Source organism: Pyrenophora tritici-repentis, chromosome 1 (assembly GCF_003171515.1).
Source record: "Pyrenophora tritici-repentis strain M4 chromosome 1, whole genome shotgun sequence".
NCBI lineage: Eukaryota > Fungi > Ascomycota > Dothideomycetes > Pleosporales > Pleosporaceae > Pyrenophora > Pyrenophora tritici-repentis.
Window position 1 is genome coordinate 7,114,221 of NC_089390.1, and position 425,579 is coordinate 7,539,799.

At 50.0% G+C, this 425,579-nt stretch overlaps 145 protein-coding genes across 145 annotated transcripts; 63 read left to right on the forward strand and 82 right to left on the reverse strand.

The window, feature by feature from the left end:
- Positions 1-7,714: 7,714 nt before the first annotated feature.
- PtrM4_027630 (OsmC family protein) lies at positions 7,715-8,326 on the reverse strand (the record flags this gene model as incomplete). The annotated part of the gene is made up of 1 exon (XM_001932474.2): positions 7,715-8,326. The coding sequence occupies one exon, from the start codon at positions 8,324-8,326 to the stop codon at positions 7,715-7,717; it is 612 nt and encodes a 203-aa protein (XP_001932509.2).
- Positions 8,327-9,807: 1,481 nt separating this feature from the next.
- Positions 9,808-11,395, reverse strand: PtrM4_027640 (glycosyl hydrolase; the record flags this gene model as incomplete). The annotated part of the gene is made up of 4 exons (XM_001932475.2): positions 9,808-10,404; positions 10,453-10,935; positions 10,985-11,229; positions 11,290-11,395. 4 exons carry the CDS (start codon positions 11,393-11,395, stop codon positions 9,808-9,810), a joined length of 1,431 nt encoding a protein of 476 aa, XP_001932510.2.
- Positions 11,396-12,389: 994 nt separating this feature from the next.
- PtrM4_027650 (Acetyl-CoA carboxylase, carboxyltransferase component (subunits alpha and beta)) lies at positions 12,390-14,222 on the reverse strand (the record flags this gene model as incomplete). The annotated part of the gene is made up of 2 exons (XM_001932476.2): positions 12,390-12,687; positions 12,742-14,222. 2 exons carry the CDS (start codon positions 14,220-14,222, stop codon positions 12,390-12,392), a joined length of 1,779 nt encoding a protein of 592 aa, XP_001932511.1.
- A 363-nt stretch (positions 14,223-14,585) lies between these two features.
- Positions 14,586-15,448, reverse strand: PtrM4_027660 (YjeF-N domain containing protein; the record flags this gene model as incomplete). The annotated part of the gene is made up of 4 exons (XM_001932477.2): positions 14,586-15,014; positions 15,067-15,227; positions 15,278-15,386; positions 15,437-15,448. 4 exons carry the CDS (start codon positions 15,446-15,448, stop codon positions 14,586-14,588), a joined length of 711 nt encoding a protein of 236 aa, XP_001932512.1.
- A 373-nt stretch (positions 15,449-15,821) lies between these two features.
- PtrM4_027670 (mitochondrial 37S ribosomal protein bS16m) lies at positions 15,822-16,355 on the forward strand (the record flags this gene model as incomplete). Its single annotated transcript, XM_001932478.2, has 2 exons — positions 15,822-15,898; positions 16,007-16,355. 2 exons carry the CDS (start codon positions 15,822-15,824, stop codon positions 16,353-16,355), a joined length of 426 nt encoding a protein of 141 aa, XP_001932513.1.
- Positions 16,356-16,592: 237 nt separating this feature from the next.
- PtrM4_027680 (SdaC, Amino acid permease) lies at positions 16,593-18,243 on the reverse strand (the record flags this gene model as incomplete). Its single annotated transcript, XM_001932479.1, has 4 exons — positions 16,593-17,583; positions 17,631-17,985; positions 18,032-18,111; positions 18,161-18,243. 4 exons carry the CDS (start codon positions 18,241-18,243, stop codon positions 16,593-16,595), a joined length of 1,509 nt encoding a protein of 502 aa, XP_001932514.1.
- A 315-nt stretch (positions 18,244-18,558) lies between these two features.
- Positions 18,559-19,551, forward strand: PtrM4_027690 (uncharacterized protein; the record flags this gene model as incomplete). Its single annotated transcript, XM_066103767.1, has 3 exons — positions 18,559-18,760; positions 18,811-19,189; positions 19,485-19,551. 3 exons carry the CDS (start codon positions 18,559-18,561, stop codon positions 19,549-19,551), a joined length of 648 nt encoding a protein of 215 aa, XP_065965969.1.
- Positions 19,552-20,997: 1,446 nt separating this feature from the next.
- PtrM4_027700 (SH3-1 multi-domain protein) lies at positions 20,998-22,090 on the forward strand (the record flags this gene model as incomplete). Its single annotated transcript, XM_001932481.2, has 4 exons — positions 20,998-21,132; positions 21,185-21,340; positions 21,393-21,515; positions 21,575-22,090. The coding sequence occupies 4 exons, from the start codon at positions 20,998-21,000 to the stop codon at positions 22,088-22,090; spliced, it is 930 nt and encodes a 309-aa protein (XP_001932516.2).
- A 1,432-nt stretch (positions 22,091-23,522) lies between these two features.
- On the reverse strand, positions 23,523-24,790 carry PtrM4_027710 (WD40 repeat protein; the record flags this gene model as incomplete). Its single annotated transcript, XM_066103768.1, has 3 exons — positions 23,523-24,547; positions 24,597-24,635; positions 24,682-24,790. 3 exons carry the CDS (start codon positions 24,788-24,790, stop codon positions 23,523-23,525), a joined length of 1,173 nt encoding a protein of 390 aa, XP_065965970.1.
- Positions 24,791-25,727: 937 nt separating this feature from the next.
- PtrM4_027720 (CDC3, Septin family protein) lies at positions 25,728-27,172 on the forward strand (the record flags this gene model as incomplete). Its single annotated transcript, XM_001932483.1, has 6 exons — positions 25,728-25,736; positions 25,843-26,041; positions 26,108-26,189; positions 26,239-26,376; positions 26,423-26,890; positions 26,941-27,172. The coding sequence occupies 6 exons, from the start codon at positions 25,728-25,730 to the stop codon at positions 27,170-27,172; spliced, it is 1,128 nt and encodes a 375-aa protein (XP_001932518.1).
- Positions 27,173-31,716: 4,544 nt separating this feature from the next.
- Positions 31,717-33,302, forward strand: PtrM4_027730 (putative pq loop repeat protein; the record flags this gene model as incomplete). The annotated part of the gene is made up of 12 exons (XM_066103769.1): positions 31,717-31,746; positions 31,806-31,823; positions 31,882-31,894; positions 31,944-32,019; positions 32,070-32,080; positions 32,130-32,192; positions 32,247-32,281; positions 32,332-32,417; positions 32,464-32,684; positions 32,736-32,792; positions 32,846-32,894; positions 32,951-33,302. 12 exons carry the CDS (start codon positions 31,717-31,719, stop codon positions 33,300-33,302), a joined length of 1,011 nt encoding a protein of 336 aa, XP_065965971.1.
- Positions 33,303-35,304: 2,002 nt separating this feature from the next.
- On the reverse strand, positions 35,305-36,606 carry PtrM4_027740 (uncharacterized protein; the record flags this gene model as incomplete). The annotated part of the gene is made up of 1 exon (XM_001932486.2): positions 35,305-36,606. The coding sequence occupies one exon, from the start codon at positions 36,604-36,606 to the stop codon at positions 35,305-35,307; it is 1,302 nt and encodes a 433-aa protein (XP_001932521.2).
- A 2,776-nt stretch (positions 36,607-39,382) lies between these two features.
- Positions 39,383-41,293, forward strand: PtrM4_027750 (Fungal-trans domain containing protein; the record flags this gene model as incomplete). The annotated part of the gene is made up of 4 exons (XM_066103770.1): positions 39,383-39,873; positions 39,921-40,124; positions 40,174-40,454; positions 40,509-41,293. 4 exons carry the CDS (start codon positions 39,383-39,385, stop codon positions 41,291-41,293), a joined length of 1,761 nt encoding a protein of 586 aa, XP_065965972.1.
- Positions 41,294-41,420: 127 nt separating this feature from the next.
- On the reverse strand, positions 41,421-43,115 carry PtrM4_027760 (ProP, Permease major facilitator superfamily; the record flags this gene model as incomplete). The annotated part of the gene is made up of 2 exons (XM_001932489.1): positions 41,421-42,453; positions 42,505-43,115. The coding sequence occupies 2 exons, from the start codon at positions 43,113-43,115 to the stop codon at positions 41,421-41,423; spliced, it is 1,644 nt and encodes a 547-aa protein (XP_001932524.1).
- A 1,272-nt stretch (positions 43,116-44,387) lies between these two features.
- On the reverse strand, positions 44,388-45,211 carry PtrM4_027770 (esterase; the record flags this gene model as incomplete). Its single annotated transcript, XM_001932490.1, has 2 exons — positions 44,388-44,858; positions 44,912-45,211. The coding sequence occupies 2 exons, from the start codon at positions 45,209-45,211 to the stop codon at positions 44,388-44,390; spliced, it is 771 nt and encodes a 256-aa protein (XP_001932525.1).
- A 983-nt stretch (positions 45,212-46,194) lies between these two features.
- PtrM4_027780 (CVT17, putative lipase essential for disintegration autophagic bodies inside the vacuole) lies at positions 46,195-48,628 on the forward strand (the record flags this gene model as incomplete). Its single annotated transcript, XM_066103771.1, has 3 exons — positions 46,195-47,685; positions 47,735-47,795; positions 48,504-48,628. 3 exons carry the CDS (start codon positions 46,195-46,197, stop codon positions 48,626-48,628), a joined length of 1,677 nt encoding a protein of 558 aa, XP_065965973.1.
- A 6,207-nt stretch (positions 48,629-54,835) lies between these two features.
- On the forward strand, positions 54,836-55,254 carry PtrM4_027790 (uncharacterized protein; the record flags this gene model as incomplete). The annotated part of the gene is made up of 3 exons (XM_066103772.1): positions 54,836-55,004; positions 55,068-55,112; positions 55,160-55,254. 3 exons carry the CDS (start codon positions 54,836-54,838, stop codon positions 55,252-55,254), a joined length of 309 nt encoding a protein of 102 aa, XP_065965974.1.
- A 130-nt stretch (positions 55,255-55,384) lies between these two features.
- PtrM4_027800 (uncharacterized protein) lies at positions 55,385-55,865 on the forward strand (the record flags this gene model as incomplete). The annotated part of the gene is made up of 2 exons (XM_066103773.1): positions 55,385-55,767; positions 55,811-55,865. 2 exons carry the CDS (start codon positions 55,385-55,387, stop codon positions 55,863-55,865), a joined length of 438 nt encoding a protein of 145 aa, XP_065965975.1.
- Positions 55,866-56,670: 805 nt separating this feature from the next.
- Positions 56,671-57,960, reverse strand: PtrM4_027810 (Phosphatidylinositol 5-phosphate phosphatase; the record flags this gene model as incomplete). Its single annotated transcript, XM_066103774.1, has 1 exon — positions 56,671-57,960. The coding sequence occupies one exon, from the start codon at positions 57,958-57,960 to the stop codon at positions 56,671-56,673; it is 1,290 nt and encodes a 429-aa protein (XP_065965976.1).
- An 826-nt stretch (positions 57,961-58,786) lies between these two features.
- Positions 58,787-60,058, forward strand: PtrM4_027820 (FabG, Dehydrogenase with different specificities (related to short-chain alcohol dehydrogenase); the record flags this gene model as incomplete). Its single annotated transcript, XM_001932495.2, has 4 exons — positions 58,787-59,298; positions 59,348-59,773; positions 59,824-59,962; positions 60,017-60,058. 4 exons carry the CDS (start codon positions 58,787-58,789, stop codon positions 60,056-60,058), a joined length of 1,119 nt encoding a protein of 372 aa, XP_001932530.1.
- Positions 60,059-60,552: 494 nt separating this feature from the next.
- Positions 60,553-64,006, forward strand: PtrM4_027830 (uncharacterized protein; the record flags this gene model as incomplete). Its single annotated transcript, XM_001932496.2, has 4 exons — positions 60,553-61,357; positions 61,404-61,755; positions 61,803-62,638; positions 62,688-64,006. The coding sequence occupies 4 exons, from the start codon at positions 60,553-60,555 to the stop codon at positions 64,004-64,006; spliced, it is 3,312 nt and encodes a 1,103-aa protein (XP_001932531.1).
- A 407-nt stretch (positions 64,007-64,413) lies between these two features.
- PtrM4_027840 (uncharacterized protein) lies at positions 64,414-66,474 on the forward strand (the record flags this gene model as incomplete). Its single annotated transcript, XM_001932497.2, has 6 exons — positions 64,414-64,500; positions 64,566-64,636; positions 64,694-64,877; positions 64,930-65,411; positions 65,459-66,300; positions 66,356-66,474. 6 exons carry the CDS (start codon positions 64,414-64,416, stop codon positions 66,472-66,474), a joined length of 1,785 nt encoding a protein of 594 aa, XP_001932532.2.
- Positions 66,475-67,183: 709 nt separating this feature from the next.
- On the forward strand, positions 67,184-68,059 carry PtrM4_027850 (uncharacterized protein; the record flags this gene model as incomplete). The annotated part of the gene is made up of 1 exon (XM_001932498.1): positions 67,184-68,059. The coding sequence occupies one exon, from the start codon at positions 67,184-67,186 to the stop codon at positions 68,057-68,059; it is 876 nt and encodes a 291-aa protein (XP_001932533.1).
- Positions 68,060-69,297: 1,238 nt separating this feature from the next.
- Positions 69,298-69,729, forward strand: PtrM4_027860 (uncharacterized protein; the record flags this gene model as incomplete). Its single annotated transcript, XM_066103775.1, has 1 exon — positions 69,298-69,729. The coding sequence occupies one exon, from the start codon at positions 69,298-69,300 to the stop codon at positions 69,727-69,729; it is 432 nt and encodes a 143-aa protein (XP_065965977.1).
- A 54-nt stretch (positions 69,730-69,783) lies between these two features.
- PtrM4_027870 (uncharacterized protein) lies at positions 69,784-70,587 on the forward strand (the record flags this gene model as incomplete). Its single annotated transcript, XM_001932499.1, has 1 exon — positions 69,784-70,587. The coding sequence occupies one exon, from the start codon at positions 69,784-69,786 to the stop codon at positions 70,585-70,587; it is 804 nt and encodes a 267-aa protein (XP_001932534.1).
- A 992-nt stretch (positions 70,588-71,579) lies between these two features.
- On the forward strand, positions 71,580-72,839 carry PtrM4_027880 (Atrophin-1 domain containing protein; the record flags this gene model as incomplete). Its single annotated transcript, XM_066103776.1, has 1 exon — positions 71,580-72,839. One exon carries the CDS (start codon positions 71,580-71,582, stop codon positions 72,837-72,839), a length of 1,260 nt encoding a protein of 419 aa, XP_065965978.1.
- Positions 72,840-73,005: 166 nt separating this feature from the next.
- Positions 73,006-74,259, forward strand: PtrM4_027890 (Dimer-Tnp-hAT domain containing protein; the record flags this gene model as incomplete). The annotated part of the gene is made up of 1 exon (XM_066103777.1): positions 73,006-74,259. The coding sequence occupies one exon, from the start codon at positions 73,006-73,008 to the stop codon at positions 74,257-74,259; it is 1,254 nt and encodes a 417-aa protein (XP_065965979.1).
- A 1,220-nt stretch (positions 74,260-75,479) lies between these two features.
- On the reverse strand, positions 75,480-76,545 carry PtrM4_027900 (aminoglycoside phosphotransferase; the record flags this gene model as incomplete). Its single annotated transcript, XM_066103778.1, has 4 exons — positions 75,480-75,520; positions 75,577-75,882; positions 75,941-76,487; positions 76,540-76,545. The coding sequence occupies 4 exons, from the start codon at positions 76,543-76,545 to the stop codon at positions 75,480-75,482; spliced, it is 900 nt and encodes a 299-aa protein (XP_065965980.1).
- Positions 76,546-77,795: 1,250 nt separating this feature from the next.
- Positions 77,796-82,042, reverse strand: PtrM4_027910 (uncharacterized protein; the record flags this gene model as incomplete). Its single annotated transcript, XM_066103779.1, has 2 exons — positions 77,796-81,159; positions 81,231-82,042. 2 exons carry the CDS (start codon positions 82,040-82,042, stop codon positions 77,796-77,798), a joined length of 4,176 nt encoding a protein of 1,391 aa, XP_065965981.1.
- Positions 82,043-82,176: 134 nt separating this feature from the next.
- On the reverse strand, positions 82,177-84,522 carry PtrM4_027920 (uncharacterized protein; the record flags this gene model as incomplete). The annotated part of the gene is made up of 1 exon (XM_066103780.1): positions 82,177-84,522. The coding sequence occupies one exon, from the start codon at positions 84,520-84,522 to the stop codon at positions 82,177-82,179; it is 2,346 nt and encodes a 781-aa protein (XP_065965982.1).
- Positions 84,523-89,394: 4,872 nt separating this feature from the next.
- Positions 89,395-89,956, reverse strand: PtrM4_027930 (uncharacterized protein; the record flags this gene model as incomplete). The annotated part of the gene is made up of 4 exons (XM_066103781.1): positions 89,395-89,400; positions 89,447-89,517; positions 89,567-89,793; positions 89,844-89,956. The coding sequence occupies 4 exons, from the start codon at positions 89,954-89,956 to the stop codon at positions 89,395-89,397; spliced, it is 417 nt and encodes a 138-aa protein (XP_065965983.1).
- Positions 89,957-90,718: 762 nt separating this feature from the next.
- Positions 90,719-92,042, reverse strand: PtrM4_027940 (RPN6, 26S proteasome regulatory complex component; the record flags this gene model as incomplete). The annotated part of the gene is made up of 2 exons (XM_001932505.2): positions 90,719-91,725; positions 91,778-92,042. 2 exons carry the CDS (start codon positions 92,040-92,042, stop codon positions 90,719-90,721), a joined length of 1,272 nt encoding a protein of 423 aa, XP_001932540.1.
- A 657-nt stretch (positions 92,043-92,699) lies between these two features.
- PtrM4_027950 (uncharacterized protein) lies at positions 92,700-93,773 on the reverse strand (the record flags this gene model as incomplete). The annotated part of the gene is made up of 1 exon (XM_066103782.1): positions 92,700-93,773. The coding sequence occupies one exon, from the start codon at positions 93,771-93,773 to the stop codon at positions 92,700-92,702; it is 1,074 nt and encodes a 357-aa protein (XP_065965984.1).
- A 105-nt stretch (positions 93,774-93,878) lies between these two features.
- On the reverse strand, positions 93,879-95,474 carry PtrM4_027960 (uncharacterized protein; the record flags this gene model as incomplete). Its single annotated transcript, XM_066103783.1, has 3 exons — positions 93,879-94,131; positions 94,165-94,587; positions 94,708-95,474. 3 exons carry the CDS (start codon positions 95,472-95,474, stop codon positions 93,879-93,881), a joined length of 1,443 nt encoding a protein of 480 aa, XP_065965985.1.
- Positions 95,475-96,460: 986 nt separating this feature from the next.
- PtrM4_027970 (uncharacterized protein) lies at positions 96,461-96,835 on the forward strand (the record flags this gene model as incomplete). Its single annotated transcript, XM_066103784.1, has 1 exon — positions 96,461-96,835. The coding sequence occupies one exon, from the start codon at positions 96,461-96,463 to the stop codon at positions 96,833-96,835; it is 375 nt and encodes a 124-aa protein (XP_065965986.1).
- Positions 96,836-96,954: 119 nt separating this feature from the next.
- PtrM4_027980 (uncharacterized protein) lies at positions 96,955-98,607 on the reverse strand (the record flags this gene model as incomplete). Its single annotated transcript, XM_066103785.1, has 1 exon — positions 96,955-98,607. The coding sequence occupies one exon, from the start codon at positions 98,605-98,607 to the stop codon at positions 96,955-96,957; it is 1,653 nt and encodes a 550-aa protein (XP_065965987.1).
- A 2,075-nt stretch (positions 98,608-100,682) lies between these two features.
- Positions 100,683-101,679, reverse strand: PtrM4_027990 (uncharacterized protein; the record flags this gene model as incomplete). The annotated part of the gene is made up of 3 exons (XM_001932512.1): positions 100,683-100,962; positions 101,016-101,345; positions 101,402-101,679. The coding sequence occupies 3 exons, from the start codon at positions 101,677-101,679 to the stop codon at positions 100,683-100,685; spliced, it is 888 nt and encodes a 295-aa protein (XP_001932547.1).
- A 682-nt stretch (positions 101,680-102,361) lies between these two features.
- PtrM4_028000 (ProP, Permease major facilitator superfamily) lies at positions 102,362-104,239 on the reverse strand (the record flags this gene model as incomplete). Its single annotated transcript, XM_001932511.2, has 2 exons — positions 102,362-103,583; positions 103,629-104,239. 2 exons carry the CDS (start codon positions 104,237-104,239, stop codon positions 102,362-102,364), a joined length of 1,833 nt encoding a protein of 610 aa, XP_001932546.1.
- Positions 104,240-105,302: 1,063 nt separating this feature from the next.
- PtrM4_028010 (PnbA, Carboxylesterase type B) lies at positions 105,303-107,104 on the reverse strand (the record flags this gene model as incomplete). The annotated part of the gene is made up of 4 exons (XM_066103786.1): positions 105,303-105,751; positions 105,798-105,981; positions 106,034-106,862; positions 106,935-107,104. 4 exons carry the CDS (start codon positions 107,102-107,104, stop codon positions 105,303-105,305), a joined length of 1,632 nt encoding a protein of 543 aa, XP_065965988.1.
- Positions 107,105-107,915: 811 nt separating this feature from the next.
- Positions 107,916-109,508, reverse strand: PtrM4_028020 (glycosyltransferase family 2 protein; the record flags this gene model as incomplete). Its single annotated transcript, XM_001932509.2, has 1 exon — positions 107,916-109,508. The coding sequence occupies one exon, from the start codon at positions 109,506-109,508 to the stop codon at positions 107,916-107,918; it is 1,593 nt and encodes a 530-aa protein (XP_001932544.2).
- A 3,559-nt stretch (positions 109,509-113,067) lies between these two features.
- Positions 113,068-114,176, forward strand: PtrM4_028030 (glycoside hydrolase family 16 protein; the record flags this gene model as incomplete). The annotated part of the gene is made up of 2 exons (XM_001932507.1): positions 113,068-113,410; positions 113,458-114,176. 2 exons carry the CDS (start codon positions 113,068-113,070, stop codon positions 114,174-114,176), a joined length of 1,062 nt encoding a protein of 353 aa, XP_001932542.1.
- Positions 114,177-115,400: 1,224 nt separating this feature from the next.
- On the reverse strand, positions 115,401-117,902 carry PtrM4_028040 (Dimer-Tnp-hAT domain containing protein; the record flags this gene model as incomplete). The annotated part of the gene is made up of 2 exons (XM_066103787.1): positions 115,401-117,695; positions 117,768-117,902. 2 exons carry the CDS (start codon positions 117,900-117,902, stop codon positions 115,401-115,403), a joined length of 2,430 nt encoding a protein of 809 aa, XP_065965989.1.
- A 494-nt stretch (positions 117,903-118,396) lies between these two features.
- On the forward strand, positions 118,397-119,767 carry PtrM4_028050 (uncharacterized protein; the record flags this gene model as incomplete). The annotated part of the gene is made up of 1 exon (XM_066103788.1): positions 118,397-119,767. One exon carries the CDS (start codon positions 118,397-118,399, stop codon positions 119,765-119,767), a length of 1,371 nt encoding a protein of 456 aa, XP_065965990.1.
- An 857-nt stretch (positions 119,768-120,624) lies between these two features.
- PtrM4_028060 (alpha-glucosidase) lies at positions 120,625-122,661 on the reverse strand (the record flags this gene model as incomplete). The annotated part of the gene is made up of 6 exons (XM_066103789.1): positions 120,625-121,153; positions 121,210-122,105; positions 122,159-122,322; positions 122,372-122,395; positions 122,454-122,547; positions 122,599-122,661. 6 exons carry the CDS (start codon positions 122,659-122,661, stop codon positions 120,625-120,627), a joined length of 1,770 nt encoding a protein of 589 aa, XP_065965991.1.
- Positions 122,662-123,352: 691 nt separating this feature from the next.
- Positions 123,353-124,923, reverse strand: PtrM4_028070 (RfaG, Glycosyltransferase; the record flags this gene model as incomplete). The annotated part of the gene is made up of 4 exons (XM_066103790.1): positions 123,353-123,773; positions 123,827-124,071; positions 124,167-124,382; positions 124,459-124,923. 4 exons carry the CDS (start codon positions 124,921-124,923, stop codon positions 123,353-123,355), a joined length of 1,347 nt encoding a protein of 448 aa, XP_065965992.1.
- Positions 124,924-127,039: 2,116 nt separating this feature from the next.
- Positions 127,040-127,615, reverse strand: PtrM4_028080 (uncharacterized protein; the record flags this gene model as incomplete). Its single annotated transcript, XM_001932515.1, has 1 exon — positions 127,040-127,615. One exon carries the CDS (start codon positions 127,613-127,615, stop codon positions 127,040-127,042), a length of 576 nt encoding a protein of 191 aa, XP_001932550.1.
- A 400-nt stretch (positions 127,616-128,015) lies between these two features.
- PtrM4_028090 (uncharacterized protein) lies at positions 128,016-128,424 on the reverse strand (the record flags this gene model as incomplete). The annotated part of the gene is made up of 2 exons (XM_066103791.1): positions 128,016-128,168; positions 128,218-128,424. The coding sequence occupies 2 exons, from the start codon at positions 128,422-128,424 to the stop codon at positions 128,016-128,018; spliced, it is 360 nt and encodes a 119-aa protein (XP_065965993.1).
- A 1,171-nt stretch (positions 128,425-129,595) lies between these two features.
- On the forward strand, positions 129,596-130,483 carry PtrM4_028100 (Integral membrane protein, interacts with FtsH; the record flags this gene model as incomplete). The annotated part of the gene is made up of 2 exons (XM_001932517.2): positions 129,596-129,837; positions 129,889-130,483. 2 exons carry the CDS (start codon positions 129,596-129,598, stop codon positions 130,481-130,483), a joined length of 837 nt encoding a protein of 278 aa, XP_001932552.1.
- Positions 130,484-131,716: 1,233 nt separating this feature from the next.
- PtrM4_028110 (LAG1, Protein transporter TRAM) lies at positions 131,717-133,350 on the forward strand (the record flags this gene model as incomplete). The annotated part of the gene is made up of 4 exons (XM_066103792.1): positions 131,717-131,900; positions 131,955-132,268; positions 132,321-132,608; positions 132,655-133,350. 4 exons carry the CDS (start codon positions 131,717-131,719, stop codon positions 133,348-133,350), a joined length of 1,482 nt encoding a protein of 493 aa, XP_065965994.1.
- A 600-nt stretch (positions 133,351-133,950) lies between these two features.
- On the forward strand, positions 133,951-134,931 carry PtrM4_028120 (Protein tyrosine-serine phosphatase; the record flags this gene model as incomplete). The annotated part of the gene is made up of 1 exon (XM_001932519.2): positions 133,951-134,931. One exon carries the CDS (start codon positions 133,951-133,953, stop codon positions 134,929-134,931), a length of 981 nt encoding a protein of 326 aa, XP_001932554.2.
- Positions 134,932-135,477: 546 nt separating this feature from the next.
- PtrM4_028130 (PTR2, Dipeptide-tripeptide permease) lies at positions 135,478-137,417 on the forward strand (the record flags this gene model as incomplete). Its single annotated transcript, XM_066103793.1, has 6 exons — positions 135,478-135,692; positions 135,759-136,271; positions 136,325-136,574; positions 136,623-136,779; positions 136,831-137,077; positions 137,129-137,417. The coding sequence occupies 6 exons, from the start codon at positions 135,478-135,480 to the stop codon at positions 137,415-137,417; spliced, it is 1,671 nt and encodes a 556-aa protein (XP_065965995.1).
- Positions 137,418-137,787: 370 nt separating this feature from the next.
- On the reverse strand, positions 137,788-139,580 carry PtrM4_028140 (fungal specific transcription factor domain protein; the record flags this gene model as incomplete). The annotated part of the gene is made up of 3 exons (XM_066103794.1): positions 137,788-138,169; positions 138,224-138,832; positions 138,889-139,580. 3 exons carry the CDS (start codon positions 139,578-139,580, stop codon positions 137,788-137,790), a joined length of 1,683 nt encoding a protein of 560 aa, XP_065965996.1.
- A 720-nt stretch (positions 139,581-140,300) lies between these two features.
- On the reverse strand, positions 140,301-141,215 carry PtrM4_028150 (uncharacterized protein; the record flags this gene model as incomplete). Its single annotated transcript, XM_066103795.1, has 4 exons — positions 140,301-140,308; positions 140,342-140,788; positions 140,893-140,961; positions 141,011-141,215. 4 exons carry the CDS (start codon positions 141,213-141,215, stop codon positions 140,301-140,303), a joined length of 729 nt encoding a protein of 242 aa, XP_065965997.1.
- Positions 141,216-141,829: 614 nt separating this feature from the next.
- PtrM4_028160 (DadA, Glycine-D-amino acid oxidase (deaminating)) lies at positions 141,830-143,131 on the forward strand (the record flags this gene model as incomplete). The annotated part of the gene is made up of 5 exons (XM_001932522.1): positions 141,830-141,855; positions 141,915-142,034; positions 142,093-142,291; positions 142,341-142,741; positions 142,795-143,131. The coding sequence occupies 5 exons, from the start codon at positions 141,830-141,832 to the stop codon at positions 143,129-143,131; spliced, it is 1,083 nt and encodes a 360-aa protein (XP_001932557.1).
- A 714-nt stretch (positions 143,132-143,845) lies between these two features.
- PtrM4_028170 (uncharacterized protein) lies at positions 143,846-143,974 on the reverse strand (the record flags this gene model as incomplete). The annotated part of the gene is made up of 1 exon (XM_066103796.1): positions 143,846-143,974. One exon carries the CDS (start codon positions 143,972-143,974, stop codon positions 143,846-143,848), a length of 129 nt encoding a protein of 42 aa, XP_065965998.1.
- Positions 143,975-149,057: 5,083 nt separating this feature from the next.
- PtrM4_028180 (uncharacterized protein) lies at positions 149,058-150,386 on the reverse strand (the record flags this gene model as incomplete). The annotated part of the gene is made up of 2 exons (XM_066103797.1): positions 149,058-149,963; positions 150,222-150,386. 2 exons carry the CDS (start codon positions 150,384-150,386, stop codon positions 149,058-149,060), a joined length of 1,071 nt encoding a protein of 356 aa, XP_065965999.1.
- Positions 150,387-151,636: 1,250 nt separating this feature from the next.
- Positions 151,637-152,093, forward strand: PtrM4_028190 (uncharacterized protein; the record flags this gene model as incomplete). Its single annotated transcript, XM_001932525.2, has 2 exons — positions 151,637-151,713; positions 151,766-152,093. 2 exons carry the CDS (start codon positions 151,637-151,639, stop codon positions 152,091-152,093), a joined length of 405 nt encoding a protein of 134 aa, XP_001932560.2.
- An 827-nt stretch (positions 152,094-152,920) lies between these two features.
- Positions 152,921-153,073, reverse strand: PtrM4_028200 (uncharacterized protein; the record flags this gene model as incomplete). Its single annotated transcript, XM_066103798.1, has 1 exon — positions 152,921-153,073. The coding sequence occupies one exon, from the start codon at positions 153,071-153,073 to the stop codon at positions 152,921-152,923; it is 153 nt and encodes a 50-aa protein (XP_065966000.1).
- A 1,468-nt stretch (positions 153,074-154,541) lies between these two features.
- On the reverse strand, positions 154,542-155,906 carry PtrM4_028210 (uncharacterized protein; the record flags this gene model as incomplete). The annotated part of the gene is made up of 1 exon (XM_001932526.2): positions 154,542-155,906. The coding sequence occupies one exon, from the start codon at positions 155,904-155,906 to the stop codon at positions 154,542-154,544; it is 1,365 nt and encodes a 454-aa protein (XP_001932561.2).
- Positions 155,907-157,915: 2,009 nt separating this feature from the next.
- On the forward strand, positions 157,916-158,419 carry PtrM4_028220 (uncharacterized protein; the record flags this gene model as incomplete). Its single annotated transcript, XM_001932527.2, has 2 exons — positions 157,916-158,061; positions 158,113-158,419. 2 exons carry the CDS (start codon positions 157,916-157,918, stop codon positions 158,417-158,419), a joined length of 453 nt encoding a protein of 150 aa, XP_001932562.2.
- Positions 158,420-160,866: 2,447 nt separating this feature from the next.
- On the reverse strand, positions 160,867-162,726 carry PtrM4_028230 (uncharacterized protein; the record flags this gene model as incomplete). The annotated part of the gene is made up of 3 exons (XM_066103799.1): positions 160,867-161,303; positions 161,389-161,940; positions 162,141-162,726. 3 exons carry the CDS (start codon positions 162,724-162,726, stop codon positions 160,867-160,869), a joined length of 1,575 nt encoding a protein of 524 aa, XP_065966001.1.
- An 840-nt stretch (positions 162,727-163,566) lies between these two features.
- Positions 163,567-165,278, forward strand: PtrM4_028240 (uncharacterized protein; the record flags this gene model as incomplete). The annotated part of the gene is made up of 4 exons (XM_066103800.1): positions 163,567-163,639; positions 163,696-163,747; positions 163,799-164,640; positions 164,752-165,278. The coding sequence occupies 4 exons, from the start codon at positions 163,567-163,569 to the stop codon at positions 165,276-165,278; spliced, it is 1,494 nt and encodes a 497-aa protein (XP_065966002.1).
- Positions 165,279-166,236: 958 nt separating this feature from the next.
- PtrM4_028250 (uncharacterized protein) lies at positions 166,237-169,535 on the reverse strand (the record flags this gene model as incomplete). Its single annotated transcript, XM_066103801.1, has 2 exons — positions 166,237-168,184; positions 168,217-169,535. The coding sequence occupies 2 exons, from the start codon at positions 169,533-169,535 to the stop codon at positions 166,237-166,239; spliced, it is 3,267 nt and encodes a 1,088-aa protein (XP_065966003.1).
- A 311-nt stretch (positions 169,536-169,846) lies between these two features.
- On the reverse strand, positions 169,847-172,822 carry PtrM4_028260 (uncharacterized protein; the record flags this gene model as incomplete). Its single annotated transcript, XM_066103802.1, has 1 exon — positions 169,847-172,822. The coding sequence occupies one exon, from the start codon at positions 172,820-172,822 to the stop codon at positions 169,847-169,849; it is 2,976 nt and encodes a 991-aa protein (XP_065966004.1).
- A 1,632-nt stretch (positions 172,823-174,454) lies between these two features.
- PtrM4_028270 (uncharacterized protein) lies at positions 174,455-176,322 on the reverse strand (the record flags this gene model as incomplete). Its single annotated transcript, XM_066103803.1, has 3 exons — positions 174,455-174,721; positions 174,772-175,079; positions 175,233-176,322. The coding sequence occupies 3 exons, from the start codon at positions 176,320-176,322 to the stop codon at positions 174,455-174,457; spliced, it is 1,665 nt and encodes a 554-aa protein (XP_065966005.1).
- A 604-nt stretch (positions 176,323-176,926) lies between these two features.
- On the reverse strand, positions 176,927-177,850 carry PtrM4_028280 (Herpes-BLLF1 domain containing protein; the record flags this gene model as incomplete). The annotated part of the gene is made up of 2 exons (XM_001932530.2): positions 176,927-177,010; positions 177,059-177,850. The coding sequence occupies 2 exons, from the start codon at positions 177,848-177,850 to the stop codon at positions 176,927-176,929; spliced, it is 876 nt and encodes a 291-aa protein (XP_001932565.1).
- Positions 177,851-181,733: 3,883 nt separating this feature from the next.
- Positions 181,734-183,107, forward strand: PtrM4_028290 (uncharacterized protein; the record flags this gene model as incomplete). The annotated part of the gene is made up of 5 exons (XM_001932531.2): positions 181,734-181,848; positions 181,901-182,001; positions 182,054-182,522; positions 182,572-182,654; positions 182,703-183,107. The coding sequence occupies 5 exons, from the start codon at positions 181,734-181,736 to the stop codon at positions 183,105-183,107; spliced, it is 1,173 nt and encodes a 390-aa protein (XP_001932566.2).
- Positions 183,108-183,477: 370 nt separating this feature from the next.
- Positions 183,478-183,954, forward strand: PtrM4_028300 (uncharacterized protein; the record flags this gene model as incomplete). The annotated part of the gene is made up of 1 exon (XM_066103804.1): positions 183,478-183,954. The coding sequence occupies one exon, from the start codon at positions 183,478-183,480 to the stop codon at positions 183,952-183,954; it is 477 nt and encodes a 158-aa protein (XP_065966006.1).
- An 826-nt stretch (positions 183,955-184,780) lies between these two features.
- On the forward strand, positions 184,781-186,590 carry PtrM4_028310 (rhamnogalacturonate lyase precursor; the record flags this gene model as incomplete). Its single annotated transcript, XM_001932532.1, has 3 exons — positions 184,781-185,003; positions 185,066-185,517; positions 185,568-186,590. 3 exons carry the CDS (start codon positions 184,781-184,783, stop codon positions 186,588-186,590), a joined length of 1,698 nt encoding a protein of 565 aa, XP_001932567.1.
- A 42-nt stretch (positions 186,591-186,632) lies between these two features.
- Positions 186,633-188,134, reverse strand: PtrM4_028320 (ComEB, Deoxycytidylate deaminase; the record flags this gene model as incomplete). Its single annotated transcript, XM_066103805.1, has 3 exons — positions 186,633-187,018; positions 187,070-187,765; positions 188,110-188,134. The coding sequence occupies 3 exons, from the start codon at positions 188,132-188,134 to the stop codon at positions 186,633-186,635; spliced, it is 1,107 nt and encodes a 368-aa protein (XP_065966007.1).
- Positions 188,135-188,275: 141 nt separating this feature from the next.
- PtrM4_028330 (uncharacterized protein) lies at positions 188,276-190,088 on the forward strand (the record flags this gene model as incomplete). Its single annotated transcript, XM_066103806.1, has 4 exons — positions 188,276-188,475; positions 188,523-188,631; positions 188,680-190,026; positions 190,086-190,088. The coding sequence occupies 4 exons, from the start codon at positions 188,276-188,278 to the stop codon at positions 190,086-190,088; spliced, it is 1,659 nt and encodes a 552-aa protein (XP_065966008.1).
- Positions 190,089-193,907: 3,819 nt separating this feature from the next.
- On the reverse strand, positions 193,908-196,586 carry PtrM4_028340 (Dimer-Tnp-hAT multi-domain protein; the record flags this gene model as incomplete). The annotated part of the gene is made up of 1 exon (XM_066103807.1): positions 193,908-196,586. One exon carries the CDS (start codon positions 196,584-196,586, stop codon positions 193,908-193,910), a length of 2,679 nt encoding a protein of 892 aa, XP_065966009.1.
- Positions 196,587-198,402: 1,816 nt separating this feature from the next.
- PtrM4_028350 (CaiC, Acyl-CoA synthetase (AMP-forming)-AMP-acid ligase II) lies at positions 198,403-206,801 on the reverse strand (the record flags this gene model as incomplete). Its single annotated transcript, XM_066103808.1, has 7 exons — positions 198,403-203,651; positions 204,844-205,138; positions 205,189-205,674; positions 205,721-205,956; positions 206,004-206,046; positions 206,099-206,476; positions 206,523-206,801. 7 exons carry the CDS (start codon positions 206,799-206,801, stop codon positions 198,403-198,405), a joined length of 6,966 nt encoding a protein of 2,321 aa, XP_065966010.1.
- A 911-nt stretch (positions 206,802-207,712) lies between these two features.
- Positions 207,713-210,712, forward strand: PtrM4_028360 (2OG-FeII-Oxy-2 domain containing protein; the record flags this gene model as incomplete). Its single annotated transcript, XM_001932538.1, has 2 exons — positions 207,713-208,153; positions 208,202-210,712. 2 exons carry the CDS (start codon positions 207,713-207,715, stop codon positions 210,710-210,712), a joined length of 2,952 nt encoding a protein of 983 aa, XP_001932573.1.
- A 447-nt stretch (positions 210,713-211,159) lies between these two features.
- Positions 211,160-211,516, reverse strand: PtrM4_028370 (uncharacterized protein; the record flags this gene model as incomplete). Its single annotated transcript, XM_001932539.1, has 2 exons — positions 211,160-211,184; positions 211,245-211,516. The coding sequence occupies 2 exons, from the start codon at positions 211,514-211,516 to the stop codon at positions 211,160-211,162; spliced, it is 297 nt and encodes a 98-aa protein (XP_001932574.1).
- A 788-nt stretch (positions 211,517-212,304) lies between these two features.
- PtrM4_028380 (CaiA, Acyl-CoA dehydrogenase) lies at positions 212,305-213,651 on the reverse strand (the record flags this gene model as incomplete). The annotated part of the gene is made up of 2 exons (XM_001932540.2): positions 212,305-212,997; positions 213,058-213,651. The coding sequence occupies 2 exons, from the start codon at positions 213,649-213,651 to the stop codon at positions 212,305-212,307; spliced, it is 1,287 nt and encodes a 428-aa protein (XP_001932575.1).
- Positions 213,652-213,887: 236 nt separating this feature from the next.
- PtrM4_028390 (carboxymuconolactone decarboxylase) lies at positions 213,888-214,478 on the reverse strand (the record flags this gene model as incomplete). The annotated part of the gene is made up of 1 exon (XM_001932541.1): positions 213,888-214,478. One exon carries the CDS (start codon positions 214,476-214,478, stop codon positions 213,888-213,890), a length of 591 nt encoding a protein of 196 aa, XP_001932576.1.
- Positions 214,479-214,754: 276 nt separating this feature from the next.
- PtrM4_028400 (PcaH, Protocatechuate 3,4-dioxygenase beta subunit) lies at positions 214,755-215,822 on the reverse strand (the record flags this gene model as incomplete). Its single annotated transcript, XM_001932542.2, has 3 exons — positions 214,755-215,068; positions 215,119-215,486; positions 215,536-215,822. The coding sequence occupies 3 exons, from the start codon at positions 215,820-215,822 to the stop codon at positions 214,755-214,757; spliced, it is 969 nt and encodes a 322-aa protein (XP_001932577.1).
- A 541-nt stretch (positions 215,823-216,363) lies between these two features.
- On the forward strand, positions 216,364-217,242 carry PtrM4_028410 (uncharacterized protein; the record flags this gene model as incomplete). The annotated part of the gene is made up of 3 exons (XM_001932543.2): positions 216,364-216,510; positions 216,569-216,677; positions 216,728-217,242. The coding sequence occupies 3 exons, from the start codon at positions 216,364-216,366 to the stop codon at positions 217,240-217,242; spliced, it is 771 nt and encodes a 256-aa protein (XP_001932578.2).
- Positions 217,243-217,271: 29 nt separating this feature from the next.
- On the forward strand, positions 217,272-217,610 carry PtrM4_028420 (uncharacterized protein; the record flags this gene model as incomplete). The annotated part of the gene is made up of 1 exon (XM_066103809.1): positions 217,272-217,610. The coding sequence occupies one exon, from the start codon at positions 217,272-217,274 to the stop codon at positions 217,608-217,610; it is 339 nt and encodes a 112-aa protein (XP_065966011.1).
- Positions 217,611-218,042: 432 nt separating this feature from the next.
- PtrM4_028430 (MhpC, hydrolase or acyltransferase (alpha-beta hydrolase superfamily)) lies at positions 218,043-219,808 on the forward strand (the record flags this gene model as incomplete). Its single annotated transcript, XM_066103810.1, has 2 exons — positions 218,043-218,125; positions 218,194-219,808. The coding sequence occupies 2 exons, from the start codon at positions 218,043-218,045 to the stop codon at positions 219,806-219,808; spliced, it is 1,698 nt and encodes a 565-aa protein (XP_065966012.1).
- Positions 219,809-221,436: 1,628 nt separating this feature from the next.
- PtrM4_028440 (uncharacterized protein) lies at positions 221,437-222,057 on the reverse strand (the record flags this gene model as incomplete). The annotated part of the gene is made up of 3 exons (XM_066103811.1): positions 221,437-221,444; positions 221,485-221,804; positions 221,918-222,057. 3 exons carry the CDS (start codon positions 222,055-222,057, stop codon positions 221,437-221,439), a joined length of 468 nt encoding a protein of 155 aa, XP_065966013.1.
- Positions 222,058-224,397: 2,340 nt separating this feature from the next.
- On the reverse strand, positions 224,398-225,075 carry PtrM4_028450 (uncharacterized protein; the record flags this gene model as incomplete). Its single annotated transcript, XM_066103812.1, has 2 exons — positions 224,398-224,686; positions 224,795-225,075. 2 exons carry the CDS (start codon positions 225,073-225,075, stop codon positions 224,398-224,400), a joined length of 570 nt encoding a protein of 189 aa, XP_065966014.1.
- A 3,855-nt stretch (positions 225,076-228,930) lies between these two features.
- Positions 228,931-233,976, reverse strand: PtrM4_028460 (WD40 repeat protein; the record flags this gene model as incomplete). Its single annotated transcript, XM_066103813.1, has 3 exons — positions 228,931-229,162; positions 229,224-230,764; positions 232,456-233,976. 3 exons carry the CDS (start codon positions 233,974-233,976, stop codon positions 228,931-228,933), a joined length of 3,294 nt encoding a protein of 1,097 aa, XP_065966015.1.
- A 1,343-nt stretch (positions 233,977-235,319) lies between these two features.
- Positions 235,320-237,518, forward strand: PtrM4_028470 (SpoVK, ATPase AAA+ class; the record flags this gene model as incomplete). Its single annotated transcript, XM_001932549.2, has 2 exons — positions 235,320-237,113; positions 237,189-237,518. The coding sequence occupies 2 exons, from the start codon at positions 235,320-235,322 to the stop codon at positions 237,516-237,518; spliced, it is 2,124 nt and encodes a 707-aa protein (XP_001932584.2).
- Positions 237,519-239,584: 2,066 nt separating this feature from the next.
- PtrM4_028480 (KxDL domain containing protein) lies at positions 239,585-240,265 on the reverse strand (the record flags this gene model as incomplete). The annotated part of the gene is made up of 3 exons (XM_001932550.1): positions 239,585-239,669; positions 239,723-239,875; positions 239,937-240,265. 3 exons carry the CDS (start codon positions 240,263-240,265, stop codon positions 239,585-239,587), a joined length of 567 nt encoding a protein of 188 aa, XP_001932585.1.
- A 2,378-nt stretch (positions 240,266-242,643) lies between these two features.
- Positions 242,644-243,147, reverse strand: PtrM4_028490 (uncharacterized protein; the record flags this gene model as incomplete). Its single annotated transcript, XM_001932551.2, has 1 exon — positions 242,644-243,147. The coding sequence occupies one exon, from the start codon at positions 243,145-243,147 to the stop codon at positions 242,644-242,646; it is 504 nt and encodes a 167-aa protein (XP_001932586.2).
- Positions 243,148-243,610: 463 nt separating this feature from the next.
- Positions 243,611-247,001, forward strand: PtrM4_028500 (RPL19A, Ribosomal protein L19E; the record flags this gene model as incomplete). The annotated part of the gene is made up of 5 exons (XM_066103814.1): positions 243,611-243,664; positions 243,720-245,111; positions 245,156-246,632; positions 246,683-246,844; positions 246,901-247,001. 5 exons carry the CDS (start codon positions 243,611-243,613, stop codon positions 246,999-247,001), a joined length of 3,186 nt encoding a protein of 1,061 aa, XP_065966016.1.
- Positions 247,002-247,967: 966 nt separating this feature from the next.
- PtrM4_028510 (uncharacterized protein) lies at positions 247,968-248,541 on the forward strand (the record flags this gene model as incomplete). The annotated part of the gene is made up of 3 exons (XM_066103815.1): positions 247,968-248,071; positions 248,171-248,321; positions 248,392-248,541. 3 exons carry the CDS (start codon positions 247,968-247,970, stop codon positions 248,539-248,541), a joined length of 405 nt encoding a protein of 134 aa, XP_065966017.1.
- Positions 248,542-249,023: 482 nt separating this feature from the next.
- Positions 249,024-250,663, reverse strand: PtrM4_028520 (TAF19, Transcription initiation factor TFIID, subunit TAF13; the record flags this gene model as incomplete). Its single annotated transcript, XM_066103816.1, has 4 exons — positions 249,024-249,029; positions 249,087-249,524; positions 249,621-250,010; positions 250,616-250,663. 4 exons carry the CDS (start codon positions 250,661-250,663, stop codon positions 249,024-249,026), a joined length of 882 nt encoding a protein of 293 aa, XP_065966018.1.
- A 353-nt stretch (positions 250,664-251,016) lies between these two features.
- On the forward strand, positions 251,017-255,457 carry PtrM4_028530 (Carboxypeptidase C (cathepsin A); the record flags this gene model as incomplete). Its single annotated transcript, XM_001932555.2, has 6 exons — positions 251,017-251,151; positions 251,219-251,343; positions 251,394-251,983; positions 253,703-253,807; positions 253,857-254,019; positions 254,071-255,457. 6 exons carry the CDS (start codon positions 251,017-251,019, stop codon positions 255,455-255,457), a joined length of 2,505 nt encoding a protein of 834 aa, XP_001932590.2.
- Positions 255,458-258,818: 3,361 nt separating this feature from the next.
- Positions 258,819-261,176, forward strand: PtrM4_028540 (uncharacterized protein; the record flags this gene model as incomplete). Its single annotated transcript, XM_066103817.1, has 3 exons — positions 258,819-258,925; positions 259,034-259,491; positions 259,720-261,176. The coding sequence occupies 3 exons, from the start codon at positions 258,819-258,821 to the stop codon at positions 261,174-261,176; spliced, it is 2,022 nt and encodes a 673-aa protein (XP_065966019.1).
- A 1,040-nt stretch (positions 261,177-262,216) lies between these two features.
- PtrM4_028550 (uncharacterized protein) lies at positions 262,217-263,068 on the forward strand (the record flags this gene model as incomplete). Its single annotated transcript, XM_066103818.1, has 2 exons — positions 262,217-262,447; positions 262,502-263,068. The coding sequence occupies 2 exons, from the start codon at positions 262,217-262,219 to the stop codon at positions 263,066-263,068; spliced, it is 798 nt and encodes a 265-aa protein (XP_065966020.1).
- Positions 263,069-263,220: 152 nt separating this feature from the next.
- Positions 263,221-264,873, reverse strand: PtrM4_028560 (uncharacterized protein; the record flags this gene model as incomplete). The annotated part of the gene is made up of 1 exon (XM_066103819.1): positions 263,221-264,873. One exon carries the CDS (start codon positions 264,871-264,873, stop codon positions 263,221-263,223), a length of 1,653 nt encoding a protein of 550 aa, XP_065966021.1.
- Positions 264,874-265,191: 318 nt separating this feature from the next.
- PtrM4_028570 (Tdh, Threonine dehydrogenase and related Zn-dependent dehydrogenase) lies at positions 265,192-266,614 on the forward strand (the record flags this gene model as incomplete). Its single annotated transcript, XM_001932557.2, has 4 exons — positions 265,192-265,208; positions 265,263-266,307; positions 266,381-266,450; positions 266,505-266,614. The coding sequence occupies 4 exons, from the start codon at positions 265,192-265,194 to the stop codon at positions 266,612-266,614; spliced, it is 1,242 nt and encodes a 413-aa protein (XP_001932592.1).
- Positions 266,615-267,089: 475 nt separating this feature from the next.
- On the reverse strand, positions 267,090-268,310 carry PtrM4_028580 (Asp domain containing protein; the record flags this gene model as incomplete). The annotated part of the gene is made up of 1 exon (XM_001932558.2): positions 267,090-268,310. One exon carries the CDS (start codon positions 268,308-268,310, stop codon positions 267,090-267,092), a length of 1,221 nt encoding a protein of 406 aa, XP_001932593.1.
- Positions 268,311-268,981: 671 nt separating this feature from the next.
- Positions 268,982-270,261, reverse strand: PtrM4_028590 (UbiH, 2-polyprenyl-6-methoxyphenol hydroxylase and related FAD-dependent oxidoreductase; the record flags this gene model as incomplete). The annotated part of the gene is made up of 2 exons (XM_001932559.1): positions 268,982-270,165; positions 270,213-270,261. The coding sequence occupies 2 exons, from the start codon at positions 270,259-270,261 to the stop codon at positions 268,982-268,984; spliced, it is 1,233 nt and encodes a 410-aa protein (XP_001932594.1).
- Positions 270,262-270,763: 502 nt separating this feature from the next.
- PtrM4_028600 (uncharacterized protein) lies at positions 270,764-271,509 on the reverse strand (the record flags this gene model as incomplete). Its single annotated transcript, XM_001932560.1, has 2 exons — positions 270,764-271,380; positions 271,428-271,509. The coding sequence occupies 2 exons, from the start codon at positions 271,507-271,509 to the stop codon at positions 270,764-270,766; spliced, it is 699 nt and encodes a 232-aa protein (XP_001932595.1).
- Positions 271,510-272,039: 530 nt separating this feature from the next.
- On the forward strand, positions 272,040-273,317 carry PtrM4_028610 (class II aldolase; the record flags this gene model as incomplete). Its single annotated transcript, XM_001932561.1, has 1 exon — positions 272,040-273,317. One exon carries the CDS (start codon positions 272,040-272,042, stop codon positions 273,315-273,317), a length of 1,278 nt encoding a protein of 425 aa, XP_001932596.1.
- Positions 273,318-273,360: 43 nt separating this feature from the next.
- On the reverse strand, positions 273,361-274,322 carry PtrM4_028620 (CVT17, putative lipase essential for disintegration autophagic bodies inside the vacuole; the record flags this gene model as incomplete). The annotated part of the gene is made up of 2 exons (XM_001932562.2): positions 273,361-274,190; positions 274,238-274,322. The coding sequence occupies 2 exons, from the start codon at positions 274,320-274,322 to the stop codon at positions 273,361-273,363; spliced, it is 915 nt and encodes a 304-aa protein (XP_001932597.2).
- A 1,548-nt stretch (positions 274,323-275,870) lies between these two features.
- On the reverse strand, positions 275,871-276,988 carry PtrM4_028630 (ArsA, ATPase involved in chromosome partitioning; the record flags this gene model as incomplete). The annotated part of the gene is made up of 3 exons (XM_001932563.1): positions 275,871-275,913; positions 275,965-276,554; positions 276,602-276,988. The coding sequence occupies 3 exons, from the start codon at positions 276,986-276,988 to the stop codon at positions 275,871-275,873; spliced, it is 1,020 nt and encodes a 339-aa protein (XP_001932598.1).
- A 613-nt stretch (positions 276,989-277,601) lies between these two features.
- Positions 277,602-281,248, reverse strand: PtrM4_028640 (HepA, Superfamily II DNA-RNA helicase, SNF2 family; the record flags this gene model as incomplete). Its single annotated transcript, XM_066103820.1, has 5 exons — positions 277,602-277,739; positions 277,905-280,733; positions 280,799-280,942; positions 280,995-281,027; positions 281,126-281,248. 5 exons carry the CDS (start codon positions 281,246-281,248, stop codon positions 277,602-277,604), a joined length of 3,267 nt encoding a protein of 1,088 aa, XP_065966022.1.
- Positions 281,249-282,628: 1,380 nt separating this feature from the next.
- On the forward strand, positions 282,629-283,264 carry PtrM4_028650 (60S ribosomal protein uL15; the record flags this gene model as incomplete). The annotated part of the gene is made up of 3 exons (XM_001932565.2): positions 282,629-282,667; positions 282,803-282,983; positions 283,038-283,264. 3 exons carry the CDS (start codon positions 282,629-282,631, stop codon positions 283,262-283,264), a joined length of 447 nt encoding a protein of 148 aa, XP_001932600.1.
- Positions 283,265-283,431: 167 nt separating this feature from the next.
- Positions 283,432-288,135, reverse strand: PtrM4_028660 (uncharacterized protein; the record flags this gene model as incomplete). Its single annotated transcript, XM_066103821.1, has 4 exons — positions 283,432-283,618; positions 286,201-287,600; positions 287,653-287,894; positions 287,946-288,135. 4 exons carry the CDS (start codon positions 288,133-288,135, stop codon positions 283,432-283,434), a joined length of 2,019 nt encoding a protein of 672 aa, XP_065966023.1.
- Positions 288,136-288,423: 288 nt separating this feature from the next.
- On the reverse strand, positions 288,424-290,296 carry PtrM4_028670 (Asp-tRNAAsn-Glu-tRNAGln amidotransferase B subunit; the record flags this gene model as incomplete). The annotated part of the gene is made up of 3 exons (XM_066103822.1): positions 288,424-289,068; positions 289,094-290,058; positions 290,230-290,296. The coding sequence occupies 3 exons, from the start codon at positions 290,294-290,296 to the stop codon at positions 288,424-288,426; spliced, it is 1,677 nt and encodes a 558-aa protein (XP_065966024.1).
- A 498-nt stretch (positions 290,297-290,794) lies between these two features.
- On the forward strand, positions 290,795-292,489 carry PtrM4_028680 (uncharacterized protein; the record flags this gene model as incomplete). Its single annotated transcript, XM_001932569.2, has 1 exon — positions 290,795-292,489. The coding sequence occupies one exon, from the start codon at positions 290,795-290,797 to the stop codon at positions 292,487-292,489; it is 1,695 nt and encodes a 564-aa protein (XP_001932604.2).
- A 303-nt stretch (positions 292,490-292,792) lies between these two features.
- PtrM4_028690 (DDE-3 multi-domain protein) lies at positions 292,793-293,767 on the reverse strand (the record flags this gene model as incomplete). The annotated part of the gene is made up of 1 exon (XM_066103823.1): positions 292,793-293,767. One exon carries the CDS (start codon positions 293,765-293,767, stop codon positions 292,793-292,795), a length of 975 nt encoding a protein of 324 aa, XP_065966025.1.
- A 635-nt stretch (positions 293,768-294,402) lies between these two features.
- PtrM4_028700 (uncharacterized protein) lies at positions 294,403-294,927 on the reverse strand (the record flags this gene model as incomplete). Its single annotated transcript, XM_001932570.2, has 1 exon — positions 294,403-294,927. One exon carries the CDS (start codon positions 294,925-294,927, stop codon positions 294,403-294,405), a length of 525 nt encoding a protein of 174 aa, XP_001932605.1.
- A 1,090-nt stretch (positions 294,928-296,017) lies between these two features.
- PtrM4_028710 (uncharacterized protein) lies at positions 296,018-297,094 on the reverse strand (the record flags this gene model as incomplete). The annotated part of the gene is made up of 1 exon (XM_001932571.2): positions 296,018-297,094. The coding sequence occupies one exon, from the start codon at positions 297,092-297,094 to the stop codon at positions 296,018-296,020; it is 1,077 nt and encodes a 358-aa protein (XP_001932606.1).
- A 1,760-nt stretch (positions 297,095-298,854) lies between these two features.
- Positions 298,855-299,724, reverse strand: PtrM4_028720 (RNA-binding protein (RRM domain); the record flags this gene model as incomplete). The annotated part of the gene is made up of 2 exons (XM_066103824.1): positions 298,855-298,945; positions 299,042-299,724. The coding sequence occupies 2 exons, from the start codon at positions 299,722-299,724 to the stop codon at positions 298,855-298,857; spliced, it is 774 nt and encodes a 257-aa protein (XP_065966026.1).
- A 1,501-nt stretch (positions 299,725-301,225) lies between these two features.
- Positions 301,226-303,256, forward strand: PtrM4_028730 (Gnd, 6-phosphogluconate dehydrogenase; the record flags this gene model as incomplete). The annotated part of the gene is made up of 11 exons (XM_066103825.1): positions 301,226-301,267; positions 301,378-301,406; positions 301,460-301,478; positions 301,531-301,550; positions 301,599-301,630; positions 301,679-302,007; positions 302,055-302,189; positions 302,239-302,667; positions 302,716-302,906; positions 302,955-303,189; positions 303,242-303,256. 11 exons carry the CDS (start codon positions 301,226-301,228, stop codon positions 303,254-303,256), a joined length of 1,476 nt encoding a protein of 491 aa, XP_065966027.1.
- A 698-nt stretch (positions 303,257-303,954) lies between these two features.
- On the forward strand, positions 303,955-304,811 carry PtrM4_028740 (AD domain containing protein; the record flags this gene model as incomplete). Its single annotated transcript, XM_001932574.2, has 3 exons — positions 303,955-304,076; positions 304,150-304,527; positions 304,586-304,811. The coding sequence occupies 3 exons, from the start codon at positions 303,955-303,957 to the stop codon at positions 304,809-304,811; spliced, it is 726 nt and encodes a 241-aa protein (XP_001932609.1).
- A 1,311-nt stretch (positions 304,812-306,122) lies between these two features.
- Positions 306,123-306,495, reverse strand: PtrM4_028750 (Con-6 domain containing protein; the record flags this gene model as incomplete). The annotated part of the gene is made up of 2 exons (XM_001932575.2): positions 306,123-306,217; positions 306,363-306,495. 2 exons carry the CDS (start codon positions 306,493-306,495, stop codon positions 306,123-306,125), a joined length of 228 nt encoding a protein of 75 aa, XP_001932610.1.
- Positions 306,496-307,278: 783 nt separating this feature from the next.
- On the reverse strand, positions 307,279-312,003 carry PtrM4_028760 (UDP-glucose:glycoprotein glucosyltransferase precursor; the record flags this gene model as incomplete). The annotated part of the gene is made up of 5 exons (XM_001932576.1): positions 307,279-310,218; positions 310,269-310,529; positions 310,581-311,409; positions 311,459-311,812; positions 311,861-312,003. The coding sequence occupies 5 exons, from the start codon at positions 312,001-312,003 to the stop codon at positions 307,279-307,281; spliced, it is 4,527 nt and encodes a 1,508-aa protein (XP_001932611.1).
- A 1,240-nt stretch (positions 312,004-313,243) lies between these two features.
- PtrM4_028770 (DUF3431 domain containing protein) lies at positions 313,244-314,518 on the forward strand (the record flags this gene model as incomplete). Its single annotated transcript, XM_001932577.2, has 2 exons — positions 313,244-313,618; positions 313,670-314,518. 2 exons carry the CDS (start codon positions 313,244-313,246, stop codon positions 314,516-314,518), a joined length of 1,224 nt encoding a protein of 407 aa, XP_001932612.1.
- Positions 314,519-315,500: 982 nt separating this feature from the next.
- Positions 315,501-319,262, forward strand: PtrM4_028780 (Dcm, Site-specific DNA methylase; the record flags this gene model as incomplete). Its single annotated transcript, XM_066103826.1, has 3 exons — positions 315,501-315,707; positions 315,757-317,776; positions 317,827-319,262. The coding sequence occupies 3 exons, from the start codon at positions 315,501-315,503 to the stop codon at positions 319,260-319,262; spliced, it is 3,663 nt and encodes a 1,220-aa protein (XP_065966028.1).
- Positions 319,263-320,582: 1,320 nt separating this feature from the next.
- On the reverse strand, positions 320,583-321,181 carry PtrM4_028790 (uncharacterized protein; the record flags this gene model as incomplete). The annotated part of the gene is made up of 2 exons (XM_066103827.1): positions 320,583-320,813; positions 321,047-321,181. The coding sequence occupies 2 exons, from the start codon at positions 321,179-321,181 to the stop codon at positions 320,583-320,585; spliced, it is 366 nt and encodes a 121-aa protein (XP_065966029.1).
- A 400-nt stretch (positions 321,182-321,581) lies between these two features.
- PtrM4_028800 (Afi1 domain containing protein) lies at positions 321,582-323,310 on the reverse strand (the record flags this gene model as incomplete). Its single annotated transcript, XM_066103828.1, has 4 exons — positions 321,582-322,926; positions 322,976-323,050; positions 323,104-323,133; positions 323,180-323,310. The coding sequence occupies 4 exons, from the start codon at positions 323,308-323,310 to the stop codon at positions 321,582-321,584; spliced, it is 1,581 nt and encodes a 526-aa protein (XP_065966030.1).
- Positions 323,311-323,791: 481 nt separating this feature from the next.
- PtrM4_028810 (vacuole-associated enzyme activator complex component (Vac14)) lies at positions 323,792-327,059 on the forward strand (the record flags this gene model as incomplete). The annotated part of the gene is made up of 7 exons (XM_066103829.1): positions 323,792-324,022; positions 324,077-324,244; positions 324,317-325,615; positions 325,665-326,048; positions 326,095-326,213; positions 326,264-326,343; positions 326,395-327,059. The coding sequence occupies 7 exons, from the start codon at positions 323,792-323,794 to the stop codon at positions 327,057-327,059; spliced, it is 2,946 nt and encodes a 981-aa protein (XP_065966031.1).
- Positions 327,060-327,193: 134 nt separating this feature from the next.
- Positions 327,194-328,027, reverse strand: PtrM4_028820 (Vma12 domain containing protein; the record flags this gene model as incomplete). The annotated part of the gene is made up of 1 exon (XM_001932582.2): positions 327,194-328,027. The coding sequence occupies one exon, from the start codon at positions 328,025-328,027 to the stop codon at positions 327,194-327,196; it is 834 nt and encodes a 277-aa protein (XP_001932617.2).
- Positions 328,028-328,542: 515 nt separating this feature from the next.
- Positions 328,543-329,726, forward strand: PtrM4_028830 (IspA, Geranylgeranyl pyrophosphate synthase; the record flags this gene model as incomplete). Its single annotated transcript, XM_001932583.2, has 2 exons — positions 328,543-329,505; positions 329,565-329,726. 2 exons carry the CDS (start codon positions 328,543-328,545, stop codon positions 329,724-329,726), a joined length of 1,125 nt encoding a protein of 374 aa, XP_001932618.2.
- A 461-nt stretch (positions 329,727-330,187) lies between these two features.
- PtrM4_028840 (HisF, Imidazoleglycerol-phosphate synthase) lies at positions 330,188-331,970 on the reverse strand (the record flags this gene model as incomplete). Its single annotated transcript, XM_066103830.1, has 3 exons — positions 330,188-330,277; positions 330,339-331,778; positions 331,848-331,970. The coding sequence occupies 3 exons, from the start codon at positions 331,968-331,970 to the stop codon at positions 330,188-330,190; spliced, it is 1,653 nt and encodes a 550-aa protein (XP_065966032.1).
- Positions 331,971-332,218: 248 nt separating this feature from the next.
- Positions 332,219-332,942, forward strand: PtrM4_028850 (RpsD, Ribosomal protein S4; the record flags this gene model as incomplete). Its single annotated transcript, XM_001932585.2, has 3 exons — positions 332,219-332,263; positions 332,365-332,786; positions 332,840-332,942. The coding sequence occupies 3 exons, from the start codon at positions 332,219-332,221 to the stop codon at positions 332,940-332,942; spliced, it is 570 nt and encodes a 189-aa protein (XP_001932620.1).
- A 117-nt stretch (positions 332,943-333,059) lies between these two features.
- On the reverse strand, positions 333,060-334,773 carry PtrM4_028860 (Pyr-redox-3 multi-domain protein; the record flags this gene model as incomplete). Its single annotated transcript, XM_066103831.1, has 2 exons — positions 333,060-334,555; positions 334,617-334,773. The coding sequence occupies 2 exons, from the start codon at positions 334,771-334,773 to the stop codon at positions 333,060-333,062; spliced, it is 1,653 nt and encodes a 550-aa protein (XP_065966033.1).
- Positions 334,774-335,376: 603 nt separating this feature from the next.
- On the reverse strand, positions 335,377-337,221 carry PtrM4_028870 (AraJ, Arabinose efflux permease; the record flags this gene model as incomplete). Its single annotated transcript, XM_001932587.2, has 2 exons — positions 335,377-337,013; positions 337,068-337,221. The coding sequence occupies 2 exons, from the start codon at positions 337,219-337,221 to the stop codon at positions 335,377-335,379; spliced, it is 1,791 nt and encodes a 596-aa protein (XP_001932622.2).
- Positions 337,222-337,916: 695 nt separating this feature from the next.
- Positions 337,917-338,787, reverse strand: PtrM4_028880 (membrane protein; the record flags this gene model as incomplete). Its single annotated transcript, XM_066103832.1, has 3 exons — positions 337,917-338,376; positions 338,450-338,524; positions 338,576-338,787. 3 exons carry the CDS (start codon positions 338,785-338,787, stop codon positions 337,917-337,919), a joined length of 747 nt encoding a protein of 248 aa, XP_065966034.1.
- An 854-nt stretch (positions 338,788-339,641) lies between these two features.
- PtrM4_028890 (uncharacterized protein) lies at positions 339,642-339,788 on the reverse strand (the record flags this gene model as incomplete). The annotated part of the gene is made up of 1 exon (XM_066103833.1): positions 339,642-339,788. The coding sequence occupies one exon, from the start codon at positions 339,786-339,788 to the stop codon at positions 339,642-339,644; it is 147 nt and encodes a 48-aa protein (XP_065966035.1).
- A 53-nt stretch (positions 339,789-339,841) lies between these two features.
- PtrM4_028900 (SufI, putative multicopper oxidase) lies at positions 339,842-341,470 on the reverse strand (the record flags this gene model as incomplete). The annotated part of the gene is made up of 1 exon (XM_001932589.2): positions 339,842-341,470. The coding sequence occupies one exon, from the start codon at positions 341,468-341,470 to the stop codon at positions 339,842-339,844; it is 1,629 nt and encodes a 542-aa protein (XP_001932624.2).
- Positions 341,471-343,039: 1,569 nt separating this feature from the next.
- Positions 343,040-344,113, forward strand: PtrM4_028910 (URH1, Inosine-uridine nucleoside N-ribohydrolase; the record flags this gene model as incomplete). The annotated part of the gene is made up of 2 exons (XM_066103834.1): positions 343,040-343,164; positions 343,213-344,113. The coding sequence occupies 2 exons, from the start codon at positions 343,040-343,042 to the stop codon at positions 344,111-344,113; spliced, it is 1,026 nt and encodes a 341-aa protein (XP_065966036.1).
- A 690-nt stretch (positions 344,114-344,803) lies between these two features.
- Positions 344,804-346,152, reverse strand: PtrM4_028920 (uncharacterized protein; the record flags this gene model as incomplete). The annotated part of the gene is made up of 3 exons (XM_066103835.1): positions 344,804-345,110; positions 345,158-345,907; positions 346,007-346,152. The coding sequence occupies 3 exons, from the start codon at positions 346,150-346,152 to the stop codon at positions 344,804-344,806; spliced, it is 1,203 nt and encodes a 400-aa protein (XP_065966037.1).
- A 599-nt stretch (positions 346,153-346,751) lies between these two features.
- Positions 346,752-348,948, forward strand: PtrM4_028930 (AraJ, Arabinose efflux permease; the record flags this gene model as incomplete). The annotated part of the gene is made up of 5 exons (XM_001932591.1): positions 346,752-347,192; positions 347,250-347,454; positions 347,509-347,805; positions 347,856-348,371; positions 348,443-348,948. The coding sequence occupies 5 exons, from the start codon at positions 346,752-346,754 to the stop codon at positions 348,946-348,948; spliced, it is 1,965 nt and encodes a 654-aa protein (XP_001932626.1).
- A 1,355-nt stretch (positions 348,949-350,303) lies between these two features.
- Positions 350,304-351,492, reverse strand: PtrM4_028940 (PRP38-assoc multi-domain protein; the record flags this gene model as incomplete). Its single annotated transcript, XM_066103836.1, has 4 exons — positions 350,304-350,309; positions 350,460-351,362; positions 351,415-351,433; positions 351,485-351,492. The coding sequence occupies 4 exons, from the start codon at positions 351,490-351,492 to the stop codon at positions 350,304-350,306; spliced, it is 936 nt and encodes a 311-aa protein (XP_065966038.1).
- A 553-nt stretch (positions 351,493-352,045) lies between these two features.
- On the forward strand, positions 352,046-352,810 carry PtrM4_028950 (uncharacterized protein; the record flags this gene model as incomplete). Its single annotated transcript, XM_001932594.2, has 2 exons — positions 352,046-352,623; positions 352,672-352,810. The coding sequence occupies 2 exons, from the start codon at positions 352,046-352,048 to the stop codon at positions 352,808-352,810; spliced, it is 717 nt and encodes a 238-aa protein (XP_001932629.1).
- Positions 352,811-353,431: 621 nt separating this feature from the next.
- Positions 353,432-356,328, forward strand: PtrM4_028960 (TadD, Flp pilus assembly protein TadD; the record flags this gene model as incomplete). Its single annotated transcript, XM_001932595.1, has 2 exons — positions 353,432-353,796; positions 353,904-356,328. The coding sequence occupies 2 exons, from the start codon at positions 353,432-353,434 to the stop codon at positions 356,326-356,328; spliced, it is 2,790 nt and encodes a 929-aa protein (XP_001932630.1).
- A 195-nt stretch (positions 356,329-356,523) lies between these two features.
- On the reverse strand, positions 356,524-358,726 carry PtrM4_028970 (ATM1, ABC-type transport system involved in Fe-S cluster assembly, permease and ATPase component; the record flags this gene model as incomplete). The annotated part of the gene is made up of 3 exons (XM_001932596.1): positions 356,524-356,802; positions 356,870-358,182; positions 358,240-358,726. 3 exons carry the CDS (start codon positions 358,724-358,726, stop codon positions 356,524-356,526), a joined length of 2,079 nt encoding a protein of 692 aa, XP_001932631.1.
- Positions 358,727-358,988: 262 nt separating this feature from the next.
- PtrM4_028980 (AIM24 domain containing protein) lies at positions 358,989-360,289 on the forward strand (the record flags this gene model as incomplete). The annotated part of the gene is made up of 4 exons (XM_001932597.2): positions 358,989-359,166; positions 359,217-359,697; positions 359,751-359,967; positions 360,017-360,289. The coding sequence occupies 4 exons, from the start codon at positions 358,989-358,991 to the stop codon at positions 360,287-360,289; spliced, it is 1,149 nt and encodes a 382-aa protein (XP_001932632.1).
- A 1,093-nt stretch (positions 360,290-361,382) lies between these two features.
- Positions 361,383-368,103, forward strand: PtrM4_028990 (Myosin-tail-1 domain containing protein; the record flags this gene model as incomplete). Its single annotated transcript, XM_066103837.1, has 6 exons — positions 361,383-362,599; positions 362,671-363,397; positions 363,451-363,653; positions 363,706-365,983; positions 366,077-367,707; positions 367,746-368,103. The coding sequence occupies 6 exons, from the start codon at positions 361,383-361,385 to the stop codon at positions 368,101-368,103; spliced, it is 6,414 nt and encodes a 2,137-aa protein (XP_065966039.1).
- Positions 368,104-371,275: 3,172 nt separating this feature from the next.
- PtrM4_029000 (uncharacterized protein) lies at positions 371,276-375,388 on the forward strand (the record flags this gene model as incomplete). The annotated part of the gene is made up of 3 exons (XM_066103838.1): positions 371,276-372,818; positions 372,971-375,318; positions 375,380-375,388. 3 exons carry the CDS (start codon positions 371,276-371,278, stop codon positions 375,386-375,388), a joined length of 3,900 nt encoding a protein of 1,299 aa, XP_065966040.1.
- A 248-nt stretch (positions 375,389-375,636) lies between these two features.
- On the forward strand, positions 375,637-376,353 carry PtrM4_029010 (uncharacterized protein; the record flags this gene model as incomplete). The annotated part of the gene is made up of 1 exon (XM_066103839.1): positions 375,637-376,353. One exon carries the CDS (start codon positions 375,637-375,639, stop codon positions 376,351-376,353), a length of 717 nt encoding a protein of 238 aa, XP_065966041.1.
- An 11,395-nt stretch (positions 376,354-387,748) lies between these two features.
- PtrM4_029020 (uncharacterized protein) lies at positions 387,749-389,401 on the reverse strand (the record flags this gene model as incomplete). The annotated part of the gene is made up of 1 exon (XM_066103840.1): positions 387,749-389,401. One exon carries the CDS (start codon positions 389,399-389,401, stop codon positions 387,749-387,751), a length of 1,653 nt encoding a protein of 550 aa, XP_065966042.1.
- A 1,927-nt stretch (positions 389,402-391,328) lies between these two features.
- On the forward strand, positions 391,329-393,164 carry PtrM4_029030 (KfrA-N domain containing protein; the record flags this gene model as incomplete). Its single annotated transcript, XM_066103841.1, has 2 exons — positions 391,329-392,835; positions 392,992-393,164. 2 exons carry the CDS (start codon positions 391,329-391,331, stop codon positions 393,162-393,164), a joined length of 1,680 nt encoding a protein of 559 aa, XP_065966043.1.
- A 256-nt stretch (positions 393,165-393,420) lies between these two features.
- On the forward strand, positions 393,421-397,515 carry PtrM4_029040 (uncharacterized protein; the record flags this gene model as incomplete). Its single annotated transcript, XM_066103842.1, has 1 exon — positions 393,421-397,515. The coding sequence occupies one exon, from the start codon at positions 393,421-393,423 to the stop codon at positions 397,513-397,515; it is 4,095 nt and encodes a 1,364-aa protein (XP_065966044.1).
- A 1,666-nt stretch (positions 397,516-399,181) lies between these two features.
- On the reverse strand, positions 399,182-401,038 carry PtrM4_029050 (TolA, Membrane protein involved in colicin uptake; the record flags this gene model as incomplete). The annotated part of the gene is made up of 1 exon (XM_066103843.1): positions 399,182-401,038. One exon carries the CDS (start codon positions 401,036-401,038, stop codon positions 399,182-399,184), a length of 1,857 nt encoding a protein of 618 aa, XP_065966045.1.
- Positions 401,039-405,953: 4,915 nt separating this feature from the next.
- PtrM4_029060 (uncharacterized protein) lies at positions 405,954-407,027 on the reverse strand (the record flags this gene model as incomplete). The annotated part of the gene is made up of 3 exons (XM_066103844.1): positions 405,954-406,294; positions 406,355-406,436; positions 406,482-407,027. The coding sequence occupies 3 exons, from the start codon at positions 407,025-407,027 to the stop codon at positions 405,954-405,956; spliced, it is 969 nt and encodes a 322-aa protein (XP_065966046.1).
- Positions 407,028-414,874: 7,847 nt separating this feature from the next.
- Positions 414,875-415,970, reverse strand: PtrM4_029070 (uncharacterized protein; the record flags this gene model as incomplete). Its single annotated transcript, XM_066103845.1, has 5 exons — positions 414,875-415,052; positions 415,156-415,210; positions 415,259-415,426; positions 415,784-415,814; positions 415,860-415,970. 5 exons carry the CDS (start codon positions 415,968-415,970, stop codon positions 414,875-414,877), a joined length of 543 nt encoding a protein of 180 aa, XP_065966047.1.
- Between the last annotated feature and the right edge of the window lie 9,609 nt (positions 415,971-425,579).

Consider the following 425,579-nt stretch of genomic DNA (forward strand, 5'->3'; position numbering starts at 1 on the left):
AACGAGTATCTTGGGGGAGGGCCTAGGGGCCGATAAACGGCTACCGAACCAAGGATTGAATATCGCAGATATGTGAGTGGTGGAAGGCCAAGGATAAGAAGATATGGTACAGAAATTATAGTGACTGGAGCAATGTACAGGGCGAGTGCAGTAATCGAGTGGAGAGGGGTCAGCCGGCGCACGCACGCAGCAGTTGGCAAGAAGGTAATGTGGGTGTCGTGATGACGGGCGCGAGGTGTTTAAGAAGAGGCAGCAGAGTGAGGGCAGGAGGCGTTTCCAGGCTAGAGAGGACTGCAACGGGCCGTCCATCAACCATGCACTGCGATCTTGCAGCACCGGATGGAATGGCAGGGGATGCTAGCCAAGGCCAATGAAGGACATACAGGCGTGTTTAGCACGACATGTGTGGACTTGACAGGTGAGGGTTAAGGTTTGGTCTATATTCTCCGAGCGCGCACAATGCAGGCTCTGGCCGGATCGAGGCCGAAGGTAGGAAACGAAAGACGCTCAGCCTACGCCGCAGATGCGAGGCACGAGCCAGTGGTGAAGCCGCGCCGTCTGGTGCAGGCGCCATAGAGCTTCGCCGCCGTCTCCGCTGGGAGCGTCGTCGCAGATCTCGCTGCTTCTGACTCGGGGCAGAAAGGCGCAGGGGTGGGCGTGTGTTTCTCGCTCTTGTGGTCGCACGCTGGCCGTCCATTACCTCATCTGCGCTCCCACACACTGGATGCCGCAGCAACCTCACAACGTTCCATGACGGCAGCAACGGGGGCGCGGCCAAGATTTTGGCTGACGCTCCAGCGGACGCCTCGCGCCTCGCCGTCCACGTCGTTGTCGACTTGCACAATTGGCAATAGCCACAAACGGTAGTTTGTCCATGGCGTAGGTGATTTCTCCATCGCTTCGCCCTGTCTCTCGTCTTCATGTCAAGACGTCGCAAAGGTGGCACGGTGCCATGCCGACTGCTCATTGCGGAGCAGCATGAATCGATTGGAGCAGCACGGCAGCAGCAGCAGCAGCAGCGCAGCTCGCTCCAGGTGGGCAGCATAAGGGGGAACATATTGGGGCCGTCGCACTCTCCTCTCGAGCGGAGCGCAATCCGACGACGTGAGAGCTGTCGTGCGGTACGGAGCCACGCTGACGGCGGCCATGTCACCCAGCACAAGGTACGATACCCGGCAGACAGCTGCCGCAGGACCAAACCGGGCTGGTGGCTGGCCGTGTGGGCACCTGTGGCACTCTATCTTCCCAGCACCCAGGAGCGGGAGCCTTGCTGTGGTGTTGCTGCACAGAAGCAGCTAGTGCTGCAACGGTGAGTTTTGGGCAGGAGAAGGAGGCGTTCGTCCGGTGGGACAGGAATAGCAGGCAGCGCGACGACCGAGTCGGCTTCTTGTCGAGCAGCAGCAGCTGCAACCACCTTTTTTCCTTCTCCATTCTCCACTTGCAACCTAGTCTGCTGCCACGACTAGTTGGGGAGCCGGAGTCTATAGACCCTGAATCAGTTGGCGGCCGCACAGAGGCTACCTTGGCCATGGGCGTCAATCTAGGACAGACGAACGACACGACACGACACGACACGACGTTTCTCGACGCGAGATTTTCCCATGGCTCTTACTCAACCAATGTTGATGTTGCTGGTTGATAACCCCCCCTTTCCCCATGACGCTGCAGCCCCATTATCAAATGGGAGGCGCCGACGGCCATGCACGCACGCACGGCATGTCACTACTCAATCAACTCTAGGAAGCTAGACAGACGTCTCAATCTCGTCTGCCTCCCCCTTCCCCCCCCCTCTAGCCCTGCTCGCGTTCGGTCGGCACGGGTGGGAAGAGCTCGCTTTCGGTGCGGGCGGCTGACAGATGTCAGTCTCATGCAGCGTCGAGCTGGTGGCAGCTCGGGCGAGGTGCGACGACATCTGCGTCGCCATGATTGGCACAGGGATCATGGCACCTTCCCTCTCCGGGGCTCGCGCCTGCCCCGACACGCTGATCGCGTCCCGCTAGCCGGCCGATCAAACATTGCACCAGAACTGCACCTCGACAGCTTCAACAGGGCGACAGGCAACCTCCAACATCCGCCGTCGAGCACAACATGACACTCTTGCTCGCCGAGACATTCGCCATGCCATCCGAGTCTAGCTGCGCAATTGCACGCGACGCCATGGCAAACTCTCCCCCAAACTACCCTGCGCCCATCTCCCTTGACCCCAAACCTTGCCCTCATCTCCCGCGTAGCGTGCGAACCCTCGTCGTAGCGTGCGAACTCTCCGCGTGGCGTGCGAACCCTTTGCCGACCGTCTGGCCTCTCTTCAACCTTCCCATGGCGTGTTTCGCGCTTTGGATTTGACCTTGAAAGCTTGCCGTCTCGACCTTCTGCTTCACCATTGGATTCGGCAGTCTGTTGGACTTGCACCCTCACTCTACTGACGTTGCCTACCTTGACCGCCATTCGGTTCGTGTGTCGTCGCTCCCACCATCTTGGCCGCTGTCGAACATCACCATCCCGGCATGAGAGTGAACCTCCGGTTCGGTAACGCATCGTTATCTATCCCCTAGAACGGTAACCACGAGCCCACCATGGCCCTCAAGGACTCGTACAGGTTTTGGGCCCGCTGTGGGGAGCACCGCCATCAGCCACTTAGTCGCACAACAGCACTTGACCGCCTGACAGTCTGTTACTCCTGTTCCTAGGCTGATGCCCTTCGTTGCTGTGCTGCCATCCCCCTCCCTCTCCTGGCGCAAGGGGCTGTCATCCCACTGTAGCGCAGCCACAGCTTCAATGCTAGCACCTAGCTTTATATCTGATTAGAAAATCCCTTTTCAAACGAACCTCGGCCCCGTTCACGTTTGCCCGTCGTGTGTGGAGAGCACCCCGTAGCTCCTTACTGGGGACCATCTGCAGTCAGGACGCCCTTGCATCGAGGCCCGCAGCCTCCCGTCGTGCCCTTGCTCTTCACCGACGACATCCATGGTGACTGGTGCTGTTACACCGGACGGAAGCCACGAGCGCCATCTACTGCTTGAAGCAAACCTCGAACCTGGTTTTCAAATACCCCACGTACGCTTGCACTTCCGAAGCATAGACGATCTGGCCACAAAGTTACCTTGTTAGGACGTCTCCATATGGTCGTCTCACTGGGGGCTGGTTCGACTCACTCCCTCATGACTCTACGTTGATGCCATCTGGATTTTCGTCTTGCATCCCAACAGAGTGGTAACAATGCGCGTGGAAAATTTAACATGCTACACTTTGTACCCAGAGTCATTGCTCACCTACACACCGCCTAACTGCAACAACTTCACCGCATCAGTCCCAGGATGCAACGGATCGATCTAATCTGGGCCCAAGGCCTACATCGGAAGAAAGAGATTGGAGGACTCTGGATTGACGATAACTCATAAGCGGGCGGGTGGTATCCGTGGCACTTGTACGAGGCCCGCACTTACCATCGAAGCGGATCTGTGACCAGACCCACGGAACTTTCATCAACATGCCGACGAATAACGCACAGCAAATTGTTGTTGTGGGGATCGAGTCGTCCATGCAAAGAGCTTGATTGAGAATGAGGGGTCTGCATACACGGTTGCACCACGCTGAGTGGCGTACAGGCATTTCCAACACCCCACCTCACTCTCCTTTGGGCATTCCAACAACATTTCCAGTGGACTGACCTCTGGCCTTGCATGAACACGGCAGGCACCTTTACCCGGTCTCTGGAACGGGCACGTCGACTGGAATGAAAAGGCAGTGCATGAGAAGATTGTATGTGGCCCAAATTGCATATATCAAGCTTGCAACGATGATATCCAAGTGCACCGATCAACGTCGTGCGCATAACACCTATGACGAAGCAACATGGAGATTTCTGAATGTCACCAAGCTGCCATGTTTACTCGATGGATTCGTTCGTTCCCCGACGTCAGGAAGTATATTGATGAGTCCGCGGGCGATGGATACTTTGTCCATGTTTGGTTGAAAGTGCGATTCCAAATGTTGATACACCTTTTGCCATGTATGCTTTGGCCTCCAAACTTGTCGTGAACTCAAAGCTTGCGACACCATGAAACGATAGTAGATGACTGGTAGTCGTGCGGGAGCTTGACGCTTTGACTGGACCGGTAGTCGTCTCGACGTTTCAGACAAGTATTTCTGTCCCTCGACTGACACGAGCGACAGCGGGTTCGAAAGAAGATGCTTTCCTATTGGCCGGGTCGTTCCTTTGGTCTGGTATATATTGTGGCTTGTCGATGCATGGCATGCAGCATCGCCTGAAGTCGCAATGCCCCGATCGCAGTGCTAGGGAACCGGATCGGTAGCATCAGTCGGTTGCGGTAGGAGGTCTCGCCTGGGGCAACTACTGGCTGATTGCAGGTTCAATGCTACTTGATATGGTAGTGCCTCGGGCGCGTCATCTAGATGCAGCAAGTGGACTCTGAAAACCTGTCTGTCGACCCCTATAAGTCTATACCCCGGTCATGCCCGTACTTGACGTGCATCATCTACATTGCCAAACCCTGTGTCTACGTCAACACCAGTACTTCTGACATGCGTCACCTTGACGTTCACGCTGATTACTGAATCCAGGGCCGTATACCAGCAGGTCCTAGCATGCTGCCTATGCTGCCTACGGGGTGAAACAACCGCGTCATCTGTAAACTTGTTCGCATTCGTATCCGCATTGTTTACCAGGCAGGCAAGGCAAGTAAAGAGGTTGTCAATCTCGGTCGTGGTAGAGCGGTCACACGCACGTTAGGATCCTAGCCACATGAAGTGTGCAGCAGAAAAATCTCTCGTCCAGACGCTATTGTGTGGCTGTTGGTATCCAATCGCATGAATATCCTAAGTTCGCCAGCTCACTAGCGCCCCTTTCGGCAACTGACACTTGCTAGTGCCGCCCTCACCTTCTTGCCCGTTCCTGCATGTGGCCAGGCTGCCTGCGCTGATCATCGGCAAAGGCCCTAGTGGACCGGCTCTTCCTGCCGCCGCTGTAAGATGGGTGTGTACACGAGGCGTCCAAGCCAATACTCGAGATTACCAGGGGGCGGTTATCTCCATGGCTCTCGCTACAACCTGCTTCCATGCCATCCATGGCAACAATTAAGTTATTGCCAACTCACGACATGTGCATACGTAGCTGTCTGGCCCTTCTAGTACCCTCCCTGTCAGAGCCTTCATTCCAAACCCTCAAGCCACCTCCTCGCCAGTCTTACACTCCCCTACGGAACACCACCTTTCCGCATCACAGCCACCGCGGAGGACAGCGAACATGGCCTCGCATTCGAACGCCTACCGTCTTCGCTTTTCCTCGGAAATGTAGCAGATGCTGTTAACCGAAAACGCTAACATGGCTTGGCAACCATACTAGGCCAACGGAAACAAGACGACCAGAAAGCGCCGATCCAAGTGTGCTGGCGCGGATACCGTCAGCTGAGCTAGGTGGGATCGACTGTTCCCGTCAATTCGGATGCAGGAAACTTTGTCTCATCCTGCATCTTGTGGGTTTGCATCAACGTTGCTGCCATGTGTGGGGATCTTGGCATCTACACAGCCTCAAGATCGACAGATTTTAATCGTCATGTAGGAAGGTAGTATAGTCAATCACCATGTAAGATGAAGTGGACACGAAATCTTGTCTGCTGACCCCCATCATCCGATCTACCTGTAGCTACTGTATGCATTTCGCTAACCATGATAACAACCAGAGTACTGGTACTCCACAAACACTGCATGTACGACCGCCCCCCCCCCCCCTTACTTAACTCTCCACGACACATGACCCCCCTCATGCATGGAAGAACAGCGTTTGCGCGAAGAATAGCCCAGCCAGCCACGACGAGCTACTGTACTTACAAATGATCGGCAACCCGTAGTTTAGCCTGACAGCGCACCTGCAGCCTTTGTCCGTTCGTGCTCCACTGTCACCGGTCGGTCAAGTCCGCCCACGACTAACTATGCTTACTATGTTGTTAGTGTAAGCTCCAGGGGCAACGACCATGTGGTAGCCACAGTATACCGAAGAGGTTCTAGATGGGAGGGGGGCTGGGTTAGGGTTGTAAGGAGGTGGATGAGGTTCATGGTATTTGTTTGCTTTTTCAGATATTACATCACCATTCCTATGTCATTCTGCCCCGCTCTTCCAACGTCCCTCGTTGCTTCTCTATGAGCTATCCATGTACTCTCTTGGTCACCATACTCTACGACAAGGCTGCAAAGTGAAACTTGATGTGTAGTCGCCTACATGAACATTGCATGCAAAAGTGCCACCCAGAAGTAATACGGCCATGCTGTTTTTCCCGAAGCTGCCCGAGTTCCTGTCCATGTCGACGTCATGCTCCTTCGTGGAGAAGAGGTGGAACTTTCGCAGTGTCTTGTATTCGACGATGGCAGATGATGTGGTTGACCAAGTAGAAGAACACTGCCCCAATGTATACGAGGCCGAGCCTCTGGAGGCTAACGAGGAGGTTTCGAAGTTCCTTCCAGTGTCTCCCTAGACGGAACGGAAAGATAGATCCCGAATCTCTGACTTGTTGAAGTCGGGTGTCGTTGGCTCGGGGAAGGCGTTGATGTCGACAGGGTGATTTGGGATGATGGAGAGGGCCTCAGTGGTAGCCTTTTGCGTAAATTAAGGGGGTTAGGAAGGTGACTGTAGTAGTGCTGGACGTGTATGATTCTTCCAGGATTGTGTCTCGGTGTACAGTTTGCAGTTCTTGGCTTCAATCGATGCAACTAAACTGCATGCCCGAGACATCCGCCATGTTTCTATTCGAATCTTCTGACATGTGAAGATTTCGGCTCTATCTTGCCCTACAGTGCTCTGCTAAAAGTACGTTTATCATCGTTAAGCTCACAGAACACATCACCGCGTCCACCCAGCTTCGCGGGTTGGATGTTTGGAAACTGCAGGCACATATTGGCCAATAATTCCCGCTCCACACGAAGCATTCTCAGTTAGAAGGACTAGCTCAGACCAGCATTAAGCTCTTTCCATGGTCTGCCCCTAAGAATCTTGCCAAGAAAACCATCTCAGGTATCGAATGCTAGATGCGATGGCTGAATGCGGGTTGGTGTAGCAAATGAGCATGAGAGACGCGATGTCGGCCCGAATAGCCAGTATCATGTTAGGAAGCGAAACTCTCTATCACAGATACTGCTGGTCAAATTTGGCTGCAAGAACCCGAGACATCAGTGCTGTGTAGACGACGGAAATGTGAGCTGATTGTAGGCATGCTGGAGTAAATGTTTTTCTCTCCTAGAGCATCGCGTATGACCTTTTTAGGTATTTGATATGTGTGTTCTGTGGTGTTGATACTTTGCTATGCTACGGTGTGATCCAGTCGAGCTTCAAGAGTGAAGTGAAAACGACCTCTAGATTGCTGATAGAAACATGAGAACATCCTATTACGCTTTGTAGTAGTGTTATCTTCATATAAATCAGTAGATAACATGAGCAAGACTGTGACAGATTTCGTCTGAACAGTGGCAGATGGTCGAGAAGCAGGATGCTGAGTCACTCGTTTTACTCAGATTGTAAATGACTATGTTAATTTTGGTGGCAGCGAAAACGATGCGACTCTAGAAGACAAATCATGATGATAGCTCAACCGTATCTTCCAAGTGCAGCTCCTATCTCATCTCCAGCCCATCCTACCCAGATCCTCGTCACTGACAACAACCAATTTGACATGCTGACTGAAGAAGTGACCCAATACATACTCCCCTACAACTCACTCTTATGCGACACCTCCCTTTTCACTCCATCCCCCTTATCCCCACCACTCCCCGCCAACTTGACCGCAATACTCGGCTTATGCACCAACGTCTGCAACACAACGCAATACCTCTCCGTCAGCTTACCCAGCCTCTCCACCTCCTCCTCACTAACCTCCTTCCCATCCTCCCTCTCCCCAAACTGTACTGCAAACTCCAACCTGATACCCGTCATACCCACCGGCGCCGTCTTATCCACACCCAGCGTACCCTTGAAGTCCAAGTCCCCCTCCGCAGTTACAGTACCAGATACAATGGGTATACCAAGCGCAGTAGCAACAGCTTTTAGCGTAACGCCCGAGCAAGCGACTAGAGCATCCAACAGCATATCCCCAGAGCAGAGTTCCCCGGATATCGCAGGGTCGTCACCACCGGCTTTTTGATGCAGACCCGCGACACGATGCGCTTCCTTGACGGCAGAGCTGTCAGAGAGCTTGCATGTTATTGAGTGGTCGTCAAGGGAGCCCGTTGACTTTAGTGTTACGACTGCTGAGGCGGGGTTGCTGCGGTACCCGTCTTTGATGGGGGCTTGCTTTTCGCGGAGGGCTTGGGCGGCGGACATTGTGGTGGTTTGATTGAGAGGACGGGGTCTAGAGAGGGAAGATTTGTGGTTGGATGGTTTCTGATTTCTATGTAATGGAAGGATTATTTGAATTAATGGTAGGTATCGTTGTTGTCATTTGCTGTACCCCGCAAGAGGCAGGTGGATGGTGTGCTCCGTAGTAGCCCCGCTTCGCCGCTGGTGCGAGCCGTGTGATACGGAAGGTGCGTAGTTTCGGAGTCTTTTCCGTCCAGAAATTACCTACACGTGCGATATCTTAAAGGATAAATCACCAAAGGGGATTGTTGATGGATGGACCGATGCCACCATTGAACATGTCGTAGTACGTATTGTATGTTCGCGATAAGATAAGCAACCTCGGCACTGGACACACATTTCCGGATCCATGGCAAATACAGCAACATGGAGGAATCTGTGTTTGCCAATTTAGTAATGTTAGTATATGCTAAAGCTACATGAGAAACATCCCCATAGCAGAGCGTTGTCGTTCGTGACTATGTATGGTACACTATCACTTCATCACCTACCATACCGAACAGTAATGCCAGACTTAAGCGACTGAAATCCATATTCAAGGACATATATCTTATCTCCTAAACGGGTCTTGCATACCACATCCATTCCTTTAGACCGAGCCTCTCCTCACTCACAAGCATCATCAGCCACCCCGCTCTCCCACAAGACTAGCAACAGAGTAAAAGTGCAACAAGCTGAAAGCCATATAGCATTCATGCATGCAGAAACATCAAAGACAACATCGGAAAAGATCCCATCCATAAAATTCTCGGAAAAGACAGCTACCACAACCCTCGCAGTAACAAACGCGTGAGCACGTGAACCCGCGACAACGCCGATCACAACACCTCAATCAAGCACATGCTGTCAATCCCATCCCGCGAAATCTCCAACTTCTCCTTTTCCTGGCTTACCGCCGACAACCTTGCAGGGTGAGTGAAAGGTACGCCAAGGGCCCGAAATAAGGGCGTGGATGTGCCCACCGATCCGCGTTTTTGCCGGACTATCGTCAGCCCTAGTGACATGCTCAACCGTGTGGATCTTCGAGGTTACACTGAGAGGTGCGCTAGCGGCATGTTGGCGGAACATAGGCATTCTCTCACAGTACTCGAGCCAGAGACCATGGCATTTCGAGCAAGAGGATTGTAAACAAGAAACATTGGGGCAAGGTCATGCATGTCCATCCCCCATCCTCAGCAATGAACAAGGAAAGTAAAATCGAAAAGCTCAGAAAATGTATCAAAGTTTCCATTCAACGGTAGATACAAAGAATATATACTTGGAATATCGCGTACGAGAAAGAAAAGTGGGTTAGTTAAGTAAAACCCGCCTGACAAAAACGCCAAAATGCTCAAGTAGCGAGCCCCATTCCCATCATGCATCCATTTTCACAATGGGTATAAACGAACAAGACCTAGAAGAACAAAAGAAGACCCTATCGGGATGATGAAACAAAATCGCATGGTCTAGGAGAGCATCCAGTAAGCCCCACCTACAAACATGACAGCTACCATGATAGTGAGAATGGCTGCACCCGCCTTATCCGCAGTCGTGATGTCGGATTCGAATTTCGGAAGCGTACTACCGCCATCGGTTCCACCAGACCCAAGACCTGGATTTCCTTGACTGGTACCGCCGTTATCCTGGGAATAGGGTGGTGGGACTCGTTGAGCGTTGAGTACGCTGATGACGTTGAGGGCTGTCATTTGTGGTCCTACGCCACCGACACCATCGAACCCTGTGTTCCACCACTTCATGCCACACTGGTGGGGTCCGCCATTGTGTTGTGATGGCCCTTCACATGTCTGTGCTGCAGCAACTGCGGATTTTTGCAGACGTGGGAGGATTTTGGGGGTGAATTCGGGTGCCATTTGCATGGTGATGCCTAGCCAGCGGGCGAGGTAGGCTTTGAAACTCTCTTGATCGGCGTCACAGACTTTGTTAGCTTCGCAGATTTCCACCATTACTCCGCCTTTTTCCTCAGGGAAGAATATGCTGGCCTTGTCGATGAATTTGGTGAGTGCTGTCTTCCATTTCTCTCCGCCGTTGGTATAATTGTACATCTGCGATTGTTAGTCTCTTGTTTCACTTTGGCCATTCGGGCGTCATACGTAGGCAGCTCCTGCTATCATGATACCATAGTTGTAAGTCCATGGCGTCTTGTCTGCGTCTTTGCATGGCGGATTGGTGGTCATGCTTGTTCCGTCATAAACCGTGCCATCGTCCAACAGTAAAGGACTGTCAGACAGCCAATCGAACGTCTTCTCCGCCCATTTCGCATATGTGTCGTTCTTGGTGTACATGGCCAGCCTAGCGCCGAGATGGAAGAGACCACCGTTTGACGCCGTGTTTTTATACGTCCACCCATTAAGCCACGGATAAATCTGCCAGCGCATACCACCACCACAGTTTCCATCGACAACCTCTTTCTGGTAACGTCCTACGAACTGGTTGAAGACGGATTGTGTCATTGCAAGCCAACCAGGCTTGTCGCCAGGAGGGTCTTTGAGTTTGTATTCGGCTGCGGCGATCATGGAAAAGGCCCAGAAGACTTGATCATCGTTTCCTTCGTTCTTGGACTGATTTGAGGGCATCTATAGAATGTAAGCAATCATATCACGAGAAAAGATGGACCAGACGTACCAAGTCATTGTGCTCTCCGAATTGGTGCATTAGACCTTCGCGGACCATTTCGTTGTACTGTTCGTCGCCAGTGTAGTGCCAGTAGTCGAGCAATGTACCAAACATGGCACCCGCCTGCCACCAGTAGTAAGGTTCGTAGAGAATACCCGGATAGCCTCCAAGCACATGTATGCCTTTGTCATCGATGGTCGCATATTGCGCAACAAGCTGTTTGGCGACTTTGCTAGAGACATCGTTGATGGATTCTATTGCGGCGCGTCAAAAATTACCTAGTCGCACACGATCAAGCAGCGATGAAGTCTCACCTTGAGAGTTTGGATCCAAGACTATAGCTTGGGTAAGTGGTCGCACGACATCTGTTGACAGTAGAGAGAGCGCCGCTAGCGCTCGCGCAGGGCTGAATAACCTCATCTCAACATGTGAGTATGCACCTAAAACAATGCTAACGAGTGGAAGCCCCGCAAGTGTGCGACCAAGTGGGGAGGACGAAGAGGTGGCAGAAAAGCAAGTCGAGAGCGGTAACTAGTGATCGGAGGGCGACAGAATGGACGGAAGAGTGGAGGAAGGAGAAAGCGAGCGTGTCTGGCAAAAGGCAGTTATGACGGAAGTGACAAGAGCGAGCGCGAGTGATCGTCGCAGCGGGCCTGAGGAATGGGAACGGTTGCACTGGTAAGCTCTGCAGACCATTGATTCCACAAGCACTATGCGCTCATAGGCCAGTTACGTTGGTGGCACACAGCTGGAGGGTTCATATCGTATTGGCTCCCGTCAGCTAATCACTATGCAGGTGGGTATCACGGCAATCCTCCAGGTACGCAGCCTGATGAAATCCGCGTCAACACGAGCCGATCATTCCGGCGACCGATGGCTCCAGTCCTGGATGCAGATTGCTGGTTGGCAAAGACCAGAATAGGGCGCGCCGCCTGTGAACAAACTGGCAGGTCGCATGAAACGGAGAGGGGCCCGAGGTAGGGTCAGTTAAGGCGGGGCGGAAACAGGGAAGTGTGGCGCAGGTATTGCAGGCGCCTCATTCTTGGCCAGTTGTTCATGCGAGCGACATTGGCGCATCTACATATTCCATCCTCTTTTCATGCTGTTCGGATCTAACTTCAAGCATGCGTTTGACGTTTCCCATACAAGCGTTTTTCCAAGCATGCTTGTTGGGTGCTTGGAGGAGCGCCGCCCGTCTTGACGTGGCTTGCCAAGACTCAGGCAGGAACGGGTGTCAGAATATTGTGGGGAGGGAAATTGCGATCGATACGCCTTGACTATTCATAGTTTCCGTACGGCGCGAAGAAAAATTCAAACAAAACCCTTGGCAACAAGCCGTCGCGCTTGCGACGACGTTGACGACGATGACATAGACGCGCGTTTTTATTGTGGTTCTCATCTCATACTGCTGTTCCTACATCCTGAACACTCCCCACGTGCTTTCACGATCGACTCCCTTGTTTTGTCCACCACACGCCATCTGCAACCCCATTCCAAGCACTCTCCTCGTGTGCTCAGGCGGGATGATGCCGTCATCCCATAGTCTTGCCGAGCCAAACGTCGCTTCACTCTCGTGCTCTATCCGTGCCTTGAGCGCAGGATCCACTTTCTTACCCACAGCTTCCATGACAGACGACAGTTGTTCAGCGCCCATGACTGATGTTTTGGCATTAGGCCACGTGAAGAGCAGACGTGGAGAGTATGCGCGGCCACTGCCCGAGTACATTAGCAGTGCAGCATCAACAGCCAGAAAAGGACAAACTTACCACATGCCATAGTTGCCTGCACCAGCACTGGATCCAACCACGACTGTGAACTTGGGTACGTCAACGCAGCTCACTGCCGTCACCAACTTGGCTCCATTTTTCGCGATACCGCCCTTTTCCGCATCTTGGCCGACCATGAAACCCGAAATGTTCTGCAAGAAAATGAGCGGAATGTGTCGCTTTCCGCATAATTGGACGAAATGTGCGCCCTTCAATGAGCTCTCGCTGAAGAGAATGCCATTGTTGGCCACGATACCGACCTTGTGTCCATAGATTTCTGCGAATCCAGTCACAAGCGTTGAGCCGTACAAGGGCTTGAACTCGTCAAACGAGGATCCATCGACGATCCTGGCAATGACCTCGTGAATGGCGATCTGCCGGCGCAGGTTTGTGCCTACAATGCCCGATAGCTCCTGAGGATCATATAGCGGCTCTTGGAAACTCGGTTGTGGCGTCATTGTCTGATTGCGATGCCAGTTCAGGTTCCCAACACTTCGGCGTGCAAGAACAAGTGCGTGTGCGTCGTCAACTGCCAGATAATCTGTGACTCCTGAAATCTCGCTATGAAGCTTGCCTCCACCAAGATCTTCGGCCGACACTACCTCACCAGTCGCTGCCTTGACTAGCGGTGGACCGGCGAGGAAGATGTGTCCTTGATTCTCTACGATAATGTTCTCGTCGCTCATACTGGGTACGTATGCACCGCCTGCTGTACACGGACCCATGACGACACTGATCTGCGGAATGCCCATGCTAGACATGCGCGCTTGGTTGTAAAATATGCGACCAAAGTGGTTGACGTCTGGGAACACATCTGCTTGGTTCGGTAGGTTGGCACCTCCAGAGTCGACAAGGTAGATGCATGGTAGTCTGTTTTCTTGTGCAATGGTTTGAGCCCGCAGATGCTTCTTCACTGTGACCGGGTAGTATGTGCCTCCCTTGACAGTGGCATCGTTTGCGACCACCATACACTGCACACCATTGACTGTACCGATTCCTGTGACAATGCCACCTGCAGGGACGTCATCTTCGCCGTACATGTCGTAGCCTGCCATTTGGCTCAATTCGAGGAAAGGTGTGCCAGGGTCAATCAATGCCGTGATCCTGTCCCTGACCAACATTTTTCCTCGTTGTATGTGTTTGTCTCTCGCTTTTTGTGGTCCACCCTGAGCGATCTTGGTGTGCAAATTAACCAGGTTCTCCGTTGCTTCATCCATCTGACGCTTGTTTTCCTTGAAGTCCGCATTACTCGTGTCGACAGTTGTGGGGATGATGGAGACGGCCTCGGCATGGTGTGAATGCGAGAAAGTAGCTGCGTTTCTACTGATTTGGTATGGCTCGTGGGACCGCAAGTGTGAGAGTGTCGTAGGGCGAGAAGTGGAAGAGAAGAGGCAGCGTGTTTGCGATCGGATCGCTATTGATGGTTTGATTGAGTGCTTGAGCAATGCCAAAGCCTCGCGTGAAGGCGCTCTCGGAACCATGCTGGGCGTAAGTTGAAGCTGTCAAAGCCTTCGACTTTCGCAGCTCCTTTGTGAAGCCAAATTGGTAACGCTTATGTCTTGTAGCACTTCAGACTGTAGAAGACCCAGTGAGTTGTATGGAGTGCAATAACGAACTAGCAGAGCTTCACGCTAGAATTGAGGAGGAGAAATCAAAGTCAGCGGAACTTGCGGCTGGAGGAATGTTGTATTGTTTGCCGAAGTATGATTGAAGCTGGGGTTCGGTCACATCGCAAGACCGCTGTTAGCCGTACCGCGGCTCTTGCGGGGAAAACACGCTAGTCGCAACAAGCAGGTAACCAAACACCGAGAAGTTGCATCGTGATGTTCTTATGTACACATGACTTAGAGTTTCCCGCCCTCAACAGGTACCTCGACCACTTGATCCAAGCCTTCATACTTTGGAATATCAAGGTTGTACTTGTCCGCCATCTCCGGACTCAAAAATCGTCCACCAAGAAAGTGGCGACCAGTAAACTTCTTGACCAGTGGCTTCGGTGCAGTCAAGCTGATTAGTGCTGGTGGCATGAAACCCTTGCCAGGTCCTGAGTCTCGAGGTCCATCTTCAATGTCCCAAGACGATGGTGCATCAACAGCGAGAACAGGAACCGAAGTGGACGCCAGCACTTCAATGACTTTGGGGAAAGGTTCTCGTACTTCGCCTGAGAAGCTGAAGCCAAAAATTGCATCGACAATATGATCAGTCTGCTTTAGAGCACCGGTGAAATCTTCTGTAAAGGGAACCTTGAGATCTTCGAGTTGTTTCTTGAGACGCTGAGACGTGTGAGGGACCAAGTTGATCAGCAAATGGATAGTTTCAGCATACCTGGTATAGCTCGTTCTTGCTCTGCTTTGGGTAGTAGATAGTAGGTTGATAGCCGTAGTGGAACAAGTGTCGAGCAGCGACAAGGCCATCACCACCATTGTTGCCCGGACCACAAGCTACGAGGATGCGCTTGCCCTTACTGAGGGGTTGGAGTTTGAAGACTTGCAATCGTCAGTATAAGTGATGTAGGGTAGATGTGTATTTGACAAACCGGCTTGTGAAACTGAAAGACCGGCGAGTTCCATGAGCTGATCGATGGAGAATGCACCGGTTGACATGAGCTCTTGGTCGAGCGCTGCTGCGCTTTTGGCTGATAGAGTCTAGTATCGTATGAGCAGATGGCCTCGCAATATCGATATTTGTTACTCACTCGAAGAGCCATTTTGAGAGATTGATGTTGGAGTCACCTCAAAAGAAGATGTGGGTGGCAGTTCAAGTAGTACTCACTTCGCAATGTGGTGGTGTTGCAATTACATCACTCAGTTCCTCCATTGGAACCAAGCACAACATCACATACGCACTTCGAATACACATTCACTGAAGAGACCGCAATTTTGCTTAAAAAAATACATACTTCCACAGAAAAAGTGTATCGCTACAGTATGATTTGTTAAAGTAATAGTATCTACACGTGCTATCCATATCGGCAGATCCTCGGCCTACCCAAAAAGTTCCCCATCTCGACATCCAAAGTCACCACCCGCAGGCCGCCCACCACAACCGCCGCCGTCGCAACCCCACACACGACATCAACAATGGTCTTACGAATTCGTCTCGCCCGCTTCGGCAAGAAGCACGCACCCTTCTACAACATAGTCGTCGCGCACGCAAGGTACGACATCCCCTCATCGCACTTCGGAGGTCCGCAAATCCTCAATCGCAAACTTCATACAACAGAACGGGCCAAACAATTGCAACGCAAAACTAACCCATCCGATAGAACAGCGCGCAATTCCCGGCCTCTTGAAGTCCTCGGTACCTACGACCCCAAGCCGCAACCACCACGACCCGGCGACACTCACGGCCGGCCGTGGAAAGACATCAAACTCGACATAAGCCGAGCGCGGTACTGGGTCGGTGTAGGAGCACAGCCTAGCGATACAGCGTGGAGGTTGCTGAGCATGGTGGGCATTCTCGAACCACAATACCGCGTAGGCCAGATCCAAGGCCAGGTCGTCAAGGCGGATTCAGCACACAAGAGTTTGATACCCGAGAGCAAGATTCTGGCAGCGCAACCAACGACGAGGGTGGAGAACATGGAGGGTGGAGCCAAGCATGTTGGTACTTGATGGTAGGACACAATGCGCGGAATAGCATCACATGGCGTTATAAGAGGAATACTTGTGGGAAAGCTAAATATATTCGTACGTTACAAAACCATTACTGAATGGTCGTGACGCTACACCTGTAACAATACAACAAATCGTCCACAGCCCCGCTACTCCAACCCTCATGACCCGAGACCCAGTCTAGTATGCAAAAAACTCCCGCTAACTGCAAAACCCACAACCAAACCTAGCAATGCTCTAATGCGCAGCCGCTACCAAAAAGGTGTTCGTAATCAAACAGACGACCATGACGACGACACCGTAAATGCTCAACGCAAGCGCCATGTTTCTCAGTAATCCCCTCCGCCAGTCACGGTTCATATGACCCTCGCTGGTCACATAGCCTTCGACTTCTCCACTCTGATACTCACTCTCATCGTCCTCGTTCTTGACAAGTCGCTGATGGTGGGTTGACTCGGGGTCAGATATCTTGTAGTAGAATAGTCCCGGTAAGATGAAGGATATCGTTGTTGACCCGGTGGATCCAACGTACGCGAGTACCTTTTCGAGACTGGAGACGGTCATGGCGGTGATGAATGACATGATGATCAAGATGGTCGATATGATTGCGAACTTGAGATCGCTCATCTCGGCGCTCTTCGGGGAGCGTGGCTTAGGTGTGTTGGTCATGAGACTGTTCCTAGAAGGACTGCCTTCGACTGGTTTTCGTACACCACCGGGACGCCACTTCATGCATGCATCGAGGCTGGCGCGGCAAGGATGGATCTGCAGTGGGTACGAGAACATGACCAGAATGACGATAGCAAGGCGGCCGATAGTACTGGCGACTGCGGTTGGGTACATGGAGACGATATTTCCGTGAATATTGTCGCCATAGGAAAGGTAACCTGTAATGCCAGTCAATATGTACAATCCACACGCGCCCCCAATCGAGGCAAAGATGACAGTCGTCGTCTGGAAGTGAGAGTTATCGGCGAGTTCGTTGAGGATGGAGAACATGTTCTGGTGACATGTGTAGGCGAAGACAATAACGGGAAAGGCGGCGAGTGCATTGACCGGGCCTGCCCACTGGAATACGCGAACAGTGCCTCGGTCTGCAATAGTATCGCCTTTGATAAAGTGTGCCACCACGAGGACTACTAGATAGGCTATTGAGAAGAGGGCGATGACGCTGGTATACTTGAGCGAGTCTAGACGGCGGAGGAAAGATAGGGGTATGACGATGAGCCTATTCTGTTAGCATATGGTGTTTTCGGACCAGGAGAGGAGGCCTACATGAATGCTGTGATCCAGAACTGCCGGTCAACCAGAAAACCAATCTCTGCAGCACCCGGCGCAAATCCACGAACCACTCCCGGCATCAAATCTCCTATGATGATCAGATAGCTGACTGCCACACCGAAGCACTTGATGGCGATGGCCGCGTCAAAGATGATGGATGCATTCGGATATGTCATCTGGGACAGGGTCGCAAAGGAAACATGTCCGCGATCAATGTATCGTGCGCAGCGCGTCTGTAGGTAGAGACCGAAGCCTGCTGTTGTACCAGCCCATGCGATGACGAAGATGCCGAGGAAGACGCCCATCTTGGAGAGCGCAGAGGGCATGGCGAGAAGACCAGCACCAAGAACTAAACTGAGTCAGTATCGCATGGATAACTGGAGCATAAGACGTACTGGTGTTGGCCAGGTTGATCACACTCGATATCCATGTTGCCTCGCCGTGGAATCCAGCGTCTTGTTTACCCCTTCCTTTCCTGTTGCCGTCAGCCTCTGTCCGATGCTATCAAGCTGATTCGTCCTAACCGTCTGCCCCCCAGCGATCCGGTGCTCGACGTCATGGAATCTGCCTCTGTAGGCTCTGGGCCGATGGCGGAGTACGAGGCCATGCTGTCGCGTGTGCGAAACGTGCGGTGGGGGTTATCGCGCGCTCATGCGCTAAGGTGAAGCAGCGCGGCTAGCAATACGAGCAGAGAGCGAGGGTGAAGTACTGTACTGAGGTATAAGAGTGAAGTTTAGTGAGAGTCGCTGACGTCTGATGGCAAGGGCACTTGGTCATGGTCCAGGGCGCCATGCAGCTGATTATTGCCATAGATAAGCGGATAACCGCCGCTAGAAGCCACTAGCCGCCCCAAGCCACCTGGACAGGTACGCGACCCGCAACCGCTTTCCCCAACCCAACCCACGTAGCGTGAACCGCCATCATGGACGAGTACGAAGAGGCCGTCTTGTTCACGTATGCACTGCTAGAGTCGAGGATAGACCGCTTGGAGTACGTTTTGGGTGGTCCCCACGAACAGGCCCAAGACAGGCATAGGACGATTCCCGATCGTATACACAGGATCGAGCAGTCGCTGCAGCAGCTAGCGGGCAAGACTTCGCTGTTGGATGAAACCAACAACCTGCGTATGTCCATGTCTTCTTAGTATGTCACGTGGGGCTAATAGGAGTCACAGTCAGCAAGCACAAAGACGTTCTCAAGCCGCAAGACGACGAGGATGAAAAGGACGGCCCCCCTCTAGACGCATCGCAAAAAGCAGCACTAGTAGTAGAGTGCGCAACGACTTTCGCAACCACAGCGTCACAGCTCAAGGCGCTCGAAGATCAGCAGATACCCACTACGGACGGCTTCAGCAAGCTCGCCATACTACGACCCCGCATTGCCGAAGCAGAACATCGTCAGTTGGAACAGGCGCTGAAGATCTCGGAACTGAGAAGAAGGAACGGATTGGTGAATCAGCGATACAAGCAGGTCATGTTCCTCGGCGCAGGAAGATGCTGGGTCGACTACGACGATAGACTTACCAAGGCGCTGCGGGCACTGGTCAGGGAGGAGTACCGACAGCGGGCTGATGAAGAAGCAGGGCAGGCAGAAGAGGAAAAAGAAGAAAGCTCCCAAGATGACGAGTACTAAAACTTGTCGACATAATGGTAATTCCGTATTGAGCGACATGGAACATTACAAAAGGAATATTACGGGGTCCTATGGAAACCGCGAAGTTCGTACCCGAGAGGCAGATTTGGAGGCGGGTAAACAATCAGCTACTACAATTGTCTGATAGGTAGGTTCGCATTATGCAACCATCACATGCACACGTCAGGCGTTTTGAAGCGTGTTGACAGATGCCAGATACTTTATGCTATCCATGGGTGGCGCCGCTCGTCGGCTCGGCCGTGTGGCAGACGGTGGCTCTTGACAGGTGCATCAATTCAAATCAAATAGGGCGGCCGCTTAAATGGTCAGGTTCTCGGCGCAATGGTCGAGTGAAGCGGCATCGAGTACCCGAGAGTGGTTGAGTAGACGAAAGGCTACAATCATGTGCAAGGCTGCTGATGTGTGCAAAAAGCAAAAAGGTGTCGGAAGCAGCAAGCATGCGATGCAATGTGGTGAAGAAATAAACTTCAGGCTGCTTTAGGCAGTTGGTAGGACAATGGGCGGAACAGAGGCTAGATTCAGTTCCGAAGGAAACATTTCGTCATATCCTGAAGCATGATAGTCAAACAAGAGGAGAGGATAAGCGCCCGTCAGGGTTCTAAGGTGACGAAGTCATGTTTTGTAGGGCTGCCGAGGGTGTGCGATGGTGTTCCATGTCGTTTCAGTACCGTCTCGCGTGAGGGTACGAGTCCCGAAGGGTAATGGCGCCGAGAGGCTCCTCGGGGGAGGTGCCGTTGCTGGGAACTACTGCAGCACAGTCGACCACGATGTGGTGAGGCAACACGTGCGCGGCGGAAGGAGATTAAGGTGCGTGGTACAACTCCAGGCGTGCCGGACCAGTCAGGACGGTGATTGTAGATTAAAGACGATTAAAAGTGGCGCATCCGTCATTTTACAGGTGTTTTTGCAAGCCTTCAAGATGACTTCGGCATGTCGGGGAGACGTAATTCAACCAAGGCCGTATGCGAGCTATCCCTTGCATGTCGTATGTTGAATTTAACATTAGCTGTCAGCCACAGCGATGCGCCACGTCGCCCCCGGGTCCGGGGCCCCATTGCATAATGATGGATGATGGAGGTGTGGTGCATGTTTGGGGGTCCAAATTGTCATGCCTTGGAGGTTATCAGGTGAAGTTATCTGGTTATCTGGTTATCAGGTTGTCAGGTTGTCAGGTGGATTGTCTTGAGGGTGTAGACGGTGCAGCGTTTGGGGGTTTGTTGTGCCACTAATGCACTAGACGCGCGTGTTCCTGTCCAGACCTTTGGCTGACGGGCGGTGCCATATTAATCTTGTCGAGTGGGACCCGCTACATGGCCAACCCTTAACCAAGCGTGCGGCCAATCGAGCACGACTGGCAACCCAACTTGAAACCGTCGCATCTCTGCCTCTTCAGACCAGTTCAGAAGATCCTCGAACACCCACAAACCGCTGCTGTATCGCCCATCTTGCAGCCGCCGCCCTAACCATCCTCACCAGCGCCCTAGACTCTTGCTGGCCACTGGCCCCAAGCCTTCCCGCTGCTTGCGCCCTGTGCACCCGTTCGTCGCAACACCAAGACCACTATACATCCCCTCGCCGCGCCTGCCTGTCTAGCTGGCCCAGACATTCCATAATACCCCGGCCCCTCCAGCGCGCAGACACGCTCCCGAATTCCTCGTCACCTCACCCACCAAACACCATTTCTATCTCTTAATCCGCCTCCCATCACATGCCCGCCTACGGCTCCGTAGGCTCTCCTTCACTGCGCAAAATGGAAAACGGCTACGGCCAGAGATCACAGGGCTTCAGCCTGGGCCGCATCATAGGTGACCCCTTTGCCCTGGCCACCATATCCATTGGCATCGTGAGTCGACTGTCGTGCTCAAGACGCGCCTCGTCGCTAACCAAGCACACAGCTCGCCTGGATCATCGCCTTTGTCAGCTCCATAATATCAGCCATACACGGCGGCTTCCCCAACTTCGCATGGTGGACCCTGGTCTTCATGTTCTTCTGTATCGCCGGCGTCACCATCACAGTCGCGTCCGACGCTGAGAGGACATATCATGTTGCCGTACGTACCCGCGCCTTCCCCGTGAGCGGCATGCACCTGCTGACTTTGCCAGATTGTCGGCTTCTTGTCTGCCGGACTAGTCTTCACCACCTCGTCTGTCAACTCGCTCGTCTACTCGCCCGTCGCCCCCTTCGAAGCTGCCGCTGCCGGCTACATCCTGCTCTCCATGATTACAGTACGTCAAGACGGACCCCCGCATGCCAAGCTGGACATGCATGGCTAACGCTTCAACAGATTGTCTGGGTCTTCTACTACGGCTCTCAACCGCAAGCCAGCCACCGCACCTTTGTCGACTCATACGCCCTTCATAAGGAGGGCCCTGGCTCGCGCTCCTCCCGCCCAATCTCCAACGGCTACACGAACCGCCCCGAGACACAGAATGCCAGCATCCCTCCCCAAATGTACACGTCAGCGCAGCTGAACGGTTTCGAAACATCATCTCCCGTATCCGGCTATCCGGGAGGCCCAGCTGGAGCCAACGGCCGCAATTCGTCCGCGCCGCAATTCGGAGGCATGGGCAACTCGCAGACCCCTACCCATGACGAGCAACAGCAGGAAGCCTCGATCGAGTACCCGTACCGCGCAAAGGCCATCTACAGCTACGAGGCCAACCCCGACGATGCAAACGAAATCAGCTTCCAGAAGCACGACATCCTCGAAGTATCCGACGTCAGCGGACGGTGGTGGCAGGCGAAAAAGCCAAACGGCGAGACAGGTATTGCACCAAGCAACTACCTCATCTTGCTATAAGGAGACTGGCTCTTCTGGCTTTTCACGACCCCGCCACGAACATTTCCTTGCAGTCATTATATTCAAAATGTGCAGACCAACCCCCAACCCCCAACCCCGTTTCTGTTTCCAGAGACGATGTCGTAGTGGGAGTCTTTGATATGTCGCACATGACATTTCTGATTCATGGTCATTTGTGGACCATTTTGAAGGGCTTGCTTGTTAGCTGGGCGAACGGGGAGCGGTCGAGGCATGTGTTTCTGGATACCGCGACCCATGCCCTCTGTGGCTATACTTTCTGCACGATACCCAAAGTTCCTCTTATCAAGCCTTAATTTTATTACCGTCAATTTCCTTTCGTAACACCCGACCAATCTGGCAAATCTTTTGTTTCTCGGCTTTCTTTCCTACTCCATTCACATTCGTGTATTATACGTACACTTGACCCCGTCACAGCTCGACTTTGTTGGACTCTGCTATTGTTGTTTATTTTTGCAGCCGTACAACTCCTACTACTGCATGAGCATTTTTTCACGTAGCATACAGGTCACTTTACGACCCGAGTATTTCTTAGTTTCTTGTTTTTTGAAGCAGGGGTGTGTGATTGAAGAAGTTGTGTGTTTAGAGTACAAGGCAAACAAACCAGGAAAGAATGCTATCAAATTGTGAAACTCAAAGTGTAGATGCGATTGTGGTGATGCGGTGACAACGTTGGTGGAGAAGAATCTTACAACCCAACAACTATGGTTCATCTTGCTTTCAGACCTCGTTTCTCAGAACACACTCTTGTCGCCAAATTATTCATGCTAAACTCTAAAATTACATCGTGCGCTCGCCGCCGGGAAACTTGTGCAAGTCTCGGTCCATCAGCCTCACCGGGACCTGATGACCGAGATGAAACAATTTACACATTCTACCTACACATCCATGACCTATATCTGATGCTCGTACCCCACCATGGCCTTGGTTCTTTTCTTTACATAATCCGTAAACAAGTTGGCTGACACAATTACACACGCTGACCGCCTGGTTTGTTTGGCACTAACTCAACATGCGGCCTAAGTGAAGCTGATTTAGTTCTTGCAACATGTTGAAACGCAAACTTTGACTGCGTTTCAACTGTCAGGTTATGATTGTGTTGCTTGGTCGATATAGTCAGGGGGCATTTCACTATATTTCAACTTCAACTTCGAATTTGGGTTGGTTTGGTGTTCAATATGGGGGGTTCGTAGTATCATTTCCAAAGACAATATGTATATATAGTACAAGACAGCTGGGTATCTTAACGCCAGAACCTAAACACCAGTAATTCAAACATTCTGCTCCCAGAATGTCAAGTGGGACGCCAGAATCGCGTATCCTCAATCAAAGTCCATTCTCCATCCATCTCGCCTTCTACGATACTCAAATGAAAAACAATCACATTAGGATCAATTGGGTCGGGTATCTCTTCCTAGTCGATGTACCGTCTCCACCCATTCGGGCTAAGACACTTCTTCCCATTATCATCCTGGCTCACAATGAACCTGTCCCATCGGGGATCTTTCCCGGCTCCAAGAATGATAATGGTCTCATCGTTCAACCAGCCAATGAGGCCCTTGGTGGGTCTGCCACCCGGTACACCTGGAATGCCGGCGCTCAACGTGGCAGACCTACCATGTGGTCCCCAAGCCGTAGGTTCCTCGCCCATTTCAAATTTTATCGTCGCAGTGGGGTACGTATCGGAAAATTGCCGAGGCAGAAGAGGTATCTTGGACAATATACCGTATTTGTGTTGCGATGGATCGGCTTGAGCCGTGGCTGTTTTGAGATCGAAAACGTGCAAAGTCGACTTGTCCGACGTGACAGCGAGAGTTGAGCCATCGGGAGAGAAGGAAAGGGAGAAGATGGCAGCAGGATCCACGCCGCGACGAAGTTCGGCTAGTTTCGTACAGGACGGGAATGACCACAGGCGTACCAGAGTACCCTGCTCGCTAGCCGTCGCAATGAGATCACCATTCCTGCTTATACCGATGGCGCGCAGGGGGCTCTCATGCGCTGGGATGATGCTCACGTTGCCCGTGTTCAGGTCATATATCTTAACCTGACCAGCTGCCCTACCAGGGAACGCAACGATGTTGGTACCCAGCTCGCATATACCAAAGGGGTTGTTGACCGTCTCGTATTCGGCTATCTTCACTGGTGGTGACTTCATCTTGTAGATGCCTACTGAGTTCAGCAGCGCGACAATCATGTGTGTGGTCGACACGCGCACGCGCTGTACTGGTGTCTTGAATTCGACCGAGGTGGTATATCTTTCTGTCTTTTCGTTCCAGATTTGAACCTCGTAGATGATGTCAGTGTGGTTGACCAGGAGCCAGTCGGAGTCCTCAGGATGTACCTTGTTCTGGGGGAACTTGGGCTGCTTCCCTCCTCCGACAAGGGCGACGTAGCCATGGTTACCGAGCAGCTCTGCGCAGCCGATGCCGCCGCCGACCTCTACGGGGGTGTTAGTATTGGGCGGGTAGTACTTGTTGGTATAGGATACCTCTGGCGGCTTTCTCCTCGCATGTTCTAGCCGAGAAGACTGTAAACGTTAGTAATGAGCAGTGAATCGCATGCGCGCGTCATACCCCGGAATCCCGTCTCGAGTGCGACTGAGAAGTGAGAGTAGTCAGCGTTGAAGGAGGCCGAGAGCACAAATGGCCCGGTGTCCGAGTCTAGAATGGGCCTGGTGTTCATGGTGGTAGTGAATGTATTGATGAGGCTATAGGATGTCTAGATAGTTCAAGTGGGGCGTTGTGGGCGCGGCGTAAGTTGGATACGGGCGAGGTGTGCAAGTCGTAAGTTGTATGCGAGCGAGGAGAGAAGGTGCAGACGCAAGGTGGCGAGGAGACCGCTCAGATGGCGTTATCGGGCAGGCAAGACGCATGCTCGACCCATGGTTCTCAGTGGTGACTGAGGCAGAGGGCGTGTTGATAGCGTTGGTGGGTTCGCTGAGGACGACAGTGAGGGTCCACGCAACCATGTCATGCACCCAAGCTCTTTCCCCATAAAGCGGGAGCTAGCCGGTTGCGGTAAGCGCAACCTCAACTGGTGCCCATCCCGGCCTGATAGCTGGATGCATTTGCGGCTCTTGAGCGGCTCAACAGATGGGCGAAAGCCGAGAGTATATATCCATGTCTGGACAAAGACATGTCTCGCGTGGAATTGCGAGATGAAATGGATGGGTTACAAATAATGTGTAACGCACCGACGCGGAGACTTGGGCCGTTAGCAGTTAGTGACAAGCAGGACAGTGTTTGAGCTTGCGAGAAAGGTAAACTACAACTATCCACAAGCAAGGATACAGAAAAGTGAATTGTCCGCCCACTCTCTCGCGCACACAATGAAGTTGCAATCACTTTACGCTGTACATCCTTCCCAAAGCAGTCGCGCCAGGTGGTCGCGCCAAGAAGGCAACTACGACCAGGGTGGTGGGCGCTAGCGAGCCCCTTTGCATCGCGCAGGGAGCAGTCGCCAACGTCCCCAAATTTCCACGACGACACCGCTTCAACCCCATTGACAGTCCTCGTCTCCTCTCGCCCCCCTCACAGTCTTGCCTTTACGCCCGACTGCCTCAATTGACGTGCCCCCCGCCGCCTCCAAAACGTTTCACATTCAACGCTCCGAGTCCATCATGTCTTCGGTACGCCGCTCCCCCGACACCACGTCTCCTTCGTGCACATGATGCAGCCCTACCTACCCACCACGGCCATCTCGTCCATTGACCACGTCCGCTAACCATATAATAGGCGCTTAGCAAGACGCGTAGAAAGAAGAATGTGAAGAAAGGAATCCAGTTCTGCCTGATGGTCTGCGGTGCCTCGGGTACAGGCCGGACAACCTTTGTCAACACGCTCTGCGGCAAACAGGTGCTCGGGCATAAGGAGGTCGACGACCCAACAACCGCGCACGTTGAGGAGGGCGTCAAGATTAAGCCCATCACCGTTGGTATGTGACCATTGATGGCAGCGCCTGCTACCCCCCTGTCCAGCGCGTGTGCTAACAATCATGTAGAGCTTGACGAAGAGGGCACCCGCATCTCGCTCACCATCGTCGACACACCCGGTTTTGGAGACCAGATTGACAACGAGGCCAGGTAGGCAACGTGCCAGCTCCGACCATGACGTCCGCTTACCGTGATGCAGTTTCTCAGAGATCGTTGGATACCTCGAGCGACAGTATGATGGCATTCTCGCTGAGGAGTCGCGTATCAAGCGTAATCCCCGATTCCGCGACGACCGCGTACATGTATTGCTGTACTTTATCACACCCACCGGCCATGGGTATGTAGCCCCTTACTCTCTGTGTGACATTGCTAACAGGCCATAGTCTCCGCGAACTCGACATTGAGCTCATGAAGCGTCTATCTCCACGTTGCAACGTCATCCCTGTTATTGGCAAGGCCGACTCGCTTACACCCGCCGAGCTCGCCGAGTCGAAGAAGCTCGTCATGGAGGACATTGAGCACTACCGCATCCCCGTGTACAACTTTCCGTACGACATCGAGGAGGACGACGAGGACACGGTAGAGGAGAACGCCGAGCTCCGTGGCCTGATGCCTTTTGCTATCGTTGGTTCCGAAGACATTGTCGAGATCAACGGCCGAAGGGTACGGGCGCGACAGTACCCCTGGGGTATTGTTGAGGTGGACAACCCACGCCACTCCGACTTCCTTGCCGTACGAAGTGCGCTGCTCCACAGCCATCTTGCTGATCTCAAGGAAATCACGCACGACTTCCTATACGAAAACTACCGTACCGAGAAGCTTAGTAAGAGTGTCGAAGGTGGTGCTGCTGCGTAAGTCATGACTCACGATGAAATTCCACACCAATCTAACCAATTACTAGTGATTCGTCAATGAACCCCGAGGATCTTGCCAGCCAGTCGGTGCGTTTGAAGGAAGAGCAACTGCGACGCGAGGAGGAGAAGCTACGCGAGATTGAAGTCAAGGTGCAGCGCGAGATTAACGAGAAGCGACAGGAGCTCCTCGCCCGCGAGAGCCAGCTGAAGGAGATCGAGGCCCGCATGAACAGGGAACAAAGCGGTCAACTGCAAGACCATGACGCGGACGAGGCCTGAGCGACAGCAACCAACTTCTAGCATCCATGATTCAGCCATTGCCTGGCCTTGGGCAATCGTGGGTAGCGCGCTTGGACGGGAGACGATGGTTCCGCCAAAAGGTGTACTGATCATCACATCTGCGGGCGTTGGTAATGGGTGGCCTGTACATTGCCGACATTGAAGGACATTGTCGGATGTAGGGCTTCTTCTCTTCTTACTCTGGGGGCCTTTCATATTTTAACGGACAGTGATAGCTTTTGGATCAGGTCCGTGGCTACGCCGTCTCAACATGACACTGCTTCTCGTATGTTTTCTTAGCCTTTCGATATCTATTCCCCCGCCTTTTGGTCCTTCATGTAGGAAGTAGTAATTCACATTCTAATATCGCCCTGGTGGTCATGCCGCTTTCCGTGTTGTATGCCTGCCCTGGTGCTTGCCATGATCAGCGGGCGTGTAAACCTTGTTGATCGCTTCACTGTGTCTGCTATCTACTTTACACTTGCTGCCCAACTCATGCACTTTGCAGCCTCCCCACAGTTATGCCTAGAGCCTTTCCATAACATGATGCTGGTGTCATGGTGGTGTCCTTGATACGCCTCCAAGCCATCACATGCTTTCCCTTGACGCTCAACGCCCCGCCTGCACAGGCTTTCTTTTCCCGTCTCTAGACACGTCAACGACTCTGCAAAGGCCCCATTTAGCAGAAACAGTATTAGCGGCCCAGCAACTCCTCTCGCAAGCCTAACCTCGGTCACGATTGTTTCGCCAACCGCGCCATCGGCGGCTTCTTCATGTCCACGGCAACAGTGTGGAAGCTGTGATCAAACTTCAGGCCGGATCGTAACTGCAACTTGGGCAACGTCACCACGCAGGAAGCATGCAGTGTCCGCCGAGAGCATATCGACTGTCCCATGGATATTGCGTATCGAAGCGTCGGTCCGCAAAGGTGCCTGTTTCTCCAGATCGTGGCCGGTCGGAGCGAGGTCCAGCTTCCGGCATGTGGCCCATGACCATGTTCTGATCCCGACTGCACTGACAAGCCCTCCGAATCCTCAACTGAAATCCTTCTGCATCTGTTTGACAGAAGCAGCGGCGGAGACGGTTCCCGGCTTCGCTACGGAGAGGACCAATATCGGCTTCCGCGGGGTTCCCACGCATTTGATCATACCGGGTTGACAAGTGTCAACTGCCCACGTAGTCATACACAAGGCCTGTCGTCCTCGTAGTCCCCACCGCGATTGCCGGTACGTTTGGACGGAAAGTAGCGATGACACCCGCTACTGCAGTCAGCTCCAGGGTGCCTGCCCCATATCCTCCTCAGCTACGGCGAGCTTCCCGCATCGGTGGAGTTATGCTTGCCACAAAACGGTACGCGCATCTTGCGCTCTTCTGTTCGCTGTGTATCGAGTCTCCGGTGAGTTTTGGGCCGCACTGGCGCGGCTTCCGTTATGGAGATGTACTTGGTCTTGCATTCCACACTAGGGAAACCGCGCATTCGTAGTGGCAGCTGGGGTCCAATACCACGCTTTGCTCCGGAGTTGGTTGTATGTACTTGTTACGACCATTGCTGAACGGTGAGAAATGGCTGTGGCTTTTCAAGATGTCGGCAATTTTCAGGGCGCTAGGACGTCAGTGGAGGTAGTTGTGCATGGCAAAGCGGTGAAGGCTACCAAAAACTGGGGTGATGGGCCCTCGCTTCAACAAGACACCAGTAAGCACTCGTTTCATGATAACATTTGACAAGAATCCACATCGGAGGGGGCATCAAGAGCGGCCACTGGGGTATATCCGGATCCGCAGCTGCAAGCTATTAACATCACCCACATGCTGCTAGCTCCTTGGGTAGTTGGTCTTGATGTGCACAATACCTAACCCGACGGGGCGCAGAAAAGGCTGGCCGAGACCGTGGAGATAGGCCGGGACGACATGTCTCGACCACGCACTCAGAGAAGCCGATGTGTTCCAGAAAGAGTAACAATCTATCCACCGGCAACAGGAACTTTGTACAACATGATTCTTCCGGGCCGTTCCAGGTTTGTAAGCTTTGACACATGTGCTCGCCTAGTCAGATGGTAATTAATCACATCGTAGCCATCGGACCGCCGCCCAGCGCTGATATGCATGCCCGGCAAACCGACATGTGCCGGAAATGTGCGCCACAGGGTGCAACTCTTCTCACCGTTCACACTTGTTGTGCAGCGGTTTCGTGGATCCATGGCATTGGTTTCAGCGAGCCAGAAAGACGTCGATTAGGACGTGATTGTCGTGCGGGCTGCAGAGGCAACAAAGAGTGGCGCCCTGGTCCAGGTAACTGCTAATCGGGTGTTGTCCGTCGGGGGGTGACATAGGTATGGTGGTGGATACAGAGGTGGTCAACTGTAGCTGCAGCATCCCGGCGCAGTTGGCCCAATATGGAGGGCTGACGAAGCGGCATTGCCAAGGCCAAGGGGGAAAAAGGCTACAACGGCAGCTCGTCAGTGTGCAAAGGCGCAAGACTCGCAGGTGTGTCGACATGTCATGCAATGTCGTCCATGGAAACGGATCCTTCGTCCACAGCCACGGTTCGCCAGTCTCGTAGACGACGCCACATGCCGATGGCGGCAACGGCGGCGGGTTCCTTTGTGTGTGTGGCTATGGGAGTATGAAGGCGAAAGTGGTGTGTGGACGGATCAGGGCGCAGTCGACATGTTCTCGACCACTCGCACATGAGTGGTGCGTTGTGATGTGTAGGGACGGTACGAACCTACGTTCGTCGATCGGCGGGCGTTTGGCTGTCTTGCTTGCGTGCGTAGCGCATGTACCAACCCCACCTTTTCCCAACGGTTCCACTTTAACGAGCTGATGCGGGCTTCAGGAGGACGACAATTATCACTGTAGCCGCGCAGTGCGCAGCTGTCTCTAATATGCCTGCATGTGGCGACTAAATGACTCAATCGAGTGTGCTGGGACCGAAGTCGTGGTCTTGCGGACCAGCTGGAAGCTAAGCCCGGCCTGCCTATCATGTGCCGCAAACCTTTCGCTTTCGGACTCAGTCACAATTGAATTGACCTTGGGCTGTGCAGGGCCAGCATAACAAACATGTGCAAGATTTTTGTGCTGCCACTGCACTGCACTCTACATAGACTACAACCGAGCCTGCATTGGTCATGCAGATAAAGTTGCATCCTGCTGCCAGGCTCGATTTGTCGCTCTTGCTCTACTAATTGCAGGCTTCTGCAACTTGTCAGGAACCAAAGACTAGGCATACGCTCGGATGGGGAAAGCAGAGCCTCTTGCTAGCTGACTTTGGCCTCGCGACATTAAGGGATCGAATGGAAAGATCGAATCACAAAGGGGGTTGACGCCATCTTCCTGCAGGCCCTGTTCCACTGGTCTGGTTCGGGATTGCCAGGTGATGATGCAGCTTGTCTTACCAGGCACCTGCTGGTATCCGTCAGCGACGCACACCTGTGATATCTCTTCGGTACGAGGCCCCCGTCTTATAGGCTGACGAGTACTCGCCCACTTGGACCGGTAAACCAAAGTGCACTCAACGAAACGAGGAGGGGTCGTCTGCACAAGAGCCGCTTGGAGCGCGAACAGTGACCCGCCACATCCGGAAATATGTGTCCATGTCTGCGTAATTCATTGGATGCAAGAATTAACTTTACCTTTGCGGACATGCACTACTCGGTCGAATACTACAGTGTCTAAATTTGTCTAGGCCACGACGCTTCGCTCGACGCAGGGACCCAGCGGCCATGATCAAGAGCGGGGGGCCATGACTGACATGCCCTTGTCCCCCATCATCATGTGATGTATTGTCGACATCGAGATGGGCGGGCATCTGTTTTCTTGAGCCGAAAAAGGACGCCGTCACAGATAAGTCTAGGCTCGCCAATCGGGTTGCGAACCTTGGAATCGGCTGGGGATTCAAAGAATATCCCTGTACACTAGCACAGCCACTCACTTGTCTTACCGAGATCCAACGCTGCTTGCATGTAACCCACAATTCTTCAATCCACTTCAGCGGCGGAAGCAGGGGAAAGGCCTCCCCGAAGCTGAAGCTTGCTAGTGCTTTTTTCCCAAATGCCTCTTTTGAGCAGCACTGGTAAGATCGCTCGCAAGATCGTGCACGCGACTGCGGCGGCAGAGCTAGTAAAATGGACCCTCTGATGGGTCGTCATCACGCAACAAGTTGCCTGGTGCACATGTGGGTGGGCACCGCGTCTTTTGCCTTCACTGGATACCTGCGTCTCCGGCCCTCTGTCGTCAGTCGTGGTTTTCTTTTGTGCAACCTCTTGCTCTTTGTTACTTGTCCATTGGCGTAGTCGTACAGCTACCTCTTCCCGTTGCCGTTATCACCTTAATCCAAAATACTCCACAACCCGTCCGGACAAGACCTGTGACGCCACCCATCTACCTAATACAAAGTCCTGCTCTCCTTTCCTACTTTGCTTCAAGCATAAACTTCGACCTACTTGGCCTTTTCTTCCCTGCACTCAGCCTCCTATTTCCATCTTTATATCTTGCTTTCGTCTCGTGTACCTTACGTCTACCAAGCTTCTACGCCAATAAGAACCATGGACCGACCACAAGTATCGATACCACCTGTAAGTCCCCCGTTCCCCATACATCTTGCAAGCCTCACTTTCTAACACATATCCACTAGGCTGCAACTGTACTTGGTGTAAGTTTTTCGCTCCACCAAACTTGAGTCATGTTACTAACGTTCCTTGCGCAATAAGACCCTTGGAACTGGTGAGTAAACCTTGGTGTTGATCATGAATCTATGCTAACTCGAGTAAAGTGTATGCCTTCCCCACATCCGCTTGCCAACAACAATATGCTAACATAGGTTTGCTGTCAGTTGTTGGTGTGTTCAGGTATGTTTATCCCCTCAAGCCATGGCATGACATTGGCTGACAGCAAAAAGATTATTCCACAGTAAGCCCCACCGCGCCTCCAGTGCAACACTGGCGCTAACACAACCAAGAATATGGCACAATTATCGCCGGAAGAGCACCGAAGGCTTGCCCGGAACCATGCTCATCCTATGGTCAATATGTGGGATTCACTGTCTCAGGTTGAGGATCTTGGCTGATTGTCTCAGGTGGTGTACCTTTTGGTGTATACGCAATAGTTCAGGTAAATCACGATACTTTTGTGTGCTTGGACCAGCGACTAAAACGTATCAGAACTTCAACTTCGCCCTCAAGTTCCAGCCACAAGCCTTCGCTAGTCTCACACTCATCGCATGGGGCCAGACGCTCTACTACCAGAAGTCAGTATGGCATCCGAAGCTGTCGTCACATACTGACGACTTGTAGCAAATGGAGAGCGTGGACTGCAACCGTTGCAACGATTGCTCTTGCAGGGAGCTTCGGTATAATGGAGTTGATACTCATTCTCACCTTACGAGGACCGTACGAGAGAGGTGTCGAATGGCCCATGATGCTCATGGCGATCCTAGCATCCGTCATCCAAGTCATCGGTCTCATCCCTCCCTACTTCGAGCTCGCCAAGCGCAATGGCAGAGTCATCGGAATCGGTATGTAGACCGAGTACAACCCCAACCAAGCGTAGTACTGACCTGGACAAGACTTTTGGTTCCTCACCATCGATTATGCCGGCGCCTTCTTCTCGCTCATGGCCATTGGTAAGCTATGACCACACTCAGCTCCCCAAGACCTAAGCTAACGGCAGCGACAGTTGCACAGCAATGGTTCGATGCCCTCGGTGCCAGCCTGTATATCGCATGGTATGTTCCTCATACCACGTCCTCCCATGCCCTCAGCCCGGCTAACGACCTTGTAGCATGGCCCTCGAGACCGGAATCTTCGCCTCGCAAGCTGTTTGGCTCTGGCGTGTCCGCCACATCCGCCGTGCAGCAAAGAAGGTCGGAAAGACGTACGACGAATACGTTGCCGAGAGCACCAAGAAGATCCCCCGCTCCGACTCCGCAGAGACCATGGTCGATGTTGAAGCAGCCCGCGAAAAGGACACGGCCGATGCACGTAGCGAGAAGACCGTGGTTGCCACACAGGATTCCACCACTGGCTCGAATGCCGAATTGGATGACGACTCGACATCCATGACTGTCAAGCAGGCGCTGGACGCACTACAAGCACCGCCTGCAGCTACCCTCAAAGCCAGCGGGTCTGGCTGAGCCACGATCAGTAATCGAGATCACTTGTTTTCCTTTCCTTTCTTTTTTCCATCTCGGGGTAGTTCCAAAAGCTTGGCCTAGCCAACAAGCCCAGGTCTTGTTTTCGCTTCCTTGGTCCGCAAGCGCTTGTCGATGACATGAAAAAAAAATGTACGAACGACGAGCGATTCCTGTTTTCCTTTCTTTTTCTTTCTTTATTCTACAATGGCTTTCTCTGAACACGAGGTCTGGGTCTGGGTTTGGCTCTGGGTTTCCGGTGTTCTGGGCAGAAAAACAAACAAGAGAAAAGTATTCTGTCTAAAAGCATACGATTGGATGGGGGAGTTAGTCCGGGCGTTTTTCATCCGTGTGCCGCAATGGTATATGCAGGTTTGGGTCTCATTGGGCTGCCGTGGGGTTGGGCGTTACATGGAATTGTATGAGTACGCTTTTAGTCATCAGGCACCGGTATCAGGGATCAGAGAATGGAAAGTAGCAAAAGCAAAAACTACATTTTACACCATTGGTAGGGCCACAACTGTCCGGGAGCCGTGAATCCCGGGTCTTGGTGTATGCCGGTTATGGTTGCTGTGCGTGGGTGTGTCTCGATCTCGATGTCGGCGTGCGCGAAGATGGCCCTTGTGCATGCCTCGACGACGCGACATCACGCAGCATTCATGTCGGTATATCAAGCCGATCTAGCTTGCAATTGCCGATTCGAAAGTGTGTTTGAATTAGAGATATATGCGCTGGCATTGGTCCTCGTTCTTTCCCGTCTTTCTAGTGGCCTTTTCCTTTACTCGTGGTGGGCACAAGCCACTCCTCTTATCTCTTGGTGCTTCACAGTCTGGGGCGGTTTTTAGACAGTGCTGATAGATTAGAAAAGTGATGGTACCGGGTAATAGCTTTTGTTGGTTATTCGATCGAAATCTCAGTTTCCAGGTTTAAGATTAGCGAGTACACACTGCATTCGTGCATGTGATATCACCAACGGATGTTGATCTTATCACATACAAGAATGCAGTGTGTAACCGCTATCCTCTGTTCTACAAGTCATGGTGCCTGCGATGCGGATGCAGATATCCGCGGAGATGTAAACCTCTCCCTATCCTCCTAGAATCTCCACGCATACCGGACTATACCAGGACAGTGGGCTACTTTGGCTCCCTCGGGTATGGTACCTCAAAAAGACAATAAGCGAAATGAGAGAATGTAAAAGATTTGATGACTAGCTGTGCGAGACAGTTTGAGATGACCACTAAAACGGCAGCATAGGAAAAAATAGTGCGCATCCTCGCTGAAGATTACTCGGATAGCTGATCTGGGGGAAGGAAGGCCGAACTGCGCCACATCAGTCTGTTAGCTTTTCTGTCAGTCCGATGATACTCCATGAAAATTTTCGTGTAAGCGAACAAGGAACGTAGGAAGGTGCTCCAGCGATAGGCACGAGCCAAAGATCCTGTACTCGGTGACGTCATGGATGTAGTTGAGCAGAAGGTTCCGTCGCGTACTCCGATCTGGAGAAGTGCGTAATTAGAACGTTTCCTGCACGTCAGGATACCCTGGAGATGGTGTGAAGGGTCCGCAGCATCGAGGTGGTGAAGGTGGGGCTGCGTCTTTGGTGATTAGCAGCACAGGAAGAACCGACAGAGTGACGTAATGCCAACGAAACCATGTCCGACACCGCGCAGTCAGTGAGACATTCATACCACCTGCCAGTCCACTACAGTGCATTTCCCAAAATCTAGAGCTACGAAGCCCCTGGCGACGCGGAGGAACCATGGTTAGTCAGGTCATATGTTGAAGATGGCGATCAGCAGCATACTTGCTAATATTCAAGTTGCACTTTCCGTCGGGTTTCGCTCACATAGGTATGAAATCGTTATTCGTCAAGGTATATACTTGAAATCTCACTATGTACTCCATCAAAGTCTCTCGCTACCAATAAGCATATACAAGAATATTGAAAAATACAAATCTAAACAGCACCATCCAATTCTAGCGTTCACTTATCACAACAACCTTACTGGCCTCCAACAGCAATGGTGAAAAGCGTTGGACTTCCGGCAAAGACTGTGCCAGCAACATCCTGACCACCATCCGGAACCACGTCATCGTACGGGAAAGCATAACCTCGGCCATCTTTCTGGACCGAATGCACAAGTCGCGAGTAGTGATTTGTCGTTGGGTCCTTGTAGTACTGGCTGGGGTTGCTACCGTTCGGGAATTGATTGCTCGGTGTATTGAGCAAAATGCTGCGGTTGAATGCCGCAGCGAGGCGCGGGATGACTGCGTTGCGCGCCGCGTTAGCTCCCGTCGCAAAAGGCCCGGTGCTGCAACTGAAAATATCTGCAGCGGTAGGCTGATCAAAGTTGCCTGCTTCGGGGAATTGAAGCTGGTTGTTGCTTTGAACACGACCTCGCAAGTTGCCAGCCGCAGCTTGCGTGTTGATGATCATGTCTTCATTGCGGAACTTGTTCCACACAGCCTGGACATAACCGTCCCAGTAGTTGCCCCATGCACCTGCTTTTCCAACAAGAAGGTTGTTGGGACTCAGCACACGCAATGGCTGCCCGTTGGCCTCGTAGATCAATTGATCCCAAGGTCGACCATCGGCCTTTGCCTGCGCACGCAGTCCGGCAACAATCGTCTGGAAGCCATCCGGACGCATGCCAGGCACTGTCTGCGTCTCCGCTTGAGAGCTTTGCAGAGTCAGCGCGATGGGGATGCTGACAAAGTCAACATAGCTGATGTTGGCAAAGAGCTGTGCATCATTGTAGGTGAATTCGCAAAAAGTCCAGTTCAGGTTGAAGTTCAGGTCGGTTGGATTGGTCACACTGGGCTCCACGACTGCTGGGCCGGGGTTGAGAAGGAAGGTGAGCTTGGCGCCGATGCTGAACCAGATGCGACCGCCGGCGATTTTGGGTATTCTGACGTACACGGTATTTCCTGGAGCACCAAGTGGAATGGCAACATCAGCTTGAAGTGGTGATTGGACAGTTGCGGGCGTCGAAGGTTGGTAGATGGTTCGTCCATCAGCTTGCACAAAGATGGGCGCGTTGCCTCGCTCAAGTGCGAGACCGGTGATGTAGGCATATACCGTTCCAGAGTTGGTCTTGTTCTGCAGTGCAAGTTGAAGCGTTCCGTCTGCAGCCTCGGCTAGTACTTGCTGCTGTCCAGCGTTGGCCTCTGGGGCTGCATTATCGACTTGTGCGGCAGCGGGTGCCGCATTGTTCTCCATATTTGCGGGAGCCGGGGCGTTCGCCTTTTTCCGGCTTTGGTAGCTTTGGCGACGCTTGCTGATGAAACTTTTAAAAGCCTTCATGATGGAATCTAGGGGGTTGGGAAGTGGATTATACCGAGAGAGGAGCCGGGCGGCGTAGAAACAATAGGTATAGGTATGCAGGAAGAGTGGATCAGAGGATGCTATATATTCGCGCCTTAAACAATCCTAAGAAATAGCGATATTAAGACGTCACACAGATTATATCAATAACGTTTTATAGACAATTTCCCATCTGTCGTCAACGATCTAAATTCCAAGGCGTGAATGCAGGGTCCAGCTGATGTCACACATGCGGCGTTGCTGCCAGGGGTCATAACCGGTTAGCCACTACTGACTCGTTCGCTGTCAACACCCAAGCATTGGCAACCAATGATATCTACAAAACCACCACCACCATCTTTCCGGCCCGATCGGGAGCACCCCAGGTTTCGTCCACGCGAGGCGGGCTCGTGGCTCACTGTGCTGACATCTGGAACAGCGGGGAAGAATCAAATGCAAACTTGGGACTGGGATTGGGCGGAGCCTGGTAGTCGGGTTAGTGCTGGATAGGAAGGTATTAGTTAGCGGTAGAAGAAGCACGCGGTGATCCTTAATTCTCGACGTAAGCTTGAGTGGAAACCTTCACATGTTCGAACTTAGGGCTGCAAGTAAATGCGCACGAGCTCGCCCAGCAGATGGCGCTCCCTGTTAGCGCATCTTGTCGAGTGCGCAACACGAACACCTGACCGAAAGAAGGTGAGAATCGTCGATATCAGCGTCACGTTCTGGCCGACTATGTGTGCGACTTTACAAAATACTGCTATAGAAGCATCACATGCTCTGGAGTTTAGGGGCGAGCCTAGTTGTTGTGCTACTTTGGCGTTCCGCTTTTTCCATATTGTAACCTGGTTACCAGACGTCGAAGATCACTGTCTATTAACTTACCACGTCACCGGCTTATACTAGCAACGAGCGAGTCATTAGCATAATCGGCATATTTCACGGTACTTGTACGATTCCAGTATGTTGGATGGATGCCGTCATGATCTTAGCTCTCCTCGCGGGAACTGTTTGAGTACATGTCTTACAGACTGTAAGCCTTGCCGGCACGGATGCAAGATTTAATGCGACTTCCGATCGGTACTCCAACTACTAGGCGGCAGCGTAAGATAAAAGAACATCATGAGTACCACTGGATCTTTGCTTGACATCAACTTCTGAAGTTCTTCATATCCCCCACCTTCCATTTCTTGAACAGGCACCGCTATGCAAACCTACGCGCTTCTTCATGTCGTTCTTCCGCCTATCCATCTCTTGACTTACTCCAGCCTTCTGGGTATGGAGCTATATCAGACCTTCTCAATAACCAAAATCACATACCAGACTCTCCCCAGAACCGCCTTCACAATATTGCAAAAGCGACTTTTCCCCATCTACTTCCAGAGTCAATCGTTGCTCCTTGTCATCCTTACTATAACTCATCTACCATATGGTCTGGTTTCAGTCATTGATAAGAAGAGCGACTGGGTCTCTTTCGCGATTGCTGCAATGACTGCGGGACTGAATCTGACGATTTATGGACCAAGAACCAGGAATTTGATGATAGAAAGGATCCACCAGGGTAAGTGTACTATATACTCAGATTGTGGCACTGTGGGTCAAGAATCGAGGGCTTACTGACTCCAAGTGGGGTGCCCTGCTTACCGGTACCGTCCGTGGCTAACGTATGGACTAGTGACTCGCGATGCCAAACTTCAGCAAGACGAGCGAGACCAAAGCGAGGAAATGATCGCGCTAGATCGGTCTTTCTCTAGAGCGCATGCAATGAGCATCCACCTCAATCTCATTACCATTTGTGCAATTCTCTGGCACGGCTGGCGATTGGCGTCACGACTGCGGTTCGAGGTTGAGTAAACATTGACACACCACGTAGAGCATCGAGCGGTATCGTTCAACTCTAGATCTAACAAGTGGGAGTTAAGAGTATCTGTTGTTGTGCGCGCTGATGATGGGTAGATGAAGCTAAACGGGTGGGTAGAGGGTTTTATGAGGATCTCCAGGATTTGTGTGAACCCGTTTGGCGAAATAGTAGGAAAGACCGACAAAAGTGTAATCTTAGTAGCTGTAAGCTTTCAAACAGGTAACAAACCTTGCTGTTGATAAAGTGTATGATCCAAAGATGTGTCGTGAGAGTTCTGGGTTGCCGTCTGGATTTGTAGAGGCTTATAGCGGTTAGCGCGGCTGAGTCAGTGTCAACCTGTGTTCCCGTCCCGTGTTCATTCAGGCACTTGCCTTCCTCGCCAGGTCACATCCATCCCACCCCATTATATCGAATGGATCAAGCCGAGCGGCCCTCCGTGACCAGAGCAGGCGCGTCACGAACTGCCCAGGCATGTGAGCGTTGTCGGAGTCTCAAGGCGCGGTGCCTACCCAGCAGCCAAGCTGGATTGTGTCAAAGGTACTTTTCGCCCAATCAATGCGTCGACGGACCTGATGCATTTCCAACCATGACCACTCGGCCCGCAACTGGAAACGCTAACCATCTGCTAGATGCTTTACTGCTGGAAAAGAATGCGCGTGGGCTAATGTACCGCGGCGAGCCATGAAAATGCGTGCGCCTTCGTAAGTCATCGACACCATTACGCTCTCCTTGTCACTCAAACTTTCCAGACGAATTGCACAAGTAGAGCAAAAGATAGATAGTCTTGTAGCTAAGCTAGTAAATGCGGCTGATTCCGAAGGCACTACCAACTCAACACCCACCTCCACCTCCCCTCCTGGAGAGATAGTATCAGATCCATGTCAAGAGCAGCCAAGAGTTGCACCAGGCAGTTGGATGCCAGTACCATCATTTGAGCCGGTCACCTCAGATGTTAACGATAATCTTGAGCGGATACCAGATGCAACAGATGTAGACCGAGAATATCTCGAAGGTATTCGCAGCATACATAATTCTGGTGAACAGGAAAACATCAGTCAGACCCCAGAGGGCTTCCTCAAATCTTCGACACGCCCGGAAGCGCCCATAGACAGTCAAACTGTCAAACAGATCCTTGCTTCAAGCGAAGCGGATACGTTGCTGCGTGAATATCGCCAGATGTCGGCTACGTTCCCATTTGTTGTTATATCACCAGATGTGAAAAGTGTTGACTTGCATGCTGAAAGACCCATGCTCTTTCTTGCAATTATTACAGTAGCTTCCTGGAAAGACCACTCGCGGCAAAAGAAGCTTGACAGCGTTTATCGTACAGAACTTGCAAACCGCACAATCATCAGTCCCAAGAGAACACTGGGGCTAGTTCAGAGCGTGCTGGTTTATCTTTCATGGTGCGTCGTTTATTCGATTCGCCGATAGCTTAGAGCTAATTCCGCAGGTATCACTTCGTTTTCAGTCACAAGACGCAGCAGATCTTTTTCCTGCACCACCTTGTCATTGGATTAGCCCTAGACATTGGCCTGCACCAAGACTACCAGCCACTGGGCTTTTCAACACCACGGCGACCGCCACCGCCACCGTCAGCCAAGGTGCTGAGAGAGAGATATCGAGCATTCTTGGGTTGCTATTACCTTGCTTCCATGTACGATACCCTTAATGGTTTATACAGCGCAATAATTGACGTAACTCAGGGTTGCAGCAGGATTTCAGAAGCCAAATATCCTGAAGCATACGCCTGCCATGGCCGAATGGGCCCAAGCATTGAAGCAAGACCACGAATATGAGTCAGACGAGATAATTCAACACCTGATATCGTTGAGACAGATTGACGATCAAATACAAGATGCTTTGTTTACAGCCGACGCGAAACGGCTGTCACTCGCGGATGCGGGTACACTTATGCACATCAGATTTATGGAAACCCAACTTGATTCTTGGAAGAAAAATATATCTGGCGTAAGATCGCAACGCCGTATGTGTTTCTTGACTGCCATCGACGAAGAAAAAAATCGCTAACAGTGATTAGTACTTGGCCTTTCCTTTTCTTTCACCAAGATGCTGTTACATAGTGTGGCACTTCGACCGCAACCTAAAGACCAAGACCCCTCCGTAATTTCGACCCAACTGAATTCCCTAAATTCAGCTCTCGAGGCAGGGAAGCATTTCTTGAATACTCTTTTGTCATTTCCAGTACACGAGTATCACCTCATATCCTTTACTGAGTGGATGCGCTTACCGACAGTCATTGGAACGGTTGCGAAATTATGCATGCCTTCAGATGCACATGTGGCTTCTAGTTGGGATGTACAGACCGCGCAGGAGCGAGTGCGCCTGGATCTCTGCCTCGAGTCTCTCTGCTACCGCATGCAGACTCTAACAGCATATCATAAGCGAGAAAACCCTCACACTGACTTCTGGTATGCCATGTGCTTTATCATGGAGCTTACTAAATCATGGTATGTTCGTAAGATACAGCCAGCGGAGCCAGCTCAAACTCAACCTGAGCCTACTCCGAATGGTTCTACAGACCAAAGCGTAAACAATCTGTCGTGTCCCATCTCTGGCACAGCAAAGAATCATCCGACACCCCGGGCAGAAACATCTTACGACAGACTGGGCGGTAGCGACTATATGGGAGACATCAATATGGATATAGCAGCTGGAAACGATGATGGCAACGACCCTTTTGCCTTTTTGAAGGATATGGACTTCGATATGGAACAATTCTTTGACATGGATGGGGGCATATGGGGCGATGAAAGCTACAACAGTTATAGTGCCCTAGGCCTCGATGACATTGCACCGTTCTAAAGCTCATGGTCAGCACATGAGTTTAAGAAACTTGAGTGGCTCCACTCAAAGTGGTATGCATCTATGTAATAACTCGATAACACGTGTACATTTTCCCGATACATTGGCACCTCGTTGCCTAATCCTACTATCGCTCATGGCTCTTCTTCATCCGCCTTCTGACCTCCTTCACAGCTGCCGGTCCTGCATTCGCTAAGCTAATTGCCCCAGCCATTACACCGCAAGCAACAGTGACAAGGTGGCTTGTCTTACACCCTTCCAAATAACCCCCAAGCACATCTTCCAGCTCAATACCCGTGAAAGAGTTGCGAATTTTCGTCGCACCAGCATCCAGAACCATGTCCACGTCGGCTTGTGACAGGCTCTGAGTAATGCTTCTCATCAACCCGCTTGTGAACGCCGCTTCGCTCGATGCAACAAATAACACCGTGCCGCAATTCTCCATAAAGAGCGACATTGAAGTGGCTGCGCTCAAGTCTTCGGCTGATACCAGCGCTTGGTTTGCTATCATGGGAATTTGTAGGGAAAGACCGACGCCAATCGCTGTTAGGAATTCGTATCCAACCCAATCCCTGGTAGGAGTGCTGGCGTCCAATGTATATATCTTGGCATTCCCGGCTACGGCGAAAAGGGCGCCGATGAGTAAAAAGGGTTTGTAGTGTCGCCAGAAAGTAAGTAGCCCGTTCGATACGAGTGTAAATGTCGAAACGCCCAGGACAAGCGGAATCAACCGGACACCACTTTGCGAAGCCGTATTGTTGTTTACAGACTGAAACTCGATGGGTAACGTGTACATCAATGGAAAGAAAGCGCCTGCCAGAAAAAAGGAGTACAAGAGGTTGGCGAAGACGAGCTTGTTCTTGAAGAGATGTGCCTGTACCATAGCTTTGCTGCCCATTGCGTATTCGTTACCAACAAAGCAGACCATCAGACCTGCAAAGCCGAAGAAACTTCCAATGACACGCGCGCTGGTCCATGACATGGTCCCGGCCCAGTGCATTGCCATGATGAAACATGTGAAGCATCCAGATAGGATGACAGCGCCGTTGAGATCGAGGTTGAAAAGCTTTTCGTGAAGGGGGGCCTCCTTCGGTTTTCCGGGGTTCTTGAAACACATCATCATCATGAGTGCTGCTCCAAAACCGATTGGTAGGTTAATCCTGTTGCATTGTTTAACATGTTATCAACGACAAGGTCATACAAAAACGTACCAGAAACACCACGTCCACCCGGGCCCATCTGTCAACGCGCCGCCCAGCAACGGACCAACCACGCTGGCGCATCCAAACGTCAAACCCCCGATTCCCATATACGCCGCCCTATACTCTGGGCCAGCTGTCATCGCAATGATGATGAAAGCCCCTGTCATGATACCCCCACCACCTCCGCCAGCCACAATCCTCCCAAAAATGAGCACCTCGCTCGACGGCGCAGTCGCACATATCACATTTCCAATCTCAAATACTGCGATAGCGCAGAGAAATGTGACCTTGAGGTTGAAATACTGGTACGCTTTGCCCCATACAGATTGAAAGGCGGTGTTGGTGATGGAGTAAGAAGATCCGTACCACGCTATATTGCTGATGCTGCCAAGCTGCGAGGTTATGCTGGGTATCGCGGTAGCGATGATTGTAGAGTCCAGGGCTGCGAGAAAGACGGATAGAACGAGTCCGATGGTTATCAGGACTAGACGTATGCCCCGCGGGTACTGGGGTATCAATGCGGTGTTTTCTAGTCCGATGGGCCTAGTTGATAAGTTTGGTGAATTTCGATTGGTGAGCTCTATGGGCTCATCGCTCACTGCTAGATCTTGTATAGACATTTTCGGAAGGTTGTAGTGATTGAAAAAGGATTCTAAAACGGCCGACGTTGTGTCAGATATGTAGTATTTGGCGTCGGCGCTAGGGGTGGATGTGGTCAAGCGTCGGAATGAAAACTATCCTCGGTAGACGCTTACTCCGACAATGAACTTTGTGATACGGTTACTTTTGCGGATTGAACTGCGATAGTACTGCAATGTAGATGTGTAAGCGAAACACCCACCTTCTCGTTTGATTTTGACATCGGGCCAGGTTCTTCACATTATCCGGCTCGTAACCTTAGGCTTGTACTCCAATAAAGCCGAATCTATAAGGTACATATGTACTCTAGAAGCTTTCTAGTCCGATCTTTACGAACTATACCATAACGAGCTTCCTCTTCATGAGATATGAGCGGAAATGGTGGATTCAGGATTGAGCGGAGATGTATAGATTCTCCTATTCGCCCGTTTTAGCTTCTAATTTGCTCCCTCCCCCATTCCGCGATTCGATGAAACCTGACCTGGTCTAGGCGTCTCGATAGGAAATCTTAAGGTTCAAGATAGTATGGACGAAGAGGTAAATAGTGTGGTGCATCCCGCACGTGAAGGCCAAAACGCGAGAAATTATCGAGGAGTGTATTGATCAGGTTATCCAAAGCCGCATCCATGGGGTTGTCAGGTCTGCCGATGTAATCAGATGAGATTCCGACGTAGATCTCTGGTGAGACCCTTAATGTTTGTATGACAACCATAAGCACAAGACGTTCATGCTTAGCTAGCCAATCTTCCTGGATTCTATCTAGGAACCTTGTGACACGCTTAGTAACTTCTCGTGAAATTCTTTATGGATTTGTCGACAGGCAAACGGTAAGCCTTGAAATTGACGTAATTCAGATGGCTTCGGTTGGAGACTTGTGCGGTTAAGGATGTGGCCGTAGATTTCCAGTCGAAGCTCTGCTGGTAAAGCAAGGAAAGACATTTCTAGTGGTGATGTGACTGTAATTATTCGTTTAACGTCTCAGGAAATGCGAGTAAGAAGATTTTGTGAGAGAAAACTGGCGAGGATCTGAATGCACTTATAGACGAATCGTCGCACGTTGGTGCGTTTCCGGTTTATTCTCGTTTACAATCGTACTTTTTTTCATTTGCTAAGTGCTTGGTTCCTTGGTGTATCTTTAGAACTACCCAGAGGTATCCATGGTAAGAAGTATGGGTTGGATGGCAAGGACCCACATATGACCAACTATTCTATCGGCGACTCTAGTGGAATACAATACTCCCCACAAATCCGCGTTACGCAGGCTGACCGTCCCTGATCAATTGACTCAGTGTCTCGTTTGCCTGTGTCCATTCTTTGAATTCCCCTTCGTACTTTTCTACCAACAAATCACTCACTATCCTAGCAAACACCACCTCGCCCAACGGGTTCAAATGTGTTCGATCCTTCCCAGTAGTTCCGTTATCACCATAGTTGTACCTATCTGCGCCTATCTGTCCGAGCGCATTCACGTACTGCGTCGAAGCTTTGTTCAAGTTGATATAGTGCAGACTCTTGGAACTAGCCACATCGATGGTGATGGCCGCTTCGTTGGCAAGGTTTTCTATAACACGACCCGTGGTAGTGTTGAAGGTGCGGCGCGTCAAAGGGGTGACCAGGATGGGTGTGCCACCAGACTGGATGACTTCGGATGCGAAGGTTGCCAGATTGTTTCGATAGTCTGTTATGGACACACCAGAAGTCGCCTTTTGGTCGTTATGGCCAAACTAGTACATTGTTAGCTACCTTTATCTGCCTTGAAGCTCGAGAGGCTCCATACCTGAATCGTCACGTAGACATTGTAGTCTTCCTTGTAAGTCCCGACGTCTCTGGTGACCTTTGCCCAATCCCCTCCGGCGCGGAATGATCTTGTTGTTGCGCCGCTGTGCCCGTAGTTGTGGCCTGAAGCGCCGTTTGCGAGGGTGGTAGACAGGAACGCATCGCCCCAACCACCTATGGTCGCTGTTGTTGAGTCACCTGCTAACAGCCAATATATGGGTTTTGTATCGCGGCTATGTAGGGCACTGGGTACTGCAAGAGCGAAAGCAAGAGGTGTGAACGAAAGAAGTGATGTGCGCATAATTGCTTGTGAAGTGACTCGTATGTAGTCTTGAATTCAGCTCGAGCTACCTTACCAAGGACTATATAAAGTGAAGTCAGGTTGTAAGGTCAAACCAGGCCAGGAACACCGGCGGAAAGGATGCCATAGTTTTACCAGATGGTTGTCTAATCTATATCTTCCGCGAAATGACCTTTCTTGTCCTTCAAATAAACCCGTATGTAGTTACAGTCGCCGGAAGGCTTTCCAAAAGTTAAGTGTAAGGTTGCAGATCCCCGCCTTCCGGCTGTGTTTGCGGGGCAAGCAGTGGCGGGGCGGGTGCGCCCTGCCAGGAACCTCGCGACAACATGGACCGAGAAAGCTAGGATCTTAAGCCCCCATTTGCCAACAGCATTAGCTAGACTGCCACCAACACCATGTTTGTTGATTCTTATGGTAGTGCTAAATTTTCCAATTTCGAGCTTTCTCACTCAGTAGTGAGCTTTTGTAGCTGGGCAGCGTTTTTCACGCCTGCGTCTATGGTGTGCAAGTACACGCCTTCTTCCAAGTAATGAAAAGGAGATAAAAAAAGGGTATGAATTCTAATGTAGGTTAGATTCAATATAGTATAATTGACTCAAGATGTTAATCAGAAGTGCACAAAGTTGTGAGCTCACATTGTGAGGCAGCGGAAAGATCCCACTAGCGTGCATTCATTTCTTACTCTTCTAGGTAGAGTCTAGAGTGTGACGGGATTTCGTTATACAGAGATACACATCTAAAAATCTTTGATGGCTTAATGACCCGGCATATGGTAATCGAGTCGATTTCACGTCGGATGAGAGGTGCGCGTGGGTGAAAGCCCATGGGTTGCATGACGTAGCGCGAGGAGCTATGCCTATCTGGGCTTAGCGTTCTATATCACGAGCCATGACCGTGCGCAAGGCGACAACTCAGCCATCAACGCGCTTATCATGACACGTCCAACCTTCGCCTTTCCATCTCTCTTGTAATGCCCAAACACCATGTCGTCAAATACAACAGCACTTAATCCTCGAGGCAGGTCCTCTCGTACTCTTCTCGTCTTTGGCGTATTCGCGCAGGTCGCCTTACTTGCTTGTATCTTTTGGACCTACGGAAGTTACGCCTCTCGTGATCCGACCACTTTAGCGGAGGCAACATCTAACACGACGCCGAGACCAAATGGCTTTACCTTGCGGCATCTCTTGGACCATGGTGCCGGCCAACCCGGACCGCGTGCACGTAGGTTTGATGTCACGCCTGAGCGGTTTGCGGCTGCTGGTGTCGATTCTCGCATCGGCCCCTTCACCGTTAAGACAGCACCCGTGAAGATAGAAAGACCCGCGTTGCGTAGTTATGGGACCCAACATCCCATGTCGTCAATGTGGATAGCTGAAGATGTACCTGGTCCGGATGTCGAAGATAAAGAAACCGTTATTAGTTTTGCTAATATGTCTGAGGATGCGTACAAAGTTGGACGTGACGATCCCGGATGGATGAATGTTGATGAGCATTATAATAACTCGGTTCCCTTTGGTTGGGACGATAGCGGTATTCGAGGCCATGTGTTCAGCGACGACACCAACTCCACTATCATCCTGGCCGTCAAGGGCACAACGGTTGCCATGTTCGAGGGCGACGGAACTTCAGTACATGACAAAGAGAACGACAACCTATATGGTTCCTGTTGCTGTGGCCAAGGTGGCACCTACCTTTGGCGTCAAGTATGTGACTGCCAGACTGGTACCTACAGCTGCGACGAGCAATGCGTCAAAAACGAGTTGCGAAAGCCAAACAGGTATTATGCTGCGACTGTCGAGCTATATCAAGAGGTTGCCAAAATCTATCCGCATGCGAACATCATCACCACAGGGCATAGTCTAGGAGGAGTTCTGGCTTCACTGATCGGGCTACAACACGGGATTCCCGCTGTGACTTTTGAAGCGTACCCACAAGCCTTGGCAGCCAAGCGCTTAGGGCTTCCTGCAGCTGGCGACGTTGCTCCCCTTAGAAAAGATACTGGTGGTTTCCACTTTGGACATACCGCTGACCCGGTGTACATGGGCACCTGCAACGGCGCGACGAGCTTCTGCTCTATCGGGGGTTATGCGTTTGAAACCCTTTGCCACACCGGAAAGCGGTGTGCGTATGATGTGGTCAAAGATTGGGGCTGGAGGCAAAGCACGCAAACACACAGCCTAAGGTACGCTATAGACAACGTGTATATGAAGTACGACAAGGCGGCAACATGCCAAGAGGAGGATGTCGGATGCGTTGATTGTTACCTATGGAAATTCGAGAATGGTACCCACACCAAGCCACCAATGAGCTCATCAACGACAAGCACTACGTCCTCGAGGACACGCACGGAAACTTGCAAGACTCCAGGGTGGTGGGGCTGTCGTGATGAGACTACTACGATGGAGTCTACAACATCGTCTAGCTCGCCAATCACTACAACAAGCACGAGCTCGAGCACAAGCACTTGTCACACTGTGAGTCTTTCCAATGCTGTCACCACACATGAATCGCTGACTTTTCAAGCCCGGATGGTTCGGTTGCAAAGATAAGCCGACCGATGTTCCAACTACAACTACCACATCGAGTGAGCCAACAACGACAACATGTGCTACTAAAGGCTGGTTTGGCAGGTGCCGCGACGATGTGCCTGCAACGACTACCCCCGCGATGGAGGGGCATGCTTACTGGCGGACTGCAGCAACAGCAACAGCGACTCCGACGTCTACCTAGCGTGGATTTAGTGCTTCTCTGCTCTACCTGGCTATCGGCTACTCTAACCCCTGAATACACCTAGTCTGTGACAATTCTCAATCAAGCTCTTGAGCATCATAGACGAGGCCTGCCTTGATCCCTTCTCCAGAGCCTGGAAATGTTGAGCCCAACCATGTCCCAATATGCCCATCCTGTCATACTGGCAGTAATACAGTACCTTGCCGTAGGACAAGTTCATCTGTATCGCCTTACCAAGTGCAAACCGATATCTCGCACACGGTAGCCCCGAGGGGACATGGATCTGAGGTTGGAAGATGTAATGGATGGTTTGAAGGGTCCTGAACGGGGGTCATGAGGTGCCTGTGGCAATGATGAAAGACTGTGATGCGCTTCGAAGGCTTATCGCATCCTGGGAGCTTTAGTGACGAGGAACAGCGACTACATACATTCGAGCAATCTTATATTGCAGCTTCATTTCTCATATCTTCGCTTTTTCCTATCTGGACCATAGTCATCGACTTTCTTGCGTTGCGAACCCCGTTGCGCCGGCTGAAGCATCATATTGCTAACACTTTGATAGCTATTATGATCCTCGATACGCTCGGAGTCAGCACGTCGGCCTCTCGCTTCATAGTGATTCCGAACGTTGGCGATACGGCACCTTTCGATCCTTGCCATGACTTGTTGGAACTAGACATCATCTAAGATTAGCGGCAGCCGTACCATGACCACGTCAACAAGTCTCCTTGCGCGATCGTCACATGCTTGCCGCATATATCCGACATGGTTTTCATGGTAGAAGCTTAGTTTCTTCCACGCATTAAATCGCAGCCTCGAGAAGACAAATTAAGAAGATGTGCGATATTCGCGCACGAAGTGAGGCTTTGGTGATTGTCAGCGGAGATAAACAGCCCCACAAGGCTGACGAAAACCAGGGCGTCGAAACACACTAAGAAGGAATAGAGCAGATGTGAAGGGCCATAGTAGTCCCCACAACAAATCGAGACCACAGTTGGGTGCACAGTACTTACTCTGTTCTTGGGATTGCAAGTACATGAGCAAAGCCATTCCCATGTTCACCTACAAACACTGCTGATCAGCAGATCATGTTCCAGTACATATTAAGAGCATGCAATATAATCCAAACCAGACATGGCAACACATCTTCTTATCCTGTGTGAGCACGGTCAAGCCTCAGCAGACCCCACCACGAGCGATCGATCCGCGCCGATCACCAACCCCACTGACACCCACCTGGCGGCAGAGGTCGAAGGCCGAAAGTCCGTGTTGCACATAGACAAAGTTTCAACCTAGTCTCGTGGCCGCGTGTAGGTTGCGGATACGACGGAGAGCTTATATGGCGAGCAGCGAACAGCAGCGGTCAAAAGTCGGATGGCTCGGGTAAGCTACTGCGAACTGCTTAGTGTTGAAGTTTGACTCCAATTGATTACATGCGCAGCAACAATCAGGCAGTCAGCAATGTGGCATGCGGGAGGCAGGCCAGAACGGCGAAATAGGTGGAGAATATGTTGGCGATTGCGGTTCACGCACTTATCGATGCCGATCATTTCATGTCCGGACAGTCTCGACCGCGACTGGTCTCATATCTGCAGCCGTGTATCTTAACAACAGGAAGTTATATCTCACCATATCAGCCACCTCACAACTGATGGGTCCCGTGCCCAGTGGGCCACGTTGATGCGTTAGGCAGCGAAGCGCCGCCGGAGCGGGAAGAGGCAGATGTGCTCGGATGACACATGGTCATAATAGGCCGAGACTCTTGCGGCGTAATAGCAAAGGGCTGAGATATGGCAACCGCACGGCAGCTGCGGGTCGCAGCGAGCCTCGAGGCATGCTGATGAGTATACGGCCTAGTGGCAGTGCACGGCTCCGCCCTCTCAGGCCACCATCATCGACGGAGACATTTGTTTGAAACGGGGTTTATTCCCTCGCTCCCTGTGCAGAAGCCATCTGGCCCGTTTCGAGGCGGCGCAAACTTTCATGTACATACTGCGAGCGGTTTCAGTGGCAGAGGCGGCGACTTGGCATGGCGACCCTAATTCGAGACCCGTCGTCGCATGTGCATTTGCACAGCACAGAGCAGGGCAGTCACAGATTGATGCCGGAAAAGCCGGGTAGGGGGGAAAAGCCAGCTGGGCGGGATTTTGCGCTAAGTCCGCATTGATGGACAACTGGGGCAGGGTCTCGTGCATGTGTAAGAGAAGCTTCGGGCCAGTAAGTCAGAAAAAGCACGGGCCCTGTATAGTCTGGCCTGGCCTCGGGCCTCTCCACCGTGTAATCTACCATGACACACCATATCATGGACGCGTCAACGGTCATAAGAAGTCCAGCTGCCGTCATCACATGTATTGATCCTTCCATCTTCTCGAAAGTACGACACACGGACGACGAACCTTGCCCAACATACAAGTACAGCTGCCAGCCGCACAACTTGCTTCTTTGCAGATCAACTGGGTATCCTCACATTAGCTCGATCCGGTATTCAAACACTATAATTGGACCCATTTCGCTGCAACCAAGGCACGCCAACGGACACCATCAACTCCGGTTAACTTACGGCCCAAGTACCCTGCATATCTTGAATTTGCTGGCTACATCATCGGGCTGTCACGCACACCTCGCACATATATTACGAACTTGAACCCTCGGCTTGAAGGCTTGCGCATCATCACCACGCTACAAAGTCTTCCCATCGCTCAAGTCACACACACACACAACAACACAACTCACTACCTACACTACACTACACTACACCACTACACAACCAAACAAGGCCACCACTACAAGCTCTTCAGTTCTTCCATACAAACAAGCCACAATGTTCTCTTGCGCCAACTACGAGCGAGGCTGCAGGGGCCGATGCAACCGCATGAACGGTCGATGTGACAGCTGCCACACACTCAACCTCCAAGTGCGCAGCAATAGCTCCTCATCCGCATCTTCAGTCAACAGCCTTCCGTCAGCTGCCTATTCGGCAATGACCAGCTCCTTCGCATCCCTCTCACAAGCCAACTCCTCTTCGACAAGGGCACAATAACGGTTGACTGCACCCCATCGGCGATAACAACATCGACGCAGACACCATCACGACATTCAACGACATCATTTTTATCCAAGCATTAGCGACCTGACCTTTGCGACGGTGTTTCGAGAACACCCTTGACTTCACGAACAAGCGAGCGACTATGGGAGGTCTTTGAGACCGGGATTTTTGTTTTAGCATTTACATTGGAGCCTATTACTTTGTAGTAGTTGTACAACATGTCATTATTTTCTTCTCTTTGCTACCCGCGGGGCGTTTGGCAGCAAATGGCGTAACATGGGGAAACGGGCTTTCAGAGCCCATCACGCGTTGATTGGCACAGCCTTTCCGCGGAGGGAAACAGGAATTTAGAAATTACATATTACCTCACATGCCATATGCTATTCCCACATGTGCACATGCAACTTCCAAGTGAGGACACACACATACCCGGCAGCAGGAAAAAAAACATCAATCTCCATGCGAGGATACGTAAGACAAGCCTCGCACCCGAAGGGCAGGCCCCACAGATTGGCATCTAGAACCAACAAGCACAAAGAAAATTCCCCCTTCTCCTGTTTTCTCCTACCTGCCTTCCGATCCCTCCCCGAACCCCATCCGACCAGCATCGCGAACCACAAATGCCCCCCTTCTCGTGCTCCAGGCCACATGGTCCAGATCTCATACCCTACGGCACGGTAGTTGTCGGATCTCCAGCGGCCGGTGCAAACCAACGCCCATCTATTACCTTAATGCCAGTAGCGCCATCTGAAACTATGACAAGACGAGCATGAGTCTGAATCCAGACTGCGGTGCCCTGGAGTTGTTGCTGCATGGGCGGATGAGTCTAGAAGTTGTGATCGATCGAAGCATTTGCTGGGGATCGCAGACTAGGGTTCGGCAACCAAGGTCCGAAGAGGAAGTGGATAGGCACTGTGTCGCGACCGGTGCAGCGCGGCGTTGGCGTCCGCTGCACGGTGACGTAAGTGGTAGAGGACCTGAGAACGTGTAGGCCATGTTCAGGTCGTGAGTGGCGGATACGGGCCTGTTTGCTGTTGTTGGGAGGAGGGCTGTTCGGAGCACTTTGGCGAAAGGTTACTGCCGATGCGACGCTACCATTTCGTATCGAGAAAAATGCGAGCTAAACGGGGGTTTCAAGGCGGCCAGGCCCTTCTTTTCTCTCCGAAGAGCCGAATATCGTGATATCGAGAGATGCTTCCTCTATGCGTCCGACGTGCTGCCGAGCAAACAAAGGCCAAACACTACAACCAATATTGGTCTATATTGGCAAAGACAGCACAAGCACAAAGCATGGAGAGGCCTGCCTGATAATAACTGATGTGGTGTGATGGAGAGTGCTGGTCCGAGGCTGTTACATCACCGAAGCTGCGAAGCTGAGCACGTGGTAGTTCCCAGGTACAGTGCAACAAAGCAAACCGACTCCGTATTCTCTTTGTCTCACACAACATGGCATTTTCCGCATGCGCCCAGATGCCCATATGCTGCACACCACAGCGGCACCAACGCATACCTGCGTTTCTGCCCGTTTTGACCGAAGATGGCATGCGCAATAAAAAATGCGCATGCGCATGCGCACTCTCCTCAATCTCCGCACCACCATCCACACCTCAATCTTCCAAAAAGGACCGCGTGAACAACGAACAAGCACCCCAGAGCCCAACGCACACACTTCCCAACCCCCGCCAAGCACGCATACAACGCATACTAAACCTCCCGGCATCGACGTCTCCCATCGCAACCAACGCATTCCTAGCGCCGATCTACAAAGGGTCCAGAGCTTGGGCTCCTTTACTTCGCAAAGCATTCTACACATCGGCTATTGACCCTTTAACAGGCCCTTTTAATCTGTGTTTTCAATCCCAAGGCCCCGTTTCAGTACGCCCAGGTGAATCTGGACTTTCTCGCACTTTTCGCTACAAGTGCCCGGTACGGAGCGCTGCCGATACGCCAGAGAAGGGTTACCTAGTGCCATCGGCGCCTGATGGTCTGGTTTCCCATCTAGCGATGCCGAAACGACGAACGTGCATTAGACTGCAGCATCGTGAGAAGAGAAGGAAGAGAGAAAAAAAACTTCAACGGGTGTGTGGCGTTTTGTGCGATGGATACCTCGGGAGCGATGAAGCGACGATACTGCGTCATCCCGTTGCGCAAAGTTTAAGCTACTGTAAGGTCGCCGTTGGCGAGTTGAGTAGGGACTTGGTTGTTGTTACGAAGGAGGCTGGGCTTGGAAGTGGGGGGGAGAGGATTTGAGTTTTTTGCGAAACCGGAAAGAAAGAGGAAGTTCAGGGATAACCCGAACTGGGCTATAGTATGAAGAGGCTCGGCTCTATATCGGTGTATATCAGATGATACACCCGAAAGAACATTATTTTCGCTCACCAAAAGATATTGGAAAAATGTACCACGCCATCATGGTATACACAAGGACTAGCTTAAACTCTATACTCAAGCCTCTTTCACATGCGAAGCACATCATCACCAGCCACAACATATCCGGACACTCGTTCCGTCTGCCACCGAACAGACGTCACTTCTTTAATTCCCACTTCCCGCGTTACGCTCCCGAAGTCCCATGCTTCATAATCAATCTATATGTCTCCTCCGGAGTTTCTCTCTCAAATTTCGATTCCGTTGCAGCCCCGCAGCAAACCCGGCGCAGGTTCGGGCTGGAGCGTTCAGCTGCTGCTGCGTAATCAAGCCTCAACTGACGCCACACCGATAAGCCTCCTCGCGGACGCCGAGGCGTCGAAATCAAGATAAAACAATGTAGTACAGAGTTGCGTCACCGCGGCATGTCTATATTTAATGTCACCACCCGCGCCACGTACATAATAAGGCCTTTGGCTGACAAATTCATGTCGTCGAATGGGGATGCTGAGCTAAACGGTGAGAAGAAGCCATCACGTGAGGGCTTCTATATGTCAGCAGGCCATACGTATGCAGCTTGTATGGCTGACAGTGACAAAGCAAAGTTGAGTGAAGGCGCGCATACCGTCGGGTTGTGACGCCGATGCCGGAGTAGGTGGACCAATCGCACGTCTAGAAATGCTTACTCAATATCGTCTCCCTGTCACGACTTGACACGAGTGTGTTGGAAGTGACGTTTATGCTTCTAGAAGGAGGAGACAAGGCGCGTGGGGTGGAAGAGAAGCTCATACCATCAGCCCTACCCGTCACACCTACATCAACAGCCCTATCGATTTTCTCCCAGTAGACTGGGTTTCAGGAAATTGGCACCAAAAGAGGCTTGTGAGCCGTAGATAAACATCTGACCGCGTCCAACCATGCTGTCGCCGTAGAGTGTCGGTCAGCCACCCCGTATGCAGGTATGCGAGTCTAGTATGAAATGTGCTTGTAACAAAGCAGTCCTGAAATACTTTCCGCTTACAAAAATCCCAATTCCGCGGCCTAGGGAGCTATTGACCCCATGTCCCACCTTACACAGAGGGGCTCGCAAGCTCATCCGCACTGGTGTCTCTGCCTAGTGTAAGGTTTTCTCCATACCGCTCTTGTGATGAATAATCTGCGCGATGAGAAGAGCAATACGCGCCTTCTAACCCGAAAGAGTCAATTGATGAGCATAGTGCTCAGTGCTGAGCAGTGTATGGTAGGTCTATGTGTGCTCCCCCGCACAATAGTCGCGGTCTGCGCTGAACTGGGGTTTGGATATACAGAGTACATATTCCCTGTTTGTGCAGGGCTCTTCTTGTTCAGAGCACCAGCAATACTTTCTGTACCTCAACTACTTGCCGAGATAGTCGAACTGCCCTTTACTATCCAAATACCGAAGCCTTATTGTGTAATCCCAAGAGCTTGCTTGTTTGAGACTTTTGCTTATAGCAGGAAGTATGTCTTCTTGGTCAGCAGTTTCCGCCCCGCCCAGGAAATCCAATTATAAAGTTCGGTTCCGACACGGCGTATTCCCGGACGTAGAGAGCCAAGCTACTCGAGCCGATATCAAGAAATACGATTACTTCTTTGGCGACGAACAACGATGGGTCGGTACGCCAAACAAAGGTATGTTGTATTTCCCGGCTTTGAATTCACCAAAAAGATTTTCGTGCTAATACATAACGGTAGTGGATTTTGTGCATGAATCTACACTTGTAGCCGATGATTCTGAAGGTTCCGGAAGCGCAGGCACTAGAAGGGCAACAAGACATCTAACCCAGTCCGGGATATCGGAAAGAACACGGGGGTCGGAAATGAGGAAGAATGCGTCGACAACAGATGGGGGTTCACAGACGAGCGGTTCAGCCAGAAGTAGTCAACTTTTCGTGTCCGAAGCGGCGCAGCAAGACAGCCACACTTCATGGCACGTACCGTCACACATCCAAAGACACACAAGTCCAGTGTCCAGCCTAGATGAGCCCGTCTCCGCGGCTTGGCACTCGGACATGCTCTTACCTCATCCTGGAATTGCACTCAACCCTAGCAGCCCAACAACGTGGCCCATCTCTGACTCTGTTGAAGCACACCTATTTCGTTTTTGGGTGGACAAAGTAGCAGAGTCTCTAGACTTGACAAGTCCTGAGAGTGTGTTCAAAGAAGTCACTCCAAAGCTTGCCTTGACGAATCCGATGCTCATGAACGCCATCTTCATGACTTCTGCACAGCATATTTTGCGCTTCGACCCGTACTTTCCCACCCGACCGTACATGTACTATGACAAAATACTTCAAGTCCTCATCCCGTACTTGGCCGAGAAAGGGAGGATTGAGGATGAGGGCGTACTGGTGGCTGCGATACTGCTCAGAGCTTTTGAAGAGTTTCACGGTATGTATGTTGAGTTGACGGATGTGAATCAACTGATGAATGAATAGCGGGTACCAGAGGTCAGACGGGTCTCTCAACTTTCGAGCTGTTCTGTGGGCCTGAGGGCTGGCTTCTTGACATGTCAAGGCCGGTAGTCCAAGCATGTCTCATGGTACATGTGCATGCAGAGGTGGGCGAGGCGCTGCTGAATCCAGGAAGACTGCGCATAAATTACGAAAGCTTCATCTTACCAGCTCTAGTCTCGCCATCGGATGATGTTTCATGGGGCAATCGTATAGTGTGGTTGAGTGCACGCATATTGCAATGGGCTGAACAAGGTTCGCACACACCAGACGAGTGGTGGTATCTGTGCAGTTTGGTAGACGAGTGGGAAGAAAGACGTCCTCCGAGTTTCGAGGCCTTTTTCTATCAAATGGAAGACCCCGGAGCTATTAGGTACTTTCCAGAACTATGGTTCTCGAGCGCCGGCCATGGTAAGCTGTGCAGTTTCCTGTTTTGGTGTCATGAACTGACGATATCTGCAGCGGACGCAAATCAACATCTACGGATATGTCGTATTACTCTTGCTGCCAACCGTCCTGACGGTGAAGTGCAAGGTATACACCGCGATATGTCAGAGGAGATTCTGAAAGGCCTAAGAGAAACGGTAGCTATTGCTCGATGCGATAATCGTGGTATCTCTGCGCCATGGAAAGCAGCTCACACCGTACATAAGTTCGCTGGACTACTGAGCGATGACTCGGACCGGATTAAAATGATTGGTTTTCTAGAGGAGGTAAATGCCATGGGTATGCCAACAGCAGCATCGATAGAGTATCTCAAAGAGCAGTGGGGCTGGGGCTGGAACCACTACCAAAGAGCGATTACTCGTCTTGCTGAGAAAGAAATAGATGAACGTGGACAAAGTTCATCTGGTCAATGATCCAGCGAGCCACAAACCGCCGAACACTACACCCCAGAAGGTGACAAGCATGAGTCTGCCCTTTCTGGTCAAGGCGAGATAGGACATGACTCCTACAATGACTTCCATCCTTCGAGCGGCGTCTCTCCTGGCTTTCCACTGCGGGTTAATCTCGAATGGGGGGCGGGAAAGAATGTCGTCGACGTCCATCTTGATGGGTTTCTCGTCAACACGCAATGAAAGAGCAACCGGCCGATGGTCAGATGTTGGTTGTACAGGGAGGGCCGTGTAGATCTGCGGCTCGAGCGCCGAAGAAGACGTGGCTCGCAGAAAAAGGATGCGATCACACCATGAGGGGTACCGATGCTTTGACCACTCCCACGACTCGCCCTCTTCGGAGAGAGCGCGCTTGGGTGCTTTGGCGTTCTTATGCGAGGTAGTGTACTTGTATGTGGGCGGGAAATTGATAGGAAGCTCCTCAAAGCCATGCAGCGTGCGCTTAGCATTCTTCTCTCTAGTCAGTTGATCCTTCCCTAGCAGATGTGAGTAGTGTGTGGGTGATGACTCCGTGGCACTTGGTTGGGGGTATGACTTGTGGGCATCCTCGCTCGGCGGGGAATCGTGTGTACGATAGTTCAGGTCTCCATAGAAGAAGACATGGTTACCGGGCGTAAAGAGCCCATTGTGATCAGCTGGGACTTCGGATGAAGAGGCGAGAAGCGGGCGCTCCTCGCTCGAGCTGAATCCTGAATCGTCGCCATTGACAAAGACTAGGTTGCGCACCAGATTCTCCCAGTCCTTGTTCCTGGCTGCCACATTACTCTCCATAGGCGCAAGGTGGGCCGCAGCAAAGGTCAGATCGAGGGTGTCGTCTGAGTCTGGACAAGCCAGGCCAAGACGCATGGCGACTGCGCCCTTGTTGCCCATGTCTGCGAAGCCAACACCCGCCCCAGCCGACTGCATCCATTGTAATCTTTCAACGACGTTTGGTTTCGCAAACAGCATCAGGGCCGTCATGCCCAAGCTCCTTGTCGCAATGTGCTCGAGGGATTCGCTGCCATCGCTATAGCGGTCGGCGGCAAGCTGGACAGTCGTCGTTACGCGGTCGAAGTATGGCTTTAGGTAGGAGCCCCCAAGAAATGAATAGGCTATTGGTGCAACCTCTTGGAGCGATATAGCAACGATGTCAGGCACTGGCGCGCCTTTGGGGAGAGCATCGAAGAAGGCAGGCGCGAGGGACGCGGGGTCTACAAGCTCTCGGGCAGCATTGAAAGTGAGGAGGTATAGCTCGAACATGGCTGGTCACGAAACAGATGAGCTGTTGCTGTACCGTACTTCTGAGGACGCGTCTGTCAGCACCATTATGGTTTGTTGAGGGCGATCACTATGCACAGGAAATATCGACGTGGGGAGCACCAAGACAGTCGCAGGTGAAGGAAGAACGAATGAATGAAAGGAATACGGACATGGTGTTGAATCTAACTAGGGCACCCACGTGCAGAGACAACGTTGGCGGTCGCACGGAGACGTCTTGGTGGAGCGCTGCCGCTATACTTTTGGCTACATATATGCTGGTGCTGGTGGGTTGTTGGCGGCGCTGCGTGGGGTGGCGGGCGGTCAGGATTTGCTGAAGCTCATCCCGGTTGCTGCGGTGCGGAGATGGCCATACACAGTTAGCCGACTCCACTGTGCAGCTTGGGGGTGGAGAGCTGATCGTGACGGGCAAGTGGAAAAGATGGAGACGCTGATGGAGGTTGACCGTTGTGGTGCGCCGAGGGGCACAATCGCTTGCGTCAGAGCTTGCCCTGCATCTACTGTCGTCAGAGGCGCCTTGCTTGTGCCAACAGAAATGCGGTGGGCGAAGCGAAGCTCAAGCGTCCAAAGGACCGAAGCCCAATTTCTGTGTGTTTCTACATCGTGAACTCTCTCCTCCCGCCTCATTTCAATTGACCCAGAGCACGTTCAAGCTTTGGGCTGATCTAGATTTAATCATCATCACACCGCCGCGAAGTGCATCCGACAGCGGAGCATCTGTACTTTTTTCTCGTATTTCGACACGCCTTGTCTTGGGCAAGTATAACTACTGCGACACCCAACTTGGCTTTTGTCCCTTATAGCAATCATGTTCAGGTCCCAAGTCTTCCGACAGGTAGCCCGCACGACCACAGCGCAGCTCCCTCGTGCAGCCTTCCGCTCGGTCCGGCCAGCTGTTCCTTCAATTCGACAATTCACATGCTCGCCTAGTCGTCTTGACAAAGACCACAACAACGAGGACGATGTCAATGCGGCCACAACATCGGGCGAGCCTGGCGAGAGTGGAGAACATGAGGGCCAGTATGCACGAACCCGCGACGACATCGTGGTAGAATACCCCGAAGAGAAGGACCTGCCACCTTCAAACCCCGTCGTGGGCCGAGGAGGTGAGCACTTCAAGCGCACTCTGGCCTCCTTCTCCATGGAGGGAAAGGTGGCAGTCGTCACTGGTGGTGCTCGAGGCTTGGGCTTAGTCATGGCCCAGGCTTTGGTGACTTCGGGAGCTGATGTAGCCATTGTCGACATGAACAAGGAGGAGGGTGAGCGCTCGGCGCAGGGTCTCATTGACATCTTCAAGAAGGAAAACCCTGGATCCTCAAAGTGAGAAACTCAAGTCCTGGGCATCGAGCTTCAGCTGACACAATTGCAGAGTTCCCAAAGTTACAGCTCATTTCTGCGATGTCTCGAGCCCAACCTCTGTCAACCAATCATTCGCAGAGATCTTGAAGAAGCACGGCAAGGTGGATAACCTTGTTACGTCTGCTGGCTTCACCGAAAACTACGATGCCATCTCGTACCCCCACGACCGCATGCAAAAGCTTTGGGGCGTCAATGTCGACGGTACCTATTTGTATGCTGTGGCAGTGGCTAAACACCTCATGGAGAGGAAGGCTCCCGGAAGCATTGTCATGATTGGCAGCATGTCTGGTGCCATTGTCAACGTCCCGCAACCCCAGGCTCCCTACAACGCCGCCAAGGCAGCTGTACGCCATCTGGCATCTAGTTTGGCCGTCGAGTGGGCAGGTGCAGGCATCCGTGTGAACTGCATTTCTCCCGGATACATGCTTACCGCACTGTAAGGATAGTTGCGACTGATGAGGAAAATAGAGGCTGACAAGGCTACAGAACCAAGAAGATTCTTGACGACAACCCAGACCTGCAGAAGCAGTGGACTTCGCTGATCCCTGTCGGTAAAATGGGACGTCCCGAGGACCTAATGGGTGCCGTCACCTTCTTGTCCAGTGATGCCAGCTCCTATGTTACCGTGAGTAGTCCGCAGTGCACATGTGCATGTACAGTTACTGACGACCCCATGTAGGGAGCGGACCTCCGAGTGGACGGCGCGTACACTTGCACGTAAACAGAGGCGCAAAACTAGAGTGGGAAGATGCGAGTAGCGTTGCGACATTGATGCTGGGGTGTGAATAGACGATGATGCAGCTATGCGAAGTTGGCCAGTAAAGGCAGGACCAGATACCGGCGTTGGTGCGAGGACAATGTGCAAGGCATGACACAACTTTAAGCCTTCACCTAGTGAAGGTCAGCAATGTACCAAATGTAAAACCAAAAACTAGCTCAGTAATGCAAAAAGTGTCTTGGTCGCGACGGGAAGGGAGAGCATTGTCGCAAACTATGGCAAGCCGTCTTAGTCAGCCCCGCATTTCAGCCTCGATGCGGCGCTCGCTGTGGCGGTGCGGTGCGAGACTCCCGCTCCACCAGCTCTAGACGTGCATAAAGCTCCCGTTCTCGACGTCAATCCACGAGCGTTGCTCCTGTAGCGCAATGAGGTGCCAGCAGTGACTGAAATCTGCATAGTCGACTCTCCCTTTTTTGCTCTCTGGCCGGCCCGAAGCCATGTTCAACATCTCGAATTTGGTGCAGAAGGCCCAGCAGTACATCGAACCTACGCTCCACAACATCGCCGCGCCCGCATCGTCAGACCGCCGACCCTCCAAAGCCACCCTTTTCCGCTACCAATTCAGGCTGCCCGACTCGCAAAATCCACTTCAAGAGATCACCGCCGAGCTTACCCTTCAGCCCCACCACTCCACGAGGGGCGCCGGCGACGTCAGCGCCGACAAGGAGCGCAGCCAGGGCAACCACTATGTAGGGAAGCTGCACCTCAGCGAGAAGTATCTCTGCTTCTCCACCCAGGGCTCCAGCTTCGCCAACACAGCCAGCTTGAGCGCGTCCAGCACCTTCACGGGGCAGACGCATGGGGCGGGGCCTGCGGGAAATGGTTTCACACTACCACTATGCGGCATACGGCGGGTAGAACGACTGCATAGCCAGAGCTACATGTTTGCGCTCGCAATCACCACCTGGAATGGTATTCCCGACTCGGCCACACAGACGCCCGCTGGTCAGAAGCTTACCATCCAGCTCGCGGGGTCGCGCCAGGCATGTGAGCGCTTCTGCGATGGTCTCAAGAAAGGGCTGAGAGAAGGCGTCAAGGACGTAGAGAACCTGCGCAAGGTAGTGGGCCAGTGTTACTCGGAGTATCTGCTCACAGACGCCGAGGAGAAGAAGGCTGGGGACAATGGGAAGCAGGCCAAAGAGCACCCAGACACCGGCCTGGGCGTGCTGTTCAGGTACCCCGGCAATGCCCGAAAACTGAGGGATGCGACCAAGATACGGTTATGGCGCGAGTATCTGAAAGGTAAGTCCCCCTGACTATAACATGCCGCCGTGTTAACCTGTAGTAGATAACGGCCGAAGCGCGACCCTCATTCGGCAACCCACTTTCCACAAACTTATTCGCGTCGGTCTACCCAATCGCCTGCGCGGTGAGATGTGGGAGCTCACATCGGGTGCCTTCTTCTTGCGCCTGCAGAACCCCAACCTTTACACCGAAACGCTACAAATGTACTCTGGGAGAGAGTCACTGGCCATAGACGAGATTGAAAAAGATCTCAACAGAAGTCTGCCAGAATACCCTGGTTTCCAGAGTGAAGAGGGCATCGGTCGGCTCCGGAGAGTCTTGACTGCATACAGCTGGACCAACGAAGAGGTTGGCTACTGCCAGGCGATGAACATTGTGGTCGCAGCATTGCTCATGTATGTACGTCCTATGATTTGCAGCTCAACTCATCTAACAAGAAAAGATACATGTCCGAATCTCAGGCCTTCTTCCTCCTTTCCGTGCTGTGTGATCGCCTTCTGCCCGGGTACTACTCGCAAACCATGTACGGCACCCTACTGGACCAGAAGGTTTTCGAATCACTTGTTGAAAAGACCATGCCCATACTATGGGACCATCTCGTCAAGTCAGACGTGCAGTTGTCCGTTGTTTCTCTGCCCTGGTTTCTCTCGCTCTATATTAACTCTATGCCTTTAATCTTTGCTTTCCGCGTTCTTGATGTCTTCTTTCTCGAAGGCCCAAAAGTTCTGTTCCAAATCGGCCTGGCTATCTTACGCATCAACGGCGAGGAGCTACTCGATACTACTGATGATGGCGCTTTCATATCAGTCTTGAAGTCGTACTTTTCGAGACTCGACGAATCAGCTCATCCAAAATCAGACAACCCCAAACTACGAGCCGTGACGCGCTTCCAAGAGCTCATGGTCGTAGCCTTCAAGGAGTTTGCCGGGATCACACAAAACACAATCTCGGAGCAACGGGCGAAGCACAAGGACGCCGTGCTAGAGAACATTGAGAGCTTTGCTAAGCGCACATCAATACGAAATCTGGCTTCAGACAGCAAGAAACTAAGCGTCAATGATCTTAGCTTCTTGTATGACAAATTCTATGCGGTACTGTATGAACGCCAGCAACGAGCTGAGATTATGCAACAAGAGGCCGAGCGCAAAGCGAAGGCGAGCAGGATGAAGGCAACTGAGGTCGTCACCGGTATTGCTGCCAACGCGGAGAAGGGTCGTGTAGCCCTGGGGCCTAGTCCTACACAGATGGACTACGATGCCTTCAGAGAATTCCTCGCCGGTGAGCTTTTCAACACGGGCTTTCCTTGTATTTGCTGACACATCTCTAGGCATCGCCAAATGGGCAATTACTGATTCGCCAAGCCCGCCATCTGAGAGTTCAACAAACCAGGCTACACATTCGTACTTTGGTAATAGCATGAAAAAGCGACCGCCAATGTCACCATGGGGATCAGGGCCGGAGCCTGCAGATCATGAATTCATGCGACGCTTGTTCCGACGCTGGGATGTAGACATGACAGACTCACTATCGTTGCAGAATGTCGTCACCGGGTTTGCCCACGTCAAAGGTACCAAGGACATCATGTCCAATATCAGCTATTTCTTCGAGCTCTACGATGACGACGGTGATGGAAGAGTAGACCGCGAGGGAATTCTGAGAATCTCGGAAGCTCTCTTGTTTTTGTCGCGAAGAGGAGTCCAAAGTCCGTCTGCTTCCTCGCTTGACGTGAGCCTGGAAACAAGTGCGGAGCGGGCCGGTCGCGACGAACAATTCCTGAGCAGTGTATCTGCATTCATTCGTAACTGCTTCGAATACGCTGACCCTGACCATCCGTCTAATCAGACCAACCGAGGGGTGGACGAGCTCAAGGACGACGTGGATAAGTTTGCCATCGGTGACGATGATGAAGACGATCTCATCGACTTTGGCTCCGAGCCTGGCACGCCCAAAGCTACAAGCACAAGCTTTGATAAGTTGGCCAAGAGCCCACTATCACCAACACCCTCAAACCACACAACAGCATCAGAGATTGCTGAGCGCGATGAGAAAGCCAAGATTGCAAACCTCGCTTTAGACCCTAACAAGCCTTTACACATAACCCTGCCGACGTTCCGCATGGTCATTCTGGCAGATGAGGCACTATTGAACTTTTTCGAGGTCGGATTCTCTTCCTCATTCCGTCTCGCTGATGAGACGCTTCCTTCCGCTTCGAGCTTCCACAATCTCACCACTTTTGCCAACGCCGGAAGGCATGGCAGCACTAGTGGTCTCAGTGGTGTGGTTGGTGGTGCTGGCGCAGGCGTGGTGCCACCTGGCAAAGGCCTTCGAGGTATGCTCGACAATATTGTTAATGATGGAATGCGTGTCGCGACAGAAGTCAGGAGACGATACGACGAAGCGCAGAAAGAATTGGACAAGGAGGCCAAGCACGGACGGGAGGATGAGGAAGATGAGGAAGATGTTGATGCGAAGGATCTGGATTTGCTCGAAGGTGCCGAGACGGCCGATGTGGGCGTATCCAAGGCTGAAGTGCTACCCGATCTACTATCACCAGGTACTGCAGGTGAGACTGTAGAGACGACGAGAAATCGATCGGCGAGTGATGCTAGTAGAAAGGTGCTAGAGTTTGAGGCTTCTCAACGGTAGTACTATAGATTCTAGATATTTGCAGCGTTTCAAGTTTTCTATGGAGTTGAGGTAGCCATGTTAGTATAGTACTCTCTTGTTGGGACTGGGCAGGTCAGGTACTAGCGACTTTGCGCCTTCACAGCAAACACATATTTCTACAAAGCCGGGAGCGCGTCAGTGTGAGTTTGAAATACAGATAGGTTGCACATACTTGTTTCCCTTTCCATGTTGCATATTTGCGACATTTGAATGTAGCTTGTTCGTGGCTACGGGCGCGTGAGGGGCGTCAGCTCGGAACTACCCCGCAAACATGCTGTGTGGCCCGCGGCTCAGTTCCGAAGACTAAAGTCTTCCATCTCCACAGGAATACGTGTGCATGCTGCTCGTGCGCTTGTCCTTACTTCCAATGTATTCTCAGGATGAAAATGCTGCGGTCGCTATTTGCTCGCGCTGTAAGATTGCCTAAGCAGTTCCACTACACGCGACGAGGCCTCCTTACCCAAGCATACAGCGTCGGACCTACCGAGGCATGTCTCAAGCTTCCAATTACATCACATCTTGGCTAACAATGTGACAGCCGCCGCTACTCGAGCAAACTGTACCCCAACATTTCGCAGGTATTGTGAAGCAATACGGTGACCGTGACGCGTTCGTGCCATTCCGCTCCAAACGACACATGCTTGTGTTGGGCTGATACTTGAGTAGGGTTATATCACACCACCAGCGCATACGCTTGACGTATGATGCTCTAGATCGCGACTCGAATAGACTTGCAAGAGGATTACAGAAACTTGGGGTGAAGAAGGGTGACAGAGTTGCTGTGAGCCTGGGAAACAATGCCGAGTTTGCTACCCTTACCTATGCGCTCTTCAAGCTAGGTGCGATATTGGTATGCGCGGTTCCATGGAACCAAATTACCATTGGAGACTGACAGTATGCAGGTACCGTTGAACCCCTCCTTCAACGCACCCCAAGTCCTCAACGCCATCAACCACCTAGACGCCACGCTGCTCATAATTGGGGCTGAGACGAATAGTCCTCGCAAGGACCCACGTCCCAACATTCCGCTGCTCACACATTTAGTACCCAATCTTGCTGGCTCCAAGATCGAATCGGAACTAGTTCCATCACTAAGAAATGTGGTGCTGGTAGACAATGCGCGAGGTAGGATAGATCTGGACGAGTACAGGAGCATAGGAAGATATGAGAACATCTTGGAAGATGGTGCGACGGACAACGCATTGGAGGATCAGGGGCTGAGCCCACAGGATAACATCAATATCCAATTCACGTCCGGCACAACGAGCATGCCGAAAGCTGCGTGTTTGACGCATCGAAGTATCTTGAATAATGGCTTTTCCATTGGTGATAGGATGCTTTTGACAACAAACGACGTTGTGTGCTGTCCGCCTCCATTGTTTCAGTCAGTTTCCCTGCACCGCTCATGGTCCGGTATCTGACAGTTTATAGCTGCTTTGGTTGTATTCTGGGTTACATGGCTACAGCCACGCACGGCAGCGCCATAGTGTTTCCCACTGAAGCCTTCAACGCCCTCGCAACTCTAGAAGCTGTCCGCGAGTACAAATGCACAGCCCTATACGGCGTCCCCACAATGTTTGTAGCTGAACTTGAGCTCCTTTCCCATGGCACTGTCCCGCGAGAAGGCTTTGAACACCTGAGGACGGGCATTGCGGCGGGCTCAGCGATTCCATCGGAGCTTATGCGTAAATTGCACAAGAATCTGAACTTGACGGAACTCACGATATGCTACGGTATGACAGAGACAAGCCCCGTTTCTGCCATGACTACTACCGAAGATCCCATCGAAAAGCGTATCAACAGCGTAGGCCGTCTCCTTCCACACGTCCGCGCCAAAGTTGTCGATCCCGCAGACTGGTCACGCACTCTGGCCGTGGGCCAGCGCGGTGAGCTAGCTGTCTCGGGCTATCTGCTCATGAAGGGATATTGGGGCGATGTCGCACGCACACAGGAAGTCCTGCAGCCAGATGAAGAGGGCAGAATGTGGATGCATACCGGAGATGAGGCATCAATGGACGCGGAAGGGTATATCAAAATTACAGGCAGGATAAAAGACCTGATCATCAAAGGCGGCGAGAACATACATCCATTAGAGGTGGAAAATTGTCTCTTCGCCCATCCGGCTACTAGCGAGGTCAGTGTTGTAGGGCTGCCGGATGAACGTTATGGCGAGGTCGTGGCTGCATTTGTGGTCAAGCATGAAGGAGAGGATGGGAACGTGACAGCGGACGAGGTGAGAAGTTGGGTCCGGGAAAGACTCAGTCACCATTTGGGTAAGTTTATATTCCACGTTGATTTCGAAAGTATTACTGACAGTACGCTCAAAAGTGCCAAAATACGTCTTCTGGGTAAACAACTACCCCAAGACAGCAAGTGGAAAGATCCAGAAGTTCAAGCTTAAGGAATTGGGAATTAAGCTGTTGCAAGAGGGTAAAGGGTTAGTGTGAGCGGCGTAGTCATCCTTCCGCTCGCGCACACTGCCCGTGTATTGTCCGGCGGCGTGTAATATATTAGCGTTGCCACCAGCGATGCTACCAGTGACACAGGACTTGGTGATGGTGACCTTGAAATGTCTTCAGCACGCTCAAACCCTTCAAGCGACTGTTATGAGACCACTGGTGTTTTGCATATTCTGCTCCCAACTCCGCTAGCTCGGACCGGTGCAATCTGTTTTAGCGCACATGGCAATTTATCTCACATGCGTGTCATACTCGGTTCTGTGGGCGAAAAGCATGACGGGCGTTGACGGGGGCGTGTGGCGCTTGACTATATTAGGCGAGTGCTTCTTCCAAGCGCGCACACTGTACTACCTTTATTTCCCCAAAATGGCAAGGGCAGTCTCGCAACATTCCAATCGGGGCTAGCTCTGTTACAATCATGGCGATGCTGGCGACAACAGTGCAGTGCTTATAAGCGGGTATCCGCATCTGTCGCTTCGCTAGTCAATGTCCGGGAGAAGATTGCCAGCCTTTGAAGCATCTCAACATTTTCCTTAGCGCGACGTAAGAGACAGTAAGCTGCTTCTGTGTCTATCTTTTCTTGCTTCAAGTTCATCTCCGAAAAGGAAAGCGCATACCAACAGTTGTAACTTACGACATCCAATTCTAACCTGCTACCCTACCAAACGTCGACTCTTGATCGGGAGAAAACGCAACCATGGCCAAAGAAGCAACCAACACCGCAGTCCCCAATCCCTCGAACCCATCTGCCCTCAAGCCGCGTTATGAAATTCGCAAACTGGAACCAAAACACGCTCCCTGGGCCATGGCCATTGTCCTTCACAGCCATGCCTTCCGCAACCCTGTCTGGGGTGCCAACTGGCCGGACCGGGTAATGGCAAAGTGGGCAAAAGAGATGTGTACCCCATGCGCCTATCTAGTAGAGTATCAAATCGACTCTGGCCTCTCCTACGGTGTATTCGACACGGAATACAAGTACAAAACCGCAGAAGCGCAAAAACTTGGCGGAAAGCTCTACTGGGACGTCGACGAAGACCCATCAGCCAGCGTGGAAAAGACACAAGGCCGGGAAGCCGAAGGCAACAGATTGCTCGAACAAATGGATTTTCCTTTGGTCTCCATCGTCTTATCCTACGACGGCTTCTACCCGCTCGACCACCACAAAATGGAGCCTATCGTACGTGCGTGGCCCGAATTCGAAGTCTTATACGGCACCCTCGCAGAGCGCGACCCTCGCGCCCCAGAAGACTGGCAACCCACGGCTCCGGGACAGGTTCTTATGCGCAATGCGACGTCTACGCGGCAGGACTACGAGGGCGAGGGTATCATGGCTGCGACAGCGAGGTGGCTGCAGCGTGAGGCGGCGGCCATGGGGTACAGAGGGGTTCAGATTGAGTGTCTTGCCGATGCTGTGACGCATGTTTGGAGTAAAGGTGCGCAGGCGCCGTTCAAGGGGACGGTGGTGAGTGAGTTTGATACTGAGACGTTGGAGACTAAGGAGGGGAAGAAGCCGTTTGCCAAGGCAAAACAGAGGGTTGCTAAGTGTTGGGTTGATTTGGAGGCGGCTGTATAGAGTGGGATTGGGAAGAGAGATATAATAGATTGCGAGCTGGTGTGGTGGCTTTGTCGCGTATACGTGTACGGAACTGCTGCCATCTCGTGAGAAGATACGATGTCATTTTGTAACTCTTTATCGAATCCACTCTCTTACTAGGCATCTTTTTGATCAGTCATCTGCGTATCGCTATCGATGCGGCCATGGGGTCACGCCCCTTACGGCACATCAGCTCAGCTGAGAGCAGCATCACCTCAGCCCCTTTCTTGAGTTGGTTAGTCGTCTCAATAATCGAAGCTGGTAAGAAGGTTTTTGTATCAAGTGAGCTATAGCGAGCGACTATATATACACCACCGAGATAAGTGATGGCGACCCTTAGTCAGGTGAGATGTAGTTCACAGTGTGTCGTGTGAACCGAGATGGGCTATCATCAGAGTCTATGGCAGTATGAACGCCAGGGTTCATTGAGAGAGCGTTGACAAATTAGTCCCATGTCAGTGCAGCAGGGCGTTAGGCCGGCGCCGCATGTTTCTATGACTTGTTAGCAGCAGTCATTGTGGTTAATTTCTAATAGAGTACATACCGAGAAATATTCTGCATTGGGCTGCATTGGTGCTAACAGCCAGAAACACATCGACAGTAAAGATTTGGGTAAGGAACTGCATCCTCATCGTATTGGTATGGGTATGGGTATTAAAACTCTTGGTGTTGTAAACAATCTTAGAAGCTTGATGATTGTGGTGATAATGTGTAGATGATAATGATAGGTTAGGGAATACCTTTTTGTACATATCGAGCCCTGCCCCACAGTTTTTAATTGCGAATTAAAATTTCACCGACGCTATTGTAGAGATACCAGCTTTTATCCTTAGCAGACTTGTGACGTGGCGATCATCAAGTCGATTGGTAGGCTTGATTCCTAATCAGGCGTGTAAAATACGGTGAGCTTGTGCTACATCTAATTAGGGGTTGAACTACCTCGTGTAAGTTCGTAGATGGCGGCGGAGTCCTGTAAAGATTCGTTATACGAGGGGGAAGTGCCGGAAAAGAGCTAGATGGATCTAGTATCACTACTACATAGGTAGCATAGAATACTTAACAGTGTATGTAAGCAGTGTCTGGCGCATATAGTGACTTCTAAACACCTAGGTAGGCGGCTAGGTAAGTTAGATCTTACGGAAGATGGACTTCTCGTAACCTACGTGTTATTTCCATCCAAATAATACATTTTGAACTAAAAACCCCAGTGCTTCGCCATGTCTGAAGATGATACATCACAGTTCAACCCTAACGAATGCGCCTCCTTACATAATCAATTGGTGCGGCGGCTTAAGGAAGCAAACCCATCTATCCAGCCACTACAGGACGTTCTCAGAGCACATAGCACAGAACACTCATTAAGAACCCGTCTCTCACCTGATTTTCAGACATTTCTTGCTACTATTAAATCCTGGCCCGTAGAGGGAGAGTCCACAGCCCTAACGTCATTCTGCCAGCCCCCCAACTCCCAGTCCTTGTTTCAATACCGCTCATGGCCCCAATTCTCCGCCTACGAAGACGAGCTCATTCTTCTCTACCAAGACGTCTCTCTCACTATGGAAAACGAGGGCGGCTTGTTTTTCGATCAAGAGCGCGAAGTAGCATGTTGGATCGACCCATCGCTCGGGTTTCCGCCCGAGGACTCATGACTACCTCTCGCGGACATCTTATCGCGCTGGCTGATGATGTGGGATGCGGGGAAGATGCGGGTAGAACCTGAGTTGTCCTTACAGCCATGGGGCCAGTGGGACTTGCAACAGTCGCTGAATGCATGGGATGAGCTTGTCGCTGCGATTGAAGAGCGAATGCCGGTTCAACCTGAGCAGAGAAGCGATACTACGACTCTTTTCGAGACAACCGTGGCGGAACGGTGGTGCGATCACCCGTTTCAACGTGCATTCCTGACACAAGCGCGTGCGTCGAACAATTCTACTATGAACATTGCCCCAGGAGTCAATCCATGGAATTCCCCCACGTTCGAAGCAATCCACGCCAAAGAACCCATCAACAGCGAACGCAGACTCGCCATCGGTAACAAGCCAAGCGATGATCCGCAACGCGAGTGCCATCGCGATCGCAACTTCGCTCCCGTACTACTATTCCCCAGCGACACGACCGTCGCACACCCAGCTAGTCGTAGATTTGACAACTTTTGGGGCCGCGGATTGGTACTCCTTGAGCGGAGGGCAGGGTTGTATCTTTACCCTGAGGAGGAGTGGGGTGATGCGGTGCTATTTGTTCATGGCAAAAGGCGGGACACGTTGTTCACTTATCAGAATGGGTGGTGTCCATGGATGCGCGTGAGGCCGCTGGCTACTCTGAGGGAGGTGCTGACGTTTTGGAAGTTCTTGGTCGTTGATGGCGTGTGGCAGGTTAATGAATATGGTGTTGTTGGGGGTGAGAGTTATTTTGACGAGCTTGATGGTAGCAGGAAGGTGGTGGAGTTGGCGGCAACGCAGACGGAGGTGGACTTTCGGGCACCTTGGAGCGTAGCACCAGCTTACTGACAGAATACACAATAGTGAGTGATGAAATCTCATGCATGGGTTTTGCTCTACGGACGCCGGGGGCGCAGGCAGCACACGGCATCGCTGCGGCCAATCTGCGCCAAGCAGTTCTTGGCGCAATCCTTCGGGTCAGCGCCGTGACATTGAGTAATTTACTGATTAGTTATGGTCAACCACGTAGCCATGGTAAGTATCCTAGGCTTATACTCCGCTATAAAAAATAGTAACAACACCTGTTTAGTGAGATTCTACAGCCTTGAATTGATTAGTGCCTTTAACGTTCAGGTGGCTGCTTGAGCCGTTGGGCCGCTTGGACTGTCAACAAGGTTGTCAGTAATCAATATCTCATCAATATTGTTGTTTGATTTGTTTGATTCGGAGCCAACCAACTAACCAACAGTTAGCCACTGTATTTCTGTCAATCAATCAACCAATCTTGAGAACAAAATGTTGATAGGATTGGTGTTGTTTGATAGTAAGCGAGGGAGGGGGATACCTAGGTGAGGCCTCTGGGATAGCTGCTCAACGACGAATTCTTAGTGTTGGATCTTGCTTACTAAGCCTACTCGCGTGTAAGTTTGTCAGATTGAGGCGAGGTTTTGCTCCATGATCGAGCCGATGGTGGTTGGGGAAGGACATGAGACCCCCAAACCAGGGCTAGCGCCGGGACTTAGCACTGCCAAGCCCGAGGCGAGGCCACCTCCCACAGACAGAGCCGTAGACAGAGACAGACAATACACTTGATCCCATCCATAAAAATCTGACAAAGTTATATGACCTAGGTTCCATCCCATCTCTCACTCACTCCAGGCTAGTACGTACGAGGCTTAGCGCCCACAACGCTAGCTGGCAGAGACATAGATCTCAATTCCTGTAGCACAATACACAACACGATTCACACATGTTCCATTCCTAGTGCTACTGACATCAGGCTTATAACATTTAACAACACCTTACTTTCTCGCGGCTCCGGCTTACTTTTAGCCTTATCCATGCCCTCTATACCAGCAAAACGCAAGCCCGAGGCTGCCGAAGAAGCTGATACTCCCTTCAAGCGAGCACAACGTACGCGCAAACCTACGCTCAAGGCGCTGTTGGGTGACGGCAGCCAGCCAACCCAGCCGATAGAGCTGCCAGAAAGTACGCCGGATCCGCCTACAGAGCCGCCTACAGAAGTTATCGAGCCGCCCACACGGGCTATTGAACCGCCATGTAAGCCTGTACAACAACCCGAGGAGCGCCCTCGGCGGGCATCACCACTGCCTATTTTGGCTGCCTCACAAGCCTCTCGGCTCACTGATGAGCCAGCCTGGGAGTCGCAGTTAATGTTTGATAAGCCAGAGGACTCTATTGTACAGCCTTTAGCTTTCTCTAGCGCTGCCACTGAGGCTTCGGTGGAGGAGGATAGCGCTGTGAGCGTCGATTTTCGCGACTTTGAGGGCGTCGATTGGTCGCGATTAAAGGGGTTTGTCGCGCCGCTGAGCACTCCACGAGGCAAGGCAAGCTGGATTTTTCAACACGGCTGGCGTGTCTGGAAGGAGGGTACTCACCACCCAGATGAGTTGTACTTTGTGTGCAAGTACTGTCATATTCATAAGCTACCTAATGGTGTACACCGAGTAACGAAGTCAACCACTGCCGCCAACGGGCACCTCCAGCTTGATAAACCTGGTCATCGGCTCAGCAAAGACGGTCCAATCCTAAGCAAACCTCTCCGCAAACATGGACAACAATCACTTCGTCAGGCAGCTCTAAGCGGTGTCAAATTTAGTCTAGAGGCGTACAAGACTATAGGAAACTTCGACGTACAAGAATTTCGGCAAGCAGCTGCGCTCTGGCTGGTCGACAACAACAGACCACTCCGCGAGTTTGAGACGCCGGCTTTTCGCAAGATGATCAGGCTTGCTAATCCTGAGGCAGAGGCGGCGTTATGGAGGTCTCATAACAGCGTGTCAGCGTTCGTGATGAGGTTGTACAGTTGGCTACGACCTCAGGTGGTGCGCGCGTTGGCTGAAGCCGAGAGCAAGGTACATATAAGCTTCGATGGGTGGACGACAAAAGGCGGCAAACGTGGCTTCTTTTCTGTAGTTGCTCACTACGCCAACAGTAAGGGCGCGATAGTTGACCTACCCATCGCGCTGCCGCAGCTGGTGGGTGCCCACACTGGTGAGGCGATAGCTGACGCTGTAACCAAAATCCCTGCAATCCTTCAGCATCAATCGCAGCAAACTCGGCTACTTTGTGCTCGATAACGCTTACAATAACGACACCGCTGTTAACAAACTCGCCGCGATGTACCACTTTTCTGCCTCCGATCGCCGCCTCCGCTGCGCTTGCCACATACTTAACCTTGTTGGCCAAACGATTATGTTCGGGAGGGATGCTGACGCGTATAACAACGCCCTGGAGAACACAAAGATGGAGGATTTTTACATGAAGGAGTGGCGGAAAGAAGGACCGCTTGGCGTGTATCTTGATATTATCAACTACATCAACCCGCCGAAGCAGTGGAGCATTTTTGAAGATTGCCAACGCGAGGCAGTTAACAGCATGCCCACAGGCGCCAGCGGCGGCACTCGCGAGCCAATTAAGCCGTGTGTTACACGTTGGAACAGCTATTACGACTGCTTTAAGCGCGGAGTTCAGCTCCAACAAGCTATCAACGCATACGCCACGTACCACATTCGCGAGACTGAACAGGCTGACGAACAGGCAGCTATTAGAGGAAACAAGCTGCCTGATGTGCCGCGGTGGATGAGGTCAGACGGCCTTACGGCGGCTGACTGGGCGGTGATTACTGAGTACATGGCGATACTGCAGCCGCTCAAGTTTGCTACAGATCGCCTCCAAGGCCGCGGCAAGTGTGGCCGTTTTGGCGCACTCTACGAGGTCATCCCAGTATTTGAGAGTGTGATAACTGAGCTGGATGCACGCCTTCGGCCATACGAATCGGTCAACCACGAGCCATCTGAGGCGCCCGAAAATCACATCCCGATCAACCTGCGAGCCGCGAGGCGAAAAGCGAGCAATTACTTTACTAAGATCCTCCAAAGTCCCATTTACTACGCAGCTACGGCACTATATCCACGATATAAAACATACTCTAAGCGCTTCTGGCGCAACAAACCTACACAATTGAGCACCGCGCACGCGAAGTTTCTGCGGGTTTGGGCTGCCTACAAGCCTGCCGCTGCTGCCACAACACCAACCCCTGCGCCAAAACCTACCATGAGCAGCTTTGACGACGCTATCGACGCTATACTAGATGAGGACGGCGAGCATACAATGGAGGTGGAGGATGAGTACGATAGCTGGTTAAAAGAGCCTATATGGACGTCTGATCAACACAAGGAGGGTCCAACAGCTGTACAGTACTGGTTATCGTTGAAGCCGAAGTATCCACATCTTTCACGATTGGCGATCGACGTGTTGACTATACCCGCCTCCAGCTCTGATTGTGAGCGCGTTTTTACGGGAACTGGCGATATAATTGAGCCACAAAGGCGGAAAATTGGCGCGCAGTTACTGGCTGCTTTGGTGTGCTTGCAACGGTGGACTCGTGCAGGTTTTACAACACCAAGCACGACAACAGCAGCAAAGCATACTGATGAGGAGCTCACGGAAGAGTTTGCGATAGGAACGTGGGAAGAGCCGCCTGCAGAATTGTCATAGAAACGTCCCTTCAGAACCTTAAGTCTATCAATATTCAATCAATCAAGCAACCAAAAATTGGCTCTTCAGTCTCATCAACTCAAACAAACAAACTGTAACCCTAAGAAATGAGCTAATCAATCAACATCTACGCCTCAAATGTTGGTTGTTTTGTTTGTTGACTTCTCTGACTGTCAAGCTTGGTACATGCTGCCGCTGCGCCGCTCTTCAGGCACGAGCATCATGCTTGAGGATCATGCTTCTCCATTGTTCTATGAAATCTTGATCAATCTTCCCAAGACTCTCAGGCCAATAGATTCTTGTTGAAACAGCCGTCTAATATATACAGTAACATGCCCTGCTTGTCAGAAGTCCTTTTTGATCATCACTAGCCTCGATAGGATAGCCCAGCGTCTAATACGGCACAGTCAACAACACTTGAGAATCCTCAACCAATACAACAACTTCAAAATATAATTCTGTACTGCATGGCTGCTCGATCAGCGCTTCTGTCTAAATTCCGAGACTCACTATTCCTGCATTTGACTATAAAGATGGCAAAAGTACACCTATGTTGGTCTAAAATCACATCAGCCACAACATTTCTACACCGCTTCAACTATATTTATACCTGCTCATTCATCTTCGTTTGCAATCACAATTCTATCATTTATTTATCGTCGTTTTCGTCTTATACTCAATCATGACATCCACGGAGACTATATGGTACAATGTGTACATCGTCTACTTCACCCAGCCTAGCGGTCCAGCTCATGAAGGGATTGCGTTGGTTCCAGCACAGCTCGAAGGTCAAGCGGGGGGTCAATTCTACCATGTCAAAGGCACCGTTGGTATGGGAATGGACTATGAGTGTCGCCCTGGCTACAATTTTGGTCGCAGCCGATCGTTTAAGGACAAAGTTTATCAATTTTAACTGCCGAAATCTTACCTCCCAAACTTCGAACATATCGCAAGCACCCGGCCTCCCCCGTGCGCTCACCGAGAGCGAGCCAAACCCTCCAGTCAGGGACTGCGCCGCTTGGGTGGCTGAGGTACTTGAAGAAGTCCGTACTCTTCTGCGGAGCGGTGGCTTGGCTGCCTGAGCCTACCTAGATCGCCGAGTGGAATTTCTCTTAGCACGTCGTATCTCGCTCTGTTTCGCGGCTCATATCTAAGCGAGTCAATCTTGTGGACCAGTTTTCGACACAAAATCATTCCGCTTTATAAATGCATAAAGATTTCTAATTGGATTTACGCTCGGCCTCTCCATTGTTAGCGGTAGCTTTATTATCAGCTACCATAATACACTCATTAACTTGGCATGTATCAACTGCTCACAATAATAAGGTGTAAGAACGCCTAGTAAATGTGATGCCCAGTCATTAGTGAACACTTCGAGGTGAAGTGCCTTGACGAACTCCCAATAATCTGGGTACCACCCTGCCATCTCCCAGTCGACGATTGCTATTACACGACCATTCTTGACGATAATATTGTCAGGTCTAAGGTCCCCATGAGTAAAGACAATTCCATGCTTATGTGTATTAACCATGCCACGGATGTAAGGGCCAACCTGGCCTTTTGATTTGGCGATAAAGGTGTCGGCAATTGTAGCGTTAAAGTCTCCTTCGCTTTTAAACGGACCTAGATACCTAGTTAGAAATATCGCTATCAACTCTCTGATATAGATGTGATGACTAACCTCGGGAAGTTGTAGACCATTCTAATATAACATCAGTGACTGGTCCTTCATATACGGATCCAATGTAGTTGGCTGGTGGAAGAGAGCGAAGCTCCGTTATGTGCTTCTTTAGGTCTGTCGAGATTGTTTGCTTCTCAATAGGGGTGTATTTTCCCCATGACTTTCCTAGGTCTTCGCCTTCGATGAACTCCATAAAGATATATGTATCGTAGACACTCCCAAAGTCGTCGACGTCTCGGTCTAGAGGCCCGTATGCATATGCTGCAAATAGTCTTGGGATGGGTATTGATGTTCTCTCAGCCACATACAGCATGTTCTTGGCTTCGATAAGAGACGCATGGGTACCGTATTTTACTAGCATCGAGGGTGACATTTTCGCAAGTTGTGTGCCCGCTCCCGTAGCCAATATCTCTGGGTTTGATGCTCTAAATTGTTCTGGACTGATGATTTCTTGTCCTGGGGCCAGATATAGCACATTGATCTGTGGACTGGAAGGCATTGAACTGTACAGTTCGGGCATTGCGGCTGCTTGGAGTGCAGCGATAGGCTGGTAACGTACGTGAGTAATTTAATACCTCTTTCCAAAAAAAATCACTTACTGTCATCTTATCTTTGAATGAAACAGTCTTTAGATTAGTTTGTTATAGCTTGCATTAGAACGGGTCCGCTGTTCTTCTGTTTGCTCAATGCAGAGTCCGCAACAATCAATTAGATCGGCATGATTGACTCCTACCTAGGTTAGTGATTACTTGATTAGGAAAGTGCTATACTTAGATAGGAATCAATCATGCCGATCTAATTGATTGTTGCGGACTCTGGCTCAATGCGGCACCGTAGATAATGTCAATCCGTAGTTATTATACAGAGCCTTTGTTGAGAGAAAAGGAGGCTAAGATAATTATCTTTAGTGACAGTAGTCGTAAGGCGACGTTTTGTAGGGAATGCGCAGTTCAGAAAAAGACAAAAGGAGGTACGCTGCGCTGCGCTGCGTGCTGGTGCGGGGCAAAACTCGCGCCATTTCGCTTAAACGTTGTACCGGTACCGTGCCCGTGCGCAGCGCGCACGGCGAACACCATCTGCTCAATCTCAAAAACGAGGTTGTACAACGCCACACAAAAGCCCAATACTAATAAGAACTTAGTGTTGCAGTAATTAGATGCTTGCGATTAACTTGTACTATCTAAATTTTTGTGGGAGGTTAACGTTGCGGCCAAGTGATGTGACTCTAGGTGGTGCATGTGATGGGCTAGACCCATGTATGCCTACCTGTAGGCTGAGAGAGAGCAGCGCAGTCATGCCTCCTACATAAATATCAACTACGCAAGCTGAATCACGTTGATTCAACTTGTGCATGTCTTTTGCGCACGCGTGGTGCATGTAGTTGTGCCGCTAGTCTTATAGACTCACGCCCGTTACAGTGCAGCAGATAGCTCATCTTGAGTTTGAACACCAGCTTGAGCAGCGCTAGCGCGTTTTTAACGCTTATTATTAGAGGAGAGTGTTCGCGAGGTTTTACGCTTACGTTGTTAAGCTTATTAGATAGTTTTTTTCTAGTGTTAAGCTTTAACTTTGCGCGCGCGTTTAGCTTGTAAAGGCACTAGTACACTGCAATAGTTAGGATGCCTCTAATAAGTGAGATTGTGTGTACAGATCTATATACAAGTACGAGGGGAACTTTATTATTCCTCGCACGGGCCAACTGCCAGCGTGGCACGTGATTGTATGGCACGTGATCGCGTGAGGGATCGTAGGTTTGATCCATCACACTACCCCCCCTTCAAAAAAAAAGCAGGTTCCGTCGCTTAAAGTAATTAAAAAGAGTTGTCTAGCTTGCTTTGCAAAAGCTTCTGTAAGCCTAAACAGCAATGTTGCCGGTATTGCGAAAGCTACGCGGGCCAATAGTCTCCTCCGTCTGCTGTATCGTCGGGGCTCCTGGTGGAGGCTTAGGATTGTTAGAGGATGCGATCACTGTAATCATAAGTAAATCCTGTTTGCCTGCGAGCGTCGCAAACTTTCGATGTGGTCCTGGAGCTTTAGGGCGGGACTCATGGTACTGTTGGACAATGTCTGCGGAGTCCACCAGGTTCATGTATGGTTCCCAAGATGGGTTGTCGGTGCCGGCGGGGTAGTTGGTCCATCGCACTAAGTATTGGAGAAGACCGCTGCGAGAGTAGGGGTCTTTAAGTCTCTTGTTGACGCGGGAGTCTAGGACGGCTTCCACTTCATAGCTTGTACCATCTTCCTCGTCGGGATCGGCGAACTCAGCTGGTGCGGAATCGCGCAGTTGACCAGGCAGCGGAGCCTCCTCGTGTAAGTGTAGTAACCACGGGTGGAAGACGTTGTGGAGCTTGCCCATCTCTGGAGGCAGGAGTAGTTCGTAAGCCATATTGTCAATGACGCGTGTGACAGTGAAGGGACCGCGGTTCTTGAAGTCAAGTGATAGACTAGGACGTGTAGTACGGAAGTTACGGGCGTCCAACATAACTTGATCGCCGACCTTAAACTCAGGCGCTGGGAGCCGGGCGTCGTTTGCGTATTCCGCCTGTTTAGCTTGTGACCATTGTAGTTCGAGCCGAAGGGCTTTGCGTAGCGCGTCTAGCTTTTCTGCAAACTTGTTGGCGTTGTCTTGATCTCTGCGAGCTGGGGCAGTGAGACCAGTGTTCACCTTAGGTGGTTCAAGACCAGACTTCGGGTCATAGCCCTTAGTGAGGCGGAAAGCGGTAGTCCCAGTACTAGCGTTGATGGCGTTGTTAGCTTCGAACTCTGCCATAGGAAGAAAGAGAGCCCAGTTGTCTTGCTCGTAGTTAATATATGACCGGAGGTATTGTTTTAGCCAAGCGTTGGCGTTCTCCGTCTGCCCATCGGTTTCTGGGTGATAGCCCGTTGACAACTTTGGCTTGGTACCCAGTCGTTGACAAAGACGTGTCCAGAAATGGGAGAGGAACTGGGCTCCACGGTCGCTGACGATGCTGTCGGGATATCCCTCCTCACGCCACACGTACTCGACGAAGGCTTTCACAAGGGTATCAACCTTTAGGTCCACCACAGGTATAAACTTCTTCTTCTTGCTAAGCCGATCAACAATCACTAAGACGTTGGTATATGTGCGGCCGTTATCGGTGCAAGGAGGCAGGTGCGTGATATAGTCCATGCTGATGCTACTCCAATATCGCTCAGGTATCGGGAGTGGATGTAGGAGCCCGTGTTTCCCATCGCGGTAAGATTTCGATCTCCGACAGGCCAAACAGTTCTTGACGTACTGTGCTACATCATTTATCATCTTCGGCCAGTAGTACCAGCGGTTTAACATGTCGTAGCTACCGTGTTTGCCGCTATGGCCACCGCAATAGGATCGGTGTACGCGTTCGATGATCCGGGTGCGCAGGGTGCCTGATTCGGGGATGTAGACCTTCTTCTTGACATAGAAGACTCCGTCGTGTATTGAGCAATCACCAAGCTCTAAGCGTATCCTGTTTGGACCGTGAATTAGGTGGTACGGGATGCGGCGCTGGCCATCAGCTTTGGCTTTGAGGATAACTTGAACGATGTCGTCATCCGGGTAAGCTTGTCGAACGGTCTGGAGGATATTGGCTTCGTCCAGCGACGTGTCCGGCTCCGTAAGCGGTGCAGCGGACGTGTCATCGACCTCCGCTGTGTCTCCGAGAGCGAAGAGGTATTCGTCGCTAAAGTCGTCCGTTTCACTGTCTTGGTACATCATCATGGCCAAGGAGACTGGGGACGTCCGGAGCTCGTCACCGAGGGCGTTGGCCAGATATACAGCGTGTCGGGAGCCACCGTCGAAGTGGAAGCTAAAGGTGGCAACTCGACACTCAGGATCCACCTGGTCAGGCTTGAGGATCACTTGTACCTGGTGTTGACGTCGCTCATCCTCGGCGTTAGCTGGAAGATCGCCCGGTCGGCGAGTGAGTGCGTCGGGCTTAGTTCCTTGTTTACCAGGACGGTATTTGACTCTAAAATTGAACTCAGCTAGGAACTCAGCCCATCGAGCTTGCCGTCGGTTGAGGCGTTTGGTTGTCATGAACGTCTGGAGGGCCTGGTGGTCTGACAATACCAAGATGGGATCATCAGTACCTGACAGTTCAAACCTCCACTCCTCGAATGCTCGAACAATCGCGAGGAGCTCCTTGTCATAGATCTCGTAGTTGCACTCGGCAGGTGTCATCTTATGTGATAAGAACGCTACAGGTCGTAGAACACCTTTGTGCATCTGCGAGAGGATAGCTGCGGTAACGAAGTCCGACGCGTCAGTCTCGAGCCACGTTTCCAAATCTGGGTCAAAGTGGGACAGTACGCCCGCTGTTTTAAACGCAAGCTTTAGCTGTTCAAAGGCTTTCGCAGCTTGTCCATTAGCTTGGAGAGGGAAATGTCGTTGACTACCCTCCTTGGTGAGTTCCGTGAGTGGCTTAGCGATATATGAGAACCCTTTAATAAACCGGCGATAGAAGTTGCAGAAGCCGAGGAAAGACTGCATGTCCTTCACTGATCTCGGCAGTTGCCAATCGAGGACAGTGGAGACCTTCTCCGGATCCATTTCGATGCCGTCGGTGGTGAGGATCAAGCCTAAGTACTTGACTCGCTTGGTTTCGAACTTGCACTTCGTGGGATCCAACGATAGTCCTGCGCCTTGAATCTTGCGGAGAACCTTTAGGACATGCGAACGGTGGTCTTTCTCGTTGTCGCTATATATAAGTATGTCGTCTAGGTAGGCGGTACATATAACGTCCAAGTATTCGCGCAGCGTTTCGTTGATGAAGTTTTGGAACGTCCCTGGTGCATTGCACAGTCCAAAGGGCATGACCATATACTCATAGAGTCCGTACCGGGTGAGGAAGGCGGTTTTCTCTTCGTCACCTTCTTTAATCCGAACGGTGTTGAAAGCGGCTACAACATCGACGAGAGACATAATCTGAACTTTGGCCATGCGCGCTAGAGTTTCTTTGATGGCTGGTGGCGCATTTCGATTCTTCTTAGTGACGTTGTTGAGTGCTCGGTAGTCGACACATATGCGGAGACCTCCTCCAGGTTTCTTGACGATCAAGACAGGTGACGCAAACGGGGAGTTACTGGCCTTGATTAAGCCCTTTTGCAGCATGTCATCGATATACTTCTTAACAGCCTCAGTCTCGGTACGAGTGAGTCCGTAGACATGAGGCTTAGGGGGCGTAGTGTCAGGAAGCAGGTCGATGGGTGGTCGACTCCTGGTCTTCGTTCGGGGAGTTGATGAGCCAGATGAGGGTTGAACAGATCAGGTAGTTCGTCCAACACCCACTCAGGTACCAGCTGGCCAATCTGGTCTCTAGTCATGTAAGGTTGCTCCATCTTGTGCATGTACTTCTCAAAGTCAGTTTGCGAGACTGCGGCTACGCCGATGCCTTCTCGGTCTTCATCGGGGGGCTTCGCAAGCTTGGCCCAATGGCGGGGTTCCAACCATATGACCTGGTCAGGATGTTTGGCTGCGAGTGCGGTTGCAGCGGCAGCGGAGATGAGGTAGATATCAGCCATAGTCTCCTCAGTCGTCACCTTACCATCCTTGTTCGTCTTAGTAGTGGTGTCGCCTGTCTGGTAGTCTCCCTTGACTAGTTGTACGTGACTGTGACAAACTCCGTTTTCGTAAACCGTCTCTGGGAGTCCTTCGTGGAGGCAGTTAAGTTTGCACCCTGCCTTAGCGAAGGTGAGTGATCGCTGGTCGCCAAAGTGGAGGGCAGGCTGGTGATAGTCCATCCAATTCATGCCTAGGATAACGTCGTACTTGCCGATATTGGTGACGTAGCATAGGACGTTGTGCGTATGGCTTCCGTGTCGGACGGGCAGATCAACGGCCTGGGTAAGCTTGTCCACTTCTCCGCCGTTGGCTAGTGACAATCGAATGGGTTTGGCCACAGGCATAGTATCTAGGCGGTGTTGGTTAACCCATGACTGATTGACGAAGCATGCGCTGGCTCCCGTGTCGATAAGGGTAGAAATCGGTTGCCAACAATCAGGTCGCGTGAGAGCGGAGCCGGGAAACTCGAGTTGTCGGCTGAAGTCTTTAGAAGGCTTGCCTCCGATGGAGGCGGAGGACACGAAGTGGACCTCCGTCATAGTTGGCGTTTCGTCAGGGGCGAGCAGCAAGGCTGCAGCGATCTCGAAACGGCGATGCTGGTTTCGAACACGGCGCTGGTGTCTTTTTGCGTTACGCCAATTGAGCTCCCGCACGCGGCTCTGCGCGGGAGCCCCTAATTTAAATGCTCAAGTAGTTCCTCGTCGTTGACGTAGAAGCCATCGTCATCCACTAAGTCGTTGTCGTCCAGCGGCTCCTCAGTATCCTCGTCTCGCTCCTCTTCGTTGGAAGCGTCGAGAGCATTGATGTACAAAGAAGCCAGTGCGGGGATTTGGTGAGAAGGAGTGAAGGGCTTGCCGCGGGGGGCAGTCTCGTGCCTCATCTGATGGTCATCCTTGCCACATTTGAAGCAGAGCTTCAAGTCAGCTAGACGCTTCTTGTCTTTCTCTGACCGCTCGAAGGCCATCTTCTTGTACGTATGCGTGCTGGCGGCGTTGTTGTGACCTGGAGTGTCGGGTGTCCGGAAGGTGACCAACTTTTGGGTACGGCTAGCACCAGCGGTCTTCGTAACGGGAGTTAATTTTCGGCCAGCGTCAATCTGTTGATGTCCCTGGTCGATGTGTTGCGCTCGCAGCAAGAAGGACTGGATGGTCTCATCCTTGTGAGATCCGGCAGTGGTCGCGATAGCTAACCCGGGTCGCATGAACTCGCGAGCGTATCGGATCTGGGTCGCGTTCTTGTGTTTGAGGATTCGCATGCAAGAGGTGAACTTAGACTTCCACTCCATGAACTTCTGTCCAGACTTGTAGCGGAGCGAGCCGTCGGCGATGAGGGTTTCGGCGTCAGCTTCCCGATCATAGGTGAGATACTGGCTGTCGAGAGTCTCTAGGAAATCTAGGAAATGGCGAGCTTTGACATCTCGGATGTGCTCGTAAGCTTCGCCTTGAATGCGGAACTTGAGGTAGTCAACCGCTTGCCAGTCCTCTGGGTATGTGCGACACTTGGCCACTGCCATCTCGCGCCACCGCTCGTAGTCGTCGTCGACCTTGCCCTTGAACGTCTCAAGTTCTGGGAGTTTGTAAGAGAATCCTCCACCGGCGGTAGAGGGCGCGACGGGCGGCGGTCGCGGTACTGTAGGAGCGGGGGCGTATGGGTTCGATGATGGAGGAGGTAGCGAGGCGTCGCGCACGGGAGTACGGTTATCCCATGGGGTGTACCCAGCTCGGCGAGGATCTTGTGAGAGTTGGTCAGCGGTACCATCTACAGGTCGCTGTAGCAAAACGCTTGATTGTACAGGCCGTACTGGGTCGTAAGATCGCTCGCGCCGCCAGAGGGTGTACGGCTGATAGTTGGGTTCATGTTGCAGCAGTCGGTCGGTGACCGTTTTTGTCTCACGTCTAGCCTCGGTGAGCTGGAGGTTGAGCTCATCGTAAGCCTTATCCTTAAGGGCGAGAGCTTCGTTCTTGTTCGCCTCCATGTTAGAGTACTTGACATCATACTGGTTAAGCTCGATAGAATAGCGATCAGCTTGTCCTTTGAACTTGTCGCAGAGCTCAGCGTTGGCCTTAGCTTGGTCTGCCCACCAGTCGGCGCTGTCAGACTCCTCCTTGAGCTTCTGTGCCAACTCTGCGTAGTTAGGACCGCTCTCCGGTTCATCGGCTCGGCGGGATAGGTCCTCAACCTTCTGCTTGAGTTCATTGCGTTCGGTGGCGGCAAGGTCGCGCTCAGCGGCGAGGGCTTTGAAGGCGGGGTCATCGCGAACGTTGGGGAGTTGTTCTGACGCAGCTTTGAGCTTTCCGATGTCCGAGGTGAGGCGTCGGATCTCTGTCAGCTTCTCCTTGTACAGGTTGCTGCTAACCATGCCAACTTGTAGTTGTTTACTGTTCGAAGTTTCATCAAGGGCTGCTTCAACATTCGCTAGTCGGTCTCGTAGAGCTTGAGTCTCTCCTTCATTGCGGTCCACAGTCTGCAGATGCCTATTGATGGCGTCAGTGCAGTTGCGTAGGGAGACTAGCGTAGAGACAATAAATCGCCACCAGAAGTCGGGACGATCCTTCACGTTCTTCTGGAGGTTACTAGAGTTAGTGACAGTGAAGTCGTTGATGTTGTGGGTGATGTTGCCATCAGTGCGGATTCGGCCTGTGCTAAGGGAGTAAAAGGCATTGCTGTGCTCGTCAGGTTCGGGATCCTCTTGTAATTCGAACCACTCGGTGTCAACGGTATAACGGAGGTAAACGTAGTTAGAATCTTTGAGGTATTCGAGCAGGACGTCGTTGATTTCGATGCCGACAATCTCGCGTGTAGCAGTCATGGGCTCTAGGTCGCCGCTAGCTGATACTGATGGCTGGGATGACGGATGGGCTGCCAGAAGCATGCTCTCTCGGCGGTTGGAGAGGCAAGCTCGTACTGGTACGAGAGGCGGGCCCATCTGTGATTGAGTAGGATCCTGGGAAGCTTGCCCGAAGGTGGCACCGGTGGCTGAGGTACCTTGGGTATTCTGGGTATTGGCCGGGTTTGCCATCGCGATGATCTTTTCGTGTGTGTTGCGCAGGGCTGACCGTAGGGTCGCGCTTCTCGAAGCTCGATGCCTTGCCTTCTGCCTACTTGTCCGTTGATGTAGGTGGACCTGTCCTTTACCAGCGTTGGTGACAACCCCCACGAGCAATACTTGCCTGTTGAGCCTGGTGTCTCTGGTCTTTTCGTGTGTTGCGCAGGGCTTACCGTAGGGTCGCGCTTCTCGAAGCTCGATGCCTTGCCCTCTGCCTACTTGTCCGTTGATGTAGGTGGACCTGTCCTCTACCAGCGTTGGTGACAACCCTCACGAGCAATACTTGCTTGTTGAGCCTGGTGTCTCCACCCGTGGGCTTCTAGCGCAATACTTTGCGATCCTCGTCGTCAAGACCTAACCCGTCGCAGAACGTCTTGTTCTGCCCGATGTAGCAAGTCGCAGTTGCTCAATCGGCGGCGGCGCTCGGCGCGGACGGTGTTTCTGATAACTGAGCCTGATGCGAAGTATCCTAGGTATGTAGGGGTTGACACACAATAGTGTAAAGGCACTAGTACACTGCAATAGTTAGGATGCCTCTAATAAGTGAGATTGTGTGTACAGATCTATATACAAGTACGAGGGGAACTTTATTATTCCTCGCACGGGCCAACTGCCAGCGTGGCACGTGATTGTATGGCACGTGATCGCGTGAGGGATCGTAGGTTTGATCCATCACATAGCTGCTTTCTTAGCTCGCTTAAGTGTTACGCGGAGTGGTTATACTGCTCTTTCCTGGTCCGCACTAAGGCAGGTGAGTCTTATGTTGTTGGTTCCTGTAAGGAATATTCGAACAGGCACTGAGATGTAGGTATAGGCTTGTATTAAGACGAATCCTTGAGGAGCTATCAAGGATTCAGTGAGATGCTATATACGACTATGGCACGTGACTGTGGCTGGCTCGGGCCGATGGGTCTCCGAAGGGGTCCCTGAGGCCTACCAAAGTATGACCCAGCTGGAGTATCGTGTCAAGTAGCTTAAAATGAGGCTGACTAGCAGATTGCTCATGAAGAGCGTTAAGGAGGAGAGCGATTAGGCCATAGGCGGCGGGCTCTAACGCGCTGCAGCAGGTGTAAGGAGACTAGGCACAACTTGCGCACATGTAAAACTAATATTATTAATATAGAGTAATCTATTGTATTTGTCGGCATACACACGGTGTGTCGCCTAATAAGGCCCAATGTACCGCCTCGATCCTACTTCGGCCCAACTCGGACCCAACGCTATGTATACCTTCGTAGCCCCCACATTCGTAGAATCATCATACACCAGAATACCAATACACAAGATTACCTTAGCTACTGTTATTCACCGTACGATCGTACAAGGCCTTCCAACAGTATTAATATCTAGTAATACTATTATCGCGTTGTTGAGATGCGTCGCTTTGAAGTTGCAAAGGTTGGTGGGGTGACCGACTCGCTTGCCTGACCGACTCGCTTGCCAACCATGTTAAGCTCTGTTCTAGAGTATCTACTTAATAGGCAAAAAGAATGGCAAAAACATACAACAGCGGGGATTCGCTAGTGGTCACCCACCTAACTACTAATCCGCCGGTATCTTGCTTAAATAGGGCTGAGCGAACGGGAAGCCTTGTTCTCAAGATCCTATGGTCGTATGTGTAGGGATGTATAGTTAATTATATATTATCCTCGAGCTTTTCTCATTGTGCCAAATCCAGATGTGCGTCAAAGAGTTCTAATATCTCGCTGAAATAGCACTAATGTGCTGCCCAGGTGCAGTCTTAGCAAAATACCGATACTATGCCGAGCTTAGCGGCTTTCCTAGAGCAGATTCTACCTGGTCTATCTTCTCGTAAACATACCGCCTTGTCTCAGTACCTAATGCTCGCTTTGTTTCCTCACAAAACCCAATAACTATGCCATAAACATAAACATCTATCTCCAACCAACACTCATGGTCCAAGAGAAAGACTCTTATGCGAATTACCCCAGCCCGATCACTCGGGAAAGCAACCTCATGCTTAAACAAGACTGCTGTCCCAACAAAACATCGACCAAGCTCATTGCTAAAACAGCCAACAGCCAAAACGTGAAAATACCAACTCGCGGTCCATGAACCTCTATTACCACACAAGCCCATATATACCGGTCTATTCTGCAAAAGCAGCGGCTACATATTCCGCTTCCGCTGTCACAAGTTTCAAGTTTCAAGACCTGAGGTTGCGTGGCAGCGAGTTTCAATGGCGGCAAGTTTTGTAAATCAGATAAAGCCGTGTTTTGTTGCTGTGGGAGCGAATAAGAAGGGCTATTTTGCGGCAATATGCTATGGGTGAATGAAACGCATAAGGTTGATTTGTCAGTAATGTTTGTTGATGTTAGGAATGTGAGTTTGGTTGGTGTAAGAGGTAAATAACCAGAGACGGTGATTGGACGATGTATGGTAGGGGTCAAGAGTTGAGGCATCTGGGGTAGACAGCGATATGCGAGGCTGAAGATGCTTTGGTGATTGCATGGAAGTGTGTAGCGACTGGATCAACTGGATAAAGACGCGTGATCCCTGTTCTCAACTCACGACTCAGGTACATGTGGCGTTTCTCTTATGTTTTCCCTATTGATGTACCTTTTAGTACGATGCTTATTATCACCTCCTTGTTTAATAATTATGTCACAGCCATACCACAGCAACGTAGCAGAATACCTGCTGGTATTGGGTAGTAAGCCGACACAAACATGCGTATTATTTGATTTCGTATTGAACATCATCGTGCCCGGCTCCCCCAACTAGATTTTTACCCACGATTGGCCTATGCGGCGGCACTTCCCATCCTGTGAGCTTTGAATCCCGCTTTGAGGCGAGCTCAAGCCAAGTGTAACTTATGCATCTGATGAAGAAAGACGCAAAAGGGACATGGTCGACGAATCGCAGACTTCCAAGAAGATGAACCGACGGATTACAGGGGACAAACTCTGCTCGACATCTTCAAAGAAGGGAGGCGTTGGCGACCAAGCCTGCGAACCTGAGTTTCTCTAGCAACACTGACGCCATCATTACGGCTGTAGAGTGGCCAGAACCTCAGCGACGAAATGATGCTACTATCATCATAGCTTGGCAAGACTTGGTTTTTGTCATATAGTCTAAGCAGATGCCAATGGCTGACGTGAAGAAGGAGTAACCTGAGGCTGGAGGCGCTATCAAGATGTTCCTGTCAATGTCGCAGCAAGCTTGGGAGACCTGAATTGTGTATCAGAAAATTCTTGGAACTGTCCTATCATCTCAGCGCACACCAGCGAACCAAAGGGGGTGAACGATTATGTTTACCCACATGCTACATATCCAAGAGCTTCTTGGCTCGTCGTCAAACCCTACGAAAGTAGCCATAATTTTGGCCAAGATGACATGTACGGTTAGTGAGTGTTCCAGCGCAGGTGCCCAGAGCACACAAGCTTCAACACCGTTACAAGCCACTTCCCCGCATTTTCGCGTTGGCGCCACCAGCACGCCACGTCGTCTTCCACGCTCAACCACGGCGCAAAGCAGCACACGCAAAAAGGGCGCATATATGACGCACGGTAGATCCACGCACGACGGATGGCTTTATCCATTTGATACCCGTGCGTCAGCACACGAAACGTCGCGCCATGATATGCACATCCTCGCAGACTTCCGCAACGCAGGTAGCCTCAGCCTGAGGTCTCATCCTTGAATATCAGGCATTCCAATTCCAATAACCGGGCCACGATGCGCACAGTCCATGGGTAAGCGGCAGTGTCCACATGCCGGTTGCTGAGGCTGAGGCCTTTAGGCTGCCGTATAGAAGGCTTCATTGCCACACTTGCTTCTTGCGCTTCACGATCAACACAGGCTGGACTACCTAGTGATCAAGAATTTTAATCGCGCTTTCTCCTCTTTTTCTTTACACCCAGTTTAATATTTGAGGTGTTTTGCCTTGTTGCAATACTTGCGAGATAAGATGGGTATTCCAGCAATGAGTGCTGCGCATGAGGCTGCGCCGGCGTATGAGGACGTGGTCAATGAGCATCCTGTAAACCGCTATTTGCCATCTGGGTCGACTTCTGATGTAAGTCATACAACATATTACTGTTCCTGTCACATTTTGCTAACGAGAGATTCAGTACACAATCGTCCCTCAAAACGACAATGACGTCGACATTGAACTCCATGCACACCCCCAACAAAACAACATCAACAACACACCTTTCTCCTCCACCGACTCTTCTTCCCAACAACCAACTTTTGCACAAACAATCGCAAATGTTCTGCGACCTACCCACACACACTGCGAAGTCTGCGACGGACATGCCATGACTGCTGCTAGGCAAAAGAGGGAGAAAGAAAAGTTCTGCTGTACCCTGGTCGCAGCCACGTTTATGACACTATTCATCTGTGGCATGTTGCTTGGCATCGTCATTGTGGATGCTGCGGGGAAGCGGAGGGAGCATCATGGGATGTGATGGGGTCGCGATGGGAGTGTGCGTTTAACGGGTAGCAGGGGTCTATGTGTGTGTGCCTATATCAGCGGCCCGCCACGCCATAGTGGTTGCCTATATGGAGTTTCGTTTCAATTTTCGACATAAGTGCGTCTTCGCTTTTCACCCTTGATGGGATGGTAGGGCTATGGCAATGTATTTGTTTCTATTGTATGTAAAAGGAGAGAGCCATGTACAAAGCCCTTGGGGAATGATCGAAGATACCACGATTGATGCAAAAAATTACAACATATCATCTACCTACCCTTCCATCCTACTAACCAGCAAAAGCCCGCGCAAAAGCATCCCTCCTCACCCCTTTCTTCATGACCATGAAATCAACGCAAGACTCGTACGTCTGCTTGGCACTAAGTCCATACCACCACCATTGCAAAACCTATGACTTTGTTAGCCCCATTTCCACCTAAACCAAAATAGCAAGCACTTACACAATCCCCTGCACTCTTACACTTCTCCTCCAACCCCTCAGGAACCGTAACACTAAACTCCTTCTGATCCGCTGGAACATCACTCTCCTTACTACCAGGCGCATACCCACTTTTCCACACCTTCAGCATCTCCCCCCACAATCGTGTTGGTCTTGGTATCCACGATGCTCACGTTGGCGCTGCCCTCATGCGGAATGCGGATCCACACTTTGATCGGCACGACTTGGCCTGCTGTCCACATTTGCGTGTGGTTGGCTGGGTTGTCGGCGAATTGGAGGCCTTTGCAGAGGAAGAGGTTGCAGGAGGTTGCGTTGTAGGCAGGGTCTTGGGCGGCGAGCTCGGGGAGGCTGTCGGGTGTGTTAGTGATGGTGCTGACAGGGGAAGGCATGATGCTTACCCTTCAACGTGGGACGTGTTGTCGAGACGAATATCCTGCTCAACCTTCGGTCCGCAGTTTTTGATGATGGCAGGGCCGACGGGGCGCGAGGGGGGGTGATGTGATGAGGCCATGGCCCAAGACGGTGGGAACCGCGAGGGCAAGTAACGAGGTTGTTGTGAAATGCATTATCCTAATAGAACACAGTTGATGTAGTGAGAAAGAAGAAAAGATGAGATACACAAGATATCTTGTTTTGATAAAACCCAAATCACTGCGACGTTGGGCGGTACTTTATACCTACCCATCCATCAGATCATCGCCTTCCTAACACATGTTTCATACCAATCCGTCTCCATATTTCGAATCGCATATCGCAGAACAACTGGGGTCGATAATATATTCGGGGAGATGGTGGTGCTTTGTTTCTATGGAGACTTGTGTGTGATGGGGTGTAGATCGCCAGGGGATCGGCGAATGAGACCAGGATACCTATAGTGCAGCCTCGGTAAGACTACCTTTTCCACACGGGGTTGTACAATATAATCTATAATAAATGTAACTGCAATGTTGCAGATTGGCGACTCATGGCGATCGCCCGGACGTTTGCTTGGTGAGCTTGTCCAAGACGAACTTCGGACGCGGCTGCAAGAGCCGAAAGGCACCATGTTACCCTACTGGCATTATGACTAGGGGATCGTAGTATAAACACGACTGCAAAATCAGCACTACGCACAAGTTGAAACAATGTATCGGACGATATTTTCCCGTGTCATGTGTAATCATTATTAGCTAGCCACATTGATTGCGCAGCATGTTTGATCATCTATGCTTCTGTTGTACATAGTCTCAAGAGCAGCTCAAGTACTGAACATATGCACCTCCAAACGCACATGCTACTCCAGGAGGGACGCCTGATTCGTGTATAGCACGTCCACTACATTGCTGAGCTTTTCGAGGGTGCTCAACGCCGCGTCGTAGCCCTGGTCGCGTTCGGATTCGTCATATACAATGAGACAGCCAGCACCCTGATCTAGGACTCCGATGATGACCTTATCCAGAATCATCTGCGAAAGCTTGCGCTCAACCTGTATCGTGTCCAGACCAACCATCTTGGCGACGTGGTCAATCTCCACTCTGCTGAAGGGCTCAATGACCTTGATGAGGTTCTGCTCCAACATGTTGTCATACAAGCGGCGAAGGTGGGATGTGATGAATCGGTCGCTACCAAGCTGTTGACGGTAGTCGGTCAGGGCGGTTTCGTACTCCTCGAGACTGCGGTTGGTATGTGCGCGAGCCACAGCCTTCATGGCCTCTAACCGCTTGCCGGCGTACTTGACGGCGTGCTTGGAGGTCATGAGCGATGTTACGTCGTCCCCAAGGTTGAGCATAATCTTGCAGAGCAGCATATACTGCAGTGCAGAGGTAGCCTTTTGCTCCTCGTCTTGTGAGTGATAGCCCTCCATAGCCTCAATGAAGTATGAAAAGGACGTGTTGAAGTCGCCGTCCTCAGCGTGTAGCATTCCACTCTGCATGTCCAGACCTGCCTGTAGCAGAGGCGGGGTATAGACGGAGGCAGCCGATGTTCGCGCAGATGTGAGGGCGGCACGACCCTTTGATATGTTGCCCAGGGCGTGGTAGACCCTCGATTCTAGCAGCTGCACTTCGACCAAGACAAGCTTGTCGTCCAAACGCTTCAGCTCCTTCAGCAGACTGTTGATGAGGGTGAGGGCCTCATAGTAAGACTGCTTCTGCATGTACAGAGAAACGAGTCGGGTTTCTAGGTTCTGCCGTAAGAAGCCCCTTCGCTCTGAAACGGCCCATTCTATGCATGACTTGGTGACTGCGATTTGCGTGTCTGCCGTGTTGGGGATCGTGGTGAACAGGTCGAGTAGCTGACGGACTATAGGGAATCAGTCATTTACCCATGGCTCGTTATCAAAATGCAATCATACCCAGCTTAGATGTCTTCGCTTTCGCAAACGACGACATTATGGATCGCGCTTGCCTGACCAACTCGGCGAGGGCATCCACCCGCTTCTGGTCACGGTAGAGCTCACCGAGCCCGACCAAAGCGCTCTCATAGTTCTTGATGGCGGCTTCATTGGAGCCCGGGTCTTGTGAGAGAAAGTCCTTGTAGATGTGTTCGGCCTTGTCAGGCTCCGACTTGGCCAGCTTCTGCGCCTCCGCTATCCGCGAGCTCGTGTCCGGAACGGCCATGGTGGTTCAATGGATTCGCTGACTGTTTTTGGTCTGAGTTGTGGTTGTGTGCACGAGTGACGAGGTGGACGGATTAATCAAGTGGCGGTGTTGGAGCTGTTTGGTGATACTACCATCACAAGCTCACCTCGTCGATGCAGCGGACGCGAAGTCGGCGATACGTAATGCCGATTGGGGACCAACGCCAGAGCGCCACACTCGTCATCAGCCACAGCGCCACGATCCGAAGACACAGTATTGCATTCATGCCTCTCTTGCCACTCATGTACAACTTGTACCTCTTATTCTGCTCCGGGGATTTCTATAGTATGGTAGTCTAGCCCTTGATGCTGTTGCCGTTTATGTTTCTCGGTTCACCATCATCTCATTACTAAACCTACGGAGAGGAGAAAGAGATAGTAGCAGCTACTACTACTACTACTACTACTACTACTGAATCTATTTCCAGCCCGAGCAGCAGATACACCTGTTCTTCACCTGTCCTTGCAAACTCAGGATGAGATCATTGAATAAAATGATTTGAGAATAGTGAGGTGGTTATACTCAAGAAACTACAAAAGAGAAATATAGACCGGGAGAAGAAGACATCAATGTCTAACCTCACTCTAGCCCATGCTTTCGAACTCGTATCCAACATACCCTCGTCACAAGAGCTGCCTATTCAGACAGCCCCTGCATAATTAAATCTTCAAGCTCGTTTCCACCATCATCAACCTTGTCAACAAACACGCCATCAGGTCTCGCCCAGAAATACTCCCAAACACACCTATGCACCAACGAAAGCTTCGGGAACCAATGCTCTCGCTCCTCTATCACATCTTCCTCAGGCCAGAGCTCATTACCAAAAATCAAAATCGAAAAACCGACATTTGCCGCCTCACACAGCACGGTCAACACAGAAATCTTGTCCTGCAAGGCCGTTGCATGACCAGACTTGAACTCTTGTCTCTCTTGCGATTGCTGATATAAAGAAGTTAGAGTCTTGATTATATCCTCATCTTGGTCGTGGGCGCTCTTTGCAAGTTCGAGATCGTCTTTGGCTTGTCTCAATTTATCCTCGATATCATTCTGTTCCTCGGAAATCTTTTGCAATGCCTGCCTCACCTCACGGCGAACAATCTTGCTGTTTCCCTGGATCTGGTTCAGCACAATGCACTTATTCCGCGGTAAGAAGAATTCTGGGTCGTACTGCCCACGAAGCTGCTTGAACTTGTCGCTTGGATTGATGCACTTTTGGAACGTATTCATCGAGTGGTCCAGGGCATTGAAGTAGAGACGCCGCTTTTCTTGCTTCTCTTTACCTATTTTCTCGGTGAACGACTCCCGGAACTTTTGGAAGACATCGTTGAGTGCGGCTGATACAATTGAGGCGTCCATTGATATTGGCTTTCTGCCGGCATTGACAAGATACGCTTCCCAGGTCTCAAGCGCCTTTTTCTTATCACGATCTATCGCTTTCGCGTCGGTGAGATCTGCCATGTTTACCAGAGGGACAGGTGGCATCTTAGCACCAATGGCAAACTGAGTGTCTTCATCTGAAAAGATGGTGCGCTTCTTGTGCCCCGGTCTAGCTTGTACCTCCTCGATCTTGGCAGTAAACTTGGCGTCCATTTTGGCTAGATTTTCGTTGATGTCATCTCTAAGTCGGAATAGCGGAGGCCGGAATTTCTTCTCTGGGTCATGAGGATCATATCTCGGTCGGAAAGCCAAGCAATACTGGACAGTTTGCATAAGGGCCGGGCTATACTTAGCACTATGAGGGTATTTGGCACTGGGAAACTCGTACTCTGGGAAATTCGGGGGAATCTTTGACTCTTTGTCAAAATTATCAGCTTCCTACTTCATGATATTATGGAGCTCTTCGGGAGTTGCTTCCGTACACATCATCATGTAGCGGATCACCAGTCCGAGCGAATAGATATCGGTAGCGTGGTCGAGCTCCCACCTGGATGGAGGATATTGCCCAGACTTTGCGTACTGCATGCATTTCTCTGGAGCCTGCCAGTATCTTTTGCCCTTGAATCGCACGCTGTCGAACTGAGCCTTGTGGTTGGCGGGATCTGGGTCTAGACATAGAGCCGCGTCAAAGCTTCCAAGTATGAGCTATTGGTAGTAGTTATACTTTGGGTCGGGCCCCGAAAGGAATATGTTGTCGGGGTTGATGTCTAGGTGAAGCATTCTACGCCAATCGGGTCGTAGAGACCCAGCGTCGATTGGAGTCGGTTGAGCTTCGCTGCAGTATTCAGTCTGACAAGTGATGAGAGCATGTACAATCGCCCCAAATACAAACCAGCAAAAGTGCTCTGGGATGGGCTGCTTGGCGCTCTCGTGGTTCTTGATGAGCGTGCGGAGAGTGCCATGAGAGGCGTATCCCGAAGCTTGGTAGTTGAGCTTCCAGGAAGGGTGATCATCCAGAAGCTCCACTCTGAAATTCAAATTTTGTTTTTCCAGTCCCTTCTGAATCTCTATAGACTGTTGAACGTGTCGGCAGTTGGTCGCCCGAAGGGCATTGGCCGCCGTGGCCTCTCGCTCCACTTGACCATGACTGGGGTTGTTTTTGGTTGAGATGTCCGTACATTTGATTACAGCACGATCTTCAATAACCCCATCATCATTGATCTTCGCGAACAGGAAAGTGGAAACATCAGGAACACCCCCTTCTCACTTTTTCATCAACCGAATAGAGCGCTGATGGAGCGCCTTCGCGAAACGCCATTTCCCACCAAGAGCTTCCTGGACGAATCGGCACTGCTCTTTAGATGGAGCAAGCGCTTTGTAGGAATCTTTTTTGTTCTTCATTTCGACCTCATTGTACAGAACGAATTGTGGGCATTTCTCCCCACCAATGTCGGTAAAATGGCTGCTAGCTGGATGCTCAACATCGGTGGAATAAACACCCACTTTCGCCTTTTTGCCGATAGATGGTTGCTCATCATCAACCAGAGTATTGATGTCTCGTTTCCGCTTTTGGACATCAGGCGAGGTCGGGACTTGAAGTACAGTTTCTACTATACTGCCAAAGGCGAGGTCAAGAGAACGCGATGCCGGAACATCGACTGGTGCAATCGAGATGCTACCAGAAGCTATAGGTGCGACAAGAGTCAAGACCTGCGGTGGGCTTGCAACAGGTTGAGAAGACGGTACAGGTACAGCTGGGGTGCCACCAGCGACAGGTGGTATCCAAGTAGGGCGGAGAATTTCAGGAAAAGGCTGTGAGTCTTCAGCGCGATGTACCCAATGCGCGCGTGAGCTTCTTCTCCATAGCTTGACTCTACCGGTACCGGTTCGAGGGCGCTTCTGCTGCGAATCTTTTCGCTCGACGTGTTCGAAGAATCTAATAAATGCGACTCGCTCGGAGTCGTTGGCTAGGATATGATCGAAGAAGTGACAGTCATTGTGATCCAAGTCCGCATAGGTGAGAGGTGCAGCCATTGCGGTTCCTTAGTGTTTAGATGGAGGTGAAAAGCGACGAGACAATAAAAGTTGCAAAGATTGCAGTTGTTGACCTTTTCGGTGGAACTTACGGATTTGGCGGTGTTACAAAGGTTCGATATACAGAGAGTGGAATTGTAGAAATATTTGAGAAGGCGTTTAAACAAAGAGTCTCTTTATGCGCGGCAGCCAGCCGGATTGGAGTGAAAGGATACGCAGCAACGGTTGATGTATACCAATGGTTCACCTTGTACTAGCCTTTTTCAGAAGTGAGCAGCGTTGAACAAAGCGGCTATCGTAAATTCAAACCCAGACCAAGGGGTTAACGGCTGTAAATGTCCCAAAATACAGACTGCAGATGAAAGCAAATAGCGCGACATTAATTAAATCCTCGGGATAAGAGAGTCTATCAAAACTACACTCAGATTAAGATTCCATAATAGAAGCGAGACATTTGTGCAAGAGCTGTGTGGCACTTAGCTGCGATATTTTAAGACAAAGAAAATATCGCAAAATAGGTCAAGGCTGAAGTAGAGCCTCTTAGCACATAAAAATGACTGCCATAGAGATGGGTTGTTTAGACGGTAGCAGCCTGTTACGATATGTGGAACATGGAGCAGATCATATGGCTACAAGCAAGTCATAGACTATACTGAGGAGGTAGGTCTCAGTATCTGTAAGACATCGAGCAAAGACCAATGTAGCTTAGAGTATATAAATATGAAATGAGAATGTCATCAATTTAGAAAACTTCATACCTCGAAGATGTTGAATGTATCTAGTCCTCATGCCGCAGGCGAGCGCAAAGAACATTGGGAAAGTAAATTTGCTTGTTTTCCACATAGCACCGCACACAACTAATATGAACTCCAGCTCTACGAACAAAGAACGTTCCTCGCTTCTTGTTTCGTGCTTTCAATTCGGAAAGCGGGGGTGGGTCTCACTTCGCAATCAACAACCCAACTGAGATCGTACCTAGAGGTTTCATGAATGGCCAAAACGGCCATCGGTTCTACGAGATGTCCGAACGTGAGATATTCACCATGGCCGATGATCATTTTTTCGGCAGAGAAAATATTACTGAGTTCAGTTCCTGGGCGGCCTCACTCCATGTTGTTCTCTACTATGCCCAGTCAATGCCAGCTGAGCACAATGTCCACATCGCTGTTCTAGATCGCCACCAGCTAGGTGGCGAAGTGTTGATATGGCACGCCCTAGTTCTTGTTGATGTATTCGAAAACGAGTATCTGGCACATGGCTGTGTGGGAGGAAGTGGATATACTGCAGTACCATTCGAACAGATAATCGAATGTGGGCTTGGTGTCATATTTCAGGAACTTGATTACTGGAAAGTGGGATAACATGATCCATGGGCGAGCGGCGCACACGGGCGAGCGGCGCACCCCACCAACTTTTGCAACTTTAAAGCGATGCATCTCAACAACGCGATAATATTATTGCTAGATATTGATACAGTAGATTACTCTATATTAATAGTATCAGTCTTGCATGTGCGCGAGTTGTGCCCAGTCTCCTTGCACCTAGTGCAGCGCCTTTGAGCCCGCTGGCTGAGGCCTGATCGCGCTCCTCCTTGACGCTCTTCATGAGCAATCTGCTGGTCAGCCTCATTTTGAGCCAGTATATCCTCTCCAGCTCCCTTTGTGAGTACTCCATGCTTCTGTATACGCCTTTTAGAGCGCCGCCTACGCTCTGAGGCTGCGCTATTGGCCTTCTCAAGACTAGAGATCCGATCGCGCATCAGCTCAGCAGAGAGCATCATCACCTCGGCGCCCTTCTTTAGCTGGTCAATCGCCATAATAATTGAAGCTGGTGATGAGCTCTTGTGCTGGCGCACGCGCTCACGTATTAGGCTTGACTGAGCCTCAAGCTCACGCGCGTTGCTCGGCGTTTGAGCTACCCAGGGAGCCTCTGGCAGAGCTGCTGGAGGAGTAGGTGTACGCAGTTGTACATCTACCTTTGATAGAACAGCCTCTGGTTGTAGAGGAACAAGGCCTGCGCCGCGGAAGGCTGAGCAGATATTGGCTGGCGTGAACGCTTGATCAAATGCTGCCTTGAACGCTGGCAGAAACTCTAGCTTGGTGATGTGGTTGATGTGGTTGCGCATAAGGCTCTCCACCTCACGGCTGTACGCGCGCTTCAATGGCGAGAAGCAGCCAACATCAAGTGGCTGGAGTAGGTGAGATGAGTGAGGAGGCATACAGAGCGTATGGATATTGTTCTCCTTGCAGAGCTCCTGGAACTCTAGAGATTGGTGGCTCTTATGGCCATCAATAATAAGCAGGCGACGCGCGCCTACACTACGAGCCTGCGTGTGAGCGTTGAAGTGCTTTAGCCACTCAACTCCAAGCTCATTATTCGTCCAGCCATTATCGCTGACTGCGATCGCCCAGTCGCGTGGGATCTCAGCTTCCTTATACCAGGCTGATAGGTAGTACTGGCCAGCGAAGATGAGGAACGGTGGGACTGACCAGCCAGCAGCGCTGATAGCAGCGATCAGCGTTACCCACTCGCGATTGCCTGGCTGAATACTCTTCGGCCTGCCTCTCCTCTCTGCTCCTGTTATAACTAGCTGCGTTGTAATCTTGCCCATCATAAAGCCAGCTTCATCAAAGTTGTAGACGTCCTCATCGCAGATACCTAGCTCAGCCTTTGTCTCTTCTACAAGCTTAAACCACCTCTTTATTAATGTTGCATCCTCACAAAGAGCTCTCTGCCTATCGTACGCTTGGTTGAAACACGTCCGAAGACTGTCTGTACGCTTAACAAAGGTAGATGGCCAGTTGACTCCAACCTGCTCTCCACCACGCGCAGCCAGCAGCTTATCAGCCATATCACGTACAGCTGTGTAGGTAGGCGCAAATCCACGCAGATCTAGCTGAAGTATATAGCTAATAATCACCTCCTCTTCTCTCTGGGTAAGCTTCCTTGAGTTGGGCGGGCAATCGCGTCGGGCAGGTATACCAGCGCGTCGGCGGCGGAGCGTTGTTTCGGCTACGTTGTAGACTACTGCAGCAGTACGGGTACCTTGGATCTGGTGCGCATTAATAGATGAGATAGCAAGCTGAATATCTGCTTCATTTGATAGTAATTGAGTAGCGCTGCGTTGAGCCATTGTAGATTAAGATCAGTAAGGTGAGTAAAGTTGGTGGGGTGCGCCGCTCGCCCGTGTGCGCCGCTCGCCCATGGATCATGTTATTCAATTTTTGCGCAGCTTTTACACTTTTCATGATATTTACACTACTTGTTGACAAGACCATGTGTCTATCAGCTCTATTCATATCTGTAGTATTTCATATTCTCTTATTGTTATTCTGCTGATCAATGATGCGTTGTTAGCCTAAGGAAAGCTGTATCCACGAAGACGCATTGCGCCTCCAATCTCATTTTCTCTCTTCTTCATTGATCTTGAGTCCCCCTCACATAACATGGGATGGAGGTGTTTCCACTGTCAATCACACTGCTCAGACATCATCTTCCTTTTACATATTCGTTGCTTGTTTCCAAGTGTACATTGGGATGGGTAAGTCCATTTCTTGCCAGATGTTCCAATATCACGTTTCTGACATGCGCTATTATCCAGCCTGTCTGACTGGGGGACATAGTTGCAGAACCTGGACAAATCATCAGCTCGATCTTTGTTTGTCTTATAGATCTTTTACTTTCTATCTAATTTATATTGTGTTGGATATATACCTGAATAATGTCAACCACATTCATTCCTCATACATCACTTACCACGGCCCTTTTCGCATGTGACTTGTGCCTAGGCATAACTTCCTTCTCTGGATGTTAGTAGACTAACATGAGGTCACACAAGGGGACCATTGTATGCAACATGCGTATGTGGCTGGTGTCAAGGAAAGGAAGCATAATCCCATTGAAAATGCAGTATTATACTCTCATTGCGCATCCTTCAGTATTTGTACCTGCGCACCTAGTCCGAAAGGTAGTACCAATAGCCTTGGCGTATTCTAAACCAAACATTTATTCTTCCACAGTTCCGCTGGATTAACCCGTAAACCAAGCTTGTCTCTAGCCTTGCATCCTTACTCAAATACCTGTGAAGACCTCCTAAACCTAGTATAGTGCATCCGCGGAGGCCAAAGGCTAAGCGGTGAGCTTCGCGCAAGGTAGTATCTAGTAGAAGGGTGCCTAGTGTCAGATGTGCGTACCGTTCATGAGATTCGACAGCCAAGCCTTAAGGCCTCAGACTATACGTGCTCGAACTCGTGCTGAATCTGCCTGCAAGAGTGAATCAAGCCATTTTGTAGCTTAAGTGCATCTATATTAGGTAGTTTGGTATCCTCTAGAGTTTGCTAGTTGCTGGTGCTTAGACTCCGCAACAATCAATTCAATCCGGTCACTCTCCTAGACCCACTTACCTATCTAGGTAGGGCTTAAACTCCTATAGGTAACTACTAGGCTTAAAGCGGTAATCAATCAATCCAATCTGAACCTTCTAGGACCCACTTAATTGATTGTTGCGGACTGTGCTGGTGCTCGCGGAGGGTGTAGTAACTTTAGCAGCGTTGATAACGTGCACGTAGATCTGGACACAGATATCAGCTAGGAGGGGGACAAACGACAAAACGGCCATGATATTGATGGTAGTTCTTTTCTTGTTCTATTGCAGGAAGTGATGTCAGCGGCGCAATTTTGACAACAGAAAAGCAGACTGTGAACTGTTTAGCTCCATACTAGTAGTAGACTCAGACTCAAATGTATAGCTCGGTGCTAGTTGATCGTAGCTTGTTCAAGAGTGGAGATTGACTACATGAGTTTAGTTGAGGGTAACTTGCTCAATAGTGGTGAGTGTTTACGTTGGTTTAGTCAATCGGTCAAGAGTAGGGAGTAATTGTGTGGGTTTGGTTGATTGTTCGATAGTAGGCGGTAGTTACGTGGGTCTGGCTAAGGATGACTTGCCTGTTTTAGAATGGCAAGTGGTTGCGTATGTTTCGTTAATCATTCGAGAATGGCGGGTAGTTGCGGGAAGTACCATACGGTAAGTTATGTATTAGCGCGTCGTGCACGTCTGCGCCTCACTAGGCGCAGCTCGCTCTACTCTAAGGTAAACAATCACATATTTGAGATTCCACGTCCTTCTAGTTGTAAAATTCTATCATATGCTGCTTATGCAATCAAACCTGAGGCAGCCATATTGTCACTGCTCACTTGTCAGTCCTCTCCCTATACAACAACATTTGGGACAGGTTTCGGAGTCGCCTCCTCCGAATGCACAAGTGTCTCTGCACCATTCGAATCAGCCTGCTCTTTCTCTTCTTCCGTATTGTTTTTAAAGAAAGTCTGCATAAGCTTCTTCTCAATATCGATCCCCTTAGCCTGCCACTCTGCAGTCTCCTGAAACTCATCGAATGTTTCCCCAGCTTCCTTCGCACGTCTCCGCATCCCATGAGTCCTCAGTAACCACACTAGATGCGAAGCTACCATGCTCATCTCGATCACACAGCTGTTCAAATTGTCAGCGTCTTCCTCAGGAACTCTGGACGAAGATCAACCTACCAAAGCGCATACATCGTCCCAAAGAGCACGTCAAACTCATTCTGCGCCACCAGAGCCATGAGTGAGAAGAAAGCGCCGTTCCAATCTATCCCCAAAAATACAAAATCAATACCTACAACCCTCCCCCGTCTCTTGAGCAACTCGAATGGAATGGCAATATATCCTGAGATAAGGGTAAGGAAAGCAATGATACCGACTAACAACACAGCCCATTGTGCGCCACCCCGCGAATATGGACCCCGTATAGCGAATACAAGGCCAGCTTCTATACCCGCAAAGAGACATAGGAGACCTAAAAGAAGCAATGTCGCAGTCCAAGTCCGCCACTTTCTACACACACGTCAGCCCATGCATACACAACTCATCACCAACACACGAGGACGTACCTCCCATAAATCAAACACTGCACCCAGCTCACGCCACACAGCACGCAGAAACACTGCGGCTGTACGATAAGCGGAATATTGAACTGCTGCACAATCGCGTAGACACCAAATGGCACACCGCTGATGGACCAGAGCAGCATCATAGATTCAGGAAGCCCCACTGTGCTTTTAGTGCGATAATTGCGAACAATCTGTGGCACGAGTTGGACGCACCAGCATACTGTCCCGATTGTGCCGAGGATGTTGGCGGCAAGGGGGATGGAGGTTTGAGGCGCCATGGTATGGTGTAGTAATAGGGTATTGGCTAGAGAAGAGATGGCGGGGACGGACAAGTAGTAAGTTGTAGGAATGTGCAGTTTGTAATCATATGTGTATGTAGAGTATGTAGACAAAGACTTCTCGGCAATAACGCCTTGGATAACTCTAACTAAGGGATGTCTCAACCTAGTGGTCGAGAGAAAGGGTGTTGAGGAAGTAGCCACTCAGCCGTTCAACGCGTCTATCTATGCTTCTTGACCCGCTCTATTCTCTAGAGAAGGAATCGGTAGTCGTAAACGAGAGCGTTTCCAGCGTTCGTTTGATCCTACGAACAGTATTGATTTGCGTAGGCATGGGCACGCTACACGGGATATGGTAATAAAAGAGCATGACGTGCATAAAGCGGGTCGATCGCCCCCACTCTCGGGTTGCCGCCCACATCTCTGTGGCATCTCCGGTGTTGTTGAACAGACGCCGGTGGGTAGAAATATACACGTGACAGACAATGAAGAGGTAAATCAATAAACACAAACGTCTCTCCTGTCCGATCGAGCATGTGAGTATGTATAGGGAGAAGGGGCGAATAAGATCAAGCTCATCAATTGTATTAACATCCAATAACTAAGAAGGGTATCACAAGGTCATTATCGTCATTGAACATGTGCTGAGGTGACCAGACTTCCTAGTCATAGCGAACACCCTTTATGCAAGTCCGTTAGTGCTGCGCGCACTTTGCTTTCGCTGCATCTTCGCACGCTTCACTTCCTCATACCTATTCTCTCCGCCAGGAACACCGCGAACGACACTGCCTCTGCGCGAGTGTGGCACAGAACCACCTTGCTGAGCGATCGAGTTGGCTCTTGATCCGTATATACCTGGCAAACTGCTAACTCGCCGGCCACCGGTATCATCACGAGCAGCACTTAGTTGTTGTGCAAAAGGACTGCGCTTTCGCAGCACAGGCCCTTTCCAGTAGATGACATAGACGGATACGACGAGCAGAAGAGAGATTCCAAAGAGAATCGTCGACGCGTAGGCAAGATGGTTCTCGCCTCCAATGTTCTGAAAGAAAGGTGTCGCGGGAAGCGTGAGGACACCGGCAAGGAAGTCACGAGCCCAGCCGTTGCCACCGGTTGCGGAAGCTGAGTAGGGACCGTAGGCGCAGATCATATAATCAATGGTCGCCATGTAAATGGCATAGTTGGCGATACCGATGATAGCTGAGCCGACCAGGGAGCCCATCCAGTGAATTGGCGGGCCAGTTGAGGTCCACGCGAAGATTATTAGACCGATCGGGAGGCAGGGTGCCGTGTACAATAACCACCAGAGACGGGCCTCGTACTGCGAGCGCTCATCATCGGGGCGTTCACGTCGCAGGCGCTCGTTGCGCTTGATAGCCGGGAAGAAGGAGAACCACGCGATGAAGTAGCCGATACCGATAGCCACGAAAGTGAGACCAACGGCGAAAATAGGAAAGTCCCATTGCTCGTACACCAGCGCGTACGACTGGAGGAACATGAAGATGATAGCATCGGAGAAACCTGATAACAGAGATAATACCAGGACGATGGGTTCAGTGACGAACATGCGAAAGGGCCTGATCCAGGTGGTGAGAATCTCGTGCACACTGAAGCGCTCCTTGGACGTCTTGAGTTCGTTTGGTCCCCAGATGTTGTTCGGCTTGCCGTTCTTGTCACCCTCAGTGCGACGCTTCTTGGCGATGCGATCCAGGAGAATCGTGGTACGTGTCTCGGGAACAAAGATAAAATGGGCGATTTGGACAGCGACGCCGAAAATCAGCTGTATCCAGATGTTCCACCTCCAAGCAAGGAACTGTTCGACGAAGCCACCAACGATAGGTCCGAGGACTGAACCGCCGACGGACGAAAAGACGATGAATGCAACGGCGTACTGCTGGTTGTCCCTGCAGGAATTAGGATTGCGTGTGAAATTGAATAGATGCACTTACGGCTCCCACATATCGGCCACCATGGCTAGTGTGACTGAACCACCTGCAGTGGAGAGACCACCAAGTGCACGGAATGCAAGGATAGTCCCAAAGTTGGGCGCGATGGCCACAGGAATTTGCCAGATGTTGACGAAGAACAAGCTGAGCTGGAGGATAGGCCATCGTCCTAACTCTTCACTCCAGGGTGCCCACAGCTCGCAGCCGAACGCATATGTGATCAAGAAGATGGCTGCACCAAGACGTGCGGCTTGCGCACTGACGCCGAACTCTGCAGAGATACCTGTTACGCCATTGGAGTATAATGAAGTATTAAAGTTCATGCTGACTTGTACCATAAAGACGATACTAAGTATGGTCCATTTCTTCCAAGTGGGGAAGCAGAACCCAAGCTCATCATAGCAGTCCTCCTCGGTGATCTCGTAACGGTCGAATGTACCGTACTTCGCATAGTGTTCGCGGTCGGCAGCGGTGATAGCGTGGTCCAACGGGTTCCCAGTGTGGTGCTGATCGAGATCAGATGCAGTGCTCTTCTTCTCAGCATCGATAGCCTCGTTGCGATTCACAAGATCAGGGTCATGGACAGCAGGCTTTGTTTCCGCAGCGGAAGCCATATTGTCGCAGACAAGGCGCGCGGGCGTTGTCGACAGCTTGAAATCCAAATCTGGGGAAACCCAAAAACGTGGGGGTTAGGCAGGGGAAATCCGGGGTAGAATGAAGAAATTACCACATCACGGTGCGCGACAGAAGGAACTTTATAATGTAGCGCGGGCCCGACGTGAAGTAGTGATGGCGTAGGTGCGCGATCAAGAAGCGCGGTGCATATTGTGCATGTCATGAGCCACATGCTCAACCATGGACGTCATACTACATCCTTCAAAGCTTACGGGCTGTGCCGCTATGGCGCGTTAGTCTTACCTAGGTAGATCCATGGATGTCGCTGGACACTATTCCCATACGCTCCCAGACTAGGCAATGTAGCAGTGAATGTGGGTCAAAGACTAAGCAAATAAACCTAAAGCATGTTTAAGAAAGAGGCACGGGTTGGGAGTTGCCATCGCTGTATTGTGCGTAGGATATCACGACACGTCATCATTACATTCTTTCACCGGACGCACTTTACCCTCGTTGCACGCGATGACATTAACGACAACTTGGCGCTCCAGCCTCCAACATCCTAAGCACTCAAAGTATCTGCGAAGCTCAAAGGGAGGCGCACCAAGCAGCGGCGATCACCCTTGCCAAGTTGCGCCATATGTCTTAGGTCCTGTTTATCGATTTTTGTCAATTTCACTCAATATCACGCATGACGTCAGACCGTCTTCCGCTTTAGGCCGGGTGGCCTCAGCTGCCTTATCCGCTTTACGCCCCCATGGCACGCACAACACCACAACATCCGCGGAGCGCCATCACTGTCATTACTTTTGTGCTCCACCTCCGTCTTTACCCATTTTTTGCACGTTTTGCAAGGGGGTCCTTGAACATGGTGGATTTTTGGGCGTTGTCTATACCTGTTCTCGCCTTTTCGCGGCGGTCGGATTACTTGTTCTGCAAGCTCCGACACCTCCGAGGGCTCTGAGGCTCATTCAATATCGGACCACCGATGATAACTTGTGGATCAAATGGAAGCAATGATGAGATCTTTGGCGAGATGCACATCGGCAGTAGATTCGGTACTCAGTCCCTTTTTTGCCCCTGCAGTAGGGCCAACGGCGCAAACGCCTTCCCTATCACACTTTCCCAGCTTTGAACAAGTGCATCACATCTTGTCCAACTTGTCTCCAACAATTTCTCATGATCATCAACTTTCTTTTCCAGCCAACCCTCCCTGTCGTTCGCTACTGCAATTATTTCATCTCCTTTACCTGTATACTTGTACTCGCTCCATGGCGCCCTGCCATTTGCGAACCCAATCCAATGTTGTGAATGTTGCGTCGATATTTGCTTGAACCTCTGACTGGGGTAACGGAATTGGAACGTCTTGAAGACGAAGTAAACATCTACCCAGTGATGAGGCTGTTGGTATAGTGGGCTTCCCGGGAAGGGGTTACGAACGTCGAAGACGTAGCGATACACCTTTTTCTGAGTACGTGTTGTGAGATACTGGGATAGCAGGTGTGTGGGTGCTGAGATGGTTAGCGATGGACTTGAGCAAGGAACCAATCGTGTTACCGTCGAAAAATACGTCGCCAATCCATCGTAGGCCTGCCGTAAGGAACAGGTTCTGGTCCATGTCTGGCGTTATATCATAGACCTGACTGACTATTTCGGCACTTTTTTTACCCGACTGCGCAGCGATTCCGTACAGAAATGCCCCTGGAGTGATACCGGCGAACCTTTCCGTCATCGTCGTACCCTGTTTTTATAGTTGAGTTTCGTCTCTTTCATGTAGCGGGTTGTCATCTTACCTCAAAGCTTGTGGTCCCCAAGATAATCTCATCAACCCACTCGCAATTGCCGATCAACTCTGGGATTCTGTCCCAAGTGATTGAACCCGCGTCATCACCAAACCATTGCTCATCCTGCACGGATAGCCACAAGGACCCACCGCTGAAGAACTGGGCTGAAGCTTGCACAAGCTTTTGGGCTTCCAAATCCCTCAGCTGTTTCAAGCCAGCCTCTCCCTTTTCTTCGATTCCCACACTCTTCAGAAACATATTGTATATCTTGTTCGCATCTGCGGGTAAAATTGGTGCGGTCGTCGGCCCAATGACCCCTGACATGAGAATCGCTCTTTGGAAAAGTGAGCCTGAGGGCGGTGGAGAAGACAGCATATGAGCACAAATGGACATAGAACCTGCAGATTCTCCGAACACTGTAACCCTATTTCTATCTCCCCCAAACCCTCCAATGAACTTCTGGATCCAGAGAAGAGCATTGCGCTGGTCATTCAGCGCAAGGTTCCCATTGCCGGGCTCTGGCGTATGCAAGTAGCCGAATGCGCCCAATCGATACTGAATGCTTGCCCCAATGACGGGCTGAGAGTCAAGAAGCGATTGTTCGACCATGATTGCTGTGTTGTGCTGCTCGTCTATTTTCCCGAGGACGAAACCACCGCCATGTATGTACACCAGAACAGGGAGTTTAGAAGAAGAACCAGCAGATTGAAGGCAGGAGATTGGTATGTTGAGTTGCAAAACCAGACATTCGAACTCGTCTGTTGGAGCTGGAAACACTTCTCCCGGAAATGGTCCACCACCAGCACCGTCTTCAGGGATGATATGAGGGCAAGCGTACCTGGCAATTCTTAGTCCTGAGATGTATTGCATGGTCTCTAGAATGACTTTGGGGACAAATTTTAGCTGTTACCCTGGTTGTGTGAAGTCTGCCTTCCCAGAAAGCCCCTCCGCAAGGACTGATTGCTTGAATCGACCTGGGATCGTAGCGAAAGTTATGGCACGAAATTGGACCACATTATCTGGCGCGATGGTTCCAGTCATGGGCCCTAGTTCGCCATGATGGAATTTGAACGTAGGCATTGTTTTAGAATGAGAAGACATTTCTGATTACTGTTATAGCGTAGGTCGCCGCCAATAGAAGATATATACGTATGAGGAGGAAAAAGTAGAGATATGGGATGTTAGCCTTTTTATCGTAGCTGCCTGAATCTGGAGTCTAGGTCCGACAAGCCGATGGGATGTGCATAATCTCATCTACATACAGGCAAACACGAACACGTCGACCATTCTAGGTGTCAGACGAATCTGAGGGGAAGCCTTCGCTGACTAATTTCCGCAGTTGATAGGGTCGGTGACAGCCAACGAGGTGCGGACGAATGTGAAATGCGCACATCGAGAGCTCTTCGGGCCTGCTGAAATGTGAGCACACTTTAAAGACCATAAGCACTTAGATAGAAATGTGTGCCCAAGTGGGACATATGCCGCATAGGAAGTCGTAGTCCACTGCGAATTCAACCCCGCCGAATGGTAGATATACTAAGCCGCGTTCATACTAGCGTGATTTGTCCAATCCCGCTCGCTTCGTGGCAGGTGACAGGGTCGACTTGATCCTTTCCCACAACATATCTGACCTCATCATATGGTCATCATCGCTCATTACATAAGCGATAACGTGTACTCCACCAATTTAGTATGCTATCAAGGGTATCACGCGTGACGGATATGAACTGAAAAGTAGTGATTGATTAGTTACAACATTATTGACATACTCAATTCTTCACCTCTTGCGCGTCCGAAGCAGGATAAAAGGAAGGGTATCGTATCAAAACTTTTCGAAAAGCATATAACACGCGTATTATCTAGGTAAAATGAGGAACCCACGCCGCAAACTTTAAATCAGCCCAGGAGAACCAGGGGGTATGTACACCGACGTAGGCGCCTTGTTGTCGTAATTAGTACCTTTCGACGCGGCAATTAGAGCTTCCGACTCATCGGCAAGGTAAGCTGGATTACTTTCGAAGCGAGGATCCAGCCACACGGCATTCGGATCCTTATCCTTGATCATCCTTTTAATAGTCTTGGGCTTCTTGTGGCCTCCGATGTAAAAAACAACTGCGCGAATAGCGCCAAAGATCGAAACAAGCGAGTAAAGTTGTTTATACAGCGGATAAGTGGTGGCGGCCCAGAATCGTGGTTGTAGGTCGGGTCGGTGTCGCGCGTTGATATACTTGAAAGCAAGGATAGGAATTGTCGCCAGCAGCATAAGTGGTAAACCGAGTCGCCAGAAATTTACATCACCACCCATGGTGACGAAAACGGGAATGCGCACCCAATCTACGATGATGGTAGCGATGGAGTAGAGATGAATGAACTTTTGAGTGAATATGCCACATGGAGTCATTTGGCCATTGAGAGAAAACAGCATGCGGTCGGCGAATGCGATAAGACGTCCATGACGGCCCATTTCCCAGGAGCGGTATCGCTGATTCCACCAGTTGAGGCCTGGCCCAAGGACGGTAGTGGGAACTTCGGTTTCGAGCACGCATGTCGCGTCGAAAGCGATGCGCTTCTTCATCTTCTGCATCGATAGGCCCGTGTTGACGTCTTCGGCGATGAAATCAATCGAGTGGTAGTTGCTAATAAGGTCGATTAATGTCTCTCTTTCGCAGAACCAGCCGGCGCCGTGAGGATACAGTACTCCACATATCGACGACTCGGCTAGCTTGGTAAGACCGGACATCTTGTATTCGCAATCTTGCCATGCGACCAGGCAGAGTGGTACATCGCCGTTGGCGTCGACAGCCTTGAGGGGGAATGCGCAGCCTTTGGTGACTTCGTCCATCTTATCGATGGGAGGTCGGAAAGTGGATGGGATTGAGACATCGTCATCTACAGTCATGATCCAATCGTAGTTCTTAGCAGCCATTGCGCCAACCAGCTGTGCAGCATTCTTGCTCCCGATAGGTGACCAGATATAGTTGATATCGGGGTGCTCTCCGCGGACGAAGTGACGGAACTTAGGAGAAGTAGGATATCTGGTGCGTCCATTGTCGACGACAAAGATATCCTGCGGACGAAAGTGCGCAAATGCGCTTTTGAGTACCTTTCTCGTGGCGTCATGGTTACTATTGTGACAAGGAATCACAAGTGCTGTACTGTAACTTGGCGCGGGCTCGAGGATGGTGACAAATTTCTCCACGTCTACTTGCATATCTGGAGCTGGCTTTTCATCGGGTGGGGCGACTGGAGGGTGAAGAGGAGGTACACGAGCAACTAGTAGAATGACGGTGATCATTATTGGCTCAAGGCCAAGAACTATGATCAGAACGGGCAGCATGTTGCTTCTTGTAATCTCCATAGACTTCTTTATCCAGCGAAAGTAACGATCCGAGATCGCGACTCCAACGGCAAGAGCAGCTACCACGGACAGGATGACGTATTTCTTCCAGGTGAATGGCCAGAACACCTCCCGGATGTCAATCATCTGCCATATTGTCCTTGGGTGGACATGTCTCAAGACTTTCCGCTTTATCGCCGAAAAGGCCTGGAAGATTGGTGTTCGTCGGTCAAGTTTGGGTGCACCTTGCCGTAGGGGAAGCGATTCGCTGATAGATGGCGCAAGACTTGTTGTAGACGACGAGGGTATTCCATATGAGTATGGCAAAGATTTTCCGTCCAAGCTAACCGACCTCGGGGAGCCATGAGAAAGAAATGCTGGCCTTGGCAAATGTAATTCATCTTGTGGTTGAACAGTGTTAGCCCGTGAACAGATCTCCACCCCGAATCTTGTATGAGCGTCTTTTGGAGACGCAGGCCGAATGATTGACACGGCATCCATATCCACGACCGAACTTGATTTGACTGGTAGGATATCCATTCTTGTAAGATGGAACCTCTTGGAATCTTTTCCGGTAATAATAGTACAAGCAATGATCGTTGAATTTAGGGAAGAGTAGGAACGCGATGTTCGACATATCACGTACTTTTGAGCTTCTCATACTCTAATTCTGCAAGTCGATATGCAACTCTCAAACTATCGATTTTCTATTTCTCATGTTGACAACGCAGCAATGCGAGCGGCTTGCGACTTAGTCCTGCGCCACATCTCCTGCTCTGGAACCTGGCCGATTGGGGTATGTCTATGCTGAAGTCTCGTCATTCTAATTTTGACTACTTCTTGAGGTCCGTGAGGCATCAAAGATTGGTGGCGGGCATGGCACTAGCTGAATATCTAGGTACCTATTCACTGACGAGGCTTGTCACAACGTCTTGTATAATTTGCCTTCGCACAGCGCTTTCTTAGACAAGCCCCTTGGCATACTAAACTTGTTCTGCTAGGTGGAGTATGGCTTCACTTTATTCGGTAGCTTGGGGAGTAGAAGAGGAGTAGAAGAGAAGTGTTTGCTAACGTTTGAATCCTTTTCCTGAGTACCGCTGACAGAGGGCAAGGTAATGCCTGCGTCCGACGCCTCGGCATCCCGGAACAAGCACTCCACACATATACTGTACCTATACATCCCCGGCATATATATACCAGCTCTCTGGCTAAGCGGCTTGGCTTTGAGTCGCTTTACGCTTGCGTAACCATAATTTCCACTTTCTGTTACGCCTCAACGTATCACACCGCTCGTTTCTGCAGGTGAGGCGCAAACGATGCGTCTTACAGCGCTGTACGACGATTGAAAATAGTGTACGATGAATAACGAGACCGTTCCGACTACCACATCGTCATCCCTGTAAACACTAAAGATGGCCTCCATGATCCACTTCAATACTCCACCAATTCATCTTCTTTCAGATGAATACCTGAAGTCATTTGCACATAATTAAGCTGTGGTGCATCGCGTATTAACAAATTTCGGGTGAAGCATTAATCGATATGCCAGATTTCTCTGCCTACCAAGTTATGCGCGGAGGCACGAATCCCTGATATAGTTCTATCGTACCATAAGCCATAATTTGCTGGCAAATGTGGGGGCGACATGTCGTGCACCCAAAATCAGCCGCTGTCTCCAGCTGACAAGGCTACAGGCCCTTGTGGTGATGGAACCATCACACCAGATATTTTATGTGTCATTGTCTGCGAGACGGAGGCACACTTCGACTTTCACGCATTGGATTACAAAGACTCTTGGCTACTACTGCGCATAGCAGGATATGCAAAGAAGATGGCTAACGAGCTGAAGCAGGCTCAAATTGGATATCGCGTCCTAACGCAGAAATACTATACATGAAGTAATTCATTGATCTGAGTTTTCGATTTTATTGTGAACATCAGGGAAGGGGATTCTTACTTACAGCCTGGCCAAGATGAAGTAAGAACTACAATTTCCACCCCGTCCTTCATCTGAGAAGGCGCCACTTCTGTCGCTTGTGTCTAGTATATCTTCTGGATGCGATACCCCTGCATCCGACACCGATGAACCGTGGGCTTTCGGCCCATCCACAGGCTGTCCTCCTCGAGTACATCACGTAATAGTCGTGGGGGTTCAGGTATACCGGCAGCCATACATCACTTGAGCTTCTTCAAGCTGGCTTTAATGTCGTCGTCGTCGATAACCTAGTAAACTCGTACCTTGCGTCGTAACATTGGAACGTATCAATGGACTACGAGACGAGTAATGAGCCAAAACAGCTTCGAGCCCGTTGCTGGTATTCCACGAATCCGACTACCGAGACGAGCACGCAATGTCTACTATGTTCAGGCAGTATGACACAGCTATGGAGAGTGTCATCCACTTCGCTGCACACAAGGCAGTATCGGAGAGTATCAAGGATCACCTTTTGTTCGCTATTGGATAGGCTCAATATAAAGAAGAAGATTCTCTCCTCGTCAGCAGCCGTATATCGAGAGGTGATATCGGAGACCTGTCTGCGAATAAACAAGGATCATTGCGTCCATGACATCCGTGAGTGGGCTGACAGGTCAGACAACAAGCACGTTACACAAAGCGGCTGCAGAGCGATCTCGAATCCGTTTGGCCGTTCAAAGTATATGTGAGAGGCTGTTTTGGACGACCTTGCAGTCTGAGACCCAGAATGGTCAATTGTGGTTTTGCGCTACTTCAATCCTATTAGCTGTCATGCTTCGGGGAAGCTAAGTGAAAACGCCAGAACCTCATGCCCAACTTGCTGCGAGTCATAAATGGTCAAATCCTGTACCTGAGCATATTCAGCACGGATTGAGATACAAAAGACGGAGCGCAATAAGATTTTTATCATCGTTACCGATTACGCCCAGGCGGCGCACTCAGAGACGTTAGCGAGTCGCGGCTGGAATGTGGCTTCCACACGTACAACCTCGGTACCGGAGTAGGAAACACGGTAAAGGATGTTGTTACAGCAATGCAAGCCTCCCTAGGGAAGTGTGTTTGCAACAAAGGAGGTTGGACAACGTGCTGGTGATGTTGGTGTTGTGTGGCGGACCCTGCACGGGCAACGGTGGAGCTTGCATGGAAAACGGAAAGGTCGATTAATGACTGTTGCAAGGATTTGTGCCGCTCTTTCCAGCTCGACATGATGGCTTCTGGGCGCTTACTGGGATATGCTGTCAAGTAAGAAAAGTCGTGCCCGTTCGGGTATAACAGATATGTAGCGCCAGGGTAGCGGGTATGCTAGTGTAATCCGATGTCACATGACATGCCTAGGCGCCATTTCACACCTTGTGTATGGACTGACCCATATATACTTAGTCGCTTAGGTGCTTGGCATATGCAGGAGATTTTTTCAAAGCCACATCGGGTCTTTTATACGACCACCGCAGCGCCACTATCCCCCTTTGCCACGTCTCTGTGGCCATACGTTGCGCTTTGTCTATAAGTAGCACAGCCTTGTCCCACCCTGCGCTTCCGTCAGATCAAAGCTTTGGTGCTAAGCTCTCTTCCTTGATGTAGGCCCTGAACATCCTTCCGGATGACCGCTAGACCGCCTCTTAGAAACCTGAAATCCATGCATATGTAACATGCCATGTCCAGCTACTAAAAGTTAACGGCCACAATTCTGTGGCGAACTTGATCCCCGACAAAGCGCCAATATACTTTGACATGTTTTCTAGAAAGATATTATTGTTGGTATTCAACGCCTCCTTGTGCGTTGTTGCGGTCACAGCAGAATGCACAAAGTTCTCGACCAATGGAACGGTAGCAGCGACATATGACTACTACCGCTTTTTTGACTTCAGGCATCTCCAAGGGAGTCTTGATGAGACTGCAGCTTCCTCGTCATCTCGAGAGAATGATGTTAAGATTACGGAATCTTCTAAAGGGAAGTCTAAGATTGTTGCGGCTGCACCATGGAATGCCGATTGGACTCCACGCGACTGGTTTCGGCCAGCTCCAAAGGAGAACACGATAGATATGTACTACACACCTTCACGCATAACTATAAGTAAGAAATACCTGTCTCTACAACCCTGTAGTGCTCACTGTGGATAGACAATGACGCCGAATCTGCGAAGGAACAGTCTACTTACCTCACTCTACACACGACACGACTTCCCAACGGAACTCAGCTCGCTGCTGAGCTGGACTTTGCGGAGCACAATGCCACCTTCGCCTCTATGCGTATGCTCGCACGGATTCGTGGAGCCAGCGGAGCAGTTGCAGGCTTCTTTACGTACCATAACGACACAAGCGAGTCGGATATAGAGATCCCAACCGGAGGTGCCTCGAGCGAGCTGCACTGCTCGAATCAGCCAACGACCGATCCCGATACAAATATGCCTATCGAGGGAGCAACATTTAATGTATCGTTGGAAGCACACGAGCCTGCGACTGCATGGAACAGTTATCGAATGGACTGGACATCCGGACGTAGCGTGTGGTACGTCAATGGTATACAGTCGGCTGACACAGAGGTCAATGTACCGGATACCGAGAGCAGAATAATTCTGAATCTGTGGAGCAACGGCGGAAACTTCTCTGGGCGGATGACTACTGGCAGTGAAGCCTGGTTTGACATCCAATGGGTAGAACTGTTGTTCAATACGACTGCTAGCCCAAGTTCGCAAGAGAAAGGCACAGCGTGTTCGGTAGAGAAAACGCCTGGATCTCCCGTACCGAGCTCCTCCGTTCGCCCCAAAGACAGTGTTTCTGGATGTCTATGGTGGGTGGTTGGATTGGCGTCGGCTGTGAGCTTGATGGCATACATGTAGCTCACAAGAAAAGACAAGTTACTGTGGTGTCATTGGTTTCTGGTGCAGAAAACGCCCGTCTCATTTTCTTTCGAGCTGATTCCACGATTATCTCTTGAGAGTTCGCCTTACTCCTGACCTATTACCTTGAGTCGTATTGGTGTGCACCTACCTAGGTAAGTAGGCATAGGTGGTTGTAAATATTGTGGAACTCGGGCATTGCGCTCGCCCTCCAGGCAGGAGGATAGCCCTCTGCGAGACGTTTCGAGCTTCATTTCTTATCATGATGGTATTTAGCTCAAAGGAATGAGGGTTTGTGCTAGGCAGGATGCGTGCGTCTGAGGATTCAATGATACCCCTTAGAGTAGCCGAGGTTAGTGGACTTGGCATGACGTCAGAGACTTGCCGCATCTGTGCTTCACGACCCAGCATCTTTACGACACATTCATTCCATCTAACTACACGACGATATCTTCTACTGCTCTATGTATGCTGCTTGAAATTTCAACCTACATATCGCGTACATCAGTTTCAGGTACAACGATTTACAAAGTGCACGCGGCTTACAACATTCCCAACCCCGTCTACTTCGACGGTAGATGTCTGCAAAACCCCGTTTTCTTAGTTGATTATTGAAACATATTTCCTGCCGGGTCAATATAAGTGCTCCTAGTCCGACATAAATGCATCTCATGAACTTGATCCCTACTATTCACCATTCATTCCGATGTCCGAATCGTACCTAGCTTTCTTCGTAAGTGATGGAGAGTGTATCTCGGACGCTTGAGGCTGCTGTGGGCCTCTTATACGTCCCGGCAATGGGCGTAGGTTGTAAACTCTTGTGGAGCCTTCCTCCTCGTCTCGCTTTCGCTTTTGTGACGGTGGGTATAGGCTGATCACACAAAGCAGTTCAATCCATTGTTTGATGTCTGGGAAATTTTCACGCCGCTCAGACGTGTAAACTGCTCCTGGGAGTAACCATTGCTCATTCGAAAGCTCTTGGTCTATCTTCTCGATTTTTAGCCCTTCGATGAACCGTTGAGCTGTTTGCGCGCGTGACTGTTCCGTGCAGAGTTGCTATCAGTCAGTTCAGTCAGTCCGGAGCTCTCTGGACTGACTGAACTGACGTCCTGAGGTCACTGAACTGGACTGGACTGACTGCCAAGACTTTTCAATTAAACTAAAACTGACTGACTGAACTGACGTCGCCGCGGCCTGCGGACTGACTGGACTGACTGAACTGAGTTACCTGACGTCGAACTGAGATAAATGCTCCTGTACTTTTGAGATTTCTTCCTCTGATAGTGTGCGCGCTAGCCCAGAAGCTGAGGTAGTTGTTGGCTGTATACCAAGCCTCTTCCAGCTCTTCAAGCTCTGCAAAGCTGAAATAAGCTCTGGCTTCATATGGAGTCTCCGGGTGCCTAACATGTCGCCAAGCTCGCTGAAAGTCCGCTCACAGTCTGCCGCTGCTGCTGGTATTGTTAGGACGTCAATAGCGAACTTTGAGAGTATAGGGAACTGCCCAGCAACTGACTCCCAGTATAGAAGCGGATTAAGAGACAGCCAATCCTCCTCAGCTAACGCTGGTTGCCGCTTCCATATCTCATACTCATCCTCAGCAAGGCTTGCCTCTAACTGCCGTGTGCTTTGCTCAATTGACGACTGTAGAAAAGCTGATCGCGACGTTGAAATCCCTAGCCGGGGCTTCTTACGCGGCGGCGTTACAGTGTGAGCTGAAGTGGCTGCAGAGTCCTTCCGCCCCTGCCACATGCGCAGGAATGCCCGGTGGTTATTGTCAAGCCAGCCGTCGCGATAGTGGACACCGTCACGGGCAGTGACATGGGTGTCAGGCACCTTCCAGAGCGCTGAGAGGTGGTGTTTGTAGTGCGGGTGTAGTATTGTAGCAGTGTAGTAGACAGGCGCGTTATCGAATTTTGCGTAGTACTCAGCAAGCTTACAATGCGCAAGGTTAACGTTTGTAATAAGATGATCTTCAGGCGCATCTAGATCTTCGTAATTTACATCCTTAAGGCGGTCTTTGAGAGCCTCAAGCTGGTCAAGAAGCCACTCAAACGTTACTAGAACTTCCCATATAGCGCCGTGTCGGCCGTGTCGGCCGCGACCTTCAAGTAGCCGTGTAGCTTCGGCAAATGGCTCAAGGAGTCGAATGTATTCTGTTATTGTCGCCCAGTCCTTGCCGCTTAGACCCCCTTCGCGTATATATAACCGTGGCTGGGCAGCAGGGAGCTGCTCACGATTCTTCCGGCGTCGTGAGGTTGCTGTTGCAGCACTATGCTCCTCAAGTTTACACTCAATATAGCCATCGATAGGGCCGTGTAGCTCAGCTGCACGGACAAACGTGTTGAAATAGCTATTCCAGCGTGTCTTAACAGGCTTCACAAGCTGCCGGATGTGGGGTGTAACACCTAGAGACTCTGCCTCCTCGCACTGTAGGCGCTCTAGTAGTTGTCGAGTTTGAGGCGTACAGATAGACGCAATCACGTCAAAGAGGACGCCAACAGGACCGTATTTGCGCCACTCATCCATGTACTTCTCCTCTTCCTCAAGGTGTGCGGCTTCATTCTCGTACGCGCTACGGTCTTTGCCCCAAATTACTAATTGTGCGCTTAGGTTGAGTATATGGCAGCAGCACCGCAGCCGCCGCTCGCTTGCGATAAAGCCAAACTCCTCTGCTAAGGACTCAACTGCAGTATCATTGTTACTTGCGTTGTCAAGCACAAAGTACCCAACCCTCGCGTTGTCAACGCCAAATAGCCGAAGTATTGTTGTTGCTGCAGCGGCAATATTATTGCCAGTGTGCGCCCCGTGTAGCTCAGGCAACCCAAGCAGGTGGTCAACTAGCTTGCCCTCGCTGTTAAGGTAATGTACGCAGAGGCCAGTAAAAGCATACTGCCCACCAGTTGAAGTCCAGTTGTCGAATGACACGTGTATAAGCGACCGGGCTTCGCGAAGGTAGTTGGCAACAGCTGGTATGTATGTATTGTACTCAGTAATAATATGATCGTGGAGCGTTTGGTGGCTACGCCAAAGGAGAGCTTCGGCTAGCGGGCTCACGGCCGCAATCATGGCTCGAAACTGCGGCGTTTCTATTACGCGAAGGCTCTGGTTGTCCGCGACTACCCAGTCCTTCAGCGCGTCCTGAAATCGAGAGGTTGAAAAGCTTGCTGCCATCTCGTTTGCTACCTCTTGCGATACTTCTATCCCTTTAGACCTCATAATATGTACTTGGGACTTTGCGAGCGCGCCCATAATATTGCCCTCCCGGCTAGCAATTGGTACAGGTCCGTTAGGTCCGTGTGAGTGTCCAGGCTTGTTGCTTGAGAGGTGTCGGCCGGCGTTTGTAGTGCTGTCAGCCTCGTAGCAAGCCTCCTGCTTCCGTCGTTGATGGCAGTACCGGCAAAGCCAGTAGTTTTTCTTGTACTTGCGGTGCCAGACGGCCCAGCCGTGGCGGTAGATCCAGCTTTTTGGCCCACCGCGACTATTACGCTCAACCTGGCGCCGCTCAAGATACGGCACACGCTTAAAATCAAGCCCGTCGTAATTGTCGTCGTCGTCGTCGTCGTCGTCGTCGTTGGGGAAGTCCGCCTGTACTGCCAAGGGCTCATCAGCCTGGGCCTCGCTCGCAGTATCGCCAACAGTAGGCGCGTTTGATAGCGATGGTAGAGGAGAATTGCGCTTGTCGCATTCTACAAGGCGGCGAAGGCCTGAATTAGAGGGAGTAGACATGAAGTACACCAAGAAGTATTATGGCAACAGTAGTCTAGCGTCGTGTGTATAGCAGACGCGACGCGACGCGACGCGAAAGGCTTACTAGGTGCGCACCGGGTAGCGCATTTCCGCAAACTCTAATTAGCTTAACATGATCCATGGGCGAGCGGCGCACACGGGCGAGCGGCGCACCCCACCAACTTTACTCACCTTACTGATCTTAATCTACAATGGCTCAACGCAGCGCTACTCAATTACTATCAAATGAAGCAGATATTCAGCTTGCTATCTCATCTATTAATGCGCACCAGATCCAAGGTACCCGTACTGCTGCAGTAGTCTACAACGTAGCCGAAACAACGCTCCGCCGCCGACGCGCTGGTATACCTGCCCGACGCGATTGCCCGCCCAACTCAAGGAAGCTTACCCAGAGAGAAGAGGAGGTGATTATTAGCTATATACTTCAGCTAGATCTGCGTGGATTTGCGCCTACCTACACAGCTGTACGTGATATGGCTGATAAGCTGCTGGCTGCGCGTGGTGGAGAGCAGGTTGGAGTCAACTGGCCATCTACCTTTGTTAAGCGTACAGACAGTCTTCGGACGTGTTTCAACCAAGCGTACGATAGGCAGAGAGCTCTTTGTGAGGATGCAACATTAATAAAGAGGTGGTTTAAGCTTGTAGAAGAGACAAAGGCTGAGCTAGGTATCTGCGATGAGGACGTCTACAACTTTGATGAAGCTGGCTTTATGATGGGCAAGATTACAACGCAGCTAGTTATAACAGGAGCAGAGAGGAGAGGCAGGCCGAAGAGTATTCAGCCAGGCAATCGCGAGTGGGTAACGCTGATCGCTGCTATCAGCGCTGCTGGCTGGTCAGTCCCACCGTTCCTCATCTTCGCTGGCCAGTACTACCTATCAGCCTGGTATAAGGAAGCTGAGATCCCACGCGACTGGGCGATCGCAGTCAGCGATAATGGCTGGACGAATAATGAGCTTGGAGTTGAGTGGCTAAAGCACTTCAACGCTCACACGCAGGCTCGTAGTGTAGGCGCGCGTCGCCTGCTTATTATTGATGGCCATAAGAGCCACCAATCTCTAGAGTTCCAGGAGCTCTGCAAGGAGAACAATATCCATACGCTCTGTATGCCTCCTCACTCATCTCACCTACTCCAGCCACTTGATGTTGGCTGCTTCTCGCCATTGAAGCGCGCGTACAGCCGTGAGGTGGAGAGCCTTATGCGCAACCACATCAACCACATCACCAAGCTAGAGTTTCTGCCAGCGTTCAAGGCAGCATTTGATCAAGCGTTCACGCCAGCCAATATCTGCTCAGCCTTCCGCGGCGCAGGCCTTGTTCCTCTACAACCAGAGGCTGTTCTATCAAAGGTAGATGTACAACTGCGTACACCTACTCCTCCAGCAGCTCTGCCAGAGGCTCCCTGGGTAGCTCAAACGCCGAGCAACGCGCGTGAGCTTGAGGCTCAGTCAAGCCTAATACGTGAGCGCGTGCGCCAGCACAAGAGCTCATCACCAGCTTCAATTATTATGGCGATTGACCAGCTAAAGAAGGGCGCCGAGGTGATGATGCTCTCTGCTGAGCTGATGCGCGATCGGATCTCTAGTCTTGAGAAGGCCAATAGCGCAGCCTCAGAGCGTAGGCGGCGCTCTAAAAGGCGTATACAGAAGCATGGAGTACTCACAAAGGGAGCTGGAGAGGATATACTGGCTCAAAATGAGGCTGACCAGCAGATTGCTCATGAAGAGCGTCAAGGAGGAGCGCGATCAGGCCTCAGCCAGCGGGCTCAAAGGCGCTGCACTAGGTGCAAGGAGACTGGGCACAACTCGCGCACATGCAAGACTGATACTATTAATATAGAGTAATCTACTGTATCAATATCTAGCAATAATATTATCGCGTTGTTGAGATGCATCGCTTTAAAGTTGCAAAAGTTGGTGGGGTGCGCCGCTCGCCCGTGTGCGCCGCTCGCCCATGGATCATGTTATTGAACTTTGGGGATCCTAAGGCTTCTTTGGGTGTAGGTTTTCTGCGCAGTCTGTCAATTTGACGCCGATCTTACACCACAACTACGAAAATCAGTCAGGCCATCTATTGTGCGGCAGATCCCAGGCACTCACCTTTCTTTGCCCTACCGCATTCATGATATCATGTCTTGTCGTCGCATTGAAATCGCGAGGTGCTGCGTAAGGTGACTCCGCACCGATTTACGTCATAACTTCGAAATTGTTTATACACCCTCCCTCTTGCGCCGTCATCTCGCACCAGCGACATTGGCGACCAAATTTCCATGCAGGCTCCTAATTGACTCATCTTATTGTAAGTTTAATTTTGTAGTAGCTATAGAGATCCGCAAATTTCATCGGGGCTGCCTAGGATCAAAGTGCCGGGCTAGGGAAGGAGCGAGCCCCGGCCTTGTTAGATTCAGAATGAATAAGGGTTGAAACGATGCTGCATATGACGCCCTGATAGAGATTGACTGATGCTCGGGTTTCGCGTCAATGACCAATCTAGTGTTAGATGATTTGGTATCGTCACTTTGACGGGAAAGACGACATCGTTTGCAGAGAACATCAGCTGCAAGCTTGCCTCACACCCCAGCAACAAGAGACGTCGAATTGTCGCAAATGTACAAGAAACTCATCGAAAAAGTACATAACTTTTGCATCATATTCAAACTACCAACTTCTATCGAACAGAGTCTCAAAGACTACATGGCAGGCTAAGGATGAACCTCCGAGCATCTTCCGATAATACCCTCCCACGGTCTCAAGTAAAGGGTGCCTCCCAGATTATCGTTGTGTGGCCCAAGCGGATGGTTCCCAATAACCCACTCCTCAACCTTGTGATCGCCGAGGCCCGACCATTCCAGATACTTGCCAGTGAAATTGGTCACAGTCACATAGCATTCGTCCTTTGAGAAGCGACGAAACGCTACCACGTCCCTGTTCTGTGGATCGAGGATCTCGAATCCGCCGTAAACAAAAACATCCTTGTGCTTCTTACGGAAACTGAGGCATTGCTTCCAGTAAGAGAAGACCGACAGAGGGTTGTCGAGCTGTGCTAGAACATTGACGCGTGGGTAGTCGTCGTTGACTCTCATCCACGGCTTGACGTCTTCCTTACAGAATCCAGCATTCGGGGTGCTGTCCCATTGCATTGGGGTGCGCGTATGATCACGGGCTTTGAGTTGGATCATCTTCCGGGCATATTCCAACTTCCTCCAATTGTTGGCGTACTGCTTGCTGGCACTGGTCGATGCAAGTCAGCAAATATTGAAATCCGACCTGGCGGGGATAAAACTCACGCTTTCCAATAGTTCTGAGTCTCGATATCCTTGTACTCTGTGATGGGCCAGTCAGCAGGGATGTTGCGCATGCCCAGCTCCTCGCCTTGATAGATGTACTCTGTGCCCCCAAGCGTGGTGTGCTTGGTACAAATCATCTTTGCCGCATAGTCGCGCCACTCCTCGCTGTCATCTGCGAAACGCGAAACGGATCTCGGCGTGTCGTGGTTCTCGCAAAAGATGGCGTTCCATCCGTCTCTTTCAATCATCAGGCGCTGTGTTCGCTCGTGGATTCGCGCCATATCAGTTGCATCCCACTCCTGATACGACCATTTGGAGCGACCAGGTTGGTTATCCACATTCAGGATCTTGAAAAGGAACAACATGTTTAAAGATCCCTGTAGTCCGACAGTGCTGATAATTTCGTCCTCGTCGTTGATGAACGGCATCTCACCAACCGTGATGGTGTCGTACTCATTGAGCACTTGACGTATCTCGTGCAGATACTCGCTCAAGCGTGGGCCATTGGCATAGAACACGTTACCTGGCTGGAGCTTTTGACCTGGAATCGTCTCTTCGGCATCCGGGAAGTCTTGAACTTTGGAGATGTGATCTATAACATCCATACGGAATCCACGAACACCCCGGTCCAGCCAAAATCGAATGATGTCATGGACGGCCGCTCGAACTTCTTCGCTTTCCCAGTTCAGATCTGGCTGCTCTGGGGAGAACAAGGATAGAAAGTACTCTTGTCTGTTCTCATTCCAGTTCCAAGCGGACTCAGTCGTATCCAAGATACGACACCAGTTGTTGGGCGGGCCAGGCTTTCCGTCCTTGTCTAGCTTGCCCTTCTTCCAGATGTACCAGTCTCGCTTTGGATTGTCGGTAGAGGACCTGGATTCGAGAAACCAAGGATGCTGTCTAGTGGTTAGAACTTCAAGAGCCTTCGATCTTGACTGGCTAGGCTCACTTGGTTTGACGTGTGGTTGACCACGAGATCCATCATTAGCTTCATGTCACGCACCCCAAGCTTCGCGATGAGCTCGTCAACATCCGCCAAGGTGCCGTACTTTGGGTCGATATCTTTGTAATCAGAGATATCGTATCCCATGTCTACCTGGGGACTCTTGTATACTGCGGTATAATTAGGGCGACTCAGCTTGAAGATAAACATGCAGCTTACTTGGCGATAGCCAGATGACATCGACTATTTTCCCCTATCAGCACTTTACATCGCTTGGTGTTCAGGTGGTTTGGCTGCTCACCTCCCAGGTTTTTCAGGTAGTCTAGTGACTCTATGATGCCCCGGACGTCGCCATGGCCGTCGTTGTTCGCGTCGCGGAAGGAGGCTGGATAAATCTAAAACCTTTAAACCGCCATCCGGAGCTAAGGTCGCTTGCGGGAACTTACTTGATACACCACGCTTTCCTTCCACCACAGTCTCTCGGTCTTGATGACGTCAAGTTTGGACATTGTGCTGGAGGTACTGCTGTAATAGCGAAAGTGATGGAGTTTGCGGGTTTCGCGAGGGAATCGCAGCTGAGATAGTGGGGGCCGTGAAATGCAAGACCTCTGCCCAGCAAAAAGCCTACGAAGAGGTTTCATAAATTCCTAGACTCTGGACGATGGGAGCGATGGGAGCGATGGAGATTTCTTGTCTCGCGGAGCAGATTTATACATGTGTTTTCATTCAATATCTGGTGACATTAGCGTGATGTGAAGAATTACTCTGATTTTGAATTGACGTCAGGAATGAAGGTAGAGCAAATGGCTTGCTCGCGGTGACCGATTACGCTAATCATGACATCAATTTTCATGTATCATGTACTTGTTGGAGTCGCAAGATGGCAGATCATGACATCAGATTGAACCATAACCTACCTAATTCACCACGCACAGAGTCTAGAATGGACTATTCACATGTCAATCTGGCACGTGCATGTAACCAAATCGTACCTATCTGGGTTCAATTAATGCCTATCTCATCGCTACCAGCTGCGATACTATGTTGGCGATCCTAATCTCAAAACAAAGGTACTGTACGAGCTCTGATGAAAATAAAACAATTTACATTTGATTAGACCAGGATGCTGAACCTAGCAACCAGTTCCCCAGATCATTCTCATCCACGCCTTTCAGCCACCGTTCGGTTCCGCTATACACCTTACATACAAATTTGGGTTGAGCGAGATGCCATACTCAACAACCACTTCTCCAGTGCAGTCTCATCCAACCCCTTGATCCACTGCTCCGTTATACTGCGTACCTTGTTGGAAAGCCTCTCGTACTCCTGCTTGTCACTCATGAGCTTGTTCACGACCCTCACCCAAGGCGCCAGATCCTGCTCAGGAACAATGTATGTGCCTTCTTCGTCCCGGTCACCTTGTATGGGATTCACCGGAACAATGTGGTCCAGCCCGAGCATAGCCTCAGAAAGCGCGCCTACGTTGGATGAAATGACGGGGATACCACGGAGATGAGCTTCGATTGTCACGATACCCCAAGCTTCGAACCAGAGAGAGGGAACGAGGAGCACTTTGATGTTGCGCCAGGCTTCTTCCATATCCTTGCAGGTGGGGCGGAGGCTTTGAGTTGTTAGCTAGATTCACTCTGCATTGTCCGAGATCCTCAAACTTACATGATGTTCTTGACAGCTTCCATCTGCCGGCCAATCTTTTGGTCGAAACCCCAACTCTTGTATACCAGGAACTCATGCTGAGGGCACAGCTTGGCAAGACCGAGAAGAACCCGAGCACCTTTGACAGGACAAGGATTGATCATGCCAATGTACTTCTTATCCCAGTTATGTAGGTGAAGTGGCATCTCATGTGTTTGCTCTTCGAGATATGTCCAGGGATGGTGTACGAAGAAGTTGGTTTGGAGCTTTCATGTTCGAGCGCGTAACGTTTGATGGCATTGGAGACACTCCAGATACCATCAAGACCTTGGAGAAGTTTGTGCTCGCACGGTGAGCTTACGTGACCAGGCATGCCACCGGCAAATGGTCCAAAGGGGAGTTGCTCAGCAGTATGTATAACGGCGATGCGACGGGCGGTCAGGTTGGGCATTTCCTGGGCCGAGGTGGCTTGCATGGATAAGCCGTCATTGAAGAGTATATGCGTGGGAGCGAAATCCGTGATCTCTTGTTGCAGGAACGAGACGAAGTCTTCTAGTCGTGCTGACAAAAGTCCCTTCTATATGAGCAGGCAGTTAGAAGATACTCATGAAATAGTGAGAGAGGGTGTAGGACAAAAGGGTTGGCGCATTTACCTCGATGTAGTTTGCCGTCTCCCTAGGCATGGTTTTGAGTATGTTGTCTTTACCACCGAACGCTTCGTCGAAGGCTTCCTTTTCCAACGCCACATACTGAACGCCGTCATGTACGACCAGCTCCTCGACTGCGAGATCGATTCCTGCTTCTCCGTATCCGCTTCTCAGATGCATACGCCTCTTGCGTAGTTCCGGATTATGCTCTCCACTGCTAGTCATGGTACGAACATATGCATCGACTTCGCCACGGTGCGAGTAGCAGATCTGGCGGACCGAGTGACCACGTGATGCAAGATGACGCAACAAGCAAAGGTTGGCTTTGTATCCCCCTGAGGAAGAGAAAAGACCTTTTGCGGTCTGGACAAGGAAGACTCGCATGTGGTTGGGGCTTGAGGAGGTGGACGAGATTGAGGAGTTTCGTGAGAAATCTGAATAGCTTGATAGTGTGTCTGAATCATAAGACATTTTGACTAAGTGTATTCAAGCTCTGTATGGATGGTAGTTGGAGCTGAGTATTTGGGAAGTTGAGAGAAAGACCGAGGAAAAGACCGAAGTATATGTATTCTTGCGAGTAGCAGTTGTATTACACGGCTGTGGTTCCCGTGAAGGAGAGAATACACAGATCTGTCCGCGAGAACGTCACAGATACGGAACGTCAACAGGCGTCAGTGCAGCCGGAGAGTTGCCGCAAAAGGGTCCGGCTAGGTTCGGTCCTGAAATGCAGGGTCGACGTTCTTCGTCAACATTCGATAAGTATGACCATGCCCGACTAGTAGAGCACGACGCTACGACATAATGCTTCTGGGTTCATTTGGAATCGAGATGAGGGGGAAAGATATGGCACTGAAAAGAGGAGTTGGTGTCAAAACCTACCACTGTGTGTTGGTAGCTTTGCCAAGCGCCCTTCACGTCTGCTATCAATAATCACGTCTCTATCTTGTGTCTGTCACTTAACTGGCTATGGATGTGGGATCTACCTACACCCTGCGTCACACCTCCTAGTCAATAGCGCGCTTTGTAGTTTCCCTTTATGTCATGGCTGTCAAACAGTAGCTTACCCACACATGTTACCGAAACTTCGGATCGCACCCAAGTCTGTAATCCGTCATCATGCCATCGTTTCCTGTCGGTAACAAAATAAGGCTGTCAGATCTATCCACTCAGACGCGGGTATCCAATCGGAGATTTTTGACATATAGCCTCAATGATGCAGCACCGGGTTCATGGGCTCCACGTACTCAGACGGAGGGTATGAGCATGCTGCCAAGACAGTATGCCTTCCAGGTGGATGATTGGCATCAAAACACCCGATTCTGGCGCTGCGACTCGATCTGCGACCACAACGTAGGATATCTCTTCGATCGCGAAGTCGCTGTATCGATATGATCGTTTGACGTTTTTGGATTCAGTACTTTGGTGTGCCTCGGGTCGATTGTACTACAATCTGCGTCTGCACCCTTCAGCCAGCCCACCAAATCAACCCTCTTGGGCGGAGCGTAGCAGTTTCACAAACATGTTATCCCAATCTTAACAGTTTATCATGTCCTGAATATGCATAGTTCTTCCTCGCCCCAAGGTCCTTCATATGCTCTTGGCATTGTAGACTTCTTCATCGACTTTGTTCCCAGCAAAAGTCGTTCCCATCGCAACGACGTCAATCACACGCTCAATCGAGGTAAATCTGCCGCAAAAGTGAGGTTATCGCATACGGCAAGAGTAGCCACATCGGTCGATCATTGTACTGAGGACAGGTGTGATTTGATCGGAGATATCTTTCCGATGACTGGGGGCTGCGGACTAGTCACCCCACATTGGCGACTGCACGCATTGGGTGCTACTACTACTACTACTACTACTACTACTAAGTTTATCCCATACAGCAGAATACAGAGAGCTCCACTATCGTACGAGAGCGTGCAGGGACTATGCTAGAAGTACTGTTGTGCTAGGAACTGGAGGCCTTAGTGTTATTTCCGAAATTTTCGGGTACAGGCATGGTTTGGGCCCTGGATACGTCATTGAATGGTAGATGTGGATGATGTTGGTGTCATGTTGACCACAAGCAATGTCAAACAAGAGAGTTCGAGATATCTGGTCTAAAGAAAAGTTTATCTTGCCGCGAAGAGATTTCAATGAATTGGTATGTCACACTGGAGCATCATCACGGAACTTTGTTACTACACTGTGCAAAGTGGCGCGGAAGAATTTAAGCTTAAGATAAGAAAAACAAAGCTCAATTGATTCAATCTATATGCTTCTTACAGTTGCATAGCTATACGGCATATGCGGAAGCAAAGAAGACTCTCCATCTCAAAACGGTACACATTGCAACATATCCCTCGCATCCCTCGGAGTTCTTCTTGCGGTTGCCTAGCTATACAGCGAGGTATGCTGGCACCATGAAGAGCCTCCATCTAGCTACCACCCATCATACAGGGAAGTAACACATGTCCCGGCTAAGTTCTCAATGACACAATGACTAATTAGTATCCTCCAAATCTACCCAAAGAATATTCAAAGCGAACTTGTCCTCGTCACGGCCTTTAGCCTTTGATAAACGAGCCTCAGGGAGAGTCCAGACTCACTTCCTAAAGATGGCCCACTCAGGGGCAACAAAGTCCAGGGTAAATTCCTGCGTGTCCTCATCAAACTTGCGATCAAACCAATCGTGGTAAGTGCGTAACTGATCCTGGTACATCTGGCAGCTCTTCGAAACTAGCTGCTTGATGGTTGTTTGGCAATCCTTACACTTGAGATATGCTGCCCTGAAAGCGGGGACCAACTCATTATCCATTATGTGGTACAATTCGTGGGCTGAAACGCGTGGGGAGATATGTGTCAAAGTGATGAGGAGCTTTGTGAGATCTTGGATAGCTGGATCCAGATCGGTGAAACCATCGCCCTCGTTGACTTCGTGGTACCGCTTGAGTTGCTCGTCGTTGCGGACATCCTGCCGAGTCTTGTGGTAGACGACACCAAATGTACAGTATAACTCCTCCATTTTTCTACAGCACTTGAGGTAGGAGTTGACCTCTTTGATCATGTTTAGAATTTGGGCGCGCATCTTGGTCTGGCCTTCTTCCTCGCGGGAAGGGTCGGCCCACTGGCAGTCGGTGTAGTCTGAAGAGTTCCAAATTTCACAGAGTTGGCAAGACATTGTTTGAGGGTGAAAGCTTAGAGTAGGACTGTCACTGCCAACCTAGCTTTCACAATGAGATCCCAAGGTTACGCCACTGTTCAAGACTTCTTCATTAAGACAGTCTTTGTAGCGAAACATGGATGATCAAGCTGATCATTATATAGTACACTGTGAAAGTCTCTACGATACTTGTAGGGATTATTTGAATTCACAGGTTATCACACTAATCGATTGTGTACCTCCTTTGAGAGATAGGCTTAGTGAAAGACGATTTTGTGATCAACGGTCATTGTATATGTAAGATAACCCGAGCTCGATTACTACCCATCTATCACGACTCGTTGCATTTCCACATCGATGCTTAAGGTGTGTGTGGTCAAGTCCACACTGTTGCCAAAGGACCACGAGTACAATCCATTTACATTATGAATCTCGTTTCTCCATCACCTCCAGCGCACGAGGCCTGGCCTGATGAGCGTGTAAGAAGATAAGGACTCAAATGTCTCCCAACGCTGAAAGTAGGGTTATTACAGCCATATACAGGGTTCAAGTTCCAATAAGATTCGGCACACTAAAGCGGAGTTAGTCGGCATGATGACTTGAGATTACAAGCCACTTACACAGGTCATAAAACCCCATTTGATGCTTTTATCTTTGGCATCCACAAAGGAAGTCCATACGGAAGAAGTATCGCAGCAAGCATCCCAATTGACGCCGGTAGCTGCATATCCCTCTTTTGTTGCTGGTGCTGGTGCTGCCTTGACATGGGAAACTCCGGAGAGAATGAGTAACACTGAAGGTATGGAAGAGAAAGTAATTGCCTTCATGTTCGGCTTGTGGAAAAAGCTTCGATTGGTATAGTGTGAACATTTTCGATGCTTGACTCAAGAAGCACTTGCGCAGAATTTATACAAGGGCTACCCGGACGAATTTTTCTTCAAACATCCAGCCCTCATTCGGGCCGCTGGACACGTACAGTACATAGCATGTCACTTGTTCCAACATCTGGTCACATATGATAGAATACGACCAAAGAGAAAGTGTAGCGAGAAGCTCTCAGCTGTGTTTCTTATGCGTCTAGATGGGTATACACAACAGTTTCAGATGGATATCCAGTTCAGACCTGGGGCGACGCCGGATTGAATCACCAAGAGTAGGTGGACCACTTCGTTTCCCTTGAGATGTTGTGTAGGGTTGCACTTGCTGATCTGGAAATAAATACATGGTTTCATTAGGTGGAATGTTAGCCGAGTGCCATGGCAGTGGCTAGTGTACCTGAGGTATCTCTGGGGCATACCTACAGTAGTGCTGACATGGGCGTCATCGGCACTGATTTATATACGATACTGAAATAATGACGGCCTAGACTCGGGAGAATGTGACAGCCAAGGAGTTGAACAATGGAATCGACCGCAGAAACCGACAACCGACCCGAAAGCCAGGAAGACACGTGATATGATTTGAACGCTGGCCCTTTGTACCCTAAGTTTTTCGCTATCTGGTGCGATTGGGCTTATGTACCCTGTAACCTCGGCAGTAAAAAGAATGATTTGGAGTCCTCAAATACTTTTAGGTCAAAGAAATTCATCTATACCGCGATTACCAGCTGGAGCGGTACCAGCAAGGTAAAGCGGAATCTGCATGGTTGAAGCCTGGTCGGAAAGTACATGTGGCATTTCAATGGTCGAGATGGCAAGTACGAATGTGCGCATCATGGTCAAGATAAATGCCATCAGGTGCACAACGAGGACATGGATGTAGATGAATGGTGAGAGGTGGGCTGATGGGTTCCAGACGTTCCGGGCGGGGTGGAAGGAGCTCGAAGCACGTGCTGGGCTCGGTCATCACGTGAAATGAATTGGGGGCTGTGACCTCATCAATGCAGCATAGCCCTACCGCGTCTCACCCTTCAAATCCTCCCTCGACCTACCACGACGTCGTACGCCAACCTTTCACATCGCCTCGCAAGGAGTTGACCTCAGCGACAAAGAAAACAAAATGTCCGGACCGAAATATCAGAACGTGCCCCAGCGCGACTCGTTGGATGAGGCTGCGCCCGCGCCTTCGTACTCGCAGGCGCCACCCAGCTATCAGGCTGCCAACCCCGAAGAAGCTCTGTTGAGCGGCCTCCCTCGCGCGGAGAATGACAACCTTCCAGATGATTTCAAGTTTGGTGGTGTGGTCGCAGAGGCTACACTGGACATCCGGATGGCGTTTGTGCGAAAGGTGTACGCGATTTTGTAAGGAAGGCCAGGCATCCAGGAGACGTCGCATATGCTGACTAGCCCTAGAACCGTTCAACTACTTGCAACCGCCGCCGTCAGCTTCATCTCTATGACATCGGAATCATACAAGCACTTTGTCCAGACGCACCAGTGGCCGCTCTGGGTGTCGCTGTTCGGCTCCTTCGCCTTCCTCGGACTTACCTTTTGGAAGCGAAAGTCGTACCCTACGAACCTCCTGTTCCTGGGCGGATTCACCGCCATGGAAGCATACTCCATCTCCGTCATCGTATCGTTTACCGAATCCAAGATTGTGCTGCAGGCCCTGTTCTTCACGCTGGGCATATTCGTAGCGCTGAGCCTATTCGCCTGCCAGTCAAAGTACGACTTCACAAGCTGGGTGCCGTATCTGTTTGGAACGCTCTGGGTGGTGGTACTCTTTGGCTTCATGTCATCGTTCTTCCCGTACAACAGCACGGTGGAACTTGGCTATGGTGTCATTTGCGCACTCATCTTCTCGGCGTACATTCTAGTTGACACGCAGATGATCATGCGCCACTACCACGTCGAAGAGGAGATTGCCGCGGCGATTTCGCTCTACCTCGACATCATCAACCTCTTCCTTGCTATCCTGCGCATCTTGAACTCGCAGAACCAGAACTAGGGTGGGTCGGATACGGGCTTGGAGGTGTAGGGATGACTTGGGATCAGATTGTTTAGGCGTTAGGGCCAAGAATTCGTCATGCGTTAAAGCTTGGGGGGTATTCAAGCGCAAGCTAGTTCGGGACTAGTTTTTCTGTTTGAGCCATCTCGGGCAGTTTTCTTCACCTCTTGATACACAATAGCAGGATTAATATAAGTTTATCGCCAAGGGTACTTGTGCGTTCAATGTCCATGCTTCTGCGATTCCTATGGGGCCATATCAGGCGACGGCGGGGTAGGACCGGAGCTCTACCGGGACGTGGTGGGTATGGGGGTTGCAGGATGCGTGGGGCCCATGATTGGCTGCGAGAGCGAAACGGCCATGAACCCTGAATTGAGGCGCGAAGCTTTGCACCCGGACGCCTTGGCAATGTTGATATTTGCACCCGCCCGACGATAACTGCCGTCGACCCACACACAAGGTTGAGAGATGAGCAATTGAGGTTTTGTCCAGTTCTCACTACCTAGGACTCAAGACTGCCGCCGCCTCTATCTAGTCAAAACGTCTGCCCGGGCTGCTATGTGGTACAGTACATGGTAGTAAAGTTACGCGAGCATCGTATTCGTCAGTAGCGCGCTGCACAAGACAGCTACTCCGTATCGGCACAACAATTGCCATTGCCATTGTCAGCCTTCAGCGACGCCTGTCCCGATGGGTCAGAAGCAATTGCATACCCGTCGCACCTCTTCACAAGTGGAGCTGGTATTCAAGACGGAAACATTGGCTGGTCGCGTAGCCCACTCAGGAGATTGACATTGTTGATCCGCGCTTGCCCCCATTCACGTCTAAACCCTGATCATCTTTGCTTGGAGGGACCACACCGCTCCCTCTTCCACCTTCTGCCGCCTTGTTTCCCCCGCAGACCTTCCTACTCCTGTTGCACACACGGCCGACGTGCACGACTTTCTTCTTCACCCCATTGCCCATGTCAATGGCTGTTTGTTGCTGAGATTCCGACTGTATACGCTCGCTACGAAAGAGGCTGGTTGAGCGATTCAAGAAGCTCAGACTGCCAACACCAACACGACTAACGAAGCGCCCAACTGCACTCCACGCCTACCACGGCCTTGACGCGCTTGCCCTGAAGCTGGCAACCCGTGGCTGTTGTCTGCGACGCCCAACCAAGACAGCGATACCGTCGCTTCATCGCACACTTGTCCCCACGACCAATTCACATTACAGAGGTAGCCAATCATGGCCGCCAAGGCGACGCTGCCAGCTGGCAATGGCGCGTTGCGAGAGATGCGCACGGCGGAAACTCCAGACATGAGCATGGCCACGGCACCCAAGAGGCGCAAGCCGAAGACCAAGGCGAAGAAGGTCGAGGATGAGGGGCTCATCGCCTCGTTGTGCACCCTCATCTGCGAGCACCAGATTGGTAGGCCATGGGAAAGACATGAAATCGACAAACACTGAAAACTAACTGTCACAGGCATCTCCGTCAACCTGCTCACCCTCCTCACATTAACCCACACCTTCTTCCCCCGCGCCCGAAGTCGGACCTCCAAATTCTTCCACATGTCGTACTATAACCCCGAAACCAACATGTACGGCTGTGGCACCGACGACCTGTCGTTTGTCCTACTATGGACCGTCATATTCACGGGCCTACGGGTAGTAGTCATGGAATACCTGCTGGATCCGTTGGCCAGGCTCGGTGGCATCAGATCGAAGAAGGGACTTGATAGATTCAAGGAGCAGGCATGGCTCGTAGTCTACTACATTGGCTCATGGTCGCTAGGCATGGTACGTTGCATCGCCATGAGTGTTGGGAAGGGTTTGTGCTAACAAACCACAGTATATCATGTACCACTCGGAGTTTTGGCTCAGTCTCCACGGCATTTGGGAAGGCTGGCCCTTTCGTGAGGCCGACGGTCTCTTCAAATGGTACTACCTCGTTCAATGGGCCTTTTGGGTCCAACAGATTCTCGTCGTCAACATCGAGGAGAAGCGCAAGGATTACGTTCAAATGTTCACCCACCATGTCTTCACGATTGCCCTGATGTTTCTATCCTATGGATACTACCACATGCGTGTTGGCATTGTCATTCTCACCATCATGGACTTTGTCGACATCATTCTGCCCGTAAGTTCGTTTGGAAAGACCAAGGTCGCAAAACTGACAGCAACAGACGGCCAAACTCCTCAAGTATACGGGATATTCGAATGCTTGCGACTATGCCTTTGGCGTCTTTGTCCTCTCATGGATAGGCACCCGCCACATTCTATACATGATGGTCTGCTGGTCCATCTACGCCTATGCACCCGTCGATATGGCTCCCGGCTGCTATCTCGCCGACTCGACCTCGAAACTATCCGGCTTCGTTCCCGCATCCAACACCTCACAATTTGAAGCATACGGCGGAAACAATCACTGGGGCAATCTTCTCAAGGCGTACGATGACCGCAACGGGCCCATCTGCTGGAACCCGCAAATTCGATACTATTTCCTCGCTCTCCTACTTGTGCTGCAGGTCTTTTGCTGCATATGGTTCGGTACCATTGCCAAGGTTGTGTATAAAGTACTCAACGGAACTGGTGCCGACGACTTGCGCTCAGATGACGAGTGCGATGAGGAAGAGGTCCAACACGACAAGACCAGGACCATCTTGAACATGGCAACCACGTGCACCGAAAGCGGCATGAGTTCAATGACGCCAAAGGAAGAGGAGGTCGGTGTCGATGCACTCACCTTTGCTCGCATAAACGGCGCCAGCCAGCGACGGCAAGCGAGGAGAGAAAGCTCTCGAGCGAGTGGGATTAGTATTCCCGGACATGGCGATCGCAAGGAGTTATTAGGCCGCATTGGGTGCGACAAGCCTTCATAGAATATGGCTGTCGATTTTCTTGAAAATCTCTTTGGCGTCCCGGGGAGCATGGTCGGAGCGTGTATATCTTCATAGTTGGGTGGGTGTGGGAATCGCCGCGCCTCGGCTATATTGTTTTGTTGGTGCTGTTGTTGGAAATGTATACCCCATAGAAAGCGAGAGTGGAAGGTTTCTCTTCGCTGTTCCTACACTCCTTATGCCTACACATGTTCTGCGCCAAGCCCAATGCGGTACCATCTATAGAGCCATTAGGATTTGCATGACGAATCTCACTCTAGATATTTTCTCCTACGCGGCTTCCTCGGCATTTCCTAGTGCAATAGCGGGGCACCTTCTTGGAGCTACTAATCCTCTCGCCTTGGTATTTCATCCATTTATGTTAATCAAGGAAATCTGGACGTCGCCATACTTTTGCGTCAATTGTTTTCGCTTGTTTACAGGGAAAGTAGATGATATTCCTTGTCCCAGAGGTTCAACAATCCGAATCCACATCACACGTATAAACCCAGACGAATTCTCGCAAACCCTTTCCCAGTATCCGCTCCACATCCACAACACCAATTCTCTCAATCACAGAATTTCATACAAGAGACATCAACCATGAACACAAACACCGACGAGTCACCTCTACCCACACCCCCCTTCCACACCCTCCCAAACATTCACAACCTACGCGATGCCGCCCTCTCCGTCACAATCTCCACCGGCGCCTCCCTCCGCCCCAACATCCTCTTCCGCAGCGCCGACGTATCAAAACTCGATATTGGCGATTGGAAAGCCTTGAATAAGCTCGGCGTAGCACACGTCTTTGACCTACGCTCCAAGCCCGAAATTGACAAGACTCTCGTCGTCACCAGTACCGAGGACAAGACATGGATAGAAAAAATGCAACAAGCAGGCGTAACCCGAACCTGGACTCCGATATTCTCTGAGCATGACTATTCGCCCGAAAAAATCGCTGTGCGGTTCGCGAAATACATGGAGGAAGATGTGCGTGGTTTCGTTGAAGCTTATACGAGTATATTAAATGAAGCCGGTCCTGCGTTTGGTGTTATATTCCGGTATCTCGCCGACCTACCTGCTCCAGGCTCTACCGGGGATAGCGAAGGGGAGAAATTGGGTGCGCTGGTTCATTGCACAGCTGGTAAAGACCGCACGGGACTGTTTTACGCGGTACTATTTGCGTTTCTTGATGTCCCTGCTGAGCAAATCGCGGTAGAGTACAATCTCACGGAGCTGGGATTACGGTCGATAAGGGAGGGGAAGGTTGAGCTGATAATGCAGAGTTTAGCGTTTCAATCGTATATGAAGGCGCAGATGGCGGCGGCGGGTGATGCTGCAGACGGAGAAGAGTTTTCGCCAGAGGTTTTGGAGATGGGGAGGCAGGCTGCGCTGCGGATGTTTGGGGCAAGGAGGGAGAGTATGATGGGGACTTTGGATGTTTTGAACAAAGAATTTGGGGGCGCGAGGGAGTATATGAAGACGAGGTGTGGGTTAGATGATGGAGTTTTGGAGAGGTTGAGGAGGAATTTGGTGGTGGGGGGGTGGGAAGGGCATAGGTGCGAAGGTGTAGGTTGGTAGGGGAGGATGTGTGAGACTGGCTTCTAGAAGTCATCTACGCGTAGGCATGTCAGCCCCCGCAATCAGCACAGGATCAAATGCACATACAGCCGATCCTATCTCCTTCAGATTCACACATCACTGACATCCTCTCACCTTCTCTATCTACCCCATGAAGACAATCTACCTCCACACCTCACGCCTCTCCATCTCGCATCCCAACCACACCCCCCATGCGCGACCAAGTTCGTTCACACCCACCTCCCTCCCTCCCATTGGCGGCATCCACCACTAGCGCCATCGGCTCCGATCGGCGTGGGCCCCCCCAGTACACACGAAGTAAGCCCGGCATGCACACCAGCAGCCCACACAGTAGATAATCGCGGGGTTCGGGCGATAACGCCAGGTACACACGCTTATCGCTAAGAACAAGTGCAAAAAGACGGGTCAAGGATACATACATACATACATGTGCGCAGGGGGCCATCTTTATGTAGTTTTGAAGTTTGAATTCCAATTTCACTTTTTTCAGCTTTTGCACAACGGCCTTGTTCTCGCCGCAACACAATGGCGGATGTTACTGGTACTGGCACCGCTGCTGCGGTCAAGGTGCATGAGGATGACATGAACGATGTTGATGGTCCTCCCCACGATGTTCAATACAGCACGTTACGTCGCGTACCCGACCGCATTCCGTGGGTTGTGTTGCTCATTCTGATTGTTGAGCTGGGTGAACGATTTACGTATTTTGGACTCAGTGCGCCGATTCAGAATTATATAAAGTACGTTTTGCTATTACACATGGTTGCGTCCATGGTCAATACGACAAGAACTGACGACTGATTTAGAAACCCACCACACTCCGACCTCCCCGGTGCCCTCGGTCGCGGCCAAGCCGTCGCCACTGCTCTGGGCAACTTTTTCAAATTCTGGGCCTACGCCTCCACCGTCATTGGCGCTATCATCGCGGATCAGTATCTCGGTCGGTTCAAGACAATTGCTTTAGCATGTGGTGTTTATATCGTTGGCCTCGTTATTCTGGTCGCTACATCGACGCCTGTGGGGGTGTCGTCAGGAGCTGGGTTTGGCGGCTTGGTTGCGGCCATGACGGTGATTGGGTTGGGTACCGGCAGTATCAAGGCGAATGTTACACCCATGTGCGCCGAACAGTATAAGCCTGATGCTGCATACACGAAGAAGTTGGCGACGGGGGAGTGGGTGATTGTGGATCCCGAACTGACGGTTGAACGCATGTTCAATTGGTTTTACTGGGCTGTTAATGTTGGCGCGCTTTCGCCGTTGATTACGGTGAATGTCGAGGCTCATGTGGGGTTTTGGGTGGCGTATTTGATCCCCTTGGTGTAAGTTAGCCTCTCGTGTTTGACTACTCCGTTGAAGATACTGACATTCATAGGGTTATCGTTATTGGTGCTACTGTCTTTATCCTCAGCAGTAGGCTCTTCATCAAGACACCGCCTCATGGCTCGGCTGTTATTGATGCAGTTCGCATTGTGACGATTGCCATCAAAGAAGGTGGTTTCGAAAAGGCCAAGCCGAGTGCTTTGGAGGCCCAGGGAACATTGTCGCGTCATCGCTTTGCGCAGTCGCCCAACTACACCGACAAGTCTGTAAAAGAAGTGCAGTCCGGCATCACTGCGTGCAAGGTATGTTCGAATCCAGCTCATGGCTTCACCCAGCTCACCCACCCTTAGTTCTTCCTTTTCCTTCCCCTGTACTTTGTCTGCTGGATCCAGATTTGGAACAATCTCATCTCGCAGGCTGGAGATATGGCTCTGCACGGAACGCCAAACGATCTCTTACAGAATCTTGATCCAATCGCCTTGATCATCTTCATCCCGCTACTAGACTGTGAGTTCCCAAATGATAACATCCAGAGCCATATACTGACAATATCTGAAGTCGTAATCTATCCCCTGCTTCGCAAGTACAAGATCAACTTCAGCCCGGTCCTGAGGATGACAGCTGGTTTCATCATGGCGTCCATTGCAATGGCGTATGCAAGCGTACTCCAGCATTACATCTACAAATCGCCACCAAAAAGCATCCACGTTTGGATCCAAGCGCCGGCTTACATCCTCGTCGCGTTTTCTGAAGCCTTTGTCATCATTACCGGGTTGGAGTTGGCGTACACAAAGGCACCCACAAGGTATATTGTGCCGATCAAACACAACGCCTCAATTATACTGACGTATGGCAGTCTTCGCTCCCTTGTTTCAGCTTTATTCTGGCTGACCATTGGCATCGCCGCCGCGATTTGCATTGCCCTTGCACCCGTATCACAGGATCCGTATCTGGTATGGATGTATGGCTCCCTTGCAATTGTCGGCTTTGTCGCAGGGTGTGCATTGTATATCTGCTTCCGAAAATCTTTCGGGGAGGTGCCGGTAATTGTGGGCACTGCAACGGGAAATGATGTTGGTGTGAGCGAGGTGACCGAGCACGCGGGGAAGCTTGCTGTCGATGAGGAAGATCAGTGGCGCAAGTAGTTTAACTCATCATCTCAGCTTCCTTTTTATGGTTGAGTGTCCAAGAAAAGCAATCTTTCCTAAGAATAGACATTGCCAGCTTGCATGTTCATTACTCCTGACGTCTCTTGCAATCTTGTCGTCAAAACATTATCTAAACCTTTCCAGAAGATCGCGTCGATGCGTAGCAGCGAAAATCGCAAAATTTCGAGCGATTTGCATTGTAATCTCACCGCTCGCCGGGCACGGTCGAGAAGAACTCGGCACTCTTGTGCCTCTTCTGGGCTCTCTGATGTCACGTGAAGTAAAAGGGCAAGGTTGCACAGCGTAGACCAGCCTAGCGTACACCCTTTATCATGGGGTTAGCAATGAAATCTCCACTCGCCAAGTTTTACATACAAAAAGGCCAAAACCCGTGAATCCAACTGCTTTCGAGATTGGACGTAAAGGCTACAAAGCTCGCGACGCATGCTTTTGCTCCAGCTCGCGAAAGTCGACGTGCTTCAAGCTCACGGCGCTCGTGAGTGGAACTTGAGGTATCTACGTTACTTCTCAAAGCGTTAAAGGGCCGGAGAATTGCTCGGAAGAGAAGGACTTTGACGATATGGCCGCCGAGAAGCAATGGACCTGATAAATTGATGTCCTCATCTTTAGAGTCGCAATGGATATCAGAAGCAGCGCTGGACCAACGATTCAACTCTTCCACTAGTGTTTGTGCCTTGCGTAAGGTGCTTTCATAGTCCCTTGCGAGGACTTGCACTGCTTTCAGAGTGCTACAGATGTCAGTCATTCATGCGTGACGAGGCGGTGGACGGGGAAAGAGTTACAATAGTGTCTTCAAAGCTGTATGTAAAATGATGGTAAGCTTGTACATGTGGATAAAGTGCGCGGGGAAAGGTGTCTGGCTCTCATGCGAAAAGTCGTCTAGGCATGGTTCCGGAACGAGCCAATCGTCATCGTGTATAAGACAACTCCGGCCTAGCACCGCGGCATGCCAAACGTCTACCATCTTGACAGCCCACGATAATCGTTTCCGTAGTTCAATTTCTGTCGAGTGAATGTACCAATGGGTAGGATCGAAGTGCAAGCCTAGTGTCTGCGAGACAGTCACCATAGTGCCTACAAGGGACCATTTGGTTGCATAATCTGGCATTAGTGGCTTGTGTGGTGGTGCAACAAGTAGCAGGATCAAAGTTTGCAGCGTAGAGAGGTCTGCCTTGTGCAACTCCCTATGCACCGCATCCGAAGCAAGGTCCCATAATTTTTCTGCGTCAGGGAGATCGTATGCTATTTGAACGGATAGATAGTCGTCAAAGCCAGCAAACGGCAGGGTAATTAGATATAGTGCGGCAAGAAGGGAAGGATTCGATCGCTCCGGCTCTACTGAATGCGCTGGAGGAAGTATTGGAATGTGTGGGTATACGAATTGAAAGAATCTACAAAAGTCAGCTCAAATGTGACAGAAAGTACTATTGATCTTGAGACTTCATACAAAGAGATCAACCTGACACCAACATCGAGACTCACCAGCTCCTCTAGCTGTTGGCGAAAAGTATCGCTGTTCTCGCCACTATTGTCCTCTGTGTCCATAATATTTGAAACTAGCATCTGGACTGGATGAACGTGTTGGGCCATTGAGCGAACAGCTAGCCGCTTGAAGACGAAGTTATTGTCCGGACCAAAATTGTATCTCTGCATGAGGTAAGGGTCCATGTCCCCGGTGAGACCGCACAATACGCTTGTCGTCTCGTTTCCTAGTGCCGTGGGGGATGGAAGGCCAAGATGACCCACAGACGTATCGTTGGGTGATGTGTCAATGTGGTTGAACGCCTGCACATCCATATCAATCATGGCCTGATCCAGCCAAAACCCGGCTGATGGGTCTGGCAATTCGCCTGGCAGAATATAGCCCTGCTGGTCGAAGAAGGCATTGCCAGAATTGAGACTGTCGTTATGCTGGTTTGTTACGTCGGAGTTGGCTGGCTCCTGTGTCGAGTTCTTTGGCGATATATGCGCCGCGGATGCAGCAGGCGCGCGTGTGTTCCTGGATGCAGCCTCGAAGGTGCATTCGCGCCGCGAAAGATGACATAGCCGGCATGGTGGCGCAGTATCGATGCGGCATGCACTCTTCCGCGCCCTACAATTATCGCATGCTCGCTGCGACTTGCTCATATATTTTCGCATGTTGTGTGGTCAAGAAGAGGGGCGATGGTGAGGGTTGTCATCCGCGGCGTTATCGGATGACATTAGTTAGTTAGGCTGCCTGGGCCGCCCAGGCGTTCGCCATTTACGCACTAACGCGTCTTGCAAGACTCGTCCTTTCTTCCTTTCCTCTACCCAAGCAACATCACGACGTCGCAACTAGGTCTAGATTCAGATCTTGTTTGGTTTTCAGGGCCTTTTTTGCAAAACGAACACGCGCACAGATGCAGCATCGTGGGTGCCGAACTCTACTGCACACACACGAGGCATTCATCTTTCCCAGATCGGCCATCTGGTCATCTATACAGTGGCCAGCCTCCACTAATAATTCAAAAAACTCTACATCAATGCGCGCTCGAAGCCATCCGTACCTTTCGCAACCCCTTGTCGACCGTCACTATTCCAAAGGCCGTGTGCCTGCCGCAAAACCCTACAAGTATCCCTGATGTATTCATGTCCTTTACTCAACCCCCTCTCCGGATGTATATAGTGTCCAAAAGCGTGCGGCATCCCCGAGTAGCATTTCTGAGTTACACGATTTCCACTCTTCGACAGTAAATCGCCATATCGATGCGCTTCATCTCGACATATATCGAATTCGGCTGTGATGATATGGGTTGGCGGCAGTCTATCAAACGACCTCGCCAGTATTGGCGAAGCTACCCAATCTTCGCATGCCTCTTTTCTAATGTCTATTGCATATTAGTACGCTGAGTTTTATCAGAAAGACGATGAGCATTTACCAGCCGGGATCCAATAGTCCAAGAACCATTGCTCCCTTTTCAGGCCGCCCCACGGTGCATCTTTGTATAGCGCTGTGCTGGGGTACAGCCTGGCAACGTTGGATCGCACAGGCTCCTCAGCGATGAGCCACCTGAAATCAGTTGAAGGCACAACTAACAGCGCCAGCCTGAGGTCTATTCCGGCATCACGCGCCATATGCGAGAGAACAGCTGACATGTGACCGCCCGCAGACAAACCACCAATGGACACGCTACTTGCATCGACATTCAACTCCGCTGCATGAGTGATGACCCATTGGAGCGCATCCCACGAGTCGTAGATGGCTGCGGGGAACACAAATTCAGGAGCGAGGCGGTAATCCACGTCAACGATTACGATGTCAGTGTTGTTGCAAACGCTTCGGCACCATGCAGCTTCACTATGGAGTCCACCCAGAACCCATCCACCTGTTTTAATGTCAGTATGGTCGAGTGTAAGCGTTGAAGTCACTTGCCCCCATGATAATTCAGATGCACTGGAAAAGGCCCCCGGCCCTCCGGCGTATACACACGTATTCTGATTTGGCCTGCAGGCCGAGTAACAGGGATCTCAATCTCATCTTCCTTGAACACAGACGGGCCTGGTCACTGTCAGTAGCCAACTCGTAAGGGACATATGGCTATGCTCACCGGACCATGTTGGGTATGTGAAGCTGTATGACAGAGGCTTTCGACGGACTTCCTCAATGGGGACTTCTTCAGCCTGACGGTGGCGTCCTCCGTGTGTGTTCCAGACTTGGACCCATTCCGGATCAAGCCTTGCCAGCCATTGCTCCGGAGCCTGATGAGGGATGCCTACAGTTTCGACTGCTGAAGATGGCACTCTCATGGTCATGTCGTCCAAATATCGTATACTTTCCAGGTAATGGAATTGATGATGGCGATCCGAAGAAGATTACTTCTTGTGTAGCAGGCACTCCAAGCGGTAGACGCCCGAGTGAATTCCTACCGGTTTGTACCTTGCCATTTTGACGTGTCGAACATGCCTGTCACCGCAGACTGACCATTACTCGTGCAGCAGCGGATCTGATAGGAATGCCAAGACAGGCAGCCGTGCGTCCCTATCAGCATGTCGGGCCGTTTGATAGGAGTTCGCAGGCCAGCTTGAACCTCCTCCGCATGGAACGCTATCATCACAATCTAGAAGCCGGAGCCGTACACCGCAAACTTCGAGATGGAATGTGAGTTGTTAGGCCAAGACTCTGTCGGCACGGAAAACTTGAACGGAAAACTAAACGGGAAAGCCGACGGACATTATCCTACACTAGTTAGGCGCTCGACAAAGTGGCGTGACTAATGTGTACAGCGCAACCGTCGCAAAACACTGTTCTGTGCTTCTGGTGAAGCTTAGTGACCGGTTGGCAGCGTTGATATAACAAGTCCTAGGTACACGAATATTACTCCTTTGAAAGTTCAAGATACAATCGAACTGGACACATCTCAACAAACATGCAAGACTCAATAGTGATCGTCGGGTGCGTTGTTTCATACCAGAGCCACTCGATATGCCCACTGCATACTGACCCAGTCTCAGCGCTGGTGTGATAGGATTGGATGTCGCGCTCATTCTCGCGGAGAACGGTTATAGCCGACACACCACTATTGTCGCGCAACACCTACCAGGAGACACATCCGTCGATTACACCTCGCCTTGGTATGATAAATATCACGCGATCTGTTTGCCAAGAATATGTAGCTAACTCCAACTATAGGGCTGGCGCGAACTTCTCCGCTATATCAGGGAGCGACAAAAATGCCCTCATATGGGATAAAGCTGGTTACAAGCGTCTGATGAAGCTTGCAGCTACCAATAGCCCCGCGGCTGCCATCAAGAAAACGCAATCATTCGAATACTGGGATAAGAAGCCAGCTGAGGAGAAGCTGGAGTCTCTTGCAGACTACCTCGAAGATGTTGGTGTATTTACCAGGATCATCATTGCGGAGCTAACATGGCAGATAGTTTACTGTAATACCCTCGGATAAACTTATACCAGGTGTTGAATATGGCATTTCTTTCACGTCAGTTTCCATCAATGCTCCTCAGCATATCCGATATCTCAAAAGCCAGCTCGAAGAGCAAGGCGTGAAGTTCCTGCGACGTAAGCTGGAGCATCTAGATTCTGCGTTCCTTAGCGAGCACACCAAGGTGGTGTTCAACTGTATAGGGAACGGCGCGCGTCACCTACCCGGTGTTCAGGACCAGAAGTGCTTCCCTGTCAGGGGACAGATTCTGCTTGCACGAGCACCGCAAATTGGCCAGAACATCATGCGTCATGGCAAAGACTATGAAACATATATCATCCCACGGCCCCATTCCAAAGGTAATGTGGTTCTTGGGGGGTACATGCAGAAGAATAACGGGTGGGTAAACGTATCAGCTTTGTGACGATTGGATTGGAACTGACTTTACTCAGCACCGGCGATACCTTCGCCCACGAGTCGGAATCAATCTGGAAGCGGACTACAGGACTGGTACCCGCTTTGGACATTCCCGAAACAGAGATTCTAGCGGCTTTTGCGGGGCTTCGGCCTGGTAGACTGGGAGGCGCACGCATTGAGAAAGAGGCGCGAAGTGATGGCCGTATTGTTGTGCACAATTACGGAGCGGGAGGGACAGGGTATCAGGCTGGATTGGGTATGGCGATGGAAGCTGTGGGGCTTGCGCTTCCGTACTTGAAGGACCTCCCGAACAGTTCGGATATCTTTGTTCCAAACACTGCGGAGAATGCTGCGATTAGAGCGAAGTTGTAGCGCAACATACCCTACTACCGCAAACCAGCTGTACCTCTTTGCATCGCCAGCTCAGACCTCGTACTGTCCCGCCCCCCCATTGTCTCTCATCTCCCAGCTGGATACTGTGGTAGAGGGATAGTCTCAATAGTCAGAAGAGAGGCTGCCGACCCGCAATCGGTAGAGAGTAGAGAACAAGAAGATATCCGAACAATGAACGGTAGTATTAAGAATGGTGTATGATAAGATGATGTCGAGCTTCTCCTCGCGGAGTTGCCCTAAAATACTCAACCCTAGCACCGATTACCTAATGCCGAACACGTGACAAGCTACTACACCACAATACAAATATGGTATTGAAGCTCAACCAGGCCATGCAAACTTCACTGGGGTCTACTCAGCGTGAGCGGGTTGTTATAAAGCTAGCGACCAGCGCAGTGCAAAACAGCCGGGAAACGATAGAATTCAAACTTGAAATGCTTTGTATTGGAAGCAACGCAAGGTCGAATGGAATGACTGGACTTTGATTGCTTATCCACATAGCTTCTACCCGTGTGCATGGCTAAAGCTCGTTCTCTGTACACGTGTTTCTCTTCCACTTCCCATTTCCTAACGCCATCCAGATACCCTCAGTGACCTTGACCAACGATTGACTGAGCTATATACAGCCCATTCTCGGTTCCTCGATAGCGAGCAAGTCTAAAATTGTTAGAGAAGATTGAGTCGTCTATACGTTTAGAGGAGGGCACCCGGGATCACGAGGTTCGTTTGGATTGCTGCTGCAACGATGGGGAACAAGGGCAGTGGAAGCAGCAGCGGCGATGTGATTACCGCGAGGAAAGTAGCAATAATTGAGGTCCTCATCGTGATTGTAGGGCTAGAAAATATTCGCTGGATTGAAAGACGGTTTGAGTTGATGATAATGATGGGTTGAGGGGAGAATTGAGGGGTTATATACTGTAGTATTCTATCAGCATCCTCAGATCTATCAGCGCCATTGTTGGTATATTACGCCGACATATATCCCCATTATTCTGGTGTCTCGCGCGATAGCCTACAATAGTTCGGCCTTTGCAATGACAACGCGGGTACATGAAGTTTCGATATTGAATTCCGTCTCATACCACCTTTTTTATTATGTGATCTTGTACAGTTGTTGGACTAAGACACTTCGTAACAGAACCTCTGACTACTGCGCACATCCGCATACTGCTATGTGGACATGTAGATTAAGTTTCGTCTGTATTATCAAGGAGTTTTCATGTTGAATATAATTCTTTGGGTTTGCGCGTGGATCATGCAATACGAGGCCGGCGTTATGGTTCTTGTTCTAAGTGGATTCAATGATTGCATGAGCTGATGTCCCGCCTTGTGGAAATTTTCCAACATGCACGTTACTGATGACATACCATCCGGGTAAAGTTGGGGCTGTTCTGGGCCCAAAAAGAATGATCAATGTAAGCCTGACGTCAGAAGGAGTCTACAAGACGCTGCTGAAATGTTCTGTGTGCTTATGCCCGGTCTTGTCCAGTGCGGAACGCATTGATAGTTGGTGGTGTTGTTGCAAAAATAACTATGAGCAGAACGTGCGGTATGCTTCAAGAATACTTCCTGCTGTAATGTTGGACTGTATCACTTCTTCAATGGTTATATATATTACAGTCAGTCTCGACCTTTCTGCCATCGGGTACGGTGACGCGGACTATCTGGCCTTGGGCATCGCAGACACAGCATATGGACTCGATATGATCCGCCGCTGCAGACCTCAATTACCGTGGTTCCGGAGAATATGACATATCTAGTATCGAGATGTTCAGTCGTGTGCACCCAACAGCTCACCACCAACTCACTATCGCTCCTGTCTACGGTGTATACCCTCAGACGCTACAAATACTGCACCACACTAGTTTACCAATGTTTTTTTTGTCGAGTTTTGTCAAGTATCTTCAATTTAGCCAGTGGAATCAGTCAATTCTCACTGTAACAGGACCTTTCTGAGAGGGGGTATATTCAGTCCTTCTTTACTTTGGTCCGGAAGAACACGAATTCCAATCTGACTCAATTCACATGCGCCCACAGCAAGAGTAATACGGCGTATCATAGTAGAGTCTTAAATGCAGTCAGACGATTAGAAAGGTTCTTGTTAGCTTTCCCTCGTACGATCAATTCATTGCACTTGTGGCTGTACATACGTGACAAGATGATGTTTGAAGGAATGAAAGGGGACATATTGATACAAGAAATCCAAGCAAAGATGAGAATTCACAAGCATAGTCAGGAAGAATAGAGTCAACCTCTCGTGATGCTTTTTGGGAGACATGTTCCGTTGGCGCGATCAAGATGCGGGGGATGTACTGAACAGTGGCATGGCACAGACCATCATCGTGAAGATTGGCCGGTCGGATGTCGCAGTCAGGCACCGATAGGTCAAGAAATTACACGTGAAGAAAGTGGTTCTACTGATATTTGTCTGGTCTTGGGTAGATAAATACTGGAGAAACCTAGCGACTAGATACGCGTGAAACTCATGTCATTCTTAATCCTTATTCTGAGTTACTCTCTAAAGTCTCCACAGGTCCAAGGATATCAAATTCAACATCACGGTCATCCAGAGGGGTCTCTCATAAAACTTGATGTCGAACCATGTTGCGTTGCAGCAGAATGCCACGTCGAATCGATGCAGACTCGTGTGTGGCCTATGCCATCACCGCATGATGCTCTCGGTGATTGAGCTGCTGCGGGCACTTCTATATGGACTCCTCTAGGTCCATATAGATTCCGCCTATGAAAAGTGGTGATGGACACAAAGACTAAGGCTGGTGCACTGGGTAGGTCTAAGATGTGGGTATTCTTGGTTGAGGGTAAAGCTGATTGCGGCTCTGTACCAGTAGTCGACTCCAACACTTCCCGAGAGACGTGATCGAATATCCACGCCAGCTGAGCCCGACTCCTACAGGAAACCATTTGCTAAATCCGTGATAAGTTGTACATCTTGCATACAGCATGCATGAGCATGCGATTTCGCTTGACTTGAGCGACGACTTGGGCGCGTGCTCACCTGCATGGCTGTTGTTTGACCTCAGCTACACTGTAAAGCACTTCAGTGATGACTCTCGAAGTCGGTATGATTCTTGGATCCTGCCAATGAATCGGCGGATGGCTATCATGATGACTCCTTGATGCTGCGGACACCTAGATGGCACTACTCTCAGGCACTACTCATTGGGTACATGCGCTAGATTCGCTACCGATCATATAGCAACATGCACCCAGTAGATCTGTGGTGCGACGGCTGATAGAGATGGATGTATGGTTTGTTCCACCACTAAGTGGATATTGAAATAGACGACACCTGATCAAAACTGCATATGTGTAGTGCGCCACTCTGATCGGTCAAAGGGAAGATACATGGAGGTGACTATCGGACTCAATTGCCTAAACACAGTTGTAACTTGAAATCAGGCTTTCTGCACAACTTGCCTACCAATAAACCATCTAGGCGGTATACCACCTACGCATACATTGGGCTCATGACGTTGTACATTGTGTGCGTGATGCAGCCGAACGGCGCCTAGTGGTGGTTCAGGAGTCTGGGACGGGTGGTGGTGGGGGGCTGCACGGCATCCCGACATGCGGCACCAAGGTGTCTTCCCGGCGCGAGACCGTTGGACACTCGGATGACCAGGGTGTTCGGAAAGGACCGAGCCGGTACAGACAAGCCCGATAACTACAACTGTTGTTGCTCGCTATATCAAAGCTGCCACAAACAGTACAGTTGATCAAGGAATCAACGATACCTAGTTAGTTATGGAGTATGGTTTGGTCGTTTCAGCTCGCCAAATCGGCGCGATTATGCCGAAACTAGCAATCATCAGCTTCAGCTACATATGCGACGCAGTGCTTTGATGTATACTGATTGGCCGATCGTGACTTACTAGAGTTGTTGCCAATCAAAAACGCCACGCGGAGTATACTCCCTACGCAAATCAAACACTTCCCGCTCAAGAGTTAAACCCAAGGTCGCCGCTTTTACGATAGTGATGGTATCAGCCATCTCACGATCCCTCGTCATAGCCACTGCAGGAGACGTCACTAGGAGCCTTCGTACCGGAACCGAGTATTATGGCAGTGGTATCATGAGAAGGACTAAAGTACGCGATTGCCGCGTCTTTGGGTATTCAGCCTGTGTACAGCGCATATTTGGGCACGCCTGCATAGGATGTATTGCTGCCTCGGCAATTCTATGCTGGCATCCACCCATTCGCTTCCTTCTTACCCTGGCTTACCAGCTTTTGATCCTTTCCCCGAGGTCATATATGCGACCAGTGATACGTGGCTAAGTATGACATAGATACCGCTCTGATATAGTGGCGCAGTGTACGTAGTATGCATCTGAAACGGATTTCTCGCATTCTTGTTGATTTCCGCCCGAGTCGGCCAGTCGCTTTTTAAGCACTTTGGCCCCATACAACGCGACTGCTCCAATATGTAGTAGCCCAATGGTATCAAGGCGGTGGTCAGCCATAGTTTCATATTCGATTGGTAGATAAGGCAGGCTTCTCCTGAACGGCGGGATGTGGCTTAATCCGAGCGGTGCGCGCCTTCAAGCGCGGGGCGCCTCACTGCCCAGCTACTTCACAGTCTCACCGGTGCCCTAGGTATGATGGATTCCGTATGTGACAAAAGATGCATCAGACTAACGCGAAATCATTTTTTCGCCACTGAAACAAACCTTAACTGAACTTCATACCTTCAGAGATTTTGAGAATATAACGGAAGTTTAGGAAGAGAGAGTGCGTGGACTGACCGGAGAGTGGATATGGATGTGACGCGGGGTCGTGCAGAAAAAGGAAGCCCCATGTCGTTTCTGCCATGGGGCGCAAGTCGTGCAGGTGAGTGTGCTGCCTTGGTATCTTCATGTGAGCTCTCTGACTGTGCTGCCTTCTTTTTCTATCATCTGTCCCAGTCCAAATCCCCGGGTAATACAGCCATCATGATCACCGAGTCGAGAATTTTTATTATTGTAACCTGGATCAAAGTATATCTTTGGCTACAAATTTTGGAGGCATGAGTCGCTGCACGGATTCAGGTGAAGCGGTGAAGCGGGGCAGCCGACAGCTACCCGCGTTTTTGTGGGACTAACTACTGTAGTAACTCGCTGGAGGTCTGCATCTACTAATGGAGGTATACCGAAGAGCCTGGTTGGTGTTACTATTGCGCCTCCGATACATCAGAGATCGCGATCGACGCGAGACGGTATTGACGCCTGTATGCAAGATGAAACGCGAATCAAGATGCTAAAAGGCTATGGTGTCTCTATTCACATATGATGACCATGGCTTGTGTGGAAGTTCGCAGAAATTACCGATGGTGGCACAGATGCAGTAGTATCTCCCCTATCTTGCATGCTTAATTTGACATCAGCTCGGGCTGAAATAGATGCGCAGTAGTAGCAGTCGATAGTGGCTGGCTTAGGTTTTAGTCATGAAGGACCAACCAGCAGCATAGTGTGACACGATGTCATTGCAACGAACAAGAGTGCAGATCGTAAAAGTATTGCTTTCATTCAAAGACTCCGCGTTGTCCAGTCGCATGCTGTAATTACTGTAGATCGTATCTGTGCGAGGCTGGAATTGTGAGCAACCACTGATCCAAACACACTACACGTGTTTCCTCCTCTTCTTCCCTAGGTCTCGCAATGACCATCGTTAACCAGTCTTTATCCGAATATGTGACTGTAACCATGTTAAGCAAATCCCAGATCGTAGAGAATGTGAAGGGATTCGCGGAAATAACCAATAACAGTTCGAAAATTAAGACAAAGGTGAGTATCCAGAACTCCGTTAGGAAAATTTCCAGGGTCAACACCAAAACAACATTTTCCACTGTAGTGTGGAGAGCTTCTCGTTGGAAAGAAGTTAATCAGTTCTGAGAGGCAAGTAGGTTTTCATTGATTCTTTCGTAGTAGCTGTTTGATCCATAGAAAAGGGGGTCTTCCTTTGGTCCATTTGCTCAATTGACTCATGTCCCCGATAGTGTGTCGAGGGAAATACGGGCTCCGTTTCAGAAGATTGGCCCTGTTCTCTTCTGCTTCTACATCAACAGGAGACGAGGACTGTTGATCAGAGTCCGCATCCGTGAAAATCCGATCTGGTCTGCCTTTGTGTTGCGAGATTACTTGGTTGTCTGAGCGCTTCATATTTATCGGAGCGTTTGAAGTTTCTCCAGAATCGGTTGAAATGTGTAGCGACTCGGCTGGTGGCCCGTGGTCGGCATCTCCGAGTTCCAATAAGTGAGGTATGCCGATTTTCTCGTCCTGTAATTCTACACCTTGTTGAAACTGTGTCCCTACACTGTTCACAATCTGCCCACTCTCTGATAAATCTTTTCCCCAGGGATATTCGGCCCAGCTGCTAGGTAGATATAAGGTGTGCGGATAAGCCTTTCGCAAACAGGAATGTTTTAGCAAGTCCGAGTGCCACCAATCTAGATCTTTATTGGCTTTTGAATCGCTTGAATGATCTTTCTGAGAGACTTCATGTTCAGTGGCTCGGCTGATTGAAGGCTGGCGCGCTATTTCACCGCTGACAGGAGCATCCGACTCAATGGGGTTGTCGTCAAGGTCGTCCAGCAAGTTATCAATGAGCTTTGCTTCTCTTGATTCGTATTTGATCTCTTGGACATCAAAACCGTTTTCGGCTGCCTCGTAATCCGCCTCACGTGAGCCGAGAAGATCTCTTATGTCGTCGACTTCCTGGATAGCTTTCTCAATATAGTCAGGTAAAGCAGATCCTTCTTCCTGAAGAAACCGACGCAATTGTAATAGAGCGGAACCTTCTTTCTCGCCAAGCTCCTGCCGTATGTTCCGAAGTCTTCTTCTTTCCAACTGTAGGCGGAACCGGGAGCCTTTCAGATCTAGCCTTCCGTCTCTCACTCCTTCGTATTGATCTTCAAGTTGAGCTAAGTTTTGGTGTTTATTTTTCGGATATTTCGAGTAGGGCTGTGTTGTTGACACAACAGTCGTAGGCGAAATGGTGAAAGGTGGCGGAGGAGGAGGAGGGGGCGGTGGAGGTGGTGGAGGAGGGAGTCCAACGAGTCGCAAGGGGCGGACATCAGGGTCCAAATCGAACTCTGGATACTCCATCTTGCTGTCTCTGTATCTGCCTTCACCCTGATGGCCAAGGGTAGATGGTGGTGTCACTGGTCGTTGGTAATCGAAGTCCGACACTCTCGGTCCCCACGGAGGTACAATCCGGGCCTCTGTTTGTTGTGACATCTTGAAATGCTGGTGTCACCACCGACGTGTCAGTTTCGTCAAGACAGCATTTATCGTTTCTTCTGCACGCCAACGCATGTACCCTTTTCAACTGTGTTTTGCTTATTTTAGCACTTAACCCATCTTTACTTCTAGTCGTTCTCTTTTGGTCCGCAAAACTGAGGAGAGATTACTGGTGTCATAAGAACGATGTGGTAATCCGGGCAGGAGGTCGTGTTTTGCAGAAGGCTTCGGGTGATAAAGCGACGGGGGTGGACGAATGCGGCAGCAAGGGCGGCTAACTCGACACACCTCAGAGCCCAACCACAAAAGCATAAGCCCATCTAGTCGCCTTGATCGCTGCGCCGTCATGCTGCGATATGGGGGAATTGAAGCGATATGCAGCGACCGGAGCAGAACACGAAAACGACCTAGTGACACACCCTGGTTTCCACCGCTGCTGTAAGTTAGGCCCCGCTCTCTCCCACCTCCCACATGAGCGTACAGTAACGCATCACGCTCCCCCACCACTTCAACAGAGGTGTGGCATCGGCAGTATGGCTATAATGGTAGATGAGATCCGCTGTTCATTTATCCTGGCACCATGCGGCTCTGCTGCATGTCTGAGTACTGTTATTTGTGCATAAATGCATGTATGGTCGTGTAGTTAGCCCGAGCTTGCCAGTAGTCGCAAACAGCGTGTTGTATGCACGTACCTTCAACAGGCATGGCAACACAACCACAGCAGTTTTGGAGTGAAGCAGATAGGCGCTGGCTCAGAACTCAGATTGACGCGCAGTATCGGCGTTTTCACGAATATTATGACACAGGTAAGGACTGTTCCGATTAGTATCCCATCACTACTAAGATGTGTTCAGAGCAACGGCAATGGGTATTTTTCAGATGGGTAGAGCGCGCGGACTCTCCTTCAGCGCAGCAAGCCGGACCAGCGGGCTACCCTAGGGGTGAAGGCCCAAGGGTGGAGGGGACTTACAATCTTCTGAATCCGGTACCAAACAGTAATTACGAGAGATTGGACACATGTAAGGATCCAGAAGCCATGCGCATTCAGAAAGTCGGCTAAATTGCAAAAGCGTACTATGTCAGACACAGGGACTTTTTCCAGCCAGGCAAGGTACTGTGGCTAGAGCTCATGATTTCTACGCGCGAAGCTAATCAAATGGAGGTAGGTATTTTCGGTGCTATTCACCGAGGGAGCCGGGTCTAACACGTCCGTACACAATTACAAGAGAGACGCCATCACAGTCGTAATGTTTGGAGAGATGGCGCATACACAGATCCGTCGGTTCATCGTCGTCCATCAGAAGCGCGAATTTTGCTACGCCCTGTAAGTCCCCTAAACTCCTGCCATCTCTGAAGCCGTCCTAATGTTCCCCCAGACCCATTTTCACGTATGGAAAACAAGGCACAAGGAAACCTGGTGTTGTGCCCAGTGAGCATGCGATTGCGCACTCGTACGGCTATCAAGCTACTCTACTCCCAGGCGAAGCAGAACTTGAAAAAGATCCTATTTGTATTGTATCACCTGATGGTGCCCCTTTATCGACCGCTTCCCGGATCTACTTTGGAATTCACCATCCGATCCAGTACAATGTCAAAGTGAAAGACCTAGGGTACGTTGTACCTGCTGACGTCTCCAAATTCACCCAGTACTGGGCCATGGAAAATGGAACCCTCACCAATCAGGGACCGGAAGCTGGACAGTAAGAGGAAGAGTCTCTGCAACTTATCTAGCAGACAATCTGGATGCCAGGGTTGCTCGTTGATTTCATACTTGTGTTTGCCAATTTGAATGCCGGTTTTGTTATACGCTGCTTACTGAGCTATGCCACGAGCATGGTCGTCGTCTTGCTTTACGTCTTTTACTAATTTAACATACGTTGCGTTTTGGATTTTTGGTATCTAGGGTTACTTTGGCTGCAATTTTTTATATGATGATGTCGAATTTGCTCCGTTCACCTTATCCGTTAGCTCTATACTCTCTGTTATTATACAGTCACTATTCTATCCTATGACAATACCGAATATCTGACTGTTGTCACAATTCTGATTAATTCGTCGCCTGCGTTAGTAGATATTTCTCTACAAACGCCCGTGCTGTCGTGTACTGACGAGTCGTTTCAGAGATATTGTTGATGTTGTTCAATGTAGATACCATTGAGCACCGTAAGGCAGACTTCAAGGCATACTCAGCTTCGCACCAGCCATACGGCGCCACCCCAAGCCACTGAAATGCGCCACACGATGATTCTCCGCGTATCGCTGCAGGAAAGTGGGTCATCGGAAAACAGAGCCGCGTATTTGGGACGACGTTACGCAGCATTTGAGTGACAGGATGAAGTTCATGACTTACAATTGTCACAACCTGTTGAAGAACTATTCGGTTCATATATCTTGGATATGTACATAGATGTATTGGCAAATCATTGTAGTTCAAATCAGATATCTCGCTCTACCGGTATGCCACCAGCCCAGACTAGGCTGAGTTGGGAAGCCGCGAAACGCAACGCGATCAGCCCATTTCCGCCATAGAGTCATGCACTGTTAGCAAAGGTAAAAAGCCACCAATCTACAGATCCCGGACAGTATACGTCAAGGATTAGGTTGATGATACAACTATCACGCTGACAGGCATCCATATATACCCCTGACACGCTGATAAGTCCGTACCCGATACCCAACGACATGCCTCGGGAGCGAAACTCGATATCTTTCAGCTTTCGCGAGCTGGTTGCCATATCTGCCTATACATTTTATTCTTGTTCCAGCGGTATCAGCCTCATATCTCGGCGCGGGCCACTTGAAAAGCAATATCGCTTCACTCGCCTCGACCAACGGTACCATTGGACAATCCAATATTGCCAGCCGCTTTCTCATCTCGCAGTTGAAATTCATACAAGACATAACTGGCTCATTGATCGGTCAGCGGATCTACCCTCTATCACTCTGCGACTGCTTGTAAAGGGGGTGCATGGTTTACCTCACTTCCAACTTGGCCTGCACTATGACCCTGTTTGTTGGAAGCTCCGCGCATCCTAAACACAGTGCATGGAGGCATACCTACCAAGTGCAAGAAGTCGAAAATACGGCAGCGCGCAGTCAGCCGACGTCGAAATCAACCAGTCCGAGATAGCAAAGTGTCCCTGGGCGGTTGGATATGACCTTGGAAAGGGAGTGGGCGTGTAGGTAGGCGCGGGAGTTATCTGCAGATAAGTGGGGCGAGTGGGGTTAGACTACGTAGTTAGCATATTAGAACCAGAACTTCAACGAGGCTGAACCAACAGCACACAATGTTGCCCGGTCACAAGAGCAGTCAATCAGACTGTATCCAGCATTTCGACGCAACGATAAGGCCAAATTGTGCATTGCCCTCTTTGTTCCTACCACCACTCACCACGTCACATTCACACAAGCCGAGCAAACAGGCTTCCAATACATGTTCAGGCGCATCTAGGCACTTTAGGTCCATATAAAGCAAACCCACGGTCTCCGACCATACATGACCACTCATGCATGCATCGGGGACCCGGTTGTGCGGCTTGCCATTCCCCGGCCCGAGACATGATCGCCTGAAACCAACAGCCGAGTGGCTTTCGGAATCGTGCTGATGACATCTGACCAAAGGGCTGTCACGGCATGAGGAGTCAGCAGCTCACTCGTTGACCGCTTTCTGCATATGCGCTCATCGCAGGAGTGGACATGTGGACCATGCAGACCGAGGGACCGGATTAGTCAGAAATCCGACAGGCATGTGATGATACCCGAGGAAGGCTTGCGGGGGAAGACGGCCTGGGAATCTTTTCGCGTCGATTTGGGGCGTTGATAGGTCTGAAAATATGGGCTGTGTAGCGATTTCGAGACGACGTTAGATTGCGTGGTAGCTGATGGCGAGGTAAAGAAAGGGATCGGATTTTTGCGCGAGCGAGACGAGAACCGCCTCTGCGGCCTGGGTGAGCTACTATTCGGTAATAGGGACGTCTTTCTTCAAAGCGATACCTGATATGAATTTGTAGTCATTGCGACATAAGATATTTGAACAATAGTAATACATATGTTAGACAATAGAGAGCCCCGATAGACTGAGGGTAATGGAAAAGAAAAATTCAAAAGTACAACGCCAGTACCACGCATGTTATGCCCTTAGAATGATCAAACTTAATCATATCCAGGAGTGGTCCTACTTCGCTTGAGTTTGTTCCTCGGAAACAGCCCCCATATTCGTCTTGTCCGGCTCATCGTCTCTATCCAGCGGTCAGACACTGACTTGGAGAGGATCTGCATTCGTCTATTGGCCTTCTGAGGTTCATAACCCGTTGTATTGATGGCCGATAGCGGGGCACTGAATGTAGCCTCTTCATGGACATTTGAGATGGGCTTGTATAGGGAGGGCTCCGAGAACGCCCTATCGGTTGGCAACTCTTTCTTTTTTTTACAACTTGATATTGATGTAGGCTTCAACTTCCCAAAATGGAGCGTATGATTGTGGATCTTGGAGCCCGATTGTGTTTCTTGGATGTTCTGAACGCGTGCTAAGTCAGCCTTTTGGCCAGCTTGTTTCTGGTGCTCACTTATGACACTATCCTTCCTTTCTGATTCATTGAAAAGACGAACAAGGAAGGGAGCCGATGGTTTCTTGGTGGCTCCGTGATTTGTATTGAATTCATTGGAATTCGGTGATTTGGGTTTGCCGTTCCTGTTGAGCGACACTCCATCTTCTGGGACAACAGGTTCTAGAGTCCTCTCCGATACGCTATTCACAAGCGGCGAAGGCGGTAATGAAATTAGCCAGGGATAATCCGAATCCGAGAAACTGATCGCGATCGACATGGATTTGCGACCACGTTTTTCGGGATGGCGGTTTTCACAATCTGATGTATCCTGTGGCGACGATAAAGCAGTGTAGCACTGCTTATTGTTTGATACGTCATTCTGAGGATGAACGGTATGGCTCGTGCCATGGATTGAAGGCTCGTAATTTTCAACGAAGTCTCCGGTCTCGCTCAGACTATCGCGGTCCCAGTACTCCTCTGCAATTCCTTGCCAGTCGCTAGCGACTAGGTCAGAAACTCCAAACTCCTCAAGGACGTTTCTATAAGAACACTTCTCGACAGCACTGTCCTTCAGATACTGGAGTGACCACTCTCGGATCTTGGTTTTGGTAGCGGGATCATTTTCTGTGAATGAAGCATCACTTTCAGCATCCGTCCGTGGCATCGCTGTTACGCGTACTGAAGTATCTTCGGGCAATATCCCCGCATCCGACTCTTTTCTGGCCAACGCCGCCGGCTCGTAATGATGATGCGGTCCCATGACTCTGAGTGGCAAAGCTTTCGTCTCGCCAGTGAAAACATGATGTAAAATTCCAAGATGTCTTTTCGTGAACGATGAAGACTTAGCCTCTGATACGTCGTCCATGTCCTCCTCAAACAGTGCCTCGTCTTCTTCGTCCCAGTGGATATTATCTGCTCGCTGTTCTCTCTGTTGATCAAAGTCCACCGTCAAGTCATCGATTTCGGTCATTATCGTGGGGTATACCCGTTGCGATAGGATTGGAGATTGTTTAGTCGCTAGTTTAAGGAACACAGGTGGTGGAGGCGGAGGCGGAGGTGGCGGAGGTGGCGGAGGTAGGTTATGAGTCGCATATGGTCTGTATGATTGAGCCGGATATGTAGGGGGGGAAAGGGCGGCGGCGGTGGTGGTGGTGGTGGTGGTGGTGGTGGAAACAAGAACAAGGGAGTTCTCTGTCGTTGATCTTGCGGGTGAATGTCGTCGTTCTCGAAGCTTTCAGGGATAATGCTATGAATGTCGAACTGGTAGAATGTATCCTCTTGATCCAGATATTTCCACTCTTCGCCCGTGAGATCACGTTCAGCTTGCAGATAGTCTTCCTCGATTTCTCCAAGATCATCGCGTATCTGTGCGACCGTCTCATAAGCCTCAAATAGAGATAGTGAGAGCACGTCGTCATACTTGTTGACGAACTCTCGCAGACTGCTCATAAACCTCGCTTCTGCATCGCCCGCTTCCACTCGTTTCAGATGGACTTTGCGACCCGCAGTGCGAAGTCTTTCGCGTTTGACTAAGAGCTCTTTTCTTGCTGTCCCTATCTGGACCTGATATTCTGACAGATCATCTAAACTTCGTCGTAGTTGCGTGAGCAGTTGTCTCGCCTGGGTTGTTTGTGCATCGATATACATTCCCACTTGGTTATTCTTCGACTGCTATTCGGACATGAAAATGGTGTTGCGATCGCGCTGGGTTAGAATCGTATGATGCTCTTGGCTCAGTGAAGCTAGTAACATCTTATGATTATCAAGAATGCTCTGTGCAACCCACTAACCTAACAAGCAGTGTCGGGAATTATTCAGATCAGTCAGGTTGCTGATGCGAAATAGCGGCATGCGTGGTGTATCTTAAGGCGCTGCATGTCAGGTAGAACGCGACACAAGGCTTGTTCCAGGCATGGATCGCGGCTTTGTCGTTTGCGCAGTAGTTCGCGGGAAGGAGCCAAAGCCGGCAAGCCGACCATTCATCTGTGTGGGATTGACATGAGAGAAAGCAGCAAATCAAACAGTAGATGCATGTAACCCAACAGCATAGCCATGGCATTGGATTATGATCAGGCTATGTGGCGCGAAACAAGATCCACTCCATTGGGAAGGCGCCCAGGTGCCGCGCCATGCCTGTTTCATTACTGTAGAACCGGTCTAAGACAACATTCGGCTAGAGTCACCAGAACAACCCTCGCACATCCCGACTGCACAACGATAGCAAACAGTGCACATATGCGAGTGAGAGCGGGGTGATTTACAGCAACCTCCCTCCGACATCATGCATCTCACTCTCTCTGTGGTTGGTAATGACAAAGCAGCAGAGCCGCATCGCATCACTTGACTGGAACTTCTAGTTGGTACTTGGAGATATAAGATCGCGGTGATTTACCAATTATGAGACCAAACCGTACCTCCCTACACTTTTTCATCGGCCGTGCTTGTATTGCGTTGTGCACGCCACCATTATACTAGACTCCTTCGATCGCTAGCCCCATCGCCCAGTAGCAACGTGCGACATGTCGAATACCAATTCGCCATGGATTTGGGACGCTACCTATCAAGACTACTACTATGTCACGCGCGACCAGTATGGTAGGTGCCGATGCCTCTTTAGATAGCGTTATCGAGAGCATGCGCTGATTATGGCAGGGAGCCCTGTATACAACTGGTCCAAGTCGCTCGGCAGGACTGACCCGGCCGTTGGTCGAGAGAATGAGATGATAGAGGACGGTATGACAAGCATGTGAGATGAATGCGTTGATTGCGCCTAATGCATCCCTGTTAGTGCCTCTTGAGATTCGCGCGAACCCACGGTTTATTCCAGGTACGCCCCAGACTGGATGGTATGACCTTCTAGATTCATGTAAGTAGAAAGATAGAAGAGAGTGTGACTTAGCTCATCTCTTCCTTACAGCTTACCAAATGAGGAGTGGATCCGACGCTCGGCGGTTCTTCGTAGAGGGCAGAGTTTTTGCTATGCTCTACAGTGAGGCTGCAGGCCAGACAGCGAGACCAGACCCAGGTGATGGGGCTTTTACTGTTGTCCGTTTTGGCGAGTCAGTTCATACCAACATCCGTCGTTTCGTTGTTGTCGAGATTAAACGAGGCTTCGTATATGCCTGGTAAGTATTTGGGAATCAGCCAGCGTTGATAACCAGCTAATGCCCTACTAGTGGTATCGCCACGTACTCTCACCGTGGAACCCTGAAGCCGGGCTGCAACCCAGTCGAACACGCCATCATTTACTTCCGAGGAACAGATCCAAGCTACTCCTATCTGCCGGGCGAAGTTGAAGGCGGCATGACCAAAGCCCCAATTGAGGTTGAACCTGCCGATCCCGCCATGACCCTCAAGACTGATTCTCGCATTCGATTTGGCAAGATCTATCCAATCGAGATGAACGTCAAGGTCAAAGATATCGGCCGTGTGAGCTCGGGCCACCTGAGCCTGTTACGCCAGTATAGGGACGACGAACAGTAAGCAAATGAGTCCCATCTGCACCCATACTTCTATTCCCTGGGAGATTTCTGGTTTATTTTCACACATACGTCGTCAACTCTCCTGCCAAACCTCACGAGATTATCAATCTAACGGCCGCCTGATATCAAATTATACGCTGCGCTTCGGCGCCTTTTACCATTCAGCCAGTTATACAATCATCATCTCCTAAAATTTATTCCAATCAGAAAGCTTCATTGGGATGTGATAGTTTTGAATAGCCCATGGGACCATGACCGGATAACGTCGCTACGTGTATTCATGCTCCCACGACAGTATCGCTTATACGATGGATCATGTAGCCCGTGGAGTATTTCTCGGTCAAGTCCCATGTGGAATGATGCCTAAGCCGTGCACGCATCTATCACTCTCCGAATCGAGGTCGCATGTAATCACGTGGCTGATATTCCGTGGTATTATCCGCATCCCTGTTGGAAATCAGACGAGAACCGGGATTGTTCAGCTTACACTATAATGGAAACGATCGGTGAATGGAAGTTTTTAGAGCCCGAGCCTTCGGGCCGGTCAATTGGCATGTATGATTGCTTTGCCGTGGTGGCATATCACTTCAGCCCGTGCATTGCTTGCCGCATGTGACTACAGCATCGGACTTGTGGTGGCAATGAGTCTTCATGGCTGTATTCGGGTGCTTATACCGACAGAGATATCCAGCCCTTTACTATGTTGCTTTTTGGCCGTTTTGCGGGACCAGTAGCTGTGGTCTCAGCTCCTACTTTGGTCGCTGTCGCTTAAAGACCACTTTTTGTTTTTGTTAAAGGTGCAATTCCACGACATGCAATCATTGCCTGCAGTGTTCAGAAGGCTTGCCATATCGCAGCTCCGTTTCCGAAGGCAGCATGCCATATTGTGATACAGTTTGAAAGTCGCACTCGTAACTGACCTTCTTATCGCGACGACAGTTATGGCTCGTTGGATTGGCCCATTGATTCGATTTACCCACGCCGTGGAAGAGCCCAACCAATGAAGTCTCTCGTGAGACCTACTTCCTTGCACAGTGTTACTGACGGCGGGAACGATCGAGTATATGTCCCGAGCCGCGTCCCACAGGAAGCCGGAACGAAGGACATGCTATGTCGCCGCACACCGGTCAATGTGCGCTTGGTGCTTTATCGAGATCAGAGCAGGCAAACAGTGCCTTTACGTGAGAATAGTCAGAGCGAAGACGTGAATAGCCACACTGAGCAACTGCTGTAGTACGTGGGACTCGTATCGGGGCATAATGACGGTCGCATAGTCGGTCGTTTCGTCCCGAGGCGATGACCTAAATGTGGGTCCATCAGCGCTAACCATTCCCGTACCGTTCGCGTGGACATAACGCAAATTCCGGTTTTGACGCCTTACGCCTTTTCCGCCCCGGAGGACCATTTCAAGGCACTGCACAGTAAGCTGCACTAAGAGCGGTTTCACGGTAAGGATGAAGACGCGTTAGCTTCGGCATGACTAGGTAACGTGGTGAACACATGTTCGCAGTAGCCGCAGGCTGGACGGAGCGGGTTGCAGACGAACATGTGATGTCATGGGTCCCGGCTTCTACTTTCCCAACAACCCTGGAAAGCTCAAGGCAATGGATTTTCAGAGCAGCAAGAACTTCAAAGGCAAGATGTCACTGTGGTCCTTCAATATTCCTGTGCTAGGCTTATCCTTGATTTGCTTTTTAGCGACCCAATGGCGTGTCATGACTTTGCAGGAGTGAGAGAATGTGGCTATCACGTCCGATCCGGATATAGCAGATCCATAAATATGACTTTCTAAGAGAGTTATTGGACCAAATTTCCCCAAGCTTGCAGATTCTAGCAGAAGTCCTGCATGTGTCGAATGCCAGCCTTGGCGATATCAAGCAGGCAACGGCATCCGTCAGTGCCCTGTTTAGACATCAAAAGGAGAGTAGGGCTGTTATTCATTGATATGTAATGGAAGGGGGACTGGAACAAAGGCAAGCAGTCAAAAGCAATTTGTGAGTGCAATGGTGGCACCGAGTGCACAGCATGCGGCTCAGTCATTGCCTTGAAACAGGATTGCGATTTGCCTACCCGCAACGTCCCACCTATCACTGAACCTCCGGATGCGGAAAGCCGAAAATGGAACGACTATGAAGATTTTTCCGTTTCCTAGTTCTCATTGATACATCAGGTGATCACGGCTTCACAAGGCTATTGCCAAGCCGTATTCTAAAAGTGGCTTTGTTCTCGCCCTCATGATGACCCTCTGATCGCTGTACATAGATACTAGTACGTAAATTTCATGGAACAGAGTATCAATAAACGGATCTGATCTGCAGGAGGATGATTGGAAGAAGGCACAGAGGGGCAGAGAAACCTATGTCCCAAGGACAAATCAAGGAGAACATCAAAATGACATGTGTTGTAAATTTTTAACTTCAGATCCAATAAGCACAATCGTATAGTAAACTAGTCGTATGAAGGGAACGAAAAAAACGCCGGACTATCCTGGTATGAAACGCTTGAGTAGGGTAGAAATTGCAAAAAGGGATGATCGGGAAGCGTTTCGTCGTCAATCTCGACAAACAGCTCAATCGGATTTCGGTATGTGAATTGGGACTTGCGAGGATCCGCTCCATTTTGAGATTGGTCTGGAGAATATTCTGGGTCGCCGGATGTGAGACTCGGTGAGGCTATCTGATTGTCGGTGTTCAGTACCAAGCTTGGTTGGCCGCCGATTGGTGAAGGCTCGGGAGCACGCTCAGTATCTGGAATTTCTGGAAGTATCGGTTGTGTAAAATCGGCACCCTGGGGTGGGGGTTGGTTCCCGAGAGTTGTCGTACTTTCGCTATCAATGCCTGTTGAATCTCGCGCCTCAGGTCCCTTGATCTCAATCACAGACTGCCCTGCACCACATGATTCCCTCCGACCAAGAGTACTACTCTCTCCAGAAGAAGTGTATGCTGTTTCTGCCTCACCCCCCCCCGGTACATTCGGTAATCCCAGATGAGGCGCGTGTCATAGCTGTAGCTTTTGTGGAGCCTGAGCGGTCACTCAAGGTCCACCTCATGGAGTTTGCGGGCTCGGCTTCGGGTTCAAGAAGATCGCTAGCTTCGATCTTAGCTGGGAAGTGGAATGAATCCGGATCATCGAAAAGGTGATCAATGGGAAATAAAGGGTCAGTTATCGATAGATTGGCTTTCGAATTGGCCGAGACGGGCCTGAAGATCGGAGTGGAAGATGCTGGCTCGCTGGGACTGCCACTTGATGCTACAGTATCACCAGTGGGGGGCTCGATATCTTCGGATGTATCAGGGGTCCAGTTCTCCTCAACAAGATGCCACCATCTCTTCTCGCCAAAAGCGGCGTGTAGCAAAATCTCCTTGAGTAAAGTCTTTTCCAGTTTTGACTCTGACAATATCTCGAAAAGCCAATCGTCTATGCGACTATGGGTCACTGACCAACTAACCCGATCCTGCTCCAAGGTGGTATCTCTTCTACGCCGAGACGCCTGTGCAACTTCTCCAGCCTCAACTACAGTATCTGGGGGTTTGTGGTATCGTTTGTGGAGAGCACCCGGATGATGAAAACTCTGAGACCACATCAAGCTGAGGTTCCGACCGCTGGTCGCCACGAATGTCTTGAGTGTATGTATCTAAGTTCATAGGAGATCGACCCAGTGGAGGTGGGGGTGGAGGCGGTGGCGGGGGGTCGCTTGGGTGGAATCTGCGAGTGCGACTCACGATGAGGGTTTTTGTTCGTGGCGTTGAGAGACATTTGCGAGCGGTTATATTGTGATGTAGTCGTGGCTAACGTCGGTCCAGTTAGGTCAAGATGGGCTGGCAGATATGTAGGTTCTGGGGGGCCAGAAGAAAACTGCGTTATGGTTTCCGTATCTACGTTGCGCATCTCAAGTAGGGGTATGGGAAGACTTGACGCATGTAATGCAGGTCGCTGTCCCGGCAAGTCATCCACAAATTGAGTTTCTTTCTGCGTATATCTCCATTCTTCAAGGTTGTAGATCTCCTCTTCATGCTCCAATTCGCTCTCCGATTGTATCAGGCCCTCCCTCATGCTGTTAGCCTTTGATATTGCTTCCTTAATGTCGTCGGGTAGCTCAATGCTGTTCTCAGCAAGAAATCGTGTTGTTCGGTCCAAAGCCGTTGCAATTTGCGTATCTACTTTCTCCCGAGACTCTCGAAGTTCTCGACGCTTGGTATGCAATCTAGACCGAGAACCGACCAGGTCGTCTCGAGCGTCTCGTAGCTCATCTTGCTGCTCTTCAATATAGTCCAAGAGGTCCTGATACGGATCTATGGTAGGTTCCATTTCGAGATACTGCTTGTGGGAAGCCGTAGGTAATCTCTCAGCTTGTTCAAACAATGTGTGTGGGCTCCCTTTTCGCGGGAGTGTGCACTAATAACGCTCACATGGTCACTCGGCGATAGGGGCTGAAGATGCAGATGTTCAAGAATAGATCTTCCATTCCTCAAGTACCACGGATCGAATTGTCGTGAGTTATCAGAAGTATGTTTGAAGGTGAGGGGCTGTTGAGTCAAGCCAGATGGGACATGCGTGACACTATGCGTGAATCAGTGTCGCACGAAAGTTTCCATTGGCGAAGTAGCAAACCTGGGTGTGATGTCGACATGTGACTTTGTGGATGAGTGAGATGGCTTGCATATATTATTCGATGGCAATGGAGCGTTGTTAGGCTGCAGCAGCGGCCACCAAGACGTAAAGCGAGGAGCGGCCAGAAGGCGTTAATATGCGACCCGACAATGGAGACCCAGAACATTACGGTGTGAACATGGATCGCAAGCGCCAATGCGTGGCTTTAGCGCGAGGTATGTATGAATCGATTGCTACAGGGGCTGGCTCGTTCGATAACAGCGCCATGCGAAAGCCACGCGCACCAAGCACCAGGGTGCGCAACCCTCAGCAGAACATGGGCTGCGGCTCCACCAATTGCACCCCTCTGGTCTTGGAGTCATCAGCGCATGTGCAATTGTCGTAAACGAAGTTGCATAGTATGCGCTGTTCCCTATTGCGCCTTGGAGAGCCACATACTTATCACTTAAAACTCCCCAATGGCGCGAATCGACGTGGCCTTTGTGCCCTCTAAGAAACATTGTCGTGGCATGTCGTACAGTTTGTTTGCGCGTGACCATGTCTGCGCCAAATGAGCCTTTTGATCCCAGCCGAAATCATAACAATCGTCAGAGACATGATCCCGAATCTCGTTAGTTACCGGTGCGCTCATGCGTAACAGGATAAATCAGAGCTAACTGTGGTTAGACCCGTCACCGCAGCGTTGGAATAGCGCACAGAATCCGAGAACCCCTCCAGGGTACGTACACTCAAAATCCCCATTGAGTTACATTACTGACATTGGTGCAAGAAGAACCACTCGGGCCGAGCCTCATGATTCTGGATACACATCGGTGCCGCGATATGGACCACCTTTCATCCCGGGTACAGTGCCCTCGTTTTATGGCGGTTCCGAGCAAGGCGGATATCAGATAGTCAGCAACCAACTACAACCTCCCTACACAGCCCTTGGTCCGAATTCAGGGTACCCTGGGGTTCCCTCTCCCTCACCCAACTATGGACCTCCAAGAAGGGGAAGCCACCCACACTCTCGTCGCTTACCAAGAGGCGAAGGATCCTTGATTGAAAGTTCATCTCCAGAGCTGTCTGAGAGCGTTGATCCCAGCTATTATGTAAGGAGTAGAGACTTCTTCATCGAAGGCAGAGTGTTTGCCGTCATCATGAACGAGACTGCCGGAGACACTTCGAGACCGCTTGACTACAACACGTCGCGGTCCCTGAATAAAGTGAGATTCAACAACAACTGGGTCTACACAAATACTCGTAGATTCATTGTGGTCAGGAAGAAGCGCGAATTCTGCTATGCTTGTCCCATCTTCACTTATTCTGGAAGAGCAACGACCAAGAGCGGCGTGGTACCAGGAGAGCACAGCATTGTCTATTCCCGAGGTACAGATCCTACGCTTCTCAACGGCGAATATGGTATCACGAAACCACCTATTGTCGTCGATATGACTGCGGGTGAAAACTACTTACAATTTGCATCACGAATCTATTTTGGGATCCATCATCCTATCCAGTACAATGTCAAGGTCAAGGACGTTGGCCAGGTACCAGAAGAGGCTATTCCGCTGCTCATCGGAAACTGGCGAGAAGAGAATCGCGCCGATCAGGACTCGAGGCAATCAGCCAGTGTTACGGATCTTGCTGAGGTAGACGAGGAAGATGAAGCAGGCGAGGAAGAAGAAGAGGAAGAGAAGCCTGTCGATTCTTACATATACCACGCCAGGTATAACGTCAAAGGTTACCATCCTCAAATCAGTCCATATAGCTATCACCCTACGCACAATCTCTACGGTTGGCACGAGACTTTGGCACCAGAATGCTACCACCCTGAACACAACAAGGAGGGATTTCACTACACCGGCAACCGCTGCGGTTACCACAGCGTATCTAATCCATTCGGTTACAACTCCCAAATCGCCCCAGACAACTACCATCCGGAGCTGAACCCCGAGGGCTACCACTCGGAAAAGAACCCCACTGGATATCACCCAATCTCCAATCCGACTGTCTACAGTAGCAAAAGGAATCCGCATGCCTATCATCAGACGAAGAACCCCTATGGGTATTCGACAGTATACTACCATGCTTATCACCCGGTCCATAACCCGCATGGCTACCACTACTTGCACAACCCGTACGGGTATGATCCCAACTCAAATCCCACAGCGTATCATCCACAGTACAACCCGAACGGTATCCGCCCGCCAGTCGTTGCCGACAGCGTGGGCGACATAACACAAGCTCTCCAGGTTACGACTTTATGATTTCTATTCTTGATAATACGACCTCAACGCGCCACAACACAGTACGATTACTATCTTCCATCTATTGAACTTACGCGACCAAAGATATTCATGAACGCCTTGTTATCGCACTCTGGAGACATACCAATGACATTACTGGTCTCCCATCTATACGTTACTCACTGTTATCTACAACCATACGATCGATACGTTATTTCCAGCGGCAGATAACTGGAAAGTTCACTAGGAAGGAGAGTTGGATGTTTGTGTTTATATTTTCTTTTCTCCGCAATCAAGCACTTCAAACGCCAGAGTTAGAGGACGCCATCCACACAAATCTCCTTGCACCGTCTACACTGTTCCAGCTAGTTTCAGCCCGATCCCCTTGAACTCATGATAAATGTCGAACAAGAGCCACCGTCCGTCAAATTGATATATTGTGGTAGAGGGATAGCCTCAATAGTCAGAAGAGAGGCTGCCGACCCGCAATCGGTAGAGAGTAGAGAACAAGAAGGTATCCGAACAATAAACGGTAGTATTAAGAATGGTGTACGATAACTGTCGAGCTCCTCTACGCGGAGTCGTCCTAAAATACTCAACCCTAGCGCCGATTACCTAACGCCGAACACGTGACAAGCTACTACACCACATTTTCCTCCCCAGCCTCCAGCTTGGTCCCCTCAAGCTGCCGAATGCCTCTCAAAACTATCCGACCCGCTTTCGACGACTCCTCCGACTGTCTCGCGATGCCTGCCGCAACCTGCAACCATGCTGCCTTCCTGACAAACACTCGCGTTTGCTCCTCCACCTCCGAAGCGCTCTTAACTAGTCCAGGCCAGAGGTTCTTGTTGAAAGTCCCTCCGCAAGCCCACCGCTGCCTTCAACTGCTCTCTCACCTTACAACCACGGCAGCGATCGCCTCTCTTCTTCCCCAATAGCTGCTCGGTGATGCTAACCTCCCCAGCCTCTTCTGTCTCCCTTACTCTGTGTCGCTGTCCCCGCGCGCTATCCGGAGGCGCCGGCTTTGCCCTCCCCTTCTTGAACCTTCCACGATATTTCCTCGGTTTATCCCTCCGACTATCGTTCGCCTGTCTTGCTCTCCTTCGCGGTCCTCCCCAGCCTGAACATCTCTTGTCTGGTCAGCTCTTGGCGTCGCTTGCCTTTGTCTTGGCGCCGTAGGCCTTGCCATTGGCAATCTCTCGGTCTCGGGATACAACCGCAAGCGCCCTCGCAGCAGGCTATCTTCTAGCTCCTCCGGCAGTTCTTCGAATTTCTTTAGGCGATCAGCCCGAGTTGTATTCGGAAAAGCAACCTCATTTAGATCCTCTAGCCGGTAGTACCCTTTATCTGCCTGCGCCTCCCGAACTCTGTATGGACCTCTCCACCTGTCATCGAGCTTCCTATCCGAGCTCTTGTCGATGGACTTAATCGCGTCCCAAACTAAAACTAGGTCTCCTACTTGAAAGGGCTTCGGCACGTCCTTCTTAGCGTTGCGGCTCTCCACAGCTTCTCTCCGAAGTCTTCTCGTACGTTGGACTGCTTCTTCCAGGTTCTCTCTGCGGAATTGCAGCTGCGTAGCTCTCACCGCAAGAAGATCGGCATGGCTCCGAACTTCGCTCCACGGTAGGCTTTGCCACGTTGGCACTACAAGTTCAATCGGAAGGACCGGATTTTGACCAAGCACCAACTGCGCAGGTGAGAACCCGAGCGGTCTTCGTAGCGACACTCTCTCGGCCCACGTTATTGCTGACAAGTTGTCTATCCACAAGCCCGGCATCTTTGCCAGCCCATGGATAAAGCCTTGATGACCTCTTTCGATAAGCCCTTGCGCGCGCGAGTTATACGCGGAGGCTTGAACCCGGTGAATACCAAAGAGCGTAGCCAGCGACTGGACTACTGACTTGTTCTCGGTTCCGCCGTCTACCGAAATCCTTTCGGGCACACCCCAACGACAGCAGATCTCTTCAAAGATAAACTTCGCAACTGAATCGGAACTTGCTGTCGAGAGCGCACGAGTCTCTGGCCAGCCCGAAAGATACTCTCTTGCAACTAGCAGGTAGGTCCTGCCGCGTACCCTCGGCATGTGCGTAATGTCGACTGTCCACCAAGACCACATTGCCCGAGAGTATGTCGAGTTAAGCTCTGCTTCTTTCCGAGTGCCTCTCATCGTCTGGCAGACCTTGCAAGGCCCGAGCTGCTTCGCTACCTGTCTGTACATGCCGTCCCACCAATACCGCTGACATACAGCTCCGAACGTCGTCTGGATCCCTTTATGGCCTAACCGCTCGTGGATTTCCTGGATTAACGCTGCCTGTAGGTCTTCTCCGTCTACCACTCGGCGGACTGGCATAGCCTTGGTAGCTTTCCTAAACAGGTGTCGGTCTCGCACGAAGAAGCGCGCCGCATTCTTTGTCCACTTTCGCCGTTCTTGACCCCGAAGCCCATCTGGTCTCTTCAACGTCCGCAGGAACACCGCAATCTCCTCCGACTTCTCATCGTACTCCTCTGTGAGCAGCTTCCCAATCGTCTCTTCAGTAGCCATAACTAAATTTATCTCCTCATACCTGTTTAGCACCCGATCGATAAACGGCTCTAGGTCATCCTCGTCTTCCTTTGGCGGCGTCCACCCCTCAGGCTGCGGATACCTCGATAGAGCATCGGGGATAACATTCTTCTTTCCTGGCACGTGGACAATCTCGAATTCCCACTGAAGGATAGTCGCAAGCCACCTATTCATCACAGAGCCTGGCAAATCTGGAGACGACCGATTGAGCTGCGCAATTAGCACCTTTGCGTCTGTTTCCACTCGGAAGGGGTGTCCATAAAGGTGGACCTGAAAGACCTTCAGCGCCCAAACAAGCGCTTTACACTCGAGCTTTGTGGAGTGGAGCTTCGACTCTGCTTCGGACCACAGCGTGCTTTCAAACCTTATTGTGTGGCGACGGCCATCCGGACCAACTTGCTCCAAGTGAGCCCCTGCCCGCGAACTGAGGCGTCCACGCCGACAATCAAAAGACCGCCCCGATAGTTAATCGCCACAAGCGCTGGCGGAGAGGTAATCGCTTCCTTCAGAATCTTCATCGCATGCCTCTGCTCGTCTCCCCAAATCCACCTAGCGTCCTTTCGAAGGAGCACGAAGAGCGGCTCTGCTTTCAGCGAGAAACAAAAGATCCATTGCCGATAGTAGACAACGATGCCAACAAACTGTCGGACCTCTTTTACGGTTCGGCACTCCGGCCACTCAAGGATCTTTCGGACCTTATCCTTCGCAGGATGGCGACCGTCCTTGTCAACTTCATACCCTACAATAGCCATTCGGGGAACTCCCCACCACGACTTCTTTCCTGAGACTGTGGCCTCGGCCCGAGCGATGTCCGTAAGGACCTTATCCATCTGCAAAGCATGTTCGAGAACAAACCGACGCACACCATCGAAAGCTTCCTCTCCTCCGTAGTCGTCTCGAGGCCCTGCCACTACAATGTCATCTACAAAAGGCGCTGTCTCCGGAAGGTGATCGTGGAGGATCTTCATCACCGCCCGAACAAAGACCGCCACAGAGTTTGTCGCGCCCATCGGGAGCGTGCACTGTCGGTATAGTCCGTTTGGCGTCTGAAAGGCTGTCATGTCCCTACTAGACGTGTGCAATGGTATCTGGTCATAACCCGAAAACAGATCAAACAGAGCGTAAGTCCTCCTGTTTGCGAACCTCTCCGAGAACTCATCAGCAGATGGCGGGATATAGGCGTCCCTTAAAGTCACGGCGTTGTATCGTACAGCATTGTTAATGAACCGAAAGTCCTCTGGTTTAACTGGTCGCTCAATCTTCGGAACAAGAAAGTACTTATTGCGGTACTGCCCGTCGCCATGCTCGAATGTCCCTCGTTCTGCCCGTACGTCCACCATCGCGTTCACAATCGGCACAAGCTTCTTTGGTAACGGAAAGTTCTTCTCTTGCCACGCGGTGTGCGGAATAGTCCGAATCTTGTACGGAGGCTGTACATCTTCGTGGATTTGCGACATGTGCTGAAACTCCCACGCCAGCGCATCCTCTCGCTGGAACATAAGCTGTTGGATTAAGTGAACCTCATTCGGACGGAGATCTTCGCCAATATTCATCTTTCGAAGACGCTCCGGGTTTAACCGATGCCCTCTCGGAAACGTTGCTGTACGGACATAGAAAAGGTGATCAAATGGGCCAATGTCCGGTCCTCTGAGTGCTATTCGAGCGGCTTGACGAGCTATTGCGCGCTCCTTCCAGTCCTTACGCCCGAGATCCATCGGTGCGTCTTCTCTCGGTATGTCCACAGGCTTTACTTTATCGGCGACTCTCTTGTACAGGGTATTTACTTCCCCCGATAACCTGTCACGCGACAGACGAAACTGCTGCCTTACTATCTCCTCGAAGGACCTCTGCTCCTCCGCTGACAACACCTGCCCCGACTTTCCCCCTTCCCGGCGGTCCAGCTCTTCCCCGAACAACCATCTGTACTCAGGCATGCGCGCAAACCAGCGCGCTACCCGCATGTCACTCGGTATAAGTTCTGGGCAATACTCCTCCGCCGAGCACACTTCCCCAGTAAGCGCGCTCGCTATCCTTTTCCCTGATGCTCAATCGACGCCGCGTTGGCTGTAGGCGCTGGGTCACACCCTATAAAAGAAACTTCACGCCGACCGTCCATCGACTTGATGTAGCAAAGTGTCCGACCAACAGTGTCGAACTGTATCTGGAGACGCGCCGTTGCGCACCATGGTGTCCCAAGAAGAATTGCTCTCCGTAAACGTCTCACAATCCGAAAGTGCGTTGGCACTATAATCCCTCCAACTGCAATTGGAACCGAATAAGCTGTGCCTACAAAGGGGTCCATCCCTCCATCGGCGGTTATCATGCCCTGCTGCAATTCGGGAGGCAGACCCGACTGATCTAGCTCAGTAATGTAGACATTCAGCGCTCTCGCTGTCGAAAGCCGCATAACGTTCAGCTGCGAGCCCGTGTCAATAAGCGCTCGACCCATACCACCGTGGAGAGACACCCAGCATGTCGGCAACTGTCCTTTCACCGAATACCGCTGCTGCTGTAACTCGCCCTTTAGTCGCGCTTCGGAGGGCATTCTCGATTGCGCTTCGACGTAGCCGTCTTCCTCGTCACTAATCTCGTAGTTTTGGAAATCGTGGAGCTCATTGGCTTCCCCGACTCCCACTCGGTCAATTTTTCGGCTGCGATCCATCTTCGGACACAGCTGCGTCAGAATACCTTTCGTAATAACCTCCGGTTGAGAGCTCTCAGTCTCCACCACACAAGTATCTCCAGAACCCCAGTCATATAATCGCTGGACTGCCTCTTCTATCGAACCATCTTCATCACTATCAGCTTTTTCGTCATCAGATTTATTATTATTAGCTTGTTGGATCTCCATTGTCTCTCCTGAGCGCGTTTCGTCAACCTGAAAGTGCACACGCGGCCTACGCGCTTCCTCGAGTGCTTTGGTCACTGCCGCAGCTACTTCGGGAGACGCTAATAAATCGAGCTGCCGGATCCCGCGGACTTCCTGGTTTAACATTGCCTTTGCAAGTACCGTCGGTGCTGTGTTCTGGGCCATCGCCGCAAGGTCTTCGGTCGTCGGTATGGTCACAGGTGCGAAGGCTCGAGAGGCTTTCGGAACAGGCGCTGGTGCAGGTATAACATCGTAGTCCACTGTGGCGCTCCGACTGTCTCTCTCGCGCGTCCCGTTGCTTATCGGAGTGTCAAGACGTTGTTGAACCTGAGTTTCAGGCACCTGGGAGTCGTCGATCTCTACTTGGGCTCTATGCCTTAGCACCTCTGGCTCCTCTTCGACGTCCATGTCTTCATAGCTGCTCGCGGTCCGACTGCTCTTCATCCGAGGCATGCCTGGCTTCTTACCAAGGCGAGCTTCACGCTCCCGCTGTTCTTTCGCCAGTCGACCAGCCTTCGTGCGCCCATCTATGGCGTTGACTTCCGAGTCGTCTTCGGGGTGCAGTACTCTACAAGACACGGTTTCAAGGAACTGCGCAGCTGACCGAAGGGCCATCGTTTGCCTCGCCATCAGCTCCGCTTCCTCGCTTGACTCTACTGTGTAGCTCTCGCCGCTGTTACCAGTCTTTTCAACCTTAATAGGCCTTCCTGCTGCGTCGAACCAATTTGGGAGAACTTCTTGCATGGGCCGCTTTAGTTGGTCATCGGTCACCTTGAAACGCTCCTTTAAAGACTGAAGTAGCCACTCGAGAACCTCACTCCCAAAGGGTTTCGGCGCAATGCCTCCGCCAGGGAACATGCCCCAGATGTCTGTCGGGTAGGGTCCGAAGTAGTACCGGACTTGCTTCCAGCCATTCGGTTGCTCCTCGCTCCGGGTGTGGCACCACCGATTACTCTTCAGAAGGTTCTGGTCCGGACAATTCGCGATAATGTGCCCTTCTCTGCCACAGCACCTGCAGCGAGCACGCTGCGGCTCTCGGTTGCCTGCGTAATGTACGCCTACCTGCGGGTTGACTATTGGTGGGTAGATTGACTTGAAGCTCCCGTCATTGCGTTCTAGTATCTCCGTGCTTACCCGGTGGGGTCTTAGCACAAGCTGCTTGTAGGCCTCTGCGTAATTCTCTGGCTTAGCGAACAGTCTTCGGATCCCAATATTGCCCTCAGCCATCTCGTTGAACTGTTCTATAGTCATCGACAGTCCTTGGAAACGCTGGATTAGATCCTCCACAGCCTGATCAACTTTCGGAGCAGCTGCCTTGTCGGGCTGAGCAGCAATCGGAAGAATCCCCGGAACACTCTGCCGAGGGGCTTCTGAAGGTCTCTTGAATGTCGGGATAGACTCTTCTACTACTCCTGCATCGCGGCGGGCTAGTCTCCGGCTTGTCGAACTGTAGTCAGAGTATAGGGCACTCAACCCCTCCTCTTGCGCTTGGTGCTCACGGACAAACTGGTAGATCTTCTCAATCTTGAACGAGGTGACGTCGTCTAGACGCGGCCGATCATCCTTCGGCATGTGGTGCATTACTCGCTCCATGTCCTCTATAGCCAGGCCCCGGAAGAAGAAGTGTCCTTTCTCAAGCTTTGCGACTTGTCCTCGGCTCTCCGCAGCTGCAAAGTAGGTCACAAAGTTCTGGTAATATTCGACAATTCGGACCGCAGGTTGTCGTCGCTGCACCTCCTTCACGTAGTTTTCGATGAAAGCTCGGGTACCTCTCTGCCGAAATTCATCCTGCCCCGCATACAGCTCTCGAAGCTCCTCCTTGTACTCCTGGTAGCTCTCTATCCCATAGTAGCTTGGCAACTTTCGGATAAACGCCTTATACTTTTGTGTGCAGAAGTATGGTAGCTGCTTCTTCCGAAGCTCCTCTGGCCAGCCCACTCGATCAGCTTCGAAGTCGTACTCGTCTAAGAACTCTGAAATGTTCTCTCCATCAAAGCGTGGCGCGTGCACATCGTGAGGCTCTAGCTTGCCTAGGTACTGACGATAAGAGTCACGGGCTGCAGGTTGTCCAGGCTCTGCCATTAGGATTGACACAGGCTCCTCGCTCTGTGCTGAAGACGTCTCGGACGGCATATTATTCGATAAAAGAGACCTGCTCTGACTGTGTCTTGGACACTAAACGTTATTCCTCTTCTCTTGTTCTGAATACAGATCCGCTGCTTCCGGACTCCCGATTGCCTCTCTGAGACAGGTTCCTTCCCTCTCTTCCGATGTCCCTTCACCGCTTTGGTGAAAGTGCCTCCTTAGCACTGGGCGTTACGCTCTCGCCTACTCCTATTCGGCTGTACGTTGTGCCGGTTCTGCAGTCCTTCTGCAGGTTACCACACCGCTCCGCTGACACCGTAGAGACTCCCGAGAGTTCCGCCGCCTTGGCAAACTTTATCGAGAAGCGCTCAGAGTTCAATGGGGTCCCCGAAAACTCGTCGTGGGTCTCTGCCCCTCCGACTTCTCCTCGAAAACAGGTAAAACAAAGAGGTTTCTCTACTACTCCACCGATAGACCGTCGTGTCCCCCTGGTTAGGTCACCAAAAATGTGGTAGAGGGATAGCCTCAATAGTCAGAAGAGAGGCTGCCGACCCGCAATCGGTAGAGAGTAGAGAACAAGAAGGTATCCGAACAATAAACGGTAGTATTAAGAATGGTGTACGATAACTGTCGAGCTCCTCTACGCGGAGTCGTCCTAAAATACTCAACCCTAGCGCCGATTACCTAACGCCGAACACGTGACAAGCTACTACACCACAATATATATATATATATATATATTGAAAAGCTGGCACTATTAGTAGTAGTATGACTACCTAATAGAGCGCTCTCTAAGGCACAACGGTAGTGGTGGTACGACTCGTATTGTATTGACTAAGGAGCTATTCACACGTTCGTAGATCCGTGTTGCGTGCAGCTGCGTCCAAGCTCCCCGCTAGGACCCACCTGCACGTGTCACCAATCATGTGACTACTCCTCCGCTTGATACCACCAAGTCACTTACGGACTGTATTCTCAACAATATATATATATAATATCTTACAAGAATACCTAAATCCAATGACCCATGGTGATATGTGGCTACTCTTGAGCTGAATCGTCACCAAGCCAGCCCAAGCTGAACAAAGCCGAAGAAACCCAACCACCGCCCGCCCTGAAACAAGTATATTCCTCGTTTCAGCGCCAGAAAACGCCAGCAAACCACGTATGTAAATGTATGTAATCGCAACACGCTGTACCCCCTACCATTACCCAACTCCGCGGATCCCGGACCCCCAGAGTTCTGATGCCGAATCGTGGATGCAAGGAAATTGAGGACCAATCTGTGACAGGCAGCTGAAAGAAGCAGAGTCATACCGACTAACAGAATGATTGGATGGCCTGCAAAGTTCTCTGGGCATATTGCGCAGGAGTGGGGTAGGATGCGCTGCAGTGACAAAAGCTTATGACTGCAGTAACAGAACAAAACAGATTGAATACCGTGACCCAGAATACCTGGAAACATTGTCTCTTGATTTCACTTGGAGACGCGCCACACACCAAATCGTCAGCAGCGAGGAGTAATCAGATACAAGCTGACAATTACATGACAAAAAAAGGCGAATAGGCAAATTCGAGCTTTCATAAAATGAATCTAAAGCTACAACGCACAAGTCCGAGCTTGCAGCTTCACCCATATGGAGGCTAGCAAATCTGTCCTAAAATCATACATTTTTATGTTCATTTCTTGCCCTTGCCTCTTGCATTGAACGTCTTCAACGGATCGACCTTTCCATTTCTCCGGACAACCTTCCTGCCCCTGCCCTTGACATAAGTCCTCCTGTTGGGTTTTGGTATATTCAGGCCGACGAAGCCCACGTCTTCTGGTTTCTTGCCGCCGGGAAGCAGGTAGTCGGGGACATGTTTGAGATGCGGTTGGATTCTGGCTGGGTGGTTGAGGGTTTGATCGTGGCGGAGGTGCGCGAGCGCTTCAGGGTTCTCTTCAAACTGCGTGGTGTTAGTACTGTGTGGTAGTAAGATAGCAAGGTGTAACATACGTATCGGGAGAGCTTTTGCGACTTTGCTAGCTCCATGTGGATCTCTTTGATACGAGCTTCACGGATGGCGATTCGAGTGACCGACCGTAGTGCGTCGCTGAATCGATACCTGAAGGGCTCCAGTCGCTTCATATCGAAATTGTAGTTCTCCAACTTCTGGCCCTCTTGTTGGTGCTTTTCAACCTTCTTGAGAACCTCCTCGTCGTGCTCGCATCCGGCAAATGTGGTTGGTTTATGTTTTCTGTACTGGTCTTTTGGAATGATGAAGGAGATGGCAGTCCCGGACTTTCCAGCTCGTGCTGTCCTTCCTATCCGATGGAAGTAAGACTTGTATGTACCGGGAAAGTCAAAATTGAGTACGCAGGAAACGTTGAGGAAATCAATTCCACGAGAAACGCCAGAGTCGTTGCTGTCCTTCTTCGCCTTCTTCTTCTTCGGTCGTGTCTCGCTGTCCTGTACACCTACGACGTCAGTCTCATCGCTCGCGATGAGGATGTTGTACTCGTTCCTGTTGAAGCACTCAACGATGTGAGTTCGAGACGCTAATGGTAATTCAGAGTTGAGGACACAGCTCTTGATTCCGAATTGTTCAAGAAAGAGCTTGACGCGATATGACCGGTCCACATCCCCGACGAATACGATTGTTTTCCCTTTGATCAATTGAAGCTTGAACATGGCGTAGATGAGGAGGAATTTCTCATCCTCTCCCACCTTCAAAACGTATTGCTTGACCTTGTTGGAGTCCTTGTCAAGGTCCGCAAGCTTGAGTACGACGGGGTTGGTGCAGAGCAAGGAGCCGAGCGATTCGACGTCGGTCGAGAGGGTTGCTGAAAGGACGATCTTTTGTACGCCAGCAGGCATCTCACGAGCAATATTCTCCATGTCTTCAGAGAAGCCATAGCCGTTGATAAGGTCACCCTCGTCTACAACCAATGTTCCGAGATCGCTAATGGCTAAATTCGAGCTGTTGATGTTCGCCCATGCCCTCGCAGGCGTAGCCACGACAACCTCAGGCTTGTCCGCCAACGCGGCCTTTGTGACAACCTCCGATTCCTTGCCTGCGATGTTTCGTACCCTGATTTCCTGTCCACAATGCTGTGAGAGCGATTTGGCGACTGTCGCAATCTGTAAGCACAGCTCCCTGGTGGGTGCCAGGATAAGAGACGTCTGCTTTCGCTGGAGCGTCTTGTGTAAGATCGGAAGTAGGTAGGCAGCCGTCTTGCCGGTACCAGTGCCTGATCGAGCGAGAATATCGCGACCCTCTAGAGCCAGTGGTATAGCCTTGGATTGTATATCGGTCGGTGATGCCCATTTGAGATCGCGAATCGCCCTCAGCAGGCGCGGCTCAAGGTGAAGTTCGGCGAAAGATACGGGAACAGGTTTGTTGTTGGCGGCTTCTCTTGAAGCCTTCTTACTCGTCAATGTCGTGGGTGTCGCTGTCGCGGTCATGGTCGATTGCGCGGGTCGGGGCGAGCTGCTGACTTCGGATTGCGATTCGTCTCCAGACGTCTCCTCTGGCACATCGTGCTCGTTCAGTTTGCGTTTGGCCATCGTGTGATAGTCCGGCTCAAAATTACAATAGGTAGTCCTGTTGTTGTTTCGGCGTAGAGTTTTCTCGTATTCCCTCCGTCGCAACTTCCTCTCGAACTTTTCTTTGGCACTAATGCGCCGCAGCCTTGGCGTGCCCCACAGCGGAGAACAGTCGGTAAACGCCGGTCCCCTTTGATTCACCAACACATGCGACGTCTCACTCTCCGCGTAAACCCGTCGGCCCAGTCGCTAACATTCGTGGAACACCAGAAGTTCAATCTTCACCTCCAGGTAACGTTAGTCTCTTACGACCTAGCAGAACCGACTCTACACACGTCAACTGGATCATTCCTGAAGACAAAGTATCATATTCTTTACAAGGGAACATGTCAGAAAGTGAAGAATTGCATTATGTCGTAGATCGTAGTCATGCGGACAATCAAGTACGACGGTGTGCAAACTACTAGTATTACATTTGCTAGATAGCCTCGAGAGTCCTGTCTACACAGCTCCTCCCCAGGTTCACGATATGAACGAATAATAACCAACACGTTTTCCATGCTTCTAAAAGTCCTCACCACCATGCCATTAAGCCTTAACTAGGCTCTCCTTTCGCACAAAGCGTTTATGCCTTGAACTTCCTGGATCCGATGCTGAGCAGGGGGAAGTTGCGGGTGTATTGGTTGGCACGGCAAGCAGCGTCGCAACCCTGTATTATGTTAGTGTCGGTATTTGTTGAGTGAAGATTGGGACTTACGTCAAGGAGGTCGAGGTCGATCTCGGCGTTGATCTGAATGCCAAGGCTAACAAGGACGTTGACAAGGACCTTGATGTCAAGGACGTTGAGGTCAATGGAAGCCGCGATGATAGCATGGAGGGTGACATCAGCAACGCCATGAGCACTGGCGCTGTAGATGGAGATGCTGGCGCCAATGTTGAGGCCAACAAAAGCAGAGTTGTGGATAACCAGGAATGCGTTGCCGTTGGCGTCGGTTCCCCAGCCAAGGATAGTGATGTCGGCGGTAACACTGAGGAGCTGACCAGCGCCGGTGAACTTCCAAGAGTAGGGGTAGTTGGGGTATGCGACCAGACCACCGAAGATCGTGCCGACCTGAACGTCAAGTCCAATTACTCCAACTTCAAGAGCAAGGAGGAAGTCGACCTCAGACTTGGGGTCGCTGGGGTTCTGGTACTTGAATTCGCATCCACCGTGGGTCAAGTTGGAAAATGGAGTACCAGATGTGTGAGACAAGTACCACTTCTGTCCGTGGATGAAGTCAATCTCTGGGCCAACCCAAAGGTCGACCTTGGCCTGCAGTTCAGCCTGAATATCGACATCAGCCTTAACCTCAATAATGTTGAGGAGGTTGAGGTCGACATGGATATCAGCATCAACTTCAGCGTCAAGCTCGGCATGAACGTAGAGAGCTGGCAGGCGGATATCGACATCGACTGCAACTCCAGCGTCCCGGGCGTAATGGTGGGGGAGATCCTGGGCACTGACGCCGAGCGCAATGGCGCTGGCAGCGAGGAGCATAGAGGACAACATGGTGATGATGGAGGTGTTGGATGGGTGAGGAAACGATTGACTAGGCTCGGAGAGCTATTAGGTAATTAAAGTGGTGGTATTAAAGAGTGATGAAAGTTGGTAGTGTGCAATCAAGGAGAAATGAGATCCATTATATACTTCTGTCAGACGGTTAACCCTTGAAGTGCCGCATGTCTACTCAGGCACCAATTCGGTTAGATCTACATTGCATGGTGGTCGAATTTCGGCTGTCTAGGGAAGCGTACGCAAACCATGTACCCGGTACCCATCCGCTGTGAAATTACGCCCAGGTTCGGGAGGCTGTGGAGAGAACTGCGGTCAAGAGATAATACGAGAGATGGCTGACACGGCCAGCTTGGTCGTTCCATACGTTGATCGTCACCCCCTGTCGCGCAAAGGGCGTAGTCGCTAGTATGTATGCATTGTCACAACGCCAACTTGTTGAGAAGTATCGCGAGTTTTTCGACTTTTGTCTCCACTACCGTTGTGTTCATAGAGAAATCCCCTGTGGTGGGATCGACAGCTTTCCTCAGTGATCCGCGTGGTTTAATTCCATTCGCTTACGTAGGCCGTGTTGCTAACATGAACTGTGGCACAGAGGCAGAGCTGCACGGATGCCTTGGTAGTACTGCAAGGCGATCCCCCTGATCCGGATACCCGTGGCCGGATGTTACCGCAAGAAGGAAATTACGTATCTCCAACTTCGTACTCGATAACCAATTTGGGTCGGATACCTTCCTCGTAGGTCCTTCTGCGGCGAGACGATTAGCGCTGAATTACTAGGACAAATAAAAATAGTGTTGCTGCCGGAAGACAGTTTGACTAGCAATTCGTGAAAATACATTCTGGTAGTTATAGCGTAGGTTGTTTGTATAATGCCTATAGTTGTGACGATATTACACAAAACGATCCTGCCGAATTGCGACATGAAGATGCCGCATGTTTGCACTGCGAATGCATTGTGAATACATTAAAATAGCATTACAGTGCAATCCCGACGACTCTGGTGCACGTACCTGACTATCCCACAGAAGCAGTGATGATCATCCGGAGCCTGCGGGGATTTTGAGATTTTCAAACGGCGTCCCGGTGTCATCATTTAGCGTCATCACGTGATGTAACGCTTCGTATCTGAGGCGAATCCGGCTAGTCCGATGTCTACTTGGAGCGAGACGGCTGCTCTACATCCATGGATACTACGTACGTACAAGGGGGCCGGGAGCGGAATGCACGTGTATCCGCCGGACAAACTTTCCAGGGTCACTATCGTGGGGCCCAGGTAAAGAGTCTTAGGTAAATTCTTGTGTGAGTTTAAAGTGTCCTGGGAACTACCTGGGAACGCTCCTATCGGTCAACAAATAGAATCTTGCCAATCCTTGGATACTTGGGCAAGCCTTGGCCGCTTCAGTGCATGTAAACCAGGCTTAGATGGGTGGTCTCCGCCCCCATCATCTCAATGGGTTGCCGTTCAGATCCAACATTCTTACCCTTCGGGGTGTTTCTTCCCGATACAACACATCTTTCGCTTCGAAGGCGTATGTATAATGACGGCACCGTCTGGATTTCTGTCGAGGGGTAGCTGGATAGGGGTAACCTTGCTGTGTGTTCAGAAATGACTTTGAACCTTGTTCAGCCACCATCTTACCACCGAGTTTCACGGTCAGAAAGCGATTGGCCATTATCACTCATCGCAAGCCATGGCGAAAGCGGCAAGAGTAAGCGTAGGGCGATCGTGGCTTCGTTGGGCTCGACACATTACGTGCTAGGAATCTATTGTAAGCTCGCCATCCTTTGACAAGCCGGCTCATCCCCTACCCAACACCACTACCGATAGAACCAGTGACTAGCGTCCACTGTAAGATTTGTCCAGCGTTGTGCCGCCAGTACCCTGCAGTAGGGCTGACAAGTCTGGGCAGGCCTGGACAGGTCTGGGGACGATGACGATGACAAAAAAGGAGAACGAGGGAGAAAAACATGAAAGATCGGTGTGGTGATCATAAAGTGTCTCGGAGTCCTCAAGTCCTTTTCTCGGGGTGACATTGATCGAATGTCACTGAATCCCAACTGCAGTGTCGTCGTCGGTAGTTTGGAGATGGCCCTGTCGTGCAGGCTATACTGCCTGTCTGTAAATCAGCTTTCTACCATCATTAAGGGTTTGTAAGCGTTATGTTTGCAGTCAGTCAAACTCACGGTTTTTCACTCGATTTTAGTCACCCTATCATACTCGGCTCTGCTTGCCTGGTTAAAAAGCATATCAGCCGTACTACGCAACACTCAGTTATAGCCATTGGTGGATAGTATCCCTCATCTCATATAGTTCGCCCTTCCAAAGGAAGTTTCCAAACTTACCTTTTTCCTAGCTTTGGATTTATGACTTGGCGTGTGGAACAAGTATTGCGCGTTTTCGCCGCATGTTCCGCCCAACGCATCCACTGATTAACATGTGCTTTTCGTGTCTAAACAGACTTGATTAGAAGATGTACTCAGATGCTCATGTGCTGCAGGAGCGTAGTCAGTGGAGAATAATGCGTTTATATGTGCGAGTGTGTTGGAGCAATATGACATCGAAATTGAGCGATAGTCATGAGTCCTCAGCGGTTTAGATTTTTTGTGGGCCAAAACTGATGAACAATGTGAGAGCACGCGGTCCTAGTACGAGACCTCTCGAAGTGCAACCTCTCTTGTTCTGGCAATTATAGCGATGAAAGCGGTCTTCGAAACCGAAATATAAGGCGAACTTGAGAGTTTCGTGTGGCCGCCTGCCAGGCAAATCTAAGAGATTGTCATGTTATGAGTGCTCGCGACAGCTAAGCAATCACCCCACTTTTGAGGTTCAGCTCACGTAGATGCGTCTTTGTCGCGCGCTTCACGTCGCGGATCCGTGCTGCCGTGCTACAGCCACCCGAGGACGAGGGAAGATGTGCTTTCGCCCAGCGTACCCTATTACATGTACGATTTAGGTGAGGCCATCGAGTAACGAAAGTGTGAAGATGCAGATTAATCAAGGCCGGGGAGAAACCTGCAGAAGAGCATGTGGGTACTCCTGCTGGCCGACCTCGGCGTGCAGCCTGATTGGTTCTCCTCCATCGCTTATCTCCCATCTCTTGTTTACCTCATCAAAATCTCCAACCGCAACACCAGATGAAGGATATTGGCATTTCAACGCCCAGCATCCAAGAAATGGACACGTTGTTTAGAATATAGGCATGATTGCTGCGTTACGCCGTTCGGTTCCAGCATCCGCTGTGAGGCAAGCGCAACGCAACACTGCGAGAAGCATTTGTCTGTTCTTATCAGTAGATGAGGTATGCCGCGATGCCCAGTCGGCTAAGAAATCCAAGACTCCTGTGACAAGACGAAGTGGCTACACAAGCTTCGAGGTTGCGTGGGACATGGCCAATTTGTGCGCCGAACGCTCTTGACTATCTGATTTGGTTCACCAAAGCCTATCTTTAGCCAATGGGGTCGCAAGACGAATGCAGATTTCGTATGATTGCTCTATGTGTCTGAGTGTGCTGGAGATAGTAGTCTTGGGATCGAAGATGAGCTGGGGATCTTCGAATGTGGGGTTGGACTGAAATATAGTTAGTTTGCCATCCGTCGTGTTGGCCATGTTTTCAACGTCCTGAGCATTCTCCTGAACGCACAAAAATATATTATTCAATGGCTGGCGGCGGTACACCAATCGGGCCATCGGCCTCGCCCTTGGGACAGGCTTGGGGATATGGCATTGTCCTTGGCATTGGTTTTCTCTTCGCGTTGGGCATGGTATGTTGTTTACAGATGGTGCTCTCAACCTTTCCGACAGCAAGTTGACATATTTCGCAAGGTCTTCACCACGTGGGTTCTCAAACGCTACAACAATGAACTGCAGACTTCGGAGATGTTTTCGACCGCTGGCCGTACAGTGAAATCCGGTCTTGTAGCATCAGCAGTAGTATCGTCCTGGACATGGGCAGCTACACTTTTGCAGAGCTCTTCGGTCGCCTTCCGATATGGTAGGTTACCGTATTCCGTTGCCTCATAATTGCAAGCATTAATGATATAAAGGTGTTTCGGGACCTCTTTGGTATGCTGCTGGCGCTACTGTGCAGATTCTACTTTTTGCTACCGTTGCGATCGAGCTCAAGAGGCGGGCACCCAATGCCCATGTATGTCACGCAACCAACTACTTGCAATTCCCTGCGTCTAACTTTTCACTAGACGTTTCTAGAAGCAGTTCGCGCCCGATATGGAAAGACCACCCATCTTGTGTACATCACCTTTGGTCTCTTCACGAACATTCTTGTGACCGCCATGTTGCTCACTGGTGGATCGGCCGTCATCAGCTCCTTGACCGGGGTACCTACCGCAGCGGCCTGTTTCCTGCTTCCTTTGGGTGTCGTCATTTATACTATGTTTGGTGGTATCAAAGCCACGTTCCTCACGGATTATGTCCATACCGTCATTCTGCTCATAATTCTGCTAATCTTCGCATTCACAACATATGCGACCGGCGATAGACTTGGATCGCCAAAGGCAGTCTACGAACGTCTTCAAGAACTTTCAGAAACTACACCTGTACCTGGAAATGCTGGTGGCAGTTACCTCACGATGAGGAGCAAAGATGGCGCCATATTCTTTGTTATCAACATCATCGGTAATTTCGGAACTGTATTTATGGACAACGGATGTATGTGTCGGTCATCAACATTTGAGAATCTAAGATTAATATTTGTTAGATTACAACAAAGCCATTGCTGCCTCTCCTATACATGCGCTTCCAGGATACATTATCGGCGGACTGTCATGGTTTGCCATTCCTGTATGTCATTTCCGGCAAGAACCATGGAATATGACTGACCTCTGACAGTGGCTTTGTGCAACTACCATGGGTCTGGCTGCACTCGCACTCCAAAACACCGAGTACTTCCCTACCTACCCTGAAGTGATGGATGAGGCATCGATTAGTGCAGGACTCACGCTTCCATACGCCGCTGTGGCTCTCCTTGGATCTGGCGGCGCCGTAGCTACTCTTCTTGTTGTTTTTATGGCCGTGACTTCCGCCTTCAGCGCTCAACTTATTTCTGTTTCTAGTATCTTAACGTACGATATCTACGGAACCTATATCAACTCTAGCGCGAGCGGTCGACGGTTAGTTTACACTAGTCATGTTTGTGTTTGTGGCTTCGGCTTGGTCATGGCTGCATTTTCGACAGGACTATGGTATGCAGGAATTAGGCAAGTTATCTACAGTCAAAATCTCAAACTCCACTAATAAACTCCAGCATGGGATGGTTGTATGTCTTCATGGGTGTCATCATCTCTTCCGCAGTACTACCAGCGACTCTCACGTTGATGTGGAAAGGTCAGAACAAGTGGGCAGCAACCTTGTCTCCAATATTGGGACTGTGCTGTAGCATCACCGCATGGCTCGTCACAACTTCCAAGCTGAATGATGGAGTCATTACTGTGGCTACTTCTGGCGCAAACAACCCAATGCTAGCAGGCAACGTCGTCGCTTTGCTCTCTCCTATCATCTTCATCCCGGTACTGACGTTGATTTTTGGCTTTGGTAAGCAGCAAGATTCACTCGCCATACTCGGTTTATGCTAATAGCGAGACAAGACAACTACGATTGGGTATCGATGAAGAACATCCGGCTCGTCGACGACTCGGACGTCACAGCAGCCGCTCACATGGATCTCGAAGCTGTGCACGGTCGTCACGCTGCCCTCTCTCCAGAAGCCGAAGCCGCTGAGCAAGCCAAGCTCTTCCGTGCTTCCAAGATCGCGAAGATCACCACCGCCACTATGACTCTCGTGCTCCTCGTGCTTTGGCCAATGCCACTATACGGTACTGGTTACATCTTTAGTCAGTCTTTTTTCTCTGGCTGGGTTATCGTCGGCATTATTTGGCTGATGTGTTCGACCATGGCTGTGGGTGTTTACCCGCTATGGGAAGGTAGAGAGAGTTTGGCAAGGAACTTTGGTGGCATGTGGCGGGACGTGATGGGCAAGGGCCGTCATCGCGGCGACCACGTTGAGGTGACTGAAGGCGAGAAGACGGGAGAGTCTGGTACGAACACGCCTAAGCAGGCTTACGCGAAGGCTTTGGAGCAGTAAACGTCACGGCTGTATACAGGCAGTTGGGTGGTCATGTGCTATCGCTCGTTCAGCACGTGTTGGTGGCATACCTCCTAGCTCGTATCACGCGTCAAATGAAGCCTTCAATGTTGGCTCAATTAGATCTCAATTTTGGATCTTCCTAGCTCGTACTCGGTAGATGTAGTCGTACCTAGGTCTAGTACTGAATTAGCTGCTGTTGAGTCTCGTGTCTCGATGGGTTGCCATTGACACGACGTGAGAAAGCGGGCCTTGTCGCGATGCGGTAGTAAACTAGCAGGCACATCTAGATGTGCAATTGCCCAGCCCCCACTTCCATCTCAGCGTCATCCACCACAAAGTCGCATGAACGGATCGATTTCACCGACCCGGTTGATGGATACAATCAAGACCACAAATGCATCATTTAGCCTCATTCCTGCCTCCTCGGTGATTCTCTACCCATAGCACGGGGCCCTTTGCGATGATGCGCAACCTTCTGCACACCGCACGCTTCCAACACTTTACCCTCCCTGTCCACGCCTCGGGACTATTTCTCCAACATGCAGCGCACTATTGGCGACAAACGGCCGCGATTGCAGGAACAATGATGGTGTCGATCACTTTACCCCAGAAAACCCCGCGTGAACCGGAAATTCCTTCGGACCCTTCTCCACCGAGGGTAAACAAGATGCAGGGATTGTGTTCTCCCACGTGATGATCAACAGGGCTTTGGTGCGCGCGCGCAGGCGTGTTCTGGAAAGCCTATATAATAACCGATTGTTGGAGTAAGTAACATGGCGGCTTGTGTTGTTGTTCCCATAGTCAAGTCATCGTTTGTCCAAAGATGAGCGCTTTCAAGTTTCTATGGCTCGCCGTTTTGGCTATTGCGGCGCCTGTGGAGGAGCGATCGAAGAAGCCGAAGAGCTTCCTTAAGGTGCTGGGGAATTCGACGTGGGTTATTGGTAATGATGTTTGGAATGTTACGCAGAATCGGCAGTATGCGAATAAGTTGATGTACAAGGGGAAGGATCGTGTTGGTCCGGCTGTGGGACACTACGTGAGCTACAGTACGTTGAATCCGACCAAATTACCGTACGAGATTAGCTGACAGTTCTCTCCTCTCGTGCAGATGGCGCTGCTTCGGATCTTAATTGGACGTCTGCTGCAATTGTCGCACAGGATAGCAACTGGATAAATGTCAGATTTACGGCTAAAGAGGGCGACTTTCACTGGGTCATCCACGATGGGCTTCCAGGCGCATACCAATACTTTGTGAACCACGCGCTTCCCACGCTGGGGGAATTCCGCACGCTCTGGCGCCTCGACAACACGTCTTTCACCCATGGCCACACCAAGGTCAAGGACGGTGTACTACCCCCGCTATCCGAATACGCAAACGCGACCAATGTGCAGGACGAAACCTGGCAGAAAGCTGATGGCACGTTCCTGACAAAGTACGACTGGAGTGATTTTATTAGAGAGCAGACGTACTATGGTGTTTACGGAGATGAGGTCGGGAGCTGGTATCTGAGTCCGGGAAAAGACCACTTCAATGGTGACCATCTAAAGCAAGAACTGATGGTACGCCTATCTATAGCCCTACCTATAGCACAAGCTGACTTGACTCAAAGATCCACCGCGAATCCGAAACTGGCGACACCGTCCAACTAAATATGATTCATGGAACCCACTACATGGCCGTAGCAACCGATTCCTTCGCCGACAACAAAGTCTGGGGTCCCTGGCTCTGGTACCTGAACTCTGGGTCCAAGGCCGACGCAGCCGCACGTTGGAAACAGGAACTAGACGCCTGGCCATACAAGTGGTTCGACAATAAGGCGTACCAGTCTCGTGGTAAGATTCAGGGGCGGCTTCGACTCAGCGATGGCAGACCGGCTGCCGGCGCCGCAGTCTTCCTAGGTGATAACCGCAATACCACTGTCTCTACACTAGACCAAGGCCAAGGATACTACTACACCACGTACGCCGATGCCGACGGGAAATTCAGCATACACGACATTCGCACGGGAACATACGCGCTATACGCGTGGGGGAACGGCGGTGCGCTGGAAAACGTCATTTCCAACTTCACCCACAACGACGTTGTGATTCAGCAGGGCAAAAACACTAATCTCAAAGATCTCACGTGGAAGGTTCCCGACTGCTCCAAGCGCATCTTCCAAATCGGAGACTTTGACCGCAAGAGTGATGGGTTTGGCCTCGCGGATCCGAGCAAGCCGTTTGAACACGCGCGCATCGCAAAGTGTCCGGCTAACCTGACCTACGCGGTTGGCAAGAGTGCCAGAAAAGACTGGTGCTTTGGCCAGTCGGTCGAGGGAACATGGACAGTTGTTTTCGAATCACGGACTGAGGCCCAGGCTAAGCTTACGCTTTCGCTCGCGGGTTTCTCGCAGGGGACCAGCGCCGATGTGCTGCTGAATGGGGTGCACGTGGGCAATATTACCAGTACAAGTTTGCTGAACAGTCAGGATACGTACCGTGGGGCTACGAGGGCGGGGGAGTGGAGACTATTAGAATTTGGGGTTGAGAAGGGAAAGTTGAAGAAGGGGGTGAATAAGTTGGATGTCAAGGTTACGAAGAGTACACGATGGAGGGGGTGGCTGTGGGATAGTGTTGTGTTGGATGTGGTGTAAGTGTACAACCAACAGCTTCGTCTTCTCGTTGCTTTTTTGTTTTCAATTGCTCAACGGCCGCACCAAGTTGTCGTCGGAGAGTAGTCCTCCTAGGGCACCAAGCATGCCCTGAAGCCTTTCCGACTCGATGCCTATGCTCAGATCCACCAACCCGCCAGCGGGAGGAGAGAACTGGCGCAGCGTCACACCACACCTGGCGAGTGTAGCAGCAGACTGGTCGTCAACGACGTAGCCTTGATTATACACGACCTCTGTTATTCCAACTTGGGTGATCTTGGTAGCGCACGTCAGGCATGGGCACGTGTTGCAGTACAAAGTGGCACCCTCGCCGATGCGTTCGCGGCCGGCTTCAAGTAGGGCGTTTTCTTCGGCATGAAGGCAGATGCAGGCCGAGAGGCTACCCGACGTACCACTATTACAGCGTGCGCCTGGAGAACATGTCAGCATGGCTTCGCTTGTTGGTCCTTTTGTTCACGTACATCCGCCCTGGTTGCAGTTTGTGTTGCGGCGTGATGTGCCATTGTAGCCAGTGCTGATGATTCGTCTGTCCCTCACGATTACGGCACCTACTCTTCTCTTCATGCAGTTGCACCTCATAGCCGCTAGACCGGCTATCATCATGAAGTATTGGTCCCAGTCTGGCCGCAAACGCGTGTCGTCCAGGAGGTTGACGGCGCGTATGGCTTCATGTAGGGAGGCCAACGAAGCCGAGTTGTTGAGGAGCTTCAGCTGGGCTCGCTGGAATAGGCCACATAGTCCCGTATTGGGCGCGTAGAGATGCTCGTCGTTCTTGAGGACAAAAGCCTCGAGATCAGGTTCTGGGAGCTGCTTGGCTGCACAGACGCGCTGGAATCTCTTCCAGCGCACCATCAAGGGTGCATCTACGCTGACGAGAAGGAAGAAGGGGCGGATGAGGAGCTGGTTCACTACGGCATCGTCCCAGACGCCTGTCATGACCCAGCGCTCTCTCCATCTCAACGTCACGTGTGCGCTCAGCGAGTCTACATTCTGGAAGTTGTGTTCTGGGCTAACACCCAGTTCTTCGGCCGAGGGGAACGGATTACCCGTCGGAGGGGTGGTAGGAATAGTGGTAGCTGTCGGAGCTAGGTGTATGCGTGTGAAGCCATGCTGCTCAACGAGGTATGAGGCTATCGACGACTTGCCGGCACATATTCCTACGGCGAGTCAGCGAAGCAGCAGACACATCCGGGCAGCTTCTTGCCTCCGCACAATCCAATCAACATGGCGAAACGAGGTTGTGTAGGCAAACATGCTGGCGGCGGTGAGTTGGATGTAAGAGCTTCATGTTTAGCGTGTTGGCGGCTGCAGGAACACGGCACGGCGGGAACCCCCACCTGTCTGGACGCATGACACGAACGGCGCGGGGCCCAAGTAGCTGGAGCCCGCCATAGGCATCACATTCACTCTCAGGCGCTCGTTCCTGGCCACTTGACCTTGTCTTACCTGGTGCCTGGTGCCTGTGACTGTGGACGTCATCGCCTGCTAAATCTCAATATACTTTTGATGGTTGGTTGCCGCGACATATTCCAGTCCATTCCCATACCTAACCTCATCGCCCAATACCCCACTAGTACCATGGTACAGTCGACTCAACGAGCCTCACAATCCAACTGCTCTCAAATAACTTCAAACAATTAGAACGACCTACTAAACAACTACACAACATGGCGACGCTCAAGTTTGCGCCCTGGCTGAGTGACGTCGACGTGCAATTCTACGCCGCCCTCGCGCATATCAAGATTAACCATGATAAGCTCGACGACTCGGCGCGCAAGGTCCTCGGCTTATACGAGGTGCGCCCTAGCGAGCACTCGTCGCGCTCCATGCGCGTCCAGATACATCCAAACGCCCTCACATCGGACGAGTATGATATGCGCACCTGGAGTAGGAGTTATGATTGACAGTAACCAGGACACCCCCTAATTTCTGCCGCGCCGAAGGCATTATTAAAAACTGTAATACCATAGAAGACTACAAGAACCTCGATCGCGCTGCGATTCTCGATCGATGCGCCCAGACGGTAGACTCAGATGTGTCTGTTAAACTTATAGTCTGCTAATGTAGTCAGATATGGGATGCGATTCACGACGGCTCCATATACGAATGCCCCTCGCTCCTCTCGTCGTTTACCGCCATCATCTTTGCCAACCTCAAAAAGTACAAGTTCACATACCACTTTGGCTTTCCTGCCATACAGTCAGACCCACCATGGAAACAAGTGGGAGAGGCGACAAGGCTACAGGCTAGGGAGACTACGTATCTCGTAGACGCGGTGCAGACGTGGCGATACAGCTCCGATGTGCGCCAAAGAGGCTTCTTTCTGGCAAAGCGCATACGAGGCGGCGGCGACGCGGAGGAGCGACCAAAGACGCCAGTATCGCCGCTGGAAGAGTTTGGCTACACGTGGACTATTGGAAGGCTGGAGGCATATGAGAAGGGCTTCTTCGAAAAGGTCGATAGTCAGGATCGCTTTATTTGCTTCGCGGACCCCTCCACGTACGAGACGAACCCGGGGTGGCCGCTTCGCAACCTGCTCATACTCATGCGACATCGATGGCATCTGAACGATGCTCAGATCATGTGCTATCGCGATACGCATACGCGACGCGACCAGCCGAACTCCTTGATCCTGCAACTCCACTCCGATCCTGCGCCCGAATCCGCGCCCATGTCGCCTGTGTCGGAACGGTCAGACCGGTCACAGGCGCCGAAGCTACCAAAGGTGACGGGCTGGGAGAGGACAGAGGCGGGAAAGCTCACGTCTCGCAACGTTGACCTGTCAGAGTACATGGACGAGAGAAAACTGGCGGATCAGGCTGTGGACCTGAATCTTAAGCTGATCAAGTGGCGCATTGCTCCTACCATTGACCTGGATGTTATCAAAAACTGTAAATGCTTGCTGCTTGGAGCGGGTACCCTGGGCACATATGTCTCGCGAACGCTCATGGGATGGGGCGTGAGGAAAATCACCTTCATCGACAACGCGACTGTCAGTTTCTCAAACCCAGTGCGACAACCGCTATTCAACTTCAAAGACTGCATACAGGGTGGAGCGAAGAAGGCGGAACGCGCAGCCGAAGCACTCGAGGAGATCTACCCAGGTGTAGATGCAACTGGCCATGTCATGGAAGTCCCCATGCTAGGCCACCCAATGACGGACCCAGCAAAGACGAAGCTCGAGTTTGAAAAACTCCAGCAGCTCATTAGTGAGCACGACGCCATCTTCCTCCTCATGGACACGCGAGAGAGCAGATGGCTACCAACTGTCATGGGCAAAGCTCACGGCAAAATCGTCCTCAACGCCGCCCTGGGCTTTGACACGTACGTTGTCATGCGGCATGGTCTGAAAGCCACACAAGAAGGTGAAGCAGAGCTAGGATGTTACTTTTGCAACGACGTCGTTGCGCCCGCAGACGTATGTCATCACATTCTTCTCTCTGAAACCCCCATACTAACTCCAAATCAGTCCCTAAGTAACGCGACTCTCGACCAACAATGCACCGTCACCCGCCCTGGCGTGGCACCCCTCGCCTCCAGCCTCTTAGTCGAACTTCTAATCTCTATACTTCAACATCCACACAAAGCCCGCGCTGCACCCCCTTCCCAAACCACCAAACCAACCTCATCCCACCCCGCCCTCCCCCCTCCTTTCCAACACCCTCTAGGCATCATCCCTCACACTATCCGCGGCTACCTCTCCACCTTCTCCAATCTGCAGGTCGAAGGCAAACCATACGACTGCTGCTCTGCGTGCAGTGAACGTGTGCTAGAGGCGTATGAAAAGGATCCTTGGGCGTTTGTGCAAAGAGCGCTTGACGAGAGGGGGTGGGTGGAGGAGATGAGTGGATTGAAGGAGGTGCAGAGACGGGCGGATGAAGCGGAGGGAGATTTGGATTGGGATGAGGAGGGCGAAGGAGAGGGCGGGGGGTTGGAGGAGGAGGGCGAGTTATTGTGACAGTTATGGAAGAGGTTCTGGGCCAAGGGGAGGTGGCGGTGGAGATGGATTAGGTGGTTGACGTGGCCCTCGGCTTGGTTTTGGGGGGCTTGAGTCGTATGTTGACCCATATATGTATTCACTTATTATTATCACATGAACGTCATCGTGTTTGATGTTTTTGGGGGTTTTTTGGTGCAAGGAAACAATTAACATCAACGTTTTGCATGAAGATTTTTAATCCTTTTCTCCCACTGAAATGCGGTATATGGGAGCTAAACTCCGTCTTCTTCATTGCAACTTCCAGTCAGTATTTCTACATGCAATGATCGAGCCAGAGAAACACATAGGGTGCTGTCTACAGTGTTTTTATTGCCCAAAGGCTTCCACATCGTCGCTTTTCGTTGTGTATATTTCTGGTTTCTTCAAGCTTCTCTCATGCGGACGGGATAATCATGTTTTAGCTAAGGTGAAAAAAAAACTGTCCCATAGTTCTCAAGGCTGTTATTTTAGAAATAGTACGTGAGAAGAAGATGAGGTAAAGGTAAAGAATGAGGAAAGAAGGAAGGAAGGAAGGAAGGAAGGAAAGAGAACACATCAAATATCTGCTCAACCAGTTTTTATTTAGCTGCAACACAGCAGAAGCGGGGGAAAGACATGAGCATTAGGATTGTAGTTTTAGTACAGCCGCACAGGAAGATAGAAAAGAACAGGAACATGAGGAAAAGCATACCTCGTTGCTGGGGCAGTTTCAGTGATTGATGTCGTCGTATTCATTTTTTATTATAAATGGAAAGAAGAAAGAGAAGAGAGGGATGGAGGGAAGGTACTGATAGTCGTGTTGGTGTGGCTTTTATAGATAGTTTCTGGGCGTACGTGAAACGGAGGAGGGGAACGAAGAAACATCTACGTGTTCGCAGTTAATCTTAGTACAACTTACAAGAAGAGGAAGATAGCAGAACACTCATAGACAGTGTAGAAATCTGTTTTCAAAAGTTTGTCATGAGGAGGCTGCAGTGGTATTTTTTTTACTATCGTGCGTGGGCTTTTATACAACACCAGCGGAAAGAAAGAGTGGTCATTGTCCTTTTGTACACTGTTTTTGAATGCATAGGCATAGAGGGAAGCAGGACATCGCGAGCTGCTGGTAGAATTTTGAAATTCCGAAATTTTGGGAGTGGGAAATGAGGGATTGGACATTTGAACGCTGCGAGAAGGATATTTTTGATTCAGTGGTCTTATAAAGCGCAGAGGGGTGAGAATCATACATTAGAATATCAGACAATCGCTTTTTTTCCAGAAATATGTAGGTAGAAGAGAGCGGGAGCTTTCGTTTGCTTTGCCCAAGGTTGTTTCTGTCAAGCGTCAAGGTTGGGGAGAATCATCATGTCGTATTAGAGCTATCGGGAAGAGGTCTATATACACAGTGGGAGGAGAGAAGGAGCTAGGCCGTAAGGATACTAGCGGGTAAATGGGTGGCTGTCTGGTTGCCCAAAGAGGAGCCAAGGGATAAGCCCTATGGCCGACAGTTTCCAGTCTTTATCAATTCCCGGCGGCGAGATAGCCAGCATCAAACTTATCGTTTGTGAGTTTAGAAAAAGGTTGGAAAAGGACGAAAAGGCCATACGCGACGAGAGTAGTATTTTTTTTTAAAAAATGAAAGGTAGGGAGGAAAGAAGGAAGCTTTCATGTATTTTGAGCATAGAATCTTTTTAGTGTTCCCACAGTTTTGGGTGGTAAGAAACACAGTATTGAGGATATGATTGGGGTTTTAGAAAAGGGAAGGAAAGAGAGGGAAAGCTATCGGATCGCTCTGTCCTCTTTTTGGGGTGTAGAGCGGGAAAGAAGAGGAGGAAGACTTTATCGAAACCGGCGGTTAAACTGTTGGTTTTTTGTATTCGAGAAGTGAGATAGCCGACTTCCTGTTACGCTGCTGCACTGTTTATACCAGGTTGGCAAAGGGAGGGAAGAACTATGATACCTTCGCTGCCTTCTTTCCTCGTATAAGGCAACAGAGAACAGGGAAAAGCTCTTATTTTGGTTTATATATCAACTTTGGCGTTTCTTCATTGTCGTGAGTGCAAACATGCCATGAATTTTTAGGCTTTACAAGTTTTAGGTCCTACAAAGGACCAGGGGAAGATCATGAAGTGTAACTGCGGTGGTTTTGAGTAAGGGAAGAGACGGAGGAGGAAGTAAATACATCGACAGCAGATGGAGGTTTTTGGAAAGAGGGCTTTTTGCAGATTGGAGTAAGGAGGAGCAAAGGAGGGAAGGAGACGGGGTGTGGTTTAAATACACATCCCCTAGCGCAGCTCCGAGCCATAATCGCAACACTCCAGCATTTTAAGAAACACATCAGCTTCCTCATAGGCTCATTGATGGAGCAGGGATGCATGCATATTTCCGGAAAACCGAACAATTTTGGAGTATGATATTTTGGAAGCTGGGTAAGGTCTAGAAGGTAGAAGAGAAGGAAGGATGGAAAAGAGGGCATTTATGTAAAATCCACGGCAGATCCGAGCTATAGAAAGTATGTCGGTGAGTTTTGGGAAACGAAACGCCTTGGCTGTAACCTTGTTGAGCTTTTCGGAAAACAGAGACACATCATCCGGCGACCTGAGCATTTTGAAAGATAACATTTTAGAAAGTTTGATGGAGAGAGTCAGGAAGGTGAAGAAAGGAAAGAGGAGGACAGAGGGTTCATATATTGCTAGGCATGTCTGAGGATCTCTCTATCACACTGGTCTCTGCGTTTTTTTGGGAGAAGAAGAATACATAGATAGCGTAAAACCCGGTAAGCATGAGAGGAGATTATGGGCATTTTCGAACTACTCTGCAGCCTTGCTTCATGTAATTGTTCATTTTCTTTCGTTTTGGAATGTATGACGAGAATTACGATATTGAATATCCGCAGGAAGCCACGACATAATGTATGCAGCTCGTCATTTTGGTAATCTTAATTTTCTGCTTTTCCCTGTTCTCATGGAAATTGTGTCTGGAATCTTTTAAGCAATTGAGTTGTTTGGTACCTACTATAGTGTAGATTACACAGCATTCAGAGTTTTAGAGTAAGCGTTTTGTGCAAAAGTGGTGTCATGATCGGAAGCGGTTTGACCTTAAGACACGTACCATTTGCCCTAGGATTTCGAGAAAAGAATGATAGAAGTAATAGGGGAGAGGAGGAGATGATCAGAGAAGTCAACAAACAAAACAACCAACATTTGAGGCGTAGATGTTGATTGACTGGCTCATTTCTTAGGGCTACAGTTTGTTTGTTTGAGTTGATGAGACTGAAGAGCCAATTTTTGGTTGGTTGATTGATTGAATATTGATAGACTTAAGGTTCTGAAGGGACGTTTCTATGACAATTCTGCAGGCGGCTCTTCCCACGTTCCTATCGCAAACTCTTCCGTGAGCTCCTCATCAGTATGCTTTGCTGCTGTTGTCGTGCTTGGTGTTGTAAAACCTGCACGAGTCCACCGTTGCAAGCACACCAAAGCAGCCAGTAACTGCGCGCCAATTTTCCGCCTTTGTGGCTCAATTATATCGCCAGTTCCCGCAAAAACGCGCTCACAATCAGAGCTGGAGGCGGGTATAGTCAACACGTCGATCGCCAATCGTGAAAGATGTGGATACTTCGGCTTCAACGATAACCAGTACTGTACAGCTGTTGGACCCTCCTTGTGTTGATCAGACGTCCACATAGGCTCTTTTAACCAGCTATCGTACTCATCCTCCACCTCCAATGTATGCTCGCCGTCCTCATCTAGTATAGCGTCGATAGCGTCGTCAAAGCTGCTCATGGTAGGTTTTGGCGCAGGGGTTGGTGTTGTGGCAGCAGCGGCAGGCTTGTAGGCAGCCCAAACCCGCAGAAACTTCGCGTGCGCGGTGCTCAATTGTGTAGGTTTGTCGCGCCAGAAGCGCTTAGAGTATGTTTTATATCGTGGATGTAGTGCCGTAGCTGCGTAGTAAATGGGACTTTGGAGGATCTTAGTAAAGTAATTGCTCGCTTTTCGCCTCGCGGCTCGCAGGTTGATCGGGATGTGATCTTCGGGCGCCTCAGATGGCTCGTGGTTGACCGATTCGTATGGCCGAAGGCGTGCATCCAGCTCAGTTATCACACTCTCAAATACTGGGATGACCTCGTAGAGTGCGCCAAAACGGCCACACTTGCCGCGGCCTTGGAGGCGATCTGTAGCAAACTTGAGCGGCTGCAGTATCGCCATGTACTCAGTAATCACCGCCCAGTCAGCCGCCGTAAGGCCGTCTGACCTCATCCACCGCGGCACATCAGGCAGCTTGTTTCCTCTAATAGCTGCCTGTTCGTCAGCCTGTTCAGTCTCGCGAATGTGGTACGTGGCGTATGCGTTGATAGCTTGTTGGAGCTGAACTCCGCGCTTAAAGCAGTCGTAATAGCTGTTCCAACGTGTAACACACGGCTTAATTGGCTCGCGAGTGCCGCCGCTGGCGCCTGTGGGCATGCTGTTAACTGCCTCGCGTTGGCAATCTTCAAAAATACTCCACTGCTTCGGCGTGTTGATGTAGTTGATAATATCAAGATACACGCCAAGCGGTCCTTCTTTCCGCCACTCCTTCATGTAAAAATCCTCCATCTTTGTGTTCTCCAGGGCGTTGTTATACGCGTCAGCATCCCTCCCGAACATAATCGTTTGGCCAACAAGGTTAAGTATGTGGCAAGCGCAGCGGAGGCGGCGATCGGAGGCAGAAAAGTGGTACATCGCGGCGAGTTTGTTAACAGCGGTGTCGTTATTGTAAGCGTTATCGAGCACAAAGTAGCCGAGTTTGCTGCGATTAATGCTGAAGGATTGCAGGATTTTGGTTACAGCGTCAGCTATCGCCTCACCAGTGTGGGCACCCACCAGCTGCGGCAGCGCGATGGGTAGGTCAACTATCGCGCCCTTACTGTTGGCGTAGTGAGCAACTACAGAAAAGAAGCCACGTTTGCCGCCTTTTGTCGTCCACCCATCGAAGCTTATATGTACCTTGCTCTCGGCTTCAGCCAACGCGCGCACCACCTGAGGCCGTAGCCAACTGTACAACCTCATCACGAACGCTGACACGCTGTTATGAGACCTCCATAACGCCGCCTCTGCCTCAGGATTAGCAAGCCTGATCATCTTGCGAAAAGCCGGCGTCTCAAACTCGCGGAGTGGTCTGTTGTTGTCGACCAGCCAGAGCGCAGCTGCCTGCCGAAATTCTTGTACGTCGAAGTTTCCTATAGTCTTGTACGCCTCTAGACTAAATTTGACACCGCTTAGAGCTGCCTGACGAAGTGATTGTTGTCCATGTTTGCGGAGAGGTTTGCTTAGGATTGGACCATCTTTGCTGAGCCGATGACCAGGTTTATCAAGCTGGAGGTGCCCGTTGGCGGCAGTGGTTGACTTCGTTACTCGGTGTACACCATTAGGTAGCTTATGAATATGACAGTACTTGCACACAAAGTACAACTCATCTGGGTGGTGAGTACCCTCCTTCCAGACACGCCAGCCGTGTTGAAAAATCCAGCTTGCCTTGCCTCGTGGAGTGCTCAGCGGCGCGACAAACCCCTTTAATCGCGACCAATCGACGCCCTCAAAGTCGCGAAAATCGACGCTCACAGCGCTATCCTCCTCCACCGAAGCCTCAGTGGCAGCGCTAGAGAAAGCTAAAGGCTGTACAATAGAGTCCTCTGGCTTATCAAACATTAACTGCGACTCCCAGGCTGGCTCATCAGTGAGCCGAGAGGCTTGTGAGGCAGCCAAAATAGGCAGTGGTGATGCCCGCCGAGGGCGCTCCTCGGGTTGTTGTACAGGCTTACATGGCGGTTCAATAGCCCGTGTGGGCGGCTCGATAACTTGTGTAGGCGGCTCTGTAGGCGGATCCGGCGTACTTTCTGGCAGCTCTATCGGCTGGGTTGGCTGGCTGCCGTCACCCAACAGCGCTTTGAGCGTAGGTTTGCGCGTACGTTGTGCTCGCTTGAAGGGAGTATCAGCTTCTTCGGCAGCCTCGGGCTTGCGTTTTGCTGGTATAGAGGGCATGGATAAGGCTAAAAGTAAGCCGGAGCCGCGAGAAAGTAAGGTGTTGTTAAATGTTATAAGCCTGATGTCAGTAGCACTAGGAATAGAACATGTGTGAATCGTGTTGTGTATTGTGCTACAGGAATTGAGATCTATGTCTCTGCCAGCTAGCGTTGTGGGCGCTAAGCCTCGTACGTACTAGCCTGGAGTGAGTGAGAGATGGGATGGAACCTAGGTCATATAACTTACACGCGAGTAGGCTTAGTAAGCAAGATCCAACACTAAGAATTCGTCGTTGAGCAGCTATCCCAGAGGCCTCACCTAGGTATCCCCCTCCCTCGCTTACTATCAAACAACACCAATCCTATCAACATTTTGTTCTCAAGATTGGTTGATTGATTGACAGAAATACAGTGGCTAACTGTTGGTTAGTTGGTTGGCTCCGAATCAAACAAATCAAACAACAATATTGATGAGATATTGATTACTGACAACCTTGGAGATGATAGAGAATTTATATGGTGGACACCACGCAAACGGAAGCCCAGCCCATGGTTCCTTAGGTTGCTTTATTTGGGAAACCCCATCCAATGGTAGCCAGTGTCCTTTTGGCAATAGCAAAAAAATCGGCGAAAGTGTAAATTAAAGAATGTTGAGAGCAAAGAGCAGGAGAAGGTATTCATTGATAGCCGAAAAGACCACTCAGTCCATGGCCATGTGTTCAATTAAATGTATACGTCATCATGACGGCACAAGAGCTGGGAAAACATCGACATGGTATTCCAATGTTTTTATCCCAACGATAGCACAGTCTCGTGGGGCCTCTCTGCGTAGATATAGAGGATCAGAGAGAGCCAAGAGAGGAATGCACACGAGAATTGTATCGGATAGTTTTAAGAGAAACACAAAAATGATTGAAATGATCAAGGTAGGGCAAGAGCATCGTAATGACCCGGTAATTTTTTTGGAACGCAGGAGAAAGGTCATACACCTTGCATGGCAATCATTCAATCCATTTTACGGGGAAAAGGAAAAAGAGCAGTCGCACATCTATGCGCTGTTGAAAGACTTTTAGAAACCAGAGGTTGGAAAGACAAGGGAACAGGGAGATGACATGGGGATTTGGTACGTACAATCTTTTTGTAACGCTAAGAAATGAGCCATGAAACATTCACAATTTCGTTTCTGTAATTTCGTTGAGGAAGAGTATGGAGAAAGCCACAAATGTATTGTCGTTGACGTTATTTCAATATTTTGGGAAATGCACAACGACAAGGACATACATAGTACCTAGTATGCTGCTTTTGATGAAAATATGGAACTGAGGGTGTGGGTACAGGCTCCAAAAAGGAGAGAAGGAGCGACCCCCTCATGTCATGTTGGAAGCGTAGAATTGACTTAAGTCTAGACAGCGCAGAAGAGAAGACATGATTTTTTTTCAAGTCGGCTTTTACAGAAGAGCAGAGACCGCAATATAAGAGTATAGTCTGGATCTTTTCTGAACAATTTGTTCAAACAGAGTAATAAATGTTTCGTTCTCTATCTGTGTTGGAAGGCCTTGTACGATCGTACGGTGAATAACAGTAGCTAAGGTAATCTTGTGTATTGGTATTCTGGTGTATGATGATTCTACGAATGTGGGGGCTACGAAGGTATACATAGCGTTGGGTCCGAGTTGGGCCGAAGTAGGATCGAGGCGGTACATTGGGCCTTATTAGGCGACACACCGTGTGTATGCCGACACTGGCAATCTTTTCTTATTGTAACGACTGATGTAAGGAAAAACGGGTCTTCTAAAAAGGGCACAATGAGAGGGATTCCAAATAGGCATATGTGCCTACTCCGTAGGTCGCTGCACAGATCCCTCTACTCGGATTGACAGCTTGTTGCTTTCGATGAAACGTTCTAACGCGCGATTTGGTGTTGCTTTCGTGAATGCGTCCGCGGGGTTGTCCTCTCCGTTGATCCAGCGGATCTCAGTGATCTCGCGACGCTCGTATGACTGCCGAAGCGCCATGATGTCGATCATCAGTCGCTTCTCAGCAGTTGTTCCGAGTTTGACGAGGCATTCATACAAGGAGTATGAATCCGTACACACAATAAGTGGGATCGGTGGTAGACCTAGGCGTCCTGTAATTATCTTGAGGGTTGTTAGGATAGCGATAGCGATGTCGACACCGCTAACCATGCCGTACGTTTCTGAGGCAAGAACGCTCCGGGTAACGCGTTTGCATTTGGTCGAACTCCAATGGATTACGTTACCACGAATATCAAACGTGCTGTCTTGTCGACTCGACTCATTCGCAAGGATAAGTAGGTACCCTAGCTGTGAGCTAAGGTCTTGGTTGTTCGCGAAGGATCCGTCTGTGAACACTACCAGCTTTGCTGTAGCGAGGTCGAGAGGGACGTATCGCAGGCCTCGTTGTATGCTCTCAGATTGCCACTGCAGCCGGCGGTTAAGCTTCACGTATTCTGTGTCCTTAGGTTGTTGTATTTGCGCAGCCGCGGAAAGATCGAACGATGCTTCAGGTTGGCATATCGACGCAATGTACGCGCCACGCGCGCGCTGCTCCATGTACTTCTGTGCTCGGTTTGCTGCCTTCGGATCAATGATTTCGATCTTGGCACCTTGTCCCTTCTGCGTAAGTAGAATCGTGTCTCCGCGCAACGTTAGAGTACATCCGTTGAACTCGAGTGATACTTCTTTGGACAGTCTCTCCTTGGGCTTAGCTCGAAAATTGGCTTTCTGGAGCGCAGCGTCTTCTGCACCAGAGAATGCAGGCGTCCCAATCGCGAGAGTATCGTCTGTCTGCAGGCCCACTATTCCAAACGCTTCCCGTCTCCCGTTCGTGATCAGGAGGCACGGGTCATACGTTGATGTAGCCATGTCGAGCTCCTTGCAGTGGTGTCCTTGGTACGTAGCAAACCAGTGGACTCCTGCTTCCGCGATTCCATAGAGTGGCTTGATTACGCGAATAATTGTTCCCTTGGGATACTTTGTTATAAGCTCCTTTGGGAGGTGCGCTAAAACCGTGCGGAATAGCTCTGTTTGTGCCTGTGGGTACGCTTGCGTGATATCTCGTAGTTCCACAACCATGCCCTCATCGAGTAATGCAGGCGCTAGGGCTAGAATCAGGCGCTGGCTGGCTCGTTGGATGGTTGGCGACTGCGTCAGGATCTCGTGTTTGCCCTCGTCATTGTAACCTTGAACAACGAGGCGTGATTTCTCGTACGGGACCATGGTCTTGCCTTTGACTTCGCGGACCATGCGCGATTTGAAGATACGATACCCGCCGTGTAGAGTTGGATCAAACAGCTCAAAACTGAATACTCCACGGCCGACGAGGTCGTCGATCTCCTTCTGATCGGATGCTTCGAATGGAGCGCCCGGGACGTTAATCACGCCGTCATTGCGTAGCTTGACGGCCAGGGCGTAATCGTCCTCCTCCTTCTTCGACAGGTACTGCACCTTGGGCTTGTTCTTTGATCCAGGTGGGCGGCCCCGCTTGCGCGGCTGAGCCGCTTGGTTGGCTTCCGCCGGTGGTACCGGTAGTGGCGGTTCATCAGCAATCGCTTCGTCTGTGGTCGGAGATCCACCTGTGCCTTGATCTGCGCCGTCTATCGCTGTAGTCAGATCGCGATAGTACGGTTTTACGACAGTGGATCGGAACGTCGTTGGGCCGTTGATCATGTCTACAGTAACATCGTGGTCCTTCATATCGATGACTCTATACGGCCCTTGCCATCCATTCTTCTCGCGCCATACCATCACCTCACTCTGAAGAGGCAGTGACAGTACCCCGTCTGTAGTAGGCCCATTCCTGGTACCAAGTGCGTTGCTCACCGCATGTTCCGCTGAGGCCTTCCGCAGCGCCCTCATCGCTTTCTGGATTGCCTCCGCGCGATGGGTTATCGAGGGAGATGGTGGTGAATCCATGGATATCCGGGGGTATGCACCGAAGACGAGCAGCGTGGGTACGAGCCCGTCTGGGCCTGCGGTGTCGTTGACGGCCTTGACTGCCATCTGCAACACTGCGGCGTCGCTGGTGCCAGTGTCAAGCTCTGTCCTCAGGATCTCGTACGCGCGTCTGAGCGGTGCGTGGTATCTTTCTACCTTGCCGATAGACCAATGGGCCTCGGTTGGCACTTGTTTACATGTGATTCCCATGATCTTCGCCTCTGATCTGAATTCGACTGACGCGAAGTTGGTGCCGGCGTCGTGGGTGACGATATCTGGCGGCCCTTGGTATGTATCAATCCAGAGCAGGCGGAGTGCTTCCCAGGTGTCTTTCGCGCTCATAGACGGTAGAAATCGCGCGCCGTTGAATGTTGTAGCCGAATCGATCACGTGAAGCACTGGTTTCCCACTCAGATACATCACATCTACGAGGATCTCGAAGTTGAATTCCCGATCATCTTTCAGCCTAAACTTGAATCGGCGCGGCGCTGGATCATGCGCTTGGCAGTGATGGCAGAACGTTTGGATCTCTCGGAGCAGCCGTTCATCCACGTCCTCGTGTCCTGCGCGTTTGAGCAATCGTATCAGCCGTTCGACGGCTGGATGCCCGAACCTCCGGTGTAAGCGTCGGAGCTCAGTCTCCGTAAGGAATACGCGCGCGCGCTCTGCCTTGCTTAGGTGGAACCACGGGTGTCCCCATTTGCGAATCACTGGAAAGGTAGCTTTTCCTTGTACCAGCTGGTCCGTAGTATTGTTGAAGTACACGTGGAGCCGGTCCATGTCTTTCAGACAGAGGAGAAACGGGGTGGGTGCGTTCAAGACCTCAAATTTGATCTTTCCAATCTGTGTCGATACATGTGCGGTTCCAATCGAAGTAGTGACGCTTCCTTTGCCAAATTGCACAGATGCGTTTCCAGCAGTAGACGTATCTAGAGTTACGGTGGGGTCCTCAGTTTGGAGCGCCCAGAACTGCTCCTTTCCGGCTGTCGATACATTTGAGGCACCAGTGTCAGGAAGAATGCCTTGGTACGTGATTCGCGAGTATCGATCCTCGATAAGGAACTGCGTTGCGGGCGTAATAGGCTCCTTGCACCTGTAGACGTCTTCTCCAGTCACGTGGTGCAAAAAGGCCTGATCTGTGAGGTACTTAACTGCCAATCTTTGGTCCTCATCATCTTCGTCTTGCTCCTCTAGGAAGAACTGGTCGACTTCTTCCCCCTCGTACGCGACGAGAAATGTGCTAAACTCCATTTGCTCTCCCGTAATCGCGCAGTGTGTGATGTACTGCGCTTTTGAGCGTTTTCTTTCTTCAAGCGTGTGGTTTGTGGACCAACAGCCTGTCTTGCCGCAGACGTAACATTTCTTGTCGATTTGTGTGTTGACTCCAGAGCGGTGCTGAAGCCCACCGCGTCCGCGGGTGAATCCGCTGCGTCCACCGCGAGGGTTGTAATTCCCTCGCAATCTTCCAGAGCTGTTGTTGTTGTACCGACGATCCAAGTAGTACTGGCTATCCGTATCCGCCTCAGTGAAGTTGACGGAGACGGTCATGGCGAGTGAGTTTTCGATTGACGATCGCAGATCTCCAAACAGAACCTCGCATTCTAGAGACGGCTTGTAGAGTGCCATCTCGAGCTCCTTCACGCCTCGGCATGCTGTGATTACAGTCGTTCGGAGCGCGTATTCTCCCATGTACTGCTGTCCAAGTGCTCTTTGACACAATTGGAGCTTGTCCAGCATGATGTCAAGGACCTCGTGGAGGTTCTTTTCGGGGTTCTCCCTGCGGACTTTGACAAACGATGTCGTCGTCCAGTCCGCGTAGTAATGGCCGTGGTTGACGTCTGTGTCGAAGTGGTTCTTGAGCTTTGTGTAGGCAGTCAAGAACGTATCCATCCGCTGATCGACGAAGTGGAGGTAATACTCCTCTGCGCGGCCGTCGAGAATCCGTGGAAAGACTGCATGGAACTGCCCTGGCTCGATGTCTGCGTGATAACAGATGCTGTAGAAGATCTTCAATTTATCGTCTAGGAGGTCGTACGGCTTTCCCGTATACTTTTTGTCTCGGTCCCACATTTTCACGAAGACATTGATCGTCTTAGGATCCAGTTTCTCATTGCCAAACTCGATTGGTGGAACTGCCTTGTACGGGTCTGTTTCACCAGAGGGCACAATTGGGGGAACGCTCAGTCCCTTCGGACGTTGCGGGTATGCTGGTGTATACTCGCGGAATCGGTCGAAGTTGTTGTAGGTGAGGGGAGGTTGCTGACTTTGGACGCGCTGATAGGCTGGCTGCGGTGCGGATTCAGTTGTCTCTACAGGCTGGCTTCGGATTGGTTGGTTTTGGGCTTTCTCAATCGTTTTTGCTAGCTGGTCCTGAATCTGTTGTTCTTCCTCAACGGTCTCCTGTCGTCCTTGCACACGGGCGTGGGTCTGGTCTTGATCGCGGGTTTGCCGACTGTCTACGTCTCGGCCTCTTGTCCTTACAGGCGTTTGGGTTCGGCTCTGGGCCTGGCTTGATAATCTCCTGTCTGTGGACTGTACTGATCCTTCACTGCGTTGTTGCCGTAGTGCCCGCTCTTGCAACATGTGCGCAGCTGATCGTGTGTCAAACACAGCCGACTGGAATACGTCCTGAGGCCATTCTAGGTACTCCTCCATGCGTAATAACCTAGCTAGAGACTCACTAGGTGCCATATTAATACGGCCAGTATACACTCCCTTAAAGCGGAGGATCCGCTTTAGTTCCTTTGTGTATATTGGCTGGGCACGTAGGAACATTGCCTCTGTCCATCCTTCAAAGTCCTGACGGAACTCCCAAAAGAGTTCTTCATCTGCTGTTGGTCGATCTGTATAGTCCGCAATCGCACGCGCAATGTACGTTGTTGCTGTAGTAATCCCTACCTCATCGTCTGGAGCTTCAACGTTGTCCTCCCAAATCTCTGGATCGATGTGATGCCATTCTCTTGGTTTTATGTTTGTGGTCCCTAGTAGCGCCTCTAGTGTGGGTACCACTCTTCTACTACTGCTCGCCATTCCTACTGCCGGTGTCCTGGCTACCGGTGCTCTTTCCGATGATGTTCTCTCTCCTGCTATTGTGTTCTTGTTGACGCTTGTTGCGCTAGCTGCGTTCGCTAGAGATGCGTCGGTGGTCGTGGGTTGTACACGGGTCAAATCTCAACCGGTCGGTTGGCGCGTGTATAGACGGCGTCTTGGAACGCTTCTGATACGGCTGTAACGGTCGGTCGCTAGCCACGAACGACGCCTGATATAGCTAACAGTGAGCTTAGCATAGATAACTCCGCCTTGCTGATATAGGCAATCTAGGGAACGCGCGGGGTAAAGAATCTATCTCTTCTTAACCTAACTGTCTGTGACTGCCGTGCAATCACTGATCAGTGTTGGAAGGCCTTGTACGATCGTACGGTGAATAACAGTAGCTAAGGTAATCTTGTGTATTGGTATTCTGGTGTATGATGATTCTACGAATGTGGGGGCTACGAAGGTATACATAGCGTTGGGTCCGAGTTGGGCCGAAGTAGGATCGAGGCGGTACATTGGGCCTTATTAGGCGACACACCGTGTGTATGCCGACAAAAACTCAATATGATTGAAGTAGCGACCACCACCACCACCACAAACGCAGAACATTCGCTGCATCTTGTACAATTTTCAAAGCAGACACCAACATATAATCTCCCATGAAGTTCTTTAGTTTTAGAAAAAGAAGAAAAAGAGACACACTGTCACATAAAAAGTATGTTTTTTAGAGAAATCCAGGCCAGACCATAGATAAATGGTAATTCAATCTTGAAAATAGGAAGATTTTGGTAAAAGAGGGTCAATCACTCGCTCCATGAGGAGTACGAGTCGAATTTTAGTAGCCAGGAACAACATGCCAGTGTCGTTGTTGTAATTTAGGACGACCGCATAAGAAGCACTAACCCTATTTTTATAAACAGGAACAACATGCCGGCGTTATTGTTGTAATTCAGGATAACCACATAAGACGGAGTAGCTGCCATTTAGAAGAGAAAGACCAGCGGCAGACATGCTAAGCCTGTAATAGTTTTTTAAATTGGAAGAGGAAAGCCGTCGTCAGACATGCCGAGCAACGAATTGTGTTTTAAAGTAGGAAGCATGAGATACAGAAGTGTTAGGAAAGAAGCAGAGCAGAGGGCAACGGGTGACTTTTATGTGTGTGAACGCTGTAGACGCTAGCTAATTGTGGTGTAGCGTGTACGTGACAAGAGTACATCTAACGCAGACCAACTGAATGGCGCTACTACAGCTTGCTCCCGGCTTGGCGTCTCTTCTCCTTCTCACAGTCTCTCAGCAATCGTCGAAGAATCTTGCCCGATGGCGACTTGGGTATCTCGTCGACAAACTCAACACCACCGCCTAGCCACTTGTATCGCGCCTTGTGCTGTTCAACATACTTTGTGATATCTCGAGCAACAAGGCGATCGTTGTCCTCGAGCCCAACAGACGAGGCCTTGACGACAAAGGCCTTGGGTACCTCCCCGGTTTTCTCATTGGGGACCTGGATCACGGCACAGTCCTTGACCATGGGGTGGGACAGGAGATGAGCCTCGAGCTCTGCCGGTGCGACTTGATAGCCCTGTTTAATAATTAGCGTTTGTTTCCCTGAGAGGAAACTCGAGTACCTACCTGTACCTTGATGAGTTCCTTTATGCGATCGACAATGAAGAGGTGCTCATGACCCGAAGGCGCCTTTCTGAAAAGTGCTTCGTCTCCCGTGCGTAGCCATCCATCTTGGAACGTCTCTGCATTGGCCTTTTCATTGTTGTGATAGCCTAGCACGACAGAAGGCGACTTGATCAGTAGCTCGCCGGGTTGATCGTAGCCAGTGATCTCTTCACCCTCAGGCGTCACAAGTCTACATTCAGTGCTTGGAATCAGAGAACCAACTGAACCAAACCAAATATCATCGGGAGCAGTCGAACAAGCACAGGGACTTATCTCAGTAAGGCCATATACCTGTCGGAGCTTCCATGATGGGAATATCTTCTGCAGCTCCGTCATAATTTTAACCCCTAGGGGCGCTGAGCCTGATAAGACGTTCCACACGGAGCTGAGATTGTATTTGTCAAGTATAGGTTTGCTGTTGATCATCTGAATGAAAATTGGGGGAGCCTTGATAGTTAGCTGGTGCAAGCAATCATTCAGCCATTGTACATACTAATACCATTGAATTGATCTCGTAATCCTGTATCATCTGAAGCATTGTTTCAAAGTCGTATTTGGGCATGACGATAGTGCCGTCGCCACGATAGACGTTGAGGTGACCGACGACAACCAAGCCAGCGATGTGAGCCATCGGCATCAGACCGAGGGCTTTCTCAATATAGTCTGATTGATTGCGCACGTCTTTGATGATGGTATCACGGTATACTTTTTCATGGGTGAAGTTTTGCACTATTCACGATTAGTCTGGTTTGGAGATGACATCTTGGGCAACTTACATGTATTGGCGATGACGTTCTGGTGCGATATCATGACTCCTTTCTGAATAGGAGGTCAGCATGACGGCTTCCTGTATCAGCGAAAAGCTACTTACGGGTAGGCCAGAGGTACCGCTCGAATAGCAGAGATATGCTGTCCTCTTGGCGCCATGTCCGGGTTCCCAGTCCAATGGCGGCAGGCGATCGAGCTTGCCGCCCTCGCGAATCAAGTGGTCAACCGTTTTGAGCCCTTCTGGGGTACCTCTTCCAGCAAACTTCTCAGGCACCTCAAGTATGTATATACGGTTTTCCGGTATGCCGGTATTCTTGGCCGCAATGCGAGCTGTTTCGAGCAAAGTCACACAGGTGAAGAGGGCCTTGGCACCAGAGGTCTTCAACTGGTATTCGAGTTCAGAGGCGCTGTATCCGGCGTTGGCGGGTGTATGGATACCACCCAAACGAGTGGTAGCCCATGCTAGCGGAACCGTGTCAATCTGGCAGCCATCAGTACCGATTCAAGCCTTGCGCTGATATACCCACAGTGTTCACAGAGAAGACAGCAATAACCTTGTCCCATTCAGACCCCTTGTTTGGATCAAAGCCGAGCTCCTTTGCTAGACCACGTGCGAGGTAGTCAACACGCTCCTGAACCTCCAAGGCCGTGTACGTCTTGCCAGTCAAACCACACGTGAATGGATTGTGCGAGTATCCGAGTGGGTGGCGGCCATAGATGTCGTTTAAGATGAACTCGCTGATGGGAATCGAGTCTGGTGGGTCGAACGGAAGCTTCGGCACCCATGAAGGAGGATAGAAGGGCATGCTGACAGCTTGCTAGCGGTACGTTGGATATGGGCTGCCCTGCGGAGATGTAGAAGGATGCCGTCTATGGAGCTCCAGAGGAGAGTGTAGGGGGCATGGCGACGATGCGGCTCAGCCGGGATTTAACGCTGCGTCTGATGCTCGCACTGACGTGAGCATATTGAGACGCGCCGATTGCGACGGGGTCAAACATCTTAGCAGACCCATAGCCGGCATTGCGGACAAGCTCCAAGTGTGGGGAAGCTGTTGCAGGTGTGGAGCCGCGGTCACTCCTTAATCGGCTAGCCTAAACTCATGATCCGCACTACTGGTAGGGCCGACATGCATCGCCCTAGACATAGACCTCTTTGCTTTCGCCCAAGTCGGTGATTGCGGTATAGATAAGATAGTTGACCCAGAGGTTTTCCATGACATTGAATTGCTGTTTGCTTGTGTCTAATGGTACGGTTCAACTCCACATGACCCCCCTCCAGACAAAGACAGGTAACTCGCCATCTCAACCACGCTCAGAAGCTGAGATGGAAAGATTGCTAAACAGTTGAACACTGGCATTTCATCATTATCGAGGTCCCTGCGCGCTTGCCATGGCACGATTCCCTCTTACGGTATGGCGGGGCAGGTGCCAACCGCGTCTTGTGTGGCGACCCTCTTCTCTCTCACTCACCTCAAACAAATGACAGATGTTCATTAGTCTTGAACACTAGAGAGAGCACTGGCCACTGAGTTTACCTTTCCACTGTCTATTGTCGACCTATCTTTGCTCGTTTCCTATTTTACCCCAGTGCAGTCTCTGCGCATTGCTGGCCCCACCTTTTCTACACTTCATATATAGTAGACCTCGCTCACTCTTATCGCATTCATTTACTCCAAAACTATTATCTGGAGATCAGCAAAGTTCTCAGCTCACCAAAATGGCGCTCTCAAAGCGCGGTCATGACGACGCAGCTGCACTGGAAGATGCCCCAGTCACTAAGCAACCCAAATTATTGCAAGAATTGGAGCAGACCGGAATGTTAGATGTTCCAGGCAACTTTGGCTCTCTTTCCTCAGGACGCCCGAAGCGTGAACGGAAACCTCCCGAGAAGTACTCCGATGTGACCCCTCAGCCCTCTCCTAGGAAACGGACAACAACAACACCGAAGACGACAGCAAAACGCTCTTCGAGGAAGCCGGCAACGACTACGAAACGCGGTTCGCAAATCTCAAAAGGACTCAAGAAAAACTCTAAAATACAAAGTCCCAAAGTCCTGCTAGGCAGCTTCTCACCAGCCATTGTGCCCAATCAGGAACCAGAGCATGAAAGTGAAGAGAGCGATCTGTCACCGCTACCACCTTCTTTGCTCTTAAGCGCGGTCAGTAGCTCAGAGATTTCTTAGAAATAACACTGACCAACTTTTTAGATGATCACGGCTGCTGATAAGCAGACTCTTCCACTGGACAGGTCAAGTGAATGCGCTCAAAATGTGCCAGCACCGCTACCAGCATCTAGTCAGAATTTCATACCAAACACCTCGCAAACCGAAGCCACCAAGTTCCAAACACTTCCATCACACCCCTCAACGGCTCAGACACCCGAGGATCCTCTACGCCAGACCCCGCAACAAGCACATACAGATAACCAGACATCGCCAGTGCAACATGCGTACCTGACCCCCGGTTCGGAGCCCTACCCAAATATACAAGTCGCGCACGAGAATTTAGATTTGAAGTCTAATCTAGAACTCAGGGAACAACACACACCCCCTCAGGGTTCATATCAAATAGAGCCGACCCAAGTTTCGCCTTCGACGCCACTTGCAACAGCATATGCACGTTCAGATGCTACGACTGAATGTGAGGATATGGAATGCTCATCGCGCCATGCCTCGTTTCGGGTAGATGATGACCTGCAGCATCTCCGCGCTATAGCTGAGCAGCTTCTTGGCCAACGTAATGTAGGGCAAAACAAGCCGGAACCCATTGGAAAACCAGAAGTGTGGGCAGAAGGGCGACAAGAGCTTTGTGAAACATTGCACTACTTTCGTAGCTACCAGAGTTCCAGTTACGCCACAGGAGGGTTTGTACGCGGCTTCATGTTCGACAAACTTGCGCATGATCGTGACTATATCGATAGCGATGTCATCCTCTCACGAGCAGGTGGGGGTCGAGTGAAAGACAAGGACTCTGGTGAGATGAAAGCTGGTAGAGACCAGAAAGAAGATTCGGTCGCTGCAGGTTTGAGGAATTGCATGCTCAGTCGCAACCCGGTGGTTATCATTACCGGAGTCGACAATCCACACATTCCATCAAAGCCACCACACCAGTATTGTGTACTTGACCACTTCAAGCCCACACACATCTGGTCTGAGAAGAGTGGCGGGAACGAGATGGTGCGATATCGGTTCGAGAAGCTCAACACGAAGAAAGATTCTTGGTGGCGAGCAAAGGACGGCCCAGATGTTGCCACACTTGGCTCACTACCACCCCCAGTTGAGAGACAATGTGGCTCATGTGGCGTGATATCCCCGCAAGTATATCTGAACGGATGGATGTGTCTACGCTCGACTTGCGCATCATTTTGGAAACTTATCACCGCGACACCTGGCCCTGGGAACAGCACCTCCTTGCAAGAGCCGAATGAAGCGTCTCTCATCTACGACCCTCGGTTTCTCAAACAGAAGACGCCCTGGGTCAACGACGATCGCGACTACCCGCTCGTGTCTAACACTGCCGAGCTATCACCGCACGCTCGGCCGGGTGACAACACATCTGTCGCATTCTGGTCTGGGATAGTTTGTCCTAAATGCGGAAGCTGTATCCCACGCATCAATTGGACTTGTTGGACGTGTCCCAACACTACTTGCGACTTCGTTCGGTCCCCGCCACACACACTCATCCCTGCCCTTTCTCTTCGGGACCCATTCTGGCCCGTGACCGACCTAGATACACATTCCAGAGACACATACTCGCCTCTGATCGATCTCAATGTATTTCTCAGTCATGGTTATCGCATCAACCGGTTTAAGCTTCCGGGAATCGATGGCTTCGTAACTCACATGATTGCCAACAAGACCGTATTAGAGGAAGACGGTGGCCCAGACGCCATGTTCGAAGAACTCCAACTGACAGACATCGGACTAGAGCGTCGTTCCATGCCCAGTGGTCAGCTGAAAGGGCCCAACTACTGCCGCCAATTCTTGGTAAACTACGGCATGCCTTATAAATTCATCGCAACGACCGCGTCTCGGTCCTTCGACGGTGCCGCCCGTGCGATCACTAGCACGCGCAGCCGCTTAAACTGGGCCGCCAAACTCCTTTTCTCCCAGAAAACCGGAAAGAGCATGCAAGAAGTAGCCGAAGACTGTAAAAGACAAGAATTCAACGAAGTCCTCGCCCTGGGCTACTTTCAAGGCCAAAAAATCAACTACCACGATGACGGCGAATACGGTCTTGGTCCAACCATTGCCACCCTTAGTCTTGGTGCGCCTGGCACAATGCGCATCCGCATGAAGGCCCGACAATACCACGGTATATCCTCTAACACAGGCCTCTACGACGATGCTCCCCCCATCCCCGGTTGCCAAAAGTACGAGGACCGTCTCGCCCTACAACCCGAACTCGACGCTTTGAAGGAGCTGGTAGACACCAAGCCATACAACTCGAGGAGGAAGCAGATACCAAAGGAACTGGAACTTAACATTAGGGGCCAAGCAAAGGAAGTGCTCACTATGCAGTTAGGTCATGGCGACATTGTGATGATGCATGGTGCCGAGGTGCAACAGTATTACGAACATGCTGTTGAGCATGAGGGTAGTTTACGGTTTGCTCTTACGTGTCGTTATATCGATCCAAAGTCCCTCAAGGAAGAGGACAGGCCTGCGTATGCGGTGGAAGCAGATGGGGAGCGGTATGATGGTTCGAGGCTTTTGTAAGTGTCGATGAAGTTTCTATGTTAGAGCAAGGCATAAGGAAACTTTACATTCACAACAAATGTATATTTAGACAGTTCAGATCAAGGAGTATAATATCGCTATTGAGATTCCTTGATCATCTTGACGATGTTTGTCACCATCTGTGATTTGCAGGCTTGTTGTTCTCCTCTATCGTAAATTTTCTGCGTCGATGTAATCATTTGAAGACTTTTGGATGAGGTGATTTTGGGGGTGCCTCAGGTCGATTGTACCATGGTGCCAGTGTCGCGACTATATTTATTTGTTATTAAAAGACATCAAACAAGAACAAGAAAGCGGAAGTTCCTAATACCAAGAAACAACGGCATGCTCATCCAAAGTAAAATAGAACATATGCATTCTCATCCTCCTCCTCGTTTTCTTCACTCCATCCCACTTTCTCAAACCCAAACCCTCATTCCTCCCTAATCACTCACCAATGTTCGATACATCACTACAGAAACCCGGTTAGAAAAACGCAAATCATCTCAATTTCCTAAAAACAAGAACTTACTAGCCGCACCCGAAATAACTGTCGCCCACAAGCCGGGAAAGACACGTCACATAGAACAAGGGCGAGCCGTTGAAGGTAGTCGGGCAATCAAAGGTGGAATATCCGAAATGGTTTTCCCTGCCTATGCAAGAGTTGAGTGCGGGTCTTCCTTTCTCGTAGACAAGATTCTGGCCGTATTCGCACAAGATGTATCGTCCCCAGGCGCATTTCTTGGTAGAAGCAGAAGCAGTGGTAGCTAGTACAAGGCCAGGATAGACGATGGAGAGCTTCATGGTGCTGGATCGTTGATGTTCGTTTGGGGGATGGTGGGTAACTAATAGCCGCGCCGAGGGGAAGAGTAGTATCAAACAAAGGTAACAATCTTGTTTACGTGAGCGTATCTGGTGTACCATGGTCCTGGTAGAACAGTACCACGGGACGCAACATGATGAGCCAATGGCGCGCCTTGGAAGGCTCGAAATTTCATGTAATTGTAACGAGTACGTTGAAAGTTGGAATCATTGTTATTATCATAATGCGATGATCATGTAGTATCAACAAGGTCGTTGTGTTTCTGACTTTTGCAAGACAGGATACAGGATACCCCTTTCTTACCTTGGCATGCATGTCAACCCAGTGCTCAATAATAGAGAAATCATATTCTAAACTTCTTAGTCAGAGTAGGACAGGAGGAAGAAGGGGCGAATTCTGCAGGTTTAGTTACATTGGAATGCTTGATGGAGCTCGTGCCATGTCATTGTACATGCGAGCTATGACAGTCGAACCGGAGAATAAGGGCCGCAAGTCAGCATAGTAAAGCTCGTACAATGTTGTGGTACTGTATCCGCTTTTGTAGGCTCATGTCTTTCTGTCAGCTTCCGGCTTACGTCCACCGCCTTTCGTAAGCTCGTCTAATTGTGCGGTTTGGGAAGGCAGGGGAAGGAAGGTGATCTCGGGATAAGATGTTGGGGCGCAAAAGATCTACCTGTTACTCCCTTACTAGGTTGCTCCCTTAAGAACGGAAATCAACAAAGGATATATCTTTGAACCTTCTTAGCTTTTGTACAACGTCCAGGACTACTCACACATCTTGCTTCCACTCCCTGTTAAACGCACGTCCAATGACCATTCTCCGAACCTCACTCGTACCCGCGCCAATTTCGTAGAGTTTGGCATCCCTCAGTATCCGACCTACGGGCACCTCATTCATATACCCCATTCCACCCATCAACTGCACCGCATCAGCCGCCACCTCGCTCGCCCTCTCGGCCGCATACAGTATCGCGCCCGCGCAATCCTGTGTCTTTATATCTGGACTTGCGTGAGACTCATCTACAGCTCGCGCCACGCTATACGTGAAGGCCTGGGAGGCGCGGAATTTGGTGTACATATCTGCCAACTTGCCCTGCACTAGCTGATTGTGTGCGATGGGAGTGCCAAACTGCTTGCGCTGATGTGTATACGGTAGCACGTTATCGAGGGAGGCTTGCATGAGACCAAGGGGCCCGGCAGAGAGGACGAGGCGCTCGAGATCCAGGCCTTCCATTAGTACGCGCACGCCTCGGTTGACCTCGCCTAGGATGTTTTCACGGGGTACAAAGACATTTTCAAAGACAAGCTCGCCTGTGTTGGAGCCACGCATGCCGAGTTTGTCTAGTTTGGAGGCGACGCTAAAGCCGGTGGTCGCGGTGTCGACGATGAAGGCGGTGATGCCTTTGCTGGCGGCTGTAGGCTCTGTTTTGGCGTACACGACTATAGTGTGGGCATCTGGGCCCTATTCTTTGATCAGCATCTGCCTTGGTTCAACTGTCAGGTACAGAGAATGGAGACTTACGTTTGTAATCCACATCTTAGTCCCGTTGAGCAAATAGCCACCATCAACCTCCTTGGCTGTCGTCTTCATACTGACAACATCGCTCCCAGCACTATGCTCACTCATAGCCAATCCGCCAATCTTCTTCCCACTAATCAATCCAGGCAGATACTTTGCCTTTTGCGCGGCATTCCCGTTCAACATGAGTTGGTTCACACACAACTGGCTATGCGCCGCATAACTCAGTCCTATGCTTCCACTCGCCCGTGACAACTCTTCCATGACTACGCAATGCGCCTGATATCCCATTGCTAGGCCACCAAACTCCTCGTCGGCGGTTATGCCGAGGAAACCGGCCTCGCCAAACTTCTGCCACATGTCGTTGGGGAACTCATTCTGCTTATCGGTGCGTGCGGCGATTTCTTCGGGTATCTCGCGCCGGGCAAATTCGCGGACTGAATCACGCAGTTCGTCGAGGTCGGATTGGGTGGGTGGCGTGAAGTTTGTGGGGTGCTTTGTTGATGCGTAGCGCTGGGCGGCTGTGAGGACCGTCCTTGGGCGGACGCGTGTTTGGCGGATGCTGCGTGTGAGGAGGCGGGGGGCTAGTGACACCATTGTGTATGTGTATGTGATTCAGTATAAAGCAAATTGTGAGAAAAATTGGACAACAAGGCGGGTGAAGTAGTCATTGATGGCATATTGAAGGCAAACTACATGTTCGGTTTGCGACGGCTGATGGGCCGAGGCACCTTCCTAAAATGCGGAGGGACGCTAGTATCCGGGACAGCGGATGTGTTCCGCTGTGAGCCTCCAACACTCTATTATCAAAACTGCATCTACATACATAGGGCTCACAACTCTTCAACCTTCTTCATACGCCTCCCATTACACTCACCCACATCCAGTGCTACCAAAAACCTACTCACAGCATTGTACGCCGCAATCGTCGCAGTCAACTCCACGACCAAACTATCATCTCTCAGCACCCCTTTGACCATGTCCATAACCTGCTCTTCAACCTGCACTCCAACAGTCATCTGATCCGTGTAAACCATGACCGCATACTCCTCCTTGCTAAATCCCAGCAATCCCTCCCTCTCTACCATCCCGTGCCGAGTGACGGGTAGTTCGAAAATTGTCTGTAGCACCTCCTTGGAGACGCCTGCTTTGAGTGCAAGGGCAGCGTGAATGTCCCATTCGTGAACTGCATGGTTGAGAACGGCAATGCGGCTGATGGCCAGCTCTTTGAGGTTGGGAGATAGATTGGTCTTCGTGCGAATCGCTCCGATGAAGCTGTTCCAGCCGTCTGCTACGGCGGGGCTGTGCAGTAGGGCGAGATCGAGGGGGATGAGAGGACGGGGCTTGCGTCGCTCAGCGATGCGTTGGTAGATTTCAACATCTTCTTCATTTACAGGCACACTTGGAGCATAGGGAACACGCATTTTAGATATGCTGATGGATGTGAAGGGGCGGGAGTGGGACGTGGTGTTTCTTAGAATTGAACTTGGCAGACGTAGGTGGGAGAACATTGATGTCTGGGAAGCTGGGCAGAGGGGCTATATATACCTGTTTTGCGGAACTGGGACGGATATACTTGCCGGTTGGTATCACATCATTGGTTTGATTGGAGGTATCACAAGTAATCATCATTTTCAACTCAAGAATTCGAAGTAGTTTTGAAAATCTCGCTATAAATATTTTGACCAAAAAGAAACCATCTACAGCCTGCTTTGCTCATCAAACACGTTAGGTAGCCTGGGAATACCCTCCAATCTGCTGGTCTTCTTTCCTGATGGAGCCAAAGTGACGTTGTATTCCAAGTCAAGCTTCGCCTTGGGGTCGTTGCTCGGCTTGAAGTCCAGCAACAAGTCGTCCTTGACCGCGAAGACTGTGTCGTTGGTAACCCATTGGTCATCACGGGGGTAGAGTTGGGTGATCAAAGGCTTGTAGTTGTCCGCTGAAACCATAAGATGGATGTGGGCGGGACGGAATGGGTGACGGTCGAGCGTCTTGAAGAGTTGGCCAGCGGCGCCTGCTTGATGTTAGTTGTATTCATGTGGTAAGATTAGATGTTTGACGTACCATCGGTAGGCAGTGAGTACGCCGTGGGCTTGTAGCAGTAGTACCAGTACTCGCCCTTCTCATTTGTAGTGAACTTTCCCCTCAAGTTGTTTGGCTCCTGGTTCTCAGGATCCTGGAAATCGTACTTTCCGTTCGCGCTCGCCTGCCAGATGTCGATGACTGCGTTGGGGATGCCCTTTTTGGTATCAAGGTCCCTGACTACACCGTGCATAAGAGTGGTTTGGCCTTCGGGATGTTCGTTGCGGATGATGGTGTCGCCGAGCTCGCGGAATGGGGAGTGAGGCGACCAGAAGGGACCGAGAATTGTGGATGAGGTAGGTGTCTCGCCAGACTCGTTGATGTGCTTGTGTGCGATCTCGTCGACCAATCTATAGTGTGATTAGCAGACATGCAGGGAAAAAACAATGGCCATCTTACGATTCTACGCCGAGAACATCGGAGATACGATGTGCCTCGTTTCTCGTAGCAGTGGTTGTCTTGCCGATGGAGTTTACAAATCGTACACCCTCAAACCACTCGTCGTTGGTCAACTCAACTTCGCGGATAAAGTCATGGAGATGCCTGATGAGGCTGCTCATGACAAAACGCGTCCTGTCTGGCACATTGGGTCCAATAGCATTGATGACGGCGTCAGTGAAGTTGGGATCGAAGCGGTGGGAGCCATTCTCCTGCACGTTTGGGGCTTGCTGTGTGTTGGGGTTCATCTTGAATGTTTGGAAACAAGGCAAAAGGGGTATCGAGAGATGTCAAAGGTAAATGCTGTGTAGTCAGATGCTACCTGGGGCACGAGGGGTTTATTAAATAGCTCTTCAGTCTGGCCAGCCGTACCCAACCGCACCAGCACCGTTAGCAATGGCCGACCCTCTAGCCGCGCTCAGGCGATATGTCCATGTCGGATCCGTGTGCGGCATGCTACGCCGCTTCTCAAACGTGTTATGGTGCAGGGAGCGACAGTGCCGAATGTTGCGATGGATGCCCCGCCCTGACAGCAGAGGATTGGCGAATGGGAAGGAAGCTGATGTGGATGAAGTCTTAACCGGCACTTTTCCTGCGCGCGAACTTAGCGCCATCAGCACTAATGCCCCGCCTTCGGGATAGACCCCGGAGGTGTGCCAACGCGACGCGACGGTCCAAATTATGAAGTCAAGGATAGAGCTCCGGCAGACATTGTCGGTCCAAGTACTTTTCCTACGACGCACCCTGATTTGAAGAAAGTGCATCGTGTGAAAGGAAACAACCACCATCATGGTCAAACATCATCTTATGATCGGCACCTGGACGCCGCCAGGTGTAATAATCACCGTCGCATTCGACGATGAAACATTGAAGCTGGAGCTGGTGAAGAAGACGGTAATTCCTGAAGATGAGCCCATCAGTTGGATGGCTTTTGACGTATGCGCGCAACTCACGAACCAATGCGGTCAACAACGGCTGATGACCAGGAACGCAGCACCAAAGGAAGAACATCTATGGCGCATCCATGAAGAAATGGAGTTCGCATGAGGTCAAGAGCCCGAGCGAGATTGTACACACTGGAAGCTTTTCCATAGGCGGGCACCGTACGCGATACCACATGCTTACGCCGTGTCACCACTGACAAGCTTCATAGCCAAAGCCAACGACGCCGACACGAAGACACGCGCCATATTCCTCCTTCCCAGCAAGAAACCTCCGTACAACGTGTACTGCAATCCTTTCTACGACTATGCTGGTTACGGGAATGTCTTCTCGGTCAACTCCTCTGGCCATATCAAGGAGAACATCCAAAACTTCGAATACTGCGAAAAGACGGCAATCCACGGTATGGTCTTTGACCCCTCCGAGTCCTATCTCTACAGCGCAGATATGTGGGCAAACCGAGTATGGTGTCACAAGAAGACTGATGAGGAAGGCAAGCTGGAAACAGTAGGCTTCACTGAAGCGCCTGCTCCAAAGGACCATCCGAGATGGGTAGAGATGCACCCTTCCGGCAACTACCTGTATGCTCTGATGGAGGGGGGCAATCGCTTGTGCGAATACGTCATCGATCCGCAGACAAAGTTGCCAATCTACACCCACAAGACGTACCCATTGATACCACCTGGTAAGCGTTCACCTCCGTTTGATTGTTCTTGTGCTAATTGAATATTTCAGGAATCCCCAATGCGACCACCATGTACCGATCCGACGTTTGTTTCCTGACCAAGTCCTCGCAATACCTGTTCGCGACGTCGAGATCCAACTCGTTCGACCTCACCGGATATATTGCTGCTTTCAAGATTGCGCCATCCGGTGCAATTGAGCGACAAATCTGCCTCAATCCTACACCAACTTCCGGTGGGCACTCAAACGCTGTGTCACCCTGTCCTTGGTCGGACGAGTGGCTTGCGCTTACCGATGATGAGAAGGGTGGGGTTGAGATATACAGGTGGCACGATGAGTTTCTTGCGAGAGTCGCGAGATTAGAGATTGGTGAAAAGGGGTTTGGAATGAATGCCATATGGTACGATTAGTTTGACATGGACAAATAGAGAATAGAGAATGTGATACAAACGTATACTCAAACAGAGGGATGTGAACTAATTGCAGCTATGCAGATGCTCTATCAATTGATAAGCCCGAAAAAGAAAGTGCATCCGACATGCGTTTCAAACATTACCTTCATGTCCCGAACTGGTGGTGGGTGGCGGATCTATGTTCAGCCTCGGAGCATGGAGGGGCAGTGTGGGGGGGGGGGGGGACTTCTCGCCCGAACTAGTGCCGGTCGGCAGATGTCATCGGGGAGCTTGTTCACCCCAACCTCATCATGGTTCGCACAAGAGGATTAGAGTAGCATAGTTACATCCGCAAATCTTAACAATTCAATCTTCTGTCGAAATCCATCCACTGTTGCTGCTTCTCAGATATTCCCCAAAGTGAAGTCTAGCTACCCCACTCCTCCCATCATGGCCGCGAAATCAACACCGGGCATTTTGTATGTGACTATGCAGCCCAAAGAGGGCTTATCAGATGCACAGTTTCACGATTGGTAAGTTGACCCTTCCACAGTCGGATTCTTGCCTCCTCGCGTTCTCACCTAACACTCTTCCCCCAAAGGTACCAGAACGAACACGGTCCTAACCGCCTCCGTCTCCCATTTTGCAACAATGGCTTCCGCTACCGCGCGACGGACCTCGAAAACAGTGCCGGAACCAAAGACAAGCCAGAATGGATGGCCATCTACGACTTTGACGAACTTGAATGGCTGACCAGAGAACCGTACATGAAGCTCCGTAGCGCACCAGTGCAGTCGCAAAGGGAGAGAGATACCATGAAGCAGATATTTGTCGACAGGAGATCTTATGACTTGCTCAAGGAGTGGAAAGGCGGTGATTTCAAGGACCTGCAAAAGGTAGAGAACGAGGGCGAGAAGAACGTCATGATTGCCGTTAGTTTTGCACTACAGGACGGCGCGGATAAAGAGGAGGAACTGAAGAAGTGGTATGAGGAGGAGCATGTGCCACTCCTCCAAAAGGTGCCGGGATGGAGAAGGACCAGGAGATTTGTCACCTCGTACCTGGATCTCGAAAGCGGGCACAAGACGGAGAAGGAATTCCTTGCGCTACACGAATACGCACCTCAGAACGGGCTAGGAGGACCAGAGTTTGTCGCTGCGACTACGACAGAGTGGTGCGACAAGATATACAAGAATGTCGTCAAAGAGAGGAAGAGACGAGTATACGATTTGTACTACACTTTTGGAGCTGCACAGCGCGACCTGCAGAGCCTTGCCAACAAGGACACGGTACCCGTAGAGTTTTCGGAAGGACTGGTAAAGACATACCCAGCGCATACCACACCCGAGCAGCGACCAGTGATCGAAAGCTTCATCACAACGAAAGATGGAATCCAACTCCCGTACCGTCTTGAGGGCTCAAGTGATCCTAATGCGCCGCTATTGCTTCTTTCAAACAGCATATTGGTGGACTATGGCATTTGGGATGAATTTCTGACACACTTTTTCAAATTTACAAACAACAAGTACCGCGTCCTACGATACAGCACCCGCGGACGCAACACTCTTCCATCAGAGTCTACATCACCAGTCAACCTCGACGTCCTTACGCAGGATGTAATCGCTCTCCTCGATGCTCTTCGTGTGAAAAAGGCATCAATAGTCGGCGTTTCTCTTGGAGGCGCCACAGCACTCAACGCAGGCCTCTCGTATCCAGACCGCATCTCCGCATTCATCGGCTGCGACACAAATGCCTTCGCGCCCCCCTCCAACGCCAATGCTTGGAACGAGCGTGTTCAAATGGCCGAGAAAGAAGGACTAAAAGCTTCATCAGGCGAGCCCATTGTCGGCGAAGACCTTGCCGAAATCACAGTACGCAGGTGGTTCGTCAAGGAGTCATACGACAATGCCGAACTAGCAAAGAAGATCCAACGTGTCAAAGACATGGTCAAGACAAACTCTCTAGCTGGCTTCCGTGACTCGGTCAAAGCACTGCATCAGTACGACATCCGCGACAAGATGGCCGGGTACAAGGGCAAAGGCGCGTTCTTAGTTGGCGCCGGCGACGGCGTCCTACCAAAGACTATGAAGGAAAACATGGCAGACAAACTAGGTACTGGTGTTGAACTCAAGGTCATCGACGGCGCGGGACACTTACCCATGGTGGAGAGGCCCTCGGAGGTCGCACAATTCGTAGCCCAGTTTCTGGAAAACTAGAAGCTAGAGCTTAGAAACAATCAACATAGCCTCCACGAGACAAGAGCGAATGAGCATTAAATTAACCCGGAGGCAATCACGCTGCTCTCCCGCGTGCCTTAGTCGCCCTGTCCCTGTTTTCCGGTTGTCGGATGTCTGTCTCGTTGAGGCTACGCAGACTAGGCTGCTTGCGGCGTTAGTGTGTGCAAACCAGGGTTCCCCGCTATAATCCTCATCACACACCTTACGGGTGTCAGCTGGCCATTTACTTTGACTTTTGTTGCGACCGCACTTTGTTGGGAAGTGATGGGGACGCGTGGATGGTGTGGATGCTATCACACTTCTACTCGGTTGACCTAGTGAGAAAAGCGCTACACCAAACGCAAGTTCGTTCTACTCCACACACTGTGTGTGTTTGCCACTTGCCCTGCTGCAAAACAAACCGGCGCATGGGGGTATAGGACAGGCACCTTTAATGCTCTGATTTGTCAGACGTAGATATGGATGAGACGACGAAGCTATCGATAACCTTAGTTCACAAACCCTCTTTTTCTTTCTCCGTGGTAGCGGTACCCTAGACGGAATAATGAGAAGAGTCGGCCTAGCTATAGTGATAGTGAACAGTGAACACTCTATTCTCGTATCTTTTGCCACTGCACTGCGCCTGCTTCTATTTTCATCCTGTCTCCGTCTCTGTCTCTTCACCCCATGGTAGTCGGATAGCTTCCATTCCATTCTTCTCACTCCTCACACTCCTCACTCATTCCACACCGAAAGCTAAATCCACGACAGTCTCTCCCTCCTTAAACACTGACATTAGCTCGGCGAGGCTCAAGCAAGGTTACCCCGTCCATAAAAGCTCATGCACTACGGTTCTGTGGCGTTCACTTCGGCGAACTGAGCCTTTATGGAAACCGAACTTAACCATCACATGACCTAGCCATCTCGCCCCTTCGGTGTCCGCGGGAAAACGATCACGCTACCACTCCGGTGGCGTTCTCAGAGTACAGTGCCCCGGTAGATCAGGTACAACAACCTTGGAAGTTGATTTGATAATTCATGGTATTTCTCGTGTGGCGGGTGTGTTCGGCTGATAGGATCGGTGATCTATGTGAAGGACAGGGGCGAAGTGTCTCAGTGTGTGTATATGAATCCCTATGGTATTTGTGATGATGAAGGGATGGGATGCTTGTTTTGCGAGGAGGCTGGGTAGGATGTTGTTGGATGCGCAGATGATGGAGATGGTAACGTCGGATCTGTCATTCCCTCTTCTTCAGCTGTTGAAGCGGTAACATCGAGGACATCATTGCCGCTTAGGTCGATCTTTTCCAACATCGGGAACTTGAACATAGTATAGGCTTTAGAGTGAGGGGTGCCGTTTGAATGCCGTTGACCATACAGACCATAAAACGTCGCCATGTTAACTTTACACCAAGAGTACTGAAAAACTACCAACCACCAGAAAAAAAAATAAGACTTTTTTTCGACGTAGTTATCTTAGGGATAGAATGAATCTACAAGATCCACCGCAAGGTTGTGTGTACTCATATCCAAGCAGTCAGGAAAACGCACACGCCAACAATCCCCTACCACCCAACTCCCTCGTCCACCCTATCTATCCTCCCTTCCATCGACCCAACTAGTACAATTCACACACCTCCTTGCCTTCTCACTGATATACATTCTACAAAACTTACACTTGACCTGCCTCTTCACAATGCTATCCCCACTGAACCTCCCATACACATTCGCAATAACCCACAGCGCCAGCGCAACAATGGCAAACCTGACAATCTTATCAAGGAAATGACCGTACGCAAGCACCACGGCACCGTCGTCGACGGCTTGTGCGGGCGTGTTGTAGCCGGCGGAGATTGTAGAGTTGGAGTTGGGCCCGTGACGCAGGAGCACGAATTTTGTGTCGAGGGTTCGGCTGAGGAAGGGGAGGAGCGAGATTATCGGAAGGATTATGTCGCTGACTAGGGCGTTGGCGCAGGCGGTGAAGGAGGAGGCGAGGCTGTTTGGGGAAAGGGGGATGTATTAGTTCTTGAATCGGTATTACCACGGGGAGCTTGGTGCGGTTGGGTTTTTCGTGTTGAGGTGTGGTGTAGGAGGAGCAGTTTTGTTTACATCAGACCAACGGCTACCTCGAGTACATTGTCGCGTAGGGCAAAGTTGCTGAAGCTTTCCCAGGCGCTGGCTGTGGTGCGCCGGATGCCTTGTTCGGCATCGCGTAGCGTTTGCTGTGTGGTTTCGTCTAGGCGCGGCATGTTCTTTGGTACTGTCGAGGTAGCGAGCGGGGATCCGTTGTAGTCGTGTTAGGGTGGTGGTGTAGTACTACGGTATACAAGGTACAGTACTGTAGGAGGTGTTTGAGAAGTCGCGTCAACAGACACCGACGTCATCTGACGCGTGAGGTGTGGCACCAATCAGCGCCTGCTACTAACATTATACAACCTTGAAATGGCCTAAATAGCTAGTCCTTCGGGAACAAGTTGTAAGTAAGGATGTTCCCTCTATCCCAGACTTAGGCGCATATGTCCGGCTATCTTCGCCTTTTGGTCTTGTAGGCATGTTCCCTTTGGATTCTTGTGCCAACAGCTCACGCCAATCTGTCCTAGAGATGCGGCAACTTAACTTTCCGTCCGGTCTGCCTTCCCCTTCTACCGCGCGAGGTGGCAGTTGATTAACTAAGGACTCGCTGTATCCACATTAACATCTCTAGCTAAGCTAATGCGTCTAGAAGAGAACCGTAGCCTTCAACCAGCAGATCTCTGTGCCGGTATTCCGAGAGTCTCCTCACTTCCGTTTGCCCTGCGTCGCTGAGCAAGCCCTGCGGCTGCCGCGCCATGCACGACATTATATTAAAATAAGTAAATCCTTTTAACCTTCTGCCAGGTGTCGTACAACTGAGTCGTGGATCTTCGCAGGGCAGGGCAGGGCAGATCCTATCTAAGTGATCAAAAGTAAAAAGTAATCACTTACACAAGCAGCACCGCACGTGCATTTACGTCTTTCGGAAAAATAATCCTAAATTCCTCGCCTCTCTTGCCTCCAACCACCAATGACATTCGTAGCTGCAGTGTAACAGCACCACACAAGATCGGCCCGTCTTTCTGAGCCTCAAACCCTCATAACTGGACGAAAGCAACATGCGCCAGCCCCGCCACGGCCATCGTAACGAGAAAAAAACTCCGCCATCACAGACGCCTTCTCGTCGTAGCACTGGGTACCCCCCACCAACTGACTACCTCCACCAAGGTCGTCAACTTTGCCGGACCAGTCCCCGCACAGTCTAACTTGATCACGCACTACCCTTCTCGGAACATTGATGTGAACAAGCCCAAGAAAAAAACAGAGATCGCCACCCGAAAGGAAGACCCTCAAGAGCAAAAAAATGCAGGGTCTTCCGGAGAAGATGGTGGACATGACATGTGGTACATGTTCTCATTGTGGACAAGCGGTCAGGTTAGGTCAGGCCAGGTCAGAGATAATCTTCTTATCTCTTTGCATATACGTACATATCACCAACAATTAACCAACCAACCAACCAACCAACCAACCCGTCCCGTTCATCGCATGGCCTCGCGCAAAGGTTAAACCGCGACAATACGCAGAGAAAGTCTGTTTCTCGAAATTTCCACTCGTGCATACGGCTGTGATTGGGTGGTATTGCTATGCCGGCCATACATGTGTGAGAGTGTGCGTGTGGTGGGCTTATTCGCACACATGGGCATGGGCTTGCAGCAGAGTTATGCGGCTGCATGGCCTTTTCGCTGCATGTGGCCAGCTGCGTAGAGTAAAACGAGGCACGCAAATCGCAAATCGCGATCGTTGCACTGGGATCGTGAGGCGTCCTGGTTAGGGTAGCGATACATCGGATCTGCACGTCTTCTCTTTGTCTGCGACTGTGGAATACTGCACGGTGTCGTATCGCCCTTTGCCCCCCACAGCGACAATCGTTGTTGGTTTTGGGGTTAGGAGCGGTAAGCGCGCAAGGAGGCTGGGATGTGTTGGATGGAGGGGTAGAAGGTCTATCGTGGGTATGCGTCGTGAGGTCACGGTACCGCGCACTTGTGTGCTAGTGTGCAGTAGTGGGGTTTGATGTGGGGAGTGGTGCGTGTGCGTGGACAGTCTACCCAGGCTTGAAAGACGAGAGATATCCGAAGAGGGTGGCATGGAAAAGGTTTCGTGGACACGGGGCCTTTTGGTTGGTGGGAAAGCACCATGCACAGAAGAACCGAAGAGCGCTTCGTTCGATGTGTGAATGCTTGAAGTATTACGCGTTGGTTGTTATCTGCTATCTCGATCCGATGCACCCGCCGCAATCTGGAAATCTGAAACGGAAAATCTGAACAGAGTGTAAATGCTCACCTCCAAGAAACGCCGCCCAATGCAAAATCCCCTAAAAATATGCAAGCCCATGGTATACCAAAAACGCCAAACGATGCTGTGTGCGCAAAAGTAATAAAAAAAAAGCCAAAACGCCATGCAATGCGAAAACGCTCAACGGTAGCAAGCCTCCACTCTACCAATGCAAATGCTGCGATGTTGTCGTATCCAAAGTCTTGGTTTTGATGTCGCCATACCCTAGGCGAACAAGGGACTCTTCACAATCTCGATTTCTCCGCCACGTCTACCCTTGCTCTTGACTTTGACCTAGTCGAAGACCTCCGGCGCTCCGCGCCTTCCTTGGGCTTCCTAGTTTTGGGGCGCCGAAGCACGGGGAGTTCTTCTTCCTCGGACTCATCCACAGTGAAGAGATCCGGGCTGGGTTCTCGCCACGAATGGCGATGGCCAGAAAGCGTGCGTGAGTAACGGCGACGGTTCTGCTGCTTGCGTGCTGCAAGATCCTGTGCACGACCGCGGTGAGTCTCGTTGATGGAGTTCTTCGATGGGCTAAGCTGAGACACAACATGGGGCGTGTCGTTTAGGCGTTCGTCATCGAGACCCATGAAAGACTCGTCATCCTCCTCGTCCTCCTCGTAGATGGTGGGCGCATGGTACTGGGTGTGGAGCTGGCCGTGGTTGTGCCTGACATATCGCGCCCACTTGTTGGCGACGTTGGACTTGAACTTGGAGGCCTTTGTGGTGCGTGGGCCTTCGTCGCCGTCGATGCCTGCACTGAGAGCAAGCTCGTACGGGTCCTCTGCCTCTGAGATGGGCGTGATGAAGTGAGCAAAGGGGTCCTCGTCGATATCAGGAAGCTGGCTTGCTTCGTTCTCAGCGGCTTCGATCCATGGTGGAAAGGAGTAGGCGCGGTGGGGGTTTCGTAGGTAGGAAGGCATGATCAAGACGAGATCCTTGATTGTTCGACGTAGTGAAGAGCGTCGGACAGGTAGTGCGCCTTTGCAACTCGACTCGACCCTCACGAAGCAAATGTGACCAAAAATGATGCTCTTTCCCGGCTCTCGGCCGGTCGTTCTCGTAGGAACAGCTTGCGAACACTCGGTGACGAGAGTTCACAAACAGGGAGAAAGGGGTGCTTTTGTAGCTGGGCCAGTTGGGTGGCGCAATCAGGACAAATATGCGTGACTTGGAGGCACGCCTTTCGGAAGAGTCACAGGAGGGCGCAGTGACAAGGGGGATTAGGGATGAGACAATGTGATTGCTGCCTGGGATGCTTTTTGCAGCAAGAGACGAAGTCACTTTGCGAGTGTTAGTATGAGGCAGTTGAGAGAGCCCGTCGAGATATCCGGATAGGGAACGTATATTCTGGAGGATTCCCTGGGTACTTATGTTCGTAGGCGCTCGATGGCGCCGCAAGAGGTGCCCTGCATGTGCAGTGCATAGGCCTACAGATGCATTAGCTCGCACTGTGGAGGAGAAGCTTAGTGCAGCGTGGACAAAACAGGCAAGGATTCCAGGGCGCTGAGGAATGAGTGACAGGCAGAGAGAGGTGGCTGACTGACCACATGAGACGGTTGGCGGCACACCATCGCGGTGAAGGATGACCTGCAGGCTGCACGCGCGCATTGGCCACTAGATGTTGCGGACCAGACGGCCGTTAATGCAGGACTGTCGATCGATGCAGGCCCGCTAACTGCCAAACTATGGCCACAGACTGAACAGCGCGATCGTGCAAATTGCAGCAAAGCGCCGCGAGAGAAGACGACGACAAGTGGGTTTGGTGGGCTGGTGTGGAGTCTCAAAAGGACCGAAGGTCACGATGTAGCGCTAAGTGCGGGGCCGATCACACACGACGCCATCACCACCACCATATCTACCATGTCCTCCATCACAACCTCTCCACTCAGCCTCATTCAGACTTGCCGCTTTGGGACCTGCCACACACCATCTGCTGCTCGCACATCCGTCGCTTGTGTCTCGCGCGCAAGCTGACGGCTGATGAATCCCAATACGCGTCCTATCATGAGCGTGACGAACCTTTGACGGCGTGAACATTCGTTTGGTGCCTGCAGCCGGCCCCGTAACCACACCTTCCACCATGGCGGTACTCTTGCAATGGAAATATCAAGCTATCATAGAGCAGGTTTCAGCCTGGCACTGGTTTCAGCTGATGCGGCTCCCAATGCACCAAACTCCATATTTGACCTGTCAAGCTATCATCGTGACAATTGCCCCTCGCCGTGATGCCGGAGACGTAAGGAGGTTTGGCCTGTTCCCTGGCCTAAAACTGCCGTATGATGTGACAATCTGGGATATCGCGGCATATCCAACTTGGCTCCACTCGCCTGGCGATATGTAGAAACATTTTTTTCCCACCCCTTCCAGGATTTAACACCACTCGGCTTCGTCACGGCCCAATTCTTTTGGAATAATCAGGCCGCTTGCGGCGCCACGGCCTTGCCGGCCTCTTAGCAAGCGTGGGGTACGTGCAAACACTACGTCATCTACTACACTCCCTTCTACCCAAACCAGCACGGTCCTGCTCGTATCTTTTTTTCCTCGTCGTCGTCGTCTGCCATGGTGGAGCCCTGGTATCGCCGTTCCCCCAGCGCGCCACAATTAAGGTTTGTGGCTCAATACTAATCTGACTAAGGATCTGAACACCATCTCACCCACTGCAGTGTCACCTGGACCCCTGATGCCGCCTGACGACTAACCCTCGTTCCGGATTTCCCAGACAGTAGCAGTAGCCTGTCCGCTTCGCTTAGACGACGACCAAAAGAGGCGCTGCTCAAAAATACGACCCTCAGCTATGCATCTTAACAGACAGCCCTTGGACGCTTCGGCATCGCCTTGCAGCTTTGAACGGTGAGCACCTGAACGAATCCTCGTCGATGCCGAGATTTATCACTAACATATTTCCCGTCGAGTAGACATGCGCGACAGCCACATCGACCAGGACTGTGGACAGATACTAGCCGCAGCTAAACACCACGCTATGCAAAGAATCGCGATCGTGAAAGCACAGCTGATTCTCTCACGAACGGCGCTTGTGTCAGCTCCGACATGGCATTTGTGCGGCATGCCCGTGAACAAAAAAAAATGCCAAATGTCTTCCTTGGAATGACAATGCCATCTACTAACGACATCTGCATGACTCGCCCCCCCCCCCCCGTCCACGGGTTAAGCTCTCTTAACTGCTTCGGGTGCGGCTACCGCATCAGGTGGACTACGACTTTCAAGAATGTGTTTAAATCCTAGTGGGGAAATCCCGGCTTACCAAATCATCTTGGACTATGGCGTCTTCTACCTACGCCTCAATTGACCAATCCAGTTTTTGCCAGGTTCACCCGACCAACAATCCCCGTAACTTTTGTGAAGGAGCCGCATATTTGCGTTATACCACTATTCACACCCCTCGTTTTCTCGTCTTGCCCAACTGTACAATACATCATCACTTTCAACATGCGCATGGCATCATCAATCTCCTCCTTCAGGCTTTCACCGCCCTACACCGCCCTTTGCGCATCCTTTCATTCACGATCGACGCGCCCCGCGCTGCGGGAGCTACAGCTAGCTCCTCGCTGCAAGGATTCCCCAAACCGTCACCTTGCAGCGTCCTTCATCTCTACCAGAAAAAAAACACCATGGGCGAGCAAAGTGGGGTGGGGCTCAGGGCTCTTTCCGACAGTTTCTTGGTCCGCTCAACTGTTTCGAAACAAATTGTCGTCCTGTCGGGTAAGCCTCGGTCCACACTTTGTACCCATCGGACCTTTTATGACGCTTTATTTTCAACAAGGACTAGGTACAAGTTTACAAGTACTCCCCACTCCTACTGTATGTGCAAACTACGGACGTGTTGTCATTGGCCCAGACGGGTGAGGGGCGCTTGCAGATGAGGCGCTCACCGCTATGTATGGTACCTAATCTACATTACGACGAGCGGGTATAGTAACCACGCATGGCAAGGTAACGGTACCTGGTCCTCTCCACCAAACACCGAGAATAACTGGTTGCCGATGTCGCAACGGGACCGCCGGAAGATGGATCAACGCGTGTGTGCGACGCAAGATCTTGGTCCGATGGTGAGGAAGAGAGGGTCATGGCGGGGTGCAGTTGCAGTGCAGTGCAGTGCACATCAGGGAAGTCCGGATTTAGAACCCCTCTCCCCCTTCACCTTCACACAACGCCGTGCCGTGCCCCGCGGCCACGGACATGTCTACCCTGCCGTGCCCTGCCCTGACCTACCCACGGACCGAGTAATCCTTCGAGTACTATATGCGATGCGCGCGCGTGTCTGCCCAACAGAAAAACTTCTCGGCCAACCCTCTGTCGGGTAGTCATGAGGCTCTCACCGACTACGTCATATTCCCACACTTGGCGCCCATGCGTGAATCCGCTCCCGCCGTTGTGCTCAGAAAGAACATGTTCCAATGCAGGTGGTAGGCGCTTGAGCTGATCAGACAGGCGGACTTCGTGTTCGTTCTCCGCAAAGGACTCGTGACTTGGGCGGATGTGTGTGTGTGCCGCGTGTTTTCAGTCCCCCAGTGGCAAATCCTCTGGCCCAAAGAAACGTGGCAAGGCTCACTTGCATAGATGCCCCATCTGATGTACAGTGCCATGCACAAACTGTTTGCTTTTTTCCTATTGCATGCGGATCCGTGTGGAGGTAAACTGTAAAGCCATGGGTAAGGTACCCCTCCTCGCCGTATACGCCTGGTCGCCCTACTTTTTCAAGAAGAATTCCCCAGAAACAAACGCCACAGACCTTGGGTATAGTAACCGGAATAAAGCTAAGATCCAATACCAATCTCGTAGCCGAGCATCACCTCTGTAGAAGCGCCCTCCCATCCTCTGTTCCCACCTGTCGAGATCATAAAGTTGCACGTGGGGTCGAGGTAAAGCTGAGAAATGACACCCGTTCGATGACCAGGAACGATGAGGAAGGGGGTAGCAGCAGCGCCTACTTTGGTTCCGCCGTCGTCATGTGAGAGATCGTACATGCGCAAAATGTCGTATGAGGCGCTGGTAGCAGTGTTAGCGTTTGGTAAAATGATTGATCGGAGTAAAAACAGGAAGTACGTACCAGACTAGGTGTCTGCCATTAGGCATTGCTCGCACGGCACTTACGGCACCGCTGACGCTGGGGAACCTGAATGTTCGTCTTGGTTCCCGTAGACTCTTGTGTAGACTGTACTCGTCCACGGTACCGTTCCTCCTACCCGCGTAGATGAAGTTGCCATCTGGCGACCAGCAGGCGTTCATACACCAAGGCGGGGTGTTGCGCGGGGGTGTTATACGCGCAACGGGGTTTGGTTGTCGGCGGTCCCAGATACGTAGTGTGCCGTCGATCGAGGCGTCCATGAAGGTTGTTTCGGACGAAGCTGGTTGCTCAGTCTGACTTACTGTGTTGATAGGCTTTTCGATGTCCTCTGCGTGTGGCAGGCCATTAGCGGTGCCATTGGGTTGCGACTCTGCGGTTCCGTTCGTTGCCGGCTGTGCTTCAGCAGCAGCCGGAGGCTCCTTCAGTACTTCGTTGGCCGCTTCTTGGGGCTCCTGAACTGGGCCGCCCATGTCCATCATGTCTAGATCGACGTTGGCGTCTTCGTCCGCCTGCTGTATGCCGTTTGCGATGGCTCTTGAGAACTCGTCGTCGTCGTCTCCGAATGAAGGCATTGTTGCTGAGAGATTATTTTCCTGGCCATCGCCGAATAAAGAGTCCTGGTCCTTGTCTCCAAATAGCGAGTCATCCGGAGAACCTTGAGCATCTTCAGCACCCTCGTCCTTTTGCGCTGCTGGCTTTGTGTCGAGGCCGTTCGGAAGACTGCCGTTGGCCCGGGGCCGCGCGGAGTTGTTTGAGGAAAAGGTTCCGTTGGCTTGAGGAAGGGTTTCCGTATCTTGTGGTATGGGTAGTGTAGATAGCGGTCGCTGTTCGATAGCGGAGATCTGACTACCGCTAGTTTCAAACTTCCTTTTGACTTGTCCAGTATTCAGGTCCCAGTCGTTGATAGTCTTATCCCAGCTGCCACTCAGTACAGACGTCTCATCCTGCGACAAGGTCAAGACCGAAACAGCCGAGGTGTGGTTCTTGAGCGTGTGTATCCGTGTCCCTTCCTGGTGGCGCACGGATTGTAGATTTATACCGCCCGAGTCCAGACCCGACAGCAGCCACAGCGCTTGGTGGTGTACTGCAAGTGAATAGACGGGGGACAAAGTCTCTGACCCTCCTGCAGTGTCTTCATTCTCCCAGTATGAGAGCAAGACGCCAGCCTTTGTGACCGAGTCCACAAACGGATGTCGCTGGGCTACAGTCAGAGCAAGCTTCCCGTTAGCCGTATCTACCCAATTGAATTTCCGAATATATCCGTCTGCACCTCCACTGAAGACCCATCGCATATCCGGGGTTGCTGTAATCGCGTTGATCGAGGTACTATGCGGTGCCGCGATGGTCGGTATGATGTCGTAGAAGGGCGCGTTCAAGGCCTCTTGCCGTACACTGGGGTGGAAGGGTAGATTGCCCAAAACGCCCGAGGCCCCCGCTCGTGGGCTGGGGGAAGTGAGGGTAACAGAGGGGTTTCCATCCGCTTGTCCAGATGCGCCACCGTTTGAAATACTGTTGCGCGGCCGCTGCGAAGGGCTGTCGGCTTCGTCCTGGTCCTGATCTTGGTCCTGATCGTCGTCGTCATTGTCATTATCCCCTTCTGCGTCGTCATCGTCGTTGTCACCGTCGTCTTGGTCATCGTCGCCCTCCTCTTCGTCTACATCCATGGCATCGCCCTCTTCCTGCTCCTCCTCCTCGCCGGAGCCTGCACGTCGCGGTTAGCTATGGAGCTGTGTCGGATGCACGGGATGCAATTACTGCCGCCATTCTCGTAGTCATCCTCTTCGTTCATGCTGCATCCATAGGAATAAGCTCGATTCGCTCGATTTCAGCGAGTGGATCGTCGTGTAGATATGAATGGATGCGCCGACGTTCGCGTTGGAGACATGGATGAAGCTCGGACTCGCGTCATCCCTCAGCGAACCACGCGCGGGCCGCACTACCAGTACACTTCTGGCCCCGGTCTTCACGTACCACATCACACCACTTCAACTTCACCTGCTTGGTTTCGCGCCAGATGAATAAGATGGTTGATCCAGAGGTTTTCGATGACCTTGAATTGCTGTTGGCTTATGTCTAATAGTACGGTTTAACTCTACATGAGTACCGCGGTTGCTGAATGGTTACTAAGGTCTTGTTGTGTTGCGATGACTCTCGTTGTAACAGTTGTAATAGTTGTAATTTAATGACTCTGATAAAGGATTCAGCTTTAACCGCATCTGGGTAATATGAAATGCTTGATAGTGTATGTGAGCACTTGGTACGCATATCTGTGGCGTCTACAATCAATGGCCTTTGTACACTAGTATGTCAAGTATTTCATTTCAAACCTTTGATGCAAAGCCTCTACCAAAGATTGGAACTTGTAATTATCATCGATTAATACTTCAGGGGCCACTCTATGCTTCCCGTGGTGAAAGACATCCATCAAGGCTTTTGGAATGGTATCATGCAGTTGCTGGAAATCGATAGTGAACTGGCTGACTACCGGACCAATCCAATCGGCAGACAATTGAAGTAGAGTCTCTGCCGGCAGAGGACGTGACCACGATAAATGTCACTAATATTGATCCGTAGTTTTGCTGGGAGTAGAAGAGAGTGAGCGGAATGAGACAAAGTGATCGTTTTATCATTGCTTCCTGAATTTTGATATCACTCATCTACCTTGAATGCTTTGAGAGAGCACATTCCAATGGCTCTATACATATTCTTCGCAAATCCATACCAGTCAGCCCATACTCTGTCGGACCTTCGGCCACATAGTGAACATCTCAAAACACCCTCTCAAACATCTTCAAGCACCATCTACCATGAGATCATCACGACGCTGTGACAGCTCTGATAGGGGAAATCAAAGCACGTTATCGTCTAGCCGTTCGTTCATACCTGAGCCCCCAGTTCGTAGGTAGAATATCGTTTGTACTCGCAATATCTAATGCCGCATACGCAAATCATGGGGGGTCTTCTGCGTAGTCTTTCGAACTGTTAGGTAGACCCTCAAATACAGTTCCAGAAGTACTTACGAATTTTCTGAAGGTTCGTTGAGAGTCGTGGCTATGTACCGAAGAGTCTCTGTGGCAGAGTGATGGAAAGGGAAGAATTGATCACAATTCTCAAAGCCACACCCTATGTGGTTCGCTGTACGATTATCTCGCCAGGCACGAAAGTCTCTTGGATGTGCATCCAGAAGCTGATATAGCCCGTTTCCAGAGCGCACCACTTGCGACGCCATTTCTGGCATCGGCATCAACGGGTCTTCTCGATTCGGAGCTGGCTTTTCGACAACTTCTACAACCTGTCCGTCTGCGTTGATCCATATCTCTGGCGCCGCTTTGTGAGTATCAGACTTCACAAATTCTTCTAAGGCTGCCACGACTTTGCGACGCAGCTGCTCAAGGCCGATGACCACTTGATCAGTCACATAGACTGAATCGAGTCGCCACAAACGTATTCTGATCGTTGAATTAGCCGGAACATGGCATGACTCCAAGACAAGAATCAGCACGCTGACACGCAGGTCTTCAAGTGCTGCCAATTGCCCGAGTCTGAAGTCTAGTATCATCTCAAATCCAGCCTGCAGCTGAAGAGTGGAGTCGGTATACGTGGAATTGGTAGAACTGAAAGCAGTCCGGAGTAGTTGACGAAGCTTTGTAAAATTCGAGAAGTCACTGCGTACCGTAGAAGTAGTCATCTTAGCCGTCAAGGGGTTTAGGTTCAAGAAGAGGCCCCGCCACTCCTTGTATAAGCGTCGATTTGTGTACGTCGCCTCGTTTTTGAAGTGAGTTTCGGTATCAAGGTCGACGGTAATACCCTCGGGGGGGAGGATGACGTCGCTCCAAATCTTTGTTAAAAGATAATGAGGAAGTCCCATGAGTGTCATCGGACTTTTTCTCTCAATAATACTCAGCCGGTTCGCATCATCGTCACCTGATACAATTTTGCTCGTGTATGTCGGCTCATGCCATATCTGAGGATACTTGTCTTCAGAGGCATGGTTGGCACTTGTATACCACAGAATCAGCCCACCAGATCCATTGAGATTGAGATGTACGGCATCTAATAACGGAAGATATCTCCGAAGATTCAATTGGTCGTCTCGTAGAGCGTGGAAGTTGCGCGTCATGGCAGCTACGTTGTAACTTCGGTCCCAGCTGGAATCCGACAGGCATGTGGCGACGATGAAGCTCATTTCTAGCGTAAGATCGGCGCTCCAGAGCACCTGCAATATTCCCAACACATCCAGCACACCTGTCTCATCTATCTGTCCCGACCATCTGGGGTAGAAGTAGTTCTCGTCATAGCAAGTTGCGTACACGTCAAGTGTAACATGGCGGAGCAGCTGAGCGTTTGAACCGATGGTACTGATCCATGTTTGGAAAGGTCCCACGGCACCAACCTTTTTATGGGATCCGATCCTGAGCATGGGAGCTTTCTCTTGACTTAGGATGAAAGTGTTTCTCGTGTAGAGTACTGGAGCCGCTTCTTTTAGGATCTTCTTATAGGTAGAGAATAACGCTACCGCAGATCCTGTCTTGCTACGAAAATGAGTACCGGTAATCTCATCTTCTGACTTGTGTGTTTTGCTGAAGATGACGCGCATACGCTCCTTGGATTCGAACAAGAGGTCATAGATCCGGTTTCGCAACTCGGCCGGTAGTGTGAGGAAAGATTTAGCGTTTGGGTCGTGGGGTTTGGAGCTGCGACCGCTTTCGCGCAACAGCGATGATAGACCGGCCATGTTTGTGAGTATTGGGTGACGAAGGGTGGGCCCTTGACCCAAGTGTGGGAAGATCGGGGGACTGTGTACAGTGAGATTCTATCCCGTGTCCTTGTGTATTCCGGGTCAGTGTTAGAGCTGTGTGAGAGAAAGCTTGTGAAGGGACTGCGCTACTAGATCAATCTACCAGGTGCACGTACCATGGCGATAGCCGTTTGCTCTGTGCGACGCAAGTGAGAGAGGCACCTGCTGCATGTGAGTAACAGCCCTGGAGTGAGGTGATTGTAGCAGAAAAGAATGTGATGTAGTGCGCATTAGGAAATGATGCGCAACATACTCGACAGTTTGGATAATGGCGACTACAGTGGCCTTTTTTTTTACTAGCATGTCAAGTATTTTGTATGCCCCAGGCGGCCTGCGCAGTTCAATGTGTCCAGATGAGCTTCATGGTAGCGAACAAGTCAACCTGGTTCTACTCCACTACAACCAAAGTTTCTCATTGCCCCAACACAGTCTCCCTATAGGAAAAACATAGCCTGCATGCTCAATTAAAGATCAGTTCGGGCTGGAGATAGACTCAGTAGTAGTAGTACTAGTCAGTAGTACTCGTAGATTTCCAAATTTGGGTAGTGCATTGTTTAGGGCTGAGCCACCCGCGGTCATGGTGGGGCTCACATGTGGCTGGTCCACTGTGGCTCGGCCCAAGCTTGAACCTCGTAGCTGCTCGGGCACCAAGAGGATGCGCAACTAGAAACAGGCTTGATACAACAACGGCTTCATATCCACTCTTTATTCTATTCGGTAGGCTATCGACGCTTACGATTCTCCGGACACGTCTGTTGCTATTGCCTTCCACAACACCTCCATCACTGTTGCCTACTACAAACCCCATCGCTGTTGCCTTCTAGTACGACACGTAGCAGCAGAACTCCTACCATATACAAAAACATGTTCAATCGAGACCGGGTTCCAGGTCTGCCTGGAAACTCACCCCGTCCACCTCAGCGCAACGACGGCTACGGACGACCCCCACAACAACAACCTCCAGCACAGCGAGGTCCAGATACGAGGATGGGTGGATATGACGACCGACCGCCTGCCGGCGCCCCGCCAGGTGCGCAGCGCATGCCAGCAAGAGAACCACCGGGAGGAGGTGGTGGTGGTGGCGGCGGTGGAGGACCTGCGAGGCAATTGCGGCCCATTAAGAGCCCCGGAGGCAATGCGTATGCTTTTGGTAACATGTACGTACCGGTTTGATGTAGCCTCCTGGGTTTATTGTTATCATAGCATACGCTGACGAAAACAGCGTCGCAGTATCTCCCCAGGACTTCCAAGCAAACCCGGACGGCTCCGACATCTACATAATGGTCAATGGAAATTTTGCTCTCTCTGCAAGACCTACACAAGGCTGTGGACCAGGCGAAATCGGACTCACAGACGCACAACGAACATGGGCGGGTATCTCACTTGGACCTCAGGAGGTTGTCACGGCATCCCAATACGATCCCTTCAGTCACGGCGGCGGCAAATCGTACCTAGGTTCCGTTGAAATAGAAGTCGGATTTGCGGGAAGAAAGACAACGGAGACGCCGTATGACCAAGACGAGCTTGCAACTTTCTTCAAGAAGAGCTTCGAAAACCAGCTGCTGGCACCAGGCCAACAACTCCTTCTCGATATAAAGAATATACCACTCAGGATGATGATACGAACTGTAACACTCGCAGACCTATCTATGGAAAAGGAGGAGACTGATGCGCCAGCCATTACCGATCCACGCGCTCGTGGTATCCTCACAAGACATACCCAGGTCGACTTCTTCAAGGACGCTCGGACAGACATCAAGTTGAAGGCATCTGCGAGACGGGCGGCTGCAAACTCCATCATTCAGCCAGGATTCAAGTTCGAGGACATGGGCATTGGTGGCCTGGATACTGAGTTCGCTGCCATCTTCCGCCGAGCTTTCGCATCGCGCATCTTCCCCCCAGGTATCCGAGAGCGGTTGGGTATTGAGCACGTGCGCGGAATGCTTCTGTACGGTCCTCCCGGTACTGGCAAAACCTTGATTGCGAGACAGATAGGAAAGATGCTCAACGCCCGCGAGCCCAAGGTCATCAACGGTCCAGAAGTGTTGAACAAGTACGTCGGAGCTTCTGAGGAGAACATCCGTAAGATGTTTGCAGATGCCGAGAAAGAGCAAAAGGAAAAGGGTGATGAGAGCGGTTTGCATATCATCATCTTTGACGAGCTTGATGCCGTGTGCAAGCAAAGAGGCTCCGGTGCTGGTGGTGGCACTGGTGTAGGAGACAGCGTTGTCAACCAGCTGCTGTCCAAGCTCGATGGTGTCGAAGCACTGAACAATATCTTGCTTATTGGTATGACGAACCGTATGGACATGATCGACGAGGCCCTTTTACGTCCCGGTCGTCTCGAAGTACATTTGGAGATTTCCCTTCCCGACGAATCAGGTCGAGCCCAGATTCTCAAGATTCACACAACCAAGATGCGCAAGAACAACGTTCTAGAGCCAGACGTCAGCGTCGAAGAGCTTGCAAAGCTCACAAAGAACTTTTCGGGGGCTGAATTGAATGGATTAGTCAAAGCAGCTACGTCATACGCCTTTGGTCGACATCTCCAGGGTGGTACTACTGTCAAAGCAGACGTCGAGGACATCAAAGTCAAGCGTGTAGACTTTTTGAGCGCCCTCGATGACGTGAAGCCGCTCTTTGGTGTTGCCGAGGAGGAATTAGGCAGGCGGTTACGACATGGCATTATTCACTTTTCGCCTTTTATCAAGGACATCCTGGAAGAAGCACGACTGTACATGAACCAGGTCAGGAAGCCAGAGTCAAGTCCGCTGTTGTCCGTTGCCTTGCATGGACCCCCTGGGTCCGGGAAGACAGCAATGGCTGCAAAGATGGCCATAGATTCGGGATATCCATTTATCAAACTGATATCAGCCGAAGATATGATCGGGTACAGCGAGATGCAAAAGGTGCAACAGCTCGACAAGACATTCAGAGACGCGTACAAGAGTCCGTTGAGTGTCATTGTGATTGACTCGATCGAGTTGCTGTTGGACTGGGTACCAATTGGACCCAGGTTCAGCAATACCGTCTTGGCTGCGCTCAAGGTGCTTCTCGCCAAGGAGCCACCAAAGGTACGTTTGACAGCTCGACAGCCGTTTCTGCAGATAATCTGGCATAATAAAGTTTCCGGCTAACAGGTTTGACAGGACCGCCGTCTCCTCATCTTCGCCACAACGACCGAGCGCTCGGTTCTCACTCAACTCGACCTCTTTGCCCGATTCGATGCTGAAATCGCCGTCCCCAACGTAAACACGCAGGCGGAACTCGCAAACGTGTTGCGCGAATCCGGCGCCTTTTCAGACCACGACCAGCAGCGTGCGATTAGTGAGATTGCGGATATCACCGGTAGCGCCGAGATTGGCGTCGGCATCAAGAAGATTCTCACCGGTATTGAGACGGCCAAGCAGGACCAGGATGTGCCTGGTCGCTTTGCACGCGTCATGTCACGCGCTATTGCTGCAAACAGGGGATCGTAGTCGTGCTGTGATGTAGTTGTTTTCCGGTGTAGAAAGATACTTTGGGGATTTACCAGGACTTAGCTGTACTAGAATTACGAGATTAGAGTATACCGTAGTCATTCCAAAGCTAAATATACACTGCCAGAAGTCTGACCTGCTGTATGTGGGTATTGATTCCAATCCAAACCCCCAAGGTCCGACTGCTTTGTAGTCGCCAACCCTCGTTTTCGTCGTGTATCTCCCTGTGTATCTTCCTGTGTGTCGGAGGCAAAATGCCGCGTTCGGTTCCACGGCATGGTCCCCGAGCTCGCTCACCCCGAACCTGGTTCTGTCACTTGTCAGACTGCTTTTCAATAACCTCACAGCTGATGATTGTGCGCATATGCAGGCCCTTGAATGTGGAGGGGGTGGGGAAGGGTTTCTTGGTTGTACTCGATGAGGGTGAGGCCGGGTTTTGCCGATGTTGGGAGTTTTTATACCCGGGTGGTGGATTGGAGGGGGGGTTTTGGGGCGTCTACGAGAGGAGAGTGTTGAAATGAGGAGAGACATGTTAGGAGTGGGGGAACGATGGGATGCAGTAGGCAGACTGGTAGCTCTGTAGTATCGCTGCGAGATCTGTGGTTCTGTGGCATGATTTCTGTTCATGTGTATGCCCTATGTGTAATGTAACGCCTAAGACCTACCACACACCTACCAACTATCCATACACCACTTATCCCTTCAACCATCCCATCCTATCCTACCATCCACACACACACCTCTCCAGGACGATGGGCGTGGCATCCAAAACACCCCCTTTCATGTCGCACTTGGGCCGCTCTGCTTCCGAGAGTCCGCAGCACTTAGTCTACCGTACACAACACCAACACCAAACTACAACTAGCTTCTGTAGTAAAGCAGGGTAATACAACATGTCATAGCTCCGTTTCGCCAACTTGGTTCTTTGGAGAGGGATGAAGAAACGAGATTTGTTATCTGAAACCTGAAACGCTAGAGTTTTGGTTGCATGTCTTTGTGTGTTTTGTTCTGTTGTGCTGTGTTTGTGTGTGACAAGAGCTTGCGTTAATTTGTCTCTGTTGGCGGGTATCGGTGGGACCGGGTTCATTTTGGGGGTACGGGTAGCCGATCTGCCGGCGCTGGAGGTACGTGGATACATGGGAGGGGGAGCGATTTGAAGGATGTGTAAGTGGGGGTCACATGATATCTCTGGTTATGTCGTCACCACCCAGGCGCATATGGACGATGAGGGGGCGTGATCACCGTGGCATTTTGGAAGCCCCACACTAACACGTGCATTCGATCTGACACATTCTCATTTGTATGTACTCGTGAGTGGACCCTCTCCACTAGGAGTAGAGCCATCTGCCACATTGGTCATATAGGCCGTTTACATCAACATGTGAGTAAAAAGAAAGACAAGAGACCTGAAACACCCCAGATACGATGACCCCGTGACTGAACTAGGCGGGGCTGATAAACAGCGGGATCATCATGACGCCAATCCGAAAACAGTCTCCAGTTCCCAAACATAAGGAGACGAAGGAAATAAGAATGAACGTAGTCTCCCAGCGTCCCTAAGACCGTCGCCCCGGCATCATGCCCCGTTCGTCCGGTCTCAGATGAATGAGCTTGCTGACCAGGTCGCCGCCCACGCATGACAGATCGATCGTCGACCGCTGGCCAGGAACCACGCCAGCTACCCGCACCGTCCCAGCCCCAGAGATCGTTTGAAAGCCGCTATTCGCTCGCTAGCTATCAGCAAGCGCGTAGCACTTGCATCAAGCGGCGGGCCGAACCGCGTCACATTTCTGAAATAAGAAAAGCTGGCGTGTGGGACGCTAAAGCAGCGAGGCCGTCTGCCGAGAGTGGAGCGGAGTGGAGCGGAGTTTCGAACTACAGCTCGCAACTTCATGCCCACTTCGAAGTCCGTTGAAGAGAAGCCGAGTAAAATAAATTGTAGAAAAAGCAATGAAATCCAGGGAATCATGAAGCGACAGAATACCTCCCAAGTTTTGACGTAACCGAAAGTTTTATGTTTGTATCATCAACAGGCCGCGAGGCGGTTTTTTAGGGGTTTGAGAGGACTAGTAGTCCACGGGCGCTGGGAATCGTCCCTGGGCGGTGCGGAATTGATCTGGGTACTTGCGGGCAGCTCGCTCGTTCAGTGAGCTATCGAAATTGTCAGCCTTGCTCTTCAAATGTGGTAGTTACGGTAAACTCACTCTACTCTCTTCTGGGTCCATTGTAGATCCTTCTGAACTTCCTTTGCGGCCTTCATGCCATCTGCAAAGTTCATGCGCGCACCGGCCAGTCGTCGCTGAGCGAGTTGCTGCAATTCGAGCAGTTCGCGATGCTTGGCATTCAGTTCACCGGATCTGTGAATCTGGTTAGCTTACTTGTCGTCTGCGATGGCAGGGATGGGGCTTTAAAACGTACGTCTGTGCTTGCTTTGCTAGGCTACGGTCTAGTGGCATCGGGTCGAAAGAACCGTTGACTCGGCTACCCATGTATTCGAGAAGGTCCACGCTGGCGGCGCCACTAGTCGATTCGTAGTCGCTTGCACTACCAGCATAATTGCTGGAGGTCGCTGATGGCTCGTATGACGGCACACCGGAAGTTGTGGTACTGTCTGGAGCTTCCGGTGGTGATGCTGACACGCGTCCAAAGCCATGCTGTTGGGGCGGGTAGTAGAAGCCAGGCTTCTGTGGCATGTTGATCGGGTAGGAGGACTGGGGGTAGTGGTAGAAGGAGTGTGTAGAAGCCATCTTGGGTATTGTTCAAGTGTTTGTAAGGTAGCGTAGAAGATGTAGACTGATTGGTGTAAAGGCAAGTGATGTAGTGGTATCAAGTCAAGATGAGTGAAGCTGAGGATCAAGTCCAAATGTGATGGAGTTGGAATGATATATGCAGCGAGGTGAATAGAAGACTGGAAAGAAGAAGTGCAAGAGCTGTATCAAGGCGCCTTTTTATACCCATCCTTCATCAGCACGCCAGGAGCATGCTGGTCGATGGGGCATGGCCTTGACCCCTTCATGCCGACCCAAGTCCGTAACCCCGCCTGTGTGGTGATAAAGCTGCATAGACTTGCGTCCACTGAGGTCTGTTTCCGCTAGACCCGGTCTCCAGAGCGTCATAAAGAATGGGCTGGAAGAGCGGTCTTGACTGTGGGCCGCAGCCGATGCACGATGCCTCGGGGCAACACTGAATGCTCAAGAAGCCAATTGGCCGGGACAAGAAACTAGTGGAAAAGGGCCTCAGCCCGTATCAGCACACAAGGTTTGACGGGGCGAATTGGCGTTCAATGGCGAAAAGTTGCGAGTGTGAAAGCAGTGCCGGCCATCGACGGCACCAGTGCATGGCTAAGGCAGCGAGACATGGTAAGCGCAGCAGACGCGGACGCCAATTCCATGCAAAAGCAGCGACTGTGGAGATCTGTACATGCATGGGTGGTTGCCGACGGAGGTGCTAAGTGTTGTCAAGTTGATGCGTTGGCTCGACAGATGGCGACGCCTGGGGACATGCAATCTGGAAGCGGGATGCGGAGGATGCTACAGTGCATGCCACCAGTGGCGGAATTTGTTTGCACTCGCTCAACGAAGAGGGCCGGATTGCGCGCGCGGACACGCAGCACAAGGGGAGGACGGCATCTGGTGGCATTGACGTCCATGGTCATGGTCATGGTCGTGGCCATGGGAGGACGTTCAGGAATATTCGGGTCCAGCAGAGCCCCGCCTGCTCGAGCGCGCTGCCCCTCAATTGGGCCCGATGCGTCATCCTGGCGAACTGGCGACTGGCAATTTCACCCAGGCCAGTTTGACGACCATTGGCCCTGCACGCGAATACAACGCCTTCTGCCCTTCTGCGCCGTCTTCTTAGCGCTTGATGCCTGAAGCCGATGTTGGATCCTGGCTCCGCGTAACCTCGCACGACACCTCACTCGCGTCCGCAGACGTGCCAATTGCAACTCTACCACAATTTAACGGCGCGTCTTGTGGCGGTGAGGAATTCCGTCTAGCTCGCTACTCTTGCAGGTCATCAGTCCGCTATGCGCCCAACGGCCTTGCCTACACGTACATACTGACCCATGCGTGCAGGTACTGCTTCATCATTGCCCGTACTGATGCCGACCCAATGCCCTTGCGGCTATGTCCTGCTGCCGCGTCGCATTCTAACTTGGATCGCACCCGTCTTGATCATGCTGTCATCCGTGACTGCATCGTGTGTGCAATGGCCTCCTCGGCCATTGGACCCTCAAGTCGACCGTCTCTGCACGTGGCGCCATGTCGAGGTCATGGTAAGCTTGTGTTCACCAAAGCCGTTACATTGGCGTTCCGATGGCGCTATACGAGCCGATCCGGTGTCACAACTGTCAAAGACAGCCATGTGAGCTGCGCGTGGAAGTTATGGCGGACCTACTGTCACACAAGAGTCCAGTATCTGCTCTTAAGCCATAGATGCGGACAACCAGCCCAGCCCCAATAGAGTCCTTCTACAATCCTCCGGGCCACTCCTATGCAGGAACTATGCGCCGAACCAGGTATGCAGTCTCGGTAACACTGCGCTACTGAAACAGATGCACTGCTAGGATCGTCTTGACGAGGGGCTACCCATCCTTCGGGCTTCACTAGGTACAAGTTGCTGTATGACACTTCGGCGATCATGTTGATGCCTGTGGGGCTTGCACTCGCCTAAGTATGCTGCATATGGATAAGGTCACTTCTGACAGCGGGAGCCACTAAAAGGCTGTGGATAGATAGAAGCTTGTCGGCCGGAGATTTCATCACTACCGAGCATGCATTCCTCGGAACAGCAGCAGCAGCCATCTCCTTGTTGGCATGCATAGCTGAGACTTGCTAATAGCATGGGGGATAGTCTTGAAATAGTCTTGATTTCTGCTCCTCCTCCGTGTAGGCCGCAGTCATAATGCAGGTACCACCAAGAGCTCTTTACCTACCATGTAGTCTCCGGAACCGGGGCTACGGATTTGCTTCTACATCGCCGCTATCGAAATCGGGCCTGTTGTGACTCTGACACTCGATCGCTAATAGACAGGTAGCTGTTTTTGTGTTTTGGCTGGTCTCGCCATTACTTGGTCTACCAGTCAGCTACGAACCATTTCAGACTGGCTACGGAACTCACGCCATCAACTGACGCCCTTCTTGAGCTTTGCCCAAGGGTCCTCGATGAAGCTCGGTAGGAAGTAGGCAGTGTCTCCGTTCTCTGCTTGAACACCGTTACGCAGCGCGTTCAGCTCAGCTCTGGAGATGGCAGGGCCACCGAATGATACCATGTCCGAAGTAGAATGCTCGCTTGGAGCTGGCGGAGTAGCAGTGCCATGAGGCTTATGAGGAAGGCTCTGACCACGCGCTAGGAAGCTGGCAAGACCTGAACCTGCTGCTTGGATCTTCTGTGATCCAACATGCGCATTACTTGGAGCTAACGTTGCCTGTTGCGCAGATTTCTCAGCATCCTCCTCTTCAGTCCCTGCTGCTCTCTTCATTCTGACTCCTAGCTTGGTCGAGTTTGCGCCACTTGCATCCGCTTTCGCTTTTGGAGAATTTGTGTTGTCAAATTTTCGCTTCTTGGTCCCGCCAAAAGACGCAAAGCCCATGGCTGCGGCAATATCGGCATTCTCCTCCTCTTCCATACTGGATGCGTGTCTGTCGTTCTGTAATTTCGTTGATGTCGCGTCGCGTAGTAGGAGGAAGCGCGTGATCAGTGAGGTTACATAAGATGACGCTAGAAGTGGATGGGCCAATCGGAGCGAGACAGTCTCCTTGAGCATGCCTTTGCTCGACGCCTCAGCCGTGAGAGACGTTCATTCGGTTTTTGTGTCGAGGCATTGTAGAGGAATTCCGGTATTAGCCCCTCTGTCGCTTAGTCTGGTAGTCCAAGAGTGAAAGACATGCACATATCCTTGGTAACACGCGTGTGGCTGGCGATCTTAGCGCCAACTGAGCGTCATCGTCATCTGGGCATCTGCAGGGTTCCAAGGATGAGCATATCGAAGCCCAGGAGCGCTTGCACCTTGCACAGCGCGATCCTTCCTGTCTACCATCGTAATGTCTTAGATTCTGTCGCACCCAAAGTCGGAAACGATGACGCCCACGATGAGTAACGAGTCTCCGCAGGCTCCGGCCCAGCGCCGCTTTCTGCGTCCTAATGTAAGTCGCGTCTTGGGAAGCTGGGAACGAACACAGAGCTTACTTTGTGCTATAGCTACGGTCGGCGACGATGATTCAGCCGAAAACTGGTGAACGCGTCAAAAAGGCCTTTACCCTGCGCAGAAACGAACGCCGCCCGCACGAGTCGTCCGAATTCCTACTTGCGCCCGGTCACTTCGATCCCGCGAGACACCGAGAAATGGGACGGGTCGAGTGGTTCGGAGACATGCTCACATATAAGCTGCAACAATGCTACGCGTACGCTAAGAGTCCCATGGGCATTGGCATACTGAAATGCTCGCTGGCCTATGTACTGGGCTCGTTGGCGACATTTGTGCCAGTCATAGCTGCACTGTTGGGCAGGAACGATGGCAAGCACATAGTCGCGACTATCACCGTCTACTTCCACCCCGCCCGGTCAGCCGGCAGTATGCTCGAGGCAGTCATGCTTGCATTTGCTGCCTTCTCCTATGCGGCTTTCGTATCCTTCTCCAGTATGGCCGTGTCTGTATACTTTGGAAATCACCATCATTTGATCATTGGGCATATAATAGTGCTCATTGTCTTTTGTGGAGGAGGCTTAGGCCTTGTAGGCTGGACCAAACACAAGCTGGGCAACCCTTTAGTCAATGTGGCTTGCTCCCTAACATCCCTCGCTCTCATCACCATCCTGACCAAGGAAGGAGCTGTTCAGGCTGCCAAGTTCTCCTACGTTAAAGTCTGGCAGGTATTGAAGATGATCATCATGGGCTGTACCGCCTCCGCGCTCGTATCACTCCTCGTGAAGCCAAGGTCGGCGCGCAACGAGTTTCGGGATACTTTTATACAATCTACTGACGCCATGGCGGAGATGCTGAACGGAATCACCCTCAGCTTTCTTTCCGGTGCCGAAGAAGATCTCAAGAGCGACACGTTTGTCAAAGCCTCGAAACAGAGTCAGACGACATTCAAGGCCCTTGTCAAGAACCTGGGGGAAGCAAAATTCGAGCACTACGCCCTTGGTACTGAGGAAGAGCACAAGATTAGCTCTAGGCTGGTCAAATGTCTCGAAAAGCTGATACAGAGCATTGGTGGATTGCGCAGTGCTGCCGAAACACAATTCACCCTACTTGCGCAGTCGGAGCCAAATGGGACCTCGTATGCATCTATGCCTGCTAATGACACAATGACATCTTCAGTATTCTCGGACTTTGCCTTGTCACAAAGTCCCCCTCACATGCTTTCCCCCACTCTCAGCCATACGGAAAGGCGGAGTAGTATTCTAGCCTCTATCGATGAACTACCCGAAAACTCTGCTGAAGCCTCAGGATTCCCCTCGGCGGCTGAATCTGAAGATGAGTCAACTGTACCGAAAAACAAGTCAGAAAGAGTTTCGAGCTTCCTACACTCGAATCTAACGCCCGCGGACATGTTTTCTGTCTTCATCGCCCACTTGGGACCACCAATGGTAAGTCTGAGAATCATGTTTATTCACACTACTAACTCCGGCAGAAATCTCTCGCATACACGCTCCGCGAAGTACTCTCTGAGCTGCCATTCGGACCTGGCCCAGAGTACCACATGGCTATCAACGAACACTTCCGCCACAGTCTGGTCGACGCGAAAGCCCTATTTGCAAACGCCCGACGAGAGGCTCTTTCTGCTGTCTATAAAAACAAGATACCAACACGAACCAGCTCGGCGGCAGTCGCAGCCGACTTTGAAGAGGTCGCTGCTAGCTGCGGATATTTCAGTTCGTCGTTGCTGGATTTCGCTGAGGATATGGTGGCCTTCCTTGATATCCTCGAAGAGCTGAAAGCGAACGTCAACCGGCACCCACGAAAGAGGACCTACAATTGGCTAAAGTTTTGGCAACATGGGCGCAAGAAGAGCCAATTGGGTGACAGCTCTGAAGAAGCTAGTCTCGACGAGATTGATGACCACGCGCCAGGAGGCTCGCACGAAATCCATAATCCCATCTATCGCAAATCGACTCGCGGAGATCCGTATAAGCCAGAGGACGAGCAGCCCTTGTCCTATCGTATCTGGACATCATTAGCAGTTTTTAGAAGGGACGACCTCAAATATGCTGTTAAAGTCGGCATTGGTGCAGTTCTCTACGCTATGTGGTCCTTTGTTGAGCCAACAAGAGAGTTTTACGGCCACTGGCGCGGCGAGTGGGGCCTGTTGTCATACATGTTGGTGTGTTCCATGACGATCGGTGCGTCCAACACTACAGGTTTTCAGCGATTTGCTGGTACCTGCTTAGGTGCAGTGTTGGCCATTGCCTCATGGATTGCAGCTGACGAACATGCCTTTGTCCTGGGATTCTTCGGCTGGGTGATTTCTCTCTTTTGTTTTTACATCATCGTCGGCCAGGGCAAGGGTCCTATGGGTCGTTTCATCTTACTCACGTACAACCTTTCCGCACTCTACGCATACTCGCTTTCTGTTAAGGACGAGGAGGATGACGACGATGAAGGTGGTATTTCGCCCGAGATATGGGAAATTGTTCTCCATCGTGTGGTCGCAGTCATGGCTGGTTGCATATGGGGAATCATTGTGACACGAGTCATCTGGCCAATCTCGGCGCGTCGCAAGGTCAAGAAAGGCACGTCTCTGTTGTGGCTCAAAATGGGCTTGATCTGGAAACGTGGCCCTCTGAAGACTATACTTGAGTCGAGCGAAAACTCGATGCGATCGTACTCATACATGTCTGAGCGGGAGGAGCTTGAACTTCGACGATACCTATCTCATCTGGACACGCTGCGGACAGCTGCGGCTGCAGAATTCGAACTCAGAGGCCCATTCCCGGACAAGAGCTTCAAGATCATCCTCGGTGCAACAAGTCGTATACTGGATAGTTTCCATGCTATGAACGTCGTCATCCTGAAGGATTTGAAAGCATCAGAAGGTGAGAAGGAGGCCTTGAGATACACCAAAAAAGAGTGGACCGAGTTGAGTTGGCGCATCAGCCATTTGTTCTCAGGTAAGCACCACCCACAGACTACGCTTGAGCTTTGAGCTGATGATACATAGTTATGGCATCTTCTATGAAGCTTGCTTACCCGCTCAATGACGTATTGCCCAACGTTGAGCATACGCGTGATAGACTGCTAGCAAAGGTCTTCGAGTTCCGGCAAAACGGCCTCGGAAAGGTCATTGCCAAGGATGAGGATTACGAAGTGTTGTATGCCTACGGTGAGTCATGTCTGCATTAGGCTATGATTAAGGAGCCAAAACTAACATCAAGGTAGCGTTGGTGACTGCGCAGCTGGCGCAGGACCTCAACATCATCGGACAGGAGATTGAAAAGCTGTACGGTGTGTTGAGTGAGGAGGATCTGAAGCTCCAGTAAATACGTAATGTCGTTGGTTTGTAGATGATATGGATGTCATTCCTATTCCCTACCTTTACTACTAGTTTGATTCTGATATCCGCATGTTAAATGTATCCGTTGCCACCAACCCTCCGCGGTGCCTTTTGATGTGCGGAAACTAGCTTGAGTTGATCTCAAATGAGTCATCATGATACTACATCCGACACGCCCAACGACAGATTGGTCTGGAAGCAACGTGCTCGTCAGCCATTCATTAGCAATGCTACAAGTCAGTATATGCGCATCGTGTGTCGCTGCATTTATGACTGAGTGGGCGGCGTTGCAGGAAGTTTCATGTTGTTTTGGCGTTGGTTGTGTGTAGAAGCAGCCGCGTTGCAGCATAACGGGGTATTGTATGTGCACATCCAGCAGAAAAAACCCATCCGCCTCAGAGTGTTAGAGAAATGGTGCATGAAAGCTGAGACTTATTTCCCCGTATTCCAGGGTTGAGTGGTGTCGTAAATTGACTAGTGGTCACATGACGGGCTTGGCGCTTTAGCGACCGCGCACCTGCCGATTTTCACGTTCGCTGCTCTTCACAACGGTAAGTCGACAACCTCACCCACGACCACGGATACAACATCAAAATGTAAGGAATACCGATTCATACCCTCCAGCACTGCTTCGTAAAGCAACCTTCGCATGCGCTACAGGCTCGCCGAGTCTCTGTGGTGCCGCCAAAGCACTCGAGACGTGGCGAACCCCTCTCCCTGCGATAGCACCCTCCGTCGCCCATGACCGCACAAATGATCAAAATGCTGACCCAGGTGGTTCGATAGGGTCAACCTCCGCACTCAGAAGCGCCTCGCGGCCTCCGTGGTCGGTTGCGGAAAGCGCAAGATCTGGCTCGACCCCAACGAGACCAGCGAAATCGCCAACGCCAACTCCCGCCAGACCGTCCGCAAGCTCGTCCAGGATGGCCTCATCATCCGCAAGCCCGTAACCATGCACTCACGTGCCCGCGCCCGGGAACTGACTGCTGCCCGACGAATTGGCCGACACCGTGGCTTCGGTAAGAGGAAGGGTACCAAGGACGCCCGTATGCCAAGGTACGCAGTCACAACGCCCTTGTCACAATGGAATCGGCAGATGGCCATTGTGCGGCGCAATGGATGATTGGGATTGTTTGCTGATGTGGGTTTCTATAGCCAAATCGTCTGGATGCGCCGTCTCCGTGTCCTCCGCCGTCTCCTCGTCAAGTACCGTGCTGCCGGAAAGATCGACAAGCACCTCTACCACGAGCTCTACCTCCTCTCCAAGGGTAACACCTTCAAGCACAAGCGCGCTCTCGTTGAACACGTATGTTTTGCCAATGACATCATGACTATGTCAACCCCGCTCAATGCTCGGCTACTGACATGCATCCCAGATCCACAAGGCCAAGGCTGAGAAGGCCCGCGAGAGGATCATCAAGGAGGAGATGGACGCCAAGCGTGCGAAGACCAAGGCAGCGAGGGAGAGGAGGCAGGAGCGTGTGCAGCAGAAGCGCATTGCTCAGCTGGGCGACGACGCGGAGTAAGCACATGGCATGATGAACACTTGGCGTGGGTCTTTTCAAGGTTAAAGGAGGGCGTCAATCTCCTTTTTATCTGGGCATATGCGGTCATGTTTCATGTAACGTCTGTGAAGGACTCTTCTTCTCCATGCATACTCGACCGACAAGGCTGCCCCACTCTGATCATCGATGCTATGAGTGTACCATACAAAAAGGATATGAGCATCGGCATTAGAAACTAGTAGTCAATCTCGGAGTTGGTCTGCTTTCAGACATTGAACATGTATATGATTGTGAGAAATGCTAGTGTTTTGAATGACATGCTTGTGGTGTGAACCAAGTTCTTCGAAAGATCAAATTTAAATTCAATTACCAAATTGTTTCACAAAAAATTACGCTAGACGCTCATTGCCTGCACAGGGTATCGAAGAATTATCCTGAACACCGAGCCTAAATATCACATAACCAAGTTTCCGGCTTGGGTTAATGTCTGGTTCACTGCTTGTCTAAATCTAGCATCTTGTTAGCACATATGTCGTCTTCGCCTGTATGTTGCAGATTAAACTCACCAACTTGAGTGCCGCCCTATGCACATTACGAGTAAAGTTGAGCATAGCCTTGGCCTTGTTATTCCCCCTCTGCAGCCTCCTATACCCCTCCTGCACGTGACTAGGCTGAACAGGTTCCCTCGCCTCCTCGGGTGCATCAAAGGGTCCCCTCTCCCTCTTGCGCTTGAGCCGGTTCTGCTCGCCGCCATGATTCTTCTTGTACAAGTCCTCAGCATCCTTGACCTTGAGCGCCTCCTCAGTGAGCGTCTGAACGATTTCAAAAGTGAGGAAACCCAGGATATCAATTATATCGTCGGAAGGTTTGGAATCTGTGATGAGGCCGAAGCCCGCCCATTCCTTAAAGCGCTTGCCTTTGCGGTAGGTGAAGGAAGCTTGGCGGCAGTCGGACCAGTGGACATATTCCTCGCGCGTCATGTTTTTTGTGCGTTCGTCTGCATTCTTCAGGCGTTGGAGGGTGGCGTAGTTCATCTCTTCCTCTTCTTCGTCTTCGACATCGTCTTTTTGGGGCGGAAACTCGGTAAAGAAGGATTGCACGTCCCAGACTAGGTCGACTTTTGCTCGCTTCGCTTTCTTGGAGGCGTCGACGGGGGCCGCGCCAGGGCCGCCTGCGCCTACTACGCCGGCTGCTATGTCTGCGTCGCCGGCTCCTACATCGGCACCAGCATCGCCGCCTTTGTCGTCGGAGTCTTTGACGGAGCGCCGCACGTCTTTCCACTGGAGGAAGTGTCGGAGTCGAGAGATTTTTGCTCGGTCGTGTCGGATTAGCATGAAGAGGTCGTCTGTGGAGATTGATTTTGATCCGCGGCGCGTGGCAAGGGCTGTGCATTCACGCAGCATGTGCTGGACTTGGTCTTGGACGATGGATTCTATCAGAGTCGTTGTCTCTGGAGATGGTTCGCCTGTCTCGCCAGACACGAACATCATCTGCGGAATCGTTAGAAGCATGCCAATGTCGCATGGGAATAGCTCGTTTGTGCATGATGGCGGAGACATTGGGGGCGAGGAAACTGTTGGTGGTGGTGATACTGGGAAGATTATGATGGCAGCCGCCTGCGGTGGGGACGGGGGTAGAGGTTGGAGTCAAAGAAATGAGTTGGTGACACAAGTGCTGGAGGCTTCTTGTGGGTGAGCTTTGGTAGGAGCTCGGATACAGCTCAGTTGCCATATAGTTGAAAGTTGGGAGTTGGGATAATCGCAGGTAAAGTAGAGTACGGGCCATACGGCCTTTACCAACATGTACAACGATGCCGGGAATGATAATGGCTGTGCATACACTCGAGCTCCACATCCAGTCTCCCGTAGAACAAAAAAAGCGAAAAGACGTTCCAGGGAGCCACAAGTCGGATATCAACGATATGAGTATATGCAGCGTGTGGCCCAAACAGGAAAGGGCCCGTAGCTGGGCCTCTAGAGACGTCTGTCGCGCAACTACACCCACGTCCCTTCTCTTTCTCATTCAAATGTATCATAATAATAAAACAATCACAGAGGGAAGGGGCAAGAAGAAGAAGAGAACGATCCTGACTTACCTGTTGGATCTCCGTCCGGTACTTGGCCATCTTATCCTTGTCCGACATGATGCCCTACACTGTACAGGCACTGGTTGCAAAATCATACAAATATCGCGTCGTCTAGTAGGAACACTTATCCAAAGTAGGTGGTTAGAATACAAATACAAGAGTCCAGGCGTGCGATGATGAAATGGGGGATTGAGGTCTAGGGTGCTCTGGCAACACGCGGGTTTGCGGTCTACTAGCGTGGTTCCAGACGATGCCTGCTCCATTGGTGCGGCGGGCGGACTGCAGGTCTTGGCCCGCGCTCAGCCCTAGATACACGCCCCGCCAACAACTTTTTTTGTGAATTACGCGACTTTTGTACCCCACCACCCATCGAGTACATTCACTTGACGCGCGATTTTACAACAGCAAACATGCTGTATCTGGTGGGTCTCGGCTTGGCGGATGAGAAGGATATCACGGTCAAAGGACTGGAGATTGTGAAAAAGGCGGCGCGCGTCTATCTCGAGGCGTACACAGCGGTTCTGTTGGTGGAGAAGGATGTGCTTGTGAGTTTTATGCCGATGATAGATGGTGAATGTGTAGCAGGGACAGCGCTAATTGTCACGATAGTAGGAGTCTTTCTATGGCCGCGAAGTTGTCATAGCAGACCGTGAAATGGTCGAGTCATCCAGTGATGATATCCTCAAAGACGCCGATAAAGTCGATGTTGCATTTCTTGTAGTTGGAGATCCATTCGGGTATATTCTCGTCCCATCATACTCACGACGTATTCTCACAGTTGGAACAGAGCTACTACACACACTGACCTCGTCCTACGCGCCCGCGAGCTCTCTATACCCACACGCTCCATTCCTAATGCGAGTATCCTCACCTCTATTGGCGCTACCGGCCTGCAACTGTACAACTTTGGACAAACGGTATCCATGGTCTTCTTCCTCGACAATTGGAAGCCCGCCTCCTTCTACGACCGCATCAAGGAAAACGTATCCATCGGCCTTCACACGCTCGTCCTCCTCGATATCAAGGTCAAGGAACAGAGTCTGGAGAACATGGCACGCGGGCGGAAGATCTATGAGCCACCACGGTACATGACGGTCGCACAGTGTGCACAGCAGATGCTGGAGATTGAGGAGGATGTCAAGAAAGAGGGTGCTTATACCAAGGACAGTCTCGCCGTGGGTGTTGCAAGGATAGGAGCAGAAGATCAACAGATCGTTGCTGGGACACTGGCTCAACTTTGTGAGGCGGATCTGGGGAAGCCGCTACATAGTCTCGTGCTATTGGGGAAGCGGACACATGATCTCGAGAGGGATTTTCTTGAGGAGTTCGCCGTGGATAAGCACCTATTCGCCGAAGTGTGGAAGAGAGACTATGAGGGTAAGTCGTGACGGACGATTACCAGGCGGCGCATGGATGTACACGACTATGGATGAAGAGCATACGATGACCCAACGTTCATGTGTTCGGGATATCATCATCACGTATCCTTTGGTGTCTCGGGCTAGTATTCGAGGGATCTAGAACCGGTTGTGAGCCGTGTATACAGTACAGCCGATAATCAGCTCGTGAGACCACAGCCTGGCGTGAGATTTGGGTCTCTGCGTATTCCCAACTTCCCGTGTTTCTGAAAAGATACACACCTTGAATTTTGTCGTACCACCATTGGTGTGCCTAAGAACAATAATGCAGGAACATCGTAGTGCGTCCTAATGCTGAAGATGATCAACCCCGCAATGCTACAGAACAAGTCGAGTTTTACGCTGTCACCTTACGATGGCTGCGTGATTGTATGTATGGTTCGGTCTTTCTTGAAAAGGGGCTGCCAGATGTGGCGCGTTGCCGACTTGTTCCGGCGAACACCTCAAACCTCACATAACAATATCACCTACATTTTCACATCAATACACATGTGATCATGCTCACTAGCACTTTCTCTGCGAGGGTCCCTCAAGGAACAGTAGCGGTGAAGTCGATAGCTAACCAAAACAGCAAACCTGGAATCTTTTTTCGCACTTGCATTAGTAATTGTCATGTCAAAGTGCTGACGGCAAGAACGCATATAGACCTTACATCAAGTCACCGCCACGGCCCTTCTACAGATGTTCCCGCTGCAGATGAATAGGCGGGACGGGATTCTCAGTTGGTGTTCGTGGGTTTCTCCGGTGGGGATAGGGGTCTTGTCATACCTTTATTTTCGATACAGCAATTATCAGCGCAAGGAGATAAAGGTCGAGGTCTGGAATACGATGTGCCACCTTTCAAGAGCAAAGATTGGTCTTCTCCCCGCACAGCTTCAAATTGCAACAACATTGATGACCCTGGATAGAAATCTGAATCGAGGGCTGGAAATTTATTCTTCCGTTACGAGATGGTCAAGTTTAATTCGGGCGCCATGTTCCGCCAAAGGCTTACCTTCGTTTCCAGTGGCTCTCTCCTGTCACACCGTAAACGGTAAAAGATAACTCCAAAAAAATCAATTCACGATGTTGTGCATAGCTTCTATCACTACTTATGTGGTGTTTTATTAGCCGGCCGTGCTGACATGACCCTGCAAGCTTAATCACCCGTACTCAAGCTTTGGCCCAGCTTCGGCAGTCAGCACCCACCCCTAACATAACCTAGGTATCCGAATCTATTTTGGAACGTCCGGTTGAACTACAATTGGTTGATGCACAGTTTGCTCGTAAGCAGGCGACAGGGCATGAGCGCCATACCAACCAAAGATGTAGAATCAATTTATCAAGCCCCGTAACCAAACCCTTCGGAGAGGAGTGATTCTCGGTGCAGAATTTAACTTTGAATACACCGATCCCGAGCTTACTGGATGACTTCCAATGTCTGCCGGATAGCACGGGCTATCTTGCTCTGGTAGTGGTAGTTGCGAGATTGACACCGGGCCGCAATTAGGCCAGATTGGATCGCTCTGACCTCTTCTTGGATATTGTGCAAGGATACCTCTGGAGCTATGCCGTCACATTGTAAGACTACAAAAAGAGGATCTGGTCCTCCCTCGCCACAGCCTCCACAGCAGCTGATCCCCTATCTGCAAGATGAAGCTTCTTTCTGTACTCGGGTCTTTGTTGTGTGCGTCCATAGCCTTCGCTGGGCCAGTCGTGGAGAAGCGTATACCTGGTCAAGGCTTCGAGAACCCAGAACTCAATGCAAGAGCTCAAAGCTATTTCCTCAATCAAAAGTCAAAGGGTGAGCGCTCTTCTACGTATTTCACAGGCGGAAACTGACCAAACTATAGCATTTGCTGTCGAGGGTAAAAAGTTCCCAGGGCTCGACTTTGATATTGGTGAGAGCTACGCTGGTCTATTGCCAATCACAGACGACCCAAAGGAGAAACGAAAGCTCTTCTTCTGGTTCTTCCCGGCAGCCCAGAAGGATATCCCACATGAAGTAACCATCTGGTAAGCCTCAGATGACAAGCAAACTCTTGAGTAAATTCTAACTTTGTTTAGGCTGAATGGTGGTCCCGGATGTAGTTCGTTGATCGGCCTCCTTAGTGAGAACGGTCCGTTTCTATGGCCAAGTGGCATGCAGACACCAATCAAGAACTCGTACTCGTGGACCAATCTTACCAACATGCTCTGGGTTGAACAACCCGTAGGCGTTGGGTACGCCCCAGGCCTTCCAACCATCACCGACGAGGAAGGCTTAGCCAAGCAGTTCCTTGGTTTCTACAAGAACTTTCTCGATGTGTTTCAGCTATACAACTGGAAGACTTACCTTACTGGAGAATCTTACGCCGGAATGTTTGTCCCATACATTGCGCACGCTATTTTGTCCTCCGAGGACAAGAAACACTTCAACCTTGGCGGTATCTCAATCAACAACCCGGTCATCGGCGAAGATGCCCTGCAAGAACAAGTTCCTATAATGGCATACGCCAATCACTACAACAACATACTATTCTATAACGACACCTTCCTGCAGCAACAGGAAAGGCTCCATAAGGAGTGCGGTTATACCGATTACTACAACAAGTACTTCAAATTTCCACCTCCGAAGGGTCCATTTCCAGCCGTGCGCGATCCCTATGACGTTACCCCAGACGGAAAATGCGACATTCAAGGCCACTTCTTCAGTGCTAGCCAAATTACCAACCCTTGCTTTAGCGTGTACCACATCACGGAAATGTGCCCCTTTGCAAGTTCGCAATTGGGCCCAATGGACACGGGTTATGAGCCCCAGCCAGGGGCACAGGTGTACTTCGATCGAGCCGATGTCAAGAAGGCGTTGCACGTGGATCCCAAAACCACGTGGACTATGTGCTCTGCTGAGGGAGTTTTTAGCGACGGTAACGGCTCATACGGGTATGACCAGTCGTACCCACCCGGAGTGAACGGCATTCTCAAGAGCGTTATTGAGGCCACCAACAACGTTCTCATCGGTAATGGCGATCTCGACATGCTTATCCCTACAAATGGAACTCTGCTTGCCATCCAGAACATGACCTGGAACGGAGTCCAGGGGTTCTCAAAGTACCCTAACAGACCCCTTTTCATACCTGGTTACAATGACCAGCACGCCTACTCAGTGGCAGGTAATTACCTCCAAGGCTATTGGATTAAAGAGCGTGGCCTCCTTTTCTACTCTGCCCGTCTCGCCGGTCACCCACTCCCCGGCTCCACAAAATCTGTCGGCTTCCGCCAGCTGCAGGTTCTGCTCGGACACATCAAGGACTTTGACAGTCAAGACAAGTTCCCTGAGCCACAGTTTGGTGGTGCTCCTTGTAATGACAAGCCGGCTTCTGCGCCGGCTCAGAAATCGCGTATGCAGAACCAGGTTGATAGGCTGAGGCTGAGTCGCAAGCCAAGTGCTGGATTCAAGAAGCATGAGCTCTAGAAGTAGGCACATGCTAGAGCAAAATGCATTGTAACTTTTCTTCTTTCTTGTAACTACACACTCAATTTGTGGACCATGACACTTTCAAGATACGTTTTTTTTTCTGTATACGATTCTGCTTTATCGCAACTTGATGCTCGGTGCATGGTTATGGGTAGTAGTTAATTTAGATGAGCAATTCCAAAATTACTACTACCTTTGAGAGAGGGTACCTCGCTGCTACGTCCACTCGGCTGTTGTCGCACATAGTGGCCTAAGATAAGCAATTCCAAAACTACTACCTTGGTACCTTTGGAAGAGCGTACCTTGTTCATTCAAAATACTCTTAGTATATGAGACGCGTGTATACTTCAAATATACAGACTGAGTACACATCGGCGTTCTAAGTATGCCCTTCTGCAGGCTCTCGTGCGATGTGGTAACAACGAACGCGAAGTCAATGATACTAGTTGGCGAATACACGGCTATCAACTCAGCTGTTTAGCCATATCTTGGTATACCCAGGAGAACACATTTATTCTCCTACACTGCAAAATCAATCTATTCTGTAATCTTGTTCCAGCAACAGCATGTTTAGTAATGTAATGCGATAAGACTGTGTGGTATCGTAGGTAGTCAGCGCACCACTTTAGGTAGGTACAAACCCCACTGTCCCACCTACGAAGAAAAACTTTGTGTGCGCAACCGCAGCACCGCACCTTCCACTCCTTTCCAGGGTCCATCAACCTTTGAACTCTACATCATATTTCAATTAAATTGAAGTTCTTTCATCAATCAGCAGCAGCCTTCCAGCAGCATCTCATCTTCAGTCGTATAGTGGTTAGTATTTCCGCTTGTCATCGTCTACACGACGGCAATTTCGCGGGAGACCTGGGTTCAATTCCCAGCTGGAGAGATGGCTTGTTTCTTTTTTTGCTTTATTTTTGCAACTTTTCCGTTATGGTGGTTGGGGGTGTGGGAGCAGTTGGTTGGGTTTTTGGTGGGTGGCATCACGTGTGTAGTAGTATCGCAGGATGCCGACACCTCTCTCACTGTTATAAATAGATAGATATGTAGATTTGTACAAGGTATCTTCCTGCGCTTTATTTAGTATGGCCTTGGATTCATCTTGGCGCTCAAATCAATTTTATTCATAGAGTGCATGCTCATCAAACCGGCATTACTTTCGCTGAGTTAGTTCCGACTGCCTGCACTCTCAGGCTACGGTGCCTGCGACATCAGCGCAAAAGGAAATGGTGTCCAGAACAATAACAGGCCCGTGTATATGTCTTGTATCAGACATGGCAAAGCTTAGGATCTTGGTGTATAGACTCTCCCAAACGAACAGCGAGATTGCAGCTATTGGCACATTACACGCGGCCTTGACTACGGGTGCAAGGGTAAGCTAGGCTTCCAGGACCAGCCATGGTACTGGCTTCTCGAAATAGACATCGAGTGCTGCTTCATTACAATGTAAACTGACAGGTGCGCACGACTTTTAATGGTAGCGAGTGATGTGAAGGGGAGCTTCCACGTGGCGAGTTGACACGTACATGGAACACAATGTGTAGCAAATCAGCAGTTATATTAGGCAACTGTATATCTCTTAATATCCCGTCTTGCTTCCCGGGTTTGGTTTCCAATCTGCTTGGAGGGTGGAGTTGTGATTAGGCCAGCGGGCAGAACTCGGGTTTGTGCGGCACAGCCGGTGACATGCCGTCGCGGTGCTAGCAAGTTCTTCAAGCCATTTCTAATTGAAGAACTGAGAGGCAATAATGAGCGGGCTGTTGTACATGAGGGTATCACAGGAATATGACTAAGACGGCAGATGCGCGTCTTACGGTTACTCCGGGGAGTTGAATCTCGGGCTAAGAGGCGTCGTGTTAGGGTTGCAGATGGGGGTCGGGCGGTTTGTACAGTATACATAGGCGTGCCGGATGATTGTGAGATGGCGGACTTGGGTGGCCGCGCCCGTCTGAGGTGAGAGCGTGCCGACCCTCTACCAGCAGTATGGTGGGCAGATAAGGCACAATCATGTAGTGAGTGTGGGTGGGGGATTGCGGCACGTGGAGGGCTGTCAGTCGTTGTGTGTGCATGGATTGATTGCTTTTGCATGCATGGACATCCAGCCCTATCGAAAACGGACGGCTCAGGTGACGGGTCGGTGTTAGTATATGTTATTCGTCCTCGATCGGTTCCCTTGTGTGATGCGTTGGCAGGTTTCGGTTCGTGCCTGGGAAAGCCCCAGATGCGGTGCCGGTGCGTCAGCGCTGGCGGGCTGGGGCCTTGTCAGGCTTTGGCAGACGCAGGTTCTCAATCGACTCCGGACACGCCGCACGCCTTTTGCCAGTGTGGATTCGGTCAGTACAGTACGCTTTACTTGGATCATCACCGACTGCATCGCCCTCCAAATGCTTAGGCTGTCTGCGCGCCACAGTCCCCCTGTACCGACAACAAAGTTCCCGCGCTGCGGCGCTGTCCAACGGCCGCGCGCCGCGTACTCATTCCACCTGCTTTGACCGCCCATTGTACCCGGACCTCGCTGCTATCCAGGCCCTCAGCACAGGATGCTACGGGCGCCGCTGCCCATTGAAGCACACGCTCGCCCATGATGACCCCGACATCCACTGCACCCTCGCCCACCCCGCAGGACAACGACGGCTTCCACTCCCTCTCAGGCCTTGTGGAGAGTGAAGAGCCCACGCCTACGCCATCGCCCGAGCCCGCCATGACGCCCACGACAACACAGCACCGCCACACCAACTACAGAGGAACCAAGGCCCCTGCGAGTATATCAACCACGTCCGAGAACGGAACTACGGGCTCGTTGCGGCACCAGACGCTGGCTGGCCAACGTTCCCTCCACCTCTCCGGCTCTCCATCATCGCCGCTGTCGTCGCGAGAAGCGTCGCCGGCCCGCCCACAGCAGCGCAATGCACCACCCGCGAACCACACCAGACCCGGCTTCCGTTCACGCAAGAGCAGTGCCGACGTCAGCCCCAGCCGCACCTCGAGCCTGGCAAACTCGTCCACGACGTCCACGACGGCCACAGTGCCGCGGGCCCTGTCATCGACGAGCATACCTGAGCTCACGCCTACCTCATCAACCGACACAGTGCGGGCCTCACGTCCTGCAAACCCCAAACAGCCCGGCGACGCAGGCCCCCATCACTGGCCCATCTCGCCGCGCCTGAGGTCACCACCCCCGGGCGACGACGGCCGCCCGCGTTCGCGCACAAACTCGCTCCGTTCGCAGATCCGGAAGCCCGAGGCGCAATCCACGCCCGCCATCATCGTCCAGAGTTCCTCCCCAGCCTCGCTCTCGGGCTTCCCCAGGAACGACGGCCCGGCCAGCGACCCCGAGGAGCCACAGCAGCAGTCGATGAAAGTCCCATTACGGGGCTCCAGCGGCGTGGCTCCCAAGCTCGAAACTGTCCAGGAATCTAGCTCACCTGCCACTCCCGGCTTTGGTGGTCTAGAGCCGCAAAGGTACGCTTTCCCCGCAACGGCCCCACTCTTGGTCATCGCGACGCACCTAAACTAACAACGGTCCCAATTTCCGCTTCTATCCGCAAACTCTGCTGACGTTTGTCCTAGTCTCGTTTCTTCAGCGACTGTCCAAAAAAGTGACACGGAGCGAAATGACGTCAATTCATCCAAAGTCACCGAAGACCTTAGCAACAGTAAACACGACAACAGTAACAACAGCAGCAGCAGAAACACGGGCAGCGGTAGTGACAGTGCGACCAGAAGCGCCAGGAAGGGCAAGATGCAGGAACAACGAGCCAGCTACACCCATCGCCCACATACCGTCTCCGCAAAACCCTCCCTGTCATCCATGTCCAACCGCTCACGCGATCCCCCGCTCCGCAACATGACAGTCGAAACCGAGACCGTGCCTTCGGTTGCACAGGCGTCCATTGTCAACCAGGACCGCTCAGCCTCGGGTCGTGTCGATGGAGGCGTGCGCCTCAAGCCGAGCAACGAGACAATTCGCCCAAAGAATAATAGGAAACCTGCCAAGCGGAAGGCGGCGTCGATTAATGCAGGTACTGGTAGGTTGCAACACATTTCGTACCACTATCACATTCCCAGCCGGCCTGACCCCGGCTTGCGCTCTAATACAACCTCAATCCTCGGCAGCCCCGTCTCATACCGTTCGTATGATGACCGGCGGTCGCTGTTGACAATGTCACCCCCAAGCCCAGAGCTCCGCATGGCGTCCCCTCGCCCCCCTCCCCTCAAATATTTTTATTCAAATACTAACGCAAGCTATCGCACAGCCTCGTCAAAAGCAGATGTCTTCGAACAAAAGGTGGCCAGTGCCGTCGACGAGGCCGACTCGTCCGACTCTGATGCCACCTTCATCTACGAATCCAATCCCCCTGAACAGCCACACCGCAGTCGCCAACCCGGCCACCACTCGCGCACACCGAGCATGACGTCGCTAGCCAGTCTCACAGACCCCCGCCTCCAAATACGTGACACACAAAAGCATCCAAGCAAGAAGAGCAGCATCAAGTTTACGAACCCCTACAACAATGCCAGCATCGATGGTGACGACCGAGGTGAGGGTACCGTCCGGATCGGGTCCGGGCGAGCAGGCGGAGGCAGCCACCACCATCACATTGGGAGACACGGCCAGGGTCGTGGCGCACTGAACCATCTTGTCATGGATAGCGACTCGTCGATGCCTCAGTCCTCACGTGTGCGCGGCCCCTCATCAAGGCACACATCGCAGCCCAATAGCCCTCGGATCCACCAATTCAGCCTCGGCAACGGTCACAGCAACGGCATCAAGAAAAATGGAGAGTACTCGGCTGCTTACGATCTTGACGCTGAAAACATAGCAGACGACGAGCGCACTCCACTAATTACACCTGGCCGCAGCCCCCGCGCTCGAACGACTCGTCAAAGGAATGGCACGAGCATACGCCAGCTCGAACGCCGCCACCACCGGGATGGAGGATGGTGTCGCCGATTTGCCGGATGCCTGGTGCTCTCCATCTTGCTTCTGGTTGTTGTCTTCTGTGCTGTTGGTCTCGTCTTTGCTACCACGAAGCCACTCACGAGCCTTATGGTACGGGAGATTCAGAACGTCGTTGCAAGCCAAGAGGAAGTTATGCTGGATCTCATCGTCGACGCTGTAAATCCCAATATCATCGGCGTCACTGTCTCCGACATGGATGTCTCACTGTTTGCTAAGAGCAAGCACGTCGGATCGGATGCCTGGTGGCGCGAGCATGGGAATGGTCCACACGGCCCACATGACAACGTGGAGCACTGGAAACCTATCGATACTGCCGGTGTCGACGAAGGCACCGACCCTGTTGAAGGTGAACCTCGCACTATGTTGCTTGGCCGCATTTACCGCTTCGATTCGCCTTTGAATTTCGAAGGCTCCTTTTTTCAGCGACATCGCGCCGAATCTATCGGTGAACTTCGCCTCTCACACCCTGGTAACAAGACAGAGGCAGGCGGAAGCGAACGATGGGAAGAGGTCCTACAATATCCTTTCGAGCTCATCGTCAGAGGCAACTTCAAATACACCCTTCCACTGAGCACGCAGGAGTTCAAAGTCCCAGTTACAGCGTCCCATTACTATGATCCGGATATCGAGAGAAGGAAGCGACCAGTCGCTCCGGAAGGCCTAGAAAAGAGGAGGGACTCACCACCTGTACCAACAAAGCCACTGGGACGCTACGATCGCAGAGCGTTGCCCTCCTGGAATCTACAATAGCATCTTATTCCATTTTGTACCACAATATCGACCAAAATCCGAAGGGTTCGGCACACCTGTGCAACCCCAACACATCGCCCAAAAGAAACTGATACCCTACTAAACACGAGCTCACGACACCATAGACTTGTTCCTGCCCGGCACTTGCGTCATAGCAAGCTTGCTGTCATTCTTAGGCTTCACAGCCCTCACGAATTTCTTTTCGTTTCTGCACTGTACTTGCACACCACCACTACCCCCTTCTAAAATGGCTGTACTCGTTACTTTACGGCAGCCTTGCGTTCCAGCGACGGTGTTTTGTATCACAATGTTATCTGCATTTCCAACCCTTGGGGCTTTGTGCCTACTTAGTTACTTGGCCATTATTTCCGCATTTTCTTGGTTGCGGCTTGGAAATGGGGATACCCACACACTCGTTTGATCTTTCCCTCTCTCTTCTATGTATTCATAATTTAGCTCTTCTGTTTGTCGTCGCTTTTCTTTGTGGTGACGGAAATGTTAGGCATGGCATGGAAAGGGGACTCTGGGCAAACGGGAAATGGGAAATGGGAAATGGGAAATGGGAAATGGGAAATGGGAAATGGGAAATGGGAAATGGGAAATGGGAAAGAACAGGGTATTTGCATCTCGCTGGGAGTAGGATATTTATCACAGAATTCTAGTAACTTTTCTCTATTAATGTCCACTTTTCACTTCCATTGTTCTTATTCGCCCGTTATTACCTTTGGGCACTTTCGTGTGAAGGGAAGCATGTATGTAGGTGGCTGACTCAGCCACAAAGCAGACGCGCCTCAGCACAGACCTCTGAGCGTCAACACAGTAGCACATTGACTGTGGACATGCAATGCACAACGGGCTTGCTCGAAACATTGTAAAATCTACGCATGCCAGATATATGAACGATCAATGTTGGCTTAGTTCCCACTAACTTTGTATTTCTCAACTGATAAGCAGTACGATTAATTGACAGATACAACTCATTCCAACAGCTTAGACTCAACCCCACCACCCACCGGTTGAAACAACTCAATTGCGACACAATGAAAACATCCAAATACGCGCCCAAGACACCTGCCGAGAGCCTGGCGCAATCCAAGACAGACAAACTCAAGCAGGACAAAGACCGTGTTTCGCGCCTATTAGGACGTCTCCGCTGGAAGGCTGAGATGCTGTGGGTGTCGTATAACCGAACCATAGAGATCGTGCAAGCAGCAGCCCAGCAACAGGATCACTACCAATCTCAGCACACAATGGGAAGTGGCGCGTCGAGTGTAAGTAGCCACCAGTCTCAACACTCCAGCAATCGCAAGACTAACCTGGTGCAGAAGCAAGCCGAGTCCATGTTCAAAGTTGACTTTTTCGAATTCTACACCCTACTCGAGCGCTACATTACCGACTGCCTCGCAATCTTCGGCATTAGCGTCTCTGCGTCTGTGCCACGGCAAAACTTCAACGCCCTCCGCTACGAAATCAATCCTGATCTCCACCGGACGCGCCCGATGGCTTCGCATGCCTTCCATGCCAACTTGTTAGAAGCGTTGGACGACGACAAGTGCCCACTTTTTGGATCCTTGGGACTACAGGAGGTGCGCGTACAACTAGGCATTGCAAAAGAATACCGGAATGCGTGGAAGGATGCCGATGCCAAGGCCAACCTGTTGAATGGTGATAATGCAAAGATGCAGCTTCAGGACTTGGAGCTGGAGCGCATGCTGCACACTATTATAACGGGCTGTAACCTTGCTCATGATGCAGTACAGGAGCATGACATAGTCTCGGCTGCTCAGTCTTTGACTAGTCGTGACTTTGAGCCCAAGACGTACGGTTACACTAGCATGGATATCGAAGATACACCGTATGAATACATGGATGATGCTATGGATTTGGATTAAAGGTAATTTATTAACATTTGCAGTTTTTGATAACATGATCCATGGGCGAGCGGCGCACACGGGCGAGCGGCGCACCCCACCAACTTTTGCAACTTTAAAGCGATGCATCTCAACAACGCGATAATATTATTGCTAGATATTGATACAGTAGATTACTCTATATTAATAGTATCAGTCTTGCATGTGCGCGAGTTGTGCCCAGTCTCCTTGCACCTAGTGCAGCGCCTTTGAGCCCGCTGGCTGAGGCCTGATCGCGCTCCTCCTTGACGCTCTTCATGAGCAATCTGCTGGTCAGCCTCATTTTGAGCCAGTATATCCTCTCCAGCTCCCTTTGTGAGTACTCCATGCTTCTGTATACGCCTTTTAGAGCGCCGCCTACGCTCTGAGGCTGCGCTATTGGCCTTCTCAAGACTAGAGATCCGATCGCGCATCAGCTCAGCAGAGAGCATCATCACCTCGGCGCCCTTCTTTAGCTGGTCAATCGCCATAATAATTGAAGCTGGTGATGAGCTCTTGTGCTGGCGCACGCGCTCACGTATTAGGCTTGACTGAGCCTCAAGCTCACGCGCGTTGCTCGGCGTTTGAGCTACCCAGGGAGCCTCTGGCAGAGCTGCTGGAGGAGTAGGTGTACGCAGTTGTACATCTACCTTTGATAGAACAGCCTCTGGTTGTAGAGGAACAAGGCCTGCGCCGCGGAAGGCTGAGCAGATATTGGCTGGCGTGAACGCTTGATCAAATGCTGCCTTGAACGCTGGCAGAAACTCTAGCTTGGTGATGTGGTTGATGTGGTTGCGCATAAGGCTCTCCACCTCACGGCTGTACGCGCGCTTCAATGGCGAGAAGCAGCCAACATCAAGTGGCTGGAGTAGGTGAGATGAGTGAGGAGGCATACAGAGCGTATGGATATTGTTCTCCTTGCAGAGCTCCTGGAACTCTAGAGATTGGTGGCTCTTATGGCCATCAATAATAAGCAGGCGACGCGCGCCTACACTACGAGCCTGCGTGTGAGCGTTGAAGTGCTTTAGCCACTCAACTCCAAGCTCATTATTCGTCCAGCCATTATCGCTGACTGCGATCGCCCAGTCGCGTGGGATCTCAGCTTCCTTATACCAGGCTGATAGGTAGTACTGGCCAGCGAAGATGAGGAACGGTGGGACTGACCAGCCAGCAGCGCTGATAGCAGCGATCAGCGTTACCCACTCGCGATTGCCTGGCTGAATACTCTTCGGCCTGCCTCTCCTCTCTGCTCCTGTTATAACTAGCTGCGTTGTAATCTTGCCCATCATAAAGCCAGCTTCATCAAAGTTGTAGACGTCCTCATCGCAGATACCTAGCTCAGCCTTTGTCTCTTCTACAAGCTTAAACCACCTCTTTATTAATGTTGCATCCTCACAAAGAGCTCTCTGCCTATCGTACGCTTGGTTGAAACACGTCCGAAGACTGTCTGTACGCTTAACAAAGGTAGATGGCCAGTTGACTCCAACCTGCTCTCCACCACGCGCAGCCAGCAGCTTATCAGCCATATCACGTACAGCTGTGTAGGTAGGCGCAAATCCACGCAGATCTAGCTGAAGTATATAGCTAATAATCACCTCCTCTTCTCTCTGGGTAAGCTTCCTTGAGTTGGGCGGGCAATCGCGTCGGGCAGGTATACCAGCGCGTCGGCGGCGGAGCGTTGTTTCGGCTACGTTGTAGACTACTGCAGCAGTACGGGTACCTTGGATCTGGTGCGCATTAATAGATGAGATAGCAAGCTGAATATCTGCTTCATTTGATAGTAATTGAGTAGCGCTGCGTTGAGCCATTGTAGATTAAGATCAGTAAGGTGAGTAAAGTTGGTGGGGTGCGCCGCTCGCCCGTGTGCGCCGCTCGCCCATGGATCATGTTATGATGAAAAATGAAAACATGATAATGGTTTCATGACAGCGCGGTGGGCGTAAGGGCCGTCACGATACAGCGTCAGCATCACGTACCTAGAAGACTAATGCTAGGACCGTTGTCTATAAAGTACGCACCATCATTGAAGACTTGTCTCTTAAACGGCATCACACGACTATTAAGACGCTTCAACCTCCGAATCGTACACACTAACAGCAACCATCAAGGTATCGCAGCATTTCATAATGGCGGAAGTATCAAAGTAAGCTTCATGTTCCTAGATCGTACTTTATACAAGTCTGACGTCAGTTCAAAGGCCTGTCAACACAACAGCATACAAGCCTCATCCGACTGAGACAATGAAAGCAGCTCTCTGGACGGGTACGAAATCAATCGAGCTGGGTGTCGTCCCGAAGCCGACGATCACTGCGCCCAAAGACGCCATCGTGCACATCACACACTGCACCATATGCGGCTCGGACCTACACATGTACAATGGTGATATGAACAGTGTCATGGAAAAGGGGTTGATCATGGGCCACGAAGCTATCGGGATCATCGAGCATGTTGGCCCTGAAGTCAACGACTTGAAGGTGGGAGATCGAGTCATCATCCTGCCTGTCATTGCATGTGGAGAATGCTCCTACTGCAAGCGCAAGGAGTTTTCTCTTTGCGATAAGACCAACCCCTCGCAGGAGTTGGAGCAAATGTACGGACATCGTCTTTCGGGCATTTTTGGCTACTCCCTGATCACAGGAGGATACCCAGGCAACCAAGCTGAGTACTGTCGCGTTCCCAATGCCGATCTTGTCTGTGTTAAAGCTCCAAAGGACATCCCGGCTGAAAAGCTGGTCGGTCTTGCGGATGTTACACCTACTGCGTGGCACGGCAATGAGCTTGCAGAAGTGCGCAAAGGCGACGTTGTTGGTGTCTGGGGTTGTGGCGCAGTCGGTCTGTCCATCCAACGTTTGGCGAAGCTCCGCGGGGCTCGCAAGGTGTACGCTGTCGACAAGGACGTCAACCGACTCCGGATTGCAGAGTCTTTCGGCATGATTCCCGTCGATGTGAACAAACACTCCAACCCGGCAGATTACATCCTGTCCATTGAACCACATGGCCTAGACCGCGGAATTGAAGCAAGCGGCTTCAGGAGTACAAACTCGGTCGCTCATGCCACCATGAGAAAGCTGGGCATCGAGGGCGATAGCTCAGACACCGTGAGCGCGGTGATCAAGGCGACACGCAAGGGTGGAAACATTGCTTTGATTGGTGACTTCTTCTACTCTACCAACAACTTCCCGATCGGAATGTTGATGGAAAAGGCCATCACTTTGCGCGGTGGGCAGCTATATGCTGAGAAGGTGAGATATCTATTCCCATTCACCACTATGTATCCGGGATCGATGTCACTAACTGTGACTGCGAAATTTGCAGTACTTCCCCTACCTCCTGGACCTCGTCGTCAAGGGCGAATATGACCCCTCTTTCATGTTCACTCACAAAGGTTAGTACAGCCAGGGTCAGTACGCGTCTCTTATATCTAATTTCCGTTACACAGACAAGCTCGAGAACATCTCGGAGTGCTATGATGCTTTCTTCAACCACAAAACACCCGGCGGGCTGAAGGTTTGCCTCTCAACTGCTTTTGGTCGAGCCCAAGAAGTTTGAACATAGGGACACAGTTGATGGGTCCTGATGGGAGAGCCATGAGATACAGAGTAGCGCACGTAAAATGTAATTTCTGGATTGCAGCTGGAGCTGTTGATGTCAATGAAGACACTGCCGTGAATCTTATCGTAAAGACTCGTTGTAGAGGGTTCGGCCAAATACCAGCCGTGGGAGAACAGTATGCCGTTGGACCAAAAACGTGAGCGGAAGGTGTGGGTTGGAAGAGTAAGAGGCTAGGCCAATGCGCGCCTGGGAGCGAGGTGATTACAACGATTGTTAAGGTCAAAGTCATTTGCTATGTGGCCAAGAGGATGTGCATTGGCGCAGGGTATGAGCTGTCTTATAGTAATATCCAGTTGTCGCAGCTAGTAGGAAGGAAACATGAAAAAAAGCATACGAGGTGGTCATGATTAAATAGGCAAGTGGCCGAATTCCTATAACTCTAACCGGTAATATAGGAACTTAATATGCGCAACTAATACTGGTACATGTAGTCGTACGCCTTCTTGAGCCTTCCAAAGCCAATCCTTGGTGCGTAGTTCTCAACCTTGTTGCTCCCAAAGTCGAAGACTGAGTAATGCCTTCGGAGGAACGACATGCCGATCAATGCGTAGCTATCGCCGGTCGTATCAAACGGTGGCATACACTCGTGGTTGAAAAAGAACTCGTCGCCTCGAATGCTGAACGAGACATCGTCTTCCGGAGCGCCGTCACCGAGCGTCAGAGTGACTGCCCACGACGCATTCAAATGCTGGCACTCGATACGCTCCTCATGGGTCTCGAAGAGCTTGGTGTAATTCCATCCAAGGTTGTAGTAAAGGCCGGGAAGAGTTACTATCGGCAGAGAAAGGCTCCCAGCTCCCGTGTCAAAAACCGCACTTCCCGAGGTGAACATGTTCCATGTCACATTGGCGTGTGGCCATGTGCCCTCTGGAACCCTTGTAGTGGGAAGACGGCCGTTGTGAACTTCCACAGTCGAATTGGGGTCCGTTGGGTTCCTCGCAACAAGGATGCTGATGCTCCTCAGCGGAGTACGCCATAGCTGGTACTCGCCCTCTTTTTTCAAAGGTGCGTAGACTATCGGGCCATCCGCGTATTTTTCTTCATGGCTACCGCCTATGGTCAGCGCACCGTCTTGAGTCCCATTGTCTGATGGGTTTGTTCCGTAAAACAAGGAAAAACGCGGTGCGTCGAGCAGATCGTTCTGCATCAACGTTTCGACTACGGTAGTAGTGTTCTTCTCCGCGATGGTTGAAAAGCCCAACCCAAGGAACCCATCGGCAGTGATGAAGCGCCAGGAGCTTTGATTGACCGATACAAAAGTCTGGTTCCATTGGATGTCAGACGCTGGATCGCCGAACACGTCCTCGAATGTCTCACCAGCGACATTGCCCCCCAGGTATGGAATCGCCGCGGAAATGTGCTTATCAACGGCCGATGATGAGGCAGACGCATTGTACGGCTGTCGGATGTAGTAGGGTTTACTACCATCGGGGCACGACGTCGCTGTACAATCGGTATTGAGCATAAAACTTGATGCCGAGCCGGTATCGAGAGACAATCGATGCTCTTTCGGAGGTGTTCCAACCTGGAATGGAACGCTGAGATAAGAATTCTTGATAGCGACGGGCAATTCCAGTATGGCTGCTGAAGCAGTCGTGGCAACGGCTAGGACAATTTTTACGCTGGCTACCATGGCGAAGACGGCGAATTGAGCGGCTGGTGTAAGAAGGACGTTGCGCAACAGGTACTCAAAAAAGGAAGCGCATCCTGCAGCGCCTTAAGTACATGTCCAGTCTTGTTCAATACCAACAACAAGATATCTGACATGCGCATCGGATCTAAATATAGGGGTTAGCACCTGGGGCGTGCGACCGGAAAGGAGCCGCAGCTAGTTAGTGGGTCGGGAAATACCGTCAGGGCCTCGCTTTACGTGGAATTGATGATGATATCTCGGAAAGAAGACAGAATTGGAGCTTGTGATCTTGAATTCAATAAGTTACAGCAAACAAGGCAATGCGAGGTCGAAAGAAAACAACAGCTTCTTGAAGTACGTACATTGGGCATCAGGAGTTATAGTTGTGCTGAAGAGGAACCGAGTGGCAGAAGGGCATACATAAATTTCCGAACCATCCACTAGTCTATCTTAGTTTAGTGAGTTGGAGTTCATCTGCACCCAAGGTGATTTAATAACCGTTCCACCGTCGATAAATACCTCGGCACAACTTGCAAGACATGCAAACTGATACCCGCGAGGAAAAAAAACGGATCTCCCAGCAACAACAAGGTACTTGAGACGCAAGGCAAAACGATCATTCGATTCAGATGCGGCGAGATAGAGATTGTCCTCCCATTCTTCGGGCCTAACTACTCGTATCCGGCACTCTTCGCATTGTGGCTCGGCTTAGTTCCCAGCTTCATCACAGGGCTGTTGATGAAGTTGTCCAGTCCATCATGTGTGAAGAAGCTCTGCGCTTTCGAAATTTGCACCTCATTGGCGCCGCGCTTCCAAATACTCTCATCATACGCCGAAATCGCATCTTGGAGCGTTGCGCTCCCGTCTTGCACGCTCTTGAGTGCTTCTACGAGACAATGTGCCGAGTAGAAAGCATTGTTTGCACCTTGTCCACGATGGAACGTCATGGCGTGCGCTGCATCACCACATAGCGTCACGCGTCCACCGTGGTTATCCCACGGCACTGTCCTCCAAATCTTAAGTCCATCTCGCAACACACCAGTGTCTTCTGGAATCCACTCAATGGCACTCTTGTAGGGCTCCGCCCAGTCATCCCTCTTCACATGCGCCTTTAGTCTTTTGAGACGATCGGTGTCATTGTCGTAGTCCTCGACGTACTTTAACGGCCATGTGGTGAGAATTTGGAATGTCCAGGTACTTGGATCCTTTTCATCCGGCATATCGAGAACATTGGCACGGATATAATGGCCGGCGGGATGAATCGCAATATCCACGAGCTGGTGCAGGCGTTCCTTGATGAACAGCGCTTGTTCAGCAGTGTAGGATGCGTTGAAGTTCATAAGCGCAAAGGGAAGCGTTTCCATCTCACCTTGACGAGGCAATAGACATCGACGGACCTTGGACATTGCGCCGTCAATACCAATGAGCATGTCGCCCTCGTCGCTAGACCCATCCTCGAAGTAGACCTTGACACCTCCGTCTTCTTTCATCTCATAGTGCGAGAAGCTCTTGCTATACTGCACATTCAGTTGCTCGGCTAATAGTATCCGCAGCTTCCTGATGTTGATTTCTCGTGCGTTGGGTGCGGGGAAGGCAAATGCTTCTTCCTTTGTTTGACCATTGTAAATTACAATGCGATCTTCGCCGATTGCTGCGCAGTCGACATATGGATCCACTTGGCAGGTATTGATCTGGGCGCTCAGCTCTTCTGGTATCAACCCAAAGAGAAACGGCCGTGCCCAGCCAAGTGTAAAGGCCCAGTGTCGATGGCGGTAGACGTCTGAGCCTTTGTCGTAGATGTTGAACGAAATGCCAGCTTCCTTTAAACCATGTGCGAGTGCGCATCCAGCGGGGCCTAGATATGTTAGCAATGGAGGCCAGAAGCTTACATTGTCTAGTTACCTGCTCCAATGATGAGGACCTTCATCGGCTTGGTGTCCATGCTGCCCATTTGATAGAGGTGATTATTAAAATAACTGTTGTCCAGTCGGAAGGATACAGGCGCAGTATTCGCTGTTTTACTGTAGCGCGATATTTTCTGGGTATGACGTCCGTGTACTCAAGCGATAACTTCAGTAGACGGATGGAGGCTCTTAACAGGACATGTCCCCGACTAAAGCTAAGTGGCTCTTCTAAAGTTACTACATACTAGGCTAGTGTGCAGATCATATAGGGAAGGATCGGAGCGGGAGCAGCCGGGGCCTTGGTTTCCAGCGGTTCTCCGCTTCGTGATTACCGTACCGAGCAACGTCACCTCGTCTAGGAGATATGGGCGGGGTTTGTGAAGCGCTCAGTAGTTCACGATGAAAACTGTATCTGGAGTTTCATGAGATATGGAATCAGGCATAAGGTCAAGCTAGAACGGTGCGCCTTCTTGCCACCTTTGCTAAACCCCGACACTCAGAAATAGTTTGGATTCAGCCATCTCGGCGCACCCGATTGCATTCGTGAGTCTACTCAATGTTCATGCTCACAGCAAAGCAAACAGCAGCCCTGACAATCTCCCTCACAACCTCTACTTCCTCCTCATTCCTCGGCGCGTACACCATGATCCAGCTTGGTGGCGCAATCCATGTAACAGGAAAGCGCAACCCCCAGCCTCGGTTCATGATTAACTTCGCATCCTGAGGACTCACATAAACATGCAACGAGTTCTCTGCTGGATGTACATGCGCGACTTCGTAGAAGATCTTGTGCGCTACAGGATTGATGGTCTTGACATCTGGCTTGACGTAAATGGCAGGTCCGGTACCGCCTTCTGTCTTGCTAGGTCGCGTTTCAATATACTCCGAGTAAGGCGCCGTACTGGAGATTTCTTGCATCAAATTGTGAAGAGTGGCCGATGCAGTTGGAGTAATCTTCTCAGGAAATTGACGCTGGGGAAGGGTCCAGCGCGTGAGTTCTGGCCTGTTACCCACACGTCCCGGAATCCTTTGCGATTTGATATACGAAGTCCCCGAATCCGGGAGTGGAGATGGGTCAAGGAGGTTTTGGCGCGTGTAGAGCAGGTAGATTCCCCATCGCCGGATCTTGAGGTAGCCTTCCAAGGTTGGCGGCGTGCCTCCGGTGCCTGGCAGGTTCAGCAATTGGCCATCCCAGGACAAAGATTGCGCAAACCAGCACTCTTCCAGCTCGTAAAGTCGTACCAAAAGGCGATTCCTGCGGCCGCGATACCCGCGAAAACGTACTGAGCCGCCATTCTGCCGGCGATTGAAGGCATCCACGAGACAAATTGTCCCGAGTGAAACCTAGTGAGACGGTCAAGGAGTTCAAGAACTACATGACTAGAGGCTTGGAATGGAACTTTGGTGTCGCGAGTTGCAGCAAGCGTCAATCGGCGGTCGGCATCACCGCCGGATCCCCTCGATTCCAACCGCCCGGCGTTCCGTCCCGCAACACATGCATCCGCCACTCCCTGTCACTTTGCACAATCTGGCCGTCAGAATGGGTAGCATTGCCCGCAATGACGACACGCAATTACAGTACGTAAAGTCGTTTTGAGAATAACGAACATCAGAGTAGTGAATGTCACCAGAGAGCAGAGCAGGTTGAAAGTAACCGCGGTTTCATAGCCTCGTTTCCATCATTACGCTCAATGTGTCTGATACACTCCCTCCTCCGTCCAAACGTTTGAAGAAACATGCATCAGCGGGGCCTTCATAAGGTGGATCAACCTGCTCTTGAGGTTCCAGCTAGACGCAGCAAATTGATTGCGCAATACATGCCCATATGGTTCTCTGCAACCGCTGCGCAGCCGAAAGCTTTCCCGTCCACGTCTTCGGACCACTGCCACCACCGCCTCCTCCCCGCGTCTCCTCCCTCCACTTCGCCGCCCACCTACAACCCGTACGACCACCAATAGCAGCAGTAGCACAGCCACCACCGAAACCCCGGTTCCAGGAAGTTCAAGCAACTCTCGTGTCCCAATTGAAGACCATCCTACAGGCGGGGCCGGAGCAACAACTCCAAGAAAAGCAACAGTACACCAAACGGCGCAAAACACTGCCACCACTACCCACATCACCGCGCTCACTGGCCCCCAAATCACCACGCTCACTGGCTCCCAAATCACCACGCTCACTGGCTCCCAAATCACCACGCTCCGTAGCCCCCAAATCACCGCGTCCCGTGGCCCCAAAAACTAGACGACTCATCATGTCGATACCACCCCAACTCCAACAACAACTACGCCTCCTCATCCGCGCAAATCACATCTTGCACAACCACAACCTCGTCGACGCATTCGGCCACATATCCGTCCGGCACCCCCTGAACAAGGACCAATATATCATCGCAGCCTACGACCCCGGAGCCCCAGCCCTAGTAAAAAATGTCGGTGATTTTATCTCCTACTGGGTTTCCGACTCCAGTCCTGTAGACAAGGACGCCCCGCAAGGCTACTCTGAACGCTTCATCCATGGCGAGCTACTGCGCAAATTTCCAAAAGCAAATTGCGTCGTACATTCGCATTCGGAGGATGTGATTCCTTTCACACTGGGCCACGGCACTGAAGAAGCGTTTCCCGTCCGGCCCGTCTTTCACATGGCCGGCTTCATGGGTGTTGGGGGCGCAAAAGTGTTTACCATGGACAAGTTATATCGGGACGCAGCACGAGATGCAGGAACGCCGTGTGCACATGACCTCCTCATCAAGGATGCACACTTAGGGGCGGCGTTGGCCTCGCATTTTACGTCAGAGAATCCCGTGGTGCTGCAGCATAAGCATGGGTTTACAACGTTTGGGGCGAGCATCGAGGAGGCGGTGTACCGGGCGCTGTACACGCAGAAGAATTGCATACTGCTTCAACGCGCTATATCGATTGCCGGCGGTAATGCAGACGAAGTATCGTACCTGACACCACAAGAGATCAAAGATTGCGCCATTATGAATAAAAAGACATTGGACAAGTCGTTTCGGCTGTGGTTACGAGAGGTCCAAGTGAACCCTTTGTACGAAAACGAAGAGGGGGAACCGGAAAAGGGGACGGTAGAGGGTATGAAGATGTAAAAAAAATCATAATCGTTTAATTCATCATACGATGGACAGGATTCTACGCCTTGACCTCGATGCCTTGCTTTCCGTCACAGGCACTGATATTTCCAAAATAAAACAAATGCTTGCCGATATCCACTCCCAAGTCGCCCGCATTGCCCTTCAGGTTCAATGTACCATCGAGAACTTCGATTTCTCCAACCGTTGGCGGTACATCGTTGCCACTAAGGACGTAGTGCTCTGGCGAAGAGTGTCTGTAGCCGAGGATGGAAGGAGGAAGTTTGGGAACAGGGTCGCCCTTGTGCGTGACCCTGAAAGTCTCACCCTTGCCCGGTGCACCAATGAACTGGCTAATGCCTTCTAGGCCGACTCTGGGTGCACCGTATGTGTACAGGTCGACTGTTGTGTTTTGGCTGCGCAGCACACCCGCAGCGAGAGTTGCCAGCGCACCGCCTAGCGAATGTCCAGTGGCAACAACCTTGAAGTTTGGGAATTTCTTTTGCGCAGTTGAAATGGCTTTCAGGACCTCGGTCTGTGCCTCCTCCCAGCTCTCCCAAAACCCGATACTCGCGTCACAGTCTGCGCAGATGGGCGTCTTGGTGACGGGAAACTTGACGTTGGTGATCCAGTTGCGAACACTCTTTGACCCGCGGAATGAGAGCACGATGAGTTTGTTGGTGGTGTCTGTTGCGACGAAGCCTGTCACATCGCTCTTGACGCTGTTCTCGAATTCGGTGAGGGTACTCGTTTTCGCGGCTTCAACGAGGGGACAATTGCCTTGTGGGCATGCGATTTTGGTGTTGGGGCTGTTGTTGTTGCCGAGACAGTAGGCCGCCGCAGAGTATTGGGAAAAGAAGGCAAGTTGATCTAAAACTCCGGCGGATACATCTAGAAACGTTAGCAAATACATTTATTGCTAGGATTGAAAGACATACCTCTACGTCCAAGTTCAACAGGGACTGCGGTGACGGAGTGAACCGCACCGAGCAATATGGCTCCAAGACGAATGATGGAAGGCATGTTGTATAAGACTCTTGACTACCGGGAGGAGGAGAATTGGCAGAAAGAGAACAAAACCAGTTGTGACTTGAAGGAAAGAATGTAACCGCGCTGCGATGTACTGACCAAACATGGACAGGAGAAGACACGATCTATATACCACACCCTCTTCCCCAAGCAGGTCATGCCATTCGAGTCGTGTACTACCGGTGGTCACTTGCTGCGATGCATGGCCAACAATCCTGGGCTGTGATCAGCAAGCACACACAAGTACGAGACCGGGGTGAATTGGCGCTTGCTGGGTTTGCCTCAAACAGTGACTTGCCGAATCAAGGCATTGACCCGCTGTCTGATCCACGCCACAGGAAAAAGGTACTCATTTCTGCATGAAGGACAAGGCGCAGTTAGAAGTGCTGGTGTTCGCAAGGCTGTGTTAGTAGTGAAACCAGCCTGTTCGTTGCCGTGTTGCCGTACAATATCCTAGCAAGTATTCAGAACATGATAAACAACCAGGCTGATTCCGCAAAGTTGGTCGCAAGCTTCTATTTTTCTGCACGCGAGCATCGAATGCATGAACCCGCCTACTGCTTACCACGTGCATAAGGTGGGCGTTTGCAAGTTTGCGCTACGAACAGCAAGTTTAGATTTCATCCACCCAACCAACCATCCTTAAGTTAGTCTGTGGTAATCAACAACATCTTCGGTTCCCGATCTGTATGTAGGCAAGAGAAGATATCATGACTGCGCATCGTATTGCCCCTGCGCTAGCAGCACGTTGTGCCTGAAATCTCCACTTAGTTCCTCAGTATGGATGGATGGTTTGGTTGCATACGCCTAGATGCAAGTGTGTTGCTGCACATATAGCATGTATGTAGTTAGGGAACATGCGCTTGGTGTTTGATATTGTAGGAGCCAGGCGTGCCTGGGCCAATGTTAATGGAACGTGGGTGAGTCCCGGGTATCTTGCATCCGCCATGGTACTTTCGTAGACGGCAGGCATAGCGAGAAAAGATTTTGTAAACGTCCGCGCGCTGCTAGTAGTTCGATGTGTTCCTGACTCGTTCGTAGAATGTTCGGTATCAGGTCTCATTATAGCTAGCAGCATGTGCGGGGTGCATCGACATGCTGGTAGGCAAGCTCAGCGCTAGCGGACTGCATGCACTCAGACATGGCATTTTTCTAGAGTTCGCAAGAGCGCCAGCTGCAATGCAAGTCAGCTGTCCACGGGCATGATGGCAAAAGAGGATAGAGGGGTGGAGTATGTAGTAAATACTGCATCGGCAGAATGTTCATATATTTTTGCCGAGGTGGAGGCTAGTCGCTAAAGTAGAGAAATGTGGATAAGAGAAGCGAAATCACAGAAGCCACATGGTATCACAGAATGTGCACAGGAGGTAGACGGTAACGGCGACAAATCGGCGAGGCACTCGTGCCGTCAACGCCTGAGCATGGGGTTGGTCCCTGTTTCCAGGAGGTTGTCGCATCGTCGCATCGTCGCATCTAGAGGGCTCTAACATGCGTGCACGGTCCTTGTTGTGCTTGAGCTGGGTCGCAGAGCACAGCTAGGCTTTACTGCGGAGGCACAAAGGGCTTAACAAGCATCTCGCTGAATCTGCATGAACGGTTAGCACACTAATCGGCGAGTCATGACTAGACAACCTACTTCTCCAGCTTCTCTTTGCCTCGCACTTCCTCGACTAGCAACGGCATCTTGACCACGTTGAATTCGTCATACAGCTCCTCAATCTGGTCGAGGTACTTCTTTTGCATCTTCCGGCGCGCATTGCATTGCTCGCATGGGTTGTCCTGCTTGGGAAACAAGAGCTGGTTGACGACAATGGAATGAGTGTCAATCTCGTAGCTGTTCAACTCCTGGATCATGCGCTCCGTCTCGTACAGACTAAGGAACTCTGGGATGCAAACGCAAACAAAAGTGGTCAAATCGGCATCCTTGAACTGGCCGTTGACCTCGCCGATTGTTTCCCTCAGGTTCTCCATCTTCTCAATTAGCTCATCCATGTTTTGTCCGTTTGGCAGTCTGCCTGATGCGCCGAGAAAGGAGTTGAGCATGGGGCCGAATTGTCGGGAGAGCTGAGAAACTTTTGAGAGGGCCTTCTCCATGACAGTGGGGAACTGCAAGAAACGGAGTGTGTGGCCCGTGGGCGCGGTATCAAAAATGATGACTTCGTACGACATGCTCTTCACTTGTTTGAGCACTTCGGCAAAAGACATGGCCTCGTCCACACCGGGAATCTGCCGAGTCAGCATGCGTTCCGAAATCAAAAGGCCTATTCACATACTGAAAAGGCCAGATCCTGCATCATACTGCCCATGCCGCCCAGTCCAGCCATGGGATCTTGCCCCTCTTCCGCTCCACTTGCTAACAGATCCTGTATACTGCCGTTCGGATCAATCTCCATGGCGCTGAGGTTGTCGAAGCCGTTGACGAGTCGTGCATCCTTGCCGAACTTTTGGTTGAAGGCGTCTGAGAGATTGTGGGCAGGATCGGTGGAGATGAGCAGGACGGATTTGCGGTGCTTTGCAAGCTGAATGGCGAGTGAACACGATGTCGTCGTCTTTCCTACACCACCCTTTCCACCGACAAAGATCCATCGGAGCGTCTTTTGGTCGAGAATTGACTGCAGAGTCGGCGCCATGTCGGCGTCGATGAGTGCGGCAGAGGCCATGGTCGCGGCGAGAAGGTTCGACTGGCTGTATTGAGAAGAGAAGAGGGGTGAGAGGCTGTTATTGCGGTCAGATAAGTTCAACCTAGCTTTACGCACAGCGGAACCTTCCCGAATCCTTGGAGGGGCAATGCGAGCGCGTACCTGGTCTGGCTGGTCTATGTACAACGTGCTCTTGTTTCTTATATTACACCGTACCAAATATCTATTCCCGCCTGGTAACCGTCTACAGGAATGGAGAGAGAGAGCGTTGTCTACGGGGCTACAATAAGGCGCACAAGAATTCGAGTGCAGATGAGATTGCGGCGGGCGCGTCATGAGCTTGTGCGTCACCCCGCAGCTGCACCGCCACACCGCTCCTGCCACTCGAGACAGCCACTTGACAGCCAAAGTCATCTCATGTCGAACCATGTCCATTCAGTCTCAGCAACATTACACATCGACTATTCAGGTACAAATACACTTTCAGTTCAGTCTCCCTAGCGATAGACCTAAAACAAGCTCAACATGCCCGAGGTTGAGTAGACCTCCTGACCCGTCTTGATATACGCCCAAAACACCATGCCATGCGCATTACTTGCACGAGATTAAAACTACATCACCCCAATCGAACACACTACTTCTTCTTTCCCTTTCCCTTGCCCTTTGTTGTTGAACCCTTGGTCGCCGAACCATTCGTAGCAACGCTGCTCGCACGAGATGGTGTCGCCGAAGCGGGAGAACCCTTGGCCTTGACAGTGTCAAGCTGCTTATTCTGCATCGTGTTAGATCGTGTATAACCAAATCAGTCAATCTCACATACCTTGACTCCATTCTTCGTCTTCTTCTTCGGTTGCTCCTCCTCCTCCTCTGTCTCTTCCTCGTCGTATCCGCGCTTGCCATTCTTGTTTTTCAGATCGCCATCACCAAGCTCGCGGACAATGGCTGAGATTAGCGTGGTACAGCGACGGCCAATCTCCTGGGGTGTGCGCGACAGGAAGAACCAGTCAAATCGAAACAAGGGTGATTCACGGATCTCGTCTCGGATCTTCTCATAGATCAAGTCGCCCTCTACACCGTACTTGTGTAGCATGACGACGAGGAATTTGTCCTCTTCCTCTGTGTACACCTTCTTATTGGTAGTCGAGACGGTGTACTTGATCTGCATCTGTTGAAGAGGCATGCGATACATGCTAATCTTCTTGGCAATCAAACGCTTCTTCTCTTCCGACTGTCGTACGCGCAGCTCTCCTTCCTCAATCACACCTAAGTGCTTTTGCCAATTGTCTAGCGTCTTGTACTTCTTCCAGAACACCTTGGCGTACGCTTCAATCTCCTCTGCATCCTTGCCGTCGACTTCTTCTGAGATGCCCTCGTAGTTGGTCCTACCATACTTGGCGCTACCATTGAGGAACTGTTGGAAGTCACGCTTGTTCCACTCAGGGAAACCCTTTTCGATCAAGCGCTCCTTCTCTGCCTTCTCCTCTTCCGTCAATGGCTCTGCGTCATCAATCTCTTGTTGCGCAAGTTGCTGATCGGCTTCACGCGTCTCCAGATCCTCGTCAGGGCCTTCGGGCAGGGGAGCCTTGAGGTTATTTTCCTTGCGATACCACGCCGTCTCCTTGTCCTGGAGTTCGGCGAGTCGTTCCGGAAAGAACTGGTAGTCGTGTATGGTGATTTGCTTGGGCGCGCGAGGTATCCTAGGCTGCTTGTTTTCTGTCCGTCCGCCCGTGACCAGCGTCTTACGGTAGTAGGAGTCGATGCCGTAGTTTTGCTCCTTGCGCTCACGCTTCGAGGGGTTGATCCACGAGATGCCAACCTCTTTCTTACGAGGTTGAAACGTCTCACCGTTCCACTCGTATGTCGAATCCGAAGTGAACTTTTGGAGATCATCGAGACCAAGTGTCTCGTACCTCTTGTTAAGCTTCTCAGTCATCTCTTCACCACGGCGCATGACGGCATCAAAGTCATCATCGGCGAGCTCGCCATCAGCTGCTGGACCAACAGGCCCTTTGCTCTTAAATACGGCCTCTGCACCGTGCTGAATCATGGTCAACAACTCGTCCTTTGATGCAGCGTTCTTCGCCGGCTGCTGTGTACGACCCTGCTGGATGACTAGCTGATCCAGACGCAGCTTCTGTGCGGCACGCTCAAGCACCTTTTCTTCAATAGCCATCTCGGTAACGAAGCGGAAAACGTAGACTTGCTTGGTCTGGCCGATACGATGAGCGCGGTCCATGGCTTGAAGATCAGCTTGCGGGTTCCAGTCACTGTCAAAGAGAACGACAATGTCGGCCGAAGTCAAGTTGATACCCAAGCCACCGGCGCGGGTGGTCAAGAGAAACAAAAACTTCTCTGAGCCTTCCTTGTTGTAGTCGTCAATGGCCTGGATACGATCTTCGTGAGCAGTCGAACCGTCTATACGGCAGTATTGGTATCCTCGCATGACCGAATAATCTTCCATAATATCTAAGACACGGCTCATCTGTGAGAAGATAAGCACGCGGCTGCCTTGTGCCTTCATGCGCTTGAGCAGCTTGTCCAGCATGACCATCTTGGCGGCGTTGGTGACCAAATGTTCATCCGTTGTGTAGGGTGGACCAGGCTCGGCGCCTTCGAAGAGATAGGGGTGGTTGCAGCACTTGCGCAATTGCATGACAATATTCAGTAGACGAGTCTTGCTCTCCTTGTTGCCAGCACCGCCATTGACAGCATCGATGTCCTTTTCCAAAATCTTCTTGTACCATTGAACTTGCATGTCGGACATACCCACGTACAGGTTGATTTCCTTCTTCGGTAACAACGACTTTTCTACGTCGGCCTTGACACGTCGTAGCAAAAAGGGTCGCAGAACCTTGTGAAGTTGTTTGACAATAGCGTCGGAGTCGGCATTCTGTTGCGAGAACCAGTCGTCGAAGGCGGCGGAGTCTCCAAAGACGTCGGGAAGGAGGAAATTGAGTAGAGCCCAGAGTTCGTGCAGGTTGTTTTGCAGAGGGGTACCTGTGATGAGTAGCCGGCTTCGGGAGTTGAATGCGCGGACCATCTGTGCGAGAGATGAGGATTCGTTCTTGATACGATGGGCTTCGTCAATAATGATGTACTCCCACGCAAACTTCTTCAAGTGTGACTTCTCGCGCAGAATCATTTCGTACGAGGTAATACAGACATCGAAACTATCGGGGACCAGGCGCTCCTTGATGAGGTCTGCACGGTCGTCTTTGTTGCCCTGGAGCACCAAGACATTGACCTCGGGACACCACTTTGCAAACTCGCGCTTCCAGTTGTCCAGGGTAGACTTGGGGACTGCGACCAAATGTGGACCAGTAATGCCCGCAATGTATCTGAGGTAACCGATGAAAGAGATGGTCTGAAGCGTCTTTCCGAGGCCCATCTCGTCAGCAAGGATACCAGAGATACCATTTTCGTGCAGAGAGATGAGCCAGTTGAGACCAGCAACCTGGTAGTCGCGCATTGTGCCGCCCTTGATGAAGCCTGGCGACTCGCGGAAGACGGTCTCGTTGTGTCCGCCATGCTTCTCCTCCCTCACCAGCTCGGCGTCTTCCTCTTGTTCAGTCTTGCGCCGACGCTCGGCAGCAGCACCACCTTTGCGCACCTTGCTTGCTTTTGACTTCTTGGTTTCTTCGGCATCCTGACGGTCGATTTCGGCGAGAATCTCCTTTATGCGCGGGTTGGGGTTCGTGTCGATGAAGTGACGGAACAGATCAGTCAGACCAAGGAGGTATCGAAAGCGGCGGATTGTGTCGTCTTCCTGTTATAAGACATGCTAGTTAGCCATGTGCGCCAAGATGCGATACGCCGGGCGACGTCGCGTACCTTTGATGCCCTCAATCCCTCAGCCTTCTTGCCGTACATGCTCTTTCGCATGTTCATCTCTTCGGCGCGTCGCTTTCGCCCGTCGGCCGGCGCGCTATCGCCTGCGACGCTGTTTGCTGTGGTGTTGGGGTTGGTGTCCGAGTCCTTTGCATACGTTAGGTAGGTACATATAACGCGGGGCTAGTGAGTGTCTTACCGTGTAGTCCGGGGTGTCTACATTGTACTGCGACTGTAATGTCAGCCTGTGGTTCTATCATAGTCGTGCCTTCCGCCAAACATCAAGCCTTGGGGCTATGGGAGAAAGGCGCGAGCAGCGGTCGCACTTACCCCAAACTTCTTGAAGCCGCTCATCTTATCGTCCTGCTGGTCCTGCATTTCGACATCGGATTGCGCCGACACGTCGTCCGACGAAGGCTCCTCGACCTTCTTCGCTACGCTCTTCCGCGGCATATTGCCTGTTTGGGCTGCTCGCCGCGTACCGTTGGGTCAATCTTCTCGTTGCAGTCGCCTGTTATCTTCTCTCGAATATGTGGCTATGGAATAGTGTGAAGTCTGATGGGCTGAACGCGTTGGGGGCGTGATCGTGGTGGTAGATCAATGCGCAATGTACAGCAGGAGGAGATGGAGAATAATGTGGACAGCCCTTGGCGCGTCAGGAACGACGCTATCACGCTTCGGGCGTCCGCCCACGACCCCAGGCGTCCACTACCATGCCATTCCCCTCTCTTTCGCCTGCCGCCTTGCGTTTCAACGCGTTGCCCAGATCCAGGAAGCCGACATGAACAACAAAATCGCGTTCTGCAATTGATGAACGCGCACAACGACGTGATCTTTAACATGACGTCAGTCGCAGAGAAGATGCACTCAGCTACCAGTGCAGTCTGCAAAGCGGCAGATACTCTATACACGAGTTAATCGTAATTTTACTCAGTTCAGGGCCAGGACTATTCAAGGGTCACATAACTGAACATCATACATCTGCCACTACTATTGCGTCTCTTCTAGCCCAGACTAATCTCAAATCGGGCATGCAGGCTAATTGTACATCTACAACATCATCATCGCGGAGTGGTTGCAGGTGATGGATCCTCTCCTCTATCCCCAGTGGACTTAGCAATGTAGCGAACTACTTTTGCTGATGCACTGAGCTCCCTATATATACGACCCTTCGTCTCAAAGACAAAGTACAAACCTGAACATGCCGTACGATACGGTGGCTATAGCCATTTTTGGAGACTGCTGTTGCCGGCATTTCACAGGGGAGGACGGTCGTGTGGTGGCGATGAGATATCCGTGTCTTTGTGGAATTAACAAAACCAGACGGTTCATGACGCGACAAATAGATCAAAAGTGAGTCGAAGAATGATCCATCTGCCGAGAAGCATGTTGCTTTATTACTAGCTGCCTATACAGTAGCAGCCCTCGGATCCAGACTTGGGTGTAGCCCTAATCTGTGCTACATGTGGAAGATGTCGGCCTGGATATCACTCCAAATTGATTGATTCTTCATGCGAACAGATTCTGTGCTAGCGCTGAGCTTTATTGGAATATTGTGATTAGAAAGTATCGTGATCGGGGTCAATACTGGCGTAGTGTGTAGGGTAAATCAGCAACACTGATTAGATGATATTATTCCCCCACTTGGAGAGCGTTCTGAGGTTGCAGATGGGTGAAGTGACGACACGTGACACACATCGGAGAAACCAGGATGCCGACTTTTTAGCGTGGTTTCGCTTATTCAGCAGCCCACTCGACCAAAATTGCCCGTTCCGCGAACTCTGGATCTTGTTCGATAACTAACTTTGCAGCAAACGAAGTCAGTCAGTCACAATGCCTACCCGATTGACAAAGACACGCAAACACCGCGGCGTAAGTTCTTTGTTACTCAATTGCTGCCAAAATGATTGCAGCTTCTGGTGCGTTGCGCTGCGCCGCGACATGCTGGGAGCTGCACGATTTCTGGACGCAACTTATACTTGGGAGATGGGCTAACAAGATGAATAGCATGTAAGCGCCGGTCACGGACGTGTTGGCAAGCACAGGAAGCATCCCGGTGGTCGCGGTATGGCTGGTGGACAACACCACCACCGAACCAACATTGACAAATACCACCCTGGTTACTTCGGAAAGGTCGGTATGCGTTACTTCCACAAGATGCAAAACGGATTCTGGAAGCCAGTAATCAGTAAGTCAGCCCACGCAATCTACTTCCAATCTTGCAAGGCCTAACCCAACATAGACCTCGACAAGCTCTGGTCGCTCATCCCCGCTGAGAAGCGCGATGAGTACCTCGCCAACAAGGGCGGTAACGCTCCCGTTCTCAACCTCCTCGACTACGGCTACTCCAAGGTTCTCGGAAAGGGTCGTCTGCCTGCTGTCCCCATCGTCGTCCGCGCTCGCTACGTTTCGGCCGAGGCAGAGAAGAAGATCAAGGAAGCCGGTGGTGTCGTTCAGCTCGTCGCATAAGCGGCAACAGGGAATGCATGATGAGGCGTCTTGGAATCATAAAAGGATGACAACGGCAATGACTGGGATAGGTCTTTGGGTCCGCAGTGCTCTCTACGGGCCTGCGCAGACCCGTGTTCAGCGTGGTGGCTGAGGGATGTTTCATAGCCAATATGACCATTCCTGAATCAACCTAGGAGATCTCTGGTGGTGTCCTCAGGTGCCTGCGCATGCTGTGCACAGAGCGTGGCCATGCGAGCAGGTTGTGTGGCGTGTGGCGTCGTGATGTCGTGATACATGTCGTGGAACTGATACTGATGATCGGTGCTTAGACTTACGAGGAGTCCCTGTCGGGCAAACTGCCATACGGTAAGCCTTCGTATGTGTCAGTCAGGGCGCGAGTGGCCGATTCACGGCTATCAGTCTTATTATGCAGATTCGTGAACTTGCATTGTGATCGAGGGGCTTCCGATGAAAGTCCCGGAAGCCTGTCAAGGCTATCATCTGTTCTCAGCTGGCTCTCATGGTCTGTACGCTTCTCAACGCTCATGTTGAAGCAACCGAGACAGTGCTTTGACTATGCCAGTACCCACAGGAAAGAGGAGACATCCGACAAGGTGGCTGCACTTGCGCAAATTAATCGAAGTCCGATTACATAACTATCAAAAATACATACTATGAGGAGTGCACACCACCAAGCCCCACGAACAATGCTGAGCCTGAACCTCTCAACGCTCCATTTCTTTCCACGTCGACGAAAAATACGAGACTTTGACCGCATCTGGAACTCGCTGACAGGTCTGAGTTTGACTGTGTTTTTCATTTGGTCATAGTGCTAGGGCTAAGTTACTCTCACCATAATTGACAGAGCCGAGTTCAAGAATACAAACAACTCTGAAAGTGATATAAGGAAGAGTAAGAGAGCAGGAAAGAACAAGTGAGGGCGGCTATCGTCAGGTTCTGTCGATGGAAAGCCAACATATTCAATACCTCCTTTCAGCGTAAGCTGACGGTCGGTCGCCCTGAACACGAAGCACGAGCGTTATCAGAACCAATTAAGGCGAACTGACTTTTATCATTGAACCGAAGCATCCGCGCTCTCAGGAAGAGTTGAACCAGTGCATCAGCGCTCCAGGAAGTAAAGGGATGAGCGGGTATTTAAACCGTTACAAAGTCCTGACCTCCCCTTCACTTCCCACCCTTTCAACAATCTCTAAGAACTATCGGAGCAATACCCCCAACATAAACACCGAAATTTACACCTAATACCTATTCTTCCTTGTGCCCTTCAGCTCTTTACTATGTTGTTCCAAACTCAACTCGTATACGCCTTCTTCGCCTTCACAGCAGCTGCGCAAGGCGAAAAGATCGCTTTCTATGAAAACGAGCCATGCCCCTCAAAAAACCCTCAAAAAAGGGAAATGAGTGCATGAATGCGCACCCAAATGAGCATGTGGATTGTAAACTCTTCGTGTTAGTAGCATTCATAATGATCTAGAGATAAACTTTGTTTGATTGACCTGCGTTTAGTGATGGCTCGGGGAAACACAGCACCCATGCATGCATGTTGTTGAACCGTGCATGCGACTGCCTCAACGCGCGCGGTTTGGGCCGTAGAATCGAAAGGTAAGCTGTGGTTTCTTATTCCTCGAACGCTTGCCACCTACGTTTTACTAACAGGTTATAGCAACATTTACAGTTATACGTGCTCTTGTGGCTCTTATAGAAATCACTGAGACATGGCTATCTTTCTCTGCGCAGCAAGAATCAGGGAATCTTTGGGGGCAAGGCCATGTTTGACTCATAGCTGTCGGAAGGCATGGACGGATTTGGTGAAAATAGTCTGTTGGTTTCGCAAACAGCACTAAAGAAAGCAACTTCACGCACTAGTCAGGAAGAGAGACCCATGGATAGGAATTTCCAACGCCAGCTACAACAGCAATCGCTATACCGCGTACAAGAGCGATGCAGAGATACAGTTCATCGTGTTGCGTTGTTTGGGATACTATTCTTCGTTATTGTAATATAATCATCCTGCAAAACGGAAAACATTGAAACTGTCGGATCACAGATATCAACGATATCTCAGCCACGCGATCGGCCGCACTAATCTCGGTCACGCGAGCAGGCGCACTGATCGCGGCGTCCGAGCAGCGCTCAGACCAGACCTCCTATATCTAGCTCTTCCATAGTTCCCCTTCGCAAGACAATCAATCAGAACTATCACCGAACAGAATGCATTCCTAGTTATCGTTATTTCCTTTCAGCACTAGTGCTACAGCCCTACCAACAGAAACCCTTATCCTTCTCATCCTTCTCCAACACAAACTAAAAGCTACCATCGTCCTACCATTCAGGTGTGGAAAATGTAACCTTCTTGCTCGAGAAGCAAGCTTTGACTGTGTGTTACTTCTTCTTAGAGATGTAAAAGAAATCACATACGGCGAGATCGAATTATCATCCGCTTTCTCTCCCTCTACCTCATCTCCTAGCTCTATCTCGCACAGGAAACTCTTCATTATCGTCCACCTTTCTTTCTACATGGTCAGTGCCAGAAGGTTGTGAGACAGTTCGCCTCCGTCGAGGTAAAGCAGTGTTGTTCTCACTGTTATTATAGTTATAGTTGGGATACCGTGGAATCTGCAAATCCGGCACGTTTTCTAGCGGACTGGCGAGGCGCGGTAAATTGGTTTCGGTGCGCAGTGGGCTGGGGGCGAATCTGAGATTACGAGATAGAGCCTGATTGACTCGAGGGGGTAGGGGTGCTGGGGCGGGAGTATGGGAAGGGGAGTATGGGTATGCCTGTGGTAGTTGTTAGCCGTGTGTCTGTTTGGCGAACAACTTTTAGGGTCACAGGGTCGGTAGGGAAGAGGACTTGACATACGATATCAACACCACCCCTTTCCCCACTCTCATTCCCACCCTCGATCCAGACTTCATGCCCCCATCCCTCATACCTCTCGCGCCGCGGCCCTGTAGCAGTTACGTCCGCCATCCTGCCTTGCATGCCCGGCGCGAACATCGCCTCCCGAATCGCCCTTGCGGCGTTGGACCGCAGGCCTAGGGCCGCTATTCGGGCGTTGCGGATGTTGGTATTGTCTGTGTTGCTTCGATTGGGTAAACTGGTGGTTCTAACTCCGGGTTGGATGTTGGCCTGAGTGCTGGAGTGAATATTGTCCGTTGAGCGTATGCTGGCGGGGGCGCGTTGAATCATGCTTGAGAGACGGATCGGTGGGAATTCCAGGTGTGCGGTAGATACCTTGTTATGGCGGCTGTGAGATGGGGGAGGGGGTGTGATTTCTTCGCTTGGACTGGATCGATGACATAGTTCCCCCAGCCTGTCCGTTTGCGAGCCTCGTTGGATTTTTCGCCGAAGGTACGCTATACCATACTTTTGCGGCGCGGGTGTTGCGGCGAAAGGGTTGGATCTGGGTGTGCCTGTGTATACGGGTGTAGCGGCTCCAGCTCTGCATGTTAGTTTCTTTATGAGAAGCCCAGCAGCACTTCTCCTCTTTTCCTCTGTCCCTATTTGCGTATCAGCGGGAGATGGAGACTTCTCGTGCGTTCGGAGTATTTCAGGTGGCGGAGTCGAACTCCGATGTTCTCTTGCCAATCGTCTGGCTTCTGGGCTCAGGCTATTCCAGTAAGACGCTTCCAGGTCCCGATGTGGATTTGGCGCTGCGTAAGATGGTGGGTTGGAAGCATAGCGCAGTTGTTGGTTCTGGTACTGATCTGGTGTAGATGAGCTTTGAGCACCCGGCCTCTCATTACCTGGAAGAAGCCGCTGTCTCGGTGGACGCAGTGAAGCATCGTCTAACGGACTTCTGATTTCTTGCGAGCTATTAAAATAACTCGAAAGATCTTCCCAGTATGCCCTTCTTTGCTGCGGTGTCATGTTAAAGTAAGGGTGGTTAGATCCAAACGCTACATTTCGATCGAACCACTCGACAGAGGGCTCGGAGCCAGATTCGCGGATGAATCGGTTTGGGGGCGTAATTCGATGTTGAGATACTTCAAAAGGAGCAATAGGAGAGATGGCACGACCAACCGGGAAGATGGAGAAGTTTGAGGGGCGAGAGGAGACTGTCAAGGGTGTCAGGTGACGTCTAGACAATGGCCGCGCCAGTGATGCAGCACTGTAGTTTCCAGTGTTTTCGGACCACGGGGGTGCATCCTCGGGGTAAGGATTGGATTCAAAGCTTGCAGAACTATTCGCAGGTGCTTCGATGGTGCTGCGAAGGAGTGATGGCGTGGACCGTGTGGGAGGAGGGGCAGGGTTCTTCTCTTCACTTGCACTCGACTCAGATTCGAGCTCGTGCAGAGCCTTTTGTATCTCTTTCCCTCTCTTTCTGCCAACCTAAATATATCGTTAGCGTGATACTTACCCTTTTTTCAAAGTCAAGACATACTGCAGCATATTTTAGACTCTCAATACATGTCTCCGTCTCCTCTTCTAGTTTCGCTTTCACGACCTGATGAGAATCTATATCTGGACCATATACATTTGTTTCTCGCTTATCCCTCTGCTTGGAGTCTTGTACTACCATCTCCTTTCTCTTGTTTTTCCCATCCACAGGTGGCTCTGCATCGTCCGGCTCCAACCTGTGTGGCCTTTCAACTTGGGCATCTGGAGTTTTTGGTCTATTCAAATCTTTAAAAGCCTCAGTATATTGATATAGGCAGCACGGAATTGACAAGTTACCGTTTGAATCTCTTAGATGCGCCGCGAGCGAAGCAACTGGTGGCTGTTTGGTAGGTCCGTCATGTGAGTCGCGATCTGTGTGACGCACAGTCCCGGCTAATTTATTTTTGAGCAACCTGCTATTGTGACGGATTGCTACCATTCGTTTGCGCAGACCTGCAATATACGCGGGAGACTCCTGAGGCGACATTGTAGGGAAGGTATATAGGTAGGTTGTTGAAATCTTGTGGTAGATAGTTGAGCGATTTTATTGCAGTTGAGATCCGTTGTGTTGCGGGTGAAGATTTTCGGAAACTGACGTTCAGACCCTGGATTGTGATATGATTGTTGGGATTGAGTTGGCTGTTCCTCAATCATCACTGGTTCCAGTGAGCCAGTCCACAATCCACTCGACCCTTACCACCATTACGTATGTGAACACGACGTAATGTACGCACCTTCGATGAGGACATTATTCATTAGGAGATCCCGAAACTACTTAGTAAACTTTTCCATCAAGGCCCAGCAACGCTTCCAGCACCTCCTTGGCTTTGTTGGGCTCCATACTTCCCTTGGGCGCCTCCGCCATCATCTGTCCTACGAACCAGGATATCTTCTTAGTCTGACCTTTTCTGATGATATCCATCACCATTTCGGGGTTCCTCTCCAGTAGCGTCTGCGCCATCTCCCTGTACTCTTCCTCGCTCAGGGGGTGCAGTGCCAGATTTTCCTCTTTGACAATTTCAGCAACGCTGCGTTCATCACCTTCGAACTTCATTGCGAGCAAGCGTTTGCCGGTGGGTGATGTAATAACTTTGCGGTAAACGTGCGAAATGACGTCGGCAAGATAGTTGGGTGGAACACGGTTAGCGTCCCATGGTAGTTGTTTGAACATTGAGCCCAGTTCCATTAGTACCCAGTCCCCCACCATTTTCCCCAGCCTTGACTTGGTTTTACTCGCTTCGTCTCCCCATTCTTCTGAAAGCTTCGTGATCGTGGCCAGGAAATACTCCATACGCTCGCCGTCGTCTATTGTGAGAAGTGTCATGGCGTCTTTGGCAGTGAGCGAATATGTTGAGGTCAGGCGGTGCTCAAGCTCGTCGGGAAGCATTGGCAGTGTTTCTCGGAGGTGTTCAATGAGACTCTGATCATGGTTAGCATGAACCCACCAAGATAGTGAGAGTACTTGCGTCTGATACGATGATGGGAGCAATGTCTGGGTCTGGCATGTAACGGTAGTCAATCTCTCCCTCTTTGCTCCTCAAGCGCTTCGTTGTCGTGCTTCCAAGAGTCCACCCACGGGTCTCACCTTCGATGATGCCTCCACTCTCGAGGATGTCGATCTGGCGGTCGCGCTCTGCGATGATCGCGTCTTCAACAGCTTTGAAACTTGATAGGTTTTTGATCTCGGTTCGCTGGCCTAGGCCAGTAACACCGTGATATGAATGATTTGCTCCCTGTGAGCTCTCCTCATGGCAACGAACAGATACGTTGACGTCAGCCCGCAAGCCTCCCAATTCCATACCAGTTGTACAGGCATTGACAGCCTTGAGTATCATTTGTATCTTGCGCGCAGTGGCAGCAGCAACGATAGGGTCATGAATCTCGGGCATCGTGATGATCTCAATCAGAGGGTGCGAGACACGGTTGAAGTCGAGTAGGTGCGTCGAAGGTGGTTGCTGTATGGTTTTGGCGGTGTCCTGCTCCATCTGTATTTGCTTGATGCCAATATACTTAGGGGTGTGTTGTGGGGTTTTGTCGGGAGGGAAGTCATAGGGATAGAGAACGAGCCTTCCATTCTTCGCAAAAGGCTCGTAGTATTGTGTGATCTGGTAGCCATTGGGCTGATCTTGGTAAAAGTAGTGTTTTCGATCGAAGCTGCTCCGGGGAGGTATCTCGCACTGGAAGGCTAAGGCGGCTCGCAAGGCGGGTACGAGAGTGTCCAGCTGGAAGATGGGCTGGGAACCGGGAAAGGCGACATCAAAGAGAGCGGCGTGAGTATTTGGTGCGTCACCCACCGACGTAGTCGCCTTGGAGAACAGCTTCCGTGCAGTGTTGAGTTCGGCATGTACTTCAATTCCTACAGTCAATTCCCATTTTTCCGTTCGTGCATGTTTGTTCAAAGTGATCGGGTCTAACGTTTTGTCAGATTGACCCTTATTCTTCTTTTTCACCTTCTTCTGCTCCTTTGCAGCATCTTTCAACGTCTTGCGGAAAGATGTTGACGTCTCAGTCTGGAGGTATCGTGTCGTGTGCGATGTAAGGTGCGCAGCACCCAATTCCGAGCGTCTTGCTTGCTTGGTACATGAGTGATAGATGTATGGTCGTTTCGAAGCTGCAGCAAAGCTGGCGCGGGTGGTGCGAGCCAGCATGGTGTGAAGTTGACCAAGTGCAGTCTTGGTGCGATGCACACTTGCGGGCGGCCCGTGCTCACTTCCGAAGGCCCCTCTTGAACGTCAGGACATGGAGTCTTCTCAACGCCAGAACCTCCCGCGTCCTTTTTCCACCTTGTGATATCTCTACACCGATCGAACGGCTGTCGAACCCCTCTCGCAATTGGGCATACACCCCTGGCCAACTCGTGAAGTCCGACTGTGCTGAACCTTTTGTGTCGTCAGAGAACCGAACACTGCGAATGCTCTCCATTCCAGTATACAGTATTGTGGTTTTCGAAATACCTTGAGCCGCCTGGATCTGGTTAGCTTGGTGCCCAAGAACATCAACTCCCATAGTAATTTGTTAGTAAATTAATGCAGCAGCCGTTTCCCACCTCCAGAAGCCCATGAAGCTAGTCCTGTACTCTAAATCGTTCGTGTATAGCGTTTTGTTTGTGTGGAGCTTGTTGCGAGCTCAATCTAGCTGCTGTTGGGATGCCGCCCAAGCGCCAGCGTAAGCCGAAGCAGCCATTCGATCAAGGCGTTAACCCGTCCTCCCAGAAGCGTAGAGCGCCAGCAACTAGACAAAATCCTACCCATTTAACGCCTAAACGTGTCCGCCGTGAGGCGCTGCCGTCGCCTCCAGCGACTGCCCCGCCGCGCCGTCAAAGCCCGTTGTCCGAGCCTGAGCTGCAAGCCACCCAAACAGCTGCCTCCGCGCAAGCTGAAGATATCGTTGGCGAGGATGAGGATACTTTCGAGGATGGAGATGGCGATCCGCTGCCTGAGGATGAGGATGAGATCGCTGCTAAGGGCGCTGCCGGTAGTGTTGAGGATGAGGGAGAGCCAGCGTACCGACGTCAAGAAGGCACTCCATGGCTGCCTCGCTCATCGCAAGCGCTAGAGGATGAGGTTAATCCTGTACTGCGCGTTAGGTGGAGGGCTTGCCTTGGTGGTGATATGGAGAAACACTTTATTCCTGAAGCTGCCGATAGCGAGCACGGCGTACGGCTGTACTCGCTGCATTTCGACGACCTATGGCAGTGGGTAGATGACGTTGTTGCAGAATTACGGCCAAAAAGAGCGAAGATCTCATCTGTTTGCACTGTTGTTTACCCAGCTAAGCAGGCCAAACGCGAGCGCGCGATAAAGCGATTGCGGCGAGGTGTTGATGCAACGTGGAATAGCTTTCAGCGCCTTGTTGTAGAGGTTGATAACTATGTCAGCGAGCCAGTAAACGTCGATTTCGAGCTCATCTTGGCTGAAATTCCAGGGGAGCAGCAGCCGTTGCCAACGGTTGTCGACGGTCCTCGTCGACGCACCGCAACGGTGATTCAAGAGGAGGGGCTTGCTGGTGTAATAGCAGCTGAACAAGCAGGTAGCGGGCATGCTATTGCTATCCGGGATAGATGGCGCTGTACAGATACCCATTGCGAGAACTATCCTTATTGCTGCTGGATGGCGCCAACAGCGAGGCAGCCAGCGCGCTTCGAAGATCACCTCTTTGTCAACGGCAACATTATCTCCATGTGGGCAAGAGCAATTACAGCGAGAAGGGCAACGTACGATGAGCCATCTGATGATGTACGGCTTGCAATTTTGAGAGCAAAGGACCTGCGGGTGCATGAGAAAACGCGCAAGTTGCGGGCGGCTGGAGATGGCGACGATGATATCAAAAGCTTAACAAAACTGCTCATCGTTGGACAGCTTGAGCGGATGAACAGGCAACCTCAACAGGAGTCTAACTTGCAGGCAGCTGCACCAACGATAACAAGAGCTGAGGTATCTAGTGCATCTCAGTGGGCGCCTATCCGATATGATCATGAGCAGGAGATTAACGAGCATACTAGTAATTTCTTTAACTACCTTAAGTTAAAATTTCCTACAGTTGGAGAGGACATTAACGAGCTTTATAAGACTCTTGTTATTGACGGAGCTATGGATATCAACCTCTTGATGCAGCCATCTGGTGATATCTTGAAGTTGTGGACGCAGCATTTCAAGCAGCCTTCTGGCTGGTTTTTCACGCTACAAAACACTGCAAAAGAATGGCAAGCTGGGTACCAGGGTCTCACAGATCGTAACTGGAGACGAGTCGAACGTTGTAAGAAAAGAGAAGAGATTGCGCGCAAGAAATTGGTGGTTGAACCGTCTAGCAGTGTTGTGGAGGATGATGGCGAGAATGCTTGAAGCTTAGTGGCCTGAGCGTTTTTGGTGACAGCGGCCCGTGCCCGCTATAGTGTTGAGGTTTTTCAGGCGTTTCAAATGCGCTGCAACAATAGTCTATTTGGATAGCCCTATGTACAACACTACAACGTTATGCGATTATAACAGGTTAACTTCCTAAGATAGTTCTATATGTATAGAAATAGCTCTTATTTTTTAGAATTATTAAATCGCTTTTGTGGGTTGCGCATTAAGGTGTAATCGTTCGCATTTGTATGGTATCATCTACCTATAGAAACGTACTGTGGCATCCATTTAAAAGCACAATTAATAGGGATAGCCACACCTATGGAACCAGCTTCTGCAGTTAATATTACAGCACACCAGCTGCGCTGCATACTCAAGAAAGACCCCAAAGTCAATGAAGTTCTCCGCTTGCGCTGAATTCCTTTTCATCCACCCCTTGAGCTGCTTAAAGCTCTTCTCGATGGGGTTGAAATCTGGTGAGTATGGCGGCAGATACTCAAGGAGTACTCCAGCACTTTGGCAAAGCACCCGTACACGCTCTGATCGATGGATGGAGGCGTTATCAAGCACGATTACTGAGGCTGGCCCTGGGTGAGGATTGCAGAACGGCAGCACTTGAAACTCTAAGAAGTCTTCTAGGATCTCAGATGTAATCGCGCCTTGAAAGATCTTATAGCTTATGTAGCCATCTATCGTCATGGCTGGCAGCAGCGACCACCGTTCTGATCGCCTGAAGCTGTGTGATAGCTCCACCGGCTCCCCGATTGGAGACCAGCCATACTTGCGGTCGCCCGTACGCTCATTGCAGGCGCTCTCGTCCAACGCAACGATCTGCTCCGCCTTATAGTGTTGCGCCATCCTGGCAAGATAGAGGCGGCGGAGTGGCTCACTCTGCTCCTTTGCCCGCTTTGTTGCAAGCTTGCGAGACCATCTCATCTTCTCTAGCTCTCGGTAAACGCTCGCAAGGCTTATCCTAACGTCGTACTCGTCGTACAAGAAGTCCCTCATCTCATCCATGTATGCGCCCGGTGAGCCATTGAGGTATGCCTGAAGGCCTTCGCGCTGAGCTTGCCGGAGTATAGATGGCCGCCCAAGTCGAACGCAGCGCGGCGGATAAGGCACGCCCCAAAACTCTAAGCTCAACCTCAGCTTTGCTACTGTGTTACGGCTCGCACCTGTAGCTCTAGAGATGGCTCGATCACTTTCGCAGGCAGCAATTCGGTCGAGGATAGCCTGGAGAACAGCGGGCTGCAAGCGGTGGCCGGTGCCTGGCATCGCGATGAGATGGGCTCGAGAAAATTGCAACACCAAAAACGCGAGTCAGTAGAGGCGATCGCAGCAAACAATGAACTTCAAATACGTTGTGGGTGTTAGAAAGCGTGGCTGCATCGATTTACTAACAAATTACTATAGGAGTTGATGTTCTTGGCCACCAAGCCAACCAGATCCAGGTGGCTCAAGGTATTTCGAGAAACACCCATAGTTCCACGGAATTCCAAACTCGGTGCTGCTGAGATGTCTCCGAGATTCGATTGAAACTCGCGCAAGCGTCCTCCAACCTACTTCGCCGCATGCAACTTGAGCAAGAGCAACTTTGTCTGTAGCCTGAGCCTCTCTTTCTTCTTTGTTGCTGACCTGAGCTTTTGCATGGTGGCGGCAGTCGTTTCCGCTCGTTTTCCCTTCTTCTTTTGCTTTATCAAGCGACGCTTCTCGGCTCTTTCCTCTGCCCGCTTGCGCATCGCTTCACGTTGCTCGGGTGTATGGTCCGCGCTCCCACCAGCAATAATAGCAGCCCCGAAATCACCACCATGACTGACATTATGACTGGCACCACAATCGGCACCCCCGGAATCACCACAATCGGCACCTCCAAAATCAGCACCACAATTTGCCATCAAAGAGCGTCAAGTCTAGTCAATGTGGAGCTTGAGCTTCAGCAACGTCGTGTATGACCGAAGTTTGGCCTTGTTGTCTGTTGCTTCGTTGATCTTGGATTTGGCGTCGATCTTGGCCGCGTCTCGCACCTGCCTGTGCTGTGGCTGTTCTCCCACAAGTTTCGTTCCCTTCTTGTTGAGAACTTCCTCCAGCGGGTTCGCAAGCTTGCGAGTTGGTGTGGTGCGTACCGTAACTCGGGTATCAGATGGCACTGCGTCAGGGGTGGCTGCCGCCGGAGTGGTCTTTCCGCAAGATGCACTGCAGTTCGTAGATGGTTCCGATGCCTGAACTTTGGGTGTGCTTGTTTGAGACGTGCTTTGCCTGTGTCTTGACCGTCGGGCGACCCGTGCCTTATCTCTGGCTTTGTCTTGACGCTTCTTTCTTAGGCGTTCAATTCTCTTTTGTTGACGGTTTCGAGAGATGGACTCGGGTACTGGTTTTTGCAGTGGGCCTGGATACTTTGGAAATAAATTGCCAATAAAGGCACCAGAAGTGTCCATACACAACGAATTATAGAAAGGACTGGCGTCAAGTATCGTAGGCCTTTCCGGAGAACAACTTCTTGAGCTTGGCTTGGAAAGTGTCTCGTTTGCGTAATGGTTTCAGAGCTTCACTTTGTTCACAATTCTTCCTCGGCTCTCTCTCTACTCTTGTCTTGTCGAACTTCTGGGTACGTTTATCGGCAACGTGTAGCCTCTCTATTGATGTGAGAGGTTTATTTGAGTATGGGTTCGTTCTGAAGTTGTGTCGTCTAACAAAGACGGTCTTGCGTTTTCGGAAAGTGCGTAGCCGACGATAACGCGGCTTTGGGGCCCTCGGAACGTCCTGGATGGGAGGATTCAGGTTTGTGGGGTCGATCAAATGAAGGATAACTAGCGCGTACGATGTTAGAGAAAACCTCTGGTCAGATGAGGCTTGACTTACTGTTGTTTCAGGATATATGGGATGTGGAAGTGTCGGCCATGAGTTGTGACCTCTGAAGTGGAAGAATGAGGTAGTGTGTGAAGTGATGAGATGACGAATTGAGGGTGTCTGTCGTAGAGGTAATGGTGTGAAAGCAAAGAATGTCTGATAGAGGCTGAGGGTAAATATAAGTTCGGGGTGGTTGAACTGAAAGTGATGCGTATTGTTTGTTTGCTTGTGGCCGAGGGGGCATGTGGGAGACGGAAGTGGGGATTTCGCTCTTGCTCTGCACACATGATGGCAGCTTCTTCAACATATTCTGAGACGTGCAGGCTTGATCTGTATCCCAAGGAAGGCGTCAATGTATGAGAACTGCGACCGCATTAATAAATGTATGCAAATGTCACTTGGATCGCAGGCATGATGTGGCAATTTCAGCAGCTAGGTGCGTGCTTAATGCAAGGACCTGATGTATTTGAGAATAGAATCACTTTTCACGGGTGTCAAGAGATTTAATATGAATGACAGATTGAGAAAGATTTTGCTTTGTACTACAAAATCCCTAAAATAAGCCCTTGGATCCTACGTCCCGGGACCCTTCTGACAAAGAGGACCTGCGCAAAGCACAGAGATGCTGTCACAAGAAGCATACAGTCTTCTGATGAAGAAAACCAAGCATTCCATCACTCAAGGATACACAAACTTGCGATCGCCCATGATTCCCCAGAGCTCTTCAACTACGGCCTTTTGCTCCTCTCGCTTCGCATGGCGAACTGCAAAGTACAATCTACCCTCAAGCGTCGGATCCCAATTCCCGGGGTTGGCGCTCGCAACGATACCACCAGCCTCTTCAAGAATGATCCACCCAGCACAGACATCCCAGATGTACACGCCGCCCTCCCAGAAGACATCAAGCATGCCATGTGCGACGTAACAAAAGTCCAACGCTGCGGAGCCGTTGGAGCGGATCGACTTGCACATTGCGCCGCCGTCAGACTGGTTGGTCAAGAGAGCGTTGTGCACCGAAGTACGCAAAGCCCAGTTAGGACCAGAGCGCTGGTTACCCCATTCCACAGCAATAAGGCAGGTGCTGAGAGATGGCATGGGTGGCGGGATGTGTTGAACTGGCAGCTTGACCTGCAGACCAGTCATAGTCTTGGTCAAATACGCACCCTCATCCTTGACCGCATGGTACATGTCTCCACGGAAAGGATTGTAGACGACGCCCACAACAGGCTTTTTATCAATAGTCAACGCCAAGGATATGGCACAGTTGGGAACGCCGCGCGAAAAGTTGAGTGTTCCATCGATTGGATCACAGACGAAAGTGGGAGTATCTTGAAGCTTTGTACCCTTCTTGAAGGTTTCCTCGCCTAAGAAGCCAAAGGAAGGATAGGCGGTTTGGAGACGGGACTCGACCATGTCCTCGATTTGCTTGTCAAATTCGGTGACCAAGTCGGAGGTGTTGTTCTTAAACTGCGCGAGTGTCAGGACTGAGTGCTCGGCCTCCAGCATGATCTTTCCCCCGTTCATGGCAATCTCCCGGAGAAGAAGATGGACCTTCTTGAGGTCGTCTCTAGCTAAATTGTGCTTGGCGAGCGTAAGGTCGAAATGGGGAGTGGCGGGAGGTGTCGTGTCAGGCGTGTCCTTGTCCTTCTCAGGGCTGCTCTCGACAGAAGTAGTAGAGAGTGTCTTGTGTGTTGGAGTGTCCGGTGCCGTAAATGAACAAAGCAATGGCTGAGCCATGTTCTTTGTGTGAGGCATCGTAAATGAGGTCTTTGTTGAGAAGCTCCTGAATTTTCTTGTGCTGATATAAGTGGTCAAGGTTCTCAGTCGTAGTTGAGAATTGGGTAGATTGCTAATGGGAACTCCATAAGAGAACTGGGATCCTGGATTTATATGTGGTCGAGCCTCGCAGGAACAGCGTGGAACTGTTATCCAGACATTGATGCTATATGGTGAATGCGTATGTTTGGGTCGAACGGCGGGCCCCAGTATAAAGCGCAGGTTCTGTGAGAAAGCAGTTGGAAGAATGGACCGTGCTGACATTGTTATCCAGACAAAGTGATCATAGAGCCATCATGTTTCACATAGAGTAACATGATATTTTTTGTCGTTATAATTCACAAGTTCGCTGCTTGGTGTGTGTTTAACTCTCTTCTCGGTATCTGTGTGTCGGTGGAAGGCGAAGCGGTATGGTATGAGGCGTCCTGGAGCATTGGTGTAGGTGGTCTCAGATATAGCGAGGTCATCCAGCCATGTTGATGCAAAACCTCAATACTTTTTTGGATGGTGGTTGGCGATGCCTGTCTCTGATCCAACACTTTCTACATGAACATTCCAATACTTTCCGAGTCTTTCCGCTGGTGAGACGTACCTTTGCGTACCGAGGTAAATTTTCACACGTGCTGACTGTCCTATCCTCAACAGGTCCGTGAATGGAACTTTCCGCATTACCTAGACAGCCAATGAAAATTTTATAAGAAAAGATTAGTGGAAGGTTAATCTGATTGGGTGTGAATGTTCCACAAACAAATGGTCTGTGCATTATACCGCGAAGGTCTCGATCCTGCACCTGCATTCAAACTATTTTCATACCACCTGGGTGACATAAAATACTGGACAGTGTGGGCAAGCACCCAATAGACGTTTCTGGCGACTACAGTGGCTTTTTTACACTAGTGTGTCCAGTATTTTATGACACCCGGGTGATACTGTTCCATTCAGAAGTAGTGGGTAGTTTGAAGGGTTCTAATTTAGTAAAGGTGAAATATAAGCAATCAAGGTGGGTTGGAAACATGTCAGCACATGTCAGCGCTTCTTGCCGAAAGCGTCTTGGCACGCGATTAGGCAGCGACTGAAAATGCATGGTCTGAGAATACCGAGCACACAAACTGAGAGCCAAACATAGGCAAAACGATTCAATAAATAGACAAGATAAGAAGGCGAGGATGTCATGGTACTAGTACCGGAGGTGAGACAGTCCAGCATTTCTCCGGACTAACTCAACGCCAATGTGAACACGATTTAAATATAATACTGTAAGATTTAAAAGACAGCAGGCAAAACGTTTACAGTTCACCGATGCGTTGTAGTGTAATTTTGGTACATCCCAAAGAAAAAAACCGTCTATCCTTTCGACCTGAGCATGCAAAGCACACCATGAGCCCTTCCTTCCCGAGGTTATTTTCAATACCCCACAACACATTTGCCTTAGCTACACAAATACCTGGCTTGAATATCCTTCAAGGCCCCGATCCTTCATTCTCTCAGCGTTAATTCAACGCCAGAGTCATGCACAAATAAAGATTGAAAATAGATGCTCAAGATGAAAATAGATGCTCAAGATGAAAATAAATGCTCAAGATGAAATAAATGCTCAAGATGAAAATAAATACTCAAGATGAATCGCTTGGAGGCGGAAATAGACTAACCATGAAGAATTTTGAGGCATCACATGGCAGCAAACATCTGTTCAGCCTGATGTATTGTCTGGCTGAGAATGCTCAAGCCCAACAGACGGATCAACCTAGAATCCTAGGACCGCTGTTCTTGCCCTTCTTCTGGACACCACGGGGAACGAACATGGCCGGGGAAGCCACAACAGCAGGAGTGCTAGTGGCGGTAGTCTTTTCTCTGTTATTTTTGTTGTTCTTGTTCTTTCCCTGCTTGTGCTTGTCGTCCCGCTTAGTAACAGCCTTGACTTCAGACGTGGCTCGCTTGATGAGGACTGGATGACTTCCAATGTACTTGCCATTCATTTCCTTGGCGGCGCGGAAGTAGTCGTCGGTGTCAGAAAAGCTCACGAAACCGTAGCTTCTGCTCTTTGTGGATTTTTTGTCTCGGACAACGCGGGCTTTGGACAGAGACGGGTACTTTGCGAAAGCCTTGAGGAGCGAATCATCGGTGACTTCACCAGCAAGGTTGCCAATGAAGAGTCGCGGGTGAAGAGGGTTCCACTCAAGCAGTGTTTCGTCTTCCCACTGTTTCCCACCGCCTTCACGAATGACGGTTTTGCGTTTGCCATCAGCCGACTGGCCGGCCTCTGTGTCGGGAGTTGCTGCAGCTTCAGGACGTACACTGGCGGTTGCGCCTGCTCCCTTCTTTGCGTTTGCGTCGCCGGCGTTGTATGCGCTATTCCACTCTGCAATTCGAGCCTCTTCTTCGGGATCATAGGTACTACCAAATCCGCGATTGTTGTTCATCGACGGAGCAGCGGGGTAGGAGGTGGCAGGTGCAGCGGCCGCATAGGCTGGGTATGAGTAGTTGTTGTAAGCGTTGCTGGGCGGGTAAGCAGAGGCCTGGTAAGGAGCGCTCACAGTGGCTTGCGAGTAGTTTGTTGGAGCAGCAGCGGCTTGCGGAGATGCTTGAGCCGCGGCGAAGCCAGCAAACATGTTTGAGTTGGCCTGGCTTCGTGCGCCGGCGTTGTTTGATCTAGAAGGCGGCGCTGAGTAAGTAGTTGGCGGCGGTCGCGCCGGAAGGGAGTGATGAGGCTGCATATCGATGTTGGAACGCTGCGTCAGTTCAGGCTAACCTTAGCGAGGTGATGACTTAACCAGCTACTGCTCGGGATGCGCGTGGCTGTCGCGGCGTGTGTAGACTGGTGGTGCGATGATGGGTCGCGTTTGTCCTTGGGTAGATTGTTTGTAGGGGCGCGGAGGGCGAAAGTGAGCGGTGAGGCGCAGTCTGCTTTGATCTTGGGGCGAGTATAGTGGTGTGATTACGGCAGTGGGGTGAATGAGCCGGTAGAGTCAGTTTGTTTGGGCGTGAATTAATGCCGCAGGGTTGCGCAGGCGATTTAGTGGCGCTGACGACAGCAGGGCTGACTGAGAAGATTTTGTTGGTAGAGCGTGTAGCTGATGGGGATCGGGGTTTGCACTGTTTGGACGGAGCTGGAGCTGCGTGGGATGGCGGGCCGGCGTAAATTGCGGAAGCCGTGGAGATGCGTCAAATACCAAATGGGGCCTTGACGTTGTGATTATTCCGCGTTTGTTGGGTCAGGTCTAGTCGCAGGATGAAATGGGGCTTGGCGTTGGGTCACGTGTATCGGCGTCTTTCACATGGACCCGCTTCACATGACCATGACGGCATGGAAACTAGGGTTGATATCGAACGAGTGACAGACGCAATACGGCCGAGCAAACGTCTTTCTGCTTCGCTCTAGCATGCAAGCAAGCAACCATGGAAGCATTCATCCACTCGCTAGCGTGTCGGATGATCCCTGCACGTCCACTTGCCCCTCCTTCCGTAATGCTGTGTTATGTAAGGCTGAGCATGGAGGGGCTACGAGTGCGAGCGTCGCAGACAGCCGCATCTCGCTGCGAACTCGTTGGTCCCGGTCTGTACCATGAATTTCATTAGTCTGGCGCAGACGCAGACGCAGACGCAGATGAAAACGAACTCGTCCACCCACCATGGCCATGCACACGGCCTGCAATGTCGCGTTTCCCAGTCGCAGCTAGATGCGCAAACCCACTCGCGTCTAGGCTGCCCCATGTGCAAGCAGCTTTCTAATCATGAGACGTCAAACTTTCCGAGCACAGCAAACCGTCTCGACAACGGCATCGGCACAATGGCGTACATGTACCGTCTTCGCCTTTACCGCCGCGGCCGAAGCTATTCTCCGTTACTTGCGCGAATGTGATGCTGGCATCTAGTGGGACGTGCAGCCATTGATGCAATAGTAGTGTGCCCCGCTTGTTTCCAAAGTCTTTCCGGCCACTACATTATCTCAGAAGACCCCCACTAACCTTCTTCTTCCTTCCTCTTGACTTGACCATCACCAGCTTCCACAGCCCCCAATTGTCTTCTTGTGTTGCACGACCGGTCGCTGCAACTTTCCCGCCATCCCAACACATCTACCCGTACATCCACTTCCACTCGACAACAGCAATCATGACTGAGCCCGTTGGAGATTTCGGCCTCATCGGCTTGGCCGTCAGTACTTCCCCATCTCATCGCGATTATCCCCAACATTCGCCCACTCCTTCGAAACTCTCCATCGACTGGACGGTCAAGCAATTGAGCCATGCTAACACACTACTCAGGTCATGGGCCAAAACTTGATCCTCAACGCGTAAGTCATGCTCCACTGTCTACCATCAATACACCAGTACTAACACTACGTAGTGCTGATCATGGTTTCACGGTATGGAGCCTCCTCCATGTCTGTCCTAGCCAAAATACTGACTTAAACTCAGGTCGTTGCCTTCAACCGAACGTAAGCGCTTCGATGGACTACACAAGGCATACACTGACAGGCAGGTAGCGTTGCCAAGGTTGACCGATTCTTAAACGACGGTAAGCACCATGTTGGATGCTGCTACAGACAGCGCTGACGATCAACAGAGGCCAAGGGCAAGTCCATTGTTGGCGCCCACTCCATGGAGGAGTTCGTCAGCAAGCTCAAGAAGCCCCGCCGCATGATGCTTCTCGTCATGGCCGGCAAGCCCGTTGACGACTTCATCGAGCTCATCCTCCAGGCTGGTGCTGAGGAGGGTGACATCATCATCGACGGCGGTAACTCCCACTACCCCGACACGAACCGCCGCACAAACTACCTCAAGTCAAAGGGCATCCGATTCGTCGGATCTGGTGTCTCTGGAGGAGAGGAGGGTGCCCGTTACGGCCCTAGCATCATGCCCGGTGGTAACGAGGAGGCGTGGCCATACATCAAGGTAGGAATCCGCAAACAGCGCAGAATGCACGTCTAACATTGCTGTAGGACGTTCTCCAGTCGATTTCTGCAAAGTCTGACGGTGAGGCCTGCTGCCAATGGGTTGGTGACGAGGGTGCCGGTCACTACGTCAAGATGGTCCACAACGGTATTGAGTACGGTGACATGCAATTGATCTGCGAAGTGAGATGACACAATGCCGTGGAAAGAGAAGTAAACTGACGAAAAACAGGCCTACGACATCATGAAACGCGGTCTTGGCATGAAGAACAAGGAGATTGGCGATGTTTTCACACAATGGAACAAGGGCGTTCTCGACTCTTTCCTGATCGAAATCACCCGAGACATCATGTACAAGAACGACGACGACGGTGTTGCCATCGTTGAGAAGATTCTTGACTCTGCCGGCCAGAAGGGTACCGGAAAGTGGACCGCCATCAACGCACTCGACCTCGGTATGCCCGTTACTCTGATCGGAGAGGCCGTCTTCGCTCGTTGCCTAAGTTCGCTCAAGCAGGAGCGTGGCCGTGCTGCTGGTCTTTTGGACGGACCCACTCCCAGCTTCTCCGGCGACCGCCAGGCTTTCATCGACAACCTCGAGCAGGCCCTTTACGCATCCAAGATCATCTCATACGCCCAGGGCTTCATGCTGATCCAGAACGTAAGTTGAACCGGCAGCAATCTTGAACTCGTGCTAATTTCGACACAGGCTGCCAAGGAGTACAAGTGGAAGCTTAACAAGCCAGAGATTGCCCTCATGTGGCGTGGTGGCTGCATTATCCGCTCCGTTTTCTTAAAGGAGATCACCAGCGCGTACCGCAAGAACCCTGAGCTCGAGAACTTGCTTTTCGACGAATTTTTCAGCAAGGCTATCCACAAGGCTCAGTCCGGATGGAGAGAGTGAGTATTTGTCCATGGCAAGGACGTACAACGCTAATTGTCTGCCAGTGTCGTTTCCAAGGGTGCTCTCTGGGGTATTCCCACTCCCGCTTTCAGCACTGCTTTGAGCTTCTACGACGGTTACCGCGCCAAGGACCTCCCCGCCAACCTGTTGCAAGCGCAGCGTGACTACTTTGGTGCGCACACTTTCAGGATCAAGCCCGAGTACGCCAACGCTACATACAAGGAGGGCCAGGACATTCACGTCAACTGGACCGGAAGGGGTGGAAACATCTCTGCTTCAGTAAGTAACCATCCCGGACCATAGTTGTGCGTAAGCAGCTAACATTGGACAGACCTACAACGCTTAAAAGCTGGATATCAATCGCTGTTAGAAGGGAGCTCACCGCTAACCCGGGTTTGCGGATGAAAAACAAAGAATCTGAGGATTGAAATACCTCTAATCTAGAATGAACAACTATTCGCATGTCTCGTGTCTGCTCGTGCCAACGTGAATGTAGAAGGAATGGCGTGAGCGCTTGGGTTATGGTGATGGACGTGTGCTGCTCGAAGCGCTAACTAGCTCAACGTAGCGTCGTGTGGAGACCCTCGCCCGACAGAAGCCACCCCACTCTGAAGTCAATGTCGCTACGATTCCCGTGCATCCATTGTTAACAGCTAATAAACAAACAACCAGAAAGGTTAGAGAGCTCTTCACGGGTAACAATCGCTTTCATTGGTGCCCCTGCAAGCCCCTGCACGAAACCTTGGCGGACCAACTACGGAAAGTTGCAGCGCATCAACACAACACCACTACATCCGCCCCGAGCTCTACAGCTCCGTCACGCCCGCGCTTCCCCATCCCTTGGTCGCGCGTGCGTTGTCGATTATTTAATTTCTTTCATTCCTTTGAATTGTATATTCACAACTTGTATGACTCACTGGCGTTGAGTCTTTCATCCGGGCAAGGTTTTGGTGCTAACAAGATCGAGTGCAGCGGAGCAACAATTCAGACTCCGCCTGTAATACACGAGAGCTTGGGGAAAAAGAATTAGGATTTTCGACTACCATGGCGGACAAGCGCAACAGCATTGCGGGCAAGGTCGCGACTCCCAACCTAAAACCCAGCGCCGCGTCAAGCAAAGAGACCATAGATGCAGACTCCATTCTGTACAAGGCTGTTGGATCCCGGTATGCTCTATTCGCTCATATGGTTTCCTTCAAGGTCTCCGGTGGCTCTCTGGAACTAGCTGACGCTCAACAGTATCAAGATTACATGCGCCCCTGGCAAGAACGTTCTCGAGGGCACTTTGTTCACCGCATGCAACATCACCCATGCCATAGCCATCAATACTGCATCTGCGCCACCAAATCCTTCGGCTTCAGTCTTCACCCAACCCGGGGACTACCACATCATCCCATTTGCACACATAGAATCGTTTGAGGTTATTGGCACAGGGGAACGGGCGCCCGAGTCTACAGGAGCCTATGATGGAGCGCTTCCCAGCATCTCCAAGGTGGACATGGCTGCGATCCTGGCACGGGAGGAACAGACTATCCGCGAGATGAAGAAGAAGGATGCGCAAAAGGGCAAGGGTGTCAGTCAGGAAGCGCAAGAGCTGTTTGATGCCATATCAAGGACGTGAGTCATGCAATTACAGTCTGCATACCGAAATAGAACACTGATACATCTACAACAGCCTACCAACCCGTTGGGCAGACACCCAAATCGTGGTCAGTGATTCCGTCCTGATCCAGGCACCATACACACTCGACAGCATCAAAGCGCCTGCCGACAAGGCACAGGCTGAGAAGCACGTCCGCAAGATTGTCGAACACTACTACCAGCGTAAGAAGGGCGGTTCCTCTGGAGGGGCCGCTCGCGCTCAGGTTGCAATCCCCAATGCGCCGCGAAAGGGAGGTTAGATACCAAGCAGTCCAGGGTCTTGTGTGAGGAGTAAGTCGGTCGTAAGGTTTGAAGATTCCGAGGACCTTGAGACAGATGATGTACCTGTGTTGAGCAGGACGCAATCGCTCGACTCTCGCTCTTATGGGCATCATTGAGAGATGGCAGCCCCGCAATCCTCCAGTCAAGGCGAAAAGCTTTGCGATGGTCGTTCCTCGGAATGATTCTTACATCGCATGCGAAAGACTGGGCCCTCTAGTTATTGTAGTATTTGAAGTCTGAAATCAACAACACATTCAAACATTGACTTGTACTGCAGTGATTATGATTCCCTGTGGTCTTGGTCATCTTCACACTTTGAGAATCTCTCTGCCTCCCCAAACCTATCCCACACTCATCATCTCCCTTTTACACCCTCCACCAACAAACACACCGCTTCCCAGATTAATACAACATTTGTTCCTCTCTCTATCACCGGCACAGTCATGGTGATTTCCTTTCCCCTCTACCCAAAGTCCATGTTTCTGCAATCACTGAAGGACAGTATGGTGACAGAAATCACATAGTTGACTCTTACAATTACGATTTCCTCTACATACGACCATAGGACACCGAAAACAGCGCTTCCCGTTCGCTCAGCGGTACTTAAACGGTGTACCGGCGGATTAGTAGTCAGGTGGGTGACCACTGGCGAATCCCCGCTGTTGTATGTTTTTTGTATTTTTTTGCAGGATGGCTGGGAGGTGAAGGGGGAGGGAGTAGAGTGTTGGGTAGACGTGGGTGGAGTTAGAATGGTGGTACCCTTTGTGGACAGAGTATTGGGGATGTAGTAGTGTATGTTTGTAGGACTTGTGATTATAACAAATGCTATTTTGCTACTAATCATCACGAATCTGAAGGAGCGGAGTCAATAAGATACACAGTTTATGTGATTTTGTGGCTTTCAGGTTTGTTTTTGGATGTTATGGCTGGTACTAGTCTAGGCTTAGTATGATAGGAGAAGAGCTTTAAAGATAGTGAAGTAGCTCGTAGAAAGAGACTACAATCATATCATTCGTGGAGAGCACCACACCATTACCTTCGCAATCCAAAAAAATCTTCCACCAACACTAGAAAAGTTTCGTGTTGTAGCACAGGTGAAGTACAGATCTTCGGGAATGACGTCACCCTACCCACCTTCTCCCCTCCCCCCTACAATCAACCACAAGATCACACAGACTGATACAGCACAAGAAACTTCAATTTTTAAAGAAGTTTCATATTCTCATATCAATGGTATCATATGCAGTCCAGCCTCGTTTTTCTTATTTCCATGCTTTGAATTGACGACTTTACTCGCCCTTGCCTTGCTTTCCATAAAACGCATCCTCTCCACCCAACGCTTCGAGTGCCTCTGCGCTCTTCTTCTTAGACTCTTCGCTCGTGTCTGGTAGCTTTGTCAGCACTTGCTTTCCATAGTACCTGCGATGATACGGAGAGGGTGGAAAGGGGATGGGGTAAAGGCACGCACACACACACACACACACACACACACACACAGGGGGTTAAGGTGAAGGGAGGGGGGAACATACTAGGGTTACTCAGATTCGCCTTGTGGCCGCGTGCCTGATTGCTGATGTCTTCAACGGTGTTGTTGATGTTCTGGTCTGCCTCGCTGAGACCAGGGGCTGTGATGCCTTGGTGGGAGATTCCTTGTCCTGACATTTTTGGTATGTTCGTCTCGTCGTTTGTTTGGTTTGTAGATTGTAGATAGTACTGTTTAAAGTAGGAGGTAGAATGTGATGTATAGCTTTTGTGATGTTGAATACAAACAACAGCCCACGAAAGCTCCTCCCTTATATACATACCTAGGTAGCATCTCAACCCTCCCATTACGTCGTCAAACGTCTCCAGTGACGCCATACCTCACCCACCCTCACTTTCACACCCTAACCCACCATCTATGTCATCATACCCCCTTCCAGACACACCCAGATGCCCAGCATCGCAGATGACGCTAGTGGGGCCGAGTAACCGAACGCGTGCGGCAAGCATGCCGAGATATCCTTCTTTTCCCCCCATCCACCATGTCTCAACTGAAAACCTGTTATGCGCCTACTGTACATCTGGAACTGTGAAAAAACAAGTGTCTAGAGGGACGATGACAGCATTGGGTGGGTGTGGGTTGGTCGTTGCGCATGATTGATTGCATCGCCGCATCGTTTGTGGCGTTCGGGAGAGACGGCTCTGTCGGGCCTTTTGAGGTGGTGGTACTAAAAGGGCCCAGTTGGGCGGATCAGCGACGGGGAGGGGTTCTCAGACGTCGGAGTGTTGGTGCTTGGTTCCCAAGGGAAAGTTTTGCGATGTTAGATTGGGATACACGCAAAGATGGTATTGACAGAAGGCGTGAGTAAAGGCTGATTGTGAGGCACATCATCACTATTATCTTGGGAGCGTAACTATTTTTGCCTGGCCTATTTCATATACATCATACTCTACTAAACCTGGTTACAACTCATTGTGCTCTACCTTCTTCTCGGCATCCTTCTCCTTCTTCTCCCTAAGCTGCTCCTGCTCCTGTACATCTACCACCTCTGCAGCCTTCTTCTCTCCCTTGACGCGTCTCGCCAGCGCTGCAATCTCCTCATCGTACACGTTCCACTCTGGAACTTGTCTTCTCGCACGATCCAGCTTCGGTTCCTTGGTTTGAGGGTTGTTGCACAAGTCGATAGTCTTTGCTTTGGCCAGATCCTCGTCGCTGCACCAGGTCTCGCACCAGAGCCATTCCTGTGGTAGACTGTGGATTGGGAGATTGAATTGCATGTTGTTGGGCAGATCCTGGTCCAGGTTGGAAAGGGAGTTGGGATCAGCAGAGAGGGAGTGGTATTGCTGGCGTAGTCGATCTCCGGCTGCGAGCTGACGGAAACGAACAAGATCAACAACGTAGAGCGCGGAGATGTGGTATGGACGGCCACGTAAGAAGTTAGCCCAATAGCCAGTCTTCCAGAATCGGAAACCTTCCATCTCAGTGCGTGAGTCGCCCATGGGTGTAAAACCATATGGCGCGCCCTGCAAATCATGCTGCACGAGCTCGTACATGTCTGTCCTGACAATCTGATCCGCGTCGACGAAGATGACCTTTTTGAGATCCAAGGGGAACAACACGTCCAGGAAGAGGATCTTGTAACCCCAGATCTCACGCTGTTTTTCAGTCTGTCCCCGAAGCCAATGTGGCCACTTGTATGTGACCATTTCGTACTCGAATCCGTACTCAGCAGCGATATGTGGGAGGAAAGACTTGAAGCTCGGTGAAAGGAATTGCTCGATGAACCAGAACTTGACTGTGTGGTTGGTGTGCTTCATGACGGAGACCATCATGATGTTCAACATGCGCTCATACAAGTGACCAGAAGCGACGGAGAAGATGTTGATGTCGGCTTGGGTACCTTTCTTCACTGCTTTGCCCCCCGCTAACAAGTCTGCGCCTTTCTGGAAGACCTTCTCGGAGTTGATGTTTAATCCCATCTTGCCGAAAAAGCTGTTGACCTTCTGTGCGCCTTTGCCAATAAGTTCAGACGCAAGCGACTCCCCTGGATCAAGTACATCGGCCTTTTCCTGGCCAGGCTTACGAGATAACCGAGGGAAGATTGTAGCTCCTTGAAAGCTCATGAGAGCGATCTCAGTAGTCTCATCACCTGGCTGAGGTGCCCAGCCACTCGTACCAGCACTATCCAAGTTGAAGATGTCCTGCGAGGGACCGCTCTTCAGTTGAATGTTGTAGAAGCCGGGATTGGCCTTGAACTGGAAGTATCCCAAATTGGCCATGATGATCGTGTCTGCAAAGTGTGGATCTTTCTCGGTAGAGAGGACGACTTCAGCTCCACGAGGTGCTTGACCGCCAAGAGTTGTGTCGCGAGAGTGTCCTTCAATGAGGATACTCTCCAGTCCATAAATGGCATCGATGTTGGTTCCCGCCGGAATTGTGCTGAGTTTGATGTTATCCAGGTCGTGAATAGACTCTTGCGGTGCGACTAGCCACGACGGAGGGACATCCATACCGAGGTTCAACAAAGCTTCTTTCGGAATACCAGAGAAGTGCGCCGCCAAACTGCCGACAGACCCGTCAGAGTTGAAGTGGGGTCGGGCCTCGAGGACATAGCGGTAGAATCGCTTTACAGGGAGTTCCTGGAGCATTTGTCCAGGGTTCAAGAAGAGCTTTAGATGCACACCATCCATGTCGCTCAATGTCTTCAAAATCGGGACCCATTTCTGCGCCAGCTCGGTAGCCGGATCTACAGAAGCTACGATATGGAAGATAGCTTTATCTTGGTCTCCCTTGACGATAGCGGTGTGCTCTGCGGCCCAGCTGTTGTATGTGCTGATTCTCAGTGTCGATGCGGTTTCAAACATACCTTCTGGCACATCCGATACCGTTGAGAGTGCTACTAGCGACTGAACTTTGGCAATATCGAAAGGCGAGGCAATCTTGTCCAAGAGCTCAAGGCCCTGGAGTGCCTTATTCAGAGGCTCGATGCGTTTGTTTGTTTCATAAGTCACCAAGGTCTCCATATCGTCATTGGAAAACGCGTAGTCATCTGCAATAGGGCCAACATAACGTCCGTTGACTAGAAGACCGTGCTGTCCTGGTTTGAGACCAAAAGCATCGTAGATTGGCTCAGCCGTCTTCCAGAATGCTGTGGAGTCGGCGGGCACAGCTCTGGGATTGGCATCCCGGGCCAGGAGCTCCATCAAAGCTTCACTTGTAAGTTCCTGGCCTGACTTGGTGTAAGCCTCTAATAGGTCTTCTGACGTGTTGGACTGCTCCGCGCCAGTCTGGGGATTGTGTATCAAAACCGCCTCAACATTTGGGTTGGCTTCACGGAAGTTCGCCAATGATTTAAGAAGAGCGGATCCAGGCACCGAGTCGAAGTCTGCGACCAACGTAATGTGCACCCAGTCACTCTTGCTGGCAGAATCTGATGCACGGACTCGAGGCATCTTGTTAAAAGCCTCTCCATGGATTTCTTGGAAATCAGCCATGTTGAGGACTGTGATGTTCTTCTCGTTCTCTGGGATGATAACAGGGTTGCGCTTGTTGGCAGCCTGGAAGAGGAACAATTGCGGCACCCAGCTGTCATCGTTGAGGACCCCCTCAAAGACTCCCTTTTGCACCAGACGAAGGTCCATGCCAACTCTTTGACTAACGGCAGATAGCCACTCATCACCAAGTGGAATGGGAACACCGTTTACGAAGATTGGAGCTTTAGGGCCTTCTGCTGAGAGACGCTTCAAGTACTGTTTCGCACCGGCAACGCGCTGATCGAGGCTTTCTGACTTGATCACATCGTCAAAATCGAGAGGTTGCTGCTCGTCAAGGATCGGGGCACTTTTGACAATCGCGGCAAATATGGCTTTGTCTGGACGTGCCAGCTTCTTATCCTGTAAGGACTGCAACGCATGTCAGTGTAGGATTCGGACGCACAACAATGACTACTAACCTTTTCGAGATACACAGTTACGGCATCGACGCCATATGCCTCGAGTAAGTGGTAGATTATCTTGGCTTGCTCTAGCGCGCCTTTCCCAGTAGTTCGAGGTACAATACCCCAGCGCATCGGGATGCCGCGCTTAATGAGACTAAGGACGACATTCAGCAGATCACTCACTTCATCTGCAAAAGTTAGGTCGATGGAGAAGATGGCATTGTGTATGTCTCGACGACAAGACGGCAATTGGCCAGGGAAAGTTCTCTGGAGCAACTGGAGCAAGGGTCAGCACCACAGTCAACAGTTTTGTGAAGATTTACTCACGGCCCGGAGATCAGCAGGCCAGGTCTCGTATCTAGTGTCTTTTTCGATATCGTTCAACCAGAGAATGACATTGCCGCCTTCAGATGTGTCCCTAAAGTCATAGCGCTGTGGCTCATCTTCTGTTTGCGTCTCTGCGATGGCTGGGTGCGACAACAGGGAAATGACCTCAGATCCAGTAAGACCTTGTTTCTGGATACCAGTGACTAATTTTCGCTCACGTCGCAGATGCGCTAGCAAAGAGTACGGGTTGACTTCGCGAGCTGGGATCTGTACACCGTTGATCCATATGACGCTGAGGCCCGCAGAGAGAAGTTGCTCGCGATTCTTCAAGTGTTCCTCAATGAACTCTTCAGAGGCGTCTTGAGCAGCGATGATGGATGAATACTTGGGAAAGTCTTGTATCAACTTCATAAGAGTGTCCATGGGCTGTTCACTCTGGGCCACGAAACTAGCAGCTTTGAGGCCAAGATTCGATACCTCCTCTTTGGACAATGGCCTGAGGTCCGCAACCTCCTCATCGTCGTTCAACTCTGTACCCATCGGCTTCTGAGCAGCACTCTCCCCCTCCACGGCTTGTCGGTCGTCAATGACAATGTAGTCGGTCCGCTTCAGCTGTAGCTCGACGCCATAGCCATTCACGATCAACGGCGAAGTTGAGGCCTTGGCTGAAGGCTTGTGTCGGACGCGGTAGGATGTCTTCCCCTCCCTGGCTGTGCTGCTCAACGTCTTGTGCCATTTCTTGAACCCGGGTGAAGTGATATCGGCGTAGAGGATAGCAGGCAAAGCCGAGCTGTTACCAAGTATGCGGTCGAAGGGTAATTGGTATGTACTATTCACTCATCAGTGTCTTTCTGGTTAAACAGCTATGAGATACGCACCGTTCGCTATGAATGTTACCAAACGGCTCATCCAGCTGTACCGAGCAGTATTGCTTGCCATGAAACGATACCCATATACCGCATGCGTCGGTCTGTTCAGCGACAAGAGAAGGTTCGGCCGACGTCTTGTAGTACTGGTGGTGTGCTTCTATCCGCGGCGCAGCCGATCGGACTGATAGGGCAAATTGGAAGGAAGCTAGGGCTTCAGGTGCAGTAATGTGTCCATCAATTCGTAGTAGGTCTACAAAGGCCGTGTATAGCTCTTGATCGGTAGACTTGTCGTCAAAGTAGCCTTCAGCTACGCGGTCGAGGATTGGGTAGTAGGCGGTCGCGTTCTCTTCTGCAGCGGTTTCCCTAGTAATTGTTAGATGTAAGGAATGTCTTCAAATTGGAGAAGCTTACAGCAGCTCTACTAGGTATGGTGCGGGGCTAAAGGCTGCGCGTAAAGCGACGTTGATGCTTGGACTCGCATAAGCTCCAATGTGCCTGAAGGCGCTCAGCGCCAGGAGAAGCTTCGCACTCAGTAGTGAGGCTGAAGCCCTCATCTTGTTTGATGTGCGCGATATTCCTCGCAACTAGTGCGGCTTCGTCAAGCTTGCGGGGAAACGTTCGCGGTATAAGATTCAATACGGATTCCGAGAAGTTGCAACGTGTAGCATAACGGCCAGAGGCTATCTTTCAGGGGGGGGCAACAATGCCTGATGAGTACAAGTGATTCACCAGCAATCAACACATCAAACGTGTCTGGCGAAAATGAAGACCAGTCCTAGACGTGGACAGAAATACGAGGTTTGTCTTGTGAATGTTTCCCAAGTGTCCTGTTCCTGCAACTTTACGGCAGGCGATTCTTACAAAAAGCGCAGCCATGTTATCACTCCCTAAGCTCCGTTCCTTGACTTCCGACGGAACGTTCCGAGGGTTGATCTCAAGCTTCTCACCTTCTCGTAGCGGCTCGGATGTTAGCGAGTAGCCAGGGTACATATGCTGCTACCACACGTGGCTGTCTGTTTAAAGATATGAAGCTAACACGGATTCATCATGACGGGTGGATGAATGGCGAACAGTCTTGATATCTCGTGAAGCGCTGATACAAGGCGCTCAATGTCACGTGTCGTTGTCTTGTCTGCTCACATCACGCGTCAGACTTATGGTGTTGCTAACAAGACTGGACTCAGTATGTATTACAACATGGTGTTGACAGACGTGGTTGCTTTGTCCGTCGACGGAAACTATAGCCGACGTCGTCTTACTGCACATGCATTGTTTACCTCCAAACTCGTCCTGACTTCGGTCTCTCCAGCGCGGATGCAGCAACTGTCCCTGCGCATACGAGCCCTGTTGAGAGGCTTGCAGCGCTTGTGGCAGATTTGGTGCGCCTCTCGTATCTACCGTGTCTATTTTCGTACAGCTGTGCCACTGACATGCAAATGGATCAGGGGTTAAGAATATCGACATGGAACGAACAGGTGGTAGAGAAGGATGACACAGACGTTATGAATATGATGCTCAACGGTTCCCCTGCCAAGGTGTTACACTGCACTGGCTAAGACAGTGAATCTACTGTAGCTACGAGGCCGAGGAACAGGGATGTTGCCACTGACACGAAACAAGGTCTAATCTTTGTAGGGCTGCTCCACCAAAACTTGGGGCATGGCTGACGACGACCGTTCCGCCTTGTTTCCCGCGCAAATGATCATCCCACCCGCCCCGACTCTTCCTCCATAAACCCCAATGCGGTGAGTGTATTGACAACACGTCGCGTCACCGCAAACATCACCCGCCACCATGCTCAGTGGACCCCCACGGATAGTTCCCTTTCTCTTCGTCTTCTTTGCTCTCTGCCTCATCTGGTGGTATTCCCACAACACACCGGGCGCTGGCTCGTCCTTGGCACCATGGAAACCCGCGACTTCCCTCCAAGCCGACCGGCCATCGTTGCGCGGTGATCCACTCGACTTTGGCCTCCCCTTGCGCTTCTCGGATGGCGTGGGCAAGCCGCCAGGCAGCAACTACACGTACAAGATCATTATTCCCAAGACAAAGAAGGAGGATATTGGCTGGATGGCTGAGGAGATACCCGATGCGCCGCTAGTTGTGTACGAAGTGGACAACCCCAATGCGGTGCACAAGATACCCAAGAACAAGGGCCGTGAGGCCATGGTATGCAGACCTGTCTATCCAATCGAGCACATAGCCTAATAGAAGCGCCAGGTATACCTTTCCTACATAATTGACCACTACGACGACCTTCCCGATACATCCATCTTCATGCATGCCCACCGTCATGCATGGCACAACAACATGCTCCTTGGCCTGGACGCGGCGCAAATGATCAAGCGCCTCAACCACGAGCGAGTGGCACGCCTAGGTTACATGAACGTGCGCTGCCACCACGACCCCGGCTGCCCTGACTGGATTCACATGGACCGACCCGGCGGCGATTTCGACTTCTTCCGCAAGCCCGAAGAGATATACTGGCGCAGGGCCATCTGGGAGGAGATTCACCCAGGCGCGCCAATCCCACCATCCATATCAGGAATCTGCTGTGCGCAATTCGCAGTGTCCAAACAGCGCATACGCGAGGTGCCCATCGAGCGCTTCATCCACTACCGCAAGTGGCTGCTCACAACCGGCATGGATGACCAGTTCTCTGGCCGCATCTTCGAATACATCTGGCATTACATATTTACTGGCCACGAGGTGCACTGCCCAGCCCAGAACACCTGCTACTGCGACGGTTACGGCATCTGTTTCGGCGGACGCCAAAAGTTCGAAGACTATATGAAGAAGCAGGACGCACGTAACGAAAAATTCAATCAACTGGACAAGTTCAGCCACAGGGAAGAAGACGCCAAGAAGGATGGGAAAGATCCTGACTTCACACAAGAAGAGTTGAAGAAGATACTCGATCTGAGAGTCGAAATCAACTCCATGGATCGCGAACTAGACGCACTCAGGGAGGACGCAAAAAAGAGGGGCGAAGATCCAAAAGCGAGAAAGGAGGAAACCGAGTCGTATGATTCCTCCCATATCTGGGATTATGCCCCACATAACGACTAGGCTTGAGGGTAGATCAAGTGGACTGTGCAAAAGCAGTCGACTTTCTTTTTCGTTCAATGGAGCTACATGCGGGGCGGGTGGCGTTCATCTAGCGGTCTTCTATCATGGATGTACAACTCAGGGAGGGCGTCGGGCATGAGTATAGATAACTAGTTTGTTTTAATTGACGACTTGATGTGCATATATGCACTTGATTGTACAATCAGACCGTCGACATACTGGTGACTGCTTTGCAGACCTCAGTGGTAAAGCTGTCGACTACCCCGCAATGCTTACCGTGTTACTCACCGCTTCTGGAGCAAAGGTATTGAAGGGCTGTTTGTCATTCGCCAGTGCTGGAGAAACCATTTTGGTCTTCGCTCTTGCACACTAACTTCCATCTCATCTCACACAAGATGTTGCTTGTTCCCACCCACACACTGCAATACTGTTCTGTAGGCGCGCATCACACGCATTGTTCCGACCATCCTGTCTTCTACATATGCCGATCCATTGTTCCATACCGGTGGCTAGTGCGCCTGCCGCGGTCATCTCCCCTCCGCGCTTGCCCCATGGAATCCTGTATCGTGAAGCCTGGTGACCCACATTGTGCGCTCGAAATATGGTACCGACTCTGAGTCGGTTAGACCCTCACAGCAAGACATTGCACAATCCTCTTTCTAAATACTTGTCCTTTCTGCAGATTTGTTTGTAGACGTCTTTGTTTACGTGCGTTGAAGTTTGACAGGTCGCACTTTCTGGACGCCCGGGTTGTTTGATGGCGTATGCTGTTACAGAAGTCATTGCGAGAGCTGCGTTCACGGCTGCTGTTCATCGTCACTTTTTTCTGTTTTCACATTCACCGTCTCTCTCACTGTCGCTCTCACTGTCACGTTTCAGGTCTTACCGTGAGATTGGTAGTGCCTAATTTTTCCGTGGTAATACTAGTACTGCGACTTCCCTCTTTCTAGTTTCCTTTCTTTGCTCTCAGTCTGCGCACGCAATGGCTTTCAAGAGCAGGATATCAGCCATCACGGATCACACGGAGCCGTCACGGTCAGCGCTCTCATCACGCGCATCGAATACCACAAATGTTGCGAATATAAAGACCCCTGTTAGCCGGCTAAATAAGAGTGACTTTGCTCGTTCTCGGAGCTGGGCACCTCCAGTCTCTATCACGCCCGAGTCGAAAGCCTTGGAGAGTATCAAGGTAAAGAGTTCTACCCACGCTCAAAAGAATGGGACTTATAATTGATTAGGAGCGCCAGTGGAAGCGACAGCCAAAAGATCAATGTGGTCCCACCACCAAACCACTTCTCATTGTCGATGTTCATGATTTCGAGATCTATCATGCACCAACAACTGACAAAAGAGCATACGAACTTATCAGCCTACATTACCTCGAAGTCCCGGTTTCGAAGAAGCTGTGCTTCGACGGGTTCATTCGTGTGGGCACAGTCAATCACTACATCCAAGCAGTGGGAATTCAAGACTGCTCTATCGAGGGATACGGGGATGAAGAAAATCCCGGGATTATCGCCTACATACGATCATTCGCCTCAAGCAAGGATCAATCGCTCGAAATATGGTATCGGCTCAGGAATGCAACTCCTAACTACCAAAGATTCCATGAACCATTCCTCTGGGTGGCTCAACTCGGCAAGCACGTTCTGGATTACATCGAAGAGCAGCCAGTACACTCAGTCACTCTATTAAGCTTCCGTAAGGCATTTCATTCCTGGCTCACTGGCCGGTTTCCTAACAACAACGAGTTTAAACAATGGCACACAGCGTTTAGACAGCAGAAAGACTTCCGCATTGCACTTCACGCCTATATAGAGTATTTTTATCATCAGGCCTTCAATCTGTCAACGTCGAAACAACTTCTGAACCAACCATTATGGGCCGAATGCATGGCTAAAGGTTTGACATTCGTTAAGCCGCAGCAAGAGATCCTTGACTATACCTTGGCTACTCCCGACGTGTATGCCTGCTTCAAGCACATGTACTTCGGCGAACAGATTCGGGAGAGGTGCCCAGTACGAAGTGTACAGCTCGAGCAGGAGCGCAGAAAACGCAAGCTTGGAATTGCCCAAACCCCACATGCTTTAGGGTCACGTAACCACCTACACTCGTTGAACAGATGCCAGCCGTATGGAGCCTCATTAGTAAGAGTGGGTGACGTAGTGGTGTTCACACCAGAAAAAAACGATGGAATGATCTGGAAGAACACGTCCTGGGACTGGCTAGCGTACGTCCAGGATACACAACTCTTAGATGATGGTACGCAAAGACTCTACGTACTGTGGATCTATCAAAGCTGCGAAACAAATATCTACAAAGCGGAATATCCCTTCAAGAACGAAGTATTTCTTTCAGACAACTGCAACTGCACGGAAGGGGAGCTTTTGTCAACAGATATCAAGGGCAAGTACAATCTGGATTGGTGTCCGCCTTCAATCGAGAAAGACCGCTTGTTCATTCGGCAAACCTACATCACCCAAGATAGCGCTTTTGTCAGCCTGCGAGACGAGCACAAGACATGCGTTTGCCGAAAGAAGGATGTTTTCCTCCATTGCCCTGGCGATACGGTCTACATGGGAAGCACGTTGAATGAAGAAGAGCCGTTAGAACCAGTTCTCATCCATAACATCCACCAAGCCACTGGCTTAGTCACTGTACGAAGAATGTCTCGACTTAAGCGCGACTGTGCTGAGATAGCAACGAGAGCCCACCGCGTGGACATAGCCCCCAACGAGCTAGTTTTTACCGACCAGTATGAGACTTTGGCTATGTCTCGAATTCAACGGCGTTGTTCTGTAAAGATTTTGACAAAGTCGGACATTGAAAGCAACCAGGTGCCCTTCCCTTATAACCTTGGAGGTGCTGGTGATTTCTGGTTCATGGCCATGGGACTTGTAGAAGCAAACGGCAAGCAGCACCTCGTCTATCTACAGAACCTTCCTAAGTCATTCAAGCAAGGCCCTGATGTTCTCGAGAGGTCTGAAGGAACGCTTAGAGGTCTAAGCATTTTTAGTGGCGGGGGCTCACTCGACCGAGGACTCGAGGAAGGTGGTGCTGTCAAGATTCATACCGCAGTAGACTTCAGCGCTGAAGCTTGTCATACACAGCGGGCGAACGCACAAGACCCAGAAAACCTCCATATATACTGTGGTTCTGTTGATGATTACCTTGACACGGTACTTAGAGGCAAAGATCAAAAGTTCATTCCTCGAGTCGGTGAGGTTGACTTGATTGTTGCAGGTTCTCCGTGTCCAGGTAGATACTATAGATGCACATAATATCCACTTTCACTAATTATGCTACAGGATTCTCTACACTACAGCAGGACTGGCAAAGCTCACAGTCCTTGCGCAACGCCTCGCATATCAGTACATTCTGTTCCTTCATAGACGTCTACCGACCTCTATACGGTATCCTCGAAAACGTAGTCAATATGTCATCCACGCGAAAGGGCTATGAAGATCAGAACGTTTTGTCGCAAGTAGTTGCATCACTTGTTTCTATGGGCTATCAAGTCAACCAATTCATCATGGACGCTTGGTGCTATTCAAGCAAGCAGCAACGGTCCCGCATAATACTTACCATCGCTGCGCCTGGCTTGAACCCGATTTTACAACCGTGGCATACTCATCGAAGAGCGCACAAGGATACGAAGGGTAGGAGTCTTGGCATGTTGCCGAACGGTCAGCGTTTTGGGGAGCGGGAATATTACTCGACTCCTTTCGCTTATGTTTCTGCTGGGAATATCAGTTATGGCCTGCCAAATATTGGCAATAGTCTTGTACAGACGTGTATCCCCTTCCCAGACCACCGCCTCCCAGCCATTCCATCGCGTAAAGATCGAGCTTTATTAACATGTATCCCGAAGAACCCCCCAGGTTGTGGCTATAAAGAAGCCGAAAGGCTTGGTCTTATACCAGAAGCACTGAAAAAGTCTACTAGGAGTGATGGTAGACCGTACGCGAGGATTAAAGAGGCTGCTCTCGTACCAACCATCACTACCACATCCAACATGCGAGACAATTACAATGGTGCAAGTGTTCACTGGGACCAAGACAGGTCTATCAGCATCTTGGAGGCACGGCGTGCACAAGGCTATCCAGACGACGAGCCCATCATTGGCAAGCTCAAAGAACAATACAAGATCGTTGGCAATGGTGTGGACCGGAAGGTAGCTTTCGCAATGGGTCTTTCGCTATCTCAGGCCATCGAAAAAAATGCATCTGATTTCGCCGCCAATGGGATGACACCAAGTGCAAGTGAAATGTATTCTCTTGCCGATGATACAGAGGATGAGAAAAACGTTACCTCGGCGTTGTCACAGGAGCACCGGTATTCTGGCTCAGTCGCCAAAAGAGACAGCGAATACCTTGAATTAGATGTCGATAGGCCATCAGAAACATCTCCTCGAACGTCCACGCTATCACAGACAGATACTGTCCAAGAAGCACCAGGTCTTCGCAAACGTCTATCGCAGCATTTCACCAACAGCATCGGTAGACTCTCACTACAATCACCATCAAAGAACCAGACATTATCCATTCTTACCAAACGCAGAAGAGAGCCGGATACAGGTGATGAAGAAATAGTCACAGTAGAGACTTCTTCGCCCTCAGAGCGTCCAGGGAAACGAGCCAAGCCAAGCCGAAAATCGCAGTCTTCTGCCGTAACTGCAGGTGAAAGCCATCGGAAGGATTCTATGAGCAGTAGCGGAAGATCAGCCAGCTCATCAGCTCAGTGACGAACTCGGCATTCCAAACTGACAGTCGAATTTGTGCCGAAACAATGGAATAAGAGACCGGAGAAAGAGCACAACGACCGCACTTGGTGAGATGGTTGGTCAAAGATCGGACTGGGTTGAGGAAGCAGGGTGGTGTAAGGAGGTGACAAAAAAGAGATGAGATGCTCATATGGCGAATTGGACGACAACGTTCGTGGCATAGGAGGATCTGATATTTTGATCTCTGTGACGCTGAAATTTGCTTGACTGATCGGAAATACCACCATATAGTCACATGTGATAATGTAAATAATGGACGGAACAGATGAGCTTCCACTCCGTCCGACCATAGTGGCATATACTTGCAGATAGTTCCAATCCAGATCTAACAACATTTCATGCTCATTTCAACATCGAAATTGCTTTCTAGTGACTAATCTCGTCGTTGTCCACTCTACTTCCACACCACCCCCCACGTCTCCTCCCCCCTCCTAAACGGCACAACCTCGACACCCACATCCCCCTTACTCAAAACATCAACCACCTTCCCCCCACCCCTCTTTAACACAATCCTCTCTTCCTTGTCATCTCCTACCCCATAAAACGCCCTTCCCCAACCGCCCAAAAACCCCTCCAACACCTCCATACTAACATGCTCCTCCCTAATAACTCCCCTCTTAACCCCCACCTCCAGCGCATCAAGCACATACCCCACCGCATACGGCTGCGTGAAAACTCCCGCCGCAACCTTATCCTCGCCCCTCTTCTTACCCCGTGGATGCGGCGCCGAATCCGTGCCTAGGAAGAATTTCCCCCTGCTGCTCCCATCCACCACTGCGCGCAGCAATGCATCTCTATCCTCTGGCGTCTTGGCTACGGGCTTGCAGAAGCAAAAGGGGTCGCCGGCCCAGTCATCAATGATGAGGCTGAGGTGGTGCGCGGTTATTGTTCCGACGACGGTTGGGCCGCAGGACAGAACCGCGGTGAGGGCCGCGGCGGTGCTGCAGTGTTCGAGGATTATACGGAGGCGGGGGAAGGTGGTGTGCAGGGAGAGGAGGGTGGGGAGGAAGGCGGGTTCGGCGTTGAGGATTGTGATTGCGGGGTTTGTGGTGGTGGATGAGGTGGTGGAGGGGGCGGAGGGGGGTGTGGAGGGAACTTCGCCGTGGAGGTTGAGGACCATGTTTTGCGCTTCCATTTCTGCGAAGACGGGGTAGAAGAGTTTGTAGTCTAGGACGCCGGAGGAGGAGTTCTGTTGGTTTGGGGGTTGGGATTAGTTTGGGGCTTATTCTTTTCTGTTGTGGACGACTCCTCTCTCTTTTGGTTGTTTCTTACCCTACTTTCTCAAATACAGTGATATGAAATGGGGATGCAGAAACTCACAGTTGTAACACCAGCTGGATACGATTTCACACCCGTGATTCCCACTTTCTTGGCCTCGCGAATCGTCTCTGGGGTAATCGATTCGTGCAGATAGAGTGACATGAGATAATCGACGTTGGGCTCTATAGCACGCAGCCTGTCACGGTAATCAAGACATTGTTGCACTGTTGTAATGGGCGGCACGAGGTTAGGCTGCTCGATAGTTAGTCATTCAGTTTAGAGTCTATAAACACGGAACAGAGAGTAGTCATGTTAAGAAAGTATGAGTGATGACTAGCATGCAGAAACAGGGTTCAAAGAATATGTTCTTTTTGCATGTACGACGCGCGACCAGAGAATGCAAAAAGAAGTATAGTAGACCCGAATAAAAATAGAGCATGTCTTAGGAGAGGAAAAACTGAAAAGACTAGAAACGTCAAACTCACCATAACATAAACCTGGTTCACACCCCCCTCTCGAATCGTAGGTGTGATCAACTTGGACATATCCCCATCGCGCAAATGCACATGTGCGTCAAATGCTGCGGGCAGCTCTATCTCTTGCACCTTTGTAAACTCCATTTCGTCACAGAAAAGTCGTGTTCGTAACGGGTGTTCGTAGTAACGTAGTTTACCCCAGTGTTGGAAATTTGAGGTCGATCCAATGCGGGGGTACGCGCTAGTACAAAAAGGGTAAGCATCACCACTTTCGGTATCTAGTTATTTCCAGAATGTGTAGATACGAAGTTTTGGCTTTCTGATCAATTGCAGGGGTTGATTTCTAGATCTATGCTGAATGGGTATAGGTGGTGTAACTCTACATTGAACGAGCAGAAAACAAAAAAGTACTAGGATTTGGCGTGGTGCAAATCCACTGTGTGAGATGACGCCGTGCAGTGGTACGTGGTACCCAACGTTGCGCAGGTGCGTATGGTGCTTCGTGTCGATAGCCTTCTCGCTACGATCCCGCGCCGTGGCGAACTCAAGTGCTGGCAACCGGGGATGTAACAGGTGTGTTCAACATTCCCGCCGATGCCTCATTCTCGAGCGAAATCTTCATCTCCAGCCACGAGTAGAAGTTGGGAGATCTGCAAAACGTCTCGTATAACCCGTCCCTTGCTCTGTGTCGCTGGATCGGCCCATTCCCGCGGAAGTTGACGCTGGTGCCGTATTTCCTTACACTACTCAGGAAATCCGGTACACTGAAACTCGCGTAACGGTTCATTCCGCCAGGTGTTACGACGTTTGATGTGGCAAGGTAGCGATTGATGGGCGCGATGAATTGTGCAGTGAGTTCGGCAAAGTGACGTCGAATGATGGGGCCCAGCTCACGCGTTTGATCGCCGAGCTTGAGCAGAGTTTCGATTTGCGAGAGAATGGTAGGATCAGATTTGAGGAAGCGTTTGGACGGTGTGTGGACTTCAATTCCGCCGCCGGGTAGATCTAGCAATGCGTTACGACTGGACTTGTGGTGTAGCGAGTGGTGGCGCCGCGTCGGTACGGGACCATCAAAGTTCTGGAGGTACAGTATGTGCGGTCTGGCCTTGTGGCTGGCTTCTGCTGCAGCGACGATACGCTTTAGAAGGAATGGGTTGGTGATACCGATAACGAAAGATATCGGGGTGCCGCCATCGATGCCAATGCTCTTGAAATTTGCCTGCATGGTCATGTAAGGCTTGACCACACCAGCGTATGGTACTGGGCAAATGAGATCGACGAGTGAAGACACAGCCTCACTCGCTAGCTGAGGCGACTTTGCAATGACGATTACGCTTTCACAGAGTACTAGCTTTTCGTAAAGCACGTAAAGGTCAGTGATGCAGGGCATGTAGTGCATGATGTTGTCCCAAGAGCCTATCGGTTCATATGCATAAATGGAGAGGGGTGTGTCTGAGATCAAAGGAGTTGGTCCTGGGAGGCCCTGCAACGGGAACGATCGATGAGGCGCAATGTCCAATGCCAAGTTGTTTCCCATAAACGGGAGGTCGTGATGTCCCAAAGCCGGCGGGTGCCATGTATTCATTTGTGAGTAGGCCGCTTCTATGGTCGATGGGTCGCTGATATGGCCTGTTTCTGTCATCTTTCGTAGGAGGCGATGGTGGAAGGCGGTGAAGTTGTGATGCGAGATCAAGACCAGCGTCCTTTGATTAAAACTCCTTTTCATGGTATCGTCGAACTCCTGGCGGAAGATGCACGAGCCATAGAGAGTATCAGAACTACCATGAGGGGCATTGGGCGAAGTTAGTTTGATGTCAGGGGAGTTGTTGGTAATGGCAAAGTCGTAGGCAAGATCCTCAGCGGTCTCGGTGTTTTGCTGCTCAGGGAAACTGGGCTGTCTTAGATGGGCGGCACACAAGTCAGACGAATGTGTGGTACCTGTTGAAGCAGATGGCGCTTAGATCGGCTGTCGCGAACGGGACATCTGGTGGGTATAGTATCTCGATTTCTGGGCTATTGAACTCTCAACTTGCTGTCTCGGTAATGCAGCATTCTTCCTCACCTACCCTATATCGACATTGAAGTTGCAAACAATGCTGTCCATGTCAGACGCGGACACGAGCGACGTGCAGTGCAACTTACAAGGCCACGGCCCAGTACTTGAAGCCTCCTGTTGCGATGGGCGACATCTTCGGCTCCCGCAGCTTCTCCATCTCTTCCTCGCGCCGGGAGCGGCGATGGGAGCTCAGAAACTTATTCTTGAACTTCTCCATGGGCCTGGTTGAGGCACCTGACAAGTGCAGGTGAACGGTGGACGATGTGAGGCGGCGGCGGCTGCTATCAGGCTGGGCCAATGGTTCTGACTCGGATCGACTTAGCAAATTAGCGAGCTCGGAGACTGACGACCATCATGACAGTGAGGGACGTGGAGAGGAGCTATGGGTCGTCGTTGGCACATGATTTTGCCAGGGGCTGCGCCGTGAAGGTCGCTTTTGGGCAAAATGTCTCGTTTATGGGGGGTTGAGTCGGCTGGCGCAGGGATACAGGCGCTTCTGTACGATGACGTGCGGGCCATGCTCGCGTGGCTCGGATCATCAACACCAACCAGCATCGTGAGGGCTGTGGTTCTGCTTAACCGTCCCGTATTCTACCAAAACCACCGCCCCGCTACTACCCCGCCTCCCGCACAACATGCAATACCTTCGCTGCTAGCACTATGAAACCCGCTCTGCATTTCTTCCTCCCGTGCTCACCATGGACGCCAATATCACTAAAGCGCTCAATGATAAGCTCTACGACAAGCGCAAGAGCGGAGCACTCGAGCTCGAAGGCCTCATCCGCGATGCCCTCGCCGTCCAGGACCACGATAGGATAGCCAAGATCGTGCACCAGCTCTGCCACGAGTACGCCTATGCCGTCCACCAGCCACATGCCCGCAACGGCGGCCTCATTGGCCTGGCCGCGGCCTCGATAGCCCTGGGACCTGTTCGTAGATATGGTATTGCACGCAACGTGAATGGAAGCCTGACTGCATAGCAGGAAGTCGCTCGCTATCTCGAAGAAATCGTTCCCCCAGTACTGGCCTGCTTCAGCGACCAAGATGCGCGTGTTAGGTACTACGCGTGCGAGAGCATGTACAACATCGCCAAAGTTGCAAAGGGTGAGATACTCGTCTACTTCAACCAGGTCTTTGACGCTCTGTGCAAGGTAAGGCAACCACCCCCACTGGCAGTCAACTGCGGCACTGAGAGTACCACTAACACGGCACGGGCTGACCAGATGGCCGCCGATTCGGAGCTCTCGGTCAAGAATGGCGCAGAGTTGCTCGACCGCCTGATCAAAGACATTGTATCCGAGTCTGCCGCTAGCTACGTCTCCGTACTACACACTTCGCCCGACCAGCAGGATCCCAATGACGAACCCCATCCCTACGCCTTCAGCCTCGAACGCTTCCTGCCCCTCCTCGAAGAGCGCATCAACGTCCTTAATCCGTACACACGCTCCTTCCTTGTGGCATGGATAACGCTGCTAGACTCCATACCCGATCTCGAGCTCATCGCCCATCTTCCTCGTTTCCTCGGCGGCCTGTTCAAGTTCCTGAGCGACAGCAACACCGACGTATATACCATGACACAGGCCGCGCTAGATAGATTTCTAAGTGAAATCAAGAAGATCGCACGCATCAAGAAGGGCATAGCCGATAGTAAGAGGAGCAACAGCAAAGACGAGCGTAGACACTCTGCCGATAGCCTACATAGTGCGAGTGAGGCGACAGACACTACGCCCATGGAGCCACTTGACTCCATGGACGACAGAAACGACATGAGCGGGGAAAGTGCGTCTGTCTCAGAGGACAGTGACAAGTCGGTCACTGGAGACGAGAACTGGATACCAGGCCAGGACGTGCATGTCGACCACCCCAAGATCCTGGAGATATTGGTCGACTTCCTGGTTCCTCCGCCAGGCAAGTCCTCAGCGTACGGTGCTATGGCAACACAGCTAACTCTAACAGACACCGAGGAGGAGCAAACCGAGATAGTGCTCACTGCTCTCCGTTGGATAGATAACTTGTTCGATATTTGCCCAGAAGACATTATGCCCTTCGTTCCGAGCCTCCTGTCGCACGTCTTGCCAAGAATGTCACACGAGGTCGACACGGTTCGCAAAGCGGCGGTCAAGGTCAACGCCGCGCTGATGGACTACATCCTGTCTCTGTCTGACGACAATCGCCTTCGGGATGGTGCCGGAAGCGGACAGATCCAACTCCCACCATCCCTGTCTGAGCTCGGTAAAGAGCTCACTGGCACACAGCGGCGCGATTCGAACTTGTCTGGCAGGTTGCTCAAGGCAGTCATTCGGGACCAAGCAAACAAAGCCGAATCGCCTGATGGCAAGGCCACGCGTTCCTCCACCCCAGCAGAGGCAGAGGAACGAGGTCCATCGCCACGCCCCATACCTGAGTTGGACTATCAAGCTGCCGTCAGTGCTCTGACGTTGCAGTTTTTGAACGAACACGAAGCCACCAGAGTCGCAGCTATAGCATGGCTGATTATGCTCCATAGGATGGCTCCTGGCAGAGTGAGACAGACCTCTCTCAGGTATTGTAAGCTTATTAACAACCATGCAGATACTCACCGTCGACGATGGTACTTTTCCTGCACTCCTCAAGACGCTCTCCGACCCTTCAGATGCAGTTGTTACCCGCGACCTACTTCTGCTTTCTCAAATCTCATTACACAGCGATGATACCTACTTCACATCATTCATGGTTAACCTCCTGAAGCTGTTCTGCACTGATCGTAGGCTGCTCGAGACTCGTGGCAATCTCATTATCCGACAGTTATGTCTTACACTCAGCGCTGAGCGTATATATCGGACCATGGCCGACTGTCTCGCTAAGGATGAAGATGTAGAGTTTGCGAGCATAATGGTTCAGAATCTCAACAACAACCTCATCACTGCGCCCGAACTGGCCGACCTACGGAGACGACTGAGGAATCTTGACAATAGGGTAAGAAAACCTTGTCCATCATGCACTAAAATACTAACAAACACAGGACGGACAATCATTTTTTGTTACATTATTCAAGGCTTGGTGCCACAACGCCGTAGCGACCTTCTCACTATGTCTTCTAGCACAAGCTTACGAACAGGCATACCATTTGCTTCAGGTCTTGTAAGTTGTTTAATGGAGTTATTATGAGCTGCAGTACTGACTTGACCCAGCGCCGATCTTGAGATGACTGTCAACATGCTCATTCAGATCGATAAGCTCGTTCAACTTCTTGAATCACCAGTCTTTACCTGTGAGCATCTCCGACCTAATCTAACTGAAACAGACTGACAACCATCTTTAGACCTCCGCATGCAACTCCTCGAGCCGGAAAGATACCCGTACCTGTACAAGTGCATGTACGGGCTACTCATGCTTCTCCCCCAATCCTCGGCCTTTGCAGCGCTTAAGAACCGCCTCAACAGCGTCTCGGCCATTGGCTACTTGCACATTGCGCCCCAGCGCAGCAGCTCGACGTATGTCCACCCCTCTTCTTCGTCCCCTACCCTAAACCACTTGCGGCAAAAAAGCTCAGAGATTGGGTCAAACAGTAGTAGCGGCAGCGGTATGACCTCGTCTGGAGGGCCTAATATCCCCACTTTTGAAAGGCCTGGCAGGCTGAAACCGAGAGATGGACTGGGTGGTGCAGATGCAGGTGGGACTGTCAAGTGGAGTGAGTTGCTAGATAGGTTCAAACAGACGCAAGAGAAGGCTCGACGCAGTCAGCGAATGGCTAGCTTGGGCGAGGAGGAGGAAATCCAGGAGAAGATGGGTCCGACGGTGCCAACGCCTTCTGCGCCGCCAAAAAGTGTTGCGGGGTTGAGGCCAGGGAGCCCAGCGGGGGCGATGAGACCGCCTCCTGTGCCAGCACCAGTGGGCCCAGTGCCGGGACATAAGCCAAGGTCTAGTCTAAGCAATCTGGGTAGATTTGCTGGTGGTGTTGCTGGACGGAGGAAGGACAAGAAGTAATAACCAGCCATGTTTTCATGATTGATGCGTTTGCGCGAGTGGGCACAAGCTGCATTGCAGGCGTCGTTTTGGGAGCAATGATGGGGCTTTTATGGAGTTCTTCAGCATGGTCGGCGTCAATGCAGAGTATTGCTTCAACGATGTTTGCCCTTTCTGAACCTGACGCCATCGCCGTCTTTTTCCTTCCACCCCGTCGTGTCTCCTTCAGCTGCATCTGCATGCTCGCCCAGAACCCATGTCTTGACAATCTCTTTGATCTCGGGTTTTTTCTTCTCAAGCCTCTTGGCCTCGCGCACCTTCCTCACATAACCACCGTACACGGCCACTTCGGCAATAGCGATGCCGGCGGCTCCTCCCATGCTCAATCCCAGCCTACTTCCCACACTCCAGCTCCGCGCAGCCACCCAAATGAAAACGGCAACACAGACAATGGAGACTAATATGTTTATGATTAAGATGATCTGACGGTGGACTTCTTCGTAGGACACGTCGTCTTCTTCGGCGGAGGCCTTGTGAGTGGCGCCGATGCTAAAGGGCTCTGGGGCACGAGGGAAGCGTTGCGAGAAGGATTCGCGAGTAGGGGTTGGGTGCAACATTCTTTCGTAGGAGAGAGCTTCTTGTTCGGCGCGGAGACGGGCCATGAGGGCCTGGTATTCTGGTGTTTGGGCAGGCTTCGGGGGCGGTGGTGGGGTGTAGATTGTGGTGTTTTGAAGGAGGGCTGCCAGGGTTATTGGAGTTTCCTTTACTACTTCTTCAGTCCCTTTGCTACTCTCAGTATCGTAAGGTGCATGCTTCTTGAGTAGCTTGGAAAGGTCAATCAACTGGCTATGTGCAATGGGATGCCCAGCTTTGGGTTCCACAAGCACGGGTTCTTCTGGGCGCTGCAGCTTTGCGAATTCATCGGGCACTGCATCCCGGGCTCTTGTAACAGCCCGGACGATACCGGGGGTCATGGTAAGTAGCACCATGTTTGATGAGTGTGTTGTGGTGGGAAAGTCGGCCTTTCGCTCGCGCAGACACGCCGCGTAGTGAGCAGCGACAGGGATGTACGGATGAGACAGGGTAGTTGATTCCGAACGTCATGATATTTTGGATTGGACAAATCTAGCCGATATCAACGAAGACGACTTTGTCCTAGCTCGTCTCACCACCACCCACCCTCTTTCCAGGCCCTGGGACCCGCATACACTCGCTCAATTGCACGTCTACTTGCTTCTTCCGAGATATTCAAGACCACATTCCTTCCATGACGAGCCGTACACCCCGGCTCGCCGCCTCGGTCGCGCGACAGCAAGCTTCCTCAACAATCCTCCGCCCATCATGTCCCTACCATAACGCCGCCTTCTCTCGCTCGCCGCAGAGTCAAAATGCAACAAAATCACTATATCACCCCTCGAGACGGCGGTATCAGTCGTCATGGGCAGCTGCCGCGCACGTTGCGCAAAACGTCATGTCGTCGCCCCCACCAGATGCGCCCATCAAAATGGATCCCTTCCAAACCGTAGCACGAGAGATGAAGTTTCTCACCGGAAACATACGCCAATTACTAGGTTCTGGACACCCCACCCTGGATACCGTGGCCAAATACTACACGCAGAGTGAGGGCAAATATGTGCGACCCATGCTGGTTCTGCTCATGAGCCGAGCGACGGCGCTCACACCCCGAAGTTCAAGAGGAGGCATGGGCATTGGAAGTCAAAGTGCAGATATTTCCATAACAAACCCAACTATTCTTGCAGATGAGAACCCAGATTGCAACCCCATTAGCAGTATACGACACGACTCTGCCTACACGAGCGAAGACAGCGATATCCTCCCCAGCCAACGCCGATTAGCAGAAATCACCGAACTCATCCACACAGCTTCTCTACTACACGACGATGTCATCGACCACTCCGTCTCCCGGCGTTCCGCACCATCGGCAAACGTCGAGTTCGGCAACAAAATGGCCGTGCTGGCAGGCGACTTCCTCCTAGGAAGAGCCTCCGTTGCGCTAGCCCGACTCCGCGATCCAGAAGTCACTGAGCTCTTAGCAACCGTCATCGCAAACCTAGTCGAGGGCGAGTTCATGCAACTCAAGAACACTGCGCGCGACGACAAGAACCCGGCGTGGACTGAAGATACCGTTTCTTACTACCTCCAGAAAACATACCTCAAATCGGCCTCGCTCATCTCCAAAAGCTGTCGTGCCGCTGCTATTCTTGGCGGCTCAACACCAGATGTTGTAGAAGCGGCGTATCTCTACGGCAAGAACCTCGGCCTCGCTTTCCAACTTGTAGACGACATGCTCGACTACACCGTCTCCGAGGCTGAACTAGGGAAACCAGCTGGCGCAGATCTAGAACTTGGGCTTGCGACTGCGCCACTGCTTTTTGCGTGGAAGGAGGATGAGAGTTTGGGACGGTTGGTTGGAAGGAAGTTTTCACAGCAAGGGGATGTGCAACGGGTAAGTTCAAATGAACATGCATGTGAGGATTGGAAAAGGCTAATTATGATGTAAAATAGGCAAGAGAGATTGTAGCACGTAGCTCAGGTCTCGAGCAAACGCGTGCCCTGGCGCAGGAATACGTCGATAAAGCTATTGAAGCGATATCCTTCTTCCCCGAAAGCGAAGCCAAGACGGGTCTGGTGGAGATGTGCACAAAGGTTATGAAGAGGAGGAAATGAAGACGTCACCATCGTATCTGTTGTATTGTGAACAAGATTGAAAGCAAAAAGCTTTGGGAATAGCAACACCATCGAAGCTGGACACCTAGTGAGGCATGTTTATTATACCTTTTGTATGGCGGGTAAATCGAGGGTTTACTTATCGTAAGGCATGAAGCGGCAAGAGAGGAATAATGGATCAACATGTCACGTAAGCAGAATCAAAGCAGCTTACTTGCGTTATTCCGTTTTTCTCTAGCCATGGTTTGGGGGGAGGGATGGCAAAAAACTCTACTTTCTGTACATGTACACAATGTTTGGGTTTGGGAGTCGCTGGGGGGCTTCAACGTGGTTGAAAGGATTAGTCGCAATGCAGGAAATGACGATATTCATAATTCAAGGCTCATCACTCAATCCACGTCAACATGATGTCCAATTCCTTATTTTGCTAATATGCCCATGTTGACCACGCAATCTGCATTCTATATATCCTGTTCGAAAGGACGCACAAGTTGCCCTTTTGCTTGCAAGTGGTCTTTGACCTGCTTGACCGTATATTCGCTTCTGTGAAACTGTGGAGAGAGTCAGCAATCCGTTCCATAATCCATCAAAGTAGAGGACTGCTAAACTCACCATTCCAGCCCCAAGTGCAGCATCCGTCCTGGTCTGCGCAAACACGTCTTCAAAATGTCCTGGGTGTCCCGCGCCACTACTCGCGATAACCGGAATCTTAATCGCGTCCTTGACATCATTGATAAGTTCAGTGTCGAATCCGCTATTGCTGCCATCCTTGTCTATACAGTTTAATAGAATCTCGCCTGCGCCCATGGCTTCGACGGCAGTGACGAGTTGTCGGACGTCAAAGTCGCGGCCTTCGCGTCCACCCTTGATGGTACATTGGTACCAGCAGTATTGCTCGCCGTTTGGTCCTGGGGTAGCAGTCTTGATGGTGTGGTGGGGTGTAGCGTCTGGCGAGGCGACGTAGACGCGCTTTGGGTCTACGCTGATGACGACGGCTTGGTTGCCGTAGGCTGAGGATATAGTTTCTATGGCTGTGGTTCCGGATAACTTACCGCCGCGCGCATAGTACTCTTCTGCTGCGGTGACGGCGTCGGAGCCTATGCTTACTTTGTCGGCGCCTGATTTGAAGTACATGGTGGCGATGTCCAGGGCTGAGATTTTGGTTCCGTCCGTATCTACTGTGTCGCGTATGCCTCCGCCTATTGTGAGTGGGACAAAGACTGTTTCACTGGTTCGACGAAGGATCTCGAGCATGGGCGTGTCGGCCACCGGGCAGTTGCGGAATGATGTGATGTTGAGGAAGGTGACTTCGTCGGCGCCTTGCTCGTAGTATTTCTTGGCCATGTCGACGGGCTTGCCCAGATTTCGTACCGCATTTCCGGCGCCTTCTTTCTCTCGGACATCATATTGGTCGCCCTTGGTCACTACAAGATCGCCTTGGTCGTTTGTCCGGACGTCGAGACATGCGATAACACGCCTGGTAAGCCCTTCTCTTATATCAGCGTCTGATGGCTTCTCGGGCAGTGGCGACAGCCTGTTCTGGTCTAGGAATGCCTTAAGGACACGCAGTCCTGCAGCTCCACTCTTCTCGGGGTGGAACTGAGTGGCAAAGATGTTGTTTTTGGCGACTGCGCCCACAAACTCCTCATCGCCGTAGCGCGCAGTTGCAATTGCCCAGCCATGCTTTTCTAACTCGCCCTCCTTATAAAGCGCGGCATATGAGTGGACGTAGTAGTACTTGGATGTTGGTCGCAGTCCGTACAGCGATTGGTCAGTCATGTCGCCTTGCCGCGAAGTGTTGGCGCTATTCCATCCGATGTGCGGTACGCTCTTGTCTGTGTCGCGGAACTTGCGCAGTTTGGTCGGAATGAAGCCGAAGCCTTTGACCTTCTCATCTTCTTCCGAGCCTTCAAATAGCGCCTGCAGACCAACACAAATTCCCATCAGTGGTTTCCCGGCTTTGACGTGTTCGCGAATCGGCTCCATGTAGCCTGCATTCTGTAGCTGCGAGAGACAGTGACCAAAGTGGCCTACACCAGGAATGATGAGTTTCTACGGGCGATGCTGTATCAGCACCTGTCAATTGATGTGCGATTCTTTATAAACGGGTCTTAGTAGTACCTCTGCAGCAGGGACATCAGTAGGTGACTTGACCCATTCTACGGTATAGCCGACTTTCTCAATGGCATTTACCAAAGATCTAACATTGCCAGCAACATAATCGAGCAAGTGAACGGTCGGCATCTTGAAGAGTCTTGAAGAATGACACAAAGAAGAAGACAGGACGAGAGTGACTCCAACGCGACGGTAAAGGGAAATTTGGATGCACCCCGCCGTCATTGGAGGGGTACCACGCTACCCACTAGCGCCCGCAGCACCCCTGTCACGAATCTTGGCATCTAATGTTCGTCTTCGCGCCCAACTTTTCGCCGACGTACAACCAACCCATCTTAACGCGCCGCACGTAAAGACATATTAAGTAAATCTTCAACATGGTGCGCAAACTCAAGCACCACGAGCAGAAGCTCCTGAAGAAGGTATGTGCCAACCAGCGCATTCGACAGACGCGCGAAGCTCCAGACCAAAGTCTTCGACGCCATACAGGAAACCTCTTCGAGTGCTGATTCCAGGTTCCCAGGTCGACTTCAACACATACAAAAGCGACAATGATCATCGGGAAGCAGCGGTAATGCGCCGCTATGCCATCCAAGGCCGAGACGACTACCGAAAATACAACCAGCTCGCTGGTTCTCTGCGACAACTCGCGCACAAGATTGCCGCCTTGGACCCGTCGGATCCGTTCAGAAGAAAACATGAAGACTTGATGCTGGAGAAGCTTTGGGATATGGGAATTCTCGGTACTGGTGGAGGCGGCAGGGGGAAGCTGAGCGACATCGAGCATAAGGTTACTGTGTCTGCGTTTGCACGGAGGAGATTGCCTGTTGTAATGACCCGGCTGCGCATGTCGGATCATATCCAGGCGGCAACAACCCTTATCGAGCAGGGGCACGTCCGCGTTGGAACGGACGTTATCACCGACCCGGCATATCTCGTCACAAGGTGAGTGGCTGGGAAGCACGTTGCATGACGTGAGCTGTGGCTAACTAGTCCAGGAACATGGAGGACTTTGTGACCTGGGTCGACTCTTCCAAGATCAAGCGCAACATCATGAAGTACCGCGACAAGCTGGACGACTTCGAACTCGAAGCCGTATGAGATGATTACCTGATTTATTGTGAATGGGCGTTATGGGCTTCTACAGCATCTCACGGCGTTACGGCATGACCTTTGATATCCGGATATAAACAAAATTCAATCCTTTACGCTTCGCATTTATGGCGAAGCTACGTCCGAAACAACAAAGCCTTTCCATCCATCCATCGTCTCACGACATTGCTTCTCGTAGTTACTGATACCCAAGATATACAGCTGATTCTCCGCCTTTTTACCCGGAACATTACTCGTATTCCACCACGAGTCCGTGTGCGGGTACAATGTACGGCTTGTCGACACATCAATACCCTCCTTCCACCCTTCCTCCGCCTCCCTCGTCGGCTCGATAATCTTGTTCATTCCCAGCCTAACAATTGTATCGCACGCAAAATCGCACTGACATTCTATAACCGTCGGTCCATTCGCCAGCGCATTCGGTGCCTGGCGCGAGTAAACCATAAACGCATTGGGGAACCCATGTACCATCATCCCCAAATACGTCCGCACGCCATCTTGCCACACATCCTTGATATCCACGCCATGCTTATTCTTGAGACCCATACTCGTGACCGATCCAGTGATACTATCGAACCCTGTAGCACACACAATGCAATCGAACTCTCGTTCCTGGTCACCCAGCTGTAGCCCTCGTTCGGTAAACCCGCGTATGCCACAGTCCTTCAGATCCAGAATATCAATATTCTCCTGATTCAGTACATCGTAGTAATCTTGCTCCAACGGCGTACGCTTCGTACTAAAGTAAAACGACATCTCATCCCGCGCCATCAACGCCTGTTTCTTACAGTCCGTCAATCGCTGCCGTACCTTTTTCTTCCAAAACTCGTACACCAATTCATTCGCCTCTTTATCCAGCATGATGTTGTTGTAATTTCGCAGCAGGAACTGCATACCACCCGCCGCCCAAATCTCCTCAAAGTAGCTCTCTCGCTCCTCGGTGGGGACATCTTGTGCACGCTTGTTCAACCGTGTGTTCGGTATTCCGACGGCGGAAGCGCGTGCGGCGGCAAGTAGTACGGGGAGGTTATCGCGGAAAGCGGTTATCTCATCTGGAGACCATGTTTTTTGCACCATGGGGAGGCAGTAGGATGGGCGACGTACGAGGAGTGTGAGATGGGATGCTTGTTTGCCTAGTTCTTGGGTGAGTTGAACGGATGTTGCTCCTCCGCCTATGATGGCGACTTTTTTGCCTTTTACCCTGATGCCTTCGTTCCATTGTGCTGGATGGATTAGAAGGCCCTTGTAGTTGGCTTTTCCGGGCCAGGAGGGGGTGTATGGTTTGTGCAGGAGCCTTGTTGCTAGGACTAGCCATCTTGATCTGGCTGTCACTCCTGACTCAGTTCGGATCGTCCAATCTGCGATGCTGTTGTCCCAGGTACAACCACACACTCTTGCGTTGAATGTTGTGTCGCGCCGTAGTCCGAGCGCCTTGTCAATGTGCGCCATGTACCTTCTCAGCTCGTGGTGATCGGGGAAACGCGAGGAAAAGGTCCATGTGTTGTAGACTTCGGGGATGCTGAGTTGGTAGAAGGGTGTTTCGCTGTCAACACGTGCGCCGGGATATCGGTTACAGTGCCATGCTCCGCCAAAGTCGGATCCTGTTTTGTTTGAGGATTAGTATTTTGAAGAGAAAGAGACAGGAGAGTGGAAGTTGCGAACCGGCTTCGAAGATGTGGGAATGGAGGCTTTGATTACGGAAACGGTGGAGAGCGCTGATGCCCGAGAAACCGGCGCCTATGATTATGACGTCGTATTTCTGGTCTTGAGTTGTAGGAACAGGGCTGTGTGAGTTGAGCAGGGGTGGTGTTCGTAGCATAGTACTAGAATTATATGTTTGAGACGGACACGAGAGATGTATTCAGTGGTGCTATATAGAACGCTAGAAGATCGGAAGAGGAGTGAGGAAGATAGCGACGCATTCGAACAAGAGAGAGTTAGAAAGACTATTAATAAAAAAACGCATTATTTTCAAGTCCGGGAAGTTTCCTAATAGATCGCTGAACTGTTCGAGCCATCCTCGTAAGCCCTTCCTGTCATTCCTGCAGCTGTCTTACCCTTGTCTTTTGAACAAGTCGGTATTGGCCAAAACCTTATTATGAGACGGAAAGGACATTAGTTCATTCCTGGCGTTGTGGTTCGTTCGATCGTGGCTGGCTGTGAGCTGTAATCGAGAGAGGAAGAGGAAGCTTGCTGATTTAGGCTGTTATGGGCGGCGGTTAGTTACACCAAGCGGGGTAGCCCGGTTTTACAGTAACCGCACAATATCATAGAGCATAAGAAATACAGGCAAGGAGATCACAAATAGGAACATTGAGCATGGACATTGGAGTGCTGAGCGAACATCAATAAGACGAAATGGAAACTTGAGAGTGGACCGTTGTGGTGGCATCATCATATTTGGTCATCAATTCTAGCGTGGTCATTGCTGACCTGCCTCCGCACCTTTCCTTTCCTGGAGCTCTTTTCTGTCCCTTCTCTGTATAGCGACTGTCTTGCTGGTGTATTTTCTCTTGTCTACTGATGGAATGAAGAAAGCCGCGACGACGCCTAGCAATCCAAATGCCAAAGCCACTAAATACGACAAGTGCGCGCCCTCGAGGTAGGCTTCTTGATTGCTCAGTACCGCGGCGGCTTTGACGGACGGTGTGATTCCAGGGATAGCTGCGTAACCCGCTGCGGTATTTGCTCTCGCCGCGGTGACGAGTCGAGCGATAGTGGAAGAGGGGAGATCAAAGGAAGCAAGATTAGTTCGGACGCGCTCTGGTAGAACATGTCCATATTTGTTGTTTGTGACATTGACGAAAATGGCAGTAGCTACCGCGCCAGCGAGAAGACGCGATGTCCCGGCAAGACCAGCTGCAGTACCAATGTCTTCTTGATATACGATACCAAATCCAACGAGAACCATGCCATTGAGAAGGTTGACAGAAGTGCAGGTTGAGATAATGACTGTGAGAAAGATCGATTTGACGGGGCTGTCCATAGAAGAGGTGGACATGGCTCCTACGCAAGCGGTCTGGAGCGCGACTGCAAACATGATAACCCAGCGCTGGTGACCGATCATCTTGCTGAATGCTACAATGATACCGCCGGTTATGGTGCCTAGCGGGAGAACTTCTGCGTATAGACCTTTGGAGACTTCGTCGCTGGCGTAGATGAGCTGCGATAGACGGGGCCAGAGCGTGGCTTGACTGTAGTACTGCATCCCACCAATGGCCATAACTAGCATCGGCACTGTAAAGTGCCGCTTGGCTCTGAACAGACGTGGCGGAAACAGTGGTGCTGTCAATGTGCAGTGGGCCTCATAAAACCCCAGAGCAACCAACGTCAGCAGGCCGATGATGATAGGCGCAAGTACCGTCGCCGAAATCCAAGGAGCCATTGAGCCTCCCCAACTGACGCCTACAATGAAAAGCGTACAGCCTGCGAGGAACAGAAACAAGCCAAGCCAATCAAACTCTCTCAGGAGCTGCCTAGCAGACTTTCCATGCTCGATTCTTTTCTCTTTCCAAGAAGGTGGGTTGTAAAAGAAGAATAAGAGAACTAGGTTGATGGACTGAAAAGCTATCATGACATAATAGCAAATACGCCAATTCCCAGTCTGCTTGATAATGACCCAGCTCACCAAAGGCATAATTTGTGCGATAACGGACGCAGCATCGAACAATCCAATAGTAACATGTCGATACTTGCTGGGCACAATCTCTTGCACCGCTCCAAAAGCCATCTCCAGAAACCCAGAACCGCAGCCAAATAAGGCTCCCCCAGCTATCATCTGATTGATGCTTTGTCCGGTGGCAGAGACGATACTGCCAATTATGAGGATCACTGCACCAGCGATGAAGAAGTATCTCCTGCCAAAGAGGTCCGATAATCGTCCGCCAACCGTGACAAACATTGCGCCTCCAAGATTCCAGGATATCGTTATCCATGTATACCGGGCGTCAGGCCCAAGGTCGGCATTGATGTATGTGAGAATAGCTGGCGGAATGAGGAGCGTGAAGAGGTAGGCGTTGTAGCACATGGCCATTGATACCGCGGCCATGATTGTGCGGACTCATAAATTGTCAGTGCAATGCTTCACTCCGATAGTTTTGTTAAGACACTTACAAGTCATACCAACATCTTCACCTGTATCTTGTAAATGTCTAACGATTTCCTCGTTCGCATCATCATGAAATCGCGCATCTTGATCCGACGTAGTGGCATTGTCGAGGTTTTCGACATGCCTTACAGAAGTCTTGTCATTTTCGAGTGCAGCCATTGCACAAAATAATAAAAAAGAAAGGGCTTCAGATAACATGCAATGCTATACCCGTGGCGAAAGATAAGGATCAACAGGATCCTAAATAGCATATCCCCACAATCTGGTCCCACATACCCGATGGCATCACTCTACCGAAGTACATCTCCCGAAAGTGCATATATCTGCTACATATCACTAATGCACAAACTAGTAGTGTCGAAACGGGGAAGTTCGGTGATGCTCTACCGACATGCAGATGAACATGAATATTGCTGCTTCAGGTGAAGATCGGCATGTAGCGTGGCGCCGATCGTGAAGCGTCATTGGTGTATGGAATCCTGTGATCGGAAAAGCTTAGCCACTATTCAACTTTTGTAGACAAGTATGGCTATCGTTGTCCTTGCTGCACTGTTCTACTTGCGTTCCAGAAGGTCGCAAAGATTCCCTAGTTTGAATACTGTACATCATGTCGTGTGCGACATGGCCATGCGAAGCGGTGCCTACAGACTTCGGGATATGCGTCTGTGTCCTTTAACGTTCCCATCAGATTCTCGAGATCTACTCTTTCTTCTCCGCTGACCTCTCTCCAAGCTCTACGTCTGTATTCTCCCAGTAGTGGCTAAGGTCTCCAACAGGAAGAGAGCATGACCATCGCATCTCCGCCGCCAATATCACGACGAACATGTACCATCCAAGCACGGCTACTACGAATATCAGTGCACCACCAGCCTGAATCTTTTAACATTGATCCACTCGTAGTCAGTCTCACAACATACCTTTTGCAGTTTTAACGCTTTAGAAAACTTCCCGTCACTTAGAGCCCAATATGCGCCACTCAATATCCAGACCCCTATTGTCACAAACCCAAATATTCCCGCAAGAACCACGTTGATCCGGATTGCAAACATAAAAAAGGTACCGAGAGCGAAGCCCCAGACCAGCAGATACAACGCAATGGTCGCGTTCATCGCTTCACTGACGGCGCCTTCTGCAGCATTTCCGGCAGACGAGTAAGATGCTGCGAGGCCGAGTGTCGGGAGTTGGAGCATGCCGAAGGAAAGCCAGAAGACACTGAAGAGACCGCAGACGAGCATGAAAAATGTTTGCGCTTGAATCCAGAGAAAGATGGTGCTGAGGAGTAGGAGAACTGGTCCAGTGAAGAAGAAAATACCGCTGGTGACTTGTCAGTACATGTTTACAAACGTCCAAATTCGATTTACAACCAAAGAGTTCAGGAATGACTTACACGACGGCTTGGAGTCCATTTGCACCACCCCATCCCATCAGTACCATGGAGAAGGTAAAGGTTGAAATCACAAATCTGTCAGAATTCTTAGAATCACGTCAGTAGACTCTTTGATATGGAACATACCCTAAGAAGCCGAGAGGCGCAGCATTCGCAAATCTGGTGGCATTCTGACTTGCACGCGGTGTCTTTGGCGACAAGTACAGTTTCTCAAACTGCTCCGGAGTAAGAGAGATGGTAGTGGTTGCATGCCCGAGGTGCGCTTCTTTTTCGATGCGATCCGAGGCGCTGCTATTGGAATGAGGTACTGACATCGCCCTTACAGTACTCGTTGCCATGTTGACTGCCAATGTTTAGGGGTAATCGTATCCATAAGCTAGATTACCAAGGCCGGGCAGTTAAGTTATACGTGTAGTCCACCTGTCATTGAACGGGTTCCGTGTTTCCGTGCTCCGGACGGTGGAGTTACTCGTCCGCTGCGTCCCATCTCCCCGACAGACAATAGAAAGAGACCCCCGTGCCGGGATTCTGCGGTCTACCATTCCTCCCTGTTATTCGCTGACATCCCCTCTTCTCGTGTGATTGGTTGGATATATAGCGTGTATGACATGTTGCGCCCGGTAAGCCGCCGTTTTGCCAAGAGCTGGCGTAGCGACTTTCATCGACTACGAGCTTACCTCTGGAGTTGGTGGTGGAGGTCGGCCCTTCCCCGCTCGTTCTCTTCATACCTGGTTAGCTGTTCGTTCTCAACAACGAGGTGAGTGGTCAGCTCTTCGTACCGTCCTGTGCCCCATGTCTTGGGTAGAGTTCACATATTTCCGCGATGACCGGGAACGGGCTTGGTAGCAGGGATACGACGGGAGAATCGTCTTGACTTGTTGAAGCCGATTGCTGACTTTGTGAAGTGGTGTTCGGAAGATATGTATACACCGGATAATTTCATGGGTCGTTAATAACCCGATACAAATTGGGAATAGGTGTTGGGTTGAAAGAGAGGGTAGAGTAAGTCAGCGCGTGATGGAAATTGATAATGATCGAGTGTGCCTGTCAGAAGCGTCACTCTAATCTAGAACACGGCATGAATGCTGTATTTATCTTCTCTATGTTGCAGCACGCAATCGGGTGTCTTTTCTGCTACGATCCGACCCGCCAGAGATACTGGCTCCATGTAGATAAGCGATGAACCATGACATCAGAGCCCGGAGTCACTCTGACCCCATACATCCTCACTTCCACCTCTCCACTCGTTCCAGTTCTTGCAGGTCCTGTACCATTCTGAGCTTGGATCAGGGAACTTGATCTGTTGCTCGTGCTCTAAGATTTGAACACTGAAGCCCATGCCTACGTGAGTTGACTATCAAATGTCAGTGAAGGATTCATAAATACGAAGGGCTAGCTTACAATGTGACAGTGCATCAACCAAACACCTGGATTATCCGCGGGGTAAGCTATCGCGAGCCACCCGCTTGCTGGAAGTATTGCAACATCTCGACGGGTCGGATTCATGAATTTCAACTGGCCAAAATCACGCTCAGGGTCGAATTGACCCTTACCTTTGCCTAGCAGAAAAAAGTCGTGGCCATGGGGATGAATGGGATGGTCAATAGGGATGGCATGAGGATCCTGCTGAATGATCCAGTAAACCATCTTGGAGGGCAATGGCACTCTAACAACATTGTATGACTTAGGAATATTGATTCCCTTAGCGATATAATCGAAAGTTGGATGCCCATGATCAACCGCCATAGAGGTACCGTTGATGGTCCAAAGCAAAGTGTTGTGATTCGCCTTGACTGGACCAAACATTACAGGGAGATCCTTCGCCTGGGACTGAAAGGTACGGCTTTCGACATCAATGGGGACTTTGGGAGTGGTAATCGGATCGCCACATTCTGTGAAAGGAATGCTTTCAGCAGTCGAGGTGGGGTCGGCGACAGGCTGGCCTTGGTAGTTGAAGATGGCACGCCCTTCACGTGCGCTACTAGAGCTACAGAGCGAGTTGGCCTGAGCCCGGAACCAGTAATTGCTGGCGAGCTGATCCGCAGTAATGACTACATCGTAGCGCTGACCAATAGCTATTTGTAGGTGAGTGGTCCGATAAGGCTCGATGGCCACAAAGTCGTTTGCGATGACAAGAAACGGATGTCCGTCTAAGCTGACGATCATGTTCGCGTCTGACGCGGTATTGACCAGTCGAAGACGATATTTCTTGCCCTTTTCTATCGTGACCCTGTTCCAGGCGCCGCCGCCCTGAGCATTCTTAGCCGTACCATTGACCAAGATGTTGTCCGCGAAGGGAGGCAGCAAATTCTTCTGTCCATTCTGCATAGCTATCGCGGATGTTTGGAATGCTGTCGTGTAAAACCAATCTGAGATTGGCATCACTCCAAGGTCCACATCATAGTCGGCCGTGGCTGGTCCGTTAATCTGAATGGTTCCAACAAGGCCGTCTGCCATTTGTGCTCCAAAATGAGAGTGGAACCAAGTCGTTCCGTACTCAGTACATGTAAACTCATAGGTCTTCGAGTCGCCTGGAGCCAAAGCACATTCGGTAATGCCATTAACACCATCATTGAGGTTGTTGTTCAACATGCGGAGACCGTGCCAGTGGATTGATGTGCCATTTGACTGAAGCTCGTTATGAACGGTAACTCTGATAGTATCCCCCCAGTTGGCAACAATCGTTGGAGGTCTAATTTGCCCATTGATTAAAATGCAGACTCTAGGGTTTGAGCCATCGGGGCTACAAGTGGTGTTTTGGATGTGGAAGTCGTAGTTGCGAATAACTCCCGTCTTGGGCCACGAAGTGGTCGTATCGGTCTCGGCCGTAAACCCAGGTGTCCAGCATTGCCTAGTACCAGGAGTGTTCCCATGCTTTGCACAAAATGCTGATAATTTACTTGTGCCACGGCTGTCTAGTCTTGGTATCAACTCGGTGTTTTCAGCTGGAAGTGCTGCTGCATTGGCAAATAAGCTGGCGAGCCCGAAAAGGACGACGCCAAAAACGAGTGTAGATTTCATCCCAGCCGGTCGCGAAGATAGGGACGAGTGTCGTTTTATGCGATTCAATTAAACATTAAAAAGGACTTGAAGTGGTGATTTCCAGAGGGATCATTAGCGAGTGGACGCGAAACCTCTGCTCTGCAACGATGAAGCAATATTGGATCGTCGTCTTATAATAGCTCTCGTGGAATCTAATTTCTCTTTTCGATGTCTACAGCCAGTAAACAATCGGTGGATCCATCTGATTCCAGGGTGGATGCATGTCACGACACTACCAGGCGCGGTACGAGCCAAAGTTTGTCGCTTGTTCTCGAATGAGGATCATCTAATGATGATATACGAGTAAGGTTGATGGCGCTTTGACGCTCGGAGGTCGTATTCTCGAAGATGTGCCGCATGGAAGCTGTGACGGGCTCGCCATGATGAGTATGGCTACCCAATACACACCGATACAGACGTTGACCGCGTGACTTCGAAATCAAAGCCATACTAATGTGTCTCTCATGACTATTTATGACCTACCTGGGAAGCCAGAGTCGATGTGTGATGGAACGAGACAGAAAGGTGTGCTTGGCTAGACAACGCCAGGAACGAGGGGGCATGCTCGCTCATGCTAGTAATACGGAGTCTGGGCATACTTACTCACTCGTCAAGTCTACCAGACGCGAAATTCATTTTCCAGGCTACCGGTATGCTTAAAGCCAGAAGTATCTATAATCGACCGCGACGTAGTCGTTGGGATAAGCATCGCTAACCGATGAGCAGATGTGCACTGCGGAAACACAGTTACATCTCTTCTCAGACGTGCCTGCATAACTCTACGGAAGTCATCTCGTCATCGTATTGATAGACGCGGCGGACTCGGTCGGAAAACCATGGAACGAGGCGGATGTCTCCCTGCTGCTGGAGTCGGGATCGTAGGTAAGCAGTCGATCGAGCTAGTTACCTAGGGGTCCCGGCATCAGTCATCGACCTCTGCCAGCGGTCAGCGCACAGTATGATCACGAATAAATGCAATAACAGGCACAATAGAAGCTTAGATTAGAGCTGCCGGTCCGACACTTCTCCTCTCCCGATGGACTTGTGGTGGGTGAGAAGTCTTTTGCAGCGGCGTTCGTCCTAGCGCGCTTCGCTGCGGGACCATCGTCATGACCTCCGTGGATCAGCACGACGACGGCGCTCACCTTGACGGCAATTTCCATCATTTGCTCCAGCGGAGATCGACTCCAAGGATTCACACTCCCTTCCCCATCCTCCTTTGCGCGATGCAGCGTTTTTCTATTGACAGAGCTTGACAGGGACAAGCCTTATCGCACAAGTACACCACCAATGTCGGACGTTCGTGATTTCCATAGCATATCACGACATGCTATTTGCTCCTCATCATGCGCTCGAGTAGAAGCTACTACTCTGGGATCGCCGTCAATGTCCGTAGCACCGCATGAGCGGGGGAGCCTTATCAAAGGCCCACATGTCGGCTTCTTTTGCTCAAAGCACGCTACTTGCTAAGTACCAATATATACCAATGGCCTCGCTATATCGAGTGTTTTAAGTCTCTGCATCCCTCTGCACAATTGATACTGTACAATGTTCGCCCGGGGCGCATTGACGTATGCGCTGGCAATCCTGTCTTTGTCGACCGTAGTTGAGCCGACTTCCCGACCAGATGTCAAAAATCTAATTGTAGACACCGACCTTTTCGATGCGATTGAGTATGTATACATTAACTACTCTGCGGTAACGAAGCTGACTCAGATTAGTGATACAGCGGCGCTGCTTCTTGCATGCACGCTCCCAAACGCAAATCTTCTAGCCGTAAACGTCAACGTCAATTCAACATATACCGCGCTCGCTGCATCTGCTATCGTGAACCATTATGGTTATAGCACCGTTCCGATTGGGTTACCGCGGCCGTTCACCAACAAAACCTCCTCTGAGCCATTTGGAGGCGAATATGACACCAAGGTAGCGGCAGGGTGGTCGGGCGGTTCGGTGCCTTGGGGACATATAAATAACACATGGGACCCAGTAGAGCTATATCGCAAGACGTTAGCCGAAGCGCAGAACAACAGCGTAACCATTGTATCCATCGGATTCATGGGGTCCATTTCTGGTCTTCTCAATACGACTGCAGACAAGTATTCAGCCTTGGACGGATACGGTCTTGTGAAAGCAAAGGTCAAGGAGCTAGTGGTCATGGGTGGCGGGTATCTACCGGAGTACTCTCTTGACCAGGAGTACAATTTTGCGCAACAGGATGCACCGCACGTCGTGAACACCTGGCCCGAGTGTGTTCCTATGACATTTCTCGGTGCAGAAGTCGGCGTGGAAGTCTTTACTGGTGCTCGTCTCACCGCGTGCGGTCCACCCGATGATCCAGTCAGAGCGAGTTTTGAATGGTGGGGGGGATACAATGTCTCACAATACTCGTGGGATCATCTTACTATGGTGTACGCCGTCAGAGGGCTGGGCAACTGGTACGAATTTGGCAACAAGAACGGATATAACTATCTCTATCCCAACGGGACCAATATCTGGGTGGAAGACAAACGCAGGACCAATCAGCACTATCTGCAGCTGAAGATCTCGAATGTGACAGTAGCGAAAGAGATGGATAATCTATTACTGCGGGGCGCTTGGACCCATGCCAAACTGGATTGAAGCCTTTCACTAAAAGAGGAGGGGTTTCCAAACTCGAACCCCCCTGTCGTGAATACCGACGCATGCATTGGAGGGTCGGTGTCTGGGCTTTTTCAGGGCCAGTGTGGTCGCTCGGAGTATATTCCTAGACAACGCAATCAACGCTTACATGATCACGCTCAACCATGGAATAACGTTTTTGCCCCTTACTGACACGAAGTCTCGCCGTGGTGAATTTTACTACACCGACTGAGGGGGATGCTGACAACTGCGTCTAGACTGAGGTGTTGATGTTGATGTTGATTATGGTTTAACGCCCTATCTGTAACCTCCCATAGGGTATTCGGGCGGGTCCCGCCGTGGTCTTATAGTGCTGTCGCACTTGCCTCGTGGAACCTATTCCTAGGTGTTTTGTATCTAAGGGGAGTGATGTCCTGCCTATATACATGTTCGTGAAAAGGACTCCCGCCATTTGAAGCCGTTTTCCTACAATATTCTAGTATTTCGTGGCTTGCGCCTTTGATCGATGCAGTACAATGACTGCTTTTTTAGAGAGAGAAACGAAAAAGTAACAAGAGGCAGTTTGAGATATAATGAAAAGTTTGAAAGAGAGCGTGTGGGTTGTGGCATCTATGCGGCGTTCTGCCGCGAATCCTACACTGAATAATGCCAAGGAATTCAGCGGGTCTTTGTGAAATTCAAAAATAGAAATCACTCGTTATAGAAGGAGTTCGTTACCTTAACGAAGGTCTCGAACTCTTGTGGCTGGTCTATTAATTGCGCGAGGTACGCTAGGCCTTCCTGTCTTGTGCGAGGGGGCACGATGGGGCGTAGAGGCCACTTCTTGAAGTGTGTTGTGGCTCTCTTGCAGAACACTAGGTGTTCTGGCGTCTTGGGCCTGCCGCATAGGCATTTCGAGGTATCCTCGTGGTTGAATTTTCGGTGGTACCATTCAAAGTCGCCATGCGTTGAGCGTATCATAAGGACTTTCGCGAGTATCCTTCGGGTAGCCATAGCGCTGCGGGCGTGCGCCTAGTATCGTATGGCAGCTGCCATTGCGTGTACCATGCTGATAGCCTACTGCTCTTATCCTGCCACCAAGTGTCCCTTGTATGTTCGAGGAGGCGGCGGCCTACTGTTCGTATACCGGATCTTGTGGGGGAGGCGGCCATGCCGTATGGCTGGTGCGGGTCTTTGGCCTCGCTGTCAGCCAGCTGGTCGGCGAGCTCGTTTCCAACAATCTTCATGTGTCCCGGCGCCCACCGCGTTTTCACGTTGTAGGCCTCCATAGCTCCATGGATTTGGAGGAACGCCCATTGGGAGGAGGTAGGGGCGGTTCCGCGTATGCCCCATATTACCGAAGTGCTGTCTATGCAAAGTACGATCTCCCTCTGGCTAGGCAGTGAGAGTTGTAGTGCGTGTTTGAGTCCTCTGCACGCGCCTATAGCCTCCGCATCGAAGACGTGGCTAAGGGCATTTAGTGAGCCTTGTCCAGTCGCCACGGCGGCCTGGCCCTGGTATATAGCGTACCCGTAAGTGACCACCCTTGTACCGTTGATTTGTTGTTCAGACCCGTCTGAGAAGACAGTGATTGTCTCTTGTCCAAGAGACTCCCACCAGATGGTGAAATTCTGGGCAGCAATGTCCTTTCCTTGCCCTTGCGTTGGATCCTGCCTCGACCCGTCTGAAAAGTGAGGGCTGGCTAGGACGTTTCGGGGTGTGGCGGGTAGCAGTTGTGCTACGCGCTGAACCTTCGATCTTGGTATCCGTCGGTTGCCCGCTGCGCGTCCTCGTATGACTAGTGGCAGTGTAGTTCTATTAGTAAGTGGGTGCTTGTCGTCTATTGTGCGTAGGTGAACTGCAATCTAGACTGAGGTGTGACGACACACGTGGCTGCACAAGCTACCAACTCACCGGTATTTTCCGCGCGAATTGCACACAATTAGCTGCCCTCTTGCTTGTGAAATCATGGCTATTGATTCTGCGTTGAAGTCCATCCGCCAGTTGATACTGGGATCAAGAGCGGATCTCGATGCCGAACGTTGAAAGGCGGATGCCATTTGCGGCAAGGATGCTCATTGCCAAGTAGTGTTTCCGCTTGACGCCAAGATCTTCCAGCATTGTCGTCGACCATCACAACACCGGTCCTTGGAGAATTTACCGGAGTATACACGATTGGTTGGGATTTGATTATGTGATTAGGCAGGCAACAAACTGAATACATACGCCTTCTTGGCTGTCACCAAGCCACTGCCGCACTCCGCTGCCAAGTGCACACCCAGCTTCCGCCGAGAAGCCAAAACCCGCAATGACATAGTCCCAGAAACAACTGCTCCACGAAATCGAAACAACATGTCTTGGTAAGGGTGCCTCATAGCCTGATACCGATGTATGGTTACATGCGCCAACATGTTGGATGGTTGCATGGTGATAGTGCGGAGTAGCTATGGGGAATCCTGCTCTGGTGCAGTACTGGCCCACTGTTTCGTGGAGGGAAAGGTGGGCGTGAACTGTGCCCCATGATCCATTTATTTAACAGGAGCTGTCATGGCTCGCTGGCGTTGCGTGGTCTTCCTTTTATCCCATCCACTTTGCCATCTGCAATCTTCCTCTGGGCTGGGTCTTCCCCATACACAAGACATTCAACCCAGTCGTCACAATGTCTCGCCGCAAGCCAGACATAGAGGCCACAGAGCCTGCATCTTCTTCAATCAGCAGTAAATCCGATTTCGGCACTGCGCAACACCATGAACGCAGGGGTAGTCATCCTCGGCAAGCCTCCGTCGCTGCAAAGCTCCGTAATCCTTTGGCCGGCCTGAGTGAAGAACAAGTCATTGCCGACGTCGACGCTTGGTGTGTAGAAAAGGGTCTACAAGAGCACCAGGACGCCTTTCGGAAAGGTGCACTGATTGCCCGTGTGGGCCAGCGCGACGACGGCTTCGAATATGTCAGTCAACTATCCACGGAAGAGAAGGATCTGCTCAGGTATGAAGTCAACCATCGATGGTCACAGCCCTTCATGTTGTACTTTTTGGTCGTTCTCTGCGCTGGCTCTGCCATTGTGCAAGGCATGGACCAGACGGCAGTAAACGGTGCTCAGGTCAGTTGATCCCTACCCTTACCCAGACCAAGGCTGTCTGAAAACTAACATCTTCAGGAATTCTATTTCCAAGAATTCAACATTGGAGAAGACCAGGTATGGCTTCGCGGCCTACTCAATGGCGCACCATACCTCTGTTCCTGTCTGATCGGTTGCTGGTCGAATGCACCACTCAACAAGTACTTTGGTCGTCGAGGCACCATCTTCATTTCGTGCATCATCTCATTCATTACTGGAATATGGATGGCAGCCGCGGATAGCTGTAAGTGACATCACTACAAGTTGTATTGGGGTCACAAACTGACGCTTTGACTAGGGCCAAACCTCCTCGTTGCTCGATTCATGCTTGGCTTTGCGGTCGGTGCAAAGTCGTCGACGACACCCGTCTACGCGGCGGAATCTGCACCGAAGACTATTCGTGGAGCCCTGACAATGATGTGGCAGATGTGGACGGCATTTGGCATCATGCTTGGTTTTATCGTGTCAGTCGCTTTTCAGAATGTCACCATTATTGGAGGGCAGTACTCGCCGTGGAGATGGATGTTGGCCAGTACCAGTATCCCTCCGATGGTTGTTTGTGTCCAAGTCTATTTCTGCCCGGAATCGCCCCGCTGTGAGTAAACATTATATGCTGTGACTCTGTTTATACTAATGCCATGTCAGGGTACATGGAGAAAGGCAAGTTCGACAAAGCCTTCAAAGCTCTTTGCAGACTTCGCAGGCACAAGATGCAAGCTGCACGCGACATGTACTATGCATATAAGCTCCTCGAAATCGAGGCCGCAGAGCGCGAAGGCCGCAACGCTTGGAAGGAATTCTTTACTGTCCGACGTAACCGCCGCGCTGCACAAAGCGCATTCTTTGTGATGTTTATGCAACAGTTCTGTGGGGTCAATGTGATCGCCTACTACAGTACGGCCATTTTCCGAGAAGCTGGCTTCACGCGGTCTGAAGCGTTGCTCACATCCATGGGTACTGGTATTACAAACTTCCTCTTCGCGATCCCCGCCATCTACACGATTGACACCTTCGGCCGTCGTAACCTACTACTTACTACTTTCCCGCTCATGGGCCTTTGTTTGCTTTGGTGTGGGTTGTCCTTTTACCTGCCGATGGACCCAGAGACAAATCGACCAAGTCAGGAACGTCTTGCATCGATTGCCGCAGCTATATACACCTGTAAGTCAGGACATGTTCTGTTGCCAACAATGCACAGCGTGGTAATAACGCTGCTAACCAAAACATCACAGTCATGGCCGTATACTCGCCTGGCGAGGGCCCAGTGCCTTTTACGTACTCCGCCGAAGCATTCCCCCTGCATCTCCGCGACGTGGGTATGTCTTTCGCGACCGCGACTTGCTGGGGCTTCAACTTCATCCTTTCACTCACCTGGCCTGCCCTTAGTGCTGCGTTCACCCCCACTGGTGCTTTCTGCTGGTACGCTGGGTGGAACTTCTTTGGATTCGTCTATGCATACTTTTTCCTGCCCGAAACCAAGGCCCTCACACTAGAAGAACTGGATACTGTGTTTGACGTCGGAAACCGTCAGTTCTCGGCCTACTACAGGAAGAAGTTGCCATGGTATATGCGAAAGCACATTTTACGCCAGAATGTGGAGCCTATGGAGCCGCTTTTCGAACTCCATGAGAAGAGTACAGGTAGGGACTATGCGAAAGAGCCTTTCGGTGGTGGAGGCGAAGCAGGCGCAGTGGGGGGTACCGAGATCGTTGAGAAGAGTGAGGTTAATAAGATGTGAGAGTTCTCCTGGCGTAAGGCAGGCATCGTACATAGAGAGCTAGACTAGTCAAATAAGCTCTCAAGTTAGGAGTAGAGAGAACAGTAGAGAAGTTCTGTGAGAAAAAGACGAAGTTTAACTTCTATAAGAGAGACTAGGCTAGGTAAGGCGTTAAGCCCAGAGAAGACTGGACCGAATGAAAGGAAGAGTGTCCTTACACTCAGCGCGTGGTTGTAAGAGGTAGCAAGTTTTGCAATGAGTGCCGGCGCTTGTACATGATCTGCCACCCATTAATTTGGAAGAGGTATATGTCTTCTTGTCTGCATGCATGTGTTCCTCTTATTCCCGGCTCTCCAAGTGATGAGTGAATGGTAGTCTGACCGGAAGAATGCAATAGGAATTGCGATGTTCAGTACTCAGAACTAACATAGCTATTAAGTACCCATTTTGACTTGATGGCTTAACACGTACCTCTTGTTATCCGAAAGTACACATAATACCCTAAATGGCAACGTTATAAGGATATAGTTACTCTAATGGCTTATATTGAACTTGTGGTAACTGCCTACACAACTTCGATCATACCGCCACGTTAATACCATCTTAAGCATAGAAATTACATTGAGCACATGTCCGCTACAAACATCGTTAAATATACTCTCCCAGCGGCTCAGATAGTGCGCTCAGAATTCACATCGACCTCCATCGTCCAGCAATCTTATTACGATATGCTCACCCGTCTCCCTCGACGACTCTACCCATCACCAACATTCATTATGGCGACCCAATCAACCCTTTCCACCTCAATCCCCGATATTCCCCCAATATGTGATGTCCAGCTCCCTCACACACTAACAAACTTCGCCGGCCTCCTTGCTCTCGGACCTACGATCACAGAGCGCAAGATCCCCCCGTTACTGTTGTCACACGTGGAAGCCAGAAGTCTTCTCCGTCAATGAAACTGCGTACTTGCAGAAAAACATGTACGATGTCCATGAGTGTTCGAATAGAGATCCGAGTTTTGTGTGCGCTGCGTTACTGAGGGAAGAGAGCAAGGTTAGTGGCGCATTTGGGTGTTTGAAAGGGATAAAGGGCAGTGCGGATGTGAGCATGAAGGTGCCTGGGCAGGAATAGTTTTTGCGGTTATATTAGGGTTGGGAGGAGTTTTGGGGGGCGGTTTGGATGTGAAGGCGGGGTGCTTGTTGATTTGGATTGGTGGATGGAGAGTACGCTATGTGCTTCTACGAATCAAGTGCGGGAAGCACAGAGATCGAGTTGGTCTGATTTCAGGATTGACGCCAACAACGACTCTGCGTGTGCGGATGAGGGAATATGTATACATGCAGACGATAACATTGATATAACCCTGTCCTGTCTCAGTGCTCACCATGTCTGCGACCTCGATGTCTTTCACGATCATGACCACGATCGCGCTCCCTACTCCTACTACGGTGATTTCGTTTTTCACTGCGATGCGAGAATATATGCGCATGTCTGTCCCTGCTGCGACTGGGACTCCGACTCCTACGGACGTGTCTGGACCGAGGGCGTTCAGCATGGCGAGCGCGGTCTTCGGTATCGTCCCGGTCACGTCTCTTTCTCTTATGATGCCTGCTCTGCCTCTCTTCCTGCTCTTGCGCAGCTCGTAACTCCCTTAGCTCGCGGTCGCGCTCCTCAGCCCACCGCTTCTTATCTTGTTTGGACCTTTTCAGTTGAGCTTGGGCCTTTTGCATAAAGGCAAATGGGTCGCTGGAAGATATGCGAGCCTGTTCTCTTTCTTTGCGCCGAGGATCCTCATTTCCCCAAACGTCTTTATTTACGAAGCCTTCATATACCGTCAGGTCCTGGTCTTGAGTAGCTTCCTGCGATGGCTTTTGTTCGGCCGTGTACCATGGCTGATCTAGCCCCGCCTTTCCTGCTGCGTTTGAGAAGCGCATGCTGTATTGGTCCTCGAGAGCCTTTTCCTTCTTCCGCTTCTCTGCCTCGGCCTCAGCATTCCGTTCGCGCTTGATGGCCTCTTTCATATCCACCGGAAAGAGATTGATGTTGCCGGCATAGTCTTGGAGAGGGGCGTCGCTAGCGGTGTTCCGGAGTTTGAAGATGTTGTTGTTCTTGGTGTCCTTGTCGTCCTCGTCCCTGGGCGCCGTGAGGGTTCTGGCCAGCCGTATGTCCATGTCTGTATCATCCTCACCGGCGAGCTTCCTTCTCTTCTTTTCGCGACCACCCTCATGTTTTTCCTTCACCCGCCCCGATCCATCCTCGTGTTTCGGTACTTTTTCTGGCAAGGGCGGCGGTGTTCGGCCTCGGAGAATAGCAGCACGTCGCTCGGCGTCGAGCTCTTGCAAACGCTGCTCATCGGCCTGTTCGCGGGCAGCGGCGGCGGCCTCGTCGGCTTTGACGCGCGCAATGTTGTCGGCATTGTAGACGTTCCATGACTGAGACGGTCAGTGTGAGGTTTGTAGGTGGTAAAGTTGTAATATCATGTACCTTTTTGCCTAGTAAATGCCTGTATATTGGTTAAAGGTTCCGGCATCGAAAGTGGCAGAGGAACACATACAGAGGCATGGTGGCGCTGATGAAGTTTACCAGCTACATGGCCAGCTTCACGAGGACGTTCAGTTGATGATGCCTGCTGCCCGGCTAACATTCACCCTTGCATTGTGGAGCCGGTCCAAGCGCCAACCATGGTCCAGGTCTACCGGTATCCGTCTTTCCAGCTGCAGCCGTCGCTGTCCCCGCAACGCTCCGGGCAAGGCACATCGCACACTGCACACCAACCTGCAGCGGCTAGTCGAAGCTTACTACTTGAATCATGGCGTGTATCACACCTGATTCAATACAACATCCGCCCGTTGTGCCTCATAGCAGTTGCCTCTTTTAGCAGCTGTGTGCAAAAGGAAGCTTCCCAACCACCGGCCGAGCCTCGTCTAGACCGCCGCATAGACTTCATCACTTTCACTTTCACTTTTACACCCCGGTCTACGTGTATGACAATGTACGACTTGCAAGCAAAAGTTTGCTGAAGGCACGCTACCTTATAAATGTTGGCCTCGCTTTAAAGAAACACCGTCGCATTTTCCAGCTCATCGTCCGGTCTACCAGCGAGCGACATCCCGATATGCCTACCTGGCTTGTTCACGGCTTTCGGTGGCCTCGCGCACAGATCCGCATTCATGTCATCCTCCAAAACCTCGACGATGCAGCACCCGAATGGCTCATGGCTCCTGCCACAACGGCCTGTATGACGGAAAACTTCAAGAAACAATGGCCCGAACAAATGGCTCAGTTGCCTGATCTGCGCTTCATTGAGCAATACGACCCCGACGACCTTACTGCCAAAGACCAACCCTATGCATACGTATGCGACATCGTGCAGGAGATTAAGCTTGGAATAGAAGTAGACGAAGTAAGAGGAGCAGGTCTAGGGGAGGAACAGTGGGCAGCCATTGCTGAATTGAGGGACAAAGTGGCACCGGGCGAGAAATTGGGCTGGTTCGTCGTAGTGAATGGTGACGTCGAAAGGTGGGCTCCAGCACTCGAGGACGATGACACAACACCGGATGCCAGTCAGTTTGGCAATGCAAGTCAGAGGAGTAGTGTGGGACAGGCTACTTCTGTACAAATACAGGAACCAGAACGACCGTCTACGAGTAGAAGTTTGAAGAAGTGGTTTGGTGGATTGAGGAAATCGAAAAGGTAAGTTTGAAGAGCTTCATCATTTTAACTTTTACTGAGATATTATAGCGGCAAGGATTTAAGAGGCGACGCCGCAATAAACACAGATCCAGTCCCGCCGCTACCTCCGATATCTCCTCGTCATGGCTTACAGTCTCCGAGCTCTTCAAATGGGTTCGCCCCGAATCAGGGCAAGAACGCGTCCTGAAGGCGGGGATGCTATAAGCAAACGCACACGACAGCGTATCGCACATGTAAGAACAAACATAAAAATCAAGTGTTTACAAGCGTGCGTGATAGAAAGGTTTTGTAATTCTTAGATACATGCAATATACCCATGTCAAGTTACTGCAGCGATATCTTACCTCATGTAGTGAAAGGATGTTGGTTCTCAGTAGGCTGGTGAACAAATGCAAATCAGCCCAGTCCCATGTACTGACAATGCCACCTCAGTATGCCCCATACCAGAGGGTGTTCGTACACGGGGAAGTTCCATGTGAGCGCCTGTCGCAAACTCACCTTTCGAGTTTAGCGCCAGCCGAGCTCGAGTAACACGTGACGCGTGATGACGCGCGATTGCCTAAGCTCAAATTATTAGAACATCGCGACTGCTTCCGCATGCCAACTCATACACAACCCGGACATTCATGCAATTTCCGTAGCCCCAGAGTGGACTACTCTAAGCTCAAATCTGCATCTATCGACGGAACCTTCCTCCAGGTTTTTCCCTGCACGACTTTTGTGATTCCTCGCGCGACCTGCGCATCGGTACAAACCAGGGCTTCCATCTTCGCGCATAGTCGCCTCGACCCGCGAGAAAGCCGCCAACATGAGTCGACGTGACTTCTTGTCCATGCCCGCGCCCGAAAACTATGTGGCTGGTTTGGGCAGAGGAGCTACGGGCTTCACGACCCGGAGTGACTTGGGTCCTGCTCGTGAGGGGCCGTCAGAGGAGCAAATGAAGGAGATGCTGGCAAAGCGTGCGGCATCCTTGGGTCAAGCAGCGCCTTCTGCGTATGGAGTCACAGAAAAGAAGGAGGAGGAGAGAGACGAGGAAGAAGACCGATTCCAGGATCCTGACAATGAGGTCGGCCTATTCTCAAGTGGTATGAACTACGACAAGGAGGACGATGAGGCAGACCGCATCTACCAGGAAGTAGACGAGAAAATGGACAAACGCCGCCGAGCCAGAAGGTTAGTTCCCCTCATTTCTTTACCCTTCCTCCCCTTCCCTCTATCCGTGCTTTCAGAGTATTCATCGTGTTTTTTTCACGAACAGATACCAATTGTGTCCGCCGTAGGGAAGCTCGAGAGCAACAAGAACGTGACGAATACGAACGTAACAACCCGAAAATCCAGCTTCAGTTCGCCGATTTAAAACGAGCCCTCGGTGGCGTTTCGGAGGAGGAGTGGGCAGCGCTGCCAGAAGTTGGAGACATGACAGGAAAAGCAAAGCGTGCACGTGAAGCTCGTATGGCCAACTCGCGGTCATATGCTGTTCCGGATAGTGTATTGGCCGCCGCATCGAAAAGCGGTGAACTTGATACCTCGATATCTTCCGACGCTGATGGCATGACTACCAACCTTGCGAGTATCGGTGCTGCTCAGCTGTCTGCGCTGACTGTACGACTCGACTCGGCGGCGAGTGCGCCTGGCTCGCAAACCACGACGACTTCAGGGACAACAACATCTGTAGACCCCAAAGGATACATGACTGCTCTGAGCAGGAAGGAGGCAATGGGTGGTGAAGTGCCAGTAGAAGATATTAACAGAGCCCGCGTTCTGCTAGAGTCGGCCGTCAAGACCAACATACACAATGGTCCTGGTTACGTTGCGCTGGCACGCCTCGAAGAGGTGGCTGGAAAGATTCATACTGCTAAAAAGGTTATTGCTCGGGGATGCGAATTGTGCCCGAAATCCATCGTCGTTTGGGAGGAGGCTATCCGGTTGAATCGCGACAATCTGCACAACGCGAAAATCATCGCAGCGAACGGCATCAAACAGAACCCTAAGGCTGTGAAGCTGTGGGAAGCTGCAATTGACCTGGAACAGACACAGGCAGCCAGAAAAAAGGTTACCCGTCAGGCTTTGGATCATAATCCTCAGAGTGTGGAGCTGTGGAAGACACTCATCAACGACACAGAAGAGTTGGATGCCGTTCGCCTCCTATTCGCCAAAGCAACAGAGACCATACCACTCGCTGAAGAGTTATGGGTTTCTTACGCGCGTGTTTCAGAACCGGAAGCTGCACAACAGATTCTTAACAAAGCGCGCAAGGCCATCCCAACCAGTTGGGCCATTTGGATTCACGCCTGCAGACTCCAAGAAGAGCTTGGCAAGGTGGATATGTTGGACATGATTATGAGCCGAGCTGTCAAATCCCTTATCAAAGAGAACGCCATGATCAAGCGGGAAGAGTGGATTGCACAGGCGGAGATTTGTGAGGAGCAAGGGGACAAGGGAACAGCAGCTGCCATAATCAAGGCAACTGTTGGCTGGGGTCTCGACGAGGACGACGATCGCAGGGATGTGTGGCTAGAAGACGCTAGGAGTGTTTTGAACAGGAACAAGCCAGAGACAGCTAGAGCGATCCTGGGTTTCGCTGTCGCCGTCTTCCCGTACAGCACCACAGTTTGGCACGCGTCTACGGATCTTGAAAAGCACCATGGCACGACGGACACACTGCTGAATGTTCTGGAACGCGCGGTAAACGCTTGCCCGAACTCGGAGTCTCTGTGGTTGCTGTACGCTCGAGAGATGTGGCAGTCAGGAAACCCTGAGGGTGCTCGCAAGGTTTTGGGCCGAAGTTTCGAGGCTCTACCAGGTAACGAAATGCTGTACACTCGCGCCGTCGACTTCGAAGTAGACGCTGGTAATTTCGATGAGGCTCGACAGTTCCTCAAAGTGGCCCGTGAATCAGCTGCTACTGACCGAATCTTCATGAAGTCTGCGGTGCTCGAGCGACAGCTAGAGAATTACGAGACTGCGATCGACATTTGCAATCAGGGACTGCAAAACTGGCCGGGTAGCTGGAAGTTGCATGCTGTCAAGGGACAGGTGTATGAGCAGTTATCGAAGCTGCCTGAAGCTCACGAGGCCTTCAGTATCGGTACACGTGCGGTACCAAAAGCGCCAGTTCTGTACATCCTCCTCTCCCGTCTACAAGTCAAGCAGGGCGCGGTTGTTAAAGCGAGATCAACGCTAGATCGTGGCCGACAGCAGAACCCAACGAGCGAGGATATACTTCTTGAGCAGGTCCGACTGGAGCGTCGCCAAAACAACATGAATGCTGCTCAGCAACTCATGGCTGGTGCTCTGCAAAAGTGCCCCAACTCAGGTAAACTGTGGGCGGAGAAGATCATGCACCTTGAAAATCGTACGCAGCGGAAGCCGCGTGCACTTGAAGCCATCAAGAAGGTCGAGAAGGATGCACAACTATTCGTTGTTGTTGCACGTATCTTCTGGTCTGAGCGACGACTTGACAAGGCGGCAACGTGGTTCGTCAAGGCAGTCACTCTCGACAGCGACTATGGCGACGCGTGGGTATGGTACTACAAGTTTTTGGAGCAGCACGGCACCGAAGAAAAGAAGCAGGACACATTGTCCAAGGTTGCGTTGGCTGAGCCCAAGCATGGAGAAATATGGCAGTCGGTGGCTAAAGACCCGAAGAATGCACGTCTGGGCGTTGAGGAGGTTCTCAAGCTTGCGGCGCAGAACGCAGAGTAGATTGGTGCGAGGGCCTTTGTGTTGCGAGTTAAGCAGAGATTGTAGATGGCCGGACAGGATTGCATATGGCTGGGCAGTAGGAGGTATATTAGTATACCCTTCATCTTCACTTCTACCCCGTTGATTTCATGTTCAACGTGAATAACGTAGTTGAATCCACACGAGTATAAAACTCGCTTCCGTCTCTGACACGATCTACTTTTTCTCGACCATAACCTCGTCCTCACCTTCCTTCTCGACAAACATTGTTTCTTGCGCACTCCAAAGCTCACTATACAAGCCATCACGATCAATAAGATTCTGATGGGTTCCGCTCTCAGCCACAGTACCCTCACGCAACACAATGATAATATCAGAGTCATAAATGGTACGGAGTCGATGCGCAACGAAGACGGAGGTGCGTTTCTTCTCCTTGACAAGGGAGTTGATGTGCGAGAGTAGCGCCTGCTCTGTATGCGTATCCAAAGCCGAAGTCTAGAAAATCTAAAGTCAGCGCAACTGCAATAGGAAAAAGAAGATGAACCCGGCGGAGAAGACCTACCGCTTCATCAAAGAATAAAAACGGTGGGTCCTTCAATATCAACCTCGCAACTGCCAACCTCTGCTTCTCACCACCTGAAATCATCATGCCCCGCTCACCAACCATGGTGTCGTAGCCATCGGGAAAGCGTGCAATACTCTCATCGATCCTCGCGCGCCTTGCCGCTTCAATCACTTGGTCTTGTGTAGCATCTAAGTTACCGTAATGGATGTTGTGCTGAATCGTGTTATTGAACAATGGTGTATCCTGAGGAACGACACCAATAGCCCTGCGCAAGCTATCAAGCTGCACATTGCGAATATCCTGGCCGTCGATCAAAATGCGACCTTCCTGCGCATCATAGTATCTGAACAATAGGCGAAGGATGGTAGATTTGCCACAGCCGCTAGGACCAACAATTGCAACTTTTTTGCCAGCAGGGATAGTGAGATTTAGGTTCTTGAGAATGGGGCGGTCGGGGCGGTATCCAAAGGTTACGTTTTCGAACTTGATTTCTCCTGTCTTGAGGGCCAGGGGTGGCGCATTTGGTTTATCCTTTACGGCAACGTTTACTTTTTGGAGGTTGAAGAGGGTTTCCATGTCGAGGAGGGACTGGCGCAATTCGCGGTACATGGAGCCGAGGAAGTTGAGGGGCACGCTCAGTTGGAAGACGAGTTGATTGACCATGACGAGGTCGCCGACGGTGAGGTTACCGGTTGCGACGCCGTTGGCGGCCAAGTACATCATGGCGGTTAGCGCGGAGGAGAAGATGATGTTTTGACCCGAGTTGAGGAAGGCGAGCGAGGTGGCGACTTTGATGGAGGCCTTTTCGTAGTCTTTGAGGGCATTGTCGTAGCGGGATACTTCGTACTTTTCGTTGTTGAAGTACTTGACTGCTTCGTAGTTGATCATGGAGTCGACAGCAACGGTTGCGGCTTTATTATCGGCGGCGTTGGCTTGCTTCCTGAATTTTGTGCGCCAGGAGGTGGTCATGATGGTGAAGACGGAGTAGGCGGTCATGGTGGTGCCGGTGATGAGAGCAAATTGCCAACCATATTGGTATGTCAAAATACCACAGACGAGGGAAATTTCTAGTGCTGTGGGGAAGATGTGGAAGACCATGGCTGTCAGCAAGAAGCTGATGCCCTTGGTTCCACGATCAATGGCCCTGGTCAAGCCTCCTGTCTGCCTTGAAAGATGGAAGCTCAGGTCCAACCTCAGCAAATGTTCGTAGACGCTGCAGGCGACCTTGCGTATAGCCTTTTGGGCGACGCTCGCAAAGACGGCATTGCGAAGTTCTTGAGAAACCGTTGCGCCAATGCGCGTCATACCGTCTGAATCATAGTCTCAGCCAAGATGGGGCAAAATATACATTGCTGGGTCTAGCTTACAAGCGATGATCATAGAGCCCGCTACTGTCGTCGCAGTGCCCCCAACAGCGGCAAAGTCTATGTTCATGGCATCTACAATGCTCTTGAAGTAGAAGGGAACCTGTACGTTGAGAAGCTTTGCGCCTATCAGCAAGCCCACACTCAATCCCACTCTGAAGCGCGTGCCCAGATTATCCTTGGGCCATAGGTACTGCGACATCTCTTTCATAATGGCCCAGTCAGCCTTGCGCTGCTGCTTGTTGGTGAGAAGCTGCTCTTGCAGCAATGGGTCCGCCTTTGCCATCTTAGAGGCTTGCGCATCAGCAGCTGCTTTGGTGGCCTCGAGGGTCGGCTTGGACCCTGGCTTGGGCCGCTGGCCATGCGCATCTTTTCTATGCAGGGGAGACGAGGTGAAGACGCGAATGCCTTGGTGTAGTGGATGTGGGCGCAAACCAGATGCGCGAAAGCCCGGCCGGCTGGCGACGCGGGCAAGTGGTAGAATTAACATGGCAGACTTGACATGTTATGGGTTTCGAGAGATACTGGGCGGTGGCCTTTTTTTGACGGCCGGACCAAGTCAGCTTGTGAGTACCTGAGGTTGCGGCATGCATGTGCATGGAAGCCCGCACGCCATCCCGCCGTCATTCAGTTAGCGCGTTTTGCGGCGTTAGGGCTGAAGCGAGGACTTGCATCATCATCATTGATTGCCCCGAGCTTGGTTATGAACATCTTCAACACTGCCAACCACGCGCCAATTGAACGGCACAGCCATGCTACGACCGGCTGCCTCGCCCTGGGCTTCCTTGTACCATACCCGGCCTGTTGCTGTACGGCGGATACCAATTGCTGCGCGATGCATCAACATATCCACCACAAATTCGTCTGCTGAGCCGGCGCTGCAGCAGGCTGTGAATGTTGAGGGCACGGCCACGCCTATGCATACTCCAGGTACCTTGCTTGCTTACATGAGATGATCTGAAAACTCATTGCTATGGTAGACGCCCGCTTCGACGTCATCGGCACACCCTTTTCACTCCTCTCCGTCTCCCTGTCCGCTTCACAAACGCTCTACACCCGCCGCGGAACTCTGGTTGGCCTCAGCGGGAAATCAGAAAACACACTATCCACACTCTCGTTCCTTGAGCCCTTCCGAAGAGCACCAGTCGGTATCCCCTTTCTCTACCAGAAAGTGTCGTCCACCAGCCCCGTCACAGCCCTCATATCGACTAAATCACCCATATCAAGTATAGTCTCGGTCAACTTGGACGGAAGAGATGACTGGATTGTTAGCCAAAGAAATGCTTTGCTCGCGTGGACGGGCCACACGTTGAGCCTCAAGCCCCAGTACAATGTGAAGCTGGGCCTGGCCAATTGGGGCAACACATACATCACTGGTCGAGGGCTGCTAGCACTTGCTGGCAGTGGGCAGATATATCAGGTGCAAGTCAAGGCTGGCGAGACCTACGTCGCCCATCCAAGGTAAGCCAAGAACCACAGTCAAGCGTCAAGCACGATTGCTAATTCTGCCACAGCAATGTGGTCGCATACACGGCCTCCAACACACCACCGATTCCTTTCCGCTTCAAGTCTTCCAATATCCGCTTCCAGGTCCCACATCTCGGTCTCGGTTCGTTGATTGAGAGCAGCAGATTCTTTAGGACCATGAGCCAGACGGCGACATGGCGGACCCTAGCCACGGCGTTCCACACTCTCAAGACATGGCTGCGGAGGACAGTATGGGGTGACAGGGTAAGCGACACCAACCGTCTACTCGACTGCAATCGCTGACATAACATAGCTCTTCCTGCGATTCCAAGGCCCAGCCACCATGCTCCTCCAGTCACGGGCTTCACGCATCAGCGACGTTCTCACCCTGAGGGACGTGGACGAGATTGCTGATAGTCCGCCAGGCGCGGTTCTGGACGCTGTTGAGAGGAAAATCAAGGACGAGATCAAGTCGATTGGAGAGGGCACAAAGGCACCTATACCCAACACAGATGCCTCGGGCACTATCAGGTATGCCACCATTAAGGAGGGCAAGGCCGAGTTTGAGAAACCGGCGGTTAAGTAGCTAGCAAGTGAAAAGCCTTGAGTTTAGCTTTCAATATAAAGTTAACATGGTTGGCAAGCGAGTCGGCCACCCCACCAACCTTTGCAACTTCAAAGCGACGCATTTCAACAACGCGATAACATTATTACTAGATATTGATACAATAGATTACTCTATATTAATTATATTAGTTTTACATGTGCATAAGTTATGCCTAGTCTCCTTACACCTACTGCAGCGCGTTAGAGCCCGCCGCCTATAGCCTAATCGCTCTCCTCCTTGACGCTCTTCATAAGCAATCTGCTAGTCAGCCTCATTTTAAGCTACTATATCCTCTCTAGCTCCGTTTGTGAGTACCCTATGCTTCTATATACGCCTTTTAGAGCGCCGCCTACGCGCTAAGGCTGCGCTGTTAGCCTTCTTAAGACTAGAGATTTAATCGCGCATTGGCTTAGCAGAGAGCATTATTGTAAGGGTCTCACATGGGTCAGGTATTTGAAACTGTGTTGAATTACAAAGTAATTGCAGTGCAGAGCTTGTAAGAAGCTCTGCGCGGAATATATCTAAGTAGGGGTGCGCATGGGCCACTAAACAGGTGGCTCGTGCGCGAACATTAAAACAACGCTAAGGCATCTAGCAGGTAGCCTGTGCGGGGCAACGGCCCAAAACCATCACATTATTACCTTAGCGCCCTTCTTTAGCTAGTTAATCGCTATAATAATAATTAAAGCTAGTAATAAGCTCTTGTGCTAGCGCACGCGCTCACGTATTAGGCTTAACTAAGCCTTAAGCTTACGCGCGTTGCTCGGCGTTCAAGCTACCTAGGGAGCCTCTAGTAGTGTGATGGTTTTGGGCCGTTGCCCCGCACAGGCCACCTGCCAGATGCCTTAGCGTTGTTTTGATGTTCGCGCACGAGCCACCTGTTTGGTGGCCCATGCACACCCCCACTTAGATATATTCCGCGCAGAGCTTCTTACAAGCTCTGCACTGCAATTACTTTGTAATTCAACACAGTTTCAAATACCTGACCTATGTGAGACCCTTACACGTAATTGCAGTCACCGAACACTGGCCCAACGGTGCGCCTCACGAGAAGCGCCCCGTCGAACAAGTCATGAACCCTCTGGGGGCTCGTGACTCCCCTCACCCCGAGATCGTGGAACTCCTCACTGAGGAGACATCGCGCGATACTCGCCCCAGCACTACAGAACACCGAAATCCTGCCCTCGGCGTCCCTCGTTTCATGCGAGAGACGGCCGCAACCATGAACCGCTCCCGTATGGACGAGAGCCACGAGAACTCAGCCCCCGAACAGCCTTCGCGTGCGACGGCGCCCACCTCCCAGACCAAAGAAACCCTAGAGCGTCGCGCCAGCGGCCTCCCCCGAGCACACGGCAAGAACAACCTCTTCGACAGGGACGTACGCATTCCAGGACGCTACCCCTCCCTCGGCCACACCGATAGTGTACAGCAGCCACTGGACATTTCCGACGACTCTGACGACGAGCTTCCGACCACAATCACTACGCGCAAGAAGGGCGTGGCCTTCATAGACCATCGCGCCGACTTGAGCAGCCCATTGGGCATACGCTACCCATTAATGAGCGAGCAACGCCGCTACTCGCGCCAGTCTCAGGCCGAAGTCGACACTGATTATTTTTCTGAAGCGTGGCTCTCACCTGGACCCGCCGCGTCCTTAGAACCCCTAGTTGAACACGCCTACGAGCGTGCGCAATTCGAGCGACAGCCCTCTACGTCCTACGTCATTCCTCGCGAGGATAACGTGACCACCTTCGACCTCTGGGAGAACGATGCGCAAGGCAACCCCCAACGCAAAGATTCTCTCCACACTACGCCTATCGGACATACGAATAATGACCAGTCTAAGGCGTTGAACAGACTATATGATCAAATCCGCGATATGTGGAGAGACCTCGGCAACGAGCGCAAACACAGCGATCAGTTAGGCGAACAGCTTCTCGCAAGAGACAAGGTCATCGAAAACCTCCACAGCAAGGATCAAGAAACCCAAGATATCCTTGAGGGTTACAAGGGCGACGTCGCTGACACACAGGCTGTCCTTAAGAACTGCCAGGACCAACTTCAGTCTTCCGTCGCTACAGTTGCACGCCTAACCGAGGAGCTCCGCGACGCGCGCGGAAGCGCTCACGAAGACTACCAGCAGGCCCAGAACCAGGCAGAGAACCTCGCCGCCCGCAAATCGGCCTACAAGGACAAATACCGACAGGAGCACGACGCCCACCGAGCCACATTAGAGAATATGAAGAAACTCCAGGCTAAGCTAAAACAGGCTACAGCCAAGGTTTCTAGGTCAGCCAGGCGCGGCCACACAGGCCCTTCCCCCCAGACTCATCGGACTCTGAAGGCGACGATGCCAACAGTCCTCTACCAGCCCTCTCTCGCCAAGGTCAGCGCGGCACTCAGTCTACGAAAAATCGATACTCCGATGACGAAGAGTACGATCACCGTCGCCACCCCCGCCCAAAGAAACCTGAACCTGAGGCATTCTCCGGTAATGGCACCACTTCCGCCGACTATCTTAAGTGGAAGATGGACGTCACCGATTGGTTTGCTGATTATCCCTACGAGTTCGCCTCAGAAACCAAGAAGCTTAGCTACATCCGCCAGAAGACCAAGGACAAGGCTTTCGGATGCCTCCAGCATGGGTACCTCGAACCTGGAGCTGAGTTCGCGCACAGTAACGAGGCTTGGTCTATCCTTGACTCTGTCTATAAGTCGCTGAACACTAGCATCGAAGCTCAGTCCTGGTATGAGAGCTTGAATTCCACTATGAAGCCCACAGAGTCTATGGGTGAGTACATCGCCCGCTTTAACGTCGGCACCTCGGCCCTTCGTTGGCCCGACACCCTCAAGATCCAGTTCATGCGCAACCGGCTGCCTGTATGGTGGCGCGACATGACCGCCATGAAAGTCTTAGAGTCTAGCCTCACCTACCTTGACTTCTGTCAAACCCTTCGTCTCCTCGAACAGTCCAACCCACAACGAGCCACTACAACTGGCAACCGTAGAGGAAATCAGAGTTTAGAAGGTGGCGGGGCGGCGGAGCAGGCGGCAATAAGTCCACTCCCTCTAACGGACCCCGGAACGGTGGATCCAGCTCGGGATCTGGCCCCCGTGGCCGCTCTGACATCCAGGTCAAGGTCCTCCGTCACTTAAATCGTTGTTTCAACTGTCTTAAGAAGAATCACACCTTTAAGGCTACAGGAGGTTACTGCTCTAAGGAGCCGGTCGCCTCTTTTGACTCGTACCCCGAAGTTCAGGACGCTCTTGAGAAGGCTATTGCTAACAATGGCGTACCCGTCGGAGAGCCAGCCGCCCTAAGGTCAAGGGCGCCGCAGCTAGCGTCACCTCCACCTCTCCCCAACCTTCGGAAAATGCTTAGTCCCTGGCGACAGTCGCCCCCAGGGACCTCCCCGGCATGAGAAGCCACCCCCAGTACAACCACCAGCACATCCCCTAATTCCCCCTGCCCCTTCTGTCGAAGACAGCGAAGAAGAAGAGGAGTTACATCCTAACCGCTTTGTCGACGATTCTTTGACCCTAGCCCTTTCCCCTACCGTAGAAGTCAGCTCTGACGATGAGTCCGACCCGGATCCAACACTCCAGGCAATTGCGAACCGTGTCAAGGCTCTAAAACAACAGAGCCAGACTGGATCCCGGATCACCGTCTCGGCCATTGCTGCCGCCGCTATACGCGGTGATAAGTATCAGCCTCTAGTAGGCCAGCAATTAGTCTTTAAAGGAATCATTTCTTCTCATCGCTCCTCTCCTCAACACGTCGAAATCATGGGTGACACTGGTTGTGCTTCTCTCTTCATTGATTCTTCTCATGCCCGCGCACATAAATACGACCTTATCTCTCTCTCCCAGCCTGCTACTCTAGAACTCGCTGATGGCTCTCTAGTGGCAGGCGTTACCCATATGGCCCGGGTAACTGTCACATTTGGCACCCACACCGAAGATGTCCTAGCCTATGTCACCAAACTCTCTGGTGTCCAAATGATCCTAGGAACGCCCTGGTTCCAAACCCATGAACCCCGAGTTAACTGGAAAGACATGTCTCTAAGTTTTGACTCGGAGCACTGTCTAATTAACTGTATCCACGACCACCGACCCTGTCACACTCAGAGCAGCCGGCACCACAAGCAACCTCTCCCCCAGGTCCCTGACCCTTGCCGGAAGGTTGCTCGTCACCCCAAAGCACCCCCACCAATTGATGTAGCTTTCATCTCTAGCCGCGTAGCCGCGGCAGCCGTCTGTCACGACCAGGACATTTGTATCACCTCTTACGATGAAATCGGCCGCATCGCCGAGCTATCCGACAAGGAATGGGAGGACACTCAGCACCTACGTGCTGCAGGAGCCAAAGTGCTCCCAGAGGATTACGAGAAGTTCCGCGACAAGATGGAACGTCCGCACATGACGAGACAAGAAATCCTCAAGCGATTACCTAAGGTCCTTCATCCCTTGTACCAAGGTTTTGACCCTAAAGAAGCGGACGAGCTCCCAGAGCTCCGGGGTAACCTTGACCACAAAATCGAACTTAAGCTCGACGATACTGGCCAGCCGCCTAAGCCGTCATTCCAGCGTCTACGCCCAATGTCCCGAGATGAAGCCCGAGCGGTGAAACTCTATGTGGACGACATGATCAAGAAAGGACACGTCGAACGCAGCACTTCCGCCTGGGCCGCACCCCTTCTTGTTGTGCGCAAGCCAGGTGGAGGCATCCGCATATGCGTCGACTATCGCGGTCTGAACGCCCACACTGTCAAGAACCGAAATGCCCCACCACTAATCCGGGACATGCTTGCTAAGCTCTCAAAATCGCGATACTTCTCCAAGGTAGATGTGATCGCCGCATTCAATAAGATACGCATCAAAGAAGAACATAAACACCTCTCCGCCTTCATCACGCCCTACGGACTGTACCAATACACTGTTATGCCCTTCGGCATGTGCAATAGCCCAGGAACCTTCCAAGCATACATTAACGACGTCCTACACGAATATCTCGATGAGTTCTGCATGGCTTACTTAGACGATGTAATTATCTTTAGTGAGACTCTTGATCAACACGAGAAGCACCTAGTACAGGTAGTCTCTCGGCTCGCAGACGCCGGATTGCCTATGGACATTCTTAAATCCGACTTCATAACGACAGAGGTTAAATTCCTCGGGCTTATCATCACCGCCGACGGTATTAAAATGGACCCAGACAAAGTCAGCGCCATTCAGGACTGGAAGCTTCCGCAATCTCTAAAAGATGTACAAGCCTTTTTAGGTTTTGCTAACTTCTACCGCCGATTTATACGCGGTTTCTCGGATATCGCAAAACCTTTAACGCATCTCACTAAGGGCGACCCTAAGCTATTCAAGATGACTAAAGAAGCTGAGCGCTCCTTCCTCGCACTGAAAGTCGCCTTCTGTAGCGACGTGGTGCTCGCCCACTTTGACCCCGACCTAAAGACTATCGTAGAAACTGACGCGTCTGACTATGTGTACGCAGCAGTGCTCTCCCAGGTCCAGCCAGACGGATCAGTCCGGCCGGTCGCCTATCTCTCAAAGAAGATGTCGCCCACAGAGTGTAATTACGAGATATACGACAAGGAGCTCCTCGCTATAGTCCGCGCCTTCGAGGAATGGAGGCCAGAACTCGCAGGAGTTCCTGAGGCGGTAGAAGTGCTAACAGACCATCGCGGGCTCGAATACTTCCGCTCTAAACGCAATCTCAATCGTCGACAAGCCCGCTGGGCTGAGTTCCTATAGGAATTCGACTTTCGCATACAATACCGCCCTGGTAAACAGGGTACTAAACCCGACAGCCTTACCCGCCGGACAGGAGACTTGCCAGACTCAGTCACGGACGACCGGGTCCAGCACCAATGCCAGACTATCCTAGGTTCCAACCGATGGGGCGGCAGCTATGCCGCTGTACGCCTCGCCGGAGTATGCCTGGGCGACAATCCTTGCGACCTAGGCTCCGTCCTTACACTGATGCAAGAGAGCGGCGAAGGCGCTTCACTGTCCACCTCTACAATGTTGGTAGGGTTAGCCCGCTTCTCCCTAAAGGGCACCCATGACCCATATGACGACATCGAAGGAGCCGACGATCGCCCCCTCGACGATGTCCTCTTAGAACTCTGCCTTAGCGACCCACGCCTACGCGATGTAAAGACAGCCCTCGCTTCTAATGACCGCCGTATCCCACATTACCTCATAGCGGAAGGCATTCGGATGGAACTAGCCGACCTAGAAGCCAGCAACGACGGCAAGCTATTTATTGGCAACGGGCGTCTTGTCGTCCCCTTCAGTGAGAAACTCCGTACGAGGATTATCGCACACATCCACAATAGCCTACCGGGCGGCCACGGAGGTCGCACGACGACGTACCAACAAGTAAGCCAGTGGTACTACTGGCAGGGCATGACGAACACAATTGCGCGCTTTACCAACAACTGTCTAACCTGTAAACGCTCTAAGGTTAACCGCACCGCCAAACATAGTTTGCTTCACCCGCTGCCTGTCCCTACTCAGTACTGGGATGACATATCCATCGACTTCATCACCCCACTGCCTAAGTCAACCTGGTGTGGTCACTCTTACCAACACATCATGGTCGTGGTTGACCGTCTATCAAAAATGAAGAAGTTCATTGCAATGGAAAACCTAGAGGTGCCTACAGTCGTTGACAAGTTTATGGAATACATCTGGAAAGAGGAAGGATACCCAAGGACTCTTGTATCAGATCGGGGCCGCCAATTCACGTCACATTTCTGGAATCGCCTGTGTGCCCAGGTGGGAACGCACCCTAAACTCTCTACCTCCCATCACCCAGAAACCGACGGTCAGACCGAGAATGCAAACGCCGATCTCAAACAATACCTAAGGGCGTACGTTAACTACCTACAGACGGATTGGGCCCAGCTATTGCCTTTAGCAGAATTTGAAGCCAATTCGGCCATTAGCACAGCTACCGGGTTATCTCCGTTCCTCGCCACAAAGGGACGCCAACCGCGATCTGGACTGGAGCCCGCTCACCTTCTGCGCCCCCTTAACAACCACCCTACTATCGCCCAACAGCAACGGAACGCTGATGCCCTCGCCCAGCGCATTGACACAACGCGCACCTTCCTGCGACAACAAATCCTATGGGCTCAAGACAAGATGAAAGAGTTCGCAGACGCGAACCGATACCCAGCACCACGGTTCGACGTGGGTGACTGGGTGATGCTGAACGCCCGCCACATTAAAACCGAAAGACCAGTTAAGTCACTAGACCACAAGAATATAGGGCCATACCAGATCACTCGGGTCATTGACAACATGGCCTACGAACTAGACCTCCCTCCTCAGCTTAAAGCTATCTTCCCAGCCTTCCACCCATGGCTCCTACAACCGTACGAGGACGACGCCTTACCCGGACAACCTCGTCCAGGCGATGCCGCTCCCCCGAAGTCCACCTTGGCAACGATGGAGTCACAGAATACGTGGTCTCCCAAGTCCTAGACTCTCGCATACGACGCAATCTCGTCGACCCTCACACAGGTGAGCGTGGATTGCTGCAATACAAGGTGGAATGGGTGGGCGACGATCAGTCAGAGCCATGGCAGCCCTACCATAACCTGCGCAGCTGTAAAGAGTCAGTCCAGGACTTTCACAGCCGCAACCCTGGCCGACCAGGACCACACGCCACATTTCATGACTACGATGACGACGGACAGCTCGCTATAGCCCTGCTCCAGCTACTAGATAGCAAGTACTCAAATAAGTTTGCGCCTCAGTCGGAACTTTGAGCGCTTTTCGGGGGGGACGTGTGATGGTTTTGGGCCGTTGCCCCGCACAGGCCACCTGCCAGATGCCTTAGCGTTGTTTTGATGTTCGCGCACGAGCCACCTGTTTGGTGGCCCATGCACACCCCCACTTAGATATATTCCGCGCAGAGCTTCTTACAAGCTCTGCACTGCAATTACTTTGTAATTCAACACAGTTTCAAATACCTGACCTATGTGAGACCCTTACACCTAGAGTGCGCCGACTACACGCTATTAACTAGACTCCCTGCAGGAGCTAATCTAACTAGACTATTAGATCCATCCTTAGTAGGACAACGAGCCTATAAGGACGATCTTAAGATCTTTAAACTTATGATAGTTGGGATGACACCGATCAGATTCGTTCAAAAGTGGAATCATTGATTGCTCTAAGGATCAGAAAGATCAGACGGCTGGTCCGGTATTTGTACATAATGGATCAGTCCCTTGGCACGGATCCGGAGTCTCAAAGACCCGATCCGATCACGTGATCATCCGACGTCCAACATCAAGTCCATTTCCGCGACACACCCCCCAGTCCGACGCCGTCTCAAAAAGTCGGACTGCTATTCGCGTAAGTTAGATCACTTATCGTGGTGCCCCTCTATCTTTTTGATCCTCTATAAGTCCGCCACTAACCGGCGCGCCCCTCTATATGTATAAAAGCTGCTCCTCTAGTCGCTTTCGACCATCACACCTTGTTCCTTCGAGCTTTTTTAAAAAATATGCCTGCTGTATAATTATAAGTTCTCCTTTCTATTCCTATAAAATGCTTAAAAATAAGTGTTCGCAGCCAGTATGTGCGGCTGCTTAGTTCCTTCTAGTAGCTTTGACTAGTCTCTTAAAATTAATCAATCGCCAACTATATAGCGGTCTAAAAAGTCGTCCTAGATAGGCTATGTTATCCTAGACCTTCTGCTCCTGTGTGTAGAAACCTGCTAAAAAATAATATCCGTATTAGTTAATGTCTTAGTCCTAAGTCTTTTTACGGTTAAGCGGTTAATCTTGCGTTTTAAAGACTTCGTAAGGTGCGTAGTAATAATTAATAATCCTTGCGCTGTAAATAGTTAGAGAGTGTTTATTATGCTGAAAACTAGTCAGCGAGCATTACGCTACCAACGCTAAGAGCGTTGCCCCCGCTAGGCTAGCGCTAATCCCTAATATTAATGCCTATAGCTTAGTCCCTTGCTTAGCTACTCTATATTTTCTACTTTACTATTACAAAAATCCTTACTATCGCCTTTACTCCGCACTATCACTCCTTCGCATTCCTACATAGCACACTCTCTGCTCGTCTTCGTCGTCGCCGCTCTAGTTATAGTAAGTTTAAGTAGCTGCGCAGTAGTAAGTAAGCAAGATACTAACGAAATACAGCCTAGGACTACTTGCGGCAAGGCCGCTTAATAAGCTAATGCTAAATATACTCGCAACTCTAAGATTACTGCCTCTAGTAGCTCGCGTTTGATTAGCGCTCCCCGTTCTACTGCTAGTAATCGCTCTAGGCCTAAGTCTCGTCGCCGCACCGCCTCTCTAATTAACGATAATGTAAGCCCGTTTTCCCGCTCGTCTGTTAAGAAACAATACAACTCTTAAGCTAGTGCTCCTCGCGAGTTCGCCTGCGAGCGTTGCGTTAAGCGGTAGGCTTCGAACAATAGTAATAGGCTTTATTATAATTAGGCTAACAGCAAGAGTGGTTGCTGCGAGGCCTACGGGAGCTATGTGTGTGCTCTAGTGTAAGTTTCGCGCTTAGTCCTTAATCTTAATCAGATTAGCTAATGCTGTTCCTAGCGACGAGTCGATCGCTAGTAACGTTTACGCTGCTATAAAGCAAGGCATGCTTAAGCAGCGCAAGGACGTTCCCTTTGTAAGTAATGCTCTAGTTAATTAATAGCTTGTGTATAGCTAACAAGGTTATCTAGTATATTATTAAGAAGTACTGCGATGTTGTCTTTGAGATAATCTAGAAGCTTAATAATTGCATTAAGTCTAAGCGTCTATCTACTCGCGCTTCTAAGAAGGCCCCGTGTCTTATAATAACAATAATTAATTCGTTTCTAAAGAGGAGGACGTCGTTTTTTATATCGATAAATACCATGCCCGCTCTTCTTAGAAAGAGGAGGACTATGTTGATCTCTCTAGCGAGGCTGACTACACTACGCCTACTCGTAAGATAAGCATCTTTCGCTAGGATAAGTATAATCCTTTTCTTAATCGTGAGCCTTCTGCTAGTCCTTCGTCTGCTCGAAAGCCTTAGCGTCTTGCTATTCCTAATCGCGCTGCTATTCGTCGCAAGTCTATTTAAGACTTTACTAATCGCATTAGTAAGATGGCTATTAAGTTTGCTAAGAAGCTTGAGCGTGATAAAGCTTAGGTTCTTTTCTTTTCTATTAATCTCTTGCTCCTTCTTAGGTAAGCCTCGCTGATGACGCATTTTAGCTAATTAAGGCCTTGTTACGAACCTGTGGGAAGGGGCACGGCGGTTAAGTTAAGGAGCGTCGGCGGGATAGCTGACCCCTCCATATGTGACACGGGAACTTAATCACGTGACCTCCTCGGCTTGGCATGCACGAGGAAAAGTCTTGGCACACCCCTCGTACATACGCCACCGAGGAGTGCTCCTCGCGCGTCAGCCACCGAGGAATCCTCGGACTCCTCTGAGCGAGGACAGCGAGCACCATAGGTATATAGCATTAGGCAATGAGCTCCTATAGCTCATTGTGTTCAACTTCGAAATCTAAGGATTAGTACTTGATTCTCAACTCCCCGTATATTACATCGATCTACCAATCGTGCTATACACCCTCGTGTCCATCGCATCACTCTATCCCCGAGAACCAACCCAAGATCATCTTCGGACGACCTTCACACTTTGAACACCCTCAAGATGAGTGACACCCCGATGAACACACCTAACGAAACTTCGTCAAGCCGCACCAAGGTGGCCAGACCCGATCTATTTCACGGCGATCGACACAAGCTCGAAGACTGGATTCTCCAGTTCGATCTCTTCTTCAGGTTTGAAGATGAGAAGGTCGACCCTACTGATCGTGGACTGCTCATGGCAAGTTACATGCGAGGAACTGCCGCCACCTGGATCAAGCCTTACCTCAACAAATACATGGACGACAACGATGACGACGACGATATTGAACGAATGTTTGAAGACCATCCAACCTTCAAAGACAAGCTTAGACAGCAATTCGGAGTCATCAACGAAGAATCCAAGGCAGATCGTGCAATCCAACAGCTCAAACAAACCCAATCAGTCGCCGACTACGCCAGTATCTTCCAGGGGCATGCCCTGAAGACCGACTGGGACGACAAGGCATTAAGGGTTATGTACCGACAAGGACTCAAGGAAAGAGTCAAAGAAGAGCTCATGCGAAGCGGCGTGGCAATCAACAACCTACAGGATCTCATCCGAGAATCAATTCGTATCGACAACGCACTCTACGAATTGCAGCAGGAAATCCGACCGGTTAGAGCCAACCAGTCAGTGCAACGCACAAAGGGACGATTCTTTAAGAAGAAACCAGGATATCGGACGACACCCGGAGGTATTGTACCCTCCGCCGGTAACAACTGGCACGACCCTGATGCAATGCAACTGGACAACATCAACAAAGGCAAGAGTTTCGGAAGGAACGACAAGAAGAAGCCGTATAACAAGAAGGAGATCACTTGTTATAACTGTGACAAGAAAGGTCACATGGCTAGGGACTGCCACAGCAAGAACAAGGTGGTTAGACAACTCAACGTTATCCACAAAGCAGTACCCACTGAGCAACACGAGACATGGAATGTCATATCTAAACCAACCATCGAAATCAACACGCAGGAAAGCGTTTTGGGATTGGATAACCTCACACTCGTGGAATCAGACTCAGAAGAAGAACAGCCCTCTTCGGAGTACGACATGCTCGAAGACGAGTCCAAGGACTTAGAGGCTACGGAAATCGACCAGACCAAATTCGGCAAGATGGCCATGTTTGAAGGAATCAACAGGCCACCCACACCTTATATACAGGAAGAAGAGTTCTACAAGCTCGCAGGACAAATCAACCAGCTACTACGACACCTCAACAAGGCTAATATCGAGTACGCCTGTGAGGAACCCAACATTATGGCTGCTATGCGACAGGACTTCTACCGATTGTCACTAGAAGTACAACAAAATAAGGAAAACATTTCAACCGAAATATTGGAGTTCCTACCAACAACATGGGAACTAAGCTGGATCGAAGACGCAATCCGATCATGGGAAGAACCAACGTTGCCAATCTCGGAAGAAGAGAAGCAAGAGATCTACGACGAACTCTGCCAGACCAGGAACGACTGGAAGACCTTCCAACACGGCCACAAGAGAAAGGCCAAGGACATCAGTAGATCAAAGGAACACGACTACTGGATGGACCCTAGGAACCCAGAACATGAGAAGTTATCATGGGTTACATGCATTCACGACCATTGCAGAGTACACTACTCGGATAAGTCCGGATCAGGATGGTTCCCGGAAGAAACCAAACGATCGTACCGCTGCAAGTGGCAATTCTTCGACTGCAAAAACGACCTATGCCCAATACATTTATGGGACAAAAGGGAAAAGACATACTTCCCAGGTCACGACAACCCCGAAGAAATTGATCAGATGCAAACAGTATGGCTAAAAGAATACGATGAAGGAGACGCTTGGGAATGTCAACAACCCAACTGGCAAACGTGCCTTAGCAAAGAATGCGACCTTCATGCGATAGCCAAAGGATTCCATGGATTTGGAAATCAGGCTTTTTTAGGCCAGCACCCGGCCCAGAGCGGCCCGGCAAGGAGATTAACTCAGTAAACTCCTTAGACCTCATCAAGCTTCAGGTGAAGCTTGAAGGGAGGTGGATGAAGGCACTAGTAGATTCGGGATCACAAGCCAACTACGTTTCAGCGCACGCAGCGTCTTCAGCCGGACTGAAGCCACTACGGAAACAAGAAGCTTACCCACTACATGTGGCCAACGGAGAGCCAATGCCAGGTGAACAAGAGATCACCCACGAGGTCAGACAAGTGACGCTCAACATCCAAGGACACCAAGAGAAGATAGACCTAGATGTCTTCGGACTAGCTACCCACGACATCATATTAGGACTTCCATGGTTACGAGAACACAACCCACGGATCGACTGGAAGTCGAAGATGTTCTCATTTGAGTGCTGTGGAACGGACGCAACCACAAGCCAGCCTACGCATTGTCAGAGTACGATGGTAGATGAGAGGAAACTGAATAACATCGCAAAGAAAAAGCGAGCCTCGACAAAGGACGGCCTTAAGAAACAAGGGTCCGACTCAGCAGACGCCGGAACGGAGCCACCGGGTCGACAGACTAGAGTTTTGGAGAAACGCGCAACTCCTGAGATCCCCGCAGAATACAAAGAATTCGAACATCTATTCCGGGAAGTGGCAGATGAACAAGCATTGCCAAAACACCAACCCTGGGACCACAAGATTGTCTTACAGGAAGGAAAGAAACCGACTTTCGGCCCAATATACGGACTATCGGAAAAAGAATTGAGCACGTTACGCGACTACATCAAGACAAGTCTAGCAAAGAAATATATCCGACCATCGAAGTCACCAGCAGGATATCCAATCATGTTTGTCCCGAAGAAAGACGGAAAACTACGACTATGTGTAGACTATCGCAAGCTCAACGACATCACAATCAAGAATCGATACCCCCTACCGAATATTACAGAATTACGGGATCGATTATCTCGCGCAGAGATCTTTACAGCATTAGATCTTCGAGATGGATACCACCTAATTCGCATAGCGAAAGGTGAAGAGTGGAAAACGGCGTTCCGATCAAGATACGGACACTACGAATACACAGTTATGCCGTTTGGACTCACGAACGCCCCAGCAACGTTCCAGGAACTCATCAACAATGTGTTAAGAGCACATCTAGACATCTTTGTCATAGCTTATCTAGACGACATTCTCGTCTACTCCGAGACTTTAGAGGACCATGTTGAACATGTCAAGACGGTACTAAGGGCCCTTGAGCAGTTCAACCTCCGACTCAAACCAGAGAAGTGTGAATTTCACAAGACTAAGGTCAACTTCTTAGGCTATGTAGTAGGAGCGGACGGAGTACAAATGAGCGAAGAAAAGATTCAGGTTATTAAGGATTGGCCAACACCGACAACAGTTGTACAGATACAGTCCTTCTTAGGATTCTTGAACTTCAACCGACAGTTCATCAAGGACTTCTCAAACATTGCCATCCCTTTGACAAAACTCACAAGAAAGGACGTACTCTTTAAGTGGAGCAAGGAAGCAGAGAACGCATTCCAAACGCTTAAGAAAGCAAGCACAGAACCACCATGTTTTCGAATATTCCAAGCAGGACACCCATTACGCTTTGAGACCGACGCATCGGATCTCGCGCTAGGCGGATGCGCAAGTCAATTGCACGAAGGCAAATGGCACCCCATCGCCTACTACTCTCGCAAATTCTCAGGACCAGAAGAACGATACGACGTTCACGACAAGGAGCTACTAGCTATTGTCGCATGCTTACAACACTGGAGAGTATACGCAGAAAGCTGCTCGGAACTTACGATATACACAGATCACAAAAATCTAGTGAACTTTACGACTACCAAAGTACTCAACCGCAGACAAGTAAGATGGTCAGAACTACTAGGACAATACAAGTTCAAGATTGTGTACACACCAGGAAAAGAAAACGGTAGAGCAGACGCTCTCAGCCGTAGACCAGATATCGCAGGCACCAAGGAAGTCATCGACACCGCGATACTCAGGGTTAACGAAGACGGATCGCTAGGACCAGCAAAAACGCTGAACGCCATCCTCCACATCGGAAACAATGTACCGGAAGAATTGCAGGAAGCAATTATTCAGCAACACCACGACGACCCTGTACACGGCCACCCGGGCATTACCAGAACAATGGAACTCATCAGACGCAACTACGAGTTCCCAGGAATGAAGGAAAAGGTTACCTTATTCATCGCAAAATGTGCAGAATGTCAGAAGAACAAACACGACACACACGCACCTTACGGCGAGATGCAAGCGTTAGAGCTACCCACAGAACCTTGGGCAGACATCTCTATGGACTTTGTCACAGGTTTACCAGTCTCAAGAGACCCGGCGACAAACATAGGATACAACGCAATACTCGTTGTAATCGATCGATTCACCAAGCAAGCAGAGTACATTCCGTTTAGAAACGATTTCACGGCAGTACACCTAGCTCACATCATCAACGATCGAATTATCAGACATCACGGCATACCAAAGTCAATCATAAGCGACAGAGACAAGCTCTTCACTTCAAACTTTTGGACGACACTTTTGGCCGCGATCGGTACAAAACGCAAGCTATCAACAGCGTTTCATCCGCAGACAGACGGACAGACAGAAAGAACGAACAGAACTATGAAAGCATATCTCAGGATATACGTCAATCATCAGCAAACCAACTGGGTTTCGCTTCTGCCTATGGCACAAATGGCATACAATAACAAGCTTTCAGAGTCTACAGGACAGACTCCGTTCTATGCAAACCACGGGAGACACCCAAATCTCTTTACACGCACACTTCCAAGCCAGAAAACGGAAGCAGCCATCGCCACAGCCGAGGAGCTGAAGGCAGTACATGAGTTGCTACAGAGCAAACTCGAGACAGCACAACGTCAAAGCATTTCATATGTCAACAAGAAACGAAAAATGGCACCTCAGCTAAAGAAGGGGGATAAAGTTTATCTACGCACGAAGAATCTTCGCACGAAGCGACCAAGCAAAGGACTCGACAACGTCAAAGTCGGACCATTTTTGATTCTCAACCGAAAAGGACCAGTTACGTACACACTCGATCTTCCACCAGACGCTAGAATACATCCCAGATTCCATGTAAGCCTCTTAGAACCAGCACACCCAGATACGCCATTACAGAAAACCTTCCACTACGAAACGGAAGAAGAAAACGAATTTGAAGTCGAAAACATTGTCACACACAGAGTTGTGGACAACGGCACCGAATATCTAGTCAAATGGTTAGGATACCCAGACAGCGAAAACACATGGGAACCAGACACCAACCTCACAAACTGCCGACAACTACTTCAAGAATATAAGAAAAAGACATACCAGACAGCCTCAGCTAGAGGAAAAAACGGGAGCATCGCCAGGATTCGCGGGCGACGCGAGCGCATCTAGGGAACCAAGGGTTTCCCACATCATCGGCGAAAACCCCACCAAGGCATCCGCCACGGGGCAATTCATCGACTCTTGCGCATCCACGTCATCACCACCATCGCGCAAGGTATTCGCCAAACATATCGCCTTCTTAGCAGCGCGCTCTTCGGCCTGCTTCAAAATCTTCTTATTTCGCATCAAGCGCGAAATCACCTGAGCCAACAACTGCTCATCCTCCTCCACCTTCTTTTTATACTCTTCACGAGTCTTATCTAGGGACACCCACGACATGTTTACACATGGATGTCCTAGACGAGTACACTCCGAACACTTCAAACGCTTGCCATCGACTTCGGGCATCGCGACGCACTGACGGTTATTCGCAAAACAGTAATCGCAGGATACGGGCGCAAGGAGGCCGTTTCGACGAATCTCAAGGGCAAGGCGAAGATGTTCTTTAGACCTGGGGACGGACATCGTCAGACACAGGCGCACGGACAAGCTTGAGGACAAGCTTAGGAAGGAAGGGGATGGTGTTACGAACCTGTGGGAAGGGGCACGGCGGTTAAGTTAAGGAGCGTCGGCGGGATAGCTGACCCCTCCATATGTGACACGGGAACTTAATCACGTGACCTCCTCGGCTTGGCATGCACGAGGAAAAGTCTTGGCACACCCCTCGTACATACGCCACCGAGGAGTGCTCCTCGCGCGTCAGCCACCGAGGAATCCTCGGACTCCTCTGAGCGAGGACAGCGAGCACCATAGGTATATAGCATTAGGCAATGAGCTCCTATAGCTCATTGTGTTCAACTTCGAAATCTAAGGATTAGTACTTGATTCTCAACTCCCCGTATATTACATCGATCTACCAATCGTGCTATACACCCTCGTGTCCATCGCATCACTCTATCCCCGAGAACCAACCCAAGATCATCTTCGGACGACCTTCACAGGCCTTTAGCCTTAAGCCTTATATAGTAGTTTCCTTAATTAGACTAATTTCTATAAACAACGCTTTATTAATTAGCGATCTGTTATTTCGCATCTTAAAGATTAAGCTGTGCCTTAAACTTCTTAAACTGTTGTTAGGTCAACGACTTTGTGAGACTATTAGCTAGTATTAAGCTGGTCTCTAGGTATTCTACCTAGAACGATCCCTTTGCGTGCTCCTACCTAAGCTACATGTTCTAAATGTCTACATGTCGTAGTCTTATTGTAATCCGGTTATTTTTCCTAACAACTAGCTAAATCGTTTATTGATTATTGCACTAGATCTTCTAAACGTCCCTAAGATTAAAGGTTAGTTCCTTAAAAAAGCGCTTAAGTGCTATAGCTTCCTTAGCTGTATGCTTAAGAGCAAGGAATTTAGCATTAGTAGTTAAGGTAGTTACTGTGTTCTAGCGCGTCGCTTTCTAGAAGATCGCGCCGCTAAAGAGCATCGTAATGTAGCCGTGCGATAAGCGACGCGTTTCTAGATCGTCCGCAAAAGACGCGTCGCTATAGATAACTAGGTCTGGTCTATTGTAGTGCCTATACTAGATAGCATCCTATCGAGTCCTGTATAGAGATATAATCACTCGTTCCACCGCCTTTATATGCTGATTACTTAGATTAGTTAGGAAATGGGACAGCCTAGAGACAGCAAAGGCTACGTTAGGTCTAAGTATAATAGCCGTGTATAGGACTAATTCGACTCTTTCCTAGTATACCTTAATCTGCTGCTTAGTTGCCTCTCTATTAGACTTGATTAGTTCTTCTAATAGTAGCGGAGTGAAAGGGAATATTCTATTCTTTAAGCTAAACTTCTTAGTGATCTTATTAATATACGTGTTATAGACTAGGGTTATCGTCTAAGAGTCTCGGTCCCGAATAACCTTAACTCTAAGGAACTACTTGACTAGTCCTTGTACCTTAATCTTATACTTCGAACTAATTACTTTCTATAATTCTATAGCTTAATCCTTAAACTCTTTGCAAAATATAAGTAGGATGTCGTCTACATAGAACAATAACAAGAACTTGCGATCCTTATCTAGAAATAGGCAGGGCTCTTCCTTTAAGCACTCTAGTCCTGCTTTCCTAAGCGATCTAGAGAACTCCTTATACTAAAGGAGTAGCGAGTCTCTTAATCCGTACAACGCGCGATTAAGCGAAATATATATTCTAGGTTTCTTGAATCCGTTACGTAGCTAACAGAATATAGGATTTTCTGCTGTAGTCTTAGCATTTAAGAATGCTCCTACGACATTAAATTGTATAATCTCTATATCGAACTTAGCTGCGATTGCTATAGCGGTCCTGAAGGATTTAGCTACTAACGTAGCTATATAAGTAGAATCTAGCAAGTCTTTTTCTTAGAGATTACCTCTTACAACAATCTAAGCTTTGCTTTAGTTAAGGTACCTATCTTAATCACACTTATATGTCTAAACCTATTTAAGCGGGAGTAGCTTATTAGGGACTTAATCTATTAGGATTATAGTCTATATACTTTTTTTCCTCAGCAAATTAATCTCCTTGTTAGAGGCATCTATAAATAGAGGGCGTATTAAATAGCTCTGTAGCTCGCGCTATATTACTAGTAGTTGAGGTAGGACGTCCCTATGCGGACGATCCCCTAAATTAAGTGCCTGCGGCACAGATAGATCGAGCGTCGCTAACATAACCACGGCATTCAGCGTCTTATAACTTGCTCGATCCTCCTAGGTCTGATTTATCCCTAGTATGTACTTGTGCTTGAAATCGCTCTTTAGACCATCTATATCTTAGAGATCCGCGATTAATGCGTGCACACCTCTAGGTGCAGCTCCACCTCCTAGTTAATCGTCTAGATCCTTGCTTCTGCCTCGTCTACGCCTAATAGGTATATAGCGATAGATTACATTAGGCTCTAGCTAATCTCCCTAGAGTCTCCTACTAGTTCTTTATATAGGCGCACTTAATCTAACATCTAGATCCCCTGTTAGCGCAGTCGCCCTTAAGGAAGATCCCGCTAATACGCGCAGACGTCCACGACGTCTCGTGCCTCGAGCAACTAATTATTCGCGAGTGGTTATTCCCTCTTAATTATCTGCGTTAGTGGACACTAGTTGCGCAGGAGATTTATCGAGTTGCGTCGGGCGCTCTAGCCCTTCGCCACGTGATCGAGTAACGACTAGATCACCCGCATCTAGATCTCTAATTCCACTAGGTTGATGCATTCCTTGTTAAATACTAGATAAGAAACGCTAATTAGCGTCTATCCTAGAGCTATGCGGCTTAGGCGTCTGCTCTAGGGTTGCAAGTCTATATCCTAGATTCTAACCTGTGCGAATTCTTAAATAATTACTAGCTAGTAAATTACTTTGCTTAGTCTTTGCTTGCCCTTGTTCCTATTTATCTACCTAGCCGGCCTCTAGTTTAGGTCCTTTAGGTAGCTCACCCCTAAAATTGCTCTTAGTAGTTAGATCTGTTGTCTAGATTGCCCAATCTCTAAGAGACAGGATATTAATGTCTGTCCCTAGATTATGTAATTCTCCAATATTAAGTATATCCGCAAGTTCGATTGCTTGTTCCTTTAGCATCTTATCCTCGTTCTTCCCTATATAGAAACGAGTCTCGTTAAAGGACACATCGCGAGAAGTAATTACTTAATTAGTAATAGGGATCTATATCCTATAGAGATTAGACGCTTAATAGCTAACTAAATATCTAATATAACCCCTTAGATTAACTTTAAATCCACGACGATCTCGCCCTGCTGCGCGGTCCCGATCTAAGGGATATGCGCGACAGCTATAGGCGTAGATCCCACTCTAATCTAGTCGTAGATCCGCGGTGCGGTGTCTAATCTGCGCCGGCTCGTACTATCTAAAGTACTGCCTAAACTAGCTCTCAAGGATTTTATTAGGAGATTAGTACTAATAGACTGCGGTAGGGCTTCTCGCGTATAGGTAAGCCGCCGCATCTATAATCTTAGGCTAGAGCTTCTCAAGGAAGTTTGCGCTAAGGCGCATTTTAATCGACTTCGTGATTAGCTCTTAGCCCGCCCGCTCCGCCAAGCTATTCAGCTCATATGTATATAGCGAAGGACTAAGGATTATAATCTCTTTCTCTTTAGCCTATTCCACGTATCTTAATCGCCCTCTCTAAGGCAAAGTAGTAGTATCGTTATTTTAATAGATTTCTATAATCTGTAAGTCGTACTTCTATTATACCTAAGCTTCAAAAGCTGTGATTACCCGCTGTTAGATATTCACTCTCATCTGGAATACTGATGAAATAGGTAATGAATGGTGATGATATATTGATTATTGATTGTGTGTTGGTTATGTCTACGGTTGTGGGCACACCTAGGGGGTGCCAAGCCTTCCTGTGATCCGATAGGCTCTCTCAGATGCCGGGTCGCGCTAGTCTAACCCAGCGTCTGTACGCTCTCATCTTCAACAGTGCTATTATCTGACACCCGCATAATCTCTGACAGAGTCCTCCCTTAGACATTGTAATTAAAGATTTTGCCTAAAAAAATCTTCTCTAATAATTAGAGTAAACTGCTTATTTAATTATCTCTTAAGAAAATCGAACAGATCCCACGAGACTCGATAGAATAGTTAGGGGGATCGCTCTCTTGTCTCCGAGAGATCACCTGTGTGGCATAGGTAGTGGCACAATGCTCACACTCTAGCCGTCGGGTGCCTTCGATCTTAACGTTCTAGGCAGCTTAGGCAAGTGCCTACAAAGCTTTCTAACTTAGGTAGCCTAATCTTTAATACTATAAAAACTTATTATCTAATCGAAGTTTTGGCTAAGCTAATTATCTTACACTATTTACTAATAGTAGTAGTATAGAAGAATAATAGAATAGCTTATATTTAATAAAGGCTAGGTCATAGGCGAAGTAGAGCTTTTTAAGGATAACACTGTACTCTATATATCTAGAATAGATAGTCTAATTATAACTAGTGTACTAGAATCTAACTTTTTTAAGTAAGGCTTTAGAAACAATGTTAACATAAAATCCTTGAATAACTACAACGTTCTTGAGTAATATGTCTTGTAGATTGTCTAGTCTATTAAAGAAATCTTTAAATAGTTAATTACCTATCCCTAAGACTAGCAAGGATTAAGTACTAGCCTTAATTATTAGGTAGTCTAAACACTTCTTATAAGTTCCAAAGACTAATAGGTTCTAATTATTAGTAAGGTAGAGCGCGCCACCGCCGTCGAAGATCGTGCTATAGGAAAATAGGTAACTACTATAGTTAAGGTTAAAGATAGTATTACTTAGATCCCTTCAAGTGCGAGGATTAATAATATAAGCTATTATAGTGTTGGTAGTCTTAGACTTTTTAGACGTTTGCTAAGCGGAATTAATTTTCTATCTAGCTTATTTTAGCTGTGTAAGCAGCGTTAAAAACTTAGAACTATAAAGCCTTTAGTTAATTATCCTAGTATCCGTGTTAGATAAATACATTAGAGTAGGTCCTAGATTAGATTTTCTAGTAATTGCCTATTAAAGCCTGCAGTATTTAATAGGCTCCTAAAAATAAGATCGCTTGCTAAGTTTGCACGGATAATACTTCTATAGTCCTCTAGTTAATTCTCTAGAGTTTCCTTCGCTTAGAGCGGATTTACCGCTAAACGTAGAGAATACTTTAGTTAATCTACCCTTTCCGCTAGATGCTTCGTGCTCTTGCATAGTTAAGTTAAACACTCTAGCTATATTATTAAGGCTTATAGTTAGCTAACCTATAGCTAACGCAGTCGTAATCATTTATCGAAAATTACGTTCCTAGTTAGAAGCGATCTTTGCCGCTAACGTATCTAGAAAGTTAGTAATAGCGAGATTACCTTTAACTTCGTAAAGTCTAAACGCTTAAGCTTTTATATAGAGAGCCTGCTAATCGTTAAACTACTTATCTACATTAGATTAACTAGTTTTAGCCTTCTCTAAGTAAGCCCTGTATTATATACGCAGGAGGTTCTTAGTGTTTGAATCTGATGGCGAGAGACGCTTCTTGAGCTCCCTAACTATAGCCTGTAGAGTGGATGTTCCGCGCAGGAGTTGCATAGTAATTAGTAGGAGCAAGTCCTAGGAAACTATACGATTAATCCACTTATTAATATTTGCGATCTTCGAAGTCTTCTTAACCTAGTAGTTATATAGGACTTTGTCAACGCAAGTATCCTCCTTATAATTTTTAACAGCGAGCTAGTAGGCTGCCTTCTTATAATTGTACTCCTTAAGAGAAACCTAGTATTTAGGCGTCGGCTCTAAGGTAGGCGAGGTAGGCTTAACTAGCTTAGGTGGAATAGCTAGATAGACTAGCTCGAGGGATTCGATCGCTAGCATAAGAGTGTTAACATCTAGGTTAATATATTCCTAGACTCCGCGATCGCGCGAGTGTTTCTTAAGCAGCGGGAACTATAGGTGCTAGTCTTTATAGGCATATAGGATGACATTCGGTGCTAGGATTTTAGGGTTATAATCTATAATAGTCTTCTTTGTCTTAGGATTAATTAATAGACTTAACGAGAACGAAAGTAATAAATAGAGAGAGATAAACAGAGCAATAATCTAATTGTGTAACTAACGTAAAAAAGGTGCGCAAGGAGAATTAATACTGCGATCTTAAAACGCCGGGCTTATAACTATAATAGTTAGGATAACATCGATTAGATTCGTTCAAGAGTGGGATCATTGATTGCTCTAAGGATCAGAAAGATTAGACGGCTAGTCTGGTATTTGTACATGATGGATCAGTCCCTTGGCACGGATCCGGAGTCTCAAAGACCCGATCCGATCACGTGATCATCCGACGTCCAACATCAAGTCCATTTCCGTGACAACTTCTATTAAACCCTACATCTCCTTAAATAGTCTAACCTATAACCAGCCACTATAACTAGCAACCGTAGAGAAATTAGAGTTTAGGAGGTAGCGGAGGCAGCGGAGCAGGCGGCAATAAGTCCACTCCCTCTAACAGACCCTAGCACAGTAGATCTAGCTTAAGATCTAGCCCCCGTAGCCGCTCTAATATCTAGGTTAAGGTCTTCTATTACTTAAATTGTTATTTTGACTATCTTAAGAAGAATTACACCTTTGAGGCTATAAGAGGTTACTACTCTAAGGAACTAGTCGCCTTTTTTAACTTATACCCTAAAGTTTAGGACTCTCTTAAGAAGGCTATTACTGATAATAGCGTACCCGTTAGAGAGCTAGCCCGCCCTCAGGTTAAGGGCGCCGCAGCTAGCGTTACCTCTACCTCTCCCTAACCTTTAGAAAATACTTAGTCTCTAGCAATAGTCGCCCCTAGGGACCTCCCTAGCATAAGAAGCTACCCCTAGTATAACTACTAGCACACCCCTTAATCCCCCTTGCCCCTTTTGTCGAAGACAGCGAAAAAGAAGAGAAGTTACATCTTAACCGCTTTATTAACGATTCTTTAACTCTAGCCTTTTCTCCTACAATAGATGTTAGCTCTAACAATAAGTCTAACCTAGATCTAACTCTCTAAGTAATTATAAACTGTATTAAAGTTCTAAAATAATAGAGCTAGACTAGATTCTAGATTACTATCTTAGCTATTACTGCCGCCGCTATACGCGGTGATAAGTATTAGCCTCTAGTAGGCTAGCAATTAGTCTTTAAAAGAATTTTTCCTTCTTATCGCTTCTCTTCTTAATACGTTAAAATTATAGGTAATACTAGTTGTACTTCTCTCTTTATTAATTCTTCTTATGCCCGCGCACATAAATACAACCTTATCTCTCTCTTCTAGCCTGCTACTCTAGAACTCGCTAATAGCTCTCTAGTACTAGGCGTTCCTTATATAGCCTAGGTAACTATTATATTTAGCACCTACATCAAAGATATCCTAGCCTATATTACTAAGTTCTCTAGCGTCTAAATAATCCTAGGAACGCCCTAGTTTTAAACCTATAAACCCTAAGTTAACTAGAAAGATGTATCTCTAAGTTTTAACTCAGAGCACTATCTAATTAACTATATCTACGATTACTAACCCTATTATACTTAGAGCAGCTAGCACTATAAGTAACCTCTCCCCTAGGTCCCTAACCCTTACTAGAAGGTTACTCGTTACTCTAAAGTACGCCTACTAATTAATGTAGCCTTTATCTCTAGCTATATAGCCGTAGTAGCTATCTATTATAACTAAGATATTTATATTACCTCTTACGATAAAATCGGCCGCATCGCCGAGCTATCTAATAAGGAATAGGAGGACACTTAGCACGTACGTGCTGCAGGAGCTAAAGTGCTCCTAGAGGATTACGAGAAGTTCCGCGATAAGATAACACGTCCGCATATAATAAGATAAGAAATCCTTAAGTAATTACCTAAGGTCCTTTATCCCTTATACTAAGGTTTTATCTTTAAAGAAGCGGACGAGCTCCTACAGCTCTAAGGTAACCTTAACTATAAAATTAAACTTAAGCTTAATAATACCAGCTAGCTAGCTAAACCGTTATTCTAGCGTCTACGCCTAATATCCTAAGATAAAGCCTAAGCGGTGAAACTCTATATAGACGATATAATTAAGAAAGGACACATTAAACGCAGCACTTCCGCCTAGGCTATACCCTTTCCTGTTATACGTAAGCTAGATAGAGGGATCCGCATATGCGTCGACTATTGCGGTCTAAACGCCTACACTATTAAGAACAAAAATGCCCTACTACTAATCTAGGACATGCTTGCTAAGCTCTTAAAATCGCGATACTTCTCTAAGGTAGATATAATCGCCGCATTTAATAAAATACGCATTAAAGAAGAATATAAACACCTCTCCGCTTTTATTACGCCCTACAGACTCTACTAATATACTATTATACCCTTTAGCATATATAATAGCCCAGGAACCTTCTAAGCATATATTAATAACATCCTATATAAATACCTTAATCAGTTCTATATAGCTTACTTAGACGAAGTAATTACTTTAGTAAGACTCTTGATTAATACAAGAAGCACCTAGTATAGGTAGTCTCTTAGCTCGCAAACGCTAGATTACTAATAGATATTCTTAAATCCGACTTTATAACGGCAGAGGTTAAATTCCTTGGGCTTATTATTACTACTAATAGTATTAAAACAGACCTAGACAAGGTTAGCGCTATTTAAGACTAGAAGCTCCCGCAATCTCTAAAAGATGTACAAGCCTTTTTAGGTTTTGTCAACTTCTACCGCTAATTTATATGTAGTTTCTTAGATATTGCTAAACCTTTAACGCATATCACTAAGAGAGACCCTAAGCTATTTAAGATAACTAAAGAAGCTAAGCGCTCTTTCCTCGCACTAAAAGTCGCCTTCTGTAGCGACGTAGTGCTCGCCTGCTTTAACCCTAACCTAAAGACTATTATAGAAACTAACGCATCTGACTATGTATACGCAGCAGTGCTTTCCTAGGTCTAGCTAGATAAATTAGTCTAGCTAGTCGCCTATCTCTTAAAGAAGATGTCGCCTACAGAGTGTATTTACGAGATATACGATAAGGAGCTCCTCGCTATAGTCTGCGCCTTTAAGGAATAGAGGCTAGAACTCGCAAAAGTTCCTAAGGCGGTAGAAGTGCTAATAGACTATTGTAGGCTCAAATACTTCTACTCTAAACGTAATCTTAATTGTTAATAAGCCTGCTAGGCTTAGTTCTTAGAGGAATTCAACTTTTGTATACAATACCGCCGTAGTAAATAAGATACTAAACCTAACAGCCTTACCCGCCGGACAGGAGACTTGCTAGACTCAGTCACGGACGACTAGGTCCAGCACTAATGCTGTCAGATAGCAGGCGTGTCGAGCCGAAAGTGCCAACACCGCTAGCCAATAACGAGTTAGGGTCTTAGCAGAACAAAACTCTCAGCGCGCACCTTAGAACAGAATAGAGAGATAATTATCAACAACTATTAATTTTATCCACTTTGTGTGACATCTCATCTTATTTTAACAATTAAGAGTCTTACTGTCTCTATAAAGAGCAACAAACACGTAATAATAACGATAAACTAGAGCTAGAGGGACGCGATAGTTATCTTAACTAACTTAAGTAAATAGATCCCCTAGTACCGCTAAATGAAGATGTAATGCGAAGCCCTAGAGATCTAGGACATTGTAGATCTAGCGGGTAACACTTAGCCTCGTATAAAGCTAACCAAACCTCTCCCTCTACTTATATCTAACTATAAGCTAGCCGCTGCCCTAAGAAATACATTATTAGCTTTATCCTCTACACGAACTGCGAGAGCTAATGCCTAAGCGCCTATACAAGATATAGTCAACATAGTTAACCTTGCTGTTTAAACTCTAGCTATACTAGCTTAATACTTAGAACTCTTAGCGGAGGGGAAGGAGGCATACGATAGGGACTTAAGGGAATTCAAGATAGTTTTTGAATTATATAAAATACGCGATCGAAACTATCGAGACAAACGTATAAATATTACGGCAATAATTAGACACCTAAACGTAATAGTTAGCCTACACCTCTAAGTAAGCTACTTTAAGGAACATAAAACTCTCTACACTTAGATTATAAATCTCTGGGTAGCAGTTAAAGTAGACCTTAACGATAAGACTAGAAGGGTACGAGAGAGGTACCACGATTCCTTAAGACCTATAAGAAGCCCGCAAAATTAGGAATTATAGCTTAGTAAATATAACTAAGCTATAACTCGCGCCGAAGCCCTAAAGATAGGGAACGTAATATAAAGTGAACTAGTTATAGACGACTTCCTCAAAGTTGTCTCTAAGATTGCCTTAGTATAGATAGTAATATTTACTAAAGCGGGAAGCGACTAGAATAATATAGAAAAAAGGCAGATAGTAAAACTTTTCCGCTAATACATAAGCCTAGCTCACCTAACACGAGGCAAATTAAGAAGTGCCTTTATAACGGGTGAAGTAGCCTACGCGGCGAGCAGTGAATCTAACTTGAATACATAGGGGGACGCCTTATGTGTGCAAACTAGAGCGCTATCTACTAACCCTAGCTAGGGAAACTAAAGGTAAACAAAGAAACGCAAAATAAATGTACCTAGTAATAAGTCTAAGTAATTTTAGAAAAGGAATATAGTAGAAGCTAGCGATATATATCCTGCTTATAAATAACGCTATAGTATTAGTAGCTGCTACTATATTGACCTAACTTTAGAGACCCTAGACTAGTTTAAGCTAAATAAATACATTATAAAGCTACTGTAGTACAAACTTTAGCATAATGTAGACTTATAAAGAATAATATAGGAAATAAACCTGGAAACAAAGCGACTACGCCTAACTACAGCATTACAATTAATTATAACATGATCCATGGGCGAGCGGCGCACACGGGCGAGCGGCGCACCCCACCAACTTTTGCAACTTTAAAGCGATGCATCTCAACAACGCGATAATATTATTGCTAGATATTGATACAGTAGATTACTCTATATTAATAGTATCAGTCTTGCATGTGCGCGAGTTGTGCCCAGTCTCCTTGCACCTAGTGCAGCGCCTTTGAGCCCGCTGGCTGAGGCCTGATCGCGCTCCTCCTTGACGCTCTTCATGAGCAATCTGCTGGTCAGCCTCATTTTGAGCCAGTATATCCTCTCCAGCTCCCTTTGTGAGTACTCCATGCTTCTGTATACGCCTTTTAGAGCGCCGCCTACGCTCTGAGGCTGCGCTATTGGCCTTCTCAAGACTAGAGATCCGATCGCGCATCAGCTCAGCAGAGAGCATCATCACCTCGGCGCCCTTCTTTAGCTGGTCAATCGCCATAATAATTGAAGCTGGTGATGAGCTCTTGTGCTGGCGCACGCGCTCACGTATTAGGCTTGACTGAGCCTCAAGCTCACGCGCGTTGCTCGGCGTTTGAGCTACCCAGGGAGCCTCTGGCAGAGCTGCTGGAGGAGTAGGTGTACGCAGTTGTACATCTACCTTTGATAGAACAGCCTCTGGTTGTAGAGGAACAAGGCCTGCGCCGCGGAAGGCTGAGCAGATATTGGCTGGCGTGAACGCTTGATCAAATGCTGCCTTGAACGCTGGCAGAAACTCTAGCTTGGTGATGTGGTTGATGTGGTTGCGCATGAGGCTCTCCACCTCACGGCTGTACGCGCGCTTCAATGGCGAGAAGCAGCCAACATCAAGTGGCTGGAGTAGGTGAGATGAGTGAGGAGGCATACAGAGCGTATGGATATTGTTCTCCTTGCAGAGCTCCTGGAACTCTAGAGATTGGTGGCTCTTATGGCCATCAATAATAAGCAGGCGACGCGCGCCTACACTACGAGCCTGCGTGTGAGCGTTGAAGTGCTTTAGCCACTCAACTCCAAGCTCATTATTCGTCCAGCCATTATCGCTGACTGCGATCGCCCAGTCGCGTGGGATCTCAGCTTCCTTATACCAGGCTGATAGGTGGTACTGGCCAGCGAAGATGAGGAACGGTGGGACTGACCAGCCAGCAGCGCTGATAGCAGCGATCAGCGTTACCCACTCGCGATTGCCTGGCTGAATACTCTTCGGCCTGCCTCTCCTCTCTGCTCCTGTTATAACTAGCTGCGTTGTAATCTTGCCCATCATAAAGCCAGCTTCATCAAAGTTGTAGACGTCCTCATCGCAGATACCTAGCTCAGCCTTTGTCTCTTCTACAAGCTTAAACCACCTCTTTATTAATGTTGCATCCTCACAAAGAGCTCTCTGCCTATCGTACGCTTGGTTGAAACACGTCCGAAGACTGTCTGTACGCTTAACAAAGGTAGATGGCCAGTTGACTCCAACCTGCTCTCCACCACGCGCAGCCAGCAGCTTATCAGCCATATCACGTACAGCTGTGTAGGTAGGCGCAAATCCACGCAGATCTAGCTGAAGTATATAGCTAATAATCACCTCCTCTTCTCTCTGGGTAAGCTTCCTTGAGTTGGGCGGGCAATCGCGTCGGGCAGGTATACCAGCGCGTCGGCGGCGGAGCGTTGTTTCGGCTACGTTGTAGACTACTGCAGCAGTACGGGTACCTTGGATCTGGTGCGCATTAATAGATGAGATAGCAAGCTGAATATCTGCTTCATTTGATAGTAATTGAGTAGCGCTGCGTTGAGCCATTGTAGATTAAGATCAGTAAGGTGAGTAAAGTTGGTGGGGTGCGCCGCTCGCCCGTGTGCGCCGCTCGCCCATGGATCATGTTAACCTACATTAAGACATCATAAACACTGGACTTAGTCACTTATTAATAAGATAGACGCGAGATCTTAAGGCTAGACGAGGGCATAATAAAAGCGGCATTTAATGCGAGCAATTAAAGATACCTATTAAAGGATGTATTTATTCTGGATTCTAGCACGACGACGTATATCTGCAATAACCTCTTGAGGCTTAAAGATGTACGCCCGCGTACGATAGGAGATCACATTTAGGCTAGCAACTTAAGGGCTTAGATATAAGGATATAGAGTAGTTAAGGTAACGATAGAGGGGGCTTAGGGTAAATAAATTTTACGCCTAAGTAATATTACATAGTGCCTAGACTTCCTCTGCAACCTTTCATTATTTAGGCTACTCTAAAGACAAGGTATATAGTAAGATAATTAAGAAGACCTAATAAGCCTACAATAATAGGAAAGTTTGACTATTACTACCTTATTAGAATACTATAGGGAATAGGTTATTAAGCTTCCCACTATATTAACTTTAGCCTTTTATGTGCGTGTCAATTAAGCTAAATAATTACTATAAAAGGCTACTACTATACTATAGCGTAAACGACTTAGACATCCTGGACTGTCCGCGATTAAGCACCTCGTGAAGTAATCTAAGGGGGTCAGGATTAAGGGTATTACTACCGTAGATTATAACGCCTGTAGTAGGGCAAAATTAAAACGATAAATACGCAGGACGCCTAGACTAAACGACGAAGGGCTAGGTAAAAGTGTAGCCATCGACTTCTATAAGTATAAGAAAGGTAGTTTTACTAAGCAGAAGAGCTAAATGCTAGTTACTTGCTAACTGTCAGATAATAGCACTGTTGAAGATGAGAGCGTACAGACGCTGGGTTAGACTAGCGCGACCCGGCAGTTGTGAGAGCCAATCGGATCACAGGAAGGCTTGGCACCCCCTAGGTGTGCCCACAACCGTAGACAGAACCACAACACAATTAGTTATCAATATTATCACTATTATTATCTATTTCATTAGTATTCCAGATAAGAGTGAATATCTGACAATTAAGAGTCTTACTATCTTTACCTACCTACCAAAATGACCACATTTACCACCCGCGACGCGACCGTGACTTTACGCAACTAGTCAGACTACACTGGTTAGATTCTATAACTGCAATCGCGTTGCATAGCACACAATATTTAGGATAAGATTAACCTAAAGACTACTACTTAGCCCCTCCGGAGGCCTACTAACCTTAGAATCCTAATCCTTGCTAACTACTAAGCAGCTTCTAGCATCGAAGAGCTAGGAAGACTTAGCAAGCTATTAAATAGCAGATAGAAAGCGTTTAAAGAAGACCTCGAATACTATCGCATGTCGATAGAGCAGTACAAAAGTGTTACGGATCCATAGACTCGCTCGGCCCATGGCCCCCATATCGATAAGATCCTTATCTTATCGGACTAGCGCCTTGGCGCCCACAGCATAAGTTCGGGCTCACAACGTAGATAGCTCGATAGCTTGTATCTTGTCAAATCCAATCTTTCTTGATCGATCCCTCACATTATACAAGCTCCCTTTCAAGACGGGCCCTGGAAGCTCGTTCGCGAATTGTATTTTCTTGTCGCTGCGAGCGACACGCCAACGACAGAAACACTTACGCGACGAGGATCGCATTGACTATACGTACCGCCGCAGAAGAGCCGCCGTAGTAAAGACACCTGATTGCCCAGCTGCATAGCTGTACCCACCTGCCAGAAAAGACCCGCCGCCGCAGAGTGCCGCCGCGGAAGACACTGGATTGCCCAGCTGCATAGCTGTACCCACCTGCCAGAAAAGATCCGCCGCCGCTTCTAGCGCTGCCGCCGATGATGGCCCGACTAAACGAGACGAGCAAGGATGCCCACGACCAGGGTGCTCAGAACGACACACAAACCATTCCAGCAGAGTCGCACCTTGAGTACGGCGACTTTGAGAATGACGACGACCTCACCGAAGCGGAGAAGGCGACTATTAGACAGAAGCTCGCCACCCGCAAGAGACAGGTCACTTTTGGCCGTGGAGACGGCCAAGGCAACAGCGAGGACGAGGGCAATGACGTCAACGCCGCTGAACGCCGACGACAGTCTTGTAGACAGTCTCTTAAGAAAGCCGTTAAGCCAGCGGATAAGACTTCTATAGAACTAGGCTACGACGACGACACGGATGACATGTATCTACGTTTTTATGGCATCCACGACAACGATGAGCGCGAGATCCTCGCGGACATGAGGAACGTTGACGACTTCACCGCTTGCATCGCTGAACATGCTGAGAGTGTCTTTGGACACCTAGCAGATTTGCTTAGTCAGATAGCTGAACAAGCCGAACAGCTAGACCAAGCACATAATGAAGCCCGTGTACAACAAGAAGCAGCTGACGCCCGCGTGGAGCGCGCCCAGACGCAAGCTCGCGCTGCCGCCGCAGACGAGCTTGCCCAAGTCACCCAGAAATGCAACCGCATGATCACTACTAAGAACAGCTACGCTTCACGGCTAGCAGTGCTCGAAGACGAGCTTGCAGCCTCGCGCGAGTCAAACGTGAAGCTCTACTCCCAGATTAGCGACCTCTACAACGAGAGGAGTGTCCTGCAACAGCACGCGGGCGTCCCGACGAATGGAAATTTATATGACACGCGCCCAGCTCAGTTCCAGTCGTCCCCTCCTCCAATGACTGCGAACCCGTTCATTGGCACTGGCACTCACGACTTGATGCTGCCTCCCCCTATGGCACATCATCAGAAAAACCGACCCCTAGCTCGGTCTGCTGTATCGGACAACCTCACTGCAACGGGTGCAAAGCTGAAGGATATTGACATCTTTCGCGGAGACAGCACCGACAAAGAGGACTACAAGTATTGGCGCCGCAGCGCCAGGAACTTCTTAAACAAAACTACTATCCACACAACTGTTCAAGATCAGCTCGACTACCTGATTGACCACTTGCGAGGACCAGCCGCTGCACAGGTGGAATATAGAGCAGCACCCGGAGCTCGTAACGCCTACGTGACAGCGGAAGAAGTCCTCACGGAACTTGATCGCATCTTTGACACGGTCGACAAGGTCACCGAAGCCAGCGCAGCGCTACACGACAGTGGCTCTGGAGGATTAAAGCAACGCGACAATGAATCGTTTAACACCTGGGTAGCCCGCTTTACCTCTACAGTCGCACCATTGAACCTGGGCGACAACGAAATGATCCAGCACGCGATCCGACTCATGAAGTTTGGTCGTAACGCAGGTTTACAATTCCGCCATGGTGATACTTGGGAAGCGTTTGCCCAGAATTGCCGCACTCAGCAACAGCTCTCACGTCTCACCCAGAGCAGCGGAAATAATGGTACCCGAACCGGCCGCAACACGTCTAACGCTGGTGGTGGAGGTAATGGCAACGGCAACAGCAATAGCAGCGGCTCCACAACGCGTAACAACTACGGTCGCACGCGCGCGCAACTCAACGCGTTGAGTAAGCAAGGCGAGTGCTTTAAATGCGGAGGCACGGCAAATGTCAGCGGCAAGAAACATCGTCCGACCGACGCAGACGTCCCAGCAGCCTGCAAGTCTGGCTCTATCGTGCCAGCTAGCCGCGTCCCTGCCCTCAAAGCTACATTCACCAACGCCGCCCTCCAGGCCACAGTCGTCGATGCCACCGACGAGTCGGAAAACTAGCCGTCCCCGGCGAAAGACGCCCCGGGGACCGCACCAAAATGGTCCACAGATACAGTTACAGTCACAGTCAAAGCCACAACTACCAGTCCAACCCTTGTTAGCGATACCCCCTATTGTTTCACCGACCCTTGATACCCAAACTACCCCGCTCACCGGAGCTACACCTAGCACTTTACGCGTTTGTTTACAAGAATTGGAGGACTGGACGCCTCCCCAGGCTATAGAGGACAGACACGTTGTCTTGAGCGCGAACACTATGGTCAAAGGCAAGCAGCTTGTCCAAGGCCAGCAGTTCGTTTTCAAGTGCAAGGTCGCCACTTCGAATAGCTATATTGATACGGAAGCTTTGACTGACTCTGGTGCTACTGGAAACTGTATCTCCACACTATTTGCGCAACGACATAACCTGCCGACGTTTCGGCTTAAACAACCTTTGCAACTACGACTTGGCGACGGCAATTTCGCCATGGCGCCTATCACACACGGCGTCCTAGCCCCCATCTCCCACGCTGAACACGTTAGCGAGGAACTCTTCTACAGTGTACCTATGACGACTTACGACTTTATTTTCGGCACTTCATGGCTAGAAGAGCATAATCCACACATCGACTGGAGGGAAAAAACTATGCGTTTCAACAGCGAGCATTGCTACGCCAACTGCCTACACAAAGGCGAGCAAGTCACTGTTCGCAGCAGTCGACACCGACGGGCCGCAGCAAAAGCCAAAGAACGGAACCCGACCTACGCGAACATGGACATACACCATGTGTCAGGTGAGGCCGCTGCCGCACTGGCATCACGACCAGAGAACGGTACTATCTGGCTGTACCCACATGATTTTGAACAACTCGACAAAGATGACAGCGATGACGCCGACGAGAGAGCCCAGGCTAGCCGCGTCTTCGCCTCACTATTTGCCATGGACATGAACGCCCTATCTCAGGAAGACATTGATAAGTTCCACCAGAAGCTGAACTCGCCCGCTAAAACTCGCGACGAGGTCCTAGACAAGTTGCCCGAATGGCTCCACGATCTCGCCCACCGATTTAATCCTGATCCCGCCACGACAGACTTGCCCGCTCGACGAGGCGCGGTCGACCACAGCATTGACATTATCCCCGGATCAAAACACCCAAACGCTAAGATGTACGGCATAAGTAAGGACGAAGGCCTTGCCGTTAAAGCTTATGTTGAGGACATGAGAGGACGCGGTGAGATCCGTGAAAGCAAGTCAGACTTCGCTTCGCCTGTGCTCGTCGTCCGCAAATCTGGAGGTGGACTCCGCATTTGCGTGGACTATAGAGCGCTCAATGCCGTCACTATCAAGAACAGGAACGCTCCTCCGATGATTAAAGAAACGCTCGCGCGGCTAGCTAACGTCGCCTACTTCACCGTGGTCGACGTCATCGCCGCCTTTAACAAAATCCGCATCAAGGAAGGCGACGAACATAAGACTGCCTTCCTAACACGGTATGGCCTATTCGAATACTTAGTGATGCCTTTCGGACTCTGCAACGCACCAGGTACCTTTCAGGCCTACATTAACGAGGTTTTACGCGATTACCTTGACGAGTTCTGCTCTGCATACCTCGACGACGTCCTAATCTACAGCGCGTCTTTGGCAGAGCATAAGGTTCATGTCCGCAAGGTTATCGAGAGTCTAGGTGAGGCCGGACTTCATCTAGACATTGACAAGTCCGAGTTTGCCGTCCAAGAGGTGAGATACCTGGGCCTCATTCTTACAACTGAAGGCATCAAAATGGACCCCGCCAAGGTTAAGTCAGTGCTCGACTGGGGCACCCCAACAACATTGAAAGAGTTGCAAGCATTCCTAGGTTTCGCAAATTTCTACCGAAGGTTTATTGTTGCCTTCTCTTATATCGCGCGGCCGCTCACGGATCTTACCCGCGGGACAAACGGCGACGTCAAGCTGAACTTTCCTATCGCCCAAGGATCTGCTGCCCACGACGCATTCGAAAAGCTTAAGAAAGCATTTACCATCGCCCCGGTCCTCGCGCACTTCAACCCCGCGCTTGAGACCTGGGTCGAAACAGACTCCTCCGACACCGTCACAGCAGCCGTGCTGTCCCAAGTCCAGACTGACGGAGTGCTAAAACCAGTCGCTTTTATCTCCACAAAGATGTCACCAGCTGAGTGCAACTATGCCATCTACGACAAGGAGCTTATGGCCATCGTCCGCGCCTTTGAGGAATGGAGACCAGAGCTGGCCGGCACCTCGGACCCGGTGAAGGTCATCTCAGACCATGCCACCTTACAGACCTTTATGGTCAACAAAGCACTCAACAGGCGTCAAGCAAGATGGGCTGAGTTTCTGAGCGAATTCAACTTTAAGATCACTTACCGACCAGGCAGACTAGGCAGCAAACCCGACGCCTTGACGAGACGCCCCGGCGACACACCCACGAACCCAAACGATCCACGGATCATACATCAGACCCAGACGATCCTCGGCCCCGACCGCGTCGACGACGTCATCAAACGAGACACGCACACACACAACGACGCCCGACAAGCAATTCAACTCGCGGCGCTGTTATTCGAATACGCGGAGGAGGTACAAACGCTAGCAGGCATGCTATATCTAATGAGCGAGGAGGCGTATGGCGTCGATGATTTGGTGGATGACGACTCAACCCCAGACGTAGCCTTGGACAGCCAGCCTAAGGGGGAGACAATTGAGATCCCTCACGCTGCTGCGCCAGCTTCCCTGGCACGGGTGCCGGGGGAGAACGCGCCTGACGATGGACTTATGACAGCGATCGTAAATGCCTACCGCGTCGATCCCACACTACAAGAAATAATACGAGCAAAGGCAGACGGCGCCCGTCACCTTCCCCACACTGTCGCCATACAAATGAAGCTGAAGCTAGAGCTACAGGACTGCGAAATCCGCAACAGTCTGGTTTACTTCCGCGGCAGACTCTTCATCCCCTACGACGACGATCTTCGCAAAGACATCGTCCGTCGGTTCCACGACACCGCCACGGCGGGCCACGGCGGCAAGCGCTCTACCTACTACCTAGTTAGCCAACAGTACTACTGGCCGCTCATGACAGACACAGTCGCTCAGTATACCCGGAGTTGTGTAGTTTGCCGACGCGCAAAGCCATACAGAGACCGCAAGCAGGGACTGCTGCACCCGCTCCCCGTACCGAAACGATTCTGGACTGACATTTCAGTCGACTTCATCACACCCCTGCCAGACTGTACTAGATTCGGATGCACCTACTCTCATGTCATGGTCGTGATTGACCGGCTAAGCAAGTCGCAACGGTTTATCGCCCTAGACAGCCTTGAAGTTGATGCTGTTGTCCGAGCATTTGTCGATTACGTCTGGAGAGAGGAAGGTTTCCCTACTACAATTGTGTCTGACCGAGGGTCACAGTTCGTCTCTCATTTCTGGAAGGAGCTGTGTCATCGACTGGGTGTTACACCAAAGCTCTCTACAGCTTACCACCCAGAAACAGACGGCCAGACTGAAGTCGCCAACGCCGGACTAAAGTGTTACCTGCGTGCTTACACGAACTATATGCAAAACGACTGGGTAGACTGGCTGCCACTAGCCCAGCTCGCCATCAATAACAGAGAAAACGTGTCCTCTGGCGTCGCACCCGCGCTTGCCACCAAGGGCTACCTACCTCGCATGGGATCGGAACTAGTCACCGAAGACTCGCCCATTACCGACGCCCGTTCACGCGCAGAACAGTTGCTCCGCGAAGACGCCCGAGGCACGGTGAAAAGGATGACCGACGTTATCCGTTTCATGCAAGAAAATCTTCGCTGGTCCCAAAACAAGATGGAACACTACGCCAACCAGCACAGACAGCCCGCTCCAGACTACCGCGTCGGTGACAAAGTCTATATTGATGCCCGCAATATCCCTACGATGCGCCCGAGCCGCGGTCTCAGCGCAAAGAACCTTGGCCCATACAAAGTGCGAGCTTTGCCCAACCGATATGCAGTCGAGCTCGCACTACCAGACTGCTACAAACAAGTCCATCCAGTGTTCCACCCATGGTTACTACACCTGGACGCCGATCAAACAGCTCGCCCAAGTGAGGGCGTCATCGCTGAGAAACACCCTGACGGAGAGCACGACTACTACGTAGACATGGTCGTCGACTGTCGCATAGATAAACGACGCAAGGACACCCTCACAAACAAGAAAGGCATGCTCCAGTATAAGGTTAAGTACACCAACTCCCCAGACTGGAATGCCTCGCCCGCATGGCAAGACTATACAGACCTGTGGGGCGCAGAGGAAGCGGTTGAAGACTTTCACCGTCTCTATCCCGACAAGCCCCACCTCACGAACTGTATCGAGACCTAGCGTTGTATCTCAACCTAGTCGCCGCATATTCACTTGGTCGCGATGATGTTGAAGTTGTTAGCGTACTAGACAGTTGTGAGCTTGCCCTATCACCTTCGCATTCACTGATGGCACAGCTTGGACCTGGGAAGGTGGCACAACTCAGGACGTCTGTCTCCAAGCAGAAGCAAGGACCCGAAGGATGAGACACAACATAACTGCTCGGCATCAAGCACAGCGTCATAAAATAAAAGACATTCACGGCTTGCAGGTGCAACCGTCTTCTGAAAGGGGGGGTAATGTTACGGATCCATAGACTCGCTCGGCCCATGGCCCCCATATCGATAAGATCCTTATCTTATCGGACTAGCGCCTTGGCGCCCACAGCATAAGTTCGGGCTCACAACGTAGATAGCTCGATAGCTTGTATCTTGTCAAATCCAATCTTTCTTGATCGATCCCTCACAAAAAGCGACTAACACTAATACGAAAAGGAGCAGTTAAGCTTCTAGCACATCATGACCCTAATTTAATTAAGCGTGTCACTGCACCTACTACGCATATGCTGTCTCCTAGACAAGAGACTTTGCGAGTAGATTATAAACTTAAAGCTTACAGTTAGAGTGAGCGATCGCACTAAGAAGGAGCGAGCTAGAGAAAGATACCTAGCATCCCTTAAACTAATAAGGACCCCAAATCAATGGGACACGTGGCTGGCGGAATATGACTAAGCCGCCACGGAAGCTGAAGTATACAGCGTACTAGAAGTGTCATAACTTAATGCGATGTTAAAGGACTTTCTAGTGGCCGTCTAGAAAACAGCACCTTTCTAGGCCGTAAACTTTTAAGAGAACGGACGATAGGTAGCTAGGATAAGCTAAAAGAAGATAATAAATTGGTTCCGAGAGTACGTAATAATGCACTATTCCCTTTCTAGATTAGGGAAGCACAAAGCAGCTATAGCAGCTTACGATAAAAGCATACATAATAATACAACTCTCGCTAGAGGTGCATCCTACTAGCCACTGCGCGGGACGCCGAGCAGTGGGGTCACTGCGCCATCTACTAACTTAAATCTAGGGAATACCTCGCAAACAAAGTATTAGGGACGTCCTCGTAAATAACTACAAAGTTTATAAGCTATAAGAAAGGTAGCACAGAAGCAGTCCTCAGCGTAAAGTAAAGGGACTACCTCTAGTTAGAAATGCTTAGCGTGTTATTAATATTATAAACTTAGAGCATGCTACTATGTTAATTCAGACCTAGTGCTAGAGTAGTAGACACTAAGTAAAGCTATAAATAGACTAGTATAGTTTAAATTCAAAAACAATATATAGCTGTAAGGGCTAATCCGCGGATGATATAGATCCTGTATACCCACGCTAGCTCTAAAATAATTATATATACTAACGCCGGAGTACTCTTAGTTACTAATCGAATAACTAGAAGGCTAAAAGATTACGGACATAGACGCCGCGTTCACTACCATCGTACGGAGTAGGACAGCTGAGCACACGTACCCTCTCGCACGATTAACGTGTCCGTGCACCTTGTGCCCGGATTCATCTCATGCCCCGCGAACACCATCTTAGCGATCTCAAATTTGAAGCTGTACAACACCACACAATAGCTTAATATTAATAAAAACATAGCATTGCAGTAATTAGATACTTGCGATTAACTTGTACTATCTGAATTTTTGTGGGAGGTTGACGTTGCGGCCACGTGATGTGGTCTTTGGTGGTGGAGGCGATGGAGGAGATGCAACTCTATCGCGAGCTCTATCCTCCATCGCTCGTTTTTGACGCTTGTTCTTAGAAGAGGGCGCTCTTGAGGCTTTACGCTTGCGTTGTTGAGCTTGTTGGGTGGCTTTTTTCTGGTGTTGAGCTTCAACTTTGCGCGCGCGTTCAGCTGCTTTCTCAGCTCGCTCAAGCTCCCTTATCTCCTTGAGCCTCTGCCTCTCTACACGCTTCTCCTCGAGCTTAACTTGACGCTGCAGTTGAACCTCCTCACGCTGCTTCTTGGCCTGTGCTTTTTGGAGTTTCTCCTCTATCTTATCTCGCTCCCGTACTACTTCTCTAGCTCGAGCCTCGCGTATCTTGCGAGGAGACCAGAAGACAGAGCCACCGTGATACTCCTGGCGCTGTTGAAGGTCAAGAGCTTTGCCCTTCTTCTTATGCTTCTTTTTATGTTGAAGAGCCTCCTTTAAGCCCTCGTTCTCATGCTGTAAAAGCTTATACTGCACAGAGGGATGGTGAACGCTTGAGCGCAGCTTTCTTGCCTCATACTGATGGCTATCATTGACAGCAGCTCGTACTAACCGATCGAGCTTTCTCCAGTCATGATCAGAGAGCCCTGAAGATGAGCTTCTCTCAGCTTCTGGCGTGCTGGCAAATCTACGAAGGATAACGTTGGGATCTATTGGCCATATACCAGTAGCTTCAAACGCTTTTAATATAGTTGATTGCTTAAACGAGGCCTGCCAAGCTCTCCAGAAGAGTGGGAAGAAGTCTCCTTTCTTAATTGGAATGAGGCCTTGAGCCTTGTAGAGATGGTTAGTGAGCTCGTTGGAGTAGGCTTGAGAGAGTGGCTTGAACAGCACTACATCGAGCGGCTGGAGCGTATGAGTCGAATGGGGAGGAAGGATCATGAGGAGGATCCTATGGCGATCGCAGTACTTGATAAACTCCATCGTGAGGTGAGATCCATGGCCATCAAGGATGAGCAATCGCCATCTCCCTGATCGCTGCTTTGTATAGCGATCAAACACCTGCTCTAGCCAAGCTAGGCCTACGTCATTGTTTGACCAGCCTGTTAGAGATGATGAGACAAAGACCTCATGTTCTCCTGCCTTAATATCCTCCACCCAACTCGATCGTATGGCTCCATTTTTAGCTGCGTAGATAAGGGCTGGAGGCAGCGAGCTCCCATCGGCGCAGCAGCAGGCCAGGAGTGTCAGAAACTCGCGTGATCCATCCTGGAGAGATGCTCGAACCTCTTTCTTATCCCATTGACGCCTGCTAAATATCCTCTTACTCCTGCCTATCATACCAATAAGGAAGCCCTTTTCATCCATATTGTATATATCTCGAGCCTCTAGGTGGTATTCGGTGATCTTCTGGTGCAGCAGCTCGAAGTAGAGTCTATACTTTGACTCAGAATCAGCCAGGTGGCGCGTACGATCCATGGCGGTGGTCCACTTTGAGATAAGATAGATCTCGTGTCGGTTAATGAAGCGAGTAACCCAGCTCTCGCTGAGCTGCTGATGGGCTACTTCTGATGAGAAATTCCTGATCATCTCTCTTGTAGGAGGTAGGCCTTGCTTAGTGAGCTTAGTGATATATCGTACAAGCTCTAACTCTTGTTGTGGGCCGATAGCTTGCTGCTGAGCGTATCCATCGCTCCTAGGCCCTGTCACGCGCCTCCATCTTCGCCCTAGCGTTGAGCGGTTAACCCCCCATTTTTCAGCAACTTCTTTTAATGTGAATTTCTCTCCTGGATCGCGCGATTCTAAATCTGCAATCGCTTCATCAATCGGAGCCATAGTTGTGGAGTTATTGCGCGTCAAAGTTGTAGTATTGAGACACGCGTCGGTGTTCGGCGGGGCATGAGATGAATCCGGGCATGAGGTGCACGGACACGTTATTTATTCTTATTTCAGGAGCGACGTGCTACATCACAAACTATCTAGATTAGATATATAACTACCGCCCGTTATTATTAAGAAACAACATATAGGCTAGTAGTATAAAGATTTAGATACGAGGATACGGGACTATAGACATTACGCTGCAACATTAGCATAAGATAACAAAGCTAGTGCTGCGAGATATAGCAATCTGCCTAGAGATCGTATATAATCTAGTATTGTCGCGGAAATGGACTTGATGTTGGACGTCGGATGATCACGTGATCGGATCGGGTCTTTGAGACTCCGGATCCGTGCCAAGGGACTGATCCATCATGTACAAATACCGGACCAGCCGTCTGATCTTTCTGATCCTTAGAGCAATCAATGATCCCACTCTTGAACGAATCTGATCGGTGTCATCCCAACTATCATAAGTATCCTTCTAACTACTACGGCAGAGAGGAATCTAGTAGGATACTAAATTAAACCTAACCAACCTACGAGGACTAGACGATTAAGTTATAAGCAACTTCTTCGAAAATTTTGGCTAGTAGGTATTAGAGTATAATCCTCTAGCCTAGGTATTTATCTTTATAAAAGCTATCACAGCACGCACGCAGCAAGGACTAAATAAGGCCTTAGCGATGCTGTGGCACAAGAGACTTAGCTACTTAGGACTAGCAGTAATCGAGCATCTCGTGTAGCAGTCTAAGGGGGTGCGAGTTTAAGAGGTAACGACAGTATAATGCGACTCCTGCGGAAGAGCTAAGTCTAAGAGACAGATACAACGCTTACAGCGAACTAACGACGAAGGCCTCAGAGAGCGACTCGCTATCGACTTCTATATATACCAAGCCTAGGCTATTATAAAAGAGAAGAGCTAAATGCTTATTACTAATTATTTTTTAGGCCTCTAATAGGACCTATACTTTACTAATAACTAGACAGCTAAGTCTATTATCTAGCTACTTATAACTTTCTTCTTATTTATAAAGAACTATTATAACATATCTGTTAAAACTATAGAGTCTAATAACGAGATTATAACTACTGAGCTAGATGTTAAGCGATAGCTAGTAACACAAGGTATTAGAGTCGAGCCCTTAGCCCTAGATACATAGGCACAAAACGGTGGAGCTAAGCGCTTAGGGGGTGTAAACAAGGAGAAGGCACGCGTAATACGACTTAACGCTAATCTCTCTTAGGAACTATAGCTGGAAATTACTTAAGCCGCAGTCTATCTCTATAATAAAACTCTAAACTATAATAATTACTAGAAGACACTATACGAAGTCTTCTTTATATAAGTAGATTTTAGTAATAAAATAGTTATATCTCTCTAAAAACTAAACCTTACTTATCTTAAAGTATATAGCTGCAAAGCTTTCGCTATAATAGACGACACCTATAGAGAGAAGTTACGCCTTCAACGCCTCGAGCTAAAGGTATAGATCAGATACCTAGTTAGATACTAGTTATTAAACATCTACTAAATCTAGATACTATTACTCGCTAAAGTGAGAAGCACTAGAGACGTTATCTTTAACAAACAGTTAATCTTTAATAGCGAAACTAAAGACCTAATAGATAACCTTATATATAATACGCTAGAAGAAATCGCAATATACGTGAGGACTATTAAGCTGCTAACACTAGCGCAGCAACTAGAGACGAAGTCCTTCTATAAGGACAGTCTACTAGAGGAGTTACTCGCTCAGGACAGCGAGGGCGACTAGCTATGATACTATTAAGGGAGAAAAATCTAGGATAGCTACTTAACACCTCTAGCGACACCGCTACCCGCAGCGTTGCTCGCGCGGCTAATAGCAGGAGCATCGCTAGATAAGAAGAATTAACAAGGAACCACTAAGACTGCCCTATAGGCAGCAGCGTTCATAGTAGGTACCTAAGCTAGAAAGGTTAGAGAATATAGAGGAGTAGCAATAGATAAGGCTGCGATTATAAGAATACTCGCTGAAGGCTTAAAGCCCTATCGTAGTTAGCTACTACCTCTGCTAGTATGCTAAACTAAGCTTAAGGACTACCTAATAGGAGAACTATTTAAAGAAGTAGAACAGTCCTATCTAGCAAGCTATATGATGGGCTAGACCCATGTATGCCTACTTGTAGGCCGAGAAAGAGCAGCGCAGTCATGCCTCCTACATAAATATTAGCTACGCAATCTGAATCACGTTGATTCAACTTGTGCATGCCTTTTGCGCACGCGTGGTGCATGTAGTTGTGCCGCTAGTCTTATAGATTAATGCCCTTTACAAACTAATATTACATAAACTTTCAGATAGAGATCCCTATAAAGAAAATTAATTAAATAGGATAATAAATCCTGCACTGTATGTAGGTGTACACCTACAAACTTAATAAGCATCACTAACTACTTAAGTGAAAGGCACAACTAGTCATCTACGGTGATTAGCAGCGAAACATTACATCGTAAGACACCTACGCAGCAACACTCGCAAGCTAGTTATTCTAAATACTAACTATAATTATCGTAAAGTACAACTTAGAGCATGAACAATACAGCGTAGTAAACGCCTTCGTGTATATAATAATAGACTAAGGAGTATTTATAAGAATACTACGCGGCTATTAGAAGCTAGGTACTATACTTGAGCTTAATAGGTCATTATATAGACCACGTATATCCCCCCTCCTCTGGCAGAAAGAGTTTATAAGCACTCTTAAAAAACTTAGGCTCTGGGAAGTATTACATAAACCATACTATCTTGCTAAAGATAGTATTATTATATTCTTCTACGTAGACAATATTATACTCGCATACTAAAAAGATATATAGTAATTCGCCTAATAGGCAATTACGCGCCTCTAGGATAGATACCTATTTAATGGAGGAAACAACTTATAATAGTTCCTTAGCGTCGAGATTATCTAAGATAAAAAGGCATAGATAATCTAGCTGTCGTAGTCGGCCTATATAGATAAGATTAGTAGACTATCTAATAATACTAATATTAGACACGACACGCTAATAGCGACTACTAAATTCCTTCTACGAGATAGCTTCGCCTCCCTATTAGAGATTAATAAATACTAGCGTAAGATAGGCTTACTCGTCTTTGCAGCTGTAACTACTAGACTAGATATCGCCTTTGTAACGTCGTGGCTCGCTCGCTTTCTCTTAAACCTAGAACTAGAGCACTGTAACGCTGCTAACTAAGTCCTCTAATATCTACTAGTAATAAAGCACCTTACGCTTTAACTTAGAGGAGGCACTAGACTATAGATAGCTAGCGACACCTCCTTTACTAATAATACCCTAGACAGAATGAGCTTACAAGGCTACGCAATTAAGCTCTTAAATAGGCTTATTGTATTGAAATCTAATGAATAAGACACTATTATAATATTAACGATAGAAGCTAAGCTCCTCGCTCTATCTTAAGTAGCTAAGGAAGCTCTATTTCTATCTCGTCTCCTTAAGGAGCTAAACATCTACCTAGAGAACCCTAGTAACATACCTCACGGGCGAGTGGCCCACATGGGCGAGTGACCCACCTATGCCAAGACCCCACCAAACCCACGACTGTACACGATAGTATAGCATCGCCTAGGACTACTATAGAGAATCGTAATAGGCTATTCCACATAGAATCTACTACTACTACTACTACTTCTTACTTACATGTACGTTAGTTATATCCTACCTTGCCGCAGTGTCTACAGCGCTGTTAGCTAGGCTTACCTACCCTAACGCGCACCCTCTTCTTCGTCTTCTTCCTATTACTACGCGCCCTAAACTCCTTAAGGGTCGTTAGTCGCACGCCCTTATTAAATATTAAAGTCGCTTACTACTATATACGCTTTCTTTTATATAATCTACGCTTACTTTAGGCTTCGTTAGCGGCTTAGAGCTTAGCGGTACGCTTAGTTATTAATACCAGAGAATCCGCTATTATCTCTACACCTTTTCATAGGCTTTCCATCGCTTTAACTATATACGTAGGTAAGCTATCTGTAACATGTTTTATAAGCGAGTCGTCAATACAAGCGAGTCGTCAGCCCCACCAACTTTTACGACTTTAAAGCGACGCATCTTAACAACGCGATAATATCATTGCTAGATATTAATATAGTGGATTACTCTATAACGTGGTTGGCAAGCGAGTCGGTCAGACAAGCGAGTCGGTCACCCCACCAACTTTTGCAACTTTAAAGCGATATATCTCAACAACACGATAATATTATTGCTAGATATTGATATAGTAGACTACTCTATATTAATAGTATTAGTGTTGCATGTGCGCGAGTTGTGCCCGGTCTCTTTGCATCTAGTGCAGCGCCTTTGAGCGCGCTGGCTGAGGCCTGATCGCGCTCCTCCTCGACGCTCTTCATGAGCAATCTGCTGGTCAGCCTCATTTTGAGCTAGTATATCCTCTCCAGTTCTTTTTATAAGTACTCCGTGCTTCTGTATACGCCTTTTAGAGCGCCGCCTACGCGCTGAGGCTGCGCTGTTAGCCTTCTTAAGACTGGAGATCTGATCGCGCATTAGCTCAGCAGAGAGCATTATCACCTCAGCGCCCTTCTTCAGCTGGTTAATTGCCTCAATAATTAATACTGGTGATAAGCTCTTGTGCTGGCGCACGCGCTCACGTATTAGGCTTGACTAAGCTTCAAGCTTACGCGCGTTGCTCGGCGTTTAAGCTACCCAGGGAGCCTCTGGCAGAGCTGCTGCTGGAGGAGTAGGTGTACGCAGCTGTACATCTAGCTTTGATAGAACAGCCTCTAGTTGTAGAGGAACAAGGCCTGCGCCGCGGAAGGCTGAGCAGATGTTGGCTGGCGTGAACGCTTAATCAAATGCTATCTTGAATGCTGGCAGAAACTCTAGCTTGGTGATGTGGTTGATGTGGTTGCGCATGAGGCTCTCCACCTCACGGCTGTACGCGCGCTTCAATGGCGAGAAGCAGCCAACATCAAGTGGCTGGAGTAGGTGAGATGAGTGAGGAGGCATACAGAGCGTATAGATATTGTTCTCCTTACAGAGCTCCTGGAACTCTAGAGATTGGTGGCTCCTATGGCCATCAATAATAAGCAGGCGACGCGCGCCTATAGTACGAGCCTGCGTGTGAGCGTTGAAGTGCTTTAGCCACTCAACTCTAAGCTTATTATTCGTCCAGCCATTATCGCTGACTGCGATCGCCTAGTCGCGTAGGATATCCTCCTTATACCACGCTAATAGGTGGTACTGACTAGCGAAGATGAGGAACAGTGGCACTAACCAGCCACCAGCGCTAATAGTAGCAATTAGCGTTACCCACTCGCGATTGCCTAGCTAAAGAGTCTTCGGCCTGCCTCTCCTCTCTGCTCCTGTTATAACCAGCTGCGTTGTAATCTTGCCCATTATAAAGCCAGCTTCATCAAAGTTGTATATATCCTCATCGCAGATACTAAGCTCAGCCTTTGTCTTCTCTATAAGCTCAAACCAGCTTCTAATAAGGGCTGGATTCTCACAGAGAGCTCTCTGCCTATCGTACGCTTGGTTGAAACACGTCCGAAGACTATCTGTCCGCTTGACAAAGTTGGCTGGCCACTTCTGCCCAACCTGGCCAGCGCCGCGCGCAGCCAGCAGCTTATCAGCCATATCGCGTGCAGCTGCGTAGGTAGGCGCAAACCCGCGCTGATCTAGATGAAGTATATAGCTAACAATCACCTCCTCTTCTCTCTGGGTAAGCTTCCTTGAGTTAGGCTGGCAATCGCGTCGCGCGCGCTTTCCAGCGCGCCGGTCAATTAGGGTTGATTTTGGGATATCGAAGACTGTAGCAGCGCGTCGCGTACTCTGAATTTGGGCAGAATCTATAGATAAGAGAGCAAGCTGAATATCTGCTTCATTTGAAGGCACAAGAGGAGCGCGGCGTGGAGGCATTATGTGTTGAGATAGAGTAGGTGATTAAAGTTGGTGGGGTGACCGACTCGCTTGCCAACCACGTTATTAATAGTATTAGTCTTGCATATGCGCGAGTTGTGCCTAGTCTCCTTGCACCTAGTGCAGCGCCTTTGAGCCCGCTGGCTAAGGCCTGATTTCGCTCCTCCTTAACGCTCTTCATGAGCAATCTGCTGGTTAGACTCATTCTAAGCCAGTATATCCTCTCCAGCTCCTTTTGTGAGTACTCCATACTTCTGTATACGCCTTTTAGAGCGCCGCCTACGCGCTAAGGCTGCGCTGTTGGCTCTCTTAAGACTAGAGATCTAATCGCGCATCAGCTTAGCAGAGAGCATTATTACCTCAGCGCCCTTCTTTAGCTAATTAATCGCCTTAATAATTAATGCTAGTAATAAGCTCTTGTGCTAGCGCACGCGCTCACGTATAAGGCTTAACTAAGCCTCAAGCTTACCTAAGCCTCAAGCTTACGCGCGTTGCTCGGCGTTTAAGCTACCTAGGGAGCCTCTGGCAGAGCTGCTAGAGGAGTAGGTGTACGCAGCTGTACATCTAGCTTTGATAGAATAGCCTCTAGTTGTAGAGGAATAAGGCCTAAGCCGCAGAAGGCTAAGTAGATGTTAGCTAGTGTAAATGCTCTATTAAACGCTATCTTGAATGCTGGCAGAAATGTAAGGGTCTCACATGGGTCAGGTATTTGAAACTGTGTTGAATTACAAAGTAATTGCAGTGCAGAGCTTGTAAGAAGCTCTGCGCGGAATATATCTAAGTAGGGGTGCGCATGGGCCACTAAACAGGTGGCTCGTGCGCAAACATTAAAACAACGCTAAGGCATCTAGCAGGTAGCCTGTGCGGGGCAACGGCCTAAAACCATCACACATTCCCCTCTAAAAAGCGCTCAAAGTTCTGACTAAGGCGTAAACTTATTTAAGTACTTACTATCTAGTAGCTAGAGCAGGGCTATAGCGAGCTGTCTGTCGTCATCGTAGTTATAAAATATAGCGTGTAGTCCTAGTTAGCTAAGGTTACGGGTGTAAAAGTCCTAGACTAAGTCTTTACAGCTGCGTAGGTTATAGTAGGGCTGCTATAGCTCTAACTTATTGTCGCCTACCTATTCTACCTTATATTGTAGTAATCCACGCTTACCTATATAAGGGTCGACGAGATTACGTTGTATGCGAGAGTCTAGGACTTAGGAGACCACGTATTCTGTGACTCTATCGTTGCTAAGGTGGACTTTAGGGGGAGCGGCATCGCCTAGACGAGGTTATCTAGGTAAGGCGTCGTCCTCGTACGGTTGTAGGAGCCATAGGTAGAAGGCTAGGAAGATAGCTTTAAGCTAAGGAGGAAGGTCTAGTTCGTAGGCTATATTATTAATAACCTAAGTAATCTAGTATAGCCCTATACTCTTATAGTCTAGTAACTTGACTAGTCTTTTAGTTTTAATATAGCTGGCGTTTAGTATTACCTAGTTACCTACGTTAAACTATAGTGCTAGGTATTAGTTCGCGTCTACGAACTCTTTCATCTTGTCTTAAGCCTATAGGATTTATTATTGTAGGAAGGTGCGCGTTGTGTTAATGCGCTAGGTAAGGGCATTGGCGTTCTATTGCTGTTAGGCGATAGCAGGGTAATTACAATAGCGTGACAAAAAGAAAACAACATTGAAAAAGCTACCTTTTTTAAAGCTAAATATCTAGATAACTAGACTAGTTAGAACTTTAACTTTTAGTGTTCTGGAAAGCGAAGATCTTCTTCTTTAGGCTAGCTTATGCAAGAGTCTGATTAGTAAGCTTAGATTCGTGTAACTTTGGGAGTGCTTAAGTATACTAAAAAGCTTTGCTCTTTTCTAGCTACAACTTTTTATTTAGAATATCTTTTCGGCTAGAAATTTCATATATTATTTCATAGATATCAGTGAATAGTATACCGTAGTTTAGAGCTATTCTATCAATTATTGCAATAGTTAGATAAGAAAGTTAATTTTTAAGCTTTTAGTATATTAAACTAGCTAGATCTAGTAACTAGTACTTAATATACCAACCTTTAGCTTGTTTTACCGCAGTATAACGTCTAGGTAAAGACGTAATACAGTTATTTATTGCCTCTTGCGGTATTTGCTCCCATTTTTATTAAATTGCTTTTTTTAACAACTCTACTGCCTTTATACTTTAACCGACGCCTAAAGAGGCAGTAGATCTTCTAACTAGTCTATTTTTAAGTAGACTTCAAACGTTTTCGATAGGATTTAGATCTAGGCTATAGGTATGATGCTCAAAAAGAGGAATCCTATTTCTTGAAAACTAAGAAATAACTGCTGGCGTTTTATGAATCTTGGCGTTGTCTTGCTGAAATGTCCACTTTAGATAGAAAAAAATGTCAGCTTTCTATATCTAAAAGAGTTTTTGAAAAATAATCAAAAATAACTTAGTTAGAGTCTTTTAAAGCTGTAAGTAAAGTAATACTCTCTTACCTCTTTTAGATAGAGGTTTAACAATTGGATTTAAAACCTCTCGTATATATCTTGTATTTGTAAAGCTTCTCGGTTCTTGTGGCGTTCTAGTTATATATAACTTAGATCTTCCACCTAACCAAATAGCTCCCAAAATAGAGATAGTACTGTCTCGGGCTATAACTTAGTTAGTAAGCTAGATAAAAATAATCTAAAAAACTAGAAAAATACTAGATTTTTGGGAGAATAATAAGGGTTTTTCAGATTTTATTCAAAATCACTTGAATTAGCTGTCGAAACTTGTTCTTTGCCAGTTCTCTTGTTTCTTCTCTTTCTAACGTATTCTTGCCTAGCACCGTGTCTACGCTATATATAAGACTCGTCTGAAAGCATAACTTTGTTAAAGCGCATATATTTTAAAATTTTAAGTGTCTTCTTAGCGTATTTATTCTGTAAAGCAGCTTTTTTTTGCGTTTAAAAGCAGTTTTTTCTTAGCAGTAGAAACAGAGTATTTCTCTACTTTTAATAGGCGTTGTAGGCTTCTAGTAGAGAAATCGAGATTGTTCTCTTCTAAAATGCGTTGATTTGTCTTTTTAGGAATTCGTTCTAGGTCTCTATTAACTACTCTAGTAGCTCTTTTAGAGATCTTAGAAGGGCGACCTAGTTTAGGCTTAGAAAGAAGTAAAGAAGTACTTTTTTTCTTCTTAATACGTTGTAAAGCGTCTGTAATAGATCTAGAAGACTTTTCTAGGATAGTACTAATAGCACTAGTAGATAGCTGTTGTAAAGATAGAGTATAAACTTCTTTTTCAAATTTCGAAAGTTTAATAGACATAGAGAGGTAATATAGAGGCGAGAAGTTCAGATTAGAAAGAGAAAAATATATAGAATAAGACTAGAAGAAGCTGACGTAATTTTAGCGTCTTTCTTTAGCGTCCTTTTTTTAAACTTTGATTTAAAAAAAAAGTAAGTAGCATACACTAGTTCTAATTTTGCTAACATAGTGCTCATATAAGCTAGTATCATATGAATTTTTTATACCTTTTTATACGCTCACTAAAAAGTTGTAGCTGCATTAAACTAGAATAATTTTTATCTCTATATTTACTGCTACTGATCTTCTCCTGAGTGCTTACTGAGCAGGTATATTAGGACGCTCACCTCAAGAAGAAGCTCTTAGCTTTCCAAAACACTAAAAATTATAGTTCTAGCTAGTCTAGTTGTCTAGATATATAGCTTTAAAAAAGGTGTCTTTTTTAATGTTGTTTTCTTTTTGTCACCCTACTGTATTAAGGGGGCTTAGAAAGTGAGTAAGCTCTAGTCTAGACCACGATTAGCGTCCTTTTATAGCGAGGAATAGAGATAACCTAGTAGCTGTGCTAATAGCTAAAATAGCTTTAAATTCTACTAAAGGTAATAGCTAGGCCTAATCCGTCTGTATGTAGTTAACGTACGCCCTTAGGTATTATTTAAGATCAGCGTTTGCACTCTTAGTCTGACTGTCGGTTTCTAGGTGATAAGAGGTAGAGAGTTTAGGGTGCGTTCCCACCTAGGCACACAGGCGATTCTAGAAATGTGACGTGAATTAGCGGCCCTAATCTAATATAAGAGTCCTTAGATATCCTTCCTCTTTTTGGATGTATTCTATAAACTTGTTAACGACTATAGGCACCTCTAGATTTTCTATCATAATGAAATTCTTTATTTTTAATAGATAGTTAACTATAACTATAATGTGTTAGTAAGAGTGAATATACTAGGTTAACTTAGGTAGTAGGGTGATAAAGTTAATAGATTTGTTGTCCTAGTACTAAGTAGGGATAGGCAGCGGGTAAAGTAAACTATATTTAGCGGTACTGTTAACCTTAGAGCGTTTATAGGTTAGATAGTTATTAGTAAAGCGCGTAATTATGTTTGTTATACCTTGCTAGTAGTACTACTAGCTTACTTGTTAGTACGTCGTCGTGCGACCTCCGTGGCCGCCTAGTAGGCTATTGTGGATGTGTACGATAATCTACGCTGGCAAATGGGTTGGGTATACCCAGTCTTGGGTTAGTATACCCAGTCTTGGGTTAGGGTTGGGTTGGGGTCGCACAGACCATGGGTTAGGGTTGGGCTGGGGTCGCACAGACCAAGTGGTAGGGTTGGGCTTGGGTTGGGTTGGGTTGGGTTGGGGTTGGGTTATATTTTTTGGGTACTTTAACGGAACAACACTTAATTAAGATAATGTGTACACGTTGATAATATAGTAGATACATAAAACGAGATATATTAACACAGCTAATTATCACGGTAGCGCTGAGGACGCTGGCGCTTTCGAGGTGGCAATTGACGCTCCTCCTGGACCTCTTCCTCCGACTCTTCTTCTGTAGTCTGGTTCTCCTTATCTATATCAAAGGTATGCTCTAACGAGGCTAGAAGCTCAAAAAGATCATTAACCTCGTTAATTGGCTCTCCATCCTCCCCTAATTAAGCAACTAGGTAGTCTAGACCCTGTTCTTCCTCTTAAGATATTGTATCCTTAAGAACTATTATCTGCTGTATTGTCTGGGCAGATAGTTGGTGCCTCTAACTACCAATAACATCCTTAGCAACATTGAAAACTCTTTTAACCCCAACCCAAGCAATTAGTATTGCTAGTATATCCTTCGCCACTTAGGATAGTCGTGGGTAGGTAGGCTCGTTCGTCTTCCACCACTCTAGAATATCGAAAGAGTCATCTGTCATTACACAGGCAGTACTAAGGTAGGACTCTCCTTCTTGGCGGGTTAGGCCAGTTGTCTTGTCTGATTCTACTAGTGAAGAGTTCTAGGAAGATAAGCTGTTTAACGCTAATATAGGGGGAAGAGCTAGCTTTCTAAACTACTTATTCCTAAGTGACCTCCTTTTAACTATGCTAGAGCCTAGGGTTGAACCTCTCCCATCCGTATTATCATAACGATCAAGGTAAGCAAGAAATTGGCCTCGGTAGAGATGCTTGTACTGTGGCTCCTATGAATCGTCCTATAAGCGTAATTAGAGCGTGACTGTGATAAATAGCTGTAATAATTATACATTATATGCTGTAAGCTTCTGCGTTGAATCAAGGATAGTGGCACAATTAAACAAGAATCTACGTTCTGCGTCTGTCTTCGAATAGTACTTGCTTAGTTCTAGACGACCCCTGTCAGCTGCAGCTCGTACTACGTCTAGCCATTCCCTATTATCTTAATTTTCTTTATCCTTATCTAGGTCCTCTAATATTTTGTCTAAGTAATCAAACAGTCGATTATACATTAACCAAATATACTGAATCTAGGGCTTCTCGTTCTAGCTAAGGAAGCTAGTTGCTGTTTTAAACCGTTCAAGCATCTCAGTAATAAGTTCGAGATAATGCCACTTAGTCAAAGATAAGCGGAGGCGTTTAAGATCCCAGAAATTAATCTCAGCCATTTGATTGTTGTCTAGAGAGCTATCTAGGTAACTACCTAGCCTTAGCAAGATTTCTTGTTTGAGCTATTCATTAATATATTTTTGGATTTTGAGCGCGCGCTCTAACATGTCGTAGGTTAAGTTCCATCAGGTTTTCACGTCGCGGATAACAGATAATCGCTCCTTTAGTGGTAGATGTTGTTGTACCGCAATAAACTGCTAAAAGCGTTAAAGTGATACGTTAATAGCGATACAAATCGCCCTTATCTAGTCTATTATTAGTATGTGATAAATAAATATGTTAAAAGCGAAATACCTTGCGAAGGGGATTTGGGACTGAAATATGCGTCTCAATGTCCTGTATATAACGTCTCTGTAGGGTATCCCTTGCTCCTAACTCTGTAGTTGCTGCTAGCCGAAGGTGTTAGATAATATCCTGGACAACGAGGTTGATAATATAGGCAAGGCAAGGGATAGTATTTTCTCTAGCACTCCACTAAATGTCGACTTCTTGGAGTTTAGACTAGAGAGTGCGAGCAAGTACGCTATTTTTACTAGCGTTATCACAAGTAATAGCTAGAAGCTAGGTTTTAGTCTTTGTATCCAGAAGAATATGCAGTACCTCGTCTGCCATAGAAGTACCGGTGTGCCTGCCGCGCATAGGGGAAAGTCAAGTAGCTTTTCCTAAAGTTTCCAGTCTTTGTTAATATAGTAACCCTTTACCGCAAGAAAGCAGAGGTGATTAGCTGCAGACTAGGCATCTAAGGCGATTAAGATCTTTGTTGATTTTCCAAGATCTCGAAGGATAGACCTTTTTGCTTCCTTATATTAACTCTTGAATATCGTCTTGAATTTACAACGACTAATTATCACAGTATCTAGTCGAAGGAACCAAAGAAATCGATAGAAAGATGGTCGTTCAACTGTTCGGAATGACTAGTTGCTGTCGATTACTACCCGTGCAAGCTCCTTTTCAAAGGTAGTAGTAGTGTAAGCTAGTATTAATAAAGTACTGTTTCTTTGTTAACGTTGGGATAGAGTAGAGGCTGATAAGTCTGCCTCATTATAAATAGGAGTAAGGACATTTCGACAGCTTTTTGTTTTAAGATACGTAATAAGGTGCTTTATCCTAATACCACCTAGATTTAGATGCTGGAGTGCAAGACTACAGTTATAGCAGAACACGTAGGGGTGGCTAGTTCAAAGCTCAGCAGCTTCTCCAAATCGTAACTATACTGTGCCATAGCGAGTAAAAGAGTTCCATCGTAGGTTATCATTCTTGGGGTTTATACCCCAGCTAGTATTACTCCACCACGCTGTCTATGTCCCTAAGATCTCACTTACACTACAATCTTGCAGAAAACGATTATTTAGATATTTCACTAATTCAATCGTTCTCCTGTCACCCCCCTTTGTAACCTGTAAAGAACTAATTTTTAAACAGTTAAGGTCCTCCGGAAATTCAATATTAGTAGGATTAGGCATAAGCTCAATAGACTGTGCAGCTATGTCTATAGCTTCTAGAAAGTAGTAGAATAAGGCATTAATAGGAGTAGCACACAATAGGAAAAAGTTAAGAAGTTTAAGTTTAGATGTAGGACTCAAGGCTTCTCACGCTCCTCTTAGCTTTGCTTGCGCTATAACGCCTGTAATTTAACTTGAAACCTTGGCATACTACTAGCGGAATATCATTTTTAATGCCTCATAGTAAACACAGAGATCGTCAGGAGTGCACGGATATTAATCTGCATAAATAACAGATCACAATCTTAAATTAAGATTATATGGCGCAATAATCCGTGTTAATTAGTTGTGATAACTGCTTACTATCCCTCAATGCTTAAAAGTGTCTTAGCCTAAAACTCTAATTATCAGACTTAGAAGCGGCATTAGAATCCGGAAACCCCTCAAACTCAGACTCATTAGATTCCTCAGACTCCTTAAGCGCTACCTGCTTCTGTACAGCAGCCCACTAGTCGTCATCCTCGTACTCGCCTTTAAGTGAATTGAAATGCTCCTCAAGATCAGAGTTATAGTTAACCTCTTCTTCACACTTATCGCTATCGTCATCTTTAACGTACGGCTTATCACCCTCCAGCTTAATATTAGCGTCATTAAGTAAGTTAAGAATACTAGGTGGCTCCCGTTGCCTTATTATATTAGTATCTCTGTAATAAAAGGATGTGATAAACTTACTGCTAGTCATTATTAGTTACGACTTTCATCTCATTAGGTGTAAGTTCCTCCACGAACTTCTTAAACTCTCTCTTAGCCTCCTTGCTCTCAAAGTCGTTGTTGTTAAGCTTTGCTAATCCTTCTTAATAGGTCTTTCGAAGAATCTTTTGCAAAACACTACCTAAGCCGTAAATTCTTGCTATTCCTCTACTACTAATGTTATAGGTGGGCTTGTTATCTTTGCTAAGCACTTTCGCAATCGTGATCTCGTGTTTTCTCATATCCACCTGCTTAGTGATCGCATCCCATTTACGATGCACGTAAGTTAGGTTTGTCTCTAGCCATTTAGCTATAGTCTATTAGCAGATATCTATAATAAACAGCTGTGATAACTTACTAGACTTTTTCTAGGTAAACCGCTTCTCTAAAAGTATATCTCACTCTTTCTCTAGCAGCTTAGCCTATCTAGCACTACTTGCTAATTTATACTTAGGCTGTTGCAAAAGCGATTTCTTTAGTTAGTACTTCGCGGAGCGGTCGGCTGTTCTAACGCTTTTAAGTACCTTCTCCTCTTTATCGAAAAGAGCTTTGCGTTCACGTTGAGTAATAGCACGGGCGCTACCACTTAGAGAGCCAGTATAGGGGACGCTAAAATTGATAGGTCGGCCTTTTCGTGAACCCCTACTACCTCTTTAATCTAAGATACCGTCAATCTCGTCAGCTTTATACGCAAATCCCTGCTTATATTAGTATAAGCTGTGATAAATGGCTGTAATTATTACATCAGTAAGCTGCTCCCACTCATCTTGTTCGAACCTAGGCGGAGGTTCAAATTTGATAGCTAGAACTAGGCCTTCAGGTACCTCGCCGACTTGCTCTTTCGCGACAGGCATGGCGGGGACTATAATAATGCGCTGTTGTAAATGGGGTGTTTTTAATGTAGTAAAGAGAGTTATTAGGTGTTAGGAGTTACTGGGCGTTAGGGGCTGGAGAAATAGGTAGACAGTATTATGCTTACCTAGAAACGGTCCGTGCGTTGCTGCCTGCGCTAGCGCGAAAACGCGGAAATTACCTAAAATAGTCAACACATCGATGATTCCTTCATTTTTAGGCTGCACGCATGCGCGAGCTCAGCGGTTATCACAGCAGTTTAACACGTTTATATAATATGCTTAATACTAATTTTGCAACAGAAATAGTTGTATGCGATCGTGAAACAGCAAATTACGTTATGCAGTCCGTGCGCTGCTGCCTTTACTAGTGCGGAAATCGGGAAATTGCCGTCGCCTAAACTTTCCAGCTACCCAACTCTTTCAGCCTACTACTTTCTTAATTGTCGACCACATTGATTACAGTAATTAATTACATACGTCGCCTACGTTTATCATCTACTCCACTACGCAATAGCAAGGACAAAACCACGGCCTAAGGTCACCGGTAAAGCCGGCCGGGGTGGACCTAATAGCAAGACAGTTACTGGCGGCAAGCCGGCTCAGAAGGCCCTTGCTAGTAAGGCTAGACGTCAAGTAGCAGGAAAGTCTACGCGAAAGGCACCTGTAGCTGTTAAGAAGAAGCGCAAGTTTAAGGCCGGCAGTAGGTTATCACAGTTGTTTATTACAGCTATTTTCTAATCAAGCTTAGCTGTCGCATTACTGAAAATTAAGAGATACCAGAGAGGTTTTAAACTACTCTTGCGAAAACTCCCCTTTTCCCGCGTAGTGCGCGAATTTGCACAGGTGCACAAGGCCGATATCCGCTTTTAACGATCTGCAATCGAAGCTCTTCAGGAAGCTACATAAGCTTTCTTAGTTAGTTATTTTAAGGGTATGATCTATCTATCCTATACTATTTTTCATTTAATAACTTTTATAGACTGCAACATCAATGCTATTCACGCAAAGAGGGTTACTATTCAAGAGAAGGATTCTCAATTAGCTAGGCGCTACTTTGCGCGCGAGTTAATAGCTTTTCTCTAGATTATAAGATATATCTAGATACATGTGCTTAAATGGTAGCTGGCGAAGCCTCTGTATAGTATAAATGAAACTAGTTAATGCTACACTGTAATAATCTACTGTGATACTATATAAACTTTTCTTTTATTGAAATCTATATTATATATCTTGCAATTTTTTTACTATAACCTAACCCTAACCCATGGTCCGTGCGACCCCAACCTAACCCTAACCTAACCCTAAGCTTGGCGCTGACAAATGGGTTGGGGTTGGGTTGGGGTCGCAAAATTTCTAACCCAAACCCAACCCCAACCACACCCCGACCCATTTGCCAGCGTACGATAATCCTCGTACGGAGTTTCTTACTAAAGAGGACAACAAGACGCCCGTTACTAATAAATAGCTTGCCGTCGTTGCTAGTTTCTAGGTTAGCTAGTTCTATCTAAATGCCTTCTACTATAAGGTAATGTGGGATACGGCGGTTATTAGAAGCGAGGGCTGTCTTTACATCGCGTAGGCGTGGGTCGCTAAGGCAGAGTTCTAAGAGGACATCGTCGAGGGGACGATTATTAGCTCCTTTGATGTCGTTATATAGGTTATAGGTGCCCTTAAGGGAGAAGCGGGCTAACCCTACTAACATTATAGAGGTGGACAGTGAAGCGCCTTCACTGCTCTCTTGCATTAGTGTAAGGACAGAACCTAGGTTGTAAGGGTTGTCACCTAAGCATACTCCGGCGAGGCGTACAGCGGTATAGCTGCCGCCCTATTAGTTAGAACCTAGGATAGTCTAGCATTTGTCAAATGAGATGAGATGTCACACAAAGTGGATGAAATTGATGGTTGTTGATAATTGTGTCTCCGTTCTGTTCTAAGGTGCGCGCTGAGAGTTTTGTTCTGCTAAGACGCTAACTCGTTATTAGCTAGCGGTGTTGGCACTTTCGGCTTAACACGCCTGCTATCTAACACACCCCCTCAGCTTAGAAGGCATATTGTAAGCTACATGAAATAGTTAATTAATCCTACATAATAAGGCCTTCCAGTTGCTCTTGCACCTCCTTAAGTTCAATCTCTCTAAGCGGCGCTCGACGAGTCCTAGTTAATTAAGGAACCTAGCCTATTTATTAGCTGGCATTGGCTTTATAAACCCGTCTGCGATCATATCATTAGACGGCACATACTCTACCTTAATCACCTTTTAAGTAACCCCTTGTCGTAGCTAGTAATTATGTACGTTAACGTGCCGAAGCTTTATTTAAAGTTTAGCTACGTCCTTTATAACTACTTAGATAGTCTATTAGTTGTCGTATTTAATTATAATTATTAGATTGCTTAGAGTTACCTAAAGCTCCCTTAGCAGTCGCGACGTGAATAAAGCCTCCTTAGCCACCTAGGAAAGAGCAAGTAATTCTGCTTCCGTGGTTAAAGTAGTAACAGTATTCTACTTGCTTGCTCTCTAGGAGATAAGGCCACTAAACAGCTTAATAGCGTAGCCTTATAAGCTCTGCTTATCTAGGGTGTTATCTATAAATAATGCGTTACTTACTACTTGGAAGACCTTCACCTGTTCCTAGCTCTAGAGCTAGGTTTATTATTTTTCTTAGATAGAGTAGTATACGGTCCGCTGCCTCTTAATATTTGTCGCGGAAATGGACTTGATGTTGGACGTCGGATGATCACGTGATCGGATCGGGTCTTTGAGACTCCGGATCCGTGCCAAGGGACTGATCCATCATGTACAAATACCGGACCAGCCGTCTGATCTTTCTGATCCTTAGAGCAATCAATGATCCCACTCTTGAACGAATCTAATCGATGTTATCCTAACTATTATAGTTATAAGCCCGGCGTTTTAAGATCGCAGTATTAATTCTCCTTGCGCACCTTTTTTACGTTAGTTACACAATTAGATTATTGCTCTGTTTATCTCTCTCTATTTATTACTTTCGTTCTCGTTAAGTCTATTAATTAATCCTAAGACAAAGAAGACTATTATAGATTATAACCCTAAAATCCTAGCACCGAATGTCATCCTATATGCCTATAAAGACTAGCACCTATAGTTCCCGCTGCTTAAGAAACACTCGCGCGATCGCGGAGTCTAGGAATATATTAACCTAGATGTTAACACTCTTATGCTAGCGATCGAATCCCTCGAGCTAGTCTATCTAGCTATTCCACCTAAGCTAGTTAAGCCTACCTCGCCTACCTTAGAGCCGACGCCTAAATACTAGGTTTCTCTTAAGGAGTACAATTATAAGAAGGCAGCCTACTAGCTCGCTGTTAAAAATTATAAGGAGGATACTTGCGTTGACAAAGTCCTATATAACTACTAGGTTAAGAAGACTTCGAAGATCGCAAATATTAATAAGTGGATTAATCGTATAGTTTCCTAGGACTTGCTCCTACTAATTACTATGCAACTCCTGCGCGGAACATCCACTCTACAGGCTATAGTTAGGGAGCTCAAGAAGCGTCTCTCGCCATCAGATTCAAACACTAAGAACCTCCTGCGTATATAATACAGGGCTTACTTAGAGAAGGCTAAAACTAGTTAATCTAATGTAGATAAGTAGTTTAACGATTAGCAGGCTCTCTATATAAAAGCTTAAGCGTTTAGACTTTACGAAGTTAAAGGTAATCTCGCTATTACTAACTTTCTAGATACGTTAGCGGCAAAGATCGCTTCTAACTAGGAACGTAATTTTCGATAAATGATTACGACTGCGTTAGCTATAGGTTAGCTAACTATAAGCCTTAATAATATAGCTAGAGTGTTTAACTTAACTATGCAAGAGCACGAAGCATCTAGCGGAAAGGGTAGATTAACTAAAGTATTCTCTACGTTTAGCGGTAAATCCGCTCTAAGCGAAGGAAACTCTAGAGAATTAACTAGAGGACTATAGAAGTATTATCCGTGCAAACTTAGCAAGCGATCTTATTTTTAGGAGCCTATTAAATACTGCAGGCTTTAATAGGCAATTACTAGAAAATCTAATCTAGGACCTACTCTAATGTATTTATCTAACACGGATACTAGGATAATTAACTAAAGGCTTTATAGTTCTAAGTTTTTAACGCTGCTTACACAGCTAAAATAAGCTAGATAGAAAATTAATTCCGCTTAGCAAACGTCTAAAAAGTCTAAGACTACCAACACTATAATAGCTTATATTATTAATCCTCGCACTTGAAGGGATCTAAGTAATACTATCTTTAACCTTAACTATAGTAGTTACCTATTTTCCTATAGCACGATCTTCGACGGCGGTGGCGCGCTCTACCTTACTAATAATTAGAACCTATTAGTCTTTGGAACTTATAAGAAGTGTTTAGACTACCTAATAATTAAGGCTAGTACTTAATCCTTGCTAGTCTTAGGGATAGGTAATTAACTATTTAAAGATTTCTTTAATAGACTAGACAATCTACAAGACATATTACTCAAGAACGTTGTAGTTATTCAAGGATTTTATGTTAACATTGTTTCTAAAGCCTTACTTAAAAAAGTTAGATTCTAGTACACTAGTTATAATTAGACTATCTATTCTAGATATATAGAGTACAGTGTTATCCTTAAAAAGCTCTACTTCGCCTATGACCTAGCCTTTATTAAATATAAGCTATTCTATTATTCTTCTATACTACTACTATTAGTAAATAGTGTAAGATAATTAGCTTAGCCAAAACTTCGATTAGATAATAAGTTTTTATAGTATTAAAGATTAGGCTACCTAAGTTAGAAAGCTTTGTAGGCACTTGCCTAAGCTGCCTAGAACGTTAAGATCGAAGGCACCCGACGGCTAGAGTGTGAGCATTGTGCCACTACCTATGCCACACAGGTGATCTCTCGGAGACAAGAGAGCGATCCCCCTAACTATTCTATCGAGTCTCGTGGGATCTGTTCGATTTTCTTAAGAGATAATTAAATAAGCAGTTTACTCTAATTATTAGAGAAGATTTTTTTAGGCAAAATCTTTAATTACAATGTCTAAGGGAGGACTCTGTCAGAGATTATGCGGGTGTCAGATAATAGCACTGTTGAAGATGAGAGCGTACAGACGCTGGGTTAGACTAGCGCGACCCGGCATCTGAGAGAGCCTATCGGATCACAGGAAGGCTTGGCACCCCCTAGGTGTGCCCACAACCGTAGACATAACCAACACACAATCAATAATCAATATATCATCACCATTCATTACCTATTTCATCAGTATTCCAGATGAGAGTGAATATCTAACAGCGGGTAATCACAGCTTTTGAAGCTTAGGTATAATAGAAGTACGACTTACAGATTATAGAAATCTATTAAAATAACGATACTACTACTTTGCCTTAGAGAGGGCGATTAAGATACGTGGAATAGGCTAAAGAGAAAGAGATTATAATCCTTAGTCCTTCGCTATATACATATGAGCTGAATAGCTTGGCGGAGCGGGCGGGCTAAGAGCTAATCACGAAGTCGATTAAAATGCGCCTTAGCGCAAACTTCCTTGAGAAGCTCTAGCCTAAGATTATAGATGCGGCGGCTTACCTATACGCGAGAAGCCCTACCGCAGTCTATTAGTACTAATCTCCTAATAAAATCCTTGAGAGCTAGTTTAGGCAGTACTTTAGATAGTACGAGCCGGCGCAGATTAGACACCGCACCGCGGATCTACGACTAGATTAGAGTGGGATCTACGCCTATAGCTGTCGCGCATATCCCTTAGATCGGGACCGCGCAGCAGGGCGAGATCGTCGTGGATTTAAAGTTAATCTAAGGGGTTATATTAGATATTTAGTTAGCTATTAAGCGTCTAATCTCTATAGGATATAGATCCCTATTACTAATTAAGTAATTACTTCTCGCGATGTGTCCTTTAACGAGACTCGTTTCTATATAGGGAAGAACGAGGATAAGATGCTAAAGGAACAAGCAATCGAACTTGCGGATATACTTAATATTGGAGAATTACATAATCTAGGGACAGACATTAATATCCTGTCTCTTAGAGATTGGGCAATCTAGACAACAGATCTAACTACTAAGAGCAATTTTAGGGTGAGCTACCTAAAGGACCTAAACTAGAGGCCGGCTAGGTAGATAAATAGGAACAAGGGCAAGCAAAGACTAAGCAAAGTAATTTACTAGCTAGTAATTATTTAAGAATTCGCACAGGTTAGAATCTAGGATATAGACTTGCAACCCTAGAGCAGACGCCTAAGCCGCATAGCTCTAGGATAGACGCTAATTAGCGTTTCTTATCTAGTATTTAACAAGGAATGCATCAACCTAGTGGAATTAGAGATCTAGATGCGGGTGATCTAGTCGTTACTCGATCACGTGGCGAAGGGCTAGAGCGCCCGACGCAACTCGATAAATCTCCTGCGCAACTAGTGTCCACTAACGCAGATAATTAAGAGGGAATAACCACTCGCGAATAATTAGTTGCTCGAGGCACGAGACGTCGTGGACGTCTGCGCGTATTAGCGGGATCTTCCTTAAGGGCGACTGCGCTAACAGGGGATCTAGATGTTAGATTAAGTGCGCCTATATAAAGAACTAGTAGGAGACTCTAGGGAGATTAGCTAGAGCCTAATGTAATCTATCGCTATATACCTATTAGGCGTAGACGAGGCAGAAGCAAGGATCTAGACGATTAACTAGGAGGTGGAGCTGCACCTAGAGGTGTGCACGCATTAATCGCGGATCTCTAAGATATAGATGGTCTAAAGAGCGATTTCAAGCACAAGTACATACTAGGGATAAATCAGACCTAGGAGGATCGAGCAAGTTATAAGACGCTGAATGCCGTGGTTATGTTAGCGACGCTCGATCTATCTGTGCCGCAGGCACTTAATTTAGGGGATCGTCCGCATAGGGACGTCCTACCTCAACTACTAGTAATATAGCGCGAGCTACAGAGCTATTTAATACGCCCTCTATTTATAGATGCCTCTAACAAGGAGATTAATTTGCTGAGGAAAAAAAGTATATAGACTATAATCCTAATAGATTAAGTCCCTAATAAGCTACTCCCGCTTAAATAGGTTTAGACATATAAGTGTGATTAAGATAGGTACCTTAACTAAAGCAAAGCTTAGATTGTTGTAAGAGGTAATCTCTAAGAAAAAGACTTGCTAGATTCTACTTATATAGCTACGTTAGTAGCTAAATCCTTCAGGACCGCTATAGCAATCGCAGCTAAGTTCGATATAGAGATTATACAATTTAATGTCGTAGGAGCATTCTTAAATGCTAAGACTACAGCAGAAAATCCTATATTCTGTTAGCTACGTAACGGATTCAAGAAACCTAGAATATATATTTCGCTTAATCGCGCGTTGTACGGATTAAGAGACTCGCTACTCCTTTAGTATAAGGAGTTCTCTAGATCGCTTAGGAAAGCAGGACTAGAGTGCTTAAAGGAAGAGCCCTGCCTATTTCTAGATAAGGATCGCAAGTTCTTGTTATTGTTCTATGTAGACGACATCCTACTTATATTTTGCAAAGAGTTTAAGGATTAAGCTATAGAATTATAGAAAGTAATTAGTTCGAAGTATAAGATTAAGGTACAAGGACTAGTCAAGTAGTTCCTTAGAGTTAAGGTTATTCGGGACCGAGACTCTTAGACGATAACCCTAGTCTATAACACGTATATTAATAAGATCACTAAGAAGTTTAGCTTAAAGAATAGAATATTCCCTTTCACTCCGCTACTATTAGAAGAACTAATCAAGTCTAATAGAGAGGCAACTAAGCAGCAGATTAAGGTATACTAGGAAAGAGTCGAATTAGTCCTATACACGGCTATTATACTTAGACCTAACGTAGCCTTTGCTGTCTCTAGGCTGTCCCATTTCCTAACTAATCTAAGTAATCAGCATATAAAGGCGGTGGAACGAGTGATTATATCTCTATACAGGACTCGATAGGATGCTATCTAGTATAGGCACTACAATAGACCAGACCTAGTTATCTATAGCGACGCGTCTTTTGCGGACGATCTAGAAACGCGTCGCTTATCGCACGGCTACATTACGATGCTCTTTAGCGGCGCGATCTTCTAGAAAGCGACGCGCTAGAACACAGTAACTACCTTAACTACTAATGCTAAATTCCTTGCTCTTAAGCATACAGCTAAGGAAGCTATAGCACTTAAGCGCTTTTTTAAGGAACTAACCTTTAATCTTAGGGACGTTTAGAAGATCTAGTGCAATAATCAATAAACGATTTAGCTAGTTGTTAGGAAAAATAACCGGATTACAATAAGACTACGACATGTAGACATTTAGAACATGTAGCTTAGGTAGGAGCACGCAAAGGGATCGTTCTAGGTAGAATACCTAGAGACCAGCTTAATACTAGCTAATAGTCTCACAAAGTCGTTGACCTAACAACAGTTTAAGAAGTTTAAGGCACAGCTTAATCTTTAAGATGCGAAATAACAGATCGCTAATTAATAAAGCGTTGTTTATAGAAATTAGTCTAATTAAGGAAACTACTATATAAGGCTTAAGGCTAAAGGCCTTAATTAGCTAAAATGCGTCATCAGCGAGGCTTACCTAAGAAGGAGCAAGAGATTAATAGAAAAGAAAAGAACCTAAGCTTTATCACGCTCAAGCTTCTTAGCAAACTTAATAGCCATCTTACTAATGCGATTAGTAAAGTCTTAAATAGACTTGCGACGAATAGCAGCGCGATTAGGAATAGCAAGACGCTAAGGCTTTCGAGCAGACGAAGGACTAGCAGAAGGCTCACGATTAAGAAAAGGATTATACTTATCCTAGCGAAAGATGCTTATCTTACGAGTAGGCGTAGTGTAGTCAGCCTCGCTAGAGAGATCAACATAGTCCTCCTCTTTCTAAGAAGAGCGGGCATGGTATTTATCGATATAAAAAACGACGTCCTCCTCTTTAGAAACGAATTAATTATTGTTATTATAAGACACGGGGGCCTTCTTAGAAGCGCGAGTAGATAGACGCTTAGACTTAATGCAATTATTAAGCTTCTAGATTATCTCAAAGACAACATCGCAGTACTTCTTAATAATATACTAGATAACCTTGTTAGCTATACACAAGCTATTAATTAACTAGAGCATTACTTACAAAGGGAACGTCCTTGCGCTGCTTAAGCATGCCTTGCTTTATAGCAGCGTAAACGTTACTAGCGATCGACTCGTCGCTAGGAACAGCATTAGCTAATCTGATTAAGATTAAGGACTAAGCGCGAAACTTACACTAGAGCACACACATAGCTCCCGTAGGCCTCGCAGCAACCACTCTTGCTGTTAGCCTAATTATAATAAAGCCTATTACTATTGTTCGAAGCCTACCGCTTAACGCAACGCTCGCAGGCGAACTCGCGAGGAGCACTAGCTTAAGAGTTGTATTGTTTCTTAACAGACGAGCGGGAAAACGGGCTTACATTATCGTTAATTAGAGAGGCGGTGCGGCGACGAGACTTAGGCCTAGAGCGATTACTAGCAGTAGAACGGGGAGCGCTAATCAAACGCGAGCTACTAGAGGCAGTAATCTTAGAGTTGCGAGTATATTTAGCATTAG